We start from the raw sequence: 576716 nt of genomic DNA on the forward strand, positions 1-576716 counted from the left end.
GTTTCCTCATTTGTAAAACAAAGGGCTTGTGACAGATGTTCTTCATGGTCTCTTTCAATGGCAATATAATGTTATTTATTATCTAACCAAAAACATCTGAAGGTTATAAGAGCAAAGCATTTGGAGCTGGATAGCTCCTTAGGGATCATCCAATCCAACCCCCTTATTTCACCTACAAGGAAGCTAAGGTAAGGGGACTTACCTAAAGTCACCTAAGTACACTACAAGTCTAGGTCTTCTAACTCCAGATTCAAAGCTCTGTCTCAAACCTACAATGAGACCACTATGGGAAAAACAAAACAAAACCCTAATATGTCACTAGAATATCCATGAGCTAATAAATAATAATCTTTCTATACTCTGAATTCCTCATAGAATGGTTTTTCTTTGCCTAAAGCAGAGATTCTTAACTTAGGTCCATGAACTTTAAAAAAAAATATATATATATATATATATGTATATATATATATACACATATACATGTATATATATATAGTTATAATTGTATTGCATTATAACTGGTTTTCTTTGTATTTGTATGTATTTTATTTTATGCATTTAAAAAAAAGAATACTCCTTTGCTTGGTTCAAAAGCATAGTGTGATGTTAAGGACCCTAAATGAAAACAGTAACCCTCAGTTTAAAAAATTAATCTTTCTGTTGAGAACATGAATGGTGTTAACATTGACAATCTACTTTGCTGATTTTTGAAGGACCAGAAACATGTATGGCATAAATGTAAAATTTACAAACTGCTTTTGTTTGCTCTTTAGTTCATATGTAGTTAATTATCAATTAGGTCAGACATTCTTGACATTTCACAGTGGTGAAACCAACCACTTTAAAGATAATAGCGGCAGAACTCTGGAAGAAAAATAATTTTAAATAGTTTTTACTATTTGTCATACCAAAAAAGGTTGATATTTTAATCAGAAAGAACACAATACTTAAACCAATCCCAAGCTGCTTACTCTGTGATACAAAAAAAAAAAATCCATCCTTTATACTCAATAGTTTCTCATTGATGTTTTCTAGCTATGAATTATGGAACACCATGATCTCCAAAGAATCTCAATATCAAATGGCTTAGTAGAGAATGTAAAGAGAGGTAGTTGTAAGCAAGTGGTAGCAAATTACCAGTGATAACTTGCATGCACAAAGTAATATAAAAATTATCATTGAGAAAGTGTATGATCTAAAAAGGATATATACCAGTCATATAGTGAGAATGAGGGCAGAAGAATAAACTGGGTGTTCCCATGAAATATAAAAAGACCTAGAGGAATGCCTGAAGTGCACTGAGTTAATTCCCTTATAGAGGATTGATAGGAAAACATGGATGAGAATTGAACAAAGATAAGAGGGCATAGGTGATTCGTAGTCATTAAAAATCAGCACAATTTCTCAAAAGCAATCTAGTCCACATTGTCCACATTTTTCCTCCTAATCAATTCTGGGCCTAGTTCATTATTCATCTGCAGTACCTGTCCAAGATCCATGTACTTATGGACTCATTGGACTGCCCATTCAACTACATGTGATAAAATTTGAGCAGCGAAGAAATGTAATCCACTCAATTTTTTAACTTGTGAATGACTAAAGCAATTTCTTTTAAGCAGTCATAAATTTCTTTAAGGAGGCCCTGAAATATTTTAGGGCTTGATGCAATCAGCACAATGTGTAATAAACAAACAGATCTGGAGATGCTCTATCAATAAGGAATTCCTCTTGTTTTTGAATTACGCAAAGGAAAAACTCCATGACACTGATAAACACCTTTGCAGAACATATGCCTTTATGTTTTATGCATCATTTAATACTGATAATGAGAGAAGCAATAAACAAGACTAACTCCATGGTTGTATCTATCAAGAAATCTTGCACAATCTAAACATATGCTGAAAAGACTCCATATTGGAAAGCCTGTGAAGTTCTGTTTTGCTCCACTGAGCAAAATGCTTTCTGTAGACAGCAAGCAAATCCTACAGGATCTGGTCTTCTCTGTATCTTTCGAGCGCTTGAAAATATGGTCTGAAATAGAAAACCATTTATGAAAGCTCTCTGGCCTTCTTTTCACATTTCATCCATGGTATCCTCAATGCATACATAGACCATCCTAGTAGATTACATAGAAATGAAAAAGTAGGCATACATAGGTTGGTAGATGTTGATGTCTTATTGCTAACCTTTTTCTGGTTAGCCCTAAATGCTATCTAAAATAAGCTTTAAGTAAAAATCTTTTCTAAAAATATTACAAAGAACTTAGTGAGAAGAATATGAATACTGTCAATAAATATGTTGTAATAGGAAAAATATTAAATATAAAAATATATAGGATATCTAAAAGTTTACCTTATAAAATGTTTCACGGCAATTTTTATTTTCTGTTTTTTTTTTTCATAAAACAGTTAACTGTTTCACTTCCTCAGATTTTCACTTCAAAAATTTGAGTTTGTTTTCTAAATTTGCTGTGTGTGTGCGTGCTTGTGTGTCTGTCAGCGTCTGTGTATGTCTGTGTGTGTTTAATCTGTAAATTCCTTGGAAAATTTCTAGAACCATGAAACTTTTAAATTTTTTATGTTTATAAATTTTTAAAGTTGTTTTTATAATTTTAAAAGGTATAATAAGATACATGTTGAAATTTAGGGTCAGTAGAAATAAACCCAAATTTTAAATAGTTGTTAAGATAGTCTGCCATATTTAGGTTTTGGTACACAAGTTAAGTTTGTGGGCATTAGTACAAAAATATTAATGGTTTTTAAAGCTCCCCAAAATTTAAGGGAATATAGATTTTTTTATATGTATTCTGGCAAGCACACAAACAATGGAATGATAGTGTGTCATACATTTTGCAGTACATTTAATTAATAATTGAGCCTAGACCAAAAGGAGGCAATTTTTGTCATGTGAATGATAAACCACTGTCCAATGGTTCTCTGCATCAGTTGAGGCACAAATGTTGCACACAAATATTGCATAAACAATAGTGTGTCATACATTTTGCAGTGCATTTAATTAATAATTGAGTCTAGACCAAAAGGAGGCAATTTTTTTCATGTGAGCGATAAACCACTGTCCAATGGTTCTCTGCATCAGCTGTGGCACAAATATTTGCACACAGATAGATACCTTTTTACTTAGAAGAACTTCTCTCTATTGCTTCGTGGATTCCATTGTTTCCTTGCAACACAGTTTTAAACGTTAGATGTCTCTCCTATCTTGCACTGGACCAGCGGGTTACATTCACAGAATATAATGACTACTATTCCTCTCAGGCTCTAGGATTAACCTTGAGCCATTGGAGTTTCTAATACACAATTCTAATTCACAAGCCTCCAAATATACTTCCATTATCAATCAATCGGCCAGTTTACATCAACTAGCTTTTACAAAGAGGAGCATACTGAGAAGGTAAAAGAATAGCTACAAAAGAATCTCCCTATCCTCTATCCTCTTAGAGGATACAATCCTCTATCCTCTTACAATCTCTTCTATCCTCTTACAGAGACAAGATTCCTAAGAAGAGTGAGCTCCAGATTAAGGTAGCTGTAACACACGAGGGGGGAGCTTTTGAGTCTTGTCCTTTGGAGTCCTTTACTCCTTTTTACAGGATACCCACCAATTTTGGCTTCAGGGTGCTGCATCAACAATGGACTAATTGCTCCCCTAGCTCAACTGGACTGGATCCTTACAGGCTGTGGTGTCTCCCCTGATGGGTCAACCCACTGATGTTCTAGCTGCTATGCGGGCTCTTCCATGGTCAGCTTCTGCTACTACCAGCTTCAGTTGCTAAAAGGAGGTCCCCTCAGGGCTCTTCTAATTTTTCTTTCTTTTTTTCTTTAGCAATAATATTTTATTTATTTATTTATTTTTTCTTCTAATTTTTCATGGTTCACAAAGTCAGAACTTGGTCAATTTGAATTGGTTTGAATACTCAATCACCTAAGATTAGGAAACAATAAACACAAAAAACCCACACAGGGGCCATGCATTTCTAGACACCTGGTAGTGGAGTAGGGATATAGTCAATCCTCAACATTCATGTGTTTAATTTTTGTGACTTCAAAGATTCACGTGGTTTTATTGGAAATCTCATTTTTACTTTCTCATTGGCAACCATGCACATTTGAAGCTATATGTAGAAGAGAAAAAAATAAGAGGCTTGATGCAGGCAAGTTTGTGGAGCCACCAGTATTCAACTAGCCACTTCACTGGTCTTATTCACCCTAACCTTGTAAAGAACTCCCAGTGCATTCCTTGCATATTTTCATTGTTCGCCTTAAAACTCAAGCTTTGTGATGCAATTACGCCCCCAAAGTGTAGTGCAAGTCCTTTGGGCTGTGGGTCCAAGCATGCAAAGTCAGTAATGTAGCTTAGTGAGAAAATAAAGGTCTTACATAAACTTTGTGCCAGAATATCTGCAGCCTCCATCAGCCTAATCAACCAGCTGGCTAAAGACACTCTCATCATCTGTCACAGCCTCAAGGTTAAGCATCAACTCATCTTTGCTATGCTGCCACATTCATGAGACCTTTAAGGATCTGAAATAGTGCATGGAAAAGTCGCTGATGGATTATTTCAGGCTAGTGCATCCTTCATGATTTCCAATGCCATCGACCAGCCATGAAGGACAGAGTGTTGGAGGTGATGTTAAGACCTCACTAATCTCAGTGTCTTCTGACAGCAGTGACTAAAGTCGCAGCAAGCTCTCCCTTGGTTGTCAAAGGGTGGCCAAGGTAGAGAGGTTTACAGCAGTATAGTATACAGTACAACATCCTCATACCATCTGATATAGGTTAGGTTAGTTTTAGTTCAGGTTAAATTTTTTTTTAGTTTTAAGAATTTTATTTGTGGCATGATATTTATGGTACTGTAGATTTCATTATTATGAATATTGTCTGAAATCAGATTGGTTTTTTTAATGAGATGTTAACACAAAAGCTCACAGAATTCTAGGAAATTACTGGCAAGAAAAAATGTTTTGCATGTTACCAATTTTATTTTGTGTACTGCATTTTATGGGCTATTTCATGGCTACTGTGTTGGGGAAAGTGCATATTACCAGAGTGAATGTTTTGTTATAAAAATTGTATGCAGAAAAGTGTATTTTCAGCAATTACTAGAGAAAGATTACAAATTTTGGTGGCCACGTGGACCTAATCCCCCATTTCCCATAGGTTAAATATATCAACATTCACATTTTTTTGCTTTTGTGCTGTTTTTTTTAGGAATATTACCCCCAAGAAAGTTGAAGACTGATTGTACAAAGCAGACTTTGTCTCTCACTCTACCCAGTGTCTCGCAACATTCTTCTTTTTTTATTCTTCACTTTTACATTTTCATTTTTATTTTGACATTCCAAACATTTGTAGGTTACTTCTGCTTTGTGAAACGCCTCTTATAACAAAGTAAATATTTAAGGAAAACTAATAATGCAGTGACCTTGTCTGAAAGTGAATGCTACATTTCACATCTGTAGCAGCATCTACCCACTCTCTTTTGTAAAAAAAAATTAACAGAAATCTATTTTCTCCCCTTCTCACCGCAACCCATTGAAGTAAAGAAAAAGCAAAAGAAATAAGAAAATTTCTTGTAAAAATATTCACAATCAAGCAAAACAAATTCCCATAATAACTATACGACATATATGTGTCTGTCTGTTTATCTATCTATCATCTCATTCTGTAGCCTAAATCTATCACCTCTGAAATGAATAGCATGCCTCATTGTCAGTCCTCTGGAATCATGAATGGTCATTGTATTGATCATGGATCTCTAAGTGTTCAAAGTTGTTTGTTTTTAGTATTGCTATAATATAAATTGTTCTCATGGTTCTGCTAGTTTTATTCTTTGTTATAAAAGTCCTCAAAAAGTGTTTGTTTTCATAACATTGATGTCAGTATAAATTATTTTCTGGTTCTGCTAGTTTTACCCTACATCAGTTCATACAAGTCTTTCCTTCTAAAATCATGTCTCCTCATTTCTTAGAATCCAGTATTTCTCTATCACATTCACATAGTATAACTTAGTCATCCATTTATTTCTCAGTTGTTGGATTTTCTCTTCTTCCTTTTGCTGTCTCAAAAAGAGCTGCTATAAATATTTTTGTACCTAAAGGACCTTTTCTTTTTTCTCTGATCTCTTTTGGGAATAAGTCTGGCAATGGCATAGCTGGGTTTGTGTATAATTCCAAGTCAATTTTCAGAATGATTGTAACCATTCTCAGGCAATGTGCCTATTTTCCACAACACCTTCAACATTTATCCTTTTCCTTTTGCCATCTTTGCTATTCTGATGGGTGCAGGGTTAGAATTTCAGACTTATTTTAACTTTCATTTCTCTAATAAATAGGTCCTCAGGCCTTCCACATCCTTAGTCAATCAGAGGACTCTCATTCCACAGTATCAGCCCCTCAGTTGCTCATGTCCAGAAGAAAGTTTGCCAAACCTTCATGCATTGGTAGGCAATATTGTACATAATCTATATGACTTTCCAGGAAGAGCAAAGTTCAACATGCTCCAGAGATTTGGTTCTCAGTAACCAGTCTTCTATTACATAATAAATACTGAATTAGATAATTCCTGATTACAAACATAAATGGTAGTTTTAAAAAAATCCACTCCCTTAAAAAAGAAAAATATTTTCTTTTCTTCTCTGGAAAAAAATGAGCTTATGTAGATAGGGATAATGCCATACTTGATTATATGATTTTACAAATTTATTAGTTACTGTGTTCTTATAATATTAAAGTATCACTATACACATCAGATATAGAACTTGACCTTTATTTGGAGACCTCAAAAGAACCATGTGAGCAGAGTTACAGATGAAAAACATGTTATGCCATAAATCCCCTGAATGACTAAGCAAATTTGAATACAAAAGGATGATTCGTGGTGGTGCCAGTATCCATTATGTTCAAATACTACAGCTGTAAAATTAACTGTGCAGCTGGTGTGCTAATTAGTATACATTACTGGAATTTTTTTCAGCATTTCTTTAGAACTATATCTATGCCAGCTGTATGCTAAATGAAATTGTCATTCTTTTTCTTTGTAGCTGAATACTTTTAGAAAGGCCAATAAATAAAAAATTTCCATATTCTCTTTTTTCTGACTTTAAATTTGCTACCAATTACCACTGGGAAACTTTTTTCCCCCTCTGGATGATTCTAATTTTTAAGGAGTTATTCAGAATTATCATTTGTAGTTTAACTTTAAAAATGATGCTCAAAATGCAACTTTCTCCTTTTGTTAGTGAGGTGGAAAACTACAGGCATAGAATGTTGCATATGTGTGTCCCGCACCTGTTGCTTGACGTGGCTAATTTGTTCATTGGTTTTGCTAAAATGACATTGTTATTATTGTTGTTACAAGAAAAGACTTATGGGAGGAGGGACATGTAGAGAAGGGCTATGCATAGGAATACCGATAATGTAAAAACAAATGGCATAAATAAAACTTTTTTCATCTAAATTTGTTATCTTCTTTTCTCCCACCATCACCAACCTATTCCTCCTTTTGATGTAAATATTTTCCCCTTTATTTGAAGGACAAATATTTACCCCATGTCCCATGTTCATTAATCTTGGGATTTTCTCTGAGTTTTCCTTCTGCCTCACCTCTCATATCCAACTCCTGCTGGATCACAGAGGAGATCTCAGAGGACATCTAATCTAATCCCCTCATTTTACAAATGGGGAAGCTGATGTACAAGGAAGTTAAGCAACTTGGCCAAGGTCACACAGGTCTTCAGCTAGGTTGCCCTGGAGCCCTTGAAATGGTTGTGTGTATTTGAATTTGCACTATTAAGTTATATAAAGTATGATAACTAGTTCCAGTCCAATGGAAATATGCAGTACAATGTAATAATCAGAGAACCATTTCAGAGATCCATTATTTGCAATAATCAAGACTGTAATCATCAGAATTAGGATTTGAACCCAGATCCTCTAACTCTAGAGCTAATGCTTTCTTCACAATAATATTTAATGTCCTCATCGTTTCCACCTCTGTAACATCTCTATTCCCTCTTCTCCATTCTCACTGCTCCTAACTTATCACAGATTCCCATGACCACCTGCTTGTACGAGGGAATTAGTTTCCTTTTAAGTCTTCCCAACTCTATTGTCTCTTCTCTCCACTTTCATACCACTAAATGAATAATTTTAGTATGCATAGCTCTGGTTATGTTCCTTCTCTGCTCAAAAATATCCAATTGTGCCCAATTACGTATTGACTAAAACCCAAACTTCTCTGCCTAGCATTCAAATGCCTCTACAATCTAGCACCATCTTATCTTTCCAATACATTATTTCCTTCTATGGACTTTGTTATACAGCCAAACTGAATTGCCCTTTTCCCCCTCAATACATCCCATACTCCTACGCCTCAATACCTTTGCTCACATTATTCCCTATCCCTAGAATGACCTCCTACTGAAATCCTACTCTTCTTTTCAACTCCAACTGGACTACCACTGCCTGCTCAAAGCCTTTCCTAATTCCCTCGGCCATTAACAACCTTCTCCCTCCTATCTCACATAACACTTTATTTTGTAACTTTCTAATATGTTTCAGCATCCAGGGCCATCTCCAGTCATCCTGGACCCAGATGACACCAGAGGAGAGAGTAAGGCTGGTGACTTTGCACAGCCCTCCCTCACTTAAATCTAATTCACTTGTAAATCATGACATCAATTTCCTGATGTCATGGTCCTGTTTGAGAATGAAGGATAAACAATAACAACCTCTAATGTGTTTACCAGGTAATACTACATGTTACAGCTACCCAGGTTGTTATTCTCATACCAGACTGTAAGCCCCATGACAGTAAGGACCTTGTTTTATCTAAACTTTTCATCTTCTCCAGTGCCTGCTACAGTGCTCTGGCAGGGAGAAGGGGCAGAGCCTGTGTATACATGATTTTCTTCACCAAAGAACTGACAATGGCTGCCTTGGGGCACATGAAAATTTGCATGAACTTGCCCACGCATCCTGGAAGAAGAGATCCCAAGAGCGGACTTGCCCAGTCCAAGAGCTGATAAATTTTCTGCAGAAGCACATGGCAAAAGGGCATATGGACATACCCATTCAGATTGAGAGGAGAGCTCACGCACACAGTTCCTTAAGCTCAGCTTCTTACGTAGAGAAGAGGGGATTTCAATCTCTGAGGCAGAGTGATCCCAGAATTTAAACTTATAGCCAGAAAAGGGAAACTTATCAGGCAGCACCAGCCCTATGAGTTATCTTGCACAAAATCCCAGTTTGAGTTTTCAAGCTTAAGAGTTTGAAGATCTGGCTTTCTAAAGGGCCATTTCTCGAAAAGCATGCTTCTTGAAAAAAGAAGAAGATTGTTCACATAGCCCAGGAGGCTGGAGGATTGGTGAAGGGAACCTATACTTGGAGAAGAAAGGGATTTGAGCCTCAACACCTTTCCCAGTCAATCCTCTCATCTCTCCCCCATTAAACTGAGTTATTTAGGCAGTGCAGGCCTAGTGCAAGGGAACTGCTTTCTCAGCAACCCCCCAAATGGGTTTACTTTCCAGGAGAAGTCTGAACCACAGGGTGGTACTATTAATCTTTTTTTTTGGTAGTATTAATCTTGAGAGGGACTATGTTGGCCCTTGTGGAAACAGAGAGGTTCACCGGGATATCAAAGCCTCAGACATTTCCTAGCTATGTGACCTTGGGCAAGGCACTTAATTGCTACCTGCCTCAGTTTCCTCAACTGTTACATGGGGATCATAATAGCACCTAGGTAACAGGGTTGTTATGAAGATCAAATAATATATTTAGCACATACCTGGCAAATAGTAAATGCTTAATAAATGCTAATTCTCCCTTTATGTGTTATATTGATCAGTTCCTGTGAATATTTTGAGTATTTTTGAGTATTGAATATTTTATGTGGGGTAAAATAAAGGCATCCCACACCCAATTTGCATTTATTACATTAAGTGCTTGTACAGAAGCTGGAGATACTTTTACCTACATGTGAAACTAGACATGAGCTATATCTAAACTATACTTGAAGATTTTCCTAGAGTACCTACAGGTGAAGGCAAGGCACCTAAGTGTCACAGTGGACAGAGTGCTGGGCCTGGCATCAGGAAGACTCATCTTCCTGAGTTCGAATCTCATCTCAGACATTTACGAGCTGTGTGACCCTGGGCAAATCACTTTATCTAGTTTCCTCATTATTTCAATTAGCTGGAGAAGGAAACCATAAAACACTGCAATATCTTTGCCAAGAAAGCCTAAATAGGGTCATGAAAAGTTGGACATGACTGAAAATGACTGAACAATAACAAACTGCAGGTGAAGGCTATAAACCAAAGAGAAAATGACTTGTTGGGTCAGGTCCTCAGAGGTTTTTGTCTTTTATTTTTAGGAGATGTTGTGTTATAAAGTTATAGGCCATAAGCTATAATTAGAGAGGAGGATGGCAGAAGATTTGAAGAGATATCACCTCATAAAATAGGGAGAAAATGGTACATAGGAAAATAAATTTACAAAAAAACTTGGCATGAATACCAATTAATCTAGATCGTCCATAAAACCTTTAAGGATGGAACTAGAATGAGGATAATAGGTGAAAAATGGAAAAGATTTGTGAAAAGGTTTTTTTTTAAGTTTTACTAATGACTTTTGTCTTTTCATTACAGTCCTTTTACAAAATCCTCCCACTACCCCTTGCCATAAATTACTGCCTCAAAAAATAGATTAAAAAGCTTAAGGAAAACACACTAACCACATCTGAAAGCACAAGCAATATTTCCACTCTGTAGTCATGGCCTCTTGATTGGGAGGCAGGTAAAGTATTTGAACAGTTATTATCTGGAGACAAGATTGGTTTATAATTCAGCTGCCTTTCAGTGCTGCCTTTTTGGATATTATTATTTATATTGTTTCTCTAGCTATGACTACTTTATTCTATATCAGTTCATACAAATGTTTCCTTGCTTGTCTAATTTTCTTATATTAATTTTTGGTGGTTCAATAATATTCCATTACCTTCATATACCACACTTTATTCAGCCATATCTCTACTGATGAGCACCCACTTTGCTTCTAATTTTTTGTTACCACAAAAAGTACTTCTATGGCTATATGAGGTCTTTCCCTCTATCTTTGGTTTCCTTATAAGGAAAGTATATAAGTATATGCCCAGTCATAGGATTGCTAGCTAAAGATTATGAACAGTTTAGTGACTTTTCTTGACTAATACTGTATTGATTTTTAAAATGGTTGGAAAAATTCACAGCTTTACTAACGGTGTTTTAGGGAGTCAATCTCCCTAAGTACCTCTAACATTGACTATTTAAATCTATTATAATCTTCTCCAGTTTTCATAGAGTAAAATGAAATCTCATAATTGTTTCATTTTATACTTAATAATAATGATAACAGCTAACATGTACATAGTGCCTACTATTTGCCAGGCACTGTGCTAAGTACTTTACAATTATTATCTCATTTGATTCTTGTAACACCTTGGAAGGTAGGTGCTATTATGTCCCCCATTTTACAGATAAGGAAACTGAGACAGAGGCTAAATGACTTCCCTAGGGTCACACAGTTAGTAAATTTATGAGACTGGAGTAGATCTCAGGTCTTTCTGACTTCAGGTCCAGTTCTCTCTCCACTAAACCAGCATCTTTCTTATTATTGTTACTTAAGATATTTTTTCCATATGGTTGCTGATTGCTTGCAAGTCTTTTGAAAGCCATTTGTTCATATGCTTTGAACACGTCTTTTGGAGAATGAGTTTTGGTCCTATATGTTCATGTCTATTCCCTTTATTTTAGATATCAGAGATATTTGATGCATATTTTTCCTACTTAACACTTCATCCTATTCTAGATACATTGATTTTTATTCAGGCAAAAGCTTTAAAATTTTATGTACTTGAAATTGACTCTTATCTTTTATGATTTCCTATCTATTCTTTCAGGATTTTGAGAACAAATTGTTTTCTCTGTCAATGACAGTAGAACCCCCACATTAATATCACACCCCTTGATGTGCTACATGAGGAAGCAGATGTAGCAGTATAGAAAACAAAGATGGGAAAAGCCGTTATCCCAAACCAGGTATAAATAGAAGGGGTCCAAGTCTGAGGCTAATTTTCAAGATAAAAAAGGAAAAGCTACTGAAGATATTATCATTTTAATGTTATTATATAATTACAAATATTGTAATTTTCAAAAGGTAATCATTAATGTATCAATAACTACCAACCAATACATCTCTTTCATCATCTCTTCAAAGTCTTTATTAAAATAATAAGTCCTGGGGCAGAGGCAAGATGGTGGCCAGAAAGCTGGGATTTGCCTAAAGCTCTCCCCCAGGACCCTCCAAACACCTATAAAAAATGGCTCTGAACAAATTCTAGAACTGCAGAACCCACAAAATAGCAGAGGGAAGCAGGGCTCCAGCCCAGGACAGCCTGGATGGTCGCTGGGTAAGGTCTATTGCACGGAGCTGGGAGCGTAGCAGAGCAGAGACCAGCGTGAGCTGTGCCTGGACCAATCAGACTGGGAGTCAGGCAGAACAGGCCCTAGCACCCTGAATCAGTGAGCTGTGGCAGTTACCAGACTTCTCAACCCACAAACACTAAAGACAACAGAGAAGGTTAGTGGGAAAAGCTGCCAGGACAGAGTGAAAGGAGTTCGTAGTTCAGCCACCACCCCGGGGGCAGCAGAGGTGGTGCAGTTCTGAGGACAGAACTACAGCTGCAGTTGCTTCTGGCCCCAGGCCCGAATTAAGTGGTGGATCTGAGCAGGAGTGCATAGCCTGCTTAGATCTGAGTCCAATCCTGGTTGGTGGTTCTTGGGTGAGGAAGAGAGCTGGTGTGGCAGAGCTTGCTGTGTAGAAATAGCTCTGAAAACAACAGCACATCCCCTCAAGCTTGGGACAAAGTACTCTCTACTCTACAAGCAATCATACCCCAACAAAAAACTCAAGGGTCAAGTAATTGGCTAGGAACATGGCCAGGCAGTGACTTAGATTCAGACTCACACTTTGGAATCTTTCCTTGGTGACAAAGAAGACCAAAACATACAGCCAGAAGAAGTCAACAAAGTCAAAGAGCCTACAACAAAAGCCTCCAAGAAAAACATGAACTGGTTTCAGGCCATGGAAGAGCTCAAAAAGGATTTGGAAAAGCAATTTAGAGAAGCAGAGGAAAAATTGGGAAGAGAAATGAGAGTGATGTGAGAAAACCATGAAAAACAAGTCAATGACTTGCTAAAGGAGACCCCCCCAAAAAAATACCAAAGAAAACAACACCTTAAAAAATAGACCAACTCAAATGGCAAAAGAGCTGCAAAAAGCCAATGAGGAGAAGAATGCCTTGAAAGGCAGAATTAGCCAAATGGAAAAGGAGGTCCAAAAGACCACTGAAGAAAATACTACCTTAAAAATGCGATTGGAGCAAGTAGAAGCTAGTGACTTTATGAGAAATCAAGATATAAAACAGAACCAAAAGAATGAAAAAAATGGAAGACAATGTGAAATATCTCATTGGAAAAACCACTGACCTGGAAAGTAGATCCAGGAGAGATAATTTAAAAATTATTGGACTACCTGAAATCCATGATCAAAAAAAGAGCCTAGATATCATCTTGCAAGAAATTATCAAGGAGAACTTCCCTGATATTCTAGAGCCAGAGGGTAAAATAGAAATTGAAAGAATCCACCAATCACCTCCTCAAATAGATCCCAAAAAGAAAACTCCTAGGAATATTGTCGCCAAATTCCAGAGCTCCCAGATCAAGGAGAAAATACTGCAAGCAGCCAGAAAGAAACAATTTAAGTATTGTGGAAACATAATCAGGATAACACAAGATCTAGCAGCTTCTACATTAAGGGATCGACGGGCTTGGAATATGATATTCTGGAGGTCAGTGGAGCTAGAATTAAAACCAAAAATCACCTACCCAGCAAAACTGAGTATCATGCTCCAAGGCAAAATATGGATTTTCAATAAAAGAGAGGACTTTGAAGCTTTCTCAGTGAAAAGACCAGAGCTGAATACAAAATTTGACTTTCAAACACAAGAATCAAGAGAAGCATGAAAAGGTAAACAAGAATGAGAAATCATAAGGGACTTACTAAAGTTGAACTGTTTTGTTTACATTCCTTCATGGAAAGATGATGTGTATAATTCATGCGACCTCAGTATTAGGGTAGCTGAAGGGAGTAAACATATATATAAATATATATATATATATATATATACACACACGCACATATGTGTGTGTGTGTGTGTGTGGAGAAAGAGAGACAGAGAGAGAGAGAGAGAGAGAGAGAGAGAGAGAGAGAGAGAGGGCATAGGGTGAGTTGAATAGGAAGGGATGATATCTAAAAAAAAATCAAATTAAGGGATGAGAGAGGAATATATTGAGAGAGGGAGAAAGGGAGAGATAGAATGAGGGAAATTATCTCGCACAAAAATGGCAAGAAAAAGCAGTTCTTTTGGGAGGGAAGAGGAGCAGGTGAGGGGGAATGAGTGAATCTTGCTCTCATTGGATTTGACCTGAGGAGGGAATAACATACACACTCAGTTGGGTATCTTACCCCACAGGAAAGAAGGAAGAAGGAGATAAAAAGGGGGGATGATAGAAGGGAGGGCAGATAGGGGGAGGAGGTAATCAAAAGCAAACAGTTTTGAAAAGGGACAGGGTCAAGGGATAAAATTGGATAAAGGGAGATAGGATAGGAAGGAGCAAAATATAGTCTTTCACAACATGAGTATTGTGGAAGGGTTTTAGATAATGATACACATGTGGCCTATGTTGAATTACTTGCTTTCTTAGGGAGGGTGGGTGGGGAGAGAAGAGGATTTGGAACTCAAAGTTTTAAAAGCAGATGTTCAAAAAAAAAGTTTTTGCATGCAACTAGGAAATAAGATATACAGGCAATGAGGCAGAGAAATCTATCTTGCCCTACAAGAAAGTAAGGGAAAAGGGGATGGGGGGGAGAGTGGGGTGACAGAAGGGAGGGTTGACTGGTGAATGGGGCAATCAGAGTATATGCCATCTTGGAGTGAGGGGGAGGGTAGAAATGGGGAGAAAATTTGTAATTCAAACTTTTGTGAAAATCAATTCTGAAAACTAAAAATATTAAATAAATAAATAATGATTTTTAAAAAAACTAAATACCTCAAAAAATAATAAGTCCTATCATTGACATATGTTGGCTGTGTGATCCTGGCAGAGTTACTTCATGCCCTAGATAATCGTTTAAGACAACCGGTTGCAGAGGTGTTGCTGATCTTATTAGAAGGCACCTCTTCACTGGTAGTTCTATAAACCAATGAACTTACCAGTCTACAACAAACAGTCTGATAATATTTTATGTCTTCAGTTTATGGAATACCACAATCTTCAAAGAATGAAAATTATAAGTCAGGCAAGGATCGATGGAGAAAGGAATGGGGTGGAGTTGGCATGGGTGGATAGTGTAACAATGGTCAACTGCATGCAAGAAATGGTATATCAAAGAGATCTATGACTAGAACAAGAGAACAAGTAGAATATGTGGAGGATCCTAGGGAGATATATCATAAATCAAGAGTTAGAAAGTATCTCAGAGGCCATCTAATTCAAACCCTTTATTTTACAGTTGAGGAAAATGAAGCCCAAAGAAATTAAGAAACTTACCTAAAGGTCACACAGGTAGTAAGAGTCAGAATCATTGTTAACAGATAACCTATCTACTACATTGTTCCCATATAATGTTGAGGCGCCTAAAGGAAGTCAATATGATGGGTGGGATCCCTGTGAAAAACTGGACATCAGTAAGTATTACACAAGATGAGAAATCTTGGATGATTTGAAATCTATAGCATTTGAAGGAGTACCCAACTGTATTAAATTGTGGATTCATTGAAATACTGAAATGTGTTTCTTTAAATATTAGGATCATAGATCTACTTGGAATCTTTTGGTAAGCTACTATTTAGTTTTCTTACTAATTTTTTTTGAATAATCTTCCCAGTGTTTTCCATCATGGCGTTTATTGAATACTACACATAATTCATCTCACTAACTGTGATTTTCCCATCCTCATTTCTACTTTGGATTAATTTAGTTTTCTTCTCCCTCAATTAGCTAATGGTCTATCAATTTTACTGTTCTTTTAATAAATGTTTTTTCATCCATTTAAAAATCCTACTCTTTGCTTTACTAGGTCAATTTTTATTCAAATGCAAAATAATCTATTCAAGATCTTGCTTGTCTATCACTGTTCTCCTTTTTAAACTATACCAGATCAGTTTGGTAATTAATTCTATTTTATAATTTGAAATCTGAGGTATAAATCTATCTTTCTCCTTTTTTTTTTTAACAATTTCCTTTGATAGCTTGGTACTTTTCTACTTCCATATCATTTGTTTTTATTTTATCTAAATCACTGAAGAATGTTTAAAAATTTTTGATTGGCAAAGTCTTAAGTCTATAGATTTTGTTGAGTAATATCTTTACCATGTTAGCATGACAGTCATGAACAGCAAATATTTCTCAAAATATTTGCTTCTTCCTTTATTTCTATAAAAATTATTTCAGAGTTATTTTTATGTAAGTCCTCTGTGTACACAAATTTTAAAATACTAGACACATTTTTCATTATTTCAAGTGGCATTTGTCATGATTTCAAATAATTTTTTGTTCTAAATTTTCTCCCTATTTTTAATGATTATAATAGAAATAGAAATTATAATATAAAAATAGAAATACTGTTATTCTGTTGAACCTTTTTTGATTTTGATTCTCTATTATATTCTAAATTTTCAAATTATCTGCAAATAGAGATAGTTTATCCTCTTCATTACCAGTGCTTATTTTTTCCTAATATTAAGAACCACTGTTAGGTCCAAGGGCTGGGGAACTGCAACAGATTCTTCTCCCTCAGGGTTTTCTTTGCTCTGGACTCATGCCTAAACAGATTCAGTATTGGGGGAGTCTAGTCTTTAATGAGAGGATGGCTATGAATACTTCTCTCACGGTACTCAATTTATTCAATCCTAACCATGGTGCTCTAGAGATGAATTAGTTAAAAATTAGTTTTGGATTTATGTCTGGGTTTCCCCAAAGCAGGGGATATAAAAAGGTACTCAACGTACAATATGAATCATGTATGAGACAAGTATTTATTTCCTACACACAAAAGAAATCCCAAAAGATACAAAAGACTTACAGTGTGCATTGAAATACTTAAAACAGGATTTAGTATCTTAATTTAGAATTGCACTCTTTAGGGAGGCTGATTCTTAAGCCTCATCTAAACATAGGTATCATTGTCCCACAGGTGGTCATCTTCTTTGATGAAAAACCCTAATTAGCTGTCAATCAGCTCTACACTATGAACCTAATGATCTCTGGACCTCTTTGACTGAACAATGCTACATTGAATGCAAGACATGTCTATCTAGAGACTGATGTGCAGTCACATATTCAGGAAATAAAACAGAGTGAAAAAGGCAGCCAAGGGCCAATGTACAAATTCATTTAGTTGGATTACCCTGCTGTATTGGCCACAAATGCATGGGAGAGGCGGAGGGCCAAGCCTTCTCCATTTTCACTGAATTCTTGGAGTTATATGATACTACCTAAAGGACTGAATAAAAAAATGAGCCAGAAACATTTTTAAAGGTCCAATTAATTATTTCGAAGTGTCTATATCCTTTTGCAATGAACCACATATTTTATACAAGTTCTATGGGAAGGTCCTCTTTATATTCTTATTTCTTTTTCTTATTGCTATAGCTAATATTTCTACAACTCATAGCAAGTAACATTAAGGGGAGTAGGAATCTTCACCCTTGCTATTAGTGGGAAAACTTTTCAAAAAGTTATTTCTATATTATATTAATTTCTGAATTTAGCCCTCCCCACATAGTAAAACTTCATGTTTAATGATTTTAAATAATCATTTCTTAGATTCAGCTAAATGCTTTCTTTTCATGCTAAGGATAAACCTTTCCATTTCTATTTTTAATGTTTCTTAACAAAATATTTTTTTCTCAAAAGCTTTTCCTGTATTTATTGATATTATATTTTTATTGTTGCTTTTTATTATCCTAATTATTCTCCTAATATTGAATGAGCTTATATTTGTAGTGTAAATTCAATATTGTCATCATGAATAACTTCTATCTAGTCCTATATTTGATTTGCCAATATTTTGTTGAATATTTTTGCCTCAATATTAATATTTTGTATTTCTCTTTTTTTCTCCTTGTCTTTCCCTGGTTTGAGGATAATGTTGTTGGTCAGTATTCAACTCTTTGGGACTCCATTTGGGGTTTTCTTGGCAAAGATACTGGAGTGGTTTGCCATTTCCTTCTCCAGTTCATTTTACAGATAAGGAAACTAAGATAAACAGAGTTAAGTGACTTGTCCAGGGTCACATGGTTAGCAAGTGTCTGAGGCCAAATTTGAATTCAGGTCTTTCGGATTTCAGGCCCAGCACTCTCATCCACTGGGCCACCTAGGTGCCCTTGAGGATAATATTTGCCCCTATTTCTAAAAACAATATGTGTAGCATAGAGATTGTTTAAAATTTTTTGATAGAATTTATTTGGGGAAAAATTGTTCCTGGTGGTCTCTTAGAAGGTAGCTGAATCATGATGTATTCAATTTCTATTTTGAAATTAGTTTGTTTAAACTGCCTATTTCTTCTTTTGTCAACTTGGCAATTTATATTTTTGTAGCAATTAATTAATTTTTCTTCCTGGTTTTACAGGTAACCATGTACCTTCAATAATGCAGACCACAACAATCCTATTTGAAGCTTGTCCATGTTCTCTTATAAATCACCTGCAGGAGGGCCTACTTAGGTGCTGGAGTCTTTCTTTGCCTTTCCTAGACAAGGTTACCAACGAAAGCACAAAGGTAGTCCATTAGTTATCCTTCAATCTTGCCATATATTGAGCCCATCTTTTTGCCCTTTCCATAGTCCTTTGTGTGATCCTCAATTTTAATTCTTTATGGATTGTACTGTTCCATGACTCAAAGTCATTCATTGCTATTAAAAGATATTAGAATTAAAAATATGGACTTTTTTTTTCAGGGAGAGGCTTCAGGTCATTCAAAGAATTTTACAGTTTCCCAAAGTTAATCCAGCCTGTTCTCTTCCTGTTCAGTTTTTTACCCAACTCATTGTCCATTTACACACACACACATACATACACACACACACACACACACACACGCACACGCGCGTGCGTGAATGTAAACTCCTTGAAAGTAGGAAGTATTGTAGGGCAAGATAAATTTCTACACCCCATTGCCTGTGTATCTCATTTTCATGCAATGGGGCGTAGAAATTTATCTTGCCCTACAAGAAAGGAAGGAAAAAGGGGATGGGAGGGGAGTGGGGTGACAGAAGGGAGGGCTGACTGGGGAACAGGGCAACCAGAATATATGCCATCTTGGAGTGGGGGAGAGGGTAGAAATGGGGAGAAAATTTGTAATTCAAACTCTTGTGAAAATCGATGCTGAAAACTAAATATATTAAATAAATTTTAAAAAAAAGAAAAAAAAAAGAAAGTAGGAAGTATTTCATTCTTTGTATCTGAGCACCTAGAACAGGGGTGGGAAACCTGTGGCCTCGAGGCCACATGTGGCCCTCTAAGTCCTCAAGTCCGGCCCTTAGACTGAATTCAAACTTCACAGAATACATCCCCTTAATAAAAGGATTTGTTCTGGGAAGTTTGGATTCAGTCAAAAGGCTGCACCTGAAGCCCTCGAGGACCCTATGTGGCTTGGACGCTACAGGTTCCCCACCCCTGACCTAGAACATAGTAGGTGCTTAATAAATTCATGTTATATATACATATATTCACATGTATCTACATGTACTCTATATATCTTCTATCTATATGTATATATGTAAATACACATATAAGTATATTCATATGGAGATCTACGCTGATCAATAAGCTCTATGGGTTGTCCATTCAATATATTCTGGAGTCTAGACAACAGGTATACTTAAACTTATTTTTTTCCTATTTTTTAATAGTTAGGACAAATTCTTAAAAGTGATTGTGCCTCTCATTTAGGAGCCCCAGAAAAATGTTCTGGGACTTGATGCAATCAGTACAATATTCTATGAACAGGATAATCTAGAGAAGACATTATTATATAAGAGGCAGCAAAATTTTGAAAGCACTGAGGGGGTTTGATTTTTTAAAGATTTTATTCTGAATTTAATGCCAAATAAAATGAGCATTTTAATATATACCAGAACAGGATATATATAGTTATAAAATATAACAGTAATATATAGAAAAGAAAAAGTAGATCATACACAAAACTGCAAATATCTTATATAGAACTTGATTTTCTTTTAAGGGTTATAATAAATTTAACATGTAACTTTCAAAGCTGTCCGACTTGTCTGTGATTCTTTCTGGCCTTCTGTTTATCTTCTGTGCATTTTAAATTGCACCAATTAGCCTTTCTTTTTCTTCCTTTTTTGAGAAGCAATCTGATTCCTAAGGCTCTTTTCTTTCCTACGTCCCCCTCCTCCATCCTTCCTAACAAATTACAAAGTCAAAAAAAGCACAAATTTCTACACTGGCCACATATAAAAAATATGCCCTACTATGTATCTTAAGTCCATAATCTCTTTGTTAAGAGGTGACCAGAGAGTTTCATCTTTAGTCATTTGGAATTATAGTTGGTCATTATATTATCAGAGTTCTTAAATCTTTTAAAACTTTTTTTTTACAATATTATTATTATTGTATAAATTATTCTCCTGATCCTGCTCACTTTACTTGGAATCATTTCATACAAGTCTATCCCAGGTTTCACTGACATAGTCCCTTTCATAACTTCTTATATGGCAATAATATTCCATTATATTAATATGCTATAACTTGTTCAGCCATTTCCCAATACATTCCCACCCCACTTTATTTTTCAGATCTTTGCTATAACAAAAAGAGCTGCTATAAATCTCTTTCTGTATATAGGTCTTTTTCCTCTTTCTTTGATCTCTTTGGGGTGTAAGTTTAATAGTAGTATAGCTTGGTAAAATGGTACATACAGCTTAGTGACTTTGGGGATATAATTCCAAACTGCTTTCCAGAATGGCTGGACTCACCCCTCCAATAATTGTCATCTTCCTTTTTTGTCATCTTTGCCAAATTGATGAATGTGGGGTGGAACGTCAAAGTTATTTTAATTTGCATTTCACTAATTATGGAGCAATATGGAGCATTTTTTCATATAGTTATTTATTCCTTGGATTTTTTCCTTTGAAAACTGCTTATTGATATCCTCTGACTATTTCTTTATTGAGGAATGTTTTCTGTTCTTGCAAATTTAAATCAGTTCCTAATATATTTTAGTTAACAGACTTTTATCAAGGAAATTTGCTGCAAAGATTTACCCGCAGTTACTTGTCTCTCTTCTAATTTTAACTGCATTGATTTTATTTTTGGGAACAGGTTTTAGTTTTATGTAATTAAAACTGTCCATTTTATCATTTGTGATCCTCTCTATCCCTTGTTTGTGGGGATTGATTTTCAATATAATTTATTACTTGAAAAGATTATAGATCTTACTAACACTCCCCTTCCCTTCAAGGTAATTGAGAGGACATCAGCAATTGCTAAACCCTATGACTACATTCTAATTCTCATAAAATATGAGAATTATCTATCATATTAAGGATACCTAGGATGAAAAAAATGACTGGAATATTCACAGATGATTTTTACAGTGTAATTTTCAAAATCACATTATTGATTTAATAATACAGAGAATTTAAAATTCCATTTTTTTATTTCTTAAAGTGGGACTTCAATAAGCTTGGCTGAAGACTCTGATATTACCCCAGAAGAAAAGAGATGGACTGTACTTTGAATATACTAGACTCCTGGTAGATATTTGATAAGGTATTCTCCTGAGAGGAAAATGAACCAGCATATCTAGTTATAAAGCAAAATTCTGTAGTTGTGATCAAATTTCTCAGTAGAAAAAAAGTGATGAGTAAACAACTCCTTCCAAAGCAGCTCTTGTTTCATCTCTGAGTCTTCTTTTCTAATAACAGTACTCCAATACTTCTATTATTATAAAGAATATGTGATGTCATTGTTGTGGATACTCTCTCCATTGGAATAGATCTTACATTGGGGATCTACTCAATGTGTTGAAGGCATTCTTCTATGTTGTTTAACATTTCATGGATACTTGAGTTATCTGTTATCCCTCTCTCTTGCTGTGGAAATATTCTGCTTATACAATTTCTTGAGAATATACCATAGTTCACTTTTTGCCCATGGATTATCACTGAAAATAAATTATAGCCTATTTAGGCTAACATATGCTTTCGTATTGCCATTTGAGTGACCTGTAATTTTTATTCTTTAGAGATTATTGTATCCTAAGATTCACGGATAGGACAGGATAGCATTATCAGATAAGATATCTGTGATAAACAGGTATGTGTGTGTGAATGTGTTCCCATGCATGGACCAAGGTGAAGCTTGGGATTGTTAAACGTACTGCACAATTTCCAAAAAACAATCTAGGCTGCTCTCTTCCTCCAAATGAATTCTAGACCAACTCATCATCTATCTGCAATATCTGACCCAAAGCATTGTTAATACCAGTGTATTAATTTGCTTGACAGAGTAGATGAATTAGTCTTGCAAATAGGTATTTTTTAATTGTTTTGTTTATCCCATACAAATAGTTAGGCTGCTCTTGGAGTTATTGTGGATCTCTCATGGGGCTTGATATTATCGACAATAATGTCTACAAGACTTTACCACCTTCTATTTAAAACTTGCACATGATATCCTCCATGCTAATGGCAAATACTTTTGGTAAGCATACATCTTTCTCTTTTATTCCTTGCTTGACATAAACAAAGAATCATTGAAAGAAGCCATCTCTATGGTTGCATTTATCAAGATATCTAGTATAATCTTAAACACATGTGCATGAGACACACCTTGTGGGAAGAGAGCCTTAGGGGCTGCAGCTCATTCTACCAAATTAAAAGCTTTTAATCAACAGAAAATAAAGTAGAATCTGGCATTCTTTGAATCTTTCAATCAATTGTGTGACTATAAACACATGGCAAGCTGCAGAAAAGTCTTTTGTGAAAGCTTGCTTGTTTCCTTCCCAAACTTTCATTAAAGATGTCTTTAGATTATTCTTGTAAACTTTTAATAATGAGAAATTAGTTGAATGAGTTCACAATTATTAATTTCCTTTTGATCATTTGGTGAAGGTGAAGGGACAGTAAGGGGAGGGAATTTGTCCACAAGTTTTCTTTTGTTATGTAGGAGTTACCTTGTAAAACAATCCCTCAAATCCTTCAAGATGATATTTCCCACAAAAAAATGTCCTTTGTGTCAACTTCATTTATTAAGTGACATTTTTGCTTTTTTATTTGGTACACTATGGACTCATGTTAAATTCAAATGAAATGGTTTTTATTCTCATTAGTGAGAAAAACAGATTTTTGTAGAAAAGTCATTTCCATTTTTTCATCTATTTGTTTTTCTCCTACCAATTTTATCTTTGAATATTCCTGATGTAATATGACATAGCTAGGCCTCATACTCAGTTTTCTGTAGACTTATTTTCATTGCCACTACTTTTTTGCTTTTTTAAATGATGTAATACTAATCATTCTCCACCATCCTTCTCTAGGGTGTTTTATAAATGATTTTGCATTCTAGAATGATGTTGTCCTTGGCTGCTTGTAACAGTAATTAAGGTGGGACTTTTTGCTGTTGACCTTTAATGATTCTGGCCTTTGTTTGAATGGGGCAGATAAAGTGGGATGTTTTTGTATTTCTCAGCACTGAGACAATTGAGAGCCATTGATTTGTATCTGATGTGATATTGGGGATGGGGAACTTCTCCACACCCAGCCTGGGTGGGGTCAGGGCCCTCTGGCCCTGAACAGGATATATAAGCGCAGAGGTTAGTGTTCTTCTCCCTTGGAGCTCTGAGCCACAGCAAGAGTGGCATGTGACTCTAGGCCAGCCCTTCTAATGAGCCCCCCAGCTGTACACCCAGATGCTGAAAACTAGGAATTGTATTTTGTCTGTAATTCAGGGTGCTGGCTTTTTCCCCTGAACTAGGTGGATGTTTTTTGTATGCTGGATTAAAGTAAGATTATTAACCCCTTAACACTGCTTTCCTTAAGTAAAGCAATTCAAAAGGGCCTGTGTTGGCAGCTTTCTGGGTGCTGGTTGTTGGTGGATCTTATACCCCCACAGAAGCTGCTAGCTGGATTGTTGATATGCTACTATGTCTTTCTTGCTTGTGTGTGGGATAGTGAGGACCTCTCATGAATCATGAAATCTAAATCTCAACCTTTCTGTAAACTGAATAGGATCAGCATGGCTCAGGGCTTCTGATTGACAGCTAGGCCTAAGTCTCCAGTTACTGAGAAATCACCTGACTTACAGGAATCTGGAACTTAGAGTAGCTGACCCACTTCTACCACCTCTGTAAGAGCCTGCCAAATAAGGATAAAGATGTTTTTATGAGCTTGCATTGGCTAAACTAGCACTTCCTTGTTCCTAGGTTAGATTTCCCGCGAGATTGTGAGCCTGAACTCCACCAATGAGGGTGAAGGTCAGTGGTGGAAGGAGGATGGAACAGTGCTAAGGCATATAATCATGCTTTACTTCCTGTACTGCACCTCTCTTACTAGCTTGCTGCTGGTAGTGATGATGCCCTTTCTCACAAAATCGTAATAAAGAAGTTTTCTGTTTCTACCTTGAGAGACCTCTGACTCTTTTAATTAATTGCTGGCAGGTGGTCCCATCCCACACACTTGCCAAGGAAGCAACCAAGTACCTACTATGTGCCAGACACTAGGGATGTACAAAGAAAAAAATTAAAGTTTCTGCTCTCAATAATAATTTTAAGAAGGGCTGGGAGAGAATATGGCATAAATAAGTTAATATGAAATATACGCGATATTAATAGTGTTATTTTGTGTGTGGGGGGAGGGTGCACAGTGGCACTAGTAGCTGAAAGGGTCAGGAAAGTCCCCATAAAGGTAGCATTTGAGTTGAAGAGGTGGAAGAAGGAAGTGCTGTCAAAGCCAAAGGTATGGAGTTAAGAGATATAGTAAGGAACAGAAAGTTTAATTGGAGCAAGGATTATGTAAAGAGGAGTAACATTTACTAAATCTGGAAAAGTACAAACTGAGTTGTGAAGGAATTCGTATTTAATCCTGAAGTAACAGGGAACCACTGGAATTTATTGAGCAGTGGAGTGACATGTGATTTAGGAAAATCAACTTGGCAACTGTGTAGAACATACATGGCAGAGGAGACAAAGAAATCAAATATTTGCTGGTTAAGTACGTTTCTGACCCTTTTTGCCTTCCTCACTGTGATGATTATTTTACATTGGTTGAAGTTTTTTACAAGTAGTGGTGATAAATTTCACCTGAAGTGGTTCCTTATACATATGAAAAAAAATGCCTTTTTTTTGTTTCTCATTTTCATCTCTTTTCATCTTTTTTTCTAACTTGACATGACCTTGTTCTAATTAGTCAGTGGTCCCATACTTAGATTTCCAGTTCTGAAATTATTTCCATACCAGCAACAAGTAACATTTTGTTCCATTATGATATAGTCAATTTCTTTTCTATGTGTGTGATGTTGTTAAATGATTAGTGCCTTCTAATTTTCTTCTTAAGCAAAGTATTCACTTTATATAAGCATGACACTTCTGAACAGTCTATGAATTTTAGACCTTTTAGGATTCTTAATCCTGAGCCATATTTTCCAAAAACTGGCCTCCCTCCCTGCCCATCATTCTGTGTCAACCTTTTCATTGAAATAATCAAATATCAAATCACGTTCACTTGTTTTGTCAATTTTTTCATAAAATTTCTCTACTTAATTTTTCTATGTGACACATTTTGTTGTATATGCTGCTCTTCTCTCCATGATGGTGCTATAAGTGTGGTAAGGAAAAATGAGATAAGTGGAATGTTTTACAAACCTTAAAGAACTATTAAATATTAATTATTGTTCTTTAAACATTAACTTAGTGTTAAAGTGGAGATCACACTGCTCAGAAAATGAATTAAATAAGTCTCCACTTTCCATCAGCAATTCTGTAGAGGAAGAAATGAACCCAGGGATGTAGAAATCCCAAACCAAAATTCCCAAGGCAAGGCCGCCTGGAATGAATTCACAGACCCAAGCATTCTTTAAGTCAAGGCAGCAAAGATTTATTACCCTTTACATAAATAAAGTGGGCAAGAGTTCTTAGGGAACCTGCAACCATACAGGCCTACAGGGAATGTTTAAGTATAAGATTTAGGGATGAAATCTGTCAATTAGGTGTTTTGGGGTGGGATCAGGGAGTGGTCAAGACGTGATTAGGGGTTGGTTAGTTCTTAAAGGAACATATACATTTTGTATCTACTGTGCAGGTATCTTACCCAGAATTCACTGGGAAATAGCCCAAAGGGGGGCTACCGGGGGTGTGGTTTTGCCTGTGAAACGTCACTAAGTCACCAGAAGTTCACGGCTGACTGGCAATATCCAGGTGGATTCCATCATGTGTCTTGTTAGACAAGACTGATGTAAGGGAGTATACATTTGACTACGTCTAGGATACATACTAGACTCAGCGTATAGTCAGTTATCAGCATTCTGAATCAATCTATAATTGGGCATAGCTGCTTTCTGAGGAAGAAGCAGAGATAATTTTGGGGCACACTGCCCCAAAATACAAATATAAATATAATGTTTGAGAACTAGATGTGTTCTGAAATTGGAATTCTGCCACAGGCACAGGCACCCAGGCAGAGGCTAAGGGGAAATGTGATGTTAGAATTAGGGTCCAAGCACAAGCACCCCATCAATTCTATTTGGTTTGGACCTCAAGGAATAGCATAACCCCCCAAGCCAAGTATTCGCTGGGGACCCTCCCCCTCCTCAGCTTCCTTTTGTGTTTGGTCCCATTACTTAGTCCTTGCCCCTGAGGGCAAGGACTCTCCTTATTTGTGTTCTCAGCATTTAGCTCAGTGCCTGGCATACTGTAGGGACTTAGTAGTTGTTAACTGAGTTGAATTAAAACTGAAAGTTTCCCAGAGAGGTACTATGAGCAAGTCATATCTTATTTGATTCCCATAAAAATCTTGTGAAGTAGGTGCTAGTATTAGACTTATTTTATAAGTAAAGAAATAGGTTGAAAGTTAAGTGCTTTGCTCAGGGTCTTATAGCCATTAAGTGTCTGAAAAATAGGATTTCAACCACAATCTTTTTGACCCTAAGTCCAAAATATGACTGGCTATAGAGTTAGAAGACCTATACTTGAATCCTGACTCCAATATTTATTAGCTATTATAATCCTGAGCAAGGCACGGGATGTTACTGAACCTCAGTTTCCTGGTTTATAAATGTTGAAGTTTTTACTTCATAACCATAGTGAATTAATATCAAGAGATGAAATGGTGATGCAGAGGCTATACTTGGAGTGAGTCTGGCAAAATCTGTTTTCAAATCTTGTCTCTGACAACACTTATTACCTGTGTGACCTTAGGCAATTAAATTAACCTTTCCAGGCTTCAATTTCCTTATCTGTAAAGAGAGGATTATAATAGCACCTATCAGTGGAATTGTGAGGCTCAAGGAAGATAAAGCATTTGAAGTGCCCCGTCAACTTTAAAGCACAATATAAATATCAGCTGCTATTATTATTATGTAGTGTTTTAAGCTTTATAAAATGCTTTTCTTACTACAAACCTAGGAAGTAGGTGCTATTATTATTCCAAAGCTGAGGTTGAGAGAGATCAAGTGACTAAGATGTCAATCCCAGGTATGATATCTATGCCACATTGGGCAAATCACTTAACTGGCATTATATGGTGCTTTAAACTCTGCAAGGTGATGTAGGATTATACAGATTGCCCGTGTATCTTGTGTATAGCCACGTGAGTCTGTTGAGATGTAGCTTGCAGGGAGGCAAGAATATATATTTCTGGTAATACACATCTCCTCCCTCTACCTTTCTCTAAGGGAGACTGATTCTTGCTAGGAGGCGATGAAGAGGTTTGGGACAGAGGCTGGTCACTTTGCTCTCCTCAGAGAGGGGCACTAAGAATTAGGTTTATCTGCTTCTTTAACTGTTGTTAGCAGAGGGAAAATAATTTTTATGTTCAAGCTATGCTTTGGATCCCTAGGCCTTAATGGGGAAGGAGTGTCCCGTACCATACCATATCATATATCCAAGGCTTGAGATTCCCTTCCCACTCAATGCCAATGCCACAAGAACACACACATAGCAAATGTAAGAAATGGGGGGAAGAGGGAAGGGGGGAGCAGTTTTGTTTCCACAGTGTTGAAAGTATCCTGAGCCATATTTTCCAAAAACTGGCCTCCCTCCCTGCCCTTCCTCCCCTTCCCCAACACCTCCAGCTTTAGTCAGGGTTTTGCATCTAGCCAATCAAGAGCCAGGCGGGAGATTCGATGTGGGGGGGGTCAATAAAAGGACTGGCGTCCATCTGAGTCTTTGCACTCTCCTGTACTCTGTTCAGGGACATACCCATTTATTCAGACGGAATAAATGTGCATATAATTAGAGTCCCCAACCTCTATCGCTTGGGTGACTTCGTTTCTCAAGAGTAAGAAGAATAAACCCCTTTTCTGATTTCCGGCTTGGACTTCGGACTCTTCATTGTGCTGTTGCACACAGCAAATATGCCCCTTTATCCAAGTCAATAGCAAAATGGAAATCAGAAAATATATACAACACAGGGTGAATTAGCTCTATTTGGAGTGAGATAACATAGCTCAAAGTAGAGAGTCTCAGACTCAACCAAGAGGAAATGCACAAGAAGCAAGGTGGGAGTTGGGGGTGGGGTGGGGGAAGAAATGAGTTAAGAACATGATAGAAAATGTCTGCTTCTCCACATGTAGGCTTATTCCTAGTCTCTCTTTCCCTTCAGGTACCTGAAGAGAGGCTGGAACTATGTGAATTCTCTCTGGAAACTGGAGGTTAAAAAAAAATCTCTCTTCTCTCCAGCAATAACTTGCCCCTCATGTACACACCAGAGCATTTAGCTAGCAATCATTCCCCAGGAATGATGATAGTCCTATGCAAATAGTCTTTCATACAAGGATTACGGGTGTTTTAGGGACATTGTATCATTTGAGCCCCAAACCACTGTAAAGTAGACAGTTATCCTTTATGAGACCTTTTCCTCATATGCAAAATGTGGATAATACTTGCAGTGATAGGCAGCATAGTATATAGTGGGCAGAATTCTGGTCTTAGGAAGGTCTGGGTTTGAATTCTGCCCCTAACACAGCTTGTGTAGGTGACCATGGGCAAGTCACTTAACTCTGAAGTCCCCCAGACAACTCTAAAACTTTAAGTTAAAGACAAGTTGCCAACTCTTGGTGGGCTAGTTTTCATTCCAAGATTCCCCAAAGGGACAGAATTACAGGTCAGGGCCAAAAATATTTTGTCTTGCTGGAGTTTAGAAGCAAGTTCTTAGTAAACTTTAAAACATTATTATTACTAGGTCCAATTAAGATAATTATATACGAGTTCAACATTTTGGGCCCTGACCCAGGAACAGATAAAGAAAGGCTGGGGGTGACACAGTATTGTACACAACAGATGATGGAGGAGGCGAGAGCTAATAATAGTCAAGGAGTGGGGCTTTAGAAATGCTTCAAGCATGAAGTAAGCAGGTCAGAAGGGGGCTCGATGGGCTGGAAAGATAGGGAGTGGTTGAGACCATGCAGAGGTCACCACGAAGGGAAAGGGCAGGTTGACTAAAGTGACCTAGGAGAAGAAGTGGAAGGGACCGATGTGTTGGTAAGAGAAAAGGGGGGGGGTGCTTCCCATTTGAGCCCCTGCATTTGTCTTTCCTGTGCTGTAGATCTGCTGGGATTTACTCCCATTTCACTGACGCCCCACGAAACGGAGCCTTGTTTAACTATGAGCTCGGTCTCGCTGCGAGAACGAACGAGGGGACAAAGCTGGCCCAGACGCTCAGTCCCCCAGCCTTCCAGACGAACCATCTCTTCACTAACTGGCCTCTGCTGCCTCCTTATGCAGAAGCCCGCACCACAGCCTGCATCTGCTTCCTAAAAAGCCCAACGCCTCCGGGCGCCGTCCAGGGGACGTGCGAGCCTCGCCCTCGCTTTTACCCTTTCTTCCCCGGGGCTTTTTCATCACTACCCCCAGAGGCGGGGGCGGGGGCTTATCTCCGGCCTTTGGCTGCAAACCCGGGGCATAGGGAGCGGGGGGGGGGGGGGGGGGGGTTGGGTGGGGGGCCAAGGACTAGAGGTGGGGAGTTGGTGCTGGACCCTCTAGTCCCGCTTCACCCCATTTCCGCTCAGCTTTTTTTCCTTCAGCTGCTCAGAAAGACGGGGCGGGGGTGTGTGTGTGAAGAGGCCCAGAGAGGCGGGGCCGCGTTCTGAGCCCTCCGGCCAGTAAGCAGGGGAGGAGCCCGGCGGCGAGGGAGGGTGGGGGTAAGGAGCCCCCTCGCTGCAAAGCGAGAAATCTCCGAAAATGGCCGGCCACATTTTATTAGCGCGGTGACGTCACGACGCCGGGGCCTCCTCCCTGCTCCCTCTCTCCCCCTTCCCTATCCGCTCCACGAACTGTCAATAACGCCCTTAACTAGTAGTTAGGGATTCGGCGCCAGGAGGTGGTGGGAAGGATTGGTTGGGAGAGTCGAGAGGCCCTAAGTGGGGGAGGGGGGAGGAAGAGCGGGAAGAAGAACCGCTGTGTTTGGTTGCTTTTCCCGCCGTGACGGGGGCGCATGTGCACTGTTAACGTAAGAGACGGCGTATACGCTCCTGTCATTGCCTCCCCCCTCCCCATTCCCTACTCGCGCTCGGCCCCCCCCCCCCCAGCTCCGCCCGCCCACCCCTTCCTCGGCCGTACCCAGCAGTGAGGCTGTGGCGCGGGTGGCCAGCAGAGGGCGGTCGGGCCTCGGGTCTGCAGCGGCGCCATTGGCGTGTGGAAAATGCCACCAGATGGCGGGTTAGGATTGCAGCTCCGCTGAAGGCGCGGCCCCCGCTCTCGAACCCCCGGCGACCACCCCGCTAAAACCCCCCCACATCGGGAATAACACACGGGAGACTTTTAGGGGAAAACCGGGTCGGCGGCCGGCGGCGCCGGGATGGGCAGCCGAGGTGAGAGCAGGCGGCGGCGGCGGCTGCGGGGGGCGGGAAAGAGGGGGAATGCGGCGGCGGCAGCGGCGGCGGGAGCTGGAAGCGCCGATCCAAGATGGAGGCCGGGAGCAGAGCGAACGAACGAGCGAGAGCGGGGGAGCGGGCGGGGGAGGGGAGACCGCGGCAGGGCCTGTACGGGTGGCGGCATGACAGGGGGAGGCGGCCGTGGGGTTGGGGGGAGAGGAGGGGAGGGCGCCCGAGGAGTTCCCCGGTGGACGCGGCGGGGACCCCGGAAACATGGGCGCCCTGGTCTCCCTCCGCCGCCGTAAATGTTTCTTCTCTCGCGCTCCCCCCGGCCGGACCCAGGGGCTGGAGCGGGACCGGAGCCCAAAGCCTTTGTGACTGGCCCGGGCCCGCCGCCAGAACCCGGCCGCGATCAGTTCTGCTCCCTGCCCCGGGCCCTCGGGACGCAGCTCGCTGGCCGTGGACCTCGAGTTGTGTCGGGGGGCGGGCGCGGGGTGCCTGCGTTTCTGCGGTGCTTTAACTGCCGCCGCCGCGGCGTCACATGACCCCATCTCGCGGCTGCGGAGGGGGCCTGGGGGTCGTCCAGGCTCTGCAGTCCGCCGCGTCCAAGGCCTCTTGTTCTTTGGGGTGGGGTAGGGCAGGGTCGGGTTTTGCCTGGGCGGAAATTGGGGATATGTGCGCGTGTGTCCGTGTGTGTGCCCGTGTATGTGTGCGTGTGCAGGAAGGGGAGTTGGCGGGGGGGGGGGGGGTGCTTAGGGTGTTTGGCGGGAGGAAGGGGGGCCTTCGAAACCGCTCTTTGCCGCTATCTTCTTTCCCTCTTCCTAAAAGTGGTCCCGTTGCAAAAACGCCCAGGCCTTGGGCGCAGTCCCGGCTTGTTTTCCAACCCACCTGGAGGCGAAACCAATAAAAGTTGTTTTCCCTCCATAATCTGGGGGTGAGGAGAAAAAGCTTATGGACCGATGTCGGCATTTAGAGTAGACCCTCCAGGCCTCAGTTGGGATGTCCGAAGTGGATAATTTCACTCTCTTTAAGGGATTGGGAAATTTGCAGAAATTAAGAATTATTGTATCAATCCAATTTGCCCACATCTTATTTGGCTGTTTATTGAGTTTTTATCGTAGGGATTCAGGGTGCAAGTTTTCAAGAGACTTCTGTCTCCCAACTAACTACCCATAAAACAAGGGCCACTATTTGTGGGCAATGAGAGAGTTTAAACTAGGAGAAATGTTTACTGTTAAAGTTTGGGTTTTAAGGTTCAAAATAGTTTACACATTTTTCTTTATTTCAGATGAGAGTGCTGTAGTAGATAGCACCCATTCCTAAATATCTTTGCATCTTCACAATTAGAGATTTTGCTTGCAATGATAGGATGTGAATATGTGTATGGTTCAGTGATTTATCAACCAAACCTGAAATTTGAATAGGTCTTATAATTTAAGGGTTTTTGTTTTTTTTTTAGTTTTGTGTCTTACTGGAAGCAAGTGCTTAACAAGTGTTTGAGTTGAACTTTGCTGATACATACCTTTAAGGTCCCTGGAGATAGGAAAACCTGGCTTCCAGTTGTTTGGTAGACACTTGTAAACTCTATTCATGAGAAAGTCACTGAACTCAGCTTTACCTTAGACAACTTCCTGAGACTCAAAGAGGTTGGTGGAAAGTTCTCAGCTCTCTGAAGGCATGTATTTCTGACCTATGGAAAGCCAAATACAGGCCAGCTTTCATTGTTATTAGTTTGTAGTGTTGTCCATTCTGAACAAATCATTACACTTAGTACAGTGCTTAGATTTAAGGTAGAAATGACAACTTGCTATACAATATCTAGTCTGGTGTGAGAAAAATTCTAACAGATTAATAAACCTCAGGAAAAATCACATTTTCATAAGAAATTATGTTGAAAGAATTTAGAGGTTTTGCCCCATGTTTAGTGGAAAGAACACAGAGTTCAAGTTCTGCTTTTTTCAGTAGCTTTGTGACCTTGGACAAGGCTTAGTTTTCCTGCAGCTCACTGGTAAAATAAAGGAATTGTCAGAAATGATCTCTAAAGTGCCTTCCATCTCTTAATTTGGAGATTCTCAACTATTTGATTTTGCTCAGTCTAGTAAATGTTGAAAACATTTGATGAAAATGTTACTAAATAAAGTTCTTGGGAAGTTTTAAGGAAGAATTCTAAAAAAATTTTTGTTTCAATTTTAAAAACTTCATTTTATTCAAAAAGTGCTCAAGTCCCCTAAGGCCACAAATTGAAAACTTATTGATAATATTATTACTAAGTTACTTTAGAGTAGAAACCTGCATCATTTAAAAAATTTTAATATTGTAGTAAAACTAAGGGATATTTTTTCAGATATGAAATATCATGGAGAAATACACTAAGTCAGTGCATGTTAAAAAGGTTTTTGCTTATGTTTTTGCCTAAAACTTTGATGTCCTAGGTGTTGAGAGATTTAGGTAAGCAAACTTCTACAAAAACAAGTGGTATACTGTTCTACCATTCTTGGTCTTAAAAGAGTTACCTGGAGCATAGAGTGTGAGGGTACTTGTCCAGGGTCACATAGGATCAGTGACAGAACTTAAGCTCTGAGTCTCAATGACCTACTATGCTGTTATATGAATTTTAATGAAATTAGTCCTATTCTGCTAATGATTTTAATGGTTATATTAAAAAATATGCAACTATGTATTTTGCCTCCAAAATGAACTATTTATATTTTCATGGTTTTCTATGAATTTGTGTATTTTCATAGTTTGCTTAAAATGGGATCTGAATTGTACAATTAGAGGGGGAAAGATGACTTTTCATGTTTACTGTCTCATTCCATTATTTGGGGGGGGAGGAGGTTGTTTTCAGTCTGGATTGACATAGGAATAGCAAATAGAGCTTGTTTCCTCATTTCTTTGCTTAGTTTCCTCTTTGAATCAGTTTACCTTTTAGAAATTTCCCATTTTTAGATACTTTGTTTTGCTTCAATTACTTTTGTTGTCAGGTTTTTATCTAGTTAGCTAGTTATTGAGTATTTATCAAGTTCTCCTTTGTCATTCTTCCTCCCCCCACACCTCCCCAAACAACAAAAACCTAGCCCTGTTACTAGGTGCTGTGAGAAACCTTAAAAGTTTTATAAGACTTTTATCTGTTATTCAGAATTCAAGATATGCCCAGATAAGTAACTTAATTTACCAAGATAATCTGTCCAGGGAGAAAATAGCCTAGTGCTAAGTAGGTACATTGTTGCATTGTATCTCCAATCTGTTGTTGCAGCCTTCATTATCTGTTTTTCTCTCTCTTAAATAGCCTCCAAACCAGTTTCTGTTCTTTGCCTTTTCCAGTCCATTTTATATACCACTACAAGAAGAATTTCTTAATGCACAGCTGTGTTTACATCATTGCACAGCTCAAACTAAATCCTTCAATGTCTCCTCATTGCCTAAAAAATAGAATTCTTTAGGCTAGTGTTAATAGCTCTCCAGAATTTTTCTTTACTATCCCCTCTTAACTATCCAGTGCCTTATACTCAGCTACAAACTGGACTAAATCGTCTTATATGTCATATGTCCTAACTTCGTATTTCCCATAGCACTTTTACCTTTCTGCACCTGTTGAAATCCAACCCATCCTTGAAGGAGCTGCTCAAATGCCACTCCTGAGCCAGAACTCCTCAATGGAAGGAGGAGTCTGGTGGAAGAATATTCCAAAATGAGAAGACTCCTGGGATGGTTGGGAAATTACAGAATGAGACAACTGCTGACGTTTTAAAGTCCAGAATTCAGGAACAGAAACTGAGAGGAAGGAAGGCTACCCTGGCCTGGGACCTTTCATGTAGTGGAGACTCCAGATGAAGTGGGAGCAGGCCCGGAGGTGGGATATTTCAGGGTGAAAAGGCTTCAGTAGTGCTTGGATATTCTAGTGTGAAGGCCCTTGGTGCTTTTTTGGTTGATGATAGGTGGGGGTATGATGCACATACAAATAATTCTAATATTAAGTAATACATAGTATATTAGAGATGTGCCAAGTGGAGTGTTAGAAAAGCTTCAAGAAAGGGGAAGGCTGCTTTCACCTGGAGGCATAAGGAAGGTTTTGAGGAGGAGGTGGCATTTGAGTTAGATTATAAAAAAGAGAAGGAGAGTATTTCAGATGTAGGGAACTGCATACTAATGTTAAGGAGATGGGAAAATGCAGGGCATATTTCTGAAACAGTTTGGCCAGTATGTAAACTAATGTCAGGGAAGTGAAAGTGGGTGGGAAAAATGGAAGAATAAAGTGGCTTTGAATCTAGAAGACGTTTAATAATAATAACTCAGTTTTACGTAGCAATTTAAAGTTAACAAAGCACTTTCTAAACAACCTTGTGAAGTTTATAAAGGCAAGTTTTCAAAAGGAGAAAGGGGAGTTTAAGTGGGCCATCTCTTCCAGCCCCATAACCCTTCTCTCACCCCCAGTTGAGCTTAGAAATAAACTGAACAGGAAATGTGGCTTCAGCGCCCTTTCTTCTATACTATGGGAACTTTCGAATGTTCAACAAACTTAACTCAGTGGCGAATCACTAAGGATTTTTGAGAGGAGGATTTAGGTGACCAGAGCAGTAAGACATTTATGTAGTACAAGTATTATTCTGATTTTATGGATGAGCAAACTGAGGCTTTGCCACATTATCAAACATGGGTCTTCTAATTCCATTATGCTTTATTATTATGCTTTATCCATTATGCTTTATCCATTATGCATATACTGCTTTTCCTTAAAGACTACAGCTTTTGGATAAGGCGTGCATAAGGGGTAATTTATCTGCCAGTAGTATGGAAGATGGTTTTGAGTTTGGAAAGGGTGATGGTGGGAAGATACATTATAATCCAGGCAAGATGTAATCAGTATCTTGGTTATTGCAGTGGGAAGAGAGTAAGGCATGAATTTGAGAGAGGTTGTTGCAGTAAATTTGATAAGACTTGCTAAATAATTGCATCTGAAAAATAAGGAAAGAAAAGAATTAAAGAATACCAAGAGCTTGAATGTGGGGAACTGGGTGAGGGTCATTGAGAAAAATAATATAAAGCTAGAGGGGGAACATATTTTTGGTGAAAGATAATTTAGAATAATTTTGGACAAATTTAGTTTGAAGTACTGATGAGATAGACAAACGGAGGTTGCTTGTAGGGAGTTGGATGAATTTGTATATCAGGTGATCTACTTATGGCTTCAGTGGGAATGGTTCAAAATTATCTGGGATCATAAGACCTATAGAGTTGGAAGGGATCACTCAAGGAAATTAATTATTGTGGAGAGAGGTCACACAGGTAGTGAGTGTCAGGTGGGATCTGAACTTAGAACCTTTTGACTTTGTACCCAGTGCTCTATCCACTAGAAACACTGCCTTCCAAATTCTTCCCTTTCTTAAACAAATGGAACCTTTTTTCATTGATGGTTTAGATTGGGTTTTCAGGCTATGTTATAGGAGGTAAAAACTAGGTATCCTTTCTTTTCATTTAATGTAGATGAGGATAGCCATATATAATTCAGACTCTTTTCCCTTGGTATATTTGCTAGGTTTGTTCTTGGTAGCTGTTGGTGAAATTCTGGAGATTGATCATATTTCCATGTGAGATGAACTTGGAATTTCTTTGTTGATGATCTGTGATTCCTAATGTTTGTGCTTTCCCTTTGTTTCCTATACTTTTGGTCGATTCTTTTTTATGATTTTCTAAATTATTGTATTCAGGTATTTTATTTCACCATGTATTTCTTGGAGACCATTAATTCTGCTCTTTACTAGAATACTGTCTTTAGAGTAAGTTGCTTTGGCTTATAGAGATCTCAAATGTTCTCTCTTTTTTTTTAAAGCTTTGTTCTGATAGCTTTTTTAAGAAATCTCTTCATCTTGTGGTTCCAAAAATGTTGATCTTTCTATTTATTATTGATGACTTTTGCTTTTACGCATTAAGAATTTCCTGATATGTAGCACCCTCTCTCCACCATCATTGAGCTCTCTGTATGATAAATAAAAAATGTTTAAAATTAACATACCATGAAACAAATATGATATTACAGCCTAAACAAAGGAAACAAAGCAGAAAAAGAAAACTGTAGACCAGTATCAGTAATAAATATTGATGTGAATGCATTAAATGAATATTAGTAGAGAGATAAGAGAAACATATTAGCAAATTATACACTGATTAGGTTGTATTTATTCTAGGAATGTGGGTTTGGTTCACTATGAGGAAAATTATAAACATAAATGACCATATTAACAACAAAATAAAAATCACATTATTATATGAACAGATAAAGAAATTTTTTTGAAAGAATACCATACTTTTTCTATTAACACTAAAAAGCATAGAAACAAATGGAACATTACGTAATGTGGTAAATACCATCTTATAAAATCACAGAGAAATGCTAGAAGCCTTTCCAGTAAGAGCAGGGATAAAGCAAAGGTGTATTATCACTGTTATTTAATACAGCTAAATGCTAGTTGTAACATAAGACATGAAAAAAATTGAGGGAATAGGCAATAGGGTAGAAGGAACAACATTATTTTGTGCAGATATGATGGTCTGCTTAGAAAACACTAAAGATTAACTAAAATTAGTTAAAACAATAACTTCATCAAAATAACAATATATACAGTAACTCCACATTAGTAGCATTTCTCTCTGTACTACCAAAACTCAATGGGAAGAGAGAAATTTCAAAATGTGTGGGGTACAAGACCCTTACCAATATGAAATATAAATTCATAAAACAAAGAGGTGTCTCCAGGAGGAACAGAAAGTATTTTATTCAATTCTCCCAAGATTTGGGCGTCGCCTCCACTAGGATGGACTAGGAAGGAGGAGGCTCACAAAGGCAAAGCACCAACATATATCCTATAGCATAAGAACTCCCACCCAACACTATCCCACCTCTCCATTGTCTGGGAGCCTGGCTTACAATCTAGGCCACAAAAAGCTAGACAAAGAACCAGGAAATCGAGTATAGCCAACCCAAAACATATCTCCTTATTTAGTAACTAGCTGCTGATGTGGCAATAATATGGCTAAGGTAAAGAGGAGGAATGAGGAAAGAGGGAGGAGGCTTCCTGGAGCAGGGAAAGAACAACCCTTAGGCACTTATTGTCCCAGGCCTCGAATTCCTGAGAGTTAGGTAATCACATTCCTACAAGGTTAAATCCCAAGTCTGCTCCATCCTCTCATTGCCCCTGCTTATTCCAGAAATAAAAAAAGTAATTTTTGTATTTTCTCTCTCTGTGAAGTCTTCACAAGAATTATCCCCCACTCAAAAATAACTACATAATACATACAATAACTACATAATACATACAATAATATAAAGTATTCAAAGTCCAACTACCAGGACAGACATAAGAACTTATATAAATACATCTACTAAACATTTTACAAAAATAATGACAGAAGATAGTATCTAATGGTTGAGCTGTGCTAGTAAAATAAAAATAACAGTATTACCTAAGTTAACTGACACTTTTAGTGTCATGCCATTCAAACTACTAAAGGATTATTGTATAGAAACAGAAAAATAATAATTAATTTGGAGGAATGAAAGATCAAGAATCTCAGGGGAAATTAAGAAAAAGTTGGAAAGAATGGGCCTAGCAGTATCAGATCTCAAACTACACTACAAAGCAGTAATTATCAAAATCAAATTTGTTATTGGTTAATAAATAGAATAGTCAATCATTTGAATAAATTAGGTAACATACTGAGAAGCAAATTAAAATAGTTGCATAGTGTTAAAAAACCCCCAATACACCAATTATTAGGGCGATGATTTGCTATTCAACAAAAATTGTTAGGGAAAACCAGAAAGCAGTTTAGCAGAAATTAGGTTTAAACCCATATTTTGAAGCATATACTACAATATGCTATAAGTGGATACATGATCCAGAAGTCACATCAAAATAATAATAGCAATTTTCATATTTATGTTGCTTTGAGTTTGCAAAGTGTTTTACTTACGTTATCTCATTTTCTCCTCACAACAGTCCTGTGTAGTTACTCCCATTTTATAGATGAGGAAACTAAGGCTGAGAGACTTTAAGTGATTTGCCCAGGGTCACACAAGAAGGGTCTGAGGCAGGATTTGAAATGATCTTCCTTATTCTCTCCACTGTGCCTAATTAGAGGAGTAAGGAAGGAGGTAACCTTTCACAGCTATGATAGAGGAAGAGTTTATGACCAAACAAGAGATAGAAATGATAACAGAAGATACAATGGAAAATTTTGATTACATAAAAATGAATAGTTTTGCATAAACAAAATTAATGTACTTAATTAGAAGTGAAGTCACTGGGAAAGAAATCTTAAGTTTTTTTTTTTTTATAAAGGTCTATTAAACAAGATATGTAAGAAACTGGTTCAAATGTATAAGAACAAGATCCAGTTACCCATAAATAAATGGTCAAAGAATAGGAACAAGTGTAGTTTTCTTTTTTTTCTTTTTTTTTTCGAGCATAGTTTTCAAAGAAAGAAATTCAAGCATTCCAAAACCATATGAAAGAAAAAAGCTCCAAATCACTTACAAAGACACAAAAATTAAAATAATTCTATAGTTCTACCTCACATCTGTTGTATTGCAAAGATTGCAAATAAGGAAAATGACATGTTGCGGGGGCTTAGACACACTCTTAGTAGGGCTGTGAATTAGTGTACAACCATTCCAGAAAGCAATGTGGAACTATACCCAAAAGTTACTACGCATGCCTTTCGACTTGTTGATGCTATTCCTTAGCATATACCTCAGAGGGATCAAGGAAAGAAGGAAAGAACTTATATTTATAGAAGAACTTTTTATTTATAGCAAAGAACTAGTGACTAAGGGGATGCCCATCAGTTTGGGGAATAGCTGAAGAAATCATGGTATATGAATGTAATTGAATATTTAGCCTTAAGAAGTGATGAGAGAAATAGATTCCACAGAACTTGGGAAGACTTCAATGAACTAATGCATTTAAGTGAAGAGAATCAGAACAACCATGGTAAAGCAAAACAAATTTGATATACTTAAGAATTCTGATAAAATGAGCAACCAAAACTGAAGGGAACTGATGATGAAACATGCCACCTGCCATTGCCTAAGAAGATGGAGGCATCTCAGTGTGGATTGATACATGTAGTTTTGGACATGGCCAATGTTTGGTTTTGTTTTGCTTAATTATGCTTATTTGTTATAGGATTTTTTTTAATTGGAGAGGATTTGGTAGAGGGAAGGAATAATTTGATAGAGATGCTTAAAAAAATAGAAAAGAGTTATCGTAGCCTTTTGAAAATCAGGAGAGTAGGTGGAATCTCAGAAGAAACCATAAACTAGCAGGACAGCTTTGCAACCAAAGTGTTGAACTTCTATAATTTTAAAAGAAATGCAAGCTATACATAATGGAGATGTGAGGTTTCATATATAGCCTTCTTTTTCTCCTTTTCTTTCATATTTGGAAATGGTCATGTTTGTTGATGTTTGTCAAGTTCAGAATGACAATAAAAAGTAAAATATTTTTTAAAAAGCTAATACATCAACTGTATCTAAGGACAAATGTGATATTATATGTTCATAGTTTTCCTGTTCTTTTGAGATGAGGGAAGTATATTTCATCTTTTCTGAGCCAAGTGGTTCATACAATTAGTGTCTGGCTGCCTTTCAGTGTTTTATTTACATTATTATAGTTATATATAGCCTATGTACTTCACTCTGCATCATTTCATATAGTTCTTTGGCATTTCTGAATTCTTCATATTTGTCATTTCTTATGACAAAGTAGTATTCCTTTACATCTATATAATCATTATGTCATTTTTCAATGGGTATCCACCTTTTTGTTACTGTAAAAGTTGGTTATTTCTTTAGAGAATCTGGTGTTTTAGAGTGATTGTTGTTTCTCCTAACTTGGCTGTTCTCTTCTTTGTCTTGAATTCATTGAAGGTGTTAATTTCTTTTCATGTTTCTTCTCCTTCTCCCCTCTTCCCAGATTCTTGTAACTGATCCTTTATAACTGTGGGGGCTTTTATGTTGTTGCAGTTTTATTCCTCTCAACTGGGAATTTTGTATTTTTCTTTTATGCCTTAGTATTTTTTATCATGTTGAGAATTCTTTGGGAGTGTTTCTCCAGTGTCCCAATAGATTTGTGCCCTGAATGATTTGAGTACTTTCCAGGAATGCAAATTACAACCAATCCATGGGCCTGCTCTACCTGTTTGTGTTCATGTCTACCCATAAATCCTCTGATTGGGGTGGAGGGAGAGGGGAGAGAAGGGTTTTTTTCCTCATTTTCTCCTGACATTGTGTGGTACCGGACCATTAAGTTATTCTTTATAAGTATATGTAAGGGATGCCTTACTCCCACTTTGTGATTGGCCCATTTTTTTTCCAGTCAGTCATTTTTCTAATATCCTCTATAACACTTTTCAAGTGTAACTGTTAGAGTATTATGGCATGCTCACAACTGTCATACCTCTCTACCTTGATTAGTGATCTTCATCTTATGCAATTCTGTTCTATGACATGTAGCCATACAACATTGCTGGAAGAACATTGTGCACGGGGCGCTTGTTCTCTCTTTCTCTTCTTTCCTCTTTTCCTCTACTTCTCTGTTGGTTTTTCTGAGAGGTTTTTATTGTGAATTTTTCCTCCCCCCCTCCCCCTTTTTTCTTTCTTTGACACATTTTTCTTGCCATTTTGAAGTAAAGAGGGGAGAATGGACTTAGACATGACTTCTAATTTTACCAATCTTAATGGAAGTTTCCCTGTAGGAATTGGACATCTGAGTATGAACTTCAGTGGTTGACATTGACTTACATTGTTCTGTTGGCTGATTTTTTTTCCATGTACATATATTTTCTTCCCTTAGTCTAAAATCCTTGAAGGATCCTGTCATACTCTTTTAATATTGCCCACAATGCACAGCCACACAGGTACTCAGTAAATACTGTTGAGTTGCATTAGTTTGACCATGTCTTGTGCTTATCACCAATTTATCTATTGTATCCAGCCTGTGTGCTTTAAGAGAAAATCTGCAGAGGTGGGAGGTTAGAACTTGATTGAAAATTTATGAAATTTTAAAAATTCATTCAGTCTGCCTTTTATCACTGAGCTCTCTTGAGCTCTGTGATCACTAATGGTGGAACTGATGTATTTTGGCTGACTGCCATCCCTTGAAGTATTTAAACAGTCTTCTTTTAGAATCGAATGTAAAATTTACTATTCTGTTCCTTTCTGGACCTCCTAATTTTAATTAATGAGTTTATTGAGAGACTTCTGTGTGCCTATGAACATCCATATATGCTAGAGAGTGCAGTACTGTACAAAGAGCACTATTAGAGTTCCTAGTTTTAAACTCGTCTGACTCTTCTAAGGATTATGTTTTCTGACAGTTATTATAGTTATTTAATGAAGGAGAGTGGTGAAAAGGAAAATACTGGATTTAGAATCAGAGAATATTGGTTCATATCTTGACTCTGCTCCTTATTAGCTGTATTATTATTAGCTTCTTAGCTTGGGCAAGTCATTTCACCATTTTGGGTGTCAGTTTTACTCATCTGTAAAGTGTGTGTTTGTGTAGGAGGATTATGTGGATTAGATGACCTCTAAGTTTCTTTTCAGGTCTAAACCTATGATCCTGTCATAGTTATTATAACAAACTCCCCTCTCCTGCTACCCCCCCTTTTTTTTTTTACCTTGTGGGACCCATACCTATTTTATTTTTATTTCTATATTTGGTTTTGAATAAAGCATATTGTTAAAGCACATCATCTTTAACTTTTTATCTTAGTATAAGGTTTGAATTTTACCAGTTTTCTTCTCTAAAAGTAACTATGGTCAATGTCTAATTCACTTTCTCAATCAGAATGTTGATTTTAGTTTTGTTAATACAGGATTCACCTTAAATCATTTCATGTACCATTTCACTGTTCAAGAGTAAGTCCTAGAATACATGAATAGAATTTCCCTTTCTTGAGAGGTTCTAAAACGGGAATGGGGGGGCGACACAACGGACCTGTGACCTCAGGGGCACATGTGACCCTCTAGGTCCTCAAGTGAGGCCCTTTGACTGAATTCAAACTCACAGAATAAATCCCTGTAATAAAAGGATTTATTCTATGAAACTTGGACTCAGTCAAAAGGCCGCACCCAAGGACCTACAAGGCCACAGGTTCCCCATCCTTGTTCTGAAACTACTTGTTTCCTGTAGTCATTTGTGTTATTCTGAAACATCACTTTCACGTATCATCCACCTGTCTATGTTTAAGTAATGGCGGTCTCCCATTATTGAAACCTGATTCCTATTTAGACAGCTAGGTGATACAGTGGTAGAGTGCCATGTCTGGTCAGGAAGACTCCTTTTCCTGAGTTCAAATGTGGCCTCAGACACTTAACTAGCTGTGTGACCCTGGGCAAGTCACTTAACCCTGTTTGCCTCAGTTTCCTCATTTGTAAAATGAGCTGGAGATGGAGATGACAAACCACTCCAGTATCTCTGCCAAGGAAGCGCCAGATAGGGTCATAAAAGTTAGACACCACTGAAAAATGACTCAACGACAATTTCTATTTCCCACTTTACCTCTTCCTAGATACATGGCTGTCACTTAATTTCCCTGAATTGTATTGTAGTCTGCAGACAGCATAGTATACAATGAAAAGAATACTGGAGACCTAGCTTATTTTCTGGGTCTGCCTTTTTATATCTTTGGTCCCGTCAGTGGTAGAGCCCAGTTTTCAAATCCATAAAGTAATAGGTTTGTACTAGATGACCTAAAATCCTTTCTAGTTCTGAGAATTCTGTGCTTTATTTCTGGAATTCATTTCTATGATCTCTTATCTAAGGTTGAATTTTTCATGCTTGTCAGACAGTTTATAGTATATCCCCTCTTAACTACTTGTTCATTCTTTTAGTAGATACTGTTCACCGAGGCTCCATATGATATCTCATTTGTCCAGGAAATTGTTAGCCTTCTTTGCTTAATAGGCTATCTAAAGCTTCCATATCTATATGCACTATTAAATCATATTGCTTATCTACTAGCTAATTCTCTCAGATCCCAATTATATCAAAGTTCCCACTTGTTTCTAAGTATTTTAGATCAGCCATTTTATTTTAAAGGCTTTGTACAGAAGCCAAATTCTTAGTTTTTCTGTGATCTTTCGTGTCCCTCAGTTGTCCAGTTTGGTAAGTCAGCTATTCTGTCACCCCAGTTTACTTTAAGCATGCCATGTAATTAATTTCAGTTATTCTCCATCAAGTTCTTTTATTTATAATTTTGTGTTCTCCCATACACTGTACTTTATTTTTATTTTATTTTTTTCAATTTAAACCTGTTCTACTTTTAGTGTCACTAGCCCAGTACTGTTTTTGTCTAGGTAGAATTTGGAAGCATTACTCTTAGCACCCCAGCTTTGATTCTGACACATGACCTTGTAATTTCCAAAAGACTACATTTAGAAAAAGTTTAAAGTGGGTTACCTGTGAAATGTGTATACCAAATGAAACTAGATTGTGAGGTGCACTTGTCCAAAGGAGATTAATTTCATCTAGAACAAAGAAATGAAAGAAAACTCATGTTAATGAAGATTTAGGTAATTTAGGTATGTTTTCATTAATTGGATATTTCAGTTAAACGGTCTAGTTCACTGAGAACTGAAGACATGTAGAATAATACCTGATGAATACAGATAAGTAGTTTTCAGTGTTATTCAACCCCAATGAATAAGAGTAGTTTGACAGTGGGGTCTTTTGGTTGATGGAATGAATTAAGCAGAAAAACCTTTGGATATTAATCCTTAAAATATTTTTAAAATTATTTCTTTGATTTAGGAAGCACTGAATATCATATCATGATTACTATGAAAAACTTTATAGTATTTCCAGGCTATCATTTTAAATATCAATTATGATTATGTACAGTGCTGAAGATGTAGTTGACACATAAAAGATATAACTTGGAAAAAACCTCATATTGAGTTATTTATTGGCATTTGCCTGTTTTTCCTAAAATTGGAGTATAAAAAATTCAATTTAATAATATAATTTTTCATAACCGAATTGTCAGCTTTACATCAAATACTGAAAATCTTTTGTTTTGAATCTGAAACTCTAGTTTTCTTAGACACAATGCTTATATTGCCAGGCTTTGTTGTTTAAAGGAATGGTTATTTTAACTCATTTTTGTTCCTTGTTTGAACTTGATTTCCATGGTTTTATTAAAACTGTTAGCTAACTGTAAAACACAGACACATCTGAAAGCAGTGATTTCGATGCTTTCTAACCTGATTGATTGCTTTTACGTGATAATTGTTTCAGGTCGTACCTCAACCTCAATCCGCTGAGCCAGGATCAATTTTTAAAGCTAGGTGAGAAAAAAGGAAACTGAATGGTAATATAGTTATTTTGATTGTTATATTCATGAAATTATTACAGCAAACTGTCTCTAGTTCATGGACATTTGTGACCTATAGATATAACCAAAGTAGGAGCTTATGCATATAAATTAATGTTAATATATGTTAATGTTGGTGGGTGAGCAGTACTCAGCAATCCATCATGTCCTCTTCATGTCATGTATAGGGTGGACAGTGGTGGGTTGAAAAGGAGAAGGTACTGTGCTGGGGTCATCTTCATCTCTTCTGTCCTGGCAATGTGCTATTTTAACAGCTGTGATATAGGAGAAAGGAGGAACTCTTCTTTTGGTATACCACAGAATTTTTTTTTACATTGAGACATAAATGTTTCAAAGGAAGGTTAGGTTTCCTGACCATCCCTAAAAGCATGTTTTATGTACAATATAGCTGATATAATTCTCTGACGATATTAGTGTTTTTTAGTACAGATTGTCTTAATAATACAGAAAGTCATAGCTTTAGTTGCAGGTAAAGAAAGGGCAAAATGCCATATGGTCTTTATTAGGGAGTTTTTTGAATAACCTATTTCGTATAGGGCTTTGCATATATACTTCTTTGGACCATAAAGCAACCCTGTTAGTAGGTACTACAAGACGTATTATTGGTTTATGTAATATATTAGAAAAGTGATTTTGATTTGTCTATGGTTACACATTCAGTTTCTTTTTTGAGGATTGCCTGTTTATAGTCTTTAACCAAAATCTGTTGAACAGTGGGTTGTACTTTGATAAATTTTATCAGTCTCTTAAAAATTTAGAATATCAGTTTTATTGGGAGTGTTTGATGTAAAGGTTTTTCCTAGTTTTTTAGGTGCTTTTCCTTTTTTTCTGTGCAAAATCTTTTTATTTTTATGTTATCAGATACATTGTTTTTTTCTCTTCAAAGTCATAGGATCAGAGATTTTGAACTGACAAGGTCTGTGAGAGCTCATGTAGACCCCGGCCCCTTCATTTTACAGATGAGGAAAACTGAAGTGGAAGCTATGTGGCATATTTGTATGTTGTAGGGTTTTTTTTTTTTGGCTCAATTGAAAAATCCCCCAAACCTTCTAAATATTAATAAAACCTTCTATACATATATCCTTGAAATTTTCACCAGAGCTTCTTCATTTTAGCTTTTGACTTTGATCTGTATTAAATGTACAGACACCATTGGTTGTATGTAAGCACTTGAGAGACAGTGGAAAAGGAGTAGGAGAAGAGGAAGCCAGGGAGGGAGGAGAGAAGAAAAGACTCTATGGGCTGGAGAATGAAGAAGGAAGAGGAGTAGCTTGGAGGGGAAGAAAATATCCAGGATGTAGACACATAAAGTTGAGGGTACTACAGGCAAACTTGACTGGTTTGCATGTTTTTTTGCCTGAGATTGACTTCACAGTTTCAGAGAATAGCTTTCTATCCATCTCTTAAAATATGTTTGACCTAGGTTTCAGAGTATCATCAACCCAAGGAGGAAGAATAGCAAAAAATTTATTCGGTGAATTCATTTGGGACCTCAGTCCCCAAACTAGAGATTTTCCCTCCGAATACCTTTTGCAAGAACATGAATTGTTTGAGGCAGCAGTTGTTCTCAATTTAACTGAACAAAAAGCATTTCTGACTGGAAGAGTTAGCCTCTAAGTAGGATACAGCTACCTGGAAATATGTGTTCTTCATGAATTCAAGTCAGAAGCCTTTCTAATATTGTTTCTGTCTTGTTTTAATTTCTTGTACATAGCTGTAAGGCAAATAAGTACAACTGTTCTTAATGAAATTTTTGAATGAGTTGCTAGTACTTCCTTTCCCACAGTGTCCCTGAACCTCTTCTGTCTCATTGATCAATAAGCTGGCTGTGTATACCAGGCACTATACTAGGTACTGGGATAAGTAGGTTAAAAAGGAAATAGTCTTTATTGTTGAAGAACTTAACATTCTATCAGAGGAGACAGTATGTGCATTCAGGGTTATTCACACCAGCATCGGAGTTGATTGTGAAAGGCTTCAGCATAGAAGGTTGCACTTGAAGCTGTGGTGTGAAGGAAAATAGGAAGTCTAAGAGGTGGAGTTATGAAAGAATGCACTCCAGACATAGATAAGAGGACAGCCATCAAAAGGAAGGCCTAGCTACAGATAGAAGATGGAAGATCACATGTGAAGAACAATAAGAAAAAGTTGGTCTGGCTGGACTATACAATAGCATTAAGGGTGTAATGTATAATAAAGTTAGAAAGCTAGTTGGACCCAAGTTGTGAAGAGTTTTAAATGTGAAGAAGAAGAGTTTATATTTGATTCAAAATTTATCTACCCTTTTTCTTTTTGTTCTCTAATTCTTTTATGTGTGCCTGTTTTAGTTACCTAAATTGATTATAAGTTATGTCTTAGCATCTAATGTGAGTATATCTAAGGAGTTCAAATAATGATTACTTGAGTTGACTGAAGGATCAAAGTTAAAATAAAATCACTTAACTTCAAGTTTTCATTTTATCTTTCAACTGATTTAAAAGATCTTAGGATATCACAAAGTGAGTCACCTGTTCTTGCATGTATTTTGGGCTCTGAATAATTTACTTGGGACATGTTTCAATACTTTTTGTGTACAGTTAAAAGATTTTCATTTAGTTCTGACACAGTATTCAGGACAGGGTGCACTAACCCTGTTTCAGTTCAAATCACTAAACTGTTATAAGAATGAATCCTACATTCCTATTTTCTCTTACGATCATTGACTGTTAGCCTGAGTAATATTTCCTCATTTCTGTTCTCCCTGCTGTAGTTTCAAGTTTGGATGGCATTATAAGCTGACGGCAACCCTACTGCTTACCTAAACACTATGTGGAGCATTTCTCTTTTTCTCTTTTCAGGAGCAATAAGGTAATTTTCTTTCCCATCTTTACCTCACAGTGCATCTTGAGACATTTAATCTACTTCAGCTCTTTAAGAAAGAATTCATCCCCTCTCTGTACTTGTGAGAGAGACAATAATCATATTCCTTTAGGTTTTCGAATATTATTAAAATGTTTAGGAGGTTGGTCCATTCAACATTGGCTATGTTGTAGGATTAGATATTGGTTAATTTTGATGTTTGTTTTGTTTTGTCTTTTTGTCAAATTGCTATCCAGTTTTCGCAATATTTGTCGAATAATGAATATTCCCCAAATGATTTTGTAATCCTCAGTTTATTGAATATATTATTGTATCCATCTGGTTTTAGCAATAAAAAGACTAGTTTTGAGTAATAGAGGAGATACAGCATATATAAATGCAGAAAAAGTGAAATTTTAAACATTTTTAAATATTCAATTAGAATAGTAATTAATAAGGAATATGTGATAATAAAAATCAAAGATAACATGTAGTCATAAGGAATTGTGAAAAAAATGATAAGAGAATATTACAATCTTTCTCAGAACTAAGGATGAAAAAGAAACGGATGAATCTCTACAAAAATTCAAAGTTGGCAAAATAAGAGCTAGACAGCCTAATCAGGGATTCTTAATCCAGGGGTTCTATGGATAGATTTCAGGGGATCTGTGAAGTTGGATAGGGAAAATATTACATCTTTATTTCAATATAATTGGTTTCCTTTATGATCTTATATATTTTATGCATTTAAAGATATTATTTTGAGGTGGGCTCTGTAGCCTTCACCAGACTGTCAAAGAAGTCAATTACACAAAAAAGGTTAAGAATCCCTGATCTAAACCAATTGGGCCATCAGTGAAATGGCACCTTCAAAGCAAAATAAAACACCAGAACCATATGATATTTTCAAACAGTTAACATTTCAGACATTCAAAAGATAACCCCAGTTATACACGCTTTTCTCAAAAATAGAGAAAGATAGCACTATACCAAATTTTTTTATGAAGTATCACCAGGGAATGAGAATTAGAGACCAGCATCTTTAATGAATACTTCAGTAATTAGATGGATCCACAAACTCATCAGTGTTGTTTATGATCTTGTCTCTGTTCATAGCTTAGCTTCCATGAAAGTGAACATGTTAAAATCTCTTACCTCTCCACCTCTCCCTTGCAATTCCAAACCCTATTCTTTGTCCTAATGGAGCCCATCAATCTTTCCATCCTTCAGTTCTTTTCTAGGCCATAATCTTTGCACTGGCTCCACTCTCCTCCCTTCCCATCCTTCCCCTGTAGTGAACCAGTTCAACATTATACTCTTCTCTTAGGTTCCCTACCCCCTTTTCCTTTCTCTGATCTTGCCCTACAGTGTCTCAGCCCTGTCTTCATTCCTGTTCATCTGCTCGTTTATGAATTTAGGAAGAATAATGAAATTGCTGACAGGGTCTACTACACATTTATGTTATATAATCTCAACTAGGCCCTCACTATAGCAAAGTCAATCTTTTTATACCTCCTTAAACAGTTCATTATCCCACTTGCCAGAGTCTACTTTCCAAACCTTTTTCTCTCCTCAAGCCTCCCAGGGCTCCTCTTCGCCCATGAGTTCAGTTGAGAACCTTGCCTCTTGTTTGGGGAAAAAAAAAGGCCATTTACTTAAAGCTCCCTTCTCTGCTCATCTCACATCTGTTAGATGCCTTCTGCCATTAATATCCTTTGTTCCTGTCTCACGTTGAAGAGGTGGCCCATCTCCCTTGACAAGGCAAACTCATTGCCTGCCTAACTGATCCCATGCTATATTGTCTTTAGCAGATTTTCCTCTTCTATCTATAGCCAAGGCAATATTCACACCAGTTGCAATTGTTATGTGTATGCCAGCATGGTTCTGAATTGCAAAATATAACAGACTCTCCACATAGAAGACGGAAGTGAAACGCTTATTCAGACACCAGAAAGCCAAATCCCAACACCAGTAAGTCCAATCTATCCAAGTAGCATAGAGGTTTATCCAGAATATCACAGCAGAGAGCAACTCCATTCCATATCTTCCCCCCTGCTGGGGCCTTCCCACAAACAAAAAGTCACAGCACAGCTAGGTTGCTTCCTGTCTCTCCCTCAGCTCTAACTGCTCCCACATTTCCTGCACCACCCTTTTCTGTTCCTCTCATTCAGCAAGCTCCTCCCACCACATGTGACTTAGGCTTCCTGTGATATAGGCAGGTCACGTGGACCTATAAATGGATGGGGAAGATCTTCAAATTTACATTACCATTACACTATCACAAATCTTTCTCTCACTAATCTTCCATCTCTCCCTGTCTACCGGCTATTTTCCTGTTTTAGAAACAGGTCCGTGTCTCTTCCATTCTCAAAAAACCCTGACTTGATCCATTCATCCTTACTATTATCTCAACATATTTCCTTTCACTCTTTAAGTCTTAACTTTTTGCTGTTTGTCTTCAAATTTATCATTTGGCTGAAACTTATCTCTCCAAAGATACCAGTAATCTTTTAGTTGCCAAATCTAATAGCCTTTTCTCAATCCTCATTCTTTTTGACCTCTTTGCAGCCTTTAACATTAACACTTTCAGTTGTTCTCTCCTTGAAATTCTCTAGATTTTTATGATAGGACCCTTTCTAGGTTCTCCCGCCTGTCACAGTGATCCTCCTTAGTTTCTTTTGGTGAATCTTTATCCAGGTTGTACCCCTGATCATGGATGGTCCCCCCAAACCCCATCCTGGGCCATCTTTTCTCTTTCCTCTATATTGCTTGGTGATCTCATCAGCTCCCTAGGTTTTAATTATAATTATCTCTATGATGATGATTTTCCAAAACAGAGATCATCATCTATCTGCCAAGCCCTCTCTTCCTCCTAACTTACCTATTACTGTGGAGCGTACCACCATCCTCCTTGTTACCTAGACTTACAACCGACGTGTCATATTTGACTCTCCGCTCTCACTCTTTCCCCTTATGCCCCCCATATCTGATCAGTTACCAAGTCATTTCTGTTCTATTTTAGTAACATCTCCTGTTTTTTCCTCTGACACTGCCACTACTCTGGGTAAGTCACTTAACTTCTATTTGTTTTAGTTTCCTCAACTGTAAAATGGGGATAATAATAGTACCTGTACCTCATAATGTTGTTATATGGATCAAATGAGATAATATTTGTAAGAAATGAGTAGCATGGTGCCTGGCACATAGTAGGTACTATATAAGTGCTTATTTCCTTCATGTTTCTTCTATTGCAATAGCCAAGAGGGGAAGACCCTCAGGGTTTCTGCCCAAAAGAGAAGCAGTTACTATTTAGTATTTATATTCACTCTGTGCTAGGAGGGCGGGGACCTATTGTCCAGTCTATGAGCTCCAGAGTGAATTGGCTTTAAGGCTTGGTTTTTGAGAAAGAAATCAAGCCAGTAAACTCGAAGTTAAGGAGGTATGTCTCAGCCATCTCCCTCCTTTGGGCAGAGGAGAGGGGAATGGGAGAGGGAGAGGCTACTCATAGGTTGTGTTTGTCTTGCATTCTTGAAGAGGACCGTGACAAAAGGGGCCATCCCTTGATCAACTTCTTAAAGAGGCTTATTCACTGAATCGGCATTACCTCACTCAAAGTGAGAACCTGAAAAGACCTTAGCCTGAAAGGGCCAGAGTCTCCCAGTGCATCCTGCGCCACATCTCCACTTGTCCTGGTGAATATCAGACCACTGCAACCAGATGGCTCTGAAGGAGAAAGTGAGGCTGGTGACCTTGCACAGCACTCCCTCATTCAAATCAAAGTCAAGTGCAACTCATGTCATCATTTTCCGCTGGTGTCATGGTCCTCTTCAAGAATGAAGGACAAACAACCATAACAACAACATTAACATTACAATAGCCTGTTGGTTGTTCTCTATTCTAGTCTCTTCTCCCTCTAGTAAACCCTTCATTAAACTACCAAATTCATCTTCCTAAAGCACAGATCTGGCAATGTTATTTCTCCCAATCCTCTCTGTTAACTGTAGAGGCTACTTACCAATAACTGGATCAGAGAGAAAATCCTTTAACCATGGCCTCTTGCTACCTCTCTAGTCTTCTTATACCTTCCTCCCCACCATATTTTCTGATCTAGCCTCATTGCCTTTGCTCCCATGAGACATACTATACTGTCTTCTAATTCTTTGAATATTCACTGGCTGTCTCCCATACTTGGAATGCTGCCCCTCTTCATCTCCTTTTTCTTGACTTTCTGGGCTTTCTTCAAGTCCCAGATGAAATCTTACCTTCTACCCGAAGCCTTTCCTGATCCCCTTTAATGAGAGTGCCTTTCCTCTGTTGATGATCCCTAATTTATCTTGTCTGTGTCTTGTTTTTTCATAATTTTCCTGCTGTCTCTTTCATAAGACTGTGAACTCCTTGAGAGTAGGAATTAACGGCACAGCTAGGTGGTACAGTGAGTAGAGCACCAGCCCTGGAGTCAGGAGGACCTGAAATCAAATCCAGCCTCAGACATTTGACACACACTAGCTGTGTGACCTTGGGCAAGTCACTTAACCCCAATTGTCCTGCCTTCAAAAAAAAAAGAGTAGGAATTATCTTTTGCCTTTTTCTTTGTATCTCCAGTGCTTATCATAGTGCCTTGCACATAGTATCATAGCCTTGCACTTTAAACACTTACTGGCTTGACTGACTTGGTTCTTTTGCTTTGGCTGCTGACATTATGAGTATTAGTGAAGTCCATTGGCCATCCATTGGTTGTCCCTTGCTCTTATTAGTTAACCGACAAGACCTTCTTTTCTGTTCACACATCTTTCTGAGGAAATCCTACTGTTGCAAAATGTGTTGTACTGTGCTCACACTTATCATTTGTTCTTCTTGGCCTGTGGGTGACTCCAAATTTTAAGGTTTTTCTGAGATTGTCAACTCGAAAAATACTTATAGTTTGGTTTGGGGGTTAGGCCAAGATTTCATAGATGAGGTAGTGTTTGAGTTAAGCTTTATAACTAAGTAATATCAGTTAAAAATATATATATATATATATATACGTGTGTGTGTGTGTGTATGTATATTTTGCTGTAGTCTGCATTTTAGGCACCAAAATATTATTACCCTATATCCACTGACATGACTACAAAAATTAAGATGATTTTAGGTCGTATTTATAGGAATTTTCAGTAAGACATGTTCAATATAGTTTGGGTTTAACATTCCAAAATAGTTAAATAAAACAGCCACTATCTCTTTCCTTCCTGGACTACTCCCCTGGAGGAATCTTCCCAAAGATTGATATTTTCCCTCCTTCCAGAAATTAAGAATCTTTTCTGAATAAAAGGTGGAATAGAGAGCCTTCCTTTCTGTGGAATAAAGGGCCCATCCCTTAAGTGGAATCCTCTGGCCAGTCCTTTCGGGGATAGGAAAAGCAATGGTTTTAACTAGATCAGAGTTAAGTTTAGTCATCACCATTAAACCATCTTCCTTAAGAAAGACCTTACCTTTTCTTTTACCCAATTTCCCAAGGGAAAAAGTTTAGAAGGGGTTTTAGGCTCCCTAAATATCATTTAATAATATTCTTTCATAATATTTCCAGATATTTCTTTTTGGGATCTTTTTCAGGAGAAGATCAGTAGATTCTTTCAATTTCTGTTTTACCCTCTGGCTCTAGAATATCACGGCAGTTCTCCTTGATAATTTCTTGAAAGATGATATCTAGGCTCTTTTTGATCATGGCTTTCACGTAGTCCAATAATTTTTAAATTATCTCTCCTGGATCTATTTTCCAGGTCAGTGGTTTTCCAATGAGATATTTCACATTGTCTTCCATTTTTTCATTCCTTTGGTTCTGTTTTATAATATCTTGATTTCTCATCAAGTCACTAGCTTCTACTTGCTCCAGTCTCATTTTTAAGGTAGTATTTTCTTCAGTGGTCTTTTGGACCTCCTTTTCCATTTGGCTAATTCTGCCTTTCAAGGCATTCTTCTCCTCATTGGCTTTTTGGAGCTCTTTTGCCATTTGAGTTAGTCTATTTTTAAGGTGTTATTTTCTTCAGTATTTTGGGGGGTCTCCTTTAGCAAGTCATTGACTTGTTTTTCATGGTTTTCTTGCATCACTCTCATTTCTCTTCCCAGTTTTTCCTCTACTTCTCTAACTTGCTTTTCCAAATCCTTTTTGGACTCTTCTATAGCCTGAGACCAGTTCATGTTTTTCTTGGAGACTTGACATAGGATCTTTGACTTTGTTGATGTCTTCTGTCTGTATGTTTTGGTCTTCTTTGTCACCAAAGAAAGATTCCAAAGTGTGAGTCTGAATCTGAGTCCGTTTTTGCTGCATGGCCATGTTCCCAGCCAACTACTTGACCCTTGAGTTTTTTGTTGGGGTATGACTGCTTGTAGAGTATAGAGTACTTTGTTCCAAGCTTGAGGGGCTGTGCTGTTGTTTTCAGAACTTTTTCTACACAGCAAGCTCTGCCACACCAGTGCTCCACCACCGTGAAGAACTGCTGACCAGGACCACGATTAAGATCTGAGCCGGCTCTGCACTCCTGCTCTGATCCGCCACTTAATTCCTCCCACCAGGTGGGCCTGAGGCCATAAGCAACTGCAGCTGTATTTCTGTCCTCAGAGCTGCACCACCTCTGCTGCTCCCAGGGCAGTGGCCGAACAGTGAACTCCTTTCACTCTGTCCTGGCAGCTTTTCCCACTGACCTTCTCTGTTTTTGGTGTTTGTGGGTTGAGAAGTCTGGTAACTGCCACAGCTCACTGAATCAGGGTGCTAGGGCCTGTTCCGCCTGGCTCCTGGTCTGGTTGGTCCTGCTGCTGCCCACGCTGGACTCTGCTCTGCTATGCTCCCAGCTCCGTGCAATAGACCTTACCCAGCGACCATCCAGGCTGTCCTGGGCTGGAGCCCTTCTTTCCTCTGCTATTCGTGGGTTCTGCAGTACTAGAATTTATTCAGAGCCATTTTTATAGGTGTTTGGAAGGTCCTGGGGATAGCTTCAGGCACATCCCTGCTTTCCAGCCGCCATCTTGTCTCCTATACCTTTTAATTCTTATTTAATATGAAACTATACAGAGTGTGTTAAAATCTGATAATCAATCTTTGAAATCATCCACCTATTAAAATGCAAAGATAAATATTTTTTGGTGTGGTCAGTGTGGGAATTTATTTTGCTGAACTTTTCATGTTTATAAGTTTGGAGGGGCAAAGACAAGTACAGATTACAAATGCATGTAAACTTTATTTTAAATAAACTTTATTTTAAAAAACTGTCATGCGTCCCTAGGTTTTCTTCAGCTTAAGCACTCCTACTTCCTCCTTCAGCTCTGCCTGTCCCACCAGTGTTCTCTTCTTCCTCAGTTTTCTTTTTAGTATTTGACATATTTTTGTTTGTTCCCTACATTGTATTATGCTTAACTCTGTGTTATTTTGTAGTCAGTAGAAGGTGAGCTCCTCTAGGCCAAGGGCTATTATTAAAAAATTTTTTATTTGTATTCCCTGTGCCCTCGAGGTCCCCTTTGACTAAATCCAAGCTTCACAGAACAAATCCCCTTAATAAAAGAATTTGTTCTGTAAAACTTGGACTTAGTCAAAAAGCCACACCCAAGGACCTAGAGCTCCACATGTGGCCTCCCACAGGTTCCCCACCCCTGGTCTAGTGCAATGCCTCAAATCAATTGGACTTACTAATAGATTGTCCATGAAAGGTGAAAAAATGAGGAGCCATAAAAGTAATATCAGCAACATTTGGGAGCCTTGGAAAATGATGGTGCTATGAACAAAAATGAAGAGAATTTTTTTTAAAAGATCCTTAGGAAGAGAGCTTTTAAAATTAAGAGTAGAATATGATATGAATTTCAAACCAATAGTTAGGTACAATTGTCATTTATGTTTCAGAGAGGTATCATAGTACCTTTATAAAGTGTTTTGTATGGAAGCAATCACCAAGCTGTTAATCTTTCTTGGCTACAGAGAAGCAAGTTTTCAGGAGGCAGTTGTTTTCCTAGGGCTCCTCTGAACTAAGTGGTATTTGAAAATCAACTTGTTACCTCAGTTGGTTTAGTTTTTCAGATATATTTTTATTATTTACCCCAAAAAGCACCTTGTCTCCCTCTTCCAGTCAACAATAACAAGCTCTGTATTAAATGCTTGGGATCCAGAGAAACACAGAAAACAATCCTTACCCTCAAGGTACTTTCTATTTAGGGGAGACAAGCAAACAGATACATACAAACACATTACATACCCAATATGAAGGAAATAATTAAAAGGGAGAAGGCTCTAAAATTAAGAGGGACTGGAAAAGGCTTCCTAGAGAAGATAGGAAATTAATTGGAACTTAAAAGAAGCCAAGGTATGCAGTAAGTGGAGATGAAGGAGAGCATTCCAAGCATAGAGGACAACCAGAGAAAATGCCTGGAGCCAAGAGATGAAGTATCTTGTTCATCTTAGAACAGTAAGGAGGCCAATGTCACTGGATCGAAGACTATGTGTCAGAGAGTGAGATACAAGAAAAAAGGATGGAAAGGTAGGAGTGGGTTAGTTTATGAAGGGCTTTGAATGCAAACAGGATTTTGTTTTTGATCCTAGAGGTGATAGCCACTGGAGTTTATTTGGATGGGGGTGTGTGTGTGTGTGTGTGTGTGTGTGTGTGTGTGTGTGTAAGAAAGAGAGATGGAGATGGTAGGACCTGTGCTTTAGCAAATCATTTTATAACATAAGTTTGTAGGGGACCCAATCAAAATGATTGTGTGGTTTTCTCCAACTTTTTTCAGCAACACCTGTGTGAGAGTGAAGGAGAGGATGAGAGTGATTGGCTACTGAGGCTTGGCAGGATGCAGTCAAAATATGATAAGGAGGCAAAGGACTCAAGAGCAGAGGACAGTGTAGAGTTGAACTGATTTAAAAGAGTCAAGGAGGAGAAAGGAGAAAAGAGAAAACAATAGCTACTGCAGGGTTGATAGCCTGGGACAGAACTGAGGGGACATGGGATTAAATGTCATAGTGTGGATGAAGGGCAGGGTTTAGTAAGGGATGGCAGAGAGGGAGTTAGAAAGCTAATAGATTATCATCAGATAAAGGCATTTTAGAATTTTTGAACATGGAGGTCGTACGTTTGTAGGTGATGGCAAGATCAAGGGTGATCAAGGTGGTGTCAAGGTAAGTGTGGCTGAGGTGGAGTAGATTAGGTCATGGGAAGTGAATAGGTTGAGGATGCTATAGCTTCTTAGAGCCACAGGTGAGATTCAGGCTTGCAGATGATTGTTCTCTTAATGCAGCCTCTGAAGCTGAGATACAACAAAGTATGGATTGATTTTGTGCTACTAATGCTAATTTTGGCCTAACAATTAACACCAAGAAAACACAGGTGCTCTATCAGGCAACCCTACACCATCCATACATGGAACCATCGTTTTGTAGCAAATGAAAAAGGTTTGAATTCTGTGGATAAGTTCACTTACCTTGGCAGTATTCTATCCAGGAACGTGCACATTGATACTGAGGTTTACCCATGAATTGCCGGAGCTAGCTCAGTGTTTGGGGGCTCTGAAGGAAAGTGTGGGAGAGTATTAGACTGACTGTGAAGGTCTATGAAGTCCTTATGCTGACTTCCTGGTTGTAAGCTTGTGAAACCTGCACAGTATGCCAATGCCATGCTAGGAAACTGAATTGCTTCCATTGGAATTGTCTTAGGAAGATTCTTAAGATCACCTGGCAGGATAAGAAACCAGACACTGAGGTCCTTTCTTGAACTAAATTGCCAAGCATTTAAACTCTACCACAGAGAGCATACTTCCAATGGGCTGGCCACATTGTTTGAATGCCAAATGTACATTTGCCTAAAAGACTATTTTGTGGAGAAGTTGCAAAGGGCAAGCGTTCACAAGGTGGTCAGAAAAAGCGATACAAGCACTCTAAAAGTCTAATTTAAGAACTTTGGAATTGATTGCATGATATGGGAGATACTGGCACAGGACCATCTAGTGTGGCATGCCCTCATCAGAGAAGGTTGCTGTGCTCTATGAGCAAAGCGGAATTGAAGTAGCTCAAAAGAAATGTGAGATGTACAAATTTGGAGACATCTTCACCTCAAATGTTCATATGGACTATTTGTGCCAGATCTGTGGTAGAGCATTCCGAGCTCATATTGGTCTGAACAGCCAGTCAGTCGCTGTAACTTGACTCTAGCATAGTAATGTCATTTTGGTCCTCTTTGAGAACGGAGAGCAACAGCCATTCTATGCCAAGCAAAGACAATCCCTTCCCTCACAGAGCTTACAATGTAATGGGAGGAAACAACATATAAAAGGATGCTGAAGATGGGGAGGGGGCAGGAAACCTGATACATGATGGAGAGGTCCAAAGAAGTACAAAAGCAGCATAGCTGCTGGGGAATGGGGAAAAGACTGTGCTGACCTCCTTCTTTAAATGGAGGTCCTGGATCCCATAGCCCTGCCCTCTAGTCAGAAAGTCCATTTACAGGGGCAGGAGATACAGATGTGTGTACCCAGGCAGATTCAATCTTAGAGGATATTTAGATTTTTCACGATGATGAGTTTCTTGGGGAAAGGAGGCATAATGGAGAGAAATGCATATTAGGATCTATTGGTATAAATAACTAGAACATTATTCATGAAGTCTTATAATGTTGTGGGCCCCATTTAAGTCTGCCAGGAACATTTCTTTGTTATTAAATGATTGTTATTTTATAATTAAAAATATTTATTGGGGGCGGAGCCAAGATGGCAGCTGGAAAGCAGGGACTAGCGTGAGCTCCCCGCCGAGTCCCTCCAAAAACCTATAAAAAAATTGTCTCTGAACCAATTCTAGAACTGCAGAACCCACAAAACAGCAGAGGGAAGCAGGGCTCCAGCCCAGGACAGCCTGGATGGTCTCTGGGTGAGGTCTATCCTACACGGAGCTGGGAGCTGGGAGCGGAGCAGAGCCCAGCATGAGCAGCACGGACCAACCAGACAAGGAGCCGGGCTGAGTGTGCCCTAGCGCTCTGAATCAGTGAGCTGCAGCAGTTACCAGACTTCTCAACCCACAAACACCAAAGACAGCGAGAAGGTTAGTGAGAAAAGCTGCGGGAGTGGAAGGAGTTCGAGGTTCAGCCACTGCCCCTGGGGCAGCGGAGGTGGGGAGCTACAGCTGCAGTTGCTTCCGGCCCCAGGCCCACCTGGTGGGAGGAATTAAGTGGTGGATCAGAGCAGGAGTGAAGAGCCTGCTGAAGATCTAAGCCCAGTCCGGGTTGGGGGTTCTTGGGGAAGGAGGAGTGTTGGTGTGGCAGAGCTGGCACCTCCCCCCAAACGTGGAACATAGAACTCTTTAGTCTACAAGCAGTCATACCCTGCTGAAAAACTCAAGGGTCAAGTTAGTTGGTTGGGAATATGGCCAGGCAGCGAAAACACACCCAGATTCAGTCTCAGACTTTGGATTCTTTCTTTGCTGACAAAGAAGACCAAAACATACAGACAGAAGAAGTTAACAAAGTCAAAGAGCCTACAACAAAAGCCTCCAAGAAAAACATGAACTGGTCCCAGGCCATGGAAGAGCTCAAAAAGGATTTGGAAAAGCAAGTTAGAGAAGTAGAGGAAAAATTGGGAAGAGAAATGAGAGTGATGCGAGAAAACCATGAAAAACAAGTCAATGACTTGCTAAAGGAGACCCCCCAAAATACTGAAAAATATACTGAAGAAAACAGCACCTTAAAAAATAGATTGACTCAAATGGCAAAAGGACTCCAAAAAGCCAAGGAGGAGAAGAATGCCTTGAAAGGCAGGATTAGCCAAATGGAAAAGGAGGTCCAACGGACCACTGAAGAAAATACTACCTTAAAAATTAGATTGGAGCAAGTGGAAGCTAGTGACTTTATGAGAGATCAGGATATTATAAAACAGAACCAAAGGAATGAAAAAATGGAAGACAATGTGAAATATCTCATTAGAAAAACCACTGACCTGGAAAATAGATCCAGGAGAGATAATTTAAAAATAATTGGACTACCTGAAAGCCATGATCAAAAAAAGAGCCTAGATATCATCTTTCAAGAAATTATCAAGGAGAACTGCCCTGACATTCTAGAGCCACAGGACAAAATAGAAATTAAAAGAATCCATCGATCGCCTCCTCAAATAGATCCCAAAAAGAAAACTCCTAGGAATATTGTCACCAAATTCCAGAGCTCCCAGATCAAGGAGAAAATATTGTAAGCAGCCAGAAAGAAACAATTTAAGTATTGTGGAAACACAATCAGGATAACCCAAGATCTGGCAGGAGCTGCTACATTAAGAGATCGAAGGGCTTGGAATACGATACTCTGGAGGTCAATGGAGCTAGGATTAAAACCAAGAATCACCTGCCCAGCAAAACTGAATATCATGCTCCAAGGCAAAATATAGATTTTCAATAAAATAGAGGACTTTCTAGCTTTCTCAGTGAAAAGACCAGAGCTGAATATAAAATTTGGCTTTCAAACACAAGAATCAAGAGAAGCATGAAAAGGTAATCAAGAAAAAGAAATCACAAGGGACTTACTAAAGTTGAACTGTTTTGTTTACATTCCTACATGAAAAGATGATGCATATTATTCATGAGACCTCAGTGTTAGGGTAGCTGAAGGGAATATGCATATATATATATATATATATATATATATATATATGTGTGTGTGTGTGTGTGTGTGTATATGTATATATATATGTTTATGTATAAGTGAATGTGTATGTATGTATATATGTATGTGTGTGTATGTATATATACACATATAGATATATACATATACATACATATACATAGATATACATATATACATATACATATATATACATATATATACACATATATATACATAGAGAGAGAGAGAGAAAGGGAGAGAGAGAGAGAGAGGGCACAGGGTGAAGTGAAGATGAAGGGAAGATATCTAAAAGAAATAAAATCAAATTAAGGGATGAGAGAGGAATATATTGAGAGAGGGAGACACGGAGAGATAGAATGGGGCGGATTATCTTGCATAAAGGTGGCAAGAGGAAGCAGTTCTGTGGGAGGAGGGGAGAGGGCAGGTGAGGGGGGAAGGAGTGAATCTTGCTCTCATCAGATTGGGCCTGAGGAGGGAATACGATACATACTCAATTGGGTATCTTACCCCACAGGAAAGAAGAGGGAAGAAGATAAAAAAAAGAGGGGGATGATGGAGGGGAGGGCAGATGGGGGTGGAGGTAATCAAAAACAAACACTTTTGAAAGGGGACAGGGTCAAGGGAGAAAATTCAATAAAGGGGGATGGATTGGGAAGGAGCAAAATACAGTCTTTCACAACATGAGTATTGTGGAAGGGTTATACATAATGATACACATGTGGCCTGTGTTGAATTGCTTGACTTCTTAGGGAGGGTGGGAGGGAAGGAAAGAGGGGAGAGAATTTGGAACTCAAAGTTTTAAAAACAGATGTTCAAAAACAAAAAAAAATGTTTTTGTATGCAACTAGAAAATAAGATACACAGGCCATGGGGCGTAGAAATTTATCTTGCCCTACAAGAAAGGAAGGGAAAAGGGGATGGGAGGGGAGTGGGTGACAGAAGGGAGGGCTGACTGGGGAACAGGGCAACCAGAATGTACGCCATCTTGGAGTGGGGGGGAGGGTAGAAATGGGGAGAAAGTTTGTAATTCAAACTCTTGTGAAAATCAATGCTCAAAACTAAATATGTTAAATTTAAAAAATATTTATTAAGGGCTTATTCTGTATAATAGACTTTAAAGACTTATCCTTAAATTCAAGGGATTAAGTTTACAAATACAAGGTGGGAGAAGCATAGTTAATCAGCATTTTGCAAAAGATCTTTTAGCGGACTACAAAGTTAACATGAGTTGTGTTCTGACAGCCAAAAAAGCTTATGTGATACCTGGCTGCATAAAAAGAGAGGTTTAGGTTTCTGGAATAAGGATATGGTAGTCCTGCCTGCTTAGATCATATCTGAAGAATTGTTTTCCATGTTTTAGAAAATCATCAGGTCTAGAGGAGGGCATCCAGAAAGAGGAAGAATGTTGTTATCAACAGGCCATTTGAAGGTTGTTTGAAAAAACTAGTTATTTGCCCGGGCGAAGAAAATATTCTGGAGGGACATAGTAGGTCTTTAGTACTTTGAAAGACTATCATGGGGAGAACAGTTTTGGATTTCTTGTTTGTTCTTAAAGAGCAGAAGTAGGAACAGTGGATGGATGTTGTGAAGGAGCTAATTTTGGCTTGATACCAGGAAAGACTTCCTAACATTAGAGCTATCCTAAAGTGGATTTGGGTGCCTTGGGCAATAAGCCTGGGCTTACTCAGGCTGTTATCTGGTAGTTTAGATTCAACATTAGAACAAAATGAGACACTCTTAGGTCATTCAGCTGTGGACAAAAGGAGGTTTAGGTAGGTAACTTAGAAAGGATAAATCATTTGGGTGGACTTATACTCAATTCAAGCAGGTATCCCTCCTACCCCCTCATCTCCATATTGAAAAGGATATTTGCCAAGTCTGAAGCTCCCTTTACTTCACATGGGGTATTTTTATGGCCTTAGGTGATCAGGGAGCCCCATTAACCTGGTCTGTGACTACCTGAGACCTGTAAACAGTAAGGGGCTTAAGCCTTAGTCCCTTGCCTCAATTAAATCTTTATAATATCTTGTTGGTAGTGAAAGAACTAGCCTAACATATTGGAGGATGGGGAACCCTAGTAGACAATGACTCTGCCATGAATGTGTGTGTGTGGGGGCGGGGGGCTCATTATGATTCTTTAAGCAAAAACTAGATGTGTTGTAACTTTTTTTTAATGTAGAAGTTCAAGTTAGAGGGCCACAGAAGCTGTCTTTTAATCCATTATAGGATCATAAATTTAGAGCTGGAAGAGCCTTAAGAGGCTATTGAGTCCAACCCCCTTATTTTATAAGATGAAAAAACTAGGCCCTAGAAAGTTAGAGACTTGCGTAGGATCAGGAGTAGAATTTGAACCTAGGTTTTCCTGACTTCATTTAGTCCTTGTCACATGCTTCCATCTTGAATTCTTGCTGGCCTCTAGGGTGGTAGACAGTAAAAGAACTACAAAAAAAAAATCCTTGGAGATAAATGTTGGCTATATTACTGTGTAGCAGGAACATGAGTGAGTGAGAAGTCCAAAAACAAAGATGGCTTGTATCCTGAAATAATGTGTCAAACCAATGGATTAGTGCAGGTAGCTTTTTGTTCCCTACATATTTAAATTAAGTAGTAATGTATGCATCTTTAGAGCCACTCTTAAAAAAATTGAGCTATGGATTTAACGTTCAGTGAGGTTCTTTTTTCTCAAGACAATTTAAAGATGCAGCAACAAGATTAGTAACTATTTGGAAATAGGCCAGATTCACCTTCTTTATCATAGTAATAAGAACCATTAAAAGTGATTGATTTCAGCTTTTATGTAAGCTTTCTTACATAACTAGGTGTCCCTCTATACAATACAATCTACAGTTTTTTGGTCACTAATATGTTTTCTGTGTATTTTTAGTTTCATATCATTTAAATAGCTTTGTCCATACATAACATAGTTGCATTAAAGGCTATATAATCTTTTTTAAGTTACATTTTGAGAGATCACTTTTATCTTCTGGAAATATGTGCTCTGTATCCATAGGCTCTTTACTGACCTGTTGGTGCTGGAGCTAAAGACAACGTAAAAGCAAAAACTGAAGAATCTGCAACCTTATTATTTTGGATAAGGTTGTTTTTGATAAAGAGCTTTTGAAATACTGTGCTAAGATAGGAACCAGAATGCAAAATGGGGTTATTCAGGATAGGTCTTTAGGTTTCTAATAGAAAAAAACTGCAGAATGCTTGAAAAATAAGGGACGCACATTAACGGTTCTATTCTGAATCATTCATGTCTATATGCTTCATGCCACTCCTGCTCTAGAGGCTTTCAAAGACATAGGGAAAATGTGAAAACAAACAAGAAGGAAGAAAAGTGTGGTTGGAGGGACAGGAATATGGAGGAAGAGAAACATAATGAACCATAGAAGAGAGGGGAGAAGCATGAAAGAAAAAGTAAAAACATGGATGATGGGATGGTACCATAAATAAGGATTTTATAAGGTTGGCAATGTCTGAACAACTTTTGTGGATGAAAAACCCCAGCTTATCTTAAGGAAATTGACACTGAGATTTATGCTTTATTCAAATACAAGCCTACTTATATTGGCATCACCTTTTAGGTGGACTTTTATTGTGTTTTGAAGCATAATACCCAGAAAGAAGACATGTATATTCACAAGGTTTCTAAAAGGCCGAAGATAATATTGTTTGAAGGTCTTTTAGATAGTAGTTAGATGGTATCCAAAATATTCCTACCTTATATTGTTATTTGTACATTGTCTCCCCAGTTAAAATTTGAACTCCTTGAAAGCGAGTATCATGTTTTTGCCTTTCTATCTCCAGAACTTAGTAGAGTACCTGGCACGTAATAAGCACTTAATAAATTCTTGACTCTCTGACTCTGGTTTTAGAGCAAATCTTGAGCTTTAGACCTAGAAGGAGCCTCAGAGGTCAACTTGTCCAACCTCTTCATTTCACAAATAAGGAGACTGAGGCGTAAAGAGGTGAAATGATTTGTCCATATGCACACAGGTAGTAAGTGGTATTTGAACTCATGTCTTATGTCAACTCCAGTTCATTAGAACGTGAGATCTCTGAGAGCAGAACTTGTCTTGCCTTTTCTATTTGTGTTCTTTGCACAGTGTTTTTGTACATAGTAACCACTTAATGTTTTTTCATTCGTTTATTTCTAATATATTTTTCTACAGTCTGTCTAGATGGTGTTAGAGTAAAAATAAATTGCTCATTTGATATGGTGAAACTATTAGTACAACTAATATGGACTACAGTAAAAACAGGTATATTGTCCATAAAATAGGCTACAGTAAAACTGAAGGATACCACACATATAGGATTGTAGGTGGATATTCTGACATCTGAGATGTTGGTATCTTTCTTGGAAAGTCCTCTGTTGATGAATTGCTGATTACTGTCCTGGATAGTAGGCATAGTCAGCTTTGGATTAGTGGGAGTACAAACCCAAGTGTCACATTGGCCAGTGATATCTGGCAGAGCCACTTTACCAGATCTCTGGATCACTGATTTAGAGCTGAAAGAGAGGTTACTCTAACCTTCTCATTTTACAGATGAGGAAATGGAGGTCCTAAGGGGTCAGGTGACTTGCTCAAGATTACCCAGGCAGCAATAACAGAGCCACGATTCAAACATGGTTCCACTTAATACACCATTCTCTGAAAGATCATGGTCACATTCTCAGTTGGTCTTTTTAGGTATGAGTTTACCCATTTTTTGCCATGGTTCTCCTTGGCATCTTAGAATATCCTTATTGGGGAAGTACCAGTCAACCTGCTGAGTGAATCCCTGGTGATAGGCCCTGGATGAATCGGAGTATTGGGAAATAATACCTGAATGATTCTCTTCATTGGCTAACCTGAATAGTTGAACTTTAGAAGCACTGCAGAAATGTCGTGTGTGATAAGCATTGAGTATGTTGTATGTCCAGTTAGTTTCCTTATTTCACACCAGTGTCTAATAGGAAAATAGGTCAGGAACAATTCTTACAACCATCGGTGACGATATATCAATGAATAAAATAACGGTAGTGAACAAAATGACCATTGTATTTAGTAACATTGTTAATACTTCCCAAATTTTAATTCATTATTAAATAGGAAGATATATATTAAAGTGCCATCAAGCAATACAGATAACTTTTGGGGGGGAAGGGGAGATAAATTGGTATATTTAACAAATAATTTAAACTAAACTTTCCCGATTAGTGCTTTATTTCATAATTTAATTAGTTTGATTGAAAATCCCTTATCATAACACAAACTTTAGGAAATAAAGTCTTCACTGATCTGTGTCCATAGTGGGGAGATTTTTCTATCATGTAATTATTTATTTTTTCCACTTAATACTATCTTATTTTTTTCAATTACATGTAAAGGTGATTTTCCACATTCACTTTTATAAGATTGTGAGTTCCAAATTTTTCTCCCTTCCCTTCCCCCTCCTCAAGACAGCAAGCAATCAGTTACAGGTTATACATGTACAATCATATTAATCATATTTCTACCATATGATTTAGATTAGATTTGAGCTCACAAATTTTTCTATGATTATACTAAAGGTTGTGGCATAGTCTTTGCACTTTAGTTATCTTTATGTACTTTTACAATTTTTTAACAATTTTTGTCACCTTAATTTCTAAAAATAGTCCTTCTTTCCTGAGAGCCATATCTTTTTTTTTTTTAATGCAATTTATTTATTTAACATATTTGGTTTTCAGCATTGATTTTCACAACAGTTTGAATTACAAATTTTCTCCCCATTTCTGCCCTCCCCCCCCACTCCAAGATGGCGTACTGAGAGCCATATCTTGGTGGGGAAAAAACAAGTTAGGGGCAAAAAAGCAATAAGACAAAGCTAAAAGTACATCAGCTGATTTTGACCGTGTGTATGATCTTCCAAAACCATAGTCTTCCACCCCAGGAAAGCAAGGAGGAAAGTGTTTTCAAAGCTATATTTTGGGGAGGGACAAATTTTAGACATAATGATAAGGGTTTTTTTTCGTTCTATTTATATTATTGTCATTATATATTATCTTGGTTCTGTGTCAGTTTATATAATTCTTCTCAAGCTTCTGAATTCTTTATATTCATCATTTGTCATAGCACAATCATATTCAATTCCATTCATGTGCTGCAATTTATTTAGCCACTCCCTACTTGGTGAGAATCTCTTTTGTACCCAACTTTTTGCTACTACAGGAAGTGCTCCTATCAATATTTTGAATTACATGAGACCGTTTTTTTTTCCCTTACCTTTGACCTCATTAGAGGAATATATGCCTAGCTGAGGTCCCTGAGTCAAAAGGATTCATAGCATTGATATATTTTAATTATCTTATCATAATTTCAAAGAGCATAGTATAGTCTTAGAAATAAAAGTTTTGTTAATCTTGTTTTTATACTGCAGTGATTTCCTATCATACCCTTTCCCTCACTGAATGCCTACTAACAAAATATTTTTCTTTTTAGCCTGGATCTGTGATTTCATTGTAGGAGGGAATCCCGGTGAGGAAACTCCTTCTCTCACAAATACAAATCAGCAGCTGTTCTGCTCTTTACAGGTGGTGCTGGAGCTGTTTCTTGAAGGAAGAGAGGGATTCTATAAGGGGAGGTGAGAGGGAGCACATTCCAGGCACAGAATTGCAAAGCAAAGGGGAGATATAGGGTGTGTGAGAGGCGGAAGACTTGTTTGGTTGCAGGAGGACTACAGTTCCCTGCCCCTTGACAACTCTGTAATTACAAACTTGAACACATATCTTTGACAGAATATCAACTGCATATTTAAGAGGGGAAAAATAAAACAGCAAATAAATTGCTGAGCCGAAGGCGAAACTGATATTGTACAACATTGTCCATTGATATATTGGAGATAAAAAAATCATGAACATTTCTCACCTGCAGTGCGACAAAACAAGGTAAAATAAATATTAAGAAAAACAATCTAAATCAACATTCTAACTCACAGGTGTAATGAGCTATGTTTCATCACAAAATATGTACAGAAAAAAGTTTGTACATGTGTTCTTTTGGAAACATTAAACCATTTTGTACATGTGAATTGGAGAACTTTTAGTGTAAAATTATTTTTTCAGAAAGTATGTTTTACCTAAAAGTTGAAACTAAATCACATTACACGTAACTAGGAGTTAGAAAGGGTAGCTGTATTTTCACAATAACCACATTTCAACTTGGTCCGCTGTACATTATTAAAATCATTAGATTGTAAGCTAAATTAAAAAGACACCTCCAGATATTTAAGACTGAAGTGTCACCCATGTCAATCTGAGTGAGAATTGGGTATCAAAGTACATTTTTTATTTTCAGGCTATGAATGTGTTCTGCTTAATGAATGTAGGAAATTGACAGAGAAGTAAAGAATTTCCTGTATCAGATTTAAATGTAAATCCACTTGCATTATGAATATTTTTAAAAATTGTTCTTAAAACCTGCTACAACTTGTAAGAAATATTTTTGTTCCTTTCTTCTGAGGGATAGCAAAAGTTCAGAGAGTTTGGAAAGATAGTGGAGACTGTATTGAAAGGCTTTAAAAGCTAAAAAGATGAATTTATATTTTATCCTCAAGGCAGTAGGGAGCCCTGGAGTTGTTTGAGTCAGGGAATGGCACAGTCAGATCTATGTTTAAGCAAATTCATTTTGGCAGCCGTGTGTAGTACAGAATGGAGCGATGAGGCTTGGGAGGGAGACAGATCTATTAGGAAGCCATTGCAAAGATACAGTGAGAAGGTGGTAGCTGCCTGTGCAGACAAAAGGGGATTCATGCCATGGGAAGGATATTGCGGAGGTAGAGCAAGAGTTGACAACTGATTGAATATTTGTGGTGCAGGGGATTGAGGAATCAGGGCTGGCACACAGGCTCTGAACCTGGGAGATGGAAAGAATGGTCAGTCAGTAAACATTAATCTCTTACAATATGCTGGGTACTAGGCTAAGCACTAGTGATTAACAAAAAAAAAGACAAAACGCTGTCCTTGCCCTCCAGGAACTCACATTCTACTGCGGAAAGCAGATGCAAACACTTCTGTACATACAAAATATACAGGGTAAATGGGAGGCAGTCTCCGAGAGAAGCCACTAGCAATAAGGGAGTATACTGTATGGTAGAATAGGGGAAGAAGGAGATCATTACAAGCCTTTTATAGAAGGTAGAATTTGAGCTGAATCTTCAGGGAAGCCAGGAGACAGACATGAGGAAAGAGAGTATTCCAGGAATAGAGGAAGGACAATCAGTGAAAAGCAGTCAGAAGATGGAATATGTTACATAAGAAACAGCAAGAAAGCCAGTCTCACTGGATTATAGAGTATATGGAAGGAAATTAGGTATAAGGAGATTAGAAAGGTAGGAAGGGGCCTAATTATATTGAAAGGCTTTAAAAGTCAAACAGAAGAATTTTATATTTGATCCTGGAAGTAATAGGGAGCTTCTAGAATTTATTGAATAGGTGGATGATGTGGTCAGATAATATGCTTTATATATAGGAAGATCATTTTTGGTAGCTGGGTTAAGGATGGAGTTGAGTAGGGAGAGATTTTGAGATAAGGAAACCAGTTATAGTTGCATAGTCCAGGAGTGAAGTCATGAGGGCCTGCAAAACGTTGGTTGCAGTTTGAGTGGAGGGGAAGGGATGTATAGGAGAGATGTTAAGGTAGAAACAACTGACAAAAGATTAGGTATGTGGATTGAGTGCAAGTGAAGAGTCAAGAATGACACTGATTTTGTGACCCTGAGAAGGGCTAGTAGGATACTAGTGCTCTCAACAGTATTAAGGAAGTTGGGAAGGAGAAACAGTTTGGTGAGGGAAAGATAATTAGCTCAGTTTTGGAAATGCTGGGTTTGAGATATCTCCAAGACATCCAGTTTGAAATGCCTTCTAGGCAATTGGTGATGTGACTGGATCTCAGGGAAGACATGGACTGGATATAGATCTGTGAATCGTCTGTTGTTTGAGAGCAAACATTTTGAAAAATCATTATTAATGTTACTTTCTAGCAACCTAGTATAAGGGATTAAATTTCCCAGGACACCCCCCCCCCCCAAAAAAAAGTTAAGCTAATGTACAGATATTAGTCCTGTAAGAATAAAAATACTAGATTTAGCTGTGGGTCATATTCTCTTCCCTTGGTGATCTCAGCTGTAACCCTCAAGTATATCAAGTAGTAATGTTTCTCTTTTTTTCAAGTATTTCGGGTCCCACATCTTTGGCCACCTGCTGGACATCTCTACCAAGGTGTCAAATGGTATTCTCAGAAGCCACATATCAGAAATGAAACTAATTATCTGCTTTCTTATACTTGTCTTCCCTCTACTCCAAATTTGCCTTTCTCTGGATTGTTCTTCTAACCCCCAAATCTCCTAAGTTTAAGACCTCAGTTGTCTTTTTTCCCCTCTTTCTCATTCCCTAGCCAAAGAGAAGACAAATTGTAGCAATTCTACTTTTTAACTGTATCTTATCAACTGTCTTTTTTTCTGCAGATACTGTCACCACTCTAGTTCTGATTCTTATCACTTTGCCTAGGTGATAATAATAGCCGAATTGGTCTTCCTGACCTCATGTCACTCAAAAAACTGTCAGCTGATTCCTATTGCCCAAGGCACGTAATCTGGCTCCAGTCTACATTTTCAATCTTATTTCAGTTTTCTTATTTCACTTATTTGCTTCATGTATCAATGTTTAGCCAAACTGGTATCCTCATATTCTTAGGCTGTAGAGGTGGAAGTGACCTTGGGCATAAGAAGTTCTGGCCGTGGGTAGTTGGGGCCTTTCAGACTTGGTGGGTTTCTGAATAATCCACGAGTAACCATATCCTGTCCTGATAGCCAGATATGTTTCCATATGGAGACCGAAGATGTGCCATGTCTAGAGAAGCTCAGTGCCGCTATAGCCTTGTTGTGTATCTTTGCTATATTAGGGCAAAGTAAGCCTCTTTTTGTTAACTCTTCAGTGACTTGCAAGTTGCTCATTTTGTCTTAGCATCGAACCTGAAGTAAGAGTGATTGTGTGAGAACTGCTTCACTAATTATTCTGTATCTCTAATAATAAGATACGCAAATTAAAATAATTATAAATTTAGCTTCATACCTTGCAAACTGGCACTGTTGCCTGGCTAGTCTGTTTCCCCAATGCAAAATTGGGGAACCAGTTTTGGGCTTTTTTCAGTTTGATGTCTAGTTTTGCTGAAATGTTCTTTTTTTTTCTTTTTAAAAATTCTTTGTTATATGGGATGGCTCTTTGAGGGGGGTTTGGAAGGGACATATTGGGAAATATAAGTGATGTAAAAACAAAATGTATTAATAAAAACTTATTTGGAAAAAAGTGAACTGATCGTTTAAGAAAAAGATTAATGTATGAATAGCCCCTTGCCTCACTGATAAGCAGATAATATCAATAGATAAGGAAAAAAGGGTCCTCTCCAGGGATACCAGGCCAATAAAACTTCTGAAATATGGTCACATTTGCTTTCAAAATGCCTAGTCTAGACCCCTACCTTATTATGTGTTTAAGGCTATGGTTTTGCTACATGTAAATTTTTGACTTGCATATGATATTCCTTTTCCTTACTCTGAGGACTATAAAAGAATTGATATCACTTGCTATTGAATTCATATACATGAATGTACACATTTACGTATACCTATATCAATAAAGCCCTTCTTTGTTAAGGATGGTTGTGCATGGGAAGTTTGTGCCCTATCTCTTGTGGAAACTGAGTTTATATTTTAAAAGTAAAATCCCAGGAGGAAAAAACCATAAGAATCTCTATGATGCCTTTGATTTATTACTTGAGAGAATATTGCATGTCCATTCTCTTTTTTTAAAAAAAATTATTTTCAGTTCCAAATTCTCTCCCTCCTTCTACCTTCTCCCCTAACCATTGAGGAGGCAAGAAATACAGAAATGTTTTATATAACTTCATATGAGTAGTGAGTATTGTATTTCTTCTCCCTGCCTAGGATCCTGTCCCTTCTTGTCTTCTCCAACAAATTGCAACTTTGGTCATATTCTCTCTCTCTCTCTCTCTCTCTCTCTCTCTCTCTCTCTCTCTCTCTCTCTCTCTCTCTCTCCCTCTCTCCCTCTCTCCCTCTCTCCTTCTCTCTCTCTCCCTCTCTCCCCCCCTCCCCCTCTCTCCCTGCCCTGTCTCCTTCTCCCCCGCTCTCCCTCTCCCCCACCCCTTACTTTCCTCCCTTCCTCCCTTTCCTCTTCTCCTGCAATCTTTCCCTATCTACTGGTTCTTTCCTGACCCTCTTCAATCATGTCCAGAATCTTCCCCCATCCTTGGAAAAAACTTTCACTAGACCCTACCATTTCTTCAGCTACCATGCTATATCTTAATTCCCTTTCTCAGCCAAACTCTTTGAAAAAGCTGTCTATGCTCCTTATCTCACACTTCATCTCTTCTCTTACAGTTCAGCCTCTTGTAGTGTGTCTGACTTCATTGCTCAACTGAAAATGCTCATTCAGAAATTAACAATGGACCCCTTAATTGGTAAATCTGATGATCTTATTGCTGGTACATCCTTTTCCTGTCTGCTGCGTATGATCACCTTCGGTTCCTCTTGGATGCTGTCTCTTTAGTGTTTTTTTTTTTGTTGACATTACTCATCCTGGTTCTGCTGTCTATCTTCTCCTTAGCTTCTTTTGCTGGCTCATCATCCATATCATACCCCTTAACGGTGGGTGTTAATCAAGGCTGTGGGCCTAAGATGCCTTCTAGTCCATATCATCTCATAAAAGTTTAGTTATAATCTCTATGCAGAGTTATAATAGTTATAATCCCTATGCCTCCTAGATCTATATATCCAGTCTTAGTCTATTACCACTAACCCCACATCCCCCTCCCCAATTTCCCTTCCCCTTACATAGGCTTTCAGTACCACATGTTGGACATTTTAGACCTTCTTGATCCTCCTAAATTAAATCCAAAATCACTCAGAAGAATTTGGCAGGGTATCAACACCTAGTCAAAATAAAGTCAATGAAGAATTTTTATTGTTTAGACTGGGATAAGCTGAATCAACATCCTTTGTACTTCAATACACGTATGTTGGAGAGGCAGTGTTGATAGACAGTGTACCTGGCCCAGAATTGAGAGAGTAGGCTGGATTATATTTAGGAAATTATATAGGAATTTCTCCCTGAGGGGGGGAAAAAGTCACATCATATTTTAAGCTTGTTACTATGAATAAAAAAGAGCAGTCACTAGGGCCCCAGGGAAAACCCTCCTGGGTAAAAGATTTTATTTGGTTTTAGCTCTGATTGAAAGGAAGAAGCCAGAAGCTTTGAAGATCAGATTAGGATTCCAGAGGAATGCTATAGGATCACAATTAGAAGGTATCTTAAAGATCTTCTAATCCAGAAGTGTCAAATGAGGGACCTGTTGAGATCTGTAGGAACTAGATTAAAATTAATTGGGAAATATTTAACAAAATAAATAAAAATATATTAGAACATAGATAATGTTAGTATGTCATTATCTAAGCCGATATGCAGCCCAGGGGATCTTTGTGTAAGGTTTAGGGGTCCTGACTTTTGAGTTTGACACCACTGGATCTAGTCTCAACCCCTGCAGTTTACAGGGGCTCAAAAGAGATAATGTATATAAGGTACTTTGTGAACTTTAAAGTGCTATATAAAATGTATAATCACCATTATCAATCAATAAATACTTGTTTTAAAATGTATTTTTATTTTGTTAAATATTTCTGAACTACTTAAAAATCTTTTAAACCTTGATTTTTTGAAATTGTGAGTTTGAAATTCTCTTCCTCCTTCCCATCTCTCCTCTACCCCTTTAGAAGGCAAGCAATATGACATCAATTATACGTATCAGCTCATGCAAAACATTACTATATTAGCCATCAACATACATTTGTTGAGAGCCTACTATTTTCCAGGTAATGTGTTAGGCACTGAGGGTTCAAATTAAAAAAGAATGAAACAATTCTTACTCTTCATTATTATTACAGGAAAAGAAATAGGAAGATTAAGTGACTTGGCCAAAGTCATCAAAATTGTTAACAGACCTGCACTTCAAATTCAAGTTCCTTAACTATATCCATTACTCTTTATAGTGAAATTCAAATCTCAAAAGTATAGGTGGGAATGAGGACCAAATACAACTGGGAACACAGGAATAGAGTCTGAAGCAGGGTGCTAAAGCCAGATAATTTAATGTTGGTTCAGGAAGAATTTAATATAGAGGGTATTAATAGATGTATGTATGAAATAAATTTTATACTACTGACTTGTTGAAGATGTCTTTCTTTATAGCAGTGTGTTCAACTTGTCTTTTCCTCAGTCTACTTTGACTGGTGTGGAGAGGATCAGCATGTTGGCTAAACCGCTTCAACTGTTGTGTTAGCTTTGCTTGCAGCCTGGTCATATATGACAAGAGGATGGGTGGTGGCACAGTGGATAGAATCCTGGGCCTGGAGTCAGGAAGACCTATGTTCAAATCTGGCCTCATATTCTTATTAGCTGTGTGGACCCGGGCAAGTCACTTAACCCTGTTTGCCCCAGTTTCCATATCTGTAAAATGAGCCGGAGAAGGAAATGACAAAGCCCTCCAATTTCTTTGCCAAGAAAACCACAAAAGGGATCACAGATTTGAATATGACTAAAATGAACAGCAACATCTTTGACATTCAGAAAAATCATAACTGTGAAACAAGGGTCCTTTCTGTGTTCCCTGCCACTTCCAAATACTATGATCATCTTCCTCTTATTGAAGATGCTGATAAAAAGAAACACTCATGTTCAGATGTGCTGAGTAATTCTTTCAACTTCTTTATATAACAATAAATCTTAGTTATGAATCAATCTTACTTTGTATGTTGAAAGGTGAAACTTAGAATCTTGAATTTAATCATTTACCATACATCATCACCATGCTGACTGCTAATGGGGATTCTCAAATTAGGTACAATACACAACCACTTAAAAAATTTCATTCACCATTTCTATTAAGTGTTTTAATATTTGTATTTCTGACTTTAATAATAGTCAAATGCCTTGTGTTCTCCTTCTCTTTCCTTCTTGTGTATTTAATACACAAAATTTAAAAGTGACATGTATGAACTTTTGCCAGCTTTAAAATGTTTTCTCTGTTAATTAGTAGTAACTTAGTTTTTTCTTCTAATTAGTTTAACCTGTTCTCCATATATTCTTGTCTAATATACTTTTCCCTTGCCCAGTATAGTAGCCTAAATTAAATGGCATGGCATGGTTTTGGCTGTTGCTTTTCTTAGATGGTTTGTTTTTATTTTTGTTGTTTTGTTGTTCAGTTATTTCAGTTGTGTCCAACTCTTTGTGATTCTATTTGGGATGTTCTTTGCAAAGATACTAGAATGGTTTGCCATTTCTCCATCTCATTTTACAGTTGAGGAAACTGAGGCAAATAGGGTCAAGTGACTTGCTCAGGGTCACACAGCTAGTAAGTGTTTAAGGCCAGATTTGAACTCAGGAAGATGAGTCTTCCTGACTCTAGGCCTGCTGCTTTATCCACTATGCCACCTACCTGCTCTTTATTAATTTTGGTTTCCTCAGTTTATAAAATTGTAAGTAAATAGCAACTTTGAAAATTTTTGCAAAGACAGGTTCAGTTTTTAAAACCTAATTTGTTTTTGTTCCAAATATTATTCTTTGCTGATAACGATGGCTTACATATATCAAGCTAACAAGATATTTTTTGAGTTATATTTGATGGAAACACAGCTGTATCCAATGGGCATATCATACCAGGAATTTTCTGGAAAATGTGTTCTTGGCCTTGAATAAAATTTCAGGGCATCTGTATATAAAGATTTTGTTATATGATTTATAATGTTACATTATCAATTTTGCATAAATATTCTTTAGTAAAATTAAACATGAAAAGTCTTTTTGGTAGTGTATTTAGAGCAAATTTTCATTGTTTATTGGAGATTGGTGCTTCACTACTAAAAATATAATAGTCATGGATTTTTTTTTACCTTTGCTTAAATAATATTGTACTTTAGTAAGCATGGTATTTTTGTTTTTGTTAATTTGTGTGTTAATTATAAACCTGATCCTGGCATAAATTACATAATATAGCAGTTTTGGTTATGAGTAACAAACAAATCACTTTGTTCAGCATTTCATTTGGGTAATGTTATGCCGAGCTTAGGTTGTTAATTGATAGATGTGGAATCCTCTCTCTGTGTGAGAACACTTAAAATGCATAACACGTAGCTCTGAAAGCAGCTGTTGCTATAGCAACTCTCAGGTCACTAGCAACTCAGCTCACATGATTGGCTGTTAATGGAGACTAATATGTTTGAAAAGAGAATTGAGCAAATGGGAGGGGGTTTTAGAGAAATCATCCTAAACCTCTTCAAATATGTATGGGAAAAACACAAATTTAAACTTACTGATGTCATAAGACAGGAATAGATTTACTAAGAATTAAATTATACATTTCCTTTTAAAGGGATTTTTAAAGCCCTTATTTAAAATATGTATTTTTTGAAATCTTATTGTCATTTTTATTGTAGCATTGTGCAGTAGGATAATGATTTAGCATTTTAGCCATAAAAAACTAAAACACTGCTTTTGTGTCTGTTTTGTGCTTTTTTTTTTTTAACCTAGCATCCTACTTTGGAGGAGACATAAAGGTTACGTATTATAATCAGTGGTGTAGCCACAGATATACTAGATCATACTATTTTCATTTGGCTCTTTGAGGAGGCCCCATAAACCTGCCTCTGCCTAGAGATATGTGAATGGAAGATTAAGAGGAGATACATGTTTGTATTTTGAATTTTTAAGCATACATCAAAATGAAAGTCTGTATTTCATAGGATGATAGGTTTAAAGCTGTATGGGAACTCAGATGTCATCTATTTCAACCTCCTCAATTCTATAGATGAAGAACATTTGATAGCAATCATTAAAACATTCAGTAAATCAAAAAACATTTATTAAGCATATGGTATGAGTCAGGCACTGTTTTCAGTGTTGAGGATAAAAGTAAAAAAAATGAAATAATCCCTACTTGCAAAAGGCTTACATTATTATGGGGAAGACAACCACCCATGAGAAAGAAACACAGAGAGATTATGCAGCTTAAATAGAAACTGATGAAATACAAATATATACAAAATAGTAAAATATGAGAGAAGGGACTAACACTTAGGGGAGAGGTCAAGAAATTCTCTGTTAATACTATGGTACTATAAAAAATGGTGAAAAGGATGATTTCAGAAAAATCTGAACTGATGAACTGATACAGAATGAAGTGAGCAGAACCAGGAGAACATTGTACACAGTAACAGCAATATCGTATGATGAACAAATGACTTCACTATTCCCAGCAATACAGTGATCTAAGACAATCCCAAAGGACTCATAATGGAAAGTGCCGTATAGCTCCAGAGAAAAAACTGATGGAGGCTGAATGCAGACTGAAGCTTCCTTCCTGCCTGCCTTCCTCCTTTCAGTCTTGTACACTATCCACTGTACCACCTAGCTGCCTCAATTATGTTGTTGTACCATTATGTTATACCATTGTTATTGTTATGTTGCTATACCATTGTTATACCCTTATAAATCAGACTTACTGAATGAATGATCTGTAGTCAGTGCCTTTACTTCATGACTACCTATATTTTCCTTTACCCCCTTGCAATCTGGATTCCTCTAGTAGCTTGCTAGCTACCAAATGCGATGACTTTTCTCAAGACTTCTGTAGTTTCAGGGTACACCAAACTTTGGTGTGATTTTCTTTAAATAATCACAATAAATTATACACCACTCACAGTTGTTTTAAAATTGCTGTCGTTTCAGATCTTTCCTTGTCTCCTTTCTTGGTTCTGCCTCACATTTCCTGAACATGAGTGTTACCTGAGATGCTTTTTTTTTTTACACTTGACTTAATGTACATATTTCTGCAGTATTACTTAATGTAAGCCAATAGCCTTGTGTTAAATGATCCCATTCACTCCCTATGACTTGACCTAGCTATCATTTCTATACAAATCATTGTTGAATTTATATTTCAACCTCATAATTGCTGTACCTTTCTGATTCTGGTTATGAGAGGGCCTTTAGTGTCAGGATTTAGATTTTGTACTTAATTTTGTGGACATTTAGGAACCACTGAAGGCTTTTGAATCGAAGAAGAGTGGTACATTAACAAGAGTACTTGGGTCATGATATGAAAAATTTGAGAGGGGTCAATTTTGAATAAGGAAAACCACTTATATAGTAATTTAGTTTACTTTTATAGTAATCTAGTTGACACAGGGGCCTGTACTTTAAGTTACTTACCTGGGATTGGATAAGAGGGTTGAATGCACAAGATATTATGGATTTGATTAAATGGTAAGGGATTAGAGAGAGGGAACACTCCAGGTTGCCCCCATTTTAGCTTAGATGACTGGGGAAATGATGGCCTCCTGAAGAAACTCAGAAATACGTATGTAATAATGATGAAACTTGATAGACTTAGTTACTCTGATCAATACAGTAATATAAGACAATTTCAAAGGACTCATCATGAAGAATGCTCTCTATTTCTAGAGAGACAACTAATGAACTTTGAGTATAGATTGAAATATAATTTTTTTTACTTTATTTTTCTTGCTTTTTTGGGGAGGGGGAGTGTAACTAATATGGAAATGTTTTATGGCTTCATATGTATAATTGATATATTGCTTGCCTTCTCAGTGGGTGATGGGAGGCCTGGAGGGAGGAGTATTTTTTTTTAAATAACACTAAAAATAAATAATAAATTTGTTTTTAAAAAAAGCTGATAAAATATTATAAACCAAATCAAGTGGAATGTAAGAATGAGACTATGTGTCTATAACTTAACTGTTTGTTGTGCCCTGGGATATATTATAGTACCTTTTCTATTGTAACCAACTCAATGATCAGATACAGTAATGAACAAAAGATACTGTTTTGTTTGATCCTCACAACAACAGTGGGAGAGTGGTGCTTTGTTAAGCTCAGTGATGAGGAAACAGGCTGAGAGAGTGATTTGCTCATGGTCACCTAGCTAGTAAGTGCCTAGGAATGGATTTGAACTCAGGTCTTCCTGACTTTAGGCCCAGCGCTCTATTTGATGTGCCACCTAGCTGCAGTATTACACTGAAGATGTGATTAAAGGTGAGTGAGGTTTTTAAAAAGCGTATGGTCCAAAAGATACATCTTTTTCTCTCACATACGCACATATGCACACGGGGCCTTTGGAGTCATGCTACTGCTGGCTTTGCTCTGCAGAGGAAATGTGTACCTATAATGAATATATAATAAATGAGGTGTGATATGGAATTTCCTGAATAGGAAGCTACAGAAGGGTGCCTAGTCTGCACTTCATAGTTTTAGAGAGAGATCTGGGGCACTGAGCAAGTTAAGTAATTTGCCCAGGATTGCACAGCTTGTATATGTCAGAAGTGGAACTAGAACCCAAGTCTTTCTTGGTTGTGAGGCTAGTTTTCTCTCCACCGTGTAACTTTGCTGCTTGTCCATCTATAGTGATCAAGGGAAAAAACACTTTTGACTTTACTGCTTGATATATCCTTCAGATTTCTGGCCTTTGGTAATTTTTTCTCCTTAAGCATTAACATGTATCTTTTAATACACCTTTTAAAAAGTGTTGACGGTAGTAGTAGTGTAGCTTAATGGGCAGAGAGCTGACCTGTCAGGAAGACCCTGGTCTAAGTCCCTCCACTGACACCTACTGGCTTTGGGTTGCTGGACGTAATCAGTACCTCAGTCAACTCTATGTGACCAAAAGTAGCAGAATAGTTGCTTGTCCACAACAGTAGAGGGAGTTTACTTATCAGGGAGCTGCCTACCCTAATGAAATCATAGGTCTGGTGTTGCTTTGTCTCTATACCTACCCCCATCCCTCAATTTTGCAGGGACAGATAAAGAGTCTGCCAAATGTAATTTCTCTTGTTTTATAGAGGCTTTTGCAGGGAGGTCCTATCTGTGACCCCTTTGTGGTTGTACTGGAAAGTTACCAATGTAATGCTGGAGAGTTCTCTGCTACTTTGGGTTTGTTTCTTTATAAAATCCTGCATAAAATTTCCAGTTTCAGGATAATATTTACCTTTAATGTTTTGTTCTAATGTTGATCAAAGTATTTTTCTACAATAACAAATGTATGGCTATATAAAAACCACTGTAGCTATTGTATTGTATTGTATTGTACTGTACATCATCTCTCTTTGCCTTACAAATGTTCCTGTGTTGATGCTGAGAGGCGAACTGTATTGAAACGTCAAGCATGCTGCACTTGGAGTCAATAGAGAGTTGGGCTTGAATCTCAACTTCTAAAGCTTAATATGCACCCATGGGCAGCTCATTTAATCTCTCTGGGCTTGTTTCCTTATACTTTAAGTTCAGATAATAGTAATAGGAGTAATACTATAATCAGTCAATTAACAAGCATTTATTTAGTAACTGCTATGTGCTGGACACTGTAGTAAGTCATGGGGATACAAAAAGAGGCAAAAGACAGTTCCTGCCCTTAAGGAACTTACAATCTGTGGGGGAGACAGCATGCAAACAGTTATCTACCAACACAACCTATATACAGGATAGATAAGAAGTAATTGACCGAAGGCAGTAGAATTAAGAGGAGTTGGGAAAAGTTTCCAGTAGGAGTTGGGGTTTACTTGGAACTTAAAGGGAACCTAGGAAGTTAGTAAGTAGAACAGATGAGGGAGAGCATTTCAGCCATTGGGGGGAGCGGAGAGCCAGAAAAATCCAGATTAGAGATATGGAAATGTTATGTTTTGGAACAACCAGGAGGCCACTGTCACTGGATTAAAGAGTATATGTCCGGGAATAAGATGTAAGAACACTGGGAATGTAGGAGAGGGCTACAAGTGAGAACAGAGTAGCTATGAGAAACAAATGAAGATAATGCTTATGAAGTATTTGTAAATATTTAAAAAACATAAGTTTTAAATATTTAACGCCCACACCCTTGTGTTTGGCTGTGTGTATAATCATCTATAAATGTCAGCTTTTATATGTACCATATGAGCTCCTTTCCCTACAGAATCCTATATTCTACTTTGGTGCACATGGATCATCCCTTAGGATTATGAATGTTAAGCTGGAAGGGACTTGAGATTTCCTGTAATCCAACTACTTCATTTTAAAAATAAGGAAATGGGGTCAGAGTTAGTAGTTCCTTAAAACATTTGCATAAAAATATTTTTTTCTAAAATCAACCTCTATCAGAAGTTCTGGACTAGACCAGGTAATTAGAAAATGTTTAACAAAACAAATAAAAATACAGTAAACCATAGATAATGTTAATATATGGTTTTCTAAGTCACTATGCAGCTTGCAGGGAAGACTTCCTATTTGAGTTGGTGGCACTGCCTACATCACCTGCACTGAAGGAAAAGAGAGATTAGGAATTTAGGAAGCATCACATATGGCACAGAAGCTTCTTATAGTGTCAATAAGTGGTTTCTTTGCGACTGTAAAATAGCAAGTATAGCTATAGCCAACTCCACTGGGTAAGAAGGGAATGCTATAGTTCAGTGGTATATAACTTGAATAGAAATGGGGGCCACTGAACCATATATAAGCATTCCCCTGAGCTGCATATCGTAGTAGAAAACCATATATTAACATTATCTATACCTTATTGTATTTATTAAATATTTCCCAATTAGATTTTAATCTAGTTCTGTACTTGGGAGTATTGTGGGCCCACAGGTAGCCTGTTTGACATCTCTGCTCTGTGTTGTAGGTGATGATGATGATGATATATCAGGGCTGTCCAACCCTAGGTTTTTATTAACAATAGGCAGTATATTTTGATTTGCCATTTTAGTGAGAGCTCTGCCACAGCTCAACTTCTTACTAAAGCATTTATGTAAATTCCTATGCTTATAGGTGGACCACATAAATCCACATTTTGGACAGCCCTGATGATAATATCAATCAAGTATTCATTAAGCACGGATTATTTGCTGGTCACTGTGCTAGGCATTGTGAATATAAATTGAAAAAATGAAGCAATCCTTCCTTGTAAGAAGCTTACATTTTATTGAGGGATGATGGCAAATGCATATATAAGTACATAAAGAATTAATATAAAGAGAACAAATATAAATAAATACAAGGTATTTGATGGAGAAAGCCTCTAACAGTTGGGTGAATCAGGAAAAGCTTTGTGTAGATGGTGGTGCTTGAACTTTTTCACTTTCCTATCGGAATTTAAAATTAGTCTCTGTTCATTAGCGCTGTATCTTGTCAATAGCCTTTTCTTCATATATTGATATAATTATGTCATTTTATTATTAATAATTGCTATTTGAGTAATTTTTCTACTACTCAGCCAACCCTACCTTCCCATTATACAAATACGTCCTAGTCATAGTGTTTAATTTTTGTGATGCATTGCTGTAGTATCTTTTCTTATGTTTTATTGAAAATTTTTCTGTCATCATTTGATATTGATCTGTAGTTTTCTCTGTTTTTACTCTCTTGTTTAAAGATCAAGCCCATGTTTGTAGCGTGAAAGTAATTTAGTAGGACCCTTTCTTTTCCTGTTTTTTCAAATAGTTTATGTAGTGTTGAAATTAATTATTCTTTAAATGTTTGGTAGACTAAGGTTTTAAATCCACGTGGTCCTAGGGTTTCTTTTTGGGGGGAGTTTTATCATTTGTTCAATATTATTTTCTAGATAAGATTTTTTGAATACTTTATTTCCTATTTCTGTCAATCTTGATAATTTGCATCTTTATAAATATTCATTTGGGATGCCTAGGTGACACAGTGGATAGAATACAGGGCCTGAAGTCAGGGAGACTCATCTTCCTGAGTTCAAATCTGGCCTCAGACACTAGCTATTTGACCCTGGGCAAGTGACTTGACCCTTTTTGCCTCAGTTTACTTATCTGGAAAATGAGCTGGAGAAGGAAAATGGCAAACTACTCAGTTATCTTTGCCAAGAAAATCCCAAACGGGGTCACAAAGAGTGGGACATGACTGAAACAACAATAAAAAGAAATACTGATTTCATGTAGATTGATCGTTTTCTTTGCATGTAGCTGTATAAAATAGCTCATAATGATTTCTTTTATTCATTATAATTCCTGTTTTTAATTTTTGACGTTCATATTTTGGTTTCCTTTTCAAAAGTCAAGTTAGCTAATAACTTATCTATTTTTTTAAATAAACATCCCAGTTTTATTATTTCCATGGTTTGCTCGCAGTTTTATTAATCCTTTTATTTTCAAGATTTCTACTTTAGTGTTTAATAGAGGTTTTGTAATTTTTGGGGTTTTCTAGTTTATTGTTTAGTTGAATGCCAATTTGTTCATCTGCTTTTTTTCTCTTATTTTCTAAAGGGTTAAGTCATGTAAATTTTTCCATAAGGACTACTTTGAATGCATCCCAAACACTTTGGTACGTTTTCTCATTGTTCTTATTATCTTTAACAAAATTAACCATTGTTTTTATGATTTGTTCTTTCATTCACTTAGTTTCTAATTATTGTTTTATCAGCAATAATAATACATCATAGTAACATTTATATAGCACTTACTATGTACCAGGCACTGTCCTGAGCACTTAACATTATCTCATTTGTTCCTCACAACAACCCTGCAGGGTAGATGCTATTATTATCCCCGTTTTACAGATGAGGAAATTGAGGCAAACAAAAGTTAAGTGCCTTGATTTTGAACTTAGATCTTCCTGATTCCAGGCCATGGTGTCCTATCCACTGTGCTTCCTACCTGCCCTTTTAATTAATTTTTAGTTTTTACTTCAAAGGCCCTATGTTGATTAAATTTTTTTTTTGAAATATAGTCAAAGATGCATTCAGTATTTCTGCTTTATGCATTTCTAAAGTTTTTATGCCCTAACACATGGTCAGTTTTAAAGATGCTACATATACCTGAAAAATAGTTACACTGCTTTCTGTTTCCATTCACTTTTCTCCAAAAGTCTGTCAAATCTAAAATTTTTTAAAATTCTGTTTGCTTTATTTCTTTTTTAGTATTTTGGTTGGATTTATCTAGATCTGGGAGGAGTTAATTGAGATTTTCCACTATTATAGTTTTACTCTATTCCTCCCTGTAATCTATTTAACTTTTTCCTTTAAGAATTTAGATTATGTGCCATTTGGTGCATATGTTTAATATTGCAATTAATTCAGCATTTATGGTAACTTTGAGTAAAATGTAGTTTTCTTATTTATCTCTTTTACTTGGGTCTATTTTTACTTTTGCTTTGACTGATACTATGACTTCTACTTCTGCTGGAGCATAATAGATTCTGTTTGAGCCCCTTATTTTAACTCTTTGTATATTTGTTATCAAGTGTGTTTCTTGAAAACAACATGTTGTTGGATTCTGGTTTCTAATCCATTCTGCTATCCTTCCATTTTATGGGTGAGTTACTATCATTCACAGCTGTTTGTGTATTCACAGATAATTGTACATTTCCCTTCATCCTGGTCTCTCATACTTTTCCTTCTCTGTTTCCCACCCCATGTTTAAAAATTTGTTTTGCTTAGGAATAATCCTTCCCTTAATCTACCCTCCCTGTTATTTCCCCCTTTCCTTCCTTTTGATTTCCCCTGTCAAGTTAAATGTCCTGTATCCAATTGTGTATGTATATTCTCTCTTTTGCCCAGTTCAGATAAGAATGAGGTTCAGGTGTCATTTGCTTACCTCTTCCCCTCCCTCTTTTTGTAGACTTCTCTTGTGTACTTAAATTTAAGTGAGATAGTTTTCCTGAGGCATCTATAAGCTTTCATTGCTCCCATAGTAGTATGATCTGGGGCAAAGTTTGGTTACCATCCCCTTGATTTGAGTTCTGCAAGTTCTTTACCTGGATTTGGATTTTCCTGTTATCTTTTCTCTGGTTGGAATTTCCATTAGACTATTAAGGGACTTACCCACTATCAGCTAGCTGGAAGGTTTTGCGGGTGTCAGTAATAGACCTACTAGGTTTAGATGGTGCTGGATCCTGCAAGTGAGATTCTACTCTCATCATCATATAGCTGTGGCTTGCTTCTGAACTTGTTCCTTGCACTGTATATAACGTAGAGTCTGTGATTCTTCTTCAACTTGGAACATCACCCCTAGGCACAGGTCCCTATTTCATTGTGCCCTGGATCTGTCATCTGGAAGTGGATGGTAAACAACAGAGTTGCCAGTTGGGACCTCTTGTTGGCACCTGCACAAAGTTGGGAATCCTCTGGGACCTCTTTTTGCCCTTCAACCACTTTCAGTGCCCATGTGCTGAAATATTCTACAGCTTGCCTCTGGCCGGTGTGCTGCAATGTTCCTTGTGGTGCCCCTAGCTAGACCTGCTTCCTAGTGTCCATATATCTTTGTCTCCCTGAACTGAAAAAATGACTCACTGTGATTTTTTTTTCTTGAGTATATCTTGTCTATAAAACCTTTCTTTGAGAAATTTGTGGCAAAGATTTTTCTCCCAGTTAACTGGTTCTTTCTAGTTTCAACTGTATTGGTTTTGTTTGTGTAAAAACTTTAAACTTTTATATAATCTATATTGTTCATTTTATATTCTGTGATCCATTCTTTCTCTTGTTTAGTCATGAAATATTTCAGTATCCATAAATCTGAAAAAGTAATTTCTTTGGATCTGTAATTTGTTTATGATGTGACCTTTTATATCTAACTCATGTATCTGTTTGGAGTTTCTCTTGATAAATGGTTACTTATGGTCTAAATATAATTTCTGCTAGACTGCTGTCAAATTTTCTCAGCACTTTTTATCAAATAGTGAATCCTTATCCCAGTAGCTATAGTTTTGGGGTTTATTGAGCCATGCAGTACTATATTTGTTTGTTTCTGTGCTTTTGATACCTAATCTCTTCCACTGATCTTTTTTTTTAACCAGTATTAAATTGTTTAGTGATTACTGCTTTGTAGTGTGGTTTTTGAGCTGGTAACGCTAAGTTCTCTTCCTACTGTTTTCATCATTTCCCAAGAGATTGACATTTTGTTCTTCCAGTTTCATTATTATTTTTCTAGGTCTGTAGGGTAATCCTTTGGTAGCTTGATTGGTGAAGGAATGAAAACTAAATTAATTTAGATAGTATTATTTTTATTTTTATTATATTAACTTGGCCTACCCATGAGCAGTTAATATGTCAAAATATTTAGGCTTTTATTTCTATAAACAGTTGCTTGCAGTTATGTTCATTTAATTTTTGTGTCTATATTGGATTGTAGACTCCCAAGTATTTTATGCATACTCTAGTTATTTTAAATGCAATTTCTGTTTCTAGATTTTCCTGTTAGGTGTTTCGATATTACGAAGAAATGCTGATGATTTATGGGGATTTATTTTATGTCTTGCAAGTTGGTTCAAGTTATTAATTGCTTCAGTTAATTTTTAGTTGACTCTAGGGTTCTCTAAGTATGCCTTTATATTGCATGCAAAAACAGATAGTTTTGTTTCTTCTTTACCTATGCTAATTCCACTAGTTTTTTTTCCTTGTTGCTGTAGCTAGCATTTCTGATATGATGTCAGATAGAAGTGGTGACAGTGGACATGCTTGTTTTAACCCTGATTATTCTGATAGATTTTTAGTTTATCCTCATTACATACAGTGTATCTCAAAAGTCAGCTTATTAAAGCTTAAAACTGCACTGTGACTTTTGGAACAATCTGAATAATGTTGGTTGTTAGTTTTAGTTATGTACTACTTACCATGTCAAGGAAAAGTAAATCTAGTCAAATCTTTTTCCTCCATTTGTTGATATAATGTATGTTTTTTGTTGTTCTTGTTATTAATGTAGTCTATTATGTTTATAGTTTTCCTGATATTTCTGCTATAAATCCAATCTGGTCATAGTATTTATAGTGTGTGATTTTGCTGTAGCCTCTCTGTTAATAGTTTAAACTTTTTGTGTTAATATTCATTCGAGATAATGGGCTTATGTTTTTTTTTCCCTCTCTTTTTTGACTCTTACTGGTTTAGAATCAAGACCAAATTTGGGTCATCAGATGAATTTGAAAGGATTTCTTATTTTGCTTTGTGTAATATTGAAATTATTTTCTCTTTGACTTTTGACAGAATTTGCATCTGAATTTTTCTCCAAAACTCAGCTCATAGTTTTTTTGTATTGATCCATTTTTTCTTTCAGTTTTATTAATCTCATCTTTCATTTTCAAGATTTCTATTGTGATATTTAGTCAGAATTCTTTAATGCTTTGGTTTTCGAGTTTTCTTAGTGGGGTACCCAATTTATTGATCTCTTTCCCTCTTGTTGATCGAAGTGTTTGAAGCTCTAAATTTTCTCCTGAAGATTTATTTCCTTTTTTCCCACCCCGCCCATTTTGGTGTAAGTGCTTCTAGGAATCTAAGAAAGAGATGAGATGGCATAAGGTTGCAGGCTGGCCCTACCCAAACTGTTACGAAATTCTGCTTGACACAAATGATTGCAGTGTGAAAGTCACTCTATGTTTAACACTACAAGTACGCAAGATATAATGGAACAAATCAGAAATACTAATACCCCATCTGTTAGAAATGCTTCAGTTGTCATTGAGTAAGTGTAGTGCACCATGAATTCACATGAAAAGAATTGAAGACATGAATATTTACGTTATGCACCTGTAGTACACCATAACATAAATGGAAATATCTCTTCAGATAGAGATTTATAACAGTCCTCTTAGCAATTGCACTCTCACCTGATAACAAAATCGTATTCACAAGAAATAACTTCATCTTTGACCCTAGATTAGATGAGATAAGAGATAAAATCAAAGAGCTACTAAAATCTCATTAGGAAAAATTGAAGAATTTGAGGTCATTTTCTTGAACAATGCTAATTCCAAAATTCCATTGTATATAAAAACAGTACCCTTGTTTCAGTTATTCTGAAAAGGGCATTACTAGAGTGGAAATTTGGAAAGCCCTTTCTGAGTTTGACATCATGGATTTAACTAAACCAGTTATACCCCAACAGAGTCACTTTAAAAATAATGGTCATGGCCTAAATGAGAGTGTGTTTTGTTTGATTGCATGTTTTTTTTTTTTACAAGGGTTTGTTTTTCTTTTTTCAACTAAAGGATGGCAAGGAAAGAAAATGGATTTTTGTTAATTAAAAAAAATAGTTTAATTTTTAAATATAGGAAAATGAATGAAAGCAGTGTAAGTTTCCTCATTTGTAAAAAAGAGCATGGTTATACTACATAACCTCTAAGGTCCCTTCCAATTCTAAAATATACGATCCTGGCTTTTCCTATATGAATACGAGAGCTTTAATAGGTGATTACATTATTGTAGTCCTGCTCTAGAGTCCAACTTAAAAAAAAGTGTTTAAAACATGTTTAAAAAACAAACACTTTACAAAACAATTTTTTATTAACAGCAACAATTTTTTTTTTGTCTTGCTATATGATGATACAAACATACTTTTTACAAAGTGTAATCTGTGTGTTCATATTCTGGATTCTAGTTATTTCACTGCAGTAATTTGTATAGACATCCAATTTTTTTAAAGGGTAATGTAGAAGCCTATACAGTTTTTAAAGTATATAAACTAAAATTTAATTTTAACAGAATACCAGTTTATAAGATTATAGCACTGTTTCTTTATAAAGGAAGGAAGTGTATATTTATGCAGATTTTCTTAACATTTTTTTGTAATAATAACACTTCTTACAGGCTAAGTTTTTTTTTTTGTACTGATGAAGACATTGCTTATTGGCAGGCAAGTACTATTTTGTGTATTTTTGGAATAAGATAAATGAAGGATCCTTTCCTAAGCAAAGTGACAGGAACTGATTCTAACTTTCTGTTTTCCTTAAGAGAAGGTCATACTTCTGTTTTAGGTCATTACTACCTCGAAGCTAGAGGAGTTTGGGGTGCCTTTCTTATTCTTCTTTGCTTATCCCTAGTGCCTATTAATGCATTTAATTTAACTTAAATTAATTTAATTTAATTCAACCAAACTTTACTATTACTATTATTATGACTGTTACAACTACTTCTACTTACTTCCTCCTCCTCTTTTCCCTCCTCGTCTTCCTCTTCTTTCTCTTCTTCCTCCTGTTCACATAGAAATACTCCAAGGAAAAGTTGCTGTCCTGCTACTATATATATTTTTTAATTCATTGTTTTATGGAGTTTTATACAAGTGGATAAAATAATTGCTTTTTGTAATTTAATGAGAGTATTGGAGTATAGACTCAGCTTTTGTAGGCTCACTGAAAGCATCTTTTGCAAATCTCTAGTAACAAATAGGATATTGATGACATTTACCTAGTTCTATTTTTACATGGCTTTAATTTATTCTTCTAGGTCTCTCTATGTTTAAATATTTTCATTCCATGTGGTCTGTTGGCAAGTATTCAGTAGAGCAACATCTATTAAGTTTTTAAAAAAATAAATCAACAAGTATTATGCACCTATTATGCTAAGCATTGGTGAGAAACATAAGTGAAGTAATTCCAACTTGCAAAGGCTCACATTCTGTAGGAGAGAAAAAATATATATTTAACTACATACAGAATAATTATAAAGAAAAAATACAAGATAGTTTGAGAGGAAAAGTTCTGGAAATTAAGAGGAGTGATATATAAATGTATAGTAAAGCTTATGGCTTGAAGGAAGGATGCTGTGACATGGATTTAAGGGGGAAGGGAGTGCATTCCAGCCGTGGGGGTCACTGGTTATGCCCAAGGAGTCGTGGGCAATAGTTCTTTCTGTAATGATACTCCTATTCTAGTACAATTTATTTGCTGAATCCTCAAGTGTATTTTAGGGTCTGTATGTTGTAGTACAGGCATTACTTCACTTTATTGCACTTTGCAGATTTTGCAAGGGGTGTGTGTGTGTGTGTGTGTGTTTGCGTGTGTATGGTTTTTTTGTTTTGTTTTTTTTACAAATTGAAGGTTTTGTGGGAACCCTGCTTGTGGAGCAAGTCTATCAACACCATTCTTCCAACAGGTTGTACTCACATCGCATCTCTGTGTCACATTTTGGTTATTCTCACAATATTTAAAAGTTTTTCATTACTATATGATAATGGTGATCTGTAATCAGTGAAAGACCACTTTGACATAATTGTTTTGGGGCATCACTAACCATTCCCATGTAAGAGAGTGAATTTAATCAATAAATGTATGTGTGTTCTGTCTGACTGCTCCACGGACTGACTGTTTCCCAGTCTCTCCTCCCTCTTCCCCAGCCTGCGTATTCCCTGAGACACAACAATATTGAAGAATATTACATAAACTTAGTTGATAAAGCCGTGGCAGGATTTGGGATGTTTGACTCCAATTTTGAAAGAGGTTCTGCTGTGGGTAAAAAGCTATCAGACAGCATTGTATACTACAGAGGAACCTTCCATGAAAGGAGGAGTCAATCAGTAGGGTAAACTTCATTGTGGTCTAATTTTAAGAAATTGCCATAGCCACTTAAGCAGCTACCACCCTCATCAGTCAGCAGTCTTCAGCGTCTCAGCAAGGCACTTCACCAGGAAAAAGATTAAAAGATTGACTTGCTGAAGGCTCAGATGATGGTTAGCATTTTTTAGCAATAAAGTGTCTTTTAATTAAGGTATGTACATTTTTAGACAATGCTATTGCACACTTAATATACTACAGAATAATGTAAATGTAAAAATAACTTTTTATATGCCCTGGGAAAAAAATTGTGTGACTCACTTTATTGCAATAATTGCTTTATTGTAGTGGTCTGGAACCAAACCCAAAATATCTCCAAGGGAGGCGTGTGCCTAGATTTGTCATCTCTTGGTTTATAATCAGGATAATGAGTTGCTTCTTGTGAGGCCAATAGGTAGTATAGGGGAATAGAGAGCTGTACTTTGGGGTCAGAAAAACTTGAACTCTAATCTCCACTCCCCCCCCCCTTTATTAGCTGTGTCACACTGGGCAAGTTATTTAAACCTGTCCTAGCCTCACTTTTTAAATTTGTGAAATGGGGAAAATGCACCCACTTCACAAGAGTTGTGAAGGTCAAATGAAATAATATGTGTATTATGCTTTGCAAACTTTAAAACACTGTGTTAACTGTTATTATTAATACTATGTTTCAAGCACTTTTCTCAGCTCTGGAGATATATAGAAAGGGAAAAAACAGCCCCTCCTCTCAAGAAGCTCATAGTCTGATGAGGGGGAAAGCCACATGCAAAAAACTGTTTGCATTCAAGATAAAGATAGAGACTGGGTAAACTGGAGATAGGGCAGCTCCATGGTGCAGTGGATGGATCACCAGGTTCAGTGGATAGAGTACTGTGCTTGGAATCTGGAAGATTTGTCTTTTTGAGTTCAAATCAAGCCTCTGAGTGGCCCTGGGCAAGTCATTTTTTCCGTTTGCCTCAGTTTCTTCTGTAAAATTGCAAATGACTCCAGTATCTGTCAAGAAGATTTAAAATGGTGTCACAGTCAGACAAGACTGAAATGAATGACTCAGCAACAAGATATTGGAGATAATCAAGAGGGAAGACACTCTTCAAGGGGTACTGAGGAAAGGCTTCTTGTAGAAGGTGGTATTTTAGTTGGCACTCCAAGGAAGACAAGGAAGTCATGAGACAGAGAAGGAGAGGAAGAGAATGACAGGCCTAGGTGAGAGCCTATGAAAATGTCTTCAGTCAGGACACTGTAAGAAAAGATAGTATGGTATCTGGTTTTGCTCCCACAGAAGCTATCCGTATAGCTGAGTTAACACTTATTTTTCAAGTCAGTGGCCATCCTGGTGTCAGGGAAACTAGAGAGGCCAAACTGGTTGAACCAGTTCAAGCTTATCATGTCAGTTCAAGGGTCTGGTCTTGGTCAAGGGTCCAGGCCTACTGATTTGCATAATTTGCCTATGTTAGGGAAGGTAGGGGAAATAAATAATATAGATTAATCCTAACTTAGACAAGGAAGATAGAACTAATTAACTTCACTTCTACTTCTGTATCCTTATTATCCTACCTATATAAACTGTATAACCTAGGAAAACTATGTAAAAAGTAAAGAATGTAAACTAACCATAACTCAAAACAGGAGTGGATGTGATGGTTACCCTGCTGCTGCATCGGTGTGAGTGTTCCCAGTGAGCACTGCACCTCCTCTCTTGAGGAGTGTAATAAATACCTTCTTCTGCCCACTCTGGTCCTGAGTTCTTTGGGATGGGCAAATCGCATGGATCTTCCTAAGGTTATGCTACCAGGAAAGCAATGAGCTGCGGAAGCACGTATTGGGCTAACTTTCTGAACCTGCCTTGGGGTGTCCTGTGATCCCCACTGCAGTGTTAAGAGGGCTACCACTTGGGATTTCCCTGGGGAACCCTGTGGTCTGCACAGCCTTCTTAAGGGGCCATCACTTGGGTCTTCTGGCCCTGTCTCGGGAACCTTGTGATCTTATTGCCGTTCTGACGGGCCATCACTTGGGTCTTCCTTAGGGTCTGACCCCTAGGAAGCCCTGTGATCCCCACAGATAAAGGGGGGCTACCACTTGGTCTTCCTCTGGGAGTCCTGTGGTCTGCACAGCTTTCCTTAGGGGTTATCACATGGATCTTTCTCAGGGTTCAACCCTAGGAAGTCCTGTGATTCCCCACTACCATTCTAAGGGGCTATCACTTGGGTCCTCCTTAGGGTCTGACCCCTAGGAAGCCCTGTGATCCCCACAGATAAAGGGGGCCTACCACTTGGTCTTCCTCTGAAAGTCCTGTGGTCTACACAGCCTTCCTTAGGGATTGTCACGGGGTTCTTCCTCAGGACTTTGGCCCTACCTAGGAAGTCCATTGATCCCCAAAACCACGTTTCTCACAACACTGAGTGTCTTGTTTAAGTAATGGCAAGGAGGCTCATGTCATTGGATCAGTAACCAGAAAATGCTAAATTTTTATGTGATATATTGCTTTGCCTCTACTATTCCTCTACTATTATGTTGCATAATCTGAATCAATCAATAAATTCTGTCAATTTAGGGATAACTTTTTTGTGATTTTTGGTGGCAGTGACCATTGGAAAAACTGGAGTAGAGTTGAACTTAGCATTAGAAAGACTTGTACTTAAACCCTGCCACAGCTAGTAAGTGGTCTGGGCCTGAGTTATCTCATTTGTAAAATAATAGGGTTGGAGTTAATGAATTTTGAGGCCTCTTCCTGCTCTTAGTATATGGCTTTATGTTATCTTATGACACCTCTTTTTATAAACAAATTTGCATGGCAGAGCCCTTTGTTTAGTGTTTCTTTGTTGACTTATTGTTGGTTGAGTTCCTGTGGATAGCACCTGTGGCACACCTTTTGAATGCGCTCTTGAATCTTTGCTTGGCTTCCTCTGGAGATAACACCTTACAAATTATGTTCACTGTATCCAGTAGTATATATCAATCTCAGACTTTTCCTATTGTTTTGTGAAATGAGATCTGTTTGCTCCAAAGCATTTCTGAGAAATTTTAACCTGTTTATTGTGTGCTCTAAAAACATTCATTAATCCTCCTCCTTTTTTGATAAGGAAATGTTAATTTTTCTGTAGCTGCTTTGAAGTGGTGAGCTTTGTTTTGTATTTGGGGGAGACCCTTCCAGGTCCATTATTATAATATTTTACTGTGGCAGAATTATAAAACATGTTATGAAGGGTTAGTTGCTCTAAATTTGTTTGTTCTTCCTGTTGAGCTTTGAGTTTGAAATGCCAATTGGTCTCTAACTCAGAATTCTCCTTGATGGTTCCACTTACCTTTCTTAGAGATTTTTAAGTATCATCACCCAACAATTGACTTCTCATTTCGAGCTCAAAGTGTTCAGGCATTATTCTTTCTTGTCACATGGAAGATGCCATGTGTTATGTCAGTTATTGTTCTCGACACTATAGTGTTGGTGGCATGCTTTAAATAAAGAACAGTTTCCATGTGCATATGAAATTAATGTTTGCAGTGTATGAATAAACAATGATTGTGGAACTGAATCAAAGGCTTTGTGAGAATCAATATGTTTTTATATAATGTGATGGCACTTTCAGGTGGTTTGATCAGTCATTAACCCCTGCAACTTTTTTTGGCATGCATTTATTGCACCTCAGCCAGTATATTGTGTCCTTCTGAGTGTTACAAATTTTTTGCATGAATCACAGCAACACACAAGTAGCCTCTATTTGGGAGAGTGTCACTAGTGTTCTCATCTTTTGTTAATAAGTTTGTTATGGCATTTCTTAAGAAAGATCAGTCAGTGATACAGTGATAGACATACATAAGAAAATCCATTATCCAGTAGAGAAAGGAGCTAAAGGATATGAAGAAGCCATTCACAAAAGAAGAATTGTAGTCTATCAACGACCATGTGAAAAAATGCCCTAAATCCCTAATAAGAGAAATGCAATTTTAAACCAGTCTGAGCCATCATATTATCAAAGGTGATAGAAGAAATGGATGACTGCAATTGTTGGAGAGATTATGGGATAACAGGCATACTAGCATATTGTTAATAGAGTGTTCCACCCATTCTGGAAAGCACTCTAGAACCATACTCAGTCACTGAACTGGGCATACTCTTTGACCTGATAATACAAGTCTAAAGAGATTAAAGATATGGAAAAGAGCTATTTGGACAAAAAAATATTATCATACCATAAGATTTAATTGTACCTTTGACTCTTTGTATCCTCTTTGCCTTTTGACTTCTCCTTTCAGTAGCTGATTGAAATCCATCAATCACCAGGTCATTTATTTAGAATCTTCTACATGCCAGACCCTCTACTATGTGATAGAGATAAAAGTATAAGAAATGAAACCATCCTTATCAGAAACTTGTATTCTAAAGATATAACAAATACAAAATAAATATAAGGCGACTAAATGAAAATATATACAGAGTTACAAGATAGTTTGTAGCACTAGGAATTGCTAGAATCGGGAAAGGCTTCATGTAGAACAGGGCTGTCCGCAATGTGCCAGCAGTGCAATTTACGTGGCCACCTACAAGCATGGAAATTTACATAAATGCTTTAGTAAAGGAAGCTGAGCTACAGCAGAGCTCTCACTAAAATGGCAAATCAAAATATATTGTCTGTTCTTTGAATAAAGACCTAAGGTTGGACATCCCTGAAAGATACCTAGTGGTTTTTTGTTTTGTTCTGTGTGTTCTCTTCTGCATTTTTTTTGTTTGTTTTTGTTGTTGCTGCTGCTTTTAATTGAATGATATGCCGTTCAGGTTTCTACTTTATATTCAAGTTCTAGGCATTGATCTAAAATCTTCCAGTGTCTTTCCCCAAGTCCTCAATATTTTTCTCAGTCTGTTTTTGCTGGGGGACGTATTTGATGATTGTTCTTAGGAATTTTCATACATGGGTCCTTTCTGTAGTACTTGTTGTGGGGTCATTTTAAGTCAGACTTGCCCAACATGGTAGTAGGTAGGGGCCAAAATTAAAATAGGCTAAACTTCTTAGGGTTGTAGATAGGTTAGCCTAGAGACAGACTGACTGTTGGTTGCCTTAGGTAATGTGACAAACAGGAGAGTGCACCTTGGCAGGCAGCCTGAAATCCTTTGGCTATTTGCAAGTACCCCGTAGGGCTGTATGTTGTGCGGGCCTGGTCTAAGTCCTGAAATATTTTTACACTCTCCATTCAGTATTGAGGAAGAAGATAATTTGCTTGAGATGGTTATAGCAGTTATCAGCTTTTTTGAATTTGAGTTTGTGCGGTTAACCTATTAGATTGTGTTGTTAAACTCAAAAAGGGCCTTTTGAAATTCCATTATAAGTATGTACATTTCCTCTTCAAATTTACCCAAGACATAAACATTTCCTTATTAGATAGCTGTTTCGGGTTTTGTGCCAATTGTATGTTTCCAATGCCTTTAGCTTCTTTAGTTTTTCCCTCTTTAGATTGATATAACTCCTGAATTTCTACTTTTATTCCATCTAGTATGGGCTTAGAAATTATTTCTTACAATTGTCCCATGTTGATCTCTAGTGTACTGTGGTGTAACTTGGAGCTGAGAATATTACTGACATAGTTGTATGAAACCATTGTCTCATTGGTAAGAAATTTCTAGTTTTGTCAGGTTAAAGTATCAGGGCATTCTAAAAGAATTCATATTTTCAGTTCAGGTCATATGCTTTTATGGCTTGCCAGCTTTAGTGGTCAATAGTATCTACACTTAAGCATTTGTAGCAAAGGTAGTGTATTGGTATTTCCCCTTTGCTGCATTCTATCTTGCTTTCTTGTAGTACTAGAATATGAAGGCATGCCACTCTTCCTGCTACATGCTCCTTGTGACAGGTTTTGAGTAGGGCTAATATGTAACCATATTCTCCCCCAAATATTTCTTAGATTAATAGGAATACTTAAATGACACTGCTAGAGTGTTCTACTGAATCACTGGTATTAACTGAATTCATTTGACCAGTATTTCAGGGATTCTACCAGGCCTTCACAGTGACTGTCAAAATCTCAGAGTCTATCCTAGGTGGCATTCCTTTACTTTGCTATGTACTGCTTCACGGTTAAGTCCTTCTGCCTAACAAGCTTTGTAAAGGTATCTATTGTATTTTATAAAAACCCATTCTCTACTCACATTTTTACTAGGGTGTCTTTGATACTTGGGTAAATTGTTCTCATTAAGATTTCATGGATAATGTTAAAACAAGATTATCTGGTAGTCTGTTATCTTCATGATACCTTTTTGGGGTACTAATTAATGTCCATTTTTTTTACTTGTTAATTATAATCTCTTCAGTTATCTTGAAGAATTTATCTTTTAAAATTGGCAACACAGCTCTTTCTTTCTCTTTCTTTTCTATACTTCCCTTCCTGCCTTCCTTCCATCCTTCCTTTCTTCCATCTATCCACTCCTGTGATTTTAGTTACCATCTCTACACAGATGATTGTCAGATCTCTTCTAGCCCTAACCTGTCTCCTGACTACCAGTCTCAAATCTCCAATTGCCTCATGGATATCTTAAGTGATATGCTCCATAGATACATTAAATTCAACATGTCCCAAACTGAAATCATTATCTTTCCATCAAAATCCTAAGGTAGAAGCACTAACTCTTCTATTATGGTTAAGGGCCTGACCATCCTCACATTTATACAAGCTCCCATCTTGATAACATCCTAGACTCCTCACTGTCACCACCTATACCCCAACTCTTTCAATTCTACCTTTTATTTCACCTGTACAGTTGCTTCTATTCTCTGACATTGAGACTGAGGGGAGAGGGCTTTCTATACACTAAATCAGCTACCGACTGGATATTGGGTGTTAAAAAGATGGGATTTCATATCAATGGAAAAATCAATCAACAAGCATTTATTACTATAAGCCAAGCATTGTGCTAAGCTGTAGGGTTGTAAAGGAAAAGCCAAAACAAGACACTGTTCTCAAGAAGCTTATATTCTAATGGGGGAGACTACATATACAAATCAATACATAAAACATAAATACAGAATAAATGGAAGAAAAGAAATAAGTGGTATTTAAAAAGCACATTGACCAGATCATGACTAGCAGGTAGATTGGTAACCCACCTAGAATGAATCTGTTATTAGATTTGTATCTTGGTCAAATGTTATACATGGCAAATGATCTAGCCTCATAACTGAGTAAAGAAGAAAAGCCTGGATTGAGTTGCATTTGGGAAATTATTAAGCATTTTCATTAATCCCAAGTTTCTTTCTCCTGTGCACGCCCATTTTTTAAAACTCTGGCAGTCTGTCAGTGATTCTATATGGCTGTCAATGATAGAATACCACAGTTTAAAAATAATCAAAGTTGTAGGTAAACTTTACCACAGGGTAATGGAAAGATGCACAGTGGGTTTAAACAGGCTGTGATGACTAAGGAATGAGATGTGTTATGAAAAATATCATCATTGGACTTAGATGAGCGGAAATCAATATGGGAGTGATTATGGATAAAGTCACTTTGGTTAACAGAAGCTTGTTATTTTTAGTAGAGTTCACTTTTTTCTGTTAGGTGAAAGTTGTGTTTCATAATTTTCCTCTTTTTTTCCCTAAAAGCTAAGCTATATTAAAAAAAAATAAGAAAGTTCCCATTAATAGAACAGTGCTTACTTGATTAGATGAATGATATATAAATAACATTTATCTTGACAAATTAAATAATGTCTACAACTTGATAAAATTTTAAAATTTAGACAGGTTGGAAACTAGGTGCAGTGGATAGAGTGCTATGTCTGAAGTTAGGAAGACTCAAATTCACATTTCCTCTCATACACTTACTAGTTATGTGACCTTGGGCAAGTCACTTAACCTGCCTCAATTTCCTCAACTGTAAAATGGTGATAACCATAGTAACCTAAACCCCAGGGTTTTTGTGAAAAATTGAATGAGACAATATTTATAACGTGCGTATAGCATAGTACCTGGCACATAGTTGGTTCTATTTAAAATGCTAGCAATCATCATCATCACTAGTATAATGGGGAATTGTTTTGTGACCAAAATTGGCAATAATTAGATATAGACTTATTTGATACTGTGTGGGATAATATCATCAAGTAAATTAGTATGTCTGCATCTGGAGACTCTTAGGTCATCAGATAGATCATAGATTTACATCTGGAAAGATTTGTAGAAACCTACATCTCTAGCCTAGCTTTCTCATTTTATAAAGGTTGAAACTGAAGCTCAGAGAGATTAATAACTTGCCCAAGGTCACCAGGTAGTGAATAGAATCATCAGAATTTGAACCCACATCCTCTGTGTCCAAATCCATCAATTATTTCACTGCGCCACACTACTTTCAGTCTCTGTAATCTGCTTCTCTGCTTCACTCAACCACTGGAGAAAAATAACAATTCTTCAGTCTTCAATAATTATTGATCATCTGATGCCAAATCCTTCTCTACCAGCCTCTCATGTAGCACTAAAGTCTTAGAAATCATGCCTGACTAGGAACAGAGTGCTTTTGTTCTATGCAATATGTTTTGATTGTGCATCATTCCCAGAATTTTTTATGAGGCAATAGATCCCATGATTTGAATTAATTTGATTGTTATGCTTAAACTATCTGACTGCCTTCTTTCCTAGTGTTGGATAGAAAGTATTCTGATGACTCTTTCATCAAAAATCCCTCGTAGAGTTTGTTTTGTTTTTAATTGGTGTGGGGGAGGATTGAGATACTGATTCCAAAAAAAGTAGAAAAGAAAGTAAGTCAAATATTTTTTAAATGCATAAAAGAGAACAGAAAGAAAACCAAGGAAGACAGCTTTGAAACTAACAAGATATGTGTGTATACACACACACACACACACTCATATATATATATAAAATATATGTTATATATTATATATATTTTAAAAAGCAAGCTATAAGTAATGTAGATTCATGGTTTTGTGTGCATTTCTCTTTTGTTTTCTTTGTATATAGAAATACTCATGCTTGTTGGTGTTTGTCATATTCAGAATAATGCCCTCTCCCCCCATTTTTTTTAAGACCAATATAAACATGGAAACTCCAGGCACTTGGTTCTTTTCCAGTTCTGTTGCTAGCAAACGTCTACCTTCTTCGCAAATCTCTGTAGTTCAGATGTAGAGATAACAACACCCTTCCCTTGCTGCTACTCATATCTCTTTTTCTTATCCAATTCAGCATTATTCCTTTTGATTTTCTGTCTTTTTCTCTTCTGCCTATTCAACTTTTTCCTCAAACAATTTTTCTTTCACTCATAGAAACCTGGCTTTCTCCTGAAAACACTGTGTGTCCTTAGCTACTTTCTCCAACGCTAGGTGTATCTTCAGTCATTCTCCCTAATAGCTTGGACCTGAAGGAATTGGTATATTTATTATTTCCTTACTACCACTTCTAGACTCACCTTCAGCTACCATCACTCAGCAACCTCTCTTCTTTGAGCTTTTTTCTGTTCCTCAACATTACCCTTCCAGATCCATTGTGTGTTCAGCCTCCAGGTCATTTAACCTTTCTTTCTTAGAGAATTCTGTACCTGGCTGATAGCACTTAGCACGATGCCTGGCACTTCATAGGTGCTTAATGAATGCTTGTTGACTTGACTTGATGTCTGACTCAACCTCCATTCTCATTTTGGTGGTCTCCAGTATGCATATTGAGTTCTTTGAAATACCTGGCCCTCCCATTTCATCAACTTCCTTTACCACTTAACAGGGACAGCCAGTTAATCTTATCATAAGATAAGTTAATCTTATCATCTGTTACTGTGTCATTTCCCTGATTTATAACTCTGAAATAAATTTATTTTTAGTTTTCAACATTCAATTCCATTTTCTGATATTCTTGATAAATCCCTTCTCTTCACTGACTTCCTATCACTTTCACTCTAACTCTTAACTGTTGTCCTAGTCCCTCTCCTACTTTGGCTTCATAATCTTGACCCTGTAGTGCAGCTGTTGAACTTTGACTTCTTTGAATCCTTGTCGCTACATTCATTCATTGTAGGAAAGGAGAGTAGCCATGTTGTTATTAGTTGGCATCATAGAGGATATCTGTATAGAGTATAAATGCAGGGTCTGTAAATGTTCATCACAGATGGCTTTGTATTGTACCACCAAGCCCTGGAAGCTATAAAAGCAACTCCATGAAATTCAGTTTCCACTTCAAAGAGATTGGTCTAAACATTCACTTACTTTTTCTGATGGCTGGATGATAGGGCTAGTTATTGAATTCCTTGAAAAAGGACAGAATAAGAGACTAAGCCAAAGAAAGGAGAGAAGGAATGGGGAGTAGAGAAAAGATAGAAGGGAGAGACAAGGAAGAAAGAAAAGGGGGTAGGAAATTAAAAGAAAGATGGAAAAAGGAAAGAGCGGAATAGAGAGAAATTACATAAGATTAGAGGACAGGCCTAGTAAGAGGAAAAGAGAAAGGCGAACATAGAAGTATATTTGTACCATAGTAAGGAAAAAGATAATTCTTTTGTTGGATGGTATCAAAAGTACTGATCATTAAATGAATGATTTTTGAACATTTTTTTTTAAATCCAGTGATTCTGGTAACTCTAGGTAGTTGAGAAATGATTGTCATATTCTGAAGAAATTTCAGCGAGGCCGTTTACAGAGTGTTTTAATGGACAAAAAGGAGAAATGTTGGCTATAGAACATTTAGATTTGTAACTATAGTTGAATATCTGACTTGCTCAAAGAAGATGTCATTTTGCAGAAAAGTCTCAAGTGATATGATTCTATACTTGGATGTTCTCTTCAGTTACAATTAGGATGAAGAAATAGAAGCTGTGCTTATGCAAATAACATGAAACTGGAAGAATATCTGATGTCGGAATCTTCCAAGAAGATTTTGATGATCTTGAAGTATAAAAGAAATATAACAAGATTAAATTATAAAGGATAAAAGTAAATTACTTTGTAATTCTTTTAAAATTCTTTAAAATTAAATTCTTTAAAACATGTTTTAAAAAATGTACTGCATTGTGACGGGGAGTCCAGGAAACACTATATGTAACAGATTTTTAAAAATGTATTAATCAGTTTTGCTGAATGTTTTTCTCTTCCTCCTTTTTTTTCAAAAATTTTTTTTAGCGAAGGTATGGCTGATAGGGAGAAGGGGAAATGTAAGTGATGTCAAAACAAAATACAAAAAAATCAACTGGAAAAGTACTGTCTGGGTATGACTTATCTAAAAGTAGTTGATTTAAGAAAGTCTTAAGGGTTTTAGGTGACTTGAAAGCTCAACATGACTCAGCAGTCTTGTGTGGCTGCCAGAACATCTAATGGAATCTTGAGCTACACTAATAAAGGCACAGTGTCCAGAAAAGGGAAAGTAATATTCCCATTACATTACTTATTGGTTAGACAACATCAGGAATAACAAGTTCATTTAAGGACACCACAGTTTAAAAGGGACGTTGACAAATTGTAGTTTGTCTACAAATGGGGTAAGTCTCCTTGGAATTAATCAACAGCAATTTATTAAGTGCCTCTTATGTAAAAATTACTGTGCTAGGCATTAGGGATACAAAAATAAAAGTGAAATAGTCTCTGCTTGCAAGAATCTGCATCCTTAAAGAGGAGACAACAGATGTATATGTATGTGTGTATAATATGCTGAATGGTTGGGCCTGTTCACAGTTCTACTAACATATTAACGTGCCTGTCTTTCTATTGACTATCCCTATCTACTTTGGAAATAGATGCCCACTGATTGAGGAATGGCTAAACAAATTCTTACACATGGATGTAATGGGCTATTACTATCTTGTAAGATACAATGATTATGATGAGAACAGAGATAAAGTATGGAAAGACTTTTATGAACTTAGGCCTAGTGAAGTAAGTAGAACCAGGAAAACAATATACTTGCACCGTGATCACAGTGTAAATGTAAAGCACAAAACACGTAAAACTACATGTTGGGAAATAATAACTGGATTGCTTTGAAAGTTACATGTTGAATTTGTAAACTTAACTTTAAAAGAAAAACAAGAAATAGAAATTTCTAGTTTTATATGTAATCCTTTCCTTAAGTTCTACAGTATATGTGGAAATGTTTACTTAGTCTTTGCTAAGTTCATATTTTTAAAAAATAATAAAAGGAAAAAATTGTCATGACTAAGGTTTTACTTAAGGAAGAGAAATGAGAAAATAACTCCCCTCCTTTGCAAAAGTGACAAACCATGGGTATATAACACTGTACGTAAGTTTTGCTAAACTTTCATTTTTTTCATTTTTTATCCTTAGAAGGTATGGTTCTCTGGAAAGAAGACTGTGTGAAAGGAGGGTGATTTAAAAACAAAGTACACTGACTAGATACAAAATGAACTGAAGATAATTTTGAGAGGACTGTATAGCAACTTAGGGAAATCAAAAACAACTTAAAGGGAAGGGAGAAGTTGGGCTGAGTTTTGAAGGAAACCAGAGTCTTAAGAAATGGTATTGAGGACATAGTGTATTCTAGACATGAGGAAAAAGATCCAGTGCAAAGACATAGAAAATGGAATGTTATGTGTGAGGAACATCAAGAAGCCTAGTGTGGCTGGGCTGTTGAGTGGCAATAATACATAAAGAAAACTAGAAAAATAGAATAGGATCATCTTGTGAAGACCTTTAAATGTCAAACACTGGTGAACACATTACCTAGGGCAAAATAAAATAGTTAATTTTGTCAACATATAATAAAACACTTTATCTTTAAAATACCTTTAAAATGAAGTATACCTTTATTTTGTTGTAGTCACTTGTTTTAGTGATTATATAGTACGTATTGGTTTGCAAAATTCTTTTACATATATCTTATTTTATCCTTAAAACAATCCTAGGCAGGAGGTGCTGTTATCCCCATATGCAGGGGTGGGTACTCTACAGTTTCATGAAGATGCCCAGAGCTTACAGGGTCACTTGACTAATAAAGTCTTTTTTTAATTTTAGATTTTTTTTTTTATTTTTGGTTTACAACACTCAGTTCCACAAGTTTTTGAGTTCCAAATTTTCTTCTCCCCCCAAGATGGCATGGAATCCAATATATGTTCTACATATAGCTTCTCATTAGAGTTATTTACATAATAATAAAATCTTAAAGAAGAATTATGACAAATGGAATTGTGTGGGTCAGAAGACCACAACTCAAGTGAAAAAAAGGTTTTTCAAGGTAGGAAAAACAGAAGCATTATTTCATCAAGTCTCATGACAGTTGGGCATCTCTCACTACCGGGGCAGACTGGCAGTGATGAGAAGCAGGGGCACAGAAGGCAAGCAGGGAGTTATATGCCCTTGTACAAACAATTCTAAGAAATCCCACCCCAGAGGCTGGACCTCCATCCCCATTGGCAAATAGTTTGCCTCAATCTGCATTCAGACTCCATAGCTCTTTCTCTGGGTGTAGATAGCTCTTTCCATCATGAGTCCGTTGGAGCTGTCTTTGAACCTTGTATTGCTGAGAAGAGCCAAGTCTATCAAAGTCACCACAGAAGCAATATGTCACAGAATCAATATGTCTGTGGTTGTGTACAATGTTTTCCTGGTTCTGCTCCCCTCACTCAGCATCATATCATGTAGGTCTTTCCAGGTTATTATGAAGTCCGTATCTTCCCCATTTCTTATAGCACAATAGTATTCCATTACATTCATATACCACAACTTGTTTAGCCATTCCCCAATTGATGGGCATCCCCTTGTTTTCCAGTTCTTTGCTACCACAGAGCTGCTATGAATATTTTTGTATATATAGGTCCCTTTCCTCCTTGTGTGTTCTCTTTGGGATACAGCCCTAGAAGTGGTATTGCTAGGTCAAAGGGTATGCACCTTTTTACAGCCCTTTGGGGCATAGTTCCAAATTGCTCTCCAGAATGGCTGGATCAGTTCACAATTTCACCAACAATGTAACAGTGTTCCAATTTTCCCACATCCTCTCCAGCATTTATGATTTTCTTCTTTTGTCATGTTAGCCAATCAGACAGGAGAGATGTGGTACCTAAGTGTTGTTTTGATTTGCATTTCTCTGATTAGTAGTGATTTAGAGCATTTTTTCATATGTCTATAGATATCTTTAATTTCTTCCTCTGAAAACTGCCTGTTCATATCCTTTGACCATTTATCAATTGGGGAATGACTTTTATTCCTATAAATTTGGCTCGGTTCCCTGGATATTTTAGATATGAGGCCTTTATCAGAGACATTGGTTGTAAAAATTTTCTCCCAGTTTTCTGCTTCCCTCCTAATCTTTGTTGCATTGGCTTTGTTTATACAAAAAGTTTTCAATTTAACATAATCAAAATCATCCATTTTGCATTTTGTGATGCTCTCTATCCCTTGTTGGGTCATGAATTCTTTGCTTTCCCATAAATCTGATAGGTAAACTATTCCTTGCTCTCCCAAAGTGCTTATAGTATCAGCCTTTATTCCTAAGTCATGGACCCATTTTGACTTTATTTTGGTGTAAGATATTGTTCTATGCACAGTTTCTGCCATACCATTTTCTAATTTTCCCAGCAGTTTTTGGAAATAGTGAATTCTTAGCCTAGAAGCTGGATCTAATAGTCTCAATTGAAAATGTGTTTTATCAGTAAAAATGACTTTTTCCCCCCAATCTTCATTATTTAGGCTTTGTATTGTCTTACCCCAACAAGGTGGTTTTTTTTTTAATAGCAATGGTTAGTAGCTTTTTCTTGTTTGTTTTTCTTTGGGGCGGGGGGCGGTCCACAGGGTGGGATGCAGGGGAGATTGGTCTCACTTGTTCTTCCAGCCTTTTTTAGGTTAAATTTTTATTTTTTCAATGAACAAAAAATCAATTTTCTCTCACTCCCTACCCATACCTTCAGTTGGGGGAAAAAAAAAGGAAAAACACAACTTGAGTAGATATGTATATTCAAGCAAAACAAATTTCCATTACTTCCTACCTTCAAGAAGTCTATGCTACGCTGTAGTGAAATCGGTAAAGACTCCTCCAGCTGCCAGGTGTCTATGAAAGTTTTTACTTGTTTTCTGAGAATTAAGTTTTCTTTGCATTAATATTTCATCAGTTTTTGACACACTTTTTTGTTTTGACTACATTTTGTACCATGGTTCCAGTGATTTTGTTTTATTGTGAACTTGGATGTTCCTTGAAATGTTAGACTTTCCCAACAGCAACAGCTTCCACAGTAGTTCTGATATTTGTGGAAGTATGCTATTTAAGACCTAGAACTTTGGCATATTTCCTTGGAGTAATATTCTTAGCAGTTGTAGAATTAAAAAAAAAACACAACAACGAAAGAGCAATGAAATGTGTGTGTTGCATAAAATCCACCATTTAAGTGATAACATTCACTAAAAGTGGGAAAACCAGCTCAATAAGATTTGATTTGGTTAAGGTAAAACATTTTGAGTCAGCCTACTATTAGTGGAAGCACACATCCATTTTTATGTCACAAAATAAAACCATATCATAATGATATTTCTGTCCAAAGTAATTCACACACTGTTTTATACAAACACACACGCACGCACGCGCGCGCGTGCACATATGCATAGATCTGGCAGTTGTCTGTATTGAGATAACTTATCTCATGGGAGCTGATGAGGTCATAAGTGAAAAAAGTCTAATTGGCTTTTCTTATATTCCAAATATAAAACACTCATCTCCCATCTCTGTGAGTTGGCACAGACTTTTCCTCCATGTCTTAAATGTACCGCCTCCTCTCCTATATCTTTTAGAAATCCTGGGCAATACGTGTCAGGATAATCTGGTTTCAAATCCTTCATCTTACACATACTTGCTGTATCCCTAGATGAGTGAATTTTACCTCTCAGTGATCTAGGCAACACTCTTTATACTGTAAGGTGTGGAACAAGTGCTGACCTGAATTGGTAAAAGTAATTCCTCACTGTAAGTTTGTTATAACAGTGGATTCACAGGTCTGGCTAGAAAACAAAAAAGATCCTGCATGTATTATTCCCCTAGTAAAGTATAAGCAGTTTTGTGGGGAAGTGCTATCTCACTTGTGTTTATATTCCTGTCACCTAGCATGTTCCTAGTGCCTATCAGGTGCTTAATAAATGTTTGTGAATTGATGGAATCCATTACCCATAATCTCAGATTGGAATTTCATTTTTGGAAGGTACTCATTCCACATTTTAAAGTAGTGATTTTATTATTTTACAGATTTACGTTTCAGTCTTCAATCAAGCTCTGTATATAAATGCAGTGTAATTATTTGGAAATTATTGAGAGGTGAACTACATATAATTCAGCATTTTTTCTGAGTTAGTTTTATTATCCTGTGGTAAAACTCACCAAAAACAGATATTTAAATTAATTTGCATTTACTTAAGCTGAAATTTTCTGGATGTTTTCCTGTAACGTATAGTGTTATTTTAGCAAAACAGCATGTGTGTGTGTGTGTGTGTGTGTGTGTGTGTGTGTGTGTGTGTGTGTAGTTACATATATATTTTAATTTTAAATCAGGTATTCTACTGTCTCTTAATTATTTGGAGGTGATTTTCCCCTCCAAAGCCTATGCCAATGGATCGCAGGTTCTTATAAATGCTACTAAGCTGAATTATCAAATTTTTTGTTAGGCTGGCATATTGTTCTGTGTTTCATGTATAAAAACCAATTGTTCTGAGTTCATAGAGGCTTATCAGAAAGTTGACTGCCAGGCAAAGTATTCCTTTGTAATGAAGCAATTCACGAAGACTTTGTTAACTGAAGAGTTATTAATACATGACAGGTTTGTGAACAGGGTTCTGGATGGTGGTGGTGTCCTTATTAATTAATTTTAAAGGAATTCTAAAATTCTAAGAAATTGTGAAGGAATAATTAAATTAAAAGGATGCATATTTTAAAACTTAAACAGAACTTTCAGCCTGGAATTAGGTTTTCTAGCAAGCTTATTTGGATTAATTTCTAGGATGCTTCTTGGTCTGGTGCAGAACATATCCTTGGCTAGTTTTCCATTATGTTTCTACTGTTCCTTGATTCTGTCCTGAATCAATGCCAATTCTACGAAGTTCTGCTTTTTCACTAATAAATCAAAAATTGAAATAAAGTTTTGTTTTTTTTTTACTGTCAAGATTAGTTACATATCACACATGCTTATATAAAATCACTGGAAGAATATTGGTGTTAAAAAGATGTCTTTTGTTTACAGAAGAAGGTTAGAGTTATTAGAACTGCAGTTTACTGAAGGCATTCTATCCCATTCTCTCCTCTTGTTTAGTTCGTGTATATTTGCAGTATCTGTCTAAGGTATGTACTGATGGATAAGTTCTATTATGATTCATCTATCTGCATATGATATTTGGGACACTGTCCCAAACATCTTCATCTCCTTGGTTTTTTCCTGTATCGAGAGACTGAACTCTTGAGTTATTATAGAAAGCTGTGCAACATTTTTCCAGTGGTGATATATGGCTGCAAGTCATGGAAAACTAGTCTCTGAAGAATTAAAATTGTGAATCACTCAGTTGACAATAGAAATATATATTGGGAATATGAGAAGATTGTAGTATGTTAAAATAAGGAATTAGAAACGGATAAGCAATGTTATCAGAGAAATGTATAGCCAGAAAAGATTGTCATCGTTTTTAAGATAACTAATGGACAGAATGCCTCTATAGTCTATTAGTATCTATACATGTCAGGGGAATATGAAGAAAGTCCGTTAGTATAATGGGTGGAAATGCCATAGTAGATTTGTTTGAAGATATGCATGAGAGTAGTAATCTGCATTATTGGATCAAGTATTCACAGCAAAGAGATTACAGATACATGGAAGCATTACATGCCTGTATTGTTTTAGCAGTCTATGGAAAGAATTGAAGCTATTTTGCCAGTCTGTAAGTTTAAAAGCACTTACTATTTTCCAGGCACTTTGCGGAGCACTGGGAATATAGAGAAAAGTTTTTTTAAAAATCAATCCCTGTTCTTGAGTTTACATAGGGGAGACATCAGGCAGACAACTATATACAAGCAGGATATATACAGGATACATTAGGGCTAAACTTAGAAGGCAGTAGCATTAAGGGGAATCGGGAAAAGCTTTTTGTAGAAGGTAGGAGTTTTAGCTGGAACCTCAGGTGAACCAAAAGTCAGAGATGAGGAGGGAGAGAATTCCAGGCCTGGGGCACAGCTAGTGAAAATATTTGCAGTTGATGGACTATCATGTGTGAGGACCAGCTGTGGAAAATGTTGATAAAGCTCATTCTAGTTTTGATAGTCTATTATGTGTTCCTCCCTGCATAATAATCAACTTAGATTCTTATCAGTGCATTGCTTCATTTCTTCCATCTGGGCTTATTTAACCCCTACCTGGAAAATTTTAACGCCTTCTTATTTATAATTTAATATGGTTCAGGTTCAGGTCTACCTTATTGATGATTTTCTTCTGATTTGGTGCCTTGGTTATATTAAATGGGTTCTTGTTATTTTTAGTATGGCGAAGCCCTTCCCTGAGACCCTGGTGCCTAAGTAACTAGTTCTTTGATTTCTTTCCCCAAGCTAGAGTTCTTTCCAGTTTAAACAATATATGCTTTATAAATGACATGAATATAGTAACAAACAGTATTCTGATTTCACCTGAAGAATTTTAAAATTCACTAAATACAATTGCTACAGCTGCATGGATTATGCAGCTGCTGCCAATTTCCCCTGTTGTTCAACTATTGCTTTGGTCACTAGCAAAGCAGACAGTGTATTTTGGGTTTTCTCAACACTACAACCTTTTCCTTTAATTTTATTTAACTATATTTTGGTTATACTTGAAGTTTCTCAAGCTCCAGGTCAGCTTGGTGGCTCAGTGGATAGACCTCTGCCTGGAGTTAGAAAGTCTTGAGTTCAAATTTGGCCTCAAGACACGCCATAGCTGTGTGACCCTAGGCAAGTCACCTAACTCCTGTCTCAGTTCCTCATCTATAAAATGGGGACACAACTGGAGAAGGAAATGATGAACCATTCCAGCATCTTTGCCAAGAAAATCCTATGAACAAAGTCCATTGGGCCACATAGTGTTGTATACAACTGAACAATAACAACATATACTTAAACAGTGCTCTTTAGTACAGCAAAATCAATGAAAAATAAAGAAGATATATCCACAAAAATGAAGAGAACCTCCTTCAAACCCAGTATGCTTGCTGTCTCATTCTAGTTTTATTTCTCATTTATAGAAGTTTTTGAGCTGTTAGTCTATAATTTATGTTCTTGCCTATCTCTGTCATTAGTCTTGTTCACTCTTATATCCTAACGCAGTCCTACCCACATTAGGTGCAAAAATTGTGATGTATTTCCTCTTTCTCCCTCTCTTCCTCCATTCTTCCCCCAATCTAACCCCCATAGGAGAACACTAAGGAGGGATGATACATAAAATTTGGCACAGATATATCATGATAGCTCCTCAAACCCTCTGCATGAAAGAGACAAAATAAGTAATAATTCTCTCCTTTTCCTCCCTCTACCTCTGCTCTGCTTCCTTCACAGCAATGTTTTCACTGCAAATTTGGCAAATACCTTAGCACTGGTATTAGAAACAATGTATAAACTTATACTTACTATTCCTCTGTTCCCCTTATTCTTGGCCTTCCTCTCCCCATACACTTGAGAACTAAAAGTGTGTGAACTTTCTCTTGGATCCTGATTAATGAACTATTTCTCATCACTGCCCTATTTTCTTAATAAATAGTATTCAAACTTTTCTTGTCTGAGGAGTAGGCTAAAGTTAGTCCTTCTTATTTAGAGAATCCCCTTACCCATTTCATCTTTTGTTTACTCCATTTGTAGGTCAGAGACTGGTATAGTTACAAATCTTGGAAATTTTTCTGTCCTCTTCCCTCCTACCTTTCACTTTCTGCTCTGAAGTGGAGCCATTTCCCCAGCAGTCAGCTGCCCTGTAACTGCCTTTATTTGCCAAGTCTAAACCAGATTGGGCAAAGTGCAAAATACTTGGGGAAATGGGAACTCCCAGGCATCCTCTCCCATTGGGTCTTTTTGGTAATCCTAGTTGCCTAGCAGCTCATAGGATTATAAATTGAGAGTGAGAAGGGATTTTAGCAGACTTCTAATCTAGCTCCTTCATTTTTGTAGTGAGAGTCTACTGAAACGAAAGAAATTTGATGGATTTTGCCCTATCCCTAAGGGGTTGGCAAGTTTCTTCGAGCATAGAATATGCCATCCTTATGTGGTAACATTAACAACAAGGGCATCTGGCATAGTTTCCTCTAGCATTTATTTAGACCAGTGGGATTCCATTGCTACTGCTTTTGTTAACATTAAGAAGACCAAGAATTAACCTGTCACCAGCACTAAAGAGCATGACTCTAGGTCACATTTAGGTTTTATAGAAATCACGTTTGTGGAATATGTGAAGCCTGTATTCAGACAAATTTGGTAGTTTTGTGATAACTAGTTTTCACAGATGTTTGTTAGCAAATTCAACATACGGAAAACAATTTATTTTTCAGCTTATATGTGTAGTAAAGATTTTTTATATCAAGAACCGCAGATCCATAGAGGAAAAATAAGATGAGCACCATGTAAACAAGCAGATCAACTTTTTTTATTTTTAGAAAAAATTATAAAACATTCTACTTTATTTTCAAAATAATGAGGACAAGAAAAGTGATTGATCCTACTGGCATTATATTATAGTGAACGATAGCAAGAAGAGACCCATGTGTACAAAAATTTTCATAGTAGCATTTTTAATAGTAAAAAAATAAGAAAAATGTATGCCCAATGATTGAGGAATAGTGGCCAAACTGTTGTGAAAATGTAATGGAAGATTACTGAACTATAGGCAGTTGCAAACATCATGAATATAGAGAAACACGGAAAGATTTATGAATCAATACAAAATAAATTGACCCAAAAGGTCTGTGTCTCTGCCTCTCTCATTACAATAACCATGTACAAAGCTTAAACGCTCCAAAATTCAGAAAACATGGGATTTGTACTATCTGAATTAAGGAGGTTTGTCCTCCCTGTTTACAATAGTTTCGTAAAATATGAAAGTAGAAATAATGAAAATAGCTAGCATTTTTATAGCACTTTAAGGTTTACAGAGTTCTTTACATATATTATTTCCCTTGATTATCTCAGTGACCCTGTAAAAGTATAGTTTTACAAATGTAATAACTCAGTATGAAAGAGATGAAGTTAGTTGACCAGTTTCACCAGCTGATTAAATGTGTGTAGTAGGATTTTAATTCAAGTCTTCTTAACTGCATGTCCAGCGCTCTATCCATTATGCCATCTAGAAATTCAGATATACCATTAGTTACAATCACAATGTTATTATATGTGTAGGAGACAGAAGGCACTTATTTGTAGACTGTACATTGTCCCCTAGAACCTTTTTTTTTGCTTGACATGTAGTATTGGCTTACTCAGTATTTCTTGGGTAATTGAAATAGCATTATTCAAGAAGGAACATAAAACCATTTGGGAAATGTACGCGCATGCATGCATTTGTGTGTGTGTGTGTGTGTGTATGCATGCTTAATATGTGAGGAAGGAAGGGCACAGAACAAAGTGGGAAAAAGAGATGGAAAGAGAAGAAATACATATATGACATAATAATACAGCTTTTCATGGAATGTCTTCTATGTTTTGTGGCTTTATAGAATACCTGATTAGCTTATAATACCACTTTTAAGTAAGTAGTGTTGTTTTCAGAACTAGAGTAATTATTGCCACAAAATGTTTACAAGGTAAAGTTAATCTGAGGATTAAAGAGCCTGAGATTGAAGTCCACTTTTTCTGTCTGAAGATAATTATGACCTCTGTCGTTCATTTGTCAAGTAAATGTAAACAAATTAGATCAACATGCCCAGTTGAAGAATTCATCTGGATTATATAGGAGAGGTAATTTTGTTGTTGTTTTTCAGTCATTCAGTCTTGTCTGACTCTACGTGACCCTATGGATTTGTCCATGGGGTTTTCTTGGCAAAAATGCTGGAGTGGTTTGCCTTTCCTTACTGTTTTATACATGGGGATCTGAGGCAAATAGGGGTTAAATGACTTGCCCAGGGTTATTCAGCTTTTAAGTGTCTGAGACCCATTTTGAACTCAGATCTTCTTAACTCCAGGCCCAGTGCTCAATTATTCACTGTACCACCTAACTGCCCTGATAGGTAATTTACCCTCTTCTACCTAATTCATGTTAACACCAGTGTTATTTTATAGAAGAATCCAGCCATAGAATCTACCATATTAGTACTGTTGCCTCTATATTTGTTTTCTACATCCATTAGGATCCATAGGATCTTTGCCTTCTATTTTATCATTGCCTGTCTGAATGTAAATTTTGACATTTTTTCTGTTAATACAAGATATATTCAGTTACTTTGTCTATTACAAAAAAGTCTTTATGCCTTTTCACTAACATAAGCTACTAGCTTGTGAAAATAAGACAGTGTTATGGTAGAGCAGGAAGAACCCCAGCTTTTCCATCCAGAAGACAAGTTTTTGGATCTTGGCTGTATAGAGAGACAGCAATGCAGTGGATAGTGTATTAGATTTCGAGTCAGGAAGGGAGGAGGAATAGAGGAGAATGGAATAAGCATTTATATAGCAACTAAGTGCTTTATAAATATTATCTCATTAGACCTGGGTTTGAAAAATGCCTCAAACAATTACTAGCTATGAGAACCTAGGCCAGTCACTTAACCTTCCTGGACCTCTGGGAAATGAAAGAGTTGAATTCTGTGGGCTTTGAGTTTCCCTGCAGCTCAAAATTTTTTATCCTCTCACCTATAAGTTTATGATCTTGGAAATATCATTTATCTTGTGAAATGTAATTTTTTTCACCTTTAGATTACAGATGATATAGGAACCTTCACAGAATTGCGGTGAAGATGAAAGGTCACATAATGCTCTTTATAACCAAAAAAATTGCATGGTTTATATAGTAGTGAATACCCATTGTACCTTTTTACAGTGATACAATTACCAGGCACATACATCCAAAAAGTCTTAAGTAAGATGGAGAGGTCCGTCCCATACATGCAAAAAAAAATAATAAGGGAACATTTTTTTTATAGCAAGGAACTCTTATGAATATTATTGGCCCATAAGAAAATATGAATGTGGAGAATTAAGTGAAATTTTGAAGAGATTTTCTATGAAATGATACAGAATGAAATGAGCAGAACCTGGAGAAAAGTTTATACAATAACATTTTCTTTTTTTGTCATTCGACAAGCATTTATTGAGTATGCTATGAACTGTATTAAGCAATTGGTATACAAAGAAAGGGGAAATTTGTGTCTCTTCGCTAGGGAGCGTGTCATCTGTTTTTCAACACCTTGCTGGATTATTGTTAAATAGTAATGATAATAGCTGGCTTTCATATAGTGTGCCTCCTCTTTTCCCTTCACTTCAGTCAGAACAATTAAGTCTTGAGAACAACCAATATTGAGCACCTATTAAATGATAGTCATTTAGCTAGGCACTGTTTGTATGAACGCAAAGTTTCAAATAAAGCCCTAATTTCGTTTTTTTTTTAATTTCCAAATTTATGGTGTTTTATTTGCTAAGAAAAATACACTATTTTAAGACAGGCTTGCTGAATTCTAAGGAAAAAGTCACACATACATATAATTACAGAAAGCACCATGGTTTCCAATGGGTTTGTAAACTACATATGTTGTGAATTGTAGTCATTCCTCATCTCCTGGCTTCTTTCAAATCTCTGCTAAAATCCTACCTTCTATAAGAAGCCTTTCCCCTAAGAGTATCTCCCATTTGTTGTGACTGTAACTTATACATGGTTGCTTGCATGTTATCTCCACCAAGACTCTTAAGTTCCTTGAGAATAAGGGTTGTTTTTATCTTCCTTTGTATCTTCAACACTTAGCGCAGTGACCAGGGCATAGTAGGCACTGAATGTTTGTTGACTGTTGACTTGCTTATTCACTCTGAAATCATGTACCTGTAGCTTATAGCTACGTGTCAAATATTTTTTATAGTAACAGTTGCTACCAAAATCAGTTGCTTTTGTTTGACCTTTGTTTTCAAGGAGGACCAGTGATATCACAGATGTTGTCTTGACTTGCATAGCAAAATTAGTAAACTCTTTGGAAAGTCGTCATATGTAGGGCAAATGGGAAATGCTCTGTTCTTTCATGTTGAGATCTCTTTTTTTTTCTTTGTTTAATAAAATATTTTGTATTTTGTCACTATGGAATGCTGATTTTTTTCACTTTTGATTTAACCTTTTTTTCTAACTGATAAGCATTTTTGATGATTTAATTTTAACAATTAAATTATTTTTAGTTTTCAACATTTGCTTCTATAAGATTTTGAGTTCTAAAATTTCCCTCCTCCCTCCCTAAGATGGAATACAATCTGCTATAGGCTATACGTTGTATGATCATATTAAACATATTTCCACATTAGTTATGCTATGAAAGAAAAATCAGAACGAAAGGGAAAAACTATGAGAGAAAAAACAACAACAAAAAAGGGAAAATAGTATGTTGGATTTGCATTCAGACTCCATAGTTCTTTCTCTGGGTATAGATAGCATTTTCCTTAATGAGTTTTTTGGATTGTCTTAGATCCTTGCATTGTTCAGAAGAGCTAGGTTTAACAAAGTCAATCATTGCACAATATTGCTTTTACTGCGTACAGCGTTCTCCTGGTTCTGTTCACTCCATTCAGCATCAGTTCATGCAAGTCTCTAGGTTTTTCTGAAGTCTACTTGCTTACCATTTCTTATGTAACAATAGTGTTTCATTACATTCATATACCACAACTTGTTCAGCCATTCCCCAGTTGATGGGCATCCCCTCAATTTCCAATTCTTGGTCACCACCAAAAGAGCTGCTATCAATATTTTTGTACATGTGTGTCTTTTTCCCTTTTTTAGGATTTCTTTGGGATATAGCTCTAGAAGTGATATTGCCAGATCAAAGGTTTTATGCCCTTTCAGCATACTTCCAAATTGTTCTCCAGAATGATTGGGTCAGTTCACAATTCCACCAACGTCTTCCAATTTTTCCCACTCCAAACAACAACGTCTTCCAATTTGCCACATCTCCAACATTCGCCGTATTCCTTTTCTGTCCTGTTAGTCAATCTGATAGGTGTGAGGTGGTAACTCAAAGTTTTAATTTGCATTTCTCTATTTGTGATTTAGAGCATTTTTTTTCATGTGGCTATTGGTAGCTTTAATTTCTTCCTCTAAAAACTGCCTGTTCATATCTTTTGATCATTTATCAATTGGAGAATGACTTGTAATCTTGTAAATTTGACTCAGTTGTCTATATATTTTGGAAATGAGGCAGAGACATTAGCTGTAAAAATTGTTTCCCAGCTTTCTGCTTCCCTTCTAATCTTGGTTGCATTGGCTTTGTTTGTTCAAAACCTTTTTAATTTAATATAATCAAAAGGATTCATTTTGCATTTTGTAATGTTCTCTGTCTTTTGGTTATAAATTCTTCCTTTCTCCATAGATTTGACAGGAAAACTATTCCATACTCTCTTAATTTGTTTATTTTACCCTTTATGACTAAATCGTGTACCCATTTTGACCTTATCTTGGTATACAGTATATGATGTTAGTCTATGCCTATTCTTCGCCATACTGTTTTTCTAGTTTTCCCAGCAGTTTTTGTCAAATAGTGAGTTCTTGTCTCAGAAGCTGGAGTCTTTGGGTTTATCAAACAGTAGATTGCTTTCATCATTGACCACTGTATCTTACATACCTAACCTATTCCACTGATCCACCGCTCTATTTCTTAGCCAGTACTAAGTAGTTTTGAAAGTATCCCTCTCCCCCCTCCCCCCAGCTTTAGTAGAATGTAAGTCAGGTGACTGATTAAAACTAGTTTTAATCAAAGCTGTGATCTAGCAGAGACCAGTCCTCTGGTCAGGTGAAAGGTTAGAGGCTTGTATGCATGCTTAAATGAGCCATTTGAGGAGGGCATGAAGTAGGCATTCAGGGGGTTGCATCTGGCCAATGAAGAGCCTGGCAGGAGATTCGAAGTGGGAGTCAATAAAAGGACTGGCGTCCCTCTGAGTCCTTCCTTGTACTCTCCTGTGCTCCTTTCAGGGGACGTGCCCATTTATTCAGACCAAATAAATGTAAAATATAATCACAACATTCCTGGCTTCCCAACGAGGATTGTTTATTCCTAGACAACATGAGTATATTTTTATAACAGTATCATTTTAAGCAAAACTCCATTGGTTGATTCCTGTGAAAAAAAGCCATATTTTCAATGTTTGTATTCTAATGGGAAAGACAACAAGGATATGTGAAAGTAAATATAGCCTAAATACAAATTTCACAAATACAATGAAATGCACGATAGTTTGGTATAAGAGTTTAAGAGGGAGAGCACTAACATTTGAGGTAATCAGGAAAGGCATCATGTGGAAGATCGTGCCTGAGCTCCAACTTGTGGGAAGGGAGGGAAGAGTTTTGTGTGTGAGCAGCAGGAGAGATCAATTTGGCTGTATCTCAGCCTGAGGATGGGGAAATGATGGTCAGTAAGGCTGGACAGACAGTAATATAACACTTAAATGCATCAGAATTTTGATCCATGCAAAGACTAATCATGGTGAGGGAATTGACAAAGAAGTATGCTTCCTTTCTTGTCCTAGAGGGAGTGGAATGAGTCATCATCATTGTCAAATGTGTTGATTTGTATTGCTTAGCTTTGTTTCTGGTTTATGAGAGGACTTTATTGGTCCTAGTTATAGCAGGGTGGAGCACATCCTGAATTATTCGTCAAATGAAAAAGCGTCCAAACTTTTATTTTTTTAAAGAAAGAAAGGTAGGATGACATCAGATTTTGTGAGATCTGTGAATACCAGGCAGAGGATTTGAACTTGATTTAATAGGAAATAGGGAACCTTGATAGGACACATTATGAGGAATAGCAACGAACAGTTTTGAGAACTTCATGTCATAAGCAGAGACTGAAGAGAAGATCCCCGCCCCCCCTTCCCCGGAAAAATTTGTTCCAATTATGAAAATTGGAATTCACCTAAAGAGATTGGTATGACTTTATAAGGGTCTCTCTAATTTTTTTAAAAGACCAGATATGATACATGGAAATGAAACACTGATTTCATAATCAAGGAATAATATAAAAGAAACATGTAAAACTGTCAGGTTCAGAGGCTAGAATTAATTGAAGTATGAGAATAATTGCTAGGAACAAAAACTAATTGTGGTAGATGGTGTACTGTTAGTATATTACCATCAACATAGTGCAACAATCTGCTGTTTTTATTCTACCTTTCTTTGGTCAAAAAGATGAATATTCAAGTGGAAAAGGTAGCATAAACATGTTTAACAGGAAACTGGTGGTGCAGAGTAACGTCAGGAGAACAATTTATACCATGACAACATTATATAATTTGAAAGGCTCTGATAAAGAAAGAACTCTGATGATGCAATGGTGAATCATGATTTCAGAGGACTTAAAATGAAGACTGTTACCCATCTCCTGAAAGAAAGATGATGGATAATAGAATGAGACACATATTTTTGGACACGGCCAAATAGGGGAATTTGTTTTGCTTGACCATAAATACTTATTACTTTTTTTTTTTTAAGTGAGGGCTGGTGGGAGAGAAAAATAAATGTTTGCTAGCTGTAGAAAAAAACATGTTTTTTTTTTTTAAAGAAAACTAGAACCAAAGATAAGTAAAATTTATTTAAATGCACATTGCAACTCTAACTTCATATATCCTGTTCCACATAGTTTTTCCCTCCCACAAATTATACTATAGAATGCTGAGTGTCTGATCTTCGACTAGTTTTGGAATATAGAACATGGGTAGGAGACTTGAAATTACTAAGTTTTATCTCCTTTTTAAATCATATAGAATTTAATAACTGAAGAGTTTGGCAATTTTTCCTAAAATCCTATTACAGATTTATGAACATTTATGAGTGGGTAGGTGTGGATTCATTATTATTCAAACAACAAGCATTTATTTAGTAGCTACTTTGTTGCAGAGTACTGGGTTTGGCCCTAAGGGAGATGCAACGTTTAGATAATGATATGTCCCTGCCTTCATGAAGTTTAAAGTCTTTTGTTAGGGATGAGACACCAACCTGTAATCTCTAGTATTGCTGGTTAATGTTCTTAACACTACTTGAACACTTGAACATGTTACATGGTGTCTTCCTAATGCCAACTGAATAAGATATAAACTCTTTAGCCTGGCATTTTGACATTCTGCTTCCAATCTATTTCTGCAATGTTATCTCATACTATTATTATCTGTTATCCCTGAAATTGATGTGTACCATGGTCTCATGCCTTTATATGTTAGCTCACCAACTCATGTTCCAACTGTTGCCTCTATGACACATTTCATAGAGACTTGGTAATGCAAAGTAATTTGGAATGGGAGTCTTTTAAAGATGCATCCAAGATTAATTGGTTCAGCTTAGCCTCTAGAGCAGGTAATACTGTACATTCACAGCCCAACTCGGCATCTGAGAAGACACATAATATATCTCTTGCCTTCCAGTCTAATCCAACAAATGGTTTTAGGAAGCTTCCTTGTACAAGGCACTGTGAGCACATAAATATAACAGGAAAAATAGCTCACTCTCCTCAAGAACCTTATATTGGACTTGGGTGGGGGAGGTGGATACTTGTAAACAGGTAAGTGTATACATGACTATTTGAGGAGAGAGCCAGCACTAACAATTGGTAGGATCAGGAAAGTTTTCTTATTGGTGGTAGCACTTGATGGAACCTTAAAGAAGCCCAGGGATTTTAAGGATGTAGAGGTAAGAAAGGTGAGCATTCCAAATATGGTATCAGTTTCATCAAAGCATGAAAGTAGGAGATGGAATATCAAATTCAGGTAACAGCAAATTAGCTGGCATGGCTGGAAATGTAGAGCGTGTGAAGGCGTGTAATAAGGCCAGCAATGTAGGCTAGAACCAGGTTGTGAAGAACAGAGGAGTTTGCATTTTGTCCTAGAGTCACTAATGACATGATCAGAGCTGAGCAATAGGAATATTACTCTGGCAGTTGCATGGAGGATGGTTTGGACAGTGGAGAGATTGTGAGGACTGGCAATAATCCAGGTGAGAAGTGAGGAATATCTGAACTAAGGTGGTAGCTACATGAATGAAGATAAAGGGGCAGTTGCAAGAGATGTTATGGAGGTAGACCTGGTGTGATTTGATAACTGATTAAATGTGAGAGTTGAGGGAGAGAGATGAAAAAAGTTGTAAAAGTGGGTGATTCAGAGGATGGTGCTACCCTCAACGGAAATGAGGAAGTAAGTGTAGGAGAAGAAGATAATGTGTTCTCTTTCTTTGTGATACACATAGACATCATGCCTTTTCCTATCTTAGCCTCTATTTGGCCAATTCTAAGTTGCAAGGAATTATTTTCTTAATTAAGTTTTTGTACCTTTTTTCCCCCCAAACTGTTTATTCTTTTTCATATCTTTCCTTCCTAGTTCTTGCCTCTTTTTCCGTTCTTTACTAGTTTCATTTGGCTTTTAAAATCGTTTTAGCTCCTTCTTTAATATCTTCCTTTAACTCTTCTAGGATTTCTTATTGATGTTGTATCTTAGCAGTATTTTTACTTTGAGACTTTGCTTATAGATGTTTTCAAGTCATTCTCTTTGTGTATCAAGCTTTCTTGTACCACATCTCCTCTTTGTTTTTGAGTCCTTTTGTTGCTTGCCCATTTTTCCAGCCTTCTTCTTGACTTTGGATTTTATGTTAGTTCTAAGCTCTGCAGTTGATGATGTCTGTCCTTGGCTTCTGCCCTCTTACCTTCTGGTGCTTTCACAGCTATTACTGGGGGGCCTCTAAGCTTTCAGTGACCCCAAAGTACTGTTTTTCAGGGGATGGTGGCTTCCCTGCCCTTACAATCTGATTTCTGCAAGTTCCTGACCCAGGTTTGGATCTATTGGTTTCTTGCTACAGCTGCTGTGAGTTCCTGCCATGCCCTAGTATCTGAAGATGACTCTCCCTTTGTAATTTACCCTGGGCTGCAAAAATGACTCCCTGTGACTTTCTTGATCACAGTAGAGTCTGATATGTTCTCTAGATATTTGTGGAAGAGATGTTGGGGGGGAGAGCTAGATTCTAATGCTTGCTCTCACTTCACCCTTCTTGACTCCCTCTCCCTCACAATTATGTTTGGATAGTAATGGAAATGAGAAATTTTTGATAGTAAGCACTTTTTCTCACTTTTCTTTGTGGCCTCCTCATCCTCTGTATTCATCTTAGTGAATCATATATAGTAGTCACTTATTTGCTCAATTAAAAAATGAATGAATGAAATGGACAGGCAGAAAATAGGGAAAGAGTAAAGAGAAAAAAAATGCATTTCAGTTGATTTCTCAAGCCAAAAATAAAGTGTTCAAACATTTCCAAAGCTAAACTGCTAATCCTGTTACTCACTCAGTCAGTGGTATGTCATTTTCATTATATATTAAGACCAAACAAATGATTTCTGTCTCTTGGAGTTGAATTAAAATAATAATCTTAAAAACAACCAAAAAATTGTTCTTTCATTCAGCTAATTGTGTAGCCTGTTAAACTTGCCATTTTGCCAGAACCCTAGCAGACTGCCAATTCAACTCTCATTCCATCTGAGGTTTCCATCAGAGATACTGGTTATTCTGGACCAATGAGCAAATCTCAGTTTCATACCAAGCCAGATGAAGGGAATTAATGATAACTGGTTGACTTTCTGAACAATTAAGCAAATGTAACCTATTGGGAGAAATGAAATATGTTTTTTGGAAGTGGAAATCATGAATGACTAATGTATCAGAGGTCTTAGAGAGAAAAATAAGCATATGGATAAGAGGGAAGCAGCAGATGTAATCTATTTAGAAATTCAAAAAGCCTCTAATAATATTCTACTCCAAAGGCTGTTGAAAATTACTTGATTCACCATGGGATTTCCTCTGCCCTTATTCTTCTCCATCCCCCTAGCCATTTACAAAATTCCAATAGTAGCTATCATTTATGTAGAACTTGGAGATTTTTAAAGTACTTTATATCTAAAATATTTTATTTGATCCTCCCAATTAGCCTAGGAGGTAGATGCTATTGTTATTCCCAATTTCTATATAGATAAGGAAACTGAAGCTGATAGAAGTTAATTGACTTGCCCAGGGACACAAAGCCATTTGAGGCTGAATTTGAACTCAGAATTTCCTGAATCCAGGCCCAGCGTTTTATCCATAGTGCCAGCTGGCTGCATCCTAAGGATAAACAGGTAGTTTTCCATATTTAGTAGTATACATGGTAAGTATAATTATTAGAAATATTTTGTATTTGGATGTATTGGTGCACCCCTATAAACCCAACTAGGGGAAAGCTTGGGGCTAGTATCTCTCTTGAGCTCAGAAGTTCTGAGCTGCAGTGATCTGTGCCAATCAGGTATCTGCACTAAAATATGGATTAATTTAAAGAGATCCATGCTGGGCACTGATGGGTAGGGGAAGCATCAAGTTGCTTAATGGGGCAAACTAACCGATGTTGGAAGTAGAACAGGTGTAAGCTCATATGCCTGTGAGAAACGCGGTTTTGGGGATCACTGGACTTCCTGGGCAGGGCCAAAGCCCTGAGGAAGAACCAAGTGATAGTCCCTTAGTGTATGGGGATCACAGGACCTCCCTAGGCAGGGTCAGGCCCTGAGGAAGAGCCACGTGATAACCCTAAGGAAGGCTATGCAGACCACAAGACTCCCAGAGGAAGACCAAGTGGTAGCCCCCCTTTATCTGTGGGGATCACGGGGCTTCCTAGGGGTTAGCCCCTACGAAAGACCCAAGACATGGCCCCTTAAGAAGGCTGTGCATACCACAGGGTTCTCCAGGGAAATTCCAAGTGGCAGGCCCCTTAACACCGCCATGGGGATCACAGAATTCCCCAAGACAGGATCAGGGAGTTAGCCCAAGACATGCCCCCACAGCTCATTGCTTTTCTGGTAGCATAGCCTTGTGAAGATCCGTGTGATTTGACCATTCTCACCCAAAAAACTCAGGACCAGAGTGGGTAGAGGAAGGTGTTTATTATACTCCTGGAGAGAGCAGGTGTCCACTAAGAACACTCACACCAATACAGTAGTAGGAGTGAGGGTAACCAGCTCCTCCACTCCTGAGTTATGGTTCATTTACATTCTTTACTTTTTTTACATAGTTTTCCTAGGTTATACAGTTTATATAGGTAGGATAATAAGGATACAGAAGCAAAAGTGAAGTTAATTAGTTCTATCTTCCTTGTCTGAGTTAGGAGTCTACATTCTTTACTACCCTACCTTCCCTCTTTAACGTACGTAAATTATGCAGATTTGTAGACCTGGACACTTGACCAGGACCTAACCCTTGAACTGACATGATAAGCTTGGACTGATTCAACCTGTTTAGCTACTCTAGCTTCCTTGATCCCTGGCTGGCCATTGTCTTGGTAGGTAAACTTTAACTCAGTTATAATGGATAGCTTCTGTGGGAGCAAAACCAGATACCATACTATCTTTTCTTACATGCCAGTCAATGGTGAGATCAAGCCAGTGAATAGATTCTTCACTTCCAATCTGAGCAAGATGATGAGACCTTGTAATTTTTTTTTTAAGATTTGTAATTTCTCTTTTTTTCATGATTTAACAAAGTATCTGAAGAACTTTATGCTTACAGAAAAATATCCATGAATATGGGGACACTGAACACTTCAAAAAATCAAAATGCTCTATAGATTCAGATAATTTTCAAGAATATCTTACAGGAATGTGAGATTTTTAATGTGGGCAGGTGTAAAAATAACTTTAGAGATGGTATGAATTATCTACATATGTTTTAAATGATGATGGATATCAATTATAACTTGCAAATAGGACCTCAGAATCACTGTATTACATGAAGGTGGTTGCCTTTTTTCCATTAGAAAATGAAGACCCTCAGGGAAAAATAAAATTAATTTGGAGTAACAGGGAAGTAAATCAATTTAAATGATCTTGTTGTCTGTTACTTTGTTTTTCACTAGCTACTGCACTACATTCCTTTTTTGACCTCCTCCCTCCTGAATTTTTGCCATTTCCAATCTATTAATCTATTACTAGAAAAAGTTTTCTAATAAAGCTAATTTCACCATTATAACTGCTCAAAAATTGAGTTCTTCTTTTCTGACCATTCCAGATATTTTCATATCTTCACTCCTTCGACCTTTTAACCTCCCACACTCTCAAAAGATAAGTAGCTTCTTATTTTATTGAGAATATTGAAGCTAATCTAATCGGAGTTCTTTCAACTCTGCTGTTTCTAAAAACTTCTTATGATCACTCCCTACTTTCTCCTCTCCACCTCTTTTCTGGAAGGAAAAAGTACCTTTTTCAATAAGCCTCATAGTTTTCTGTGCACTCCTCCTTCAGGGCTTTGTTTCAGCCAATCATTTTTTTTTTCCTCTAATGAATCTTCAATTTTTCTCTCTCTGTGGGATTCTTTATTGTGGATAAATTGAGATATTCCCAATCCTAAAAGCCTTTTCTGTTGACCTATCTAGTAACTATCTCATTTATCTGTTATTTCCAAATTAAGTTTGTTGGGAAAATAGTCCACATCTGATGCCTTCACTTCATAACATATTCTTTCAATTTCTTGTTGTGTAGTTTCTTCCACCGTTACTCTCAGTGGTCACTAAATAAATCACCAAATCTAGTTGGGGGGGAGGGGGGCGGTTCCTGTGTTCATCATCCTTGTCCTCTGTTAAGCATTTGCTATTTGCCATTTGTTCTCATTACTCTATTCTTTCCTGCACAGACCTAGAGATACTACATTCTTCTCATTCTCTTAAATCATTCTTACCAGTCTTTCATTTTCTGCTCATAAGCTCCTTGTCTTCTTCTCAGCACATTAAGATGGGTATCGATAAACGTTCTGACCTTCACTCCTTTTCTTTTACTTTCCATCTGTCAGCAGCCTTATTTATTCCTGTATTTTTTAGCTCCCAGCTCTATGCTGTTGGCTTCCGTATATAAAAAACTGTATTATATATAACAAATTATTATGTATCAATATATAGCATAATTAATATAACATATAATCTACCGAGTCTCCCATCAACACCGTAAGTTTGGCATGTTCAAAAATGAAGCCTAGTGCCTTCTCCTTGTGACTTCACAGTTTTTGTCAATGGAAACACCATTCACAGAGTTTCCAACCTTGGGGTTATGTTTCATTTTTTTTTTTCTTATTCTCACTTTTCATATCCAGTGAGTTACCAGATCCTGTTTTACCTCTGTAACATCTCTGTCATCTATCTCATATAACTATGTTTGTAATCATGTAATGGCAGAAGGATACACTTAGATTTCAGTGTAACTTCTTTGTAATTCTTTCCAGCAGGGTTGCATTAGTCTGAGGAGCAAATGAAATGCATTGTACTACCACTTCTACAAACAGTTCATTCAAGACATTGTATGAGTAACTAAGCATAGCATTAGAAATGTAGCCAGGGTTGTCTCTGAAAGGCCTTCTCACAGACTGGGACTGTGAGGAGGGAAGATGACACATACCTCCTCCTTCCCCTTCCTCTACTGAAGGATTACTTTGCAAGTTCCGTGAAAGATTATCCTGCACTTTGAAAATAGATACGCATACAGAGCTCTGTGACTGCCTCCTTCCTGGAGATACAGCAGCAAATCCATGTCAATGAAGTTTCTCCTTCAAAAACTCAAAAAATGCAAGAGTATGTCCTTCTTAAGTTCTAGAGAATCACCTTGGTCTTACTTTAGCTTTGCAGTAATCTAAATTGCCTAAAGACACAAAAGTTTTACAGTTTTCATAGATCTTCCAGAAACTTAGAATAGCTCTTTTTCCTCCTACTTTTCCTCCTCTTCAAATTTTGGAAGTACAGTTTGATATATTCGTGGTGCCATATTGAAGGTCCACAGCTATGCTGGCCCCAATTCTTTCCCCCATTTAGTGCTTATTCTTCTAGCTGCTTCCTCTGCTCATAGTGCTAACCTACTTCTTTTATAAACAGTGATATGCCAGTATCTATAGTTTTAATTTTACTTTAGTGGAGATTATCACCTTTTTCCTTATCTCATTGAATTTTGCCTGCTGAGTGCCAATATGAGGTAGGATAAGAGAGGTAGTACTGATGGCATTTAAAATTTTCTCTTCCTCCCATTCCTGAAAGGATCAGTTTTGAATTGGCCTCCTTTCAATTTTGAAGTTCCTTTGTGTAAGGCATGGTTGCTGATAAACCTAGTTGATCATTGTCCTTAGTACTAACTGCCTTCTACCATTTGTCTCAGTGTTTCCATTTCTGTCAGTCCCCTCTGATAAGGAAATTAAGAAGGCATGCCTTGGAATAAACGTTTCCTCTTATTGAAGAGATTGAATCTAGTAAGGTAATGTTTCTGGAGGTTTGAGGATGGGTTTATCTCAAATGCAATGTAGCTACAGTCATGCTGGATTTGGAGCAGAAGGGTGATCACTGTTAGTTTATATTAATGAGTACTGCCTGATGAAATCAAGGATGGAATGAAAGTAAATTGGAACTAGGGGTCTTACTATTGAAATCCTAAGTGAAGATTAAAGGACCTCTTGATATATTTGGCATGTTTGATTGATATGACCATGCCACAGAATTAGCACTTACAGAAAAAGAAAGGGGTGGGCTTGAGGTCAGAAAGATCTATTCAGATGAGAGTCAGTCAGATTGTGATTTCTTAGGGAGTGGCATTACTTGGCTCTTTGAGTTTTGGAGGTTTCCTGTAGGAAGTCAGAAGAACCATAAAATTAGGGAAAGTTTTCTAGAGGATTATCATTCATACTAGTATCTTAGCTAGTTTTTCTGATGAATTTGTGAGGCTATGCCTTAAATGAATATTCAAAACAGGCCTGGGGATGCCAGCATCAGTTCCTAATGACTATTAAAGATAAGTGGTACTATTATGGTGAGCTCAGGTGGGGGTTGGGCAATTAATGACATTGGAATCCTGAGTAACCTGGTTTAATTTATTAACAACTGTTAGTAACCCTTTCTCTTCTTCAAATAGACTGGGGTAATTTTCCCTGCCCTACCCCGCAGGAGGACTACTGCAGTATGCACAGTGTAGCTGTTTCAACAACCCGGCTAGCAGCTTCTGTGGGGGTATAAGATTCACCCGCAGCCAGCACCCAGAAAGCTGCCAACAGCACAGGTTCTTCTGATCTGCTTAATTAAGAAAAGCAAGGTGAAGGGGTTGATGAGCTTACTTTTAATTCAGCATTCAAATATCATTCAGTAGGTTCAGGTGAAAAAGCCAGCACCCTGAACTTCAAAACAAAATGCAAACAAATTACAAACATCAACAGACTTTGTCTGATTCAAATCCTAACACAGTTACCAGAGTTCAACAAAGTTTCAACATCTGGGTTTACAAGCTGGAGGGCTCCTTAGCTACAGCTGCTCAGAGTCTCCTCATCAACACCATCTCCAGAGCCCCACGCAAATGGCTCTGTCCTCCCTTCTTACAGGGCTTCAGACATCATCAAACATCATCTGAATCACTGGAGCTCAGGCTCTGGTGATTGGTTCTTGAGTTGGCCCCTCCCCTTAGGACCCTGGGAGGTTCACAGCCACATGGATTAGGTTAACACCTAATGGGGTTTGGGCCTGTGGCTTAGCACCTAGTAAAGCTCACTGAGATAAATTGAGTCACTCAAAGAAAGCAAAGGCCATTCTGGTTACAGTAGCCCAGATGAGTTCCCTGTGTTCTCCCATTTTTAGTTTGCCTTAGTAGTTGTTATCCTTAACTATTATGCTTAGAACTTTTTTTTTTTTTAATGAGTGTAACATATGGCCAACCAAAATCTGGTTTGTTTTTTTTTTTTCAGGAGAGGTACTGGAAATAAAATACAACAAAAATTAAAATAAATGCAATAAAAGGAAATATTATCTTTTACTTGTACACAACTACTGTAGTCATACTTGGATTATTAGGAAAACTTGGGGATTGCCACTGTTAAGATAATAACAGAGGTCTAGCTGACCTATACCAGGGGATTGCAGTCTTTTTTGTGTCATGATCCTCTTTGGCAGTCTGAAACCTAAGGACCCTTTCTCAGAATAATGTTTTTAAATGCATAAAATAAAACACATGGGATTGCAAAGTAAATCAATTATATTGAAATATACTTGTCAATTTAAAAAAAAAATTTAAGAAGTTCACAGATCTCCAGTTGAGAACTTAATGAGCATAGTAACTAAAATGATCATGCAGAGTGGGACAACTTTCAAATGACATTAGACTAGACTAACATAATTTCGTTGCTGAGAAATACCTTAAGGTAGATCTCAAATCTTCTCATTTTTTATTTAGAAGATTGGAGGTCAACATGATGGGATAGGATACTGGACTTGGAGTCGGGAAGATCAGGATTCAAACCCTGTCTCATATACTTATTAGCTATGTGATCCTGGCAAATCATTTAACCTCTCTGTGCCTCAGTTTCCTCATTTGTAAAATAAGGGCATTAGACTTTAAGATCACTTATAGTTTTAAATGTGATTCCATCATTGGTTCATGTAACAGTGTAGTAGAAAAACTTAGATTAAAAACCAAGTCTCATGACTGATAGTCTGTATTTATCTAGCATGGAAATGACTTTATTCACAGTAGAAACTCCAAGCATATACAGCTAAAAAATCCTAAAAGATATGGACCAAATGAACCCAAATTAATCATAAAATTCTTTGATATCAGAACCTAGAAAGAATAATGCTTTGGGTAGAACAATGAACAGAGGTAATAAGTTCTTATTCAATTTTCTCCCTTGACCCTGACCCTTTTTGAAAGTGTTTGTTTTTGATTGCCTCCTCCCCCTGTCTGCCCTGCCTTCTATCGTCCCCCCTTTTTTTATCTTCTTCTTCCTCCTTTCCTGTGGGGTAAGATACCCAATTGAGTGTGTATGGTATTCCCTCCTCAGGTCAAATCCGATGAGAGCAAGATTTACTCATTCCTCCTCACCTGCCCCCTCTTCCCTTCCTAGAGAACCGCTTTTATGCGAGATAATTTACCCCATTCTATCTCTCCCTTTCTCCCTCTCTCAATATATTCCTCTCATCCCTTAATTTGATTTTATTTTTTTAGATAACATCCCTTCACCTCACCCTGTGCGCTCTGTCCATATATATATATACACACACCCCTACATATATACATACATAGACACACATATATGTATATATATTCATACACATATATATGCATATTCCTTTCTGCTACTATGATATATATACATATATATATATATATATGTATGTATGTATGTATGTATGTATATTCCCTTCAGCTACCCTAATACTGAGGTCTCATGAATCATAAACATCATCTTTCCATGTACGAATGTAAACAAAACAGTTCAACTTTAGTAAGTCCCTTATGATTTCTCTTTCTCCTTTATCTTTTCATGCTTCTCTTGATTCTTGTGTTTGAAAGTCAGATTTTCTATTCAGCTCTGGTCTTTTCACTGAGAAAGCTTGAAAGTCCTCTATTTTATTGAAAGTCCATATTTTGCCTTGGAGCTGGGTAGGTGATTCTTGGTTTTAATCCTAGCTCCATTGACCTCCGGAATATTGTATTCCAAGCCCTTCGATCCCTTAATGTGGAAGCTGCTAGATCCTGTGTTATCCTGATTGTTTTTCCACAATACTCAAATTGTTTCTTTCTGGCTGCTTGCAGTATTTTCTCCTTGATCTGGGAGCTCTGGAATTTGGCGACAGTGTTCCTAGGAGTTTTCTTTTTGGGGAGGCGATCTGTGGATTCTTTCAATTTCTATTTTACCCTCTGGCTCTAGAATATCAGGGCAGTTCTCCTTGATAATTTCTTGAAAGATGATATCTAGCCTCTTTTTTTGATCATGGCTTCCAGGTAGTCCAATAATTTTTAAATTATCTCTCCTGGATCTATTTTCCAGGTCAGTGGTTTATCCAGTGAGATAGTTCACATTGTCTTCCATTTTTTCATTCGTTTGGTTCTGTTTTATAATATCTTGATTTCTCATCAAGTCACTAGCTTCCACTTGCTCCAATCTAATTTTTAAGGTAATATTTTCTTCAGTGGTCTTTTGGACCTCCTTTTCCATTTGGCTCATTCTGCCCTTCAGGACATTCTTCTCATTGGCTTTTTGGAGCTCTTTTGCCATTTGAGTTAGTCTATTTTTTAAGGTGTTGTTTTCAATATTTTTTTCAGTATTTTTTTGGATCTCCTTTAGCAAGTCATTGACTTGTTTTTCATGGTTTTCTTGCATCCTTCTCATTTCTCTTCCCAATTTTTCCTCTACTTCTCTGACTTGCTTTTCCAAATCCTTTTTGAGCTCTTCCATGGCCTGGGACCAGTTCATGTTTTTCTTGGAGGCTTTTGTTGTAGGCTCTTTGACTTTGTTGACATCTTCTGGCTGTATGTTTTGGTCTTCTTTGTCACCAAAGAAACATTCCAAAGTCTGAGACTGAATCTGCGTCCATTTTAGCTGCCTGGCCATGTTCACAGCTAACTTATTTGACCCTTGACTTCTCATCGGGGTATGACTGCTTGTAGAGCAAAGAGTACTTTGTTCCAAGCTTGAGGGGATGCGCTGTTGATTTCAGAGCTATTTCTATACAGCCAGCTCTGCCACACCAGCCCTCCTCCTTCCCCAAGAACCCCCAACCTGGACCTGAGGCAAATCTTCAGCAGGCTGTGCACTCCTGCTCTGATCCGCCACTTAATTCCTCCCACCAGGTGGGCCCGAAGCCGCAAGTAACTGCAGCTGTAGTTCTGTAGCTGCACCACCCCCGCTGCCCGTGGGGCGGTGGCCTAACCGCTAACTCCTTCTTTCACTCTGTCCCCAGCAGCTTTTCCCACTAACCTTCTCTGCTGTCTTTGGTGTTTGTGGGTTGAGAAGTCTGGTAACTGCCACAGCTCACCGATTCAGGGCGCTAGGGCCTGTTCTGCCTGGCTCCTGGTCTGGTTGGTCTTGCCGCCGCCCATGCTGATCTCTGCTCCCTGCTCCGTGGGCGATAGACCTCATCCAGTGACCATCCAGGCTGTCCTAGGCTGGATCCCTGCTTCCCTCTGCTATTTTTGTGGGTTCTGCAGTTCTAGATTTGTTCAGAACCATTTTTTATAGGTTTTTGTAGTGACCTGGTGGGGAGCTCACACAGGTCCCTGCTTTCCAACTGCCTTCTTGGCTCCGCCCCTCTTGTTTCTTTTTTTTTTACTTAATTTCCCTTGCATATTGCCTAGCACATGTTGTTGTTGTTTTTTAGTCATATCTGACTCGTCATGATTCTGTGTCTGGGGTTTTCTCATCAGAAATACTGGAGTGATTTGTTAATTCCTTCTCCAGTGGATTAAGGCAAACAGAGTTTAAGTGACTTTGTCCAAGGTCACATAACTAGTTGGTATCCGAGGCCAGATTTGAACTTGGGTCTTTCTGACTCTTAGCCTAGTGTTTTATCCACTGAGCCACCTATCTGCCTCCTGCCTAGCATGTAGTAGGTACTTGTTAAGTGCTTGTTGGTTGGTTGATGGTGTGAGTTCCATCTCTGATACTTAATTCGAGCATGGGTAAAATAATTTTTAATGTTTCAAAAATGTTCCTCATCCATAAAATAGGGATAATATCACTCTGCTTATCTGTACCTCACAGAATTGAAGTAAAATTAAATGCAACTATGTATGTCAGTGGCTTTATTGAGTCTTATTTAAACATAGGTTAGTATTATTGAATCTTGATAAATTTGATTGAAATAAGTTAATACATAAGAAAATGCCAACTTCACAAAATAAGGTGTAAATTTTTGTAACACATTAATTCCTAAAAAATAAAAATATAGATAGAGAAATTTGGAAAAATTTTGATGAAATGTTTAATACATTTGAGTTGTTTGATTTAAGAACTGTGATCTGTCTGTTTCAAATTTGAAGAAAACAAATAAACTTTTTTTTTAAGCCAAGCTGGAGTAACACAATTTCAAATCCACTACATTTTTCTTGCCTCTACTATCATTTCCTGTAATTAGATTGCCCATTTCATAAGGAAAGTAGTACTTTATTTTGTTCTAAACTTATTTTTCCCAATTTTCAGAGTTCCTCCTTTGTTTTTTCTCATGTGCTCACCTATTTTGATGCTTCTATCATTTTATCAATGTTAGTATTCCTTCTACCATTTATTCGCTTTTATCCAGTATAATACTTGTCATTGCCCTTTAATTACTCACTGAGGATTGACCCAGCAAGCTGAGGACCCTCCTTTCTCAACATTAGATAATGATGCAACCTGTGAGCTGTGTAGTTTTTATTCCTTGCTCACTGAGTGACTAGCCCATTTCCCACTTTGGTCATATATTTTTCATGTCCCTTCCATAATCTCCAATTCTTTTGCATGTCATCATCTCTTTCTAGCTATACTCTCCTCCTTTTCTAGTCTCAAAGAAATGTGAACCACTTCAGTTGTACACTATATCCTCACTCAAATCCCTTACTTCATTGTCTTGTGGCATATTACACCTTTCTAGAATCCAGCCTTGGATTATTCCCACCTCCTACCATGTTCACTTGCACGTGTTACTCCAACAAAGATGGACGATAAGTTACAAATTTGTGATCTAATTATCACCTGGCCCCTCATTGTAGAGTAAATTGATTCCCTAGCTCAGTCACCATATCTGCTATTCTTTTCTCAAGTCTTTCACAGCAGCTCTCCACTATCATAGGCTGGGGACTTGGCCTCCTACTTCATTGAAAGAATTAAGGCCATTCTAATAAGATTTAGTCTCAATGTCATCTTCCACACTTCATTTTTAACATACCTCCCAGCATTGTTATAAAGATAAAGTAAAATAATACTTGTAAAAGTACTGTGCAAACCTTGAAGTATTGTATGTATGACAGCTATGGTCATTATCAGTCAGTTGCCAAATATTATATTTCTCTCTCTACATCTCGTACGCATGCCCTTTTCTCCATTAACATAGCTACCATTCTAGTTTAGGCCCTTATTATGTCTCTTTCATATCATATAATTAATCTCCCTGACTCTAGTCTCACACTTCTCCACTCCCTTCTCTGTTCAGTTGCTTAAGTAATTTTCATAAAGTACAGGTCTGATTATGTTACCCTTTCTCTGCCACCTCCTTCCAGTAGATTCCAATGACTCTCTCTTCCTGACATTAAGAGCGCTTAACAGCATGGCCCTTTCTGTTTTCTTACAGATAGAAATAATACAGTTTCTCCTTTCCATGCCATGCACAATCCAACTAGATTTGCCTACTTGCTGTTCCTCACAGATAGCACTGCACATCCTATCTCTGTCCCTCTTCACTGCCTCTCTCTGGTGCTTAAAATGCTCTTCCTCCTCACCTCTACCTCTTGACATCCCTGGTTTCCTTCAGAACTCAGTTCCAATGTCACCTTCTGGAAAAGCTTTTCCTGCCCCCTCTTCCAGCTGCTAGAACCTTCTCTAACAATGTAGATGCCTTGTATATACCTATTTGTGTACAAGTTGTCTTCTTCATTAGAATATAAGTTCTTTGTGGTAGAGACTGTTTTTGCTTTGTCTTTGTATCCATGATGGTTAATTGATTCTAAACATTTCATTATTGGTAATATGTTATACCATATTCATTTTCATGACTCATAACATTAATACTTGTGTTAAATATTTTTATTGTTATTCTTAACTTGACACAACAATGAACATGAATATTTTCATATATTAAGAACAAAAAAGAGGATCGTATAAAAATTATGGATCTATATTATATAAATTTTTAAAAATATATAATAAATTTAGTTTCAAAGCTATGTTCTTTATCTTTATTTGAATTTCCTTCTATTTTCTTCAGAATTATTCCAGTGGCCATCTTTTCTCCCTTTTTTGTCATGATCACTAACCCTCTTATTGCCTAATTTTTTTCATTGCCTTTCAACCTGTAGAAAGACACAATGCTGTTATGTTATTCAAGGTACAACTAAAACTTTGAGCCAGATGTTAGAATAGACATATACTTTCAAGTGTATCTCTTCCATTCAAACTAGTCAGGTTGGGTGGGCAGGTGTGGACGCAAGGGACAGGGTTATACACATAATCCAATGATATTACTATCCATTAAACTCTTTTGGAAATCCACTTTTCAAACTGCTTTTAAAACCTTTGTCATATTTTTTTTTTCTGATATCCACATGATGGATATATCTTCTCTAAAAGTGGTGTCCCTTCGATCCTTTGAGGGTGACTTTGATTTAATGGAAATAATTTTTCAGAGCAATATGTTTAATTTACTCATTGTTCGTAGTTCAGTTTCTCAAAAAAAAAATCACTAGCCTAATTTGTAGGCCTTGTGGAATGCATGCATAATTTTCACTAGTGTCAAATAAATAAATAGTGTCACTTCCATATGACTCTTCACACCCTCAATAATGTCCTCCCTCATCACAAAAGTTTAAATAAAACAGACCAACACATTGGCCATGTGTGATGACATATGTTTCATTTCATACTTATAGTGTCTATAATCCTGCTGAAAAAGGCAGAGAGGAGTTAGTGGTTAATCTTAAGTTCCTGATACTGCTGTTGACAGCAGTCTTCTATGTATCCATGAGCAAATCACTTAAACTCTCTGTGTCTCAGTTAACTCCTGCAAAATATGGGTATTGTATGATTATCTTAAAAGTTTTAGAACTGCAAGGAACTAAAACACTCATAAGTTAAAACCTTTTAATTTTTTGATAAAAAATCAGAAACCCAAAGAATTTTAAGTGATTTGCCCAATGTCCTAAATGCGTACTAGATTGCTGTTTTTCTGCTCTGATCTGTTTTAGAATAGGCTTGACCCTTGTCTGGCTTGTCTCCTTGTAGTTTTAGGTCAGACAAAAATGAATGAAATTAGATGTGTGTAGGGTGATTCAACAGTTAACAAAGGATTATATATCCTTACAAGGATTCAGCACTTAGAACTCTTAGACATGGCTCTCAACCCCATATGGAAACAAGGTCTATTCAGCTGGGCAGTTGGTGATGACTTGAGGGCATCCTAGTTTGAAAGCCAATTTCTAATCAGTCCCATTTGTATCCTTTGATGACAAGGAGCCCTTGTTAATGTCCAGGCTTGTTCGTGGAGCCAATCAAAATTTGAAGACAGTCTTCCTACATTTTAAGAAGAAAATAGTCAAACCGTCATTGGGCAGGGTCTCAGGCTTGCCCAGCCCCCTTGGCAGTGAATTTGATGAATAATATTGCTTCTACTACACCTTTCTAGAAATTAATTGAATAGTAGTTTGCTTTTCATATTGACCACATCAAGTTAAGATGTAATTTACTTTGCCCGCCCTATTTGGGTATTTCTTTGTGGCATAAAGTGTTTTCAAAGGTTGGTGCCAACAACGTACAAACTCTGGGAAATTTTAGAAAATTGGAAAAGCTTCAGTAGACCTGAGCATCATGCTCTACTATTTGGAACTGAATAAATACTGATGGATCATTTATGATCTAGGCTAGAGTCACATAACTGATAAGTAGCAGACAGAACTAGATTAGAAGCCAGGTCTTTCTACTCCTTTCACCCTTTTCAGGAGAATACAGGTTTGAATGTATATGTATAGTGCTTTATACTTAAGTGTTTCATAATCATTATCTTATAAGGTATTATTTCAACCCTGTGAGTAAGAAGAATAACCAGTATTTGGTCATTTTATAAATGGGGAAACTTCAGTCCTAAAGAAGGGAAGTTACTTGTACAAGTTAATATCAGATTAGTGCTAGTATCCACCCAATTCTCCATTTATACTCTCTGTAGGTTTTATTTTTAAATAAAAGCTTGAGTTATTAACATTTCTACCCTTCTGAATGTCTTTTATTTCTTCTGACTTGTTGCTTTTTGCTTCTTTAAGACATAACAAATTTATTTTACTAACAACGCTTTTATTTTTCCGTAGATCTTTTTAGTAGCATAGCAGTGTTAGATTTGGTATATGGAAGACTTGGTTTTGAATTGTTTCAAACACTAGCTATGTAACTCTAGAATGGGTATTACAATAATTAGTAGCATTTTCTACCTCAGTGTTGTTTGAGGAAAGCTTTTTCCATACTTAAATGGCACACAAATGTGAGTTGTAATAATGATATGATTAAAAAAAACTTTATGATATTGAATTTCCCTCCTTTGCAGGAATATGTAAATTTTTGTAAATTATTTCCCATATTACTTTCTTGTCCCTTCCATGGTAATTCAGCAAGGTAAATATTGTATTTCGTATTATCTTCTCTCCAATAGCATTGTCTTTTTAATTTTTTAAATGATGTTCTAAGGTCTGGTCTTTTTTAATGTTTTTGTAAGATAGTGTATGAATTATTATCAAAAAGTGTGATTCTTTCTTCCATATATTTATCTCTCTATTAGTAAATCCTGTAAGATTATTTCCTGCACAGATCTATCACCTTTCATATTCTAATATTAAAATGAGCTTCCCCAAAGAATGTCTGCTGGGAAAAAAAGAATTCTGATTCCAGTCATTTAAAATTTTCTTGGAGCGGCTAAGTGGCTCACTAAGTAGAACACTGACCGTCCAAATGTGGCCATAGAGACTTGACACACTTACTAGGTGTGTGACCTTGGGCAAGTCACTTAACCCCAATTGCCTACCTTCCCCTCTCAAAAAAATTTCTTTCCACTATTCAGTTTTCACTATTTGAAATTTAAAGTGGACTTAAGTGTGTGCACACAGACACCACACATGCACACACACATGCACACATATACAACTCACCCTTCTCTTTCCATACTTTGATCAGATCTCCTATTTTTACCTTTCAGCTTTTCTGCAGAGAAAGCCATTGGAAGGTTACTTTAGTAAGGAATACTTTTCCATGATATTTAATACTACAGAAAGAATAATGGTATTTTTGGGTGAGGAAATGTAAAAAGAACTACTTTTGCTTTCTCAGATTAAAGCTGGAAAATGCTTCTCACAATTTCCCTCACTTGACAGGTGACAAAAGGAAGGGCAGAAGAGTCTAAACAATATATTCAGAATTTATGTAATTGATTAGCATAAGGGATGGGAACTCAAATCCAGATCTTCTAATCCCAAGATCAGTCCTTTTTGTGCTACATAATATTACTTCTCTCAAATCAGTTTTCTTATTCTACACTTTGCAGAATTTAATACTTGCAAGACAGTTTTTGCATACAAAGATATTTTTGTCATCTTGTTAGTTTTTTAAATGTATTTTTCATTTGCATATTATATTCTCCTTATCTTCCTTTAAATTAACTTCATGTCTAGGAGACTTTCCATATGTGTGAAATAGATTTTGCAGAGGGGAGCTTTCATATAAATACCAGACCACAATATTTACATCTCAGTTCATACAGTTTGAACATTTTAATGTCTGAAATTCAAATAAACTTTAAAAGTTTATAATTCTTACTTGGCCTCTATTTCCTCCAAATCATCTCTAAAACTGTCTTGGGCAATTACATAATTTAATTATTGTTCTCAAATGTTTGAATTTGTTCATTTGGATGTAAAACTTAATTGACAGACCCCTACAATTTATAAATATGCTTAGTTCAATCACTAAACTTCATGCAAGGTGTACGCAGAGAAATCAGTTGATTTTTCCACAGTTAAGAAGTTGGATTATATTGCAGATCATTGGAAAGAGATCAAAGCCATTTACAAAATTATTTTATAAACTAGTATTTGAAAATAATTATCCATAAAACAAAAAATAACAGTTATTTTAATGTTTAAATTTGTTTACCTGCACAGTGGTCTGAATTGTTTAGAGACCTGTGTTGTCAACTTAAAAGAAATAAAATCAAACATATTCCATTATAGTTCATAAAGACCGAGACCATAGCTTTTTATTTTTATTAAAGCTATTACTGAGTATCTGAAAATGTTAGCTTTTAAAAATATTTCTTATGAAGGGGAAAATGGTCCTCACTACTTTTATTTTAGGTGGTAGAACTTATTTTCAAAGGTTAGTTTTTTGCAAATAAGTGCCTTTTGTAAATTGATGGTGTGTTTTCAGTGATTAGGAAGATAAAAGATACTACAGAAAGGTTTAAAAAAACAGAAAAATTGATCATCTGTAAGCTTTTTTGACTATTGCTTTATGTGACAAGCACTGTCATAAATGTCTTCATGGAAATTGGCAGTGATAGTGCAAAATTTATTTATGGAAGGGGATTAATCTACTATGCGTTTATTTCTATTGTTGGAGGAAACAGAATACTGTAAAGTAAGTTTTGGATTTGGTGTGCCATGATTTTTTCAATTTGAGAGGTATCATATCTAGATTTTTGAAGGGGAGAAACAGAAAATCTTTAAATAATCGTTTCTGGAAAGAAAGTCAGGTCTCTCATAGTGACCCTCAAAATTAGCAACAAAAACCCTCAATCTTTGTAGAAAAACAAGTGAAAAGTTCTAATATAATTTCAAAAAATAATTATGTAAAATAAGAGGAAAGAGTTATTAGAAGAAATGCATGCTGAACAAAGACTAGAAGGAATGATAAAATAATCTATCCTCGAGGAGTTAGGATATAGGAACACTTTAAAAAAATCTGGTGGAATTCAAGGAACATTTGACCAAAGCTATCATTTCAGGGAGAATTAATGTAAGTAAGAATTTTCAGTTGGAGAAAACAAAGAAATTTGTAAGTTGTAGAATAGCCTTTGAATTGTGGAAATATCACTAGCACCTACAAAAAGCGTATGTGTAGTAGACCAAAAATCAGTACAGTAAAAATGAAATAATATGCTCTGAAAATAATTTTAGATGTAAAACCTTAGGAAGGTAGTATATAAAAGTATCACAGATCATAGACTTACAGATTTAGAATGGTTCTTGTAGGTCATCTTGAGTGGGAGTCTTTGCAGGTGAGAAATCCAAGGCCCTAGAGCTATTAAATTGAATTGTTCCAAGTCAAATGATTAGTAAATGGCAGAACTTGGTTTTGAACCCAGGTGTTCTGACTCCAAATCCAGTACCTCTTCCATTATACCAAGACATACCTAGGAGATAGAACCATTAAATCATAAGTGTCCCTGAACGTGCCAAAAAGAGGATATGGTTTGGGCATTATATTTAAAGAAATTATTAAAAGAGGCTTTCCAGAATTATCAAGAAGTCTATCAAGAAGTGTTACCTTTAAAGCAGAATTCATAGAATTCTAAGAAGATGTTTTCAATTTAACTCAGTATCATCAAACATTAAAACTGTAGTTAAAAGGGAAAAAAGCTTGGAACACCAAAGACCAAATCTCAGTTAAAAAAAACTAAACTAAACCCAAATAACGGTTATAATCTGACCAGGTTTTCTGCAAAACAGAAGGGGAAATGTTGGAAGTGTATATCAAAGAGACCATAGTATTTAAAACCAAAATTTTCAATCTAAGAATTTCTTCCCCCTCAGTAAAGATGAAATGTGATCATAAAAAGATTAAAATCTAAATATTACAGAAGAATTCAAGTAACGTTAGAGCAATGCCCTAAAGACAAAATACCTAAAATTTAATAAAACAATGATTGCTTAAACCTGCTTGGTTATCACCAGTGATATCTTTATTCAGGAGTTGTAAACCTCTCAACAGATGTGTAAACAAATTAGCATTGTATTGCTTAAGATAATGAATTTACCTGTAGGTTTGGAAATTAGGGAAAAAAATAAAATACCAGTAAGTTAGAAGTATTCAATCAAAAGTAACCTCCCCCCCCCAAAGACAGCTATTAAAAGGGATTAGGGATTGGGGTACTAATTAGCGACCTTTGCCCCCCACTTGGCTCTAGAAGCAAGTTCAGGGACAATTTCTAAACCCCAACACCCTGTGTTAAATGAGTGGATATTTCATGTACTTAGGCAGTATGATAATAGAACCCAGCCTTATAATCAGAGATAGTAGATTTACCACACTGGGTGATTGCTTCTGGATAAATCTAAATTTGATACTTCTTGAAAGTTTAGTTAATCAGGCTTTATAGAAACTGAAAGTTACTTCTTGTTCACTGTTGGTTCATAGAAAGGATTGCCTAGGTGATTTCCATAACAACAGAGCAAAGATACTATGGTGGGAGGGACAAGAGATCTACCCTTCTTTGTTATAGTGAACTTTTTGGTGGTGCAGCTCAGTGTTAAAGGAAGGATGCTACTGGTTCAGCACAGACTCGCTCTTGTCTTCCCTCCCCCTTTAAAAAATTATGATCACTATCCAGAGACGTCTAAATCATAGGTAATAAGTACAAATTGGAGAAGTATTGTGGAGAGAAGGATTTCATTGGAATATGAAAGAGGTTGCCATTGCTTTGCTTCAGTGGGACTCTTTGGGCCAATTTCAATGCTTTATGTATTTTCTATATCTGCTTATAAAGTTATTTAAATCTTCAAAGTGCCCTATATTTTCTGTATCTCTTTGTGGGTTCCTTTGTATTTTGACATGATCAATAGCATACTCCCATACTCAATAACCAGGATCATACTCAATAACCATATTGTTACGGTAAGTGCTTGTTTGGCAAATTAGAAAAAATTATCCCTATATTTGGGTATTTCCCTTTAATCAGCTCTTAGTAGGGAAGGGAGGGAGGGAGGGGAGACTAGCATTTCGATTGGTACCCATGAGTAATAGAACCTTGGGCCCTGTGCCATACACAAACACACACACTAACATATATAGCACAGAATATATATGTAGATATATATTCTTTTTTCTTTAAATTTTTTTTTAAAATTTATTTAACATATTTAGTTTTCAGCATTGATTTTCACAAGAGTTTGAATTGGAAATTTTCTCTCCATTTCTACCCTCCCTCCCACTCCAAGATGGTGTATATTCTGGTTGCCCTGTTCCCCAGTCAGCCCTCCCTTCTGTCACCCCACTCCCCTCCCATCCCCTTTTCCCTTCCTTTCTCGTAGGGCAAGATAAATTTCTATGCCCCATTGCCTGTGTATCTTATTTTCTAGTTGCATGCAAAACCTTTTTTTGTTGTTGTTGTTTTTGAACATCTATTTTTAAAACTTTGAGTTCCAAATTCTCTCCCCTCTTCCCTTCTCTCCCACCTTCCCTAAGAAGTCAAGCAATTCAACATAGGCCACATGTGTATCATTATGTATAACCCTTCCACAATACTCATGTTGTGAAAGACTAACTATATTTTGCTCCTTCCCAACCCATCCCCCTTTATTGAATTTTCTCCCTTGACCCTGTCCCCTTTCAAAAGTGTTTGTTTTTGATTACCTACACCCCCATCTGCCCTCCCCTCCATCACCCCCCCCCCTTTTTTTTTCCTTCTTCCTTCTTCTTTCCTGTGGGGTAAGATACCCAATTGAGTACGTATGGTATTCCCTTCTCAGCCCAAATCTGATGAGAGCAAGATTCACTCCTTCCCCCCTCACCTACCCTCTTCCCTCTTCCCACAGAACTGCTTCCTCTTGCCACCTTTATGCGAGATAATCCACCCCATTCTATCTCTCCCTATCTCCCTCTCTCAGTATGTTGCTCTCTCATCCCTTAATTTGATTTTATTTCTTTTAGATATCTTCCCTTCATCTTCACCTCACCCTGTGCCCTCTCTCTCTCTCTCTCTCTCTCTCTCTCTCTCTCTCTCTCTCTCTATGTATATATATATATATATATATATATATATATATATATATATATATATATATACACATACACACACACATACATATATACATACATACACATTCACTTATATGTATACATACACATTCACTTATATATATATACATACACATTCAGTTATATATATAATAAACATACACACACACACACACACACACACACACGCACACACACACACACACATATACATATTCCCTTCAGCTACCCTAATACTGAGGTCTCATGAATCATACACATCATCTTTCCATGTAGGAATGTAAACAAAACAGTTCAACTTTAGTAAGTCCCTTGCAGTTTCTTTTTCTTGTTCTTTTTCTTGATTACCTTTTCATGCTTCTCTTGATTCTTGTGTTTGAAAGTCAAATTTTCTATTCAGCTCTGGTCTTTTCACTGAGAAAGCTTGAAAGTCCTCTATTTTATTGAAAGTCCATATTTTGCCTTGGAGCATGATACTCAGTTTTGCTGGGTAGGTGATTCTTGGTTTTAATCCTAGCTCCATTGACCTCCGGAATATCGTATTCCAAGCCCTTCGATCTCTTAATGTAGAAGCTGCTAGATCTTGTATTATCCTGATTGTGTTTCCACAATACTCAAATTGTTTCTTTCTGGCTGCTTGCAGTATTTTCTCCTTGATCTGGGACCTCTGGAATTTGGCAACAATATTCGTAGGAGATTTCTTTTTGGGGTCTATCTGAGGAGGGGAATCAATGGATTCTTTCAATTTCTATTTTGCCCTGTGGCTCTAGAATATCAGGGCAGTTCTCCTTGATAATTTCTTGAAAGATGATATCTAGGCTCTTTTTTTGATCATGGCTTTCAGGTAGTCCAGTACTTTTTAAATTATCTCTCCTGGATCTATTTTCCAGGTCAGTGGTTTTTCTAATGAGATATTTCACATTGTCTTCCATTTTTTCATTCCTTTGGTTCTGTTTTATAATATCTTGATTTCTCATCAAGTCACTAGCTTCCACTTGCTCCAATCTCATTTTTAAGGTAGTATTTTATTCAGTGGTCTTTTGGACCTCCTTTGCCATTTGGCTAATTCTGCCTTTCAAGGCATTCTTCTCCTCATTGGCTTTTTGGAGCTCTTTTGCCATTTGAGTTAGTCTATTTTTTAAGGTGTTGTTTTCAATATTTTTTTCAGTATTTTTTTGGGTCTCCTTTAGCAAGTCATTGACTTGTTTTTCATGGTTTTCTTGCATCCTTCTCATTTCTCTTCCCAATTTTTCCTCTACTTCTCTGACTTGCTTTTCCAAATCCTTTTTGAGCTCTTCCATGGCCTGGGACCAGTTCATGTTTTTCTTGGAGGCTTTTGTTGTAGGCTCTTTGACTTTGTTAACTTCTTCTGTCTGTATGTTTTGGTCTTTGTCACCAAAGAAAGAATCCAAAGGCTGAGACTGAATCTGGGTGTGTTTTCACCAACTAACTTGACCCTTGAGTTTTTCAGCGGGGTATGACTGCTTGTAGACTAAAGAGTTCTATGTTCCACGTTTGGGGGGAGGTGCCAGCTCTGCCACACCAGCCCTCCTCCTTCCCCAAGAACCCCCAACCCGGACGGGGCTTAGATCTTCAGCAGGGTGTGCGCTCCTGCTCTGATCCGCCACTTAATTCCTCCTACCAGGTGGGCCTGGGGCCGAAAGCAACTGCAGCTGTAGGTGCTCCACCTCCGCTGCCCCGGGGGTGGTGGCTGAACTGCGAACTCCTTCCACTCCCGCAGCTTTTCCCACTAACCTTCTCTGCTGTCTTTGGTGTTTGTGGGTTGAGAAGTCTGGTAACTGCCGCAGCTCACTGATTCAGGGCGCTAGGGCACGCTCCACCTGGCTCCTGGTTTGGTTGGTCCGCGCCGCTCACACTGGGCTCTGCTCTGCTCCGCTCCCAGTTCCCAGCTCCGTGAGGGATAGACCTCACCCAGAGACTATCCAGGCTGTCCTGGGCCGGAGCCCTGCTTCCCTCTGCTGTTTTGTGGGTTCTGCAGTTCTAGAATTGGTTCAGAGCCATTTTTCATAGGTTTTTGGAGGAACTCAGCGGGGAGCTCACGCTAGTCCCTGCTTTCCAGCCGCCATCTTGGCTCCGCCACTGTAGATATATATTCTAACGTGTGTATTCATTGTAAATTTGAGCATGTACATGATTCATTTCCCCAGCAGGATATAAACTCCCTGAGAGTAGGTGTGCTATTTCTGTTTTTGTAATCCCAGTGTCTAGTACAGTATCTGCTTAAAAAGTAAATACTTTTGACATTCAATTAAATTTTAATTAGGTATATATATATATATATATATATATATGTGTGTGTGTGTGTGTGTGTGTGTGTGTGTATACACGCACACACACACACATAGTTATAGTGAAATGAGACAATATATTCACTCTCAGCAACATAAACAACATTAAAAACATGAATGACAAATCAAACTGATTTCAAAATTAGTTGTAACGTTAAATGTAAATGGTATGAATTTCCCTATGGAAAATAGGTTATGAGTTGCTTTAAAAAGTAGATCTAATGTTATGCTATCTGTAATAATGCAAAAATACTGAGATTTTTAGTATATGCATATGTCTATATAGATACCATATTATGTATGATATAACTGAGGAAATGTAAGTTTCTGATATGATATATGACAAAGCTGACTTCTTGAGAAATAAATATAAAGATTCTGATTTTGTTGATATAAGTTTTTCCATCATCAATGTATATTGCAATCTCTTTGTGATTTTGTAAGTTGCCTTGGGTTTAATCTGTGATCAAAAAAATTCACAGAACTTTAGACTGAAGTGTAAAAATAAGAGAAAAATAAGCAATGAAATTTGCTTAAAGATTTACTTCAAAATCACTTATTTAGCAATGATTATTGAATGAATGATAAAAATCATGTGATTATCAAAGAGATAACAAAAACATTTTTTAAATCCTATGGGATGCTATTAAAGCATTTCTCTGAAGGAAACTTATAGTGCTTTAATTCCTTACATTTACAAAAGAGCACACTTGCTGAGTGCAAGTTTAGTTAAATTAAAATTTGATTTAGGTAAATTAGTGATATTAAAATTCAACCAAAGATATAAATTCCATTTAATGAAATTAAGAAAAGAATAGCAATTAATGAAAGGAAAACGGAACAATCTAGTCTCTTTCAATGACAGGTACTTTATTATCTTTGTTATTTTTTTCCAGTTTTTGATAAATGTTTATTTTTTATGAATCTTAAGACAAGTGTTTTAAAAGTAATGATTAATCTGTAAAAAGTATAATTCTTTTTGGAAAGCAAAAGTTTAGATCTATATGTAAATGGGCTATAGAAAATTCCAACTGAATAAAAAAATTAGAAATATATTTATCTCAGCTTTGAAGGAAGATGAATTTTTTTTCAATAAATGATCTGGAAGCAGTCTGAGTAATAGATTTGAGAGAATTTTTAAGGATAAAGTTTATAAAAACTTGCAAAAATAAGAAGTATCAGAAAGAGAAAAGAAGCATCATAAATGTAATCTGTTGTCTAGAGTCTAAAAGTTATTGGATATAAGTTTTTAAAGGTAATGGCCAATAGAAACAAATGGTCAAAAGGACCTGAATAGACTGTTTATAGAGGAGGAAACAAAAATTGCAAATAATTATCTGTAATGGTAATCAGGGTGGGGACCTCAGCGTTTGACTTTTGGGGGTACACTCAATGAAGGAATGTGAGTGACCAGACTCCAGGCAAACCATTGGAAAATCCTCCCCCACCCTTGGCTTTGTAACCCAGACAGATAGATGTTGGTGCTTCTGGTAACTATGAATTGTAGTTTGAATCAGACAAGGGCTGTCTGTTGATGTTTATAATTTCTGTTTGCATTTGCCTTAAAGTTCGGGGGACTTATCTTTTCCCCCTGAACTAAGGGATTGATATATGTGTATTTGATTAAATTGAGATTATTAACCCCTTAATGTTGCTTTTCTTAGAAAAGCAGAGCAAAGAACCTGTGTTAGCAGCCTAATGTGTGCTGGTTGTTGTTGGTCTTACACAGCCACAGTATCTGCTAGCAAGATTGTTGCTACATTGTCTTAAAATTGTCCAATTTCTAATGAATATTAACTAGAACAACTGAGATAACCGCTTCATGCTATTCAATTGACTAAAATAATTAAAAAATGCAAAGGCTCTGTTTTGGGGAGCTTTGGCATACAAGTACACTATTATTTAAATTGTAAAATTAATGTGACATTTAAAAAATGTAATCTGGCAACATATAAGACTGATCAAATCCTTTGATTCTATTTTCCATTCTTGAGAATATGTTTTAATACTTGAATAAATCTTTGATCTCATCAAGTTGACTACTTCTTCCACTGTAACAGATCATAAGCCATCTATGTTGTCATGCAGTGGACCATGGTGCTTGAAACATGTTCATGACCTTCCTGTTGATTTCTTCGTACTTCTTCTGTGGTTGTAGTGTACTTCTTTTTAATTAAATCTCCCTGAGGAAGGAGGGACACCCTATTGGGGATGTGTTCCCAAGATTTAATTACAGAGGAATAAAAAGTCTTATCTCTTTATTCTTAAAAAGAAAAAAAAGAGCTGCCTTGTAATAATGGTGAGTTTTAAAACATTTCTTTGTCCCGCAGTTGGGCCATGGCTTAATAAATTGTTATAATACAATGGAATTGTTTTGTGTCTTTAATTAAAGTGATAGAGATTAGGAATATAAATAGATATGAAAAAACAAAATTAAATAATACAAAGCAAAGAAAGAGAACTAGAGAAATAGTATACAGGTATAGCCAGTGTTAGGCAATATTTAAGGAAGGAAAGGTCATTCCTGATTCTGGGGATTGGGGAAAGATTCATAAAAGTGATAGCATTTAATTTTGGCTTTAGAGATAGATGGAAATTAAATTGCAGGGTGGGCAGTTGTAGGGAACCAAGTGTAACTTAGAGGTCCCAAACGATGGTGAAAACATTTGGTGCAGAGAATTGTGTGCGTGTGCGTGTGTGTGTGTGTGTGTGTGTGTGTGTGTAATGGTAACATTGTATAAATCAATTTTACTATAGTATGGAATAGGTAATATGAAATAAAGCTTGAGTGTTAATATGTTATCAGATTATAAAAGTCTTTAAAAAGTAAGCTTAGGAGTTTGAAGTTAATCAATAGGCAACACTTGCATATTGTGCCAGAAGAGTTTTCCTTTCAGTTTTTCAAGTCATACTTAAACACCTAATATTCTAAAGTTCTATCCCGGCTGTTGAGAATGGTACAGGAACAGATATTGCCAGCTCTTTGCCATTAAGAAACTTTAAAATGTATTGTAATATAAAATAAAGTACCATAAGAAAGAGATAATGCATTTTGAGAGTTGGGGGAGGAGGAAGGAGAAGAGATTTATTTTTAGAAATGTTCAGGGTACTTTTTTACTTTGGAAGTTATATTTTGACTGTTGTGATGCCTTGAAATGTTGATTTAAGTTTGGGAAGTCTCACCTAGAATAGCAGAAGACTAAATTTAGAAGACAGAAGAGGGCTATGTAAACCACTATGTGGCTAAGAGGGTGAACTATCATATATCTCCCTATATCTGAAAGGTAGCTGGATGGGTGAGTCATTTGGGGCAAGTGTGTTAATGAACATTGACAAGATATGTTTAAACCAAAAATGATTGGGAACATAAATGAGGTCATTAAATTTTATTATGTTCAAAAATACATTGGTATAAATAATGACAGAGCTTCTAACTTCATGTTTTGTGACTAATGAAAAGAAGATAATTTGAGTGTGTGAATTTTAAAGTTCAATCTGAGAGTTCTGATATGCCAATTATAAAATAATGGGACAACAGGCCTTTTAAAAATGGAGGAAATTTTGTTGGCTTGAATGATACTGGGAAGGAACCCAAACTGACATTTGAACTTTTTACTTTGTGATAATAAGATTTAAAATCTTATCAGAAATATTTCATTGCCTTCATGATTTTTGTTGTAATATGTTGTTTCTATGTCTTTTTTTTAAAACAGATTTACCTTTGAGATTAATTTCATAAAGAAAAATATCTTTGAAGAAGCTGCACTTTTCTCAAGAACTCTGTTGTCCCATTAAAAAACTGCTCCAACAATGATTACATCAGAGTTGCCAGTGTTACAGTGAGTATTATAGTTTTCTTACTTTCTTTTTCTAATAGTATTTTATTTTTTCCAATTATATATAAAACCATTTTTAGCATTTATTTTTACAAAATTTTGAGTTCCAAATTTTTCTCCCTCTCTCTCCTCTCTTCCTAGAACAATAAGTAGTAAGCAGTTTGATAGAGGTTATATTTGTTCAGTCATGTAAAGCATTTCCATATTAGTCATAGTCGTGAAAGAAGAAACAGACCAAAAGGGAAAAACCATGAAAAAATTAAAGAAATTGAAAATAGCATGCTTAGATCGGCATTCAAAGTTCATTAGTTCTTTGTCTGGATGTAGGTAGGATTTTCTATCATGGATCCTTTATAATTGTCTTACATGACTGTATTGCTGAGAAGAGCTAAGTCATTCATAATTGATCATCACACATTGTTGCTGTTGACTCTAAGTTCATATAAGTATTTCTAGGTTTTTCTGAAATCTTCCTGCTCTTTTTTTGTTATAGCACAATAGTATTCCATTACATTCACATACCGCAGTTTGTTCCACCATTCCCCAGTTGATCAGCATCCCCTCAGTTTCCAATTTTTTGCCGCCACAAAAAGAGCTGCTATAAATATTTTTTGTACGTGTAAGTCCTTTTCACTTTTTTATGATTTCTTTGGAATATTGACCTGGTAAGTGCTATTGCTGGATCAAAGGGTATTCACAGTTTGGTTGCCCTTTGGGCATAGTTCAGTTTTCTTACTTTCATTGAAATAACTGTTAAAGGAAATCCTTAAATTAAAGGTATTGCCTACTTTTTGAGAGGGTATTTTTATTGAATAAAATTGACTGTGAAATAAAGGATAAAGTACTTGGCTTCTTAGTAATAAAGACCTACCTCTAACACTTAAAATTTTTTTTAAATTATTTTTATTTATTTCATAAATATTTCCCAATTACATGTAAAAACTTTTTAAACAATCTTTTTTTTTTAAATTTGAGTTCTAGATTCTCTCCCATCCCTCCTTGAGTAGGCAAGTAGTTTGATTTCAGTTATACATGTCAGATCATGCAAAACTTATTTCCATGTTAACTATATTGCAAAAGAAAACAGAAACAAAACAATAAAGATAAAGAATTTTTAAAAAAATTATGCTTTATTCTACATTCAAAGTTCATCACTTCTCTGGAGGTAGATGGCATTTTTTATCATGGGGCCTTTGGAGTTGTCTTGAATCATTGTTTTGATAAGAGTAACTAAATCTTTCATGGTTCATCATCCCTTACAATATTGCTGTTACCATGTACAATAATGTTCTCCTGCTTCTGCTCACTTCATTTTTCATGAGTTCATATAAGTGTTCCTAGGTTTTTCTGAAACCATCTTGTTCATCATTTCTTATAGTAGGATAGTATTCTATCACAGTCGTAACTTGGTCAGCTGTTCCCCCAAATGATGCTGCCTCTGACACTTTATAAGTATGTACTGAAGATAAGGTTTTTTGGTCTGTTAAACAGGAATAATACCTATAGTACCTACCTTACAGACTTGTTTTAAGGCTCAAATAAAACAGTACATATAAAGTGCTTTAGACACCTTAATGTGCCATACAAATGTCTGCTGTTTTTATTATTAGAATTGTCAGTTTAACTGAACTTTGCATAATATATGTTAAAATTTATCTCTACATTTAAATTTCGTAGCCTATATTTTCTGTCCTCTATCTTGGTCGAAAGATACAAATAACTATTCATAGCCATGGAGTTGTTTTCTCTTTAAGATAAAATGCTATCCTAAGGATAAATTTGATGAGGATGGATGCCTAAATGAGTCAGTTATTCATAGACTTATTAAACATATAGCCATTTTCTGTCATCTGCCCAAACCCTATGGGCAGCTTTTTATGTGATTGGGGAATAATAGCAAACAAAGCCAAAGAACCTTTAATTTATGAAATTTAAATTATCTTAGATATAATAATGATTAAAATCTTACATATTTGTTAGTATTTGAACAAGTTTCAGAAAAATGTTATTTTACAGTATACAAAATATCGATCATATTAAATATTAAGTGCCTACTGTGGGCAGGGTTTCTGCCCTCAAGAACTTTACACTTTATTAGTGGTATGACACATTTTACATTTAGTATGGTATGGTATGGAGGCTAAATAAAGCAGAAGCAATTTAAAGAATAAATGCTTGGCAAGAGGCTGAACTAAGCAAAGTTAAACCAAGGCCATTTAAAAATGAAAGTGGAATGAGAACCAACAAATCAGAAGAAAAATGGAAAAGGTCTACAACGATTTTAATAATAAACTCTTTTCTTTACCATCAATGATAATGGATCCAGCAACTGAGACTTTTTCCACTTCAGATTTAATAACCAGTGGAGAGCTGTTAATGAACGTTTATCAGGAGTAGTGGTAATAATCTCTCAGTAGCAGCTGCAGAAGTGGTAGCCTGGGGTAAACTTTACTCCTTATTGTGTATGGTTACTAAATACACTAATGTGATGTGGTTCAATCAGTGTGTTGAGTTTCTGATGAAACATGCATTCATTTCCATTTTTTAAAAAAGGTTGACCTGTACCCTAGATATGATTAGGTTCTACTACCTATGGAAAAGAGATTTCAGAATTCATTTTGAAAAGAGTTGACAGGATATTTTTACAGTAGACATGTACTATTTCTTAGCTAAGTAGAAAGTTGTGGAAGTTTGGGTAGACAAAAAAAAGTTCAAAATGAGATATAACTACTTATATTTATTTTGTTATTATTTAAATGCATATTCACCCTGGTTATGTGCAGCCACTACCTTTCTTCCTGTGTTTGCACATTATGCTTCCTTTCGGTATTTGTTATGAAAAGCCCCAGTATATGTAGGCTATAGCTAATAACTTTTCAAAATGGAAATTTTAAACTCAACAACCATTTAAGATATTTTCAGTGTAGCTTCATTTCAAGGTAGTTTGGTTGATCCTTGTGCTTTTATTTTTGATTCCTTCCTGATTTTATAGCTATAATATCTTTTCATGTCAATGTTCTCCTTAAAAAGTTTTACAATAATTAAATTTTTATTATCTATAGTAATAGGTTTGACCATTGACCTAATACAAAATAATAAACTTCATAATTTTTGGTTGAATTTAGTCAGTTCCGCAACAGACACTGCAGGAAGCACATCTGAAATATAAAACATAGACTTCACTCTTCATATGCTTACAGTACAGTTGAGAGAAAACACACACTCACACATATTATATATCAAAGTCCAAGTTGGTATGTGATATAGTGCCAAATGAAGTGTTAAAGTCAGTAAGTGCTATCAAACCACTGTGAGTTGGAAGAGTCTGAGCAGGCACAGGATATAGGGATTGTTATGTGGAAGAAAGATATTCACAGCATAAGAACAAAGATAGGTAATCATTATTATGTGTAAATGGAATAGCAAGAAGATACTCCTGCAAACAGTATAGGGCTTTTAGCAGGGTAGAGAGTTTAGAGGTAGGGAGTACTTACAGATAGTCAAAACTGAGGTTTTCTCTCAAACCCACTAAATTTGCATCCTAACTATCACTTATCTTCAGTCTCTCCCTGTCTACAAGCTCCTTCCTTACTGCCTACAAATATTCCAATGTCTCCCCCATCCTCAGAAATGTTCTCATTTCATTATTGCGTTGCTAGTAATTATCATCCTATATCCCTTCTGCCGCCTAGGGCTGAACTCCTTGAGAGACTGTTTACAATAGGTCCCTGTCAGTCCATCCTCACCATACCTCCCCCCGCCCTGAGTTTCTGGCCTTGTCATTCCACTGAAACTCTCTCAACTAAATTATCAATAATCTTGTAATTGCCAAATCCAATGCCTTTTTTGAATCCTTATTCTTCTTGACCTCTGCAGCCTTTGATGCTCAGTAAGAAGCTCATTGTTAATTATTCTCTTCTTGGTACTCTCTTCTTTTTAGGTTTTTGACTACTCTCTTACAGTTCTCCTTCTACCTATTAGACCACTCTTTCTTAGTCTCCTTTGTTGGATCCTCATACAGGTCAGACCTCTCTATGGATGTCCCACAGGGCTCTGTTTTGGTCTCTGTTCTCTTCTCTTCTCCCTCTTTACTATTTTGCTTGGTTATCTTATCAGCTCCCATGGCTTTAATTAACATTTCTATGCTGACAATTCACAAATCCACCTATTTTGCCCCAACATCTTTACCATTTTCCAATCTCTCATCTCTGCCTGCCTTTTAGACATCTCAAATTAGAAGTTCTACAGACATTTTAAACTCAAAATGTTCAAAACTTGCCCCCTAAACCCTCCCTCATTCCAAACTCCATTACTCTGGAGGGTAACACCATTCTCTTTTTCCCCCTCTGCTCACAACCTAGGAATTATCCTGTATTCCTCACTTTCTCTCATCCCCTATCTCCAGGCTGTTGCCAAGGCCTGCCAATTTCATGTTTGCAACATCCCTCCAATATACCCCCTTCTCTCCTCTGACACTGCCACTGTTCTAGTGCAGGCCCTCATCCCGTCATACGTGGACTGTTGTAATAACCTGCTGGTGGGTCTGTCTGCCTTAATTTTCTTCCCACTCCAATCCATCCTCCATTCACCCGTTAATGTGATTTTCCTGAAGTGTAAGTCCAACATCATCATCCCCTCTCACTATGCACTCCACCCCTCCATATACACTGTTTGGTATTCAAAGCCCTGTATAACTTAGCTCACTCCAGTCTATCTGCCTTTACGATCTTCTTATACTTTATTCCCTGCCACTTATTCTTCATTCCAGTGACACTGACCTCCTGACTGTTCCATGAACAAGACGCTCCACCTCTTAGCTCTTGGAATTTTCTCTGGCTGTCACCTATGCCTGGAATGCTTTCCTTTTTCTTCTGTGCCTCCTGGCTCCCTGGATTCTTTCAAGTCCCTGATAAAAATCTTGTCCTGTACAGGAAGCCTTTCCCAACCCCTATCAATTCTAATTCTTTAATCATTTCAAATTTATCCTGTATACAGATTGTTTGTATGTATTTTTTTCTTTGTTTCACCCATTAGACTGTGAGCTTCTTGAGGACAGAGACTATGTTTTGCTTCTTTTTTGTATCAGCAGTTAGCACAGTGCCTAGGTATAGTAATTGCTTAATACATCAGTCAACAACAATTTATTCGGTGCCCATTATGTGCCAGGCACTGTACTAAGTACTGAAGGAATAAAAAAAGGCAATAATCCAGGCTCTGACCTAAAGGGACTCATAATCCAATATGAAGGGTAGGGAACAACATACAAATGACTATATCAAAAATATTCTGTGTAAATGGAAGTTTATCTCAGAGGGGATGGAGTGAGAAAGATCTCTTCTAGAATGTGGAATTTGAACTTAGTCCTGAGGGAAGCTAGAGAAGCCATGGGTAAAAAACATTCCTGCCATAGGGTACAGTGATTGAAAGTGAATGAAAGTCGGAGATGGAGCATTATGTGCAAGGAATAGCAGAAAGCTCAGCATCTAGATTTCTGAGGACATGGAAAGGGAGTAAAGTGTAAGAAGAAGGAAAAAGGTAGGAGAGATCCAGGTTGTGAGGGACTTACAGTGCCAAATGAAGCATTTTATATTTGGTCCTAGGGGCATTAGGGAATCACTGGAATTTATGGAGTCAGGTGTTGACATGATCAGAACTGTACTTAAGGAAAATCACTTAAATCACTTTGAGACATCTGCCTAATGAATTAGTATTGAAATAGGAGACCAACCTATTGGCTATTGCAGTAAACTAGGTGTAAAGTAATTAGGTCAGCACTAGAATGATGGCAATAAGAGTTGAGAGAAATAGGAAAGGTGTCATGAAGGTAGAATTGTAAGATCTGATATGTGGGAGATAAGTATGTGTAATGGTTTAAGGATGACACTGAGGTTATAAACCTGAATGACTGAGAAATGCTGGTACCTTTGACAATAATAGGGAAGTTGGGAAAAAGAATAATTTTAGGAAAATCCTGTATTAGACTCGGTATTTTTTTTTTTTGGAGATTCCTTTGGGTCATCCAGTTTAGGATGTCCAAGTTTTAATTGGTGATGCATACTTGTAGCTCAGGAGAGAGACAAGGGCTGGGAATGATCTGCTTAGAGATTATAATTTAACTCATGGGAGTGAGATGGTGAGATCACCCAACCAGGTAGTATAAAGAGATAAGAGAAAGGGCCTTGGAGAGAGTCTTTGGAGCCACTTCTAGTTCGTGAGTATTTCTTGTTTGAACATCCAGCAAAGAAGATTGAGAGAAGTTAGACAGGTAAGAGGAGAGCTAGGAGAGAACAGTATCACAAAAACCTAGAAAACAGGAAGTATCCAGTAAGAAAGAGTGTCAGGTGCTTCAGAGATGATGGATTGAGAAAAAGCCACTATATTTGTCCACTTAAAGAGATCCGTTGGTGACTGGAGACAACAATTTTAGTTGCATGATGAAGTTACAAGCCAGATTGTAGAGGGTTTAGAAGCAAACAAGAAATGGATGTAGCCAGTGTGAAAAGCTTTCTCAAGAAGTTTAGCTGACTTTGTGGTGGCCAAGAATTGGACATTGAGAGGATGTCCATCAGCTGAGAAATGCCTGAACAAGTTGTGTGTATGAATGTAATGGAAATTGTTCCATAAGAAATGATGAGCAGGCCTACTTAAGAAAAACCTGGAAAGACTTTTATGAACTGATGCCGAGTGAAGTGAGCAGAACCAAAAAAACATCGTACACAATTTCAGCAACATTGTTCAATGACTCACTTTGATAGACTTATCTCGTCTTAGCAATGCAGGGATCTAGGACAACTCCAAAAGACTCATGATGGAAATTGTATCCATATCCAGAGAAAGAACTTTGGAGTCTGAATACAGATCAAAGCATACTATTTTTCCTTTTTTTTTTTTTTTTTTGTTTCTTCTTTCTCATGGTTCCTCCTATTTGTTCTAATTCTACTTTACAACATGACTAATGTGAAAATATGTTTAATATAACTATATATGTAGAGCCTATATCAGATTACATGCCCACTTGTGGTTTGGGGAGAGGAGGGAGAGGGAGAAAATTTAGAACTCAAAAATCTTATGGAAGTGAATGTTGAAAGTAAAAATAAATATTTTTTTTTAAAAAGTTTAGCTGAGAAGGAAAGGAGAGATATATACAATAGGTTAGACCTTTATTCACTAATAGTCACTGTTGGGGAGGCTGGGGACAAATAAACTAATATGCTGCTGGTGGAGCTGTTAATTGATCTAATTTTTCTGGACCTCAGTTTTTAATTATGTAAAATTAATGTGACAAAAATGTTCATACACCTTGACCAAGAAATTCCAATGTTAAACATAGGCATCAAGGTTAAAAAACAAAACAAAACAAAAAAGAAGCCATTATTCATAATGACACTTTATGTGGTAACAAAAAACTGGAAAAATACGTATTGATTGGAGAATGGCCAAACAAATTGGGATATTCAATGTGATGGAATATTATTGTTCTACATCAAATGTTTAGTATGAATATGGGAAAACATAGGAAGACTTAAATGAACTGATTCAGAACAAAGTAAGTAGAATAAAGAAAATCATACACAACCACTACAACAAAATAAATGGAAAGAATAGAAAGGAGAAGTAGCTTTATTCAATTATATCAACCATCCTTGTCCCTGGAACAGAATTAACAAAATGTTATCCCCATTTTCATCTTTATAAAGATTCAGAGACTATATAGAACCTTACATAAAATGTCTGGTTTAATCAATTAGATTAAAGGATTCAATCAAGAGATTCAAAGAATTAGAGTTGGAAGGGACCATGGATGCTTTAGTTAAGTTTCTCATTTTATAGGTGAGAAAGATATCAAGTGACTTGCCTTAAGATCACATTGCTAGTCAGTGACTGAGGTGGGATTTATAGCCAGGTTCCCTGGCTCTTGAAATACTTCTTCCTCCATTTTTTATTCTTTGATATAACTATGGGCATCTTAATGAGTTAAGGACAAATATATTTAGAAATGAAGGCAGTATATAAAAAATGAAAAATAAATTTTAAGGTCTGTGTGTAGGAATTTCTCGTTTTTGTAGTAAATGGATAGCTACCGAACTGCTTCCGTGCCCAGAGAAGGGGTAGCATATTAAAATAAGTATTTTAGTAAATGAACTTACTATTTGTATGCAGGATAGGTTTTGAAAAGTGAATAGGCTGTTAACAGTGAGGCCAGAGAGAAGTTTATTGCTGTGATATCAAGAAACCTGTAGTAGGCTTGGGATGGAGGATTGGAAAACAAGAGTGTAGACAAGCTCTGAGAAGAAAAACTGGCCAGATGAAAATTTGAGGGCATTGGAGAGGGACATGCTTTCATTCCTTTATTCATCAGCCATGTATCCAGTGCTTTTTATGGGCAAAGCACTATTTCAGGTCCAAAGTGCAGGTGAAGTAAAGAGATATAAAGATAATTAAAAGTGTCCATACCCTTATGGGACATTTAGCCTAACATGAGTGGTAGATCTAGAGAGGATAATTCTGAGAAGAACATAAAGATGGAACAAAAAGTTGAAAAGCTGACAGTTGACATACTTGAACAGCACTCAACTAGCAAATGAGATCTGGGTTAAATTCCCAATTCTGCCACTTTAATGAATGCCATTTTGGGTATGTTATTTCATTTCTCTCTTTCCATATTTGTGAAATGAAGTTTTAGCAAGATTGACTTGCTAGCTGTCTGCACCATGGATTTTAAGGAAATAGACTGGTAGCAGCAAGACTAGTTAGATTATTGTCATGTTCCAATGAATCTTGTAATAGACATATGATGGGGAACTTGAGACAGTATGTCAAAGAAACTGCAAATTTGCACACAATGCCATATAGTCTTATAGACCTAGATTTGGAGGACAAGTCAGAAGTCATATAGTCCAACACCTTCATTTTACAAATGAGGAAACTGAGGTCTAGAGCAGTTAAATGGCTTGCCCAAGGTTGCACAAGTAATATGTGGTACAGCCAGGAATTGAATTTGGTTCTCATGACTTCAAGTGCAGTGCTCTTTTCTCTGTACCATGAAGTCTTCAGATCCTTTTAGGTAGCCTGAAGTGGCCTTCTGATACTGTTTGTGATTGGTGTATAGGAATTTAGGAGGCTAGATGTGGAGTCAGAAGATGTGGATTCAGATCTCAATTCTTTTACTAAACACTGCTTGGGTGAATTTAAACAAGTCATTTAACCTCATTTAGCCTCTCTGTTCTTCAACAACCACAAACTAACAGGGTAGGAATAAATTATCTGTCAGTTAACCAGCATTTATTAAGTTAGCCTTTGTGCTAAGCACTAGATATGCAAATCCTAGCAAAAGGAAAGGTAGTCCTTACCCTCAAGGAACTTACATTCTCATGTAAGTGGACCACTCATAAAAGGAAGTTGAAGAGAGAGAGGGAGGAGGTATCCATTTGGGGGCAAGATGGATGGCCTCAGCACTCTGGTTAAATGAAAGTTCTGAGGAAAACCCTGGAATCAAATGGAGGGAATGCAGAGGAAGAGTGTGCTTCAGAGGTGTGGACTCCAGGGTTGAATCTAAATCTAAGATTTATTTCCAACTGTTAATCTCTGATCTTATTTCCTCTCTGCCATATCCTTATCTCTAAACCCCTTGCAGGACTCTGTTTCCACCGCTAAGATTAAACTGCTCTTTTAAAAGCCACAAATGACATAACAGCAACTGAAAAGGGGCAGAGGATGTTGGAAAGGCCTTATGTAGGAAGTGGCACTGGAACTAAGTCCTTAAGGACCTAAGTAGAGGTTCTAAAAAACAGGAATGAGGAACCTGAACATTTCAGGATTCAGGTACACCTTGTGCATAGGCACAGAGATGAGAGATCAGGAAGTAGCAAGAAGGCTAGTTTGGCTAGAGTCCTGAATGTGTGAAGGAGAGAAATTGTGAAGCCCTGTTCATAGTGTGTGTGGAGTTTAAGAGAGGGAGTAAGTGTAAGAAAACTGGACTGGTAAGAAGGGTCATGGGCAAGTCCAGATAGTCAGGAGCTCTTGTGATGAGGTGTTGATTCCCTTGGGCAAATGAGGGTATACTTTGTGTCTGTGCCCTTGCTGGTTATGGAGCAGTTGATTTGGGCAGTTGGCTATCCTTCTCAGCAAGGACTACTCTAGTTCAGGTGTGTTCTGACCATTATCTCTGCACAGAAGAAGTGAAGGTGTGTTGCTTCTAAGCTTCGGAGTCAGAACCCTTGTTGGTTAGTTTGGAAAAGTTGTTTATTTACTTTTTCTTTTTGATCTGCAAGGACAACTCCACCCCAGTCCCCAGCTTTAATGTAGCACTGTTATCCCTTGGATGGGAGGAAAGAGATGGCTCTTGGATTTATTTTACCTTACTTCTTTTCACAGTTTCTGTGTCCCAGCTGAACTGGTCTCTGAGCTCTTCCCAACTGGCATTCCATCTACTATTTCTCTACCTTCTAATGCTGCCCCTGATGACTGCTTTCCCTTCTCATCTCTGCTTCTGAAAATCTTCAGTTAGTTCAGATACCACCTCCTCTATCAAGCCTTTACTGATCTTCTCCAATTTTAAATGCTATACTTGTCCTCAAATTATCTTATATTTACTTATTATTAAACATTTATAATTATTAAATGTCGCATCTTCCAGTAGAATGTAAGATACTTGAAGATAGGAATTGTTTTGTTTTTAACGTTTTATCCCCATTGTCTAGCATAGTCTTTGCACATAGTTGATTGTGGTTTATTCATTTAATTTTGCACCTTTTACCCCAGGTTTTAATAAGAAGTCCATGTTTACCATATCCATTTTCTGTATGATTTTGTAGACTTTAATATTCCCTTATTAATTTCTTCATTTTTCTACAATAAAATATTCTAGTGTTTTTTTTTAGCTTTTCTTCACATGATAGACTTCCTATCCCTTGGGTCCTTTTAGTTCCCCCTCTTGCGTTTTTCCTGTTTTATTTTATATTTTCTAGGTTTATGAATTAGAGCTGCAAACAACTTTATGTAATTTTCTTCCAAGGCTAGAGTAATGTTTTTGTTTTGCTTCCAGGGTGGTCTTAGAAATGAGATCAGTTTATATTACCACTGCACTATAAGAGGAGTTTAGAAGGAAAAAGAAATATGAAATTCATTGTTCATTTGTTATCTGCTTTGCTGGCTAGAAATAATTTGAATTAAAATTTTATTTTCTAGGGATTCAACTAATGAAACTACTGCTCATTCAGATGCTGGCAGTGAGCTTGAAGAAACAGAGGTCAAAGGGAAAAGAAAAAGGGGCCGTCCTGGCCGGCCTCCAGTATGTATTTTATTTCTTTCTCTTGTCCTTGAAATAATTATTTATTAAAGGCGTAGCATGAACCAAACATTAATTCTCTTCATCTTAGTATTACATCACAGATTAAGTCTTGCATTGCCAAGAAAACTTAAAGAGATGATCCAAGAAAAGTAATGCTGGTGAGGAATGAATGAAGTGTGTGTTACTTGTCCCAAATACTTTGGTAATAGTATAGGAGAATGTTGGGACTAATGTTTACTAGTATGTAACCAGATTTGGTGAGGTGAATGATGTCCAAGACTCTGCATTTCTAAGGCTGTTCTGATTTCTAATTAATTTAATTTGGATTGGTATCATTTGTTTGTTGCTATTCTTGGGTTTAGATACCGTTGGCAACATTTCTTCAGTGCCTGAAACAGTTCTGGTTAACCCTCAGTCTTAGAGTTGAGATACCATGGATCATAAATTTATCAGACAGAAGATTTAAGGAATTAGTTTTTTGGAAATATATACATGACAGGGTGCTATAAGTTAGCCTACAAGTGGATGTACCTGATAAAACCTAGACTCAATATTATGACATCCCACTGTGATATACTTATATCCTTCAAGATCTTACACTGAAAAATATATTCTTGTGGAATATCTAGCCTTTGTGATCTTTAACCCTATTTAATCTCTCAATAAAGATGAATGTCTTTGCCTACTGATCTAGTTTTTCAGAAACATACTTTTTAATGAATAAAAAGCTGGCCTCAAAGCCAGGAAAATCTGGATGTAGGTTCTGCCTTTGACATATATTAGCTGTGTGAACCTAGGCACTTCACTTAACCTCTTAATCCTCCAAATTATTCTCTTAAGACTGTCCAAAATGCAGCCTGCAGTGGGATTTTATGTGGCCCACCTGTGGGTTTTAATTTTCAAGAGCAAAAAAATAAAATAATAATTTGCATGGAATGCGTATTAGATTTTTTAATTCCATCACTGATAAATAATCTTATCGATGTTAATTTTCTTTGGTGTTTTTAAGCAGTATTACAGATGGAACATATTGCATGGAATTTTCAGTCGATCTGCGGCATGTCTTCCCTCTGTACCATGCAGACTAGTCAGTATGCACCTACCTTTATACTGTTGTGTTGTCGCTTTGTGTTTGCTTTTGTGCTTCACGCCATTGCCTGTCGTACTGATGACGTGTGTTCCCCCACTTTGTATTGGAGTAATGTATTTTTTATTCTGGGTGCGGCCCTCGAATAATTATTTTATTTTAATGTGACCCTAAGATAACCTAATGTTGGACAGCCCTGCTCTAAGACTACCAATTGCAGAGAACATGCCTTTCTGTTCTAGCAGGAGGAGTTCTCCATCAGGAGTTTTTTATAACATTTCATTCCCATACTCATTCAGGGTCAGTTTTAAACAAATGAACCTCCTTGGATGTGGAACTTAAGAACAGGAACAAAGAGAACCTCAGAAACATTTTGTTGGATTAATGGAAGTACCTGTAAGTCAGTGCTCATCACTGAGGGAGTATGGTATGGTAGAGGGAGGTAGCAGACAAGATTCTACAGCTCCTTTCAACCACTTATTTAGCCATTTGACCTTGAATACACTGTAAACTCACATGGTCATTTTTAGCTCATCTTTTAACATGGGAAAATTCATACTGTAGCTGCTTGAAACCAGTGCTTTGAGGCCGATGTTTTCTTGAGTCTTTTAAGGTATAACCTCTTATGACACTTGGCTTTTTAAATGCTGTGTTCTTCCTATTAGGCTTTTCCTTTTTTGACTAATCTTTCTTCTCATTTTCCCTTCTCACCTATTTTTTCTTGTTCTCAATCCTCTACTTTCCCCTCTCCAGAATGCTTTCTTTCCTTTTCTTTCTGTCCTTCCTCCTCTCCCTGGCTACCGAATCGATGTTGTACTTATTTTTCTTTTATTCTTCTCTGTGACATATATCCCTATTCTTTACTTTCTGCTCTCTAATCTGGGTTATGTTTTTCACAAGTATTAGATATACCTTGCTAATTTATCCAGCCTAAACAGAAAAGTATAGAAGATTGAGCTTAGCTCTCAATTCAAAGAATCTTAGAGTTGGAAAGAACTTCAGAAGGCTAGCCTGTTTCTCAGAATATAGTCTGAGGAAGTACTAAGTCCCATTGTATCCTACATATTTTTGTTGTTATTCTGTCTATTCTATTTGTTTGTTATTCTATCCTCACTAGCAGAGATGTAACAAATCAACATCCTGTCAATGCTTTCCCAATACAAACGATGTTAGGATACTGAAAAATTACTCCTGTAGCTTATTTTTCCAGTTTCCTTCTTACTGCTAGGCCCAACTTAGGACATCAGTCAGTGTCGTCATTCCCCGCTGTGATGGTAGGTAGATTTTGATGTCTATCTCTTTTCCAGCCTGTTTCTTCTCCCCGACACCAAGGACTAGAAATATTGTGTTATAAAATTATTTCCCTCCATTTCATAGGTCACATAACCTTTAAGTCAAGCATAGTCATTTACTAAACACTTACGCAGCAGGTAGTATATTAAGTGGCAGGGTTACAAATACAGGCAAAAAGAAAGACTGCCTTCAGGGAGCTTACATGCTAATGAGAGAAGACAGCTCATAAAGGAGAAGCTCAAAAATAGGGTGTGATATTCAATTTAAGAAGCATTTATTAAGCTCCTGCCATGTGCTAGTCACTGGAAATAACAATTAAGAAAATGAGGACAGTCTCTGCCCTCAAGAAGCAGATAACACACAAAAGGAAGTTAGAAAAGTTGGATAGGTTGGGGGGTGGGAAGGGTAGGTAGGCGGGAGAAGCAGTGGGGAGAGGGGGAGAAGAAGGTGCACCAGAGATTGTTATGTTCTTTGCAGACCAAACCCAGCACAGCCAATGATAGAAAGGGGAGTGTTATCTGGAAACTTCAGATCCCAGCTCTAAGCTTTGATAGTTTAGTGCTGTTATCCCCCAGAAACCCAATGAGAGGGGAGAGGAGGCTGAGCAAGTTCAGAAGGTGTTGAATATCCAAAACTGAGTGTATCAGCATGGTGATATTTCAGATAGTTAGCTTACTCTGGGTAGGGCATAATGGTCTGTGGAGTCCAAACCTAGCAGAGCTGTTGAAGGAAGATAAGAGAGTTAGCTGGAAAATTCACATAAAGGAAAGCTCTGAGAGGAATTTCATGATGATAGGGTGATGGAAGGGGGGGTCTGGGTACTTCCTCAAAATGGAGTTTCTGGGAGGAGATTCCCAGTGGGAAAAGGTAGAAGCAGCAGCAGAGAAAGAAGTCAGCTGAAGTATTTTTGGCAAAGTTCAGTCAGTATACATAAAAGCTCCATGTTAGGGGTTATATTTCTTTTTGTGTATGTGTGGGACAGAATCATCCAACTTTTATTTATTTCAGTAACAATCAGAGACTTCCCAAGGTAGAAGCCAAAAGGAGGAGTTTTATTTACAAACTTGAGAGAAAGGGCATCTCCAACCAACGGACTGTTGGTAGGGAGAGAAGGTGGCACACAGAAAGCAGAGCTCTGATATATACCCTAGTGCAAACAACTCCCACCCACCACTGACCTTTACTCTCATTGGTGGAGTTTAGGCTCACAATCTTAAAGTAGAAATCTACCCCAGGTGCAAGGAACAAGGAAACAATTTAGCCAATACCAGCTCAGAAAAACACCTTTGTCCTTATTTGTGGAGGCTCGTGCTGAGGTGGCAATTGGGGGTCAGGCTGCTCTAAGTTTCAGATTCCTATAAGTCAGGTGATTTCTAGTGACTTGAAACTCAGACCTAGTCATCAGTTAGATGCCTCCTGTGTCAAACTGATGAGAAGTCCTCACTTTTATTTATTCCTCTCAATTTACAGAAAAGCTGAGATTTAGATTTTATGAGAGGTCTTCACTATCGCACTCATGTAGAATTCATAGATTCTCAAAGTGGGAGATACCACCCTCTGAGGGGGCAGCGCTTGAACAATCCAGGGATTGTAGTAGCCTTGGCCACAAGCTGGGGGCATTGAATAAAAATAATGGGGCAGTGGAAGCATAAGGAAAGAAGACGAGAAAAAAAAATTGGAAAACCGTTCATACATGTTTCATCTATTGTATAACAGAGTTAAAGTTACAGTGATTACATTATTTTCCAGATAAACACACAAAATACAAGTTATAACTGATCAGCGGTCAAGTCCTCTGACAGGTCTTAAGCAGATATTAGCAGGTAAGCATGTTGGACGTTGTCAGGAAGCCCAGCATACATCAGCAGGAATATGTGCCTGTAATGACTTGTTTACAATATAATACTATACCATTACATGACGCAATATCGCATCATCAAAATTTCAATGCAGGAAAACCCCACAAATTTACAATGAATTATTAAATTTAAGATGCATCATTTTTTAAGAAAAATATTTTGTATCTTTTTTAATGATGCAAATTAAAAAAAAAAACTGTTTAAAGGTTAAAGAAAGTAGATTTCCAAGGGGTGCTGAGTAATTTTTTTTGTAAAAGGGGTCAGTAGGCCAAAAAGTTTGGGAACCTCTGGTGTAGATAATCACCATATACAATGCAAAAACAAGCAAAATGAATTGTATGCAATTTCAGTTCCTTAGAAGGTTTTCAATATAAAGCTATCCTTTTTTTCCTTAGTTCTGCCTGACTGAATGATACCGTAACTTGATTTCCTATTTGTATGAATATTTTAGTTGTGTTTCCGTATGAGTATGAGGAACTGCAATATGGCTGGAGCGTAGTATTCGGGGAAGGGAGTGATATAAAACATGGCTGAAATGTTAGGTTGGAGCCAAGTTCTAACTGGCTTCAAACCAAACAAAAGACTTTATATTTGACCATACTGATAATAGGGTGCCATTGGAATTTAGCGTATAGGCAGAAGGCATCGTCAGACTTGTTATTTAAGAAAAATCACTTGTGTCAGTATGTGGAAGATGGATTAGAGTAGGGAGAGACTTGATTCAGAGATCAGTTAGGATTCTGAGAGAGGATTAGGCCCTGAGCCAGAGAGTTGTGGAGATAGGAAAAACAGTATATGGCAACTGCTTAGAAATTGGGGTGAATGAAAGTGAATCTGGGTGTTAACTTTAACACAAGTAGAAAAATTCGTAAGAAGGCTGCTTTTAGGGGTAAGATAAGGGAATTATTTTTGTGATGTAAATCAGAGTCATCTGTCTGCTCATCCCGTGCCACGCACTCTCTCCCACCCAAAATGAAAGGACATAGGGAGGTTTTTTAGCTGTTACTCTCCAGTGCAGAGCCTGGCTTCTGTGAGTGCTTTCCCAAGCCTAAACCTGATCTGGGAGGGAAGGGATTAAGCAGCCTGGGCATGTGGTAAAGATTTTCCAAATATCACCTCTACAGCTACTCCTGTGGTTTCTCAGGTTAGAGTTACATTATAATTGCACTGAGGGGTTTGTGCTGACGGCAGAAAGGAATAGTTCAGGACCTTGCATAGCAGTAGAAAGAGAGTAAATCGGGGAATAGCAGATTTTAATGGGTGAAGAATAGATGTGGTTGTGTTGAAATCTGACCCCAAATTGACCAATCAGGGAGCACCGGATGAGCCTATCTCCCTGTTCTCTAGTTTGTTAATCATATGCTCATTGGAGTCATGCCACAGCTTCCAGTTTGGAAACCACTGACCTTAATTGCCACATCCAGCTAGGCTTTTATATAAACTACTTATACGTTATATTATAGTAAGCAGATTTGTGGCCAAGGGAGGTCTTAGACTGTCACTTTAGTAGATGGGTAAACTTCAGCTAAATTGTACAGTAACAGGATTAAGCTCTCTTCTTGACCCTAGTTCCTTCTATCTGTTGTGTCTTTGAATGTGCTTTGTTTATATGTATGTAATGCCCATATTATTTCTCCTTTTACCTCTTTGAGGAGACATTTTTATCTTTGTATCCCTAACACCAACCACATTGCCTGGCATATAGTAAGCACTAATAACAGTGAGCTGATTGATTGATTAGCCTAATTTCTCCCATTTTTCCACCTTCCTTCAAGTCACTTAGATCTGTTATCCTTGAGGAAATGAATTACTAACTACAGTGTCTATGGTAACTTTTGCTGTGTATGTGACACTGTCCTAACTGCTTCTTGCCTTTTTCCTACAACCAGAAATCTCCCTCTAAATGATTTTTCTTCTTAAATTGCTAAACTGGTTAACTTCCCAACACTATGTTCTCTTTGGTTGCTGAGCTATGTCTAAAAAACCCTTCTAGTGTCTTCTTTTTCACCCTCTGGTGCCTTTTTTTTTTTTGACTTAATTCTTTGCTTACTGTTCTTTTCTTCACTATTTATTTTATCTTCAAATATTTACGAAGGACCTACTATTTCTTAAGTGGTATTGATACAGAGAGACTACCTGAATGTTGCTGCCCTTGAAGAGTTTACAGTCTCATTAGGGAGACTATACATGTACCCACAAAAATAATTGACAGCATGTAATCCTACAGAGATTATTTTTTAAAAATTTATCCATTTTTAGTTTTCAACATTCACTTTTATAAGATTTTGAGTTTTAAATTTTCTCCCACTCCTTCCCCTCTCCCCTCTCTAAGATGGTATACAGTCTGATATAGGCCATACATGTACAATCATATTAAACATATTTCCACATTAGTCATGCTGTAAAGAAGAATTAGAACCAAAAGGAAAAATAGTATGCTTCGATCTGCATTCAGATTCCAAAGTTCTTTCTCTGCATGTGGATGGCATTTCCATCATGAGTCTTTTGGAATTGTCTTAGATCATTGCATTGCTGAGAAGAGCTAAGGCAATCAAAGTTGGTCAGCACAGTGTTGCTGTTAAGGTATACAGTGTTTTCCATACAGTGTTTTCCTGTTTCTGCTCACTTCACTCAGCATCAGTTCAGTCTTTCCAGGTTTTTCTGAAGTCTGCCTGCTTAGCATTTCTTATGGAACAATAGTATTCGGTTACATTCATATACCACAACTTATTCAGCCATTCCCCAATTGATGGGCCTTCCCCTCAATTTCCAATTCTTGACTACCACAAAAAAAGCTGCTACATATATTTTTGTACATGTGGGTCCTTTTCACATTTTTATGATCTCTTTGGGATACAGCTCTAAAAGTGGTATCGCCGGATCAAAGTGTATGGGCAGTTTTATACCCTTTGGGCATAGTTCTGAGTTGGTTTCCAAAATGGTTGGATCACCCCACCAACAAATTCAGGTGCCAAATGCCCTGAGTGTCCTATACAGTCTCTTTAAATATCCCTTGTGCTAGTAGCAAAAACAGTGAAGAAAAAAAATGAGAAGATAAATAATATAGTTGTTTTTAAAAATAATATACAAATCATTTTTTTGAGATTTTTTATTTTTAGTTTATGACACTCAGTTCCATATAATTTTAAGTTCCACATTTTCTCTCCCCCCCCCCCCAAAGATGGCATGGAATCCAATATATCTTCTACATATAACTTCGCATTGAAATTATTTGCACAGTAGCCAAGTTGTAAAGAAGAATTATGACCAATGGAATGAATCATGAGAAAGAAGAAACAAAATAAAACAAAAAAACAAAACAAAACAAAACCAAAAAAGAAAAAAAAGGGCTAGCATAAAGTGTGTCTCAATCTGTGTTCAGAATCCATAGTTCTTTCTCTAGATGTAGATAGCTCTCTCCATCACGAGTCCTTTGGAGTTGTCTTTGCACCTTGTATTGCTGAGAAGAGCAAACTCTATCAGGGTTAGTCATCACAGAATCCATCTATCTGTGGTTGTGTATAATGTTTTCCAGGTTCTGCTTCACTCTCTTAGCATTATATTGTGTAGGTTTTTCCAGGTTATTATGAAGTCTGTATCATCCCCATTTCTTATAGCACAATAGTATTCCATTACCTTCATATACCACAGTTTGTTCAGCCATTCCCCAATTTGATGTGCATTCCCTTGATTTCCAGTTCTTTGCTACTACAAAAAGAGCCACTATAAAATTTTTTGTACATATCTGTACATATTTTGTACATATGTCTTTTTCCCACTTGTGTGATCTCTTTGGGATACAGCCCTAAAAGTGGTATTGCTGGGTCAAAGGGTATGAACATTTTTATAGCCCTTTGGGCATAGTTCCAAATTGCTCTCCAGAATGGCTGGATCAGTTCACAGCTCCACCAGCAATGTAACAATGTTCCAATTTTCCCACATCCTCTGTAGCATTTATCATTTTCCTGTTTTGTCATGTTAGCCAATCTGACAGGATAGTGTGGTACCTAAGAGTTATTTTGATTTGCATTTTTCTAATCAGTAGTGATTTCGAGCATTTTTTCATATGCCTATAGATCTCTTTAATTTCTTCCTCTGAAAACTGCCTGTTCATATCTTTGACCATTTCTCAATTGGGGAATGACTTGTATTCCTATAAATTTGCCTCAGTTACCTGTATATTTTAGAGATGAAGCCTTTATCAGAGACACTAGTTGTAAAGATTTTCTCCCAATTTTCTGCTTCCCTCCTTATCTTTGTTGCATTGACTTTTTTAATACAAAAACATTTCAATTTGACATAATCAAAATTATCTATTTTGTTTTTTTTTTTTATTATTTTTTTGAGGGGAGGAAGGCAGGGCAATTGGGGTTAAGTGACTTGCCCAAGGTCACACAGGTAGTAAGTGTGTCAAGTGTCTGAGGCCGGACTTGAACTCGGGTTCTGACTCCAGGGCCAGTGCTGTACTCACTGTGCGACGTAGCTGCCCCAAAATTATCTATTTTGCATCTTGTAATGCTCTCTATCTCTATTTGCGTCATGAATTCTTTGCTTTCCCATAAATCTGATAGGTAAACTATTCCTTGCTCTCCCAAATTGCTAATAGTATCAGCCTTTATTCCTAAATCATGAACCCACTTTGACTTTATTTTGGTATATGGTGTAAGATATTGGTCTACGCTCAGTTTCTGTGATACCATTTTCCAATTTTCCCAGCAGTTTTTGCGAAATAGTGAATTCTTAGCCCAGAAGATGGATTCTTTGGGTTTACCAAAGAGCACATTGCTATATTTGTTGACTACTGTGTCTTGTGTACCTATCCTGTTCCACTGATCCACAACTCGGTTTCTTAGCCAGTACCAGCTAGTTTTGATAACTGCTGCTTTATAGTCCAGTTTAATATCCAGTGTGGCTAGACCACCTTCCCTAGCATTTCTTTTCATTAATTCCTAGATATTCTAGACCTCTTGTTGTTCCAGATGAATTTGGTTATTTTTTCCAGCTCTGTAAAATAATTTTTTGGTAGTTCCATTAGTATGGCACTGAATAGATAAATTAATTTAGGTAAAATTGTCAATTTTAGTATGTTAGCTCGGCCTAACCATGAGCAACTGATATTTTTCTCCTTATTTAGATCTGTCTTTATTTTTGTGAAAAGTGTTTCATAATTATGTTCATATAGGCCCTGGGTTTGTCTTGGCAGATAGACTTCCAAATATTTTATAGTGTCCACAGTAACTTCGAATGGAATTTCCCTTAATCTTTCTTGCTGTTGGGCTTTGTTAGTACTGTATAGGAATGCTGAGGATTTATGTGGGTTTATTTTATATCCTGCAACTTTGCTAAAGTTGTTTATTATTTCAAGTAGTTTTTTACTTGATTCTCTAAGTAAATCATCATACCATCTGCAAAAAGTGATAATTTAGTTTCTTCTTTGCCTGTTCTAATTCCTTCAATTTCTTTTTCTTCTCTTATTGCTACAACTAATGTTTCTAGTACCAGATTGTATAGTAGGGGTGATAATGGACATCCTTGTTTCACCTTGATCTTATTGGGAATGCATCTAGATTATCACCGTTACAAATAATGCTTGTCGATAGTTTTAGATAGATGCTATTTATAATTTTAAGGAAGGCTCCATTTATTCCTATGCTTTCTAGTGTTTTTAATAGGAATGGGTATTGTATTTTGTCAAAGGTTTTTTCTGTATCTATTGAGATGATCATATGGTTTCTGCTAGTTTTGTTGTTGATATGATCAATTGTACTGATAGTTTTCCAAATATTGAACCAGCCTTGCATTTCTGGAATAAATCCTGCCTGGTCGTAGTGTATTATTCTAGTGATAAGTTGCTGCAACCTTTTTGCTAATATTATTTAAAATTTTTGCATCATGATTCATTAGGGAAATTGGTCTATAATTTTCTTTCTCTGTTTTGACTCTTCCTGGTTTAGGTATTAGTACCATATTTGTGTCATAAAAAGAATTTAGTAAGACTCCTTCTTCACCTGTTTTCCCAAATAGTCTATAACGTATAGGAATTAATTGTTCTTTAAATGTTTGATAAAATTTACATGTAAAATCATCTGGCCGGGGAGATTTTTTTTCTAGGGAGTTCATTGATGGCTTGTGCAATTTCTTTTTCAGAGATGGGGTTATTTGGGAATTTTACTTCCTCTTCCATTAACCTGGGCAGTTTATATTTTTGTAGATATTCATCCATATCCCTAAGGTTATCAAATTTATGGGTATACAATTGGGCAAAATAATTCCTAATTATTCCCAGGAGGTGAATTCATCCTTTTCATTTTTGATACTGGTAATTTGATTTTCTTGTTTTTTTTAAAATCAAATTGACCAAAGGTTTATCTATTTTGTTGGTTGTTTCATAAAACCAGTTCTTTGTTTTATTTATTCAATAGTTTTCTTGATTTCAGTTTTATTAATCTCTCTTTCGATTTTCAGTATTTCTAATTTGATATTTAATTGGGGATTTTCAATTTGTTCTTTTTCTAGCTTTTTCAGTTGCGTGCCCAATTCATTGATCTCCTTTTTCTCTATTTTATTCATTTAAGCATTTAGAGATATAAAACTTCCCCTAAGAACTGCTTTTGCTGCATCCCATAAGTTTTGGTATGTTGTCTCTTTACTGTCATTCTCTTGAATGAAGTTATAAATTGTTTCTATGATTTGTTCTTTGGCCCACTCATTCTATAAAATTAGATTATTTAGTTTCCAATTAATTTTTAGCTTATTTTTCCATGGTTCTTTATTACAAATAATTTTTATTGCATCATGATCTCAAAAGTATGCTTTGACTACTTCTGCCTTTCTGCACTGGATTGTGAGGTTTTTATGCCCTAGTACATGGTCAATTTTTGAGTATGTGCCATGTACCGCTGAGAAGAAGGTATATTCCTGTTTATCCCCATTCAGTTTTCTTCTGAGGTCTATCATATCTGCCTTTTCTAAAATTCTGTTTACCTCCTTAACTTCTTTCTTGTTTGTTTTGAGGTTAGATTTATCAAGTTCAGAGAGGGGGAGATTAAGGTCTCCCATTATTATAGTTTTGCTGTCTATTTCTTCCTGTAACTCCCTTAACCTCTCCTCTAAGAATTTGCATGCCATAGCACTTGGTGCATATATGTTAAACAGTGATATTGCTTTGTTGTTTATGGTGCCTTTTAGCAGGATGTAGTGTCCTTCCTTATCTCCTTTAATTAGATCCATCTCCACTTTTGCTTTGTCTGAGATTAGGATTACTACCCCTGCTTTTTTTACTTTAGCTGAAGCACAATATATCTTACTCCGGCCTTTTATCTTTACCCTGTGTGTATCCCCCTGTTGCAAATGTCTTTCTTGTAAACAGCATATTGTAAGATTATGGTTTTTCATCCATTCTGCTACCCACTTCCGTTTTATGGGAGAGTTCATCCCATTCACATTTACAGTTATGAATACTCTTTGTGTCTTTTTCTCCATCCTGTTTCCCCCTTGTTTATGCTTTTATTTCTCCCTTTCTCCTTCCACTCCTCAACAAAGTTTTGCTTTTGACCTCTGCCTTCCTCACTTTACCCTTCCTCTTGATTCCCCTCCCTTATCTTACTGTTTTCCACTTGGTACTTCTTCCCTCCTGGCCACTCTCCTCCCTTTTCTTTCCCCTTTCCCCTCCTACTGTCTGTAGGACAAGTTAGATTTCTATACTTTTCGGGGTATGTTGTTCCCTTCTTGAACCAAATCTGAGGAGAGTAAAGCTCAAATACTGCTGTTCTCCTTCCTTTCTTTCCCTCTACTATCATGTGTTTTTGTGCCTCTTCTACTACCTCCTTACCTCTTCTCCCATAACCCTCCCTTTACATCTCTTAATTATGTTTTTTCTCTTTATATCAGTTATTTTATACAGATATCCACAGTCTATGTGCGTGCCTTTCAATTGTCATAATAACTGTACTATTCTCAAGATTGTGTGTGTGTGTGTGTGTGTGTGTGTGTATGTAAAACATATATAAGATGATATGATCCTATATAGAGATATAAATAATTTACCCTTATTGATTAATAAGGTTTGTGGGGGTTTTTCCCCCTGCTTACCTTTTTATGTCTCTCTTGAGTTTTGTATTTGGAGATCAAATTTTCCAACGAGTTCTGGCCTTTTCATCAGGAAGGTCTAAAATTCCCTTATTTTGTTGAATGTCCTTCTCCTTGCCTCAAAAATTATGCTCAATTTTGCTGGGTAGTTGATCCTTGGTTGTAGTCCCAGCTCCTTTGCCCTTCAGAATATCATATTCCAGTTTCTCCTGTCATTTAATGTAGAAGCTGAAAGATCCTGGGTGATCCTTTCGATAGTTCAATGATATTTGAATTGTTTCCTTTTGGCTGCTTGCAGTATTTTCTCCTTGACTTTGTAATTCTGAAATTTGGCTATAATATTTCTTGGAGTTTTCAATTTGGGATCTCTTTCAGGGCGTCATAAGTGGATTCTTTCAATGACTATTTTACCCTCTAGTTCTAGGACCCCTGGGTAGTTATCTTTGATAATTTCTTTAAAGATACTGTCAAGGGTCTTTTTTTCATCATGGATTTCCGGTAGACCAATAACTCTTAAATTGTCTCTCCTGGATCTATTTTCCAGGGCAGTTGTTTTTCCAATCAGATAATTTCACATTTTCTTCTATTTTTCCATTCTTTACATTTTGTTTTACTACTTCTTGATGCCTCATAGAATCATTAGCTTCCACTTGCTCAATTCTACGTTTTGATGAGTTGTTGTCTTCATTTTGTTTTGAGTTTCCTTTTCCAATTGGTTGATTTTACCTTTCAGAGTATCATTTTCTCTATTTAAATTCTGAATCTCCTTAGCCATTTCACCAATCTTATGTTTTAAAGACTTGATTTTGTCAGTGTTTTTTTTTTCCATTTTTTTCTTTTACCTCCCTAATTTGGTTTTTAAATTCCTTCTTTAGCTCTTCCAGTATTGCTTTTTGGGCTTGAGACCAGTTCACATTCCCTTTTGAGGTATTAGATGTGGGTATAGTGTCAGTGCTACCCTCTTCCAAATTGGTATTTTGATCATCCCTGTCTCCATAAAAAGAATCAATGGTCCTCGGTTTTTTTCGTGTTGTTCCTCATGTTGGTTAGCTTTTGGGGCTTACAGATCTCTGTCCCAGGTTTCTTGTTGTGGGACTTGTGGGTCTAGTTACTGGCTTTGTGTATTATAGCCTTCAGTTTCCTGAGGTGTGAGGGAGGGGTCTGGCTGCCTGAAATCTCCTTTCCTCCTGGGGCTGTTCTCCAGCACTGTTCCTCTTTGGCAGTGGTGTCAGCTGTTTGTCCTCTGTGCTGGTGTCTGCCACTTCCCCTGGCTGTGCAAAGGTACGTCTGGGCTCCTGGTATTGACCCCCTGCTGGCTCCGCTCCTCTCAGACTCAGGAACTCCTACTGCTACGCCATTGAAGCCCCACTTCTGTCTCCTCTATTCCAGCATTTTTTCTGAGGAATTCTCTGGGTCAGAGAGGGAGGGATTAGAGTTGTTTACTTGGCCATTATCTCCTGGAAGTTCAAGAAGGTGAGTTTCAAACCTTTGGGCTGCAAGCCTCAGGAGTAGATGTCTCATGACCGGCGGCATTGTGCTGCTGCCTCTCCTTGCCTTGACAGACTCCCATCCTGTGTTGGGAGGCCTGGGGATCTCCTCCAGTTTTGGGCGCTCCACTTTCTCCCAGCCTGGATCGCTGGCTGCTTTCCGCAGCTGCTTCTGCTTTGGTGTTGTCTGGTGCGGCTCCGCATGCCAAGTGCTCTCCCAGCCTACAGATCCATCCCATCGACCTTTCAGCCTCTCCTCCCTTGGAAATTTGCCCCACTCAGACTGCTAGCGGCTTCTGACTCTCTCAGCTCTGCTTAGATTCACTTTTTTAGAGGTGTGTGACAGAACTTGTGAGAGAGCTGCCGTCAGATGCTGCTTTCACGTGGCCATCTTGGCTCCCGGTCCTATACAAATCATTTAACTGTTGGTGATCTTACTATGAGATTTTCATCTGTCAAACCAATGTGTTCATACATTGCTGGAGGCACTGAATCACACCCATTTTGACATTGTACTTGTGAATAAAAACTAGCGGACAAAATTGCAGGGATAGAGCTCATTAGTTCATCTTGGAAAGGTGAATACAGAGAGGAATTGATTGTAGCATGAACACAGAAGTAAAAAGAGGCATTGTTTTATGGGCTGCTTCCTCATTCCGCCTTGAAATGCTCATGAAAAACCCTCAAAAGGAGCCCACCAAGAAGATAGTTTACATGTTATATTCAAATATCTGTTGAAAGGAATTAGAGAGAATATGTGGAAAAACTTGATAACATCCTTTTAATGAGTCTTCATATACCTTGAAACTTGGTGAGTCTACTGTTAGGTGAGTATAGAAGATGACAACAAAAAAAAACACAGTGGAAAATATGGTTAGGTGTTAAGAAATGAAGTAGTCCAAAGGCTACTCAGTTTCTGTGAAAGCTCCTATCTGTACATCATCAATATTTTTTTTCAAGGAATCTGAAGACATTGAACATTGTGAGCACAAAGCAGCATTACAAAAAACATAACTGACCATATCTGAGTACATATGAAACAACAGCTTGCTGATGCAGAAAACATTTCCAGTTTATTGGAGCACAGTTCAAGATTAGCTCAGAATCAAAGAAACACTAAAAGTAACCGACTTGTGTTTACAATTGTTCTGTCTTGTCCTTTTAAAACATACTTTTTATACTGAAGGGTGAAAAATTGATAAAAATTAAAGACATTGATGCTGATTAGAACTATATCATTAAAATGTTTTATTAATGTAAGGTAATGGCCACAGTGAGAGGGTCAAAAGCCCAGAAACTGTCTCATTCAGGAAATAATTAATAACCTTACTAAGCAGAGAAATATGGCTCCCAGAAAAAACTCTACTTTTTCTTTTTTTTAGCTATGTATCTCTTGATCTGATTCATACTTGTTAAATATAGGTAGGTTTAGGTCTATAGGTGTTGATCCTGCCTGGGAAAATAACACAGTTTTGCAGGTCTTATTGGAAAATAAGGATAATAGATTTACTTCTAGGTACATACCCTGTCCTACCTTTATCTTATTTCTTTGTCTCTGACTTTTTCCTCCCTGTAACCTCTGACCTCTTCTTTGTGAATCTGTCTGACCCACTCTTTTATTCTATTTCTTTTTCTTTATCTCCTACACTTTGTCTTATATCACTCTCTGTCTTTTGATCCTTTCCTCTTTAGCTGCCCCTTAGCCTAACAGTGCTACTTTCTGTATTAGTTTTTCCTTTGATTTAGATGAAGATAAGACTTAGCACATAGTAAGTGCTTAATAATTGTTTTTTTCATTCATTCGTTCCTTGGTATAATGAACTCCCAAGTGAGGGAGTAGGCTGGAGTGATTAGTTCTTAAAGAGTAAAATCTAAGAAGATTAGAAAGAGAGCAAGGGTTCAGGTAATGAAGAGCTTTTAGTACCAACAGAGGACTCTATATTTGATCCTAGAGGTAATAAGAAGATGTAGGTGCTTATTGAGCAGGCATGCTGTAGGAGGGTACATGGTGAGATATAAACTTGAGAAAAATTTTCTTTACAGCTTAAATGAAGGATGTAGAGAGAGATTATTTGAAGCAGCAAGACCAGTTATAAGGCTGTTGCAATAGTAGATGAAAAAGGGTGTCATATTTGAGAATAGAGAACTGACCTGGTTAATTCTATAGAATTAATTCTATAGAATTCTATAGATTGTTTCAAGACTAAAGTGAGGTCTGGGCTGATACCATAGTCTGAGGAAGGGGATGGGGTGTGGCTGAAAAGAGTGAACATTGTACTGTGGTGAGGCTAAAGAATAAATGGAGTGAGGTACAGGAAGAGATAAGGTTGTAGAATTGCAGAGTTGTGGATCTTGGAGTAGAAAGTTTATACGTGTTGTTTATACGGTTGTGAAGGACCAGCTGAACTCCTTGCTAAAGGCTCTCACTGTCAGCTCTCACTCTTCTTTACTCCCAGCCTGGACATGATAATTACTTTCTAAGATCCTCAAGTTCAGTGTCTTATACCTCTTGGTGGTTTTTGTTCTCTGAGTGCTAGGTGGTGGTTTTTCTGGCTTTGGTGGTTTTTATTCTCCAGGAACCTTTGACATTAGCTTGTACTTGAGGCAGGTTTTCTTCTTTTCTTTTGTCATTGAACAATCCCTGGCATATTAGATGCTTAGTAGAATAGCTTAGAGGCAATAAGGTAGCAGCATGTTTAGAGTGCTGAGTCTGGAAAGATTTGAGTTCAAATTTGCCTTCAGACACGTGTGACCCAGAGAGATTCACTTAACTTCTGTATGCCTCAGTTTCCTTAACCATGAAATGGAGATAACAACAGCACCTACGTTGAAGGCTTGTTGTGAGAATCAAATGAAATGATATTTTTAAAGTCCGTAGCACCAGTGCCTGGCACTAGTAGATATTTAATAAATGCTTGTTTCCTTCCTTAGTAAATGTTTTTGGTTTGATAATTTTTCATTCATTTTATTTCTGCAAAAACATTGCAATTTTACGTTTTCAAAATTACCTGGTTTTTTTTTTTTTTTTTGTAATGTCCTCTAACCTTGTGTTTAGTTAGGAATTCTTTCCCAGACCATGATTGCGAAAAGGAACTGAGCTTGTCTTCTCTTTAAAAAAAAGGGGGGGGTGGGGGATAGCATGACCTTTTATATTCAGGTTGCATATTCTTTTTGAGCTTATTTTTGTCCATGATTACAGAGGTTTGTCTAAAACTAATTTCTGCTGAACTGGTTTCCACTAGTTCTTGTAAAAAAAAAAGATTCCTTCCCTTAGGAATTTTTATTCTTGACTTTATACTGGGCATTGTTTTTGATTGCTTCTTTTCCCTACAAATCTAGTCTGTTCCAGTGAGCTAATTTTTTTTTCAATTTGGAAAAAATAAACTTTATGATTACTGCCTTTGCCTCCACATCAGCCACAAAAATAGGTATAGTAGTATACTGGTTCCCTTATCCTAATTCTTATCTCATACCAAAACTCAGCCTCACTTTATTCCCAAGGTGTGACTCTTTTGCTCCTACTCATGTTGTTGAAAACACCTGGAAGTGGGGCAGCTAGGTGGCGCAGTGAGTAGAGCACTAGCCCTGTAGTCAGGAGAACCTGAATTCAAACCCAGCCTCAGAGACTTGACACACTTACTAGCTGTGTAACCTTGTACAAGTCACTTAACCCCAGTTGCCCTGCTTTCTCTCCCACACACAAATCCCAGCCCCACCCCCCACCCCCATTTCAATAATCCGGCTAGCAGCTGCGGGGGTGTAAAAACAACAACAACCAGCTCACAGAATGCTGCAAGCCCACATTCTTTTGATCTGCTTTACTAAGGACAGCAATGTTAAGGGGTTAACAATCTCAATTTAATCCAGCATACAAATATCATTCACTTAGTTCAGGGGAAAAAGGCAGCACCCTGAACTTAAGAGCAAATACAATCAAATTACAAACAGACCCAATAAAATTCATAGTTACCAAGAAAGCCATCAACATCTGGGTTCAGCCTGAAGGCCCTTACAGTGGCTGCCCAGAGTCCTGCACCTCCAGGAGTGAGAGCGTTAAGCAAATAACTCTGTTCTCTCTTTTTGTACAGTTTCAGCTGTCATGAAACGTCATCTGAGCAACCAGAACTTAGGCTCTTACTATTGGCTCTGGAGTTAGCACCTACCTTCATTGGCCCCACCTGGAGCCCCACCTTAGTTACCAATTCACACCCACGTAGACTTAGCACCTAACAGATAGGGGTTTTAGGCCTGGGCTTTAGCACCTAGTAAGGCTCAATCAAAGACACCCAACTTAATTGATATTCCCCCCCCCCCCCCCATAAATAAATAAATAAGACCTGGAAGAGATTACTGAGTCTTTTATAAATCCATGTTTTCCAACTTCAGATTGAGCCTTCGCTGAAGCGTAACAGCCATTTTATTCGTAGTCTCACTTTCCACCACTTTTCCAATCTTTCTCTTCTCTTCTCAAGCTTACCACACCTGCTCTTTCCCTAGTTTTCTCAGCTAAGCACTTTGACTTTTATTTTCCTGAGAATGCTGAGGCCATTTAATGTCAGTCTCCTCTTATCCCTTTCTCTTCACCTCAACATTCCTTTACTTCCCTACTCTCACCTGATCTTTGACAAGGAGGTCTTAGTCTTTTTCCTCAATAATGCAAAAATCTTCCACTGTCTTCTCCATCTGAGTGTAACTTAAGGGGTCGTGACCTAAACACCCCACCCCCAATTCTTGCTCTTTCTCTTTTTTCAACCTTTCCCTACCTACCAGTTGCCAATTGTGTATTGGACCTTTAGAACTGGATGTTCCAGGGATAGCTCAAACCTAACATGTCTAAAAACAAAACTTATCTCAGCCCCCAAACCTACCTTTTCCCCCAAATTTCCTATTTCTAATGAAGACACCATTGTTACTCCAGGGTCACAGGCTAATAACTTCAGCATTCTCGCTAACTCCTTATTCCCTTACCCTCCACATTCAAGCAGTTGCCAAATCTTGTCATTTCTGTCTTTACCAGGTCTTTTGCATATGAATATAAATCCTGCCTCAGAAATATAGATTACTAATTTGAAGCCCTCATCACCTTTTATTTAGATGTTTCAGTGACTACCTAATTTATCTTCCTTCAGTCTCACCCCATTCTAGTCCATCCTTCACACTATTGCCAAAATGATTTTCTGTAATGTTTAACATTTTCCATTAATATTTATACAACACTTTCCGTGTCTCATTTGATCCTCATCTTTGAGACAGCTGGTATTATCCCCTGAGATAAAAGTGATTTAATCAGAGTTGTACAGCTCCCAAGCGTCTTAGGGCAGGATTTGAACTCAGGTCTTCCTGACTATCCATTTGTACCATCTGGCTACCTTAAGTGCAGATCTCACCTTGTCATTCCTCTGCTCAACTTCCGGTGGCTCCCTGTTGCTTCTAGGATAAAACAGAAATTGCTCTGTTAGCCACAGACCCTTCACAATCTTTCTCCAACCTGTCATTCGTTGTACGTTGTTTCCCCACCTGCATTCTGGGATCCAGCCAAGCTGATCTTCTCTGTTGTTCATATGAAACACTCTGTCTTGTGCCTGTGTTCTTTATTAAGGCCAATTCCTGGCCTTTACCCCATAAAATCACTCTGTTCCTTTAAATGTAGCTTAAGCACCCACTTATACATGAAACCTTTCCATTACCTTCCATCTGGTTTTTCCTTTTGTTTCCAAACTATTTATTTGTATTTATTCTGTGTGTTAGAATGTAAACATGGATTTGGTTTTGTTTGATTCTTTGTATTTATATTTTATACTCAGTGTCCATCATTGTACCTGTCATATGCTTAATAAATACATGTTGATTGATTTATTGGTTGGTAATTGTATTTCTGCTTTCTACCTTCGTTTGTTTTTTTTTTCATTATTACCTTTGAGATATTACATTTTTTTTTCAAATTTTATTTTGTCTAGTTCTTAAGTATAATCTCTCTATAATTTGATTAATATAGCTTTGAATCTGTCAATTAACATTAGCATACCTTATTGTTGTTCACTTGTTTTTAGTTGTGTTGGATTCTTTATGAGCCTCATTTGGGGTTCTTGACAAAGATACTGGAGTGCTTTGCTATTTTCTTCTCTAGCTCAATTTACAGACTAAGGAATTGAGGCAAAGTTAAGTCACTTGCCCAGGGTCACACAGCCAGTGTCTGAGGCCAGATTTTAATTTGGGAAGAGAAATCTTCTTCACTCCAGGCCCAGCATTCTATCCACTGTACCGTCTAGCTGCCTTAGATTGACATACCTTAACTATGAACAAAGAATATCCAATTATCTGTCTCTCTTTATTTTCAGTAAAGCATGTCTTATAGCTGTACTTATGTGATCTTTGCTTATGTTTTGGTAGGTTAACTACAAGGTTTTTTCCCTTTTAATAATTATTTTAATGGAATTTCTATCTTTTTTTCCCTTTTGTTTGTTAGAATTGTGCGTAGTATATAGAATTGTTTTCCATTTTGGAGTTGATTTTATATCCTGCTATTCTTAGGAATCTTAGCAGTCACCTCAATTAGTTTCTTCAGTGATTCTTTGGGGATTTTAAGTATACTAGCATATCAGCTACAAATAAAAACAATACTTCTCTATTTACCTGATGTTTGTACTTTAATTTTGTTGTCGTTTTGTTCCTTTGTCTAACTGCTGGTGGTAGAGTTTCTACAAAAATGGAAAATAATAGAAAAGAAATTTTATTGAAACTTTAATTTTCCCATGTTTGAGCTGGGGAGGACAACTGTAGTGTTTCTCCATTCAAAACAGTGATAGCTTTTGGTTTTAATGTTATGATTTTCATTATATTAAAGAAAATCTCTTCCATGCCAGTACTTTAGAGAAAAAATTAAACAAATACATGTTGCATATTAGCAGAGGCTTTTCCTCTGTCTTTTGAAATAACATATTTTTTTCAGATCTATTATTTGTTCATTTAATTAATGGTTATTGCTTACCTAATGTTGAACCATCTCTGCATCCTTCTATGAATCCAATTTGGTCAGAGTATTGCTGTATTCTGATTGAAAGGATTTCATTTCAGGTTTTCACATTCGTTTTTATTAGAGAGATTTAGCTATAGTTCTTTTGCTCAGCTTTATGACTTCCTGGCTTGGATAATACAACTATATTTATCCCATAAAAAGTTTAATAGAGCATTTTTCTATTTGTTAAATTATTATTGTTTTTTATATATCTTTGCTGGGTTGAGTAATGATGGCTCTTTGGTATTTGAAGTTGGTGTTATCTAGCTTAAGAAACCTGTGATCATGCCCAGAATCCCCTGAGGTAAAAAGGAATATCTGTTAAAATCTGGCCTCAGAATATCCCTTCTATTCATAGTTCTATAAAAAATGACTTACTATATGTAGTCCATTCCAAAAGTGGGAAGTGAGCTAGAGATTGAGAGCTACTATCAGTCAGTGAACAAGTACCTAATGCTGCCATTCATTATATTAAGTGCTAAGGTTACCCCAAAAAAGGCAAAAATTGGCCCTCCCTTCAAAGAAGTCCACATTCTATGAATGACACAACACAAGTAAATCATTTCATATAATTTAAATATAGAAGAGCTGAAAATTTGGACTTAGAGAAAAAAGCAGTAGAGCTGTGAGGACCAATTAAAGGAAAAATGGAGAAAAAAGTATTCTAACAGAAATTTTGCAGTATGGTAAGTATTGTATAAGAGTTCATGAAGTGACAGAGTGAACGATTTTGGTTAACATGTTTGTGATGCCCACAGTGATGAAGGGAATATTGTGATGTAGGAAGTTGGGTGATGAAGTTGAAAAATAGTCCCCTTTGCTTTTTCAGTAATTTTGGTTGCTGTTGCAATCCATATGGATAGTGCTGCAAAACATAGGATGCAGATGTTAAATGATGCTATGGAATTCTTTATCTCATGGAGATTAGAGGACTGTTGGAGTGTCTGAGAATGTAGCTGTAGCATCTTTCACATTTCTTAGTGTCTTGCTGTGGAGTTGTGGTGTTTAGCAGAACTTAAAATTTGAGGGGCTGAAGTTGAAGAACATGTATTCATTTAATATATTAATAGCCTTTGATTGTGGGTAGAAGATGGGTAAACTTCCCCTCCCCCAAGACCTGTGACCCCCCAAAAAATGAGACTACATTTCTTTGGTGGCTAACATCTTGGGTAACAAAATGTTGTTGGGACAAATTCTCTTATGTAACTTATTTGATTAAAAAAGTATTCATTCAGGTGTATAGTTCTCCTGTACACAAAGTGTTTCCCTAATGTCTCCTGACATAGAGCTGACCTGGTGTTCTTGAAAGCCATATGAGTTTATTGACTGCTAGGTTTGATAGGTTCTACTAGTTTGGTTAACTTTTTAGTTTACGTCCATAATAACTGAATGTGTTTGTCATCTGGGGACAAGTCTAGCTTAATACAAATAGGATCATCTATATAGATGGTTAATTTTTTTTTAAGCATGGTGACCACTGAAATAGATTTTTTAAAAGTTGTATTTCTCATTTCCCTACTTTTATAGCTACATGTAATATAAATTGTCTCTTAAGGCTTATTGTTGTCTTATGTCTATTATAGGCATCTGGAATGTTAATTCCTTCACTGTAGAGATCTCAGCTTCTCCTCTTTAACCCTCAATAGTACTTAACATACTGCTAAGCACATAAAAGGCACTAAGTAACTATTTACTGCTTTTATTGATGGAAATTTTTAGTGCCCAACTGCTGTATCAATTGGAGGTACAGTTGTACTTCATTTTAATTGGTTCTTTCTTCTCTTTAGTCTACAAATAAGAAACCTCGGAAGTCTCCAGGAGAGAAGAGCCGTTCTGAAGCTGGAATCAGGGGAGCTGGCCGTGGAAGAGCTAATGGCCATCCTCAGCAAAATGGAGAGGGGGAGCCTGTCACATTATTTGAAGTAGTAAAATTGGGGAAAAGTGCAATGCAGGTAAATATATTTGCGTAATGCAGATTTACTTTAATGGTTCTAGCACATTAATTAGTTGAAAAGGATATGTTGGATTAGTAACATTGGATTTACCTGTCAAAAAATAGGAAACAGTTGTGTTACAGTTACAAAATTACTTCTAAATTGTATGTTTATGTTTTTATTAAATAGTAAGTTGAGATAAAAGATAATTGATCTAACTCTTGGTAACTTCTTCAGAAAAAAATATCTCTAACGTTAGCTGTAATTATAGTGTCTGGCACAGAGCTTTGCATGAAGTAGGTATTATTTAAATATTGTTCTCTGACTGGTCAGTTGAATTCAGTTCTCTGAATTATTATATCAAAAATCAAAAGTTGTTTTGAAGTCAGGAAATGATTCTTTGAGTAGGAAACTTTCCACTGAGATATTTGTTTTATTCACTGGCTATCCTCTGTCAGTGAATTGAAAGAGGTCAATTCTGGTTCTGTTTCGAAAAATTCTTTTTGGACAAAACAGTCTATATAGTTGTATTTATTAATTTGAAGACATTTTCATAAGGACATACATTATCTGTACTTTGTATATACCCCAGCATCTAGCACAGTATTCTGCATACAGACATTTGACTACATGGTGAGTAAATGAATACTACGTTTGAAAAACAAATAATAAATTTTTAGTTATCCAAAGTAGGAGCATATGGACACCATAAAGAATCATCTAATCCTAGAGTTAGAAAGCACTTTCGAAGTTATCTTAGTCAACATTCTTCTTTTATCATGGAATTCTTGTTTGTTTAAATTTTTTTCATTAAGACAAATGGGAGTGGAATAAAAAAAGTAATCAAAGCTATTCCAATAAGCTTTTTTCCCCTTCAAATTTATTTTTACTTTTTAGTGAGAGGAATTTTACTTCCTTTATGTAGAAATAAGTTTCTGACCTAGTGTTGCCTTGGACGACCCTCTTTTCACATGGCAGGTCAGTTAGATGTATACTTAATAAGGCACTTTTGGTCTTCTTGTTGTCTCATTTAACTAATGAAATTATTATAATTAGTGTCAGTTTAAGTGTAAGCCATACCTTTGGCTCATTATTATTAATATTCCTTTTTGTTTATTATAAATTCTGAACTTATTATTATAATTAGTGTCAGTTTAAGTGTAAGCCATACCTTTGGCTCATTATTATTAATATTCCTTTTTGTTTATTATAAATTCTGAACTTAATTCTGTTAAGTCAGTGGTTTGGCTGTGCACTGACAGTAGTTTCAAGGATGTTTCCCATCTCAATAATAAATTGCTGACATTTTATTAAAACATAGACAATATAATTACTTGTGATTTTTTTTTGATGCTCACCATATCTCTCCAGTAGCTTTGTTCATTCGTTTTAGTTGTGACCAACTCTTTGTGACCCCATTTGGGGTTTCCTTAGCAAAGATGCTGGAGTGGTTTGCCATTTCCTTCTCCATGTCATTTTACAGATGAGGAAACTGAAGCAAACAGTTAACTGACTTGCCCAGGTTCATACATCTAGGAAGCCTCTGAGGTCAAATTTGAACTCAGGTCTTCCTGACTCCAAACCTGGTGCTCTAGCCACTACCTGTCTGTTCCGTTTTCTGTTGTTGTTGTTGTTGTTTGTTATTTTCGAAGAAACTTCTCCCTGTCCTCACCTTTTCATACATTTTCATTGAAGTTACTATGTATATTAAGTGTGTATATTGATTATATTTGGAAGGTCTTATCATGTTCTTTAAATCATTTTTCTACACTTCTATCTTTGCAAATGTGTTGTTACATACACTGAAATAATTTTTATGGCAGTCCTTTTTGCAAATACTTATCAACTATATGGAAACAGATGATCAAACTGTTGTATGAATAATGTTTCTTCTAGCCTTTGGACATATGATAAAACCTACTCCATGAACTACATTATTTTCCTCTCTTAAGGAGTTTCTATGAGCCATCTTTACATGTATCTGTTACCTTTTATTATAGAATTTGTTCAGGGAGCTGCACGTATTAAGAAAAAAATTTTTGTTGTTGTTTCTTTATTGCTTCTTTGGGGTGGGGGTGGGGACGGAAACAATGGTCATCCTTGAAGCCATTCCTATGTGGTTGTGAAGCCTGCCAGAGCTTGTGATCCTTTGAGGTAGTAGGATTGTCTCTGCTCTATAATGAGGCACTGGAGTAGGATGCTATTTAGAATATTTATTACGAATAGTATCCTCTCAAAGTGAAGAGAAATAGTGGAAGAACAAAATGAGTGTAAAAAAGCTTAGCAACATATCTAACCAAGCAGCCAACCTAATAGAATCCAGAGATGAAAAGGGGAAAAGAACGCTACAAACAGAAGAAAAAAAAAATAGAATAGATTTGCAAAAACTCTTTCAACAAATTGTCTTTTTCATCAAGAAAATCAAATTGCCACACTTAGATTCTAACAAAATAGACCCCTGAGTAATTGTAGAGAGGGAGAAATAGAACTAAAGAGAGCAGAGAAGTAAGGCAACTAGAGTAACCCAAGTGTGTGTTTATCAATATATAAATACAAGAGATTGTATACAGGAGATCCATGCTCTCCAGGGGTGGAGAACCTGCAGCCTCGAGGCCACATGTGGCATTCCAGGTTCTCAAGTGCACCCCTTGAACTGAATCCAAACTTCACAGAACAAATCCTTTGGGGATTCCCCACTCCTGAGACTAGGAAGTGCAATTGTGAGGATATTGAAAGTGGAGTAAATAGCAAAAGAGTAACGGAAAAAAGTCTTATTAGTTCCAAAAAATGGTGAATGAGAGAATATTTATTGATGTATAAGACTATTCTTCATCTACATATAAATTGATATTGCCCTGATAAGCACATTCCTAGGAAAGAAGTAGGATTTCTCAAGTGATAGTTAACAATGGACCACTTCTTTACTGTCTTACAAATTAAAGATGTGGTAGATACAGGTCGAAATTGTACTTATTGTTTGTTGATCACACAAAAACAATTTGATTAGTAGAACAAAACAGTGCTTTAGGTACTTTTTTACAAAAAAGAAGATATTTCCAAGCCATATGTCAAGATCATTCAGGACTTCTTAAAAAATATAACAACAGACATAACTCTTTTTCAATAACCATCTAATAATATCAGATGAGACATAAAACAGGGACGTATGTTTGCCAAAGATACTCATCACGGAGGCCAAGTGAAGGTTGGGTGTCCAATAGATCATGAGGTCCTCCTGAAGATGCTCCAGTTAAAGCTGGTGACATTATTTTGGTTAAACCAAGTCACAAGACATTGTAAAGCCCCCTGGAAGCGATTTGTATTCAAAGAAGTCTTCTTGTCCATCACACAGGAAAGACCAAACAGATGACAAATGTTGACTTCTCAGATTTCATCATGCATTTGAATGGAAACCGTTTAGAGATTTTCCACCAGTATGTATGTGAGGGATAAACTATACTGATGGACAGTAAGCTGGATTCAGAATTGAAAAGGATGAGAGTGGACTGGGTTGTTTTGTGGAAATTGTGAAGCTCCTTTACTGACACCAAATTCTCCATGAAAGCAAAAGACAGCTGAACTAGTATTTTCCTAGTGGTGTTATATGGCAGCAACACCTGGAGCACCACAGCCTTTGAAAAGTGAAAGGTAAATATCACACAAATGGTGATGGAGAAACCCATGGTGAATGTCTGCAATCTGTAACACAGACCTAACAAGGAACTCTGTAGGACTAATTTGTAAAGGAATTTTATGACAGAAAGAAAAGATGGACTGGTCACATTGCAAGAGTAAGTGAGGGATGAGAGGTGGACAGCCAGAATACTGCATTGTTACCCTCATAGTTTCAGCAGAAAACAACAGAGTCCTCCAGCATGCTGGGCAGAGCCCTGTGGGAGGATGTGAACAATAGTTCTACTGGTTGGTCAGGCATCTATGGATCATGAACTACAGTGTTGGACAGGTCTCCTGAAGCAATAAGATCCCAGCTTTATTTGAATATAAATACATAAATAGATATAACATTCCTTTAAATATATTTAATTAATATAGTTGCTGTGGTTTGGGGTCGGAGAAGTTTATAGTTTCTTTTGTTTTAGTGATGTGACATAGGCAGCCTGATATAGTAGATACGGTGTTTGGCTTCCATTAGCTGTGCAACCATGGGGAAATTACCTAACCCCTCTAAACTTAAAGTAGCACTTTAAGACTATATATTATAGATTAGTTGTGATGTTTGTTAGTACATGTCATTCACTGCAACAAAATCACAGATTCTTGCCATATTGATATAGACATGTAGATGTGTGTGTATGTAGCGGGGAGGAGAGTTATACATTAATTCACGTATACCTGAAATTTAAATTTCAAGTCATTGATTTGGAATTCCAGTCAGTATACAAAACAAAATTTTCACAATTTTAATTCAGTTCCTTATTTCAGGCCAAATTTGGATTAGTAAAGACTAAGAACCTTAACCTATAGATAGAGCCTCCTTAGATACATGAATAAAAACTTTTTCCTTCAATATGGTGAGTTCAACTTCCTTTTAGTGATATTTGCATTACTCTAATCATTGCAACCTAAACTCATTAAATGAGCTCTTATGAAAAAGGTTTTGAAGGAGGCCAGGAAAGCCATAAGGCAGAAGTGATCAGAGAGAACTTTGCAGGCATGGGGCACAGCCAGAAAAGGCATGAGGTCACGAGTGTCATGTGAGAGAAAAAACAAGTAAGCCAGTGTAGCTGTTGAAGGAGTAAGGTCTAAGAACTATTGGAAAGATAGGAAGGAGCAAGGTTGTGAAGAGCTTAAAATGACAAATGGAGCATTTATATTTGATCCTAGAGGTACTCGAAGAGCTACTGGAGTTTATTGAATAAAGCAGTCACATGGTCAGAAGTGGACTTTAGGAGCTGGCAGCTGAGTAGTAGATTGTTTAGAGGGGGAACAGACTTAAGGCAGAGAGATGAAATAGAAAACTATTACAGTAGCCCAGGCATAAGGTGATGAGAGCCTGTTCCAGGGTAATAGTGGTGTGGGTAAAGATAAGGGAAGATAAATCAGCTAATGTGAATGAGGAGTTGAGGATGACACCAAGGTTGTGAGCCTGGGTATTTGAGACAATGCCCTTGACAACAATAAGGAAATTGTGATGATGAGTTTGGGGAGAAAAATAATGAATTTTATTTTAGAATTATTGAATTTAAGACATCTATGAGACATTCAATTTGAGATGCCCTCCCCTCCTTCCTAAAATGATAGGCAGTTTGATATAGGTTATTTATGTACAATTATGTAAAATATATTTCCACATTAGTCACAGTTGTGAAAGAAGAAACATATCAAAAGAAAAAAAAAGAAAAAAAGTAAGTGAAAAAAGTATGCTTCAATCTGCATTCAGAGTCTGTCACTTCTTTTTCTGGATGTGGATAGCATTTTCCATAGTGAGTCCTTTGTACTTGCCTTGGATTGTTGTGTTGCTGAGAAGAGTTAAATCAGTCATAGTTGAATATCACACAATTTTGCTAATACTGTGTACAATGTTTTCTTGGTTCTGCTCATTTCACTTTGCATTGTTGGTACAAGGATTTAAAACATTTTTTCATGTGACTGTAGATAGCTTTAATTTCTTCTGAAAACTACCTGTTCATATCTTTTAACTTTTTATCAACTGAGGATTTGGTTCCCTATCCTTTATCAGAGAAACTTGAGTGTAAGATTTTTTTTTTTTGTTTCATGCCTCAAACTTTGGCTGCATTGATTTGGTTGTGCAAAAACAAAATTAGTTTCATATAATCAAAGTTATCCATTTTCCTTCACGCAATCCTGTTTGTTTGGCTGTAGATCTGACAAGTAAATTTTTCCGTGCTCCCCTAATTTGCTTATGATATCACCATTTATGTCTCAATCATGTATCCATTTTGACCTTATCTTTGTATGTCTTAAGATGATGGTTTATGCCCAGTTTCTGCCAAACTGCTTTCCAGTTTTCCTAGCAATTTTTGTTTAATTGTGAGCTCTTTCCCCAAAAGCTTGAATCTTTCAGATTACTATGGTGATTTACTACTGTATGTTATGTAGCTAATCTTTTCCACTGATCCACCCACTTTGTTTCTAGCCAGTACCAGATTTTTTGATGATTACCATTTTATAATATATTTTGAAATCTGGTATTTTTAAAGCATCTCCCTTTACGTTGTTTTCCTTTATATACTTGACCCTTTGTTCTTGTAGATGATTTTTTTTTTCCTGTGCTCTACAAAGCAGTTCTTTGGCAGTTTGGTATGGTACTGAATAAATTAATTTAGGCAAAATTTTATTTTTATTTTGTTGGCTTGGCCTACTCATGAGTGATTAATATCTCTCCACTTGTTTAAATCTGTTTTTATTTGTGTGAAAATTGTTTTGTAATTGTGTTCATGTAGTTCTTGAGTTTGTCTTGGCAGGTAAAGTACCAAGTATTTTACGTTGTTTGCAGTTATTTAAAATGGAATGTCTCTAAGTCTTCCTGCTGGTTTTTGTTGGCAATATATAGAAATGCTGATGAATATTTTCTTGGTTTTAAGACATATCATAACTGTCCATGTGTAGTATGTTCCTGGCAAATTGGACTAATGGTCACTTCCATAATACTGTCTTCCCCTCATTTTCCATCCTGCATTGTTATGATTCAGTTCTTTTATTGAAATACTTTCACTTTCTCCAGGATCTGCTGAAAGCCTATTCATCCTTTAAGTACAAATTCAAATGCCATACCTATAAGGAAGTCTTTCCTAATCCCCTCAGACTACACATGGTACTTGATTTGCATATCTTACTTACAATAATCCTGAGTCATTTTTTCCTGTGGCATTTTTTCATATGGCTTAATAACTTGTCAACTTTCTGTATGTATAGAATATTTCCCATTTAATTTTACTGTTTGCCTCATTGCCTTTATGGTATTCTTTATATAATGGGGACTTAGTAAGTATTTGTTGAGCTAATTAGCACCACTGGTCATGCCACTTTCCAGAAATTGAGCAGAATTCATGTGACAGAAGGGGTGTGTGTGTGTGTGTGTGTGTGTGTGTGTGTGTGTGTGTGTGTTTATACACAGAACTGAGTGCCTTATCTAACAGCATTGATTGTTTCCATGGAAATAACTCTGTACAAAAATAAATGTTTTTAGGGGTCAATTCCACAGTTAGATTTGTTCCTCAGGTAGTTGGCTGAATGTTATTGTGAAATTTTAAGACTTGATGTGTTGGTTATCATGTGTAAATGGCTCTATTCTGAACTATTGGTTGAGATATTACTTATGTGTGTAAGTAATGACTAAGTTTAAACAATAGTGAACTATTAGGGTGTTTTTGTTTTTGTTATAAGCTCGTGGAATCTTTGTTAATTTTGTTCAATAAAGATTCTTTGTCCAAAAGTTATATGTAAATTCCCAGTTGGGAGACATTTTTATATTTAATTTACTGAAGGAATCCTTGATATTTTTTAGCTTAAAGAAAAGTTGAAGTTACGTACATGTCTTTTAGCAACATATGATATGAAAACTATAGAATAAAGTTGGCCTGTAATTTTTCTCCCATCCCATCAAAATCTATTTGAGCTTTTAGCAGCAGAGTAGACCGATTTGAATTCTCTTGCCTATTCTTTTGAGTTTTTTTTAATGCTTCCTCACCACTGGTTGATGTAGCCATAAACTAGGCCTCATGCTGGTGGAAGGTAGTGGAAGAAATGTGGAGAACTGCAATGTCTCAATTAACTAAAAGCCGAATAATCATTTGCTGAATATTTGGAAGTTGACAGCTAATAGCTTTCCCAATAGTCTTAAATATTTTTATTTCCATACAAGTTGACATAGCTTTCCCCCCATTTCTTTCCCTAAAGAAATTTGATAAGACTGAAAAACAAATAAAACACAGACTAAAAATAATGCAAACAAAAATTGAAAACTAAACTGGCTATGTATGATGCCTTTTTTGGCTTATGGTAAATTGTGATTTGTGAGTAGATAAATTAATAAGCATTCCTCATTACTCACCTAGTCTAAATCCTTACTAAATTCAACTAAGAAGATATCTACAAGGCTGCTATAATGTTTATTTAATAAGAAATATTTGGCATTGCATGCAAAAGTTCATAGTCAGTGGAAATTTGTAGATATTCATGTTTAATTTGATGGAATATAATCCTACAGTAAATGTCTCATTTATGTTGTCCAATTTTAATCTGTTGAGTGTGACCTAGATGTAGGTAGGTTGCTGAGTGGTAAAAAACACTGGACTTGAAATAAGTAAGAACGGTATTCAAATCTTCCCCAAGGAATCCTGAGCAAGTCATTTAACCTTGCTCTGTCCCGAGCTTCTCATTTGTAAAGTGAGGAGGGGGGTGGAGCCAAGATGGCAGCTATAAAGCAGGGACTTGCTTAAGCTCCCCGCCAAATCCCTCCAAACACCTGTAAAAAATGGCTCTGAACAAATTCTCTAGCTGCAGAACCCACGAAATAGCAGAGGGAAACAGGTCTCCAGCCCAGGAGAGCCTGAATGGTCGCCGGGCAAGGTCTATGGCATGGTGCTGAGGGAGGAGGGCAGCCCAGCATGGGCCTGGCTGGGACAGACCAGGCCCTGGGTCTTCCAGCTGGAACAGGCCTTGGGGCCATGAAACAGCTGTGGCAGTTACCAGACTTCTCAACCCACAAACGCCAAAGAGCAGGTTAGGTGGAAACTGCGGGATCGAGTTCAGAGCAGTCCAGCTGCCAGCTCTGGGGGTGGAGGAGGTGGTGCAGCGTCAGCAGCTTCCCGAATCCCTGGCTCACACCATGGGAGAAATCTAACAGCAGATCAGAGCGGGAGTGCAAGGAGCCCTCTGTGAGCACAAAGGCAGGTTCTCTTGCTGTGCCCTACATGGATCTGTATTGCGGTCCTGGTTGATGGTTCTTGGGGGAGGAGGAGCGCTGCTGTGACAGAGCCTGGGGTGACAACGGAGTAGAAGTAGCTCTGAAAACCGCAATGCTTGGACCCTAAAGCTTGGGACAAAATATTCTTTACTGTACAAGCAATCATACCCTGACAGAAAGCTCAAGGGCAGGTGGCTGGCTGGGAACATGAACAGACAACAAAAACGAATTCAGACTCAGACTCAAACTCAAACTCTGGATTCCTTTTTTGGTGACAAAGAAGAGCAAAACATACAGCCAGAAGAAGTCACCAAAGTCAAAGAGCCTACATCAAAAGCCTCAGGCCATGGAAGAGCTCAAAAAGGATTTGGAAAAGCAGGTAAGAGAAGTAGAGGAAAAATTGGGAACAGAAATGAGAGTGATGCAAGAAAACCATGAAAAACAAGTCAAAGACTTGCTAAAGGAGACCCAAAAAATACTGAAGAAAATGACACCTTAAAGAATAGACTAACCCAAATGGCAAAAGAGCCCCAAAAAGCCAATGAGGAGAAGAATGCCTTGAAAGGCAGAATTAGCCAAATGGAAAAGGAGGTCAAAAAGACCACTGAATAAAATACTTGCAAGTGGAAGCTAGTGACTTTATGAGAAACCAAGATATTATAAAACAACCAAACGAATGAAAAAATGGAAGACAAGGTGAAATATCTCGTTGGAAAAACCACTAACCTGGAGAATAGATCCAGGAGAGATAATTTAAAAATTATTGGACTACCTGAAAGCCTAGACATCATCTTTCAAGAAATTATCAAGGAGAACTGCCCTGATATTCTAGAGCCAGAGGGTAAAATAGAAATTGAAAGAATGCACCGATTGCCTCTTGAAAAAGATCCCCAGAAGAAAACTCCTAGGAATATTGTCATGAAATTCCAGAGTTCCCAGGTCAAGGAAAAAAAACTGCAAGCATCCAGAAAGAAACAATTTGAGTATTGTGGAAACACAATCAGGATAATACAAAATCTGGCAGTTTCTACATTAAGGGATCAAAGGGCTGGGAATATGATTTTCCTGAGGTCAAAGGAGCTAGGATTAAAACCAAGAATCACCTACCCAACAAAACTAAGTATAATGCTCCAAGACAAAATATAGCCTTTCAATGAAATAGAGGACTTTCAAGCTTTCTCAGTGAAAAGACCAGAGCTGAATAGAAAATTTGACTTTCAAATACAAGAATAAAGAGAAGCATGAAAAGGTAAACAAGAAAGAGAAATCATAAGGGACTTACTAAAGTTGAACTCTTACATTTAAATTCCTACATGGAAAGATGATGAGTATAATTCAGGAGACTTTTCTCAGTATTAGAGTAGTTGAAGGGAATATTGACAGAGGGCACAGGATGAGTTGAATATGAAGGGATGATATCTAAAAAGAAAAATCAAATTAAGGGATGAGAGAGGAATATATTGAGAAAGGGAGAGATAGAAGGGGGTAAATTATCTCACATAAAAGTGGCAAGAAAAAGCAGTTCTTTTGGAAGGGAAGAGGAGGCTGGTGAGGGGGAATGAGTGAATCATACTCTCATCAGATCCAACTTGAGGAGGGAATAACATACACACTCAATGGGGTATCTTACTCCACAGGAAAGTAAGGGGAAGGTGAAAAAAAGGGGGGGATGATAGAAGGGAGGGCAGATAGGGGGAGGAGGTAATCAAAAGCAAACACCTTTGAAAAGGGACAGGGTCAAGGGTGAAAATTGAATAAAGGGGGGCAGGAAAGGATGGAAGGAAATGTAGTTAGCCTTTCACAACATGAGCATTGTGGAAGTGTTTTACGTAGTGATACATGGGTGATCTATGTTTAATTGCTTGCCTTCCTGGGGAGGGTGAGTGGGAAGGGAAGAAGGCAGAGAATTTAGACCTCAAAGGTCTAAAAGCAGATGCTTAGAAAAAAATTTTTGAAAAGTGTTTTTTTGCATGCAGCTGGGAAACAAGATATATAGGGAATGGAGCATAGAAATCTATCCTGCCCTACAAGAAAGTAAGGGGAAAGGGGGTGGGCGCAATCAGAATATATACCTTCTTGGAAATGGGGGGAGGGTAGAAATGGGGAGAACATTTGTAACTCAAAATCTTGTGGAAATCAATACTGAAAACAAATATTAAAAAAAACACTAATACAAATATAAAAACAAAAACAAAAGTAAAGTAAAGTGAGGAGGTTGGACTTGATGGCTTGTAAAGGCTTTTTCAACTCTAAAGCTGTTAACCATGTGTTCTAGATGTTACAATTAAGTTTTGTATTAAGTTAGCAAATCATAGTTTAAAACTTATGCTTCCTTAATCACAAATATGCTTCCATAAGTTTTTCTGATTACCCAGTAGATCCATTAAATGAGGTCCTTATTTCTGTTATTTCTCATCATGTTGGCTGTCAGATTAATTATTATTGCTATTTGAGAGTAGCAGAGAAAAAGACAGGAAGCAAAATTGATTTTCCTTATTTTGCTTTTTGTTGCCATAATTAGTAAAGTTTCATGATGTATTATATTAAGACAGTTAAAGAAGGGGCAGCTAGGTGGCACAGTGAGTAGAGCACTGACCCTGGACTCAGGATGACCTAAGTTCAAATCTGGCCTCAGATACTTGACACACTTACTATCTGTGTGACCTTGGGCAAGTCACTTAAACCCAATTGCCCTGCCTTACCCCCTGCCAAAAAAAAAGACAAATACAATTATACTTTTTATTAACACTTAGATTGATTTCTTTAATACAGGGCTGTCCAAAATGTGGCCCCAAGGCCGCATGCAATTTATGTGACCTACCTACAAGCATAGAAATTTACTTAAATGCTTAAGTAAATGAAGCTGAGGTGCCGCAGAGCTCTCATTAAAATGGCAAATCAAAATATATTGTCTGTTGTTTCAATAAAATCCTAAGGTTGGACAGCCCTGATTTAATATATACTCATACCATGACATGCTATAAGTATTGATGCTATAAATAACTTTGTTCTTCTCCTCCTCGTCCTCCTTCTGTGATTATTACCAGTTCAATTCTTGATACGTTTTAATTTTTAAAGTGCACAAAAACTTAAGAAAGCATAATATGAGCAATATAATGTTTGACTTCATCATTGCCACTTGAAAATACTTAAATTTTGCTTTGTGTTAAGCACTTTACAAATAATTCATTTGATCCTCATAACAACCCTGGGAAATGATCCCCTTTTTACAAAAGTTGAGCAATCTGAAGCAGATAGAAGTTTAGTCACCTGCTTAACGTATCTAGTATCTGAGTCAGAGTGTTTTCAAGACTTCAGGCCCAGCAGTTGTCTTGGCTGCTACACCATTCTCTGCTTTAATTAATTGTTTGGTTTTTTTTTTTGTGCTATGGTGTCAGACTGACTCTGAAATTAATCTTGATTGTTAAAGTTCTAATAAATTTCAATTTGGCTTCATCTTCTCATGTGGTATATTCAAATATCATTTACTGGATAGCCAGTAATAGATGAAGTAAAGAGAGATTAGATATCAAATGTCTACATTCCTAAAACAGCATTTATTTCTTAATATGTGAAGCTCAAATAACCTATATCAGATACATAAGCATTTTACTCCAATATGGGTTGTTTTATTCCACTCTCCATAGCCTTCCCAGCTCAGTTGCTCCAGAGGTTTACTCTCTATCTGGTTTCAATCTGGTTTGGTGAAGTTATTCCTCCTCAGTCCTGTTCTGGATCATAAATCATAGACTAGAAACTACTTCCTGTAACTATTAACATATATTTAATATTTGAAGTTTTGCAAAGCATTTTATTCATAATAATACTACTATCTGAGGTGAGATGAGCCACCTCTGAAGAAACTCAGAAAGTTGGAATGACTTGACCAGATTCACACCAAGGGCTAATGTTAAAGCAGAGTTTGGTGCCTAGGTAACCTGACTTCAGGTCCAACACTTTTTCTTGCATTTATTTATTCACCTCCTCTCTTTGACTGTTACTGAAATTCATCTCTGAAGTGACTTTATTGGCCTCTTATTTTGTACTGGTGACCAGGATATAGGAAATGTATCATGTGAACATGTTACAAGTTATTAGCAATCTCTTAATTGTCAAATTGATGGTCTTTTTTGAGTCCTTATCCTTGACATTGTTGACTGCATTCTCTTAATAGATATTTTCTCATCTCAAGTCTCTCCTCCTGACAGCTCTCTTCTGTTGCTTCTCCTACCTGTCTGACTGCTCTTCTTACTTCTCATTATTTATGTCAGTCAGTCCATAAGTATTTATTGAGTACCTCTAGCTACTGGGGATATAGTTGCAAAGAGTAAAACAATGACTGCTCACAGGAAGACTGGAATGCTCTCCTTCCTCAGCTCAGCTTCCTGGCTTCCTTCAAGTCCGACCTAAAATCAAATATTCTACAAGAGCACTTTCCCAACCCCTCTTAATTCTAGGTGTTCTTTCTGTTAATTATTTCTTATTTTTCTGGGATATAGGTTGTTTGTCCAAATTTGTTTGCTTGGTTCCTCCATTAAGAGTATGAGCTTCTTGAAGGCAGAGACTATCTCTTGCCTTTCTTTGGAGCCCTGGTATTTAATACGTGCTTATTGGCTGACTTCCACAAGGGGATTTGGAAAAGAGAAGGATTTCAGGAGAAAGATAGTGAGTTGGTTTTTAGATATGTTGAGTTTAGGATATCTCCAGAATATTCATTTTGAAACGTCCAGTAGGTCATTGTTGTTCAAGGGACTGGGACTCCAATTTCAAAAGTTACTGGATTTCTGAGTCCTTAAGCCCTTGGGAACTAATGAGGATACCAAAAGAAATTCCTTTGGAATCTCTTGTCATTGAATTAATAAGAGTTCTCAAGTCTTTTAAAGTTGTTTTTCTTTTTAGTGTTTTCATGTAAATTCTTATGCTTCTTTTTGTTCTAAATCAATTCACACAGATTTTCTCTGAAACCATCCATTTTTACCATGTCTGATGATAAAATATTTCATCACATTCATGTACCATAATTTGTTTAGCTATTCCTGATAGGTGGCCTCTTGGCTTCCAATTATTTGCATTAAAAAAGAACTGCTATGAATTTTGTGTGTGTGCTTTTCCTTTTCTTGGTTTTTTTTAATCTCTGGGATATAATGCTACTGGTGTATCAGTGGTTCAAAGAGCATATACCGTTTAGTGACTTTTGGAGGAGAAATTTCTAGTTTTGTTTCCAGAGTGGTCAGACCACTTCATTCCTAGACAGTTTATTAGTGGATCTGTTTTCATCAAGCTCCTATAATTGTTTGTTTGGAGTTGAAGGGTGTTTGATCATCTTTCACAATCTCACAGGTTTGAGTCTCTGAGCTTGGGGCCTCTGGGTTGCCTCACATTGAGTCCTCTTGTTCCATGGAACCCCTGTGTCATTCAGGGCTAGGCGATGCTTTGGCTTTTTCTCTTGCTACAAATAGGGACCTGTGTTACCTGGCTCTGGGCTAACCAGTGCTCTGTACTTCTCTCTCCCTGTCTCTTCCCACAAATGAAAACTCTGGGTTCCTTGATGCTAGATGCTTCTCTGGTCTGTCTCTTGCTGCAGGACTAGGCTTTTTTCTCCCATTGCTTTCCCTACCATAGTGTGTCTACCCTCCACTGCTCAACACAATTCTGGTAGTTTGTGGGGGTTTGAATGGCATTCAAACTCATTCTCTTTTGTTTTCTTTATCTTTATTCCTTCTGGTCTATTTTTTATAGCTTTACTTGTGGTGTTTGTGAGGACTTCTCTAGATTATAAAATTCTACCATCTTCCCTCAATTTTTCATTCTAACTTATAATTTTGTATTTGTCTCATTCCTCGTAGATGAAGCACTGAATGATAGAGTGGGTAACAACAGTGGTCTTGAAGTAGGAACACTCCTTTTACTAATTAGCAGGATTGCTCCAACCATTTCCCTCAGCCTCTCTGTGCCTCATTTCCTTTGCCTGTAAAACATAAGAACAATATTTATTAGTATTTTGCAAACCAAAAGTTGTATACCCACCAAAAACAAGGAGATACCATTAGACATGTGCTTCTACCTCACTGTCAAGCATGGAACCCATTCTTGTATGTGTAACTTCATCACAAATAATCAGCTCTGTCCAGAAACAGAACCTGATTCAGAATGTCTCAAAGTGTCCAAAAAATGTATAGTTTTAAGCCTAAGATAAACAGAAGTAGCTAAGGGTAATTGGCCTTCAGGCAGCTCCAAATATGCCAGTCATGAGTAAGTTATCATAAGAGTTCATGAGATTCCCTAGTTGTTGATGGGTCCATCAAGAAACCTTCATTCTGTCTGGTTTTGTCTTCTTGCTGGAACACACATGTCTAACAAATTTGTATTAGGTAGATGATGAAGGGTCCCAGTATTGAATTGGTGAAGGAGATTAAGGAAGGATGACATTTGTGAAATTTTGCAGCCCTTAAAGTGATCCCAAAATGCTCCCTGACACTAGCTAATCCTTTAAATCTGTATTCTTAACGTTGATGCTATACAGAGCAAATCATTGAAAGCCATGGATAATAATGAGAAGCTCTGAAATTACCTGACAACCATGGGACAATGAAAATATTTATAGTTGTGTATACAAAAGCTATATCTTATTACCAACAATGACTTTTCACATGCAAGAACTTGGCTCTACTACTTACTACCTTTTTGACCTTGAGCAAGTTGCTAAATCTCTTCTGGGCTTCAGTTTCCTTATCTGTAAAGTTGCATGATTTGAGTAGATGATCTTTGAAGTCTCTTGCAGTTCTATTTCTAGAAGTGTTATAGTCAGAAGTTTCAGAAATAACACTAGAAAAGCAAGTTGGCTGGTAATCTACTAAAGCATGAGACAACAAATTGGTGCACTGGGATTCATGAAGTGTTGAAAATCCTAGAAGTCCTTTGTATGTTTGGTTCTCTGTGGATGATTTGTGGAAGGGTATGGACAAAAACTACATTGAGGTGAGGACAAAATGGCGAAGTAAAAGCAGGGACTTGCTTGAACTGTCCTCCAAACCCTTCTAAATACCTGTGGGAAATGACTAAACAAATGATAGAGTGAAGCAAACTTCCAGCCCAAGACAACCTGGAAAATCAACAGGAAAGGTCTGTTGTAGCAGTCTGAGAGAAGAGAGCAGTTTAGTGTGGGCCATACTAGCACAGACAGACAGACCAGGCCTTAGGGGATGGAATCACTGGCAGCTGTGCTTGGTTTCCAGACTTCTCAACCCACAAATGCCAGAGACAACTTAGAAGGTCAGTAGGAAAGGTCTGTCAGGCCAGGGTGAGAGAGGAGCCTGATCTGGCTCCAGGCACAGGGCAGTGGCAGGCACAGCAGCGCACAATGGCAGTGGCAGCTGCTTTTAGAGTTCTCGGCCCACAGACAGTGGGGGAATCAAGTGGCTGATCAGAGCGGGACTGCAGGGATCTCTCTGCTGGTGCTGAGGGAGGAGTCTTGATTTTTCCATACTTGTATTTGGGTCAAAGTCCTAGTTTGCGATCCTGGGGCGAGGAGAAGTGCTGGCATGGTGGAACAGTGGTGGAGATGGAATCCTCACAGTTCCAAGGCAGATAAGAATGCTTGTCGTTACTCACAGACCAGATCACAGCCTAGGAAAGGAGTAAGTACCTCTCCTTTAACCATAACACCTTGGAAGAGCTGAAAATTTACAGGTCCCTAGAAATATCTCTGAAAACAGCTGCACAAAACCCCTGAAGCTTGGGACAGTACACCCTCCACACTGGAAGCAAAGCCCTACCTTAACAAAGAGTTGAACAGCCAAGTAATTGGCTGGGAAAATGAGCAAACAGTGGGGAAAAAAACAGACTATAGAATCTTACTTTGGTGACAAAGAAGATCAAAACATAACAACCAGAATAAGATGACAAAGTCAAAACTCCTACATCCAAAGCCTCCAAGAAAAATATGAATTGGTTGTAGGCCATGAAAGAGCTCTAAAAGGATTTTGAAGATCAATTAAGGGAAGTAAAGGAGAAATTGGGAAGAGAAATGAGAGTGATGCAAGAAAATTGTGAAAAACTAGTCAACAACTTGCTAAAGGAGACCCCCCAAAAATACTGAAGAAAATAACACCTTAAAAAAAGACTAACCCAAATGGCAAAAGAACTCCAAAAAGCCAATGAGAAGAATGCTTTAAAAGGCAGAATTAGCCAATTGGAAAAGAGAGGTTTAGGAAGAGAGGTTAATTAGAAGCAAACACCTTTGAGGAAGAACAGGGTCAAAGGAGAGAGTAGATTAAAAAGGGGCAGGATAGGATGGAGGGAAAGCAAACATTTTTGAGGAGGAACAGGATCAAAGGAGAGAATACATTAACGGGGGGGGGCAGGATGGGATGGAGGGAAATATAGTTAAGTCTTTCACAACATGACTGTTATAGAAGTGTTTTGCATGACTACACATGTATAACCTCTCAATGAGGGTGGATGGGGAGGGTGGAAGGGAGAGAATGTGGATCTCAAAGTTTTAAAAACAAATGTTAAAAATTGTTTTTGCATGCAACTGGAAAATAGGAGATACAGGCAAGGGGGTATAAAAATCTATCTTGCCCTACAGGAAAGTAGAAGGGAAAGGGATTAGAGAAGAAGAAGGGGTAATAGAAGGGAGGACAGATTGGGGGAAATGGTAATTGAATGTAAGTTGGGGTGGGGGGAGAGGAGAGATGGGGAGAAAATTTGGAACTCAGAATCTTGTGGAAGTGAATGTTGAAAAACAAAAATAAATTAATAGGAACAAGTTAAATAAAAAGGAAAAGGACATATTTGTACAAAAATATCTATAGCAGTTCTTTTCTTGGGGCAAAGAATTAGAAATTGAATGCATGCCCATCAATTGGGGGATGGCTGAACAAGTTGTGCTATGTGATTATAAAGGAATACTATTATGCTATAAGAAATGATGAGCTCTCAGAGAAACCTGGAAAGACTTGCATGTGTTGATGCAAAGTGAAATGTACTATGCACAAAGTAACAGCAATATTGTAAGATGATCAGCTGTAAACGACTTAGCTATTCGTAGCAATACAATGATCCAAGACAATTCTGAAGGACTTATGATGAAAAATGTTATCCATCCCCAGAGAAAGAACTAATAGTGTCTGAATACAGATTGAAGCATACTTTTTTTTTTTTACTTTATTGGGATTTTTTTTGTCTGTTTTCTTTTACAACATGACTCTCAAGAATATGTTTTGCATGAAAAAAAACAGCTTTCCTAGTTCTTTTGGGGAGGGGTGTAATTTTTGATGGTAGAATAAGTCCATCTGCTTGCTCCTGGAGGCAGGGGAAACTACATTGATTATGTTATAATGGATAGGTTATAGGGTATAATCTCCCTCAGTATATTGAATGTCTCCCATTGAAGAGAACAGATCTGCTAATATGGTCTTGAGAGTAGGAAGCTCAGTTCATTAATGTTTGTAACTCCCTCATAGTCTCTAACAATGCTTTAGAAGCAGTAGATGCTCTGTAAACATTTGTTATATATAATTGTATTGCCTGTGGTATTAAGAAACCTCAATATTTAGTTAACCTTTGGGGATTTAAACAGGGAAGTAGAAATGAGTAATGTGAAATCCTGTAGGACCAGCCATATTGCTTCTAGAAACATCAGAAGAATTGAACTAAAAAACTTCTCAAAGCCCTGTAAAAGTTTGTTTTATTCTTGAAATTTTAAAAAGTATTTACAACTCCTTGAGACACATGATTCTTATTTTGGTTATCATTTTTTAATATAACATATAAATTTTAATATTTTCCTCTAAGACTTTTTTCAGTAGATTTAGTTTTATCAATGAAATATATGACTGGACTATATAACTAAGTTGTCTTAAAATTATGTAGAATTCTTTACACTCTGCTATTTAATATGTTTTTAGATATTTTGCAGAAAGCTAGTATTATTGCAGCTTATGGAATTATACTGTTCTGAAGGGTATATAATTTAGTACTTCTGATATAAAGAGATTATTGATAAATTTCATGATTTATCAGTAAACATTTTACATTCCATCTACTATGGAAAAGGCAGAGTGTTCAAGAAGAGTTATTTTGGACACGAGCATATTCTCCCCTAGAACACTGCAAGGTAACTCCCCATCAGGTATAATACTCCGTAAAATATTGGGCAATTATAAGCACAACACAATCCACTTTCACTTCAGTCACTTAATGCTTGTGTACTATAAACATGTATGGTTTGCCAAAGAGTACCGGTACCTTCTTGAAATTGCTACCAATAACAACTTCCAATAAAGAAGGGAAACCCTAATGATATCTTCAACAGCACCAATGCACTCCATTTTACTTCCATTATTCTAATGGAAAAAGATATATGACTGATAATAGTGCTGTTCAACTAAATTAGGTTATTAATATTTTCACATTAACTTACCTAAAATTCTATTTTCAGTAATTTAATAGAAGCATGATTACCACTTGAATAAAGTCTGTTCTGTATATTCTGCCATTTAAGGCTATACATTGCCTTCCTTCTTAACTTTATTTTTTACTAGTTTCCTATGTATATATTTTGCTTTGGAAAAACTGGCTAACTCACTATCCCCCAAATCACTTTCATGTTTTTGTATTTGCCACATACTTAGAATGTTCTATTCCTTTGTGACTTTGGACAAGTCACTTTACTCTTATAAACTAAGGGGCTTAGACTATGTGGTCTCATAGGCCCTTTCCAGCTCTAAATCTACAATCCAATAATCTTTCCCCTTTACCCATCCTTTAAGATTTAGCTCAAAATCTCCTTCTTCCATAAAGTTTTCCCACCAAACCCAGCCTGATGTATTCTTTCTCCTCTGAAATGCCATAGCTATTTTTGTCCATATAGTTGAATTGAATTTGTGTCTTTATTTCCTCCACTGCCTCTAGCATAGTACCTTGCACATAAGTTCTCATCATGTATTTGAAGAGATCCCTGAGGGAGAAATTACAGAGCAAGTAAAGCAGTCAACCAAGGATTGAGCCTGAGAATTCACTGTTAGAGGGAATGAGGATGAAGTGATTAAAAACAGAGAATATGAAGATAAAAAGAGAAGATGACAGAACCAAGATGTAACCAAGTATGCAATAATAGTATATTCCGTAGGAGGCAAATTCATGTTATGGGCATCATTGAAATTGGTAGGATTAGGTACATGATTGGAAATGTAACTGCATTTCACTTTATTCAGATGAAACAATACATGCAAGGGGTGGAAGATAGCATTGTATATTACAATGTTTTCCTCTGCAAAAATCCACAAACTGGAAGGTAGAACTATGGTGGAGAGTCCTGAGGTGAGGATCAAGAAAAGGAGAAACAGAAATGATACTGTCATAGAGTATGATATATGTGACCAAGTCGGGAGAATGACACAGATGAGGACTGAGAAATAGATCACAAACTTGACTTATCAGTGAAGGGCATTTCAACTATCTGGATATTTCCTGGAATATTATTTCTTCCAAATACAACAGTTTATTTTTGTGATAATTTCATTCATTAAAACTTAGCGAGGAAGCAATAAGAACTGATTTTTGACTGATGAGGAAATAGTGGTTGCTGAATTAGAAAGTGTGGAAATTACTTTGGAAATTGGTCATTCGGTCTTCAAATTTTTGAGAAAGAAAGGGAATTCTCAATATAATCTGACATGTAAAAATAATAGCAGCTTTTGTGTGTGTGTATATGTGCGTGGGCAGAGGTTTAAGGTGAAGCAGTTTACATTTAGCATCTCATTAAATTCCCACAATAAGCTTGTGTGGTAGGTGCCTTTATTGTTCCCATTTTACAGATTAGGAGTTGCCCAGGGTGGCATAGCTAGTAAATATCTGAGGCAGAATTCAAAGTTGCCCAGCAGCCTCATGTGCCCTAACTTCGAGGCGCTGGACAAAAGGAGTCATTTGTGATAACATTGTTGTAGAGCACTCTCTAATACAGAAATACTGTAGCAATTCAAGTCAGCATCTGTTCGGTAAGTTACAGTTTTAAAGCTGCCTAGAGAACTGAGAGAGGCAAATGATTTGCCCAGAGTCACACAGCCAGGATGTTACACAGAATCACACAGCCTGGGCTTCTTTGCTTCAAGATCAACTCGTTGTTCACTTCGCATAGCTCCCTTTAGGGAAAGGAGATTTCAAAGGGGTAAAAAGAAAAATAGGTGGAATCCAATGACCTTCATAAAATTCTCCAGGGAAAATTGGCTCAAGTTTGGCAATTAGTGCTGAAGAATGAAATTCTGACGTGAAAAAAAGTTATTCCAATCAGCAAAAAGAGGAGACTGTTTAAAGACATCAATTTTAGTGGAAGAAGAACTCACTGTCCAACTTGGGCTTTTTAAAATAGACTTGTATAAAAGATTTCACCAAGGACAGGAAACTGAAGATGTATACTGTAAGAAAATAAAAGCCTATAAGAATTCTATCAGGAATTCCCTGGCTCTTAAGTAGTTGATGGTGGCAATAAACATGAGCAAAGACAAAAACCAAAGAAGGGACAATGCTATTATTTGGAATTTGTAGGGTCCTGAGAAGTTAGAAAGTCAACATTTGTCCTTCTTTCCTGCAAAGGAAGCGGGGGACAAAAAAGAGCAGATAGGAAAGAGTGTACATTGTGTAAACACACACGCGCGCGTGCGTGCGCGCACACACACAAAATTTAGGAGTTAATAGAGGATACCTACTTGCCTTTAATGATTTCAGGTCACTAGGCTCAAATGAACTACTACTACATGTCAGGATTCTGAAAACTGATTCATATAATTGCTTAGTCACTATCAGTGATCACAATTATTATGGTGGTTTATGAAATTTTTTTACATTTAAAAAAAGCCACAGAGTCAAAGATTGGTGCCACCTGTGTTGGAACATGATAATAAATGCCTGACATTTAAACATTTAGAAAGGGAAGTCATTGTTGGATCTCATGGTTTCATCAAGATGATTGAGAAAAAAACTTTATATTTGACAAAAAGACATCACTGGTATTTTAATTTTTTAAGTGTCTTTTGTTTTTATATCACCTGTTTGCCATTATATTTCTCTCCTGCTCCCTACCAGAAAAGCCATCCTTTTAATAAAAAAAAAGACAAATCATTAGTAAAGTAACAAGCATTTTTATGTCTAAAGTACAACTCCAATCACTGTTCTGTGTGCTAGGGATGAAACAACAAAAACAAAATGATACAGTCCTTGCTATGTCCTGGCTCACATTCTATTGAGCAAGACAGTATATACATATATAATATAGAGAATAAATGGAACATTAAAACACTGTTGTTAGGGAAGGGGGACACTATCAACTGAGGGGATCAGAAACGACTTTGTGTAAGATGAAGTTTGAGCTGAGACTTGAAAAAAAATTAGGGATTTTATGAGATAGATGTGAAATACATTCAAAGCCATGGGGAACTACCAGTGCAAAGTCATAGAGACAAGAGATGAAATACTATGTGTGCAGAACAAAGAAAATGCTAGTTTGTCTAGGTTGTAAAAGTAAAGGAATATGTGGGGTGGGGGGATGAATGAGTGAGGCCATTGGCACTGATATTGTGTTAGGCACTAGGCTAAGCCCCAGGGCTACAAATGGAAATAAGCAAGATAGTATGAGGAAAGAATACACCTCAGGGGAAAGGGGCCACGGGGAGTGCAAAAGGGAAGAAGAGAAAATATGATATGAAGATGTCCAAGAAGACTAGTGATATAAAATAAGGCTGGAAGGATACTCTGGAGCCAGGAAGTGAAAGGCTTAAGGAACCCAAACAGTGGAGTTTTTGTTATATTCTAGAAGGCAGTAAGGTGCCACCATAGTTTATCAAATAGAGTGATGTGATGAGAACTGTGCTTAAGGAAAATCACTTTGGCAGCTGTGTGGAAGATCAGTTGGAATGATGTGGTAAGGCTTGAGTCACACTGGTCAATTTGTAGGCCATTGCAGTGGTCAGAGTACGAGGTGATGAGTGCCTAAATTTGGTGCCAAGCTTGGTTGTATCATTTTCATATTCAGTTTTGATTGGTTTCTTGTTGTTATTCATGGATTTCCATTTTCATAGTCATTGTCTTTTTAAAAAAACATAGTCCCATGTGACTTTGGAGAGAGCAGTTTCAGACGAGTGAGTTTGGAAAGGAGATTGCAAAAGGTTTAGAAAAGAGTGAGAAGAGGACATGAATACATGGAGTGTAGATAGTTGCCAAATTCCAGAGCTCCCAGATCAAGGAGAAAATACTGTAAGCAGCCAGAAAAAAACAATTCAAGTATTGTGGAAACACAATCAGGATAACACAATATCTAGGAGCTTCTACATTAAAGGATCGAAGGGCTTGGAATATGATATCCCGGAGGTCAAGGGAGCTGGGATTAAAACCAAGAATCACCTCCCCAACAAAACTGAGTGTAAGCCTTCAGGGCAAAAAATAGACTTTCAATGAAATAGAGGACTTTCAAACATTCTTGATGTAAAGATCAGAGCTGAATAAAAAATTTGACTTTCAAATACAAGAATCAAGAGAAGCATGAAAAGGTAAATAAGAAAGAGAAACCATAAGGAACTTATTAAAATTGAAGTGTTTACATTCTTACATGGAAAGATGATATTTGTAAGTCATGAGGCCTTTTTCAGTTTTAGGGTAGGTGAGGGAAATATTCATATACATATATAGGCAGAGGGCACAGGGTGAATTGAATATGAAGGGATGATATCTAAAAAAATAAAATTTAGAGGTGAGAGGAATATATTGGGAGAAGGGAGAAAGGGAGAGATAGAATGGAGTAAATTATCTTACGTAAAAATGGCAAGAAAAAGCTTTTATAATGGAAGGGAAGAGGGCGTAGGTGAAAGGGAATGAGTAAACCTTAATCTCATTGGATTTGGCTTAAGAAGAAAACAACATACACACTCAATTGGGTATCTTACCCTACAGGAAAGTAGAGGGGAAGGGCATGGGGGGGTGGGGATTGCGGGAGGTAGTAGTCAAAACAAATACTTGAAAAGGGACAGGGTCAAAGGAGAAAACTGAATAATGGGGGAGGGCATAGGATGGAGGGAAATATAGTTAGTCTTTCACAGCATGACTATTATGGAAATGTTTTGCATAACTACATATGTATACCCTATATTGAATTGCTTGCCATCTCAAAGAGGGTGGGTGGGGAGGGAAGAAGGGAGAAGATTTGGAACTCAAAGTTCTAAAAACAAATGTTTAAAAATTGTTTGTACATACAACTGGGAAATAAGATACACAGGCAATGGGGTATTGACATCTCTCTTACCCTACAAGAAAGTAAGGGGGGGCAGACTGAGGAAAGGGGCAATCAAAATACATGCCATCTTGGGGTGGGGGGGAGGATAGAAATGGCTAGAAAATTTGTAACTCAAAATCTTGTGGAAACAAATGTTGAAAACTGAAATTTTTTAAAAAGAAAAAAACATATGCGTGTGTGTGTGTGTGTGTGTGTGTGTGTGTGTGTGTGTGTGCGTGTGTGTGTATATATATATATGTATATATGAGGTGGGGAGAGAACACCCTTGTTATGCTATAAGATATGTGACAAGAGACCAAATGTTTTTTTTCCTCAACATTGATCACAGTACTGTGCACATATTAATTATTGAATAAATACTTATCGAATAGATATTACATTAAAATTATAAAAAAAAATCTATGCAAATAGTGTATCAGTATATTCTAGATCTAGGTTCTCCATTTACCTCTTCTTTTATCTTTCTACCTGATCTTAGGCTATGTCAGTTGATCCTGGACTGTCAATTTCCTTCTCTGGAAGGGATTTGCATAGGTGGTCTCAAATGTTCGTACTTTGTTTTAAATTTTGAGATGTAATCAGAGCACTTTTCCCACGTATCCGATGTAAAGGTGGTATTAAAGCATGTGGAATTTAAGTTACTGAACAGAAGGATCTTTGCTTATTTAGAGTAATATATTTTGGCTACGACATGTATAATCTGAGAATTTTTTAATTGTTTCTTGATTACTTGTATATATAATTCATTGAATTTATAGTTTATGGTTGATATACTCAGTAAGGAATTTTGGTTGGTCCTGTCATAAATCTAGATTTATCCCATTCTAAGCAGTCTCCTTATATAAGAATAAACCAGGGGTGGGGAACCTGGGGCCTTGAGGCCACATGTGTCCCTCTAGGTCCTCAACCTCAGCCCTTTGACTGAAATCGAACTTCACAGAACAAATCCCTAACAGGTGTAAGAGGTATAGATTCTTGCCCATAAAGTGTTATAAAACAACTGTTAATTGTTGGTCTAAATGTACACTGTACTAAACTTGTTTTGGCATGTGGAAAATGGAATTTTAACAGTGAAATTGGGATTCAGTCAAAGGGCTGTACTTTGGCAGTGGGTTCCCCATCCCTGGAATAAACATTTAATGTATCATTAAAAGTATAATTTATTCACAAAGGAACAATGTAAAATTAGGAAGAATGATGAAAATGTTAAGTCCCAGATTAAGAATAAAGTTATATTAAACACTCTCCTTGCTAGCTGACATAGTTTGTAGAGTTACTTGGACTTGTTAATATTGAAAGTGGAAAATTTTATAAAACAACTAGAATTCTTCCCTCTAAAACCATATTGTACTAAGAAGACTTCCACTCAAACTTATATTGCTTCCAGGTTCTTATTTTCCCTCTCCTTTTGATACTAACCTAGAACAAGCTTGGTAGTTGATAACGTTACTATAGTCATTGTCACATTTTTTTTATTGAACTCTATCTGCCGCGTGTGGAATTGTACCAGTACCTGCAGGTGGTGTGTTTGTTCCCCAATGCATCAGCTCTTTCACATAGGGTTTGTCTGACTTTTGTTGTCCTGTGAACATGAAAGACCACTTTATTACATTTGCCTACATCAAAATAATTTCAGGTAAATAATTTTCTCCTTCATATAGAAACAGAATACCATAATATCTTTAAAAGTGTGTTGTTCTGAAAAGCATTTTTTATTAAGGTTCTCATTTTTTGTGTTTTTTTTTTTCTTTTTTCTTGACAGTCTGTGGTGGATGACTGGATTGAATCATATAAACAGGACAGGGACATAGCACTTCTGGATTTAATCAACTTCTTTATCCAGTGTTCAGGATGTCGAGGTACAGAATCTTGCCAAAAGAGTGTTACAAAATGACTGTAAACTATTTGTCTAAGTGTACATTTTCACTAAACTTATTTTGGTATATGGAAAATGGAATGCTAATCCATCTCCATTTTTATAGCAAATTATTTGCATGTGATGTGTAAATTGTGGAATTTTACTGTGGCATCTTTATGCTAAAGTAAATTATTGATTCAAAAAGTTATATAAGGTTGTTAAAATAGATTTATGTTCAGCTTTAGTTACATTATAGGCATAAGAAATGTTGAAAGAGTTCTGGTGAAATTTATTTAAATATAATTTTTTAATTGGAAAATAAGCCTAAAATTCTGTGTTTATTATAATATTTTTATCCGCATTTTCATCTCATATTGTTGATCATTCTGGACTATTTTGATCATTTAATTTTGCTTGTTCAGAAACTGTTATCTGTAATACTAGGAATAATTGGGCGCTGCTGTATTAATTGAAACTAATTAAATTGTGTAACTAGTTTCTCATCCTGATTGAAAATGTGCTCATCTAGAGTAATTTTTATACCTTTAAAACCATTCTTTGGATCTCTAGTAGTGCAACTAGTTAGATCCTAGCTCAGACACCCAAGATTCTACTATGTAATGGAAATTGTAGTTTCCATCCTCTGTTCAAGGAATTTTTCTTACCTTCTCTAAGGTCAGTACTTGTCTAGAAAACCATCTTCCTATCATTGACAAATACATCTCTGCCTTGGATAGTGTCAGGATCTAATATTCTTAATTGGCCTTTTCTCAATTTATCTTTTTTCCTGCTATGTATTAGAACCACTACCAGGATTCCTTTAACATCTATTTCCTAACTTTTTGCTGTGTTTATATTCCCCATTACACATTCATTTTACATTTTCAGCTTTGATCTAGAATTCATTTTTATTTAAATTGTTAGTCCATTATTATAATGTTATTCATTACCTTAGTGTTATTTTCATTAGATGCAATAAAATATCATTAACAAGCAGAACAAATAGAAGCCTTGATCAATAAACTTTACCTCGCTCCCTTTTGCCTAGTTTCTTAAGCACAAGAAAAAAAACATAAGCATATAATTATCTGTCCACATATATTTAAAATGCTATACTTAATGCAATACTCTCCTAATCTTTTTGTGGTGCCTCCCTAATGTGTGGAGATGACCTTGATTTTATAGGCCATGCTAGTAGTACAAATTCTAGAAGGTCCTTTTAAACAAATAAATTGTATTCATTAATTGACTGTGTTTTGTCAGAGGTCAAGCCTAGTTAATTTTTTTTTTAAAAGTTCATCACCAGCTTATCTACTTTTATACTTTGAAAGATCTGTCATCTCATAGATTTAGGTATACTTTCTGATTGGTACAAATGGTAGCCTTTCTACACCTTTATATCTTCTATGACTCATGTGTATCCTCTTAAGAATCTATCACAAGGAGCCTACCCAACATAACAGGGACCATTTTCTAAGTCTCTTGACATTGTATGAATATCAGTGAAACATTTAAGTTTTCCATCTGTTACATATCACCCAAGCCATATGACTGCCTCACCTTTTTCCCCCATTTTTTCTTCTCCTGTGTAATACTTCATTGTTAAAGAGAATCACAGAATTTCAAAGTTCTTAAGTGACCTCAGTAGTTATCCTGTAATAGCAATTTAGATTTGAAGATCTTTCCCACCGCAGGTCACATGGCCTGTTAATGGATGGGAAAAATCTTCAAATCTAAATTGCTATTAGGTTCTTGTTCAATCTATACTTGAAAAAAAGCCCCCCCCCCCCCATATAATATACCCAGTTCATTCAGCCTCTGCTTAAAAACTTCCATTGAGGGAGAACCCACCACCTCCCAAGGCAAGCCATTCTAATTTTGTACAATTATTAATTGTTGAGAAGTTTTTCTTTATATCATGTTCAAATTTGCCTTCCTGCGGTTCTGAACTTGGTTGTGTTCTCTAGGGCCAAACAGAACAAGCCTAATCTCTCTTCAGCATGACAGCCTTTCATATACTTGATGACAGCTATTGCACCTTATATGAACTATTTCTTTTTTTGTCAAAGTATAACCACAATTCCTTCAAGCTTTTTTCATGTTAAAGACCTAAGGCCTTTCTCTACTTCTGCCCTTCTCTGGATGATCTATAGTTTATTAATGTCCTTTCTAATGGGTAATATGTAGAACCAAAAACAACTCTCCAGATATGACCTCATCAGGAAAGAATATAGTGGAACTAAAGCCTCCTTATTCCTAGAAGCTATGCCCAGCTGGTAATGGAGCATACCAATACCAAAATTGCATCTCTTAACTGCCTTTTGAGTGACAGTGGCCTCTGATTTTTCAGAGACTATTGAGTCCTCAGACTCATGACATGAATTGCACCATATAATGACATTGATAAAATACATTAAAAAATGTCTTTTTTTCATGGAGAAGCTTGGAATCACTAAAAAGGATGCAATTTTAGCAATACAGTCAGGTCCACCCTTCACTGTTTCTATTATGGACTCAACTCATTTGTCAGTCTGCATTGTCTAAGATATATTCTCTTATGAATTAGCTCCATGGCTCATTCATCCAACTGCACATCTGTGTGTGTGTGTGTGTGTGTGTGTGTGTGTGTAATTAGGATAAACTTTTTTATTAATTACTTTGGATCTCATTTAGTAGACTTTGCAAAGTTACATGCCTTGGTGAGATATCATCTGAAAACTGGAGCATATGGAGGAATTCACCTTTTCTAGGGAATGCCTGTTATATTTGACTGCCATGTCGGACATCCTCTGTGACAGAGGCAAATACTTATGGTGAATATGTGTCCCTTTTTCATGTGGTCATTGAACATTTATAAATCTCTCTTAATTTTTTCAAGGAATTTCATATGATTTTAACTCACTATCAAAGGAGAGAAAATAAAGTAATTATCTAGCATTATTACTCACAATTATATTCCAGCAAAGCTTATGCTAAATGGAATGGATGATTATTTACAAAAATATACGGTGTTCCATTAACATTTTTTAAAATCTTAAAGAATCCTAGAGCAAGCCATAAATGACATATTAAAGAGGGGGAAAAAGCCTTCGTCCAGGAAGATTTATAAGTGAAATTCCAACAAACATTTAAATAACAAGTAAAAACTATTTTAACAAAATTGTTCTCAATAATTATACCCTCATTTTATGAAACTATGTAATCCTAATATCCAAAGCAAAGAAAAAGAAAAATCTCATTAATGTAAATTTAAAAAAAAAAATTAACAAAGATACTACAGCATTTTATCCAAGTAAGTGTTTGCTATGAACAAGTTGGATTTTATACAAAGCATATCAACAAACATTTATTAATCATCTTCTGTTTGCCTCTTTCTCTGGGTTTTAATGGGAGAGGGAGAGTTAGGAGGGAGGAAATGTTAGTAGTAGTGATACCCTAAAAGTAGGACCATTGTAACATTTATTAAAATGTATAGAAGAGAACAGAAGGGAGTAGAGAAGGAAGCTTAGACCAGTGGATGGTTTTGAAAATTACTTGTACTGTAAGTCAGTTGCATTTTTTTTAAGCTGAAAGTATGAAATGGAGATTTATAGTTTCACACAGAATCCCTGTGCTGTGTTTTGGTGTGTAAGAAAATGCACTCCCTGAAAACAGTATATGACAACCGATAGACTGATATCCTTGTATTGATAACAGGGATCCCCTTTGTTAACTCTGTTAGTCCTGCCTCCCTAATTATGATAATCATTTTCTGATTGAACGCGGTACTTTTTGAATGATACAGTAGTGACACTTTTTTGTTACTCAACAAATAATTAACAAGTACCTATTTTTTGGTTGGTATTGTGGAGGGAGGCAAAAATAAAAATTGATCTGTATAATGCTTTAAGATCTTGCAAGTTTTATATGAGGGCAATGATTGTACAATCTAGTAGAAGTAATAAAATACATATACATAAATATTAGAGGTAGAATTTAATGAATGCCTATGTGTATCCTGAAGTTTATGCTTCATTTGAAGAGAAGAAAACACCATGCCTCTTCTACCTTTACCTTATATCCTTGGAAAAGGACCAGAAACGATCTTTTCTGAGTTGTTTAGATATAACATTTAGCCAATATAGACTGAGACTCTTTATCTCAATTCCCACCAATGAATAGTGCCCCAGAACTTGATTACATCTCCCTTTCTAGCTTCTAGGATACACACCTAAGAGGTGAGGAGTAATTTTGTAGTTGAATCAGGTCAAGCTTCTGCTTTGGTGCTTCCCCAAGATTGACAGTTGAAAATCATTTAGTCAGCCAGTCTTTGTTTGGTATTATAAAGGGATATTTACTAAACTGATGCAGTAATAACATTTGGTATGTTCTACACACCCCTTCTCCCCCAACCCCTTGAAAAAAGTCTGTAACACACTTTTTAGAAGAATGTACAAAATCCAAGAGGAAATTGGCTGAGCCTTAAGCATTCCATGTGTCAATGGAGTAACTGACAGGTCCTGGTTGCTAGAAGTCTTTTTCTTCTGTTTATATGGTGCTCAAGGAGTTCTTCTTAAACATAGTGAAGCTATATCCAGACTGCCGTATCTGGTGACATACTTTCAATAATGGGGGAAACCTGGGAAGTCAAAAAGCCTCTAGACTACTTGAACCACCAAGTCCCCCCCTCAGGCTAAACGGTTTGGGCTGGCGGGAAAGGAGACCTGCCCATGCCCAAAGCTAAGACGACTTCTTCCCCCACCAATACAGTTCCTTCTTAAGGGTGTGCTTTTGGAAAGCCAGGTTTGCTACAGCCTCTCAGGATTTCTATTTTAAAAATTTATGCAAGATCCCTGGAGATCTCAGCCTGTAGGAACATGCTTCTTGTGCAAGGTCACTGTAGTTGGAAGGACTTTTTACACTTAGTCTGAAGCCTGTGATTGACTGATTGAACATTTTATGCTTTAACCAGGGTGGGAATGACTTGATGGAGTTAGTATTAATTCAAGCCACCTTTATAAAGACATTGAAATGTAAAGATAGTAAAATAAGCTAAAATAAAACATGTACCAAATACCATGGTATCTAAATTTATAAAGGAAAAATTAACTGAACTAAACTAGTAGGAACCACTAATGTCTCACTCCCAGAGTTACAAAAATATAACTTAAAGATAAACAAAAGATCAAATACAGAACTAAGCAAACTGCTGGAGAATTTAGATCTGAATGGGACCACCAGAGAATGTTCATCTTTCTCAGTACCACATGGCACTTTAAAAAAAATGGGGATAGAGAAATTGCAAATAAATGTACATTTAGACAAAATACTAAGCACTTCCCTTGCTGATCGTAATGTAATAAAAATAATAATGGATTCAAGCACACAAGCAACAGAAATAGACCTGAGACTTAATACTGAAGTCCTAAGTATCAAAATTTAAAGATCATTTTTTACGAACACCTTAATAACTATGTGAAAGATAAAAATGATCATGAAACAACATACCAAAATTTCTGAGATGACACACAAAAGCAGTCTTCAAAGGAAAAGAAACATATCTCTATATATAGATCTCATTAGGTTATATATAATTATGTGTGGATGTGGCCATATATCCTAAGACATACATTAACAAAATGGGAAAAAGGCTTAATGAAAACAAAACTGAAAATTAGAAGGCTTGCAAATAAATAGGAAAGAAGGACAAAAGAGGCAGTCTTGAAACTTAGAGGAGAAATTGATCAAATGGAAAACAAAAAAGACTGTGGAAGTAATAAATAACAAACAAAATTATTGAACTTTTAGCCAACTTGATTCAAAAGAATGGAGAAAAATCAAAATGGCAAAATAAAAAAATAAAGTGAAATAAAAAAAACTTAAAAAAGGATAAACAGAATCTACTATACAAAATCCATAAGATTTTAGCTGAAAGGGGTTATAGAGTTAATCTAGTTGAGCATTTCTGAGTCTTTAACAGAACCCTGGCATTCTGCTAAAAAGAAGAATATGGTAGATTGATATAAATAGCAAAGCTGACCACTTTGCATCTATAGTCAGTTGTACAAAGTATGTGCATTCAGCTTGCCATTTGAAGTTGTTTGACATGAATAATGCTGCATAAAACTTGCCTTTATATTGTTCTAAAATCACATATTTAATGCACTCAATAATGTTTGGTGCACAGTCATTTCTGTTTAATTGGTTGTCGTCATCAACAGATTAATCACCAACCTAGCAATCTACTGGAAGTGGAACTCTCCCTACCTAGCTATATTACTTCTCAGAAAGCATAGTCTGTTGCCAGGACTATAATAGAGGACTTTCCAAAATAGTAGGAATTTTTGCTTTACTGAAATATTCTTAAAAAATTTAGGGGGTTACTTCCACATTATAGTGAAGCATTTTAGGATTTTTGGAAGACATTGTGGAATTCTGTAGAAGTGTAAGTTCTGTGTTGTGATGTTTTTGAAGGTTGCAGTGGTTTTGCCCAACTCAAGGGGCTGTTTGGAACTATTGGTAGCTCCCAGGCTTCTGTTTAACTTTAAAACTCTTCAAAATCTGGCTCCAGCCTCCTTTGACAGTCTTGGTATTCATAATTCACCTGCACACTTCTGAATATCCAGACAAATTTGTCTTCTGTCCTTCAAACAATATTCCAGCTCCTGCCTCTCATACCTTTGACATAGACTGTTATCCATGCCTTGAGTATACTCCTTTCTCACACCACCTCTTTCTGTCCCTATGTTACTTCAAAACTCAGCTCCAAAACTACATCCTGTGTAACATCTTTCTTCATCCCACTATGAAATTATCTTGTATTTACTCTGTGTGTGTGTGTGTGTGTGTGTGTGTGTGTGTGTGTGTTACCTACTAGTATACACATTTCCATTGGTACAATGTAAGCCTCTTGGTAGATTTCATATTATTTTTCCAGTTGATCAATTTCTCCTCTAATTTTTAAGATTTACTCTTTTGTGCTTATTTTGAGTTATTTGTATGCCTTCTGAGTTTTTGGTTACATTTTCATTCAGGTTGTTTTCCTAATTTTGTTAACGTATCCTTAAGATATATGTGAATGAGTGTATGTTTGTGTGTGTTTGTAACATTTTTTTCCCTTTGAGGACTGCTTTTGTGACATCCCAGAAATTTTAGTATGCTGTCTCATTATCATTGTCTTTCATATGGTCATTAATTGTTTATAAGACTTGATCTTTAAACTGACATTTAGGATTTCGTTATTAAATTCCCATTTGTTGGTACTATTGCCAAGCCTGGTGCCCAGTACGTAGTAAGAATTTAATAAATGATTATTGATTAGTCAATTCTTGGGTAGTGCTCCCTCTGACCTACCTTTTGGCCAATTTGGATCTTTCTTTGGGTAGATTTTTGTTTTTGTCTGTCACTCATAGTTTCCTCCTTTCCAAACAAACACTTGTCATGACTGATTTTTTTCTTTGAGTTTACCCATAAAAATAAAAACACAGGGATATTTTTATTAACCTTCAGCTTTAGGCATTTCATTTCAGGGGATACTAGCATCTATTAGGAATAATTGGGTAAAATCAAAAAGTGTATTGCAAGATTAAAACAAAAGAGTTATCAGTCAGAATGCTTATGATTGCATCTATCTCCAATATGTAACCCATAGTAGTTCTTTTATACAAACATTTTTTGTTGATTAAAAGAAACATGTGAAGTGCCTATCAACTGGAAAATGGCTGAACAATGTGGTATATGTATATGATGGAATATTACTATACTATAAGAAATGATGAAGAGCATGGTTTCAGAGAAACCTGGGAAGATTTGTATGAACTTATGCAAGATGAAGTGAGCAGAACCAGGAGAGCAATTTATACAATAACAGCAGTATTGTAAAGACAAAGAACTTTGAAAGATTTAGGAATTCTGATCAACACAATGACCAACTACAGTTCCAGAAGACTGGAGATGAAACATGCTATCCACTTCCTCATAGAGAGGTGAGGGACTCAGCATAAAGATTGAGACCTTTTTTTTTCTTTTTCCTGGACATGTCCAGTGCAGGAATTTGTTTTGTTCAATGCGTGGGAGTTAGAGGTGGGAGGGGAAAGAATGTGGATCTGAAAATAAAATAGAATTTAATTTTAAAAAATAAAATTTAAAAAATTCATTGATAAGTAATAATTAGTACAACATTTTAAAAGGCAAGGATGAATAGATAGAATAGATAGCACATGATTGTTTGCCAAATGACTAATACAGTTTGATGTAGCTGAACTAAAGTTTATTTTGGGTAACTGCATTCATTCTGCTTCTGGTAGAGTGTTTCCTATTCCTTCCTGCTCCAGTTGTTAGAGTTCTCTGTACTTCCCTGCTCCCAGATTTTTTAAAGTTTCATCTCTACCCTAGAAATTTCACTTCCATTTCAACCAGTCGCCTCACAGAAGCCAGTTTGGCAAAAAAGAGTGTCAGCTATCATTGCTCCAAATTTACTTACCTATAAAACAAACAGAAAAGAAAACATACACCTCTGCTTCAGGTGGCACTTTGTGGAGAAATTTTATTGCTAGGGTTATGGTGATGAAGAAAGGTTCTTCTGACAGCCCTGGCTGGAATTCGGAATGCATATTATCACAGAAATAATAATATAGGATTCCATAGATAATAAGTACTATATATTGTTTAGCCCTTGTTAAGAGCAAAATTCAACCACCTTGTATAATATGATTTTATGAGAGAGTACTTGTTCAACCAGTCATCCAACTTAGAAATTAACTTTTACAACATAATATATTATGGTAGGTACTGCCTGTAATTAGGAAGTTCTCTCATGATGTAATAATGATCTGGGAATTGGAAAGAGAAGTCTGTGGTTGAAATAATTTTTTTCTTTTGTCACATGAAATTTTTGGTAGCAAAAGGAAATTGGAAAGAAAACAAACTGTTGGTAGAAAAAGATGGTAATGCAAAGATGAATCAAATTGTTATTTAGCAAATTAGGCAAGTTGATCAATGCTTTCAGTAACTAATTGTTGAGAAGATTGTGTATGAGTTATATGGAACATTCTTTGTGGAGAAGACTGGGTTAGTTTACAATTTTAGTCCCTGAATTCTAGAAAATTTTATTTTCTGAAATATTAAAATATGTAGGATTGGCACAGGTGTATATATATATATTGCAAATATAAAATGTAAAAGATAATTCAATAAAACAAAGAATTTTAAAAATATATAATTTACCTCTGTTTTACTTTGCTTCCTATGTTATTTATTGTGCTTATTGATCTTGAATATTGATGAGTACAAATTATCTTTGTTCTTCTTAATGTAAGCTTTAAAAAATCTATGAATAACAATCCTTTATTTTGCTATAAGTAAATAATTATACATAGCTAATTTTTTTTTTGTTTTATACAACTCACTTCCTATTTTAATGCTCCAGTGTGGTGTGGTAGGTAATTCTGGGTTTTCAAAGCCCAATGCTAGCCAAAATTATATAAACTCTGGTAGCTTCTATTCATCTGGAAATGCTTTTAAATATGAGATGGTAAGGACTATATCTGTTGTCCAGTGCTATAATTAAGGATACTCCTCATCACAGTGGGTTAGCCATTGGAGAATCTATTTCTTGCTATAATAATATCTTCTAAAAACTAACTATTAAGGTGTTGTGATCTCCTTTAGCGGAGGGAATATTCAAGCTGATGAAATCACACATCTTTCAGGTGTAGAAATAAGCATGTAATTCAATCCAAACACCAACAGCCTGACCTCTTTTACTTTTTTATTCCAGTGAACCCTTTGTATGAGGAACTAATTTTACTTCCATTGTGTCATTTGGTCCTCATAGTATGCAGTTGTGAGTTATATACAGTCACCTTTTTACTGATGAATAAATTGAGGTTGAGTTAGTTTTAGTGACACAGTATATAAAGTTTTTTGAAACTCAGTTCTTTCCCTATTTTAAGTCCAGCACTCTTTTCACTACATAACACTGTATATCAGTATGTAGTGTTCCTTGAAGTAATTTGGATGTCTTTTCATTTTTATAATAAAGTGTGTGTATACATACATATATACACACATATACATATATACACATACATACACACGTATGATATATACTTCATGTTCATGAAGACTGAATCTAACTCTCAAGGGTAGCATTTCTTGACTTCAGGTCTGTTAGTGATAATGAAATGTCAGCATGATATGTACTTACCTTATATCATTTTTAGGTTAGCACTTCTTTCTGGAATTCTCATTTGTATACTTATGAACAAGTTAGTTTGCTACTTAACTACCTTAAGTTAGTCAGTCATGCATCAGTTGAGTGTGCCATGCAATAAATCCTACCGCCTCTGGAGATTTATGGCTACTTACCTCCTTAGACTAGACCATGACCCTCAGGCCAAATCTGACCCAGTAGCTGACCAGCCATATAAAAACAGGGCAGGGAGGGGACACATTTGGCCTGAGGGCCATAGCTTGCCAACCTCTGGACTAGACTTTAATTTTAGGACTTCTTTTTAAGATTGTATGTAGCTAGCTATACTGAGTAAATTTTAAGTTTATATAGTTTTCCTTTCCATAAAAGAAATATACTTTATACATACTGTATACTTAAAAATATACTATATATTTATCCATGAAAAGGAATGGGAAAGAGTAAAATTTTATCAGTGTATCCCTAGATCTTTATCTACTATCTACTGTAAATTCAAAGCCTTATGGATAGGGCAGTGCCTAGGAAACATTGATTACCAATTGTACCTCCCTGTTACTATTACTGGTACCATACATGCATCTTTATGCTTGCATATAATGTCTATGTAGATCATATTGACCCACTTTTTGACATTAAAAGTCTCTTTTGCTGCTATCTTTTAATACATCTTTACATGTATAATAAAGTTAATTTTCATTTTGTCATCATTATCTTTTTTGAAGGGGTGTCAGAGGTACTATGCCTAGAGTCAGAAAGACTCATCTTCATGAGTTTAAATTTAGCCTCATACATTTACTAGCTGTGTGACCCTGGGCAAGTCACTTAACCCTGTTTGCCTCAGTTTCCTCATCTGTAAAATAAACTGGAGAAAGAAATGGCAAATCACTCCAATATCTTTGCCAAGGGAACTCTAAATGGGGGCTGGAAGAGTTGGACATGACTGAAATGACTGAAGAACAACAAATTTTGATCAGAAGCCATTATCAAGTGCCTAATTGTGCTAGATTCTACTAGACACACTGTTATACAGAGAACCACAGTTATAGTCACTGCCTTTTAGGTGTTTACACTCTAAAATAGATTTGTACATGAAATAAAATGAGAATATCAAATAAAATGTAAACAAACTGTAAAAATGTCTTAAATATTGCTTTCTTTTGTGTGTAACTGTTCCTGAAAAGTTGAGTATAAATCTTTTTGATAAATTTACTCATACTGTTTCCCTTTAGAAGTACATTTATGTCATAAATTTAGTATTTGATGAATTGAATGTTATAGATGTTACCATTTGAAGGTGGGAGCCATTGATGAATCCTAACATTTTAAATGGATTGCTAATTTAAAGTTCAGACTTTTTCTTATTCAAGGAAGAGCCTTGAATTAGATATCACTGCAAACTTTTATAATGAGTAGTTTCATTATAACTTATACCTATTATCCCATTTCCTGTATTCACAGTGTTTTAGAGATGGACAAGACAAAGACATTATATATTATCTGGTTCAGCCCCATTTTTTTTTAAAACAGATTAGGGAACTAAGACATTGTAAGGTAAAAATAACTTATTCAGGGACATATCACTTGTTAGTGGTACAAAAATATATCAAATACTTGCCTCCTGATTCCTAATACTTTCATTTTCACATTTATTATACTCCTGTATGATGATAACTTAATGCCTTCTAGTTGGGCTTCTGACACCACCCCTGTATTTAAACATACGAAGTAATTACCAGGCCCTGTGACTTTTCTACAGTGTTGAACATTATTGACCAACCCTTTCTTCTAGAAATTCCACCTTTCTTCGGCATCTGTGATAGTAACTACATTTGCCCTCATTTTCCTACTTCAGCCTTCTCCAGCCATTCCTGTTTGTTTCAGTAATGACAACTTGCATTCTTCTCTAAATGCATGGGTATCTTGCCTATCATTAAGAAGTCTCAGAATAGAAGTTCCCCTTAACATTCTCATCCTGATCCCATCCCTGTATTTTCCCACTTGACAGTAGAAAGCTACTCAATAGAAGCACCTGGCAACACCTGACCTGGAAGACATATTTTAGAGTATGTTCCCCCTGCTCCATCACAAACATAATTAAGAATTTTGTCAGTTGACAATTACGTGAAATATTAGAGTTTAACATGTTGCTGTCCATATTCATTTGCCAATCTTTAATGCCCGTACCGTATTCACTCTTAAGTGTTTTGCCTTCCATTTACAACCATTGTTTGATATAGAGCAACCCAGAGTTTTACATTTCAGTGTTAAGGGTATAATAGTAAACTAAATACACATGAACATAATTGAAATTTTAAATCACTAATATAACTGAACAATACCATTTGGCTACAGTTTGCCCCTCGTGTAGTTCCTAGCATCATTTCCCTGTAGCATAGCTACAATTGATGTAGGTGTGAAAAATTGTACTAAGGACCCAAAAGAAATGAAGGTGAAAGAGGTCTCCCTTATCCACTGCTTTCTATATTCCTCTTCCTCTTTTTACCTTTATTAGAAAAGGTGAAAGAAATATACGTTTATATAGCTGCCTACTACTTGCCAGGCATGCGCAAATGGCTTTTTATAAATATTATGTTATTTCATCCGCACAACAACCCTTAAAGGTATGTACTATTATTATCCTCATTTTATAGTTGATGAAATGTAGGCAAAGAAAGATTAAGTGACTTGCCCAGGTTCACACAGCTAGTAAGTATTTGAAGCTGAATTTGAACTCAAGACTTCCTATCTCCAGGCCCAGTGCTCTATCCAGTACCTCACCAGCTACTTCAAAATTATAAGCCTTAATCTTAGCTATTTAGGCTACCATAGGGGAATACATATATTAGGAACAATAACTCTATCCCATTAGGACATTCTCTAGCATCAGTGCCTCAAGCAGCCACCATATACAACTTCATTAAAGGATTAAAGAGTCAAAAGAGAAAGCAGCTTCTCTTCAAGATTAATTGACTTTGAGTACATTATCTGTTGCCCAAAACTGTTCTCTATACCCTTTCTCCCACTCAGGTTCCCTGAAATCAATTTTCTTCCCTTAGTATCATCTTTTACCTCATTTCCCTCTCTGCAGCATCACTACTGGTCATTTTCCCCTGAGTTTTATCCCTAATTTCACTTTTTAAGGTTTTTTACATTTTTTTACATTCATCTAATATTATTTCCACATGCCCCATCTCTCCTGTTTCTGATCCTCTCAGTAAATTCAGCTGCAATGTCTTTGGTGATTTGTAAAATAAGTATAACCAGATAGGTTCTGAACTCCCTGGTAGATTTAGATCTATGATCTTTAAATCAAGCTCTGTAACTAAATTCTGTTAATCTTCAAAATACTCCCTAAACAGTGTCTCATAATTTATTCTCAAGAGACTCATCCAATTTTTTATTGAAATCAATAGAAAACCTCTAGCTTTATGTATAGATTTTTGCTTTATAACCAGAATTTAAGACTGTTTATACATTCCTTCCACATGCAGCCTTTCCCAGGCTCCTCCTCAGCTGCTAGTAACTTACACTGTGAGATTACCCCCCACATTTCATGTCTTATATTACCTAATTATTAACATGTTGTCTTTCCCATTAAAGCATAAGCTCCTTGAGGGCAGGGATTGTTTTTACCTTTTTTTGTATCACCAGTGCTTACAAGAGTGCCTGGCATATAGTGTATATGTGCCTAATAAATGTTTTTTGATTCACTGATACCTATATCTGCATTTAAAATTTTACTTATATAAAGGATACAAATAATACTTGACAGTAGTTGAAATTCATTTTATATTTAAATTTCATAAAGCTAGTTTAACCCCTTTTAGATGAGAACAAGAAGTCTTTATAGTTCAGAATATGAAATTGAGATTAGTTTCATAATTTAACAGTATAGTACATGGTAAAATGAAAGGGGCATTCATTGTCTCTGAGGTCAGAAAAGTAAGTACCTGTGTTCAAATCCTGCTTTGTGTGATTTCCTCATCTGTAAAATGGGACATTTGGCAGGATTCTGAAGAACCAATGATGAAGCATGCTGTTTCCATCCCCTTCTGCCATTATGGTGATAGACTCAGACTTAATTACAAAATATGCTTTTAAGACCGTCAGTGTTGGAATTTGTTTTACTTGTCAATGCCTATTTGTTAGGATTTTTTGTTCTCATTTTTCAGTGTGGACTAGAAATAGGATTTCCCTTCAAGAAAGAAGAAAAGACGGTAACCAGAGCATTTTTTTAACTTAACAGAAGAACCCAGAAGGAAAGTCAAAAGAGATAATAGGCAAGCAGAACAGTTAGGAAAGTTACATACCAAATTTATCAGAACCTTGAAAAGCAAGCTGTGCATATTTGAAAATGATTAGCAGTTTCATGTGCGATCCCCTTTTTTGATTCTATTGTGTATATGAGGGTGCTTGTTTTATTCGGAGTTGAAATCAAAATAGTAAGAACAAATTAATAAAAATGTGGGATTGGACTATATGGACTTCTAGCACTAGAGCTATGATCATGTGAATTGTCTGGAATGTGGCGGCCTGGAAGGTGGGGGGTGGCAGTGATTCATCTCATTATTCATTTTTTTCGAACCAACACTTTTAAACCTGAGCTTGCTTGAATCAAAATCTCTCCAACATAGGGTTACTATATAGGGTTTATTTAAAGGGTTACTAATTTTAAAATCTCAGGTGTAGATATTACAGGAACATCTAGTAAATGTCATATTGAAATAAACTTAATTTCTCGTAGCTGATTTAGTCTTGTAAGACGTAATATACAACTTTATCTTCTGTATGCATAACTAATTTGTTAAGATTTGAAAGAATACATTGGATGTGATTGTAGTTTTTCCAGTATTGGCTTTTTAAAAAACATAGTGTTTCTATTGGAATTCATCAAAATACTGACCACTCTTTCTTTTTTAAAACTTTCTCCTCCCTTGGTTTCATCTGAATTAGACTACTTATATTCTGATCACATTTCCTGACAACTCCTCCTTTCCCCCACCAATTCACGTGAATTCAGTTATCTTCTCTATACTGATTGACTCCTTGTTTTGAAGTTTACTTGTTTAGCACTCTTCTTCTTCCAGAGCTCCAGTTTTGCATTACCAGTTGCCTGCAGATATCTTCATCCAGATGTCCCAGAGATATCTCAGGCTCAATGTGTCCAAAAAGAGAACTTGACAAATCTTTACCCTTGTATTGTCAGTATTTTTCATCCTCTTCTCTCTAGAATTTTGCCCGCAAAAATTTACTAAATACCTGCAATATGCCAAGCAGTGTTAAGCATAGGGATTTAAAGGATAAAATGAAAGTATATGCCTTCAAGGAGCTTCCATTCTGTGCAAGGAAATAATATATACACATAGAAGTAGATATGCACTATATACAAAGTAAATGCGCACTAATTTTAGTGGAGGGGGAACACTAGCAACTGAGAAGTTCTGGAAAGGATCCAGGTGGGAGTTATTACATGAGCTGAATTGTGATGGAGGTTAAAGGTTCCTGTTCTAAGAGTCAAAAGCAAGGAGGCATATTCTAAGCATAAAAGCAGTTCATCAGGTTAAAGAGATTGAAAATAACCTGTCATGTGCAGAACCACAAGAAATCCATTTTGGCTGCATGTTGGAATGAATGAAGGGTAAGAAGCCTGGAAAGATAGGTGAAGACTAATTTTTGAAGGGCTTTAATCAACAAACAAAAGAGTTTTTATTTTATCCTAGAGGTAATAGGCAGACCCTGGACCTTATAGAGACAGGAGGATGATGTGGTAAGACTTAACAGCTTTAAAAATGTTAGTTTGACAATTGTGCGGAAGATGTACTAGGGAAGGGAGAGGCTTTGGGGTAGACAAGACCAGTTGCACTTGAAAGGTGATTAAGTGAATGGGGTAGAAAGGGAACAGCTATGAAAAGTATTATAGAAGTAGAGATGGAAGGCGTGGCTTCTCAATTTGGTGGTGAGAGAGAATGAGGGGCCGAGGATGACTCCAAGGTTGAGAACCTGTGTTGACGGGAAGGATGGTGGTGCTGTGGACAGAAATGAGGATAATCAGAAGAGGACTGGGTTTTGAGTGGAAAGTGCATTATGTTTTGAGTTTGAGATGCCTATAAGACATCCATTTTGACATGTCCACTAATAATACAACCACACTAATTCAGGCTATTATCACTTCTGGCCCAGACCTCTGTAATATCCTTCTACTTGATCTTTCTTCCACCAGTCCCTCTTCTGTTCCATCCATCCTCCAAGTAGCTGCCAAATTGGTATTCCTAAAGCTCAGGTCTGACCCTGTCATTTACTTGCTCAAAAAAGTTTTAGTGGCTTCTTGTTGCCCATTGGATAAAATACAAACCCCTCTTGGACTTTTATAGCCCTTTACATTCAGGCCACCACCTGTCTTCTCAGAGTGATTACTAACCTCACATACTCTGCTGAACTCTGCAGGTTCTAGCTGATCTTGCTGTTTCTCATAGTGAAGCATTACATTTCCTGCTGCTATGGCTCTTTATAAGCTGTTCCCCCTTTCTAGAATGTTCACCATTGTCACTTCTACCTCTTTAGAATCCCCATGTCCCGTCAAGGCTCTTTCTGCTTCATAGAAGAAACCTTTTTGATTCCTCCATGCATAGAAACCACTGCCGTCCCCAACCTGACATATCAGAGTATGGCAGCTTTTTGAGTTTTTTTTTTCCAAATGCAAAGTTATTTCATGGAACTGCTGGTTAGAAAGCTCCCTCTATAAATGCAACTTTGAAATTATTCCTCAACTTTTAGTTGCAAAGTTTCCCAGGAGGGTTGAGAGGCTTCTTGACAAGGTTAATCAGTTACGTTGTCTCAGAAGCAGAACCTGGACCCAGATCTTTCTGACCCTGTGAGCTGTAACCTTTGTATTCCCAAAACCCGTGATTTGTATTCCCTTATCTGTATACATGTCATTTTCCCTCAATAGAATGTAAACTCTTAATAGTGGGAACTGTTGTCATTTTTTTCATCATAGTCCCAGTGCTTAGCACATAATTGTTACTTATTGTTTATTAAGTTAAATTGAACAGAATTCTCTTTTATCAGTCACAATAAAAAAAAAACTTTATTAAATGTCTCAAGATATATATAGTATGATATCTCAAGATATATATAGTATGATAAACTTTATTAAATGTCTCAAGATATATATAGTATGATATGATGCAGAGAGCCTGCATTAGAGTCAGGACAACCTGAACTCTTACCTCTGACACATACTGGTGCAATCCTGGACAGGTCATGTAATCTTTAGTGCCCAGGACTACTCTCTAAAACTGTCAGATGCATACCATTTGCCCATTTATAATAATAATAGGTTCTTCACAGGGAGCTTTCTATACCTATAAAATAACAAATATTCCTTCCTCACTGCCAAAATGCAGAATAGTGTTGGTCATAGAATTTTAAATTAACATTTAGAATTTAATCTTAAATTTTTTTAGCCTGTTATATATACCCTTTTTGATCATCATGATATCTTAAACTTTTATGAAAATTCTTTGGGTTTCCTTATATAATTATTTGTAAGTATTTTCCCACTGAAGAGCCCTTCAGTTCTCTTACTCAGAGTATATGCTTATTCTTAGAATAAGGGAAGATGAGGTAATCTTTATTTTTGTTTTTATTTATAACTAATTATTCATATATGTAATGAAGATGAAATTATATGATAAAAATAGGAAGATAGAGTCAACTTCTTTTTTTAAAAGATTATCATAAAGAAGGTTCTAGTCCCTTACTCATCTTTGTGGAGAACAATACCAGAGTAAAAGTGCTAAAGTTACTCTAAGAGACAGTGATTGAACATGAGGTTTTTAGTGTTAAGGAATAATGGAAGTCTTCTAAGAAAAATGCGGTCATCTTTCTTGGAACTTAAAAACAGATTGGATAATTTTTTGTTTCTTTGATATATTTGTATTATCTGGTATGTGAGGAATTAAAATAAAGGATCTCTTGAGATTGACCTAGCATGATTATTTTAAAAATAAAATTCTGAAATGGTATAAATCTCCAACAGTACTTTTTTTTTCAGCATTCATTTCCTTTTCTTTTTTTTTAAATTTATTTAATTTATTTAATATATTCAGTTTTCAGCAGTGATTTTCACAAGAGTTTGAATTACGAATTCTCTCCCCATTTCTACCCTCCCCCCCACTACTAGATGGCATATATTCTGGTTGCCCCGTTCCCCAGTCAGCCCTCCCTTCTGTCACCCCACTCCCCTCCCTTCTGTCACCCCACTCCCCTCCCATCCCCTTTTCCCTTCCTTTCTTGTAGGGCAAGATAAATTTCTACATTCCATTGCCTGTGTATCTTATTTTCTAGTTGCATGCAAATACTTTTTTTCTTTGTTTTTGAACATCTGTTTTTAAAACTTTGAGTTCAAATTCTCTCCCCTCTCCCCTTCCCACCTACCCTCCCTAAGAAGTCAAGCAATTCAACATAGGCCTCATGCGTATCGTTATGTAAAACCCTTCCGCAATACTCATGTTGTAAAAGACTAACTATATTTTGCTCCTTCCTAACGTATCCCCCTTTATTGAATTTTCTCCCTTGACCCTGTCCCTTTTCGAAAGGGTTTGTTTTTGATTACCTCCTCCCCCATCTGCCCTCCCTTCTATCATCCCTCCTTTTTTATCTTCTTCCTGCTCCTTTCCTATGGGGTAAGATACCCAATTGAGTGTGTATGGTATTGCCTCCTCAGGCCAAATCTGGTGAGAGTGAATTTCACTCATTCCCCCTCACCTGCCTCCTCTTTCCTTCCCACAGAACTGCTTTTTCTTGCCACTTTTATGTGAGATAGAGATAATTTACCCCATTCAGTCTCTCCCTTTCTCCCTCTCTCAATGTATTCCTCTCTCATCTTTTAATTTGATTTTATTTTTTTTAGATATGATCCCTTCATATTCAACTCAACTCACCCTGTGCCCTCTGTCTGTCTGTCTGTCTATCTATCTATCTATGTGTATATATATATATATATATATATATATATGTGTGTGTGTGTGTGTGTGTGTGTGTGTGTATATATATATATGCATATTCCCTTCAGCTACCCTAATACTGAGGTCTCATGAATCATGCACATCATCTTTCCATGTAGGAATGTAAACAAAACAGTTCAACTTTAGTAAGTCCCTTGTGATTTCTTTTTCTTGTTCTTTTTCTTGATTCCCTTTTCATGCTTCTCTTGATTCTTGTGTTTGAAAGTCACATTTTCTATTCAGCTCTGGTCTTTTCACTGAGAAAGCTTGAAAGTCCTCTATTTTATTGGAAATCCATATTTTGCCTTGGAGCATGATACTCAGTTTTGCTGGGTAGGTGATTCTTGGTTTTAATCCTAGCTCCACTGACCTCCGGAATATCGTATTCCAAGCCCTTCGATCTCTTAATGTAGATAGAAGCTGCTAGATCTTGTGTTATTCTAATTGTGTTTCCACAATACTCAAATTGTTTCTTTCTGGCTGCTTGCAGTATTTTCTCCTTGATCTCGGAGCTCTGGAATTTGGTGACAATATTCCTAGGAGATTTCTTTTGGGGATCTATTTGAGGAGGCGACCGATTGATTCTTTCAATTTCTATTTTACCCTCTGCTTCTAGAATATCAGGGCAGTTCTCCTTGATAATTTCCTGAAAGATGATATCTAGCCTCTTTTTTTGATCATGACTTTCAGGTAGTCCAATAATTTTAAAATTATCTCTCTTGGATGTATTTTCCAGGTCAGTGGTTTTTCCAATGAGATAGTTCACATTGTCTTCCACTTTTTCATTCGTTTGGTTCTGCTTTATAATATCTTGATTTCTCATAAAATCACTAGCTTCCACTTGCTCCAATCTAATTTTTAAGGTAGTATTTTCTTCAGTGGTCTTTTGGATCTCCTTTTCCATTTGGCTCATTCTGCCTTTCAAGGCATTCTTTTCCTCATTGGCTTTTTGGAGCTCTTTTGCCATTTGAGTTAGTCTATTTTTTAAGGTGTTGTTTTCTTCAATATTTTTTTCAGTATTTTTTTGGATCTCCTTTAGCAAGTCATTGATTTGTTTTTCATGGTTTTCTTGCATCCTTCTCATTTCTCTTCCCAATTTTTCCTCTACTTCTCTAACTTGCTTTTCCAAATCCTTTTTGAGCTCTTCCATGGCCTGAGACCAGTTCTGGCTGTATGTTTTGGTCTTCTTTGTCACCAAAGAAAGATGCCAAAGTCTGAGACTGAATCTGAGTGCGTTTTCGCTGCCTGGCCATGTTCCCAGCCAACTTACTTGACCCTTGAGTTTTTTGTTGGGGTATGACTGCTTGTAGAGCAAAGAGTACTTTGTTCTAAGCTTGAGGGGATGTGCTGTTGTTTTCAGAGCTATTACAGCCAGCTCTGCCACACCAGCACTCCTCCTTCCCCAAGAACCCCCAACCTGGACCTGACTGGTATCTAAGCTGGCTCTGCACTCCTGCTCTGATCCACCACTTAATTCCTCCCACCAGGTGGGCCTAGGGCCAGAAGCAGCTGCAGCTGTAGTTCTATAGCTGCACGGCGCCCGCCCTCCCCCCCCCCACCTCGGCCTCCAGGGTGGTGGCCCAATGTGAACTCTTTTCACTCTGTCCCCCGCAGCTTTTCCCACTAACCTTCTCTGTTGTCTTTGGTGTTTGTGGGTTGAGAAGTCTGGTAACTACCACAGCTCACTGATTCATGGAGCTAGGGCCTGTTCTGCCCGGCTCCTGGTCTGGTCCTGCCGCCATCCATGCTGGGCTTTGCTCTGCTCCCTCTTCCGTGCGTGATAGATCTCACCTAGAGACCATCCAGGCTGTCCTGGGCTGGAGCCCTGCTTCTCTCCACTATTTCGTGGGTTCTGCAGTTCTTCTCTGTTTGTTTTTGGTGTTTGTGGGTTCCAACAGTACTTTTTGAGGAATTAAAAATGTATCATTTAGAATCTCACAATTACATTTTAAAGTTAATATTAAATTCAATATTATAGCAATTGTGTGTAATGTTAAATTTCACTTAATATTGAAATTACCATATTGAAATAATTATAAATGTCTTTATAGGTACTGTAAGAATTGAGATGTTCAGGAATATGCAGAATGCAGAAATCATCAGAAAAATGACCGAAGAATTTGATGAGGTACAGTACAGTTATACTTAGATAACTTTTTCAGAATGAAAATGTATCTTGTCAGTGTATGTGACTTGCTTTTATGTTTTTTAACCTCTTTATTAGCATTGTAATTTAAATAAAGATCTAGTCTACATCTCTAATAGTTGACCTTTCTGTGTATAACTTTATGTTTAGTGTGAGTTTGGTTTGATAAAGTATTGAGCAATATTCTCAAGTGCAAGATTAAGAATGACTTGGTTGTATTGTTGTACTTCATGCTTGAAGAGGAGGTCAAGGTACAGTGTGTCTGAATGTGACTGATCAGATCAGTATGAGCTTGGAAGGCTCTACCATAAGTCAGGCACTACTAGTCCATGGACATTTCAAGTGGAGATGTCTCCGAATTTGCACACCTCACATTTATTCTGAGCTATTGTAATTCTGCTTTGCTCATAGAGCACAGTACCTTCTTTGATGCTGGTATGCCATGCTTGGTGGTTCTGTGCCAGTGTTTCCCATATCTCATAATTGATTCCAGAGTTCTTCAGGGAAACTTTGTGAGTGGCCTTGTATTGCTTTTTCTGACCTCTGTGTGAGTGCACCTTGTGTGTGTTCCCCTTAAAAATAGTCTTTTAGGCAAATGTATGTTTCGAGTTCAAAACAGCATGTCCAGCTCTTTGGAGTTGTGCTCTCTGCAGTAGAGTTCGAACTAAATAAGTCTGGTAGACTTGAACTCAGTAAGGAGATAATGGAGAGCCGATAAGTGAATTGGAAGGACGTAGGGTATCACTATCATCGTTAAACCATTTTGAAATGAGAAGATTAGCAACTAAGGGAAATTAGTGTTCTGATATTCCAAGTACAGTTTTAATTGTACTATAAATATTGGGGAGGGGTCGAAGGTGGATGGAGTATGAGTTTATGATAGGGACAATGTTCTTAAAGAGTTTCATTTAAAAACCCATTTTGTTTTAATAAAGCTATTTTCTTGCCCTGGCTGATACCAATCTTATGTTAATCTTGAAATGATTTTGATGATAGAGATTCTTTAAAAAATAAATATCATGTAAAAATTATCAACAAGTACTTTAATGTTAAATCTAGTTTTAGCAAGACACTTATTTTCCTGCTGTTTCCAGTGAAAATTAAACTATATTTGGGTTCTTGTGTTATGTTTTATAGTTTTCACAAAACTTGACCTCATGTACAAAATAATATGTTGGTTATTTAGTGAGGAAGTTCGCAGTACGTATTTGCGCTAAATAATTTCAGCTTTAGGTTTTGGAATCTTTTATTTTTTAGCAGTGCTTCTGAACTATCACTAATGAACTATCAGTAGAAGAAAGGTGAAAGTAGGAATATTGTAACTGTGATACACAGATTAAGTTTATGCAGAGAGGTGCAAAGTCTAGGTTTTTGAAACGCTGTACAATTTGGATAGGCATTTAGGTGGTACTGTGAATAAAGTGCAGGGCCTTCCAAAGTCAGGAAAAACTCACCTTCCTGAGTCCAAATTTGGCCTCAGGCACTTTGTGCTAGTTGTATGACCCTGGCCAAATCACTTAACCCTGTTTGTTTCAGTTTCCTCATCTGTAATGTGAGCTAGAGAAGGAAATGGCAAACCACTCCTCTTCTCTGCCAGTGCAATCCCAAGTGAGGTCACAAAAGAGTTGGATACAACTGAAACCGCTGAATAACAACAGACAACAACTATTTTAATGGGATCCACATATTTTTATCCAAGGGGAAGTTAGTGAGATAGGAAATTCACTTGTTCTTTACGTCATCTTCACTCAGAGTTTTGTTGTTCATTCGGTAGTGCCCAGCTCTTCATGAACCCATGGCACACCAATACTCTTCATGAGTTTTTCTTGGCAAAGATATTGGAGTGATTTGCCATTTACTTTTCTAGTAAATTAAGACAAACAGAGGTTAAATGACTTGCCCAGGATCGCTAGTCAGTGTCTAAGGATAGATTTAAATTCAGCTCTTCTGACTCCAGGCCCAGTATCCTATCCACTGAGCCACCTAGCTGTCTTCAAAATGGTAAAGGCCCCACTGGGATTTGAACCCAGTATATTGTGCTTACTAGACAGGCACTTAAACCACTAAGCCATGGGGCCTCTATAACTCCATAAAGCTAGATTACCTTTATACGCACCTATACAGCATCAGAAATATTTTAATCACTATCAGTAGCTTAGTTTAGATGTGACAATTCACAAAACAGCTTTGTGGTTGGTCAACATTTAAGTTCCTTTCAGTTCAGTGTTCTTGAACAAACAAGATGTGTTTTCGTTATGAGCCTGTGCGTGTGCATGTGCACACACACACACAAAGAGGGTGTCTATCTGTAATATAATTGGCAGGAAACTGCTACTGAGAAGACTAGTTTGGCAGTTTACTTGCAACTTAAATTTTTATCTGTATATACACAGTCACACACACACAGCAAATTCCCCAGTTCACCATCACAGGAGTTTGAAAAACTTATTATTTCTGTGTAAAACAACATCATGCTTCCATTTTCATAAGATTTGGTAATGATCTCTTATTTTGTCCTTTTAAACTTGTTAATTTGGCATCTTGCCTATAGTTATGTTAAGGTTTTACTGCAATTAAAGTATTGCGTTTATTCTTTTTTGAATGTCATTGTTCTTTCTGAATATTTTTTAATTATATTTTTGTATAGTTCTTTCACTTTTATCGGCATCAAGCATTTACCAGTACCTACTGTGTTCCCTGAACAGCGCCAAGCTCTGGGAATACAAGGAAAGGAAAAAATGCAGTTCTTATATAGTGTTGTGCCCTTTACGAAGTGTTAGAATATTTTTTCAGAGTTTTGCTGGGGTTTCCCCTCCTCCTGTTGTAAAATAACAGCCAGAGCCCAGAATCAGGAACTTAGGCTTAATTACTAAAGAGCTGACAGCAAATTTATATTCCTTCCTAAGCAATTTCTTTTTAATTGCATAGTGGCAGTCTGCCAAATTCATGTTTAAATAATTGGTTTTCATGGTCATTTTTGTTAGAGTGTGGTAAAATCTCTGTTAAAAAAAAAAGTGATGAATAGACTTAATGAGAAATTTAATTTTAGTGCTTTGTCTAACATAATTAAAATTAAAAAATCTTTTCAAGTCACAGGATGATAGGTAGCTTTGTAACACCATTTATTTTGATTCGATTTGATCGAACATTTCATATTGAGTAGGTATAATGTGGCATCATAAAACCTGTACCTTTTCTACATGATTTTCACACACTATGAGTAATATTTAAAAAAAATTAATGGGAAGCAGATTAACAGTGGCTAGAGAGCAAACCTTGGGGTCAAGAAGATTTGGATTCAAGTTCTATTTTTGGGACATACTAGCTTTGTGACTCTGGACAATTTACCTAACTCTTAGAGCTTCCAGATAATTCTCTAAGATAGAGAGAATAGTGGCATAAAAGCTGCTGATATGCATTGGTGAAAGTTATTTCTTTGACAGGTATCCCTATGCCAATAAAATCCAGACTCCCCAAAATCAAAATGCTAACTTGCCTGCCCTTGCTATTATTGAGGCGGCAGTTAAATTTTTATGTCCAGTATTTAGGATTAATAGATGATGAGGGCATGAAGTAAAAAGGTATGCACAAGAAGATTGGTGTTAATGTTTCTCCTAAAATTATCTTCCAAGAGAAATCAGGGATTGAAGTTTGTCCAAGCAAATACATTCTTTTTTTTTTTTTGATAGGTTATTTAGGTGAGATTATAGAAATAGGTATTCTAGCTACTGGGCAGCCAGATGGCACAGCATAATGGATAGAGTGCCAAGCCTAGAGTCAGGATGACTCATCTTCTGACTTCAAAACTGCCCTCAAATGCTTACTAGTTGTATGATGATGGTGTAGTCACCGAACCCTGTTTACCTTAGTTTTCCTCATATGTAAAATGAGCTAGAGAAGGAAATGAAAATGAAAATCACTTTGCCAAGAAAACCCTAAATGGGGTGACAAGGAGTTGGACATGACTGAAATGACAAAAACACAACAAAATCTGATCTCCTGTTTAGATAGTCTCGAATTTCTGTAAACATTTCAAAATTCATAAAGTTTCTTTTGAGGAAAAACAAGTTGGAAGATCCTCAGACAGTATAAACTTTTGCTTTTGCGACCATAACCATAGGCTTAAAGTGTCAGAATTTATCCTTTGCATTGATGTTGCCAAAAATGGAAGGAAAGGGAGTTTTATTGACTTTCTTATGAACATAGATGAACATAAATGTGACTTCAGACATGATCTAGTCTAAGCCCTTTGCTTTGTAGATAATAAGAGGAACAAATATGTTTCCATTAGTAGTACTAATCCTCAAATTCCTTTTTTGGATTCTAGTTAGTATCATGATTCCCTAACTGCAGAAATGCAATCACAATTAGCACAGTAATTTCCCCCATATTCCGTTTACTCTAGGCACAATTAGCTGAAGTGTTTTATTTTATTCAAAATATTTCACTCAATAAAAGTACAAACCCTTGGTAATACAAAAAGTGAGAATGAGACCTGATTGTGGTTTATATTCCTTTTAAAGACCTCATAATAAAACCCTACTGTAGTTGTCATATAGCCTCTGAATAGATAGCACCCCCAAAATCCATTTCAACAGATCATTTCTGACTTCTTGCTGTGGGCAAGGGGTATATAATAGGTGCTAGAAATACAAAATCCTGTCCCCAAGGAGTTTATTTATAGTCTAACAAAGAAAAGTGTATAAGTAACTATAATACAAAATTAAAATAGCCAGTACAACAACAATTCAACAAACATTTCTTAAATGTCAGCATTGTGTGAGGTTCTAGCTATTCTAGACACTTGGGATACATAGGTAAAATTATTTTACAAACCCTACTTCAAGAAGTTTACAGTCTAATATGGGAAAAACAGGAATTGCCTAATAATAAAGTGTGAGGGAAGCAAAGGAAAGATCCAGATTGCCCCAGTAAAAAAAAATGAAGGGGGAGAAAACATTTTCAGCTCGAGGAACCTGGACAATCCCAGGAAGGAGAAAAAGATCACTATGGCAATAATACTTCAATTTTAACTTAAATGAATATAGCATAAGGTGATCACACATCTTATGAAAGGGTATTTCCTTTAGAAGATATGTATTTAAAATAGCCTTATACTCTCAATATGTTAACATTTGCTTTAAAGTTTTCATTTATGAAATTTTTATTCATATGTGTGTGTGTATACATACATATATATGTGTTTTTAATATCACCTTCATTTCTAAACTTCTCTCCACACACAGCAAGCCATCCCATGTAATAAAGCAAGGTGGTCCAGTGGATAGAGCACTGGACCTGGAATCAGATTGGGGCTTGAGTTCAAATTTAGCTTCAGTTAGATACTTACTGACTTTGTCACATTGGGCAAGTCAGTTGACCGCTGTTTGCCTCAGTTTCCTCATCTGTAAAATGTAGATAATAGTAGTGCCTACCTCCCAAGGTTGTTGTTTGGGCCAAAGAAGATAAAAAATTGTAAAGCATTTAGGAAATTTTAAAGCACTATGTAAATCCTAGAGTTTCTTATCAGCTATCATTTTAAGAGGAGGGAAAGCAACTCAGCAAAGTACCTCCACTCCTCTCCTCTCACTCTCTTAATTCTACACAGTCTGCCTCCTGACTTCATCTTTCAGTCTTAACTGTGCTCTACACAGTTGACCAGTGATCTCTTAATGCCAGATAGAATGATCTTGTCTCATTCCTCATTCTCTTTATCTCTCTGTAGCCTTCAACACTGTCAGTACCCTCTTCTCCTTGATAGTCTCTTCTCACTAGGTCTTCAGGATATTTCTCTTGACTACTGTTCCTTATCTTCTCATCTGACTGCTGGTTCTTCATCAAGGTCACTCTCACTAACTGTGATTGTACCATTGGGCTCCACCCTGGGTTCTCTTCTCTTCTACCTCTATACAGTTTTACTGGATGATCTCATCCTGCTCCCATTGACTGAGTTATCATCTCAATGTTGATGATTCTCAAAACTGTTTATCTAGCCCTGGCCTCTCTGTTGACCTACTGTCTTGCATTTCCAACTTCCTTCCAACAGTCTTGAACTGGATGTCCTACAGATCAGGGCGCCTTTAACTTTTTCCACTTGTGACCCCTTTTCAGTTTTGGCAGCATTTGGTATTACACAGCCTGAGGGCATGCACTTTGCAAAGTGCCCACGCTTTGTGTTCAGAACCAAGGCTGCAGTGAAGTTGTAGGATGCAGCACAGGCAAGCACTACCAGAAACATCACAGATTCGTTATGACTTTGATTTTTCTTGTTTTTAATTTATTTTTAAATTAATTAATTTATTTTTAGTTTACAACATTCAGTTCCACAAGCTTTTAGTTCTAAATTTTCTCCTCTCTCCCATCCCTCCCCTCCAAGGCGGCATGTAATCTGATACAGGCTCTACATATACATTCACATTAAACATATTTTTACATTAGTCATGTTGCAAAGAAGAATTACAACCAATGGTTTGAACCACAAGAGAGAAGAAACAAAACGAATAAGAAAAAGAGCAAATAGTATGCTTCAATTAGCATTTAGACCCCCCAATTCTCTCTCTGGATGTGGACAGCATTCTCCATCATGAACCCACTGGAGCTGTCCTAGAACCCTGCACCACTAGAAGAGCGAAGTCCACCAAAGTCAGTCATCGCACAATGTGGCTGTAACTGCGTACAGTGTCCCTGCCATTCTGCCACTGCCCACTGCAACTGCCATTCAGCACTAGTTCATACAAGTGCCTCCAGGTCCACCTGAAGTCCTCCTGTTCATCATTTCTTATAGCACAATAGTATTCTATTACATTTCATATACCACAACCCATTTAGTCACTCCCCAATTGATGGGTATCCCCTCAACCTCCAGCTGTCCGCCACCACAGAAAAAGCCACCACAGACATCCCTCTACATGTGGGTTCTTTTTCTATTTGTATGATCTCTTTGGGATATAGTCTTAGAAGTGGTATTGCGGGATCAAAGAGTATGCACATTTTTATAGCCCTTTGGCCAAAGCTCCAAACCGCCTTCCCAAATGGTTGAATCAGTTCACAATTCCACCAACAATGCATTAGTGTTCCAATTTTCCCACATCTTCTCTAGCATTTTTTTTTGCTAGTATTTTTATTTAAAATTTTTGCATTTATATTCATTAGGGAAACTGGTCTATAATTTTCTTTCTTTGTTTTGATTCTTCCTGGTTGAGTACCATATTTGTATCATTAAAAGAATTTGGTAGGATTCCTTTGCCTATTTTCCCAAATAGGTCTACATAGAATTGGAATTAATTGTTCTTTAAATGTTTGATAAAATTCACTTGTAAATCCATCTGGCCCTGGAGATATTTTCCTAAGGAGTTCATTGATGGCTTATTCAGTTTCTTTTTCTGAAACATGATTATTTAAGTATTTTACTAGTCTTCTGTTAATTTGGCCAGTTTATATTTTTTGTAAATATTTATCCATTTCACTAAGATTGTCAAATTTATGGGCATTCAGTTAGGTAAAATAGTTCCTAATTATTGTTTTGATTTCCTCTTCATTGGTGGTGAATTCACCTTTTTCATTTTTGATACTGGTAATTTGGTTTTCTCCTATCTTTGGTAAGATAAACCAAATCTTTGATAGATAAACCAAAGGTTTATCTATTTTATTGGTTTTTTCATAAAACCAGCTCTTAGTTTTATTTAATAGTTTAATAGTTTCCTTAATTTCAGTTTTATTAATCTCTCTTGGTTTTCAGTATTTCTAATTTGGTATTTAATTGGAGATTTTCGATTTGTTCTTTTTCTAGTTTTTTTAGTTGCATGCCAAATTCATTAATCTCCTCCTTCTCTATTTTATTCCTGTAAGCATTTAGAGATATAAGACTTCCTCTAAGAACCGTTTTTGATGCGTCTCATAAGTTTTGGTATGTTTCTCGTTGTCATTCTCCTGGATGAAGTTATTGATTGTTTCTTTGATTTGTTGTTTGACCCACTCATTTTATAGGATTAGATCAGGGCCGTCCAAACTTAGATTTTTATTGAAATAATAGACAATATATTTTGATTTGCCATTTTAATGTGAGAGCTCTGCAGTAGTTTGGCTGCGTTTACTAAAGCATTTATGCAAATTTCTATGCTTGTAGGAGGGCCGCATAAATCACACTGCAGGCCACGTGGGGCCTGCAAGTCAAATTTTGGACAGCCTTGGATTAGATTATTTAGTTTTCAATTGATTTTTAGTCTGTCTTTCCATGGCCCTTTATTACATGTAATGTTTATGCATCATGATCTGAAAAGGATTCATTTAATATTTCTGCCTTTCTGCATTGGATTGTGAAGTTTTTATGCCCTAGTACATGGTCAGTTTTTGTGTAGGTGCCATGTACTGCCAAGTATATTCCTTTCTATCCCTATTCAGTTTTCTCCATATCTAACTATTCTAAAATTCTATTCACCTCCTTTAACTTCTTTCTTGTTTATTTTGTGGTTAGATTTATCTAGTTCAGAGAGAGAAAAGTTGAGGTCCCCCACTGGTATAGTATTGCTGTCAATTTTTTCCTGTAACTCCCTTAACTTCAAGAACTCTAATGATCTGGATGCTATACCCCTTGATGCATATATGTTTAGTAATGATATTGCTTCATTGTCTATGGTGCCTTTTAGCAGGATATAGTTTCCTTCCTTATCTCTTTTAATTAGATCTGTTTTTGCTTTTGATTTGTCTGAGATTAGAGTTTTCACCCCTGCTTTTTTTTACTTTACTAATATATTCTATTTCAGCCATTTACCTTTACCCTGTTTGTATCCCTCTGTTTCATATGGGTTTCTTTTAAACAATATATTGTAGGATTATGATTTTTAAACCATTCTTCTGTCTGCTTCTGTTTTATGGTTTTTCTTTTGACCACTGCTTCCCTCCCTTCTATCAGCCTCTCTCCCTTCTCTTTTCCTTTTCCCTTACCAGTTTTTCCCTCCTTTCTATCTCTCCCTCCGTCTTCTTTCCCCTTTCTCCTCCAACTACCTATAGATAGGGCAAGTTAGATTTCTATTCGTAACTATGTTATTCCCTCCTTGAGCCAAATCCAATGAGAATAAAGTTCAAACAATACTCATCACCCTCCCTTCTTTCCCTCTACTGTAATATGTCTTTGTGCCTCTTCACATGTGATATAATTTAGCCTTTTCTGCCTCTTCCTCTTCTCTTCTCCCATTGCAATCTTTTTTTTAGCATTTAATTAGGTTTTTATCATCACATCAAAATAAACTTAAACCCATCCCCTCCATTTGTTTCCCTTCTATATGATGTAATAAAGATACATTTCTCAAGAGTTGTAGCATCTTCCTATACAGGGCTATAAATAGTTTGTCCTTATTGAATAACATGTTTTGTTTTTTTTTTTCCCCTTTCCTGTTTACCTTTTTATGCTCCTCTCTTGAGTCTTGTATTTGAAGATCATATTTTCTGTTGAGCTCTGGTCTTTTCATCAGGAAAGTCTGGAAGTCCCCTATTTTATTGAATGTCCATCCCCCCCCCCCCTCCCCGAAAGATTATGCTTAATTTTGCTGGGTAGTTGGTCCTTGGTTGTAATCTGAGCTCCTTTGCCTTATGGCATCTGATATTCCAACCTCTCTGATCTTTTAATGTAGAAGCTGCAAGGTCCTGTGTAATCCTGACCGTGGTTCCACAATATTTGAATTGTTTCTTTCTGGCTGCTTGCAGTATTTTCTCCTTGACCTGATAATTCTGGAATTTGGCTACAATATTCCTTGGCATTTACATTTTCTTCTATTTTTTCATTCTTTTGATTTTGTTTGACTGATTTGTGATGTCTTATAGAGTCCAATTCTAACTTTTAACGCATTGTTTTCTTCAGTTAGCTTTTGTACCTCCTTTCCCATTTGACCAATTCTACTTTTTAAGGAGTTGTTTCCTTCAGTGATCTTCTTTCCATTTTGTCAATTGTATTTTTAAATTTTTCTTCTAACTCTCTTATTTGACTTTTAAAATCCTTCTGGAGCTCTTCTAAGAAGGCTTTTTGCGTTTGAGACCAGTTCATATTCCCCTTTGAATATGGGTATGGCTTTGGATATGGGTATATTGACCATGTTGTCCTCTACTGGATTTGTGTTTTCATCTTTCCTGTCATGAAGATATTTCTCAGTTGTCATTGATTTTTTTTTTTACTACTTCTTGCTGATGTTGCTTGCCTTTTTTTCTGGCTTTTAAATTTGATCTCTGCTTCTGGGGCCCAGGGGGCACTGACCCAGACTTCTTGTGCTGGAGGCTAGGGCCCTGGTCACTGGTTTTCTGTGCTGGGGCTTCAAGTGCTGGCAGTTGGGTGTTGTAATGGTCTGGTAGTTTACCTTGACGTTGGCACTTGCCTGCTCTTTCACGCTGGGGCTCAGGATCTCTCACTGGTCTGCTGAGGTAAGGCTGACTTGCTGGGATGCCTCCTGTCCAGTACTGATCCCCTTCAGCCACAGCAAGAGGGACCTTTCCTGTTAAATCCCCCTAACCACCCCCCCCACCCCCACAGCTAAAAGATTGCCTTGCCCTGTCTTTCTGCTGGCTCTGCTATTCCAGGATTCTCCCTGGGGCAATATTCTCTGGGTTTTTCAAGGTCCACAAGAGAGGGTGAGAGCTGCTTACTGTTTACTTCTGCCATCTCGGCTCCTGGAAGTTTAAATAGGTGTTTTCAATCTATGGGCTGATAGCCACAGGAGTAGTTGCTGCTGCTGCTGCTGCTGCTGCTGCTGGGCCTGTGCAGGACTTCTCTCTCACCCAGTTCCAACAGACCCCCTCCCCACCCCCTCCTGTACTGAATTGCCACCGCTGCCAGTGATTCAATCTGCTGAGGTCTGCTCCAGCTTTCCTGTGGTCGAATCTGCACTGGTTCAGCCTGTGTGCTGAATTTTGCTCTTCTCCCAGCCAGGTGCAACAGGTCCCTCCTGTTGACCCTCCAGGTTGTCTTGGGCTAGAAATCTGCCACGCTCTCTTTTTGGTTTCTGCCAGTCTAGAATTTGTTTAGATTCACTTTTTAGAGGTATTTGAAGGAGTTTATCTGAGAGCTCAGGTGAGTCCCTGCTTTCACTCTGCCTTCGAGGCTCCACCTCCTTCCTTTATTTTTTTAATTAATTTTTGGTCTTTGTGTGTTCAGAAACTTTTTACTGTTGGGTTCACCACTCACAGTTTAAGAAATGCTGCTATAAACATCTTAAACTCAACACAACCAAAACAGAACTCTTTTCCTCCCCACCCTCAATGTCTCTGCTTCCATACTTCTCTGTTATTGTCAAGGGCCCCACCACCCTCCCCAGGCTTGTACCCTAGATATCCTCAATCTCACCCTCCTCTATCCAATCTGTTCCCAAGGCCTGTCAGTTTTACCTATGTAATACCTTTCGGATCTGTTCGCTACTGCCTTGGTGCGGGCCTCATTTTCTCATGCCTGAATTATTGCCATAGCCTACTGGTTGGTCTGCCTACCATATGGCTCTCTGCACTTCATTCCATCCTCCACTCACCTACCAAAGTGATTTTCCTAAAGCATATATTCAACCATGTCACCCCTCTCCTCAGTAAACTCCATAGGTTCCCTATCACCTCCAGTATGAAATATAAAATCCTCTGTTGTTCAAAGCCCTTTTGTTGAGCTTAACCTTTGTTCTAATTATTTGATGATCTGACTATAGAAAGACTACTTATATAGGAATGACTTAAGGAGATGGGATTTTAAAAGCTGTGTTTTCTTAGCACGCTTCAAAATGGGATGATTGAAAGCGCTGCACATATTTCTAAATATAATCTAGCCACTTTCTCATTTTCATTCATTTCTCAGACCAGCATCCTAATCATTGATGGAAAAGGGTGAGTGCTCTCTTTTCCTCTCGTCACCACCCTACCCCAATACAAACACTTATACCATATTCATTTGCTCACAAACACTCATGCAATATTAGTATTCTCTTCATTTATTCCTCCCTCCCTTATCCTAGTTCCCTCAGTGATTGCCATTGAATCCTGATTCCAGCTTCTTGACTAGGTTTTCAACTCACCAGCCATCTGTCTTAAGAATTCTCTCTATAGCATCTCCAACAAGTTGTTATACAACTTTCATTTGAAAGCTTCAATTGAGGAAAAACCCACTAATTCCTAAGGCAGGTCATCACACTTTTGAATATCTATAATTTTTTAAAAGGTCATACTGAATCTAAATTTGGCTTCCTGCTACACTATTATCTCATTTCCCTGTGGTTTTAAAAATGGGTTCTATTCCATGTATGACTAACCTATAGGCATTTCTAGTCAAAAATATAACAACTTTTTGTGAGTTTTGCTACTTCTATGCCTGTCACCCAAGGCTTGACTCCACAAGATTAGTGAGCCTCTGAACAGCATTGTTCTTTTGTAGATCCAAGCAAAAGAAAGTGTTTTATCGTGAAATACTTTTCTCTTTTTATTCTTCATAGAGTAATCTTATTCTTTTTCTACCCAAGCTCTTATGACCAGGATTTTCATTTTCTGTTTTCTTCTCTCATGGCTCCTTGGCATACCATTTTGTGTTGTATATTCCCTTCCTTGGGGGCACCTGCTTCCTCAAGTTGGCTTGGTTCAGATGACAGCACCAGGGGAACCTTGTTCCTGATTCATCATGCTATTGTTTCCCTCCCCTAGGACATAAGATATTTCACAGTGGAAAAAGAGAGTTCTCTACCAATTGATTAATTACATTAATACCTTCTCCTAAGTGAATTTCTGGCAAGGATAGTTCACTACTAGTCCAACAAGGAACTTCCTGTAGTTATACCTCCAAGCACTGTGTGGAAAGATTCATCAAATAGTTTGCTATAATCAGGTATGAAAAAGAAGAATGTTAATTTCAAATTAATTGTTCTCAATTATTTGCTTCTACATACAGAACCTAAGTTAGGTATATTAAGATAGGGTTTTGCCTTCCTTATAGAAAAGAATTCACTTTATCTCTAATTACTTTCAATACATGTTTTATAAAAAGCTCTGCATCTCTGGTAGGAAGCTGTGGTTATAATCCCAATCATGGTGTCCAGACCCGTTGCCAAAGTTTTTATTTGTATATGCTTCTCCTTAGTAACCTTAATAACCTGAGTCAGACAGTGTAAGCAGGAGTAGCCCCTCTTTCTATAGAGAAAATTGAGGCTCTGGGAAAACATGATTTTCCCTAACTTTTTAGGCCAAGTGGCAACATTTGAACTCTCAAACACTCACTGGTTGATGCCAGTGTTCTTTCCATTATGCCATACTGCCTAATATTTGACTTCTGTTTCCCAAATTCTTTGCTAAGTTCCATATTTGTCAGTTATCTAGATTTCCCATCTCTTCCTATTCTGACTGTCTCCTTGGATTTGTGGCCCCTTTCTTGCTCAGATTTTCAATGCCTTTGATCTTCAAAACTTACCTGAATACACTGTAACCTCATCTATCTGTACCATTTAAGGAATGGTTCATTCTTAATGAGTTTTCTGGATCATATAGTTATCATTAATTTCCAAACTTTTTATTTTAATTTTTTCAGTGGTGGTCTTTTAAAAATACATTGTAGACTTTCTTGCCCAAAAGTATCTGCATTGTGGTATGTAGTACATATGACTTAAGAATCTTTTGTCTCCTGAAACCTAAGTCTATACTTATTAATAACCTCACACCTTAAAAACCTAATTTTATAGTTATGCAGCCAATTTTTCCAATCCTTGAGTACGATTTCCAACTGCCTAAAGTCTGATTTAAAGTATATCCCCATAGGTAATAGCTTCTCAGAAACCTACCCTGACTGGGTCTTCTGAGCCAGGAGGCCATTGCAAGAGCTTGGAATCTAATAATGTCTGCCTTGGCCCTATAAGGCACTTGAGATAGACAATCCAGTAAATTTAGGTGCTACATCAATAGCAATTGTAGAAAGGATGAATCAGATTCAGTCATTTCAGCAATAATAGCTAGTATTTATAAAATGCTTTTAAAATAATTTTTGATGTCTCTTTTTTCACATGTCCAAAAGTTGCCTCAGTATCTGTCCCCTCCCCTTAAGAAAGCCATCCCATGTAACAAATAATTCAAAGAAAAAGAAAAATCAGCAAAACTGATCAGTACATTGAAAAGTCTTGAAGTACTTATAAATTATTATACCTGTACACCTTTCACCTCTGCAAAGGGGTAGAAATGTATTTTCATATCTTTTCTTTGGGGCTATACCTATTTTTTAAAAGTTTTGCAAAAATCTTTTTGATGGGGTTTTTGGGTTATTTTTTCCATTTATATTATTGTAGTCGTTATTTAGTTTCTTGGCTTGCTTACATCATTGTAATGAGTTCATATAAATCTTTATGCTTCTCTGTAGTCATCATTTTTTACATCACTTACAGCAATATTCTGTTACATTCATGCATGACTATTTAGCCAACCCCCAATGTGTGGGCATCTACTTTATTTCCAATTTTTTTTTTTTTTGCCATCTCAAAACATGCTGATAGAAATATTTTGGTGTTTCAATGGGGACTTTGTTCTTATTGATGACCACGTTGGGATTTAAGCCTAGTAGTGGAATCTCTGCGTCAAAGGGTATAAACATTTTAGTTCCTTTATTTGCATAATACCAAATTGCTTTCCACAGTGAATGTTCCAAATCATAGCTTTATCAGTGACTCACACTAGTGTCCTTATCTTTCCACAACCCTTCCAATATTGACTTATTCCCATCTTTTGTCACCTTTGCCAATTTGCAGGGTATGAGGTGAAATCTCAGGATTGTTTTCTCTTATTAGTAATTTGGAGTATTGATTTAATAGTTCACAGTTCTTTTAAGAACTGTTGTCTGTTGGGGAATAGCTTTTGGTCTATATGAATTTGCTGAGTGTTTTTACAAAATCTTGGATGCAAAAGCCTTATCAGAAAATTTTGATGCAAAAAATTTTTCCCACTAGGCCCCTTCCCTTCTTTATCCTAGGTGCATTAATTTTATTTGTACAAAAGCTTTCAATTCCATGTAATCAAAGGTATCTATGGTATCTTTTGTAATTGCCTCTATCTCTTCTTTAGTTAACGATTTGTCTTCTACCCATAATTGTGAGAGGTATATGATCTACTTCTCTTATAGTTTTTTGTGGTGCAATCTTTAATATTAAGGTCATGTGTCTATTTACCTGTACAATAGGGAACAAAGTGTTGGTCTAAGCTTAATTTCTCCCATCCTGCATTCCAGTTTTAGTAGCAGTTTTATTAATTAAATGAGGTGTTCTTTCTTAATTTGTTTTCTGGTTTCTTAAACTTTGGGTTGTTGAATTCCATTTTTTTCTGATTCTTCCTTGTCTAGTGTTTTCACTGACCAACCACTCTTTTTGTTTTAAACTAGTACCAAATACTTTTTATGGCTATAGCTTTATAAAATAGTATAGGTCTGGAAGTGCTATTTCTTCCCCACTCCTCCATCCTTGCATCTTTTCATTATTTCCCTTGTTATTTTTATTTTTCCAAATTTATTTTGTTATTATCTAGGTCTCTATAGTATTCCTTTAATAATTTAGTTTGCATAGCGTTAAAATTGTAAATCAACTTTGGTAGTATTTTCATTGTTATAATATTTGCACAGCCCAGCCATGAGAATTAAATATTCTTCCAGTTATGAAGTTGCTTTTTGTTTCCTTCAGAAGCACTTTGTAATTAAATCTTTGGTGTATCAATTGCCAGATCATTAATTTATGCATTTTTTATTTATGTGGAATGAGAATTCTCTTTCTGTTACAGCCTCTTGGATTTTATTATTGCCATAGAGAAATGCTGTCAGTTTTTGTGAATTTTTTTATAGCCTGCAACTTTGTTAGTGCTATATCTCAATTTATTACCTTGACTGATTCTCTGTGGTTTCATAATTTCTTTTTAGGAGCAGTTAGGTGGCACAATGCATCGAGTACCAGGCCTGAAGTCAAAGAATCCTGATTTCAAATCTCTCCTCAGACACTTACTACCTGTGTTAAGTTAGGGATGTCACTTTAACCTCTGTTTGCCTCAGTTTCTTCATCTGTTAAATGGAGATAATGATAACAGCTGTTTCCCAAGGTTATTGTGAGGATCGAATGAAATAATAATTGTAAAGCATAGTGCTTGGCACCTTGTACATGCTATATAAATGTGGTTGTTATTTTTCTTTCCCCTTTGCCTTAACTGTCTTGATATTTCTTGTCATATTGGTATAGATAGCATTTCCAGCACTATTTTTAATAGTGATAATGAATATCCTTGCTTTACCCCTGAGCTGACTGGAAAAGCTTTTAACAGTTTTCAATTACATGTTTGCTTTCAGTTTTAAGTAGACTGTACTTGTTAAGAAAAAATGCTTATATTTTATGATTTCTTGTATTTTTCGCAGAAATAGATTTTGAATTTTTAGCAAGGGCATTTTTTACTCATATGCAGAAATGCTTTTGATTTATGTGGATTTATTTTACTCTTTTTATTGTTAATTTATTTTTAGTTTTCAACATTTCCTTCCACAAGATTTTGAATTCCAGATTTTCCCATTTCTCCTCTCCCCCTACCCCAAGACTGTGTACATTTTGATTACCTCTTCCCCAAGTCTACCTTCCTGCCACACACACACACACACACACACACACCCTTTCTCTTATCCCCTTCCTTCTATTCTCCCATAGGGCCAGATAGATTTCTATACCCCATTGCCTGTATATCTTATTTCCCAGTTGCATGTAAAAACAGTTTTTAACATTTCATTTTCAAAAATTCCCTTCCTCCCTACCCTTATTGAGAATGCAAGCAGTTTGATACAGGTTACATGTGTAGTCTTACAAAACATTTCCAGAACAGTCACGTTGTGAAAGACTATGTTTGCCTCTGTCCTGTCCCTCTCCCCCATATATTTTGTTCTCTCCTTTGACCCTGTCCATCCTCAAAAGTATTTGCTTCTGATTGCCCCCTCCTCCCATTTGCTCTCCCTTCTATCATTTCCTCTGCCCCCATTCCCTTCCCCCCTACTTTCCTGTAGGGTAAGCTAGAGTTCCATACCCAGTTGAATGTGTATATTATTCCCTCCTAAAGCCAAGTCTCCTGAGAGTAAGGTTCACTCATTCCCTCTCACCTTCCCCCTCTTCCCCTCATGGATTTATTTTATGTACATGGCTTTACTCAACTTATTATTTTTGTTGCTCACAGATAGATTGAAACAATGTAGTAAAAATGATCATAATACCTAAATTAATTAGATTGTTCAGTACCATGCCAATCAGACTACCAAAAGAGCCAAGGGGGGAAAACAGTGAATTTGATCTGAAAGTACTAATGAAAGTGAAATGGGCAGAACCAGAAGAATAATTTATACATGGCAGCTCTGTTAAGACAATTTAGAAAGACTTGAAAACTCTGACCAATGCAATTACAGACCACTATTCTAGAAGATTAAAGATACTGTATACTACACAGTAGACTCAAAATAGGACATAAATTTTGTATACAGCCAACGTGAGCATTGCCTTCCTTGACTATGCATATTAATTTTTCTTTTAGTCAATTGAGATGGATTGGGGGTGATTAGGTACTAAAAAAGAAAAGTTGGGCATTGACAGTTTTAGAAAGTCCCTTTTCTCCCAGTAAGGATTCATAGACTCTAACTCTAGTCATTGAAACAGATGACGTTTACTGATTATTTAGTTGTAAGTATGATACCATATAAAGTGACCATAGAAAGATATAAAGTGCAAAACTTTATTATTATAAGAGATACGCTTTATACCATCTGTAACCTTGCTTGACATATGGTTATAATCATTGAATTTCACTTCTTGATACACCATGAAGAAATATGCAAGAAAAAAGTTGTTACAAAAGACCTATATCCAGCCTCTGAACACAAAGGGTATCGGTTCACATACCACTTTTGATGCATTCTAATCTTTGTGACTTTGGAGAAATCTCTTAATTCTATGAGACTAAGTTTCCTCATCTGTAAAATGATCAGGGTTTGACCAGATCACCTCCTGAAGTCCTTTCCATATAGTTGGTTATACTGGAAAGGCATACATGTTATACTTTTACTGAGTATAACTCCCGGCAGTTTGATTAACTCTTCTTTTAAATATTCAGATGTGTTGCTACTTGATATGTATATGTATGTGTGTAAAAAATGTTTCGAATTGACTTATCAAATATAATTCCTTTAAGTGTAATAAGATTTTCCTGCTTATTTCTTACTTTCCTCTTTATTCTTGGTAGTTTTATGAAAGCTAATATCATGATTGTTGTTCCTGCCTTTTTTTTTTTAGTTCACCTAAAGCATAATAAATTGGAATAGGTAAAGAGAATGCAGCCCATACAGGGGGACAAAAATATTTTAGAGCAAAGTTTAATGCCCACACATTTTGATATAGTTAATTTTTTTTTATCTTATAGGACAGTGGCGATTATCCCCTAACTATGCCTGGACCTCAATGGAAAAAATTTCGCTCAAACTTTTGTGAATTTATTGGAGTTCTGATTCGACAGTGTCAATATAGCATAATTTATGATGAGTATATGATGGATACAGTTATTTCCCTTTTGACTGGTTTATCAGATTCCCAAGTCCGAGCTTTTAGGCATACAAGTACTTTGGCTGGTGAGTAAGCTTGATTTCATTAGTATTTTTTCAACATTTTTGAATTTGGTTTCCCCTCATTTAATTAACTTCTTAAAACTAAATGTCAGTATGAAATAACCATTGTACTATTGGATGAAAACATAATGTAGTTTATTTTCTTTGTTATGTTCTTATGAATCATTTGAATTTTATGTGAATTTAATGACAAAACTTTTTAATGTACTTTTAAGTGAACGTTCTTTGTAGACCATTCACACTTCAAGGCAATTACTGTGACAATCCTCTGTAGATTCCAACATTTTTCCATATCTTTGTTTTATACCTAAAACCATTTTGGGAAGCTCCTTGAGAGTACTTAGGCCATTTTTTTAGGAACTCAACTAATCAATACTAATTTAGAAATGTTTTTAATTCATATGTATTTATTTTTTCATTGTGTAGTACAATTTCATGTCTTGACACATTGTCATCACATTTATATGAGGGCATTCTATGAAGTTATCAGAATTATGTAATCTTAGACAAGCTAGAGCTGCACAAATACCCCATCATTTTGTACATACAGAAATGTTCATTTGATTAAAAAGTAATTGTTTCTTACATAGAAAAAGTAACTAGTTATTTTCACTCATTAAAGTCGTCGTTTTGACACTGTACAAACACTCATAGTTAAATTTATTCATTACTTTTTGTGTTTTGTAACTAAATGCTTCCGTTGCTCCCTCCATATTTCCCTTTGGATCTGTCACTGAGCTTTTATCCTGAAATACAGAGTTATCTTCTTTACCAAATGCAAGTTTTCAAAAAAGCATTTGGGGATAAGGGGGGAACCAACATGTATCAAACACAACCTCCCTTTTAATTTGATCCCAATTAATCTTAAATAAAATATTCATTATTAGTGATTTGATTTTTATTTAATTTCAGTTTATCTACCACTTAATTTCTTCTATATTCTGTCTGCTTGTAGACTTTATCCAGTTTGTACAGCTGACATAGTACTACCAAATCTTTTTTTTTTCTTTCATTTTTTTTCTTAGGTCAGTTTAAATTCCAAATCACACCAGCATACTGTCTCCTTAGGAGACCTTGGTTTAAATCATTATTCAGGCAATTATTGTCTGTGTGAATATAGGTATGTTCTCAAATGATTCACAGTCAGCTTTCTTGTCTGTAAAAATAAAGATAATAATATTTATAGTGGAGTTCTTTTGAGGAAAGTGCTTTTTAAGCCTTAAAATACTGTAGAAATGTGAGATGATATTTTAAGAACATATTAACACTATGGATAAATTCCTTAGGGGAAATTGCAGTGGAATAGTTTAACTCATATTCATGTGGTACATTACTGTTTAAATAAAATACTTTCCTCACAGTTATACTATGACATAGGAAATACAAATATTATTATCTTCCTTTTACAAATGAGATAACTCAGGTTACAAGAAGTTAAGAACTTGCCCATGATCAAATGTCTAGTAAGTATTGGAACCAGAATTCAAATCTATATTTCCTGACTCCACCTTAATGACACTTTGAATTATAGATAGAACCACAAACCTTAGAGAGAAAAATACTATCTTTAGTCTACTTTAAAAATAAGCACTTACCAGTTTTGTAATTTTTTTTCTTTTTGCTTTAAAAGTTTTAAATCTTTTCCTTTTTCCATTGTATCTTTTTAGTGCAGTTATTCTCATTTTTTAATGTGAAATGAAGCAACCATTTTCTTATCTGAAGATTTTCCCTTTCTGTATTAATAATTACTATGATAATTATGATCTTTTTCCATTCCATGTGAACTTTCTCTTTTAAAATGTCATCTCCTAGCATATCTATTTCTTTTCATTTTGTTCTTTCTTTACATAGTACTGTACCACTTAACTGGAAGTCACACTTCCATTAACTTCAATCATTTGGAACACAACCAAGAACCTGCACTTTAGTCAGCTGTTTTCTTCTTGGCAAGTACTTTCAGCCCTCACTCACTCAGGGTCCTCTGACTCTTATTTCTATATCATTCTAACAACTTTTGTTATTTGGTTTCTCGGCCCTAAACAGATTAAAAACAGAAACTAAAGCGGTAAGAGCTCTGAAAAGGATTTAAGCTATCACAGCAAAAGATGAAGTAGAAAAACTATAACAAACTGACAAAAAAGAAAACCAGCTTACAATCTTTTTTTTTTTAATCCAAAAGCCATTTCCTGAAATGGCAAATAGGCACAGCAGCAAATAATGTTGAGCCATAAATGATAATACTGTGTTACAGGACAATAAATACATCAGTAACATTCATAATGATCAAACTCAAGTGTTCAAGCAAATGTTAAATACAATATACTCTGTAACAAATCAGGAAAAGTTAAAAGGTGTCCTTCCAAAATCATTCAAAATTTTGGAAAAATAAAATTGGTCCTTAAGGGAATTATCTTCAGATATTTGAAAAATGCCAAAAAATGAAGTGTTATATATTTGTATTTATGCCTTCCTTTATGTTTGTAATTTCTAGACCCTTTTTTCATCATTCTTTATTTTCTATAATTTTGTCTTATCCATTTTCCTCCCAATTTTCAACCATTTTCTTCTTCTTTTAAAGTTCCTTTTAATTTCCTGTGTCTTTAAATTCCATTTATTTTGATTAGGGCTCCCCTTCTGTTTCCTCTGACTCCAGTATTATTCTTTCTCAGCTACCTAAAAATTTATTGTTTCTCTTCCCCTACATACTTCATCTTTCCACCATGTAACACTATATAGGCTGCCTTAAACTTCCTCTCCCATCATCTTATTGCTTTCTTAAGAGTTAGGTTCACTTATTAGTCTTCACAGTCAAACATCAAGGAAGAACCAATAAATTATTGGGTTTTTTTTTTATTTAGACTTTTTCCAAGTATTCTGTTTTCCTTTGCAAATGTAATTCAAATTGAAAGCTTCTGTTATTCCCATCCCTCTAGTTGGATGGTCATTATCATCTCCTAAGGAAAAATTTCAGAAAATGTGGGACATATTGCTATCATGGGGTATGTCACCTTCTCTTAAACAAGGACATATAGGACTAAATGAGAACTTGATTCCTGATTCCACAACTAGACTCCTCAGGATTTTGTGTTCTCATCTTTGTCCTGTCCTTTGTTATTTGATAGTGTTGTGGCCTTGGGTAGATGAAGAGATAATCGTTTTTATTCACTTTGCAGGACGAGTCTTGGGGACTAGATAAAATGGGCAGGAACATTTAATCTTCTGCTTCACTGACTATGTGCATGGAAAGTTACAAGGCAGTTATGGCCAGATATGGTTATCGTCTTTGGAATAAAATGCTCCTTGACATTGCTTATATCTTAGATGAGAAGAGAGACAATCAGGTTAGTTATCTTGTTAGGGTACAGATATGGTGAAGATTTCCTTCAGAGCTTCTTATCTATGGCATCATGTTTAGAGTGGTCATATAAGTAGTACTTTTAATATGTACTCCAATTGTCTCTTTGTTTTCTTGTGATTAATTAAAGAATTTGTCCCTTTGCTCAGTGTTTATTCATTGCAGTCATTTATACATTGTTACATTGTAAATTAGCTACTTTTCAATAATATTGTTTAGTGCTTTTCATCATCCTTTATAAGTTCATTTTTGCCTCCCTTTGGCTAATGTTCTTTGAACATTCATAATATTTTATCATTCTGCTGCTAAGTTGTATTTTAACTGTGTAGTAGTAGTTCAAATATGGCTACACCATAGTTTTATGAAAAGACATTTTCATGCTCCTTCTGGAAGTAACTTGTCTTTTAACTCCTTTTGAATGTTACATAAATGCTTATTATTAGTTGTGTTACTAATTTTTTGTTTTTATTCTTTTGGCATGCAATTTTATTCTTAATATTGCTGTAATTAATCCTTTTCCCATTTTAAAATAATTTGAAGATCAGTTTGTTTGATTTCTGTTTTTATAGGCTTTACTGTGTTTCCCAACATGTGATCTATAGCGTTTTTAAAACTAAACTTGTTATTGTTATTCAGTAGGATCGTACAGTAACATTACCACCATCCCACATACATTTATCCCTATTGGTCTTGTTACAGTTTTTTGGAGTATAGATGTCTATATCTTTTAAAGTTTGTATATACACTCATGCATGCACATAGACACATACACATGTTCACATATATTATCAAAGAGAGAAATTTTCCTATATAATTAAATGTCCAGGAAAAAATATTTTGTCATTTGCTTTATTCTTTGCTTTCTTCCTGTCAGCTTTCAGTGTGTATATGATTGCAGAATTTTGTATAGCTTTATAATTTAAATCAATTTACATACAACTATTTTACAAGACAGTGTATATAATGTACTTTTCAAAACTTATATGTAGAAAACATCATGATTCTTTATTTTACTAATTTTACCAAATCAAAATCTTTAAGTGTTAAAAGAATTATTTTTAATAGATTTCTCATTTGCCATAATTCTCTTGTCCTCTCTCTGTTTTCCACATATTGTCTCACAAAATACGTTTCCTTGCTAAACTGATTGTCATTTAGTAGATGGCAACTTGCAGAATCACTAATGTGCTTCTCCCCTCTCTTCTTCTCCTCAATATTCTGAATCTCCCCACATTTCTTTTTTTTTTTTAATCAAAGATCAGTTCATTATTCTTCACGAATATTTGGCAAGAAATTTATTCCATCAGAGAGATTCCCCTCCATACCTCCTTCCTCCAAAAAGGAACTGATAGATAAAAATCTGTATTATAAACAAGTGGGTATTTTTGGTCTCTTCTGAACTACATAATTAACAAGGAATATATGATTTAGAATTATTAACACATAGCTATTAAGTTGATCCATTATTGGATAGAAAAACATCTCTAAGTCAGTAATTAATAATACATGACTATTAGCCTGGAGACATGAAAAAATAGTATTTATCCTAGACCCAATGTTCTTTTAACATTTTCTTCTGCAGATATGTAAGCAATGAAAGAAATAACAATATCAATTTAGGAAGGTGAACAAGTTGGAAAATAAGAATCTGATTCTATGATAACCTTGGCACAGTAATTTTTTCTCAATTTTAAATACCCAAAATTATTTATGACTATGTTCATTTGTGTTACTTTTTTTTTTGTCAAACCACCTTGCTACCTTAACTCATTCAGTAGAGATGTAACTTTTGTCTTTTCTTTATATGTCATTTCACTAGCCCAAGTATTTATATGATTGTTTTGTTCTCTTCCTTTCATCTCGTTCTTCCTTTTTTCTGTTGATAACTCTGGCTCTTAGTATCCAGCCTCTAATTGTTTAACTTGGACAGTTTTTCATGCCTTTTATTCAAACAAATTACCTTTGATATCTGAACCTAGGGCTGAAGCCTACAAAATCAGTGGTCCATTTTGTTGGTCCCACCAAAGAATCAATATATAATAATAATAACCAACATAAATTTTAGTAATCTATATTATCTTGACATTCCTCCCTTCTCTTCCCTTCATCTTTTCTCTTACCTTCCTCCTGGCTTCATTATTCACCCTAGTTCCCACATTCAAGTTTAGTATTTGGATTTTTTTCAGGGAAAGGTGGGGTGGAGTAGATGTCTTCATTAATTTTGGTACGTTTACTAAAAGTATGAATTCATATTCTCCAGATGTGTTCAGACTGGCAGATGTTTTTGTAAATTTCTTTCAAAACTTATATGCAATTCCTATATGATATATGCTTATTACTTCTTCATTTTCCTTGTATTAAGACAAAGAAGTTTAAATAATTATATAATATCTAGCCTTTTAGAGAGCTTTATTTTGCCCAAACTGAACTTCACCACTGCTACTAAGTCCCTAACTTGGTGTCAAAAATCAGAAATAATACATAAATCTTTTGATAAGCAGTTAAGATACACATAAGAATTTTTATAGTTTTATGAACTTCTGTCTTTATATGCTTTGACAGATATTTAATCTAGATTATTTTTGACCTCCAGATTTAGTTTTACTTAAGATAAAAATTACTTTCTTTGAGAATGTATTCTGTGTACTTCAGACCATCCTGAACTTCCCTTAAATTCCTGAAAAAAGATAATCTTTGATTCTTTGTAAAGGGAGAGCAGTCAAGTGGAGATAAGACTCTAAATTTTTATTTTGTTTGAATGTTGAATATTGGATCAGCATAAAAGTCATTCCTCCTCATGAAAATTTTAAAGGCTTTTATGCTTCTCCAAAGATGAAGAATGATGTCATGTCATCACATACAGACAGTCTTTTGGCTATATTTGGAAGACCATAGCAGCATCCTCAGATTAAGATTTGGAATAGAGAACTGACTTGACCATAAAGAGCTACCTAATTACCCTTCTTCCTCTTTTAAGAATAACAGCTATATGACTTTAAAGGCACTTTCAACTGCTATCCACATCATTTTCTTGTCCTTATATTTATAGTCAGTAGAACTTCATTGTAAAATTGATTACCCTACTTAGGTACCACAGTGAAACAGGCTAATCCTTGCTGCTCACTGAATTCATACATGTATTTGTTGGTAGCTGTTTGATACAGATTTAGTGAAGAAGACTGAGTTGTAAATGCTCTGATACTTTTTAAGTATCTGAGCCATCAAAGATTTGAGCCACTTGACTTGACTCAGTAAATTAAATATTGACTCCCTTGATTACTCTTAGCCCTCCCTCCTCTGTTTTATATCCTTAACTTCTTCAAGACCTGTCTAAATTACTTTTACAGTGTGTAAAACAGGATATTTGTTAAGTGACCACATCATCTTAGCAATTGAATCACATGGTGATCAAACTGAGTGTCAACTCTTTTCTCACACTTTATTCCTTCAAGAAACTAGCCTTCTTATCTGGATCTTGAGGGACATGTCATCATATTCCAAGTGTCTAAATCTTTGAAATTTTCTCTGTTCTTCTTGGTGTTTGGTGGGTGTATATATCTGGGCAAATGTAAACACACACGCCCAGATATATACACATATACACAAAATCAAGTCTGTATCTAAGTATTATTTAAATATTATGCTTTAGACTAGCCTTGATACATTGGGTTTTCACTAAATATTTCTGATAAGTCCTTTTGCCTAGATAAATTGTGTAGAATTCTAAGTTTTCTGGTATTTGGACCATTGATTCTGCAGTTATATGTTCTAAATATTCTGTGCATTTTGCGAAAATCTCTTATGATATGTTTGTGAACATGGTAGAGTTATTCTGTCTGAATGACATTATAGTTAGGTCTTTTTGCAGCTGGTTAAATATCATACCCAAAGAGTGAGGTTGTCCTGGAAGGAAGAGTCTAATGATGTCATAAGGATTTGTTTGGGGACCAAACTAAAATATAGAGTGTGTGCTTATCAGATTTGCAGATTGTACAGATTTTATAGAGATAGCTGATAGTAGAATAGGGATTCATAATTATCTAGACAAAACTAATATATCAAAAAGTAAAATTTAATAGACATAAATATAAAATCCTGTATTTAGGTTCAGAAACTTAATTGTACATTTTCACAAAGGGGGTGATCTGGCTTAACAACACCTCATATGAGAAATTCTTAGCCTTTTAGTTTCCCACAAGTCCAGTGTGAGCCAAGAACGTATTAGACCATTTAAAGAAAAAGCTAACATAATATTGATTGTGTTCGTAGAAACATAAAAATAATGGTATAGAGCATGTGTGTAATATTATTTTTCTGTCTGAGTTCCACCTTTTGAGAAGATCTGTGACAAACTAGAGAATTTCACATGGATGAAGGTCTGAAAATCAGATCATATAAAGAATAATTAAAGGAGTTTATGTGTTTAGACAGGAAAAGACTAAAGGGAGAAGTGATGCATACAGTCTTTAGAATGTTAATTCTCTTTCACTGGAGGTATTGGAATAAAGTCTTTCTGTTGTAGAGATAAGGTTCTTGACAACCAGCTCTATATCTTATTTCATTTTTATGTCCTAATCACCTAGCACAGTTCTCCTGCATATAGCAAACTAAATCAATGTTTCATTGAATTGAAAGGATCCTTATAAGTAGGGGAAATGCTAAAGTACTTTGACTTCAAAATCCCTTACAATTTTTTTAATTCTATGATTTGAGGGCCTCTGATGTTTACTGCAATGACGTTATTGTATTACTGTGCAGAGCATCCTGCGAGTGGACATTTCAGATTATCAGCTCACATCTATGTACTTGAGGAGTAATGTCAGGCATCCTGTGCCTCTAACTTTCCCAGAATTCTCCATACTTTCTAATGGGAAAAAAATTTACAAGAACAAAACCTTTCAGTTAAAAAGACTAGCCAGACTATACTGAGAGTTTTGAGTTAGTGAGCGGCTGACCTCTGGGCTCCCCAATTCCTTTTTTCTGTGTTTTTCTTGTTGACTATTTGTCTACCTCTCCTGTGAGCTCTCCCACTCAGGTTCTAACCCTGCTACCCTTATGCCAAGATCCTTATAAATAAACTTTGCAGTATGGAACACTAGAAAGAGAAAAGCCCTCCTTTCTTTCCCGGAGTTGACACTTACTAGTGCTGTGATCTTAAACAGATCTTGTAACCAACCTTTCTAGGCCCCTGTTTCCTCCTAACTCTTGTCAGCCATTATTTCATGAATTCTATTTCGGGTGTCATCTTCAACAACTCCTCCTGCCCCCTAGGTGTAATTTATTATTAATAAGAATTAGCCTATAGCTATAAGTCATTGTAAATCAGAGATAGCTTTGTGACCACTTACTTAGCTGTTGATTTTAATACAGTATAGATCATCTTTGGAATACAAGAGGACACTTATTTCAGTCCTAAATTTCCCCCTTCTGTTGAGAATAAATAACAAAATTTACAATGAAAGCTAAAACAGTGAAGGAAGAAAAAATCCATCCCATTTTAATAATAATGTGTCAGTGTACAATTGCTTTTAATCCTCCTAGAGTTTAAGTATGATTGAGAATGTACACCTCTGTGGCACTAGTCATTTTTCCATACATATGCATAAGTAATGTGCTGTCTGACACATAGTTGACACTTAATAAATGCAAAAGAAAGGCCGCATGGCCTCTGTGGTCTCTTCCGGCTCTAAATCTATCTACTACATGAAGAAAGTACAAATGGGCAGACAAGTAATGATGAATCATAGAATGCAGGGACGTAAGTGAAGTGCTTAGTGTAGAGAGGAGTGGGGTGAATTAAAATGGTGCTGTACAAAAATCCTAAGGCAGAGCATTCTTCTTTTGTGTATGCAGACTTGCCAAGGTGGTACCAGGGGCTAGTTGCCTGGCACCATGTCTTTCTTGCCATTTGCTTAAAAGAATGCAACTTTTTGCAGACTGCATTGTTGTTGGTCAGCAATATTTATTGAGTAATACCTGTATATAGAAACCTTTTAAAAATTTAAATGGAGATTAAGATTCCTATGCTATATCTAGACTTTAAGATGAAAATTTTTTTTACTGCAGTATATAAAAGGGTATGTTTGTGTGGAAATGCCCAAATAACAACACTTTCCAAATACTTTGTTTAGAAAAGTTATCTTCTCTGTACTGGGAAGAAGGGAAACATGGGAATATTCTGCAAATGAGAATGTTGTTTCCAAAACAGTGAACACGAACAAGTAAATATTGCCTTCGTTTATTATTTTTTCTATAACTATTTCATTATTTAAGATAGTAGTAAAATATCTTAGAATTACTATCAATAGTAGTATTGTAATATTATTACTATTATACTACTATAATTACACTATTATATTATACTATATAATGTTATACTATTATTATACTATTACTATTATACTACTGTTATTAGTGTTATAATATAGTAGTAAAATAGAATATATCTTTGAAACTATTTTTGGGGATTTGGAGAGAAGTAGGAAAAAACTTCTTGGTTGTTGGTGTTTGAAGTTCAAGTGGCTCACTTGTATACATAACCAAATTATCAATTATTATGTTACTATGTGAATTACCACATCTAAGTATTAGCCACTGATGTGATGAGAGTTCAGAATTTAATTCATGGCACATAGGGGATCCTGAAGTATGAATGTGGCTGGGGAAAATCCAGCTTCAGTTAACCTTTAGGTTCCATGACTTCTTATACTCAGGAATATTTAAAATGAAGATCTATTGGGTACTGTCTAGTAAGTGTAGCATATTAAAAATTAAAACTATCTCTACCAAATTCAGATGCCTCAGGTCCTTGTCTATCCACATCGTACCTCTCATCTCCCCTATAGGGTATTTCATAATGTTTTTACAGTGCTACATATTTAAATTAAGAAATAATGTATACACAGTAAAATTATCAAGAGACTACATATAAAACCTACTAAAATCATTAGAGTGTGCAGTTTTTAAAAATATTTTCACAACCAAATTGATACTTTACTTAAGTAGATCGACTTTTCAATATCAACAAAGCAGTATTTTTATGGGGAATTGACAACTACAGGATAGTCATTAAATTCGAAATTTTGTTGATATTTATTAAAATAGACTTCTACCTGAGGCCTCATTAGTGAAGAAGTATCTGTTTCCAAATTTGTAAACCTGTTAACACTCAGGCAGATTGATCCTGTTCAAGTGTTGAGAAAACCCTTGCCACAACAGTTGGGGATTCTAATTCTTAGGGGCAGAAAAATAAATATAAAATGTTTTTGCCCAAATATAAAGTTCTGTTCATACTATTGGAGTAAGAGTGCTTTAGTAAGAATACTTGATTAAAAATTTTATGTTTAACACTTTCATCTTTTTTCCTTAAAGACAGGAAAATAACATAGGTATCTATAATACTTCAGTAAATTATGGTGATTTATTTTTTTAATGAGAAGTTCCTGAAGGTATGAGTTTGTTGGGAGGAAAATATAAGTTAGGGAAACGTTCTTTTTACTTTGATAGTTGGGTGGCTCTGTGTTTTCATCCATTGAAAGTTATTCCTTCCAACCAGTTCACAATGCCTTCTCTTCCTATGTTAGTCTTAATTTTCATCCATGTCCTTTCTTAAGTCCTTTATGGAGAATCCATTCAACTCATTGGAATACTTACCCTTGTTCTTTTTGTATCTAAAAGATACTAATTTCCTCTTGAGGTACTAATATCTCTATTGTTTCATTCTTGCTACCTGATCATCCTACTTCCTTTTCTGATCACGTTTTCTTTTATAGCAAGAATGACAATATGGATATATTCAGTTTTTCTAAATTGTGGGTCAGCTTGTTAGTCACTAAACAAAAATCGCTTATTGAGAGTCCCAAGAATTCTATCACTCTTAACACCCACCATCCCAGTTTCCAGTTCTGACACTGTAAGCAGAACTGACAATTCCTCTGTATTTTTTTCTGTTTGCTAGTTCACTATGTCTTCCTCTTTGTCCCACCAAGATCTACCACCCTTCTACATCCCACGCCAAAACAAGTTATGTGGTCGCTAATCATCTGGTGATAAAAAAAATTCTATGTAAAATAAAATTTTATGTCTTTGTTTAATTATAGAATTATAAGATTCCCATACTTAACTAGGTTGGTCCTCAGAGAGTAGACATAATCGCTGAGCCCTTAAAACCTTTGTACCTTGGTAGCATCTATTACTTGTTGCATTCAGCTTGTGGAGCCTTTGAGAACCCCAAATCATCTCTGCTTCATGATGAAACAGATAAGTATGACAAAGATTCATATATACTTTGTGCTTTCACATTGATCATCTTATGTGATCACCATTAAGAGCCTTATGAGAAATGCCAGGCATGCATTATTAGGGAAACATGAGCTTTCCTAATTTTAATGGAGTGGATTAAAAAAGAAGTTCATTTGGGACCGAAATTTTATGAATTTATTGCCTTTGACTTAAGTGGAGGGTCTTAATAAACTGAAGAGCGGTGTGGGTGAGTGAGATATCCTTCAACAAGAAAATTCAAGGAAATACTTTTACTTCTTGACTATTAGACCAAGTAATCATACAGTTTACTTTGTACCTTAATTTTACTAGATTTTTCTGAAGGGAAAACAAAATAAACATAACTTATTTAAAGGGTATGACCAGTCTACTATAGGCAACTGCTCCTCCCCCCCCAAATATCTTTACTTCTTTTCACTCCTCTCTATACCCTCCATCCCAGTGTTCCCAGAAATATTGTAAGGAAGAGGGGGAAAAGCATATCTATTTCCCCAGCATGTTATCCTTCTCTTATTTATAATATCTCTATCACCAAATTCCAAATAAATAAATAATATTAGGCTTGAGCTTGAAACTCAGATATGCATTTAATATGTATATTTTGCCTTCTTAAAAAAGAAGGTATTTCAAAAATTACAAAAACAAATTTTTTTTCTTAAGAAAATTCCAATTTAATCTGACATGTTAAAATTATTGACTTACACACAGTGGAAACTACATTACATTTAGACAGATAATAACAATAATACCTAGCATTAATATAACACTTTTAGATTTGCTTCTCGTGTTAATTCATTTTCTTGTCCGCAAATAGCCATATAAAAATAGGCACTTTTTCTTAGGGAAATTCTTAGAGATTTTTTTGCTAAGCTTATAATCCATCTCTTTCTAAATGAGTTTCTATCTCAGAATAAACCAACTCAATTGTATGGGAATACTTAAATGACTGCAGTAACTGAATCTCAATGAAGTTAGTCAGGAGTAGGTAAGTCTTGAACCAGCATGTAAGACATAAAGAATATATAGTGTGAAGGGTGGAGTTCATGTATTTATTTTATAATAGAATTTTGCTATAGATGATATGACTCATGGAACTTAAATTCTTCAGTGATGTGTTTTTTTTAATTTATAATTTTTTGTTTGCAGTTTAGAATAATTAATGATTAAATGTTTATTTTTCATAGCCATGAAGCTTATGACTGCTCTGGTGAATGTTGCCTTAAACCTAAGTATTCATCAGGATAATACACAAAGACAGTATGAAGCAGAAAGAAACAAAATGATTGGTAAGAGAGCTAACGAAAGGCTAGAGTTACTACTTCAGAAACGCAAAGAGGTAAGAAAATCTAAGATGTAAGTGAAAGAATTGGTTTCCTTGCAAGTTTATGTATATGTAGAGAAATCCATTATTTATCTAAGATATAAATAAATACATTTTTATACCATACTGCTTTTTTTCCCTGAAAAGTAGTTTGGTCACTTCACATTTATGTAATTATGTAATTTGTACAAATATTTTTTTGTTTTTGAAATTTAAAAATTAAAACTAGAGGTAGCATAGTGTGATAGCTAGCTTTTGAGTCAAAGGTACTTGAGTTCAAATCTTGACTCAGCATCTTATTACCCACATGTGGCAAGTCACTTCAGCTTTTTGATCCTCAATTTCTCAATGCTAAATGAAGTATTTGGGCTAGATGATCTCTTGAGTCCATTCTAGGTCTAAAATCTTATGATAAAGAAGAAATCATTTCCAATTTTAAATCGTGTTTTCTGGTTAATATTAAATTACAGCTATATTGTGTTTGTAGTACATTATCATTTCTAAACTTAAAAGTATTTCAGTTTATAAGAGAAACTATCCAGTTTTTTAAACTGTGTATTATACCTAATTGCATTTTTAATTCCTAATTAGATACCTAGTAATAGATTTTGACAGTTCCTAAAAGAAGTGATCACTATTTCAACATAAGAGTAATAATGTTACTTGGTTTTTATTTCAGCTGCAAGAAAACCAAGATGAAATTGAAAACATGATGAACTCTATTTTTAAGGGTATATTTGTTCATAGATACCGGTAAGAGATGAAATTATAATTAAAGCAACTGGTGTTTTCTTAACCTATGTATACCCCACTGTCTCATTTTTATTTTCTCTGTGAACCTATGAATTTTCTTAATTATTGTAATTGAGGCAGTTTTCTAGGAATACTTTATAAGCCATTAAATCATTTAAATTTCAGACTGTATAAGGAGGGCATTGGGTAGGAATGATGGACCTAGTTGTTGTTGTCCAAGACACAGTCTAGGAAAGTTGAAAAAGGTTTATTACAAGGCTGGATGCCAGATGTATAACATTTTATCAGCCACAGCAACTCTTAAACAGTATTTACTGAGTTATAAGGTTTGGGGTATATATTATAACACACATTTGCATCGAAATCAGAGGAGCAAGTAGTCACATGTGCCACAATCACAGTTTCTTGAAGTATTGGAAAAGTGGATTCAAGGACGGTAAGTTATTGCTAGGTTTTTTTCCTTCACTTGATTCTTCAAGTTGCTCTTGTGTAATGGATATATTAGCCATTTACCTCACTGGGAAGATGAGTCAACTTTACCCTGTTCTACAGGTTCTTAATCTAGGTTCCATAAACTTAATGTTTACTATGTTTTGTATCAGTGTAATTGGTTTCCATGTAATCCCACACATTTTCTTTTATACATTTAAAAACATCGTTCAGAAAAATGGACCATGGACTTCTCCAGACTGTCAAAGGGTTCCTTGACATGAAAAAGATTAAGAACTCTTGTTCCGGTCCTATATCCTTGATTCTATCTATATGCAGTAATTTTACATACTAAGATAGTAGTATACCCAATGAATGGAGATGTATTCTATACTGTACATTTTTTTAACTAAACCTTACTGAATCAGAGAAAGAAAATATGTAATAGACATACAGATCTGTTACCAGACATGGGAGCAGTATGGCATGAAATTGCCTTTAAGTATTAAGAAAAGTACTATTAAATGTAACAGAAAATATAAAACATGTATATGAATGTAAGAGCAGATAAAGAAATTAAGTTGGGTTAAAGAACTAGTGAAGAAGCATGTTTTTTTGTTAAGGTAATTAAACAGGGAAGATTACAGATTTTGGGAAGAGGATTTCAAGAAAGAATGATCCTGCTGATGGACCTTTCCTGAGGCAGTGAAGTCAGGGTTCTTGGCGAAGCCATTCACAAAAATATAAACTGCACTAGAACCTCATGCACTGTTCTTATAACAGCCTATCTTCCCCATGGAAATATAGAGTCATCTTGGAGGAGAGACCATAGCTGTGTAATATTAGGCACACCCCTACTCAAAAAAAAAAATCTTACCATGTACAATTCCTTTAACAGAGGACAACTTCAATCTTCTACAATTGGAAATTGAAAACTTTTTAATGCAGATTTGTTTTAACAACCCAGCTAGCAGCTTCCGTGGGGGTATAAGATTCCCCCACAACCAGCACCCCGAAAGCTGCCAACAGCACAGGTTCTTCTGATCTGCTTAATTAAGGAAAGCAAGGTGAAGGGGTTGACAAGCTTACTTTTAATTCAGCATTCAAATATCATTCAGTTAGTTCAGGGGAAAAAGCCAACAGCCTGAACTTCAAAACAAAATGCAAACAAATTACAAACATCAACAGACTTTGTCTGATTCAAATCCCAACACAGAGTTACCAGAGTTCAACAAAGTTTCAGCATCCGGATTTACAAGCTGGAGGGCTCCTTAGCTACAGCTGCCCAGAGTCTCCTCATCAACACCATCTCCAGAGTCCCACGCAAATGGCTCTGTCCTCCCTTCTTATAGGGCTTCAGACATCATCAAACATCATCTGAATCACCAGAGCTCAGGCTCTGGTGATTGGTTCTTGAGTTGGCCCCTCGCCTTAGGACCCTGGGAGGTTCACATCCACATGGATTAGGTTAACACCTAATGGGGTTTGGGCCTGGGGCTTAGCACCTAGTAAGGCTCACTGAGATAAATTGAGTCACTCAAAGAAAACAAGGGCCATTCTAGTTACAAGGTTGCAGTAACATCCTTCTCAAATTTTTTAAATCAAATGGTCTTCTACTCTTTAGCCAGTTCCTACTTTGTATTATCATAGTCTATGCACAGGTAATATCTCCTCCATTAGGATGAAAGGGTTTGGGGGAGCATTTTTCATTTTTGTGTTCCTAACCCTTAGCACAGTATCTTGAATATTGTAGATGCTTAATAAATATTTGTTATGTCAAATTGAGTTTAGTTGGATTTATTTATACAAATATTGTCAGCGATGAACATTAATTCCCTCATTAAATCCTTTCCTGTATTGATAGCACAGAGGAAATAGAGGAGAAAGGAAAGGATGCAGAAAAGGGAGATTGAGAGGGAAGACAAAAGGATGAAATGACTCAAGTCTTTAAACCTGTTATTATTGAAACATGATGGTATCACCAGCAGATATTGAACACGTGGAAAGTACTAGTTTGAGAGTGGGGAAGATGAGTAATTCTTCCTGGGACACTGTCATGGAGGAAATACAGTGCAGAGTCCAAGTCAGAGAAGGAATTATTGTATATGGTGACATCCTACAAATGCTCCTTTTTACTCATGATGTTTTCTTAATTGCATCCAGGTCCATAATGTTGCGTACCTTCCTAAATGAGATGCTCATATTCACTCATGCTTCACAGATACTTTATAACTTGGCCTTACTGTAAATATGAGAAAAAACAAGTAAATAATAACCATTATCCAGTCTCTTACATATAAGGTATTTTTGGTGCAATTTATACTGTTCATTAATCAATTTGGTACAGACACTACAAATAAACAGTGAGTTAACCCTAGAATTAAACAGGAGAATGAATGCAGACTAGATTTATTTCGTCAAACTATATAGTGGTTTTAATGACCTCAAGCTTCTCCTTAATTCAGTGAAACGTATTTCTTCTTTTTTTTCCCAATTCAGTAAGCATTTATTTATTATTTATTTTTATTTTTTGTATTTAGTTTTCAGCATTGATTTTCACAAGAGTTTGAATTACAAATTTTCTCCCCATTTCTACCCTCCCCCTCCACTCCAAGATGGCATATATTCTGGTTGCCCTGTTCCCCAGTCAGACCTCCCTTCTGTCACCCCACTCCCCTCCCATCCCCTTTTCCCTTCCTTTCTTGTAGGGCAAGATAAATTTCTACGCTCCATTGCCTGTGTATCTTATTTTCTAGTTGCATGCAAATACTTTTTTTTTGTTTTTGAACATCTGTTTTTAAAAATTTGAGTTCCGAATTCTCTCCCCTCTTCCCTTCCCACCCACCCTCCCTAATGAGTCAAGCAATTCAACATAGGCCACATGTGTATCATTATGTATAGCCCTTCCACAATACTCATGTTGTGAAAGACTCACTGTATTTTGCTCCTTCCTAACCTATCCCCCTTTATTGAATTTTCTCCCTTGACCCTGTCCCCTTTTGCAAGTGTTTGTTTTTGATTACCTCCACCCCTATCTGCCCTCCCTTCTATCATCCCCCCCTTTTTTAATCTTCTTCCTCCATTTTTCCTGTGGGGTAAGATACCCAATTGAGTATGTATGGTATTCCGTCCTCAGGTCAAATCTGATGAGAGCAAGATTCACACATTCCCCCTCACCTGCCTTCTCTTCTCTTCCTACAGAATTGATTTTTCTTGCCACTTTTATGCGAGATAATTTACCCCATTCTATCTCTCCCTATCTGCCTCTCTCAATATATTCCTCTCTCATCCCTTAATTTGATTTTATTTCTTTCAGATATCTTCCCTTCATATTCAACTCACCCTGTCTCTCTCTCTCTCTCTCTCCCTCTATATATATATATATATATATATATATATGTATGTATGTATGTATGTATGTATGTATGTATACACATACATATATACGTACACACACACACACACACACACACACACACATATATATATATGCATATTCCCTTCAGCTACCCTAATACTGAGGTCCCATGAATCATACACATTATCTTTCCATGTAGGAATGTAAACAAAACAGTTCAACTTTAGTAAGTCCCTTGCAATTTCTTTTTCTTGTTCTTTTTCTTGATTCCCTTTTCATGCTTCTCTTGATTCTTGTGTTTGAAAGTCAAATTTTCTATTTAGCTCTGGTCTTTTCACTGAGAAAGCTTGAAAGTCCTCAATTTTATTGAAAGTCCATATTTTGCCTTGGAGCATGATACTCAGTTTTGCTGGGTAGGTGATTCTTGGTTTTAATCCTAGCTCCATTGACCTCTGGAATATCGTATTCCAAGCCTTTCGATCTCTTAATGTAGAAACTGCTAGATCTTGGGTTATTCTGATTGTGTTTCCACAATACTCAAATTGTTTCTTTCTGGCTGCTTGCAGTAATTTCTCCTTGATCTGAGAGCTCTGGAATTTGGTGACAATATTCCTAGGAGGTTTCTTTTTGGGATCTGTTTGAGGAGGCGATCTGTGGATTCTTTCAATTTCTATTTTGCCCTGTAGCTCTAGAATATCAGGGCAGTTCTCCTTGATAATTTCTTGAAAGATGATATCTAGGCTCTTTTTTTTCATCATGGCTTTCAGGTAGTCCAGTACTTTTTAAATTATCTCTCCTGGATCTATTTTCCAGGTCAGTGGTTTTTCCAATGAGATATTTTACATTGTCTTCCATTTTTTCATTCCTTTGGTTCTGTTTTATAATATCTTGATTTCTCATCAAGTCACTAGCTTCCACTTGCTCCAATCTAATTTTTAAGGTGGTATTTTCTTCAGTGGTCTTTTGGACCTCCTTTTCCATTTGGCTAATTCTGCCAGAAGCAACTGCAGCTGTAGTTCTGTAGCTGCCCCACCTCCGCTGCCCCCAGAGCGGTAGCCGGGAATTCCTTCCACTCCCACAGCTTTTCCCACTAACCTTCTCTGTTGTCTTTGGTGTTTGTGGGTTGAGAAGTCTGGTAACTGTTGCAGCTCACTGATTCAAAGTGCTAGGGCATGCTCCGCCCAGCTCCTGGTCTGGTTGGTCCACGCCGCCCACGCTGGGCCCTGCTCCACTCTGTGCAGGATAGACCTCACCCAGAGGCCATCCAGGCTGTCCTGGGCTGAAGCCCTGCTTCCCTCTGCTATTTTGTGAGTTCTGCAGTTCTAGAATTGGTTCAGAGCCATTTTTTATAGGTTTTTGGAGGAACTCAGCAGGGAGCTCATGCTAGTCCCTGCTTTCCAGCCGCCATCTTGGCTCCACCCCCTGAAACGTATTTCTAACACCAGACAGGGGTTAGACAATTATTTTACACCATATATTACAATAAGCTCAAAGTCGATGTGCTTTGAATTAAAGATCCTTGTGTAGCCTAACATCTCTAAATCATGAACATTGTTTAAAAAAAAAATTGGTAGTCTTTGGATAAGATTAGGATCAGTTAATATCATAAAGAACAAAATAGATTTTGACAAATAGGAAAAACTTGTTAAATAGTTTTAGAGCCATCCCCCAATTAGTTGTCGGTATGGTTAAACCATCCTCTTAACAGAATTAAAAACAAGAGGAAGGGATAATGAGGAGAAATGGCATATAACTGAAATTACTTAAGAGTGAATCATTTAATTAAGTAATTAAAAATAAAAAATGGGAAATAGAGAGCAGATATAACATAAACATTGACTTAATTTCATGTAGATATTAACTAATATAAATCAGTTGTCACAATTGGATAACCAAAACAGTCTAGAAAACACGTTAGTCAAAAAACATATGAATAATTCCCCAAATAGTAATAACAGCTCATACACAGCACTTTAAGTTTGCAAAGTGCTTTCTGTATTCTATCTCATTCATTCCTTGGCAATCAGTGGACATCAAAGGCAATACTAGCTTGTCATTCAAATATCAATTACCTGAATTGGAAAAGCTTTTGTATGAACAAAATTACATAACTGGGATGAGAAAGGAAAGTCAACTGACTCTTCTCCCATAAATAAGCAGATAAAAGAGTTTTCAAAAAAAAAAGAATTACAAACTACTAATGGCAATAATGAATGTTGCTCCAAATGACTAATAAGAAGAGAAATACAAATCAAAACCTCTCTGCAGAACAACCCAGCAATTTGGCAAAAATGATAAGATAGGAGAAGAGTAAGTTTAGGAGAGGTTGTAGAAAGACAGGTATAGTTTTAATATAATTAAAGCCTGGATGAGGAAGAGTAGTTACAAAGAATATTTACTTAGCCTTACAGGTGATACTTAGAGTATTTCATAAGCATAACAAAGCAAAAAAAAATCCATTTACCAAATTTTGGACAGAAAACAAGTAAAATTCAGTCAGAGATGAAGAAATTACACCAGCAACAGAAAATACCCTTAGTAATCGATAATACAAAAGTGAAAACACAATGTTATTATTTATTGAAATAAAAACAGTGATGTTGAAAGGAACTTTACTATGGTAAGGAATAGCAAGTTAAATAAGACCTTTCAATGTAATATCAGAAAAATTATTGTATTTTGGTGATATAATAATGGAAATTTAGTTCTTACTGGCAACAACAGAAACCTACAACCATGGTAGATGCTCGGAAATGTGTGATGCCATTCCTATTTGTAAATACTTCTTTTTATTCTGTTGTACAATAAGGGATCATCACCCTTATTTATTTCAGCAACGTGTCCCAGTTTTCTTAAAAAATAAAACAAACTCTATACAATGATAGAGTTGTGTATCCTAGCAAATCTTAAAATATGAAAACAGATAACATCTCCCTTGTTGCCATTTCTTTGTGACCCATTTACCTTAGTACGGAGACTCTCAGAATCTTGGCAACCCCTTCATAGAGACAGCCTAATTACTATAGGGAGAGCAAAATGAAAATAGAAAGGTGAATAGAGGATCTTATGATAGAACGTGAAGGCTGGAGGAATGTGTAGAGTATGGAAAAAGCATCCCAAACTCCATGTAAATGAGTATCTTTGGCAAGATACGCTGGAAAGGGTATTTAAAACTTACCCTTAGTTTGTACATAGCTGTAGTCTCAAGCATTTAAGCCTGCAGTATAAGCCTTAAGGGAACATTTTCAAAATTGAAATGCTGTTGTCCGGAAAAGAACTTACAAATGTAGAATTATCATGCCTGAGATAGGAGAGCAACTTACATGAATACAATAGACTGATGAGCCAAAAAATAGACTAAGTTGCTTGAAGTGACAATGCAGAACATGTGTCGGGGATGAATGGATGGATTGGTAGATAGACACATGTATAGACACACACACACACATATAATGAAGAGAGTAGAACTAAATGTCAAAGCAAAGAATATATCTTTCGAGCAAAGTGGTGACAATGTTACTACAATATTTTCAACCATCCTTACTATCAACAAATATTTACCAAATATTTATTGTGTTCTAGATATTAAGGATACTAAGGGGTCTGACATGGTCCCTAGATTCAGACTCAGTTATCTATCCTAAGCATTGTGAGAGATACCTAAAAATAACCTGAAGTATTATATAAGATAACTTCTCTAGGATTTCATAGAAAGGGAGAGAACAACATAGCCTACAGTTGCCAGGGAATGTTCCCTAGATTGTATACAACTTGAATTAGTCTTAATTCGGTGTAGGGAACCTGTGGCCCTGCCGCAGTTTCCCCAGCCCTGGTCTAATTAACCTATGAAGGAAAAAAAAGATGTTAACCAAATAGTAGAACAAGACAGGCATTGTGGTTTGAACAAAACATACCCAAGCCTCAGTAAATAGACTTAGAAGTGGCTTAGAGCAAGAGATGTTAAAAATGAAGTGAACATGTTAAGGTCATGATGTGGAAGATTTAGGGGAGGAAAAAAAAAACAGATTTAGTGAGGATGAGACCATAATTTTGAAGAGTTCAATTTCTGTTTCATCAAAAGATCATCAGCCAAGTAGGGGGAAATGAGAAGAGAAAAAGTTTTATAATTAATTTATTGCCACTTGTCTGCCACATATTTTCCTACCTCCAAAGAAACATAACTGATGTTATATAGCTTATTACTTGCTCTTCATGGAGAGACATTATGGTGTAATGGATAAAGAACTGGCATCAGAGTCAGAAAGATTTAAGTTCAAGTCCCACTTCTTTCACAAGCTGTGTGACCTTGGGCAAGTCACTTAACCTCTCAGTGACCTAGGCAACTGTCTAAGACTAAATTGCAGAGAAGGAACTGATTTGCCTTGGTTAAGGATACTCCTCACCAGGAGCGTCCCCACACTGATAAACTCACAGTTTTGGTCAAGAAAAATAAAAAGTTCCTTGCTCAAATTATATTTCACTCATCTATTCATTTATTTACTCATTCAGATATTTGTTGTTTAGAGAAATACGCAATTCAAGTTCAAAGTAGAAAAATGTAAGTAAATTGTAAATAGAAAAATATGAGCTCCTTCATTACTTATTGGTAGAGTCTTTCTTGGCAGCTGTTAATTTGATATAAAAGATCAACAAATAATTACTGTTTGGAGTTAGGGTGGTGAAATTGCATCATATTTTAATGTTTTTCAAAAGCATGGTCTCTTTCCTTCCTAGTGATGCAATTGCTGAGATTAGAGCCATTTGTATTGAAGAAATTGGAGTATGGATGAAAATGTATAGTGATGCTTTCCTAAATGACAGTTATTTAAAATACGTTGGCTGGACTCTTCATGATAGAGTAAGTAACTATGCTACACATATATATGAAAGATGTTTTGTAACCTTTGTTATTTGTTGATAGTCTTGCTTTAATATCGGTATTATATTTCTAGGAATTGAGGTGTTTGTATTTGAATTTATGTTTTTGAGGCTGTGAAAATTTTTAGATTTAAAAGTAATTGTTCACATGTTGGCCTTGTTGGTACTGTGACACTTATACTTAAACTGAATCTCTCCCTGTAGTGTTTTGATGCATTCAGAATTTAAAATAAAATGAAATACTGCATCTCAAGAAGGCCAAATATCTGTGTTGGAATTTGGGTAAAAATCTGTTCCTTTGCTAGATCTGAAGAAATGACGAATTACAACTTCCTTTTCCAGGATGGTGTATCAAAAGATGAATGAACTTTCTTTTTAATTCATTATCATAATAGCAAATTAAGGCTTATAGAGGAACCTGTGATTTCATCAGCATAGATAGCTACCCCTAAAGAAGATCCTCTAACAATGCTAGTCTCCACTGGTCCCAAGTCTTAGTCTTAGAGATTTGCTGGCGGTGCTGTGGGTCTTTTCCAAGGTCACATGGCCAGTATGTGTTGAGCCGAACTTGAATTCAGTTACAGAGGGCTGTGTTCTCTATTTAAAAAGTAATGAACATTTAACTATCCATAATAACGTAGATGGCACTGTACAAAATGTAAAAGAACTTAGTTTATTCCTGAAAACAGTATACACATGAAAATGGCATGCAGTTGTACAGTGATTTATGTTGACATCAGTATTATAAACATTCAGGGGTGGAATGGAAAGGGGAGACTTGGTAAGAAGATGGGCTTTGATACCAGTCTGTTAGTTTTTTGCCTACAGCAACCTATGAGAATATTTTCTCACATAATAGGCATTTTGTTCATATATAAACTTTATATTTCTGTGTTACAGTATGTATGTATTACATGTATATATACTCTCACATTACCAATATAAAGAATCAGACAGCCTTACCGAGGTATACTGTGCCACAACTCCTCTTCCTATAGTACTGTCCTCTAGGATAGTTCCTTAGGACTGTGGTTCTTAGTTTAGCTTACTCTATTTCCACCCCTCAGTTTGCGCCTAGATCATAGTCATCATACATGTTTTGTTTCAGGAGAAGGAATGTCTTTTCCTCTTTAGAATGAGAGTCCACCTTTTTTTTTGGCTCCTGGTCAAAATGTTCATCTTGAAACTTCATCGCTGACCAGCTTAGTTTATAAGATTTTCTCCTAGAAGTCACAAAATCTTAGGGTTTGAAAGGCCTCCTATCTGATTCAGAAATAAATCTGCTAGAAAACTTTTCGTTATGGAGAACTTATTACCCAGAGTCCTTTCAGCTTTTATTTAGCTCTTACTTATACTAAACTATTCTGTATAAACTAAGATCATGGTCTGGACTTTTCTACCTTTGTGTGGTAGTTAATTCAACTATGAATATGGCCTAATGATGTTATCACTGCATGTTTCCTTCCTTTTTTACCTTACTTTCAAGACCTTTTCCCAGGATTTTCCTTACTGATCTTGTAAAAGGGGCAGGATGCTGTAGTAGAAAGAATACTGGAAATAAAGCTAGAGGACCTGAATTCAAGTCTCAGTTCTGCCCTTTGTGAGCTGAGGCAAGACACTTTACCTCTCGACCATTTCCTCTTATACAAAATGGGGTTGATAATACTTTTTTTTTTACAGCCTCTGGATGCATGCAAGGAGAGCAGTTTATAAACTTTGTAAGAGCTAGATAAATGTGAATTTATCATCATAATTATTATTATATTGGATTTCTTTTGTCCCGATTTCTCTTTAGCTTTTAATTATAGTTTTTCCTATTGGTCTGTGTACTACTCCAGATAATCTGTCTTGTATGTTGCCCTCTAACCTCTTTTTCTATCTGAAACATAATCCACATGCCGCAATGTATTTAAAATTTCAAAGCCTTTCATTCATCACAACCCTGACCATTGGCTTGTCAGGCCACCTGAATTCAATTGAGCTTGAGCTTTTTGCCTTTATAATGATTCTCCCACCCACCCTCTTTAGGTATTCACATTTATATATTTGTATTATCATTTTTTCCAGGAAAATCCCAATTATTTTCCCTATAAATTTTGTGTTTGAATTTCATATTTTACTTCCTGATTATAGCATCTTGGTCATACTTTATCTAGTAGTAACCTTAGGAGGTGAGAGTAAGTATATGCCTTTTCCCTGATTAAATATGGATATCTACAGGAACAAAGAAATCTTTTTAAGATTTTAAGGTAGTGTGGATGAAAAAGAACCTATTGTACTAATCGTCAGTGGCTATGTGTGTTTTATAAAAATTATCTTACTTGTGAATAACTGAAGTTTTTCAATGAATTTTAAATTATCTGAAGAATTAACTATAAATAGAACACAGATTTTGTGGCAATTTATTCCAGTCTCACTCTATGTTTGTACAAGAAATTGCAACATAACTTTAAATAAGTGACAAAGCTAGAATATTTTACTCAGATTTCCTTTAAAATTATAAGCCTGACTATGTACTCAAAATACTGGCTAATCCTATTGTGTTTTTATGTAGCAAGGTGAAGTCAGGCTGAAGTGTTTAAAAGCTCTACAGAGTCTGTATACCAATAGAGAATTGTTCCCCAAATTGGAACTATTCACAAACAGATTCAAGGTATGTATGAAAACCTGTGATTTCAAAAAAGAACATAAGTTGTTCTAGTTACTAGTGATTTCATTTTGCTTTATCACTTTAATGGTTAGTGTTTCTGATACCTAGTGAAGAATGCTATTGTAACAATACTTCCTTAACGCAGGTACTCTTCCCCTTAAATACTGAGCTGTATTTGAAATCTAGATCTGGAAAACAAACATACTTGGAGGGGATGGAGAGGGTCATTAGTTTCAATACAAAAAAATTTATTTGTTTTATAACTATTTACTATGTTTTTAATACATATAAAATTTGGGGACATTCCCCCATTTAATTTAAGATGAGATAAACACACTTTTCACGAAAATACTTAAGATGCTGTACACTTTTAGATATTTTGAGTTTGTTTACTATTATATTAGTGTACTTATATATGTACTATACTTTATACTGTATATAATTAGTGTACTTAATTAGCATAAAAATAAAACACTGAAAAGACAAGTCACTGTCATGAAACTACGTAGGGTTAATGCTACTGAAAGTGATGATAAATTCTTTCTCAAAAGTGAAGCATGGAGCTGACACCATTTCTACCAGCCTTTTACTTGTTTTCACATATTCCCAGCTACAGTGTTATATCAATTAGTAAGGTGATTGTCTGATGTATTGATGATTTCTTTTTAATAAACATGAAACAACAGAGTCCACAATTTATTTTCAGTTTTTAGGAGCTTTAGAGAATAGAATTAACAGGTATCCTTTATCATATGCGAATTTGTATGCAAAATGTCAAACTTGGTAAGATAGAAAGTTAAGATTTTCAGGCTAGCATATGTATTATGTTAGATTCAAGACACCTATTGTGAAAGTGAGGTCTTTTAAATTTTATAAATTCCAAAACAGAGGAGGTAGGTAGGTAACTTTAGGACTTATTTGGGGTTAAATATTTTGCATTCTAAGTTAATGCAATAGCAGTTCTCCTTAAGTCATTCATTGCTCTGGAGATCAAGATTTTACAATTGATTGGAAAATAAAATTGGGGCTATAAATGCATAAAACTATTTAAAAGTATTCAGACTCACATTCAACCTAAGTTGTTAAAAGTTCCTGATAACCAGAAGTTGTTCCATTACTGTTGTGGTTTCTAAGTTATAAACTATATTAAGTGGTTTTTAAAAAGTAAATGGACTACCACATTATAAATAAGATGTGGTTAATAATTGTTTTATTTACTTTGGAAAGCTCTTTTTCCATTTAGGTCCTTAATATTAACACTGTCTGATTTAATTATATCCTCATATTCTTTTCTACTATTACTGCTTAACTGAGCACCTTTCTATCCACTATGCTATGCCTTAATGTAACTGGTAACTATCAGTATAGACATGCACCTGTCATTTCTGACAGAACAAGAATTTGGTACTCACCAGTAACAAATACGTTGTTTATTTTGTGACTTTTTTTCCTGATTTCTTGTCTAGGATCGCATTGTATCAATGACACTTGATAAGGAATATGATGTTGCTGTGGAAGCCATTCGATTAGTTACTTTAATACTTCAGTAAGTATTTCAAGTGTTAATAGCCATGTCTTGAATTTAGAAACCATCCTTAATTCAAGTACAACAAAGTACTTCATTAATGCTGTGGCTGAAAGTCAAATCACTTTGCTAATGTGAGAAATTGCCATAGGGGGTTCCAGCTAATTTATCTATTGAAACAAAAGAAACAAAGTGTAAAAAAGAAATCAAAACATTGTGCTCAGAAAAACCCTTCTTAGTTTACTCTTGTTCGTTATAAATAATAGCAGAAATGGTGGTAGGGATGCAGTTCTATATATAGACCTGAATAAAAGCAGTCAAAAGTCATAATCCCTTTAATGACACCTTGGTATCACCTTTGGAGCAGGATTGTCAAACAAGTGGGCTAGTAGGTGTTAATATAATCTGGATTCCAAGTTCAGATGCCAACGACTGGGGATCTGGGTGGGAATGTGGAAAGCAGACTCACAGAATAAGATGTATAAAAGTAATAGGAATTTGAAATTATAAGACGTAATGTAGAAACTGCTGAAAATAGAATCCATGAGTGACATTGGATCAGAGTAAAGTTATACTTCAGAAGTGCATATTTTTAATTATACTTATTTGCTTTGTCTTTTTTATTTGGCTCTATGTTTTGTATTGACTGATTTTTTTACTTTTGTTTAATAAAGAAGGAGTTTAATTCCTTCTATTTCTTGTTACATAAAAATTCTCTATATATATTACCATGTGGTTTATTTTGGTTTTCATTGTCTAGTCCTATAAAGCCTAGTGTACCAAGTCACCTAGTGACAATGAACAAGGAATTCTAGAATTTGCTAGCTGGAAGAGAATTTAGAGATAATCTAGGTATGTATTGTTCAAGAAGATAGTGAGTGAGAAAGCATTAATTACGGCTTACTATGGGCTAAACACTGGGAATATAAATAGAAAAGGCGGTTGCTCTCAAAGAACCCACATTCTTAATTGGGGGAGACAGTAATTAAAAGAAAATTCAGCGGCAGGGCAAGTGAAAACTAAAAAGTCTATTTGGAACCTCATCTCATTCTCAGTAGTGATGGGAAGATCACAAATTACTAAATATCATGATGCTCATTTTGGTTGAGTCACTCTGTTTATATTCCAGATGGTTCTAATAAGCCTTTGTTCACCTCTGTTCCGTAAGGGATCAAAAACATGTACTAACAGAGTACTCCTAACAATTTGGATAAATTACCTGAAGTCTGAAGATGACCTAGTTCTCCTCCTAAGTATGTTTATGTCAGGCTTTGGAATGCTTACCTGTAGTCCGAAGAGGATGCAAGTCTCTTTTCCTGATTTAAATCTTATGATTCTATGATTCAAGAGAACACAATAGATATAGTATACCTAGATTTCATCAGGGTATTTCATGCTAGAATTGTGGACATGCTATTATTAATATTGTGGAAGATAGATACCTACTAGATGATAGAAGTGGATTCTAAACTAGTTAGATTACTGGACAAAAATAATAGTCATTAAATAAGCATCTTTTCTACATAGGAGTTAGCCACATTATAACACCAACTATTCCCCTTCTTTTCAACATATTCATGCGATTTCCACAGCTTTGGTGATTCCCAGGTATCCAGGAAGGGACAATATTTCTTGACTCCTTCCCAGAACTCTGTAGACCTCCAAAATCCGTTGCCCTTTTCTTTGTATTCTACCCCCATATATGAAATGTGGTACTTTTTAAATACTGAGGAAAGTACAAAGTTTGAAATGTGTTTGATTTACAAGTTTGCTGTCCCCAAACATGATATTAAGAATTTGCCAGAAACTAGGGAAAGTATCTTAATATTTATTGATTGTATCTTGTAATCTGTTCTTTATTCTGGTTAATTCCTTAAATTTATTCAACAAAAATTTATTAAATATTTACTATGTATGAGACACTGTACTAGACTGGGAATACAAATATAAAGGTGAGATATTCTCTGCCCTCAGGAAATGCCCTTTCCCTTGAGGTTTATGACATATGCTCCAGACGAATTCAGTTCTCAGCAATGTAATCTCAGTTGATTGATTTACTTTGTTGAGTAGTAACATACACATGCACGTGTTTTCCAGATAAACTATGATATTATGCTTATTAGATACTTTGGTTAATTTTTTGGCAATTTACTTTCTGGAGGGCTTGGTTATACGTTTGTTGGCAAGAGTCTGTCAATAAATCAAAATGTATAAATAAATTTAACAAAAAAACTCCTTTGACATCAGATGGAACTAGATAGTAGCAATGTATTTTAGAGAAGGGAAAATCAGGATATCCATTATTACAAATAACCAACATCAGATCTTCAGGTTCTCCCACATGTCTATATTTCTCAGTTTCTTTTGTTTGATCTTCATCAAGATCACTCCCGCTAACCATGATTGTACTGCAGGACTCTCTCCTGTGCCGCCTTCTTCTCCTTCTGTGTTGTTTCATTTGATGATCTCATCAGCTCCCATAAATGATCATCTCTGTACTGATGATTCTCCAATCTACTTATCCAGACCTAACCTCTCTGCTGACCTCCAGTCTCACATCTCAAAATGCCTGTCTGACATCTCTAACTGCGTGTCCCATAGACAACTAAAACTCAACCATGTCTGAAACTGAACTCATTATCTTATGCCCTCCTGCTCTAATTTTCTTATTACTATTGCGAGTACCACCATTCTTTTGGCTTCCTGGGCACACACATTAGGCGTCCTCTTTGATTCTTTATTCTTTTTCACCTCCCACATCCAATTTGTTGCAAAGACATATCTCTTGTATACTCTTCTTCTCTCCTCTGACACTCCCACCATCCTGGTATGAGCCCTCATTACCTCACACCTAGACTACTGCAGTAGCCTGCTAGTTGATCTCCTTGCCACAAGGCTTTCCCCATCCTACACTCAGCTGCCAAAGGGATCTTCCTAAAGCACAACTGTGTCACCCCCTATACTCAGTAAACTGCAGTGATTCCATACCACCCCCTTTAAAATCCTTTGTTTGGCATTCAAAGCATTCTAGACCCTTCAACACCCCACCACTACCATTACCACCTTTCCAGTCTTCTTACACATACTTCTCCCTGCCTCCCCGCTATGCACCCCTATATGTACTGCAGTACAGTAACACTGGCCTCCTTGCTGTTCCATCTCTTGGCTGGGCATTTGTCCCCAGTGACTAGAATTCTCTCCCTTGACTCCACTTTCTGGCTTCCTTCAAATCACAGCTAAAATTTCATCTTTTATGGGAAGTCTTTCTCTATCCCTCTTAATTCTAGCCTTCCCTCTATTATCTCCAATTTAATCTGTATATAGCTTGTTTGTACATAGTTGTTTGCACATTTTCTCCTCCATTAGTCATTAGACTGTGAACTCCTTGAGAATAATTATCTTTTGGCCTTCTTTGTATACCTAGCTCTCAGCACAGTGCCTGGCACATAGTAGGCACTTAATAAATGTTTTTTGACTTACTGTTTTCCATGAGATAATACTCTAAAGTGTATGAATCTTTCCCTTTCCACAAAGAGCTTAAAATGTAGAGGTGGTTTTAAAATATACATAAATAACTACAGTATAAAGCAGTATGTGAGATATTCTGGATGGGTGAAATACTTGTATAGGAGTTCAGAGAAGGGGGAGTTCTTGGCATATCAGCTAGACTGTGAAGGTTGAGTTCAAAATTGTGTTATTAATGACCTTATTTGTATGTTGATTCACACTGTACAATGCCCTTTAGCTATACCACATTGAGCTAGAGAGAACAAAGCAAACCAAGAGGGAATTGCATAAGAACTGCTCTGTATTAGTTCAAGCATGGTAAGGCAGTAGTGGGAGATAAAACTGTAAAAGTTCATTTGAACTGTCTGTTGTGAAGGGCTTTGAATGACAGGCTAGAAATTTATACTTTTTGCTATAGACAATGAGATATCTTTACATTAGTGCTAGCCTCCCTATCACCTCCTTTAGTATGAGAAAATGGAGACTGTGATAAGGTGGATAAATAACCAAATCACTTCTGTGTAGGGAAGGCTATAATGTAAAGAATTTTTCTTTGTTATTACCCTTAATCCATTCTGCCGTGGCCCATCCTATTTCTAAGGGGCTTTTCCCAAAGACTTTAGAGGAAAATATTACTTCTTAACATTTTTAAATATACTTTCATGCCATCTAAGGCAGGATTCAAACGTGGGTCTTCCTTAAGTCCATACCACTTCAATTCCTACCTGTCTCAAAATAGGGCTTTAGGAATATTTAATCCAGTGATGGAAGAGACAAGAAACAATGAGATCAGTTAGGAGGTTAATAGTCCAAATGTCAGATAATGAAATCCTGAAATTAGAGTGATTTCAATAGGATTGGAAAGAAAAAGGAGTTTGGAAGAGCAATTGTTAAGAAAAAATTAGCATTACTTAGCAAGTGAATGGATATAAGGGAAAATCCATTCTTTTCTCAGAAGATCCTCATTGCTCAATTCCCACTTACTCCATAAAGGTTGTCATTTTATCTGTTCTGGGAGCACCTGCTGAGAAACTCCTAACCCAAAGCAGATCCTCACATGTTCTGCAATTTATGATTATACTGTGGCCTGAGACGACTCACATAAGTGAAGTGATTTGCCCAGGTTCAGATATGTTTGAGGTGGAACTTGAGGCAGTATCTTTCTGACTTCTAGGCAGGTTCTCTGGCCATTACCCCACCTACCTCTGACTCTTTCAAAGCTGCATACCACCCACTTGAAATATCATGTTGATTACTATGTATCATTCAATTTACTATATAATAAATGTGTTTAGCTGGAGAATGGGGACTTTAATATAAATATTGTTTTGGTTCATATGTTACTTTGTCAATTTTTCAGTGGAAGTGAAGAAGCACTTTCCAATGAAGACTGTGAAAACGTTTACCACTTAGTGTATTCAGCACACCGGCCCGTTGCAGTAGCAGCAGGAGAATTCCTTCACAAAAAGTGAGTTAACAGTAACCATGGACACTTTGTTGTAGTATTAACTGAAGAAAACTAATGTGATAGGTAGGGAAAACTATATCTCTAACTGCAGTGTGCAAATTTAGGTGGCTGGTCCTATGGGCAGATCATCAAACTAGTTTGTCCTCCTTTCATGTATAGAATTGAAAAAGCTAACATTGACACATTTTCACAAGCTCTCAGCGATTTTACAGTGCTTAAAGTTTAAGGAAAAATCCTGGAAATCTAATTTCAGGTCTTCATGCACCTGCAGTCCTTTAAGTAATCTAATAATTTTGTTGATCTCATTCATGTATTTCAAAAATACCCTTTTTTTCTCCACCAGTTATGAATTCAATAAAGTAATGCTGGAATACCACCAAGGCAGCATTCATTGACAACAAAAGATGTTGTTTTCATATTTTTGAATATTTATATGACATGCATGTTAATTGCCAGATTCCCTGAAACTCCTCTTAGCCTTAAGACCTTTTCCCTTCAATACAAACATCTGTAGGATTTAAAAGAGTTATCTATACTGATTTTGAAAAAATTGGGAAGAACATGGTGCTAGTTTTTCTTTTTGACATTTTTAAATTAAATTTTATTTTTTAATTGACAGAAATCTATTTTCTCCCACCCCATTAAAAGAAATTTCCTTTTAACAAATATACATAATCAAGCAAAACAAATTCTCTCATTGGCCATGTTCAAAATGTATCTTATACTACTCCCAGAATCCATCACCTTTGTGTTAGGAGATGGAGTGCATTCTTCCTCATCAATCCTCGGGAATCATATATGGTTATTTCATTGATCAGAATTTGTATAGCTTTCAAAGTTGTTTGTTTTTACAATGTCATAGTTAATTGTATAGATTACTCTTCTGCTTCTGCTCATTATCTTAGTCCTTCATCAGCCTATAAAAGTCTTCAGAAGTGTTGACTTTCCTAATATTGATGTTGTAGAATAAATTACTCTGGTTCTAACTCTGTCCATGTCTCTTTGAAATCATGTATTTTCTCATTTCTTACAGCACAGTAGTACTCCATTACATTCATATACTACAGTTTGTCCCTAGTTGATGGATGTTTTTTTAATTTTCTGTTTGTTTGTTTTCCCTTTCTCAGTTATCCTGGATATAGGCCTTAGTAATAGTATAGGTGGGTCAGAGGGAATGCACTTTTTGTAATTAATTCCAGATTGATTTCTAGAATGGCTGTAACCATTCACAGGTCCACCAACAGCAAGTCAATAGGCATGTTTTCACACTGCCCCTCCAACATTAATCATTTTCTTTTTCTCTCTCTTTTTTTGGGGGAGGGGTATCATTTTCTTTTTAATCTGATAGGTACAAGATGGATTCTCAGATTTGCTTTAATTTGTATTTCTCTACTTATTAGTAATTTAGAGTGTTTTTTCATATGATTATAGATAGCCTGGATTTCTTCCCTTGAAAATTGTGTCTATGTCCTTAGATTCTTTATCAATTGGGAAATAGTTCTTTTTCTTATAAATTTGACATAGTTCTTTACATAGTTTGGAAATGTGACTCTGATCAGAGATACTTACTACAAAGACTTTTTTCCCCTGTTGTTTCTCTTTTTAGATTTATTATATTTAATTGTGCAAAAACTTTAATTTTATGTAATCAAAATTATCCATTTTATCTATTCCTTATGTGGTCATGAATTTTTCTTCTATGCATAAATTTGATGAGTAATTTTTTCCATGTTTCTCTAATTTGTTTAAAATATGGTCTTGTATATCTTGGTCACATATCAATTTGGAGGTTATCTTGGTATAAGTTGTCCAATGTTCCCAGAAGTTTATATCAAAGTGAGTCCTGACAGGTGATCTCAGCTGCTTTTTTCTGCTTATGCTCAGTTGTACATACAAAAGTCTTATAGTCCCAGGACTGTAGCAGACTGAAGCCTACTTAAGACTTTTTTTGTCAGATTTTCTCTTTAGTAACATTAAAGTGAAGACTAGAGTGGATAGCAATGGCACCTCATTACACTTCTGCTGTTTTGACTTTTAAGTCTAGATTTGTATGAATTCTGATGGAGCTGATATATTTGCAGACAACATGGTTTCTGCCATTGACATGATAGTACTAGTCAGTTCATATTCTGTAATGGCTTTGCATACAGCTATATTTCCTAGTAATCTCTAGATAAGGAGTCAAATGGCAGATTGAGTTAATTGTTTATCTACCCAAAATGTTTTATAATCTAGAATATAAAGTTTTTTTTCAGTATGTTCTTCCTTCAACGTTGATTTATTTCGTCTTAGAAAGTTTAGTATAATCAGTTTGTGTCTTAGGAGCTTGTAAAAGATTCAGTGTTTTAACATTTCAGAAATAGATACAGGCCATATAAAAGGGCATTTTTGGTACTCAGGCATTAAGTATATCTGCATCTACAAGTAGATCTAGGGAGGGAGCACGCAACAGTGGAAGAATCACTAACTAGAGTCAGTAGACCCAGGTACAAATCCTACCTTTGATGCTTATTTCCAAAGTGACGTTGGCTAAGTTCCTTTTTGGTCCCTTTTTCCTTCACTTCAAAAATGGCCAAGGCAGTGCTAGATGGGCTTTGAGGTCCCTTCCAGCTCTAAGTCCACAATCCTTTGATCTCAGAACTCATTATCTGTCATCTTTAACTTCTCCTCCAATCTACGGAGTATATTATTACATTAATGCTTTGAGGATATGCGAAATAGGTGCTTTTCATTAAAAGGTTGAAGATGTCTACATTTTTTTAAAAATCCCAATATTTGTGTAGTATAGCACTTCCTACATATAGATTTGTAGAAATTGAGTAGGATTGTCCATTTAGGTAAATTTTAAATTACCTGGTGCTTAGAATTTTTTTAAACATGTAGGAATTTATTGTGTTTTTATTCTTATTGTTTTGCATTTAAATAATTCAAATAATTTATAGAAATAAGCCTCTTTGCTTTATGCTGTTTTAAATGTGCATTTACTAACCTAAATTTTTCCTATATTACTATTCCTTTCATTTACTGTTCCTCAGCAGTCTTGTTTTGAGGAAGATTTTTTGGAGGAATGAATTGAGACTCTTTTCAATGTAATATTTGGTTAAATATAAAAGTTCTTTCAATGATTATAAAGTTAGTATCTTAATTAGTTATTTTTCCTGCTAAAGTTTTTTATTTTGGAGACTGCCAATTTCCCAAAGGGTACTCATAAATCATAATAGTAAGTGACTGTTGCATTTTTTTCAGAATTTATTTCATAGATTACTTGTGGTTAGAAAGAGTATTTCTTAAATATAAACTTTTGTGTTGAGCTGTATTTAACTGGTGTGAGTATTTTGCTCAGCCTATATTGTTCATTCACATCTTAATTTTTGTGTTCTGAAAAAATTTGATAAAGCAGTAAAAGTGAAAAGCAAAGGGAAAATGGTTTGTGTTATTTCACTTTTTAAAATTTAGTAAAGAAGAAAATATTATTATGAAATTTATAGTCTTTTGTTCCTTCTAGGTTATTTAGCAGGCATGATCCCCAAGCAGAAGAAGCATTAGCGAAGAGGAGGGGTCGGAACAGTCCCAATGGGAACCTGATCAGGATGCTGGTTCTTTTCTTTCTTGAAAGTGAGGTAAAAATATTTAAGAGAAATAGTTTTAAACAACTTAATCAATGTGTTTTTAACCAACACATTCAACAAATTTTTGATGTCCTTAACTTGAAGTGATTTATCCACCATTTCAATCCTGTGGAAACAAAAAGCCATTGTTCTTTATAAAATTGCCTCCATAGATCCCCACTCATGGAACCAGTGCTGCACCTTGTGGATCTTGGAACCTTTAAAGCAGTTAGCCTAGGGAAGGAATTGTGATCTTAGATGCATGTGCAGATCAACACTAAAGATGAAGTTAGGAAAATTAATTACTTCACTTTCACATTCTAGCAATATTGCATATCTTTCTTCTCTTGTCTTATTGTTGCCTCTTATTTTCCTTGCATTTACATAATTGTTGTTCTTTATAGGCTTTTAACTGGTGTTGGTATTCATTCTCCTTAAGGATTTGGTGCTTAGTTCTTTGAAATATATCTTGTAACACAGGTATTACCCAGAAAGAGATAAAAGAAATAGACTTAAGAGCTAAAACTTTACCATTAATAGTTGTAGAGCAGTTTATCTATATTTCATGGTCATCACTTAAAATAGTATTCACATCAACTATCAAAACATCTTTTTCTTTCACATGTATTGGTTTATCTTTGAAATGTTCTTTTGATCAAAGTATTATTTGCAACTGATAACATCTGGGGAATAAGAAGGGTGAAGATCTGAAAAATAGAGAAGAATGTGGCTATTGGAGAAGAATTATGAAAGAAAAACAGGTGACCATTAGCTAGGGATTGATGGGAAAGTGTTTACTTCAGGAGAGAAAGAAGCAGAGTTTGCTATAGAAACTAAAGAAAAGGAATGCTAGAGACAGACATATAGATAAGGCAGAAAATAGAAAAGAAACCAAAAATAAGAGAGAACCAGGCAGTGGTAAGGGAATTATAGGGTGTGGGTGTGGTTATGTTTCAAGAGAATAGAGTGTGAAATAAACAAATAGTGGGGGAAAGTAAGCTGAGGGCATAAGGATAAACCGTGACTTTCAGTATAATGTGACAAACAGCCATTTGCATTAATCCGGTTTCCTATATTAAGGATGACTTGGATCACAAAAACAGATTCAGAAGATGTCACATGCGTGCACCAACAATAAATAACTGTGTATAAACTACTGTTTATTGGAATATTCAAGGAAGGTGATCTGGCTTATTTAAAATTTTTGGTAATTGAGTTTGTCTCTTTTATCCCTGAAGGTCAACCAAAAAAAAGTTTGGTTATTTTAATTTCTTAAGCATATGGTTTCATTCAACACAGTAATAACTCAGTTTTGCTTAATTTTCCTAGTTTATTTATATTCAGTATTTTTTAGTTGTCTCCAGTAGTCTTTGCTTACATACGTTTTATAGGATGTTGCTGTAACAACTTTTATTGCGAGTATGGAAATATAAATCATATTCTCTCTTATTTGCTGCTGGTACTCATGCCTGAGCCAGTTCATAGTTATCATATTGAGGTAGCTTTATATAGTCCCCTTTAAATAGCTATAAATGTTCTTTATTAGTATTTCATTCCTTCTTTTTCTGCTTCACTGTATTTTTAGCTTTTCCCCAACAAGATGTAGGAGTTGACTGTTTTGAATCTTAATCATTTGTATGATTGTTCATATTTAGTATTTTTTGGTTACTGTTTTCTTTTACCAATCAGAATATGCAGTCATAAGGATGCTCTTAATGAAGTTAATTTATGTACCTACTGTAGTTTAGGATCTCTCTTGGATAAATCTTTTGAGAAACTAAATTATTTATTTAGTTCTTGTAATGTTCCTTGTAGTTTGGTTTTGGTGGCGTATGTATTAAATCACTAGTCATAGAAAATGGGGATATTCATTGAATGTTAGAGTTAGAAGGAGTCATCTAGTCCCAGTATTGTATAATTAATTGTATAATAATCATTGTATAATTAAGAAAAGTGGGATCTGAAGGCCCAAGTTCACACAGCTACCATCAGTCATTTTTGTTTTGTTTTGTATCAAAAGATAAGTAGTTTTTTGTGTGTGATGTGACCTATTACTAGGCCTTCATGTCAGTTACTCTTCTTGACTGAGAGATTACCATTTTTATATTTTAGATAAATTGGTAGTATTATAATGTTAATATTGAATTCTAGAAGTAGGATAATCTTATCTATATGAATACAGATTTGGGGACTTATAAAGACTCTCCCTTGATTAGATTAAATTTTAAACTTTGAAACAAATAATAATAGTTTAGTAGCTTACTGTTTAGGATATCCTGCTGTATTTACACCCCTTAGTCCAAAAATACAAAATCATTTTGTCACTCCTGCCCTCCTAAAGTAAATTAGGACAAGATTGGGCTTATCAGGCTTGTCAACAACAATCAGTCAGCAAGCATTTATTAAGTGTCTACTGTGTGTGAAGCAGGAATAAAAAGCAAAAATGAAACAGACTGACCTTATTGTGCTTACTCCTGAGTAGAAAGAACATGTATAGAGCTAAGTAAATACAATGTGTATAGATGTACACCTGTTAATATACAAACATACCTGTAATATAATGGAAGTAAATACAAAGTAAAATGGAAACAGGGGACACTAACAACTAGCTAGATCAGGAAAAGCCTCATAATAAGTGGCGCTTGAGCAGAGTCTTGAAAAATCTGTAAAGAGGCTTAAGAAGGGGAGTTGAGGAAGAAGTATATATTCCATGTATGGGGAGCAGCCTATGCTGGTGTCTGATAGCGTGTTGTTTATGGAAAATAGCAAGTAGGCCATTTTGGCAGGAAGTATATGAAGAGGAATAATATGCAATAAGTTTGAAAAGACAAAACTGGAGACAAAATGTGTATGATGTTAAACACCAGGTTGAGGAGTTTATGTTTTATCCTAGAGACAATAGGGAGCCATTGTAGTATCTTGAGAAAGCAGAGTAGCATGGTTTGGGAATGTCTGTTTGCCCACTTTGTGGATGGAAAGGAGAAAGTAGAGTCAGGGAGGTGAATGGAAGGCTATTTCAGAAGTCCAGGCAAGAGGTGATAATGATCTGAAGGGGCAGGGGTTGGAGTAGGGAGTGGAGGAGTAGGGGTGGTGATTGTGTGATTGGAAAAAATGGGATAGATACAGGAGGTTTTGTGGCAGTAGAGTTGATGAAAACCCAAGAGGGAAAAGAAAAATATGAACTGAATATTCTTGGACTTGGGTATGATTCCTCCTAGAATACAGGCTTGGGAGCCAGTACTTATTTCACAGCCGATTAATTTTCTAACTAGTCTTATCTTTGGACTGATTTCCTTTGAAATTTGTGTCTTTCCCTGGTCAGCAGTCCAGCCACATGATTGTTGCATTTGGCTTTCTTAATTCCAACTTTGCTTGCCAAAAATTGTGATTTAACATTGTCTTATTATGAAGGGTTTACTTTGGGAGAACATAACTATATCTGTGGGAGGTCTTTCCAAAGGCCATAAATCCTTAGAATGTACTTACTCCGTTTCTCTGAACTTCTATTACTTCAGACTAGGCCTCTTTTACAAGTCATTAAAAACTAAGTCACATTAATTGATCCGCTTCCTAAAATGTAAATTTCTGGCAAACAAGCTCCTTGAAGCTTTATAAATCAAATGCCTTTTATATAGTAGGTTTACTTGTACTGTCAATGAATATAACAAATAGAGATTAGCTTCTGGGAAACAGCAAATTGTTAAAAATCTCCTCGAAAACCAGCTGTTTTTAAGGTGTGAACTGTCTATTTTTGTTTATTCTTTATGTAATTTGAAAGGATTTCATTAGTAAGAGGGCTACTACATATCAGATATGGAGTCCACTTTGGTATTTAGAAATCTGAAATGAGGTTGCTACTGGAGTCTAAAATTGTTAATTGTCAGATTAAAGTTTTGATCTACATCATCATTCTAGAGTTGACAAGGAACTTAGAGGCATCTAGACCACCAGTCCCTTCTCTTACATATTGTGAAACTTAGACCCAGAGGTAAGTGATTTACCCAAGATCACACAGATATTAAGCATCAGAGTTGGGATTTGAATCCAGGTCTTCTGACCTGAGAATGAGTATTCTTTCCACTGCCTCGCAAATGAGGGGTTTTTATATTTACATCAGAGGCAATGTGGTGTAGTGGATAGAGTGCCAATCTTCTAGTCAGGAAAGCCTAAGTTCAAGTTCTCTTTTTGACACTGCCTGTAGGACATTTAGCAAGTCACAGAAGATTGTGCCAAATGGCCTCTGAGGCCCTTACCAGATTTTAATCTATAATCCTATCATAACTTAGTTATTTGATAAAATATGTATTTAGTTAGAATGGACTGAATTTAAATCAATTCAGCTTAAAACATGATTTAAATCATTTGTTAGGAAAATATAATTTAAAAATCATTAATGACAGTATCTGTTTTTTCCCTTTATTTGGAGTGCACTTGTTTGATCTTGATCCTATACTGTCTAATTAATGTTGTGCTTCAGACATCTCAAGCTGGATGTCCAGTAAACATTTTAAACTCAACAAGTCTAAACCATCCTTTCCTCCTAATTTTTCTATCACTGCGGAGGGCAACACCATCATCCCTGTCCCTGAGGCTCATAACTTAGGAGTCATCCTGGGTGCTTCACTATCTCTCACCCCCATATCCATTCTATTGCCAAGGCATGTCAATTTCACCTTTGCAAAACTATCTCTTAAAAAAGCCTCTTAGTGCCTTCCCTCTGCTAATTTTTTCCTCTTTATTTCTTAGCTTGCTTGTTGTTTCCCCCATTAGATTGTGAACTCGTGGAGAACAAGAACTGACTGTCTTTGCCTCTTTTTTGTATCCCCAGGGCTTAGCACAGTGCGTGGCACATAGTTGGTGCTTAATAAATGTTTATTGACTGACTAAACACGAAGAAGGAAAAATATTTGTTTATCAAGTAAGGTTATATGAGGTTCTCTTTGACCATTAAAAATATTTTTGGGGTCATCTAGGTAGCTCAGTGAGTAGAGCACCAACCCTGGAGTCAGGAGGACCTGAATTCAAATCCACCCTCAGACACTTGACACACTAGCTTTATGACCTTGGGCAAGTCACTTAACCCCAATTGCCCTGCCTTCCCCCCTTCCAAAAAAAAGAAATGTTTTTGTTTTTGTTTTTGTTTTTTTTGTTTTTACAAATCAACATATATTAATAAAGGTATATATCATTTTAAGAAAAAAGATAATTCAGGCAATCAGAAACTACCAAACATGTAAATTAGGTCTTGACTGCTCCTAGTATGCATAGCTACTCTGTGTGCGTGTTTTTGTTTTTTACTTTACAAGACAATATGCTCTAGAGTTACTTCAAATAGAATGATGAGTCCATCTATTTGTGCTTGTTTATAGATCATTAACTTTTTGAGAGTGAATTTAGGAAAAATTTTGAATTAAACTCATTTTGAAGCCTACTTAAGATCAATCAAAATGAAGTTGAAACTGGCTGTAAAACTGTAATATAAATCGATAGGAATATTGTATTCCAGTTATAAAAATGTTATTTACATACGGCTCGGCAAAAATAGTTAAAATAAACTGCAAATTCATTTAGTCTTTCTGCCTTCTTGTTCTCATTGTAGATGACCAAATTAAGTTTTGACTTGTTGCCAGCTCATCCGGTGATGTCTAGTTTATAGGTGGTGTAGTTTTAAAGTACTTGTAACAGAATAGAGCCATAAACTGCTTTTTGGAACTTCAATTATTCCTTCTTTTTATATTCCTTTTTTTTCTTAGCTATAGTCACAATAATGTTTGGTTATTGGGCTAACATTTCTAATTGTTTTTTAACTTTCACCCATATTCACCATATTGGACCATATTGACTTCATCCTTTTCTTAAGGATAGGGACCAGAACTGTGGTTTTACTGGTATAAGGAACTCTGTGATGAGGAAATTTTTTCTAACAATGCAGATGGGCACCTTTCTTGCTACTTATGTTGGTAGAGAGTTGCCTAGAGCCCTGGGAGGATAAATGATTTCTTTGCACAAGAGTATACAGCCTGTGCGTGTTAGAAGTGATATTTGAACCTAGATCCTTTTGGCTTCATGGCTAACTCTACAGCTACTGTACCAAAGATCATTGGCATCATAAGGTTCTAACTATAAGCAAGGTCATCATTGGCCTCAGGAAATTATATTATCTCTTCATTCTTTATGGGAAATAGCCACAGGGAAATATTGCAATGTCAAATCCTTTCTCTGGTGATGCTAAATTATTGTATTGTCCTTGGACTTGTATGTGAAGCTGTGCAACCTTAAGCATCTTCTTTAGGTCTGATCATAGTTTCCACAACTTACAGCAATAAAAGGTTTAGTTGGTTATATTTCTAGAGAAAAAACAGAATTCTGTTTTTTTCAGCAGTGTAATCTAAAGTTGTCCTTATTATTTCAATATTAACCTTTGGTGAGATACTGCCATTAGTTAATATCCAAGAGTGGGGTTCAGTGGAGACAGTTTCATGAAGGAAAAAACTAGAATACTTAGAGCTTATTAGAGTTCTTTGAATATATATTGCCTCCGTAGTTTCATCTGCAAATTTCCTCTCTCCCCTCCTTTTCAGGGACTCTCTATTTTGCACATACATATAGGAAATTAAAGAGATAGGGCAACAAACTTCTCCAATTTCTGCACTGATCTGCTCATGCATTAAGGCTCACCACACCTTCTTAGGATAACTGCTTTTTAACAATTCCAGGATCCAGGCAACATGATTTGCAGTTCCAAGAGTGAATCTGTGGAGGCAGTATATTCAAAGAACTTCATTGATTGGTAAGTAACTTAGGAGGGAGGGGACTATGCAAAACAGTGCATTTAGTACTAGAGAATAAATATACATTGATTTATCCTTCTATTTTACTATCTTCAGTATTGATGGAACTTACTAGAAAAATACCTGGTTAGTTATATGCAGGGTTTTTGGTTTTTTTTTTAAACCACCTCAGCTATCTAGATAACCTTGGTGAATGGGTAGCTAAGTTTTCTGGATATCTGAGAATCTCAACCATTTGTGTATCCAAACCTTTTTTTTTTTTAACCATTTGTAGCATGGATTTTTTTTTTAGTTATACACATTCCTCCATTTGTACATAGAGTAGACAGCATAATTTAAACTTTCTTTGACTACTTAGTACTCTCGTTGTGATTATAATGTAACTCACTATATTACCATGGAGTACAGTGATCTTCTTAGGGTGTGTTGAAGCATACCATATAGTCTTTTCCTATGTCAAATGGTCCCTGTTGTGTAATTTTAGTTTTTGTGTCTTTGTTATTATTTCTGTCTTATCTATTGGTACCAGGCTGTCATGTTATTTTTTAATGCTGTGACTATACTTGCCTGTAGTTATCTCTCTCCCCTCTTCTAACTTTGCTATTTCTAGTTCTATAATTGGAAACCAGATAGCCAACCTTGTTAGAATTGTGGGCAGATAAGAGTAAATATTCTCTGAGAGACTATCCAAAATGCATGAGCTTTAAGGCATGGACTTAGTGGCACTTGACTGTTCAGAGGCCTTTTAGACTTCTCGGATCACAGCTGTTTTCTAAACAGGTAAAATGTTATCTGTAGTATCCTAGGATCTATGTAAGACAATGGCAATTATCCTTTTTTTATTTAACATCCCTAATCTTTACAATCTAAAAGCACATTTTCTTGAAAAAAAGGTATGTCTTAAAATATTTGTGAACTACTCTATTCCATGTAGATATAAATGGTAGAAACAAACAAAAATCCCACCAAAAAGGGCCCATTTTTTCTTGCATAAACATGTTTTTTTAACTAAATACTGACAGGCTTGTAGTTAATACATACTGAAATAAGTAATGTGGCATCACCTAGTTGCCCTTACTAAAGAGATAACTTACATGGTCTCTGATCAGGCTGGTCCTACTGAGGTCAGGTAACTGAGAAGAACTTGGCCAAGTAGCAGATAGGAGAAAAAGTTAATGTTCATTACACTGATTGGTATTGCTATATTTACTCGTATTACTTCTCCCTTTTTTCACTAAGAAATGGGGATGGAAATAATTACGCACATGCCTGACATTTACTACCCTTACTAACATTTATTAATCTTTGAGTTTCTCATCCGATATTACACAGCAATCAGTGGCAAAGTTAAGTGACAATCTGGAACTTCTAATACTTCTCCTTTACTTTATCCCTTTCTGTTTCTAAAAAGCACTGTTTATAATAAGAAAAGATTTAAGCAAAGAATCGTAGTGATATGTGTATAAAGGTATTATTTATATAGCAGAATATTTGTGTTTGGGCAAGAGAAGATATTTTGAGTAAAATTGAATGAATCCATTTTTGTTATTGTTCGTTGTGTGCTACTCTTTGTAGCCCCGTTTGAGGTTTTCTTGGCAGAGATACTAAAGTGGTTTGCTGTTTCCTTTTCCAACTCATTTTATAGGTGACGAACTGAGGCAAACAGGGTTAAGGGTCTTCTTACCCAGGGTCACACAGCTAGAAAGTATCTGAGGCCAGATTTGAAATCAGGAAGATGAATCTTCTGGATTCCAAGCCCAGTGCTCTATCCACTGCATTTTGAATCATTTAAAGTTGGTCTTTGCTTTTTGTACTTCTATCAAAATTCTGCATTTAAAGCTTAAGTATTTTGACTGAAGAGAAGGATCAGGAAGCTGCTGCATCTACAGCTTACTGCCCCATGTCATCCTTCAGATTTGCGAGTTCACAGAGATGTCAAATAAATGCCCTTATCCTTAGACCACAGTTGTAATTACTGCATTCACTACCATCCATATTCTAATAAACCATCCCAGTCCATGAAAGGCATAAAGACTAAAGGAGGGATACAGTAGAAGGTTGTATTCTGGTGCAGGAATCAGAGCACAAGAGTTGTATTTATGACCATGGTTTGAATTTTGCTCTGTCATTTATTGTTTGACCCTGGGCATGCTGCTTATTCTCTCTCATCCCTCAGTCTCTTCAGCTTTCAAATGAGGAGATGGAACTTGATGAAATAGAGGCAGATTTAAGTGTGATATAAAGCAAAGTTTCTGAACCATCAGAACTTTCCAAGTGCAGATTGACTATCTCAGGAGATAGAGTTTCCCTTTGATGGAACTGTTTTTTGTTAATATTATCGATGGATTCTTGTATAGATATGGGTTAGACTTGAGGGCCTCTCGAAGTTCTATGTACAGAGCAATGAACTTGCAGTTGGAATATCTTGATTCAGATTTCATCTCAGACACTTTTTATCTATGTGACCCTAAACAAGTCATTTAACTTATCTTATTTTCAGTTACCTCTTTTGTAAAATAGCAATAGTAATACTTGTTCTTGTGAGGCTCAGATGAAATGTCATTACCATTATTATCTTGTGTCACTTTTGGTTTTGAAATCTTGTTATTCTCTATGAGAAAGAACTGGAAAATCGAGGAATGAATGCTTACCATTCGCCCCCTGCCCTTTTCCATATCCCGCCAGTAAAAAATGATAAACATTTTGTGGCATAGCTTATGTCTTGACAATTAAGGATCATTTTCTGCAATCCCTCCAACCTTAAATTTTTCCACTTTTGTAATCTTTGCTAATTTGATTGGTATGAGATTAAGCATAATTACAGTTTCATAGCAGAAAATAACTTAAGGCAGTGAGGGGTAGAGTGATATATAAGAAAAACAGCTTTCTATATTTCTGTCTTGAAATCGAAAGGGAGAAATAGACAAAAGTCCTAGCCTTCCTCCCCCAGCCACTAGTGTCTCATCATAAGATTTTAGGGATATCAAAAGGAAGTCCCAGTAAGGAAGATGTTGGGATCCCATGAGCAACAATAACTAAATACTCATGTAATACTTTATATGTTTTCATCATGCTTAATTTCCATGCAAGTTTCAGTGCCTTTAGCTCTTACTTGGAAAACTTGGGGGAGGGGAGAAATACTTTAGAACCACTTTATCATACACCGTTTCTCATACCTTAGAAGATGTTTAAACTTTGGGTTGTCACTAACCAAAAGACTATATTACTTCCAACTTACGAAAGTCATTTGGCTTTTTTTTTTTTTTTTTTTTTTTTTTTTTTTTTTTTTTTTTGATGCTCGGAGTTCATATCCAGCCTCAGACACTTCCTAGCTGGGTGATCCTGAGCAAATCACTTAACCTCTCTCTGCCTCAGTTTCTTCAAGTGTAAAATGGGGATAATAATAGCCTACTTCCTAGGGTTGTTGTGAGGATCAAATGAGATAAAGTATTTAGCATGTAATAGGTGCTTAATAAGTGCTTGTTACCTTATCACTTCCCTCCTCCTCTTTGTGCCTCTTTTGAATCACTAGAATTCAAAGAATTTGCTGTAGAGGAGTCTTCTAAGCCTTCTCTCTTTTTCATGGATATAAACATTGACCTCATAAATTGATGCATGTGTTTCTCATCTTACCTCTGCTCTCTTCGTTAAATACACAGCATTTAACAAAGTCTATGATTCCTCTATCTTTCTTCATCTAGTACTAGCTGTAATAGAAGAAATTATCAAGATTATATTTTCTAGCCGTGGAGTTCAGACAACTTCATATGATCCCCTAAATGTAATTATGTACAGCCATTCATTAGCCAACATATTCTGCTTAGTGTGATGATGGAAACTGGAATCACACTGTCCATACAGACTAAACTTTTTTCAGTAATTTTTATCTGACAATTTGATGACCTAAGGGTTCATAAGTGATAAAGGATCTTAGATTTGGAGCCAGAAGGAACTTTAGAAAACCTTTAGTCCAAAATTCTCATTTTACAGCTGAAGAAAGCAAGGTATTTTATTTATCCAAGATCACAAGAATAGTAAGGGATAGAAGCAGAGTTTCAACTCATGTCCCCTCGCTCCAGATCCAAGACACTTTATTGTGCACTGGATATAAAGTATTTTAACACTCTAATGCAGCAACAGCTTTCCATAAAACAAAATATGGCTTGTCATCCAGTTAGATATTGTTCGTTTGAATAATTTCAAAACTATCTTAAATAATTTCATGGGACTCTGCATCTGCTCAAGCAAAAAAAAAAAAAAAGACAAGTATCATTTTGATGATACTGCCCCATAGTATGGGTTATGTGTAAATCAGTGTTCCTACTTTGTAATTTGCATAGTGGTGAGCCATGTCCAATCAAACTACTATAAAATGTTATTTTAGGGAAAAGTTAAAGCTAGTCATATTTTCAGGGTCTTTTGGTGAATGAAGGAATGAAAAGGCTATGCTCAGTGCTGACTATATTAAAACAAAACAATCCCTGACCTTAGAGAGCTTACATTCTAATAGAAGAAGAAAACATATATTATATAGAGGATATAAGTGATGGTGGCCTGGAAGGGGGGATGCTGTTCTGTTAGTCCTGGTGAGTGGAGAAATAGAGCATTTGATTACCTCACCCTTTTCGGAAGACGTAGTAATTGATTGCTGTTTCTAGAGCTATAGGGGGAAGGGAGAAGAGTACTCGGCAAGGTTCAGTGTGGATGGACGAAAGATGGTCTGGGTATGGTGCTAGCTAAATGTAGTGAAATGAGTTAATTTATTGCAATTATTTCTTAGGAACTGTTTAATCATAAGTTAGAAAAATGCATTTTAATCAGCTATGCTGTTAGATACAAAATTTTGTGTGATAGGAGACCCTTTCTCTTAAGATTGAGTCTCATTTTTGTTGTTCTGATGCTTTTTAGCAGTGTCCAACTCTTGGTGACCCCATTCAGGATTTTCTTGACAAAGATACTGGAATGTTTTGCCATTTTCTTCTCCAGCTCATTTTCAGATGAGGAAATGGAAGCAAACAGGGTTACGTGAGTAGCCAGGGTCATACAGCTAGTAAGTATCTGAGGCCAAATTTGAACTCAAGAAGTGAGCACTCTATCTGTTGTACCACCTAGCTGCCCAAGAGTCTCATAAAGAGGGCTAATGTAAGGTAGCTTTCCTTAAGTCTCAATTTAATATAAGCTATCACTATTTAAAGTCCTAGAACACACAATACAAATTCCCCGTGCTACTGATTTCTAAATAATATAAGTGTTGATATAAAACACATGAATCTTGATGAATAAAATTACTGCTTAATATAAAAAGAGATGAGACTATAAGAAGTTTTTGTGAAATTAAGGATTGAAGGTTAGATTTCAGAATTAGGGTTTTACAGCCCAGCCTGCTGGCTACAGTACCCTAAAACCAAGAATAAGTTTTCCAGCTTCTCCGCCAACAAAGCAAATACCACCGTTTACACATTTGTTTGTTTTGTTTGCTGTGATCAAGCATTAATTTTGTCTTATGCTAGTTTTTCAATATCGATTGAACAGAAATGTAAAGAAATTTTTAAAAACTTTGAACTTAAGGTCTCTCAGATTGGGAGAGTGAGGGAGAAGAGGGACAGTAAAAATCTCCATTTAGAATTAGTTTTCTCAAATGAAAAGTTCCACAATTGGACCTCCCAGACATTCTCCCTCCCCCCCCTCTCCCTCTCTCTCCCCCTCTCTATCCCCCTCTCCCTCTCCCCCTTCTGTCCTCCCTCTCCCGTCCTCCCTCTCTGCTTCATGTTTGGACTCAACAAGTAGAAGTAACAGCTGCTGTACTTATAACTTTGAGCATTAGAAAATATGTAAATTTTGGAGAAAGAAAAGTATAAAATAACCAAATCCAATCCTTTTTTAATTACTTAGGTGCTCTTCTGGACACTGCAAAGAATGCAAAAATGAGTGTTAATTGGCAGTGTAATAATGTAATCAAAGAACTTCCAACAAAAAAAATTGTTGTTTATTTTCTATAAACTGTAAAGGCAAATTAATCAAAGGAATATTTTCAAGTTGAGGTTTTTTTTAATACAACTAAAAATATCAAAAATATACAATTAAGTATAGAAAATTTTAAGTATAAGTATTAGAGCCCTGCTGAGGATCTTTTTTTTTTTTCATAAGTCTATCTTAAAGGCAGAATCAACACTGAAGAAAAGCCAGTCCTGGAAACAGTATCACCATCTTCATCCACAATCTAAAGTAATTGTCCAACTCTCAAGAAAATAAAGAAAGGAATAGAATAAGTTGTAGAAGGTCCACAGGAACTGGGATTGGAAGAATATTTTTAAATTCTCCTGGCAAGAGGGAAGAGAATAAGAAAGATTTTGTTTTTATGTTTGAAAGAGTATTATTTTGGGAGTTGCATTTCTTCCAGTGAATCTCATGAAAGTTGCTTCCCTTCTCTATTGCAGTGACTTCCAATATAATGGAAAGATAGCCAGTGTTCATAAATTATTTTACTTGTTTATTGTTTACCTAAAAGTATTATTTATACATTCTTTCAGCAGACATTTGTAAAGGGCCTACTAAGTGCCAGGTATTAGGAGTACCAAGATAAAATCAAAAAAGTCCCTGCCTTCGAGGAGCTTACATTCTATTGGGAGAGGTGAGGAGTGAATGAGAGAGTGGAGAGACAGATAATTATATATAAATTATATACAAAATATGTCAAAGTGGAGGGCACTAGCTACTGAGAGAAGTGTAAGTTTTATATAGAAGGTGACCAGATAATTTTAAATGCTAATAATTAAGAAACATGTAATATTTACTAACAAAATATGTCAGGAAAATGTGGGTTCATATCTGTACAACCATGGAGAAATCCCTTTACCAAATACAGCTTTTTAAAAATGAAATCCTGTTTTGTTATCCTTACCTTTCCTTCCCTCTTATCTTTATGTGAGCTAAGAATAGACTTAAGAGGGGTGAGATAGAGGGAGAAATAGAAGAATAGGATGTTAAAATCAGAATGAGGAATGTTAGAGATTTTAATCAAGGAAATAGAACACTTGTGGGTAATGGTGAGCTCTAGTATGTGACCATTCTCTCCGAATCACTAAGGTCCAGTAGGGGAGTGGATCATATGATTTGAGAAGACTGAGTAATATGGAAAATGGATTTTTAAGGAACATGAACATGAATGTTTCAAGTCTGGTATAGTATAAAAACAGAAGTTGGGGATTGAGGAAGAAAGGAGGGAAAATGACCTGGGGGCCAGGCCATTAGGCAACAATCACCATGATCCATATAGGATAAAAAATTTTAAGAGGGAACTTCAAAGAAGAAGAGTTTTCAGAGTGATGGCAGTAAAGGGAGAATCTGGAAATGGCAATGGAGAAAAAGGAGCGTTTTGACTTCCCATGTAGGACCACTGTGTTAGGACTATGAGAGAAGGAACAGCCAAGTAGGAATTGATTGGTGAGTTCATCTACATTGATCTTTTTGTACAGCTTTCTTTTCATTTTCATACAAATTGTTTCCAATGTCTCTTTAAGAATTTCCTATCCTGTTTCAGAATTTCCTATCCTTTCTGTAAAACCCTAATCCTGAAATCTAACCTTCAATCCTTAATTTCACAGAATTTCACAAAAACTGTCCCCTGTGAAATTTTAGGCGATAGGTTCCTGCTTATTCTTTCTCTGAGCCCTTGGAAGCTGTTCTCTCAAAATCTAAAATGTTTATCAAGCTGTGCCTGGTGTTCCCCTCCTCTGTTACAAATTCTAAGACAGTGGTCCTGGAGTAGAGCTAAGATGGTGGAGTCATAGGGAGCAATATGATGAGCTCCCATCCACAGACTTTTCTAAACATCTAGAAAATTCATCAGAATGAATTCTGATGAAAAAATCCAGAAAAGGTCCCAGTGAGTCCTTTGGCCAGCCCATCTCTGCATAGGGAGATTTGTGGGCATTTAGGATGGGTCAGTCCATAAACCTGCCATGTTCTGAGCAATCCAGTACCCAGAGAGTACACCAGGGAAAGAGGAGGTCCCAGACTAGACTATCACCAGACCCAAACAGAGGCATTGCAACAGGGATAAGTGCAAACTAGAAGTTTTGTGGCCTGCTGTGTCATAGATCCAAGGCAGAGTGAGATGGAGACATGCACACAGTGGTGGCAGTGGTATTCCCAGGTAGGAAGATGCCTGGGCAGTGTACCAAGAAAGCAGGAAGTTCAAAAGCCAGCTATTGCAGTAGTGGTGTAGCTTCAACTCTGTGCAAAAAGTAGCGTCTCATTTCCAGTGTCTACCTCGCCTGTAGAGAAATAAGCAAGGTTGGAATTCCAGACCAAAGGCAAGCCTACAATTCTACCACTCTGAACCAGTAGACATTATAAGCTGGCTGAGAGGGGCAGTCTATTTTTATACACACCCAAAACCAGGTCAGGAACTTATAGAGCTCAGACTTTGCTCTGAATCAGACCATTTGGTGAGTACTGAAAGGAAACCTGTCCTGCAGCATATTGCTGAGATCCTAGAACAACACAACACTCAGTACTCCCAAGAAGATAGCAACAGGACCAATCTAGATCTTCCCTCCAAAAGTGTGGCAGAGCCCAGCCCTAACATCAAGTCCAGAGTCAAGAAATGGGCTTGGGTTATGACCAAACAAAAAAGAAGCCCACAATAATAAGCTATTGTGACAGCAGGGATGTTCAAGATACAAAAAAGAAGAGAATGACTCCAAAACATCTACAGTCAAAAACTCAGAAAAACAGTTTAGGCACACAGTCAACTAGAATTCCTGGAAAAAATGAAACAAATTTAGAAGAAAATGTTTTTGTAAATGTGATAAGAGTGCTTGAGGAGGAAAAAATGGAAAAGAAATGAGAGCTGTTGAAGAAAATTGGAAAGGGAAATTAAAAGTTGGCACAAGAAACAAAACCTTGCCCAAGCAATAAACACTCTGAAAATTAAAATAGAAGCTAATGATATCACAAGGTAATGACTTTATCAGAGACTTAATATGTATTTAAACAAATTAAAATCTGGAAAAAAATAAAATAATCTCATAGCAAAAACAACTGAGCTGGAAAACAGGCCAAGGGGGAAAAAATTTTAGAATCTTAGGAATATCTGAATACCATGACCCAAAAACAAAAGAGCCTAGATACCCTGTTTCAAGAGATCTTAAAAGAAAACGTATGTCTCCTCTGAACTGTACCATCATTGGGTCCATAGAGGGAATCCAATTAGGCAAGCCCTGGGAGTGGTTCTTCAGGATCCAAAGAAAAGAATAGAAAGACAAGGGAAGAAAAATAGAGAAAAAGGAAGGTTAGGAGAAATTACTTTATGCATAAGTTGACATTTCTATAAATAAGCAGTATGGAGAGGAGAGTAGCTGAGTCTTGAACTTCTCATCTAAACAACAGAGTTCGATATACTGAAATATATTTACTTAACAGAAAAAATAGGAAGGAAAAGGGAGACAGTGAGGGGGAATTAGAAGCAGGGTAGATTAAGGAAAAGATTGGTCCTAAGCAAAGCAAGCCCTGAGAGTGTACAAAAATATTTCTAGCTCTTTTGTACAAAGAATGGGAATCTGAGGGAATGCCCATAAATTGGAGATAAGCAAGTTATGGTGTATAAATGTGGCAGAATATTATTGCTCCTATCAGCATGATGACCAGCTAGGATTCCAGAGAACTAATGATGAAAGATGCTACCCCCCTCCTGATGGAGAGATAAAGATCTCAGAATGCAGAATGAGAAATATACTTTTGAACATAGCAGTTGTGGAAATATGTTTTCATTGACTGTATGTGTTTATAATGGGTTTTTTTCTTTCTTTTGTACACAGTGGAGGAGGGGAGGGTACAGTCGGGTTGGGGGAGAGAAAATGGATCTTGGCTGATTAAAATGAATAATATTTTTTTAAAAATGGAGCTGTTGCTTCCCCCAAAGTTTCCATCATTTTCCTCTCTGGCAGACAACTCCTTTTTGTTGAGAATCTTATCCAAAACACAGGTTCCTCCTTTTTTCTTTACCTTTCAGTGTATAAAATGATCCTTAAGGCAGGTAGTGCATGGAATTGTTAACCCTTCTACTTTTGGCAGAGTGAAAGTTGCAGTATTGGTCTAGATCAGGCCTGCACAACCTGCAGCTGCTTACAGCCCTTGGCAAGCCAAAGGAATTCAGGCAGTCTGTGAAAAAATGTAGAGGAAAATATTCTTTGTATGTAGAGAGGAAATCCTCTGGCATGCCCCAAGTATCTGGCTGTAAGCGCCTGTAGGTTGTGTGGGCCTGGTCTAGACAGATAAAATCACCCACAATTTCTATACCATTCTTCTCTATTAAACTTGGGGTATAAACTTGTCATCTGTTTACTCTTATTTACTCTTTCTGTCCAGACATTCTAAGGATAGTGTTCCTTCTGTTTCTGCCTCCATATATTTTATTTTATAAAAGACTTTAAGGGGCAGAACCAAGATGTCAGAGTAAAGACAGGGATTCACTTGAGCTCTCCCCACAACCCCTCCAAATGCCTGTAAAAATTACTCTTAAACAAATTCTAGAGCCACAGAACCTACAGAAAGACAGAGTAAAACGAATTTCCAGCCCAAGACAACCTGGAAGTTTGACAGGAGAGATCTGTTTCACTGGGCTGGGAGAGAAGTGCAAGCCACGCCACCACAGACCGGGAACCTGGGGCACTAAATAGCAGGCAGCTATAGAGGTTTCCAGACTTCTCAGTCCACAAATACCAAACACAACTTAGAAGGCCATTAGGAAAGTCTGTCAGACCAGGGTGAGCGAGCACAGTCCAGCCCTGATCCAGCATGCTGCTGGGGTAGTGGCAGCAGCAGTGGCTGTTTCCCGAGCTCTCAGCCTGCAGACAATAAGGAGATTGAACAACTGATCAGAAGGAGATTACAGGGGTCTCTTTGCTGGCACTGAAGCAGGATTCTGTTACTTTGCCCATACTTGGATCTGGGTCACAGTCCTGGTTGGCAGTCCTGGGGTGAGGAAGAGCTCTGACATAGCAGAGCTTGTGGCAGTGGTAGAGGGGGAACCCTCCTCACAGTTCCAGGGCAAAAAAGAGTGCTTGTGATCACTCACAGACCAGAGCAGAGGCTGGGAGAGGAGTAAATATCTGCCCTTTGATCATGCCAGCTTGGAAGAACTGAAAACTTACAGGTCCCTAGAAGTATCTCTGAAAGCAACTACACAAAACCCCTGAAGTTTGTGACAGTATGCCCTCCTCACTGAAAGCGGAGCCCTTTACTCTTTAAGAAAGAGTTAAAAAGTCAACTAATTGGCTGGGAAAATGAGCAAGCTGTGGAAAAAAAATCTCAGAATCTTACTTTGGTGACAAGGAAGATCAAAACATACATTCAGAAGAAGACAACAAAGTCAAACCTCCTACATCCAAAGTCTCCAAGAAAAATATGAATTGGTCTTAGACCACGGAAGACCTCAAAAAGGATTTTGAAAGCTAAGTAAGCGACATAGAGGAACAATTGGGAAGACAAATGAGAGTGATGCAAAGAAATCAGAATCAATAGCTTGGTAAAGGAGATACCAAAAATACTCAAGCAAATAAGACCTAAAAAATAGACTAGACCAAATGGCAAAAGAGGCGCAAAAAGCCAATGAAAAAGCAGACTCGGCCAAATGAAAAAGGAGGTCCAAAAGCTCACTGAAGAAAATATTCCTTAAAAATTAAAGCAAATGGAAGCTAAGAACTCTATGTATGAGGCATCAAGAAATTATAAAACAGAACCAAAAGAATGAAAAGATAGAAGACAATGTGAAATATCTTGTTGGAAAAACAACTGACGTGGAAAATAGTCCAGAAGACATCATTTAAAAATATTGGACTATGTGAAAGCCATGATCCAAAAAAAAAAACAAAAAAAAACAAAACAGTCTAGACATCAACTCTCAAGAAATTATCAAGGAAAACTGCCCTGATATTCTAGAACTGGAGGGTAAAATAGAAATTGAAAGAACCCAAAGAGATCCAAAAAGAAAAACTCCAAATATTATACCTAAACTCCAGAGTTCCCAGATCAAGGAGAAAATACTGCAAGCAGCCAGAAAGAAACAATTCAAATAATGTGGAAACATGATCAGGATAACACGGGATTTTGCAGCTTCTACATTAAAGGATCTGAGGGCTTCAAATATGACATCTCGAATGTCAGAGGAACTAGAATTAAGTGTGGAGTAAAATAATAAGAACAATAGTGTGGAGTAAAATAATAAGAAGAACAATAGCTACCATTTGTATAGTGCCTACTATATGCCCATGTGCCTGGCACTGCGCTGAGCTCTTTATAAATATTATCACTTGATCCTCACAGCAGTCATGGGAGGTAGGTGCTATTATTATGCCCATTTTTATAGTTGAGCAAAGTGAGGCAAACAGGGTAAATAGCTTTCTCAAGGTCACACAGTAACTGTCTGAGGGTATATTTGAACTCAGGTCTTCCTGGCTCCAGTTCCAGTTCTCTAAAAGTAAAAAATATACATGTAAAATATATTCCCATGCATAAGATCCTTATCCTACATAGTTGTTGCAAAATGTACATAGTTTCAGATGTTTTTATTTTTTGTGTTTTCTTGTTGTTTTCCTAATACAAAACCATCTTAGCCTTCCTGGTACAAATCCAATTTAATAATAGTGAATAATTTTTTTTTGATATATTGCTCTAGTCTCTTAGTAAGAGCAGAAGATATGAAAGTCAGACAAAGAGATTTAATCTCACCTGTGGTATCTCAGAAGTGGCAGCAAATTAAGTTGATGGGAAGGGACAGTTTGAATAACAGTTACATATATGTATATTTACATATACATATATTTTCTTTTGGTAGAGAGGTTATGGTGATGGACTAGAGATGCAGAATTGGGCATGTGTTCATAGATAATGGCACAAATATGTTATAAGAAGTGTAGAAGGGTCATAAATAGAGTGATTTGGTTGCAACCTTATTAAACTTCATACATAACTATACAATATGTATATGTATGTACACACTTAGCTGTTTGACAGACATTCACAGTTTCTTACACACTCTTCTTCCCTGTACTTTGCATCTTAGAATGTTTGTATTTATTGATTGTTAGCTTCATAATTTAAAGAGAAACTTAAAAACAAGTAAGAATTATAACATCGAGGACCTGGCGGAAGAGAGGAAAGGCAGGGAAAAGAAATGAGGTTGCTGATACGTAGCCTGTTTTGATCCAGGACTCAAAAGGACAAAAGAAGACAAGATTTTTCTGAAATTATGTATAGAGAATATCTATGCTCTTGAGCTAGGAATTAGATGAAAAAATAAAAATATTTGAATACAAATAGTTTGATATGAACTGCTAAGAAACTGAAAGCAGGATAACCAGTTTTATTGCAGTTAATCTGGTTTTGAAGGAATTCAGGCCTGGACTCGAGAAGTTATATGGGAGATAGAATAGCTATGAGACTGGGGAATTATCTGAAGATTCAAGGTAGTTTAGGGGTAGGAAGTTTAGAGGCAAGAGAACGGGAAATTTCAAAAGTGGCTTGTTTTACAAGTTTACAAGTGCTAATCAGAATACAGGCATTCCTTGCCATAGAATAAATTATTAGGCCTCATTGAGGGTTTATTTAAGGTAGATGTTAAATGATTTCCTTTATATACTCAGGGACACATTCATAGAATGGACAACCAAATAGACTCAATCAATGGCTTTGGGGAAGAAAGAATTAATATTTGGTCCAACTTATGGCTCAGCTATCAACTTACCATAGAATGGTAGGCACATCATATCATCTCTCTTAGTTTTGGTTTCCACATGTGTAAGATGAAAGTATTAGATTAGATCTTCTCTGGGTCACTTCTATGTTCTATGATTCAAAAGACTGGATGAGGGAGAGCATTCTGAATGTGGGGTACCATGCATGGACCAAGGGCAAACATGGAATGTTGCCAATTTGAAACATCAGTTAGGTGAGTTTGTTGGAATTTATAATGTGTGTGGAAGAGGAGTATAAAATCAGTCTAGAAAAAGAGCTAGGCCACAGACTGTAAAAATTCTAAATGCCCTCCATCTGTGTTTTATGCTTACCACAGTGGGGAGCCCCATAAGCTTTTTGAATAAAATATTGGGAATATCAGTTTTATACTAATATGGAGGTCAGACCGGGGGATACCTTGGAAGGCTATTAAAACAACAACAATAGTAATAGCATTTGTTTAGCACTTTGAACTTTACAAAGGACCTTCCAGGTGCTGTCTCTTACTCACAACTACCCAGGGAGGTAGGTGCTATGACTATTCCCATTTTACAGATGAGGAAACAGGCAGAAAGATGAAGTGATTTGCCCATGGTCGCACAGCTAGTAAGTGTCTGAGGCCAGATTCAAACTGAGATCCTCCTGATTTTAGGACCAGCACTCTATCAGTTGCACCACATAGCTGCAGGTAAGAGGTAATGATGACCTAAAGTAGAGTGGTGGCCTGTGTGAGGATAGAGGAGGAGATGGATTTTAGAGATACAGAGGTATTGATAAAAGTTTGCAGCTAATTGGATGTAGGAAGAGAGGAGAGTTGAAGATTACTTTTTGGTGTTACTCCAGGGTTATAAATCTGTATGACTAGAAGAATGGTGGTACCCTTAACAGATAACAAGGAACTAAGAAATGAACATAGGCATAAAAATAGTAAGTTATTTGAATGGAAGGCAGCATGTCACACTAGAAAATATTACGAGCTGAGAATAATGGGACCTGAATTTAAGTAAATCCCCACTCTCTGAGACTTAGTTTCCTTATCTTTAGAATGATAGCTTTAGACAAGATTACCTCTGAGGTCCCTTCCAGTGCCACTCTTGGCACTCCTGATTTTTCCACTTCCATCTCAGCAACCTTCTCACCTTTGGATGTACCTCCAACACTGTGGCCTCCAATTGATGAGCTTCTGCCCAGAACCAGCAATTAAGGAAATGCCCGAGCCATCCTTACTCACTTTTCTCCCAGGTCCCCTCTTAATGCTCTGAACTTTTCCACCTTCCCTCTACCTGGGGACCCACCCACTCATCTTCAATTTCCAGCTCCGTTTTACAAAGTGTTGTCTTCCCCAATTTGAATTTAAACTCCTTAAAGGTAGCCACCTGCCTTTGATGTTTATATTTGTATTCCTATGGCTTAGCTTAGCTCTTGCCACATAGTAAGCACTTAACAAATGCTTTATCTATTTACATAGATATCTATGATCTTTTGTTGAGCTTGAGATGTCTATGGGAAGATGAGCCCTTTTACATCATTTTTTTTCTTTTTTTCCCTTTTCCCCAGTACATTTAAGGAAGTCTGCCATTTATACTGTCTTTTTTTTTTTTTTACTGTCTGTTCTTAAGGAATCTTATTCTTTCAGGAGTATATAATTATGCAAAGGGGTAGAATCTCTTTGTGGTTCATTGTATAGGATTTTTTAAATGGACATTTTTTGCTTAATATAATTAAGACTTCTGTCAGTTATATAATGTTAGATGTCACTGGACTGCTTCCTAATATAGCATGTTCCCTGACACAGGAATATTCAAGCAGAGGCTTATTAATTCAGTCCTTCAGAGATGTTGTAGAACAAATTCCTTCTTTGGACAGAAATTGGATTAGATTGGGGTTTCCCTACCCAAACTCTTCTGAAGCCTAGTAAAAGAAAGTTCTTTGTGAAATGAGGCAAATGTTTTTTGATGTGGCCGGTGGTGTTGATTTGTTTATCTTAACCATATTTATTTGTTATCAGTGAGGATTCTATTATGGGGAATAAGTCAATGGAAAGTAAAGCAATGTTTAAAAAAATCAATAAAATATTTCAGAAATGAAGTAACTAAGTTCTCTACTATAGATCACACCTTCCTGCACAGTCTTAGCAGGTTCAGAAAGGAGACAGGAAGCCATAGGTGAGAGGAGTAGGTTTTAGGAAGCAAATACCTTTGGTACTGAAAATGATGTATGTTGTTATAAATTTCCCCTTAAACCATGCTTGTCAGAGGAAATCACCCAGGAAACACTGAACTGGGTTACTTCTAAAATTTTATTATCAAACACCAACTGACTTGGAGTTAATAGTATCATTTGAGATCCATAAATGTGAAAAAAAATTAATGGAGATGCATTACAAATGATTCAGATACTTGTTTTATGAATTGTAAATGGTTTATTTAAGGAAAAAGAAGTTGTTTACAGGTTAATGTGAAGATTTTTGTTTTAGGATCCTTAGGAATATTTAGTTTAAAGGAGTAGTTTCCTCCTAAAAGAGATGGGCCTTACAAAATTTTTCTATTTGTTTTCTAGCTCAGTGGCTAACAAGAAGGCTTTATATAATGGTATATTGAAAAGAGACCTGGGCTTGGAATTGTGTATCCTGAGTTTTAGTCATTGCTTTACCACTTACCAGCTGTGACATCTTAAAAGTCACTTAAATTCTCTGATCCTTAGTTTCCTCATCTGAAAAATAGAAATAACAAACTATATATCCATTGCCTGGCTAAATTGAGAATCTCATCAGCAAATTGGCCATAAGTCTCATCACAAGACTGTACAGATCTTGAAGACCAAATACAAAAGTTGTGATCCCTGTCCAAAGAGGAGATACCCATATAAATGAATCTATAGGTCATTTGAAGAATAGTCCTTCTACTACCTACCTCACAAAGGGGTTCTAAAGAAAGTGCTTTATAAACCTTTCAAAATCATCCTGAGTTGTGATTATTTAATGGGAGGTAGTATTTTTAAATCTGTCTTCTGGCTTTTATATTTGATCTTAAAATCATTGAGTCCAAACCATTCTAATGGCTCTTGAAGTGTTCATTATCTCAAGTTAATTGGCACCTCATTCTTGACTTGTTGTTTCTAGTTGCATGAACATGCAGCTTACCTGGTGGACAGTTTGTGGGAGAGCTCTCAAGAACTATTGAAAGATTGGGAATGTATGACAGAATTGTTATTAGAAGAACCCGTCCAAGGAGAAGAAGGTATAGTATTTTGATTTTTTTATTTGCCATATGTTTAATATTTGTTTCTCAATTGAAAATTACAACATCTATAGATTATGTATTTGTCATATAAAAAGGGTTTTAATTTTTTGCCCTGCATTTCAACAGAAAAACTTGTTCAGTGCTATTAGTACATAAAAATGCTATTTAACAGGACTGTACTTTTCCTACAAAATTAAGGAGGAAAGTTTGAGGCCTTGAGGATGGTGATAAGGACAAAATAAAGTCATAATATCCCAGTAATCACAAAATGTTTCCAAGTTTAATACTTATACCTCATTTTACAAGTGTAACAAAAACCATCTACTAGTCTTATAAGCTTACTTTCTTAGTTGTTTGCTTATATTCAACTAATTTTTTTACTTCTTAGGAAATGAAACAGGGATATTTTAAAATATAAATCACAATTCATTTTTTTAACAACTCTTTTTACGTGGGAATTTTGAAAGGCCTTTTAGGCACACAAAAAAGTTAAATTATATCCCAGTCTCCCATTTTTTTGAAATCGCATTTTCTTAAAACCAAAAAATTATAGTGACAATAATATTGTTTGCCAGGGTTTAAAGGCAATAAATTATATGATAGTACTCACCACATGAGAATATTTGATTATTATACCATAGGTTTCATTCAAGGATTTTTAAATATCTTGCATTGTTGGGTATTGTCATCTTCTTTAAATATGTTAAAAATAATACAAGTATTTTTAAAATTTGTTAGTTGTTTGTAACTGGGAATGGAGTTTCCCATAGAAAATATTAACTAATCCAGGTCACAAAATCTTATTTATTTGTCCCATAATGTGTCCAAAGTTTTTTTTTGTTGTTTTTTGTTTTTGTTTTTTTTTTTACTAATAATGATGATGCCTCTCTGTATTTGTGTAAGACACTATAAATTTCTAGATTGAGCATATCCCATTTATCCCAAATTGAGAAACAAAGTAAAGGACTATTGAAACGGGATCCAAAAATGGATTCTTCCACCTAACTATATGTTTGGGATATTTATAAGTTGGGGACATCTCTATATTATAACTGATTCATGATACAACAGTGACTCAGCCCCCTCTCAAAAATAGAATTAGTTTCTCCCAATTTCTCCCAATTTTTTTATTCAGTGTTATCTTCTGTCTCTCATAGCTTCTTTTAGTATGTTTCAAAAATGTTAACCTTGCTAATGAAATTAATTCATTAATATTTAAATAAGTAAAATTAAATAATAAAAAATATATTCAGCAAGGAGCACTATGTATTTTAGGTTGGTGTATTGTGGTTTAGACTCAGCTATCGTTTGTATTATTTTCTGCTAAAAATCATAAGTAGTTTAGTTTGCTAGGAAGGGTACTTTGAAGTCTTGAGTTTCGGCCAGAATTTAGAATATGGCTCTGTAGAGCTTGTCAACAAAATTGATATCTGGGGAGGAAAGGATATTTAGGAAGTATCTTTACCACTTAAAAGCAAAATAAGTCCCAAACCATGCATATCCATTGCTACATCTTGATTTACCTGTATGTATCCACAATATGTATATACTTATCTGAATATTTGGACACTGGCTCTCTGCTGAATGCTCTCTTAAGCCTCTAAGACCTTCTTCATTATTGAAGTAGCAGGCATTCCTGTCTCCATTAAACAGAGTTAATGGGTTAATAAGTTAATGGGTGTAAGCATTTTCTAACTTATAAAGACCATTTTTAAAGGTCTTTTTTAACCTTGGAATGTAATATCTAATGTTAAAAATTTTGAAACAGTGTTGTTTCATGTACATGTATATGTATGTACTTTGGCTAGGGGGATTTTGGGTGGCTAGGGCATTGTCTTATGGAAAAAAGATAAGTTTGTTACAAAACAGACTTGAAAGAAATCTTTTGTGCCTACCTCTTAGCATCCATGATCAAGGATTAATTTTCTGATTCTAATTTTCTAATGAGATAATATTTGTAAAGCACTTGGCACAGTGCCTGTCACATGGTAGGTGTTCTATGAGTACTTATTCCTTTCCTTCCCCCAAAAGAATTCCAGGATTGTCAGCTACTTTACTATTCAAAAGGAAACTCTTTCCTTCTGATACTACCATGTTACTAACTAATCCTTTAGAGACTTTTACCTTCCATGTGGTGTTTTATTAGTTGGGTAAAGATTGACTTGAGCTACGTAAATATGTTAGAAAAATATTTTGTATCAGTTGAAAAAGTTGGAAAATTGTTCTTTGTTTTGGATGACATTTTGTATAAAGGAATATGCATCTAGCCAACCAATAGAAGGAAAAATTGTCAAAACTTGATGACTTATCAAATACAGAGAAATAAAGTCAAAGATTCTTACAGTGTCTTTGATATAGATAATGGTGAGAAGTATTGTTAATACATATGTCAGGAGAAGCTACTGTGGGGAAATACAACTAGAAAAAATAACGAATTAGGTTTTAGGAATGCTGAGCTTAAGGTGACTGGAGACAATCGAGAAGACTCCATTACATAGAAATAGAGGATTATAGCTTTGAAGAGAGCTTAATCTTCTGAGTACAGATTTGGAAGTCATTTACATAGTGGGCTATTTGAAGTCATGGTAATAGATGAGCTTTTTGAGTTAAGAAGTTGAAGTACAGGTGGATGAAATGATGATGGATATTTATATCACACTTTAAAGTTTGTGAAGCATTTAACACGCATTATCTTGTTTGACTTCACAACAATCCTTTGAAGTGGGTATCACAGGTATTATTACCCTCATTTTAGAGAGGAGGAAACCAAGCCATTACCTTACCTCCCCATGGTCACACAACTACTAAATGTCAGTGATAGTGTTTGAAACCAGGTCTTCCTTATTCCAAGTCTAGCCATCTGTGTACTACTCTTCTTTGATGCTTAACCATACAGAATACCTCCAGATAGGGGTCAGGAGGAGAAAGTCAAGGGGATTTTTAGGGATAATTTCATATTACAAGCCTAAAAGGAAAGAGTTTCAGTTGGGAGATAGCATAGTCAGCAATGTCAGTTATAACAAATAAGTTAAGTAATTAGGGTTGAACAAAGGCCGTTTGATTTAGTGATTAATAGATCACTGATAACTTTCAAGAATATAGTAGAATGATGAAGCTGAAAGTCATATTGCAAGAAATTAATGAGTAAAAGAGTGCTTAAGAAATAGTGGCAGTGCCTTAGAGTAGAATATTTATATTATCTGACAGTTCATAGCGTCTGTTTTGAAAAGAGAATTAGTATGGATATTTAACCCTTGCCCTTGGCCCTTTAGAAAGCTATCTTTTAGAACTGTTTAATTATTTTGGTTTTAGATAGTATAACCAAAGTAATAGTTATTTAGGATACAGTTAACAAGTACTAAAAGATCTGCCTAAATTCTAGACTCCTTAAATACTTTTCCAGATGGTAATTTAAGATTAGGAAGATATTTGCTAAAACCATTAACATCTGTAAAATAAGGTGTTATGCTGCATGATTTCAAAGGCCCCTTTCACATATGAATCCCATGGTCTCATTACATTCTGGTTCATTAGGAAAGGAAACAGAAGAGGAATTCAGGACTGATAAGAACTTGTGGTTCTCCAGCAAAAGTTCTGGGAATTTTGGTGTAGTGGTAAGCTTTTTGTGGGAAAATATTTGTACTGTTTCACTGTGAGGTATTTCTTCATTTTGATCACTTAAGGATCACATAAGTTTAATTAACATGTGTTTATAAATTCCCTCTCCATCCTTAACCATACCTCACTGATAGTAAAGTTAATGAAATTAACTCAAAAGGGACAAGTTTTTTTCTTTGTAAGTATCAGTTTATGGTTTATAGTTAGTTTAGCAGTGTTTTACTTGGATGCTGATAATATGTAGGCAAAATTTATGAGTTTAACATTTCTTCCAAAAATAAGTAAGCATTTTAGTTAAAAGGTGATTGACTTAATCTTGGAAAACATGATGAAATAACACTTTGAACCTTTCAGGAAAAGGATGGGAAACTATAGATACAGAATGTTACATCCACTATCAAATATCTAGTCTGATTTGCTTTAACTGTCATTCTTTGTTATCAAGAAGACCTGGGTCCAGGAATGTCATCTAGAAATGACTTTGATGTAAAGCAAAAGGCTTTTTTTAAAAGTTGGGTTTTTTTTAACTTACTTTAAAAGAAGATAATTAAAAGTCAATTTTACATAGAAATACAATCTATTTTGCCTTTTGTTTGCTAATTCATCCCTCTGAAATCAAATCCTGTCTTATCAAAATGTCTAGTCAAATTTTATGCTTTTTAATCTTAGATGTCAAGGTGTTTTCTGTAATTAATGCTCAGCTACATTACTAATCTTCTTGTCTGTCAACATTATACATGAAAAAACTCAAATGAAAACCAAATTAACTGAATTTTGTTGTTTATGATCAGTATTGGTGACATACTGTTTTATGATTGTGATTTTGTTTAGCATATAATCATTGGATTACAACTAATCGTACTCTTTTTCTTTCACCTCAGCAATGTCTGACCGGCAAGAGAGTGCTCTTATAGAGCTGATGGTCTGTACAATTCGTCAGGCTGCTGAAGCCCATCCTCCAGTGGGAAGGGGAACTGGCAAGAGAGTAAGTTTCATTAGTATTAGTGGGATGCAACACAAGGTAGGTATAAAATAAATGTAACTGGCAGAAAAATTCATCTAAATTATTTTGGTAATTTGTCCCTAGAATTAAGCTCTAGCATATATTTATCCAGCTATATAAGTCCTTTATTTGCAGACATTTTTTTAATTGTCATGATTTTTCTCCTCCTACTACCCCAGAAAATTAAAACAAAACCTCCAAAACAGATTAGCATAATCAAAACAAATTCCCTAAATGTAGAATTAGGATTCACAGCAGTCCCAATTTAGAATCCAAATTTTTAGAGGCATTTTACTTTATTTGGATTGTTATAGCTAGGGAATTCTAAATATCATAAAGACAGACATTTTAAAAATGAATATTTGGGACTCCTTACCGTTATAACTTGTTTATTTCTCTGAGGTTCCTAAGAAATGTATAATATTCATGATGGAAGTTCCAGTTAGTTGCACAGTCTTTATTAATGAATAAAGTGCTTGCCCTAAATCTTTGTTCTCTTTTTTTTCTTAATGAATCATAATAAGAATAATCATTGGATTTAGATGTGAAAGGGACCTAGAAATCATGTAGTATAAAAAATATCTCACTTTATGGATGATGATGGTAATAGTCGTGGCTCATCTTTATAGTTCTTTATTTATGGTTTTACAAATAATTTTCCTCCCAACAACCCTATGAAGTATACATAGTACAAATGGTATGGTATCCACTTTATAGATCCAGAAAACTAAAGCTCAGGAAAGTTTAGTGGCTTGCCCCCAGTTACACAGCTGGTAAGAGACAAAGTCAGGGCTGGAACCCAAATACTCTGGAAACCAAACTCAGTGTTCTTTTTACTGCACTATCCTGCCTCTCAGAAGAGGATGTTCTTCATTCTTTGTCCCCACGGTGGAAGATTATTCTACTTCTTCTGAACTTTTCATGTTTTAATAGCATTACCTCTTTTTCCATTATCCTTCACAATTAACCTTTCGAAGATGGTTCCTTATCTCTTCCTCCCTTTGATGCTTTACCTAACCCTTGCCTGAGAAGGATGAGGGTAAGGAAAGTAGAATATGAGTACCTACAGAGAAAGTAATGTGATCTAGTGTAATATTTTCCTAGTACAAACTGTACTTCAGACTGGTAAAATACTTACATTGTTTGCTACAAATTCCTCTGCCCTCCAAAACCTCAGTCTACTGACTTAGGCAAGAGTGGGAGAAGCAGATTTACAAGGAAGACACAGTTTTTCATTGTTTTGTTTTTCATATATATGGTTTAAGAAGTAAGGACCATTACTTATAAACACTGATTAAAAATATACTGCTGACTAGTGCCAGTCCATAGGCCAGTGGACATGCTTTGGCAACTGAATGGTGGATGGATTGGAGTAGGGAGACACTTGAGGCAGGCAGACCCACCAGCAGGATGTTGCAGCAATCCAGGCATGAAGTGATGGGGGCCTGTACTAGAATGGCAGCAGTGTCAGAGGAAAGAAGGGGGTGTAATCAAAAGATATTGCAAAGGTGAAATTGACAGATTTTAGCAAATTGGATATGGGGGACATGGGGGTGAAAGATAGTGAGGAATTCAGCATGATTCCTAGGTTGTGAGTCTGAAGAACTGCGAGGTTAGGAAGAGGGGAAGTTTTAGGGCCAAAGATAATGAGTTTCACTTTAAACATGTTGAGGTGTCTACTGGACATCTACTTCAGGATTCTGAAGGTAATTGGAGAAGCTAGATTAGAGATCAACGATGAAGCTGGAGCAAAATAGATAGATTTAAGGATCATCAACAGAGATGGTATTTAAATCTGTGTAAGCTCATCCATGATGAAATCACCAAATGTAGTAGTAGAACCATCCCTACTTCTTCAAGTATCCTACGCTTGTCAAGAGATCCCTCAATTGACAGCCCTGGGTCCTTGCACCAAACCGTGGAAGCCACTAGAGACTTAAAGGGGAAGATGTGTTTCTAATATCTAAATTTGAAACTCTGAATGTTCTTAACTATAGAAACCCTGATGTACAACATGGGAGTTCAGTTGTACTGTTAATAATTTTATTATGCTTAAAATATGATATGGGAAAAATAGATATTTCCAAGTTGACTTACTGAATATAACTAACTTGGAAACATTTTTGTGATACTGTACATCATAGGTTCCAACTGACTCATAAACCTTTGGAACAATAGTGAGTTTTCACTGTCTAAATTTTTGAAGATATTTACGCCACCAAAATTCTCTCCCAGTATTAAAAAATTATAAATGGTCAGTGGGCACAGAGCCGTTAAATTGGATTTATGTCAGATTTTTCTCTTCTTTTGATACAGATTCTTAACATTAGACTCAGCTTTCTATAGTTCTTGTGTAAGCTAAATCCATTAAGCAGAGAACTAAATAATACTGGTCAAGGTTGAATATGGAGATAGATATCAGTCTTTGGTCTACAAAAACCCTTTCACTTCAGCCACACAATTCATAGCCTTTTTCAAGCAATTCTTGAAACCCTGTGGTTCCATGAAGCAGTTCAAAGGATTTTGAAATCCTTTGCAAAAGGGAAAAATAATATAATTATAGACAGGCCTCATATAGCAAGTCTATTTAGGTTGTCTGTGTTAATAGATGCCACCTCAGTACTGGCCCTGCTGGTCCATCCAGGGTTGGATACAAAGAGGAAGGGTCCACTGTGAGCGGACACTTTCTTGCAACTTCAGTGCCTACTTTAATCAAAGCTGCTGCCAGTCCTGGGCACCTGGCTTCTGGCAAAGTAGGTGATGGGCCAGGCCCAGATGCCTGAGACCAACGGAGTTTCAGTGCCCAGGACATGAGCAGAAGCCACAGAACTGACTGCTTCCACTTCCCCTTGTTCCCTTGTCTCTATTTTAGCCCCATCTTTTTGCCACCTAATCCTCAGTTAAGGTAAAAAATAGGAGTTAGCTGGGGCCATTGCATCAGGTCACCTTGGGTGCAGTGTTGTAAGTTGGACACCAGAAGTTTTTGGCTTCAGAAACCTGGGTCTTGCCCTGGGTCCTTTACCCCTCCGGTTTAACACTCTCTGCTCTTTTGCAGCTCTGTTGCTACTCTTAATATTTCCTTTGATTGCTCCCGAGCCCTCCCAAGCACCATCTTTTTGTTTCTCTAGCCTTAAGCCTACTTCACCCTTTGCTGTTCTGAATTCTTTTCTACCTATCTGCTGTACCACGATAGATGGGACTCTTGTAATAAAAGAAAAAAAATTTTTTAAGTATTTTAAAATTACTATGATAGTTGGTACCAAAATACAGCAGATTAAACATTACAACTTCTCAAACCTGCCTTCAGAAAACAAGTTGAGGAGAATAAACATCTTCTAACTGCCTTCTCATTTCAAGCTTACAGAGTAGAACATCAGAAGAAAGCTTCCCAAGAATTAGGGTCATTTTTCTTCATGTACAGACTCTTCCCTGGGACCAGCAGGAAAGAAATATAGGATTTCAGGGCAAAATGTAGCATTTCATCCTGTTGGTGGATAATGAAAAGGAAAAGAGACAAATCAGTTTCTCTCCTGTGTTCACTTTAATAGGAAACTGAGAAGAGATTTACTCTCCAGTTCTCTTAAATGATAGGATCTTACAAAGGATTTTTTTTTTCCTGATCTGCAAAAGGGACAGAATTTTTGAAAAATGAATTGTCCTAAAAAATCTGGGGCATGTGGTCATCTCCTTCAGGACAGGAAATGTATTCTATTCATCTCTGCATTATCTTTGGCAGTCAGCATAGTATCTTATGGTAGGATACATGGTGAGGAAATACTAAATTGACTTGACAGTCACCTGGCTCATTATTGGCAGGGCCACAAACCCTAAATTTGGATTCAGAAAACCTTTGTTCAAATCCCAACCCTGACACTTGCCACCTGTATGACCTTTGGCAAATCATTTAACTCCTAGCCCTTAATCATCTCATCTGGACTAGAGGTGCCTTCTAGCTCTAAATGTCTGATCCTGTAAATCTAAATTCACCAATTCCCATTGTAATGCCCTTTGCAGGATATCACAATGACTTAATTCTCTCCCTTTACCTATTCCCTCATTCTCCCCTCTAAAAATCCCCTTGTCCTCTCCCCCCTCACTAAACCCCTACCATTTTATTTCTTCTAAATTTAGAAAACTTTATACTCTTCTAAATATATATGTATTGTTCTCTCTTAAATCCATTCCCAATAAAAGTAGGTTACCAGAACTACCAGCCCTCCTCCCTCCTTAATTGTGGCACCATCATATTTAAATTGTTTTAATCTTTGATGCTTTTAATATTTTATCCTTGATCTGGGGATTTCAGGATCATCTGTATCCTTTCTTCTTCTTGCACCTCTCTTCTATAAAATAGTTGTTCTTTTTAGCGGTTTCTAAATGGTTTTACTTTTTAAATTAATATCATAGGTTTATCCCCCTCTTTCTTACAAGCTCAACGATTATTAATAAGAATGTTAGACAGACATTTTACATTTTATGTTATATAAAAGGTAAGCAGTCTGTTCTTGTAAATCCCTTATAGTCAGTCTTTGGTATGTACCCTATGTGTCTCTTAATTCTTGTATGTCGAATCTTACTGTTAAGTTGAGGATTTTTTTTAACAAAGTCTCGAAAGTCTGGAGGTTTGTCAGATGTCCGTTTTTTTTTTTCATTCAAGATAATACTGAAATTTGAAGGGTATGATATTTTCGATTGGAGCCCCAAGTCTTTTGCTCTTCAATATATTGTGTTCGAAGACCTGCGGTCATTTAATGTCTCCACTGCTAGGTCTTGTGTAATTCTAATTGTGGCACCATCATATTTAAATTGTTTTAATCTTCGATGCTTTTAATATTTCATCCTTGATCTGGGGATTTTGGAATTTGACTGTGATATTCCTATGAGTTTTTCTCATAGGATCTCTTTTAACTGGGGTTCAGTGGATTTTTTTCCTATTTCTACTTTCCTGCCTTGTTCTAATGCTTCAAGACTATTTTCTTTAATTATTTCTTGTATTATTGTGTCAAGATTCTTTTTTTGAACATGACTTTCAGTTACTCTGATTATTTTTATATTTTGTCTTCTTGATCTATTCTCCAACTCTGTTGTTTTCCTTATAAGAGGTTTCACTTTCTCTTCTGTTTTTTCATTATTCATGTTTTGTTTAATTATTTCTTGATCTCTTATAATTTCAGTGGCTTCACTTTGCCCAATTCTAATTTTCAAGGTGTCATTTTCTTCCTTGAGGTTCTGGATCTCCTTTTCTAATTGGTTGACTTTCCTTTCATAACCTACTTGTTTTTCTTGGATTTTTTGTTTTTTTGTTTTTCCTCCCTCTCTGTCATTTGATTTTTAAAGTCTTTTTCAAGATCTTCTATAAATTATTTTTGGGCAAGTGACCATTTAACGTTGCTCTTTGAGGATTTCTTTACTTCAGTGTCCTCCTCTGAATATGAACCCCTGTCATCTCTATTCCTGTAGGTTTCTAAGATTGGATTCTTTCTCCTTTGCCTGTGCATTTTTTTTGTGGTAATAACTTCATTTTTATAAACACTCCTAGCCCTGGGGTATGAGAAATGGTGCCTCTTGCCCCAGATCTTCATTTCCCTCTAGCCTGGAACCAAAGCCAAACCTCCAACCTCCTATAAGTGCCCACAGCCAGGGTCTTTCTGCCCCACTGCTTCTGCACTTACCAGACGTGTGTTGGTTCCTTCTTGCCCTTTCTGCTCTTCACAGCATAGCTGGGGCTGGCATTCCTCGTCAGGAGAGGTTCTCTCAATCTTCCTGGGCTCAAACACAGAACTCCCTTTGCTGTCCTGGGGTAAAAAGTTCCAGTGGCTGGGGCTGGGGCAGCCTCTTAAACTAACTAACTCCAGGGCTTGCTGCTTGTTGTTAAAAGGGAACCCAGTCCTGGGATTCTTCTTCTGATCTTCTCAGACTGTCCCTGGAAGATCCTGGTTGTGTCCCTATTCTTCTTTGTCTCCACCCCACTTTGTTCACCCTAAAGGGCTATATTAACTCTTTTGTGGGGGGAAATTTTGAGAGCTTGGAATTTTCTGACCTACTCTGCCATCCTCCCAGAATCTTCTCCTATGACTTAATTCTCCATCAATATTTAATTAACAGTTATCTGGTACCAAAGGAAATATATAAATACCTAGAATTCTTCCTGAATATAGGCAAGAGAACTAAGGCAATAAGTTGAGTTTGTAGGGTCATTATTTCACACTGTAAAATGATCTAATATAGACCTACAAGTTTTCAAAACACTATTAAGAGCTAACGTTTATCAAGCATTTAACATTTGCAGCTCATTATGTATTACCTCTTTTGATCCTCACAACAGGAAGTAGCTGTTATTGTTATCCCCATTTTGTAGTTGAGGAAACAGGCTAAGAGACATTAAGCTACTTCCCCAGGGACACACAGTTATAAGTGTCTAAGATGAGATTCAAACCAGTTTTTACTGATTCTCTCTACTCTACCACAGTACATCATCTACAGGAACTTGAGATAAAGTTCCACACAGATAAAGCCAAAGGATGGTAATAAAGAAATCTGTTATTTTCTGTTGCTACAAGATTGTAAAATCAAGAGATTACTTCTATAGCTAAACTGTTTATAAGCTAAATAAACTGGTCCACTTTACAGCATAACAATTTGGGAAGGATATAAAACTCCCATTGTGGCCACTCCTTTCACTAAACAGATAAACCTATCTGTGGAATAGTAGAAAGAGTTACCCCGGGACCTTGCCCAGTAAATCTTAGTGGTAGAGTCGAAGCCCAAGTCTTACTGCCTCCAACCCACTTCTCTATCTGTTATGGCACACTGCCTTTTGAGAAGGATAGAAGGAGAAAAACTGCAAGTCCAAAAAGACTCAGCACATTTGGATATGGAAACATAAAGAACCTAATGACTTTCATACCTGTATCATAGCCAAGAATCACATAGGTCATGATTAAGAGAAGCTTTTTTCTACTGAAAGTCACTGACCCACATTACAAATTAACAAGGGTCACACACACATTAAAAACGACTTAATTTGCTTGTTTGTGGTTTTTGTTTCAAGGCTGAAAGAAATATGTTACTATAACTTTCCACTTTTAAATTAATAGGAAAATAAAATACTTCATTAATCATAACTTGATCACGTGTGCGCATGCGTGCACACACACACACACCACACCACACACCCAGTTCTATATTATGTCTAGTCAACAAAGTGGGAAGGGAGAGAAAAGGATAGTGACAGATGAATAAAATAGAAGGACAGGTAAGAGATAGAGAAATAGAGCATCAAAAAAGAAAGAGGGGCAGAAAGAGAGGGAAAGGGTTTCCAGGGAGGCTCAGTAGGTACTGTTACATGTTCTTGTCGCATCCTGATTTTCATCTGGGTCATGGGCATCAGGGTAAGCTGTTACTATCTTCCAAGGGTGTATTTTTAATTGTTTTTCCTGGAATTCCATGGGAAGTTTTGCACAGGTATGAAGAAATGTCCTAGGATTTAAACATAACTCGTTTGAATTTTGAAATCTTAAAAACATCTGCCTATCAGTTATATGGTTCGAGGTTCTTGACATTCTAGGACTGCAAACAATCACATTTACAACTAGAAGGCTATTATTTAATATCACTTCCTTTCTTACTATGATAGGGATTGAGTTGTTGTGAGAGTGGAAAATTCAATTAGAGGCTGTGTGTAGAAGAATATTCTAGACCAGGGGTAGGGAACCTGCGGCAGTCTCAAGGCCACATGTGGCCTTCTGGGTCCTTTGGCGCGGACTTTTGAGTTAGTCCAAGTTTTACAGAACAAATCTTTTATTAAGGGGATTTGTTCTCCAAAGTTTGGATTCAGTCATAGGTCCACACTCGATGACCTAGAAGGCCACATGTGGCCTCAAGGCTGCAGGTTCCTCACCCCTGGTCTAGACTCTAGAATCTAGAGGAAAGCATTAATAAGCAAGGATTATTGCTATACCTAATAGCAAGTGGCAAGTCTAAATAGTTTTTATAATAAGACTCAGTTGCCATGGCATTAACAGAAAGCCAAGAACCCTTGTTCTTACAGATACGGGATTATGATGAGCGCTAAGAGAACCATTGCAGTGACTTTTGGTGTGTTTGTATTCCTGCATAGTATGGTCTAAATATTGGTGCATTTCAATCTTCTTCTACAGTGGCTTGAGAAAGACTTCTGTGTTTCTTAGAGGGACTTAGTAGAGAGGATGAGTAGTTCTTAGTTTGAAAAAAAAATCATCCAGAAAGTAATAAAGGAAAAAAATTCTAAGGAATTTTCTTGTGAAGAAATTCTTCTCCTCTGGAGTCATGAAATTATGATGCTCTTCTCATGTATATTTTTCAGAAGCAGTATCTCATGTTTTTCCCAACACTAAGTAGTTTTCACACGTAGTACTACATATTGCTTGACCCAGGAGGAAGAGATGCCTCGTAATGGTTTGTTTCCTAAGAAGTGTCCAGGTTTCCGTGTATGCTTAAAGATGTCTGATTAAAAAGTAGTCTGCCTTTCTGGAGTGAGGAAACAGAATTTTAAAATATTGCTACTTTCTGCTGCTAATTCATATCAAAATGAATGATTGAAGAAAACTGAAACACATTTCAGAACCAAAGGATGATAATGATACCTAACATTTATATAGCATGTACTGTATGCCAGGGACTGTGCTGAGCACTTTATGATTATTTCCTCTTCTGAGCTTTATAGCAACCCTGAGAGGTAGGTACTATTGTTATACCCATTTCACAGATGAGATAACAGGAAGATAGAGGTCTTGCCCAAGGTTACACAGCTAATAAGTGTTTGAAACAGGATTTGAACTCAGGTCTTCTTGACTTCAAACCCAGCATACCGATTTACTGTACCACCTAGCTGTGTTGGTAGCAAAGTGAACTTGAAATTTCGTATAGTGTAGTACCAAGAATTCAGATATATTATGATTGACTGGGGAACGGGGCAACCAGAATATATGCCATCTTGGAGTTGGTGGGAGGGTAGAAATGGGGAGAAAATTTGTAATTCAAACTCTTGTGAAAATCAGTGCTGAAAACTAAATATATTAAATAAATTAAATAAAAAAAAGGAAGAGAAACAAAAAAATACCCTTGAAAAGAGAAAGAAAAAGATATATTATGATTGTAAATATGATATATAGGTATTGATAAGACTTGATTAGATATGATCATGACTGGAATTCAATATGGAAAGGGTATACTCTCCATACAAAAGAATAGATCTTAAGCATGATGGAATTGTAAATGATTAAATACGTTTATAAAAATAATCAAACCTAAGAATGTAAAAATGATGGAAAGCATTTGGATAAGTTCAAAAGGAAAGATAAATTAATGTTATAGAAATTAATGTTGTTACAAATTGAGAACATGATGAATTCCTAACACAGATTCCCTCTGTCCTCTCTTTTCTTCCCTCCTCCACTTGCCTTCCCCTTCTCTCTCTCTCACTCTCTCCCTCTCTCTCTCTCTCTCTCTCTCTCTCTCTCTCTCTCACACACACACACGTGCTCTATATTAATAATAGAGGTGGCAGCACAATATAATGAAAGGAGCAATGAATTTAGAGTCAGAGGAACCAGGCTGAAACTCCATCTGCCATGACCTTTGTTAGTTCAGTCAAGCCACTGAGCCTCTCAGGCCTCAGCTACCTCCACCATAAAACATAGGCTTTAACTAGATAAGTCTCTATGGTCTGTTCCAGCTTTAAATTTACCATTTTTATCCTTTCACATATTCACCTGTGTTATCCAATTCCATTTGTATTAAAACAGAGCATCTAATTAGTTATTAAATTGCTAACAATTTCATCTTAGAAGTCAGAAGATAAAGCATTTAGGTAGAATACAAGAGTGGAATGAACCTCGAGAAATAGTATGAAGCATGCTGAAGTCTGGTAGTCACCACATCCCTGCCTCTAAGGCAGATGCCCAGGAAGGGAACTCTGCAATGTAAGATCATTGCTTCAAGGAGGTAAAGAAGAAACCTTCTGCCTAATAGGAAGCTATCTAAAAGCAGTCTAAAGGGGAAGGAAGGTTTACAGCTGTTTAAAAATGGTGCAAAGGCCGGGCGGGGCCAAGATGGCTGCTGGAAAGCAGGGACTTGCGTGAGCTCCGTGCCAGGTCCCTCCAAAAACCTATAAAAAATGGCTCTGAACAAATTCTAGAAATGCAGAACCCACAAAATAGCAGAGGGAAGCAGGGCTCCAGCCCAGGACAGCCTGGATGGTCTCTGGGTAAGGTCTGTCGCGCACTGAGCTGGGAGCAGAGTGGAGCAGAGCCCAGTGTGGGTGGCGGCAGGACCGAGCAGCCCCTAGCACCCTGAATCAGTGAGCTGAGGCAGTTACCAAACTTCTCAACCCACAAACACCAAAAACAACAGAGAAGGTTAGTGGGAAAAGCTTCGGGGGACAGAGTGATAGGAGTTCGTGGTTCAGCCACCGCCCCAGGGGGAGCAGAGGTGGTGCAGCTACAGAACTACAGCTGTGGTTGCTTCTGGCCCCAGGTCCACCTGGTGGGAGGAATTAAGTGGCGGATCAGAGCAGGAGTGCAGAGCCTGCTTAAGATCTGAATCCAATCCGGGTTGGCAGTTCTTGAGGAAGGAGGAGTGCTGGTGTGGCAGAGCTGGCTATATAGAAATAGCTCTGAAAACAACAGCGCATCCCCTCAAGCTTGGAACAAAGTACTCTTTACAAGGAGTCATACCCCGACAAAAAACTCAAGTCAAGTAAATTGGCTGGGAACATGGCCACGCAGGGAAAACGCACCCAGATTCAGTTTCAGATTTTGGAATCTTTCTTTGGTGACAAAGACCAAAACATACAACCAGAAGTCAACAAAGTCAAAGAGCCTACATCAGAAGCCTCCAAGAAAAACGTGAACTGGTCTCAAGACCATGGAAGAGCTCAAAAAGGATTTGGAAAAGCAAGTTAGAGAAGTAGAGGAAAAATTGGAAAGAGAAATGAGAATGATGCGAGAAAACCATGAAAAACAAGTCAATGACTTGCTAAAGGAGACCCAAAAAAATATGGAAAAAAATACTGAAGAAAACAGCACCTTAAAAAATAGACTAACTCAAATGTCAAAAGAGCTCCAAAAAGCCAATGAGGAGAAGAATGCCTTGAAAGGCAGAATTAGCCAAATGGAAAAGGAGGTCCAAAAGACCACTGAAGAAAATACTGCCTTAAAAATTAGATTGGAGCAAGTGGAAGCTAGTGACTTGATGAGAAATCAAGATATTATAAAACAAAACCACAGGAATGAAAAAGTGGAAGACAATGTGAAATATCTCATTGGAAAAACCACTGGCCTGGAAAATAGATCCAGGAGAGATAATTTTAAAATTATTGGACTATCTGAAAGTCATGATCGAAAAAAGAGCCTAGATATCATCTTTCAAGAAATTATCAAGGAGACCTGCCCTGATATTCTAGAAGCAGAGGGTAAAATAGAAATTGAAAGAATCCACAGATCACCTCCTCAAATAGATCCCAAAAAGAAAACTCCTAGGAATATTGTTGCCAAATTCCAGAGCTCCGAGATCAAGGAGAAAATACTGCAAGCAGCCAGAAAGAAACAATTTGAGTATTGTGGAAACACAATCAGGATAACCCAAGATCTAGCAGCTTCTACATTTAGGGATCGAAGGGCTTGAAATACGATATTCCAGAGGTCAATGGAGCTAGGATTAAAACCAAGAATCACCTACCCAGCAAAACTGAGTATCATGCTCCAAGGCAAAATATGGACTTTCAATAAAATAGAGGACTTTCAAGCTTTCTCAGTGAAAAGACCAGAGCTGAATAGAAAATGTGACTTTCAAACACAAGAATCAAGAGAAGCGTGAAAAGGAGTTTGGTTGAGAAAGGAAAGAGAAATGGATGCAGAACCATGGCTCAAGGAGGTGGTATAGTCTACTGAAGACTTTCTAAGCATGAGTCGAAACACAGGGGCCTTTTTAGGTAGCAAGGAAGGAATCAGTAGGTACAGAGACACTGAGCATGGCAGAGGCAATGATAGAAATTCCACTCTGCTGGAGAAGACAGGAGGGGATGGAATGAAGGATGCATGTAGAAAGGTTTGGCAAGGAGGACCGCCTTATTATCAAAAGTTGGAAGAAAGGAGGAGAGAGTGTGGGTCAAGGTAGGGTGATGAAAGTTCATAGCAAAAGGATTCTACTTTCTAAGTAGGAGGTGAGGTCTTTAGCTAAGAGCGTGGCAGATGGATCATGTGGGAGGTTTGAAATCACATCCTTGGGGAATGAGATTGAGAATCAGTTAAGAAGTGTTGCCTTGATCAAGTGAGGGCCAACTAAAGCTTAGACAATATGAATTTATAGTGTATCAAGTCATCACAATCATGCAACATCCTCCAACTTGGTTCAGCAGCATGAGTAGAAACAGAGGAGGCAAATGGTGTGAGTAATCGAGAACTGAGGTTTGGCAAGTCATGCATGGGCGGTGATAGAATCAGGGAGCAAAGGACTGGAGATCAGAGGACAGGGTGGAGCCGAACTTTTTAACTATAGGCTTGAGATTGAGAATGGATTCAAGTGAAGTCAGAGCAAGGGTGAGAGAGTACTGAGGAATGGAAGGCCTGGAGTTCATGATGAGGACAAAAGATGGACTTAGGAGGACCAAGGCATAGGGAGAGATGGAATGATAGGAGGCTATAATCAGATGGAGGAATGTCAGAGCTTTCCATCATGAAGTAGAATTCTTGAGGGTGATGATGAGATCCAAGATGTGATCAACCTTGTATGTGGCTGAGATGAAGTGTCGTTGTAGGTCATAGGATTTGGTGGGATTGAGGAACTGAAAGGTAGGATATTTGAGGAAGCATCAACATGTATTCTGAAATATAAGGGCAAGAGTTAGGTAAATGGAGAGACAGAGACAGACAGAGAGACACAGAGACAGAGATAGATACACACAGAGAGACAAAGAAAGAGAGAGAGAGAGAAAGAGGGACACAGAGAGACAGAGACAGACAGAGAGAGCCTGTGCAGAGAGAGACTGGAGATTGGTGTCTAGAGATCACAGCCAGGCAAAGGAACATAGACAGGAATAGAGTCCAAATCCAAGTGGTCTGTCCTGGACAAGGTGAGGGATAGGATCCAAGCTAGACAGGGAATGAAAATCTGACCAGAAGACAGGAGAATCTGATAAGAATAGATTGCAAGACGCTTCCCCACAACCCTGATCCTCACTTCTCCTGTTATCCTGCTATAAGTCTATCACCCAGCAGGAAGAGAGAAGGAAGATTCCTGTGGTCCTTATAGCCATGGCCATCCTGGTGAATGGCAGGAGTGTGATATGATGAATAATAGAATTAATCCTGAGGCACCTGAAGGTTGCCACAACTCTGCAAAGCAATTAGTGATTCAGAAAAAGACTAAAAATAAGTATCTGCCCAAGCTTCTATATTTTCTGGGCCGTGGGATGCTCTCTTCCTTTGTGTCTTAATATTTGATGAGAAAGCAGGATCTTTATTTCCTAAGGGTTTTGCCCTCCTTCAGAACAAAGAACAAGAGAGGGTAGGAAGGAGAGACCGTGACCTTGGATAAGTCGCTTGCTGTGTCTGTCCCACCTAACTGGGCTGGCTGTTACCTCACCTCCCTTTCTTAGGAACAAGACCCCTCCTCCCCCCCACCAGATGCTCATATGATACTGCTTTGCTGCTCTCCAGGAATTCAAGTCTAAGCACAGGCTAACTGTAAACAAGGACACCTAATTCCTCAATGGCACCAGGGAGACCCTTAGAAGGGCATGCAGAGCAAATAAAGGCTCACCATTGGGAAGACAGTATGGCACTCTGTAAAGAGCACCATCTGTGGTGGTAGAAGACCTGGGTTCAAATACCATCTCTCATAACCTGAGTAACTTTGGGGCCTTAGTTTCTTAATCTATAAAAGAAGGAGGCTGGACTGGATGTCCTCTTGACATTCCTTCCAGCTGTAGATTTATGATCCAGAGATCCAATTGCTGTGTCTTCTTAAGGGAAGCCAAATTTTCCTTCCAGAACCAGTCCTTGACTTTGCCCAGGTCAGAGGACAAGCATGGCAGGGATGAATGACATGCTTCTGGTGCCTTCCGGACTTCTTTGGCAGCAGATCATCTGAAGTGTCCACGGATCTCCTAGCCTTCACTGTATTTATCGGCTCTTGGAGCTTTTTGTTTGTCCAGCTTGCACCCACAGACTTAGGTGGGCCATTGACAGACAGAGGAAGACCAACCTGTTACTGAAAGAAGGGAAGAATGGAAGAGAGGGGCAATGAGAAAAAGGAAAGAAAAGTAGAAAAGGAAGAGAAGAAAATAATGATTGGGGTATAAAAGATTTAAATCTGGAAGGAACCTTAGAGATCATCTAATTTAAGGCTGTGTAAGGTGTGTGTGTGGTCCATGTAAGAAGTGTGTGTGTCGACACAGGTTGTCTGTATGCTGCTTTCAGGGAAGTATTGATAGATATCCCTGGAATCTTGCCCACCACTCTCTAAGGGAGACTGATTCTTGCCTGGAGAGGATCAGGGAAAGGGACCACAAAATTGGCCACTTTGTTTTCCTCTGGGGTGAGGTGGGGTTCTAGGCTAGAATTATACCTATCTTTCCCTTCCCCTTGAATATTGCTGGTCTAAGGACATGATGGTTTTAGAACAAAAATCCACTAAGTTCACCAGCTATTATCCCTTAAAAGAAGAAAGGTATCCCCAAGCTTAAACATTTAGGCTGGACTCCTCACCACAAGCTAGTTACACAAAAGATCATCACAGAGAATGAACAGGAAGGGATTTTGTAGCCCACCCTCCTCTTTTTCTAGAGGAGCCAATATACATAGGAGACCTTGAGAGAGGTATGACTTGCCCTCGATCATCAGATAATGTAATGTTAATGGAATAGGAAGATCTTCCCAGTCCATGTGCCCAGCTGTGATACATCCTGAATCACATAGAGCCCACTGGGGGAGGGGCTTGCCTAAAGAGAAGCTTGCTTAGGGGAGGCTTGCTTGTAGGAACGCTTTCACACCTTTTGGTACTAAGCTAATTAGTCACTGAGTCAGGAGGGTTGTGATACCTTTTGGCTGTGAACCTATTAGCCAAAAGTGTATATATATTCTGAGCTTGGTAGTTTGCTTTGGGGGTTCACCTTATGAGAAGGACCTTTAGATTCCCTGGACAGGACTCAGAGTAGCCATTTTGTTAAGAGTCCCCAGACTACCCAGATGCCTGTGCTCCCAGTGATGTATGTAAAGCGTATAGCAATATTGCTTTGTTCAGGCAGCAAGAGCCCTGTCTGTTGATCTTTGTGCTGATTTCTCTGCTCGTGTTTTCTCTGCTTATGTTTTCGATGACGTTCAGGGTGCTGACCTTTCCCCTGAACTATTTAATGTAATAAAAGTAGGATTGTCAGCCAAAAATGAATGAATGAGTGAATGAATGAATAAATAAATAAATAAATAGAATGGTGCAAAATAAAGCCTCCAAAGGCAGAGCTTGTACACTATTCACTCTCATTCTACTTCCCCACCTCCGTACTCCTAACTACAATTCTAGCGCTCGTTTTCCTGTGTATCAAAGGGCAATTTAAATCTAACGTCTTTCTGTTTCATAGAACTATTAAAGGCTATGGAAGTCAGCAACTTCAAAATGGAAGCAAGTGTATTCTGGGCAAAATGCTGCTTTAATTTGTCCTACATTTTACTCTTTAAATAGTCTATTGCCATTTAGTTCATTTAGCTAAACCATTATACTAATTAGAATGAGACAATGAGTTTAAAATCCGTGAGTAAAGCCATGAAGAAATTTTGTAACTGATGACCTGGGGAACCATGTAGAATAGATGGAGCAGCATGAAACCATTATCTCTACTGACAAAGTGTTCTTAAAAATATTCCTAAATTTAATTATATCCTTTAATAATATAATTTAAATTATAACCTAATCCTACAAAAGTAGATGCAACAACACCTACGAAGGAAAGTAGGAGCTTCAGGAGGGACTTGTTTTTTATTTTGAAAAATTTGTTCACATTTCTTGGAGTTAAATTGAGTCATCAAAATAGAAAAAGTATTTACCCTTGAGTACCAACATTTATTTAGTCTTTAAAAATTCATTTTCATAATGTTCCCTTATTTTACATTACTTTTTGTATGATCTGAATTCCTAAATCAGCAGCTATTTGATAGATAAAAATAACTGCATTTTTGGAAATGTCTTATATGAATATACATTTAAAATTGGGTGCATACAATATAGAAGGCAGATTTCTGTTTTCCTGTTAAACTCCCAAGTTTGATATTATTTTTAACTTCCTCATCACTGTAGCTTGTTTGGTTAGTCAATTTCTAGAATTATTGCTTATTTTAAAAGTCAAATCCTGGTTCCAACTTTAATTAATGTGTAAACTAAAAATCATTGATTAGTTGTAATTTTAGACTTGAAGATTAGCAAGTGAAATTCTTACTATTCTTAGCATTTTTAAAACTTATTTTCCAGGTGCTAACTGCCAAAGAAAGGAAAACTCAAATTGATGATAGAAACAAACTGACAGAACATTTTATTATTGCACTTCCTATGTTGCTATCAAAGGTAAAGTCTCTATAAAAGTATGATAAATGTTCAGATTATTCTTTTTATACTTAACATTGAATTTTATTATTTTCATATGCTTGTTCCTTCCAGTATTCTGCTGATGCCGAGAAGGTAGCTAACCTGCTTCAAATTCCACAGTATTTTGACCTAGAAATCTATAGCACAGGCAGAATGGAAAAGGTAGGACTGGAGCTCTACAACTAAATTTAATTTTATTAAATAATCATATGGATTTGATTGGTAATGGATAATGATTTTCCTTTTGATTATTCATGTTTCGTTATTTATAGCAATATCTCAAATTATTCTTTTTACTCTCTAGCATCTGGATGCCTTATTAAAGCAAATTAAATTTGTTGTGGAGAAACATGTAGAATCAGATGTTCTAGAAGCCTGCAGTAAAACTTACAGCATCTTGTGTAGTGAAGAATATACAATCCAAAATCGAGTTGATATAGCTCGGAGCCAACTGATAGATGAATTTGTGGATCGATTTAATCATTCTGTAGAAGATCTCTTGCAAGAGGTTTGTTTTTTATTTTCTAAGTCAAACTACATGTTTGTTTTATGATTAGTTAAGATAGCTGTACAAACAGTTATTCAGACTATCTATAGAACTATTAATTGTCCTTCCAAATTTTACTAGGGCCTTCACAATGATATATCTAAAAATCAATGTAATTCACACTTTATTTTTATTTTCATTAAAATTCTTTCTTCTTGACTGATTTTCCCCCCACTGGAGAGGGGGATTAGTTCTTTTTTGTCTTTGCGCCAGGTATGTGCCTAATTTCATTCTTATCAGATACCTACTCTTGTGTAAAATAAAATTTTAAAAACTCTTAGATTAGCTCTGCATGTAGAGGATGCCATTTCAACACTGATAAAGGTTTCAGAATAGCATGTATAGCTCCACTTTCTACATTCTCCTTCTTTCAACAGCCATATTTTTTCCTGTCTATAGGGAATGGGCTGGAACCCTTAATTTAAAAATCGCTTATAAAACCTTAACTCCCAGATACTTGCTACTTCTTCTCTAGGCCATGAAGGCCAAGTTGGTAGGATATATTTTTAAAATGTAGATTGCAAATTTTCTTTTAAGACACAGTCTCCTTTTTCTGTTATTTGTATTGTTTCAAATTAAGCATGCTGTGTATCAGCAGGTCTTCACTTACAGATTATTATTTTTATTCATAGTTTACCTATAGAATTGGAACTGAAAATTTTTACAGCTATGTATTTTAGGCATTTCCACTTTGTTGTAACCTATTCGTGTAAGTAAAAATCTCAATCATAGTAATAAGTTTGTTTTATTTTATTTATAGGGAGAAGAAGCTGATGATGATGATATTTATAATGTTCTCTCAACACTAAAGAGATTGACTTCTTTTCACAAGTATGTCATCTTATTTGGGCTTGATTTAATGAAAGATATGTTACAATGAGATGAATTAAGATTGTACCTGCACAGTATATTAAGGTTTTGTCTGTCTAATATTTAATATCCAGATAAAAACTGAGATTTAATAAAATGCATTTATTTTTACATGATTGAATTTTTTTAGTGTAAATTTGGTGCATATTTAGTGTATATTTCAAGTAAAAAGTATCAAAATAGACTACGTATACAGTAGTCTAGTTATTGAAATACAGTTTTTAATTGTTTTATATATATATGCAGTTTACTTATAGTTATAACTTGACTCATTTAGGGAAAATGGAGATCACTGGATAAATAACTTCAACTTTCTGAACTTTAGTTTCCTTATGTATAAAACTGATAGGAATAAACTAGATAATTCATACTCTCTTCTAGCTCTAAATCCAGTAGGTTCTACAAGATAACTTTCACCATTCAGTTATTCTTTATAATAGTTTTAAGCCAGTATTTAATATTTTTCAACCAACAAACCTAATTTTAAAAAAAAAATGTATGTTGAGTTTGTAGGCAATAATGGAAATGACAGCATTTTGACAATATTTTTAAAATAGCAATAAAACTTAGTAAAATTTTGAATCAGTGTATAGTAGAAACAACACAGGGTTTGGAATTAGAAAATCTGGGCTAGAATCCTGACCTATTGGCTTATCAACAACGTGGCCTGAAACAGTTCATTACCTCAGTTTCCTTATCTTTAGAATGAGGTAGTCCAAATACATAATCTCTAAGGTTCCTTCCAGTTCTTGACCCTACTATCATAAAATACTTTATACTCTTTGGACCTCAATTCTTCCCAGTGATCTGTAAGATCCATTTCACTTGTAAATTTTACGATGCTTATTTATTCTTGTGTTTGCTTGGGTTTTTTGATTGTTATTGGCTTGCGGGGGAAGGGAATAGTGATGGAGATTTTGTTTCCCATGATGAGTCAGTAACTCTGAAAAACACCAAGACCTAAAAGCTAGATTTGGAATGGGAAAACAAAGTTCAAATTATTTATTAAATGTCAGTTTCAAGTTGTAACATTCAGGTACTATAAAATGAGGAATAACTGTTTTCTGAAAGAAGTAAGATTAATCAAACTGGAAGCTTCTGCATATTAAAAGGACTTTAAGTCAACTGATAAATTGTCCAGCACTTTGAAGTTCAAACGGATACTCCTTTTTTTCAGTCTTTTAAATTCAACTTTCAATTAAACGTTTATTTTCTCTTTTGTTAAACCTTCCCCATCTACATCCCCATTGGGGGAAAGAAAAAAGAAAGAAAAACTCTTTTGACAAAAATGCATAGCCAGACAAAACCAGTTCCCACATTTGCCACTTCTATAAACTTGTTTCACTCTGCATCTTGTGTCTATCACTTCTCTGTGAAAACTTAAATAGCATTCTTCCTTATTAGTCCTCTCAAATCATGGGTAGTCATTATGTTGATTAGAGTTCTTAAGTCTTTTAAAAATTGTTCATTTTTTGCATTGTTATATAAATTTTTCTCCTCGTTCTGCTCACTTCACTCTCTATCAGTTCATTCAAGTCTTCCCAGTTTTCTCTGAAACCAGCTATTTGCCATTTCTTATGACACAATAGTATTCCATTATCTTCATATACCATGATTTGTTTGACTAGTCCACAGTAGATGGGCATCCCCTTAGTTTCTTATTCTTTGCCACCAAAAAAGAACTCCTATAAATAATTTTTGAAATATCGGTCCTTCTTTATCTTTGATCTCTTTAGGATACAGAAATAAATTTCTAAAAACAAAAAATTTAAATAAAAGTCCACAGTTTAAAAAGAGGAAAGAGAGACATTGCAGAAATAACCACTGTATTTCAATTAAAACCAAATTCTTAACCAGCTCGTACACATTTTGAGGATGGTCATCATTTATCATGATGCCCATAGCCTAAGTGAACTTGAAGAGCTATTAGTACACTCACATTAAACCTAATCTTCCTATTTCACTCTTCTCAGCATTTTTTCTCTTTTTCTGTATCACTGTATCTCTTTTCTTTGTGTTCATCTTTCCATTTCTTTTTTGTTTTTTTGTCTTTGTGTCTATATCTGGATATTTCCGTCTCTCACTTTTTCCACCTCTGCTTCAGTCCATCTGTCTTTCCTTTCCCTACTCTTGTCTTTCTTCCTAACGTAGCATGTTATAGAACTGAAAAAACATTCCTATTTGCTGTTATTTTTTAATTTGGGTTTGCAATGTTATTTGTAGACTGCTATCAGGTCTCCAGTGGTTAAGTGCTAAAATATTCAATGGTAATATAGAGTATCACTTCATGGTCTATATGGAAAGGTTTTCTGTTAGCATGGTTGACCAAGTGTATCAGTCATTTAGTATATCAATTATTTATGTTTTGCTATAAAAATAAAACTAGTTGAAATCAAAGTAAGGCATTAGTAATCTTCAATTCCTACATATAATGAAGTGATACTTCATTTGAATGATTTTTTAAAAATAATTCTCTAAGTACCATGCACTATCCAAGTGCCTTCCTCACTAATCTTCTGCTCTCTTAATTACTGTTTAATCTTTTTCCTCTTGTGAGGCGTTAAACCTTACCTTCTTTTTCTCTATGGTCCTTTGTGTGTCCAAATTGCTTAGGCTAATATATAACACAAATCTCTTGGGCTTGGGGATGGGGGCAATGGCAGGAGACTTTGCTCTACCCAAGAATCCTTATTTGTTACTACTTTTTGTTAATCCCAGTGAATACCTTAAACTGCATTTGTCCGTGTATCCTATTCCTTTTGTGTTTCATTTCCTATAAAAATTGGCATTTCCAAATCCTGACAAGATATTCTTCCCCTTCTGATTCATCTACTCAACGCATTTTCCTTTGAACCTAGGTCTTGATGTTAACATATATACAGTTGGCTATACATGCTCTTGTACCTCTTTACTAACTTTAACTGGATCCCAGCTCATTCCAAAGCTGCTTTTAAGTTTTTAAAAGCTTAAACTGTCCTCTTCCAAACATAGATTTCAGAATTATTTCAGATGAACATACCTGATCTTTTTTTAATAGATGTAGTAGTCTCTATAGTTGTATTTATTCAATTGAGATTTATGTTTTCTGATAATTTTTAAAGAATACATTGAACATATTCTATTTATCTTAAAAGAATAAAAAAAAATTTTTTACGTACCAGCTGTTCAGCCCCACCCAACCGAAGTGGCCTTGTCTACCAAAAAGAAAAAGGTTCCCAGCCTTTTTTTTTTTAGTAGATTAAATGTGTAATAACCTCAAGTATTTTTCCTTTTTTAAAGTAAATTCCTAATAGCTTGGGTTTTTTTTAATATTTTGATCATTTTAAATTTAATGTTAAACATTTCCTTTACAAAACTTTACCAGCCATCTTTGCAAAGCAGATTGCTATATTCATCCAATCATTGGAACATAGCCTAGTTTTTCATTTACTCTTTTCCTCCGAGAATTAAGTTAATATCTTTTCCCCGTATCTTTTTTCTTTTCAGTGCTCATGACCTCACAAAATGGGATCTATTTGGTAACTGCTACAGATTACTGAGGACTGGAATTGAGCATGGAGCTATGCCAGAACAGGTTAGCAACTGGGCAGGTGCCCAGTATTTGACTTTGGTAAACTAAGCTATTTGACTTTCAAAGGAATTTCATGGACAGTCAAGAAAGTTAATTAATAAATTTTTTAAAACATCTTAAGAGATTTAGTATCACAGGTAAGTATAAGCTACCACACTTAAAGAAATACCAGAAACTAATGTGATAGCTATTTTAATAATAATGCTTTTTTTGTTGTTCACTCATTTCAGTCACGTTCAACTCTTTATGACCCCAATTGGGGTTTTCTTGACAAAGATACTGGAGCGTTTTGCCTTTTCCTTTTCCTGCTCATTTTACAGATGAGGAAACTGAGGCAAAGAGAGTTAAATGACTTGTCCAGGGTCACACAGCTAATATCTTAGATCTCGGATTTGAACTCAGGTCTTCCTGACTCCAGGCCTGGCACTCTATCCACTGTACCACTTAGCTGCCCTAATATTACACTTAGACTGTAATTCAATAATCCTGGTGGTTTTCACTAAAAATTGGAGGGAGAGAGGGAGGGAGGGAGGGGCAGAAGGGGGGAGAGAGAGAGAGAATATCTGTGTGTGTGAGATTGGGTATAACTATTGTAGCTAGGAGGCACAGTGGATAGAGAGTGGATAGAGTGCTAAGCCTGGAGTCAAGAAGATTCATTGCCTGAATTCAAATCCAGCCTCAGACACTTACTAGCTGTGTAACCCTGGGCAAGTCATTTAACTCTCTGTCTCAGTATCCTCATATGTAAAATGAACTGGAGAAGGAGATGGCAAAACACTCTAGTATTCTTGCCAAGAAAACTCCAAATAGTATATCAAAGAGTCAGACATGACTGAAAATGACTGAACAGCAACAAATATTGCAGAGACTGAACAAAAATTGCATCGAAATTTCTAAAAAAAATTAGGAATGAAATAATTAAATTCTTTTTGGCATAATCAGTCAACAAATATTTATTAAACACTTACTATGAGCCTGTATTAGGTACCAGAAATAAAAGTACAAAGAATAAAAATATGTGTACTCTCAAGAGCTTACATTCTAATCAAAAGATAACAAGTATATATAAACATATATATTCTATAAATACCAAGTTAGTAAATAAAAATAAACACAAAGTGGCTAAATACAGGGTAGTTTGAGAGAAAGGACACTAGTAGTTTCTTTCATCTTAAACAGTTTCCTTTCCCATTTTTTCCATTTTCCAGCTCTCCCTGAAGTGCTCTGCCACCTGATAACACTCCCATCTATGGCCAGCCTTTCTAGTACCAGTTATACTTTTACTCATACTCCCTAACTTCTTGGTCCTCACTACTACTTCCATTCTCTCTCTGTACCTCTATCACTCAGTCTTTCCTGTGACATTCATTCAGTCCAATTATATCACTTCAGGATTCTATTAGCTGTTATTTAGTGGCTTCACAGGGACTCTCTTATTTTTGACTCAGTGTTCAATACCTGGCTCCCAGTCTCTCTCTACCTCAGCTCTTGCCTGTCATAACCGGAGATATCAACATACATAATAATACTCCCTCAAATATTCTAATTTCCCAGTTGTACAGTCTACTCAATTTTTGGCCAACTCCTCCACTACTCAGAGAGATGGTCATGCCCTTGATCTTGCCATCACCCACATGTGTTCGAGTTCCATGCTCATAAACTCTGCAATTGCTTTATCAGATCATCATTTTTCATTGTTCTATTTTTCTGTCTTATGACCCCCTAATTCTGCTCTTTGTCTACCCCTCTGTTCTTTCTCAGGCCACTTCCTGTGCACTAGCTATACTCCTCCTTTTACTATTAGATCCCAGTCTTTTATTGTTCTGTCTTTCTACCTTATGACCTCCTAATCCAATTCTTCATCTGCCCCATTGCCTCCAGTGCAATGTTCTTTCTCAGGCCACCTCGTGTGCACTGGCTACACTCCTCCTTTCCCCATCTGGACCCCTTGATAAACCAGTTCACCTCTATGTTGTCCTCTTGGAAATCCCTTGCCTTCTTATTCTCTTGCCAGTCACGCTTTGCCAAACCCCCATGCTTGGATTACACCCACTATCAGCTGCCTTCCATTCTATTCACATGATACTAAATTAAAAAAAAATCATTAAGCCATGCTGACTGGGTCTGCTCCAAATTTATGTTACATAATCTCAATTGGCCCTCATTGCAGCAAGGCAATCCCTTTATACCTCCCAAATCAGTTTGCTAGCACAACTCTTCCACAGTAATCTAGAAAACAGAAAAACCAAGAAAAAGTCATAATTAGTCATTTTTCTATCCCAAATTGAAGCTTAGGGAGATAGGCAGAGAAGTCTACAAACACTAGGGACAGGGGATTAGGAGAAAAACATGACAGCAGGGAGCTTTTCAGCACCCAGTGACAGAAAGAAGACTAAGATAGTACAGCAGGGCAGTTACCACTGGAGTAGGATGAGATCCTTGAACTAGTATTGGGTGCAGGAACAGGTGCCATTTGGTAGCTCTTTTTCTCATTGCCAATTCCAGCTAACCAGTCCAGGACAGGGAGGAATAATCACAAGGGAGCATGGGCCCACTGAGCAGCAAACAAGTTTCAGAAATGTAGTCAAATGGCCCTGATCAATCTACTGAAACTACACACAAGCCAAAAGTCTCCATCCTGGGTCAGGAACTTCCAGAGGATACATCAGGAGGGCAGTGAACAGACCTTACCTCAAATCACACCACTTTTGGAGCATTGAAAAATTAGAAGGTCTCAGACATAGCTGCAAAAGAAGACATAAAAGGACAGAAGCTTGGGTCAGACATTTCACTTCCCCTCCCCCAAGAAGTGTCCAAAGCTTAGTACTAATATCAAGTCTGGAGTCAAAAGAAGAGAGTAACTTGAAAATAACTATAAGCAAAACCTCAAAAAAAAAATACAGATTGGACACAAGCACAAGAATTCATAGCATAGTTAAAGGCCATAAAAAAGAAGCAAAAATTATTTTTCATAAAAACCAAATAAAAGCAATAGAAGAAAAAATGGGAAGAGAAATGAACATTGTAAATAAAAGGTATTTTTAAAAAGTTAACAGCTTGGTAAAAGAGTTACAAAATATTACTAAAGAAGAAAATAACATTTTAAATATTAAAATTGGCTATTTGGTGGTAGTGTTTTGTTTTGTTTTGTTTTGTTTTTAAGAAAGATAGGGGCCACGGCAGCAGATAGTGACTCAACTTCCTGAGTTCAAATCTGGCCTCACACACTTACTAGCTGTGTCACCCTGGGCAAGTCACTTAACTTTGCCTCAGTTTCCTTATCTGTAAAATGAGCTGGAGAAGGAAATGGCAAACTATTCTAGTAGCGTTACCAAGAAGATACAAAATAGAGTTACAAAGAGGTTGGACACATCTGAAAAACAACCAAATGGTAAAAGAGGTAAACAATACTACTGAAGAAAATGATTCATTAAAAATTAGAGTTGGCCAAAGGGGAGCCACTGATTCCATGGAAAATCAAAAGACTCAAAAATAGAAAAAGATGTAAAATAATTTATAGGCAAAATGACTGTAAAATACATAACTCAAGAATCATTGGATTACCTGAAAGCCATAAACAAAAAAAAGCCTACACATCATATTTCAAGAAATTATAGAGGAAAATTGCCCCAGTATCTTAGATCCAGAGGGTAAAATAGAAGTTGAAAGACTCCACTGATCACATCCTAAAGGAGATCCTAAAATGAAAACTCCCAGGAACATTATAGCAAAAATCCAAAACTCCCAGGTCAAGAAGAAAATTCTGCATGCAACCAAAAGAAATAATTTAATTACCACAGTGCCAAAGTCTAGATCACACAAGATTTAGCAACCACCACAGCAAAGAAACAGAGGGCTTGGAATATGATTTTCCAGAATGCAAAGTAGCTAAGATTACAGCCAAGAATAACTTACCTAGAAAAGCTGGATATAATCCTTAAGGGGAAAAAATGGCTATTTAATGAAATAGAGGACTTTCAGGCATTCCTGATAAAAAAACCAGAGCTGAATTCAAAAATTAAGATTCAGAAATAGCACTTGAGAAGCAAAAAAAGGTAAGCATGAATGAGAAATCTTAAAGGACTAAAGAAGGTTAAACTGTTTGCATTCTTATATTGGGAGGTGATTCATGTAACCCCTGAGAACTTTATCATCACCAGAAGTCTAAGGGTCCTGATGAGATCCTCCTATTGAAATGACCTCAGAAGAAAAATGGAAGGGTGGGAAGAAGAATGTACTGGCAGAGGGAGGAAAGAGAGGAGAAGAAAGAAGAAAATTATCACAACAATGTAGTGGGTAAGGAAGAGTTTATACAATATAGGAAGCAGTGTGGTTGAGGGGTGAGGAGGTGGGTAACACTTGAACCTCATCCTTATCTAAACCGTTTCAAGAAGTAAAGAATATTCATACAAATAACAGTTCAATAGAGAAATTCACCTTATCAACAAGGAACTAGGAGGTAATGAGATTAAATGAGAAAGAGAGGAAGAGATAAGAGAGAGGTCATATTAAAGGGAGGCATTTGTCAGAAGCAAAACAGACTCTTAAAGAGGAGCTAGGGAGAAAAAAGATAAGGAATTTGTAAGAAAATAAGATGGGAAATGCAAAATTTACAGTCATAACTGTGAATGTGATTAGGATGAATTCTCTCCCATAAAACCAAAGAGGAGAGGGGAATGAATTGGAAACTATAATCCAAAAATATGTTGTGTATAAGAAATACATCGGTGGGGGGGGAGCTGCTGAGCCAGTATGGCAACTGGAAAGCAGGGACTTGCCTAAAGCTCTCCCCCAGGACCCTCCAAAAACCTATAAAAAATGGATCTGAACAAATTCTAGAACTGCACAACCCATGAAATAGCGGAGTGAAGCAGGGCTCTAGCCCAGGACAGCCTGATAAGGTCTATCACTCAGATCTGGGAGCAGAGTGGAGCCCAGCGTAAGCTGCTCCAGGACCAACCAGACTGGGAACCGGGCAGAACAGGCCCTTGTGCCCTGAATTAGTGAGCTGTGGCAGTTACCAGACTTCTCAACCCACAAACAACAAAGACAACAGAGAAGGTTAGTGGGAAAAACTGTGGAGGACAGAGTGAAAGGAGTTCACAGTTCGGCCACCAACCCGGGAGCAGCAGAGGTGGTATAGCTCTGAGGACAGAGCTACAGTGGCAGTTGCTTCTGGCCCCAGGCCCACCTGGTAGGAAGAAATAAGTGGCAGATCAGAGCAGGAGTGCAGAGCCTGCTCAGATCTGAGTTGTGGTCCGTGTTGGCAGTTCTTGGGGGAGGAGGAGCACTGGTGTGGCAGAGTTTGCTGTGTAGAAATAGCTCTGAAAACAACAGCGTAACCCCTCAAGCTTGGGACAAAGTACTCTCCAGTATATTTTTCAGAATTTTTTTGGGTCTTCTTTAGCAAGTCATTGACTTGTTTTTCATGGTTTTCTCACATCTTTCTCATTTGTCTTCCCAGTTTTTCCTCTACTTCTCTAACTTGCTTTTCCAAATCCTTTTTGAGCTCTTCCATAGCCTGAGACCAGTTCATGTTTTTCTTGGAGGCTTTTGGTGTAGGCTTTTTGACTTTGTTGACTTCTTCTGGTTGTATGTTTTGGTCTTCTTTGTCACCAAAGAAAGATTCCAAAGTCTGAGACTGAATCTGGGTGCGTTTTCGCTGCCTGGCCATATTTCCAGCCAACTAACTTGACTCTTGAGTTTTTCAACAGGGTATGACTGCTTGTGGAGTTAAGAGAACTATGTTCCACGCCTGGGGGGATGCGCCAGCTCTGCCACACCAGCACTCCTCCTTCCCCAAAAATCCCCAACCCGGACTGGACTTAGATCTTCAGCAGGCTCTTCACTCCTGCTCTGATCCGCCACTTAATTCCTCCCACCAGGTGGGCCTGGGGCCAGAAGTAACTGCAGCTGTAGTTCTGTAGCTGCCCCACTTCCGCTGCCCCCGGGGTGGTGGCTGAACCTCGAACTCCTTCTACTCCTGCAGCTTTTCCCACTAACCTTCTCTGTTGTCTTTGGTGTTTGTGGGTTGAGAAGTCTGGTAACTGCTGCAGCTCACTGATTCAGGGTGCTAGGGCACGCTCCGCCCAGCTCCTGGTCTGGTTGGTCCGCACAGCGCACGCTGGGCTCTGCTCCGCTCCTCTCCCCTCCGCTCCCAGCTCTGTGCGGGATAGACCTCACCCAGAGACCATCCAGGCTGTCCTGGGCTGGAGCCCTGCTTCCCTCTGCTATTTTGTGGGTTCTGCAGTTCTAGAATTGGTTCAGAGCCATTTTTTATAGGTTTTTAGAGGGACTCGGTGGGGAGCTCACGCTAGTCCCTGCTTTCCAGCCACCGTCTTGGCAATGCCCCCTGACAAAGTATTCTCTACTCTACAAGCAGTCACATCAAAAGCCTCCAAGAAAAACACGAACTGGTCTCAGGCCATGGAAGAGCTCAAAAAGTATTTGGAAAAGCAAGTTAGAGAAGTAGAGGAAAAACTGGAAAGAGAAATGAGAGTGATGCGAGAAAACCATGAAAAACAAGTCAATGACTTGCTAAAGGAGGCAAAAAAAATACTGAAGAAAATAACACCTTAAAAAATAGACTAACTCAAATGTCAAAAGAGCTCCAAAAAGCCAATGAGGAGAAGAATGCCTTGAAAGGCAGAATTAGCCAAATGGAAAAGGAGGTCCAAAAGACCACTGAAGAAAACACCGCCTTAAAAATTAGATTGGAGCAAGTGGAAACTAGTGATTATGAGAAATCAAGATACTATAAAACAGAACCAAAGGAATGAAAAAATGGAAGACAGTGTGAAATATCTTATTGGAAAAACCAATGACCTGGAGAATAGATCCAGGAGAGATAATTTTGAAATTATTGGACCACCAGAAAGCCATGATCAAAAAAAGAGCCTAGAGATCATCTTTCAAGAAATTATCAAGGAGGACTGCCCTGATGTTGTAGAGCCAGAGGGTAAAATAAAAATTGAAAAAATCCACAGATCACCTCCTTAAAATGATCCCAAAAAGAAAACTCCTAGGAATATTGTTGCCAAATTCCAAAGCTCCCAGATCAAAGAGAAAATACTGCAAGTAGCCAGAAAGAATTTGAGTATTGTGGAAACAGAATCAGGATAACCCAAGATCTAGCAGCTTCAACCTTAAGGGATCGAAGGGCTTGGAATAGGATATTCCAGAGGTCAATGGAGCTAGGACTAAAACCAAGAATCACCTACCCAGCAAAACTGAGTATCATGCTCCAAGGCAAAATATGGATTTTCAATAAAATAGAGGACTTTCAAGCTTTCTCAGTGAAAAGATGAGAGCTGAATAGAAAATTTGATTTTCAAACACAAGAATCAAGAGAAGCATGAAAAGGTAAACAAGAAAGAGAAATCATAAGGGATTTACTAAAATTGAACTGTTTTGTTTACATTCCTACATGGAAAGATGATGTGTATAATTCATGAGACCTCAGTATTAGGGTAGCTGAAGGGTATATACATATATAGAGAGACAGAAGGCACGGGGTGAGTTGAATATGAAGGGATGATATCTTAAAAAAAATTTAAGGGATAAGAGAGGAATATATTGACAGGGAGAAAGGGAGAGATAGAATGGGGTAAATTATCTCGCATAAAAGTGGCAAGAAAAAGCAGTTCTGTTGGGAGGGAAGAGAAGGCAGGTGAGGGGGAATGAATGAATTTTTTTCTCATCATATTTGACCTGAGGAGGGAATAACATACACACTCAATTGGGCATCTTACCCGATAGGAAAGAAGGAGGGAGATAAAAAAGGGGGAATGATAGAAGGGTGGGCAGATAGGGGGAGGAGGTAATCAAAAGCAAGCACTTTTGAAAAAGCACAGGGTCAAGGTGGAAAATTGAATAAAGGGGGATAGGATAGGAAGGAGCAAAATATAGTTAGTTTTTCACAACATGACTATCGTGGAAGGGTTTTGCGTAACATGTGGCCTGTGTTGAATTACTTGCCTTCTTGGGGAGGGAAGAGGGGAGAGAATTTGGAACTAAAGTTTTAAAAGCAGATATTCAAAAAAAAAGTTGTTTTTGCATGCAACTGGGAAATAAGATATACAGGCAATGGGGCATAGAAATCTATCTTTCCCTACAAGAAAGTAAGGGAAAAGGGGATGGGAGGGAGTGGGGTGACAGAAGGGAGGGCTGACTGGGGAGCGGGGCAATCAGAATATATGCCATCTTGGAGTGGGGGAGGGGGTAGAAATGGGGAGAAAATTTGTAATTCAAACTCTTGAGAAAACCAATGCTGAAAACTAAAAATATTAAATAAATAATTTTTAAAAACACAAGAAATACACAATTAAAATAAGGGGCTAAAGCAGAATCTATTATGCTTTACATGAAGTAAGAAAGAGGGCTAAAAATCATGATCTTAGAAAAAGCAAAAATAGACCTCAATAAAAGAGACAAACTGGGAAACTATGTTTTAGTAAAAGGTGCTATAAATAATGGATTAATAGTGCTCCTGAACATCTATGCACCAAATGGCATGACATCTAAGTTTTAAAACAAGAGCTAAATAAGTTACAGAAAGAAATAATTTCTATCATTGGGGACCTCAGTGTATCCATTTCTGATCTAGATAAATCAAACCTAAATAAACGAGAGAAATATGGACCTGAACAGAGTTTTAGAAAAGTTAGCTATGTAAGGCCTTTGGAGAATATTGACTGAGAATAGAAGGGAATATACCTATTTCTTAACTGCACATGGTAAAAATTTACCATTTATTAGGGCATGAAAACGTCACAAACATGCAGAAATAGTAAAAGTATCTTTTTCCAACTACAATGCAATTAAAATTACATTAAATAAATGGCCTTTGAAGCCTAAATTAAAAATTAATTGAAAACTAAATGACTTAGTCATTAAAATTCAATGATGCAACATAATAAAATTTGTGGATTGCAGCCGAAGCCAAACATAGCAGAAAACGTATATCTCTAAATCTTACCTCAGTAATAGAGAAAAACAGTATATTAACAAATTGGGCATTCAGCTAAACTAGAAAACTAACAAAATTACAAAAACAACAAAGGCAAATCCTGAAAATCAAAGGAGAGATAGCAAAAGTGAAAGTTTTTAAAAATTGAAGTGTTATGTAAAACTCTGAGGGGTTTTTTTAATCCGCAAATCATATAAGCCATTAGCTAATTTGATTTAAAATAAGAAGGCCAAAAACCAAAATACCAGTATTAAAAATAAAAAAGATGAAATTGCAACCAATTAAGAAGAAATAAAAGCAGTTATTAAGGTCTATTTCATCTAATGATATGCCAATAAAAGCAACAATTTAAATGAAACAGGTGAATATTTTTTAAAGTACAATTTCCTAGATTAACTGAACAGTCAACAGAATACTTACTATACCTATCTTATAAAAAAAGGATCTTAACAAAATTCATTTTGAGGCACAAATATGGTTTTGATACCTAAAACAGAGATAGTCAAAATAGAGAAAGAAAACTATAGACCAAATTTCCCTAATGAAAATGTAGACAAAAATTATAAGTAAATTTTTTTTTGTTTAAATTTTTATTTTTATTTAGGGAAAAATCAAATATACATTTAACCCAATTTGGTTGCAAGTTCCTTAGCTTTTGCCTTTTCCAGCTTGGCAATACGAGCCACCGATTTTGGACCCAGAACATTGCCACCCCAGTGACGACGAATCTCATCATATCTGTCATTGTAATTGGTTTTGATGGCTTCTACCAGCTTAGCCAGGGCTCCCTTATCTTCAGGATTAACCTGTGTGAAGGCAATGCTTGTGCAGGTCTTTCTGTGAACTAAGCAACCCAGTCTGGCTTTACCTTTGATAATACAATAAGGAACCCCCATTTTTCGGCACAAGGCAGGTAGGAAGACCACTAGCTCAATGGGGTCCACGTCATGTGCAATCACTACCAACTGTGCTTTCTTGTTTTCTACCAGGGTAGTAACAGTGTTAACACCTGCTCTCAGGACAGGTGGTCTCTTAGTGGGGACATCTCCTTTGCCTGCAGCCTTTTGTTCAGCCCGAGCCAGAAGCCTTTGCTTCTTATCTTGCTTTGTCTCAGGTCTATACTTATGAGCCAGTTTCAGCAGCTGAGTAGCTGTCTGACGATCCAAAACCTGGGTGAACTGGTTAATTGCCGGTGGAACTTTCAAACGCTTATAAAGGATAGACCTTTGACGCTGCAGTCTGATGTACCAAGGCCATTTGACAAAATGAATAAGGTCCCTTTTGGGCTGGATGTCCTGACCAATGCCAAAGTTCTTGGGCCGCTTCTCAAACAAAGGATTGACCACTTTCTTGGCCTCCTGCTTCTTTACTACAGCAGGGGCCGGAGCCACCTTCTTCCCTTAGCCTTCTTCCCTTTTGGCATCTTGGCCGGCTGAACGAGAAAGCTATAAGTAAATTTTTAACAAGGACACTATGACAATATATCACTAAGATCACACGCTGTGACTAGTCAAGATTTATAGTAGGAATGCCAGGCTAATTCAGTATTAGAAAAAGTATAAGCATAGCTGACTATATCAGTAACAAAAACAACAGAAATCACATGATCATTTCAATAGCTGCAGAAAAGTCTTTTGACAAAATATGTCCTTTTAAGCATAGGGATAAATAGAGCTTTTCTTAAAGTAATATCTAATTAAAATCAAGAACAAACATAAGTAATGGGAATAAGCTAGAAGCCCTTCCAATAATATTAAGAGTAGAGCAAACAGAAAATTTTTCAAGAACTTAACAAAGCAGAGTTTTAAGACTTAAGCCGAGACAAATTCTTATTTCTCTATGTTGCCAACAAAATCCAGCAGAAAGAGAAATTTCATTTAAGTTATTATGGATGGTACAAAATATTTGAGAATATAACTACCAAGACACACACACAAGAAGTATTACAAAAAAGTATTCAAACAAATAAAAAGAGATGTAAACAGATGATGAAATATTAATTGCTTATGGGTAGGTCGAACCAATATATTAAAAATCATAAAACTACCTAAGTTGATTTACGTTCAGTGCCATACAAATTAAACTGTAGATGTCAAAAAAACAATAACATGATTCATCTGGAGAAACAACAAAAAAAAAAAAGATAAAGAATATCAAGAGAATCAGTGGGGAAAGAAATGAAGAGGAGGAGGCCTGGTAGTGCTACATCTCAAACTGTACTACCAAACCATAATAATCAGACAGATTTGGTACTAGATAAGAAATAAAGAGATTGTCCTGTGAAACAGATTAGGTAACCAATATTCAGAAGTAAATTAGTAGAGTAACATTGGAACAAGAACATTTATTTGAAAGAGACTGTTGGGAAAATTGGAAAGTTAGTGTGGCAGAAAGTAGATATAGACCAGCATTTCACACCATATACCAAGAAAAGCTTCCACAGGGTACATAAAGTAGATATGAAGGGTGATATAATCAAATTAGTTGTGCATGAAATAAATTGCATGTTGAATCTATGGATATGGGAAGAGTTCATTACCAAATAAGTAGAACAGCTCAAAAGAGATAAATAATTTTGATTTTACGAAATTCAAAAGTGTTTACAAAAAAAAGTGTTGCTGAAATTAGAAAAAGCAAGAAACTAAGGCGAAAAATCTTTGCAGCAAGTTTCTCTAATAAAGATCTCATTTCTAAGATATGTAAGAAACTTAAGTGAAATTTACACACACACACACACACACACACAATAGCCACTCCAAATTCATAGTCAATGGATATAGAATAGGCAGGTTTTGGAGGAGAAAATCCTATGTGAAAAAATTTTCTAAATCACTAATGATTAGAGAAATGTGAATTAAAGTAACTGATACTATTCAAGCAGCCCATGAAATTGGTGAAGATGATCAAAAGGGAAATAGTGCTGGAGGGGCTGTGAGAAAACAGGTACATGCTTATGAAGTATTGGTGGAACTGTGAACTAGTCTAACCTTTGTGGAAAACTGTTTGAAATTATTCCAAAAAAATTTAAAACCTAGAGACCAAAGAAACAGGGAAAGGACCTGTATATACAAAAATATTATTTCCAGTTCTTTTTGTGGTGGCAAAGAATTTGAACCTGATCATGTGGATACATATCAATTGAAACAATACCAGGTTATGGTATGTGGATGTGATGGAATAGTATTGTGCTGTAGGAAATGATGAAAAGGGTGGTTTCATTACATTAAAAAAAACTTGGGAAGACTTATATGAACCTATGCAAAATGAAGTAAGCGGAAGTAAGAGAATAATTTATACAGTTAATAGCAATATTGTAAAGATAACCAACTTTGAAAAACTTAGTAACTCCAATCAACACAGTGACCAACCACAACTCCAAAAGACTCATGATGGAACATGCTGTCCACTTCCCTGTAGAGAACTGATGGACTCAGGGTGCCAATTGAAGCATAAATTCCTGTTTCTTTTTCTTTTGCATAGTTAATTCAAGAATTTATTTTATATGACTCTACAGTTTGTAATAGGTTTTGTTTTCTTTCCCTCTTGGTGGGTGGGGTAGGGAGAGAGATAAATTGGAAGAGAAAGTAACTTTTTTTTTTTAAAGATTGGTGAACCTTGAAAGAGTGATGTCACTAAAAGCCAGAGAGGAAAGAGTATCCAGGAAAAGAGGGTTATCAACAATGGCAAACATAGCATACACTGTTCACTAGTATCTGTTAAGCCCCTACTATGTGCAAGGCATTGTGCTAAGTGCCAAGGATTTAAGAAGAAGGATGATGAATAATAATAGACCATTGAATTGGTAACTTTGGAAAGAGCAATTTCAATTCAGGGATTAAGTCAAAAGCCTGATTACAAGGAAAAAAGTGAGGAGAGATATTTTGGAGGGTAGCCCATGAGGATTGTGTAGTCTAGTCAAGGTTTTTCTTAAGAATATGGGATAATTGGATATGTTTCATAGCAGTACAAACCAATTTATATGAAGAGTTTGATAGTCAGGAATAGTTAATACAAAGAAGTTAAAAATTTGTGGAGGGGAGGCATGGGATGATCCAGAATACAGTCTTGATGATAAGTAGAAATAAGCATAATACAGTCTTACATACATATATGCATTTTATTGTATATGTGTATGTTTATGGATATCTTTGTGTGTATGTGTGTATGTATATGCTTAATTGTGTAGCCTTCAAGAGGTGAGGGGGAATAAAGTAAAAAGTATGCAACAGGGAACAAAAGAAAACATGCAAGGAAGCAAAGAAAAGATGGAAAACTTTGAAAATAATGTATAGTATTCATTATATAGTTTTTTCTTGAAGTGGACATTTATTTATTGCTTTATATTGAATCCTCTCTTATGTTTGGCTGGGTACATGGCAGTGTTTTTTTTTTCTTATTTTGTATTTAAGTTTAAAATAACTTACAACTTAAAAAGAAAAAGAAAATGGCAGAACAAATGGCAGCAGCATGGTATAGTGGGCCTGGGTTTGATTCTCTAGGCTGGCAGTTACTAACTTCATGGACGTGGGCAAAATACATCAATTTTCAGAGCTTTAGATGCTTCATCTTAAATCTCCCATTTGTGATGAGGATAGTAATGCTTGCACTTACTATCTGATGGGCTAGTTGTGAGGAAAGCACTTTGTAAATCTTTAAACGTTGTCTGGATGTGCTATTATTCAGATGTGTTATTATTATCCAGTTGTGTTATGACATGGTCTCTTTATTTACTAAATTAAAAAATGACTTCAGTTTCTAATTTAAAAAAAAGAATATAGTCTTCTGCTGAATATGTAAGGGATAAGTTTAAGTGCCCACAGAGAGGTATTGGTCTTGGCAAGCCACCTTTCTGTCAGAGATGGTAGTAATAGTGGAGACAGTGAGAGAGAATGTTGAGAATAAAGAACGGTAGTTTCAGTTTCATCAGTAAAGTAAGAGGCATGGTATATAAGAGGCTTGGGAAGGGGGAAAATGGGTTGGAGAAGCTGTAGAAAAGTTGAGATAGGAGTCAAGAAAGAATGAAAGGACTTCTAGCTGCTGTGAGCCCCAACAGCATTTGAATAACTTTAATTTGTAATCTACCCTGTCAGCACAGTTGTGAAACTTGCTCCATTTGTGTTTTGCGCTTGTGAATAGAAGCAGAGAAAGTGTGTGGTGGGAATAATCTAGAGCTGTAGGACAGGAGCAGCAGTAGGAGAAAGGAGCAAGAGCAGCTATCAGATCAAGGTTGAAGGAGGGTAGTAAAGCAGCGGTGAAAGCCCCAAAATGTATTGAGGGAGGGGGTAAAGGATTAGAGGTCTAAAAACAGGTTCAGAAAGGGACAGATGAAAAACTAGGAGATTTTGGTCATACGGGAAAACCTCAGAATTTTAAATTAAAGAAGTGTTATATTTATGGGTAATACCAATATGAGTTTTTTGACCATAAGTATATTAATGTTGATTCTAAGTTAGTTTCAAGTGAAGAGGTTTTCTGAAGCATTATTCTGGTAGGTAGGTAGGTAGGTAGTAGTAGTAGTAGTAGTAGCAGTAGTAGTAGCAGTAGTAGTAGTAGTAGAGTACCTAAGAGCTAGAAATATGTAAGTATTAGTATCATGGTAGAGAGTTCTAAAATGCATTTCCTACAGTTATAAGCCTCTTACAGTAAATACTATCACAAGCAAGGAGACAATATTTCCCCTTTTATCGGCCCATTGAGACATTTTGGTCCAGTAAATATTTTTAAAAGGCCTACTACAGTGCTTTGTTTTTATAATTATACTTAATTACATTGATTAACTATTACAATTCATAACATAATGTATGTAAAAGCAGTTTGTAAGCTGTAATAAGTTTTTATATCATCATCATCATCATTGTACTGTGTTCTCTAGTCTGTGTAATAACCACTTTCCATAATGAAAAATAACTGAGTTCTATCCTTATGTTTTCATTATAGTTAAAAAAGGAACTTGACCCCCATGACACATCTTTTGTATACTATCATGTATGAGTGACTTTCACAACTCTTTATTCCTCTTTTTCTTTCCCTCATTATTTATATAATTAAAACAAGATAAAATCTGCCTAAACACCCTAACTGTCCACCAAAACAAAGCAATATAGATATGTTGAGGAGGTAGGATAAAAGAAATGGTATGGTTAATGCTGTTCTTCTATCTCCCAATCTTTGAACTTGCCAAGTTACTACAAAAAGTTTTTTGATGAATCTGTGTTCCCTCTGTAGTCCCTGTACAATATGAAAAGTGGTTTCTAGCATCATGTTATTTTTATAAAACTGCTCCTTTTAATCAACATATTTTGCCTTGTAGAATCTCTAATGGATTTGTCTTGTACAACTGTTTAGCTCTTAACTTTTCAGATATCTATGCTTTGTCTTTCTAATTAATTTTAAATTCTTTGAAGTCAGTGGCCATTACACTACTTTATGTCTACTTGTAGCAATTATGCTGTCATTTCATGTAGTTTTAATTGTCTAGTAGGTTGTCTAAGGGGATTAGTGCAGGGGAATAGTTGTCCACAGCATGAGTTAGTCACCACAAAATGATCGTTTGTTCATTTTGTCAATATTAGACTTATAATTCTCATTTTCATATATGTAGTTTCAGAATTCCAAAAATTCACCTATCATATAGGCACTCTCATGGGTTTATCTAAATTTACCCTTTTCAACATATAGTATTAAAAGCATTGTTACAATCTAAATTTAATAGAAAATTATTTTTTGCTGTAAGAATAATACGAAAAAGCATGTTTCTAACAAAGCTGGGACTAGTGGAGTTACCCTGTTGGTGGTTACTTGGACTATTACTGTGTGGTGTGTAGGTAAAAGTTACTTTTTTATGTTATACTTAATATGTTAACGTATTTTAACGTCAGAAATCCATGCGCAAAGGTATTTGTTTTGTGGTAAGTTAGGGTACTCAGTGTTACCCAACAAAGGCTTAAAGGTTCCCCCTTAGCAATAAGATAGATATAGGAAATACAGTTCTCAAGTCATTCATGAGGAGCACAAACCACTTGGCCTCAGCTTAGCTTCTTGTAAATGTTATATTGACTTTGTCGTTTCTGATAGTCTAGCTTAATAAGCATTCCGTTTTCTTGGAAACCAGTTTGCAGCTTATTACCTTACTGTTCACTAGCACAATTTTAACCATCTATTTTCCCCCTTGCCCCTCCACACTGTAAGATGGAGTTTATTCTTTAATGGTGGTGTTTAGTCCTAATTTGTTTCATTTCTGGTATGTTGTTCAGTCATGTCTGCCTCTGCAAAGATACTGGAATGGTTCCTTTCTCCATCTTATTTTACATATGAGGTAACTGAGTCAAGCAGCATTAAGTGACTTGCTCAGGGTCACACAGCTGCTGTCTGAGGGCTAATTTGAACTTGGGTCTGGCCACTGAGCCACCTAGCTGTCCCACGTTTCTGGTATATGCTATGCCATAGTGTCAGAAGCAAGTTATATGTTTTGTGCCTTTAAACTATATTTGTACTTTTCTGCATAACAGTAGATATCATGGGATCATAGATCTAAAGCTGGAAGTCACCTGTTAAGGTCCTTCTACTGGACCATCTAGTCGAATCTTCTTATTTTACAGATAAGGAAACTGAGACCCAAAGATCTAAAATGAATTGCCTAATTCCTCATCAGTGTAACCTCTTCACTCAACTGAAACTAGTTTCTTCAAAGTTACCAGTGATTTCTTAATTTCCAAATCCAATGGCATCTTCTAAGTGTTCATTTTTCTTGTCCTCTCTGCAGCACTTAACTTCTGTTCTTGGGTACTCTCTATTCCCTAGGTTTTCATAACTCTGCACACCAGGATTTCATAACATTAAGAAAATCAAATATCTAAACACCTCCCCCCTCCACCTTATAGATATGTGTGGGTGGGTATGTACCAACTTAATCTGTGATTACATTAATATAGGGAATTCCTGAATGAGGAAACTACCAGTATAGGTTGACACTTTTTTTTCAAATTATAATCTTTAATAGAATTGCTTAGAGCATTGAGAGGCTAAGTGATTTGCCCAGTCAGACGAGTCAATATGTAAGAAAAGTGAGACTTGAACTCCCAGGTCTTCCTGATTCAGATGCTACCTTTATTGTACCGTGCTGCATCCCACCCTCTCCATTCACCCCAATACACACATACTCTTTATTAAATAACTATAACAAACATTAAACATTTAACCAATGTTATTTCCCTACTTAGAATTTATGGAGACTTACTGTTGTTGATTTTTAGTAATTCATTTTTTTAAAGCTGTCTACAGAAAATCAGGCTGATCCTTATCTATAGTTTTTTTTTTCTTGTGGAAAGCAATGACATTCAGAAACATTTCACTGATATTAGAGTTCTACATTTTATTCCTTTAAAAGATATTCATTGTTGAGTCTAGGCATCTAAAGGTTTTAACAAATGATTTTTAAGAGATGATTTAGAATCTAGTTCCCTTATTCATTTTCTTTTCTTACACTTCCAAAAGATGATCAACTTTGAGTTACTGGTCAGAAGATTGTGGTAGTTAATTAACATCTAAAGGTGCTACTTCATGTTCTTTGGGTAAAATTTTGTATGTTGTGGTAACCTTTTAGAAAGATTTTCATAGCCATAAAAACCAGCGACAAATCGCAGACACAATTTCCTCCAAATTGCATTAAAGCTGAATTCCTTTGCCTGGTACCAAGATTCTCCACGTATTTTTTATTAAATTTAAAACACTGCAGCAGTTTTAGTTCTTTACTATAGGAATCATCTTCCCAGTTGATCTCAACATCTGAACAAAGTTTTACTTGAGGTAAAAACCCTTTAATGAGTAAATGAGGTACACCAATGGTATTGTATTGAAAAGGGGAAAAAAGTCTGTTATTGAGACATATGTTGTCAATAGTTCTTTGAAAGTAAGATGGCTATCTTTACAAAATTTCTTTGCAGTTGAAAAAGGTTTTTGAAAACAAGGCCTTGAGTGATAGGACAATAATGCAGATTTTACAGTTTGGTTTCAAGATCAATGGAAATCTACTTTAGGACTCTCTGGGTTGGGGGCGGGGGTGGTACGGAGCCAAGATGGCAGGTGGAAAGCAGGGACTTGCCTAGGGCTCTCCCCCATGACCCTCCAAATACCCATAAAAAATGTCTCTGAACAAATTCTAGAACTGCAGAACCCATGAAATACCAGAGGGAAGCAGGGCTCCAGCCCAGGGCAGCCTGGATGGTCACTGGGTAAGGTCTATCACACGGAGCTGGGAGCAGAGCAGAGCCCAGCGTGAGCCGGGGCCCATACCAACCATACTGGGAGCCGGGCAGAACAGGCCCTAGCGCCCTGAATCAGAGATCTGTGGCAGTTACCAGACTTCTCAACCCACAAACATCAAAGACAACAGAGAAGATTAGTGGGAAAAACTGCGGGGGACAGAATGAAAGGAGTACACAGTTTGGCCACCGCCCCAGAGGCAGCAGAGGTGATGCAACTCTGAGCCTGCTTACAGAGCTACAGCTGCAGATGCTTCTGGCCACAGGCCCACCTGGTGGGAGGAATTAAGTGGCGGATCAGAGCAGGAGTGCAGAGCCTGCTCAGATCTGAGTTGCGGTCCAGGTTGATGGTTCTTGGGGAAGGAAGAGCACTGGTGTGGCAGAGCTTGCTGTGTAGAAATAGCTCTGAAAACAAAAGCGCATCCCCTCAAGCTTGGGACAAAGTCCTCTTTACTCTATAAGCAGTTATACCCTGACAAAAAACTCAAGGGTCAAGAAGTTGGCTGGGAACATGGCCAGGCAGTGAAAATGCACTCAGATTCAGACTCAGACTCAGACTTTGGAGTCTTTCTTTGGTGACAAAGAAGACCAAAACATACAGCAAGAAGAAGTCAACAAAGTCAAAGAGCCTACATCAAAAGCCTCCAGGAAAAATATGAACTCGACTTAGGCCATGGAAGAGCTCAAAAAGGATTTGGAAAAGCAAGTTAGAGAAGTAGAGGAAAAATTGGGAAGAGAAATGAGAGTGATGCCAGAAAACCATGAAAAACAAGTCAATGACTTGCTAAAGGAGACCCAAAAAATTACTGAGGACTTTCTGAATGCTTGACTAATATAGGTCATAATTTGAAATTCCTATTAAAGCATTTGTTTTTAACATTTCTAAATCCAAGTATTGATTTCTTTTCTTTGACTATGTAAGTCTTTGTGGAGATTATTGTCACATGAATATTACAAACATACTTGGAACAGTATCTTCCCTCTTCAATGAAATCAAGTAATTTGAGAAATCACTATTTCATCATATATGCTAGTACCATGCAAATTAAATATTGCTTTGAAACAACCCCCACCAACCTGGAATATCTCATCCTGTGAAATTTCTGGTTTTTTTATTTACGATAAAGTCTTGGGTCTAAGGTATTGAAAAATTAAGGGATGCTCAGTTCTGAATTTAACCACAGATCACTGAGAAATTTTGCTATGCCTATCATATCTTTTTTTAAATGTCTGTCATACCTGTGGTTGTACTAGAACAGCACTGTGCAGTTATTCAAGAATTCTGGCCTTATCTTTGATTATGCTCACATCAGTTCAGTTAGCAGATTAAATTTATGGTCTGTCTTACAATTTCTGATACCACTAACAGTTTTATCACTTGGGACTTAATATCAGAACTAAGAAGTTCCTGATGCATTTATTTATTTTACTAGAATCACCACATGCACCAATGCTTTTTATTTTTTTTTTACTAAAATAAAAGACTTAAAATTTCTTTAAAGTCTTTATTGCAGCATATCCCTGATGTCATGTATTACATTCTATTTTAGGTCTATTTTTTACTGTCTAAAGTATACTAATTTGGAGCAACTGTCTTTTTTTAGCACTAAAAAATTCTGAATAAAGATAATACTCCCTGAGTGTGTTACTGTTCATTCAGACATGTTTATTAATATTAGGAAATATTTTTAATTAAAGACAAAGAAAAACATAGGTGCTCTTTAGGCAGCTAATATGAGATCAATGAAATACAAAGCATGAAAAAATATATAAAATATAATCTGTCCTTTCAAGTTTCGTGAGGCTTGCAGTGGAGTTAGGCGATAAAAACAACAGAAGTGAAAAAATTATAGAACAATGAAGTGTTAACATTGTAGCATACTGCTTAATAAGTATAATAAATACCTCGATTTTTGGTCAATTCACTATGCACTTATTAAGCACCTGTTCTGTGCAGAGCATTATGCTTGATCCAAGGCAGATAGGAAACTCAGCTAAGCCAAGGCCCTTGGTTTTATAGAGCCTCTCTTCTGGTGGGGGAGTGATGCATATAAATAATAATCAAAATAATACCTAGATATTTAAGAAATGCACAGGAGTTACAAGCAAAGTGCTGTGTGAAGTCTGCTAGGAAAGAAGTCATTTATACGGAAAGATCAAAAAAAGAATAATGGAGGACGTAGTATTGTAATTGTATTTTAAAGGGTAAGTAGGAGTCCACCAGAGCTGTGGGCATACCAGAGACGGGAAACAGTACCATAAGCCAGTGTATAGAGGTGAACAAGTTAAGGGCATAAGTGATCCATTATTCTTTCTACTTTACGACACTTATGGCCTTGGTTAAAAAGATTTTACCCAAGCAGCAAACAAATATTTTAGTGCTAGATTTAGTATCTAAACTAAATGCTTTTCTAAACTAGTATACTTCAGAGATATTGCAGGGTTCAGTTCCAGACCTCCACATTAAAGCAAATATCACAGTAAAGCAATTTAACCATCTTTTGTTTCCCAGAGCATATAAAAGTTATGTTTACACTATACTGTAGTCGTTTTAAGTATGTAGTAGTATTATATCTAAAAATAAATCCATACCTTAATTTAAAAATACTTTATTGCTAAAAATGCTAACCATCATCTAAGCCTTCAGTGAGTCTTAATCAAGAGCCTTTGGAGGGTTTTGCCTCTATATTGATGGCTGCTGACAGATCAGGGTGGTGGTTGTTGAAGTTTTAGGTGGCTATAGCAATTTCCTAAAATAATACAACAATGAAGTTTACAGCATAAATTTATTCTTTCACTTGAATACTCAGAGGTTATTGTAGGGTTTCTAATTGGCCTAATTTCAGTATTGTGTCTCAGGGAATAGGGAGGCCCAAGGAGAGGAAGAAAAACTAAAGCTAGTCAGTGCAGCAGTCAGAGCACACATAAATCAGGTAAATTTGTCTTCTTATATGGGTCTAGCTCATCACACACAAAAAGAATTATAATAGTAACATCAAAGATTACTGATCACAGATCACTATAACAGATATAATAATAATGAAAAAGTTTCAAATATTGCAAGAATTACCAAGATGTGACACAGAGACATGATGTGAATACAGACAATTGGGAAAATGGCACCACAGGGTTACCACAAACCTTCAGTTTTTTTAAACCTGCAATTTCTGTGAAGTGTAATAAAATGAGGTATGCCTGTTTTGTGGTTTATTTCTTTCTAAGCTGTAAGAAGGAAATATAATAGTTTAGTGCTACTACGCTATGACCTCTGATTGCCAAGTTTGAAATATGTTCGTTATATTTCTTCTAGTAGAACACAAGCCCTCAAAGGTAATTGTAGTTCTTTGTACATTCCTGTACCTTTGTACATAGTTCAAAATATTTGCTAAATTTTGAATCCTACATAGAACTTTTGCTAGTTATATTAACTATCCCTTAGAATATTCATTTCATTCTTTCATAGTAGCAGGCAACATTTCATTGCTTGGATTTTACAATTACTTTTTCTCATAATAGCCTTGAAAAAAAAAGTTTTCCAGGAAAGATTTCATTCCTATGAGATATGAAAATGACCAGTTGATAAATATCATTTTGATCAATTTCCCTTTTTATTAGCAAGAAAAGTACAACATAGTACATATATAAACTGTGAGCAAGCACTGCCAAGTCCAGTTTGAGGATTGCTTAGTCATTATTTCTTTTATAATGTATTGATGACTGATTCTACCCACAAAGTACTAGTGGTTATCCTAATCAGGGTTTCATCTTGGTTTATGTATGTATTATGCTTAACCATGTTAACTCACTATTGTCCATATAAGATTATGGCAAAATTAAGTAACAACCAGTATGTGTTAGAGAGTATTAGTCCTGATTGGGACTGTTAGAAGGTCAAAAGGATAGTTAAAAAAAAAAACAGTAATGGGCCTCTTTCTCCAGCCTGACTCTTGGCGGGTCACGCCCCCAATACGGACGTTTTGTACAGCCCCCTCCCCTTCCAGGTGAAATACCCACAACTCTGTTTTCCATTCTGGGGGATTGTTATATTTTAACTGATTGTTTTAATAAAAATTCAAAGCTGAAAAAAAATGAGTAATAGAGAAGAGGATCAAGACAAAGATAAATGTAGTGTCTAATAAAAAATATTGCCAGGACCTCTGAAGAAAATTATGCTTTCCCCCTTTCGCTCCCCCTCACAATGTATTTGCTTGTTGAATTTTTAAGTTGACAAGTATTGGAATTTCACAGCTCAAAGGATCTTTAGACTTGAGTAAACTTGGGCTCAGAGAAGTTAAATTAATTTCCCAAAGTAACATGGTTACCAATTCCTAATCAAGTCCTCATTCAGAAAGGGGTCATTCTGTGACTTCAGTCCAGGAAAACAGAAGCTGTGCCCTCTACTCCATCTTAAGATGTTAATGATTTGCCAAAGATTAGCCATCACGTATATATAAATCTTTAACTTCCTCCCTTTTCACCATCCTTTAAGCTCTAACCAGTTTTTCTCTTAGGCAAAAAGTTTTACAAATGAATAAGAATCATAATCACCTAATATTTCTCTCCTCTTGATATTTTTGCTAATCTAACGATATAATCACTATTTAACTATTACTCTTCTAATGAAACCTCATGTCAAGGAGGTGACCTTAGGTTCTTGAAGTCTGACTGGATTGCAGCCTCAAGTAAGTCCATACAACAAGGGAGAAAGACTTTGAGCATAAGGACATATCATATGTCATAGAAGGACAATCCTAGTTATTTTTTTTAAAAAGTAGGTTCATCACCAGAAGTTGGCACACTAGGTGATGAATTTTTTTGGCCACAGCAGTTTTTAACTATCATTCTTCCCATCAAGAGTGCTTGGGGGCAATAAAAGTGATAGAGTAGTAGTAAAAATTTTGATTTGAAGATTATCCCACCCATTAATGGTCCATGTGACCTGCTTACGGTACTGGAAGCCTAAGTAACATGGTGGGAGGAGCTTCCCAACAGGAAAAGGAAGTTATGTCACAGAAGTTGCTGAGAGGGAGAGAGAGAGAGAAAGAGAAAGATAGATGTTATGGCTGCTGAGGACTGCTAATGGCTGCCCTTGTGATTGTTAGAACCAAACAGGCTGACTTAGCTGTACTGTGAGTTTGTTTTCAGGAGACCCCAGCAGGGGGTCAGAGAGGTTTTGGGATGTTGAAGCTCCAAGTTGTGATATTCTGTATTGAATGTTTTGGGTTTCTTCCTGTTACGATGAAGTGGACTGACTGGCTGTGGGAGCTGAGCATTTGTTTATGGGATATGGTTCTCTGGTATCTGAATAAATGGTTTACTACTACCTTCTATGTGGAAAGTCTCATATGCTTTGCAATACAGAACTACATAGGCATTTTGACAATCACCATCTACATTTTATTATTTGCCTTACTGTTTCATAAAGGAAAGGGAATCTGCATTAGTAGAAGTAGTACCCACCCTGAGAAAATCACAGATTTTTGGAATTAGTGTGACAATAAAAATTGAGATTTAATTTGCCTTAAGCCTTTAACTAGATTATCATTACTTTTGTTTATAGTATTTACATCATATCTGGTTTACAAAAGTCACAGAGAAGGAAGGTTTATCACACAAGGGAATTTTAATCTTTTAGATAGTTAACATTGTTGAAAGTGAAATATATGAAAAACCAAACGAAATTCATACTTGAAATCTGTCCAAAAAAAGTAAAAGTCTAGTAAGATTTTATCTAATACTATCAAGAAATTTGGAATTCCACATACAGAAACTTTTATTTTTTAATTACATCTTTTTAAACCATGTTTTGTAAGTCACTTTAATATCTTTTTACTAGCCTACATTCTTTAATTAGACATAGTCAGTTTTTTATTTATTAATACTCAGACTAACAACTTAGACATCCTTTGCCATGAAGATACATCATTGGCCACCATCGCCATGAGATAACAACTCTAGCCTTCCTGGCCCTACCTGTACTCTTTGTGTTGTTGCGAAATCAAGGTGTGGACAAAAGGAAGAATTGAGGAACTCTGCCTTCTCTGGGTCCCAAAATCACTTTATCTAATCCATTAGTAGATAATCAAGTAAAAGGGACTGAAGTCAGCTGCCCCAGGTTCTCCCCGATGGCAAGGTTATATCCTGTCAGAAGGACTATCAACACAACCTCTGCGGTACTGTCAGATGACACAATGAATGTTTACTCTCTGCTTCTAATAAATATCTTAAAGCTACGGTGTGTTAAATGCCTGAGGAACAAACCTTCTACACCTTAGAATATGACCTCCATTGTGACTCTGATGGACAAGCATTTTTCAGCAGATGTCTTTTCTGCATTGCTGTTGTGAAAAGCTGCATTATGCATTATGGATTGCGCTGAAGACCTTGGCAGCATGTTCCCTTCCTACAAGAAGCTTCTCTCTTGGTAGTCCATAAATTATCCCTACATCACCCTTCTTCCTACATATTGACCTCATCAATAAATACTTCTCTATAAGAAAAAAAAAGCAGTTTGGAAATCCAGGTCAAGAACTCTTACGTGTTTCTCAATTCAGAACACCATGAGATCGTTATTGTTCTGGAGAATTCTCTTGTGGCCTATTTTGAAGATGTGCCTTATCTTATGAAAATGTAGTTACTGGTACTCAGAAGTATTTACCTTGCCTTGATCATTCTCTTGAGGGACGTGCTACCTCTGAAAGGAGGGAAATATGCCTGGCATCCCTAGTTGGAAGTTGGAATAAATTTCTCTCGGAAGCAGCACTATAAATTGTGATTCAATGTAGTTGAAATATTAATACTATACTTTAAGTTAATAAAGGGTTTTGTGCCCTGTGAAGCAATAATTTATAACATACATATGGAATATGCCATTCCAAGTTCCAAATAACTGACTTAAAAATAGACTTTTGGAACATAAGCAATTTCTAAACTATGGATTACATATATAATGAACATGTTTAAACCTTGACTTGATGACATAAGTCTGTTTGATCCTTTACTGCATGGACCTAGACTCACCTGTTTTTTGAGTTCTTATGTCTTCTTTTTATAGTTCTTTATCTTTCCTCCTCTTAAACTGCCAAGTACCATGTCTTTATTAACAGTGCCTACTTTTGTCAGGTCCCTTTTTCCCTTTGGTTGCTTCAACTGTGCTGTGGACTGGGAAAGTAAATAACCACATTTATTATAGTTGGGTCTGAATAAATATAAATAGGCTCTTAGTGAAACCAGGAGGAACAGACAGTCCATTGAGTAAAGTGCATGAGCTTTAATTCTTGGACTTTGATGCTACTTACAGACACACACACACACACACACACACACAGAGTCTATGGAGAGAGGACTAGAGGAAACTTGGAATAAAGAAAAAAGTATGATTTACAAATTCTTATTAGAAAATGAGGATTTAAATATATAATACAACAGAATGACTAGGATAAAGATCAAGAAGAAAAGTTTAAATTTTACAGTGAGAGCAACACCGACTAAAGAAAGTAATACTTTCTGTTTAAAATTTGCCTCTTGTAGTTAATTAGTAAAGTAAAACCAACCAAAAATTGATCCAGTTCCTCTTGTGTCACACCTAATTATTGACTTTTCCCCCAGATCCTTTTCTTTTATTCAGACTCATTCATGTTCATACATTGTGTAGACATTTCTTCCAAATAACAACATTGGTCCCTTGGTGTATGGTGTTACTTGGGCTCATACCTCTGATTAGGCTTTAGAAAAATCTGATTTCATGTTTTTAGCCAAATATCCTTTAAGATTATCTGTCACTAATTCAGTTACAACATATTATTCAGAATTTTTGTTATCTCCAACTAGATAATAAAGGAACATAATACAATTCTGGTACTGTGTAAGTTAAAATTATCATTGCTGTATTTTCTTTTAATCAGTTAAACTTAATTTTTTTTCCTTTCTGTTGCAGATAGTAGTTCAGGCACTTCAGTGTTCCCATTACTCAATTCTCTGGCAGTTGGTGAAAATTACCGATGGCTCTCCTTCTAAAGTAAGTAAGAATTTCTCTAGACAGTTGTTTATTCATGAAATATATCTTGCTTTACCCTATCAAAGTGTGTTTAATGAATTTCCTTAAGGATATTTGCCCACAAAATAAAATTAAAATCCACGGATTAACAGATAGTAGTGCAGTAATAAATATGCAGTACAAGTTAGGCATTGAAGTCCTAAAAGAAAAAAGATAAACTACTCTAAAAATAACATTATTTCATACCAGTAAAATATATTCTCACGGCCTTACCAGTCCATTAGTTCATAGCTAATGAAGACAGTTCATACAGTCTCTTTCTTACCAATAACTTTTAAGCAGATTAATTTCAAAAGAAAAATACAACTTACTGTTTTTACTTTTTTCTTTCTAGTTAATGATGTGGTTATTTCAAGGACTTGAACAATCATTGAAATTTTTTTAAGCTAGATTTATATAGTAATATTTTGTTTATACTAGCCTTTTTTCTACTTTAGTGGTAGTTTTCCTTTTTAAAATATTCATATAATAAATAAATGTCCTTTAACTTATTTGTCTCAAAAGTAGTTTTACAGTGCCATTAACAGAATTTTTAATATTGTCCTTTGAATTTGTGATGTAAGGTCTTTGATGTGGAATCATCAAAGATATGACAGTAACATAGCCTAGTTTATATTTTGTCTATAAACATTTTATTCTAACATCTCACTTTGCCCAGGGGTATACAAAATCTTCACTTAATGTAATGGAAGTTTTATATGGCAGTTGTTTTCATCATGGTTTTCATACCTCTTGATAGTCTTCTTTGCTTCTTTAACTTTGATTGTTAATCACCATGATCTAAAGCAAATCCAAGATAAATATTTCACCTAGTTTTCTTTTTTTTTTAAGATTATGAATATCTGTTGGTAGTAAATTCTATTAATTTATCAAGTTTTTCCACATTTGTTTTCCAAAGCCAAAATGTGGTCATCTATTGACATTTCTTTAATCTTTTAGGCTATTTCTGTCAATTAACCTTCAAAATAAAAAAATTTTAATTAAATTTTATTCGTTCCTTTCAATGAAAATCTGCCTTTTCTTCCTCCAGCCTCTCCCTTACCCCCACTGAGGAAGAAATTATGTAACAGTCTTTCCTCTCATCGCTTAACGTTTCCTGTTACCTAGAGAATAACTTTGTTTTATTAACCCTACTGAAATGGATCTCTACAGTTTGTACCTACCGTTTATTTCCTTTGTAAAGGCAATGCATTACAATATCTTAGTCATTATAGAACTCAGGTCTTTGCATTTGGTGCCAGTCTTATGATTTGAGTTAAATTCCATTCCATTCTATATGATTGTTCATATATAAAGGATTGTACTGATGACTTGATCTGTTGACCTATTTTTCCTCTATTCAGTGACTTTTCATTTTTAGATTATTTTCTTATATTATGACCAACTTTAATAACTTCAAGTTGTATGTGGTAATCTTCAAAAAAGTTTGAAAACCTCAGAACAGTTTTATGTTTATATGTACGTGTATACATATATATATATATATATATATATATATACGCATATATATTTGTGTGTGTCTTTAATTATTTTGATAGGTATTTTTATAGACATAATCTCTGTGATCAACTGTAAAGACTACTCTCATTACTAGAGAACACATAATGAAATATAAATCCCTCTCAGCAGAAAAATGAGAGACATTGGGTATAAAATGCTGAATATATTATCAGGTTGCCTTATAATTTGGTTTTCTTTTACTGTTCTTCGTGGGCATGGTATATTAGGAAGTGACTACTAACTACATTCACTTTGATTATGCAGTTCTACTACTGTGCATATATCTAGAAAGAAAGACCTCACATACAAACATTTTTTTGTAATGGCCCTCTTTAGCAAAAAACAAGAAACCAAATGGATGTTCATTAATTGGGGAATGGCTGAAAATTGTGTTTATGAATATAATAGATACTCTAAGAAATATCATAAGAAATGATAAATGAGGACTTAAGAAACCTAGGAAAGAGTTGTGTGACTTTATGAAGATTTTAGCAAGTAGAACCTTGAGAAAAATACAAAAAGATGAGAACAGTAACATAAAAAAAAAATTCTAGAAGATTGGTATCCCAGCAGTGGATTTACATAATGAAAGTGAATGTCATTCAGTGACTTCTCTTGCTGTTTAAATGCTGTCCATCTTAAAGAAGTATTTGCATTGTATTCATCGCATCATGATCAATAACCAATGAATTCACTATCTATGGTCACTGTTCCAAACCTTTCTTTCTTTACATCAGCCTCCTATAGCACCCTCTCTACCTAATCTCATCTGGCTATGTTGCCTCCTACTTCAGTTTTTAGGATTGAGGCCATTTGCCAAGAGCTCTCCTCTCTCCTCACTTTGCATCATTCAGACATTTTCCGCCGTTTTTCATCCTTTATTCCTCCCCTCTGATGAAGAGGGAACCCTTTTCTTTACCAAGGCCAACCTCTTTACATGTGCCCTTGATCCCTGCCCTGTGTTTTCCAGCAGAGTGCCCCTAATTTCATTTCATGTTATTCTCTATCTTCATTCTCTCCTTACCTACAGACGTATCTATGTCTTCACAAAAATCCTTATTTGATCTTCCCATTGCTGTTAGCTCTTGTCCTATATTTCTCCTACCTTTTGTGACTAAATGCCATGAGAAAGCTGTCTAAAATCACCTCCACTTTCTCTCCTCTCTCTCTGTCTCTTCTTAATTCTCTGCAATCCTTTGATAGCCTCATCATTGCACTGAAACTTCTCCCTCCACAGTTACCAGTGTTCTCTTAGATACCAGCTCTAATGGCCTTTTCTTAATCTCCATCCTTCTCAACCTCCTCGGTGCATTTGACGCTGTTGATCACTTTCTCTTCCTGAATACCTCTTTCTCTGGGTTTTTGTGACGCTGCTCCCTCTTGGTTCTTCTGCCTGTCTTATCACTCCTCAGTCTTCTTTCCTGGTTCTTCATCTAAGTCACACTCACTTATCATGGGGTGACCCCCAATGCTCTGTTCTCTACGTCTCTATCAGGAGGTGGGTAGCATGTTTCATCATTAGTTCTCTGGAATCATGGTTCTCATGAAATCAGAATGGCCAGCACCCCCATTATGGATATGGGACCTCATCTTTCCCTTGAGCACAGCCTCTCTCTGGGCACTGGAATGCTCAGTGTGGCAGCTTCTGTCCAGACCAGTCCCCAAAGTCTGAAGATCTGTCTGTCTGTCTTCCTGGAAAAATTATTCACTGTGATATTTTCATGGGTTTCCCCATCAGGGGTCTGGTATAGCTTCTACATCTGTTAGGGTAAGTTTTTGGCTGGGAGCTCTCTATACTGCTTCCTGCTTATGGTGCTATGTTGGCTTCCTCAAGTAACAGTTTTATTTCTTATATTTGTTACGTTGATTATGTTCATGGGGGGGAGTTATTTGGGTGTTTTTTTAATATCATGTAACATAATAATTGTCTATTTTTGTCTTTTATGATCACCTCTAACTCTAACATAGTAATGAATTTTCCCCGAAACCATGGATTGAAGCTTAAAATTTAAATCTGACACTCAAAAGTGCTCTTATATACTAAAGATAGATCATTTCAAGACATGGAATGAAATCAAAAGCACAGTTGGTCTATGTGATAGAGACAAGATTAGATATTTCTTTTGAGCTTAAATTCAGCAGGTATTACAAATAAATATTCTCTCTTATCCCATAATTGCCAGAAAGTTAAAATATGTTTTTTTCTCACAGGTCATGTTCAGTTAATTTTGCTCTACTGCCCCCTAGTGCTGGTCCTATAAGGGCAGCCTTCAGTTTCTCTTGTTTATAACAAAATATTCTTCCTTTAATAGCATTTATCCCATTAGTTTCTTTTTGATTTGTGGAAAGAGAATTTAAAAGCGAGATAAATAGGGGTCAAGCTTAGGAGAATATTTGTTGCATTGAGGCAAATCTCCTGGGAATGTTAATGATCCACTTCAGCTTATTCTTCTGTGATTAACAAACAGGTCATACCCCAACCCCATCCTAGTGATCCTGAATACCAACTGTTATTTTTCAAACCTATTTTCCATCTCCACTGCCCCTAACCCAACCCTCTCACTCTAAGGCTACCCACCCCTTCCACTGTACTTTCTGAAATGCTTGTTCTGTAGGTAATGAACTTGATATAATCTTAAATCTTTTCCCACTCCTTCCATCTTCTGGTCCTCACTGAGTCCTGTCTCTCTTCTTAAGATACAGCCTTCTGGCCACCCCTTCCAGCACAGTCTGCACTTTCACTCATTCCCTGTAACTCACTGGTAGAGGTAGGAAATTGGAATACTCCTTGTTCCCCAGTACAACTCCTGAGCTTACTTACCCTCTACCACCATTACTCAGTAACTTCTGTTCCTTTTGAGGTTCACTCATTCCGTATCTACCACCCAGTCAAAACTCTGGTAGCTTTTGTCTACCAACCTCCAAAACACGTCCATTTTCTCAGTGAGTTCAGTACCAAGCTCACATTTCTCCCCTCAACAATTCCTTCCCCTGTACTAGGGGACTTCAAAATATATATTAATCCCTCAAACACCCTTATTTCTGCTCCTATCCAACTTCAATCACACACAGAGATGATCATACCCTTGATCTTGCTGTCACTCACAGATTCTTCACTTCCATGTTCATGAACTCTGAAATTCCTGTATCTTATCACAATCTGTTGTCATTCTACCTCTCCCTCTGCCTTGCAGCCCCAAATCCTGTTCTTTGTCCTCACTGTAAGCTCCAATCCCTTGACCCTTTAGTTCTTTCTCAGGTTATTGCCTGTGCACTGGACACTTCCTCTTCTTGACCCTTTAATAATCCTGTGCATGATTCAACTCTACACTGTCTTCTTGTGTTGAATCCTTTGCCCCTTGTGCTATGGCTGATCTTGCCCTGCCAAGCCATAGCCCTGGATTATTCCCACTATCTGAGGCTGTTTTTCCTACACACATGTTGTAGGATGAAGTTAAAGAGAATCATGAAAATATGCTGAATGAATCCACTACAGATTTATGTTACTTAATTTCAAGTGGACCCTCACTGCAGCAAGACAATCCCTAATTAACTCACTATCCAACTTGCCATAGCAGCTTTGCCAAACCTTTCCATCCCTCCTCAAATTTCCCATGGCTCCCCCACCAACACTCTCTTTGTTGAGAATGCCTCTCATTTCACTGAATGAATGGAGGCCATTTACTAAAATCTTTCCATTCTTCCCTCCCCTTTGCCTCATACTTCCAAATGCTTTCTGCCACTATCTCCACCTTCGACTCTTTCTCCTAAAGAGGTGGCCCATCTCTTTGCCGAAGCAAACCTCTCAACCTATGTAAGTGATCCCATTCAATTCCTTCTCCAGCAAATTGTCCTCTCTTTAATCCCCAGCCTCTCACTTATCTTCAATCTCTCCTTGTCTTCTGGCTACTTCCCCTGCTACCTATGTAACAGCTTCTTCTTAGTTTCCTTTGATAGGTCTTCATCCATGTCATGCATGCTAACCATGGATGTCTTGCATCTTCTCCCTCTACAGTTATTCACTTGGGGATCTCCTCAGCTCCCATAGATTTAGCTGTCATCATCTCTCTACTGATAATTCCCATCTAGCCCTAAACTCTCATCTCCACCTTCCAATTAGATATCTCAGACTGCATGTTCTCTAGATATTTTAAACTCAACTTTTCCAGAACTGAACTCATAATCTTTTTCCCAAAACTCGTTCCCCTTCCAAACTTCCAATTACTGTTGAAGATACCACCATTCTCCAGTCCCCCAGGCTTACAACCTAGATGTTATCCTCAACTTCTCACTATCTCTCATCCTCCACATCCAATCTGTTGCCAAGATTGCTTGATTTTACATTTGTAACATCTCTTGAATATGACCCCTTCTCTCCTCTATCACTGTCATCATCTTCCTGCTGGCCCCATTACGTCATGCCTAGACAACTGCAGTCCCTACTGGTTGGTCTGTCTGCCTCAAGTTTTTTCTCCAGTCCAGTCTATCTTCCACTAATCTGTCAAAGTAAACTTGCTAAAACTCAGGTCTGACCATGTCACCTTACATATCCAATCAACTCTAGTGGTTCCCTGACACCTCCAGGACAAAAGGTCAAATCCTTTTGGCATTCAAAGCCCTTTATAACCTGGTCCCTCCCTGCCTTTCCAGTCTTCTTACAGCTTTCTATCTCAACATACTTTTTGATACAGTGACACTGATCTCCTTGCTATAACTCCGTCTCCTAACTGGGCATTTTCACAATCTGTCCCCTATTCTTGGAATTTTCTTGCTCCGCATCTCAGCTTTCTGGCTTCCTTTAAAAAGTTCTAGCCAAAATTCCACCATATAAGAGAAGCCTTTTCTGATCCCCCTTAATGTTAATGCCTTCCCTATTTATCCTCTACATAGTTGTTTGCATGTTATCTTTCTCATGGGACTATAAGCTTATTGTGAATAGGGAACTATTTTTTTGCTCTTTTTTGTATCCCCAGTGCTTAGTATAGTGCCTGGCATGTAGTAGAATCTTAATGAATGTTTATTGACTGGCTGAGGCCCCAGGTGAAATCAGATAACATGAGTTTCTAGTGGATCTCAAAAAACTCATTCAGAAAATACTTATCCCCTTATCAAAACTCAGAGGCATGGTACATAAGGTTACACCTTTTTAGAATGTAAGCTCATTTATAATTGTTACGAGGGAAAGATATTAAGATGTTATATGAGTAGTATTATCTCATAAAGCAGGAAAATTAGAGGATAAAATTATTTCAGAAATCAAGACATGAAACCCAACTAAGTTAGACCATTCTCCAGCTATTTCTAGGAGAAAAACAAATAAGTGAAAAAATAGAAAGTCTGCCAGCATGTTTATGACAATTTCTTTACATCATCTGTAACAGTAGAACACTACGTTTGGATTCAGCCATCTCAGTGTTTCCATGTACTTCAAAAGAAAATGGAAATGCTACTTTAAAAATGAAGTCATGGGGCAGCTGGATGGTGCAGTGAGTAGAGCACTGGCCCTGGAGTCAGGAGGACCTGAGTTCAAATGCGGCCTCAGACACTTGACACACTTACTGGCTATGTGACCTTGGGCAAGTCACTTAACCCCAATTGCCCTGCCTTTCTCCCTCCAAAAAGAAAGAAAAAAGACAAAATAAAAGTGAAGTCAGGAAGAGTAGCTGAACCAGACCAGCACACAATACAGTATAATTTTGAAAGCACAGAGAAATGACTATACAAGATATTTGAAAGAGAGGAGTTAATGAACTGGTTAGACAGTGTTCTCCAAAAAAGCAGCCACAAGGACATCAACAAGTTTAAGGATTCTGCCTTGACAGACTGCATCTTCTGTTCGAAGGCTCATCCTAGCAAAGTACTGAGCCTTTTAGGATTTACTTATCACCAGCAGGCTGTCAACTAAGAGAAGAATTTGGCCATAGTGATCCATGAAATAGCTATAAGCTATATGGCTCTCACTTTCTGCTACCACACTAATGGTAAAAGTTAAAGACTGTTTACAGAAAAGGCCGCAGTCAATACTAAGAATTGGAATTTTCTAAGGTAACATACAAACAGGATGTGTGTGAGGATTTTTCCTCCAATAACCCAAAAGTTAATACACTGATAGAATAATTGAACTACATTAATATCTCACTATAAATGAAATGAAAATAGATTTTTAAAAAGTTGCAACTAAGTTAAAGTATAAGACACAGATTCTCTTCAGAGAGACAAAAGGAATGTTTGAGTAGTTTTTATCAAATAATACTAAGAAACAAGATCATTTCATGTGATACTTGGTCATCATCTTTGCAAAGTTCATAATGAATAGAGCCATGAAGATGATTGCGCAGAATGAAAAAATAGAGAAAATCTGTAAAGAATGTGATTCCAGCCAAGTCTTGATATTCAGTGACTTTTATGCAAAGGAATATAGGAAAATATTGAAAAAATATAAAAACTATGGTTCTAAATTCAAGAAGTGGACCAAAGCCTTTTCTATCAGTCAGAAGACATTCTTCCCAATTTTAGCTTCATTTCCTTTGTATTTCCTCATGTAAAACATAAGGTGGTTAGATGTTAGTGTCCAACTGGGTTGATTCTGCCAGTGATGGAAATAAGTTTCACCAAACTTATAGGAAGAGGGAGTGATAATAATAAATAGCCTAGGGGAATCTAGGTGGCACAGCACCGGCCCTGGAGTCAGGAGGACCTGTGTTCAAATCTGGCCTCAGACATTTAACACACTTGACACACTTACTAGTTGTGTGACCTTGGGCAAATCACTTAACCCCAATTGCCCTGCCTTCCCCTCTCCAAACAAAAATAAAGATAATAAACAGCCTAAGTGTTGCATTGGTACCCACAAAAGTACTACAAAACAGGAGACTTCAGAACATTGCGTCTCTCCTTTTTAGCGTTTTAGGCAGCTAAGGGGTACAGTGGATAGAGAGTATGGGACTTGGAGTTAGGAAGATCTAAATTTAAATCCTACCTCAGACATTTATTAGTAGTGTGACAATGGGGAAATGATTAAACCTCCAAACCTCAGTTTCTTAATCTGCAAAATGGGGATAATAATTGTACCTACCTTACAGAGTTATTGTAAGGATCAAATGAGTGAACAGGTAAAGCTCTTTGCAAACCTTAAAGTACTAAATGCTGGCTAGCTATAAAGGACGTGGACAAGAAACAAACAGGATGAGAAGAAATGGATGTTTTCTATTCTATACTCCTGGAAGCAGTACCCACACTTATATGCCATATTCAAGTCATGAGTCCCATCCCACCAAGTCTCAGTGATATATGTATGAGAACAAATTTACCTCTTTGCATTAAGATCTCTAGTTCATCATTGTTGATTAGCCATACGTTTTACGTTTGTATATTTGTATTGCTGTAGGTTTTGGGGGGTTTTTATTGCTGGTTCTCAGATATTGTCTTACATGAATTTCCAGGCTTCTGCTGATACCTTCTTTTTTCTTTTTAATATTTTTTCTTTACTGGTACACAAATACAGAATAGAGAAAAGAAACAAAAACATATTTTAAATTTAAATATTAAAACTTAAATACAAAGTTAGAAAGGGAAAAAAAGCATATTATGTGCATAGCAGAATATAGAAGAGGATTCAAAATATGTAACAATAAATTTCATTTCAAAAAAGCCTGTATGATAAATAGTATACCTTGTGTTGAGAATTGTCCATCTTATCTTTGCTTCCTTGTGTTTTCTTTTGTTCTCTGCTGTGCACTTTTTAACTTTGTTCTTTTTTTCCCTCCCCCCTACTCCCCTAGAAGGCTGCAATATAGTTTAGATATGTTTCTCGATACATACATACACATACAGATGTATACATACACTTATACCTATCATGCATATATAGACACATACTTTCCCAGACATCTACTCCTGATCTTTGTTTTTATGTCTGATACCTTCTAACAGTATGCCTTCCTAGGATATCCAGCTTGACAGATATGTATGTGAATACTTTTTCTTCCTTCTCTCTTTCAATTTAAAGCTCTCTTTATCATATTCATGAGACACCAGGCAAATATTTTTATTATCCTCTTTGTAGTATATTCTGTTCCTGGCTAAGAACGTGTAACTTGAGCCGTGATCTGTACACCTAAATCCCATTCTCATATCCTGAGAACCAACTTTTTTAAAAATATAAATAGATAATATTATTCTCTCTTGTTTTTAGATCACCATTTCCCCTTGTATCCCTCTCTTGAACCTCTCTCAGGAAACCATCCTGTATTCTTTCTTTTTTTTTATTAGTTGTTATAAGAGGGAAGAAAATCAGCAAAATTGAAGTCTGGCATTATTTGCAGTATTCCATACCCTTAGACCCCACTTGGCAAAGGAACAAGAGGATGTGTCTTTTTATATCTCTTCTTTTTGGCAAAGCTTGGGCATTATAATTTCACATTATATTGTTGTTCTTTCCATTTGTGTAATTTTATTTTTGTTGTTCTTTCCATTTGTGTCATTTTATTTTGTATGTTGCTTTCATGGCTCTTCATTTTACTTAGGTCCATATTAGAATTTCCATGCTTCTCAGGATTTATCATGTTCATCATTTCTTACTGTACAGTACTATTCTGTTATATTCATGTACCACAGTTTGTTAAGCCATCCCCCAATCAGAAAGCATCTACTTTGTTTCAAGTAAGTCATAGTTACCCCTTCTACCTTATATAATACTCCAAATGTTCAGTTGCCCTTTCTCTTCCATTTCTTCTCTATATTAAATTCTCCTACCCTTCAACTACCTGAAAAAAAAATTAGGATTCATTTCTGCCACTTGGATTTCTTTTTTCTCCATTGTTTTCCTTTTGTAGCACTTAATTCCTTCTTGAAACTCTTTATTCTCCCTCCTAAGGTAGAGAGTAGAAAGTTGTTCTTCTGTCCTTTTCATCTTCCCGTATATAAGGGAGACCAATAATTAGTGACTGAAACCATCCTCCAAGCCTTTCTAACTTTGTAGAACCTGTGAGAGAGAGAGAGAGAGAGAGAGAGAGAGAGAGAGAGTATGTGTGTGTGTGTGTGTATGTATGTAATTTTTTTAAGATGAATAGGTTGACTTCTCAAATGGGTAACAGTCTAGAAAATTCATATATCAGGCAACCGTAGTTGCCTAACATTCCCTTTTAACACTCTTTGCAATGTCTTCCTTGGTCAGGAGCATTGATCTGCCTCATGCTTCATAGCATTTAACAAGTTATTGAAAGGCAGAAGAGAGTACCTGATTTTCAAGATAAATAGAACACTGCTATATTACTCAATGGAGTTATTTAAACATGTGCCACAACACAAATTAGAATTTAATGGGAAGTTTCTGTTACAATGATGGCACAAAGGGGCACCTGAATTCCAATATATATACTTAAGTGATGATGAAGGACACTGGATTGTAAAATAATGAAAAATTCCGAGACTTCACAAAAAGGTGTCCAGAACTACTATCACTAGAAAGAGAGTCTTACCATGAAAGTCAATCCAAGCTCAAATGAACAATTGTGTAGTAGCATATTAAGTAGGGAAGCTCCAGAGGGAACAAAAACCCACAGCAGCACCCTAACAAGGACAGCCAACCATAGAGCTCTGATATGGGCACTGAATCCTGCCAGTGCATTGAGCCCAGATATAACTTGAAACAAGAAAGCTAGCGGCAGAGGACCAAGAAATTATTGTGAGGACCTTATCGTCCTCTCCAAGAGTATAATAGGAGGCAGAGCCTGACCTTTGAACAAAATCCCAAATAAGGAACTGGGGATGTTAAATATGAATATATAGAAGACACTAAGCCGTATGAAGAAATATTGGTCAAAGACTTCCAAATGAGAAACCCAAAAGAAAAGAGTAATTCCACAGCAAATACAGGCATAGCCTGAAGGGGAGAACTGGTTTAGCCTAGAGACTACAAGAGTATATGAGACAGGGAAAGTGAAATGAGAGCTCTAAAGGGAAAAAAATGGAAAACAAAAATATGATTTTGTTGCCAGAACCCAGGAGAGCAGAATTGAAGAAAAAGAAAACTATAGACCAATTTCCATAATGAATATTGATGCAAAAAATTTTTAAATAAAATATAGCACAAAGATCATACTCTATGACCAAGTTGGATTTATACCAGGATTGCAGAATTAGGAACATTATAAACATGATTAACCATATCAACAAAAACAACAAAAATCATGATTATGTCAATAGATACAGAAAAAGCTCTTCAAGAAATACAATGCCCATTCTTATCAAAAACCCTAGGAATAAATGGAGCTTTTCTTAAAACGATAAGTAATATAAATCTAAAATTAAGAGCAAGCATTATTTGTAATGGGGATAAATGCGAAGCCTTTCCAGTAAGGTAAGGTGTTGAAGCAAAGTTGTCCATATCACCATTACTATTCAATATTGTACAAAAAATGCTAGCTATATCAATAAGACAAGAAAAAGAAATTGAAGGAACAAGGACAGACAGTGAGGAAACAAAACTTTCACTTTTTTCAGATGAGACCTAGAGAACCTTAGAAAGCCAACTAAAAGTCTAGGCCAAAAATTCTTAATAATAATAAAAAACCACTTTGACAAAGTTTTAGGATAAAAATCACAGCATTTCTATATATTGCCAACTAAACACAACACAAGGAAATAAAAAGATAAACTCCATTTAAAATAACTGCGGACAGAACACACAAATAAACTATATGAACACAATTAAAAACACTTCATACAACTAAAGACAGAACTAAACAATTGGAGAAATATTAATTTCTCATGGACATTCTGAGCCAATATAATAAAAATGATAATACTGCCTAAATTAATTTACTTACTCAGTGCCATACTAATCATACTACCAAAGAATTATTTTATGTTAGGAAAAAGGAAAATTCATCTGGGGCAACAAAAGATCAAGAAAATCAGTTTTGTTGTTTTTGGCAAGGCAGTTGGGGTTAAGTGACTTGCCCAAGGTCACATAGCTAGTGCATGTGTCAGGTGTCTGAAGCCAGATTTGAACTCAGGTCCTCCTGACTCCAGGGCTGGTGCTCTAGTCACTGCACCACCTAGCTGCCCCAAGAAATTAGTTTTTTAAAAGTGATGGAAAGTGGTCTAGCAGTACCAGATTTCACACTATACTACAAAGCAGTAATCATCAAAACAGTCTGGTATTGAAGAAGAAATAAAATGGTTGATCAGCAGAATAGATCGGGCACAAGACCACCAGGGAACCTGCACCTTGAGGCCACATTGTTACAGAATAAATCCTTTTATTTAGGGAATTTGTTCTGTGAAGTTTCGATTCGGTCAAAGAGCCACGACTTGAGGACATAGAGGGGCCACATGTGGCCTTCAGGCTGAAGGTTCCCCACCCCAACCTGGCGTTTGATAAACCCAGCGATCTAAGATTTTGAGGCAAGAACTCACTATTCAACAAAAACTGCAGAGAAAACTGTTGTCTGGCAGAAACTAATTATAGACCAGTATCTCACACCATATACCAATATAAGTTCAAAATGAATACATGATTTAGACATAAAAGGTAATATGACAAGCATATTAGGGGAACATAGAAAAAATTATCTGTGAGATCTGTGGATAAGGGAAGAGTTTTTCACCAAATGAGATAGAGATCACAGGAGGCAAAATAGTTTTTGCATAAACCAAACTAGTGCAGTCAAAACTAGAAGGAAAGCAGGAAATTTGGCCGGGGGAAGAGTTTGTAGTGTTTTTCTGATAAAGGTATTTTTCAAATACATAGGGAGCTAGGCCAAATTTATAAAAATGAGAGCCATTCCCCAATTGATCAAAGAATGTGAACAGGCCACCTTCAGAGGAAGAAATCAGTTATCAGTAGTCTTGTAAAAATGCTCCATATCACATTAGAGAAATGTGCATGAAACAGTTGTGAGGTACCACTTCACACCTCTCAGATTAGCTAACATGACAGAAAAGGAAAATGACAAATGCTAGAGGGGATATAGAAAAATAGGGACACTGATGCACTGTTGGTAAAGCTTTGAACTAGTACAAACATTCTTGAAAACAATTTAGAATTATGCCCAAAGGGCTATAACTGTGCACACCCTATCTAGCAATACCATTATTTAGTCTGTACTCCCAAAGAGGTCAGAGAAAAAGGTAAAGAACCCATGTGTACAAAAATATTTCTACCAGCTTTTCTTGTGGGGGCAAAGAATTAGAAACTGTAAGATGCCTATCATTTGGTGAATGGGTAAACAAGTTGTGCTTTATGATTGTGATGGAATAATATTGTGCTTTAAGAAATGGAAAGGGGGGTGGTTTCAACTTATATGAACTGCTGCAAAGTGATGTGAGCAGAAGCAGGAGAACATTGTGCACAACAATAATAGTATTGTAACAGTGATCAGCTGTGAAGGACTTAATAACTTTGATCAGCACAATGGTCCACAACATTTCCAAAGCACTTAAGATAGAAAATGCTGCCACCTCCAGTGAGAGAACTGGTGAACTCTGAGTGCCTATTAAAGCATCTTTTCTTTTACTTTCCTTATTTTTCTTGCTTTTTTTCCTACAACCTGGCTAATGGGGAATTATTTTGCGTGACTTCATATGTATGATGGGTATTACATTTCTTGCCTTCTCAGTGGGTTGTGAAGGATGGAGAAGAATTAGGAAGTAAAAATCAAAATAAAGAGGAAAGAATTAGAGGGAAAACATAGCTTAGAACAGAAGCTAGAAAATCTGACACAAGTAGCTGAGTTCCTAAAAAATTATAATAGACCAAACAAAATTCAATGATTCCAAGAGACAAGACATTTTAAAAGAAAATATAAGATATCTTCTCAAAGAGAGCTGATCTGGAAGAGAGGTCAAAGAGGAATAATTTAAGAATCATCAGTCTCATGGAAATTTATAACAAAAAAAAGCCTGGGTACCCTATTTTTCATCAAATCATAAACTGTCCAAATTACTAGAATTCAGGACAAGTGAAAAGAGAAAGAAAAGCAATGGCTTCTTGAATGGAACCTGTCAGCTCTTGTTAGGAACGGGAAAATAAGTGAAAAACAAATTCTTTTTCATAAAAACTGGTGTCATCCTAAATTAACTCGAACTTATACCAAGTAAAGGCAGTCTGTCTGAGATTATTAATGTAATAAAATGCATTTGAAATAGTAATATAAAAACAGAAGCAAAATGGATAAACAATTCAGTAGAATTAACATTCAGTGTTGAAAAGATATGCTCTTGAGAACATCCATGTTCCAGAATATAAAACCTTGACAGAGAACACTTTGCAGATCACTGAAACACATTTCCTCCAGTTTTTATTTTGTTTTTCTTAAATATATAGAACAAAACATAATGTACTAACAATGAATATTACTAGATATTGCCCCTGCCTTCAACCTTGGCACACGCTTTGTTATAAAAATATTTTTTGGTCATAGTTATAATAATGAAATTTTACCAGTATAGTCAACTTTTGTAGCTGCTTGACATACTTTTCATTTTCAGTTTAACTTGTCAAATTAGCATTTCCTTCTTTACCTTTGTAAGATTAGACAACCAACAAAGCAATAAATCAAGCCCTGATTTGTAGCCTTTTCCAGTTTCCTCGGTGTAAATGCTCACGTTGAACATTGACAGATCAGCTCCTGAGAGACCTAATTCCTACCTACTGTAGGTGTAGCCATCATAACTAGGGGTGTTGGCATATGTTCTAGCCTCTTCCTGGGGACATTTCAAAGGAAATTCATGTTTTAAGTAGTACTTACATCAGCTGGTCACTAAGATTCTTTCCAAATCTATAAAGTTTTTATTATTTTGATGAATTTGGACAGTCCAAATATTTGCCTAAGATCTTGTGCAAGACTTTACACACAACAAAGGTTAGTGCTAATGCACAGAGAAAGTCAAGTAATAAGTGCGGGATTACTCTGCGTGGTGTCTTCCCTGACTCTCTTGCTTTCTCTTCCATCAGTACAATCAGCTTGACATCATCATATGAAAATTAAAACTGCCAGTGTCTGAACATCTCTTTAGAATTTGAAGCACTCCAAGTCTTCCAAAAACCTTCAAGAAATTTACAGTCAGACTGAAGTACTGGCAGCCTGCCCAAACTTGGGTTGCCAACATTATAAGTTTAAATGATTTTTTGTAAAATGAAAGAATTACCAAAGGGGGAAATTGCCTTATGAATGGAACACTAGAGTCAGGAAAACTTAAATTTTATTTTAATCTCTTCTTGCTGACTGAGATTAGATATGTTTGAGGTCATTGAGTTCAGTCTCCTTGTTTTACAGATAAGGAAACTGAGGCACAGAAATGTTAAATGACTTATGCAGGATCACGTAGCTAGTAAGTGTCTGAGGCAGGATTTGAATTCAGGTAATCCTGATTCTAAGCCAATACTCAATCCACTGTATCATCCACTACATTCAATTTAAGCATTTTTTTGTGCTTAAACTAGAATTTTTTTCTAAGTAATGATTTTATTGTAAATTAAGAAATCATTAAATTAGCACCATGTCAATGAACTACTAAAGCTTATATTATACACCTGTATCAGTTTCAGGATTGCAGAGCTGACTCTAAAACATAAATGTAAGTGCTATTTTACTCTGTACACTATTACATTTTTATTTGATTTTGGAAGAAAAAATAAGATTCAAAGACTATGGAGAACATAAATATAAAATGATTTCATGATAATAACAGCTTTAATAAAGCCAGAGATATTTCTAGCATCTATGACAGGGTACATAAATTATACATATAGTACAAAACAAGATAACAAAGTGCTAAGAAGAAAAAAAGATTTTTTTAAAAGAAAAGATACTGCACTTTTCTATTTCCTGTGATTGAAAACTTCTAAATTTAAAGAGCTTTGATTATGAATCATAGGTGAAATTTGTAGATTAGCCAATGCTATAAACTTAATCAAAGTTGTTCAAATTTTAATTTGTTTTCCCTATCTCCCCTATCATTAATACTCTGTATAATTTTTTTTAAAAAGAAAATGTTGACAACCGTCGATCCTGTGGTTGATGAGTTCAGACATAACACTGTCAGTTACCCTCAAATTTCCTTGGCCCGTCTTCATTTGCACCTTGCCAAATTCCAACCCTAGATCATTCACACCATCTGCCTTCTTTGTTCGTACTTTCTCACTCTTGAATACTCCTGGAGAAAATCTGCATCTCAGGTTGTAGACAGCAGAATGTGGCATATATTTTCAGATATGACTATTTGATTGATTAATTTTGCTTAACTATACTTATTCCTTACAAGGGAGAATGGGGGAAAGTGACAGTGATACAACACTAACCTCCTCTCTTCTATTTTACTGATTAAAAGAGCTCAATCTTTTCCCCCACGCCACACCTCAAAACACCTCGTCATCTTCCATTTTATTCTCCTTAATTCCAGCTACTGGTGCAGTAAGCTATTTCATCTCCTTGCTCAAGCTATCCCCTCTACTTAGACCCTTAATCCTATCCCTCCCCACCATAACTCACCCAAGCAGGGACAGGTACACCCCAACCTTCTCCACAGGGACTTGCTGACTTTTAACATTTCTTTTTTTCCTCTGGAGTATCTCCTTGTCTACTGATTCCTTTCTTATGGCCTATAAATATGCCTATGATTTTTCCATCCTTTAAAAAAGACTTGTACTTAAACTTGCCATTCCTATTGTTCTATATCTCTTCTCCCTTTCACAGTCAGACTCCTAAAAAATGTGTATATATTTACAGCTTCCATTTCCTTACTCTTCATTCATTTCTTAATCCATTACAATCTGGCTTCTGACTCCACTACCAAACTGAAGTTCTCTCCAATGATCTCTTTTTTAAAATAGCTTTTTTATTATCTTTTGGTTTTATGTCCTCCTGAATTTCCCCCATATTTCTTCCCTTTCCTACCTAGAGAGTCATTACTTTATAACAAAAAAAAAAAAATTTAAGAGAAAGGGGGAAAAATTTAGCAACTGATCAATACATCCAAAAAAAATTGTTGTTACAGTCACTCTTCTACACGTGTAGGCCCCCTACCTCTGCAAAGGATTGGAGGAGATCATCTCTTGCATCTCTTCTTTGGAACCAAACTTGTTCTTTATAACTTCTCAACATTCATCTTTGGTTGTTTTATGCTTATTGTTTCTTTACATGGATGTATTTATTGGGTCTCACTCTTCCTTCTCCTTTAAGCCCTGTCTTTTCTCTATCCTACCTTCACATCTGCTGTATCCCTACTCTTCTCTCCATTCAGACTTGATGTGCACTACTCTATTTTAATACTATTAATTCTTTATTACATGAAGCAACTTTCTTATCACAACGAGCTTCACATACATCTACATTACCATGCCCATTCATGATTCTCTGCCTTTGTTCATTTGATTTCCTTCCTCCCTCACTCCCTCAGCTTCTTTTGGAATGACCTTCCCCTGACTCTTTTTACCTAAGTTCTATTGTCTCTCAAAGTCCAGCTCTCATCCTCTTTCATAGAGCCTTCAGCAACTACTCCAGCCACTCCAAATTTTTTTTCTCTCAACTTAAATTGCACTGAGAATTTCTAACACAAAGCAGAATATTTCATTGTTCTCCAATTTTTTAATGTACATTAGTTCTGTCTAGCAAAATTGTTAACCAGAGCAGAGGACATTTTACATTTTTTATATGTCATTTAGACTCATTTCCTTAATAAGAGTCATTGACTAAGTGGTTTCCTATTCCTCCCAGTGTCCCCAAGCTTCCCTCTCTTGCTAACACTTGTGTTCCACAAATACAAAATCATTTTAACAGCAGCTAAAACAAAACCTAATTAGGAAGGTTGACTCTCCTAGGGAGGAAATTGTTCCATATTCAAATAAATTTTGCTTCACAGATTTTCTTTATCACCTTACATTAATACAGATTAGCCAGGAGTTAACTTTCTTTGTAGCCTCTTAAAATAAAATTGGTTTTACAAATTGCCTTGACCAACTGAATTTGCTATTTTCTATTTGTCATTGTTTCTGTAACTTTTTAAGGAAACTATCGTTGATATTTGAACAATACTTCATGATCTGAACATATTTTTCAGGATGATTTGTTGGTATTGAGGAAAACTGTGAAATCCTTCTTGGCTGTTTGCCAGCAGTGCCTATCCAATGTTAACACCCCAGTCAAGGAAGAGGTAAGAAAATGTCAGTTACATTTTCCTTGTAGCCACATTCAACTGCACAAGGACAGAAAATATATTATCACAATTCCTTGGTCAAAATGTTTTGGTAAAATACATTTTCACTACAATTCAATTCTTTATTTGTGATTAGCCTTTTCATAACATAGACCCTTCTTCTTAAGTGTACCTTCTGACCATAGTAACAGGTTAGGAAATTAATTTTGTTAAAGACTTAATGAGTAGCACCCAGTTGCTTGCTACTGGCCCGGAAGAGAAGAGAAAAGATAGAGTCAAAATTGCATATTCCCTTTACCTTTTCTGTCTCTCTCTGAATTTGAACCTTGGTGGTCTCTGAGACCGTGAACATGAGTAACAGCAGGGTTGATGGCTCTCAGCACTGTCATCACTGATGCTGATGAGGTGCAGCAGGAGAAGCATGTGGAGTGTGGGCTCCTGTGTTGTGTTTGAGAATTCATTGTCCTCCTTCTGGGAGGACAGTTCTACCTTGTCCTTCTCACTAAAGCATCTGTACCAGAGTTTATAATTCACAGCCTCAAAGCTGAAATGCTTAAGAAAAATCCTCAATATAAATGCAAGATTCTAGTTACTTTATCCTGCATCTCTCTCTTCGCTTTCTTAGTACAGGTTCTGATGTCAGTCTTCTGCTTACAGATCTTCAATGGGAACCATTCATTTTCTAGAATAAAGCAAAAACACCTCATCTTGTCATTTAAAACCACTCACAGTCTGACTCCAGCCTGCCTTTCCAAATACTTTTACATTCTTTCTCTTCACATAATCCGTATTTCGACCAAAATGACCTAGTTGCTATTCCCAGAGCTTGGCCTTCCATCTTCTACCTTCTTGCCTTTGCCTTCTATGTACTTCCTCTACCTGTATCTCATAATCCTTAGCTTCCTTCAAGGTTTAACATAGGTGCCTTTCAAATTTTTTCCTCATCCCTATAGTTGTTAGTACCCTCTTGCACCTCAAATTATCTTGTATTTTTATCTCTGTATTATATTTATATCCCTAGCACCTAGCAACATCTTGCACAAAGTAGGTGCTTAATAAATTCTTGTTCGATTGAATTGAATTTTTCTCCTAGACTGGTTTACATACCTTGACACATAAGTAGCCTCTTTCATGTTTATTTCTTTAGCATATTTTTGCTCTTTGTGCCTACCTTCTTCATCTTGATAAATTACTCTCATGAATTGCCAACTGCCTACTCACAAACATCTGTTCATACATACAGAATGCTGGCCTTGCTGGGGGTGAGGAGGACCTCCCTTCTTCTCCCAACCCCAGCCTCCCATCTGGAGCTTTAGAAAACAAACATCCCACAGCTGCCACATTCTGTGCTCTCCATTGACGCTGCCTGGAGATGCCCAGAGCAACAACCAAGGAGAAAGTATTACCTGAATCTCTGCTTTCCTTTCTGCTAGACAGCAGGCAGTCAGCCTATTTGCAGTCAGGGATGCAAGAATTCCCTGAGTTTCATTTCCCTCTTGTGGCAGGTGGCTACTGACATAAGCACTCACAAGCTGTTTACCACAGAATATATTTTTCTATATTAACAGTTTTAGAAAGAATGTTTAAGTTCTGGAGCTTGCCCACAAAAGTCTGTTTTACCCATTAAGCAGTTGAAGTATAGTGCTGAGTATGCAATCCTATTTCAGCTAGCCACCATTTAAAATACTACCTTTTTTCAAAAGATGGATTCTATATTATAACTTAGAAACAAACTTTTGTAATACCTTCCATTATTGGGGATATTTTTATGAAATTCTCAATGAATGCTTAGAAATTCTGATTCTTACACAAAGCTTCTATTAAAGTATTTATTTCATGTAAACAATTCATCTAACATTAAAATGAAAAATAAAAATTAGAAAGTATTAGCATGAAATTCTATTTAGTTCTGAACTATTTAAGATTTGTCCTGCCTTAGCATTATAATCATAAGAAAATATCTGTAGGTAGAATAACATTGGAAAGGTTGCTATAAGGTATACAGTTGTGCACTTTTTTGTTCAGATAAAATTATATGTAATTTATTTCAGGCTGCTTTCAGAATCCTTCAGATCATTCTTCCTTTGAAGATTTTCATTTTCATGATTGGATTCAACTCGGCAAAATCGAGTTTTATAAGTTTTGACAAGATTCTTTTTTACTGTCTTTGAATTAATACAACCAAATCAAAGAAATTGCTTTCGTATGTAAATTAGTTGCTAGACTCATAGCTAACTTCTATAATTTAGCATATGACTATTCTTGACTAAGTTTGTGAAAGCCAGACCCAGGTGACAGAATTGGAAAATTCAAAAAATTTCTCCTAACATTTAGTTGTTTTCAGCATATTTGACTTTTTCTCATTTTAGAATCATGATTCTCATTCCAATATATTGATGGTGAATTTCTTTGCATTTCAGGCTTTCATGTTGCTTTGTGACCTCTTAATGATATTCAGCCACCAGTTAATGACAGGGGGCAGGGAGGGGCTTCAGCCTTTGGTGTTTAATCCAGACACTGGACTGCAGTCTGAGCTCCTCAGTTTTGTGATGGACCATGTCTTCATTGACCAAGATGAAGAAAACCAAAGCATGGGTATTTATAACTATCATCTTTAATATTGGTCTTGTCTTTAGAGCTCCTGAAGAGCTACAGGGGAAAAAATTGATAGAAAACTACTGATGGTGGGGAAAGGATTGATTTTTTTTTTAAGTTACTTTTTTTCCTGTGATAAATCTGCTTTCTGTCTAATTAAAGCAAGTTCAGGGTAACTGTTCTAAAAGGAAGAGATTAAGGTATGCAGTTCTCCCAAATATGCATCATTTGTTAGTCATATGAACAAAAGGAAAGAGGATACATTTTAGGGTGAAAACTATGCACAATAGATTTCTGTTGAGGGAAGTTTTCACGAATAAAAGATATCCATTTGAAATGACTAATATTGAATTTGTTATCAGACTCAACTGAATTTTTTTTAGTAGTTTCACAGTCTGTTTTTTATCATAAATCATTTGTAAAATTTACAGCAGATATTCTGAGAATGATATGTGAGTCATACCTGCCTTATATATCAGGATGTCTTCTAAAATCAGAGAACCCAAAATCTCTTCTCCTTCACAGATGTTAGGGGATGTATTTTTATAAGAATCTTGCTTTAAACTTAAGATTCTTAAAATATAACTAAACAGCGAAACAAAATTACTATATTTAGAACTGAAATTTGTCTCAGAATTTTCCTACTTTTTTTTCATAAACCAAAATCAAAGATTTCCTCTCACTCTAGATTGGGGTCTCTCAATTCAATATAAACTGCTAAAACAGGAAAGAAATCTACTTGTGACAAACAGATTGGGTTGTGTGTACATTGGGAAAAGGTCAGATAGTAGGAATATTGTCCAGAAATGAAAAGCAATAAAGCTATTGAGAAAGCTAACATTTAAGCAGCAAAAAATAGTGCACTACTCCAAAGCATAAGACACTTGTAGATAATGAAATGGTCTTCTGTGGTTAGTGATCTTCTACAATGATAGATGAAATATTTAAAATTAGCTGTGAGTCTATGTTGCTTCTTAGCTTTGATTTCCACAAATGGCTTCGAAGAACTACACAATAATAAAAATTTCTAGTATTCTCATTAACAATCACAGCATCTGAATCAAACAGTGGATTTTTTATGCTTCTGTTTTTACATCACATTCATTTCTGATTACCCTCTTTCTGTTCCTCTACCTAAAGGAGACTTGCCTCAAAACTTAGACTTTAAAAAAATAATAATTCAGCAAAACCAACATATCACCCTTGTCTAACAGTACTTAGAATATTTCACACCCCTACTACTCTATGTATACCTCTTCCACAAAAAGGGATGCATTTTCTTATCTCTCCTCTGGAGCCAATTAATATAATAATTGCACGACAGACAGATGCAGTGAAAGACAACCTCTGTATTAAGGAACAGGAGGAAATTTGTTTTTAAGTAATATTGCTACATGTAAACTCTTAATATTCATAGGAGTAATTAATAACATTACTAATATATTTGACCCAATTGCAAAACAAGCAGCGCTCATAACCATGAAGAAGTACTTCAAAATGTCATAGAACACAAAAATATTTTAAGCTGTTTGTCCAAAAACCTAAGAATGTTGTATGGGATTCTGCCAGACATATTCCTACTTCAAGGCCTTTTCAAAACACAGATTCCCTCACTTTAAAATCCTCCTTCTTCTGCATGTGTAAGAGATTCCTGCTCTAGAATGTATTTGAAAATACACTAATTCAAGAAATAAACTGATGTACAAATGTAAAGAGCTTCATTCAAAACAAACCTTCAACTTTAGCAAGTCCATGAAATGAAAAATCAGCAGAACCTAATTATATCACTCAGAAAATGAGTCTGATAACGTGTCAGAGGCTATATAAACCAATGAATTTTGTGTTTTATCTTTATGTAACCCATGACCCAGTGCCCTCCTAGGCTGGGTTCACAGTATCCAGGTCTAATCTAAAAAGCTGACCCAATTGGGTCACTGTCTCTGTAGTTTATGTGTACCTACTCATAGTATAAATATACTGGTAAATATACAAAATATGTTCGTATCAAGATGTCTGCAGATGCAAGGGAAAGAGCCCCCAGCTCCCACTCAAGCATGCCAGGTAACAAATGCATATCAGGCAGGGGCAATCCTAATTTCACTTAAAAAAAGTTCAGAAGACGTAAAGGAGCCCATAAATAGAATTCTAAATACATAAAGTATTCACAGTAGCCCAAAAACTTCTCCCTTTGAAAGGAAATTGAACCTAGTTTTGCCAGTAGGGCAACATTCTGACACTCTTTTGAAGCCTTAGCTCTCCCACAGGATCCTATACAATCTATCCCAAAGTTATCATGCCTCCTGTGACCTGTAGAAGACAAATATTTTAGAGCTGTTGGACAGGTGTCCTTTCTTTCTATCAGGCCTTCCCTATCCAGATAACTCTCAGTGATAGCAAGTAAGATCCTTGTCCAGGCCTGCACAACTTGCAGTCTACCAGGCCACTTATGGCCCTTTGGTGGCTCATAGCATGCTAAAGGATTTCAGGCGGCCCTTGAAAAATGTAGATGAAGACATCCTTTGTATGTAGAAGAAATCTTTTGTCGTGCTGCAAGTGGCTCTGGCCACAAGTTGTGCAGGCCTGTCCCACCCAGTCTCTTACTTTCTCCATGTCCTAACTTTAGTTCCTTTACTGTTCTTCAGCCATAGCGACATAAGAGTGAGCCTCTTTTTTTGCTAAAAGACACAGTGCTTGGGAACTCTGTGCTCTACAAGTTCCTGTCTCCAAATTCTTGAGCTTGAGGTTACTGTCAAGACAACCCCCAAGACTAGCACTGCCCAAGAAATCTCCCTTGTTTGCTAAAACATGAGATTGGGGCCACACTGCCTAGAAAATATTCCTCCTTCTGTATATAGGAGGCAGGAGTTCAAAACATTGTGAACTCTTCTTTTAGGTCATGTGGGCTAATTCATGTAGCTTCTGTGTGCTTTTCTAGCATACCCTACCATTCCCAAACCCTAACTCCTACATTTGGGAAAAGGGATACAACTAAAAGGCACCAAAAAAAGCATAAGGACTGTTACTCCTTTTTTATAATCTGGAACAGAGGAATGAATGACTCCTCCATTCACCTTTGGAATGGGCATCCTGTAGTCATTCCTTAGGAGATACCAAGACAAGTCTCCAAACCAGCCAGTTTATGTTGGAGCAGCCTTAATCTCGAAAAACTAATCAGGAGTTGTCTTAACAAAATACCCATGGGCGTATTCACACTCTACAGAGGAACTTGTTTGCTGGGGAACTCCTCAGATCAAACCCACTCCTTAAGCTTATCCTTCATCAACTTTTCTGAAAAGGAATACTTTCTGAACTCACTTTATACATTAAGACATTAGAACACATGGAACATAACTTGACCTTTTTTGTCAAAGTAAGAAGTCTGATTCTAAGATTTTTGCCTATTTCTCACAAACAAGTTTTCATTTTTAACATTGTGTATCCCAAGATCATTTCAAATAATTGTGCATAGTCAATGTTTGTTGACTTAAATTGAAACTGATGAAAATAAAGTGATACTAGATTCACAGTACTAAATTTTTTCAAAGTTTGTCTGGTCCAACCTTTACCCAAATGATGAATTATCTATAACACTACAGCACATGGTCATGCAGCCTCCATACTATAACATTCACTTTTTACTAGAATTTTTTTTAACTGAAACATTTACTAGGCAGTTCTTAGGAGGAAATAACAGTATACTTTTTTTTGTGTACTTTGAATCAAATGACTATGCCACCCTAAAATTAAAATAATAGCAACACAAGTCCTTATTAATACTGCAAATAAAAATACTTTTATTTTCCTTCTAAAATGGAAAATATTTTGAAGATTTAAATAAAATTTTAATGAAAAGCAAATCAAAAACTAGTTTTTTCATTGTTTCTAATTTGTCTTGAAATGAGAACTGAGATTCCTAACTTGTTTTTCACCTCCTATGGTTAGAAGGTGATGAGGAAGATGAAGCTAACAAGATCGAGGCCTTACATAAGAGAAGAAACCTTTTGGCAGCCTTTAGCAAACTTATCATTTATGACATTGTGGACATGCATGCAGCTGCTGACATCTTCAAACACTACATGAAGGTACAGGTCTTTGTATCCTTAACTCTTAGAGAAATTTGGCGTTCAAACTAAAAATGGAAAGGATGACAATAGATGATGACCTTTGTGTTTTCTCTGCTAATTGATAGGTTGGGCTTTGTTGAAGGTTTTCTGATTCAGACATGCTTGTGACTTGGTTCTCCTTCGGGCTTCTGAGTAGATGAGAGAGAGAAATAACCAGTATATATTATCTAGCACTGTACAGACTTTGTAGAATAAGATTTCTATCCTTGCAAGAGGATAAGAGCCTCGAGTTTACCCCTGATTTGGGGGAGAGGCAACAGAGGTATGAAATATGAGTCTGTTAAAGTTTAAAACCATCTCATCAAATGCCCTCATTTTACAGATCAGGGAACTAAGACCCAGAGAAGCAAAACCATCTGCCCAAGGTCTGTCTGTCCTCCAGCTAACTAGGACCAGTCCATGTCTCTGGCTACTCTTCCAGTGTTCTTTTTGCCACATCTTCCCAGGGCATACGGGAAAGAAAGAAAAGGGTCAGCAACTTTTTCCAAATCTTGGAAGAGCCCAAAAGGAGGAAACTAAAAGAGAAGGAAACATTGTCAGGCCAAATAGCTTGATCTACCAGATCAGGCTTCAAGATCAACAGGTTGCAGATCCTTTATGGGTGTGCTTATTCTATAATGAATAAGGTAATATAAACTAATTATAGTTCAATAAGAGGAGCTAGCTTTACGTTTTGACTTATTAAAAAATGCAGGCAAAAATTTTCTTGTTTTGTATCTTGGCCAAGCCTTATGTTAAGAGTTTGTTAAAATATTAAAACCCTTAAAAATCTTGCCCCTTGTCAGACTTATTAAATCTGACTTCACTTAACATATACTGTAGTTTAGCTAAACCAGTCTACTTACTGTCCCTCCCACATACTATACCTAAGGCAATCCATCCTCCCCCAAGCCTCTTAGAATCCCTGGCCTCCTTCAGAACTCCATGTAAGTACCCACTCTCACATGAGGCCTTTCTTGATTCCTTTCTTCCTCCTCAGCTACTAGTCCTCCCCTATATAAAATTACCTTGTATTTACTTTGCACATACTTTATTTCTGCCCATGTATATGGGTTGTTTCAATAGAATATAAGTTCCTTGAGGATGGAGACTGTTGCTTTTTTTTTCTTTTTTTGTATCTCGCACATTTCTTTTGTATTTTTATTTTGTATCTAGCACATTTTTTTTAATCTAGCACATTTCTTAATAAATGCTTGTGACTGACTGTGGCTAGCACATGGAAGCTGCTTAATACAAGCTTGTAGATTGACTAATTGATTCCAGAATTAGTTTTTTAAATAAACAGCTTAGCTATCCAGCTCTCATGTATACAGGACTACTTTCAGGTCATTATAATGGCAACATTAGTGATCAAGTATTTGGGAGAAATGATGAGAGGGGAGTAGATTTATTTTTATGGCCAAATACACTTGGAACAGGAGTTTGATTACTTCTAAATATCATTTTAATCTAAAGTACTTACTTTTTTACTTAGCTATAATTAATAATAACTGTGATAAATATAAACTCATTGAGAATGACTGCCTTCTTTGTATTTTCTGCTTCTACTACTTTGTGAATGCCTGATGAGTATTAATTGATGAATAATAAAATACAAACTCATCTTTATCTGTCTTATCCATCCTTTTTCACTAGGAAATGAAATTTGTCTTCTTTCAGTCTTTCTAATTGAGAAAAATCTGAGAATAAAGAAATGTGCCCATTTTTAGTACTCTGTATTGAATAGGTATTTAGTTTCCTGCAGGAGTGCTTAATGGACAAATTATTTCCTTGGCAGGAAATATATGCCTTTAAAATATTTCAGTATTTAATATTCAACAAAATACGTCAATACGAAGAAACAGAAGTTACCGTATTTCCCCATGTATAAGACACACCTTAATTTGGGGGCCTGAAATTTGAAAAAAAAAATGTATTACATAAAGTTACTGAACTCAAGTTTTATTCATCTGCCCATAGCTTTCAGGCATCTTTTGGGCAAGTCTGGTGTGTGTTCACATGCTTAGTCCATTCTGTTTCATGAACCTGAAGCACCAATTTTGTCCTCCTTTGAAATCAGTAACTTCTTTTTCATCAGCAGTTCCTCTTGCCTCATTGCTGAACCATCTTTGTGGACACAGGAATTCCAGTTGCCCTTTGCTCTGCAATCCATATCTTCAATTCCATCTCTAACTCAGGCCATTTTGCTGACTTGTCTCTCATGGCCTTCTTCTGCCCTGGCATTTTCAGTAGGGTTTCTTCTTCCCATAGCCAGTCTTGGATTGTTTTCTCAGTTGGAGGAGGACCAAACTTATGTTCAGCAGCACAATTTCCATTCACTTTTGCAAACTGGATCACTTTTAACTTGAATTCAGCACTGTACAAAAATCTTTTCTGAGCCATTTTTGGGCAGAACGTGGCAAAACATAACCCAATATACTGGTAACAAATGTGAAACAATGAGCGCAAAGACAACAAATGTGAAAAAGTGAGAAATGCAAGTAAAAAAATTTACAACAATGAGCGCAAAAACAAGCGGGAAAAAGCAGGAAATGCAAGTTTAAAAAAATCTACAACCACTGTATAAGATGCATCCAATTTTTAGACCCCAAATTTTTTGGAAAAGGGTGCATCTTATACGTGGGGAAATATGGTAGTTTTTTCTCCACCCCATATTTCCTCCCCTTCCATTCATTACTTACAGTTTGTCAGTTAAATTACATTTTCAAAAACAACATTGTCTTTTTTCCTCACAGTATTACAATGATTATGGTGACATCATTAAGGAGACATTGAGTAAAACAAGGCAGATCGATAAGATTCAGTGTGCAAAAACCCTCATTCTCAGTTTACAGCAGGTAAGAAAAATCTAAAGTTTATCTGTAATACAGACTCATTCCAGTGGTCTTCTTCTGCCCTGCATAGCATAAGTACATGTATTTGCTTTGCATTAGACATTGCTATAGTTGACATTCAAAAGCTAGAGCAGACAGAGTCACAAAGACTCCTCTACTCCCTAAATAGCTGAAGCTATCAGTTTGGAAATAATGATTGTCATGTTAAATGTTCCATTTGAAAAGTAAAACACAAATAAGTAAATAATTCTATTAACTTAATATTCGTTATGGTAGTTAGGGAAGGGAGAGGTATAAAAGACATCATTTTAATTCATAGGTAATCAAGATCTCATTGCTACAAATAGATCCAACTTCTTTCTTTCTTTACTAACTCCTATCAGAGTTCCTCACATTAAAGAAAATTTCTTATTTTTCTTGTCTGACTTCTGTTTAGAGATACCAAAGTGCAGAATAAATGCCCAAAAGGTGTCAACCCAAATATATTTTATGAGAAGTGTAGGAATTAAAAGATCATAGTTAATGCTTAGGATCACCAGTCTGAATATGCACAACCCCTTCTCTGAGAGCAGTGGTTTTGACCCGGGTCAGAGTTGATAGAATCTCATAATTCCTCCAATTCTTCTGGTTTCTGAATGAAATTGAGCAATGTAATAAGTTTGGGAAAGAGAAGGGAGTATGTCCTGGGATAATTGACCTAATTTTTATACTGATTAAAGGGAATACTGTCTCCCAAAACAAAAATCAACCTAAGGTAAAACAGTAAAAAGTTAATGGAATTTCAGATATACATAATAGTTTGGATAGAGGATGATATTTTATTCTAAAAACAAAGAAAAAGGGCAGTGATATCTTAAGTGAATCTTTCAACTTCTCAACAATACAGGTGGCTCAGCTTCAAGCTGTGGACTGTTGAAGTATATCTGTACACCAAGCAATAGAAAATCTAATGAGAATTAGCCTCCACAGAACTCTGAGGGCTTTTGAAAAAACTTATCCCCAGCCTAGTCAGCTCTAGGAGGACAATATTATTAAAGGGATGAGGAAAAAAATGGCTTGAGGTTAACTAGCAGGTCACTAGGACATAGAGGCATCAGCTGTAAATAATTGGACTTTCCCAAAAGATACAATGTTTATTTCCCTCTAAATTCACATAAGCTTACTAAAAGTAGGTTTCTTGAGATTTCAGTTAATAATACCAGTATTTTACAAATTGTAGATTTGAAGAAATGAATGAAAATTTCTTGCGGTAATTTTCCATGTGTGTTTATTGACACACAGAAAAAGTAGAAACAATTGGGTAGGATAATCTAGAGGTAAGGGTAAGTAGGTAGGCCCCTCCCAAAGTGAGAATTGTCTGCTGAATAGGCAAGCCTTTTCGATTTAGGCTGCTTTGCGGGTCCTTCCAAATTTTCTCTAGTTACACTCTAGTTAAAATCATACAGTCTTACAGTTTTCTTTCAGAACTAAAATATGATATATGTTCCATCTTTATAATAAAACTATATGATAATAATCAGTTGGATTTTTATACATGTAATCACTTACACAAAACAATTGCACCACCCCCAAGATACTATAGAAATAAAGAAAGATCATAACCTAAGGGGGAAAATAAAGCCTTTAGGCTTTTAAACCTTTGTTTTCTTTCCTCTAGTTATTTAATGAGCTTGTTCAAGAACAAGGCCCCAACTTGGACAGGACATCTGCCCATGTCAGTGGCATTAAAGAATTGGCACGCAGATTTGCTCTCACCTTTGGGCTGGATCAAATCAAGACCAGGGAAGCAGTTGCAACACTTCACAAGTAAGTGATTCCTCAGTTGATAAATGGTCAAAAGATATGAACAGACAACTTTCAGAAAAAGAAATCTGAACTATTGATAGCCATGTGAAAAAATGTAAGTCACTAATAACTAGAAAAAGGCAAATTAAGACAACTCTGAGGTACCACCTAACACCCATCAGATTGGTAAAGTTGACAGAAAATAAAAATGGCAAATGCTGGAGGGACTGGGGAAAATAAGTATGCTAATGCACTGTTGGTGAAGCTATGAGCCGGTCCAACTATTCTAGAGAGCAATTTGGAGCTACATGCAAAAAGCTGCTAAATCATGCATTCTTTTTGACCCAGTGATTCTACTACTATTACTACCCCAAAGAAATCAGAAGAAAAGGGAAAAGGACTCATGTGCAAAAATATTTATAGCAGCTTTTTTTTTAGTGACAAGGAATTGGAAACTGAGGGGTTGCCCATTGACTGGGGAAATGGCTGAACAAAGTATGGTTTGTAAATGTGATGGAATCCTATCTTGTTTTAAGAAATGATGAAAGGGATGGTTTCAGAGAAACCTGAGACTTGTATGAAGTGATGCAAAGTGAAGTGAGTAGAACCAGGGGAACAATTTTTTTTTTAATTTTTTTTTTTTGAAGGGGGAAGACAGGGCAATTGGGGTTAAGTGACTTGCCCAAGGTCACACAGCTAGTAAGTGTGTCAAGTGTCTGAGGCCGGATTTGAACTCAGGTCCTCCTCACTCCAGAGCCAGTGCTCTACTCACCAGGGGAACAATTTATACATGGACAAGAATATGTTCTTGATTCTGATCAACACAGTGACATAGCTATAGTTCCAAGTGATTCAAGATGAAACGTGCTATCCACCTCCAGATAGAGAAGTGATGAACTCGGAGTGCAAATTGAGGCATATTTTTTTTCTTCATTATGGCCAATGAGAGGATTTGTTTTGCTTGACTAACTATATCTTTGTGATTTTTTGCTTATCTTGCTTTCTCAATAGGGAAAAGAGGGAAGTGGGAGAGAGAGAATTCATACTATTACACAGAGACTCTCTAGGATCTATTCTTTTTTCAAAAATTATTTTTCTAAAATAGATACTTCATCCATTTTTTAATTCATAGACTTCTGGAACTATGAAGTTTTTGTAATTTGCTGAACTGAAAGAGGCCTTAGAAATTATTTACTCCAACCGTATAACTTCCAGACAAGGAAGTTGAGTCCAAGACAAGTTAAATGACTTTCCCAAAGTCACATAACTAGTTCGGGGCTGAGCCAAAATTAGAGCTATTCTCTAGGAGTCTTCTTTTTTTTTTTTTTAAACTCTTTTTGTTTGTTTGGCAGGGCAATTGGGGTTAAGTGACTTGCCCAAGGTCACACAGCTAGTACATGTGTCAAGTGTCTGAGATTTGAACTCAGGGTCTTCTGACTCCTGGACCTGGGATTCTTCATTGTACACACTACTACTTAATTTTTTTTATTCTGAATTTAACTGTCACCAAAATAAGTCATGCAGAATAAATCCCCATGTTTATTATATCCAAAATGTATGTCTCATGCTTCATCACTGGTCCTCTGGAGTCATGTTTATCATTGTGTTGCTCAGAGTTCTTAAGCCTTTAAAGGGGGTTTCTTTACAATGTTGTTGTTATATAAGTTTTTCCCCTAGTTTTCCTCACTTCTTTCTTTATCATTTTATAAAAGTCCAGGTTTCATACTGCCACTTTAAAATATATGTAATAATATATTTCACATTGATATAATACTTCAAGTTTACAAAGCATTTCATTCAAAACAACCCTATGAGACAGGTTGCACAAGTCTTATCACCATTTTGCATATAAGGAAACGGAGGCTTAGAGAGGTTAAGTGACTTAGACAGAATTACACAGCTTGTAATATTAGTATTGCTAAAAGCCCTTAATAAATTCTTGTTGTCCACCTGCCCAGTAATCACCAGTGTTAGGTATTTATCACAGGCCTCCTAACTCTTAGTTTTCCTGTTCCTATATGCTGCCTCTTTTTGCTTATTCTAGGTTTACACTACTAGAGTACAATGATTGGAATAGGATAATTTTATAGAATAATTAAAGCTTCGTAAATTGTTAAAATACTTTTAGAGGGGAAATATCCGTGTGCCATCTATTTTATCTGCCTGAATTTTATATCACACATGTAATAATAATGCCATAAAATATACTTTCAGTTAATTTCACATAGCACATATAACTAGTGGACAAAGAGAAAGAAGGAAAATACATCAGGAAAAATAAGGTATTAATGATATTAAGAAGACTTCCCTTTACAATACGCATTTTTTTTTCCTTTACTACAGAGATGGCATAGAATTTGCTTTCAAATACCAAAATCAAAAGGGACAAGAGTATCCACCTCCTAACCTGGCTTTCCTTGAAGTTTTAAGTGAATTCTCTTCTAAACTTCTTCGGCAGGACAAAAAGACGGTGTAAGTGATTTATTTTTTCTTTGAATTGAATGAAGACTATTAGGCTAGCCTCAAAATGGTTGCACTTTGGAAAATAGTTCCTTTGGCAGTGGTAAAGAATCTGTGGTCCAGATATAACTTTCAATTCCCAAAACATACCCCTGTCTGTAATTGATAGTATACCATGATTCCTTCTTAAGTATTACTTCTTTTATCTTTTTATTCAAGATTGTATGTAATCATCCTTTACTAGTGACCTCTTAGAGAATCTTTTCTAACCCTCTTAAGGCCACACACTTGCTGAGCATCTCAGCAAGTTAAAATTATTTTACTATTATCTTAGCCATCATACACCCCGCTTTCTGTAATAATAAATTTGTTTGTACTATGCTTATTTTCAGAAAACAGATTATTTTTATCATTTATTCTTGATATTTATTGAATTCAGTAATTTTCCTTTAAAAATATGGTTAAAGAAAGTTATTTAGATAAAAATAGACTATGTACAGGTTTGCAACAAATCTGTAACGAAGAGAAACTGCAACTAGAAGCATTATTTCTACTTTTAAAAAGAGTACCTGGAAAGTCACCTTTTGTTCAGTACAGTAATTTTATAGACAGCACCTTGCCCTCCCATTTATAAATTATGGGAAAATTCAACTATGATCATGTAAAAGGGAATTTTAAATAATACCTCACACTTATGTAGTAATTTAAGAATTACATAGTGCTTTCCTTCTAACAATCCTTGTGAATCCTAGTGAAATATTACTATCCAAATTTCCCTATGAAGAAATTGTAAAGGATCAGAGAGCTGAAATGACTTGACCCTATAATTGCATAGGACCAGAATTGGAATTGGAATCCAGGTCTTCTAAATCCTTATCCAGAACGTTTTCCATTATACACCTATAAAGAGGGAGAGAATTTGGAGGTCTGAGGTTTCATCCTAAATCGATTTGAGCATAAATGAAAGTATCAAAGAAAAGTGATAATCTCTGTCTTTGAAAGATTCATATATCTAATGTTGAAGAGTTAGGAAGGAACCCTTGTGACATTGAGGGTTCCAACATATAGCAACTCATGAGCATTGAAGTTGGGAAAGGGGGGAAAGCTAAGGAAAATTTAGGATCCAAGAGAGAAAAATTATTTAGAGAATTTCTGTTGGTAATGAGAGAAGAATAAAATAAATGGTACACAAACTACTTCCATAAGAAGCTATTGATTGTTCTTCTGTGTTTTTAGCCATTCATACCTAGAGAAATTCCTGACAGAGCAGATGATGGAAAGGAGGGAAGATGTATGGCTCCCACTCATCTCCTACAGAAACTCATTAGTCACTGGAGGGGAAGATGACAGAATGTCAGTGAATAGTGGAAGCAGCAGTAGCAAAGCTTCATCAGTAAGGAATAAGAAAGGACGGCCACCACTTCACAAAAAGAGAGTGGAAGGTAAGCATGACTTAACCCTGAGAGTTAAAAGTTTGATCTGGTTGTATATTGTGAAACCAGAAGGGTTAAGTTTCCTTATGAACTGAGAAATCATACTGAGATGAGACTCTTTCCTGCGCTGTTGTAGCAACAATCTACTAGCAGCTACTGTGGTTGTGTGAAACCAATAACAACCAGCACACAGAAGGCTGCTAACACAGGTTCTTTTGATCTGCTTTACTATGGAAAGGAACATTAAGGGATTAACAATCTTACTTTAATCCAACATACAAATATCATTCACTTAGTTCAGGAGGAAAAGCCCACAACCTGAGCTTCAGACCAAATCACAATTCATAGTTACCAGGAAAGCATCAATATCTGAGTTTACAAGCCAGGGGCTCTTAAAATGGCTGCCCAGAGTCCCACACCACTCTTCCAGTGCAGAGAGCCCCAAGGGAGAACACCAGCTTCTGGGTTTCTATATCTTGTTCAGGGTCAAAGGGCATCACAATGTGTGACTCAAACCCATGTGACCTAAAAGCATCACAAACCTGGGACTCAAACCCATGCGACCTAAAAGCCTCTGGCATCACAAACATGTCACTCAAACCCATGCAAACTGGGCTTTTCCTTGAGGCAGAGAGGTCATCAAAGACTCCTAATTTAATCAAAGAAACAAAAGCCAGACTCATCAAGGGCACTTGACTAAATAAGCGCTTCAAAAGAGAAAAAAGTAAAAAAGTCCCATCTTAATTAATATTACCACTGTGGAGGATGCAAAAGAAGTACACCTTTGCCCTCAAAGAACATAACATCTATCACAAAATATAAGAATTAGAAAAACCTTAGAGGCCCCCTTGTCTAACTTTTACAATTTATCACTTGTCCTTGACTTGAATACCTCCAGTAAATGGCAATATGTCACTTCTGCCTCAGTCTATCTTTAGATAGTCACTCACATCGATCCTTAATTTTCCTCTTGAGAGCTTCCACTATCTAAGAGATCTCTAGTCCTGCTCTGTGGAACCAAGCAGAACATCCCGCATGACAGAGTTTCAAATTCTTGAAGACATATATCCTGTCCTCAATATGTTTTTTCTTCTGAGACAGACATCCACAGTTTCTAAAATCACTCCTCATGAGGCATGAACTTAATACCTTTCACCATGCTGGTTGCCCATATCTACACGCTCTCAAGCATATTGATGTCCTTTCCAAAATATAGCAGCCCAAACTGGTTATGGAAAAGTGTAGGCTAAGATGGTATTATTGACTCACGTCGAGCCTGCAATCCACTAACACCTCACGATCTTTTTCAGATGAACTATAGGAATCTAGCTATTTATCCCACAACTTATACTTAAGTTGATTTTTTTAACCCAAGTAAAGATTTTTATGTTGGTCCCTATTAAATTTTATCTTATTAAACCATCCCAATAGTCTTTTGAATCCTACCTCTAATCCACTGTGCTAGCCATCCCTTCCAACTTTGTATGACCTTCAAATTTAATAGGTATAACACCTGTGCTTATATCTGAGCTATTAATAAGCATATTAAAGAGTGCAGCCAAGTCCAAATGCCTGGAGAACTCTTTCCAAGTCAACTTTGAATCCAGCCATTTAGCCAATTTTGAATCTACCTAGTTGATTGTGCTGTTGTCCAGCCTCTATACCTCTGCCTTGTCCACAAAAATAACAGGAAAGATTAAATAAACTATGTTTATGGCAGTCCCTTGATCTACCCTGTCAAAAAAGCAAATGAGATTAATCTAATATGAGCTGTTCCTTATGATCACCATTTTTAGATGGTCACTAACCAGCCTTTAATTCTAGAATTTTTCCAGAAATCAAAGTCAAGCTCACAACTGTACTGAGTAATAATTAGGACATAATGAGCCAATATTGACTCAAAAATAAATAGGCTGGTGCAGCTAGGTGGCACAGTGAGTAGAGCACCAGCCCCGGAGTCAGGAGGACTTGAGTTCAAATCCAACCCAGACACTTGACACACTTAATAGCTGTGTGACCTTGGGCAAGTCACTTAACCCCAATTGCCCTGCCTTCCCCGCCTCCAAAAAAAATTCACACACATACACATAAATAGGTTAGGAGTTTTTACAGTTAGCAAGAGGTGAAATGAGAAAGGGTTTTGAGATGAGAGTAGATGTGGTTTTGTTGGAGAGAAGGCCCATTATTGAGTATTTCAGAAAGAGTAGAATGTGACCCAACTTCCCACTCGCTGGTTGACTTTTATTCTTCAGACTCCTCTTCTCTCCCTTCCCTCTCCACCCCACATTGGGACATTTGTCCTTCCATCATATAGCACCTCTCCAATTCTCCATGAGTTTTCAAGCTTAATGAAAATGACTCTGCATTCCCACCCGCAGCTCTCCTAGGAACCACAGTACATTTGGTCTGGAGCCTGGGGCTCAACAAGAGCTTCCAGGTCCTCTTGCTATCTTACTACTCATCATGGTTAATCAGCTCCTGTCTGCCATTTTTGTTCTAACCCCAAGATCATTTTCTGTGACTAAGTAGTTCTTCTTCTTCTCTCTGGTCCACATTCAGTAAAAACACAATTCAACAAACAGATGCTAAATGGCTATCCTGCAAAGCACTGTGCTAGACATTGGATATGCAAAGACAAAAATGAAGTAATCCCTGCTTTCAGGCAGCTTTATTTTCTCCTGTTGCCACTGTCCCACCTATCCCATGAAGCAATCCTGACTTTTCTGTGATCCTCACCTTTCCTCTAGTATAGCTTTTAAAAAGCCTTTCTTGGGGAATCAGTATTGTTGGCATCACCCATGTGATATGCCTTGCTCTTGAGAACATACCCATGCCCTATAAGATTTAACAACAATAAAGTCACAGTGTACAAATGGTGAATAAGGAGATGGCACCAAAAGAAATTCAAATTTGCAGAGTATGGGTGGGTCCCTGTCTTTTTTTTTTTTTTTTTCCAAAAATCAAAGTTATCTGGACATGTTTGTGTACAGAGAACAAAGATTCAGTAGAAAGTAATGGTGGAGATTATTTTAATGGAGACTTAAAAACAGAAGCATGAAAAAAAACAAACTTTTTGTTGTCCTTAGCTTCTCTTACTGGCACTGGGAATCACTACATTAATTGTGTGCTAATTATTTTCTTTGAAAAAGAAGTAAAGCACATATACCTCACTTTCCTATACAATCTACCTTTCACTTCCTCCCTCCTTTTTAGCTTACATTTTCTTCCTAAAACAGAAAAGGATTATAATTATGAGTCCTTGTTCACTGTGGCTCTAGGCAAGGTTCATCAGGTTTTTTTAGTTCTCATTCCACTTTCCCAGAGTTACACTGTAATTGGCACAAAATTAATTGGAATCTAACATTACTTCTACTGTTAAGTGATTCTTCATAGTTTAGGGGGAGAGAATACCTTAAGCAAGACAGAATATGCAGGACAGTGAGATAATTTACAAGTCATAGAAGGCTAGTGTTTATATTTAGCCCTTTGGTATACCCCTAGGAACTTTCTTCTTATCAGTCAGTCCTTTGGGTATGATTATTTAACTGACTATAAATCCACCTGACTTTACTGGGTTCCACTTTACAATTCTTCATCTTGTCCATAAGTATATCCTGAAAGACTTTGTCAGTATGCTTTGAATTCTAGCAAGGTATCTTATCAGTCAGTATCTCACTATTCGAATGAGAGAGTGATCCCTGAGGCTCCTTCAAGCTCTATATTATGTTATTCTACAGCTATGGTATTCCCCTGTTCTACCAAGTTGGATTAAGCTCTTTGAGGAGATGATTATCCATGAGCATAAAGGGTAATCGGTAAAAGCAATTTATTTAGACTTTCAAAAATACTTTGATAAAACTTAACACAAGAAAAAAAATTGTCACACTGGGACTGGGGTCTTTTGTCAGGGATAGAAAAAATCTTAGACAAATGAAAAAAGGGGCATGTTTTGGATAAATATATGAGTGAGGGATTTCATATTCTTTTAAAAAGGATGGAATTTCCCAAGTTTTCATAGGTTTTTTCTAGGAAGTGAAATGTCAGTCTGGTAAAGCAAAGATCTCACACTATGGTAAGAAGGCAGAAAAATGGTGGCCCAGTTGTGTTATGGCCAAGTGCAAGGTTAATTCATGTGGGTAAAATAAACCAAACTCTTTTGTATATGAGGATAGAATCTAAGCTATTCGTCAGGATGCAAGGCAGAACTTGAAAGTCATTGCAAATTTTTCCTGAAGATAAATAACAGGTCAGTTTGCTACAAAAACCAGAGATATTGCTGGTCATCATTAAGAAAGGTATTAGATGCATAAAAAAATCAAGGGAATAGAAGAATCTTCTTCTATGTGACAGCCAACAAATATTAAGAAAGTCAGAGACTGAGGAGCGATATGAGCCAAATCTTAAAAGTTACAAATTGTTATGGGAGTTAAAGAATTAATGATTTCTTGACTAAATCCCAGAACTGGTAGAACAAGCAGACAGCCCTTGAAGTTTTAGTAAGGTAAGTATGGAACAAAGACATTCTCCTTCACAACGAAGATAGAAAAACCTGTGGAACTCATTGTTCCATGAAGTGTTACAGACAAAAAACAATATAAGCTGTATTCAGATATTTAGATATGCTCCTGGATGACAGAGACATAATGACTTTCTCAGGAAATGTGATGTTCTGGGGTTACTTCAGGGAGCCAACAGTGCTCCTCTCTGAAACATCTGTGAGAACCCCTGTCAGAAAAAATATTGTGTTGAATAAAGTATGAGTCTTATCCAGTATGGCAACTTTTAACATGAACTGTTATTACAGAAGAAAGTTTGGATGGCACATGGCTGAACAGGAATGACACAACCATTCAGACACCTGGAGCCCTGCCCACCCCTCAGCTCACGTCCACTGTACTGAGAGAGAATAATCGACAGATAGGGGAACAAATTCAAGAACATGAGTCAGAACATGGGTCTGAACCAGACTTTTTACATAAGTAAGTAATCATTAAAAATTCCTGCACTTAAGGTATCTAAGATGCAAATATTTTTATTTCATAAATAGTAAAAAGAGATTTTTGAATTTTTTCATACTACCTTGTACCCTCCAAAAGTAAAAGAAATTTCAGATATCACTGCAGTTTTTAGTATTGTGAAATTTGTTTTTTTAAATCATAATTTCGGCAAGTACCAGATATTTACCTCTCTCAGTTGAGGCTTTACTATCAATAAAATAAAACCATACATTCGCAAATGAGAAGTTTGTATCAAAACAAACAAGAAAATTATTTGCAAATTTAACAAAAGCTAGGCATTATTTTGGTTGCCTGTAGTTACTTAATAAATATCTGTAGTGCCTTGAGTCCTAAGCCTGAGCAGTGAAAAGTTACCAACATCCCGTATTTCAAAATATCACCAGACCAAAACTCCCAACTTAATTTCCCTTTCCTTCTAAATTTATCTTATCTTGTGGCCCAGCACTAGCTCCTCATTCATTGGCCAGACTGAGATGATACAACCCAGGGCCACTGGATATTTCATACTTTTCCCTGGTCTCAAGTGTCAAATCCAAATCTCATGTCATTATGGGTCATGATCTCCCAAGCCTGGGCACCTGCATCTACAGGGATTATCACTCAAATATTAAGTATTTGTGCCATAATTACAAATGAAAAATGCAGAACGTATTGGTGCAGCATCAACATATTCTGACCTTCTTGTCACCAGTACTCAAGAAAGATCAATCTGCATTCACTAAATTTCAGACTACCTTCAAAATATACATACCATGTAATGTTTTATTTAATGAAACAACAAGAATTTATTAAACACCTACTGATTTGGTCAGTGTCCTAGATACTAGGGCTACAAATTCAATGAATGAAACAGTCACTGCTCTCAAGGATCTTACGTTTTACCAGGGAAAAAAATCTTTAAGTATATAAAGAATAAATACAAGTTTGTTTCAGGGGTTGAGGAAGAGGGAGAGAAGAATTGAGTAGATTAAGAAAGGCTCTTCATGAAAGAAAAGAAAGAATCTATGTGGTGGAGATATGAAAAAGAGCAAATTTCGGGCCTGTACAAAAGCATGGAGATAGGAGATTGAGTCTGGTGTGTGAAGGCAGGGGAAAGGCCAGCTTGGCTAAATTGTAGCAAACAAAAGGAGGACTAATGTACAAAAAGGCAGGAAAGATAGATTGGGACTAGTTTGTAAAGGTATTTAAAAGTTGAGAAGTTTATATTTTATCCCAGAAGCAATAGTGAGTGACTGAAGTTTATGGAAAAGAGAAAGTGCAATTAAAGGAAATCATTTAGGCATTTGTTGAACTGGAGAGAAACGTGAGGCAGGGAGACCAGTTAGGTACACATTGTGTCTGACAGTCCAGGTGATCGGCAAAGTGGGGCTGTGAAAGTAGGAAGAAGGGGTCAGATGTGAAAATGCTGTGGAGGTAGAAATGGGATTTGGTAAATAATTGAGTGTGTGGGAGCAAGAAGCATGAGGAGTCAAGGACAGTGGCAAGACTGGGAACCTGGGAAACTAAGACTAATGAATGGTACTTTGAACAGAAAAAAGGTATTTTGAAATAGGGGGTGAGTTTGGGGAGAAAGGTAATGAATTTTGTTTGGAGCATGTTGAGTTTGAAGGGTCTGTGGGACATCCAGTTTGACATGTTGTAAAGGGAAATTAGTGATACAGAGTTTAGGGGAGAAAGTGGGGGTGAATGATATATCTGGGAGTCATTTGCATATAGATGATGATTAAACTCATGGGAGTTAGTCAAATCACCAACAGAGAATAAGGCTCAGAGCAGAGCAAAGCCTTGGGGAACACTCACGGTTAGGGGGCCATGATATGGATGATGAGCCAACAGTGGAAACTGAGAAGAAGCAGTAAGAATGAGAAGGAAGATAGGTAAGAGTAGTATCAAGAAAGCTTAGAGAGGATACACCCAAGAAGAGAGGATCGTCCTTGGGGTCAAATGTGGAGAAGTAACAGGACTGAGAAAAGACCATTAGACTGGACAGTTAAAAGATGGTTGGTAACTTTGGAGAGTTAAGTGATCAGGGTTGGATTGCAGATTGCCAAGAGTTAATGACTGAGTGAGAGTCAAGTCAGCAAGCTTTTGTTAAGCATCTGCTGTGTGTGTGTAACAACAGTGTTGCTAGCAGCTGCTGTGGAGGTGTACAACCAACAAAGCCAGCACACAGGAGGGCTGCTGGCATAGGTTTGTTGATCTGCTTTTCTAAGGAAAGAACTTTAAGGGGTTTACAATCTCACTTTAATCAAACATACATATATCATTCACTTAGTTCAGGGGGAAAAGCCAGCACCCTGAACTTCAGAGAAAATACAAACAGAAATTACAAACAGAGACAGTATAAATAGAGCAGACATACACAGTTATCAACAGACGGGCCTCTAGCTGTCTGACCAAAGAATCACATAATTATCAGAGAGAGAGGCATGAACAGCTGGGTTTTCAAAGTGGGGCGGGGGATTGGGGGAGATGCTCCTTAACAACCGCTACCCAGAGTCTCCTCTGATCAAATCACACAGTACTCTTTCAGTGAGTGAGAATCCCAAACAAAATGCTAACCTCTAAGTTTATATACACTTCTTCAGGGTCAGAGTACTTCACACCTCTTGTGACCTAACTGGCAAAAGGGTGTGGGCTTTCCTACAAAGGCAAGGCTCAAAGGCACTTGGTTGCCTTAGTGCTAAGCACTCCAAAAGAACAAACAGTGAAAAATCCAACTTTGCTTGCCATTACGGTGTGCCTAGCACTCTATATAGGGATTGGGGAAGATGGGAGGAGTTGGAATTCAAAGAAGGGCAAAATAGTCTCCACCCTCAAGGGGCTCATATGGAGACAACATGTAAACAGCTGTGTACAAACAAGATATGTGTAGGGATAAATTGGAGACAATCTCCGAAGAAAGATAGTAGCATTAAGTAGTAGGGTGAGGAAAGGCTTTTGGCTGAAGAGGTAAGATTTTAGATGAAATTCAAAGGAAACAAGAAGATGGGAGTGAGGAGGAAGAGCATTCGAGGCATGGGGAACAGCCAGTAAAAATGCTTGGGTGTCAAGGAAGGAACAGCAAGGAGGCCAGTGCTACTGCAGTACTACATATGTGAAGAGGAGAGGGGTATAAGAAGATTGGAATGTAGGAAGGGGACAGGTTATAAAGGCCTTCACAGGCCAAACAGAGGATTTTATATTTGATTCCAAAAGTAATGAGAGATCCCATAAGTTGATTGAATTATGCAGGTAGAGTGGAGGATTACGTGGTATGAACTGCACTCTAGGGAGATCACTTTGACAACTGAGTGAAGGATGGACTGCAGTGAGGCAGGGAGACCAACCAGCAGACTGTGGCAGTAATGCAGGTATGAGGTGATAAGGGCCTGCACCATGGTGGTGGCAGTGTCAGAAGAGAGAAGGGGGTAGACACAAGAGGTGTTATGAAGGTAGAAGGACTTGGCAGCAGATTAGATGGTGGGAGAAGATGAAGGGATGGAGAGAATGAGACAAGTTGTCAAACCACCTCAACATCAGACATTGGGAAAAGAAAGAGAGAGATGATGTCAAGGGGGGTTTGAGATGAATAAAAGGAGAGAAGAGAGAGCTCCTCATCTCAGTGAGCAAGACACAGCCCTTACCTGAGAGGGTGGAGGTGGGGAGATGGGGAGGTGTAAGAGACCTGAAGAAAGAAGAGTTTCTGTAGGGACTGAGATAGAGAATCAGTTAAGGAAAATAAAAGGATTGCCTTGCTGTAGTGAGGGCCTAAGAGAAATTGGAGAACATAAATGTGCAATGAATGCAATTGGTGTGGTCATGTGACTTCCTTTAGCTCCATTTGGTAGCATGTGCATAGGAGCAGAGGAGGCAGATGGAGAGAGTAATCCAGGGCTGGTTTTTGACAAGGGACATATTATCACTTCATATTTAAAACTTACAAGATCAGTACTTCAGGGACTACTTATTTTCTCTTAGGTACTTCAGCTATAATTAGGGGGGGTTCATTGCCACCAGGTGAGGAATAATGAGGTGGTTATGGCCTCATGGTCCGGACAGCTCGGTTTCAGTATGAGAGAAATTATTCTACTCCTCAGTGCTTTTTTTTCAAATCAGAAAGCAAAGCAATATTTGAAACTCTGTCTCTACTTAATCTAATCCTTATTTTATCCTCAGAAATAATAGGCTTCTTTCTAATACATCCTTTTTGGAGTTTTAGAAGTTCTTTTTTCTGGCCCTGGGAGTCCATGACAATTTGGTCAGCTGGAGAGGGAAAGCATCCTGCCCCCTAATTATATTAGGAATATGAGGTCTCTGTCATATTGTCCAAGTATGATCTTCTCTGGGCTTGCCTTCCATTAGCTTCTCTTTCTTCCCCATACAGCAAAGCTCTGTCAACAGATTGCAGACCTATATGGAGCCATTATCCTTCACCATTACACCATCGTCCCCACTTTTAAACCAAAGATTTCAGTCACCTACTAAAAGCCAATTTTGTCCTAGTCCTTGACCAGGAGCTCTTAGCCCATATGAAAACTCAGGTTTCTTTTACAACAAACTTAATTCTTCAGGCCAGCCTCTTTATTTTCCCTCACTCGCTAGTGTTTTCCTTAGTGGAACCCTAAATTCTCTGGAGGCCACAAGACACATTCTCCTTTTCTCAGGTGACCTTTTTTCCATTTTACCTAAGAATGGCTCCTCTCTCCGGCATGTCTCCTTCCCTATCCTGAGTACAGGCTGATCATTACATGTTTTTTTTCCCCCAAAAAACTTTACTGACAGTTCTATATTAATGGCAGTAATCAAGTAAACAAATTTATTAAATTCAATAGCAGGTGACCTTCAAATAAAATACATTTAAGGAGGAAAACAGTATAGACACCTAAGACAAAAATGTGTGCAATAAGCTAGCAAGCATATTAAAAAGGAGTCATTTGAAGAGTGCAACAATGCGGAAAACACAAAAGGTAGTTTTTCAACAATTTGTACAACCTTGAAGTAAAGGATACGCTTATCAAAAACTCATTAAAAATACATAAACGTGGAGGGTTGCAACGTTAGTGATAAACTAATCAACCCAGCAGATGAAGGCAAGTTGTTTGCTGGATTAATCTGCCCAAGCTCTGTTGCCTGTTGCTTTGGATTTCCCTTTGAAACAAAACTGTGCACATTAGTGCAACAGGTAGTAAGTGATCATATGTATAGACCCAAGGGATTGGGTGGTAGGGCAGGGGTAGGTAAGATGGCAAAAGCTTTGAGAAGGAATTCCTTTTAAAAAAAACAAAACTTATATTTATTAGTAATGAACTGCAGCAATTGCTAAGTGGTGTCCTTTGGAAATTTCCCAGATTTGTGGCTTGCTTTTTGTTGTTTGGTTTTGTTTCTTTTCTGATGAGTTTTATCATTTCTTTGGGGGCGGGGGCAGGGGGGAAGGTGGGAAATGAGGGAGTAAGAATATCATCTATGAAATGTAGGAACAGAGGCAGGCCTGTAAGAAGACCATGAAAATCCAGCATCTGGATCAGAAATAGGACCAAGGGTTACCTCAATTCTCTTCATACCATTTCCAAAACAACTGATGCTCCAATATCAGGTTTTCTTCCAAGCACTCAAAGCGAGAGCTTTCCTCAAAAAGGCAGCCCTGGAGGCCAGGCCAGGTACAAGACTGTACAGTACTGGTTCAGATTTATGGTCCATTTTACCTCCTTCCCCCAAGCCAACAGATTAATGTCCTGGGAGGAGAGGAGCCAAGAATCACCTTTCCCTCCCCTCTTACCCTTCTTTGTGACATGCACCCCTTGGGCCATCTGATGAAGCCTATGAACTGCTTCTAAGAACAAGATTTTGAAATACACCAAATAAAATACTTAGGATTTAAAGGAAACCAATTATATTGAAATGCAATTATCAAAATATTTAAAAAACAAGTTCACAGGCCTCAGCCTAAGCACTCCTAAAACAAGTTTATGTATAGTGTGAATCCCCTCCTCCAGGGTACATGCCTCTAGAAGATCCTGTCTGCAGACAAGGAGTTCACTTCACCTTGTAAGGACCCTCTCAGAAGTAGTTTTCTGCTAATTCATCCCCATCCTTACCTGGTGTCTTTATGAATAGTGGCCCGTGTTTTTAAAATGTCTATTTGAGATTGAAATCTTTGACATAGAAATGAACCAACTTACTCATTTGGACGAGTAATCAAGCCAAATTACCATGGCACTCTAACCTACTGGGCAACCAGCCACTGTTAGATGAGTAATAGTATCCTGTCTCTCTTAGTCCTCAGATGCAGATCTCCTGGTTAGGCCAACAAAAGTTAGAAGACTTAAATCGAAAGGACAGAACAGGAATGAACTACATGAAAGTGAGAAGTGGAGTAAGGAATGCAGTGTAAGTATTCATAACTAAGGGTCGTGGTAACAAAAAAAACTGTACCTGATGTTAGAAATTTTGATCTGTGAAGTGGTTTAAATTTCTGTACTGATCAGTCTTTGTAAAAGTTTAAAGAATTAAAGATTCTTATAATTGGTACTTCTGTTTTATTTGAGATTAAATTAGAGGCAGGTTCTAGGTTCCTTTAGGGCTGAACCCCTGTTTCTTTGGGTGGAACTTAAATGATACATTTAGGAAGCCTGTTTTCTTTAGTTTGCAGCATTGATCTAAAAAAGAACTAGACTCTCAGCAGTGGTTTTTTGAGTTTGAACAGTTTTTTAAAGTATCCCTTATCACACCTCAGCCGGGGCCTTATGGAGGATGATGCTGAGCCCATCTTTGAAGATGTTATGATGTCATCCCGGGGTCAGTTGGAAGATATGAATGAGGAATTTGAAGACACCATGGTTATTGATCTGGTAAAGAAATTTCAACAAGTTTTTTTAAAAATATTTAAAGATATTAGTATTGACTGCATGCTGTTGCTTAAGTTCCCTGGGTGGGGAGGTGATGAGTTTTAGTCAAGATCAGAGTTAAAGCAGTACTCATAATAGAATGTTAGGGCCCCAAGTGATTGAGCTCATGGGCATTTGGATAAGCTTAAATCATTTTAAAGACTGTCTATAAGACTGTTGCTCCAAGAAGGATTGCAATCTTCTGAATCTGTTATTCTTTAGACTGAATTTGAGAAAAAGCCCAAATGCAGTTTACCTTTCAGCATTGGCATTTGACCTCCGATTATACTAAACCATGAATACACATACTAAATTGCAAAATATTAATATCATCTTTTCCATTAAATAAAATACTCCTAAGAGAAAACAAAAATTTTACCGTTATTTTTAACGTAGTTTCTAGTCATTTTTAATATTGACAAATGCATAATTTTCATTAATAGATTCCCAAGCCCAAGTTTTTTTAAACCAAAAAGAAAAATCCTTTTGAGAAATATAATCTTTGTAGTCAGTTGTCATTGTTTGGAAACTCTTTCTCAGGTAACAAGTCATTAAATGACTTCTCCTTTCAGCCCCCTTCAAGAAACCGAAGAGAACGAGCAGAATTGAGGCCAGATTTCTTTGATTCTGCAGCTATCATAGAAGACGATTCAGTAAGTTTTTCAGTACTTTTTAATACATGCGTTTTGCTTTTGTAGAACAGTCATTTCAACCCTCCCTCTCTCCAGATTAAGCCCTCTCTCCTGACAAATAACAACAATTAAGCAAAAACATCTTAATACGTTTACCCTTTCTGACAGCATATGTGTTATTCAGCCCTAGTAGCCTCCCGCCTCTGGTCTATGAGGTGGAGGGATAGTTTATTCTCTCTTCTCCAAGACCTTCATTGGTTTTTCTTTTTTTTTCCCCCTTCATTGGTTTTTCATTTATTCATTGTTCAACTACCTTTTTGTGACCTTTTCATTCATATCACTATAGTCATAGTATATATGATTCTTAGTTCTGCTTATTTCTTTCTATGTAAGTTTATATATTTCTTTTCATTAGTGGCTTTTATCCATTTTTCAGATATGGTTTATGTATAACATTTTTTTTAATTTTTCTAGGGATTTGGAATGCCTATGTTCTGAAGTCTGATGAAGAAATTTTTTAAATCTGGAACTCTATTATTTAGAGCTAGAGGCCTATATACTGTGATAGCTTGTATGAAAAAAAAACACTTTTGATGTGATCTGCTTTGTTTTTTAATCAAATGATTAAGGTCAGTCCCTTTTTGCAGTGACAGAACAGAAGAGAGGAGCATGTAAATTACACAAAGGAATGTCAATGAACAGTCACCTCAGAAAGACTGACCTGAAAAATCATTTGTATTCTAGTACTGGACTATCCCAATACAGATGTGTGTGGTTTTTTCTGGATGGGGGGGTGGGGATTTTAAATTTTTAAGACAGCTGTCAAGATAAACACTGTTGTACACCTGTTTTATGAAAACTCAGCATTGAGTGGAAAAAAAAATATTTTTAACTTTATTTTCCTGCTGTACAATTTAAAACTGTTTTAACATTTGCCTTTTTATGTTTTAAGAGCTAACCATTTTTATTAAACCTATGCCAGTCAGTCATTGACTAGCAATGATGCTATATAAGCCGGTCATCCTGGTTGCAGAAGAGTGTTTTTGAACACACTGGATGTGGTTGACATTGTGGTCCATGGGCATGGAGAGGAGCAGAACACTGACAGCCCACGGCAAAGCCCTGACCCAGTGCACTGCTGCCAAACACACAAACACACACACACACATACACCACGTGTACACACACACACACACACACACACACACACACGCACGCATGCACACACACACACACACACCCCCCAAGACAGGGATGAAAAACCCAGCTTTTATATACTCTTGAGAAAGAAGGTTTATTTTTATTTATAAGGGGGCATAAAATCAGTAATGTCCATGCAGCCACTTTTCCAACAAATGCTGTGCAACGATGCATTTTATATAGCACCAGGGAGACACGAACACAGTACATTTTCTATGGGTATTTGTTCTGTGCATTTTTAGCAACTTATACCAGCAAATAAAGTATTCTCAGTAAAACAAACAACCAGTTCTCAAGTTATCAGTTTGCTGTTTTTATCACTTATATCATGCCCTGCCAAACCCAAGGTACACAGACTGCCATTTCCTTAGGAAAATAATCATGAATTCCTAAAATAATCACTTTGCCGTTCAGAAGCAATTTTAACCATCCCATAGATACGTCTACTTCCCATGCAGTAAATACCCTTATGTGCTGAATAATTTTGTTAAATTAATTTTGCCAGTTAGAAGTATGTGCTACATAGAGGTGTGTGCTTAGAGGGTGAAGTTCTTAAGCTTACCAAGGAATCCAGCTACATTTTCAGTGTTAACTGTGCATATTAAAAGTTATTCTTCAGGGGGAGAAAAATCAGGAATTTTCACAACAGAAAAAAAGCCAAACTAGTGCTGAGCTAATCCATTGTACCAAGAGGTTTAAATGTCTTCAGTGGTTTGGAGTTTCATTCTGCTTAGCTTTTCTGATTATGCCCAGTTGCTGCTATTATAGTTTGAGAAAACAACTTTTCCTCATCCTTTTTGATTCTTTACTTTAGCACTGGAACTTCAAAACACAGCCATCCACTGCTTAAGAACGGCTATTTCCGATTAAGTGGTTATTTTTAAATCAACTACAACAAAATCATGAGACTTTCTCTTTTACCAAAAATTTCATTCTTTTTTAAAAAGGATAAAAATCCGCACACCCAGTGATTACCTTTTGGGAAGGAGGAAAAAACTGGATGTCTTCATCCTTTTAATAAACATAAAAATCAAGACTTTTTTCCAAACTGTATGTACAGTCCTCAAAATAAGGCTTGGTTGCCAAAAATATTTGACTTGCTAATTCAGCAGTTCCTCAGCCAGGGTTAAGAGGGGACAACAAAGCTGCGCTGTTAGAACTTTGACTTTCTCGGAAGAAGGACAGCAGGAATAGCTGCATTAACATATCAGCTCAGTAGTTTTGGGAGAGCAGAGGATCATGATCGATGCTGCATGGTTTGAGTCACAATCACAGGCCGGTCTTGTTCTTCACAGTCCTCTGTGGAAAACTGAATCCTAACTTAGAATTGTAGAATACTGTATAACAAAAAAGAAAACAAAAAAACAACAAAAAAAGGTTTAATATCTAGGTACCTCCAATGGGTTTCCAATTCAGTTTGAAGTCAAATAGATTTTTGTATTTTGAGTGTCTCCTTGATTGGTTTTGCTAGTACTTCTGTAAATTGTACATTTACAATATGAGGTTTTTCCTTTTGTACAATTTGAAACTGATGCTTCACCTTTCCTTTAATAAACTATTCAAAATCAGGCCTGTGGTAGTCATCCTATTCATCCTAGACCAGTTTTCTTACTGGTAAGCTAGACTGACAGTAATAATAACTCATTCACGTAGCAAGAGCTTTACAAATATTAGCTCATTTGATGCTTACAAGCCTGGGAAGTGCTATTATTATCCCTGTTTTACAGTTGAAACTGAGGCAGACAGATTAAGTGACCCCAGGGTCACACAGCTAGTTAGTATCTGAGGCTGGATTTGAACTCGTGTCTTCCTGACTGTAGGTCTAGGACTCTATTCTTTATGCCACCTAGCTTAAAACAAAGTTTGTTTTCTAAAGCCTCAACTTTTCAAGCCACTTCAAACTTTGTCCCTCAAAAAGATGGGGCTTTATCACTTGATGTTTGTGCACTTAAGAAAGGATGCATAAATGAACTAATGAAACAATAAGAAACAGGAGAACAAAACCTGATTTTCCAACTAGTTCTATGCTTGTTTTTGTCAGCCTTTTCTCAAGTTTATTATAGACAGTCGGCTGAGCCAGGCATGTGAACAGAGGGACAAAAGATAGCCTGTCAATGAGCATATCATGGAAGTAGGAACTGTAGGTGGGCAAATTTGTAACGGATCACTTCAATTCAGCTGTCAGCTATACTTCCATGAGGATTAGAGAAAAGACGTGAATGAAAATAATCTCAGGTCTTCCCTACAGGAGGCCATGTCCCCAATGGGCAGAGCATCCCAAAGGGTAGGACTTGCCAGATTATCTGTGCAGTCAGTGCAAGATAGGTTGTCAAAATCTTCTGCCATGTCCTAGACAGATACTGAGAACAAAGCCCACAGAACGAATTTGAAGATATCTTAGGGGAGGAAGTTAAAAGATTTGATTTTTCACCCCTTTGTATTCTCCAATAGGCTGTTCCTATGATGTCACACCAGTTATTCGTGACAGTAGTTAAGTTTTAGCAATACCCCAATAAACAATCCAAAAAACCCATCCTAATGCCTCTGAGTGTATCCAAATGTAACTACTATATTTGAATAGTGGAGCTTTATTGAGCATTAAATTAAATTTCCATGTTGCCACTTTTAACAATTTCAGCCTGGGGGACACTAACACAGGAGATTAATGTGTAAGACGAAATCTCCACCTTCTAAATCAGTTTTAAAGATAGTATTTCTTTACAAGAGAAGTCTCCTGGGAATCTAAAGACTTGCCAGAAAAGACAAAACCTAAATTAGAGCTATTCTGCAAGAGAATTTGAGGATTAAATAACTTTTCCATAGTTACCTCTTAATTACAGTGAAGAAATTGGACTGGTCAAAAAATTGTGAGGTGTGATTAATTATGTAAGGTTTTAGATTCTACATCAACAAGAAGCCAGAAGGTTTTCAAATGAACAAGAGGCAGCCTATTTTGATTAGTTGTAGCCCTCTGGATTTTGGAGTTAAGTGTCTGCGTCTTGTGTAAAATGCTGTGTTCAGGTGCCCCCTAGTGCCATTCCCATAAAAGAGGCCTACCATTTTCTTCACTGCTGCCAGCAGACCTGTCTTATTGCAGTTCCTTTGAGACCTAAGTTAAGAGATGAAAACTATTACTATTAGTAGAAGTCTCAGTGATGGTAACCGTGCCTTCTTTCACTCCTCCTGCAGCCCCCTTAGTTTGGGCCTTCACCACCTGTCCCCAGGATAATCATTATTGACTCCCTTCATTCCCTCCCTCTTCCAGTCCATCCTTGGTACAGCTAATAAAGTGATCTTCCTAATACAGTACCAGTCTAGTCATGTTACTCCTTCAATCAAAAGCTTCCAATTATTCCTCATTGCTTTTTCTAGCCCGGCATTGGATCCCACATGACTTGCCTTCCATGCAAACTAGACTGCTCCCTCTTCCCTGACCTTGTCTTGGCCTTTTCTGTCTTCACAACCTTTGCTTACATTCCTTCCTGTGCTCGAAGTAGTCTTCCCAAACTTCAGGAAGTCTTCCCTTCAAGAATCAGTTCAGGTGCCAGCTCTTAGAGGGAGAACCTCATTCCTTCAGTTTGGACTTCTTTGCATTTACAATTTGTAGCACTGATATTTGCAAATCTCCTCCCCTTCTGTGGACTGTATTAATAATAATAACACTATAATTATAGTAGTAGTAATAGTAATAAATATAGTTACTTAAGTTTACAAAGTGCTTTCCTGTCAACACTATAAGGTTGGTGTTTCCTTCAAGGGAAGAATTAAATCCTATTCCATATTTGTATCTTCAGTACCTAACAGCACCTTTCACATAATAGCTGTAACAGTTTTCTGTTTGAATTGGATTAGGACTCCAGGGTTCATCCTCATTGTTTTCAGAGACAGCTTAGAACTGCACTGAGATTTTGGACCTAGAGAGAGGAGAGATGAAGATAGGAAAGGAGAAATGGAGAGGGGAGAGAGGAAGTGAGAAAAAGAGATTGGCAGTCCCTTGTTTTTCCCATTTCTTTCTCCCTCTCCCACCATGAAAGAAAGGAAATCAACACAAAGAAATTGTGCTCGAATGGAGCAGCCCAAGCCCAAGCGAGCACTACCGCCCATCTTGGTACTGACACTTTCTCCAGGAAAGTAGAGATGGGGGCATCAAAAACTCCAGCAATGGAGGGGCTTTTTAATTGGCTGAACCTGGGCCTGGGATTATATAAAAAGGCAGATGAGCCTGGTCGAGGATGCCCGGGTAAAGTGAATGAGTGTGGGGATGGTGGCTCCAATGCCAGTGAGCCCAGCAGGCTCTGATATCATATGAGAGCTGGAAGGAGCCTCAAGATCAGCAAAGTTTAGATTTTTATTTTAAAAAGGAGCATCTTCTTTTAAGAGTCCCTGAGGAGGAACTGATTGATTCTCCAGAAAGCTATGATGGTCACCAAGGTTCATGATACAGGAAAAAAGCCTTCACATTGCATCTGTTCAATTCAGTTTAACAAGCATTTATTTTGAGTATATAGAAACAAAGTCTATGAAGAATAAATACAAGGTATTTTTTATGGGGAGAGGGCTCTAATAGCTGGGAGGATCAGAAAAGGCGTCAAGTAAAAGGTGGTGCCGGAGCTGAGCCTTGAATACAGGAAGCTACAAGTCCTAAGAGCAGGGGCCACAGAGGGAGCACATTCCAGGTCAAGGTTCCACCTAAACAAAGACGGAAATGAAAGATAGAGTGCTAAGAACAGGGAATAATACAAGAAGCCAATCTGGGTGGAAGACAGAGTGTATGAAGGAGAATGATACTTAATAAACCTAGAAATATACACAGGGGCCAAAGAGTAAAGGGCTTTAAATGCCAAACAGTAATCTTTTGTCCTAGAGGTAACAGGCAGACTTCTTGAGCAGGGAAGTGATCCAGTCATATCTATGCTTTATTAATATCGATTTGGCAGCTGTGTGGAAGATAAAATTGGAGAGGAGACATGAGTCAGGGAAACCATTTACCTCGAAGGCTTTGGCAATAGACTATGAGAGGTGAGGAGGGCAGAACTAGGGTCGGAATGAAGAGACAGGGATGGATTCCAGAGGTAAAGTCAGAACTGACAAGGTTTGGTTACTGATCGCATACAGGATATGTGGGAGAGTGAAGAGTCATCAACTGAAGCCATGAACCTGGGTGACTGACAGGACAGTGGTGTGGTGCTCTCAACAGAAATAAGAAAGCGAGAAAAAAAGGAGAGTGAATTTGGAAGAAAAGAACACAAATGCTAATCCTGACATGTCCAGTTTGAAATGTCAGCAGGACCTCCAGTTCAAAGGGTCTAAGCAGGAATGCGGAACTGGAATTCTCCCATCTCCGTGCCTAGAATGTATTCAAGCCATCACCTGGGGAAGCAGTTTTGTAGAGAATGGAGCCAACCATCCCCACCCATAGGGCAGGCAAGCCAGGCTAGTTGAAGCAGCAAGGCACCACATAGCCACGATTTGACCACCGTCCTCCTTCAGAACCCAGTGGAGACAGCCCAGGACCTGAATCCACAAGAGCTTTGGGAAACTAAATACTCCAACCAGCAGAACTGATGATTTGGAGCATTTTTTCATATGATTGTTGATAGCTTGAATCTCTTCCCCTTGAGAACAACTGCCTTTCATAATCTTTGACCATTTATTGGGGAATGGCCCTTGTTACATATTTGAATCAATATGTGATATATCTTAGATATCAGACCCTTATCACAGAAACTGTAGCAAAAAAAAAAAAAATCCCCAGTAAAGTTTCCTTTCTACTTTTAACATTTCATTTGTGCAAAAGCTTTTCGATTTTTTGTAATCAAAATTGTCCATCTTATCCCCAGTGTCTCTATACCTTATTTTATCAAGAAGTATTCCCTTATCCGTGGTGGTAAAAGATATCACCTTCCTAGTTCCTCTAATCTGTATATGATGTAACCTTTTATAAGTATATCATGTATCTGTTTGGATCTTATGCTATATGGTAGGAAATGTTGCCCAATTGTTTTGCAATTTTCCCAGTATTTTTTTTAAAACCAGTGGCAAATGGTTTTCATGATTGCTATTTTCCAGTATAGTTTGAGATAGTGAACTGATAGACCCCTTCCTTCCCACTTTTTTTTTCATTATTTCTTTGAGATTCTTGATATTTTATTGCTTCGGATGAATTCGGTTGGTCTTTTTCAGACTCTATAAAATAACACTTTGGTACATAGCAAAAGTTAATTTAAGTTCACATTGCCATTTCTTTATGTAATTGGCATGACCCCACCATGAACAATTAATATCTCTCCGATTATTTTATTATGTTATTATTATTATGTTTATTTCTTTTTCCCTTCAAATTTATTTTTTATTTTTAACAGTTTTTAAATTTTTTTTAATTTTGAGTTTCAGATTCCTTCCGTGGCTCCAACCCTTCCCACAGAAGAAGAGAAGGCAAGCAATTGATATCAATTATACATGTGAAATCATGTAAAATATATTCCATATTAGCCACTTCACAAAAAAAAAAAGACAAGAAAAATAAAGTGAAAAATATTATATTTCAGTTTCCACTCAGTTTCCCAGTTTATCAGTTCTCTCTCTGGACTTGGATAGCATTTTCATCATGGGCCCTTGGAATTATCTTGGATTATAATATTGATCAAAGTAACAAGACTTAGGAACTGATTGGATATGGGGGTGTGAGAATATGAAGTGTCAAGGATGACTCAAACATTGTGAACTAGAATGATGGAAATTAGTATGAGGGATATGTTTTGGGGGAAGGAGCTTTAATTTGGATATGTTGAGTTGAACATGCTTATTGGACATCTAGTTCAAATGTTCAGTGGCAGTTGTGCATTAGGCACTAGCATTCAGGGTAGAGATTAGGGCTGGATTTATAGTTCTCAGAGTGGGAGCTGATGAAGTCACTAAGAGAGAAAGTGTAGACATGACAAAGAAGACCAAAGACAATGCCTTGGGATATAACTACATTTGGGGGTTTGAGTGAAACATGGATGACCTAGCAAACAAGGAGCAAAGAGACAGGTTGGAGGAGAAGCAAGAGAATGAAATCATGAAGACCCAGAGAAGAGAAAGTATCCAGGGGGAGAGAGTGGCCAACAGTGTCAAATGCTGCAAAGAGGTCAAGTGAGATAAGGCCTGAGAAAAGACCATTAGATTTGGCATTTAAGAGATCATTGATGACTTGGGAGAAAGTTGTTGGAGTTTAATGATGAGGTAGGAAGTAAGAGATTACGAGAGAGACGAGTATTAAATAACCAAGTGTTAATATTGGGGAAACACAAGATTTATCCCTTTGTGGAACCTTATTCTCTATAGGCCCTGCCAGCATCTGAAAGACATTGCTGATAATGAGATCGGATTAATTTTCTCCTCAAACTTCTTCATAGCCCACCCAGGTGGGGAAGCCCATTATGTTCTACTCAGGTTTTGGTGGGGATAAATTCTTTGATTAGATTGCACAGGGCTGGGGGAGATTTGGAAGTAAATGACAGGATCAAAATCGTATTCTCTCATTAGAATAGGTCCACCTCTCATTATAATATTCATTCCTATTACTTGTTAAGCAGAGTTAATTGCCACACTCAGGAACACTCATTCTCCCAAGGGCATATAAGCATTGGGTGGGGTCCATGAGGGGTCTTTGGCATTCAAGAGTGTCATTGACTTTTAATTAATCATTCCTAGGATGAGTAATAAAATGATTATTACCCAGAAATAATGTCTCTCAAACTTTTTGTGTCACAATTACCGGTACAAGGGGTTGAGAATTGAGAGGAGAAGAAATGGGGGCAGCCTTATCTAACAAAGAGGATAATACAGACAACTCAGATGAATAATATTGAGTCAGCTAAGGGGGGAAGGAATCACCATAAAAATGGAGGAATTCATGGAACTAAACTCTGCCATCAAGGTCCTCGATGAGCTGGCCTTCCAAATACCAGGAAGTCTTCCTATGAAGTAGTATTTAATGTGCTAGGCTATAAACTATAAAGTAGGTCTGGATGTGAATGCACTTTGTGTAATTTTTTTTTTTAGTATTTGCCTTTGTTTTCAAAGGACACCTGTCCATGAGTGCTTTGTTTCAGAATTGCAAGCATTTCCAACATTGACACAACAAATTGTTATTTGTCCTTTGTTCCCAAAGAGGACCATGATATCAGGAAAGTGATGCCATGACTTGCAAGTGAATTGGATTTAAGTGAGGGAGGGCCATGCAGAAAAAGTATTCCATTGCATTCATATATCATAAATTGTTCAGCTGTTCCCCAACTTATGGTTACCCCCTCAGATTCCCATTCTTTGCCACATCAAAAAGAGGTATGAATACTATGCACATCCTTAATTAGAATTTTGCTTAGAACTAATCACTCCCTTAATCTACTCTCCTTCTAATTCTTTCTCCTTTCTCCCTTTTCCCTTCTATTTCCCTGTTAGATGAAATGTAATTCTATACCCAGTGCTCTGTGTGCATAATTTTCCCTCCTTTCACCAGTTTAGAGGAACATAAGCTTCAAATGTCGATCCCCCCACCCCAACCCCAGGCTCTTCCTCCTTGTCTGTATAGATATCTACTTGTACACTCTGATTATGTAATTTTCCTTCCCCTTCTAGCATGTTGCTCTTCTCTTCTCTTTCCAGTCTTTCCTTAAGATCATCAAGACGTAACAGGTTCACTCCCAGGCTTTTTTGTCTAATTACATTCTTTCTATCCCCCTGATGAAGATAGGGTTCACTGGGAAGACATGTATCATCTCCTCATATGAAAAGTTTTTCTTAGGTCTTTTATCATTATTTGTTTTTGTTTACCTTTTTATGAGTCTCAGCTCCTGTGTTTGAAATGTAATATCTCTATGAAGCTCTAGTCTTTTCATCAGGAATGCCTGGGGGTCCTCTATTTCATTAAAGATCTGGTTTTTTCCCCTGTAGGATTATATGCAGTTTTGCTGGGTAAGTTATTCTTGGCTATAAGTTTACAGCCTTGTCTTCTGGAATATGATATTCTAAGCTCACTGTTTCTTCATATTGGTAGCTGCTAAATAGTGTGTGATCTTGATTATGGATCCTTGATACCTGAATTCATTTTTTCTGACTGTTTTCAGCATTTTTTTCTTTAAACTGGATGTTTTGAGTTTTGACTATAATGTTCCTGGGAGTTTTCATTTTGAGATTTCTTTCAGGGGGTTACTTCTAGATTGTTTCTATTTCCACTTTGCTCTTTGGTTCTAACAGATCTGGGTAGTTATCTTTTAAGAATTCTTGAAATGGAATGTCTAAGCTCTTTTTTTTGGTCATGGAATTCAAGTAGTCCAATATTCTTAAAATTTTTCTCCTTGATCTGGTTTACCAGGTCAGTTGTTTAAAGGTATGTAAATACCTCACACTTTCTTTTACTTCTTTCAGCCTTGTAATTTTGTTTTAATATTTCTTGTTGCTGTATGGAATCATTGGCTTCTATTTGGTCCATTCTAATTTTCAAGGAGTTTGTTGGTCAGGCAAGGTGTTATACCTCTTGTGTCAAACTATTAATTCTTTTTCCAATTCTTTCTTCCATAGGTCTCATTTCTTTTCTAATTTTTTTCCTCTAGTGTTCTCATTTTATTTATAAAAACATTCTAATTCTTATTTCATCTCTTCCAGGAATTCTAGTTCAATCTGTCCCCAAGCTATTTTCTTTGAGGTTTTGCTTGTAGATATCTTGGAGTCATTTTCTTCTTCCGGGTTTGTATCTCAAGCATCTATAGCAGCTTTTTATGACGGTATTCCTTTTTTGTTTGCTCATTCTTCAAACCTACTTCCTGAATTCCAATTTGATATTAGGGCCAGGCCATATGTATTTCTGGAGGGAAGGTGTGAGGGAGAATTGGGTGTTGTCTTATTCCAGGATCTCAAGGACAGCTAAGGCTGGAGACCAGCAGTGGTCTGACCCAGGGCAAATTCTTATTGCAGTCCCTCTGATCTCAGCTGTGCAAGTTCCTGACCTGGGCTTGGTTCTGAGTGAAAGTAGACTGCTGCAGCCTCAGCCCCTAGCAATCAGCCAGGAAGCTCTGCTGTTCAGAGTGACAGAAGTGCAGGCTCCGCTTTGGTCTCAGATTCCCGCTGCGGATATTTCTTTGCAGGTTTCAGATTGGACTAAGACCCCACTCTGCCCTGAGATCTCAGTCACTCAAATGCTGCTTCAGAACCTGCTTCTCTTTCAATACCCTGCCTAGGGCTGTGACCACTCCTTACCCCAGAACATCACCCCTTCATCAGGAATAAATGCAAAGTCCTACACTGAAATCCCAAACATCAGTTACCTAAGTACAGTATGCAGAAGACCTGATCTGACAATACTTCGTGTGTCAAAGTTCTTACGGATTTTTTAATTGATGCTAAGCTTAATACGAGCCATCAATCAATCTTAAGTATCTACTATATGCAAGACACTGTGCTAAGGTCTGGGGATAGAAAAAGAGGCAAAAGATAGTCCCTGCCCTCAAAAAGCTTACAATCTAATGGAGACAACATGCAAACAAATATATAAAAACAAGCCATGTACAGGATAAATGGTGATAATGAGCAGAAGGAAGGTGCTAGAATTAAGAAAGGTTGGGGAAGGCTTCCTGTAGAAGGTGGGATTTTAGTTGGGATTTAAAGGAAGCCTGGAAGGTCAGTAGTTAGAGAGGAAGAAAGAGTATTCCAGGCATGGGAGACAGCCAGAGAAAATGCCTGGATACAACAGATGGAGTATCTTGTTCCTGGAAAAGCCAGAAGGCCAGTGTCACTGGATCAAAGAGTATGTGTCAGAGAGTAAGGTGTAAGAAGACTGGACATTTAGGAAGGAGCTAGGTTATGATGGGTTTTGAATGCCAAACAATATTTTGTAATTGCTCCTGAAGACAAAAGGAAGCTGCTGGAGTATATTGGGGGGCAAGGGATGGGGGTGGGGGTGGAATAATGTGATAGGACCTGTGCTTTAGGAAAATCATTTTAATATGTGAATGCAGGATAATTTGAAGTGGAAAGAGACTTGAGGCAGACAGACCCATGCAGACTATTGCAGTAATCCAAGAGTGAAGTGATGAGGCCTGCACTAGAATTGGAGCAGCACCAGAGGAGAGAAAGGGGTGTGTTGGAAAGATGTTGCAAAGGTAAAATCAATAGACTTTGGAAACAAATTGGCTATGGGGGGTGAGAAATAGTAGGTAATCCAGGATGATTCCTAGGTTACAAACCTGAGGGACTGGGAGGATGGCATTGCCCTCTACAGGAGTAGGGGAGGGTTTAGGGGGAAAGATAATGAGTTCAGTTTTGGATATGTTGAATTTAAGGTGTCTACTGGACATCCAGTTTGATATGTCCAAAAGGCAGCTAGAGATGTGAGACTGGAGGTCAGCAAAGAGGTTGGGGCAGGATAGGTAGATCTGAAAATCATCAGCATACAGATGGTGACTAAATCCATGGAAGCTGATGAAAACACCAAATGAAATAGTTAGAGGGAGAAGAGAGGTGAGGCGAGGTGAGGCAAGGAGAAGAGAAGAGAAGAGAAGAGAAGAGAAGAGAAGAGAAGAGAAGAGAAGAGAAGAGAAGAGAAGAGAAGAGAAGAGAAGAGAAGAGAAGAGAAGAGAAGAGAAGAGAAGAGAAGAGAAGAGAAAAGAGAACCCTGAGGGATACCTATGGTTAGAGGCCATGATCTAGATGGAGCTCCAGCAAAGAACACAGAGAAGGAGCATATACAGTAGTGAAGAAAGTCAATGTAATCACAGGTTATATTAATGTATATATAGATATAGATATTACACTGTGAAACACAGATTATAGGACTATTTGTAATCCTACGTGCTGCTCTAGCTGCCAGATTTGTAGGTACATTATAAAGCTAAATACACCCAAGAAGGCCACAGGGAGGTTGCCACTCAAGGTTAAGATTGAAGGAACTGAGAGTATTTAGCCTTGGAGTAATGTTGTCAAACTCAAACATAAATGGATCCCTGTAGGCTGCATATTAACCTAGAAAACTGAAAATTAACATTATATATATTGTATTATATTTTTATTTATTTTGTTAACCATTTCCCAATGACATTTTAATATGGTTTGACTGTTGAAGTATGACACCTCTGGCCCAAGGAATGGGTAGGCTCAAACAGGATGAACAAACATTATGGATAAAAAGATCTTATAGAAAAATTCACTAGAAGGGAAAAGTAAATGAATTTCAACAAGAGTCCAAGAAAAAAGACTGGACATAGAACAAAACATCAAATCAAATAAAAAACATGTTAGTTAAAGGAAATGAAGGCAAATCTAGTGTCACTTTTCTAAAAGCTAGTTCTGGTATCAGCAATGGAACAGTCATCACTAAAACTGGAATAAGGCAAGTTCATGTATGCAAAAGTATGACTATGGGAAGAGTATAATAGTAGAATTCCTAAACCTGCTGAATACTTTGGTTAAGGTGGATGCTTTGAGCATGGGAGAGGAAATAAGCAGCTCTTTAAAGAACTTTAATGTGTCTCAAAGTTCTGCGAAGAAAGCAGGAGAAATTTTGAATTAGGGCAAGGAATTAATGGAAAATGAAATTCTTAGGTCAGACAGTCAATCAGCAGAAACAACAGAATAGGAAGCAGAAATAAGACCAACAAATAAGTCAGCTGGACTGAAAAAGGTACAAGCAGAGAAGATACAATTAGAAGACAGAACCTAGAGGAATAATTTGATACATTGGATTGCTTGGAAAATTCCAAGAAAATCTAACCAGAGGGGCGGAGCCAAGATGGCAGCTGGAAAGCAGGAACTTCCCTAAAGCTCTCCCCCAGGACCCTCCAAACACCTATAAAAATGGCTCTGAACAAATTCTAGAACTGCAGAACCCAGGAAATAGCAGAAGGAAGCAGGGCTCCAGCCCAGAACAGCCTGGATGGTCACTGGGTAAGGTCTATTGCATGGAGTGGGGAGCAGAGCCCAGCGTGGGCCACACCTGGACTAACCAGACCGGGAGCCAGGCAGAACAGGCTCTAGTGCCCTGAATCAGTGAGCTGTGGCAGTTACCAGACTTCTCAACCCAAAAAAAACAAAGGCAACAAAGAAGGTTAATGGGGAAAAAACTGTGGGGACAGAGTGAAAGGAGTTCACGGTTTGGCCACCACCCCTGGGAGCGGAGGTGGTGCAGCTATAGAACTACAGCTGCAGTTGTTTCTGGCCCCAGGCCCACCTGGTGGGAGGAATTAAGTGGCAAATCAGAGCTGGAGTGAAGAGCCTGCTTAAGAACTGAGTCAGGTCTGGGTTGGCAGTTCTTGGGGGAGGAGGAGCTCTGGTGTGGCAGAGCTTGCTGTGTAGAAATAGCTCTGAAAACAACTGTGCAGCCCCTCAAGCTTGGAACAAAGTACTCTCTACTCTACAAGCAGTCATACCCTGACGAAAAACTCAAGGGTCAAGTAGTTGACTGGGAACATGGCCAGGCAGCAAAAACGCACTCAGATTTAGACTCAGACTTTGGAATCTTTCTTTGGTGACAAAGAAGACCAAAACATACAGCCAAAAGAAGTCAACAAAGTCAAACAGCCTACATCAAAAGCCTCCAAGAAAAACATGAACTGTTCTCAGGCCATGGAAGATCTCAAAAAGGATTTGGAAAAGCAAGTTAGAGAAGTAGAGGAAAAATTGGGAAGAGAAATGAGAGTGATGCAAGGAAACCATGAAAAACAAGTCAATGTTACCTGCTAAAGGAGACCCAAAAAAGTCTAACCACTACTTTTTCAGGAAATTATTCAAGAAAATTTCCTAGAAGTAGTATAATGAAGGCATAGATTATAGATCAATAGAATTCATCAGATTCCCTCACGGAGAAATATCAGATTCAGCTCAACTAAGTCATGTCTTCAAAATTCCAGAGCTTCATTGATAAAGATTTTTATGAACAACTAAGAAGGTAAATGTGCACTTATAAAGGAATCCTAAATTGAATCAGACAAGATCCTTCATTCATCATGGAATAACAGAAAAATCTCTCTCTCTCTCTTTCTCTCTGTCTCTCTCTCCCCTGTATATTCAAGGGAAATTAAACTTCACCCCAAAGCTGTTTATCTAGCTAAACTAGGAAAGATATCAAAGATAAAAATCATATTTCCAATTCCCCACAAAACTTTAAAAAATATATTGATTCTCTTTTCTTTTTTTATATGACTGTCACATCCCACTCACTCTCCCCATTCATATGTACACACACACATACACACACATACCAGAACCCTTCCTTGCAATCAATAATATAGTTATGAAAAAGGAAGCATCACACAAGCCATAATTGAAAATATACTGTATTTCCCCATGTATAAGATGCACCCTTTTTCCAAAAATTTGAGATCTAAAAACTGGGTGCATCATATACAGTGGTTGTAGATTTTTTTACTTGCATTTCTCACTTTTTCACATTTGTTGTCTTTGCGCTCATTGTTTCACATTTGTTACCAGTATATCAGGTTATGTTTTGCCACGTTCTGCCCAGAAATGGCTCAGAAAAGATTTTTGTACAGTGCTGAATTCAAGTTAAAAGTGATCCAGTTTGCAAAAGTGAATGGAAATTGTGCTGCTGAACATAAGTTTGGTCCTCCTCCAACTGAGAAAACAATCCAAGACTGGCTACGGAAAGAAGAAACCCTACTGAAAACACCAGGGCAGAAGAAGGCCATGAGAGGCAAGTCAGCAAAATGGCCTGAGTTAGAGATGGAATTGAAGATATGGATTGAAGAGCAAAGGGCAATTGGAATTCCTGTGTCCACAAAGTTGGTTCAGCATGAGGCAAGAGGAACTGCTGATGAAAAAGAAGTTACTGATTTCAAAGGAGGACACAATTGGTGCTTCAGGTTCATGAAATGGAATGGACTAAGCATGTGAATACACACCAGACTTGCCCAAAAGATACCTGAAAGCTATGAGCAGAAGGTCCTTGAATTTCATCGTATTATTGTATGAATTTTATGATGAATAAAACTTGATGTCAATAACTTTGTGTAATATTTTTTATTCAAATTTTGGGCCCCAAAATTAAGATGCATCTTATACATGGGGAATGCAGTATGTTGTAGCCCAGTCAAAATGGCTGTCCAAAGGAAGGCAGGTAACCTGGTTCCCATGTGCCTACTCCAACAAAAACCTAAAATAAAAGCAGATCAAATAATGATCAAGAAATCCAATGGGAAACTATGGTAAGTGACTTTTTCCACCCCAGAACTGCAAAGTAGTTAAATACAAGGTAATTTGGGAGGGAAGATACTAGAAGTTGGGGAGATTGGGAAAGATTTCATGTACAAGGTAGTGCTTCTTACACATCTTGAAAGAAGAGAGGGATGCTGTGAGGAGGGAGTATATGCCAGGACCAGAGGATAACCAGTACAAACGATTGCATCTCACTGACTTCATCTTTGGAGAAACAAAATGGTCTAGCAGCTTTATCTCCAATATTTTCTTGTTTTGATGGAAGAAAAGAGGCTGTGGTACCATTTACCCACTGGTTACCATTTGGAGATTTTCCTGAACACCTAATTTCTTACAGTACTAATAAACATGAAGAGCTCAAGGATTTCCAGATGGGATGCAAAATTCCATCTTGGATCTCTTCCTCTGCTAGAGCAGAAATATTATCCTCATTATATTTAATTGCTCACATGAGCAATTAAAGGATAGCAATTAAATAGCAATTAAAGGGAAGATAAAAGGAATACATTAGAGTATAAAAGAGGAAGAAGAGAGCAGAGCTGGTTATTTCATATAATTGGGGTACATGAGAAGAAGAGGATCCCAACATGGGGGAAGGGGTGGAGGAGCAGGTATCTATTGAACCCTGTTCCTCTTATCTGAACCAGACAAAGCTGGACTTAACTCCTCCAGATAGTTTTGTTTATGTAGAAATACATAAAATTTAACAAACAAATAAGCAAGGATAGGGAGATGTGGGGGTTGAGAGGAAAGGTAAGACCAGAGAGTGGAAAGCCAGACAAATTTCTTAAGCTAGAATTTGTATGGCTCTTTAAAGTTTGCAAAGCACTTCACAAATATCTCATTTTATTCTTAAAACAACCCTGGGAGGTAGATATAAATATCCCCATTTTACAGATGAGGAAACTGAGAGCAGCCGGAGACTAACTGAGTTGCCCAGGGTCACACAGCTAGTAAATGTCTGCAGTTGAACTCAGATCTTCCTGACTCCAAGTCCACCATTCTATTCACTGTACCACCTAGCTGCCTCCTGATTCTGAATAAGGAATTAAAAGGGAAAAATAAAAATTAAAACAGGAGGAAAAAATTGGAACGTAAGGGTATACTGAACTATTTCTTTGACAACTGGGGAAGAGCTGAACAAATTGTGATATATAAGTGTAATAGAATATGTAAGAAATTATGAAAAAAATAGATTTCAGAGAATTTAAGAGCACTAATGCAAAGGGAAGTGAGCAGAACCAGGAGAACAGTTTGTACAAAGATGGCAATATTATCAAGAAAGAAAACTTTGATAGACTTTGAAAGAACTCTGATCAGTGCAGTGACCCCCCTTGCATTTGGCCTTGTGAAGAAGCATGGTACCCACCTCCTAAGAGGAGTGATGGCCTCAAGGTTCGGGAAGAAACATACATCCTTGGACACGGCCACTTTGTAGCTTCTTTTTTGCTTGACGATGCTTATTTGTTACAAAGATTTTTTTTCCCAACTTCTTTCTCTTGGTTTTTAATTGGAAGAGAGGAATCAGCAGGCCAAAAGGGCAACAGTGATGCCTCGAAAAGGGCCACTGAACTATTTTTTTAAATGTACAGAACAGAATGAAACAAAGTTTAGAAGGAAACAAAAAGAGGACAGTTTACAAAGTAGTATGTGAAATTTATTATGTGTGTGTGTGTGTGTGTGTGTGTGTGTGTATTTGCAAGCGGTAAGAGGTAAGGATTCAATTTGACATACAATCCCTGTCCAAGTCATTGACTAAACGTATTTAACGTAAACACTACAGGGCCCAGCATTAATCTTTGAGAGATTCCACTAAGACCCACCCCTTCATGTTGATGTTGAACTAGTAAAGACTATTCCTTGGGTCCAGCCGTTCAAGCACAATTTGCTTTCCAATTGGGTAAAGAGTGGCATCAGGCCATAATGGATAGAGCTGGCCTTAGAGAAACGAAAATCTAGGTTCATGTCCTGACTTTGACCCATACTGTCTGTGTGACACTGGGAAAGTCACTTAACTTCTCAACGCGTGCATGAAAGATGTATTGAGAATTTGGCATTCTAAAGCGCAAAAGACAGAGGTTTATGACAAAGAATAACTTAGGAAATGTGAAAATAATTCTATTGGGGGTGTGGGGAGCTGGGGAATAAACCTTTAATGAAATAGAGGACTTATAAGTATGTGTGACTCAAAAACCAGAACTGAGTACAAGAAGCCAAGAAAAATCTAAAAAGGTAAATACAAGTAAGCAATCAAAAGAGACTCTGCAAGAATGAAGTGTTTATATTCTAATGATCCTAATGTCATAAGGATCACAGAGAAAGTAAATCAGAGAAGGTCTAGGAGAATTGTTACTTTTTGATGATCTTAAGAGAAGAAAGGAAAAGGAAGGAAAACAAGAATAACTAGGGAAGAAGGGAGGGTAAAGGGTATGGAGGGGGAATTCTTACTTCACACTATCAGGGTTAGGGACAGTAGTCTATGCAAATGAGGATGGGGTAGAGGAAGAGGGCACCACTTGAACCTTGCTTTCAACTGAATTGGTCAAAGGAGGGTAGAACACACATATTTTGACATTGGAATAAATACTTTCAACTTAATAGGGAAATAAAAGGGAATAGGGAGAGAGAAAAAGAGAGAAAGAAAAGTGAGGTTAGATTCAGGGAGAAGTTAGGCACAAGCAGAACAAACCCTGAGCCTGGAGGGAATCATGAAGAGTATTCTAAAAGGAAAGAAAGAAAAGATGAGACCCTGTGGTTGGAGTTTGAGTGAAAAGAACAGGAGGGCAGGGGAACAGAAGCTAATTGCATCAAGTATAGAGCATTGGTGTTGAGCACATTCCTGTCCCTCAACACTCTTCTTTGTAAAGCAGGGGCATGGATCAAAAGTGGAAAAAGTATAAAATAATAGGATGGAGGGAAATAATGAGTAAAACTGGGAATGCAGATGAAATGAATTCACGCATGAAATGGAAGAGGTCAACAGAACGAGGCAGAAAGCAGAATCTAAAGACACACAGAATTAAAGTACAGGGCTGAAGCAGAATCGATTATGATTCAGTACAATTTTTTAAAAAGGCAGGGGGTAGAAAATATGATCTCAGACAAGGTAACAGCAAAAAATAGATTTCTTAAAAAGAGATAAAGGAAACTACATTTGATTGAGAGGTGCCACAAGCAATGAATTAATTTCAATACTTAACAAGTATATACTAAATGGCTAAATGAGTTACAGCAAGAAATAGACAGTAAAACTATAAAAGTGGGGGATGTCAATTTGCCCCTTTCAAGGTTACACAATAAGGAAGCAAGATGTAGCTTCTTCTTGAACCCAACTGAATCTCTTTTATTGATAAGGTCTTCTTTATATCAAATCAGAAAAGGATCTAGTTTCCACTGAAAGGGCAACAGAATAACTTTTCCTTAACAATTTTTTTATTCTGAATATAAATACCAAAAAGAGAACACTTTTCTACATACACTGGAACACACAAAGAGGATTCTATACGGAACCACAAATCTCCATTTCACATCACCTGCATTTAAAAAAAAAGTTTATAGCTATGTCTATACGTTACTTTTAAAAATTACCTGTTTGACTTCTCTTCTTTCTGAACTTCCTTATTTAGAGATCCTAAAACTAAACTGGCAGCTTCTAGTGAACAGTGGAGGCTGCAGATTTCTCCTCTCAGAAATTAATGTGCGGCTGAAAGATGTCAAGATGAGAAGTTCACTTGCAGTGAGCTCCCAAGGACATTGAATAATTGAACAATAAAGCCCCTGCAGGACTTAACCTCATACCATCAGATTAGCAAAGATGACAAAAAAGGAAAATAATAATTGTTGGAGGGGCTGTGCGGAAATAGACACACCAATGTGCTGTTGGTGGAGCTGCGAAATGGTTCAGCCATTCTGGAAAGCAATTAAGAATGATACCAAAAAAGTCACTAAATAGATCCAGTGCTACTACAACTAGGGCTATTCCCCGAAAGCAGAACAAATTCTGGATTTGTTCTATGAAGTTTGGATTCAGTCAAAGGGCCACACTTGAGGACCTAGAGGGCCGTGTGTGACCATGTGACCTCAAGGCCGCAGGTTCCCCACCCCTACCCTAAACAGACCAAGGAAAGGGGACAATACATATAAACATAATTATAGCAGCTTTTTTAAAAAAAAATAGAAGCAAAGAGCTAAAAACTTGGGGAGAGCCCATTTTTTGAGGGATGGCTAAACAAATTTGGTATATGAATGAAATGGAATATTATTATACATGAGAAAAGATGAAGTGGATAGTTTCTGTGAAACCTGGGAAGACCTGTATGAATACAGGTTAATGATGAAGAATTAAGTGAAGCAGAACCAATTAAACAATTTATACAAAAAAATTATAAAGCAAAATAATTTTGAAAGACCTGAGAACTCTGATCAATGCAAAGACCAGCCATGACGACAGAGGACCAAAGGTGCAGAATAAGACATATATTTTCAAACATGGTCAATTTATGAATGTTTTGCTTGACTATATGAATCATATATAATCATATATTTTTTTTTAAATGCAATTTATTTATTTAACATATTTGGTTTTCAGCATTGATTTTCACAACATTTTGAATTGCAAATTTTCTCCCCATTTCTACCCTCCCCCCCACTCCAAGATGGCTTATATTCTGGTTGCCCTGTTCCCCAGTCAGCCCTCCCCTCTATCACCCCCCTCCCCTCTCATCCCCTTTTCCCTTCCTTTCTTGTAGGGCAAGATAAATTTCTACGCCCCATTGCCTGTGTATCTTATTTTTTAGTTGCATACAAAAACTTTTTTTGTTTTTGAACATCTGATTTTAAAACTTTGAGTTCCAAATTCTCTTCCCTCTTCCCTTCCCACCCACCCTCCCTAAGAAGTTGAGCAATTCAACCTAGGCCACACATGTATTATTATGTATAACCCTTCCACAATACTCATGTTGTGAAAGGCTAACTACATTTTGCTCCTTCCCAACCCATCCCGCTTTATTGAATTTTCTCCCTTGACCCTGTCCCCTTTCCAAAGTGTTTGTTTTGATTACCTCCACCCCCATCTGCCCTCCCCTCCATCATCCCCCCGCCTTTTATTTTTTTTTTATCTTCCTCCCTCTTCTTTCCTGTGGGGTAAGATACCCAACTGAGTATGTATGGTATTCCCTCCTCAGGCCAAATCTGATGAGAGCAAGGTTCACTCATTCTCCCCTCACCTTGCCCTCTCCCCTCCTCCCACAGAACTGCTTCCTCTTGCCACCTTTATGCGAGATAATCCACCCCATTCTATCTCTCCCTATCTCCCTCTCTCAGTATGTTACTCTCTCATCCCTTAATTTCATTTTATTTCTTTTAGATATCTTCCCTTCATCTTCAACTCACCCTGTGTCTGCTCTCTCTCTTTTACATATATATATATATATATATACACATACACATATATATACATAAACACATATATATATACACATACATACACATACATACATATATACATAGATATATACATACATACACATTCACTTATATATATACATAAACACATACATACATATATACATATATATATATATATATATATATATATATATATATATATATATATATATATATATATACATATATATGGATATTCCCTTCAACTACCCTAATACTGAGGTCTCATGAATCATACTCATCATCTTTCCATGTAGGAATGTAAACAAAACAGTTCAACTTTAGTAAGTCCCTTGCAATTTCCGTTTCTTGATTACCTTTTCATGCTTCTCTTGATTCTTATGTTTGAAAGTCAAATTTTCTATTCAGTTCTGGTCTTTTCACTGAGAAAGCTTGAAAGTCCTCTATTTTATTGAAAATCCATATTTTGCCTTGGAACATGATACTCAGTTTTGCTGGGTAGGTGATTCTAGGTTTTAATCCTAGCTCCATTGACCTCCGGAATATCGCATTCCAAGCCCTTCGATCTCTTAATGTAGAAGCTGCCAGATCTTGGGTTATTCTGATTGGGTTTCCACAATACTCAAATTGTTTCTTTCTGGCTGCTTGCAGTATTTTCTCCTTGATCTGGGAGCTCTGGAATTTGGCAACAATATTCCTAGGAGATTTCTTTTTGGGATCTATTTGAGGAGGTGATCGATGGATTCTTTCAATTTCTATTTTGCCCTGTGGCTCTAGAATATCAGGGCAGTTCTCCTTGATAATTTCCTGAAAGATGGTATCTAGGCTCTTTTTTTGATCATGGCATTCAGGTAGTCCAATAATTTTTAAATTATCTCTCCTGGATCTATTTTCCAGGTCAGTGGTTTTTCCAAGGAGATATTTCACATTGTCTTCCATTTTTTCATTCCTCTGGTTCTGTTTTATAATATCCTGATTTCTCATAAAGTCACTAGCTTCCACTTGCTCCAATCTAATTTTTGAAGTAGTATTTTCTTCAGTAGTCTTTTGGACCTCCTTTTCCATTTGGCTAATTCTGCCTTTCAAGGCATTCTTCTCCTCATTGGCTTTTTGGAGCTCTTTTGCCATTTGAGTTAGTCTGTTTTGTAAGGTGTTGTTTTCTTCAGTGTATTTTTCAGTATTTTTTTGGGTCTCCTTTAGCAAGTCATTGACTTGTTTTTCATGGTTTTCTCGCATCCTTCTCATTTCTCTTCCCAATTTTTCCTCTACTTCTCTAACTTGCTTTTCCAAATCCTTTTTGAGTTCTTCTATGGCCTGGGGCCAGTTCATGTTTTTCTTGGAGGCTTTGGTTGTAGGCTCTATGACTTTGTTGTCTTCTTTAGGCTGTATGTTTTGGTCTTCTTTGTCACCAAAGAAAGAATCCAAAGTCTGAGACTGAATCTGGGTGTGTTTTCGCTGCCTGGCCATATTCCCAACCAACTAACTTGACCCTTGAGTTTTTCAGTGGGGTATGACTGCTTGTAGACTAACGAGTTCTATGTTCTACATTTGGGGGGGAGGTGCCAGCTCTGTCAGAGCCACACTCCTCTTTCCCCAAGGACCCCCAGTCCAGACTGGGCTTAGATCTTCAGCAGGCTGTTGCACTCCTGCTCTGATCTGCCACTTAATTCCTCCCACCAGGTGGGCCTGGAGCTGGAAGTAACAACAGCTGTAGCTGCCCCACCTCCGCTGCCCCCGGGGCTGGAAGCCGAATGGCGAACTCCTTCCACTCCCGCAGCTTTTCCCACTAACCTTCTCCGCAGTCTTTGGTGTTTGTGGGTCGAGGGGTCTGGTAACTGCCGCAGCTCACATATTCAGGGCGCTAGGGCCCCCTCCGCCCGGCTTCTGGTCTGGATGGTCCACGCCGCTCAGGCTGGGCTCTGCTCCACTCCGTTCCCAGCTCCCAGCTCCGTGTAGAATAGACCTCACCCAGAGACGATCCAGGCTGTCCTGGGCTGGAGCCCTGCTTCCCTCTGCTGTTCTGTGGGTTCTGCCGTTCTAGAATTGGTTCAGAGCCATTTTTTATAGGTTTTTGGAGGGACTCGGGTACGGAGCTCACTCTAGTCCGTGCTTACCAGCCGCCATCTTGGCTCCGCCCATATAATCATATATTTAAAGATATATATATAATAAAACTTGTTCCTCTAAAGGAAAAAAATATAAACAAAAAAGCTTTGTCCCATTCCACCTTTACCGCCACACACACATACATACCTAACCCATATTTGGGTGGGAATAGGCAGGAAAAGAGGGATAGATAGGGTGGCAAAAATAGAGAAGAGCAGGGGTTATCAAGGCATTTATTTTTTAAATGGAGAGAAAAGTTATAGTCTCCTGTCTGATTTTCCTTCCATGACTGTGTACCCCAGCCAGCCATCTTGATATAAGGCTTGGGATGAATAGAGAGATGACTTCTCAACACCAGGAGCCCATTCATTCAGGAAGAGATGTTGCTCCGCCTTTTTTTTTCTCCCATCTTGGGACCAGTAACTATAACTGTGCCCAGAAGAAGAAGGCTTCCTTGGCCTGGCTCCAGAACTTGAAAGCCCAGCTCAAGACTACAGGGGCCTTTTTAAATAGATACTCTGCCAGTCATTCACTCTATTCATTCTCCCAGAGGATGCTGGGGAACATGGAGGAGTCATTTGGGAGGCAAGCACAGATCCTGCTGCTGGGAAGGCTACAATGTCTGAAGCAGCCGTGGTCACAACCTTGACCCTGAGCTGCTGAAACAGGAGAACAAGGACGTTCTGCAATGTTTCAAAACTTGATGCAACTAAAAAGACGTCATCCACAAAAAGGAAGCTCTTGAGGACCTCACCACCTGTAAGGAGCCCATCTTCACCTTGGAGCCCTTGAGTGTGGTGAATATGCATACATCTCCCTGCAGGTGACTTGCCTAATGTTAGTGATCAAAGGAGTTGTGAAACAAGGTTGTCTGCTCTATCTCTCAAGGTATCTTACATAATCTTGATGTATACATGGGAGTCCCCTTGTTAGAAGACAGCCTTTGAGACAGCATTTCGTTCTCCTGACGTAATTATTTTTCCTTAGTCAACAAACACTAAACACAGTGGGGTCTTACATTTTCTGCATCTTTTCATCAATTATGTCATGTTAAAGATGTTGTCTTCTGAAATGTTGCTTTAAAAAACCTTACTATTCCATATTAATACTCTTATTGAGGATATTAATGTATTTGAATAGGCAGATTGGTAAATAGGCATGCGGGTTCACAAGTGTCGAGGGTCTCTTCTTGATCACCTGTTTCAATATTAATAAAGTCTGAGATCCTTTTTTTTCCACCAAAAGAAAATGGAGAGAAAAGAAGAGAAGGAAGGCCAGAAAGGCCAGACAAGAGGATAAACTCTGAAAGCTACAGGCTGCTCTTACAATAGACTTTAAAACCAAAGCAAGATGCACGTAATAGGCTTGTAATTGACACACAATCCCCCCACACACTCAAAACTCCATTCTTTTTGGTGTTTACATTCTGAGTAAAAATAAAAGTTAGAGGCAGCTAGGTAGCGCACTGAATAGAGTGCTGGGCTTGAAGTCAAGAAAGACTCATCTTCCTGAGTTCAAATCCAGCCTCAGACTCTTACTAGCTGTGTGACCCTGGCCAAGTCGTTTAACCCTGTTTGCCTCAGTTCCTCGTCTGTCAAATGAGCTGGAGAAGGAAATAACAAACTACCCCAGTATTTCTGCCAAGAAAACCCCAAATGGGGTCACAAAAAGCTGGAAACAACGGAACAACAAAAAAAGAGTTAATTTTTTAAATTCTTCGAAGAATAGCCAGGCAATAGTCGGTCTGGAACTGAATAGGGCCGGTGCATGGAGAGATGGATAGCCAAGGCCCAGCTAGGACCAGAACTTCTAGGGGCTCCAAGCACTTGGGAAGCACTTGGTATCATCGGCTTAGGTGGTGAGATCCCTTTGCTTAGGCCAGAGTAGGAGGTTCCTCATTACCATCATGTGTCAGCCAAGTCCAAAAGGCTGCAGAATGGGGGAGAACTGACTTGCATATGTGTCACAACTGAAAGAAAGGCCACTACTAATTATGGGAAAGCTGGATAATTCACTTTTTTCCCCCAACTTTGGTCCTTCACCTCAGATACCAGGATATATGGAAAGACAAGGAATAAAGAAGGGGCTATAAATTGCTGGGAGAAGTACATTTTGTCTATTGTGACTTTTGCCCTTTGGATGGGAGTGTGAATTGGGAATTTTATGTTGTTGTCAGTGACTCCTCAATATACAGACCAGAATAGCTGAGATCCTGTTTGCTGGAAAGGGAGGTGAGTGTGGTCTTGGAAGCTGGACAGCATAAGAACAATCAGGTATGGCAGACTGCTGAGGCACCCTTACACAATCTGCCAGAGGCTCACCAACACTGTGACTCATTACAGTAAATAAACAGGTAGGAGAGTGGTATGGTAGTGAGGGGGTTAAACTAGCTAAGGGTCAGAGTAAGCAACAGCAAGCGTGGGCAAGCCCAAGGACAAAACACCTGATAACAGCTGCTGGCTGAGGGAGAGTGTGAGAACTATTCTCCCATGCCTGCCCCCAAATCCTTATTAAGTAGAAAGTGTGTTAACAGTGAGTATAAGGACTGATTGCTGGTTATCTAGGGCTAAGGCAGCTTGGCAGTGGAAAGGGAAGGGCTGCCTTGGAGATGTCCAAGAGAAGGGGAGCCTTACAAAAAATGAAGGAAGAATGGGAAGACTGGGCAACTCCAGGACAGTAGCCAGTAGCTTGCTTTCTGTGCTTAGCCCATCACAGGTGGTTCTGGGGAGGTGGTTCAAGAGCTGGGCCAGCAGCAGGGAAAGGGAGAGGGGAGTTGTGGCAGGAAGAAAGAGGTCTGGGAATTTTACGTCTCTGGGGAAGGGTGTGTCGTGTCCAAGTGTCCTGCATCTTGAGAATGCTACGGCCAAAGCGGACGCTTCCATGTAAATAAACAGCTTTTCTAACTATTCCATGGCTGACCTACTTATCAAGGTGGGCCAGTGTTGCCATGAGGGCAGTGATAGTGTCATACAGGGGAATGGGCTGAAAACTCACTGTTTTTAGACTATGTATAGTATCGCACATGCTCCAGCCCCAGAAGCAGAGACAGACAGGAAACCTTGCGAAGGAGCAAACATGATCGTTCCCCATTATGGACACCTCATCCCAAGCTAGACTGAGTAGGGTCCTAGATGTGTGAAAAAAAAACAAACAATACTCTAAATAAAAACATTCTAAATGACTAGCCTCTTAGAGGTATCTAATGGGCTTTTATAAAACCACTTTAAATTTCTGTTTTAAAATCTCCACATTCTGTTTAAATGTGTTCTTAAAAAATGTGTTCTGTCAGTTTGTATTTTCAACTGGAAAGGCTGTTTAAAGGGGAAAAAAAAAGGACTTCACAGCCTGCAGCAACCAAGCCGGGATGTAGAAGCAAGTACAGGTTGCTAAGGGAACAACAGAAAAGCAATGTAAGAAAATTAAATGCATTAACAAAAGCAAAACACACCTTAGCATGAATATAAAGACTGGAGTACAATTTTTATTACATGTCGAGGTAAAAAATTAATTTGAATATAATAATTCTGGAAGAAAAGAAGTAAAAAAGGGATCATATTATTTGATACACAAATACTCACTATACAAAAAATTGTCCAGTAATATATCTAATTGACAAGTAAAAAAATAATCAAACTGATTTGCAAAAAGATATTGATTGGATAGTCCTACGGTTTTTTAATGAGATATTTCCCTGTTTGCCCGCAGCTTCTGTAACAGAAGCCAAAAATTTCTTAGAAGTGAAATCAAAATGTGAATTTTAATCTACTTGTTCTTTTTACCAGGCTGAGTTTTTAAAGGCCTGATGAGGCACAAAACATTGGCTATACCAGATTTATTCTGCTAATGGTCAATCACTAAAACATCAAGATTCAGGATTAAAAACCTAAAGATCATTTCCAGGGAAGTACATCCATCTGTGACCGGTTTATGGCAGCACTGACTCCTGGTCTGCAAACGTCCGCTCCTTTGCGGCCTGCCTTGAAAAAAATCATTTCTACTTTTCTGAAGAAGTCAATGGCATAGTATGGAACAGCATATTAAGGCACACAGAGTATTCCTTTAGATTTAATAAATTTAGCAACTCCAACTTTTGGGCATTCAAGCCCAAATCCAGGTTTCATTATTCCCAAAGCCTGTAATATGAATGCCACACCTCCCTCTCCCATCATGAAACACCAGGCTGTCAATTCCTTTCTGTAGGATTTGTTCAGAGTGGAATATTTGCATGCTTCTTCCAGGGACTGGACTGTTTTTTGCTTGCTAATACATCTAGGTCATGGCAGATTCGGGCACGAGTTGTAGAAGGCTGGATGATGTCATCCACAAATCCTGTTTAAACACAGAAAAGGAAACAGACATTATTTTCATCCCAATTTAGTCCCAGTACGGTGTGAAAGTCAGTAAAACAACTGAAACAATAAACAACAACCAAAAAACCTCTACCATTCTTCACACTTCACTACCATGCTCAGCCTAATTAACCCATCAGATTCTGAAGGCTGCTAGGCTTGAGCGAAGACCCACCTTACAGTGATCTTGCAAACAGACTAACATGGAGACAAGGGAAAGGGGAAGGAAATTGGGGGTGGTCTGTGTCATTTTCAGTATAGGCTGGGAGTTCTCATACAATGTACGTGTGAGAAGCCTGGGGGTCAGATTGTAAAGAAAGTGGCACGGTCTGGACCTGTGGCATATATTCACTGGCATAGAAAACTCTCTGATAAACTACCACGACACCTTTTCTGAAGAGCTTAAAGAATTTACTCCTCATGTCACCAGGGGCAGATCACTCACTGGGCCTCAGCCTCTTCAGCTGTAAAGGGCATGGCTGCACTAAAAGGCCTCTATGGTCCCTCCATCTATATGGACGATCTTGTGCTGAGCTTGGTCTTTATTTGTTAGGAGAGGAGGAACCGTTCAAGGAGTTTGAGCAGAGGAAAGACACCACTGTATCGGCACATTTAGAATAACCTAACAGTGACATGGAAGATGCAGTGGAGGGTGGAATGATGTGGGGATTCTTAGGTTATTAGGGGACAGTGAGGAGCTATATATTCTTCTAGCAATGGAAGAGAGAAGGCAAGGATGTGGGAAACATCACAGAGGTACAACCAAAAGAACCTGACAATTGGGAGTAGGAGAATGATGGAGAGATTATAGGGAGGTTTCAAGCAAGATTACTGGTGGCATCATTGATATAAATGGGAAAGTCCACAGCAGAAGTAAATCTATGTTGGCGGGGCACATTCTAAAACTTTGGAGATTATACAGCAAAATATTCATAGAAGCACTTTTTTTGGAAATAGTATTTTCTTTTTTCTTTTTTTTTTAAATTTAATTTATTTAATATATTTAGTTTTCAGCATTGATTTTCACAAGAGTTTGAATTACGAATTTTCTCCCCATTTCTACCCTCCCACCCACTCCAAGATGGCATATATTCCCCAGTCAGCCCTCCCTTCTGTCACCCCACTCCCCTCCCATCCCCTTTTCCCTTCCTTTCTTGTAGGGAAAGATAAATTCCTACACCCCATTGCCTGTGTATCTTATTTCCTAGTTACATGCAAAAACTTTTTTTTTGTTTTTGAACATCTGTTTCTAAAACTTTGAGTTCCAAATTCTCTCCCCTCTTCCCTCCCCAAATAGTCAAGCAATTCAACACAGGCCACATGCGTATCATTATGTAAAACCCTTCCACGATACTCATGTTGTGAAAGACTAACTATATTTTGCTCCTTCCTATCCTATCCCTCTTTGTTCAATTTTCTCCCTTGACCCTGTCCCTTTTCAAAATTGTTTGCTTTTGATTACCTCCTCCCCCTATCTGCCCTCCCTTCTATCATCCCCTCTTTTTTATCTTCTTCCTCCTTCTTTCCTATGGGGTAAGATACTCAATTGAGTGTGTATGGGGTATTCCCTCCTCAGGTCAAATCCGATGAGAGCAAGATTCACTCATTCCCCCTCACCTGCCCCCTCTTCCGTTCCTACAGAACTGCTTTTTCTTGCCACTTTTATGTGAGATAATTTACCCCATTCTATCTCTCCCTTTCTCCCTCTTTCAATATATTCCTCTCTCATCCCTTAATTTGATTTTTTTTTAGATATCATCCCTTCATATTCAATTCACCCTGTGCCCTCTGTCTATATGTGTATGTGTGTATATATATATATATATATATATGTATATATATACACACACACATATATATATATACATACCTACGCACACGCGCACACACATACACACACACACATATGCATATTCCCTTCAGCTACCCTAATACTGAGGTCTTGTGAATTACACATATCATCTTTCCAAGTAGGAATGTAAACAAAACAGTTCAACTTCAGTAAGTCCCTTGTGATTTCTCTTTCTTGTTTACCTTTTCATCCTTCTCTTGATTCTTGTGTTTGAAAGTCAAATTTTGTATTCAGCTCTGGTCTTTTCACTGAGAAAGCTTGAAAGTCCTCTATTTTATTGAAAGTCTATATTTTGCCTTGGATTTATTTTTTCTAATTACATGTAAAGATAGTTTTCTTTTGGGGGGGGGCAGGGCAATTCGGGTTAAGTGACTTGCCCAAGGTCACTCAGCTAGTACATGTGTCAAGTGTCTGAGGTCGGATTTGAACTCAGGTCCTCCTGACTCCAGGGCCAGTGCTCTACTCACTGCGCCACCTAGTTGCCCCTTGGTAAAGATAGTTTTCAAAACTCATTTTTATGATTTTGAGATCAAAACTTTTCTTCCTCCCTCCCTCCACCCTTCCATCTCCCCTCCCCAAGACAGCAAGCAATCTGATATAGGTTACACATGAACAATCATGTTAAACATATTTCCATATTAGTCATATTGTAAAAGAAGAAACAGAACAAAAGGGGAAAGCCACAAAAAACAAAAAAGTGAAAACAGTATTCTCTGATCTCCATTCAGACTCCATAGTTCTTTCTCTGGATGTGGATAGCATTTTCCATCGTGAGTCTTTTGGAATTGTCTATCAAAGTCAGTCATCGAACACTGTGACTGTTACTGTGTACAATGTTCTCCTGGTTCTCCACATTTCACTCAACATCAGTTATCCAAGTCTTTCCAGGTTTTTCTGAAATCGGCCTGCTCCCCATTTCTTTATAGCACAATAGTATTCCATTACATTCATATACCACAGCTTGTTCAGCTATTCCCCAGTTGATGGGCATCCCCTCAGTTTCCAGTTCTTTGCCCCCACATAAAGAGCTATAGCAGTACTTCTGCAGTAGTAAAAAACTGGAAACAAGTGGTAACACTGACTGGAGGAACGGCAACAAATTATGGTCTATGAATATACCAGAACCTTCCTACACTGTGAGCAATAAGCTCAGAGCTACAGAGAGCAACAACAGATACCAAAGGTTGTTAGTTCAACCTCTTAATTTTATAGATGAGGAAACCAAGGCCTAAGAGGTTAATTGGCTTGCCCATAGTCACAAATATAGTAGTCAGCAGAAGAGAGATTTAAAACCAGATCCTTAAGACTCTAAATTCATGCCTCTTTCCGCTACACCTGCCTCCATATGACAATTATGAGGACTTCAAAGAAACACAGGAAGACTTATATGATCTAACATAGAACCAAGAGAACACTATACAAAGATTACAAATGATATAGGTGAAATAGCACCTAATAATACAGAAATCAGACTAAAGACAATGACCTATCTTGGTTTCAGAGGGCCAATGATGAAATACACTTTTCCCCTCCTCTCATTAGGGAAGAGATGGTGGACTACGGGTATGGGATATTGCATATGCTATCATATGTGGTCAATGTGTCAGCTAATTTTAATATTTTTCTTTGTCATAAAGGAGGTTCCCTAGGGGTGGTTATTGGCAACTGATGGTGTTATAAAAACAAAAACTATCAATAAGATATTAATATATAAAAATAAATCTTAGAAAAAGGTCAGTACTAGGTTTATGTATGTTAGTGGTGCGTCTGAAGCTATGGGAGTGTCAAGGGATGGAATGTAGAGAGAGAATAGAAAATAAGCTGAGGCCAAAACCTTGGGGAACCTTGAGTGATCAGAAAAAAAAGTCAAAGAGAAAGAGAAGGAACTGTTAGAGAAGTAGGAGGAGAACCAGGCAACGGCAGTATTTCTGTGGCCAAAGTAGACAGGTGAATCCACAAGGAAAAGGTAATCAACAATGTCAAAAACCTCGAAGGAGAAAACAAGACGTAAATAAAAGTGCCATTCAATTTGGTGTTTAGGACTAGGAAGACCCAGTCAAAAACAATTCAAGTCTAGTCCAGCAGCACATTTCTGTCTGAAGACAATCATTCAGCTTCTCTCCAGGCCAAAGCTCTGATTTCCCCCTGTGGGGGAAGCGGGTAGGAAACAAGGAGAGAATCAGCCTCGGGCCAGCCCACCTTAGACACACCTATCTTACCTCTTACTGCGGCAGGGAAGGGGTTTGCGAACTTCTCCACATATTCTGCCTGGGCAGCTTCCACATTCTCTTTTCCTTTGAAGATGATCTCAACCGCGCCCTATAACAGGACAGACAGTGATGGCAAAACACACTGATGGATTAAATGCCCAGGCCTTCAGTGAACCCCAACTGAGCCCACTGTGTCATATGAGGTCAAACTTAAATTTTACTGGCATCTTCCCTGGTCTGGAAACCTCTCAAAGAATACCTTTACCTATAGGGGTAGTTTTGGCTTTTTTTTTTTTAAATTTATTTTTAGTTTTCAACATTGGTTTCCACAAGATTTTAAGTTACAAATTTTCTCCCCATTTCTACCCTCCCCCCCACCCCAAGATGGCATATATTCTGATTGCCCCGTTCCCCAGTCTGCCTTCTCTTCTATCACCCCACTCCCCTCCATCCCCTTTTCCCTTACTTTCTTGTAGGGCTAGGTAGATTTCTATAACCCAATGCCTGTATATCTTATTTCCCAGTTGCATGTAAAAACAATATATTCCTCTCTCATCCCTTAATTTTATTTTTTTAGATATCATTCCTTCATATTCAACTCACCCTGTGACCTCTGTCTATATATATGCATATTCCCTTCAACTACCCTAATACTGAGAAAGGTCTCATGAATTACACACATCATCTTTCCATGTAGGAATGTAAACAGAACAGTTCAACTTTAACTGAGTCCCTTATGATTTCTCTTTCCTGTTTACCTTTTCATGTTTCTCTTCATTCTTGTATTTGAAAGTCAAATTTTCTATTCAGCTCTGGTCTTTTCATCAAGAACACTTGAAAGTCCTCTATTTTATTGAAAACCCATATTTTGCCCTTAAGTATTATACTCCATTTTGCTGGGTAGGTGATTCTTGGTTTTAATTCTAGCTCCACTGACCTCCAGAATATCATATCCCAAGCCCTTCGATCTCTTAATGTAGAAGCTGCTGCCAGATCTTGGGTTATTCTGATTGTGTTTCCACAATACTCAAATTGTTTCTTTCTGGCTGCTTGCAATATTATCTCTTTGACCTGGGAACTCTGGAATTTCATGACAATATTCCTAGTAGTTTTCTTTTTGGGGTCTTTTTCAAGAGGTGATTGGTGGATTCTTTCAATTTCTATTTTACTCCCTAGCTCTAGAATATCAGGGCAGTTCTCCTTGATAATTTCTTGAAAGATGATGTCTAGGCTCTTTTTTTGATCATGGCTTTCAGGTAGTCCAACAATTTTTAAGTTATCTCTCCTGGATCTATTCTCCAGGTCAGTAGTTTTTCCAGTGAGATATTTCACATTGTCTTCTATTTTTTCGTTCCTTTGGTTCTGTTTTATAATATCTTGATTTCTCATAAAGTCACTAGCTTCCACTTGTTCCAATCTAATTTTTAAGGTGGTATTTTCTTCAGTGGTCTTTTGGACCTCCTTTTCCATTTGGCTAATTCTGCCTTTCAAGGCATTCTTCTCCTCATTGGCTTTTTGGAGTTCTTTTGCCATTTGGGTTAGTCTATTTTTTTTAAGGTGTTATTTTCTTCAGTATTTTGGGGGGTCTCCTTTAGTAATCTGTTGACTCATTTTTCATGATTTTCTTGCATCACTCTCATTTCTCTTCCAAACTTTTTCCTCTACTTCTCTTACTTGATTTTCCAAATCCTTTTTGAGCTCTTCTATGGCTTGAGACCAATTCATATTTTTTTTTGGAGGCTTTTGATGTAGTCTTTTTGACTTTGTTGACTTCTTCTGGCTCTATGTTTTGATCTTCTTTGTCACCAAAGAAAGATTCTATAGTCTGAGTCCATTTACAATGCCTACTCATTTTCCAGCCAGTTACTTGACTTTTGAGCTCTTTGTCAGGGTATGACTACTTTCAGACTGGAGAGTGCTCTGTCCCAAGCTTCAGGGGTTTTGCAATGCTGTTTTCAGAGCTACTTCTATTCTGAGGTTGTATGATGCTCATCTCCTGGCCTGTGCTCTGGTCTTTGAGTACAAGCACTCCTTTTTGCTTTGTAACTACCAGGAGGACTCCCTCTCCATAGCCACCACAAGTTCTGCCACACCAGCACTCCTCCTCCCCCAAGGTCTACCAACCAGGACTGCGACCCAGATCCAAGCAGGGCAAAGCAAGATAATGCTGCTCAGTGCCAGCAAAGAGCTCCCTGCACTCCTGCTCTGATCAGCCACCTGATTCTCCCCACCATTTGTAGGCCTGGAGTGCTGGAAGCAGCTGCTGATGCTACTGCTGCCACTGCTGCCACTGCCACCACCTCTGCTGCCCCAGGGCTGGGGCTGGACCTCACCTCTCTCTCATCCAGGTCTAATAATTTTCCCACTGATCTGCTCCGCTGTCTTTGGTGTTCATGGGTTGAGAAGTCTGGAAACTGCCACAGTTGTCAGTGGTTCAGTGCCCTGAGGCCTGCTCTGCCTGCCTGATCTGTCCTGGGCAGCCCACGCTAGGCTGTGCTCCGCTCCCAGCATGGTGCAATAGACCCTTCCCAGGGACCATACAGGCCCTCTTGGGCTAGGGACTTATTTCACCCTGTCATTTCTTGGGTTCTGTAGCTCTAGAATTTGTTTAGAGTCATTTTTTACAAGTGTTTGGAGGGATTTAGGGGAGAATTCAAGCAAGTCCCTGTTTTCATGCCACTATCTTGGCTTTGCCCCACCTTGTTTGTTTGTTTGTTTTTTAAACAAGAGACTCTCCAGGATCCAGGATGAGTATCTAGACATGAGTGAGGAATCTCTTTTGACCACCCACAAGACCACAGACTGGCTACAGGAAGTCAAGCAGCACCATATGAAGCACTCACAGAGCCAAGGCAGCTAAATTCCCTGTCTTTAGGGGAGGGAGAGGGAAATAGAGAGACAGAAAGAGCAAGAGAGAATCCTCCTTCTACATTTCCTTGGCCTACCCTTCTCCCCTCAAGACACTTTTATCACGAGTCTCTGGATGCCATGCATCAGGTTCTATTTTTCTCATTAGAGTATAAGTATGGTCCTTGAGGGGAGGGAAGATGTCTAGTATTTCCTCAGCTACAGCAATTTCTTAGCATAAAGCTAAGTATCCAGTGAATATGCAGTAGTCACTTTTTGGATACATAAATCTAAGAAGGTTTGAGGCCCTGACCTTTGCTCCCATAACTGCAATCTCGGCTGTCGGCCAAGCATAATTGACATCACCACGTAAGTGTTTGGAGCTCATCACATCGTAGGCACCACCGTATGCCTAAAACAGAGCACACAGAATATAGTTACCAAAACTGATAGGTGGTATGTGGATTCATGATCATCTAGGAAACCAAGAGAAAACTCAGTCAAGTGGAAAGAAAGCTCAAACGGGTAATCACAGTTTGCTATACAAACACTAACCTTCCTCAATTACACCTTCTCTAGTGTCCCTGGCTTTGCCCAGCATCTCTTCCAGTTCCCTTGCAAAGGTCTGAGTTTCACCATGCTCAGATTGGGGTATGTTTGCAGGATGAATCGCTGACTTCATGGTGTTTTCCCAACAATGGATAGGTAAATGGATAGGTGCAGTGGAAAGTGTAATGGATTTGGAGTCAAAGGACCTGGGTTTGAATCTTGGCTTTGGCACTTACAACCTATATGATTTTGGGCATGTCATTTTACTTCACTGGACCTCAGTTTCCTTATCTATAAAATGAAGACATTGGATTGGATGGCCTCTGGGTCCTTTCCAGCTCGAAATCTATGACATCATAAACTTACTCTCTTGATCAGCTCTTGACTGAACTACTAAATTAGTCCTTGCTTATAGAGGAGCATCGGTGAATGAAGCGGTGTCTCTCATCTTACCTTCCGTGTGATTACAGTGATTTTGGGCACAGTTGCTTCTGCAAATGCGTAAAGTAGTTTGGCCCCATGTCGGATGATTCCCCCATACTCCTGAGCTGTACCTAAGACAAAGAGATATTCAAAAACTCTCAACCAACGAAGCATTTGCCAAGAGCTTCAGTACCGTGAATTGGAGTAACAAAACAATGGGGGAGGGGCAGCTCCCACTCTAGTATCTTCCCCAAATGACAGAACTGTTCATGATTCACAGCACCAACAACAGTGAGCACACACAGTTTATTCAGCCAATTTTTCTGGTGGCTGATTTATTCCAGTCCAAAGGACTATAGAAAGACTGAGAATTTAAACTGTTCTTCCTCCCTTCTTTGCAAGGGTGGGATACTGTGGATGTGGATCACGTGACGGGGTATCAGACTCAACTGATATGTTGGCTAGTTTTGTTGAACCACTTTTCATTATTTCATTTTTATTTTTTGTTGTGACAAATGATTCACATATTGCATGGGTTGGGGGAGGGCTATATTTGGAAAGAAAAAACAAAATATATGAATAAAAATTTTAAAAATTAAAAGTCTAGTTTTTCTTATGAATAGATTTTCAAATAAAATACTTTTACCCAATAAGGGGGTGGGGTGTGGAAATGGGTCCAACTGAAATTGATTATTCCGGACCATCGGCTACACTTACCAGGCAAAAAGCCAGGCACGTCGACAAAAGTGATCAGTGGTATATTGAAAGCATCACAAAATCGGACAAAACGAGCCCCTTTCACAGAAGAATTAATGTCCAAACACCCTAACGAAAGAAACAATAAATTCAATGATGTTAAGCCACTATACTGAACTCTTTACATCTCAGCTCCTGAACAACTGTCTTGGGCAATAACGAATAAATAGTCACTATGCTTCAGGGAGCCACCATGCTTGTTTTAAGTTGTATTTACAGGAACTATTATTATCTCCCCCACTCCAGTGCTACTCTGATGCTCTGAATGTTTCCTTGACACACGAAGAGGTGCTCTGAGCACTAACATGGGTCTGCCTGGTGGCCCGCACTACCCAGTGAACAGCCTAGTTCTATTTGGAGAGGCTCATGACAACAAGCGTGAAGAGGACCTTTTCAGCCGTGACAATTATGAGTACTGTTTACCAGAGAACCTGCCATCTACGGTGGTGGAGGGAGCATCTAACACATGAAATCACTGATGCCTGAAATATTAAAACATTTCATAGAGCGTAAGAATATTTTTATAAATCAAACAAATAGAAAAATGTATTGGAGACAAAGATTCACAGATTTGATTACACAAAGCTAAAAGAGTTCTGCATAATAAAAAGTGTTACCACTAAAATGAAAAAGAAATTGCTTGGCAAAATAGCTGCAATAAATATATCAAATGAAGTATGATATCCAAAATCTATAGGCAACTGACACCTATCTATAGACCTATGAGAAATGGTAAAAGGACATGAGTAGACAATTTTCAAAGGAGAAAAGGCTAATATTAAAACTTATTAATAACAGAAAAATGCAAACCAAGGCACTACTGCCTTGAAGAGATCACTTGATGTCTACTACTATGGCAAAGATATTTGTAAATAATATATTTGCAGGTATGTATGGAAAAAGATAGAGTCGGTGGTGAAGTGGATAGAGTGCAGGGCCTATAGTTGGGAAGATTGAGTTCAAATCCAGCCTCAGACACTTTCCAGCTGGGTGATCCTGGGAAAGTCACTTACCCTCTATTTACCTCAGTTCCCGATCAGCAAAATGGGCACACACTGAAGAAAGAAATGGCAAACCACTCCAGTATCTTTGCCAAGTCAAGAGGTCATGAAAGGTATGACACAAATGAATGACGGAACAACAACAGTGGAAAAAGATACTACACTGTACCATGGGTGGGACATTGGACTGGTACAGACATTTTAGACAACAATATGGCACTGCCAGTAACCAAACTGATTCTACCTTTTGACCCTGTGATTCCGTTAGGACTTCATCCTAAACACGTAACAGAGAGGAAAAAAAAGACCTATCTGTACAAAAACATTCAGAGCTGCATTATTTGCAACAGCAAAGAAAGTGGAAATAAATTATATGTCCAACAACTGAAGAGTGGTGAATAAACATGACAAATTAATGTAAGTGAATATTATTGCATCATAAAAATAATGGCCACAAAGAAAAAAAAGGTGTTTAAAAACAACTGAATGAAGTAATGCAAAGCAAGATCAACATAAGCAGAATGGCATATATACTGACAATTTTTTTTAAACCTAAAACAAAAACCCAGAGCCAAAGACAATGAAGCTTCAGAGAGGCTTAGAAATGAAAACAGAGTAAATGAAATTTTTGTTGGCCAGTTGGCAGTTAATTCATTTGATTCTATTTTATTAAATACTTAGGAGGGGAAGCTAGGTGGTGCAGTGAGTAGAGCACCAGCTCTGAAGTCAGAAGGACCTGAGTTCAAATCCAGCCTCAGACCCTTGACACACTTACTAGCTGTGTGACTTTGGGCAAGTCACTTAACCCCAATTGTCCTGCCTTCCCCCTTGCAAAAAAAAAAAAATACTTAGGGTTTTAGGTAGGTTTTGATTCCTCAAATAGTATGTCTATATGATTACTTTTGTGATATTTAATTTATAATAATTTTTTAAAATAAACAAAAATGGGACATAATGAAACATGGAACTGTCAAAACAAAAACACAGTCAATATGTGGGGAAATGGGAGAACCTGAGAACTTGTATAACTAACATGTTGTATAACTGAGCATCACAAACAAGGCACTCACCTTGTTTTCGTCACTGATCGATTACTCTTTTTATTTTTTTTTATTTTTACTTTTTATTTTTAAATTTTTTTATTTAATTTTTTCAGTTTTCAGCATTGATTTTCACAAGAGTTTGAATTACAAATTTTCTCCCCATTTCTACCCTCCCCTCCACTCCAAGATGGTATATATTCTGATTGCCCCATTCCCCAGTCAGCCCTCCCTTCTGTCATCCCACCCCCCCCATCTCCTTTTCCCTTATTTTCTTGTAGGGCAAGACAGATTTCTATGCCCCATTGCCTGTATATCTTATTTCCTAGTTGCAGACAAAAACTTTTTTTTTTGAACATCTGCTTTTAAAACGTTGAGTTCCAAATTCTCTCCCCTCTTCCCTCCCCACTCACCCTCCCTAAGAAGGCAAGCAATTCAACATAGGCCACGTGCATATCATTATGTAAAACCATTCCACAATACTCATGTTGTGAAAGACTAACTATATTTTGCTCCTTCCTATCCTATCCCCCTTTGTTCAATTTTCTCCCTTGACGCTGTCCCTTTCCAAAAGTGTTTGCTTTTGATTATCTCCTCCCCCTATCTGCCCTCCCTTCTATCATCCCCCCTTTTTTTATCTCCTTCCTTCTTCTTGTGGGGTAAGATACCCAAATGAGTCTGTATGTTATTCCCTCCTCAGGTCAAATCCAATGACAGCAAGATTCACTCATTCCCCCTCACCTGCCCCCTCTTCGGTTCCTACAGAACTGCTTTTTCTTGCCACTTTTATGTGAGATAATTTACCCCATTCTATCTCTCCCTTTCTCCCTCTCATCCCTTCATTTGATTTTTTTAGATATCATCCCTTCATATTCAACTCACCCTGTGCCCTCTGTCTCTCTATATATGTATATTCCTTTCAGCTACCCTAGTACTGAGGTCTCATGAATTACACACATCATCTTTCCATGTAGGAATGTAAACAAAACAGTTCAACTTTAGTAAGTCCCTTATGATTTCTCTTTCTTGTTTACCTTTTCATGCTTCTCTTGATTCTTGTGTTTGAAAGTCAAATTTTGTATTCAGCTCTGGTCTTTTCACTGAGAAAGCTTAAAAGTCCTCTATTTTATTGAAAATCCATATTTTGCCTTGGAGCATGATACTCAGTTTTGCTGGGTAGGTGATTCTCGGTTTTAATCCTAGCTCCACTGACCTCTGGAATATCATATTCCAAGCCCTTCGATCCCTTAATGTAGAAGCTGCTAGATCTTGTATTATCCTGATTGTGTTTCCACAATCCTCAAATTGTTTCTTTGTGGCTGCTTGAAGTATTTTCTCCCTGATCTGGGAGTTCTGGAATTTGGCAACAATGTTCCTAGGAGTTTTCTTTTGGGGATCTATTTGAGGAGGTGATCGGTGGATTCTTTCAATTTCTATTTTACCCTCTAGCTCTAGAATATCAGGGCAGTTCTCCTTGACAATTTCTTGAAAGATGATGTCTAGACTCTTTTTTTGATCATGGCTTTCAGGTAGTCCAATAATTTGTAAATTATCTCTCCACAGCTCACTGATTCAGGGTGTTAGGGCCTGTTCCGGCCGGCTCCCAGTCTGGTTGGTCCGGGCACGGCCCATGCTGGGCTCTGCTCCGCTACCAGCTCCATGCGATACCCAGTGACCATCCAGGATGTCCTGGGCTGAATCCCTGCTTCCTTCTGCTATTTTGTGGGTTCTGCAGTTGTAGAATTTGTTCAGAGCCATTTTTACAGGTGTTTGAAGGGTCCTGGGGGAGAGCTTTAGGCCAGTTCCTGCTTTCCAGTTGCCATCTTAGCTCCACCCCCCCCAACTGATTACTTTTTAAACAGATTTTATATATTCACTACAATCCAGGCAGAAGTTTCTATGTTTTACAGCAAGAAGCTAAGCCAAAAGGAGGAGGATTTTCCACTTCTACATAATAGATGAATAGATGACAGGCAAAGAGAAGCAATATGAATTTCAACTGAGGTTTTGATTCTACCTAGCCCACAGAAAGTTCACATTGACAAATGAAGCTCTTCTTTTTTAGTCATGTTATTAATGACTTAGATGAAGTCAGAGATGGCATCGGATACAAAGATGGGAAAGAAGGGAAGAAGAGGGAGATGAGAAAATTAGGAACCAAACTGAGCTTAATAGGTGTGACAGTGGGTATATACACACACATACATACATTAAAAGATATATACATATGTATATTATATACTGTATACACGAGTGCACCTGTGCATATATGTGTCTATGTGTATGTAAACATACAGCACTTTTAAAAACCTGAAACAGCTATAACATAATCATTAGTTTTCTTACCCCCCCAAATCACTCAGCACATTGTACCACACAAAGCAGGCACTCAGACGTCTGTTGATTATGATGTGAGAAAAAAAATCACACGTGGTAACTGCAATTTAAAATGCAGCAGAACATGTACGCCAAGTGTCTTTCTCCCTTCACCTCAGCTTTCAGACCCATGGAAAGAAAAGGACAAGCAATCAGGAGGCGACCGTGATTTCAAAATCAAACCATATTTTAAAGGTTCTGTTTTGACAAAATCACAGACATGTGCTGATATGCGCACCTCAGGCAAACCACACTTATGGCGTGCATGTGCCTAAAGTCCAGGCTCTCTGACCGTGACCAGGGTATCATCACCACCACCTGGGCTAGGTTGTCGTCCTATTTTTCCAGTACAGAAGAGAGAAAGAAATAAAGATTCTTTGAGTGCACTGTCTGCACATGGAGCATACTAGATAACAGTCATGGTAACACATGAAACCAGATATTTAGATTAAACCTAAAAAGACTTACAGATTTCCAAAGAAGGGGAAAGTCTTAACTGGGGAATCATAGGAATAAAACTGAAGGGACCTTACGGGTCATCCAATCCAACCCTTTCATGTGACCAGATGAAGAGCAAAGGCCCAGAGATCCTGTGACTTGTCCATAGCACACACATGGCAATGTCAGGATTCAAACTCTGCTCTCTTTCAAATCCCAGATTGGGCCCAGACCAGATTACACTTAGGGGTAGAGTCAGGCTGCTGAAGAGAAAGTGCCACGAACGAACAATGCTAAACCTGAGCAAGAATTAAAGAAGGGAGATTTAGAAGTCCTGAGCATGTATGTGAACAGACTAAAACCAAACCTAAAGAGGGGTTACAGATAATGAAGAGGCTTATGTTCTATTTTGTATGTTTTTGTAGCTGTTTTAAAATCTAGGAGACAGGCACAGAAGGTCTGCACCAGGTTTCCCAGCAAGGGATCAAGAAATGAAGGCATTACGTAGCCTGAATCACAGTCCTAGAATTGGGAAATATGACAAAGTTTCTTAAGATAGGAAATGCTCATAGATCTAACGGTCTCATGGTGAAAAGTATGAAATGGCTTGATGCTCACCTGAACAAAGCTCTTAGTGACATGGTGTACAGGCAAAAGAAGCATTTCTAAAAAGAAGGGAGAAGATGGCAGAACAGCCGGCCATGACTATTCATATAAATCCTAAGAGACTTCTGCAGGAATTTTGTGCCAAAGGTAGGGAGCATGTGATCTAGGATGCAAACAAGTACGCAAAGCATACAGGTGAGGAAAAATGGTCCACGTGGTGATATGGAGAGGACCTGATGATCATGCTGGAAGAGAGAACGAGGGACGTTCTGGGGTTAGCTGAGCTCAACAGAAAGTTTCTGACCTAATAGCTCAATGATATCCTTTCAAAACTGTTCAGGAAGACCATCCAACATCAGACAAGTTAGCACTCTCTATGGACATGGCCAACAGACCCATACTAAATGGGTAAGGAGGGGAGTTTTTTCAAATAAAGAGGGGAATGAGAAAAGGTTGTCCACATCGTCTTTGGCTCTGTGCACTGGTTGTATGGACATGCTCATAAGGAAATAAACATTTTAAAATGAAGCATAAACATGACAAAGATGGAGCAACATACAGTCAGGTCAAAGGATATGCAGATCATTTGAGCAATGACTGAGAATGAGAGCAATATTTCATAGTTATATACATTAATTACAGACGAGGTCCATGTCTAGGATTTTGCAGGATTCTCAGGTTCTATCTGAAAAGCAATCAGTGAGAGGAACTTCCTACCTGATGCCACTTTGGGCTGGTTGCCTACAATCCCAACAGTCTTTCCATTCATCCTTGCAAAGCCAATAATGATGTTCTTGGCATAACCGGGCATAATCTCAAAAAATTCTCTCTCATCAACAATCTGCAAAAAGGAATGTGAACTACAGTCAGAAAGGAGAGACAATTACACAAGCAACAAAAGCAGACCTTGCTGCACATTCATAGTTGTTGTTTAGTCATTCAGTTGTGTCTGACTCTTCATGACCTGATAGACCATACTGTCCATGGGCTTTTCTTGGCAAAGATACTGGAGTGGTTTGCCATTTCCTTTTCCAGTGGATTAAGGCAAATGGGATTAAGTGACTTGCCCAGGATCACACAGCTAGTAAGTGTCTGAGGTCAAATGTGAAATCAGGTTTTCCTGACTCCATGCCCAGTACTCTATCCACTGAGCCACCTAGCAGCCTCCAACATTTAGAGTTGCCATCTGGTAAGTGCCTTGAGTCTCAATGAAATGTGTGTTCTATGATCCTCTGACGTATTTTCATATACACTGACTGATCCATGGCAGGCTGTGTATACCAGAAAGTGAAGAAGGTAGGACAAGTACCTCAATCACACTTACAGACCCTCATCATTTCTTTCTTTGCTCTCTACCACTGGATGTACACCCAAATCCCTAGAGGCTATCATCTAGAACACTCATGGCATCTCAGAGGTGACAGCACCTAAAAAAAATGGTTAAATCCATAACTGAGCAAGAATTATGGGACCTAGAACACCCTTGTCAAGGGGTCAGCCAGTCTCTATGTGATGACTTCCAGTGATGGGGATCTCACTATCACCCAAAGTAGCCTATTACACATCTGAATAGCTTTATTTGTTAGAAAATTTTCCATATAATTTCTACTAAATGCTCCTAAAATCCAATACTTCTTTCATGTAACGAATGGTCCTGTAGATACTTAAAAGACAGCTCTCATGTCCTTCCTAAATTTTTCCTGGCAAAACATTCTCAGTTCGGTAAAATGTAAGTTCCTTCAAAATAAACAGTATTTTTTTTGTTTTGTCTTTGTGCCCCCAACACTCACCACAGTACCGAGCACATAGCAAGTACTTATCTAATAAATGTTTATCGAATGAGTTTCTGCAGCTGATCTTGATATGACAGTATAGTTAAGAGTCCCTTCATCATTTTGGGTTTTTTGAGAATTGCCTCTTCCTACCCTATGATGATTTATTTATTGGTTAATAACTCTCGTTCTTATCTATGGGATCCATTATATTTCTTGGACAGAAGACATTTGCCACAGAAACTTTCTGTGAAGATTGTTTCCCAGTTAATTATATCTCCCTTCAACTGGTTTTGTTTATACAGAAACTTTAATTTTATTGAACAAAACTGTCCATCTTCCCTTCTGTGACCCTCTTTATCCCTTGTTTGGTCATAAACTCTCCTATCCATAGCTGTGAAGGGTTTTTCCTTTCTTGATTTTCTAATTTGTTTATAAGTTTAAGCCATGAATGCACTGGGTGCTTATGCTAGTTTATGGACCCAAGTTATTTATCTTAACCTAATTGATTCCAGTTTTCGTCAAATAGAGTCCTTAATTCAAGTAGCTGTGGTCTTTGGGTTGATCAAACATTAGACTACAGGAGTGGTGTAGTTCTGTATGTTGCACACTTAATTTGTTCTACTGACTTTATCTTTTTTTTTTTTAAGCTAGTGCCTAAAAGTTTTGATGGGTCACTGCCTTGGCATATCATTTGAGATCTGGTACTGCTAGGCCCTTCTCCTTCCAAATTTTATTCATTATTTCCTTTGATATTCTTAATCTTTCCTTCCTCCAGATGAATTTCATCATTACTTTGTCCATCTATAAAGTAACTTTTTGGTAGTTTGGCATACACTGTTTAAGTACATTAATTTAGATAGCATTATCAGTTTTATTATGCCTACTCATTAGCAATGAATATTTCTCCAATCATTTAGATCTGTCTTTATTTCTGTAAAGTGTTTTGTAGTTGTATTCATGTAGTTCCTTTATCTACCTTTATGTAAAGACTCTCGAATATTATATATATATATATTATGTAGTGATTTTGAATTGAATTTTACTATGTAACTTTGCTTGATTTATCGTTTTGATTAATGCTTAATTGTCTCTTTTGGTTTCTCTACATAGATCATATCATCTGAAGAAAAGCAAAGTTTTTGTTTTCTTTTTGCCCATTCTTATTCCCTCAAGTTCTTTTTCTTGTCTTATTGCTAAAGTTAGCATTTCCGTTGCTGTTGTTTGGTCATTTCAGTCATGTCCTCTTCATGGCCCCATTTGGGGTTTTCTTGGCAAAGATACTAGAGTGGTTTGCCATTTCCTTCTCCAGTTCATTTTACAGATGAGGAAACTAAGGCAAACAGAGTTAAGTGACTTGCCCAGGGTCACACAGCGAGTCATTGTCTGAGGCCGAATTTGAACTCAGATTTTCCTGACTCTAGGTCCAATGCTATATCCACTGTGCCACCCAGCTGCCTCCAAGGCAAACAGAGATTAAGTGCCTTCCCCAAGGTTTAGCATCTCTAGAAGTCTATCAATTATTAATGATGATAATGGATATCCTTGATTTTGTTCTTCAGTCATATCTGACTCTTCATGATCTCATGGACCTCAGGGGACCGCATGCCAATAATGACCATGGGGTTTTCTTAGCAAAGATACTAGAGTAGTTTGCCATTTCCTTCTCCAGTGGACTAAGGCAAACAGAGGTTCAGTGACTTGCCTAGGGTCACACAGCTAGTGTCTGAAGCTGGATTTGAACTTAGGTCTTCCTGACTCTAAGCCCAGGGCTCTACCCACTGAGCCATTTAGTGGCTTCATCCTTGATTTTATTGGAAAGGCCTCTGGTCTATCTCTATTCCATATAATGCTATCAGTATTAGCTAGATATGCTTTACCACATTAAGGAATGGTTCATTTATTCTTATACTGTTTACTGCTTTCAACAGGATGAATGTTGAATTTTGCCTAAAGTTTTTCAGAATCTATTGATTTAATTACACTTTAAAAAATTATTGCTATTAATATGGTCTATTATGTTTATAGTTTTCCTTATGTTGAACCAACCCTGTATTCCTGGCATAAATCCAACTGATTATAGTGTTTTTAGTATTTTAGTATATTGTTATAGCTTCTTCGCTAATATTTTATTTAATATTATGTCAATATTCATCAGAGATCCTGTTGTACCATTTTCTTTCTCTTCTTTGTCTCCCTAGAATGAAGACAATATTTATGTCAGATAAAGAGTTTGGTAGAATCCCTTCTTTTCCTATTTTTATATAATTAAAATCATATTGGAATTAACTGTTTGAATGTTTGATAGAATTCACTTACTAACCCATATGGCTTCTTCAAAAATTTTTTCCCCTGATATTATGTTGTTTAAATAATCTAGTTTTTTCTGCTAATCTGAATATTTTTTATTTTTGTTAACACTCATTTCATCTAAGTTACCAGTTTTGTAGGCATGTAATCAAACGAAAATTTGCTGTGAATTCTATTTCTCATGGTTGTCATTTTTTTTAATGAAATTTTCTGATTTTTTTCTTCATGATAAAATTATTTAATCTAATTAAGTTTAAATCTTTTCTTAGAAGGCCCTTCACTGAACACAACTTTTATTGCATTGTCAATACAGGAAATATTTAATAAGTATGATTTTTTTGCATTTTATGAGGTTTTTATGCCTTAACACATGGCCAATTTGTGCAAAGATGTCATACACATGAAATATGTATGTACCTTTCTGCTCCCAATTAGTAGTCACCAGAGAACTATCTTACTCTACATTTTTAAAAAATCTACTTATGTCCTTAACTTCTTTCTTGTTTGGCTTTCTGTTAGATTTGCCCAGGTCTGAAGGAGTTACATTGAGATCTTCCATTATTATAGTTTTTCTGTCCATTTCTCTTTACAATTCAATTCATTTTTCCTATAAATATTTTGATCTTATGCCATTTAGTGCTGATACTATGGTGCCTTGAGGTATAGTTTCCCTGTTAAATCTCATAATAGTGTCTATTTTTACTATCTCCCTGCTTAAAATCAAGATTTTTCATTTTAGAGTCTCTTCCAAGTAATAACTGGTGAAATCTTTCTATTTTCTCTTTGCCCTATGGTTTTAACAGAACTGGGCAATATCTGTTTATGATTTGATATATAATCTAGGTTTTTACTCCATCATGATTTTTAGGAAGTTTGATGATTTTCAGATTTTCTCTCCTTAACTAAGTTTTTTAAGTCAGATTTTTTGATAGTATATCTCTTAAGTGCTTTTCTGGGTCCCCCGCCCCAATCTTTTGGTTTTGTTTTAATGTTTATGTTTTCACAGTCAATGCGTTCTGTTTAGCCTTTTCTAATTTACAAGATGTCCAATTCTTGGGTATGGTTTCCATGTTCTAGTCTAAGATATTTATTATACTTCTTATTCTTTCTTCCTTAGCTCTCATTTAATTTAATATTACATTTCATATCACATGCTTCACTTATTCTGGGTATTCTTATAGTGCTTGGGTCCGAGTCATTCTTTTCTTTGAGGCTCTACTTGGACCAGACCTAGTAGCTAGTAACTAGATGGTTAATTGATAGAGCTTTGGTCCTAGAGTCAAGAAAACTTGAATTAAAAAATGGCCTCAGACTTTTCTTCAAACACTTGTTCCCTTCTCCCTATTCTGGGTTTACCTACTTGGCTTCTCTCAAATCATAGTATTGCTTCACTGTGATCAATATTTTCTTCTGCCTACTCAGTTTATACATTGGAGCTTTGTGCCTGGGCCAGATTCTGCTCCCTCCCATATTCCTGGATGGTATGGGCTGGTCCTGCTTGGTCCTGGACGTGGTAGTTAACATTACCCCCATCTGCAGGAATTCCTGGGCTTTGGCCTCAGCTTCTTCTCTGTCTCCTTCTCCTTGTACAGTCTGAAAGCCAAAAGTGGCTTTGTCTCTTGCTATGACCTTAAAATGCCCCAACCAGACAGTGTTGTTTGAGTTGCTAGCTGGCCCCCTGCAAGACTCAGTGCTTTTATTCTCAGATGCTGGCCTGGTCTTTTGTCCTGTGGTTCACCCAGCTGTTGATCTGGCCTTGTCTCCTGTGGTGGTTCAGGAGGAAGCTGCCTGGGTGCTTGTCCAACTCTGTCTCCTGCTGTGGGTCCTGACATCCTTCCTTCAGTCTACCCTCGTTGTCTCCACTCAGTGCTTCCACAGATTTTTAGAGGCAATTGCACTGTGGTTTCCTTTATTGTTGTTCCTTCTGACACATTTTTAGAGCTTTCCTGGGATCTTTTAGGGGCACCTGAACTCCTCTTGATCTTAATACACTGTCATTTTAGTCAGAAAAGTAAAAATGACACACCTTAACTCTTAGTACATTCAAAAAGTCCTTGCTGAGTTCCCAAGTACTACCTATCATGAAGGATCCAAAAAACTTTGCATCCTCTCTACCCAAAGGGAACTTTCAATTTCATGAGGGAAATGAAACGAAATTAAAAAAAATAATGATACAGGGAAGTTATCATAAAATTAAGGACCTAATTTGGTTTGACTTTACATTAATCTGTATGTTATAAGTTGCATGTAAGATAAGAACAAATAAAATTGATCTAAGAGCCTACCAAAAGGTTTAGGAACTAAATGTTTCATATCTGAAGGAAAGGAAAAAAGACTAAATACTGCTGTAGGACTTCAGCCTAAAAAAGAACTCATCTTTTTACCCAAATGACTCAGTTCCTCCTCCCTCACTTTCCATGTTTAATTAGTTTTCCACAATTCTGCCTCCACAGTCAACAAGTGTTTATCAAGCACCTACTATGTGCCAGGTCCTGTACTAAGGCACGGGGATACAAACGTTAAAAAAAGAAATCCCTTCTCTCAAGGACTTACAGTCTAACAGGGGAGAGAACATACAAATAAACTGTGTACAAACATGATCACAGGGTAAACTCAGAGGAAAGGGGAACTGCATTAAGGAATTAGCATTAAAGGGGGCTAGAAAAGGCTTCTTTCAGAAGGTGAGATTTTATCTGGGAAATCAGGGTAGTCTGGAGACAGAATGAGGAAGGAGAGCGTTCTAGGCCTGGGAGACAACCAAGAAAAATACAAAACCGAGAAATGGAGTATCATGTGCAAGGAACTGCAAGGAGGCCATTGTCACTGGATCTCAAAGCACGTGAAGGGAAGTAAAATGTGAGAAGTCTGGAAAGGTAGAAAGGGACCAGGTTATGAAGGGCTTTAAAAGCCAAAGAGAAGATTTTATATTTGACAAAGTAATAGGGATTCACTGGAGTTTATTGAACAGTAGGGTGACATGGTCAGATCAACCCTAGGAGGATCATTTTGACAACTGAGGGGATGGACTGGAATGGTGAGAAGCTTGAGGAAGGGAGACCAACCAGAAGGATATTGTGAGGTCCTGTACCAAGATGGTGGCAGCGGTGCTTCTTTCTTCTTCTCTCCACTCACTCAGCCCCCTCCCAAGTTCAAGCCCTCAGCTCTAGATACTTCAACAGCCTCCAAGGAGTTTTTCTGTGCCAGTCTATCCCCCCTCCCATTTAACTTCCTCACAGATGCAAAATAATCTTCCTAAAGCAAGAATATCACCACATCACACCCCCTGTTTGAAAGCCTTCAGTGACTCCCTACTGTCTCTCAGATAAAATGAAAATTCTTTAGCCTACCATTACGGGTTCCACAATTTGACACCAAAATGATCTCTCCAACTTATCTCACATTACTCCACTTCATGCACTCTAAGTTCCCATGGATATTCTGATGACATGCAAAAGTCACTGTCAATTTATCTTCCCCTATCAATTATCACTTCTTCTCAACTGCTGGTAGTAGAACCACTATCGTGACTGAGAGACAAAATCTTGAATTTACTTTTGATTACTCACTCTTTAGCCTCTATATCCAATAGGTCAATTCATAACATAAAATCATAGATTTTGAGCTAGAAGAAGCCCTAGAGATCACTGAGTAGAACCTCATTTTTCAGACAAAGAACCTTAGGCCTGAAGGGATACATGACTTGCTCAGGGTTAGACAGCTAGTGCCTGTGGAAGGATCTGAACCCAGGTTTTCCTGATTCCAAGTTTATCTACCACGCCGCACTGCTTCGGCTAGATCACTTTCTTTCCTCCATATCAATGCCCATCTTTTTTGGAACTACAACAGATCATTTAGTGCAGGTGCTATTACAAAAGCCACTCAACTCCTCTCATCTCTCAAATTCCTCCCACTTCAAATCCATGATACACAATGTAGTAATAATCTTACAAATGATGGCTTTGATTTATTTTATTCCTCCACACAGAAACCTATTGCCTACTATATTATGCTATAATATACTAAAATATACCAATATAACATACTAAAATGTATTGTATATTTTAGTGCTATGTATTTATTACATATACTATATTTATTATGTATTTAGCACTATATATTTGTACTAAATATTAATATATGAAATATATTATGCTAAAACATATTGCATATTTTACTCCATATTTATGCTATATTCATATATTTATTATATATATATTTAGTGCTAAATAGTTATACAATAGGATGTGGACTTCACAGGCTTCTACAAGGCTGAGTGCATAGCCTCTAAGCTGGTGGTTTGGTGAATGGTAACATAAGCATTCATATATACTGCAGAGGCATCAGATGCCCCCAATAAGGCTTGTTGCCTTGGTGAAAATTAGTGACTTACAGTACCCTGGGAGATTCCCAAGACACTCTACAGGCTTCTTGGAAAGTTGGAATTCTCTCACTTATAGAAAATGGCACACCCTTTCAAAAGAGTTCTCAAGGAGATTCAAATCCATTGTTTTTAACTGGGATTGAACAAGATGTCCTCAAATACACCTTCCAATACTATGATTCTGTGACTTTGGAATGTCAGAATAAAGATTTGGTATTTTTTTAAGCCCTCCAGGAATCAAATTATCATTCCCTCTAAATCAAGAGAATGAAAAATGTTAAGTTTCACGCAGACTGTGAATCTTTGGCAAGTTACCAAAGCTTGTGAAACATTTACTTTGAAAACTGTAAATATTTTAAAAACCAAAGTTCTCTATTGGCCTATTTCTAATCTAGTTACTATTTCTGATAATGACATGTGCCCCCATGACTACCACCACAACCAAATGAAGTATATTAGTTAAATGAAATAATCTTTTCAAAGCTTTCTGGTTGATACTCCAAAACAGTCCACTTCTTGGCTAGTCCCCGCACCACAGTCAAAATGGTTCAACAAAGTCAGAGGGAGTACTTACTGCATGTACTATATCCACCATGTCATAGGCTTTGGTAGACTCCAATGGGACGAGCATGTCCAGCTCAGGAACCAGGCGGTCACTGGAAGTAAGCAATAAGAGAAGAGGACACGATTAGAAATTAATCAACAGGCATTTATTAATGCCAGGCACTGGGGACAAATTGACAAACTGACAAAAAATGAATTTCCCAGAAAGCCAGTTTTATGAGGACTTCATTATCCACGAGATCAAAAAAGTGATGGCCGTCAAATACGAAGTCTTAGGTTTGGATAGTTAGAATCACAAAACACTTACTGAGTACACAATGATCCATGTTCATGTCAATTGTGACGATCACTATTATTCCACTGAACAAGAGTGGATAGCCCGGTCAGTTGCACATTACTAATAACGGAAAACCTTAGCAGCAGGATCAACTGATGCAATCTCAGAAGCAGGGAAAGAGCTCATTTAATGAATATAATTACTGCAGAAATCTCAATCAAAAGAACGAATGCTTTGGAAATAAAACTGCACGCTTTTCAATGGCATCCAAGTCTCAGACAAAACCATATAGGGTATGAAGGCTGACCCCGGAAAGCCACAAAAAAACAGCAATGGCCTGTCCTGTTGTGGCAGGAGAAGCAGAGGGAAGGAAAAGGCCAAACATTTCACTTGGCAATATTCAGCCTGGAGTGTAGCTTCACTGATATGGGGCACTCCCAAAGTCCCCCTACTAGTAATGGAAACATGTGTGGATGGTGTTTGAGGTTCTGTTCCTGCCCTTGTAAACACATATGGAGACAGAGTAAGTAATGAGAAGACTAGATCAAGGAAGCTGCATTGTTTAATGTAACTTTCCTCCCAGAAAACAGGCCATCCTTGACCCAGATTAGTTCCTTGACAAATACATAATTACTCTGAACAAAGATGACACAGTAGGTTTCTAGCAGTCCTTTTCCAAAATCCTCATCCCACATTTCAACATCTCAAAATGGTTCATCCTTAAGATATGCCTCAGACTCCAGGCACTTCAGGTCAGAGAAGTCAAACAGGGACAAAGCCAGTGATTTCAGTTCGGTGCAAAAGAGGCACAAAACACGGAAAGGAGAGTTTTGAGATCGCTTAGCAAAGAAAGGTGGCCTCAGTCACTTCTTCACAAGATCTCACTGTGATCTCTCATGTCTTATATCATTGGCCACAATTAAACCGTTTCCTCTTAGACACTCTGGAACATGCGGTAACAGAGAGAGACAAAACCCATCCATAATAAATGCCCTTACTACAAACAATAAAGATATTAATGTGCATACCATTCTACAAATAATTTGCAGGTTGTTTGGCTGAATGTCAAAATATGGAGAAAACTTATAATCATCCCTGCCCACACCGTGTCATCCAGAAACTAATTTTTTTCTCTCTAATCCTGTCCCCATACTATTCATTCAACAATCCTACTAGATGGAAGGAACTGTACCAGCTGCTAGTCTGGGATACATTTAGTTTACTAGTTTACATATACACAGTGCTTGACAGTTTACTAAGTACTTCATATATGATATCTCATTTGATCACTGTACCAAAGATGTAAGGCAGCCGGTGTAGGCATTAATATTTCCATTTTACAGATGAGTAAAATGAGGCACAGAGTAATTAAACCATTTGATCAAGGTCACAGAGCTAGTGTTAGGTGGCAAAGCCCAAATATCTTCTAACTCTAAGTTCTGTGCTTCTTCCCTGCTGCCTCTCATGTCTTAAAGGGGAAAAATAAAACTGGCTTTCTCTGCTACTGTCCCTAGGCATACAACTATCTGAAAGGTCTAAGTCATCTGTCATTACAGTACACAAAAACCTGAATGTATACTCTTTACTTTTCAAATCTGACCAATAAGTAAAACAACCAAAGGGCACTGTGTTATCCCAAAGCTGGTCTCTAAAGCCATAATTCCAAAACACATTAAGAAGTGCTGCATTTTCTGTCACTTACCACTGATCATGACATTCACGTATTGGAGCTGGATCCTGGTTACTCAAAGGTAAGTAGTTGAAGAACTCTCGGAGGTTAAATAAGGCATCTATGTCATTTTCAAAGGCTCTGTGTGCCACACCTAGAAAGAAAAAGCAAAAGAGATGAGGCTTCAGACAGATTATCCAATTGGTCCAAAATTATTGTTTAAGTATCATTCCTGTTTGTAGACATGCTTGGCAAGAAAGCCATTTAGTGCGAAGTTATACATGGAAGCTATATGGGACTCCATGCCATCTTGGGGAGGGAGTGGGGAAGTGAGGGAAGAAAATCTGGAACTCAAAATTATGTAGAATCGAATGTTGTAAACTAAAAATAAAAATTTAAAAAAAAAGAGGAAACCAAAAAAATTAAAAATTAAAAAATTTAAAAAATTAAAATTAAAAAAAAAAGAAAGCCATTTAGTTGGCTACATTCATCCAACAGGCCATTCACCTACCACTTATGGCATGATGTCCAAGAAAGAATGCTAGATTTCAAGTCAGAAGTGATAGGTTTGCAGCTTATCTCAGCTTTGTGACCTTGGACAAAATACCTCTGCTCCAGGGCTTTAGCTTCCTCATATGTGTAATAGAGGTGGTGGACCAACCAAATAAACTCCGAGGTTCCTTCCAGTTCTAAATCTTTTGACCCTGAATTTATACAAGACTCTGCTAAGAAAGAAGAGTTCCTTCCCTAGACTATTTTTTTCAAAGTGTTATGGTAGTCCAAGGGCTCCAGTAAAGGTAAAGTACCTTTTATAGCATAATAGTAGCCATCAGACCTCTCTCCTCCTGTTCAATTCTAGGCCCAATAATGCATCAGTAACTGGGCCTATATATACATACATACATACACACATACATGTAAACACATACATACACACAGAGTGGAAAACATTGGCCCTAGAGTCAGAAGATCTGAGTTCAAATCTCTCTTCTAATGCTTACTGCCTTGGTCTTGGACAACTGACTTAATGCCTCTGAGCTCTGACCTGACCTGTCAAATGAAAGGGTTAGAGCAGATGGCCTTGGAGCCTGTTCTACATCTATACGAAACTGATACATACATATGTGTTATATACATGCATGAAACTGATCAAAAAATTATATGGCTTGTCCATCCAACTGCACGTCATCATCTAGAGAGGAAACATTAAGCATCCATTTATTTTTTCTTATATGAATAGTCAAACTGAATTTTTGAGTAATTCCAGATCTCCTCCGGGGGGGTTCTACAAGGTTCTAGCACCTGATGCAACCAGTATGATGTTCCAATCCATGAAATCCTCAGATACCACCATTCATAATTTATTTTCAAACCCAAGAAGTGTAGAAATCAGCATTTCTTTGTGGGAGCTAAACATATACTACCCAGCTACAGGCCTAGTTTGGATTTTAGGATGTACATTTTAGCTCAAGATTTCAAGAAATGTTTATTACACACCTACAATGTGCAAGGTACTCTGCTGGGTGCTGGGGACATAAAAAAATGGAAAACAGTTCTAGCCTAAGGAGCTTAAAGTCTACTGGAGAATTATAGTCGGTAAAGAGAAGTAAAAGGAAATTAATTTTTAGTAGGAGAGGAATTCTGAAAGACTGGCTTTAGGAAGTAGTGCCAGAGCTGAGTCTTGATGAAAAAGAGGAATTCAATGAGACATAAGTGAAGATATAGTACATTCCAGGTCCTGGGGACAGCTTGTAAAAAGACCCAGAGGGTGGAGATGGAGTTGTTAGTTTGGGAAACATCCAACAGGAGAATGTGGCTGTACTTTAGAGTAGGTGAAGGGTGGTCACGTGTGGGAGAGAAAAGGCTGGAAAAAGAGGCTAGAACCAGATTGTAAGGAGCTTTAAATGTCAAGCTGAGGAGTTTGCATTTTATCCTACAGGACAGCAAGAGTCACCAAAGATTCTCACGCAGAAGAGTGATGTGGTCATACTGTCCTTTATGAAGATTATTTTGATAGCCGTGGAGTAGGTGGGTTGTAGAAGGAAGAAACCAGAAACAGGAAGAACAAAGTCGGCTGTATCTATTTCATGCCAACTTGGTGCTACATTTTAAAAATTGAATTAAAAGAATATCAAGAAACTGGTAACATTCTGTAATTTTTAAAAGGCACAAGTTCATTATCAGGTTGGGGCTGTTCTGATTACAAGTGATTAAACTAAATACTTTCAATGGTACAAGCACGCCACCCACCAGTGCAAATTGCATGTTCCTCCTGGGCAATTCTCTTTCCTATTTTCCCATAAATACTCAGTAAAGAAGCTACTGAGTAAGCTAAAGGCCTTCCTTTGGATCTTCTAGTATCTTGGCAGTATTAAGGTCCCAGAAAATTAATTTGCTATTTCTCCTTCTTGCTACATACCCACCCCCTCTCCTTTTCTCTCATTCATGCCTTCAATGTCTCTGACTAAATAATATTATTAGGAAAAACTCTGGTGACACCCAACTTCATTAACTCCACATACCTAATTTGCTCAATAATCAATCTGAATAAAAATATAAGATTCCCATACTGTATTTCCCACCACAAGGAGAATGGACAGTCTGTGGGAAGAACTTAGGATCAAAATCACAAGATTTAGAGTCTGAAAGACCCTTAAAGACCATCTAGTCTAGTGAGGAAGCTGGCAGAGCAGTGGGTAGAGCCCTAGGCCTGAAGTCAGGAAGACCTGGGTTCAAATCCAATCTCAGACACTTACTAGCTGTGTGATTCTGGGTAAATTGCTTAACCCCTATTTGCCTCAGTTCCTCATCTGTGAAATGGGGACATACTGGAAAAGGAAATGGCAAACCACTCCTGTATCTCTACCAAGGAAACCCCATGGACAAAATTCATGAGGTCACATGGAATTGGACATGACTGAACAATAACAAACAACAACCCCGGGCAAGTCACTTAACCTCTGTTTACCTCAGTTTCCCCAACTGTAAAATGGGGATAACAACACCTACCTGCCAGTATTGTTGTGAGGGTCAAATGAGATGATATCTGGCACTGAGCCCAGCACACAGCAGGCGCTCAATAAATACTCATTCCCTCCCCCTTCTCTCCCCACCTTGCCCCCACCTCCCCATCCTCTGTACTTCTAAAGTCCTCATTTCACAGATGAGAAAACTGAAACAGAAAAAGTAAAGTGATTAGCCTAAGTTCACACAGCAACTCGGGGAGACATGAGCCCAGAAATTCTGTCATCTGCCTCCAGGCTCTTTCCATTACACCACGTTTACACCACTGTGGGGAAGGGCATCGGATGCCTACCCTGACCTAAGAGGCTCTGTCTCCAGAAGCAGGCTCTCAAACACCATCCACACGTTTCCATAGCCCGCTAATAGGTGTATAAGGTGGTAAAGCTTGAGCTGGTCTGACTACTTACAGGGGATTTCTCTTGGGGTTTTTAGTATTTTAAAAACTGCAATGTAAACACTGAAGAAAACTTACCGAAAACAGTCTCTCAAATCCTCTCAAGTGTGAAAGGGCCCTCCTATTTTCATTTGGTGCAAACCTTCAGTGAACTCTGGGCAGTTACGGCTTCTTAGTTCTTTTTACAATAAAACCAACAAGTGTAACAAAGAAAAAAAACCAGTAACGACTACCACTGTGACTTCCTCCTACTTACTCTCTCATCACTGTTTCTGGAGTCAGAAATGTTACCACTGTGGAAGCTTGGGAAATTTTTTCAGAAAATCTTCTGAAAATCCTTTTTAAAAAGGGTATGTTCATTATCTATTTCAAAAGGTATAATCAATAATTTTTAACAAGAGAATCATTAGCTGACGAGGATTATGGGATCCTTCTCACCTGACATAGTTGTGTGTGTCTTGGCACCGCCAAGTTCCTCTTGGGTGACATCCTCATTGGTGACAGACTTTACCACATCAGGGCCCGTGATGAACAGATAGGATGTGTCCTGCAATCACAGATTTCCAGACAAATTCAACAAGAATATCAAAGCAGGAAGAGATGGCATTTAGTTCAACTGCCTCATTTTACACATAAGAAAAAGAGAGCCCCCAAAATTTCAAATGACTTGTCCAAGGTCACATAGTCAATAAATAGCAGAGGAAATACCAGATTGCAGGTCTCCTGATCCCCGGTCCAAAGTGAAGATAAATTTTCGAGGTCACATTTTTCTTTCCCAAAATAGTCACTTCTTCATGCTATTTCACTCTTGGTTCAAATGACTTGTAATGCTGTGTAGATTACTTAAAGACATGTGTCCAAGAATAATAAGCTAACAGTACAAGGTACAGGAAAGCACTCTGAAACACACAGAGTACTGTACCAATTGAAGATATGATTATTATGCTTACAACAGTTTATTTTTGAACTAAGTAAAAAGGTATAAGAGGCTCTAATTTTTTTTACATTTAAAAAGCAACTGAGTAAAAGGGAGAAGAAACTCACAGGCCAAAAATTACACACAGCAATCCCCTTCTGAAAAATAATCATTTAAATCCATGTATTGTTACTGAGCATGCATTACCCAGCTACAAGCCCTGGATTCCCAAACTTAGTTTTGTGACACTTCAAGATACCTCTAATCATCTCAATATTCACAAAATCAAGACAAAATTGTTCACTTAAAAAAAAAATAAGGCCAGCCAAAAGAAAAAGTCATAAAGACACAGGCTGAAGGGTTTCCCCCTGCTTTTTTGGAGGGGGATAAGGAGAACAATTTGAATTAAATGAGAGTACCTGAGAAAGTAGGGAAGACAGTTTCTTACTAAGGCTCAGGGCATTTGGGATATCACCACCACCATCATCATCAGGACCTCTCTAACCTCTTTTGTTGCATCAAGTCACTCCCTATGCAGCTCCCAGAGGCTCAAGCAGGTGAACACCTGCTTCATACCATACAGGTAAAGACACTGAGAAATATAAATGCTTATTACCCAAGGTTGAATAAACAGATGTCTGAAATGTGACTCAAAAGACTTTTTTAAGTGAAACAAAAAAAACACTTTATTTGAATCAAAAGAAATGTTTTTAAAAATCTTTCACAGTAAATGTATTTTGGAACTTTGGTATTGTTTTTCAGTGTAGACATTCTTTTTTCCCCCTTCCAAAGAGATGTCAATTTAAGAGTGTAGACTATATCTGGACCAACAGGGTAACAGAAGGAAAGCAGACCTACCAACCAAAGGGAATCAATTTTCTAAGACTTCTCCCACTCTGAAAAAACCCCAGCAATTCTACTTTCCAAGTCACTTTTGCATCCCATTGGATTCAAATACAGTGACAGTTTACATGGTACCTCTTTGCATGAGGGGTAAAGACAGACAATACCAGGGTCAGAGAGGACCCTAATAAATGAAGATATGACAAAGGAGTCTATGATGGTGCCAGGCACAGAAGGCTTTCTTTGGTGCTTGGAAGGCTGAAATAACATTTCTACTCTGATACTCCTTTTGATCCTGCCTACCAAGGATACCCATCTAGAAGGTGCATCAGTAAGCGGAGTGCTGCTTGCCTCCAGTCCTCTCCCTAAAAGGCAAGGAGGCAGGGCAGGGCAATCAAAACAATCACATTCTAAGTCTAAATGAGGACTCTTGAAAGTAATTTTCAGAAATACTAACAGCTGGGGTGAGTAAATCCTACCAGGAAGAAGTAAAGGATACACACTAGAGGACATGAAAATATGGAATGTCAGGCTCTGCTTCTGGATATCATGGCCTATGAGAATGAAGTTCACCACCTCTTCTGCACTGTACTTAAGTCTGTTTTTCCAACAGCTAAAGCTCTCAAACTATGCTGATAATAAATTTGTTTCCAAAGGCTGATCTGTCTTCTTTCATCTAGCTGGCTCAGGCTGCATACAAAAGAAAGAAGAGGAGGTAACCGTGTCCGTATACTAAGGTTGAGCAAAGTCCCAAGAGAAAGAATTTTAGGCCTTCAAAAAGGAGCTAAAGCCATATTTTATTTCATTTGGAAATGCTAGAATCCAACAATTTTTGTCATGTTAGCACTATCTTAAAAGCAACTCACTTCAATGGCCTGAATAGGAGTTATTTCATGCCCCTTCTCCAGTGGTAGTTTCTTTGTTCAGTCTAAAGATAAGTACTGCATGACTGAAGGTGGCCCAGGAGCCTCCTTCTTGGAGGAAGACACTCAATGAGACAGCTCTAGTCTTTGGAAAACAAACAAATCAAAGACACACTTGGAAGAGGATGGGCGACCACCTTCCAGACACGGTAATGGTAGTCTTCCTTAGCAATAACAGGGTCCAGTCTGTACATTCTCACTGACTTCTTGACTACCCATCATCTCACTCACTGTTCAAGTAAATTTTATTTGGTAACCCAAATTTTCAGTTTTTCAAAGTCAAAACTATTTCATTTCAAACAATTAAAATTCAGCAAGATAAGCCTATCTGGGGCTTAATTCAGCAAAGCTATCAATTACTTTCAGCAAGAGGTGAACAGCTTCTTGGGGGAAGTTATAGTTCACAACTTTAAACAGAAAGAAATACATGCTATCTATCACAAACAAATCACAGCAGTAACAGGGTTGCTGAGACAAGGGGAGAAAGGATCCTTTCCCACTATCCTAGTGTTTGTATTATTTGGCCATAAGTTTTATCAGGGCTGAAAACACAGTGGTTAGAGGGAACTTATTAGGAAGAACACACAGTAACTGAACACATGGCAGAGGAGGTTATGAACTAGTAGGCAGAGAAGACTCTCTTTCTAGCATCCAGCACGTTAAAGGCCACAGCTCAGAGCAGTTCTCCTCCTAAATCAATAAGCTAAGAGGAGTAAGACTGGAGCCTCTTAATATTAATGCACACTTTATTACATTAAAACCAGGCAACGGCCTGACAATAAAAAGGCTGCTTATGGCATACGGTTATATTAAACTTTAATTACAGAGGATATGAAATCCTTACAATAAATATTTTCCTCAAAAGAGTTTTAATGGAAATAATTCTTTTTTTTTAACTTGACAGCCACTGCTTTAAAATGTTGATTAACACAAATACAGAATTGAAAAAAAAACCCTCAGGACACAATAAATTGTTTTTATTTAAGTTTGTATCCATGTTGCAGCTCTTACTGGCCCAAGACTGTGAATCAGAGAAGGCAGAGATTTGCCCGGGAGTTCTGCCAGCCAAATTCTGGGACCCACAACACACCCAGGCTTTTCCCCCTTTCAAATGTTTGTTGAAGAGCTTGAAAGGAAGAAGTACCAAAACCTAAATCTGTACCAAATTCAAACAGAACATAGAAGGTTTTATTCCTGTCACTGAACTCCAAATCTGATATTAAGCTATGGCAAAGGGAACCAAGTGAGTGCGATGCTTGTCAAGGCACATTTCTTCAATTTTCAAAGAGAGGTCCAGCTCTTTCAGTTGGAGTGTGTGCTTTGGGAATCTTCAGGCAGCCATTCCTTTTAACCACTAAAACCTTTGCTAAGCTGGCAGATCTAAGCAATAGGACTGCACTTGTCACTGCTTCAAAAACTGAGCTAAAAACACTGACCACTGTCACTGCCCTGGCATAGCGGGGCTAGTGGAGCGGGTACTCCACATTTGCAAACAGGTTAGATATTAATTTCCCAGGCTAGTGAGGATTAAATGTATTTCCAAAAATGAGAGGCAAAGGAAGTCATGTATTTCTTCCAACTCTACCTGGGTTGGCTGTTGGCCAGAAGTGTGAAAATATCACTGAAAGGGGAAGAGCAATTTTAGGAAGTAGGGAAGAGCAGCCCTCCATGATGAAAGTGGAGGGGAAGAGAAGACACTGAAAGAACGCTGATTCCTCACCAAAGGCTCATGTAACTCTGAGAAGATGGATGAGTGGGTGAGAGAGGGATACAATCTATGACTTGGTCGAAGGTTGTGGAGAAGTAAAATGGTTTGCTGGGACACCACTTAAAATGGCAGGCATTTAATAATAAAAATAAAGATACCAGCATTGTCAATCTTTACTACCGTTTTAGAAAGGGAGGGGTGACAGGTTAGCACACACCCTCAATAGTAGTCCATGAATCTTCCTGTATCATACTGGAAGTTCAAACTTTTGTGTCTACTTTAATAAATGGCTCAGTATTTGAATGCTATTCCAAAGGAGTAGGAGTGGGGTTAGAATGGTGGAATTCCTGACCATATAGCAGCAAGGTGATTGTGTGATTTTTTTTCATAGTTGAGTTAGATGTGCCACACTGGTTATGACAGTAATAAATTTAAACAGACTTTCTTGATACCAGAAGTTCAACTAATGGACAATGGTTACACATGACAAGATTATTTATTACAGCACATTTCAAATAAATAAGTTAGTGTCATTTACAGTATCTTAAGATAAACTGCATTTGAATAGGAACTTCCTTTCCAATACTTTGAGGTCTACAAGATGCATCTAGAAAATTTACTACTATGGAAAATTAAGACAGCTTAAAACTAAATAAAGGGGGAAGATTTTAAAAAATTAATTGCTGTAACACTGTCCTTCAGGTAGCTGACTTTCCTTAAGTTCTTCCAACAGTCGGAAATTTCAAGAGACTTTTACTCCCAAGCTCATGGTTGCCACCATCTTGACAGATGATTTTTTCTTAATTTCTGTTCATTCTATAGACAGCTAGGGAATTATTATCTGTATGTGTCACTAACCTGTCTGCATAGTTGCTATTTTTTAAAAAAGCCATTCTGTCAGAATGTCATGATATACACACAGGTCTATCTTTCAGAAGATAAAGATCAGCTGGGAGAATGAGAGGTTGCAAGACAGCCTCACCTCTCTCTCAAAAATAATGAGAAGGATACACAGTCAATAATCAAAACTGTGAATGTGAATGGGATGAATTCTCCAATAAAATGGAAGTGGATAGCAAAGTGGATTAAAAACAAAAATCTTACAATATGTTGTTTACAAGAAACACATTTGAAGCAGAGAAACACACATAGAGTAAAGGTAATGTACTGGAGCAGAATCTATTATCTTTCAGCTGAAGTAAAAAAAAAAAAAGCAGGGGCAGCATCCTGATCTCAGTTTACAAAACAAAAGAAAAAACAGACTTAATTTAAAAAGATAAGGAAGGAAACTACATCTTGCTAAAAGGTACCAGAGACAATTACCAGAAGTAATATTAATACTAAACATATATGCAGCAAGTGGGATAGCATCCAAATTGTTAAAGGAGAAGTTAAGTGACTTACAAGAAGGAACAGGAAGAATCTAGTGTTTGATAAACCCAAAGACCCCAACTTCTGGGATAAGAACTATCCGACAAAAACTGCTGGGAAAACTGGAAAACAATAGGGCACAAACCAGGTATAGACCAGCATCTTGCATCACATAGCAAGACATGGTCAAAATAGGTACATAAAAATTTAGACATAAAAGACACCATAAGCAAATTAGAAGAGCAAGGGATGGTCTCCCTCTCTCTCAAAAATAATGAGAAAGATATACAGTTAATAATCAAAACTGTGAATGTGAATGTTAGATCTATAGAGAAGGGAAGAATCCATGAACAAGCAAGAGATACAGAACATTACAAAATGTAAAATAGATCACTTTGATTATATTAAATTTTAAAAGCTTTTGCACAAACAAAAACCAATGCAACCAAATTAGAAGGAAAGCAGAGAGCAACAATCTTTACAGCAAACATCTCTGGTGAAGGCCTCATTTCTCAAATATATAGAGAACTGAGTCAAATTTATAAGAATACAAGCCACTCATCAATTGATAAAAGTTTTCAGAGGATGAATTTAAAGCTATCTATTGTCACATGAAGAAGTACTCTAAATCACTTTAAATTAGAGACATGCAAATTAAAACAACTCTGAGGTACCACCTCACACCTATCAGATTGGCTAATATGACAGAAAAGAAAAATGATAAATGTTGGAAAGAATATGGAAAAATCAGGACACTAATGCACTGCTGGTCAGGTTGTGAACTGATCCAACCATTCTGGAGAGCAACCAAACTGTGCATATCCTTTAATCCAGCAATACCACTACTAGGTCTGTATCCCAAAGAGATCATAAAAAATGGAAAAGGACATGCATGTACAAAAATATTTATAGTAGCCCTTCTTGTGGTGGCAAAATATTAGAAATTGAGGAAATGCTCATCAATTAGGGAATGGCTGAACACGTCGTGGTATATAAATGTAATGAAATACTATTATTCTATAAGAAATGATGAGGAGAATGTAATAAAAATGACAATTCTACCTCAATTCATTTACTTATTCAGTGCCATACCAATCAAACTACCTAAAAATTATTTTATAGAACTAGAAAAAATTCATATGAAAGAACAAAACGTCCAGAATATCAAGAGAATTAATGAAAAGAAATGCTAGAGAAGGTGGCCTAGCCATACCAGATCTTAAATTGTATTAGAAAGCAGCAATCATCAAAACTACTTGGTGCTAGTTAAGAAACAGAGTGGTGGATCAGTGGAATAGGTTAGGTGGTACACAAGACACAGTAGTCAAGGACTATAGTAATCTACTGTTTGATAAACCCAAAGACTTCCAGCTTCTGGTATAAGAACTCACTATTTGACAAATACTGCTGGGAAAACTGGAAAACAGTATGGCAGAAACTAGGCAAAGATCTTACACTGTATATCAAAATAAAGTCAAAACGGGCAATTTGGGAGAGCAAGGAATAGTTTACCTGTCAGATTTATGAAGAATGGAAGAATTTACGACCAAACAAGAGATAGATAGCATTGTTACAAAATGTAAAATGGATTATTTTGATTACATTAATTTTGAAAAGTTTTAGCACAAAGCCAATGCAACCAAGATTAGGAGGGAAGCAAAAAATTGGAAAAGAATTTTTACAGCCATTGTCTCTGATAAAGGCCTCATTTCTAAAATATATAGAAAACTGAGTCAAATTTATAAGAATACAAGTCATTCCCCAATTGATAAATGATAAATTGATAAATTCATATCAAAAGATATAAACAGGCAGTTTTCTGATGAAGAAATTAAAGCTATCTACAGTCATATGAAAAAGTGGTCTAAATCACTGCTGATTAGAGAAATGCAAATCAAAACAACTCTGAGGTACCACATCACACCTATCAGATTTACAAACATGACAAAATTGGAAAATGATAAATGCTGGAGAAGATGTGGGAAAATTGGAACACTAATGCATTGTTGGTGGAGTTGGGAACTGATCCAACCATTTTGGAGAACAATTTGGAACTATGCCCAAAGGGCTATAAAAATGTGCATACCCTTTGACCCAGCTAGGGCTGTAGGGCTGTATCCCAAACAGATCATACAAGTGGGAAAAGGACCCATTATAGCAGCTCTTTTTGTGGTGGCAAAGAATTGGAAATCAAGGGGATGCCCATCAATCGGGGAATGGCTAAACAAGTTGTGGTATATGAATGTAATGGAATACTATTGTGCTATAATAAATGATGAGTAGGTAGACTTCAGAAAAACCTGGAAATATATATGAACTGATGCTGACTGAGGTGAGCAGAATCAGGAGAACATTGTACAGTTGTAGCCACGCTGTGCAATGACTAACTTTGTTAGACTTAGCTCTTCTCAGCAATGCGAGGATCTAAGACAACTCCAAAAAGCTCATGATGGAAAATGCTATCCACATATAGAGAAAGAACTATGGAGTCTAAATGTAGGTTGAAGCATAGTATTTGTGCTCTCTTTTTGTTTTGTTTTGTTTCTTCTTTCTTTTTCCCCCAAATCAAAAAGCATTTATTAATAAGCATTCACTATGTGCCAGACACTATGGATACAAAGACAAAAAAAAAATCACTTTCTTGATGAAAATAATGACTATCAGAGGGGTTGTGAGTACAGGCACATTAATGCACTATTGGTAGTAGTGATGCAAATTTAGACTATGCCTAAAAATTTCCTTAACAGGGCATACCCCTCTGACTTAGCAATATCTGTTTCTTCTTTCTCATGGTTCATCCCACTGGTTCTAATTCTTATTTACAACATGACTGATGTGAAAATATGTTTAATATGAATGTATATATAGAGCCTATATCAGACTGCACACTGTCTTGGGGAGGAGGGAGGAGAGGGAGATGGAGAAAATGTAAAACTCAAAAGCTTGTGGAACTGAATGTTAAAAACTAAAAATTAATTAATTAAAAAAAAACGATGAGCAGGCAGATTTCAGAAAAACCGGGAAAGACTTGTGCAAAGTGATGCAGAGTGAAATGAGCAGAACCAGGAAAACACTGTACAGTGTCAGCCACACTGTATGATGATCAATTATGAATGATTTCACTCTTCTCAGCAACACAATGATCCAAAAAAAGTACAAAAGGATCCATGATGGAAAATGCTATCCACGTCAATATAAAAAACTGATGAACTCTGAATGCATACTTATTCTCACTTACTTTTTGTTGTGTTTTTCTTTCCTCTTGATTCTTTCACAATTATGACTAATATGGAAATATGTTTTACATAATTGCACATATAGAGCCTATATCAAATTATCTACCATAAGAAAAATTAAACCTCCCCCAAAATAAAAGCAAACTCAAAAGCTGATATACTTTTTATTTGCATTTTTGGTTATTACCAGAAGGGACTGTAAATGTTTCCTACAGGACGTATATTAACAAAAAGATGTATGTATGTATGTGTGTGTGTATATATACATTTAAAATGAGAAGCAACATAGCGCATAGTGGGAAGAGTAAATGACAACAATGCCAAGATATCGTGACATTGTCAAATGGATAGACAATACATTTAAAGAATTTAAGGAAAAATCAATAGAGGCAAGAAAATCATGACATGATATTTTAAAAGAACATCCTAGGAGGAACTGAGGCTAAAACTGAATGTTTTTTATTTAATATTTTCTTTTTTCCCTGTTACAAATAAAAACAACTTTTAACATTCTTTTTTTTTTTAGTTTTGAGTTTCAAATCCTCCCGCCTCACTTTCCTTCCCTCCCTGTCCCCAGCATTGAGAAGGCAGGCAATTTGATATAAGTTATGCATGTCCAGGCATACAAAACATTTCCATATGCATCATATTATGAAAGAAAAACACAGACCAAAATAAAAACAAACAAGAAAAACAAAGTTTTAAAAAGCACACTTCAATCTGCATTCAGACCTCCTCAGTTCTTCCTCTGGAGTTGAACAGTATTTTTCATCACAGGTCCTTTAGAATTATCTTGGGTCATTGTATTGCTGAGAATAGCTAAGTCATTCACACTTGATCATCATACAATATTGCTGTTACTGTATACAATGTTCTCCTAGTTCTTCTGATTTCACTTTGCATCAGTTCATATAAATCCAGGTTTTTCTGAGAACATACTGCTCATCATTTCTTATACCACAACAGTGTTCCATCACAATCATATAACACCACTTGTTCAGCCATTCCCCAATTGATGCACATCCCCTCAATTACCAATTCTTTGCCACCACAAAAAGTTTCCATAAATATTTTTGTACATATAAGTCCTTTTCCTTTTTTTTAAATATCTCTTTCAGATACAGATCTAGTAGAACTGTTGGATCAAAAGGTACATACAGTTTTATAGCCCTCTGGGCATAGTTCCAGATTGTTCTCCAGAATACCTGGATTAGTTCTCAACTCCACCAACAATGCATTAGTGTCCCAATTTTTCACATCCACTTCAACATTTGTCATTTTCCTTTTCTGTTATATTACTCAATCTGATAAGTTTGAGGTAGTACCTCAGAGTTGTTTTAATCTGCATTTCTCTAATCAATGGTGATTTAGAGCATTTTTTGATGTGACTACAGATAGCTTTGATTTCTTCTTTTGAAAACTGCTTTTTCATATCCCTTGACCATTTATCAATTGGAGAATGCCTTGTGTGCGTACAAATTTGACTCGGTTCACTATATATTTGAGAAATGAAGCCTTTACCAGAGAAACTTGTATAAAATTATTTTCATAGTTATGATTACTGTCTGTTTCCCTCCATCCCATTTCCCCCATCTATCCTTCTCTCTCTCTCTCTCTCTCTCCTTTCACCCTGACTCTCCTCAAAAAGTATTTTGCTTCTATACCACTACTAGGTTTGTATCCCAAAAAGATCATAAAATAGAGAAAATCACCTACATGTACAAAAATATTTATAGCAGCCCTTTTTGTGGTGGTAAAATATTGGAAATGAGGGGATGCCCAACAATTGAGGAACGGTTGAACAAGAAGTGATGGGCAAGCAGATTTCAGAAAAACCTGGAAAGATTTGTACGAACTGGTGCAAAGTGAAATGAGTAGAACCAGGAAAACATCATACACAGTAATGGCAATACTGCATGATGTTCAACTATGAATGTCTTAGCTCTTCTCAGCAATACAATGATCCAATATAATTACAAAGGACTCATGATGAAAAATGCTATCCACATCCAGAAAAAGAACTGATGGACTCTTAATGCAGATTGAAGCATACTATTTTTACTTTCTTTTTCTTTTTTTGGTGGGGAGAAGGCAGGGCAATTGGGGTTAAGTGACTTGCCCAAGGTCACACAGCTAGTAAGTGTGTCAAGTGTCTGAGGCTGAATTTAAACTCAGGTCCTCCTGACTCCAGGACCAGTGCTCTATTTGCTGTGCCACCTAGCTGCCCCTATTTTTACTTTCTTTATTTTTTTCGTGGTTTCTTTCCTTTTGGTCTGTTTCTTCTTTACCAAATGTGACTAATATGGAAATATGTTTTACATGATAGTACATATATAACCTATATCAAATTGCTTACCAATCTAGGAATAGGGGAGTAGAAGAGAGGGAGAGGGAGAAAAAATGTGGAAATCAAAATTTTGTAAAAATGAAAGCTAAAAATCATCTTTACATATAATTAAAAAAAAATACCATTAAAAAATGTTTTACTTCTGACCACTACTTCCCCCAATGCACTCTTCCTTCTATCAGTCCCCCACTTGTTCCCTTACCTGCTTCCCCTGCTATTACTCTGTAAGGTAAGATAGATTTCTATATTCTGCTGAGTGTGCGTTATTCCTTCTTTGGGCGAATTCCAATGAGAGTAAGGTTCAAGAGTTGTCGGCCAGCCCCCCCTCCATATTCTCCTCTGCTATAAAACCTCTTTTGCTCCTCTTTTATGAGAGATAATTTACTTCCCCCTTCCTTCTCCTACTGTATCCCTCTTTCTCACCCCTTAATTTTATTTTTTTAAGATATCATCCCATCATAGTCAACTCACACCTGGACCCTCTGCCCATGTAAACTCCTTCCAGCTGCCCTAATAAGAAGGTTCTCAAGAGTCACAAGTATAATCTTCCTATGTAGGAATGTAAACAATTTAACCTTACTGAGTCCCTTATGATTTCTCTTTCCTGTTTACCTTTTTTGCTTCTCTTGAATCTAGTATTTGGAAGTCAAATTTTCCATTCAGCTCTGGTCTTTTCATCAGGAATGCTTGAAAGCTCTCTATTTCATTAAATTTCCAATTTTTCCCCTGAAGAATTGGACTAAGTTTTTCTGTGTAGGTGATTCTTGGTTGTAATCCCTAGCTCCTTTGCCCTCCAGAATATCATTAATTCTAAGCCCTCTGATCCCTTAATGTAGAAGCTGCTAAGTTTTGCATTATCCTGACTGTGCTTCCATGATATTTGAATTGTTTCTTTCTGGCTACCTGCGATATGTTCTCTGTAATCTGGGAGCTCTAGGATTTGGCTATAATATTCCTGTATGTTTTTATTTTGGGATCTCTTTCAGGAGATGGTGGGTAGATTCTTTCCATTTCTATTTTACCCTCTGTTTCTAGAATATCAGGGCAGTTTTCCTTAATAATTTCTGGAAAGATGCTGTCAAGGTTCTTTTTTTGATCATGGCTTTCAGGTAGTCCAACAATTCTTAAATCATCTCTCTTGGATCTATTTTCCAGGTCAGTTGTTTTTCCAATGAGATATTTTCACATTTTCTTCTATTTTTTTTTCATTCTTTTGACTTTGTTTCTTGATGTCTCGTGGAGCCTCCACTTGCCCAATTCCAATTTTTAAGGAATTGTTTTCTTCAGTGAGCTTTTGTACCTCCTTTTCCATTTGGCCAATTCTGCTTTTTAAGGAGCTCTTGATTGATATAGAGCTATATATTGCCTCTGAAAATTTTCTTTCTTTTTTCTTATTTATTATGATTGAATCACAAATGAGAAAAAAAAAAGAAAATTTTCAGAGACAATATATAGCCCTATAGCAATCAATTTCAGAACTTGAAAAAAGGGACTGATCCATGCAAAAATGTGCACAGTTGACTTATTTGTAAACAAAAACAATACAAAAAAACTAGAGGTGATCTATATGTCCTAATATCAGAGAATGGCTCAGTAACATATTATTATTAATGTAAGAGAACAGTGTTATACCATGAAAATGAAAATACAAATGTAACAAAAAGGAAAGACATACAAAATAAAATGCAGCCATGTTCACAGAACAAAATCATGCACATTGACATTAGAGAGGCAACAAAGAGCACGGTGGATAAAGTGGCCTATGTGGAGTCAGGAAGAAGGGGACTTAAATCTTCACTAAGACAATGACTAGCTGTGGGGCTCTAGGCAAGTCACTAGACCTCTTGGGGTCTCAGTGCCTCATATGTAAAATGAGAGGACTGGACTAATTAGCCTCCAAGGTCCCTTTTCACTCTGAATTTATGATCCTATGATAATTCAATATTTTTTTAAAAAAACAAAAAACTCAACCAATAAAACTTTAAAAGTACACAGATGGTGTCAGAAATGAACGCAAAACAAGCAAGTGTTAAAAATTTTGATAAAAATAATTTTTCACATTTATAAGTGATATCCTATTGTATGCCTTCTTAAGGGGTGAAGGTTGGGGTAGGAGGGAGGGAAAGAATTTAGAACTCAAAATTTTCAAAAAATGAATGTTAAAATTTTTTTGAATGTAATTGGGAATATTTAACAAACTAAAAATTGTCTAAAAAATAATTTTCTGATAAAAATTTCCAAAAAGTTCAAGTTTTAAGGTTTTATTTTGAGATATGCTCCATATTCTTTAATTTTTTATTTGCTTAGTGTTAGTACACACATAACATTTAAATAACATCGCTTTTAAAAAGATGAAATGGCCTTAATATAGGTGAAAGTTATAAAAGAAAATAAAAAATTTCTAACATTAAAAGTTATATAATCACTTCTGCTGGAGATTTTTAAGGAATTAGACAAAGTAGGATGAGGTGTAGAAAAAAGCATTAAGGCTCTGGTCCTAGGTCTGGAAGCCACTGCCTTTCTCTGGGTCTCCATTTCCTTATTTAACCTTAAATAGGAAAGTCAGAATGATCTTTAGGGTCACTTTCAGCTCTAAAAGTTTGTGACGGATCTGTTTGGAGAGACACTAACAGACTAGATTATGCAGTATGAAACTCAAATAGAAACAGGGGTCACTACACTGTATGTAGAGATTCCTGTGGGCTTCATACTGACTTTAAAAACCACATGTTCATATTTTTTTGAATTAATTTTTTTTGTTAAGTATTGCCCAATTTTAATCTAGCTCGAGCCAAACTCAGAGTGTTGTGGACCACAGGCTGTGTGTCTGACATCTTCGGCTTAATGATTTTGGGATATCATTTTCCACTCAAGGATTTATTGTTTGGAATATATTTGCAATTCACTGAACATGTAAAACTGCCCCCAAATTGGCCAAGGAAATCCCCCATCTTAATGATCCCATGCCACCACTACCTTCCCAACACTAAGACTTTTATCATGGGCAGCACTCTGAAATCCAATGAATTCAGATAACATATTAGATCTAGGTCAGGCATTAATGTTGCTACATATGAGAAACCACACAATTCTGAAAGGGAACCATGGAAATAGATACCAGAGTCTTACCTTCACCATGAATGTGAAGTCTGTTAAGGCGGGGGAATAGACAGCGCCTCCTGCACATGGGCCCATGATCAAAGAGATTTGTGGGACAACTCCGGACGCCATGACATTTCTCTGCCAAAAGAGAAAAGGCAAAGGCATCTGGTTACCTGAGCATGTTCAAAGTTTTTATCTGTAAAAAGATAAAGGCAACAATAAAATAACATTTGGATTATTTACATAGAAACTGAACCCAGGTGGCGGGAGAAAAATCCTATAATCTATTACTAAAGTTGTTTCTTCCTCCCTTTGGGTTGCCTCCAAGTAGTATGGTAGAAAGTTACTGGATTGAGAGCCAAAGGAAGTTAGTTCAAATTTAGACACCAACCCTCAATAAATATATGGGCAAAGTATTTAACTTCCACTAAGCCTCAATTTCTTCATCTGGAAAATGGGGATATGTGTATGTGTACACACAGCCTCACAAATTTGTTATGGAAAAAGTCCTTTGTAAGAAGTAAAGTGTTGTATAAATGCAATTTTTTATTGTTGTTATAGCCAAGGTGGATGCTGGCTGCAGAGTATGTGAGTTCTCTTCCTCTGACCTTTGCCCTCTTTTCAACTTCCATTAGGATTTTTCTGTAGCCTCCAAACAAAGTTCCCTCTAAAGGAGGGGTTGTTAAGGAAATCCACATATAAATTTCAGGGGGGTCCATGAACTTATATGGGGAAAAAAATTACATCTTTATTTTTACTAACCTCTAACTGAAATTAAGCATTTCCCTCAATTATAAATTTTTTAAAATTTTGAGTGGAAAGAGTCTACAACCTTCACCAGACTGCCAAATGGGTCTGTGACACACACAAAAAAGTTAATGATGCCTTCTTTCAGTTTCTAACAATATACAATACCTATGCCAATTAAATAAAACAAACAAGAAAATATAGGAATAAATGGACCTTTCCTTAAAATAAGTGGTACATATCTAAAATCAAAGACCTGCATTATATGTAGAAGGGATAAATCAGAGACTTTCCAATAGAATCAGGGATAAAGCAAGGTTATCCATTATCACCATTACTATTTGATACAGTGCTAGAAATGCTAGCTATAGCTATAAGACAAAAAGGAGTAAGCAAAGGCAAAAAGGAAACAAAATTATCACTTTTTGCAAGTGATATGATGGTTTACTTAGAGAACCCTACATAGCCACCTAAAAAATTAACTTTAGCAAAGTTTCAGGATATAAAATAACTTCACATAAATCATCAGGATTTTTGTATATTACTAACAAAATCTTACAGGAAGAGATAGAGAAATGCCATAATAATAACTACTGGATGTATAAAGTACTTTGGAGAATATCCACTAAGACATACACAGGAATTACATAATACAACTATGAAACATTCTTTACACAGATAAAGACAGGTCTAAATAACTGGAAAAATATTAACTGCTCATGGGTAAGCTGAGCCAATATAATAAAAATGATAATACTACCTAAATTAATTCACTTATTTGGTAGCATACCATTCAAACTACCAAGAATTATTTTGTAGCACTAGGAAGAATAATGATAAAATTCACCTAGAGAAACAAAAAGTCAAGAATCTCAAGGAAAATAGTGGAAAAAAATGGGAAGAAAAAGGACCTCATATATATTTCAAACTGTATAAAAAATTATCACCAGAATGATTTGGTACTGATTAAGAAATATGGAGGTAGATCAGTGGAACAAATTAGATACACAATATACAGAAGAAAATGAACATAGTAGACTAGTGTTCAAGAAACCCAAAGATTCCAGCTATTGGAGCAAGAACTCACTATTCAACAAAAATTGCTGGAAAAAGTGGAAAACAGTCTAGAAGAAATTAGGTATAGACCAACCTATCAAACTACAAATCAAGAAAGACTCGAAGTAGATCCATGACTTAGACACAAAGGGTGGCAACATAAACAAATTAGAGGAGCAAGGAAGAAATTACCTTTTGGATCTACAGATAGGAAAAAGAATTCATGAACAAATAAAATGGACAATTCTAATTACATAAAATTAAAAAGTTTTGCACAAACAAAACCAATGCAGCTAAAATTAGAAAGCAAACCGTCAACTAAGGGGGAAAAACTTTTTTGCAGCAAATTTCTTTGACAAGGATCTCATTTCTAAAATATATATAGGAACTGATTCAATCTTAGAAGAATAAGAGCCATTTTCTAATTGATAAATGGTCACAGGATATGAACTGACAATATTCTAAGGAAGAAATTAAAACTACCAAGAGCCATATGAGAAAAATGCTCCAAATCACTACTAGAGAAATGCAAATTAAAATTAAATTACCACCTGACACCCATGAGATTAGGAAAGTTGGGAAAAAGAAAGAAAATTACAAATATTGGAGGGGCTTTGGGAAAAGAAGCACATTAATGTTGATGGAGCTGTGAATGGACCAGCCATTCTGGAAAGCAATTTGGAACCATGGCCAAAATATCATTAAACAATGTGTACCTACTGAGTCAGTGATACCACTACTAGACCTATATCCCAACAAGCTTGAAAAAAAGGAAAAGGATCCATGTGCAAAAATATTGATGGTAACTCTTTCTGTGGTAGTAAAGAAGTGGAAACCCATCAATCAGGAAATGACTAAATAAATTATTATATATGAATATAGTGAATACTACCCTGACAAAAAAATTAAAAGGCAATTCTGGAAAAACCTGGGAAGACTTGTATGAACTGATGCCGACCTTGAGTAGAACCAGGAGAACAATTATTCAATAACAATAATATTGTGAAGGACTCTGATTAATGCAATGACTAGCCATGACGCCAGAAGGCTGATGATGGAGCTTTCTATCCTTCTTCTGACAAAGTAGACTTAACAGTGCTGATTGAAACATACATTTTTGGAAATGGCCAACATGGGAACTTGTTTTGCCTGATTATGCATATCTGTTAAAAAAAGTTTTGTTGGATTTCTCTTCCCCAACTCCCCCAACAGATTTGGAGTTGGAGGAGGGGATAAGGTAATGGAGGGAGAGAAAACAAATTTTTAGTTGAAAAACATTTATTTTAAAAGCAAAAAAAATCCCTGTTTCAACTATCTGCAGCTAATACCTTCCCATCCAGCCTACATTTATCCAGATACACAAGGCAGGTTTCACCAGAATCATAAAGTCCCCCCAAAGAGGATAGGGATGGGAAGACAGAACCAGGAGTGATAACAATCCTAGAACATGAGTGATGAAGCCCCAAAGCATGAGAAACTCTAATGGCTGAGAAGAGTATGTGGCTGTACACGTCTGTACATGTGAAAAGGAAAAAGCAGGAATCCTTGTCTTTTTTTATTTATTTATTTAATGTATTAAGTTTTCAGCACTGATTTTCACAAGAGTTTGAATTACGAATTTTCTCCCCATTTCTACCCTTCTGCCCACTCCAAGATGGCATATATTCTGGTTGCCTGTTCCGAGTCAGCCCTCCCTTCTGTCACCCCACACCCCCCATCCCCTTTTCCCTTACTTTCTTGCAGGGAAAGATAAATGTCTATGCCCCATTGCCTGTATATCTTATTTCCTTAGTTCCTAGTTCCTAGTTTTTTTTTTGAACATCTGTTTTTAAAATTTTGAGTTCCAAATTCTCTCCCCTCTTCCCTCTCCAAATAGTCAAGCAATTCAACATAGGCCACATGCATATCATTATGTAAAAACCTTCCACAATACTCATGTTGTGAAAGACTAACTGTATTTTGCTCCTTCCTAACCTATCCCCCTTTATCCAGTTTTCTCCCTTGACCCTGCCCCTTTTCAAAAGTGTTTGTTTTTGATTACCTCCTCCCCCTATCTGCCCTCCCTTCTATCATCCCCCCTTTTTTATCTCCTTCCTCCTTCTTTCCTGTGGGGTAAGATACCCAATTGAGTGTGTATGGTATTCCCTCCTCAGGTCAAATCTGATGAGAGCAAGATTCACTCATTTCCCCCCCACCTGCCCCCTCTTCCCTTCCTACAGGGCTGCTTTTTCTTGCCACTTTTATGCAAGATAATTTACCCCATTCTATCTCTCCCTTTCTCCCTCTCTCAGTATATTCCTCTCTCATCCCTTAATTTGATTTTTTTATATCACCCCTTAATATATTCAACTCACCCTGTGCCCTGTGTCTATACACACACACACACACACACACACACACACATATATATATATACATACACAAACACACATATATATATTCCCTTCAGCTACCCTAATACTGAGGTCTCATGAATCATACACATCATCTTTCCATGTAGGAATGTAAACAAAACAGTTCAACTTTAGTAAGTCCCTTGTGACTTCTCTTTCCTGTTTACCTTTTCATGCTTCTCTTGATTCTTGTGTTTGAAAGTCAAATTTTCTATTCAGCTCTGGTCTTTTCATTGAGAAAGCTTGAAAGTCCTCTATTTTATTCAAAATCCATATTTTTGCCTTGGAGCATGATACTCAGTTTTGATGGGTAGGTGATTCTTGGTTTTAATCCTAGCTCCATTGACCTCCGGAATATCATATGCCAAGCCCTTCAATCCCTTAATGTAGAAGCTGCTAGATCTTGTATTATTCTGATTGTGTTTCCACAGTACTCAAATTGTTTCCTTCTGGGTGCTGGCAGTATTTTCTCCTTGATCTGGGAGCTCTGGAATTTGGCAACAATATTCCTAGGAGTCTTCTTTTTGGGATCTTTTTGAGGAGGCGATCTGTGGATTCTTTCAATTTCTATTTTACCCTCTGGCTCTAGAACATCAGGGCAGTTCTTGATAATTCCTTGAAAGACGATATCTAGGCTCTTTTTTTGATCAAGGCTTTCAGGTAGTCCAATAATTTTTAAATTATCTCTCCTGGATCTATTTTCCAGGTCAGTGGTTTTCCCAATGAGATATTTCACATTGTCTTCTACTTTTTCATTCCTTTGGTTCTGTTTTATAGTATCTTGATTTCTCATCAAGTCAATAGCTTCCACTTGTTCCAACCTCATTTTTAAGGTAGTATTTTCTTCAGTGGTCTTTTGGACCTCCTTTTCCATTTGGCTAATTCTGCCTTTCAAGGCATTCTTCTCCTCATTGGCTTTTTGGAGCTCTTTTGACATTTGAGTTAGTCTAGTTTTTAAGGTGTTGTTTTCTTCAGTATTTTTTGGGTCTCCTTTAGCAAGTCATTGACTTGTTTTTCATGGTTTTCTCGCATCCTCCTCATTTCTCTTCCCAATTTTTCCTCTACTTCTCTAACTTGCTTTTCCAAATCCTTTTTGAGCTATTCCATGGCCTGAGACAAGTTCATGTTTTTCTTGGAGGCTTTTGATGTAGGCCCTTGTAACCAGAATGGCCTTTGTTTTCTTTGAGTGACTCAATTTATCTCAGTAAGCTTTACTAGGTGCTAAGCCCCAGGCCCAAACCCCATTAGGTGTAAATGTAATCCATGTGGATGTGAACCCCTCAGGGTCCTAAGGGGAGGGGCCAACTCAAGAACCAATCACCAGAGCCTGAGCTCTGGTGATTCAGATGATGTTTGATGTCTGAAGCCCTATAAGAAGGGAGGACAGAGCCATTTGTGTGGGGCTCTGGAAATGGTGTTGATGAGGAGACTCCGGGCAGCTGTAGTTAAGGAGCCCTCCAGCTTGTAAACCTGGATGTTGAAACTTTGTTGAACTCTGGTAACTATCTGTTGGGACTTGAATCAGACAAAGTCTGTTGATGTCTGTAATTTGTCTGCATTTTGTTTTGAAGTTCAGGGTGCTGGTTTTTTTTCCCCTGAACTAACTGAATGATATTTGAATTAAAAGTAAGCTTGTCAACCCCTTCACCTTGCTTTCCTTGCTTAAGCAGATCGAAAGAACCTGTGCTGTTAGCAGCTTTCTGGGTGCTGGCTGTGGGTGAATCTTATACCCCCACAGAAGCTGCTAGCCAGGTTGTTGAAACATACGGCCTAGTCGGCAGGATCTGGCTTTAACAAGGAAGCATGGCATGTTGGGGTACTGGGTTGGTTGAATGTTTCCCAGTTTTTGGATTGCTCTTTGTACTTGGAGTGGCTATGGTTCTGTGCAGCCTCAGAAGCAACAAAGTCCTGAAGGAAAACAGGCAGGTGGAAGTGCTGGGCGTGGTTTCCCAGGGGCCCAGAGCAGGAGATAATCCCTTCTTCCCAGGGCTTAGGCTGATAAGCCTGGCCCCGGAAGACTGTACTGAAAGGGTGAATGTCTTGAGATTATATTATATATGGAGTTTTGAAACAGGAGTGGAGAATGGCCTTGGAGAGTTGCAGAATGGCCTTCCTACAGATTTGGCAGGAGGGGCTGATGAGAAAGAAGAAGCAGACAGCGGCTGCCAAAATATTGATCCAAGAGATTGCCTGCATGAGAACTTTGGAAAGGTAAGAGCAGTGAGCTGCTTTCCAGCTGACTTTGGTGAGGTGAGCACAAAGATGGGGAACCACCTACATCGGGATTCCAGAAGAAGCCAGGTGAGGCCAGCTGGAGTTGGAACCCAGGAGCCTGAATTCCAGTCCTGGGGCAAGATGGAAACTTTGCAGCAAGGCACTGAGTCTGCCTTTTTGGTCCCTTCAGCTTGGGCTGCTTGGGATCCAGGAGGGAGGCATGGATTTGTTTTTGTTGGGGTGGGGGAAGTGCCTTGGACTCCCAGGGACCCCACCCTGTTGGCTTTATTGCCCAGCGGACCCTTGGGACTTAGAACCGGGGCCTGAAACTTAATGGGGAGAACAGACCCTAAAAGAACTTTGTTTGGACTCTTTCTTTGAAATTGGGACTTTGGGTGCCACGTGGAAGCCTGCCATGGCAGTGTGCTGCTGAAGATGCACTTTATTTGGACACTTTATGAGCTTAAGAGATTAACTTGCTTTGATCTAGGGGTAGACATTTGAATAGTTAACAATTATTTTGGGAATGATTGATTGAAGAAATTATCTTGCTCGGACCTAGGGGTGGGTCACATTTGAATTGTAAACCAATATTTGGGAATGTCACTGAATGACATGTTTTGCTTTATTGTGAACGATATGTTTTAGTTTTCTTTGTAATTGGATCACAATGTATGTTCTAGGATACATGGCTGATTAGATTATGTATCCTAGAACAAGGGGTGGAGTGTAACCAGAATGGCCTTTGTTTTCTTTGAGTGACTCAATTTATCTCAGTGAGCTTTACTAGGTGCTAAGCCCCAGGCCCAAACCCCATTAGGTGTAAATGTAATCCATGTGGATGTGAACCCCTCAGGGTCCTAAGGGGAGGGGCCAACTCAAGAACCAATCACCAGAGCCTGAGCTCTGGTGATTCAGATGATGTTTGATGTCTGAAGCCCTGTAAGAAGGGAGGGCAGAGCCATTTGTGCGGGGCTCTGGAGATGGTGTTGATGAGGAGACTCCGGGCAGCTGTAGTTAAGGAGCCCTCCAGCTTGTAAACCTGGATGTTGAAACTTTGTTGAACTCTGGTAACTATCTGTTGGGACTTGAATCAGACAAAGTCTGTTGATGTCTGTAATTTGTCTGCATTTTGTTTTGAAGTTCAGGGTGCTGGTTTTATTTTGCCCTGAACTAACTGAATGATATTTGAATTAAAAGTAAGCTTGTCAATCCCTTCACCTTGCTTTCCTTGCTTAAGCAGATCGAAAGAACCTGTGCTGTTAGCAGCTTTCTGGGTGCTGGCTGTGGGTGAATCTTATACCCCCACAGAAGCTGCTAGCCAGGTTGTTGAAACAGCCCTTTGACTTTGTTGACTTCTTCTGGCCATATGTTTTGGTCTTCTTTGTCACCAAAGAAAGATTCCAAAGTCTGAGTCTGAATCTGAGAGTGTTTTCGCTGCCTGGCCATGTTCCCAGCCAACTACTTGACCCTTGAGTTTTTCGTTGGGGTATGACTGCTTGTAGAGTAGAGAGTACTCTGTTCCAAGCTTGAGGGGTTGCGCTGTTGTTTTCAGAGCTATTTCTACACAGCCAGCTCTGCCACACCAGCGCTCCTCCTTCCCCAAGAACCACCAACGTGCACTGGACTCAGATGTTCAGCAGGCTCTGCACTCGTGCTCTGATCTGCCACTTAATTCCTCCCACCAGGTGGGCCTGGGGCCAGAAGCAACTGCAGCTGTAGTTCTGCAGCTGCACCTCCCTCGCTGCCCCCGGGATGGTGGCCGAACCTTCACTCTGTCCCCCGCAGCTCTTCCCACTAACCTTCTCTGTTTTCTTTGGTGTTTGTGGGTTGAGAAGTCTGGTAACTGCCACAGCTCACTGATTCAGGGCGCTAGGGCCTGTTCCACCCGGCTCCTCATCTGGTTGGTCCAGTCGCAGCCCACACTGGGCTCTGCTCCACTCTGCTTCTGGCTCCATGCGTGATAGACCTTACCCATACCCAGCGACCATCCAAGCTGTCCTGGGCTGGAGCCCTGCTTCCCTCTGCTATTTGTGGGTTCTGCAGTTCTAGAATTTGTTCAGAGCCATTTTTATAAGTTTTTGGAGGTACGTGGTGAGGAGCTCATGTAAGTCCCTGCTTTCCAGCCACCATCTTCAATCCTTGTCTTTTTAATCAGCTTTTTTTGCATCACCTGGTAATGCCCTATAGACATTAATGCCCTGGATACTGTTCACATAAAGTCATACTCAATTTCTTTTGCACATCTTACAATACAGTATCATTGAATAAAAGGGGACAAGGCAGCCAGTACTTAGGGGGTATTAAGGCTTTGGGAATCAGTGGCTGGGAGTAGGTCACTTGACCTTGGGGAAAAAAGTGACAAATTCCTATCTCATTCCACCATGATCCTTACCACCACGGAAGTCTTTAGAAGGTAAAATGAATTTTCCAACTATGGATTCTGTCCATTTCCTGGGGATTGGAGGGAGGGGAGAGAGTGTCCTTCTTCATTCCCATCTGCCTCCACCTCTTACTCAGCAGCTCAAGCTCCACAAACCCGTGGAAACAACACAGAAATGGGACAAGTGACTGTCAACTGCAGGAGAAAATGGTGATGATTGACAGTGGAAGGGAAAAAGAATACCACCTTAGTGGCTACATTTAAGTTACTCTCTTGGCTTTCTCACTTTGGGTTTTCTAATCTCATTCCTCTATCAAAACAAAAACAGTTACACTATCAGTCATTTATACTTTGACAAACTTATTCACTGTAGCGCAAGGGCTGAGTCCATAAATTTTGGTTTTTAAAAATATTCGGATAACTGTATCAATATAATTGGTTTCCTTTGTAATCTCATGTATTTTGTTTTATGTACTTAAAAAATTGTTTTGGTAAATAGTATTTTTTCCAATTACATGCAAAGATAGTTTTCAATATTCATTTTTTATAAGATTTTGAGTTTCAAATTTTTTCTCTCTCCCTTTCTCCTGTCCCCCTTCCCCAAGACAGTAAGCAATCTGATATGTTATACATATGCAATCATATAAACATATTTCCACATTAGTCATGTTGTAAAAGAAAAATCAGACCAAAAGGGGAAAGCCACAAAACACATAAAAAGTGAAAATAGTATGCTTCAATCTGCATTCCGACTTCATAGTTCTTTTTCTGGGTGTGGATAGCATTTTCCATCATGAATCTTTTGGAATTGTCTTGGATCATTGCATTGCTGAAAAGGGCTAAGTTAATCATAGTTGATCATCATAGAATGCTGCTGTTACTGTGTACAGTGTTCTCTTGGTTCTGCTCACTTCACTCAGCATCAGTTCATGTAAGTCTTTCCAGGTTCTTCTGAAATCTTCCTGCTCATCATTTCTTAGAGCACAATAGTATTCCATTACATTCATATACCACAACTTGTTCAGCCATTCCCCAGTTGATGGGCATCCCCTCAATTTACAATTCTTTGGCACCACAAAAAGAGCTTATGCACTTTAAAATGTTGTAGTGAAAAGGAGGCTATGACACTAAACAGGTTAATAACTCCTGCTCTCCAGCCTTAGCCCCACTAGGAACAATGCAAGAAGCCCTTTATCTCTCAGTGTGAAATGAAAAGCTTTGCCTCCTCTTAAACAAATTTCAGACATTAGCAAAGTACTGTAGGTGGGGGAGATGGTTTTCAGCATAAGATTCTGTTCCTTTCCTCTAAAATCACATTGCACTTAAGGTAAACCCTAAAAATAAGTCTGTTATATTTAGCTATTCTTCTCAGAGAAGAGTCTGTTTTAAGGCTTCTTTCCCAAAAACCATCCCATCTTCCCTTAGCAGAAGAGTACTGGCTATGACCAATGGAGACCTTTTCTAGAAAGCTGGGAACACAATGGCTTGATTTTGTAGTTTAGTCTCTGGGGTCTGAGCAGTCCACCTAATCCTACCTACCTAAACGCCTACCTTTCTTGTCCCTTCCCTTCACCCACATACTCCTTCCTCTCCTGTGTTGCTATATATGAGAGTATCTCTAGTATCACTACCACTATTGGCGTGGGTCTTCCCCATCCCACTCCAGGAAGGTCACTCAGAAGAGAGTATATCTGGAGATAGGGGAGATAGAAACATATACAAATCCCATTCTGGGATCCTCAGATGAAGGTGAGAAAAAGAAAGACAGGGTAGAATAGTATTATAGCAGGAAGCATAACCCTGAAAGCCTGAGGCCAATGCTACTCAGAGGAAATGAGGAATGTAGGCAACACTAGCAGTTGGGGTGTTAGATTCAGAATCTTTGTTTTCTATTTTCTTTATTTTTATTTCTTTTTAAGATCCTTTTTAAATTAATATTTTTAAACAAAGAAGATACATGCACATGACTACTCTGATCCAATTATTTGCTGGATTTTGAGGGTTCTCTACATAGTTATTTCTGAAATGCAGAATCTTTGTTTTATAACATATGATTCTATATGGAGGATAAGAATCAAGCTGTCTAAAATATAAGAGAAAACTGAACTGCACTGCTCCTCATTACAAGGCTTTAACAAATGATGTGAGAAGATAAAAAATGAAAAAAGGTGTGGCTGTGGAAATTACATGAAATTATAGTCACTGCCATCCACAGACAAAATTACCACACCACCCAGTGATTATGTGTATCATTAAATAAGTGTCAGATTAAATTTGCTCTGAATTTTGATTACATTAAATATTGTTCACATAAACAACATTCAGAGTTGCTCATGGTTGCCTGTTTATGACTTTAAACAAATTAGAAAAAACGGCCATAGACTTGCATAGTATTGTAAAACCCAGTTATATGTGCATTCTGAAGACAACATGGAGTTCTGTAAACTGCTTAGTGTTTCATATGCATTAGGTTTTTTTGTCCAAGTCTTTCTAATAATTATCCTAATAATTAGAATATGAGCTTGTTGAAGTTAGGGACTATTTAATTTCTTTGTATCTCTAGTGCCTTGAATAGAGTAAGCACTTAATAAATATTTGCTGAATTTAAATTGAACAATTTTAAAAACTGTAATAAAGAACCTTGTTATTTCCAAGATTCTTTCATAATGCAGGTCATACATTTTATAGTGATACATTAGCATAAATGACCTCCAAGCTAAGCTTCCAACTCAAAACTTTTACAATCATGCAATCCTTGCCCCTGACCTATGTAAATTCTTAGGCAATTTTCAAATGTAAATGTAATTAATGTCCCTTTTCTCTACTGGGATGGGGGTAGAAGACAGCAAAGAAAGGTTAAGGAGAATGTGTCAAACCAATGAGCTAAATCTGGCTCTCCACTTAATTTTGTTTTTGGTCCGTAGACTAATTTTGTTCTAGTCACTGTCAATAAATCCCAGGGAAAAAGTCTCCCCCGATAAACAGCTACAACTTTTGCATTCAGAGGATTGACTTATAGCTTGATTTTAAAGAATAAAGAACAGTTCCCAGGATGATAGATTCAGATCTAGAAGAGGACCTCAGAGGTCATCTGGCCCAGCCCCCTCCTTTTATAGGTGAAAAAACTGAGGACCAGAGACATTAAATTATTTGCCCCAAAGCCACATAGGTTTTAAGAAGCAGAGGCAGGATTCAAACTCAAGCCCTCTATCTTCAAATGCTGAGCACTGTCCATCGAACCACAATGACTTCACAACTGGACAGCCGCAAGTAGTGATGAACTGGCTAATAAGCACATCAGCATATTAAATATTCAATAAATAGTAGTTAGTTGATTTATTTCAAACATCTGTGATAGTAACATTCATATTATAGTCCAAGGGAAAGTTAAGATATAACAAGAGTATCTGACAATATTTTTAAATATACTGTTAACTGAATTTCAATATAATTGGTTTCCTTCATAAAGGATTATGTATTTAATAACATTATCCTGGAAAAAGTTCCATAGGTTTCACCAGACTGCCAAAAGAGTCCATCACAGAAAAAAAGGCTAAAAACCCCTGCTCTACAATTTGGAACTATGCTCAAACGACTATAAATCTGTGTATACCTTTAGATCCAGCAATACCACTACTAGGTCTGTATGCCAAAAAGATCACAAAAAAGGGAAAAGGACCCCCATGTACAAAAATATTTATAGCAGCTCTTTTTGTGGTGGCCAAGAACTGGAAATTGAGGAGACATCCATCAATTGGGGAATGGCTGAACAAGCTGCGGTATATGAATATAATGGAATACTATTGTGTTCTAAGAAAGGATGAGCAGGCAGATTTCAGAAAAACCTGGAAAGACTTACATCAACTGATGCTGAGTAAAGTGAGCAGAACCAGGAGAACATTGTACACAGTAAGAGCAGCACTGTGTGACAATCAATTTTGACTGACTTAGCTCTTCTCAGCAATGCAATCATCCAAGACAATTCCAAAAGACTCATGATGGAAAATGCCATCCACATCCAGAGAAAGAACTATGGAATCTGAATGCAGATTGAAGCAGACTATTTTCACTTTTTTTTTTGTTTTTTCTTTCTCATGGTTTTTCCCTTTTGTTCTGATTCTTCTTTCACAACATGACTAATGTGCAAATATGTTTAATATGCTTGTACATGTATAACCTACATCAGACTGCTTGCTGTCTTGGGAAGAGGGGAGGGAAGAGAAGAAGGGAGAAAAATTTGGAACTCAAAATCTTACAAAAATGAATGTTGAAAACTATCTTTACATGTAATTGGAAAAAAGAAATACTCTTAAAAAAGAAAAAAAGAACCCCTGCTCTAGAGCCTACCTGCTTTAATATTTTCCTCTCTCTCTCCTTTTCTATAGCTATCTGTTTGTTGAGATCTCTACCTCTTCTTACTTATACTCCTCTTACTCTCTTGAAATATATTTCACTATGCCTCTTTTTGTGAAGCTATTTAGTTAGTAAAATGAAACTCTCTCTTTCTTCCTCTCTCCCTTTCTTCCCCTCCTCTAGTCTCTCCCCCAACCCTACCCAAACTAGGTGTAAAGAAAAATTTAAATACATTTGAAAACGTAATTCTAATTACTGAATAAAGTTTTATTCTTTATTCTTAAATTTGAAATTATAGATGTTTAATCTAGAACAGAGTGGGGAACCTGTGGCCTTGAGGCCACACATGGCCCTCTGGGTCTTCAAGTGTGGCCCTTTGACTGAATCCAAATTTCACAGAATCCACAATTTCACAGAACAATCCCCTTAATAAAAGGATTCATTCTGTAAAACTTGAAGGGCAGTTGAGTTCCGGGAGCGGAGCCAAGATGGCAACTGAAAAGCAAGGACTTGCATGAGCTCCCCGCCAGGTCCCTCCAAAAATCTATAAAAAATGGCTCTGAAAAAATTCTAGAACTGCAGAACCCACAAAATAGCAGAGGGAAGCAGGGATCTAGCCCAGGACAGCCTGGATGGTCGCTGGATGAGGTCTATCACAGACGGAGCAGAGGGCAGAGGAGCTCAGCGTGGGCAGCAGCAGGACCACCCAGACCCGCAGCAGGCTGGAACAGGCCCTAGCGCCCTGAATCAGTGAGCTGTGGCAGTTACCAGACCTCTTAACCCACAAACGCCAAAGACAACAGAGAAGGCTAGTGGGAAAAGCTGCGGGGGGACAGAATTCACAGTTCGGCCACTGCCCCAGGGGCAGCGGGGGAGGTGCAGCTACAGAACTACAGCTGCAGTTACTTCCAGTCCCAGGCCCATGTGGTGGGACGAATTAAGTGGTGGATGAGAGCAGGAGTGCAGAGCCTGCTGAAGATTTGCGTCAGGTCCGGGTTGGTGGTTCTTGAGGACGGAGGAGTGCTAGTGTGGCAGAGCTGGCTGTATAGAAATAGCTCTGAAATCAACAGCGCATCCCCTCAAGCTTGGAACAAAGTACTCTTTGCTCTACAAGCAGTCATACCCCGACGAAAAACTCAAGGGTCAAGTAAGTTGGCTGGGAACATGGCCAGGCAGCAAAAATGCACTCAGATTCAGTCTTAGACTTTGGAATCTTTCTTTGTTGACAAAGAAGACCAAAACATACAGCCTAAAGAATTCAACAAAGTCAAAGAGCCTACACCAAAAGCCTCCAAGAAAAACATGAACTGCTCTCAGGCCATGGAAGAGCTCAAAAAGGAGTTGGAAAAGCAAGTTAGAGAAGTAGAGGAAAAATTGGGAAGAGAAATGAGGAGGATGCGAGAAAACCATGAAAAACAAGCAAATGACTTGCTAAAGGAGACCCAAAAAAATACTGAAAAAAATATTGAAGAAAACAACACTTTAAAAAATAGACTAACTCAAATGTCAAAAGAGCTCCAAAAAGCCAATGAGGAGAAGAATGCCTTGAAAGGCAGAATTAGCCAAATGGAAAAGGAAGTCCAAAAGACCACTGAAGAAAATACCACCATAAAAATGAGATTGGAACAAGTGGAAGCTAGTGACTTGATGAGAAATTGAGATATTATAAAACAGAACCAAAGGAATGAAAAAGTGGAAGACAATGTGAAATATCTCATTGGAAAAATCACTGACCTGGAAAATAGGTCCAGGAGAGATAATTTAAAAATTATTGGACTACCTGAAAGCCATGATCAAAAAAAGAGCCTAGATATCATCTTTCAAGAAATTATCAAGGAGAACTGCCCTGATATTCTAGAGTCACAGGGCAAAATAGAAATTGAAAGAATCCACCAATCGCCTCCTCAAATAGATCCCAAAAAGAAAACTCCTAGGAATATTGTTGCCAAATTCCAGAGCTCCCAGATCAAGGAGAAAATACTGCAAGCAGCCAGAAAGAAACAATTTGAGTATTGTGGAAAAACAATCAGAATAACACAGGATCTGGCAGCTTCCACATTAAGGGACCGAAGGGCTTGGAATACAATATTCCGGAGGTCAATGGAGCTAGGATTAAAACCAAGAATCACCTACCCATCAAAACTGAGTATCATGCTCCAAGTCAAAATATGGACTTTCAATAAAATAGAGGACTTTCAAGCTTTCTCAGTGAAAAGACCAGAGCTGAATAGAAAATTTGACTTTCAAACACAAGAATCAAGAGAAGCATGAAAAGGTAAACAGGAAAGAGAAATCATAAGGGACTTACTAAAGTTGAACTGTTTTGTTTACATTCCTACATGGAAAGATGATCTGTATGATTCATGAGACCTCAATATCATAGTAGCTGAAAGGAATATGCATATATATGTGTGTGTGTGTGTGTGTGTGTGTGTGTGTGTGTGTGTATACATATATATGTGTGTGTGTCTATGTATGTATATATGTAGGTGTGTGTATATATGTGTGTGTGTATGTATGTATATATATACACACAGAGGGCACAGAGTGAGTTGAATATGAAGGAATGATATCTAAAAAAATAAAATCAAATTAAGGGATAAGAGAGGAATATATTGAGAGAGGGAGAAAGGGAGAGATAGAATGGGGTAAATTATCTCACATAAAAGTGGCAAGAAAAAGTGGTTCTCTAGGAAGGGAAGAGGGGGCAGGTGAGGAGGAATGAGTAAAAAAAAAAAAATTAAAAAAAAAAAACTTGAAGGGCACATGTGGCTTCAAGGCCGCAGGTTCCCCACCCCAATCTACAATACAACACTCTCAAAAAAGAAATAAAGCATCCCTACCTATGAACACACTTTCCCCCAATTCATTACCATTGACAAGAAATCTCTGCAAAACTGAGAATATATATTAACAGAGCAAATCCATTAAAACAGGGGAAAATTCAAGAGAGATAGTGAGATAACCAAAGACTGAACAATGCCTTAACTTCATTGTCTTCAAATTGAGTCTCTTACCAAAAATATGTCAGCATAACCAGCCAAGGATTCCACCCCTTCTTGGATCCGAGCTCCTCCAGAATCATTCAGTCCAATCACAGGAGCCCCAACCAGCATAGCTTGATCCATGATCTGCAGGGAGCACAAAGACTTGTGTTATAGCAACATTTCATCATTGTCCACTGGCATTTAATGAACACACAGCATTTTATTAACACATGTTCGTTTTTCATGGTTTACCAAGTTGTCAAAAAGAACGTCAGTTTAGTTCATTTTATTAACTAAATACCTTCACAGAAGGAAGAACAGTGAAGCACTGTATTTAAAAGTATTTAAAAGGCTACACCAAACCTTTAAAAAGCCCCTGGGTACCTTAGCTCATTCCCTAAATTTACAAGAGAGAGAAATCTACTTTCCTGTGGTAAGTACAGTTATCCCTTCCACATTCTAACTTCCCTAATCAACAGTGGCATAAGAAATTAAATGGGAATTATTGGGAAGTTTGTGGAAGCTTCAGATGACATGCAAAGGCAAGCAGGTGGCACAGAAAAAGGTGAGAAACTCAGAAATGCCTTGTATAATATTATTTTATAATTGTATAAAAATTCTTTTAATACCACAATAATTCAGACTTCTTCTCTGGTATGAAGGGAAGTCCAAAGAATTTTACAAGGATTTTTCAGATTGTAGGGGTGCCACGCCTTCCATGTGTAAGGGATGACTGCTTTTAAAAACATCCGTCTAAATGCTTTTTCAGTGCATTCAGTAACCGATCATTTTTTTTGGTGTACGTAATCAGCTAACATGATTACTTGTTCAAAAGCACATATGATGGAGCGGGCAGTAACCCTGCTGAATGGACGTGGCAACCAAAGCCTAGGTTGTGCTTGATCCCAGACTGAGTCTTTTTCTTCCTTGTCTGCAGCCCATGACAAATCCTCTTCCTATGACCCAGATACCCCTGATAGATAAAAGGTACTTTAGACGCCACAAGGCAACGACATCATTTTTATCCTCAACCCCAAATCTCACCAAACTGTTTTTCTTTCTGCTCCTGGGCTTCTATGTCACAGGCTGACATTGTTACTGAACCATGAGAGGTTCAATTAGACCCCTGAGGGCCATCAAGGGCTGTTTTACATTTCAATAGACTGACTTAAAGTACAACCAAAAGAGTCGGGCTTTTTTTGGTGGCTAAATATTTACTTTACAAATCTTCTGGGCGTGAGCTCCTGACAGGCTTCCTCCAAACACTGTAAAATCCTTAAAAAAAAAAATGGAGAAAATGATCATTAAAATTTGTACAAGGTTGGGGGGGAGGGGGTTAAGGGAAAAGGTTTTTGCTCTTCATTTTTCCCAAGGGCTTTTAGGAACTTTTCTTTATCTTGGAAAAATTTTGTATTATGAATTATTTTCAAATAATTAACCAAGTATTTAAGACAGGATATTCCCATCTTGTTGCTATCCAGCTTTTCATTCCCAAAGATGATTCTGACAGCTATGTAATATGAAAACATATGTAAAATTAGGGGCAGCTGGGTGATGAAGTAGATATAGCACCAGGCCTAGAGGAAGGAAAACCTAAGTTCAAATCCAGCCTCAGACACATACTAGCTGTATGGCCCTGGATATGTCCCTTATCCTCTGCTTGCTTTAGTTCCCTCACCTGTAAAATGGGGATAATAACGGCACCTGCCTCCCAGGGTTGCTGTGAGGATGATATGAGATAATAATTGTAAGACACTTAACACAGTGCCTGGCACGGCAGCCGCTATATAACTGGCACATATCATTATTATTATTAAAATTATTTACCATAGAAAATTACAACTCCCCCATACTGAAATCAGGCCATTTTCACAAGAGAAGAACCACAGGGCCATAGATTTAGAGCTGGAAGGCACTTTAGAGACCATCCAGCCCAAGCCACTTTTTGTACAGCAGAGAAAACTGACTCACGGAGAAGTTAAGAGACTTGCCCAGAGTTAACACGACTGGTTAAGTGTTTTAAGGACAGGATTTGAACCCAGGTCTTTTTGACTCCGGATGCCCATACTGCTTCTCAGATGCGGTGTCCTCTTTGATAGCCAGTTTCCTCTAGCTAACTTCGGCTGATCTGGTTAAAGGCTTTTAGTAGCTACCCTCCCATCCCGAGTAGGCCTCAAAGGACTAAATGCAGAGGGAGTTGTATCCTTACAACCAAAGGCAAAAATATAAACAAGGCCAGAGCGGTGGGTGAAACCAGCTGTCCACACACACATCTATGGAGCACTTCAGAGTTTGCCAAGCACTCTCCTCACAATGACCTATGAGTTAGTGGTGCCAATATTATCTCCCCATATTACAAGAGAGAAAACTGGGGCAGGAAATGGTTAAGGAAGTAGCTTTGCTATGAAGGGACTAAGATGGGAACTTGGGTCTTCTACATCCCAGGCCCTTCCTCTCCCTTAGGGCTTCAAAGGTCGAGAAATTCAGAACATGCTGAAGTATGTGGCTCCCATTGGTCCCACCTCTCAGCCCTCTCCTCTAGCTGGACCTCTAGCTGGGTTCTCAGCTGCTGCTGAAACAGGTGCAAGGATCTGGTCTCTATGTGGAAGTACACCAGATCAAGAGGCAAATGAACGTGAGAAAAAATCTAGAGAAGCTTGTCACAGTCCAAGCTGATCTTCAGTTTTCACAAGTTCTTTGAAGATGATAAAAATGAACCATCAGAAGCAGCAGAAACTGCCAGGGAGAGCTTGGGAAAAGAGAGATTATCACAATGTGGCAAATGCATTGGGGATTTCTGCCCCTTCCTTTAATTTTCTCAAATAACACACTTTCTGTAGCATTCTGACACAGAAGAGGTGATGGGATCCAGAAAACATGCTTTTGTCTGCCCCTCTGACATTGATGGTTTCTCCCTATTCAAGTTTTTTTTTTACCCACTTTTCATAAATTAGCAAAAAAAATAAAGATGCTTGACTCTTTGAAGATGATGGCTTACAGCGCCATTTGGACTCCCAAAATGAAATGTTTTCAAGCTAATTGAGTCAGTATAGCTGTAATTATTGCCTAAATAACTCACACTTCAATAAATTATATAGGCTGCTAGTGGCACAGTAGTTGGGAGTGCTGGGCCTAGCCTTAGAAAGACTTGAGTTCAAATCTCTACTAGCTATATGTCTCTGGGCAAGTTACCAAAAAAAAAAAAATCTGTCTGCCTCAGTTTCTTCATCTGTAAAGTGGGGATAACAATAGCACCTACCTCCTACAGTTGCTGTGAGGATAAAATGAGGTAACATTTGTATAGCATTTGGCAAACCTTAAAGCATTAAATAAATGCTAACTATAATGATTACTGTTATTACTATATATTTAATATACCAAACCTACTTGATTTCATGGGAAAACCAAGATATACATAACGTATTTTATTTTTCTAAACTAATTTTAGACCTAGAAGGGCACTAAAGTAAAGTATTACCCATATTTAAATTTTCTTTCCCCAAAAACATCCACCTGGAAAAAGCTATTTATTTCCTGTGGCCTGATAACAACTATGATTATGAAGACTTTCAAGGGAGCGCATGCTTTTACTATTCAATTTCTTAGCTAAGACAAATACCATAGTTATATGACTAGGATTACGGACACAGCAGCATACCTGGGAGATATTCTCTATTCCAAGACATCCTCCATTTGGAGCGTTACTTCACTCACTACCTCCCTCCAGAAGAAAATTCACAATCTCTAGAATCGATACCACAGCATAACACCCATTCTGCTGTGGGAATCACCTTAAAACATAATGCTCTGCTAAAGACATGTATTTCCCCCAAGAAAAATTCCTGAGCCATGCACTTGTTACTTCTATTCATTCCTTCACTTATTCATTGAGCATCTGTTAACAGTCCATTCACATTCTACTATAACTCCACCTTGTGGCTAACCTCTACCTTTACAGATTTTTAATTATGGCCTTAATTTTTACTAAGTTTTATTGATGACTTTATATTTATATCCTGTTTGTTTCCATCCTCACCAGAAAAAGAAAAGCAGTTATGCAAAATTGACCAACGCAGTGTGATCACGTCTGAACGTATATATGACACAGCACCCACAGTCCCCCACCTCTCTGAGAAAATAACCACGGCCTTTAGATAGCTCTCCCCCATTACAAATCTACCCACCCAAAAGCAGAAGTTTCACTTCCTCAAGACCACCTGATAAATTCCTTTCTTGCTCCCTTCTCCTTTTAGACTGCTAAATTTAAATGTATTACATCAAGTTACAGCTAGATGGAATGACTGAATGTTCACAATGAATATACTGTACCTGACTGAAGACATAAACCAATCTTCCATTGATCCGGCCCTGGCCAGTTACCACACTGTCCCCAGGAAACTGCAGGGAAAAGAAATCAAAGGACATAAGAGTCAAGACATAAGTGCCATCTATTTTAACAAACTTGGTTGCTGCTTTGTAATAAAAAAGAAAAATGAAAGCTAAAACAACCCCACAGAGGATCACTTGGAATGTAGTTATGAAGGATGAACACAAAACACCTGTGAGCTCCACGAATGCAATTACACTGGGGCAGCCAGGTGGTGCAGTGAGAAGAGCACCAGCCCTGGAGTCAGCAGGACCTGATTTCAAAATTTGGCCTCAGGCACTTGACACATTTACTAGCTGTGTGACCTTGGGCGAGTCACTTAACCCCAACTGCCCTGCCCTGGAAAAAAAAATGTAAAAAAAAAAAGAAACAAGAACTAGTAGGATAGTTTTTAGGTTAAACCTGCTCCTGAAAGCATGAAGCTCCCTTGAAGCTGGAGGTCTAGAATCATCAATTCATATCATCACAGAGTCTCAGGGTTGCAAAAGTTCTCAGCAAATGCTGATAGTTACGGTTCTTAACATTTTTTTTAAAGTAAAAAACCAAACAAGGTGTTTTCTCAAAAGGAAAGCCACCATTTTACAAGGAATTTCAACAATCAGTGAGAATTCTCCCCAAAAGACTAATGTAAATCCCACCAAGGTGTTAAGACAATTTCCCAGACACAGACTACAGCAGACCCGCACCTGGAAAAACCAGACCAAGCGTAATGTTATAAAGTTAAGCACAGAGAACTATACATCTAGTTATGTAACTGCTAGAGAGCTATGAAAATTGAGTTATGATTCATTTAGTATAAAACAAACAAAACAAACAAAAAACTCCACAGGGAATATCTTATTGAGCTCTCCTTCCCTAACCTTTGTCTCTCCCCCAGGGCCCAGCAGTGTACACAGCGTCCATTAAATAAACGCGTTGTATTTCCATTTCTGGTTAAGTTAAAAAATATATATGTAGGGGTCAAACTTTGTGATTTGCTTTGCTCTGTTTGCTCAGCCAAGTCAGAATGAAACTAAAACGCTATTTTGGACATTTGTTCCAGGACCCTTTTTCTACAGTGCCAAAAATCTAAGCAAACAAAGGAGACGTTGCTTATGAAAATGTATTACGGGGATGAACTGTCAAACGATATGCAAGCCTAAAAGAAGAGACTGCTTTAAGGGGAACTCTGACTCGAGCTCCTCCAAAACACAAAACTGACACATATTAGATCAATCAAGAGTCCAAAAGGGGACCTGAGTCATCTAGGGAACCTTCCTCTGACGTGTCTGTCCTATAAGTGCCCTACACCAGGACTAAACATTTACTGAATACCTGGACCCCAGGGGAAAGACTCATCCATTCACTACTGTATAGCAGGGATTATTTTTTTTTTGCCTGGACCTGTGATTTCATCAGTGATTTCCCTCTGCCAGTGGAAATCAGCAACTGTTTCTGTAACCTCAAACCTCGGAGAATTACTCAGGGAGCTCAGAGGTTGAGTGACTTGTGGTTTGTAGTAGAGACGGAACTTGACCCTAGGCCTTTGGGACTGAGGCCAGCCCTTTTCCCATTGTACAAGAGGGCTGTGAGTAGAGTAGATAAGTAGATGTAATAATATCCGTGTAGTAGAATTATACATACCATAATTCTGAATAAATACCTTATTTTTATCAGACGCCATTCCAAAATCGGCACATCTGTGTTCTACAAACATGTCACTTTCAACAAAACTCCCCGGGTCCAACAAGACACTGATTCGCTCTCTGGCTGTTAATTTTCCCTGAAATTAAAAACACACAAAACGCCCTGAATAAATCAGTCTGTAAATCATGCAAGGAAAAACAAGGAAAAATTGGCTTGTAAGTGACCATGTCTTCCCTTCTATCACTCTTTACCCATCTGTACTCCCTTTCCCTGGTCCCCACCACCATAAACGTGACTACCCTATTTGACCTGCCCTGGCTAAGATACAGGTTAAAATGCTATTTTCCCAGTCTGATAGAAATTAGGTTTAGACAAACATCTCACACCACATACAAAGACAAGCTCCAAATGATAACATGGCTTACCTATTTTTAAGGTCACATAAACAAACCAGAGGATCAAATAAGGAAATACTTTTTGTAACTACGCATAAGGGAAGAGCCCATGATGAAACTGAGATACTAAAGATCACAAAAACTGAAAAAGACAATTTTAATTACATAAAATTTGAAAGGTTTTGCACAAACAAATCAGTGCAGTTAAAATTTGAAGGGAAACAGTTAATTGGCAAATAATCTTTGCAGTAAGTTTTTTTTTTATAGCCAAGACATATAAGATACTGAAGTATCTAAGAACCAGAGCCACTATCTAATAGTTAAATGGTTAAAGGATAGGACAGGCAGCTCTCAAAAGAAGTCCAAGCCATAAACGGACATATAAAAAAATGTCCCAAATCACGAATAACTAGAGAATTGCTAATTAAAGCAACTATGAAATTTTACTTCCTGTCCAACAGATTGGCAAAGATGACAAATTAGAAAATTATGATTGTTAGCGTAACTTCAGGAAAACAGGCACACTAAGACCCTAAGGTGGAGTTGTGAAATGATCTAGATTTCTGGCAAGACGTTGTGGAAACAGTTCTAAACTATCCCCCCAAATCACTAACTTGTGCACATCCTTTAATCCACTAAGGCCTATACTCCAATGAAATCAAAAGAGAGAGAGTCAGATGTACAAAAATATTTACATCGGCTCTTTTTGTCATTGCAAAGAACTGGAAACTCAGGGGGTGCCCCCATCAGTTGAGGAATGGCTTAACAAATTAAAGCAAATTACCTCAATGGAATATTAGTGGACGCTAAGAAATTATGAAGGTGACTGCTTTGCAGAAACCTGGGGAAAACGTGTATGACCTGACACAGACTGAACAAGTTATACAGTAACAACATTGTAAAGATAAATAACTTTGAAAGAAATCCGATCGATGCCATGATCATCCAGAGGACTCAGGAGGAAGCATGTTATTTACCTCTCCATAAAAGTGAGGGGCTCAAGGTGCAAAATAAGTTATTCCTTTCTGAAAATTATTACTAAGGGAATCTGTTCAGCTTGACTATGCATATTTGGTATAAGTATGGATTTTATTTTTCCAATGAAGGGGTAAAGTGGGAGGGAACATAAATTTGTTAATCCAAAAAAATAAAATAGGAACTTTTATTTTTTAAAAAATTTTATATTACGAAAAAGTTTTATAATAAAAAATAAAGAACTCTGATCAATGCAATGACCAATCATAATTTCGGAGGATCTATGAAGAAGCATGTTACTCAATTCCTCCGGACTGAGAGGCTATATCAGGACTCAATGTACAGAATGGGACAGATTCAAAAATGTATCCAACCAGGGAATTTGTTCTATTTGACTATGCATAATTTATTACAGGGGTTTGGATTTGCTGTTTTCCCCCCTCCCCCATGGGTTGGGAAAGAAAATAAAATGCTTGTTGATTGAAAAAAAAAAATTTTAGGTGCCAGAAGTTGTTAGACGCGTGAGGGATTCTATGAGTTCAAATTCAGTGCCCTCTCCACTCACACAATCAGCGTGTGGGGCAAGTGGGGTGAAGCTGCACCGCTGGCAGACAGGAGAGGTGGAAAGGACCCTGGGGGTGCCCTCAGCGCACCAGGGACGAGGGGGGCACGCTCTCAGGGCCTCCCTTCCTCATGCATAAAAGGAGGGGGTTGCAAGCAAAGCATCTTTATGCCATCCCCCATCCCCGGCTCTTCCTACGCTCCTGGCTCTAGGCCTCCACCTGTCCCAACCTGTCTGGATGCCTCAGCTTGTAGGTCTGTGAGACTCAAACAAATGCCTCTCAGCTACCTCCACACACACTTGGAAGGCCAAAAAAAAAAAAGAAAAAAAAAGGTGAAGGTACTTTTAAAGTAACTGTAACGTAGGATTCCGGCGGGGCTAGGGCGGGGGAGGGAGACGGGGAGGAGCAGAGTCCCTTTAACCTAAACACATGGAAAAGTGGGAAACACCTCCCCGACTACATTTCGCTGATTGGCTGGCTCGCAGTGGGCGTCTCCGCGCACGCCGCGTAGTAATAGGCCAGGAGCGGCTAGAGGCGGAGCCTAAGGCTTGGCGTCCTTCAGACTCACCCGTTTGTGCTGCGCATCAATACGGGACTGACCGCCTCCGAGCAGTGCTGCTTGGCGTTTCCGTTTGATGCGCTCATTAACCGTGACGGGCTGGCTGCAGTATCTCCGGGCCTGTGCCGTCCAGCCCTTGGTACTGCTCACCAGAGCGCAGCGGACGGTCCCTGCCGCCACTGCCCGCAGTGCAACCGCCATCTTTGTGCTGGTGACCTGCCTACTTGGTTCCCCACCTTGTCTCACTGCGCCGGCGCATTGTGGGGGACATTGGGCGCATTGAGCATGCGCCGCTGGCTCTGCTAGAACAGCGCATACCCAACCTCTAGCGGGGAAGATGGACTGGGCAGGCGTATAAAGTGTTTTGTCTACCACGTGGTTGAACCTGGTTCGACAACCTTGGGAGCATTTCGCATGTGGTAGAAGTCTGAGCCTGAGCTGCTGAAGCTATGGTGTGACTGGTTCCCTGAGGGAGGAGCCCAGCTGAACCCCAAAGTTCTAAACTGAACCCTTCGCCCTAAAGTATTGCAATATCCTATTAACAAGTCCCCAATCTCCCAACATCTCCCAATCTTCGAAGCATCTTTGCTACAACTGCCAGAATAATCCTGGTTAATGATTGCACTGACCTACTCAAAGACCTTATTACAATTCAAAAATCCTATAGTGTGGTACTAATAAATAGTTCCAACTGTATTTTAGAGGAATGCCCAAAACAAATCCTTACTCTGGCTAGACTGAACCTCTTCACTGGGAAACTTTTCAACAGTCTTATCTCTGTTAATTCCCTCACTATTTTCCCCAGCCTTACCCCCCCAACATTACAGGCATAGAGTTTCCTACCTTTGAGCCTTTGGAGCACTGAGTAGCAAAATAGCAGATGACAAATTTCTCCTTAATATTTTTGTCTAAGGCTGTTCCCCAAGAAGATGATGTCTCCCAAAAGTCAGAATCAAAGCCTGAATGTTTGCTAGGAACTCTACTGTGCATACTGTTGGTCAGTATGTGATGGGTGAAAGTTCGTGAACTCAGGTTGTACCACCAGACAGCCAAAGATGACAAGCACTCAATTCATAGGTGTAAGTACCGGAGTGTTAGTAAAGTTAATTATTAACCATGGCATTCATAAAAGAGTGTTTAAATTGGATGATGGCTGTAGCTGGATTATAAATATTTCCAATGAGTCACACAGCAGTGAAAGCCTTCCTTTCTGTTCAGCAATCTTTCTGTTATTTACACCTGGTATCATTTCCCACAACAGTAGTTTCAGACTTCAGGAAGAAACCTTTAGTAAGCACTTACTTAGTATGTACTAGGCACTATGTTAAGATAAGAAAGAAAGGCAAAAACAATTCCTGCTGAAAGGAACTCACAGTCTAATGTAATAGGGGAGATAACATGCAAATAGGTAGGTATAAACAAGATTGGACAGAAAGATAGATAGATAGAGATATGCATATCTGTATTATTAGATACAGAGGTACTCTCAGGAGGAAAGAACTAGTATTAAGGGGAATGGGAAAGGTTTCTTGCAGAAGGTGGAATTTTAGCTGAGACTCCAAAGAAGCAAATGAAGTCAGGAGACATGAATAGGGAGAGAATTCCAGGAATGAGGGTAAACCTGTGAAAATACAAGGAGTACAGAGACAATGCGTCTGTGGGAAGAACAGTAAAGAGGTCGATGTCCCTGGATTGTTGAGTATGTGGGAGGGTGTGAAGTATAAGAAGACTAGAAAGATCTAACCATGTTTCCGCCAACATCATGTTAGCCACACATCACAAATGGAACAAAATCTTATAGCACTGATACAACTCGATTGTTGAGCATCCTCAACTTCTCTTCTTCACATCTCAAATCATGTTTTACCACTCATTTACTCTTCCTTCTCTCCTGTTTCAGAGAAAAAGTTATCCCTTTCTCTTGCTAAGGCCATTCTCTCTAGCTGTGCTCTTAAATGCCCTTGAACTCACCACTTCTTCCAATACCTTGTTCCATAAATCCTCCTCATATACTTTCAATCCTTTCCTTCCTATATGCCATGTTAACATCTCCACAGTCATTAAACACACACACATCCATATACACACACCCCTAATCATGTTGTATTATATCTTTTTTCTTTTTCATTGAATTTTTTTCAATTAGCAAAAAAAAAAAACAAACAAACCAAAAACTTCCTTCTCTCTCTCTAATGTCCCACCTCCCAATTGAGAATGATAGAAAAACAAAACCCCTGTTACAAATATGTATGGCCAATCAACACACATTTCTACATTGGCCACATCCAAAAGACAATTTGTTTTATTCCATACTCTGAGTCCTTCAACTCTATCAGGAGATGGTTAGCATGCTTCATCCTTAGTCCTCTGGAATGGTACTTAGTCATTATGATGATATGAATTCCTAATTCTTTCAAAGCTAGTTTGCCTCTACCACAGTGTTATCATGGTGTAAGTTGTTCTTCTGGTTCTGTTCACTTTACTCTGCATCATTACATAAAAGTCTTCCCAGGTTTCTCTGAAACCATCTGTGTGGGATATGAATTTACAAATCAAAGAATTAAAGCAGAGGCATCTCAAGGTAAAGTAGAAAAGAAAATTTATTACAATCCCGCAGGAAAGGGCAACTCCAGGCACCTCTCGGTGTCAGAGCGCACCAGACACAGAGAATTGGGGTGTTTATATGGGTTCCTAACCGCAATTCCCCCTCCCAACCTCCTTCCTCTCGGCCTGAAGACATAAGCTTTGAGGGTACAATCTGGATGTGATAAATCTACCCCGGTGACAATGGCAAAGAATAAATAGTATGGTTATTTTCGACAAGCAAGTGATGGACATAACATTCCCACCATTCTTATCCCATTGTCCCATCAATCTGAAGTGATAAATCTATCTTAATGACAATGACAATGAACAAATGGTTTGGTTATCTGTGACAGGCAGAAGCCAGTTGTTGGTTACCTCATCTTCACATCTGTAGCAAACTAGCCTTTCCCACCACCCTTGCTTCTTAAATGGATGCCTCCCATCACCCTTACATCTGTGACGGATATCCCCCAACACCCTTACATTTTGTCTCCCATCATTCTTATACCTAACTGGTCTTGAACGTCTACATTGCACCTGGCTTTCCATCTTTTCATCCATTCTTCTCCCGAGCCAAGAGTCCCTTATCCTGGGGTCAATACACAGGAGGTGAGCATCCTGTGTCCTATCCTTATTCTGAGGATTTTATGGTTGCTGACTTATTCACCTCTAGCCTTCTTTCTTTCGGGCCTCTCACCCTTAGGTAAATACACAGGATGTGAGCATCCTGCGTCCTATTTTTGTTCTCGGGGGATCCTACGGTTACTAACTTGTCTTCCCATGGTCTCTAACTTGTCTTACAGAAAAACTTAAGTAGAATGCTGAAGTTTAGATTTCATGAGAGGCCTTACTATCTTACTTATTCCTATTTATTTAATTTGTCCCTTTTTATGAGAGGTCTTCACTCGTTCCACACACATCTATATTATCATTTCTCACAGCACAATAGTATTCCATCATTTTAATTATAACTTATTCATTTATTCCTCCCTTAATCTACCCTCCCTCTAATTCTCCTCTCCCTTTCTCCCCTTTCTCTTTCCATGTTAAGTGAATTATATTTCTGTATTCAACTCTGTGTGATATGCATTCTTTCCTCCTTTGACCTAATTTAGGTAAGAGGGAAGTCCAAGTGTCATCTGCTCTCCTCTTTCCTCCTTTGTATAGACTCCTATTTGTGCCTCCTGATTATGTGAGGTGATTTTCTCTCATCTTTCTTTCCCTTTTCTTCTCTCCCCTCACCCTGTATATTTCTCTTCCTCTCTTTTTCCATTCTTCTCTTATGACCAAGACATAACAGAACTACTCTTAGACATTTTCTTTGATTAGACTCCCTCTATGACCCCTGATGATGGTAGAGTTCAGAGGGGACACAGGTATCTCATCATACTTGAATATAAACGATTAATCCCTGTTCATTCATGGTTACCTCTTTATGTTTCTCTTAACTTCTTTTTTTAGGACTGTGCATCCCAAGGCTTTTCATCAGGAATCCTTAGCAATTCTTTATCTACTAAAAGTCCATTTTTGTCTCCTCCAAGATTATACTCAATTTTGTTGGTTGTTACCCTTGGCTATTAGCCCATATCCCTTACCTTCCAGAATATTATATTCTAAGCTCTCTTCTCCTTTATAAAGTGATAACTGCTAAATCTTGTGTGAGTCTTACTGTGATTCATTGATACCTGAAATTTTTCTTTCTGGCTGCTTGCAGTATTTTTTCTTTAACTCTGGATTTACTATAATGTTTTCATCTTGAGAGTTTTCATTTTGAGGTTTCTTTCAGGAGGTAACCAGTGGTTTCTATTTTCACTTTGCCCTCTGGTTCTAAGAGATATGGGCAGTTTTTAACATTTCTTGAAAATAATGTCTAGGTTCTTTTCTGATCATGGTTTTCAGGTAGTGCAAATGATTCTTACATTTTGTCATCTTGATCGGGTTTCCAGGTCAATTGCTATTGTTATGAGATACTTTATATTTTCTTCTACTTTTTTGTGTTTTTTAAACTTTTAGTACTTGTCATCTCATGGAATCATTTACTTCTACATAGCTCATTTGCATTTTCAGGAATTTTGTTGCTTGGGCAAGGTTTTGTACCGAGCTGTTAATTACCTTTCCAATTTTTTCTTCCATGGCTCTTATTTTTTTTTCCATTTTTTTTCCTCTAGCTCTCTCATTTCATTTATAACAACTAAAATGTTGTCATAACAAGGAGTTTAAAATAACCTTTTTTTTTTAAACTCTTGCTTCATCTCTTCCAGGAATTCTTTGTGCCAAAGCTATATTTTTATTTGAGGCCTTGTTTGTAAATATTTTGTAAATCACTCTCTCCTTCCAGGTTTATGTCTTGAACATCCTTGTTGCCATAATTTCTTTTTATGGTGGAATTCTTTTCTCTTTTACTCATTCTTCCAGCTTACACTTTTACTTCAGCCTTGATGTTATGGTTGGACTCAGTGCACTTCTGGAGAGAAGGTCTAGACTGATCCTTTTACTACTTTCTTAGGGTATTATTTAGTGTTGTTTGATTTCATTATCTTAAGGACAGCTCAGGTTGGTGACCTGCAAGCTTTCAGTACTCACAAAGTGGTCTGATCCAGAGAAAATTCTTATTGCTGCCCCCCTAGTCTGAGCTCTGCAAGCTCCTGTTCTGGATTTGGGTCTAAGCAATAATAAACTGCTGTTGAACTCATGCCTATCAGCCAACCAGAAGGCTTTGTTGGTTCAGAGACAAAAGACTGTAAGCTTCAATTTGGTCTGGGATTCTTGCCATGGTTATTCCTCTGTAGGGTTCAGATGGTGCTAGAATTTGGAGCTAAGACCCTGCGCTGCTACTGGAGTTCTAGCCACACAGCTTCTGCTTGCGACTGAACTTGTTCCTTGCTTAGTAAACAGCCTGGAGCCTGCAACTGCTCCTTACTTCAACACTTTCCTTACCCTGACATCCCTGGACTCCCTCAGTCTGCTCCAGATCTGTGAGCCAGAACTGAGTAGTGAGTAACAAGGTTTCCAACTGGTACCTGTTTCCACACCTTACATGAGTTTATGATAACCCATATGGCTCTTGGACCTCCTCTTGCCCTGGCACAGAGCCCCAACTTGTGTTGGAGTACTCAAACCAGCAGGTTTCTAGCATGTTCCTAGCCAGACTCTGTCCACAGACCTCTCTGTCTCCCTATGGTGACACAGCTTGGAAAAATCTCGCTGTGACCTCTTCATGGTTGATCCAGTACATTTTCTGGATCTCTTTGAAGGAATTTAGGTTGGCGAGGGGGAACTAGCTATTCTTTTTCTGCCACCATCTTGGCTCTGCTCAGCCCCTTCTACTAAATTTATAGCATGGCATAAGTCGAGTCCGGTCACCATACTGGTCACATTCTTCTAGAGGTCTTTGACTTGTTTGTCTATGTCTTTCCTAAAACAGGTTGCTCTGAACTGAGTATCGTACTTCCACTGTACTGACAAAAGCAGTTTATAGTGCAATTATTACCTCCCTTTGTTCTGCACACTGTGTCTCTCAATGCAACCTATAGTAACATCTAACTATTGGCCAATAACTCTCCTTCTTGAAAAAAGTACTCTATATCTGATGCTTTAGTTCCTTTCCACCCAATATTTTGTCAACATTTTTTCTATCTAGCTTTTGTCCCCATAACTCTAGCAAAACTTCTTTTTCAATTGCCAGATCCAAAGGTCTTTAAAAAAAAAAAAAGAGTTCAGCATTTATCCTGTTAACTGTTTGAGAATCACAGAATCTCAGAGTTGGAAGTGATCTTGGTGGCCATCCAGCTCAACCCCAGGTGACTCAGAATCTTTTCTATAATATTCCCAACAAATGGTCATACATCCTCGGTTTGAAGACTCTCAGTAAGGAGGAACCCACTACTTCCTGAGGTTGTCTCTTCCACCTTGAGACAGCTTATTAGGAAAATTTCCCTTAAATCAGGCCTAATTTCCCTTATACCATATCCAACTATCATTTTTCTGCTCTCTGGAGCAGAGCAAGTGCTCTTACACAGGACAGCCTTTTGACATAATCAAAAACTACTAACATGTCCCCCCAGATCACTTCTTCTCTAGGCTAAACATTCTCAGTTCCTTCAAAAATTTATAGCATGGCATAAGTCTAGTCCAGTCACCATACTGGTCACACTCTTCTGGAGGTCTTTGACTTGTTTGTCTATGTCTTTCCTGAAACAGATTACTCTGAACTGAGTATTGTACTTCCATTGTACTGAGGAGAGCAGTTTGTAATGCAATTATTACCTCCCTTTGTTCTGCACAGTCTCTCAATGCAGCCTATGATAACATTTTTTTTTTGTTTACCCAAATGTCAGTGTGACCCTGAATTAGTTGTCTGTGTGCATTCGTGGGTCAGAAGTAAGCTTGATTAACAAAAAATAAGACAAAAAATAATGAGAAAAATATATAACCTTGTACTGTTTAAACAGGGCAGCTAAATGGCACAGTGGATAGAATGCCAGGTCTGAAATCAGGAAGACTCATTTTCCTAAGTTTAAATCTGGCCTCAGACACTAGCTGTGTGACCCTGGGCAAGTCACTTAGCCCTGTTTGACTCAGTTTCTTCATATGTAAAATGAGCTAGAGAAGGAAATGGCAAACCACTCCAGCATCTCTGCCAAGAAAACCCCAAATGGGTCATGAAGAGTTGGACACAATTGAAAGATGACTGAATGACAACAAGCTATTTAAACAGACAATTAATGATAAAAAAAAAATGGGAAATGCACAACAGAAATCACATTAACACCAACTCTAATAATTTTATTCTGGAGTTTAACCATTGTAAATTAATTGTCACAATAAGAAAGCACCTTAGCAAATATCTGGTGTATTATCATATACTTAGAATTGTAAGAGACCTTAGTAGTGTTATAAACATACTCATGTTGTCTAGGAATAAACAATACTCATTGGGAAGCCAGGAAGGTTTTAATTACATTTATTCATTCTGAATAAATGGTACATCCCCTGAACAGAGTACAGGAGAACACAAGTACCCTGACAAATGCCAGTCCCATTATTGACTCCCAATTCGAATTGAATGGGATGGATAATTGTGAAGACTTCACAGGGTATGTCTAAGGGAGTAGGAGAGGTTTGGGATTTGGCCTTGTGATTCTGGAAGGTCAGGGCTTGGAGCTGTGGGCATGCCCTTCCCCCTCTCTCTCAGATGTTAGAAGATAATGAACTTCCTGTGAGCTATTCTCTGCTCCAGGAAGGTCTCTCCTCCCCTCCACCCCATTTCTTCTCCTGGACTTTTGGAAGCCACCCCGGCAGTTGAGTTGAGTTCTGATAGGGAAAACTTGGATGGACCAGATCAACCTTGGTCTTCTGCCTATTTTTCACACCTAGACTGTAAGCCCAGTCAATGGTGAGAAGGGATAGAGGTGGGTGGGAATCTTTTCATTAAGAGTATAAATTAAGGCAAGCCCTTTTACCTCGCCTCCTCCATTATGGAGGTGTGTCCAAATCTTGCAAGGTTTGTAAAATGAATTTACTTTGTTTCTCCTAAAGATGTCTCTCCTATTATTTGAAAATCCCCGTCCCACACAGAATCTCCTGCCTGGCCCTTCATTGGCCAGATGCAATCCCCTGGCTGCCTTGGTCATGCCCTCCTCAAATGGCATTCATTAGAGGCATGCGTACAAGCCTCTAACCTTTCACCCTATCAGAAGCCTGGTCTCTGTTAGATCATAGCTCTGATTAGAACTGGTTCTAATCAGTCACCTGACTTGCATACATTCTGCTAAAGCTGCGGCAGGAAGATACTTTCAACTCTGTGGAAACAAAACTGCTTCCACCATTTCTCAGAGTAGCAATCAAGTACAACCCTCTCATTTCCGGATGTGGAAATTAGGCTTACACAGATTGTGACTTGCTCAGGGCAACACAGCTAGTAGGCGTCTGAGGCGAGATTCACCTTGGGTCTTCCAGACTCCAGGTCCAAAGCTGCATTCACTGTTAAGCATAGTTGTCTTCTTTGGCTTACTTGCCAAACAGAACAAGTTAGCTGCCAAAGCTGCCAAAGGCAACACTGGTTAGACTATTAGTTCATCTGTAAAATCTTACAAAGAATTTCGGAATCACACAAGAGCTTTTGATGCTTCAAAAAGGGAAAAAAAATAAATGTTTACAATCAGGAATAATTTATCTTCATGACTAAGTATAACCACACAGGGGGAAGATGAATCTTTAATGGAATAGAGGACCTCAGGCAATTTTGATGAAAAGACCAATACTGAGCCCAAGCTTTGAAATGCAAACGTGGGAGTCCAGAGAAACCTGAAAAGGTTAAAAAACATTTGAGGAAATGGATAGAGCTGAATGATGATAAGGGCAGTGGTGGGATTCAGCTGGTTCTCACCGGTTTGGTAAAGCTGGGACCTAATTTTAGGTTGAGTTTGGCAAACCTGTTCTTAGCAGGGGCAGGGCCTGCGCCAGCCACATCAGCCTCTGCTCAGTTCTGTGGAGAACCAGTTATTAATTCATTTGAATCATTATTAAACCAGTTATTAAATCATTTGAATCATTATTAAACCGGTTATTTATTCATTTGAATCCCACTACTGGATAAGGGCTTATATTGATGATGAAGTGACAGCTAGACTAGAAGTTGATAGAATGTTGGAATTAGAGTCAAGAAAACCTTAGTTTAAATCCTGTCTCAAATACTTAATAGCTGTGTGACTCTGGCTAAGTCACTTAACCTTTCTCTGACTCTGTTTTATTATAAGTAAAATAGTACCTACTCCACAGGGTTATTGAGAGGCTCAAATAAGATAACATGTAAAGTGCTTTACAAACTTTTAAGAGCTACATAAGTTCTAGCTACTATGATATTCTAAAATAGCATTTTATTGCTATCTCTTGTTTTTACATTGATTAGATTTCCCCCATATCCCTGCCTCTCTCCCTAGAAAGCCATAGCTCATAAAAATTTTTTTTTAAAGAAAAAGCAAAAGCAAAAAAGAAAATCAACCAAATCAATCAAAAAACCTGACGAAGGAGAGGAAGGTAACGGCAATGATACAAAAATTAATGATGAGTATCAACACAACATTTCCACAAGTTCACAAAGTAGAACAAAAGGAGGTTCAGAGAGAAGTACAAGTAGGATAGCTTTGGAATTAACCTGTAGAATGTTTTATATACTTAAACAAGCTACACATAATAGAAAATCGCAGTTCCGTGTATAATACTCTTTTTCTGGTTCTTTTTTTATATGTGGAAACGCTTATACTGGTTGGTGTTTGCCAAGTTCGGGGTAACCAAAATAATTTTTAAAAAGTCATGAAAAAAGACTCACGATGGAAAACACTCTCCACATCCAGAGAAAAAACTTTGGAGTCCAAATGCAGATAGAAGCAGACTATTTACTCTGTTTTTGTTGTTGTTTTGTTTTGTTTCTTCTTTCTCATGGTTCCTCCCATTAGTTCTAATTCTTCTTTACAGCATGACTAATGTGAAAAATATGTTTAATATGAATATACATGTAGAGCCAATATCAGATTGCATGCCTCTTGGAGAGAGGGGAGGAGAAGGAGAGGGAGAAAATTTAAAACTCAAAATCTTATGGAAGTGAATGTTCAAAACTAAAAATAAATAAATTATTAAAGTAATGAAAAAAGATGATGAATGAGTATGAGTAGTATCATCTCATAGAACAGAGAGGAGCAGGGGAGGGCAAAACCAGTTTAGAGAAAGCTTGGCAAGATATCCAACAGAGTAAAAATCATTCCAGGGGCATTTAAGGATGAAAATTAAAGGAAGACAACAAACAGGAGAAAAATTGAAAATATTTTTTTAAAAAATTATCATAATAAACTGTTCTCTCCTATTGAAGAAAAGGAAACCACAACACTTGGTCCCTAAGATCACAGTCCCAGATGCGCGTATAGAGAAGGTAGGATTGGCACTAAGGAGAACAAAGACAGGAAAAACATCACACTGAGTACACAAAGAGGAAATCCACGCTGAAAGTGATGCAATTGTGAGGGCATTGAGTGACATATATACAGAGTGGCTGAAAGAGGGAAAGATATCAAAAGGCATGGAATAAAATCTTGAACCTCATTAGTACTGAAAAGGCATCATCTATAAGACAACATCTATAACTATTTACATATATATGCTATATTATTCAATAAAAAAGAAAGATATAGCAACAGAGATAACTTAGTCTGATAACCCTCTTATAAACCTCCGGAAGAAAAGAGATGTATGCTTGACAAAGGTCTTGTGATGAAAGAGATTCAGTGCAGAGTACAAATTAAAGAGAGAGTATATATGGATGGTGATGTCCTCCGGATGCTTCTGTTTAGGGATTAATTATAATCATTGTATTAAGTCCCAGAACATATCACTAAATTCCTTGAGAAGGCCATTTATAATTAGCAACTCTACTTCCTCTCTTCTCACTCTTAACTCTGTACAATCTACCTCTTGACCTCATCATTCAACTTGACAGCCAGACCAGAACCGGTCTCTAATCTGTGGGTGACCAGAGCCAAATAAAGCAGGATAGAGACAGGAGAGTCAGGAATCAAAAATAGTTTAATTTCAGAGTGAAGAAAATGGGTTTGCAAATCAAAGTCCCCCTGAGAAGGAGGCTTGAGACAACAGTAGGGCTTTTAAACATGAAAATCACAAAAAGGTGGGATCACAACACAGTCCTTCTTAGATCTTGAATAAACTCCACAGTTGCCATTTCTTGGAATAATACAGGTGTTCTTGGGTTCTTTGGGAACAGTCTTTAAGTTATTAGAATCTTTGAGGCTTGTGATGGTCTCAAGTCTTAAGAGTCGGTGAGCCTTGCGATCATTCATTGGGGTACAGAACCAGAGTTAGTGTGGTGGGAACAGGAGTTCAGTACCTGGTTCCATTCACTTAGAGGTTTCAAGCGCAGGAATTGTTAGAATGTCAGGAGATGTGATTGATGACTTTCTGCAGCAGTGTGTCAGCTGTAGCTCCAGCTCTCAGGCCAGGATCCCCTGGGAAATAGGACTAAATAGTTAAAATTATAAATCCCAATTCTGGGGTTTTGCCGTGGCTGAGATCATCCAGAGGGTGAGCACAAAGGATTGTTGTTATACCAAGCTCAGGGCACAGCCTGCTTGCTGGGGCTTAGCTCTGGAAAACAGGGTGTCTCTTAATATCTTGAAAACTGAAACTGGTCTCTCCAAAGTCACCAATGACCAATTATTATAGACATTATAGAGCCTCCTAGAAAAGAACTATAACCACTTAAAGGAATTTAGGTTGACCATTCTCGGAGGAAAAACCAATTTGATGGGGGAAGCTAGATGGCTCAGTGAGTAGAGCACCTGCCCTGGAGTCAGGAGGACCTGAGTTCAAATCCAACCTCAGACACTTGACACACAGACTAGCTATGTGAACTTGGGCAAGTCACTTAACCCCAATTGCCCTCCAAAACCCTAAAAAAAAAAAAAGAAAAGGAAAGACCAAGTTGCTGAAGAATTGCCTGGATTTTTAAAAATTTATTCATTTTGAATTTAAACACAAAAAGACAAAAAACCAGAACATTTCTATGTACACAAAAGAGGATTCAATATAAAATGATGATTTTCCATTTCAGTTTTTTTAAAAAAACAAATGACTGTGTAATAAATTACTATGCATTATTTTCAAAGCTACCCTGCTTTTCTGCACTTCCTTCTAAGTTTTCTTTCGTTCTCTGCTGTGTACTTTTTTTTTTTGAGGGAAGAAGGCAGGGCAATTGGGGTTAAGTGACTTGCCCAGGGTCACACAGCTAGTGTATCAAGTGTCTGAGGCTGGATTTGAACTCAGGTCCTCCCAACTCCAGGGCTGATGCTCTACTCACTGCGCTTTCCCTATGCTGTGTACTTTTTACTTTTTTTCTCTCTCTCTCCCCACCCCACCCCAGAGAAGGCTACCATTAGACACAAATATGTGTATATTTGTAAAACTATACTAAACATACCTCTATTTATCAGTTCTTTCTCTGAATGTTAATAGAATCTTCATAGGTCCTCTGTAGTTGATTTAAATATTTATAATACTTAAAATGACTTAGTCATTCAAAGTTGTTCTTAGAACAATATTACTCTTACTAAGTACCATGTCCTCTTGGTTCTGCTCATTTCACTCTTCATTATTTTATGCAAATCTTTCCATGTTTTTCTAAAATCAACAAACTCATCATTTCTTATAGCACAGTAGTATTCCATCACAATCATATACTATAACTTAGCCATTCCCAATTGATGGGCATCCCCTCAATTTCCAGTTCTTTGCTAACACAAAGAGAGCTGCCTTTTTTTTTTTAAAGAACATATAAGTTCTTTTCCGTTTTCCCTTATCACCTTGGGAAAAAGACCTAATAATGGTATTGCTGGGTCAAAGGGTATACATAGTTTTATAAATCTTTGGGCATAATTCCAGATTGCTCTCCAAAATGCTCTCAAATCAGTTCACAATTCCACCAACAGTGAATTAGTGTCCCAGTTTTTCCATATCCCCTTCAACATTTGTTGCTTTCCCCTTCTATCATTTTAACCAATCCGATAAAAGTAAGATGATACCTCAAAGTTGTTTTAACCTACGTTTCTCTAATCAATAGTGATTTAGAAAATTTTTTCATATAACTATATATAATTTTGATTTATTCATCAAAAAGCCACGTGTTCATATCTTTTCCTACCTTTTTGTGGGCTGGGCTACTCTTTCCCCTGGGGATGCAACCTTCTCTCTAGCCACTGCCAACCTGTGACACTGCAGTAGAGATCTCCCAGAAAGTTTCTATTGACTCATCAAGAGCTTTGGTGAGGGATCCAGTCATTCAGTCAGTTCTAAATCCAAAAAACTGTTCTCTCATTTAGCTCATATTTTTTCATCTTGTCCATAAGAATAGCATGAGTGCCTTTATCAAATTTTTTTTTCTGAAGCCTAAGTATTTATATCTTCAGCATTTCCCTAATTCACCTAGTCATTTTGGAGGACTGGGGGTGGGTGGGGGAGGGTGTTGTTTTACTTTGTCAAAATAAAAAGGCAGTGAAATTAGTCTGTGTTGGACTAGCTCAGAAGTGGCAAACACACTGCCCAAAGGCCAGATGTGGCCTGCAACACTTCCAAGGGCAGCCCAAACTAGATTAAAATGTAATTGGGAAATATTTAACAAAATAAAAATATAATAAGGCATAGATAATCTTAATATGTGGTTTTCTAAGTCAATATGAACCCACAGGGCTCCCTCTATATAGTTTAGTGGCCCTTAGTTTCTATATGAGCTTGATACCCCAAACTATATCACCTCCAAGATTTTTTCTAGCTCTAATTCCTGTGATCCTATGAATTATCCACAGATGGACCATATCATTCCTCTGCTCTAAACTGTTCAGGGGCACCCCTTAGAACACTGCCTAAAGTTTTAGTCACCCTATCTTCTATCATCTGGTGCCACCCTCCCTTTCTAGCTGCACCTCCTAACAAATTCCCTTCTTCCAATGAAAGTTGAATGATCTGAGTCCCAATGTGATATAATGGAGAGACTTTGAGTCATAAAACCTGAATCCCAGTCCTGGCTCTCCTACTTCCTACCTATGTCACTTGCAAAATTGCTTTGGCAAAAAAATAAATAAATAAAACAATTTTATGCTATCTCTGGGCCTCAGTTTCCTCATTATAAAATGTGAGGGTTAGATTAAGTACCCTTCTTATTCTAGATACTTGTCCTCCATATAAACCCTGTGATTTCCCACCTCTTTCCTCATGTCTAGGATGGCTTTTCCTGCCTTTTTGCTTGAATGTGCTTGAATTACTACTCCCTAACCTTTAAGGCTCATCCTAATTTCTCCTCAGTCATCATATAGCACTTTGCTTTTAACTCTCCAAATCTTAGAGCACAATATAATTCAATCATTAAGCACTTATCCTTTGTTCTTTTATATTACAGTTCTTTACCTATATATCATATTTCCCTACTAGATTTCAAGCTCCGTGAAAGTAGGGATCCTGCTATATCTAACCTTATTATCTCCTACAACACCACAGACACTGCTCTTTGTTGATAGTGCTTCATAAGATCATAGACTTAAAGGTGGAAGGGAAGGCCTATAATTGAGTTCAGCCTCCTCATTAAGTGACTTGTCAAAGTTCACTTAGACAATAAATAGCAGAACCAGGTTTCAAACTCAGGTCCTCCAACTAAAAATACTGTCTTCTTTCCACACTGTAATGTTGACTCGATGTTTGTTGGATTGAACTGAATCTTGCACGCTTTGGCAAAATGTATTATGTCACAAGCTTGACCTTTGCAGCCAACATTAATCAACTGCAATCCAACTAAGCATGAGTTATTGGGTTTGATCTTCATTCAAAGCCCCAAGATTTGAATCATTTACATCCCAATAAGACCAGAAGAAAGAAAAAACAATTTTATGCTATAAATGTTAACAAAGAAAAATCAAACAAATGAATAACAAACAATAAATTTATATATGTAACAGATATCCATGAAATAGTTTGGGCAGCCCACATGTAGTGTGGATAAATAGACTGGGAATACCTCACTCTACATCTCAGGGAGAATGGAATTTTACCTTTGAGGGGACTATGAGGACAGTAGTGACTAGGTGATCATTTCTTCACTCTACTATCACTAATAAGAATATTAGGATTGGAACTATGTCTAGTATACACCAGATATTTGCAGTGTAGGGGTATAATCCTTTTATTGGGGTTCAGTATAAAACTCCACAGACTTGGAGAATAACAGTTTAATCTCAACCAGATTGGGTTGGGCAAGCAGTAAGAGAGTAAGAGAAAAAGTCATAAAGATTAATTGTCAATAGAATACACAAAAGTTAGGGGCTCTCTGACCCCAGAAAGAGAAGAAATCTCATTTTGATCAGGGAGAAAACAACCTTTACCAAAACATGTCGGTCTTAGCAGGCTCTATAAGGTTCAGGTGATGGGAATCAAAGGGCATGCTGGAGAACCACCTACTTCACATATGGTTATGGCTCCAGAAGCCCCATCTGTTATTCAAAGTTCAAAGTTCATGCCTTCTCTCTTGACCACTTCTCCCTTCTGTCCTCCTCCATCAGAAGTCTCTCCGTCAATCAGGAATTATATCTCCCTACACATGTGCATCATCACAGGGCTGTCCTTCAGGCGTCTACCATCTGATGATGAGGCTACGTATATAGACACAGATGTATAAACACACATAGACACACATGTGTAGAGATACACACATGTGCCTCTAGCCAATGTCTATGCTGCTTTAGTTCTGCTGGTCTCACTTTGAATCACTTCATACTTCCTTATATTTTTCATAGGCATAAGGACTGGATCTGTGATTCTGGAACGCCTGGGTTGGTACGTTCCCTCTACTAATGTAAGTGAGCACCTTTGCTGCATGTGATACGCCTGAGGTTAAAGGACAGACCTAGGGTCACATATTCAGTATGTCTTACTGGAAAATCCATGTTTTCCCAGCTTTGAGATTACATCACTCAGTACTTCCTCACATTATATTTTTCATATTTATCTTTTTTTTTACATTACAGTGATACTTCACAGTCAATCGAATCATCTTCCAGATGGATTGTTTCAACTTTTTTTTATCATTACAGAGAAGCTGTGAATATTTTTGTTGAAGGGTGCTTTTTTCCACTTTATAATATCATTATGATAAAGTCCTAGCAATGAGATTGCTAATTAAAGGGTACAGCTATCGATAGTAACTATCATTTGGTAGGCAGCTAGGTGGCACAATGGATAGAGCATCAGGCCTGGAGTTAAGAAAGACCTGAGTTCCACTGTGACCTCAGACACTAGTAGTGTGACCCTGGGCAAGTAAGTCACTTAGCCCTGTTTGCTTCGGTTTTCTCATCTATAAATTGAGCTGGAGAAGGAAATGGCAAACCACTCCACCATCTCTGCCAAAAAAATCCCAAATGAGGTCATGAAGAGTCAGACACGACTGACATGACTTAGCAACAACAATTATGTGGTAACAATGGACATTGAGTTTATGTAGTCTTCAGTACCACCAACAAGGTAATAGAGAAACTTTTCTCCTGAAGTCCTCTCTTCTTGCCATCATTGTATTTTATCATTTTTTGTTTATGTATAGTAGGTTTATGCTCATATCTTAAGGTTGTAGATTTATTTTATGTGATCATTAGAGAGTGTAAACATCTGTTCATGTGGTTATTGACCTTGCTGCAGAGGATGAAAAGGTAGAGAAATTCTATGAAGAGCTCAACAAGAACCTCTAACTTAAATTAACATATAATGTGACCTTTGGTGACTGATGCAAAGGGATGAAGAAGAGGGGAGGATGGCAAAAACATGTTAGAAAATATGTTTCAATCTCAAGGAAAAAGAGTGGCCAAAGGCTTGTAGAGCACATAGGAGCTTCACATTTATACATAGGATCATAGTTGTACAGCCGGGAGGGACATCAGAGGCCATCTAGTCCAATGCTATAATTTTACAGATGAGGAAACTGAGGCCTAAAGAGGTTAAGTAACCTGCCCAAGTCGCATAGGAAGTAAGGTTCACCAGGAAGATTTGAAACCAGGTCCTCTAACTCTAGTGTCAATGTTCCTTCCAGTGTGCAATCCTGCCTCTGTCTTTCACTTCCTTGTTTGTTATCTATAATCACTTCTTTTCTTCAGTCCAACAAATATGTATTAAGCATCTACTTAAATAGAAGTCAGCTAGGTAGCACAGTGGATAGAGTGCCAGGCCTAGAGTCAGAAAGACCTGAATTCAAACCTGGCCTCAGACACTTACTAGCTGTGTGATCCTAGGCAAGTCACTCAACCCTGTCTGCCTGTTTCCTCCTCTGTAAAATAAGCTGGAGAAGGAAATGGCCAAGAAAACCCCAAATGGGGTCATAGAGAGTCAGATACAACTGCAACAATCTAACAACCACAACAACAACAAAGATACAAGGCAGAGAAGTGAATAGAGAGCTGACCTTTAATTATGCAAGACCTGAGGTTCATGTCCAGGCTCTGACACATACTGGATGTGAGACCCTGGGAAAATCATTTAACATCTTAATGCCCCTTAGGCAACTCTCTAAAATGAAGTTTCGGAACAAGTGCAGATCTGCATTGATAAAGGGAAATAAACCACATGGATAAAATTGTGGGTCTGATGAAAGAGAAATGTGCAACACACTGTTGTAGGCAACTGAGGTTACAAATCCTAGATTAATGATTCAATCGATGAACAAGCATTTATTAAGCATCTCTTATTTTTCTTGAGATACTAGGTCCTAGAGATGCAGAGACAAAAATTAAACTGTCTCTGCCCTCAAAGAGCCTTCATTATATTGGAAGAAACAACATGTAAACATATTTTTATTTTTTGGAATGTCATATACCTTGTAATGACTGTTTAATCATGAACACTTGCTTTGAGAAATGAATCAGAAAATATTGGTCATGGTCAGTACCAAATAATTTCACAAAATAAATTAAATTGATTATATTTTAACAAACAGGAAATGACTCATTATTGCCATGGAAGTCATTCGTGAATCACTTGCCTGGACAGTCACTTCATTCATTTATTAGAAGAAAGATAAAAATTAATACAATGCTAAAAGTAAGAATAGAAATGATAAAAAGATGGGTTGAGATAAAAAGATGGTTGATTTTATCAGTGGAAGGAATATCTACATCTATTAAATCACATATGAGTATTCCTACCCTGTCGCGACTCTTTCAAAAATCATCTGTTTATAGCCTTTGAGCATTTATTCATTGTAGACTTTGTATTACAATAATAGAAATATATCTGTTTCTAATAGATTCTAGATATCAGACTTTTATCTGATGTATTTTCTGCAAATCTTCCCCCTATTCTTCTGCTTTTATTTAAGAAGTATTGTTTTGTTTTTAATTTTTTTCTTTTAAAAAATAAAATCTTTTGATTTTGTCTCCAATAACTTCTACCATTTGATTGATAAAAATATTCCTCCTTGCAGCATGTGAGACAATTTTATTTTTCTTCCAGCTTAAAACATATATGTATTTAGGTAATTGATATAGTTTACATTTATTGTAGTATATGATGAGAATCCTAGATCCAAATATCACATTTATCATGGAATTATCCATTTTTTCTAACAGTTTTTTAAAAATTAAATACCAATTGATTTTTCCATTTTTCTTTTTTTCTAAGATGGTTGGTTGGTTGGTTGCTGTCTTTCATTCTCAAAGAGGACCAAAATGACATCACTAAGTTAGAGTCAAGTGGTTGATCAGAACGATATGAGCTGGGAATCCTCTACCACAGGTTGGACACAAATAGTCCATGTGAACATTTGGGGTGGATTCTCTAAATTTGCGCAGCTCACCTTTCTTTTGAGGTACTGCAATTCTGCTTTGCTTATAGAGCACAGTACCTTCTTTGATGCAGGCACACCATGCTGGGCAGTCCTTTGCCAGCATCTCCCATGTCATACCATCAATTCCAAAGTTCTTTAGAGAGAACTTGAGAGTGTCCTTGTATCACTTCTTCTGACCACCCTATGAGTATGAGCATCTTCCCCTCCATGAGTTCTTGGTAAAATAGTCTTTTAGGCAAGTATACTGTTGGCATTCAAACAATGTGGCCAGTCCATCGGAGTTGTGCTTTCTGCAGTGGAATTTGAATGGTTGGAAATTCAGCTTCAGAAAGGACCTCAATATCTGGTTCTTAACCTGCCAGGTGATCTTAGAATCTTCCTAAGACAATTCAAACGGAAGCGCTTCAGTTTCCTGGGATGGTGCTGGTAGACTGTCCAGGTTTCACAGGCATACAACAATGAGGTCAGCCCAATGGCTATGTAGACCTTTGGTTTGAGAGTCAATCTAATACCTCTTCTCTCTCATACTTTCCTTCAGAGACTCCCAAACACTGAGCTAGCTCTGGCAATGTTTGCATCAGTCTCATTATCGATGTGTACATCCCTGGAAAGCATACTGTCAAGGTAAGTGAACTTATCCACAGTATTCAAAACTTCTCCATTCACTATAACTGATGGTTCCACATATGGATGATGCAGTGCTGGCTGGTGGAGCACCTATGTTTTCTTGGTGTTAATTGTGAGGCCAAAATTGGTGCAAGCAGCAGAGAAACTACCCATATTTTGTTGTATCTCAGCTTTAGAGGCTGCATTGAATGCACAATTGTCTGCAAACAAAAAAATTATGTACCAGCTCTCCCTCTACTTTAATCTTGGCTTGTAGCCTTTTCAAGTTAATTAATGTAACATCAGTATGGTAGCTGATCTTGATACTGTATTTGTCCTCATTGAAGGCATCTGACAACATTGCTGAAAGCATGGGAGCAAGCACATAGCCTTGTTTCTTTCCAAACACCATCTTCTTATGTATATTAGGTTTTTCTTTATTTCTTATTCTGTTCAATTGCTCTATTTTTGCCATAACAATAGTTTTTATAATTACAGTTATCCCTTCCACATCTCTATTTTCCCCTTTGCAATTTCGATGTATTACAGGTGGGCATAAGAAATTAAATGGGAATTTGGGAGGGGGGAGTCTTGTGGAAGCTGCAGATGACACATGAAGGCCAGCAGATGACAGAGAAAAAGTTCAGAAACTCAGAAATGCATAAAATATATGTATAGTATTATATAATATCAACATGTTTTATCTTTTAATACCACAAATATACACAAAGTTTACAATAAGGTACTCTAAACACCTCATAAAAGAAAAAGAAAAAATTCAGAAATTCAGACTTCTTCTCTGATATGTAGGGAGGGCCAAAAAATTTTACGTGGATTTTCCAGATCACAGGATCACTGAACTTCTAACTCCCATGATTTGGAAGGGATAACTATATTGCTTTATAATACACTTGAAAATCTGATAGGATGAAGCTTTTTTTTCTTGTCTCATTTTCATTGTTCTTAATAGTTTTGTCTGTGTACTTTTCTTTTCTTTTTTCTTTCTGTGATATTTACATTGCATCTTGTACTTGGCAAAACGTAAACTGAAAAAAAGCCCTACTGAGCTGATATCAACAGCAACTGTTCATCTTCTTAAACTTCTCATGATGATAATCATCTGCTGCCTTTTCCTTGACGTGGTGGATGGGGAAGGAGCTTGTGATTTGGAGGAGACCTCTCAGGTTCTGGTTTCTCTGTGTCTCCCACCTTGAGGGGTTGGGTTTTCTGCTCTTCTTTATGCCTCCAAACTGAGGCATTGAGCTCTTCATTATAAAATTGGTTGTGCTGCACATAGCTCACAGCCAACCAACGTTGGAACAAAAGAAGTTTCACTGTCTTTCTTTTTGTTTTGTTGCCCAGCCAGGAGGCATGCCTTAGCATCTTCTGTTGAAATATTTTTTTTATGTTTCTGTCAATGCCCAGCTTCACTTCAGGGATGCCACTCAGCATCTGGTCAGACAGCATCTCTTGTTTTCTTAGCTGAGGAGACCAGGATGCTCTTGAGGAACTCATAGAGACAGCCTTCAGCATTCTTCAACTTCACCTTCTGCTTCTCATTTTCCACAGTTCCTTTCCTCTTCTTTAGCTCAGTCTCAATTTCATCATGTCAGCATCTTCATCCCTTCAGTTGGTTTCTGCTGAAAATGATGTTCCTAAATTGATCTTCATTAATCCTGTTCTTGTTTCTCTCCTGAAGTTTCTCCATGTCCACTATTCCACCTACTTTTCTTATCTACTTTTCCTAAATGAATTTTGTTTTGTGCTTTTCCTATTGAGTTCTCTCCATGTGGCTATAAAATCTAGTATACTTGATACTCTATTCAGTTAAGAATTTTTTTTTTGTTGCTCACAGTCTGATCATGAGGGGTTATAGTCTTCTGCTCTTATGGATTTGTTACCTGTTTTTTAATGTAGAACTTAACATTTTTCCCAGTAAAAATTTGCTAGTAAAAAAAAAAGCATTATTAGGTACATATAGATTGAAAATTCATATGTTCTCATTTTGAATCTTACCATAATATCCTTGTTTATCTTTTTTAAAGGCTTTCTGGTTTGAATTGTGACTTGTCTATCATCAGAAATAGTCTTGTTTTTTTTAACTGGCAATTGTGCAGGGAAATTTTTCAAAACTTTCTGGATTAAATGTGTTTCCTGTATATGTGCTGAGAGATTCTATTTTGCAACCCATTTTGTAATTTTTAAAACTCTTTCTTGAAAAATTCAGCCTATTTGCATTTTTAAAAAATAGCAAAATGATCAGAGGACAAAGGGAAAACCTGGTGTTTGGTGATAGATTTATTTTCTTTCCTTTGTGTTTTTTTTTAAAATGATACATCTTGTTTTAACTTCCAGAGCTGAGTATAAACTTTGAAATAAATGACCAAAAACAAAAGGAAGAAAGTACAAAAAAACCCCTCCTCCTTACTAAACTGAATAATATAAAAAGTGATTTAAATAGTTGCCCATGAGTTATAGATGTATGTTATTTGACAGTTTTTAAAAGAAACAAAACCTATATATTTTAGCTTTAAGAAGGTGGTCAAGGGGCAGCTAGATGGCGCAGTGGGTAGAGCACCAGCCCTGGAGTCAGGAGTACCTGAGTTCAAATCTGACCTCAGACACTTGACACATTTAGTAACTGTGTGACCATGGACAAGTCACTTAACTCCAACTGCCCTGCCTTCCCCCTGGAAAAAAAAAATTAAAAAAAAAAAGAAGGTAGTTAAGAAAGTTGTTCAGTATACTTTATGTGAATTTTGTGTCTGTTTAATGTCTTTATTTATCTAATTGTAGCCAGTATGTGTGTTGTTCTTTTGGTTGTATTTTCTTTACTATGCATCATTTCAAATATGCCTTGCCATACACTCTTGAATTCTTCAAATAGGTTTTTTATAGCACAAAAATATCCCAAGACATCCATTTGCTAAAATTTATTTTAAAATTCCCCAGTCGGGAATATAGTTTGTTTCAATCTGTTGTTGTTATTACAAAGAGTGCTGCTAGGAATATTTTTGTATAGACATGTCTTTTCTTCCTGTCAATATTGTTCTTAGGATGTAAATTTAATAGTGGGGCCTTTGTTTTCATAACTTTTATCATATCAATCCATACTATTTTCCCAAAAGAACAAACAATTCATGACTCTACTAGAAGTTTATTATCATGCCATTTTTCCACAGCTGAGTCAACATTGAATTTTATTGTTTTTTATTATCTTTGCCCATTTGATGGATGTATCCTATACATGATATCCATAATGTACTATACATTGAGTACCTTTCCTGGAAGGAACTCTGTTACTCACTTTTTTAGGAAGCCCTAGACATGAATCATATCTAAGCTTTGTTTTAAAGAGTTTCTTGCAATTACTTTGGGATAGGGGCAATGAGTCTAAGCAAGAAATTGCTGGCCACCCCTCTTTAGCATTATGCTATCCCTAGATGAATCTGGGTCCATCTGAGGCCTTGTGAGAGAGAGTTACATGTAAATTTTGCGTATGCCCATAAAGTACATCTCCCTGGGCTAGACCATTTTATTCTGGTCTTCATCCCCCATGTCTAGCATAGTGCTTGGCACATAGTAGGCATTTAATAAGTCCTTCTTGATTGATACTGCTAGAGCCCACAATCAGCTAAGAAAACTCTTCACTTCTCACAAGCACCTTCACTGTCCTTCTAACTTATTACACAACCTTTTGTGGTTGGCTTCGACCTGCCCAGGGAGAGGCAAAGTCTGAGATTGTTCCTTCATATTGCGACTGGACTTCATTACTCTTTAGATCTCTGTAGCATACATTTTCCTTCCTCCTGACACTTTGCTCAGGCTGCTTCCCTCCTGCAAGTTGTTTGAGAGCCCTCAGGAATGGACTTTCTCCAGGTTAGCATGTATTTTGGGGTATCTATCACTCATATCCCTCCCTTTAATTTTTGTTGTCCAACCATTTTTCAGTTGTGTCTGACTCTTTGTGACCCCACTTGGGATTTTCTTGGCAAAGGTACTAGAATGATTTGCCATTTCCTTCTCCAGTTCATTTGACAGAAGAAGAAACTGAGGCAAACTGAGGTTAAGTGACTTGCTCAGGGTCACACAGCTAGTAAATGTCTGAGCCCTGATTTGAGTTTCCCTGACTCCATTTCCTGGCTTCCTTGACTCCCTTCAAGATTTAGCTCAAATCCCACTTTCTGCAAGAAGCCTTTTATGGTTTCCCTCTATCCCCTTATTGCTAATGCTTTCCCTCTGATTTACATTCCCTCCCATTTACATTGTCTATATTTGTACATACACAATTGTTGGTATGTTGTCTTCTTCATTAGAATGTGTATTTCCCAAGGACAGAAACTGTTTTTGCCTCTCTTTGATTCTTTAGCACTTAGTGTGCCTGGCACACAGAAAGTGCTTAATAAATGCTTTTTTACTGGCTAATCAGGGCCTGTATAAATTAATAATATTTAGTTTCTGTAGTGCCAAAATCTAGACCTTACTACATAAATGACTCTACCACCGAGCTCATACAGCTCTTGAGACCCCCTAATGTTATATATTAAATTATATTTAGAGAGATCAAATTTTTTGTGATTATCAAATGACAAAGATTTGTTGTTATGGGAAATAGGTCAACGATCATCATTCTTCCAATTTTTCTACTCAGTTCAGCCCCTGTAATTTGCATAGAATATGAATGGTATGGAGATGAGGTAGGAATTGAAAGCAACTTTCCCTAGCTCCTTTGTGATTTGTGCAAGCGGGACCTTAAAAATGTTTGACTGGGTTAAAAACTCAAGAGACTTCTGACCGTAACCCAGTGGGTAATTAGAGTGAGGGTGTCAGAGAAGCCAGTCAAAAAGGAGAACCAGTTCAAAGAATAGATTTAGTCCAAGCCTAAGGACTTCTGCTGACCTTCGTCATTCAAGAGCTCTGGTATCTTCCCTACAAAGGAGAGGCTTATCAACCATTGCATCTTGGCAGCAGGTGTCAGAGGGCAGAAGGTGGCTCAGAAATCTGAATAGCTGAAGACCAGTGAAGAAAGAAGGAACAATGTCCAGGAGAAAATAGATACAATGGTACTATGGCACTGAAGATGTGAATTATTCCAGTTGAGCGTAGCTTTGCTGCACATATCCATATGTATTTGCCCTTTGTGCATGTGCTTAGGTAGATTAGTTCATTTATGTTTGTTAGCTACATGTTTCTTCCTGTATGCCCATGCATGTATGTGAAGTCAATAGACATTTATTAAATACCTACTATGTGCCAGGTACTGTGCTAAGCACTAGGAATACAAAGCAAAGCAAAAAACAGTCTCTGCCCTCAAGGAGTTTACAATCTAATGGGGGAGAAAACAGGCAAGCAACTACGTACAAACAAGATATGGACAAGATAAATTGGAGATAATAAATAGGGAAGGCATTAATATTAAGGGGGGGTCAAGAAAGACTTTTTGCAGATAGTGGAATTTAAGTTGGAACCTAAAGTAAGTCAAGATGTGAACCGTTCCAGGCATGGGGGACAGAGAGTCGCCTACTGATTCCCCCGAGTGTTGGATAATTCTTGTGAAGACTTCACGGAGAGAGAAAACATAAAAATTACTTTTTTATTTCTGGAATAAGCAGGGGCAATGAAAGGATGGAATGGACTCAGGGTTTGACCTTGTAGGAATGTGATTACCTAACTCTTAAGAATTCTGGGCCTGGGGCAATAAGTGCCCTTCTCGCTCTCCCTCAGTGCTAGTCACAGGGTGGTTACCAAATAAGGACAAAAGAACCACATACCCATTGTTTGTTCCCTGCTCCTGGAAGCCCCACCCCCCCTCCTTTTTCCTCATTCCTCCTCTTTACCTTATGTGATTTGGATTGGCTCTGTCTGATTTCCTGGCTCTTTTCCTAGCTTTTCTCTCCTAGATTGTAAGCCTGCCTCCCAGCCAATGGAGAGGAGGGATAGTGGTCTTTTGCGATAGGATATATGTTGGTGCTTTGCCTTTGTGATCCGCCTCCCTCCACTAGTTCTTCCTAGTGGAGGTGACGCCCAAATCTCACGAGATTTGTAAAATAAAAGTATTTCCTTTTCTGTCCCTACCTGAGAAGCCTCTGTGAATTATTGGGGTACTTGGGTGGTCTTGCCACCCCACACACCCCAAAGTGGGAAAATGATCATAGTTGGAAAATGGAATATCTCATGTGTAGAACAACAAGGAAGCCAGTGTCACAAGATGTCAGAGTACGTAGAGGAGAGTAAAGGTGGGAATACTAGATGGATAGGAAGGGGTCAGATGATAAGGTACTTTAAAAGTCAAACAGAATTTTATATTTGATCCTGGAAACAATAGGGAGCCATTGGAGTTTATTGAATAAGGGAGTGACACGGTCAGATCTGTGCTTTAGAAAGATCAGTTTGATAGCTGAATGGAAAATGGCTTAGAGTGAGGTCCAAAAACTTGAGACAGAGAGAGGAACCAACAGGCTATTGAAATAGCTCCGGAGTGAGGTTCTGTGGGCTTGTACCTGGTAGTGACAGAGCCAGAGAAGAGAAAGTTATATATATGAAAAATGTTATGAAGAGAGAGTCCATAGTCCTTAGCAATAGATTGGATATGGGAGCTGGGGGAGAGGAGGTAAGAGAAAAAGGGGTAAAGGAGACACTGCTGAATGCAGCTGCTGAACTCGCCTGATCCTAGAACTATAAATTGCCTAAGGGTTACTGAAACAGTTAAAATGCAAACCTCAGAAGGGGCTACCTGACTTTGATCCCAACTGACCCCATGATTGGAGCAGGTCCAAACTGGTTTCTAAGTTGCTGCTCTCAGAGACCAAGCCTACTGATCTGACCAGATGTCACCCCTCCCCATGCCCCCAGACTCCCTCAGCCTTTTCTATGGACTTTTTATTGTTACATAAAACAACTTATGTAACAGCTTCTCGAGGCTGTGCCCCTCTTGGGCACCCCTATACCCTGGTGAAGGGAGTGGCCCCCAGATTGCAATTCCTTTGCCTTGGCTAAAAAATCCTAGTTTTTGCTGTTTTGGCAGTCTTTTTATTTCAGGTTGACAGCACCTAGGTTGTGAGCCTAGGTGTCTGGGAGAATGGTGGTACCCTTGGCAGCAATAGGAAAGTTAGGATTGGGAGGAAAGGTAGCCTTTGGACCTGTTGAGTATGAGATGTCAATGGGACACCCAATTAGAGATATCTAATAGTCGGTTGGAAATACAAAACAGGTCAGGAGAGAGTTCAGGGCTGGATTAAAAGATCTGCCTTTCTTATTAATGTTTCTTGTATTTGTGACCTTCCCCAGTCTGTGAGAGAGCATATGAGGAGCATCTTTTCATTTTTTTTTTTGGTATTCTAGATGATTAACTATCTTTGCTTTGAACTGCAGTGCCCTTTCTAGTTGGCTACATAAGAGCAAACACATCAGTGTGGGGCTTTTATACTGTGGTTTTGAGTGGATGCTCATCCACAAAGTGTTTGAACCTGGGAGAACTTTTTGAAGGCCCATGTGTGTGGTGCAGGGAAGAGGGTGATGGGATGCTACATACGGCTAAAGGATGCATACATAAGGCTAAAGCTTAGTGAATTACCAGAAATGGCGGGAGATATAGAAGCCCAGTGGATGATCCAATCTGTCGTCACTTTCTTCTCCATAACACCTTTTGCCTCTGTCTCCCCTCTACACTTAGAATTACCACCCTTGTTCAGGCCCTGTAGCATCTCACATGCATTATTGTAATATCTTCCTAATTGGCCTCCTAGCCTGGGGTCTTTCCCATCTTCTATCTATTTTCCATTCAGCTTTCATATCTGAGTAAGTCTTTTCCTTGCTCAAATACCTTTGTTCTCTAGGATAACATACACATTCCTCAGCCAAACAACCTGGTCCCTATATACCTTTCCCACCTTAATTCACTTGACCTCCTTTAATGAGCTGCCTGTTACAGATTGTCGACTCTTCCCTGATCTCAACATTCCACCTTCTGCTTCCTGCCTTTGTACATTTGTTCACTCCCACCCCCCCCCCGCCCCCGCCCCACCTCCCAATACCTGGGATTCACTTCCTCCTCAAACGTTGATTCTCCTAGGTGTTACTGTTAGATTCTTTCTTCTCCAATCGCCTTACATTTCCTTATCCATGAACATGTTTTATTTCTTCCATTCAAATGTAAGCTCCTTGAGGTTAAGGACTTTCATTTTTGTCTTTGTACTTCTAGCACTTTCCACAGTACTCTGTACCTAATAGGTGCTTGATAAACATTTATTGAATTAAATGAAAATGGGTAAATGTTAGTCTGTAGTGTTTCAAATCAGATCTGTTTGTCCTAAGTGTTTATTTTTAAGCAATCTGAATGGAGACTTTCTCAGACCACTGCCAGGCCAAGAACTTGGAGTAACAAATGTGATTAAATAGTTTTTATTCATTCTTCAGATTTACCTGGGAGATTGTTTCTGGCTCAATACCTAAGTGTAAAATGTTACAGCAGGACAGACAGAATTGTTACCTCAAAAAATTAAACTTAAAAACCCCTTTAAAATGTCAACAGTTCAGAGTCTCAAGGATCCTTGGATGGGAGACTAACAATTTGCAACTTCTAAATGAAGGAGTTAGAGTTGTTGCCCTTACATTTTCAAAATATTTTTAGTTTCTTTCAATCTTCCCTCACCTCTTTTCCTCCCTCCTTCCCCCCTTTGTCCCCTCTTTATTCCCTCCTCTCTCTCCTTCCTGTTCTCTCTCCCCCTCCCTCCCTCTTTCCCTCTCTGTCTCTGTCTGTGTCTGTCTGTCTGTCTCTCTGTCTTTGTCTCCCTGTCTCTGTATACGCTGAAGTATGAAGGCAATTTGAGGCCTTATTCCATATACTTTACATTCTTCAGAATTCAGGGCACTAGAAATGCACAAAGCATTTCCATGGCTGACCAGTGTCAATATTGCATTAATTAGCAACTCCCAGTTAAAAATGTGATCTGGCAGAAGTAACCTATTAAGTCATTAACACCTTACTGTGAGGGTTAATCACATTTACCTAAGAAGACCTAGACAGGATGGGACACAGAAGCCTGGCTTTGATGGAAGAAGATGAGAAAGGCCCAGAGTATTTGGTATCACAGTGGGCAACTCTGAACTGCATGAAGACACTGGTTACTTGGCTTGGGGAGAGGGTCACTGAAAGGGAGGAAAAGGCAGCCCAAAGGGGAATGGAGGGGCACTGATATACAATTTATTTTATAATTGAACCAAAGGGTCAGGTGAACTCTTCTATTTCCAGGCTGCAAACTGGACTTTTGTTCTGGGAACAAGATAGCAGAATCCAATTCTAGTGTTTCCTAGAAAGGACAGTGTCCCAGAAGTTTTATAGCCCTGGATTTCCTGGTTGTTGAACTAAAGCCTAGTCTGTCTCTGCTGCATGGAGTAAAGGGAGGCAGAGAATTTAGTTAAAAGGACAAAGTACAATAGCTCCAGTAGGTATAAAAGAACTGCAAACTAAGGATCAGTGATACAGAAGATAACAAAAATGGAGCATTTCTATCCATCAAAGCCAGTGGAGTCTTTGTTTTAAAATGACAATGTTAGTCTTCATCTAGTAAGATGATGCTGCAGTTCTGCTATCTGTGGAGCAGGCACTTTGGGATTCTCCTTTAGTAACAGTGATAGGTTGTCCATCGTGGCGTATAAAAAGTTTGAGAGGCATAGTTTCTGGGTAATTAATTATTTTATTAATTGTGCTAGCAATAATTAATAAAAGGGTCCCTAGTTCAGTTTTTAAGAAAATCTCTGTCATCAATTCAGCAAACATTTATTAAAGGCCTATTATGTACCAGATACTGTGCATGCTGGGTCTATGAAGTTAAAAGCAGTCTCTGCCTTTAAGGAGTAACATTCTACTGAGAGGAATAAAAAAGGATACAGATAGGTAAATAGAGAATACAACATATGATATAGCAGAGTTAATAGAGTTAGTTCTAATTAGTGGCAATAATGAACCCTCTGAAGTGGCTGTGTTATTTGAATTCACCCTGCATTTTTCCAATGGGCTGGAACTAGCTATCATATTTTATGTAATTATAACTTCCAAGAGTGAAAATTAAATACATGTGACCACTTCAGGGTATTAATGATTGATTTGCTGTACTAACTCTTCCTCTTTCTGCCTGTCTATTCTCAGATGAGGTGGCAAACGCTGCTTTAAGGCCTCACAGAGAAGAGAGACCTCAGGCTTTAATCTCCCCATCAAGGAAGCTTTCTGGCTGTTGTGTCTATTCTTCCTCTTTTAAATGAAACATTGGGTATGACTGTAACTTGGTGAACTTTGACAGGTAGGAATAGCTGGTACCAGAAGTCTGGGAGCTACAGACCATGCTGAGATCTGCTAGGAATCTGCCACAAGTAAGGAGCTGCTGGCTTAACCCACCCCGATGGCCACAGAGACAGAGACTTGCCCATCCATGGACTATGCCACATTTGGAAGTACATAATTGGGGGGTGAATATTTTGTGAAAAAAATGCTTTAAATGTGAGCCCAACTTTCCTAGGAACTGAGGTGATACATGAAAGAGTGTCCCCTGTTGGATAACTTCTGTTCTTACTGGTATTGTTGTTCAGTCCTTTCAGTCATGACCAGCTCTTTGGGACCCCGTTAGGGGTTTTCTTGGTGGAGTTACAGGAGTGGTTTGTCATTTCCTTCTCCAGCTCATTTTACAGATGAGGAAAACTGAGGCAAACAGGGTTAAGTGACTTGCCCAGGGTCACACAGCTAGTAAGTGTTGGAGGCTGGATTTGAACTCAGTTCTTCCTGATTCCAAGCCTGGCACGTTTATCTGCTGAGCCACTTAATTGCCTATTTTTACTCTATCTTCACCATAACTTCTCTCTTTATAAAAGCTAATGTGTGTGTATACATATATCTATATCCATATCCATATCCATATACACACATACATATATACATATATATGTTTATATAAAACTAAGCAGTTTTTAGGGGATGATACAACTGAGAGGATCAGAAAAGGCTTTATATGTGTGTGTGTGTGTGTGTGTGTAAATATATATATATGTATATATATATATATATATATATATATATATATATATATATACACACATATATATATATCTCATACCTAGTATGTGCCAGGCAAATAAATGTTAAGTGGCTTTTCCAGGGTCACACAGCTAGTGATTGTTTGAGGTCAGATTTGAACTCAGATCTTCCTAACTCTAGGCCCAGCACTCTCTATCTATTGTGCCTCCTACCTGCCTCTGTCACATATGAGGTGACATATAAGAAGAGCCCTGAAGGGAACCAGGAGTTGCATGAGGTGGAGGTGAATAGGAAGAGCAGTTCAGGCTTGTGAGACAATCTAGACCAAGTCATGAAATGCTCTGCAGGATGACCAGTAAGTAGGCCAGGTGGATTGGAATGTAGAGTGCTTAAAAGGGAAGGTTCTGATGGGGGAAAGAGAGGGAATGAGCATTTAAGTGCCTACTATGTGACAGGTGCTGTACTAAGCACTTTTCAAATCTGTCATTTGAAAATGAGCCTGGAGAGGAAGGTTGAAGCCAAATGGAAGAGTCTTAAATACCAGCTAGAGAAGCATTGCCCTAGGTGCTGAGGGAGAGACAAAGCACAGATAAGTCATGATCCCTATGGGAGCAGAAAGGGGGCAAACACAAGTGACTATAATACACCATGATAAACGCATTAGAGAAATATATTACAGGTTTATGGTTAGGATGCAACGCATGGCCACAAAACAGAGCAAAGCTAATGAGTCTTTGGGGTAATCTCACCCATGACCTTGATGAATAGATCCTCAAGAAGGCCAAAATGGATAACGAATGCAGAGCAGAAGATTCTGTGTTTGACCTCTGACTAACTCAGTTTACTTTCATAATGCCTTGCACATAATTTACATTCATTAAATACTTGTTGATAGATTTATTTAAAAAAAAAACCAATAAAAAACTTGAGCAAGAGAATGATGTTATTATTTGTTCATAGCCGGAAGTCGCAGATCTCTGACTTGTTTGATTCCCCTGAGACTCTATGTAACAGGGCTTGTAAAATTACCAAGAAGGAGAGGCCTGCTGACTCATGCTTGCAGTCCGTACAGTCCTAGATTTTTTTTCTTCTTGTGTTGAAACTACATAGGAATCACAGGCCCTAGATTATACAGAACAGTGCAACTATCACCTTGTTTGGATCTCTTCTACCCAACCATCAGATTACAGTGTTAAGGAATTGGACGGGGTGCATCAAAAAGGGAAAACAAAGCATCCTCTATTACTTTTCACATTCCCTGGAGAGGACTTCTCACATGTCAGACACTACTCGAATTTAACACCACCCCTGGAAACTAGATAGGTTTACCCAGTTCCATGGGAAAGAAGCTGACACTTGTGATGAGCCTGGGAGACAGACAATTTCATCTGCCCTGAGAAACAGCCACAAAACAGACAAGAGGCTTAGGAGTTTGAGAGGGAAGAGTATGATGCTCCAGGAGAATGGTGAATTGGAGAACACTGATGGCAGTGTGGAATGCCTGCCAAGGAGGAGGCGTAATATTCTACGTATCATTCTATGTATTTGTAGTTTCTTTTTTTCTTTAATTTAATTTTTTTTTTGCAGGGGGGAAGGGAGGGCAATTGGGGTTAAGTGACTTGCCCAAGGTCACACAGCTAGTAAGCTAGCAAGAACTCAGGTCCTCCTGACTCCAGGGCTGGTGCTCTACTCACTGCACCACCTAGCTGCCCCCATATTTCATTTGAATATCAGTCCTAATAACTACATGTAAATCAGACAAATTATCCTCCAGGAGAGCAGGCTTTAGATGATGATGGTAGAGAAGCAGAATAAATATCAGAGGGAGAGAACCTCGGTGAGATCTCCAGGAAGATTCGAATCTTAATTTCTTCATTATCTAGAGAGAAAAGACAAAACGTGGCACAGTAGAAAGAGCCTTAGAGTTGGGAAATTCAGATTCTATTACCAGCTCTGCCATTTGCTAAATCACCACCTTGACCTTGGACAAGTTTTTTACCTTCTTTCAGCATCAATTTTATCATCTGTAAAGTGAAGGAATTAAACTATATCACAGGTACTTAATCTGGGATAGATTTCAGGGAGGTCTCTGAACTAGATGGGAAAAAAATATATATCTTTATTAGAATTTAACATAATTCTGTAGTAGAATTGGTTTCTTCTATAATCCTATGTATTTTTTTTTTTGCATTTAACAGTACTATTTTCATAGGGGGTCCATAGGATTCTCCAGACTGCCAATGATGTCAATGACATACAAAAAAAGTTAATACTAGATGATTCCCATAAGATTTCTTTAAGCTCTGATACAGATTCTGTGACATTTTAAAAACCACAGAAGAAAGGCAAAACACACGTATACATCTTATTTCTTTCCTTGAGATCTATGGGCATATTTCAGTACTTGAAGTTGTGTGGAGAGTTCTTCAGCTAAAAAATGTGGAAGAAATCCAAGATCTTGGTTGGGCTAGAATATCAGGTTGGACTCAGGTAGATTGGAAGTTCCCCAAGGCCCCATGTAAACCATCCTACTCCTCTCTATTCCACTTCATCTTGGTTGTTTCAGTTATCTGTGCTTTGGTGGGTTAACCTCCCACACCTCTCTTACTGTTACCAAGAGAAAAAAACCTATCTGAGGACTGTTTCTTAAAGATAGATCCATGTTACCTGCTTTAGATTAGACCTGAGTTAGTTGAGAGTTTGAAGCGTCCTAAGAAGTGATCTTATCCAACTTCTAACCAACACTTCCTGTCCCTAAATGAAGTAGGCTTCACTTAATTTTAATTGTTGAGTTTTTCAGTTGTGTCTGACTCTTCATGACCCCATGGACTATAAAACGCCAGGCCCTTCTATCCTCTACTAGCTATCCAAGTCTGTCCAAGTTCATGTTCCTTCAAGACAAATGAAAAGTCTGAGACAGAGTTTCTGGGTAATTAATAATCAATTTATTAATTAGGCTAGCAAATAATCAATAAATTGAGGTCAGTGGTTTTCTCTGTAACCAAAGACCCCACATGGAAGTCACTGAATGTTTAATCACCTTTGGAAAATGGGGTGTGCCTGAGGGTGAAAATCAACTCTGATTGGTTAACAATTAATGAGAGGGTAGACATATTAATGAGGAAGTGGGCAGAAAGTCTTCAGTTCTTCCTGCAGAGGACAAGGCTTGATGAGACTCAGCTGCCCCAGCTATCTGGACAAAGGAATCCGTCTCCACCCAGACCACTTCAGTTGTTGAACAATGGGCTGGAATTCACTTACATTAGATTCTCTTAACCTTTAATCAGAAATAAGCTCTCCCAGTTGAGTGGGGTCCAGCCCAAGATTGAGGAGGGTGTCATTATCAGCAAGTTCCTTCACAAGGACTGAGCTTTGAATGAGGAAGTAAAAAGAGAAAAAAACCCAACTAATAACTAACTTACTAGTAAGTGGTTATTAATAATCAGAAAGAGGATCTTTGGGTCTCATATATAAAATTGGTTAATATAATAAGAAAGTAATCATTTTTCTCACATTGTTTTCATGATATTATCTATTCATCTCAATTCTAATTAGTTTTGGCTTCTGAATCTAAGTTATAATTCTACCTTCCTCATCTTGAGCAGGTCTTTCTGAGTAGTTTTTAGAAATTAAAAATTTTTTGCTACTTGTCCATTCTTCTTGATATAAATGCCCTACCAGCAACATGATAGTTGCTACACAGACCCACTATTCATACAAGTCAACACCAGGCATGTTCCTTTGTGGAAAGATGAGGGCCGGGCAGGTCAAATGTGACTCTATCTCTGACTAAATTGCTGTACCTTTCTACGCTGTACTTGCTTGTGAGCATCAATAAACTATTCTAACTTTTAGCAGTATCCCTGAATGGCATTCACCCCAAATTTGGCCCTAAATTTGCATGACAAGATCCATATCTCCAGCTACCCATAGGACATCTCCCGTTGGATGTAAAACACCTTAAACTTATTTATGCCCCAAACCAAACTGTAAGAAATGGAAGGAGGAGTTTTGTTTCCACAGAACTAAAGGTGTGCTTCCCCGCCTTCCCCCATCCCTGCTTTAGCAGAGACCAGGCCTCAAGGTCGGTCAGGTGAGAGGTCAGAGGCTTGTAAGCATGTGAATGCTTTTTGAGAAGGCAGTCTGGGGAATTAGAGAGGCCAAACCTACTTGAACCAGTTCAAGCTTATCTAGGGTCTGGTCTTGGTCAAGAATCCAGGCCTAATTTGCATATGTTAAAGAGGGAAAGTAGGGGAAGTAAAAGAATATAGTTTAATCCTAAACTAAGACAAGGAAAATCTAATTAACTTCACTTTTGCTTCTGTATCCTTATTATCCTATTTATATAAACTATATAACCTAGGAAAACTATGTAAAAAACAAAGATTGTAAACTAACCATGACTCTAGCAGGAGTGGAGGGAATGGGTACCCCTGCTCCTGCAGCTGTATCAGTGTGAGTGTTCCCTCGAGCACTACACCTGCTCTCCCGGGCAGCGTAATAAAATGCCTTCCTCTGCCCACTCTGGTCCTGAGTTCTTTGGGTGTGAATGGGCAAATCACATGGGTTTTTCTAAGGTCAAGTGAAGGGAAGCAACAGGCAGTGGAAGCTCGCCAGGCTTACTGCTGGATCTTGTCTTGGGGTGTCCTGTGATCCCCACTGTGGTGTTAAGAGGGCTACCACTCTGGATTCCTTTGGGGAACCCTGTGGTCTGCACGGCCTTCTTAAGGGGACATCACATGGGACTTCCGGCCCTGTCTCGGGAGCCTTGTGATCTTACTGCCATCCTAAGGGGCCATCACTTGGGTCTTCCTTAGGGTCTGACCCCTAGGAGGCCCTGTGATCCCCACAGATTAGGGATGGCTACCACTTGGTCTTCCTCTGGGAGTCCTGTGGTCTGTACAGCCTTCCCTAGGGATTATCACAGGGTTCTTCTTCAGGACTTTGGCCCTGCCTAGGAAGTCCAGTGATCCCCAAAACCACGTTTCTCACAATTTGGGGGCTCGTCCGGGATTCTGAAGACCCCAGGAAGGGTGAGATAGGGCAGAGGGAAGAGCGCTCCCGCTAGCGGTCCCACTGTCTTAAGCTGAAAACCCCCTGGAGGCTCTGAAGGACCCGAGACCTTGTTTGAACAAGAAGAGTGTGCAGACGAACGCAGAGGGAACGGCCGGAGACTGCGCAAGTCAGGTCACCTGAGCAAGGTAGGAACAGGAACAAACGGGTAGTAGTACTGCCTTGTCAAGTCTGGGGGTTCTAGGTTGAGAAGTAAGGTTTGCCTAGAACGGGAAATAAGAGCTCTAAGAAAAGGTACCTGGGGAGGATGGAAAGGATCCTCCTAACATTCCTCCTCCCGTTAGGAAGAATGTTGACTAGCTGGGAAGACAATAAGTCGACCCAGGGAAAATACACCTAAGTGGGGAGAATGGATTTCTCCTAGTGCTTGGAAGAAAAGCACTCGTGGGTCGACCCAAGGAAAGTGATTTGGTTTAATATTGGAAGTGAGTCTGAATTCAAATTCTAAATTGTTCATGTGAAATGTCTGTCTAATGTTTTGTCTGTGCTTTTTTTGTTCTATGTTCAGGTAAAAATGTTTAACTCTAGGAGACCTTTGGTATTAAAATAGTTAGATAAGGAATCAGAGCTGAAACTGCCAGTCGGCAGGGCTGGGGGCTCTGAATTAAGGGTTGGTTAGATTCTAGAGGAAAAATCTGTGTATTTTGTATTGAGTTAGCCTATCTAACATCAGGCAAGTGTTTAAACTGTAGAGAAGTAAAGGGGTCTGTATGAAAAATTGGATGACCACTTTAAAGAGGCTCAGTGGTCCTCTTAGAATGTGATTAAAAATTGTTGGTCATTTTTAAGTTTTAAGGTAAAAAGAAAGCAGCTGGGAAAAAGGAAAGCTGGGTGAGTATGTAATTTATTTATTTGAAATTTGGGTCAAGATTAAGGAAAGAAAGATTGAAATTGGAAATATGGAGAGTAAAGTTTCAGTAAAGATTGGGAAAATAAGAGAGATAGAAGGTAGAGATAAAAGGGGGGGTTGTAGAATGGTGGCTTGAGACCACCTGGTATTCAGTCCACGTGCTCCTCTTGGCCACCCCCTCCCCCCCACTCCATCCTAGAAGACTGGGTGTGTCAATTAGGATTAGTTAGTGCTTAGAAAGGTAGGCTCCCTTGCCCTCAAGGGGCTGCCAGGCCCCACCTAGGGAGGAGCCCTTAGCAAACTGAAAGGGATTTTTCCCTTTATCAGAGGCAGCAGGCTGAAGGGGAAACTGAGAAATATTTTAGCTTGGTATAAAGAATGAGTGGGGGAAAATGCAAGCCCATGTGGTCCTTAAGAGTCCAAAAAGTTTTTTTTTTCTTAAGAGAAGTGCCCCACCTCTTCCCCCTCAAAAATCCTTAGAATCCTTAGGCATTTTGTTAATTGCCAGTATGCATAAGATGAATTTTGTAGAAAGCAGGGTGCCAAATTCAAAACTGGATGGTTCTTAAAGTAAATAATGATATGAAATAGATTTATTTTTTATATAAGTTTGGCCAGGCAAATATTCCTAATACTAGGCAGAATTAATGTCCATACTCAACCTCCTGTTTATGGGAGAAGAAAAGGGTATGATTAGAAAGGCAGCCATGGAGGGATGAGAAAGGAGACACCCTCCAGGACCAGAAGTGGTAGCTGTGGATAGAAAATTCCCAAATGAAGATCCAAGCTGGGATAACAATATTGAAGAACATCATAGGAATATGCAGGATCTTAGACAATTGGTAATAGAAGGGATAAGGGAAGCTGTGCCAAAATCACAGAATATAAGGCTTTTGAAATCAGGAAAAATAAAAAAATGAATCTCCTTCTCAGTTCCTAGAAAGAATTAGGAGATATTCAGGATCCTGTTAATGAGGTTAAATCAAAATAAAGGTTGTTAGTGAACCATTGGTTTCTGGGGGTGCTCAAGACCCCAAGGTGCCCACACGCTGGGTCCTGCCGAAGGAATTCAGCTTGGGCCTTCTTGGCCAAGGGAGGGGATGGGGTTTGTTGGAGGTTCACCAGGACGGGTTGTCTTGGGTGGTCCCACCCCTTTGTAATGCCTGTCAGGTGGGCCAGACTTAGTCTGGGCTGAGCTAGATTGAATCTGAGCACCTTCAAGGAGGCAAGATGGAGATTATATACACAAAGATTGTAGGAGGCATTGAGGGGTGGTCTGGGGTGACTAGAGGAGGGCTTTAGGAAGGGTCTTGAGGAGGAGTCTAAGGAGGATGAGATGAGGTCAGACTCCAGCAACCAGGAGAATGGAATTGGGGGTTGGAAGTAGCTGAAGGCAAGGATATTGATAGTATCAAGGGTGGGAAGTAGCTGGACAATAAAGGGCAAGGCTAGGTAGAGATTTGGGCCTAATGATAATGTAAGGCTTGTGGCCTTAGGGGAAGGCCAGATCTAGTTGGAAGATTCAAGGACAGTTCAAGGGGGCTCCTAGAGACTGTATTCCAGATTGAAGGGGGTTCCCAGGGACTGTGCCCTCATCACTGTGGCCCAAGGTATGCTAAAAGTAAATTTTGTCACTAGGGTATGGCCAGATATAAATAAGAAATTGAGAGAGATGGAGTGAGAGATCAATAGGCGAATTATTGAGAGGCTCAGAAACTATATGTAAGGCGGGAGGATGAAAGACAGAAATAGAAAGCTCTGGTCGTGGCCAATACTATGAGGGAAATTATGAGGAAGCAAGAAGGAAGAGGTGATCATAAACAATACTTAAGGGAGAATCTCAAAGGGCACAGGGCTTCAGGATATAGGAGAGATGTAGGTAAATGAGCAGGTAGGACAGTCTGTTACTATTGTAATAAAGGATGTTTTTAGAGAGAGTGTCCTGACTTAAGAAAGGAAGAACAGGTAGCTCCCCTCCTCACTTTTGAGGAAGAAGACTATTGGGGTCTGGGGTTCTTTCTCTCTAGACCCAGCTGAGAACCCCTAGTAAACCTAAAGTTTGGGGATCATAAAGAAGACATAATATTCTTGGTAGACAGGGACAGAGAGATCTTCCCTTTGTACACTACCCATTGGGGTAAAAATTGGGAGAAAAATCCTAAAGGTTATGGGAGTTAAGGGTGAGGATTTCCAGGTACTGATCTTAGACTGAACCCCTATCTATTGGAAGGGTCAACAGGTTTTCGCTCAATTTTTATGTATATACCAGAAGTAATAGGATCAACAATTCCTATATGTGGTGACCTGGAAATGCAATTGATGTCATCTGAAATTTATTGTTCCTGTATTTCTAAAATTCTCTTAGATTGTGAAGTTTGAGAAGACCATTGTGATTTTAATCTGAGTTTGATATATGTGAATTGGGTGCTTTTAAAGGATGTGATGAAAATTTGATAATTCTAAACTGTCATATTTGGTTTAGAAATGTATTTACCTAGACTGAAATGGGTAGTTCAAATTTTACATACATAATAATGTTTAGGGCATTGTTACATTATGTTAGGGCTGCATTAGGTTAAGAAGTTGGACAATTGCTATAACCTAAGAAATTATAACTTCCAAGTTTTGTCTGGAGGTTCAATTGAAATTGTCTTTGCTATAAATCAAGTATTTATACAAAGGCCTTGTTGGGTCCTCCTGTCAATTCAGGATACATTGTGAACGGTTAGAAATGTGGCTTTATAAATTTTCTTACAATGCTAAGAGTATTGGGCCTTAGAAATGAAAATGTTACCGTTAGTGATTAAAATAATTTCCCTTGTAATCTAGAGGTTAGATTAGGAATTGTGCTTAGTTAAGAAATTGATGTTGTTAAGTGAACCAAGGATTTTTGGATATTCATTCTTGTGCAAAGTTTTCAGGGTAGAGGGATTCCTATGGACAAAGGGTATGTAATGTATAGAAACTAAGTGTTCTCCCTATTACAACACCTTTTTAACTAAAGAATTTTGTGATATCTGGGAATTGTGTAATAACAAAGAATTGAGTTGTTATAATACTTTGAAAAATACAGGGGTGTGATTTTCGAGCCTGTATCATCTAAAGATATATTTATGTATGTTAATCTGGAGGTTTATGGACTAATTGGTGATGGCACTTTGGGAATTTGAATTAATCCCAATGTTTAAAGGTTATTTTGCTTTAAGAAGGAGGCACATCTCATTTTAGAGCTGTAAAATACTTTTGAAAAAGGTTCTGTAAAATCTTTTTGTATAATTTTAGAAGGCCTGCTGAATTTCTACCTGTAAGCTAATTGGTTGCAGTTCAAACCTATGGAGACTGGGTGCTGATTAAATCCTGGAAAGAAAATAAGCTTCAGCCCAGCTGGGAGGGACCGTTGCAGGTACTTCTCACTACAGAGACCGCTATACGAACTGCTGAGAAAGGGTGGACTCATTATACCAAGGTAAAAGGACCTGTGGGGGAATCCCAAGAATGGACTATTAAGGACAATTCTGACCCCTTGAAGATTATTCTACACCGGAAGGGAGAGGGACACCAGGAGAGAATGGACTAATAACCTTTGTATTAATGTTGTTTCCATTATCTTGTTAATCGTTCAGTATATACCAGCTTCAATGAAGGATGGAGGGATTATTCCACTAGTTGAAAATTAGGAATAGTGGGGATAACAGGGACAGTGGCATTTTTTTTTCCCTTCCATCAGAATAAGGCGGGAGGCATAAGGGAAAGAAGTCATTGCCAGAACTTTTAATGTAACCAATTGTTGGATCTGTGGGGGTCCACAACAATTTGAAAATTGGCCCTGGGTACCTGTACCTCTGAGTCCGGCCTGGATCCTTAGTAATTGGTCTCTTCCATACCAGACCTAATGACCTCTTGTGGTATAAGGCTTATGAGTAAGGGTAATATAGGTCGGAATTTCTGGCACTCGGTAGCTATAGCAAGGTGTCAAGCAGAAAGAAAAACTAGTGGAATACTCCTGGATCCTTATAGACAGTGGGGATGGGATAATGGTTTTTGTTTTGGACATTTTGATACTTTTTGGAGTAAAAGTAACAAAATAAGTAGCCCCCCGGTAGAAAAGTGTGAGTGGAGAAGGACAGGGCTGCTGTGGAGGTGCCAATATCGAAGGAATGGAACCCGGTCTTACAGAGGAGGGCCCTTGGGGTTCCAAGATAAGCAATATTATCCCTTTCTTTGGAATGCTTCCAAAATACACAAGACAGAGCAACCAGCCCTAAAAGGACATTATTGGATTTGTGGACATACGGCCTATACCCATCTCCCTTTAAATTGGACAGGGGTGTGCTATGTGGGGTTGGTTAGACCAAAATTTTTCTTTTTAGCAGGACAAGAAGGGAACAAATTGGGAATACAGCTATATGACGATCTAATGCCCCAAAGTGAGAGGTTCAAGCAGGGGATAGATACTTCCCTAACAGTCACCAGGGATGCCAATGGGTGGGGAGATGAGTGGCCCCCACAAAGAATTGTTCAAAATCTGTGATAGAGATTATCACCAACCAGACTGCCAAGGCATTGGACCTACTGGCTGATCAGCCCACCCAAACCAGAGAGGCTGTCTTATTATTTGCTAGCAGAAGAGGGAGGTGTTTGTGGGAAACTCAACCTCTCTAGTTGTTGCATAAAAATAGATGATAATGGACGGGCTGTAAAAGAAATTACTAATAGTATCAGGAAACTAGCACATTTCCCAGTTCAGACATGGACCAGTCCATCCAATCCTTCTTGGTTTGATTGGTTCAAGGGTTCCTGGTGGAAACAAATTATTGGAGTCTTCCTGCTAGCATTATGTGGCCTATTCTTGTTACCTCTATGTATACCCTGTATTATACAATTGGTTACCGAAACTGCCATTCAGGGTATGGGGGTGGTATATTTTAATGAAGGAGGGAGGGTAAAAATGTTGATTGTAAAAACAGATGATGGGAAAGATGATGAAGAATGTGAATTAATGTTCAAACAAATTGAGAATAGGAGTGAATAAGAAGTGTGGGAGCAAAAATCCGAAAAGGGGGGGGTGGAAGAAGTTTTATGAGATAATATTATTGAATCATTATCCCATAGACTAAGGCTGGGATATAAAGTTATATCGTATCTTTGTGGGATAGGGTCCTTAGATGTTTTAAAGTGATATAAGAGCAATTAGGTATTGATACAAATAGTGTAATTAATCAGTGGAACCAAATCAGAGACATCTTTAGTTTAGGGAAAGGAATTTCAAAGTAAGTCTCTTTAGGAGAGAAGTTGTAGAATAGTTATGTATTGATGGAAAAAGTTAAATGTGGATTTGAATTCATTCCATCATCTAAAACATAAAGAGAAAAATTATATGGTTCAATTCTTTCAGATCAGGTATAATTAGAGAAGAATAGAAAAATAGAGGAGAAACTGATGCAAATGTGTCAGAGCAGTAACTTATGATCTTAATGGGAAGATTTTATGAACAAGGGAGGAAATGCATGCAAGCTATTTAGAGCTAGCCTTAAGGATGTTCCTGAAGCAATGTGACTTTATAGTCACCAATTATTGGAACTTGTCATTCAAAGACTTAATGGGACTGTTAACTGACTGTTTTTCTGAGTCTAACTCCAGGTGTGAGTATCAAGGAAGGCTGACCCAAGATGGCAACAGCCCTGTGGGAGGGCAGGCATGAACTGCAGGTATGATTTCTTGGCAAAGTTGAGGGGGCAACTGTTCAGCATGTGCTGAGGTGGGACCGTCTTGACCTGATGCCTCAACTGAAACCTGGCAGACTAGGCCTGGCTCAATGCAGCTTGCAGTTTGACACAGCCTCTGCCTGGAGTTGACAGGAAGCTGGGGAAAATATGGTCCCCTTACTCTAAGTCCCTACTCTCTTGGTGGCAAATTTCTATAATCAGAAGGTTTTGTAAATCTATTAAAATAATTGATTATGGAACATCTTAGATTACTCTAGGACTGGGACTAGTGTTAAGTTAGGTTTTTTTTCTTGGAAATGGTATGGAGACAATTAGGTCACAAGGGCTTGTGAGGATATTTTGTTATTTGGTTAATATCATGCTTGTCTAAAGCTTTGTTACAGTTAGTAAGGTTAAAAGAAGAATGGCTTGTGGTTTATTTCGTACATGCCATCAAAGAAACATGGCATGACTAAGTTTTATATATGTACTGTGTTAAGAATTAGTTATCTAATGTATTTAGGTAGGTGCTGGAGTCTGCTGTTAATTCCTTAGTGAAATATTATCCTCCTAGTGAGGAAATGTTAATGTAAAGTATGTTAAGTAAAGTATGTAGGGAGTTAATGTAAAGTATGAGGAACTGGGTTCTGATGTAAAATTTCTTAAACATGGCAATTGGCCAAAGTTCCAATTTTGAATTTGTAAAAATGATCAGGGTATAAGGATTAGAAAATTGTGCCAAGGTGACTTTTGTAGGAGAATGGAAAGAAAGCTGGTTCCTACAAGAAGGCAAGAAGAAGATGCTGGAGATGGCTGGAACAAATACCAAGGACCAGAAGACTTCACTGATGTTCCCTGCCAGACAGCTTATGGGAAGAGACTTTTGAATCTTAAAGGGACAATTGCATTATTGTTTTCTTTTGGGTCTCTGTATCTGTAATTACAAAGGGGACTGCCCCCTTTGATTTTTCAATGCTTTGATCAATATTTCCCATATTTAAGGGGGTGATGATTAAGGAAAAAATTCAGATGAGAAAGAGAGTAAGGGAATATTAAAAATGTGGAAACAAAAATTTGAATAAAAGAAGAGGGGGAAATTGTAAGAAATGGGAGGAGGAGTTTTGTTTCCACAGAACTAAAGGTGTGCTTCCCTGCCCTCCCCCACCCCAGCTTTAGCAGAGACCAGGCCTCAAGGTCGGTCAGGTGAGAGGTCAGAGGCTTGTACGCATGTGCATACTTTTGAGAAGGCAGTCTAGGGAATTAGAGAGGCCAAACCCACTTGAACCTGTTCAAGCTTATCTAGGGTCTGGTCTTGGTCAAGAATCCAGGCCTACTGATTTGCATCATTTGCATATGTTAAAGAGGGAAAGTAGGGGAAGTAAAAGAATATAGTTTAATCCTAAACTAAGACAAGGAAAATCTAATTAACTTCACTTTTGCTTCTGTATCCTTATTATCCTATTTATATAAACTATATAACCTAGGAAAACTATGTAAAAAACAAAGATTGTAAACTAACCATGACTCTAGCAGGAGTGGAGGGAATGGGTACCCCTGCTCCTGCAGCTGTATCAGTGTGAGTGTTCCCTCGAGCACTACACCTGCTCTCCCGGGCAGCGTAATAAAATGCCTTCCTCTGCCCACTCTGGTCCTGAGTTCTTTGGGTGTGAATGGGCAAATCACATGGGTTTTTCTAAGGTCAAGTGAAGGGAAGCAACAGGCAGTGGAAGCTCGCCAGGCTTACTGCTGGATCTTGTCTTGGGGTGTCCTGTGATCCCCACTGTGGTGTTAAGAGGGCTACCACTCTGGATTCCTTTGGGGAACCCTGTGGTCTGCACGGCCTTCTTAAGGGGACATCACATGGGACTTCCGGCCCTGTCTCGGGAGCCTTGTGATCTTACTGCCATCCTAAGGGGCCATCACTTGGGTCTTCCTTAGGGTCTGACCCCTAGGAGGCCCTGTGATCCCCACAGATTAGGGATGGCTACCACTTGGTCTTCCTCTGGGAGTCCTGTGGTCTGTACAGCCTTCCCTAGGGATTATCACAGGGTTCTTCTTCAGGACTTTGGCCCTGCCTAGGAAGTCCAGTGATCTCCAAAACCACGTTTCTCACAAAACCTATACTCAGATCAACTTCTTGTCTCTGAAAATGGCTCCTGAAGTAACCCTGACTAGTGAAGGAAGTGAATCTTTGACAATTAATCTATAGTTTGGGACCTCTGGACAGGTGGAAGTATAGTCACAGAGATGTTTGACTTCACCGTGTTGAGGTTTTAGGGGTGCTCAGGACCCCAAAGTACCGAAATACTGCATCCTGCCTAAATGAATTTGACCAAAGCCTTCTTACAGTCAAAGAAAAACAAAGTTTATTAAAGATTCACCTTATTGGGTAGCCTTTTAAAGAGTCCAAGCATTGGCTAGACTCTTAAGGAATCTAAGCCTTTGTAAATCCTGTTGACAAGTGGGCCAGATTGAATCTGAGCACCTGCATGGAGGCAAGATGAGACTTCTATACAGGACTTTGGGAAGGAATCTAGGAGTGGTCAACTAGCCTGGGGTGACTAGAGGAGGGGTTTAGGGAGGGTCTTGATGGGAGTGGCCAGTAGCTGAGGTTCCTAGAGGTCAGACACCAGGAACGAAGAAAATGGGATTTGATGGGATCAAGGGTGGAAAGTTGCTGGAGGCTACTTGAAGATAATAGACCTTGGAGGGCTAGGCTAGGTTAAGGGTAATAGAGACTGGACCTAGCCACTACAGAAGACTTATGGCCTCAGGCAAATGCCAGACCAAGTGGGAAGATTCAAAGGGAGTTCAGGGGGTTCTCAGAGCCTATATCCAATCAACTGGTGACTGTTCCAGTTTGGAGTGCTGGAAATCCTAAATTTATGCAAGGGTACAGAGGGTGTCTGCCTCTAAAGAATTCAACCACTAAAGCCTTTCAGTCAAAATAGCAGGGTTTATTGTGATGCCAATAGAAGCAGGAAAGATTCCTAACCAAATCTGTGAAATGTAATGGAGGTAATATTGGTACTTATATACAAGAAAAGACAGTGAGAAGATCTAGATGGGATTAAAAAGTGGTAAATAGCTTGGGGCGGCCCTGGAGCAACAGAGAAAGGGTCCAGATGGGATTAAGGAGTATCAAGTAAGCTAATTAAGTAATCAAGGTGGGCTGGGGTGGGCCATATGCCTTAAAAGAGACACCAGGGACTGGATTGTTGAAATATATGGGAAAATTCAGGGTCCAGGTCCGGTTGAAGAGGGTTTGGGGTGAGGGGTGCTCGACACCCTTAAGTACCGACACACTGGGTCCTGCTGAAAGAATTCGACTCAAGCTTTCTCAGCCAAGGGAAAAGATAAAGTTTATTAAGAGTTAGCCAAATAGGCCTGCCCCAAGAGATCCCACCCCTTGTGACACCTGTAAGGAAAGCGGGCCAGATCAATCTGAGCTAGATTGGATCTGATCACCCTCATGGAGGCAAAATGGAGATTATATACACAAAGATTGTGGGAGGGATTGAGGGGTGGTCTGGGGTGATGGAAATGACAGACAATAAAGGGCTAGGGTAACAGAGCTAGGGTATAGATATTTTGATCAGGATTAAGGATGGGAAACAGGATTAAGGGTGGGAAACAGCTGGACAATAGAGGACTGGGCAAGGTAGGCATTTGGGCCTAATGGTTATAGCCTCAGGCCAAGGCCAGATCAAGTGGGAAGATTCAAGGAGAGTTCAAGGGTTCAAGGGGTTCCCAGAGACTGTGCCCTCATCACGGTCACCCCATCAGTGACCACTAATTAATTTTAGTGATGCAATACCAGCTATTGCTTATGGCATATTATTTAGAAATTCTTACCATTTATAATTTTTTTTTAGTAAATCATTTTCAGAAACTAAGATGTTACTAATACCACTAAGCCTCAAATCATCCCTCCACTTTGACATCTTACCATTGGCCTGGTCATTGTCTTCCTCTGATGAGGTCATGGCACCATATGTTGTCAGGGGTACTTGAGATCCCAAAATACCGACATGCTGGCTCCTTCGTGAATGAATTCTACTCAAGCCTTCTCACAGCCAAAGAAAAACAAAGTTTATTAAAGGTTCTGCATATTGGGTAGTATTAAGGAATCTCACCATTTGTGATGCTCATTTTCACAAGTGGGCCAGATTCAATCTGAGGTGGATTGAATCTGAGCCCCTTCATGGAGGCAAGATGAAATTTATATGCACAAAGATTGTGGGAAGGATCTAGGGTGGTCCTGGGGTGACAGGAGGAGGGGTTTGGGGAGGGTCTTGAGGAAGAGTTTAAGAAGGAGCTTGATGGGACTGGGGTGAGGTCAGACTCCAAGAGAATGGGATTAAGGGTGGGAAGTACCTGAAGGCTATCTGGAGATAACCAACAATGTAGGGCTAGGATAATTTGGGCGGTAGACACTTTGATAGGATCAAGGGTACAAACTAGCCAGACAATGGAGGGCTAAACTAGGTTAAGAGTAACCTAGCCTAGAGATTTAGGCCTAGTCATAATGAAAGGCTTATGGCCACAGGCAAATGCCTCATCTAGTGGGAATATTCAAGAAGAGTTCAAGGGGGCTCCCACAGTCTAAACCCCATCACCTCCCCAGCTGATACAAACACCCTCTGAACCAGACTTCCAGAAACCATCCTCACCTCCCTGGAGAATTTAATTCACTCATTTGTGGAACTCCAGCTGTGCTCACTGTTGAGCAACTGAGTACAAACTAACCTAACCCACCAGATCTAACTGCTTTTCACATCCTTCTTTCATATCCATCTATCATGCCATTTGCCTGGTTGCCTGTGTACTTATTACCTCTGTGAAACCACTTTCTTCTTTTTTTTCTGGGAATAGTAATTCAATCAATACTACCATTACTTTCATTGCTTTGCTTATAACTTTGCTCACCATCCTTTGGTTTCCAAGACTAAAACTCCTTCCCTGGCCACTGCTCCCCTATAGGTTGTCTTTCCCATTAATGTAAACTTTTTGAAGTAAGGAACTATTTCATTTATGCATTTGTATCCCCCCCAGCACCTAGCATAGTGTGCAGAAAATAGTAAGTGTTTAGCAAAAGTTGTATGCACATTTTCATGTTATTTATTAAAATGTCTATGACTTGCATTTATATATAAAATACTGATGAGAAGTCTTGCAAAAGATGAAACTCAGGATTGGAAAAATGTGTAAGTTAGTTGGGAAGAAGAATAAGGACCAGATCTGTGTTTTCATTAGGGAAGGGAATTCTTGAGGATAATTAAAATCCCTCTACCAATGCAAGTCAGCAACTCCTTTGGGGGGGGGAGGGGGGGAGGGGGGGAAGGAGAGGAAGTGAGAAAGGGCAGGGAGGCATGGCTGTCAATCAATTACTAGAAGAAGACCTGGGAGTCTTCTACAACAATTCTGTAGCTTAGAGTCTTTGAGAACTGCCTACGGCCTGAAGAGGTAAAGTGATTTGCCCAAGTTCACTCATCTAGTATATGTCCCAGGACTTTAAGCTAAGGTTTTCCCGGTGCTGAAGCCAGCTCTTTATCCACTACCCCACAATATAAGAAGAAATCGGCAGCTGGGTTCTGAGCTCCTTCTGTCAGGTTTCTTTGCCAAGAAACAAGACTCTGAAGTCCTGTTGGAGTCTTCATTGACTCTCATTTTCTCTGCAGAGGAGCCTAGCATCTCTTAGAGCTGTGGAAAGCTTCCTTAGCAGCTCCCATGGATTCTCCTCCCACTGGAAAGGGTGGTTATAATCAGGAGATGAGTAGAGCATTCCTCTGAGGGAAATGTGTGGAGGTGGAACTCAATTGGGAATAGGCCTGAGTAAATGGGTTTAATACCTGAGTCAGTTGCCCATTTTTGCCTAAATTATTTCACTGTCTTTGCTTGGAATTCATGGTAATCTAGTTCAAGCTCATAAAAGAAGCACTGATGTTAAGATTTTTTTTTTGTGATGACAAAGAATAGGAAATGGAGAAGATGCCCATCAGTTGAGGAATACTATAGGTATATGATGGTGATGGAATACTATCATGCTATAAAAAATGATGGTTTCAGAAAAACCTGGGAAGAATTATATGAACTGATGCAGAGTAAAGTGTGCAGAACCAGATCATTGTATATGACAATATGACAGTATTTTAATGGTGACCAATTGTGAAAGACAACTACTCTGATCAAGACAATGATCTAAGACAATTCCAAAGAGCTGAAAAATACTATCCACCTCCAGAGAGAGAACTGATGAACTCTTAAATGCAAACTGAAGTATAATTTTTTCACTTTCTTTCTTTTTATTTTTTTTGTAACATGGCTAATATGAAAATATGATTCACATATATAATTTATATATTGTTTGCCTTCTCAATGAGTGGGGAAGGGCCAGGTGGGAAGGAGAGAATTTGGAACTCAAAATGTTTTTAAAAGAATGTTTGAAATAAATAAATAATAAATGAAAAGAAATAAAGCTATTCACCCCTTCTAAAAAAAGAACAGAAGAAGAAGCACTGGTAGAGGAACTTATGTGCATGACACTCCATCCTTCCCTCCCTCCTAAATTCAACAAGAGTTGAGGGGTCCAATAGGCTAAGAAGGAAAACTAATGCTCCTGCTTCAACTCGTGATTCTGAGGGGCCTGGGAGAATAACAAACTTCCATGGAGGAGTTGGGAGAAGGGGGTTGGGGTGGCCTAAAAGAATCCAGTGCAAACATGCTACACAGACCTTTAAGTGGCTTGAAAGAAATGTTATCAATGGCAGGCTAATGGTGGAGTAAGCCCCTCTGCTGACCATCACCAGCTGAGGAGCTCAGGGAAATACTAATTAGATTCAAGCCACAACTGAACCCAAGAGCTGAGGATCAGAACAACTGTCATTGCTGGATCCTGGGTCTCCTTGAAAGGCCACTAGTTACACCCTCTGCTCTTCTGTAGGAACTTAATACATGAAAATCTGTTCTCTTTTTCTTGTCTGATTACTCCCTTTCTGTTTTATTCTCTAGGACCATGAGGAGGGAGAAGGATGGGGGAGGAAAAAAGGACAGAGGGTCCCTGTGCCTTAGCTGTAAAATGGAGAAAGAGAGTAGGTCTGATATTTTAAAAGCTTTTCAGACTATATGTACCCTGCTCATACCATAGATCTATAAAGACTATCAACTGAAGAAACAAACATGAGGAAGGAGGATTGGAGCACTTTGTCTGTTGGTTTTAGCATTGCTGTGGCTAAAGCAATGTTACTGTTAGCCTGGCCTGGAATTAAAGAAAAATTAAATATTCTTTGAAGGATAAGCTCACATCCCCCTCCTCCCTTCTTCTCCCCCTCACCTATGCTTCCCCCTCCCCCCAAGGTTTATGAACTATAGATTTAAATATGTGACTGTCCCACCAATACCATGGACCTAGCTGTAGCTGAGAGGGGGGCCACAAGGAGCCTGGCCAGAATGCCAGAAGCAGACAAGGAGCCTGGATATTGCATGTGTTAAGTTTTGTTTGCATGTTTGTTCGCTCTTCAGTCTCTGGGGGTGAATAGAATGCTCCCCAGGCAGCTGTGTTGTAATCAGGCATTAGATAAGAAACATCAGTGAACAGAGCAAAATGCCACAATGGGCTCAGAGTTCCAGAAGCCTAGTCATTTGTCTATGAGGAAGACAGGAAAGGGACCATGATCAGAAATCAAGCAATCAATAAACATTTATTAAGCACCTACTGTGTGCCAGTCACTGTGCTGAGTGCTGGGGGAGAAAGGCAAAAAATAGTCCCTGCCCTCTGAAAACTTACAATCAATGGGAAACTCACAAGAAGAACTATTGCTATAGAGCTTAATGGAAACTAGAGAATATAACACTGTTCATTCCTTTATAGTCAAATTCCTGGGGGCAGGGTGTGGGAATAGGGGCTGGAGACTATCTGTAATTGTTGCCTTGGCTTCTCCAACCTTTGCCATCATTTTTCCGCCTCTCCTGTTTGAATGATGTGGCTTCCTCTGAATTACCAACAATATCTTAGAGTACAATGGCCTTTTATCAGTACTGATCCTTAAGATCACAGAATTACAAATTTAGAACTGAGAAATACTACAAGTCCCCTCCTTTTAACATTCTTGACTTCTGCAGATTTTGACACTGTTGACCAACAATTTTTTTAAAAGTTAAATTAAATTTTTGTGATCAAAGTCTTTGTTGTTCTCCCTTCCATTCCCCACTCCCGCTTCCTACACCCCATTGGAAAAGAATAAGAAAAAGAAAACCCTTATAACAAATAGTTAAGTCAAGCAAAACAAAATCTTGTATTGAAGGGACCAGTCAATTAGCATTTATTAATTATCTACTATGTGCCAAGAGTTTTGTGTGTGAGGAATAGCAATGACACCAGTTTTACTGGATTACAGGGAAGGAAGGAAAAGAAGGAAGGAAGGAAGGAATAAGAGGGAGCAAAGTTGAAAAGAAAGAAAGGAAGGAAGGAAGAAAGGAAGGAAAATTATTCAAGTGAATTTTTAAAATTTAGGATAGGGCAAAGGTAAAGGAGGGAGTGCAGAAAACCTGTGGGTGAAGTCTAGGACCAATTTGTTTGTAAGTAAAGATAACCGAAAGGATAAGTATGGACTCAGAAAAGTAGTTTTTAAAAAAGCCCAATACAAAACCATAAAATGGAGGAAAATATAAACCTAATGTGACATAAAAATTCAAGAGACATAGTTTCTGGGTAATTAATCATTTTATTAATTATGCTAGCAAATAATTAATAAAAGGGGTCAGTGGCACTCTCTAATGCCAAAGACCCCTCATGAAACCCACTCAATGCTTATATGCCCTACGAAGAGTGGGTATTCCTGAGGGTGGAAATCAACTCTGATTGATTAACAAGTAATAAGAGAATGAATATTATAATGAGTGGTGGATCTATTCTAATAAGGGGCTGGGGGATGTGAACATTCTTGCTTCCAGACCTGCCACAGCTTTAGGTAATCTAGACAAAGGATCTACCCACCCCCACCCAAGCCTGATTAGAATACAGTGGGGTTCCACACTTGGGTGGGGTCTGAACAAGATTGAGGAGACCGTTAATCCAGTCTCATTATCAGCAATGTCCTTCAGATGCTGGCCTAACCTACTACAGAATAAGGAAAATAGGAAGGGGAAAACTCTGGATCTCCCCAATAAGTGGTTATTTAATAATCATTTCTCTCACTAACAATTATTACTACAAATATGAATGGATTAAACTTCCCAATAAAATGCAAGAAAATAATAGAATGGATAAAAAAACAAAACTCAACAACTTTCTGCAAAAAGGAACACATTTAAAAACTAAAGATACACACAGTGAAAGTAAAGGTATGGGGGGTGGGGTGGAGCCAAGATGGCCGCTGGAAAGCAGGGACTTGCCCAAAGCTCTCCCCCAGGACCCTCCAAACACTTATAAAAAATGGCTCTGAACAAATTCTAGAACTGCAGAACCCGCAAAATAGCAGAGGGAAGCAGGGCTCCAGCACAGGACAGCCTGGATGATCGCTGGTAAGGTCTATTACACCATGCTGTGAGCTGAGCAGAGCCCAGCATAGGCTGCCTTGGATCAACCAGACCAGAAGCAGGGCGGAACGGGTCATAGCACCCTGAATCAGTGAGCTGTGGCAGTTACCAGACTTCTAACCCACAAACGCCAAAGACAACAGAGAAGGTTAGTGGGAAAAAACTGCTGGGACAGAGTGAAAGGAGTTTGCGGTTGGCCACCACCCCAGGGGTGGCGGAGGTGCTGCAGCTCTGAGGCTGCTTACAGACCTACAGTTGCAGTTGCTTCCAGCCCCAGGCCCACCTGGTAGGAGCAATTAAGTGGCAGATCAGAGCAGGAGTGCAGAGCTGACCTGGAAAATAGATCCAGGAGAGATAATTTAAACATTATTGGACCACCTGAAAGTCATGATCGAAAAAAGAGTCTAGATATCATCTTTCAAGAAATTATCAAGGAAAACTGCCCTGATATTCTAGAGCCAGAGGGTAAAATAGAGATTGAAAGAATCCACCAATCGCCTCCTCAAAAAGATCCCAAAAAGAAAACTCCTAGGAATATTGTTGCCAAATTCCAGAGCTCCCAGATCAAGGAGAAAATACTGCAAGCAGCCAGAAAGAAACAATTTGAGTATTGTGGAAACATAATCAGGGTAATACAAGATCTAGCAGCTTCTACATTAAAGGATTGATGGGCTTGGAATATGGTATTCCAGAGGTCAATGGAGCTAGGATTAAAACCAAGAACCACCTACCCAGCAAAACTGAGTATCATGCTCCAAGGCAAAATATGGATTTTCAATAAAATAGAGGACTTTCAAGCTTTCTTAGTGAAAAGACCAGAGCCGAATAGAAAATTTGACTTTCAAACACAAGAATCAAGAGAAGCATGAAAAGGTAAACAAGAAAGAGAAATCATAAGGGATTTACTAACGTTGAACTGTTTTGTTTATATTCCTACATGGAAAGATGATGTGTATAATTCATAAGACCTTAGTGTTAGGGTAGCTGAAGGGAATATACATATATACATACACACACACACACACACACACACACACACACACACACATATATATATATATATACATATATATATACATATATATATGTATGTATATATATATAGAGAGAGGGCACAGGGTGAGTTGAATAGGAAGGGATGATATCTAAAAAAAATAAAATTCAGCGATAAGAGAGGAATATATTGAGAGAGGGAGAAAGGGAGAGATAGAATGGGGTAAATTATCTCACATAACAATGGCAAGAAAAAGCAGTTCTATTGGAAGGGAAGAGGGGGCAGGTGAAAGGGAATGAGTGAATCTTGCTCTCATCAGATTTGACCTGAGGAGGGAATAACATACACAATCAATTGAGTATCTTACCCCACAGGAAAGGAGGAAGGAGATGAAAAAGGGGAGATGATAGAAGGAAGGGCAGATAGGGGGGAGGAGGTAATCCAAAGGGAACACTTTCAAAAAGGGACAGGGTCAAGGGAGAAAACTGAACAAAGAGGGATAGGATAGGAAGCAGCAAAATATAATTAGTCTTTCACAACATGAGTATTGTGGAGGGGTTTTGCATAATGATACACATGTGGCCTATGTTGAATTGCTTGCCTTCTTAGGGAGGGTTAGTGGGGAGGGAAGAGGGGAGAGAATTTGGAACTCAACATTTTAAAAGCAGATGTTCAAAAAAACAGTTTTTGCATGCAACTAGGAAATAAGATATACAGACAATAGGACATAGAAATCTATCTTGCCCTACAAGAAAGTAAGGGAAAAGGGGATGGGGGGGAATGGGGTGACAGAAGGGAGGGCTGACTGGGGAATGGGGCAATCAGAATATATGCCATCTTGGAGTTGGGGGGAGGGTAGAAATGGGGAGAAAATTTGTAATTCAAACTCTTGTGGAAATCAACGTTGAAAATTATAATATTAAATAAATAAATCATAATTTAAAAATAAAGAAAGTAAGGGTATATGACAAAACACTATGATTCAGAAGATTTTTTAAAAAACAGAAATGCAATTGTTTTCAGTTATGATTATACTGAAAAGTATGTTATACTTGATGGTACCATAGACAATAAAACAGTATAATTTTTTTTCGTAGGGGGGAAGGGAGAAGGCAGGGCAATTGGGGTTAAGTGACTTGCCCAAGGTCACACAGCTAGCAAGTATGTCAAGTGTCTGAAGTCAGATTTGAACTCAGGTCCTCCTGACTCCGGGGCTAGTGCTCTACTTACTGCACCACAACAATATAATTTTTTTTTACCAATATATGCACCAAATGCAATACTCTCTAAATTTATAAAAGAAAAGGTAACCAAATTGCAAAAAGACACAGATACTAACATAAGTCTAGAAGACTTTAATGTTCCTCTTTCAGACCTACACAAACCTAACATAAAGATAAGCAAAAGATAAAACACAAAGCTGAATAGACTGCTGGAAAAATTAGATTTGAAAGACATGTTCTGAATGGGTACATTAAAGAACATATGTATGTCTAAACATGAAATGCACTTTTTTATAAAGAGAAATCATGTTCTGTGGGATAAGAAAATCATAAAAATATACAAAAAAACAAATATTAAATAAAACCTTCATAGATAATAACTCAGGAAAACTAAAATTATGACAGAATAAAAGATGTGAACCTACATAGAGACTAAGTTATGATAAGTTATGATATTCGAAATGATGGCAAAGAACAAATATAGAAATAATAAATGTTTTAAAAAAAGAGCATCTACAATAAAACAAGTAAAAATTTTGGGGGTGCCACTAGTCTTCTGAGTTATCTGAGATATCTCTTAAAATAGTGACAAAACAGAAAAAGACAGAATCAATGGACTTTAAAATTTAAAAAAAATGAAAATCAAATTAACAAACCTAAAATAAATAGAAAAGAAAAATATCGAAGATTAAAAGATAGTAAATTGAAGGCAAAACAAGACTGCAGAAATGATAAAATCGAGAGCTGTTTTTTTTTTGAGAACCAACATAATTGGTAGGTCATTACCTAACAACCCAAAAAAGAGAGAGGAAAAAAAAATCAAAATCATCCAGAAAAGTATAATATCTAAAAAGGTCTTCTATATTGAAAAGACTTTGTCTGGCAACAGACTGTCTTCCTTTTGAGGACCTGTCAAGCTAATTGTGGAGGAGCTCATAACCTGTAGCTTGGCTTTGGTGATGAATTATTTAACCATAGCAATCCATACCCTAGAACAAAATGAGAGGATGGGGATGGGGTATGGCTGTCTATCAAAAATAAAAGAGTCAGTGAAGGAGCAAAAGGGGAACTACCAATAAAAGCTCATATTTATATAGTACCTTTAAGAGTCTTTTACATTCATTATCTCATTTGATTTTCACTACAACTCTGTGAAACAGATGCTATCATTATTCTAATTTTACAGATGGGGAAACTGAGGCCGATAGGGATTAAATGAGTTGTTTAGGACCCCTTAGCTATTAAGTGTCTGATGCAGATGTGAACAGTTTTTCTAACTCTAAATCCAATGTTCTATCCAATAAGCCATGCTGTCAGGAAGAACAGGCTTAGTCTCATTTATATTTGGATAAAATCTGGGTTGAATTGTAAAAATAGACTTAACATTTAAAAAAATTATTTATATCTTCAGTTTTTACATCTATTATATTTCACAGTATATTCTTCCTTCTCTCATCCAGAGAGCCATTTCTTATCAGAAAGATTTTAAAAGAAGTCAGTCAACAATCAATTTAGAAATTATTAAGCATTTATTAAGTACTTAGTATTGCCAGGCATAGTGCTAAGTACAAGGGATACAAAGAAAGGCAAAACATAGTCCCTGATTTTCGAGGAGCACACATTTAATGGGGGACACAACACACAAACACCTGTCTGTGTACAAATAAAATATATACAGGAAAATTTGGAGATAATCAATAATAATAACTAACAATTATATAGTACCTACTATGTGCTAAGTGCTTTATAATTATTATCTTCTTTGATCCTTACTACAATCCTGTGAGGTTGGTGCTATCATTAACCTTATTTTATAGATGAGGAAAGTGAGGCAAATAGTTTGAGTGACCTGCCCAGGGTCATACTGCTAGTAATTGCCTGAGGACAGATTTGAACCCAGTTCTTTCTGATTCCAGGTCCAGCACTGCCTTGAAGAGGGGAAGGGGAATTGGAAGGGATTTTCATAGAAGGTGGGGTTTTAGCTGAGACTTAAAGGAAGCAGAAATGAAGAGGGAGAGCATTCTATGCCTGGGAGACAGCAAGTAAAAAATGTTCATGGTTGTGAGATAGAATGTCTCATTCCAGAAACAGCAAGGCCAGTGTCACCAGATTACAGAGTACCAGGGGTGGGGGGTGAGGGAATGGGTGAATAAGATATAAAAAAGACTAGAAGGAGGGGGCTACATTGTGAAAAGCTTTGAATGCCAAACCAAGATATTTGATATTTTATCTTGGAGATAATAAGGAGCTACTGGCATTTATTGAACGGGGGCAAGGTGATCTCTTAATCACCAGCTCCAGTGGCCTTTTCTCAGTCCTCATCCTTCTTGACCTCTTTGCAGCCTTCGACATTGTCGGTCGCCCTCTTCTCCTTGATATTCTATTCCTTCTAGGTTTTTGTGACATTGTTCTCTCTGGGTTCTCCTCCTACCTACCTGAGTGCTCCTTCTTTGTCTCCTTTGCTGGATCTTCATTGAGGTCTCAACCACTAACCATGGATGCCAGGTATCTGTGCCCTCCACAGTAATACAGGAATTAGGGAGAAGAAAGGAGTTGGGGGAAAGATTATGAGTTCAGTTTTGGACATGTTGACCTTAAGATGTCTATGGGACATAGAGTTGAGTTTGAGGTGTCCCACAGGCAGTTGTAGGTAGGAGAATAGAGGTCAGCAGAGAGGTTAGGGCTTGATAAATAGGTCTGAGAATCACCAATATAGAGATTATAATTAAATCATTAGACCTGACAAAATCACCAAATAAAATAGTATTGAGGGAGAAAAGAAGAGTAGCCAGGACCCAACCCCAGGGAACATCTTTATCAGGCAAAGATCCAGCCAAAGAGACTGTCAGATTGATAGGAGGTCACCTAGGGTAGAGCAGTACCATGAAAACCTAGAGAGAAAAGAATATCAAGGAAAAGAAGGTGATTGACAGGTCATATGCCCCAGAGAGCTTAAGAAAGATGAGGACTGAGAAAAATGAATTAGATTTGATTATTAAGAGAGCATTAGGAACCTTGGAAAGAACAGTTTTGGTTGAATGATGTGTTTGGAAGCCAGATTTTAGAGGATTAAAAGCAGAGCGAGAGGAAAGAAAATGGAGGCATGGCCTTCTCAAGAAGTTTAGCCACAAATGGGAGAAGAGATATGGGAAGATAGATAGCTAGTAGGGATAGACAGAATGAGTGATTTTTTTTTAAGGATGGGGACAACATAGACATGTTTGTAGGCAGTAGGGAAGTATCCAGTGGATAAGGTGGGATTTAAGATAAGTGAGAGAATGAGGCAATCTGCTGGAGAAGATGGTATGGCATGGGATCATTTTTGTGCATGTGGAGGGTTTGCTTTGGTAAGGAGTAGGGGCATCTTTTCATGTGAGACAGGGATAAAGGAGGAAACAGAAGACATCTGACTGATGTGAGATGAGGAGGAAGGGATAAGAGGGAACTCTCAGAGAATGGCTTCAATTTTTTTTTCCAATAAAATGTGAGGTAAGGTTCTCAGTTGAAAGGCGGTGGGGGAGGAAGAGCCATGAGAAGTTTGAGGAGGGATGAAAAGGTTTGGAAGAACTGTTGTGGAGAGTGGGAGAGTAAGTTAATTAGGGAGATGTAAAAATGGTGAGGGCCCAGTTGAGGTTACAGAACATAAATTTGTGGTGGAACCAGCTAGCATGGTTCTGTTATTTTCTCCAACTTCATTCAGAAGTTTATGTGTAGGAGTGAAGGCAGTGACTAGCGGGAGTGATCCAAGGCTGATGATAACATGTGTAAGGGACTCAAAGAAGGAGACAGGGTAGAGTTGAATTGTTTCATCAAAGATTTAAGATGGGGAAGGGAGGAGAAGGGGGAAGGGAGATTGGATGGGTTGAAGGTCTGAGAAAGAACTGAGAGGTTGAAGGATTAAAGGTAAAGATGAGGATAAGAAAGATGATCAACTTTGAAAGACTCAGCTACTCTGATCAAGACGAGGATCCAAGACAATTCCAAAGGACCCATGATGAAAAATGCTATCTGCCTCCAGGGAGAACTGATGAACTCTCAGCGCAGAGGGAAGCATGCTTTTTTACTTTCTTTATTTTCTTGTTTTGTGTATGTATGTTTTCTTTTGCAACATAGGTAATATAGAAATATGTTTTGCCTGACTTCACATATCTAATTGATATCGTATTGTTTGCCTTCTCCATGGGTGGGGGAAGGGAAAGAATTTGGAACTCAAAATTTTTTTAAAAAGTGAATGTTAAAATTTGGTTTTAAAAAATGGTTATATGTAATTGGGAAATAGTTAATGAAATAAAAATATATTTTAAAAAGATGAATATATGAACAGGGTTTGAGCTAGCAAGCTAGAGGGGAGATAGAATGACAATAATATGTGATCAGATAAGGGAATTTCAGAGTTCATGGGCCCAGAAGCCCATTTTTTGTGAATGATGACAAGATTGAGGGTATGACTGCTTTTATATGTGGCTGAGTCATGGAGAAGTAAGTAATGTGAAAAGAAGAACTGTGAGGTTAGGGTTTTTGAGAGAGTGTGAATTTGTATGTTAAAATTTCCTAGTATAAGGCAGGCTGTGGGGAGGAGAGAAAGCCAGCTACTAGAAGGGGAGTGTCCTGGAGGTAGATAGCCATCAGAATTTTTATAGAGAGATAACATGCAAATAACTATTCAAACAAGATATAAATAGTGTAAGCAGAAGGTAATCTACTGGGGAGGAGGGGAAGGACTAGGAAAAGTTTTCTGTCGAAGGTAGGGTTTGAGCTGAATCTTGAGTAAGCTGGGAATCAGAGGTGAGGAGGTAGAGCCTTCCAGGCATGGAGGTAGCAACTGTCCTATGTGAGGAACTGCAGGTAAGCCAGGATGGCTGGATCTTCGATGACTGGAAAGGTAGGAAGGGGCTTTAAAGGCCAAATGGAGGATTTTATATTTGATCCTGGAGGTAATAGGGAGCCACTAGAGTTTTTTGGGGGGGGCAGCTAAGTGGTGCAGTGGATAGAGTGCTGGGCCTGGAGTCAGGAGGACTTGAGTTCAAATCCAGCTATAGACACTTACTAGTTGTATGACCCTGGGCAAGTCACTTAACCCTGTTTTCCTCAGTTTCTTCATCTTTAAATGAACTAGGGGAAGAAATGGTAAACCACTCCATTATCTTTGCCAAGAAAACCCCAAACGGGGTCAGGAAGAGTTGGACATGACTAAATCAATAAAACAACAAAAAACAGTTTATTGAGAAGGGAGTGGAAGTGGAGTGACGTGAGTCAGACCTGCACTTTACAAAAATCATTTTAGCAGCTGAGTAGAGGACAGATAGGACTGGAGAAGAGACTTGAAGCAGGGAAGCCAATGAGAAAGCTATTGCAAAAGTCCAGGCAACAAGTGACGAGGACCTAGACCAAGGTGGTGGCTGGGATAGAGAGGAGGAGATATATCTGAGAGATGTTGTGAAGGTAGAAATGATAGGACATCTTCCACAACCAGTGTGATAGAGAAAAAAAAATGCAATTCAGCAAAATTAACTAACACAGCAACTGAGTCTAACAGTATAGTCCACTTTTCACGCTCATAGCACCCCATATCTGCAGAAAAAAAGGGAGGGGAGTACATTTTCTCATCCTTCTTCAGGGTCAGGTTTGGTCAGTCTAATTACCATGTTCAGTATCAAGCTTTTTTTGTTATTGTTGTTGCAAGTTTTTTTTTTCCATTTACATTATTGTCGTCCATGTGCATATTTTTCTCTTGGTTCTGCTTTCTTTACTCTCTATCTGTTCATATAAATCTTCCCACATTTCTTTGAATTCTTCACATGCACCATCTCTGACAGCACAGTAATATTGTATTACATTTGTATACTCTGATTGGAGGATGGGGGAGACGTTCCCTAAGAGATGAACATTTTCTTGGTTTCTAGATCTTTGCTATACAAATATACTTTTGAAAGAAATCTCTCTGTAACTTCCTCATTTTATTAATCGCCTACTTGAAACTGAATGGCAGCTGTAAAGGAAGTAGCAGTTGTATTATTGGCCTATTGAATCTGCTTGAAAGGCCCAAGAATTATATGTGTTAGACACATACAGTATATCCACCCAGAAGCGCTGCTTTCCTGATTGGTGACTGCCCCTTTCTGGCCATTGCTTTTGGAAAAGAACCAGTCTTGCTTCATTCCAGCATCTCCAGCAAAGTGTTTGCCCTTTCCCCACCCACCAGTGGTACAGTTTTGTGGTATACAATTATTAGAAGGCCCTGACTCCTGACCCCGTTAAGCTACATGTCCCTGGTGTCCACCTGCAGTGTCTTCTGAAACATAATCTTTGCATACTGAGCTATTCTCAGCAAGATCAGCACCCATACTGTGATACCAAGTTTTCAGAAACCTTGAATTCTTGACCTTTGGGGGATTATGTGTTCCTGGTACCCACCTGCATCCTCTTCCTGGTTCAGTAAATCCACCTTATGCTGCATAAAGGAATATTCTTGGCATGTTTGTCCCTACATCTCAAGAAGGGCTCAGTTATTACTAGCTCTACTAGAAAGCACTGTCCTGCAGGTGGCTAGGCCACCTGCAGCCAGAATGGTGTATAAGACCTCTGGGGATCATGGCCATTTGGAGTGGGGGTGGTGGTGGCTGGGCGCCACACATGACTGCACCCTCCTCCCCCTGTGAGTGTGACCATGTTATTTTGGCTATTTTTGTCTTTATTGCTTACGTATTTCCTCGAAGCTACTGGCTGTACCAGAACTCCTGCTCCTAAGTCCCCTACCTTCTCCCCTGACCTCACCTTACTCAAATAAGCTGATTGCTGAAGCATTGGTCTAGAGTGTGGAATTTTCATGGAGTTTTCATTTCACTGGAATCCTGAACACCTCCAGACTCTTCCTGGAATAATTTTCTTCCCTTCTTTCCCCTCCCCATATAGTTCTGGAACCATAAACAAAGATCACTTCAAATCTGCCATTGTTCAAGGATGGGCTTATGTCACTCTCCTCCTCAGAGGAAGCACTAGTTATCTCCACTTCCTATTGTCTTGTTATATTCACCACTAAAATGTAAACTGCATGAAGTCAGGGACTTATCTTGCTTTTTTCTATGTGTATCCCTAGTACTTAACACAGTACTTGGTACCTGGTAAGATAAATAAATGATTTTCATTAATGAGTTTTGCTTACTAGCTTATATAACAGAAGTTGATTCCCAGGGAGTCTATTCCCTGACGTGGCCCCATAGGTCCACTCCTAAGCATGTTTCTTGGGGTGCAACTTCTATTTCATTTAGGTTGTATTCACTATGAACCAGGCTGTGCTGTCTCCTACTCCCACCCAGCTAAGAGATAAGGCTGGCATTTTCCACTCCTACCTCCACCCTCAAGCTCCTACCTTGTCCCGCCCCTTTAGACATATTCTGCAAGGCTATCTCCAGAGAAATAAAATGAGAAATTAGGCTGGGAACATATTTATTGGCACCAATGCTCAGCCATAACATGGTCAGTGAGTCCCTGTTCAGGACGATGAATGGTGTGAGATAAACTGGTACTTTTTCATAGAGAGAGTTCACATTCTGCAAATTACAAATACCAAAGGTCTTACCATGCAGTACAGAAGAAGTTGCCCTTCTTGCCAAGACAAATCCCTTCTGTGTGCACGCATCCTTAATCTTATCGCCTCCCCTTTTCTCCAGGAGATAGCCCCCACTATCCTCCTCACTCTATCTCTAATCTTCAGTTTCTTCCTATCTGCTGGCTTCTTCCCTGCTGCCAACACACACACCCACTGCTCCTTCTCTCCACCCCATGTTTTAAAAAACTTTCATTTGATCTAACTACCCCTGCTAGCTAGTTATTATCCAATCTGTCCTTGTTGTTGTTGTTCAGTTGTGTCCAACTCTTTTGAAGTTTTCTTGGCAACAATAATAGAGTAGTCTACCATTTCATTTTCCAGCTCATTTTGCAAATGAGGAAACTGAGGTAAACAGGGTTCGGTTGACTCAGTTTAGGGTTGCTGGGAACCCGGAAATGTCAGGGCATAGGGCAGAATCCCCCGGAATGAATTCACACTACTTCCTAAGGTAGGCTTTTCTACTTTTTATTGTTTGGTCATTTTTAGTCACGTCCAACACTTCGTGACCTTGTCTGGGATTTTTTTTGGTGAACATACTGCAGTGGTTTGCCATTTCCTTCTCCAGTACATTTACAGATGAGGAAACTGAAGCGAACAGGGTTAAGGGACTTGCCCAGAGTCTGATAGTAAGTGTCTGAGGCCAGATTTGAATTCAGGAAAATGAATCTTGCTGACTCCAGGCCCACCGCCCTATCTACTGCACCACCTACCTGCCAAAGACATGCTGGACGTAGACCTAATAAGGACTTTATTGTATGGGACTCAGGATACTTAGCTCAGGATAGAAGCTTCTTGGAGCCTGGCCAATTATAGCCGAAGTGTCGACACTTTCTGTCTCAGTGAGATATAAGAGGGGTGGGACAAAAAGGGAAATGAGTGAGCACAATTTCTCTTCTTTGCTGTGAGACTTCAAACACCTGATGTCAGGGGAGCTCAAAGCGTATCTTACATGCTGGAAACTGAAGCCCAGGCAGTGACTATATGGACTAGGGATGCTACTTCAGTGGTCACTGGACTAGACCAGACTGCAAGGCTGCTGATTTTCAAATGATCCTGTACCAACTTCATTAAATGCCTCTGGCTTTTGCTTCCCTGCCTTGTGATGGTAAATTAGGGCTTCTCACTATTGCAACTGGGATGAGGGCTCCTTGAGTTCTAGAAATTTAGAAATGAGGAAGAACCTGGCTCAGTTCCCCTTTCCTATTTCAATCCTTCCATTTAGCAGCAAATGTCTGTCTAAATAAATGATTATGTGGTGACCCTGTGTCCCCTAGAGAGGGGAAAAGGAAACCATGCATAAGACTGTGAGAAACGTGGTTTTGGCGATCACTGGACTTCCTAGGCAGGGCCAAAGTCCTGAAGAAGAACCCTGTGATAATCCCTAGGGAAGGCTGTACAGACCACAGGACTCCCAGAGGAAGACCAAGTGGTAGCCATCCCTTAATCTGTGGGGATCACAGGGCCTCCTAGGGGTCAGACCCTAAGGAAGACCCAAGTGATGGCCCCTTAGGATGGCAGTAAGATCACAAGGCTCCCGAGACAGGGCCGGAAGTCCCATGTGATGTCCCCTTAAGAAGGCCGTGCAGACCACAGGGTTCCCCAAAGGAATCCAGAGTGGTAGCCCTCTTAACACCACAGTGGGGATCACAGGACACCCCAAGACAAGATCCAGCAGTAAGCCTGGCGAGCTTCCACTGCCTGTTGCTTCCCTTCACTTGACCTTAGAAAAACCCATGTGATTTGCCCATTCACACCCAAAGAACTCAGGACCAGAATGGGCAGAGGAAGGCATTTTATTTCGCTCCCCAGGAGAGAACGGGTATAGTGCTCGAGGGAACACTCACACTGATACAGCTGCAGGAGCAGGGGTACCCATTCCCTCCACTCCTGCTAGAGTCATGGTTAGTTTACAATCTTTGTTTTTTACATAGTTTTCCTAGGTTATATAGTTTATATAAATAGGATAATAAGGATACAGAAGCAAAAGTGAAGTTAATTAGATTTTCCTTGTCTTAGTTTAGGATTAAACTATATTCTTTTACTTCCCCTACTTTCCCTCTTTAACATATGCAAATGATGCAAATCAGTAGGCCTGGATTCTTGACCAAGACCAGACCCTAGATAAGCTTGAACAGGTTCAAGTGGGTTTGGCCTCTCTAATTCCCCAGACTGCCTTCTCAAAAAGTATGCACATGCTTACAAGCCTCTGACCTCTCACCTGACCGACCTTGAGGCCTCGTCTCTGCTAAAGCTGGGGTGGGGGAGGGCAGGGAAGCACACCTTTAGTTCTGTGGAAACAAAACTCCTCCTCCCATTTCTTACAAGACTAACTTGTCCACAGGAGATTTCTCAAGGGATGCTCCAGGCTGGAGACAAGAGTAGGATTCTTCAGGCCTCCAGGCCTACCTCTAGACTGCAGCTCTAACAAGGGCTTATCAACATTCCTTTTTTTTTTTTTTTTTGTATGGGAAAAGCCCCATCTCTGATGTGAGTTAAGAGATCCACCCCTTTGGGAAGGTAGTGATTGGGATTTGATACTACTACTTCTGCATCTATGCTTTCAGATTTTAGGTACAGTAATTTGTTGAAGGGGATGAGAGCAAAGGAATGATAAGTTACCCAATTTACCAAAGGTTAGCTAATGAGGGTGATAAATCTTTTCTATGATGTCAGGTACTGTGGCCCAGAGTCTATGCAGTTATTATTGGAAAAAGAGGAAACCATCTTGACTAGTTTTAGGAGTGAATGCAAAAATAAAATAAAATAGAATAAAAGGACAGTTACTGGATACATGGCAATTATTTGTCAGGCACCAGGAGAATGGAGAATAGACTATTCTCTTAAGAGAGAAATGAAAGGCATCATAGAGAGCTGTTGGTTATGTTTTTCTAAAAAATTTTTCTGTGACTCTACATGTGAAATTCTAAATCAGATTCCATAAGGAGGGTGGGAATTTATTTCCAAATCAAAAAGATCTTAATGAAGAGACAATAAGCTTACTTATTTTTAACTTAAATTTTATTTTATTTTTTCAACTCATAAGAATTTATTTTTTCTCTCTCATCTTTCACCAACTGGAAAAATAAGTGAGCAAACCAACAAAAATAAGAAAACCCTTGGAACAAATTGGCATAGTAAAGCAAAACAAATTCTCATGTTAGCCAAGTCCAAAAATGTGTTTCATTTCTGCATCTTGAATCCATCACCTCTTTCCCATCAGATCATCATCAGTCCTCTGGGATCATCATGGTTGGTCGTTACGTTGATCAGAACTCCTAAGTCTTTTCTTTACAGTATTGTATAAATTCTTGGGTTCTGTTCACTTCATTCTACATCAATTTACACAAAAGACCTTATTATTCACATAGCTAATGTGGGTATGCTTATAAATTATTCCATAGCAAGAAATATTAGTTTATTTATGTTCCTCAGAGTGAAGAAGGGATAGCACTTTCCATTACAAAATTCTAAGAAGCAAAGCCATATCTTAATAACATAATAAAAAAGGGGATCATAGAAACTGATCACAAAAACTTTATGGAAAGCTTTGTAGAAGTTAAAATGTTGTTAGCCCTGCCTCAACCCATATCTTCTGTCCTTTTCAGCCCCTTGTCAATCAAATCTGAGCACCAATCCCTTGGTTCTGTCGGACTAACATAGTAGTTACAGAAAAATATTCACTTGGAATTCAAAATTAGGGATCACATTAAATGAGGTCTATATATCAGAAGCTTTTGTGAGGTAGCCAGGCTGACTTCGAATCTTACCCCTTACCCTTAATAGCTAGGTGATGATGGGAAAGTTGTTGTTTGCCCTTTGTTCTTAAAGAGGAACATGACATCAGGGAGGTGATGCCATGACATATAAGCAAATTGGATATAAGTGAGGCAGAGCTGTGCAGAGTCATCAACCTCACTTTCTCCTTTGGAGCCATCTGGGTCCAGTGGCAAGATATAGGTGAGGACCACTGGAGATGGCCCTGGATGAAGTGTGAAACCTTGGTCTTTTTAAGCTAAGGTCTTTCCCAGGTCTCAGTTTGTCTGAGGCAACACCCACTCAGTGATTCAGGCTAGGTAAGAAATGAGACCAGAAAAAAAAAATAAGTGACCACAGGAAAGTTATTTAACCTCTCTAAGCCTTAGGCAACTCTCTCAAGACTATAAGCTATAAAACTAGACATTAAGAAACCATAGAAGTCCATGATATATTTGACAAGTTGTAAAACCACTGGCTAGAGTTGTAAACAGGAAAAAACCTTGAGGAATAAATAATTTAATATGAACCTTTGGGAGTAAAGAATTTACATTTTAACAGGACACTCCTCAAATCTTCTTACAAAGGAATGACATTAATGGTAGAATGAAAGACCCTGGGGAAGGCCAGCAGGAAAGATATTTCAGAACCAGGAACATCTTTTCTGATAGTGCTCCAAATTACACTATAAGTTAAGTTTTCTACTCTAACTGAAAAATGCTAGTTATATCACAAGGCAAGTTGATCCTAAAATCTCTACGATTTTCTTTTTTTTAAGTTGCATTGGTAAATTTTGTTTTCAGGTAACCTTAATTTCCCAGTATATTCCTCTCCCTACTGTACTCAGAGAGCCACCCCTTTTTTTAACAAGGAATAAAAAAGAGGGGAAAAAACCCCCAGATAAGCAATTTTAACCAACACATCAGTCAAGTCCTACAATGTATGTGATACTCCATTTCCATAAGTCTCTACAAAGAAGGAAGGAAGGTATATTCTTATTTCTCTTCTTTTGGTCCAAGTTAACCAAATCTATATAATTTCAAAGAAAATTTCTGAAACCATATTATTCCTTTCCATCTACAAAGCATTTTGAGTATTGTATAAAAATAAACTTAAATTTCAAGCAAACTTAGAAAAAAAAAAGCAGATCAGCTATTTCTCAGTGCAGAAAGTACTATTATAATCTGCAAAAGAGGTTATTACTTTTCAAAAGGTGGTAATAACTAACCCAGAACCCCAAAGCCCAAGTAAATAGCAGGATGTGGCAAGAGCAGTTTACCTTAGTCTAATGCCTGTCTAGAGAATTTCCCAGACTTCTTCCTTCGTTTCTCTCATTGTGGGAATCCTAAAACCATTGACTACTAGGATGAATTAATGATTTCTTCAGCTAATATAAGTAGATGAGGTAGAATAGAAGTGTTCAGGAGGTGTTGCTAAGGATGCATTTGTCACTGTTCTTTTTATTTTTTCTTTTTTGGAGGCAATCTAGGTTAAGTGACTTGCCCAGCATCATTACACAGTTAGTAAGTGTCTGAGGTGGCATTTGAACTCAGGTCCTACTGATTCAACAGTTGGTGTTCTATTCACTGTGCCACCCACTAGTCCCTATCACCGTTCTGACACAGAATCATCGTTCCTCAGTCCTTTGCTCTGCCCAGGATAACAGGCCACTTAAAACATGTATGCCAGCCCCTATGCCTGAAATATATTTCCTCCATCTCTGCTTGCTTAAATCCTATTTTTCTTTCAAGTGACATGAAGGCTTTCCTACCAATTTGAGCACATGCCTCAGGAGATTTCTGAGACCCCTGCAACTTTTAGAAGACTTGGTACAATGGTTGTTGGTAACCCTAACTATTCAGGGGTTTAGATTTAGCTAAGATGTTCTCACTAAATCTGGGAAGATGTTGAAAGAGCATGAGGAGAGACCACTAGAGGAATGAGATTGCCTGGAAGAAGACAGTCTAAACTTGTCAACTGACAAGTGCTAGCTCTGTACCTGTATATCACGTTATATCTCATCAGGGAGTGATCACTACGCTTGAAAAGACAGAAGCTCTAGTTATCTGCCCATGTCTAAGGAATTGTCAAGAGCTAAAAGCATTTTCTCAGACTTGGTGGCTGTGGAAGAAAAACAATCTACTCTTGTATTTTAGTCAAATTTGTCAGGCACATTTTTACTTTTATTTTTTAATTTATTTTTTATTTTTAGTTTACAACACTCAGTTCCACAAGTTTTTGAGTTCCAAATTTTCTCTCCCTCCCTTTCCTTCCCCTTCCCCCCGAAGATGGCTTATAATCTGATATAGGTTCTACATATACCTTTGCATTAAGCTTATTTACATAATAGTCAAGTAGTAAAGAAGAATTATAACCAATGGATTGAATCATGAGAAAGAAGAAATGAAACCAAAAAAAAGAGGGGAAAAAAGAGAGCAAATAGTTTGCCACCATCTGCATTCAGACTCCACAATTCCTTCTCTGGATGTGCATAGCTTTTTCCATCATGAGTCTTTTGGAGATGTCTTCGAACCTTGCATTGATGAGAAGAGCCAAGTCTATCAAAGTTAGTCCTTACAGATACCATGTGTCTGTAATCGTGTATAATGATCTCCTGGTTCTGCTCCCTTCACTCAGCATCAGTTCATATAAGTCTTTCTAAGTTATTATGAAGTCCGTCTGCTCCTCATTTCTTATAGTACAATAGTATTCCATTACATTCACATACCACAATTTGTTTAGCCCCAATTGATGGGCATCTCCTTGATTTCCAAATCTTTGCCACCACAAAAAGAGCTGCTATAAATATTTTTGTACATACTCGTCCATTTCCCACTTGTGTGATCTCTTTGGGATACAGCCTTAAAAGTGGTATTGCTGGGTCAAACGGTAGGCACATTTTTATAGCCCTTTGGGCATAGTTTCAAATTGCTCTCCAGAATGGCTAGATCAGTTCACAACTCCACCAACAATGTAACAATGTTACAATTTTCCCACATCCTCTCCAGCATTTATCATTTTCCTCTTTTGTCATGTTAGCCAATCTGACAGGAGAGATGTGGTACCTAAGAGTTGTTTTGATTTGCATTTCTCTAATCAATACTGATTTAGAGCATTTTTTCATACGATTATAGATATCTTTAATTTCTTCCTCTGAAAGCTGCCTGTTCATATGATCATTTCTCAATTGGGGAATGACTTGTATTCTTATAAATTTGACTCACTTTCCTGTATATTTTACATATGAAGCCTTTATCAGAGACACTGGTTGTAAAGATTCTTTCCCAATTTTCTGCTTCCCTCCTAATCTTTGTTGCACTGGCTTTGTTCGTACAAAAGCTTTTCAATTTAACATAATCAAAATCATCCATTTTTCACTTTGTAATGCTCTCTATCTCTTGTTTGGTCATGAATTCTTCCCTTCTCCATAAATCTGACAGGTAAACTATTCCTTGCTCTCCCAAATTGCTTATAGTAACGGCCTTTATTCCTAAATCATGAACCCATTTTGACTTTATTTTGGTATATGGTGTAAGATATTGGTCTATTTCCAGTTTCTGTTGTACTATTTTCCAGTTTTCTCAGCAGTTTTTGTGAAATAGCGAATTCTCGTGTGTGTGTGTGTGTGTGTGTGTGTGTATTGAAATAATTTTTTGATTATTTATTTAATATTTTTAGTTTTCAGCATTGATTTCCACAAGATTTTGAATTACAAATTTTCTCCCCATTTCTACCCTCCCCTCCATGCCAAGATGGCATATATTCTGATTGCCCAGTTCCTCAGTCAGCCCTCCCTTCTGTCACCTCACTCCCCCCACCCCCTTTTCCCTTACTTTCTTGTAGGGCAAGATAGATTCCTATGCCCCATTACCTGTATATCTTATTTCCCAGTTGCATGCAAAAACAATTTTTTTTAACATCTACTTTTAAAACTTTGAGTTCCAAATTCTCTTCCCTCTTCCCTCCCCACCCACCATCCCTAAGAAGGCAAGCAATTCAACATAGGCCACACATGTATTATTACATAAAACCCACAATACTCATGTTGTGAAATACTATATTTTGCTCCCTCCTATCCTGTCCCTCTTTATTCAATTTTATTTCTTGAGCCTGACCCTTTTTGAAAGTGTTTGCTTTTGATTACCTCCTCCCCTATCTGCCCTCCTTTCTATCATCCCCCCTTTTTTTTATCTCCTTCCTCCTTCTTTCCTGTGGGGTAAGATACCCAATTGAGTGTGTATGTTATTCCCTCCTCAAGTCAAATCCGATGAGAGCAAGATTCACTCATTCCCCCTCACCTGCCCCCTCTTCCCTTCCAACAAACTGCTTTTTCTTGCCACTTTTATGTGAGATAATTTACTCCATTCTATCTCTCCCTTTCTCCCTCTCTCAATATATTCCTCTCTCATCCCTCAATTTGATTTTATTTTTTTAGATATCATCCCTTCCTATTCAACTCACTCTGTGCCCTCTGTCTATATATGGATATTCCCTTCAGCTACCCTAATACTGAGGTCTCATGAATTACACACATCATCTTTCCATGTAGGAATGTAAACAAAACAGTTCCACTTTAGTACGTCCCTTATAATTTCTCTTTCTTGTTTACCTTTTCATGCTTCTCTTGATTCTTGTGTTTGAAAGGCAAATTTTTTATTCAGCTCTGGTCTTTTCACTGAGAAAGCTTGAAAGTCCTCTATTTTATTGAAAATCCATATTTTGCCTTGGAGCATGATACTCAGTTTTGCTGGTAGGTGGTTCTTAGTTTTAATCCTAGCTCCGTTGACCTCTGGAATACCATATTCCAAGCCCTTGGGTCCCTTAAGGTAGAAGCTGCTAGATTTTGTTTTATTCTGATTGTGTTTCCATAATACTCAAACTGTTTCTTTCTGGCTGCTTGCAGTATTTTCTCCTTGATCTGGGAGCTCTGGAATTTGGCAACAATATTCCTAGGAGTTTTCTTTTTGGGATCATTTTGAGGAGGTTCTTTCAATTTCTGTTTTACCCTCTGGCTCTAGAATATCAGGGCAGTTTTCCTTGATAATTTCTTGAAAGATGATCTCTAGGCTCTTTTTTTGATCATGGCTTTCAGGTAGTCCGATAATTTTTAAATTATCTTTCCTGGATCTATTCTCCAGGTCAGTGGTTTTTCCAATGAGGTATTTCACATTGTCTTCCATTTTTTCATTCTTTTGGTTCTGTTTTGTAATATCGTGATTTCTCATAAAGTCACTAGCTTCCACTTGCTCCAATCTAATTTTTAAGGTAGTATTTTCTTCAGTGGTCTTTTGGACCTCCTTTTCCATTTGGCTAATTCCGCCTTTCAAGGCATTCTCCTCCTCATTGGCTATTTGGAGCTCTTTTGACATTTGGCTTAGTCTATTTTTTAAGGTGTTGTTTTCTTCAGTATTTTTTTGGTCTCCTTTAGCAAGTCATTGACTTGTTTTTCATAGTTTTCTTGCATCACCCTCATTTCTCTTCCCAATTTTTCCTCTACTTCTCGTACTTGTTTTTCCAAATCCTTTTTGAGCTCTTCCATGGCCTGAGACCAATTCACATTTTTCTTGGAGGCTTTTGATGTAGGCTCTTTGACTTTGTTGACTTCTTCAGGCTGTATGTTTTGGTCTTCTTTGTCACCAAAGAAAGATTCCAAAGTGTGAGTCTGAATCTGAGACTGTTTTCGCTGCCTGTTCGTGTTCCCAGCCAAGTACTTGACCCTTGAGCTTTTTGTCAGGGTATGACTACTTGTAGAGTAGAGAGTACTTTGTCCCAAGCTTGAGGGGCTGTGCTGCTATTTTCAGAGCTACTTCAACACAGCAAGCTCTGTTACACCAGCGTTCCTTCTCCTCCATGAACCACCAGCCAGGATTGCGGCCCAGATCCAGGCAGGGCAAATCAGGCTTTGCACTCCTGCACTAATCTGCCGCTTAATTCCTCCCAACAGGTGGGCCTGGGGCCAGAAGCAACTGCAGCTGTAGCTCTGGAAGCAGCCTCAGAGCTGCACCACCGCTGCTGCCCCTGGGGCAGTGGCTGAATTCGAACTCATTTCACTCCCTCCCAGCAGCTTTTCCCACTAACCTTCTCTGTTGTCTTTGGCGTTTGTGGGTTGAGAAGTCTGGTAACTGCCACAGCTCACTGATTCAGGGTGCTACTCCTGTTCTGCCCAGCTCCTGGTCTGGCTGGTCTGGGTGCATCCCACTCTGGGATGTGCTCCACTCCTCTCCCAGCTCCATGTGATAGACTCTTCCCATCGACCATCCAGGCTATCCTGGGCTGGAGCCCTGCTTCCCTTTGCTATTTCGTGGGTTCTGCAGTTCTAGAATTTGTTTAGAGCCACTTTTATAGATGTTTGGTGGGACCTGGGAGCAGAGCTTAAGCAAGTCCCTGCATTCCAGCTGCCATCTTGCTCCGCCCAGACATAGTGAATTCTTAACCCAGAAGCTGGATTCTTTGGGTTTATCAAAGAATAGATTGCTATAGTCATTGGCTACTGCATCTTGTGTACCTGACCTATTCCACTGATCCACCAGTCTATTTCTTAGCCAGTAACAAGTAGTTTTGATGACAGCTGCTTTATAATATAATTAAATATCTGGTATGGCTAGGCCATCTTCCCTAGCATTTCTTTTCTTTAATTCCCTTGATATTCTGGACCTTTTGTTCTTCCAGATGAATTTTGCTATTATTTTATCCAGCTCTGTAAAATAATTTTTTGGTAGTTTGATTGGTATGGCACTGAATAGATAGATTAATTTAGGTAAAATTGTCATTTTTATTATATTAGCTCAGCCTAACCACAAGCAACTGATGTTTTTCCACTTATTTAGATATGACTTTATTTGTGTGAAAAGTGTTTTGTAATTGTGTTCATATAGGTCCTGGCTTTGTCTTGGCAGGTAGATTCCCAAATATTTTATAGTGTCTACAGTAACTTTAAATGGAATTTCTCTTTCTATCTTTTGCTGTTGGGCTTTGTTAGTAGTAAATAGGAATGCCAAGGATTTATGTGGGTTTATTTTATATCCTGCAACTTTGCTGAAGTTATTTATTATTTCTAGTAGCTTTTTACTCTATTTTCCAGGATTCTCTAAGTAAATCATCATATCATCTGCAAGGAGTGATAACTAGTTTCTTCTTTGCCTATTCTAATCCCTTCAATTTCCTTTTCTTCTCTTATTGCTAAAGCTAACATTTCTAGTACCAAATTGAATAATAAGGGTGATAGTGGACATCCTTGTTTCACCCTGGATCTTATTGGAAATGCATCTAGCTGATCCCCATTACATATAATACTTGATGATGGTTTTAAGTAGCTGTTACTTATGATTTTAAGGAAGATTCCATTTATTCCTATGCTTTCTACTGTTTTTAATAAGAATGGGTGTTGTATTTTGTCAAAAGCTTTTTCTGCATCTATTGAAATAATCATATGGTTTCTGCTAGTTTTGTGGCTGATATGATCAATTATGCTGATAGTTTTCCCAATATTGAATCAGCCTTATATTCCTGGAATAAATCCTACCTGGTCATAGTGTATTATTCTAGTGATAAGCTGCTGCAATCTTTTTGCTAATATTTTATTTAAAATTTTTGCATCAATAGTAATTAGGGAAATTGGTCTATAATTTTCTTTCTCTGTTTTGAGTCTTCCTGGTTTAGGTATTAGCACCATATTTGTGTCATAAAAAGAATTTGGCAGGACTTCTTATTCATCTATTTTCCCAAATAGTCTACAAAGTATAGGAATTAATCGTTCTTTAAATGTTTGATAGAATTCACATGTAAATCCATCTGGCCCTGGAGATTTTTTCCTAGGGAGTTCATTGATGGCTTGCTCAATTTCTTTTTCTGAGAGGGGGTGTTTAGATATTTTATTTCCTCTTCTGTTAACCTGGGCAATTTATATTTTTGTAAATATTCATCCCTTTCCCTACGATTGTCACGTTTATGAGCATACAATTGGGCAAAATAATTCCTAATTATTGTTTCAATTTCTTCATTGGAGGTGAATTCATCTTTTTCATTCTTGATACTGGTAATTAGGTTTTCTTCTTTATTTTTTTTAAATCAAATTGACCAAAGGTTTATCAGTTTTATCAAAAACTAGCTCTTAGTTTTATTTATTAGTTCAATAGTTTTCTTGATTTCAATTTTATTAATCTCTCCTTTGGTTTTCAGTATTTCTAATTTGGTATTGAATTGGAGATTTTCAATTTGTTCTTTTTCTAGCTTTTTCAGTTGCATGCCCAATTCATCGATCTCCTTTTTCTCTATTTTATTCATGTAAGCATTTAGAGATATAAAACTTCCCCTAAGAACTGCTTTTGCCGCATCCCATAAGTTTGTTATATTGTCTCATTATTGTCATTCTCTTGAATGAAGTTATAAATTGTTTCTACAATTTGTTCTTTGACCCACTCATTCTTTAGGAGTAGATTGTTTAGTTTCCATTTAGTTTTTAGTCTATCTTTCCATGGTCCTTTATTAGAAATAATTTTTATTGCATCATGATCTGAAAAGATGCACTGACTATTTCTGCCTTTCTGCACTGGATTGTGAGGGTTTTATGCCCTAATACACAGTCAGTTTTTGTGTATGTCCCTTGTACTGCTGAGAAAAAAGGTATATTCCTTTCTATCCCCATTCATTTTTCTGCAGAGGTCTATCATATCTACCTTTTCTAAAATTCTGTTCACCTCCTTAACTTCTTTCTTGTTTATTTTGAGGTTAGATTTAGCAAGTTCAGAGAGGGGGAGGTTGAGGTCGCCCATTAGTATAGTTCTGCTGTCTATTTCTTCCTGTAACTCCCTTAACTTCTCCTCTAAGAATTTGTATGCTATGCCACTTGGTGCATATATGTTAAGTAATGATATTACTTTGTTGCCTGTGGTGCCTTTTAGCAGGATATAGTATCCTTCCTTATGTCATTTAATTAGATCTATCTTTGCCTTTACTTTGTCTGAAATTAGGATTGCTACCTCTGCTTTTTTTTACTTCAGCTGAAGCATAATATATTCTACTCCAGCCTTTCCCCTTTAACCTGTGTGTATCCCCCTGTTTCAAATGTGTTTCTTGTAAACAACATGTTGTAGGATTATGGTTCTTAATCCATCCTGCTATCTGCCTCTGTTTTATGGGAGAGTTCATCCCATTCACATTCACAGTTATGATTACTATCTGTGTCTTTTTCTCCATCCTATTCCCCACCTCCCCCTTTATGCTTTTATTTCTCCCTTCTCCCTTCCACTCCTCAAAATGGTTTTTCTTTTGACCACTGCCTTCTTCAGTTTTCCCTCCCTATTAACAGTCCTCCCTTTTCTTACCCTTTGCCCCTTGCTATTTCTTCCCTTCATTCTAACCAGCTCCTCCCCCTCTCCATTTCCCATTTTCTTTCCCCTTTCCCCTCCTACTGCCTGTAGGACAAGTTTGATTTCTATATCTATCAGAGTATACAATACTATACAATTAGAATTGTATCAATTCTATACAATCAGAGTTGAACCAGGCATATTTTTATTAATATACAAAGCATCACATCAGTTTATGTCCCAATCCTTTAGGATTATTTAGAAGGTCAAAACCAAGGAATTTTCAAATTTCTGAACAACTGCACTCATTTCACACTGCATCAAGGTGCTTAAGCAGCAAGGCTATGCTTAAGATTTTGCAAACTAGGCTTTAGCAATATGTGAACTGAGAATTAACAAGAAGAGCAGGCTGGTTTTAGTAGAGGCAGTGGAACTAGAGACCAAATTGCCAACATTCACTGGATTATGGAGAGAGCAAGGGAGTTTCAGGAAAAAATATATACTTTTCCCTCATTGACTACACTAAATCTTTTGACTTGGTGGATCACAACAAAATGTGGCAAGTCCTCAAAGAGATAGGGAGTGGTGGGGGGGAGAAGTACCAGATCCTCTTATTTGTCTTCCAAGGAACCTGTATTCAGATGAAGAAGCAGCAGTTAGAACCAAAAATGGAACAACTGATTGGTTTAAGATTGAAAAAGGAATACTACAAGGCTTTATATTGTTACCTTATTTATTTAATTTATATGCAGAGTACATCATATGAAATGCCAGGCTGGATGAATCAAAAGCCAGAATTAAGGTTGCTGGATGGAATATCAACAATCTCAGATATACAGATGATACCCTCTTGATGAGGGTAAGAGCAAAGTGTAGAAGCTAGCTTGAAGCTTCACATAAAAAAAAAAAAAACTAAGATCTTGGAAACTGGTTTCATCACTTCCTGGCAAATAGAGGAGGGAAGAAATGGAAGCAGTGCCAGATTTTATCTTCCTGGTGTCAATGATCACTGCAATGGGAAATCCAAGCCATGAAATTAAAAGATGCTTGCTCCTTGGAAGGTAAGCTATGGCAAATCTGCACAGCACTAAAAAGCAGAGGCATTACTTTGCTGACAAAGGTCTGTAGAGTTAAAGCTATGGTTTTTCCAATAGCAGTGTATGGCTATGAGAATTGGAATATAATGAAAGGTGGTAAAATTGATGCTTTCAAATTGTGGTACTGGGGA

The 576716-nt window shown here is 37.4% G+C and overlaps 2 protein-coding genes and 2 pseudogenes across 2 annotated transcripts; 1 reads left to right on the top strand and 3 right to left on the bottom strand.

Moving 5' to 3' along the window:
• Window positions 1-30920: 30920 nt before the first annotated feature.
• Window positions 30921-407771, top strand: STAG1 (stromal antigen 1). The gene is made up of 34 exons (XM_036742693.1): window positions 30921-31166; window positions 147018-147143; window positions 158328-158430; window positions 181047-181211; window positions 207132-207228; window positions 228479-228555; window positions 246985-247189; window positions 260006-260157; window positions 260822-260895; window positions 269417-269540; window positions 272115-272213; window positions 273677-273756; window positions 278603-278710; window positions 282216-282330; window positions 305968-306085; window positions 310588-310691; window positions 327210-327302; window positions 327396-327485; window positions 327628-327831; window positions 328631-328701; window positions 332227-332314; window positions 358476-358556; window positions 377160-377252; window positions 379676-379850; window positions 383793-383932; window positions 386710-386811; window positions 388466-388614; window positions 390937-391065; window positions 392290-392495; window positions 397291-397465; window positions 403763-403873; window positions 404220-404334; window positions 404943-405023; window positions 405477-407771. The coding sequence occupies exons 2-34, from the start codon at window positions 147115-147117 to the stop codon at window positions 405498-405500; spliced, it is 3777 nt and encodes a 1258-aa protein (XP_036598588.1). The 5' UTR covers window positions 30921-31166; window positions 147018-147114; the 3' UTR covers window positions 405501-407771.
• On the bottom strand, window positions 341887-342717 carry LOC118835509 (annotated as a pseudogene).
• Window positions 407772-432376: 24605 nt separating the features above from the next.
• Window positions 432377-501099, bottom strand: PCCB (propionyl-CoA carboxylase subunit beta). The gene is made up of 15 exons (XM_036746371.1): window positions 500853-501099; window positions 498368-498487; window positions 496668-496736; window positions 493557-493613; window positions 492369-492482; window positions 476233-476343; window positions 462198-462306; window positions 458375-458495; window positions 456406-456487; window positions 448086-448209; window positions 441869-441976; window positions 441182-441282; window positions 440493-440591; window positions 437342-437441; window positions 432377-433250 (listed from the first exon to the last, which is right to left on the bottom strand). Exons 1-15 carry the CDS (start codon window positions 501042-501044, stop codon window positions 433129-433131), a joined length of 1629 nt encoding a protein of 542 aa, XP_036602266.1. The 5' UTR covers window positions 501045-501099; the 3' UTR covers window positions 432377-433128.
• A 20384-nt stretch (window positions 501100-521483) lies between these two features.
• On the bottom strand, window positions 521484-547050 carry LOC118837103 (annotated as a pseudogene).
• Window positions 547051-576716: the final 29666 nt, after the last annotated feature.

This window comes from Trichosurus vulpecula, chromosome 2 (genome assembly GCF_011100635.1).
Source record: "Trichosurus vulpecula isolate mTriVul1 chromosome 2, mTriVul1.pri, whole genome shotgun sequence".
Lineage (NCBI taxonomy): Eukaryota > Metazoa > Chordata > Mammalia > Diprotodontia > Phalangeridae > Trichosurus > Trichosurus vulpecula.

What these genes read in the sequence shown, in the direction of transcription:
- STAG1 (XM_036742693.1), top strand. Translation starts at nt 147,115, where the DNA reads ATGATTACATCAGAGTTGCCAGTGTTACA. An exon ending in TTCCTATGTTGCTATCAAAG is followed by an intron (nt 327,303 to 327,395) that starts GTAAAGTCTCTA and finishes TGTTCCTTCCAG; the next exon opens with TATTCTGCTGATGCCGAGAA. An exon ending in ACACCCCAGTCAAGGAAGAG is followed by an intron (nt 377,253 to 379,675) that starts GTAAGAAAATGT and finishes TTTGCATTTCAG; the next exon opens with GCTTTCATGTTGCTTTGTGA.
- PCCB (XM_036746371.1), bottom strand. Translation starts at nt 501,044, where the DNA reads ATGGCGGTTGCACTGCGGGCAGTGGCGGCAGGGACCGTCCGCTGCGCT. An exon ending in TGGTTTATGTCTTCAGTCAG is followed by an intron (nt 493,614 to 496,667) that starts GTACAGTATATT and finishes TTTTTTTTTAAG; the next exon opens with GATTTTACAGTGTTTGGAGG. An exon ending in CTTCCCTGCCGCAGTAAGAG is followed by an intron (nt 433,251 to 437,341) that starts GTAAGATAGGTG and finishes GTGTTTAAACAG; the next exon opens with GATTTGTGGATGACATCATC.